At 37.9% G+C, this 467,283-nt stretch overlaps 6 protein-coding genes, 1 long non-coding RNA gene and 1 pseudogene across 12 annotated transcripts; 6 read left to right on the top strand and 2 right to left on the bottom strand.

The window, feature by feature from the left end:
- The first annotated feature begins 14,647 nt into the window (after nt 1-14,647).
- Nucleotides 14,648-20,187, top strand: ARRDC5 (arrestin domain containing 5). The gene is made up of 3 exons (XM_062601651.1): nt 14,648-14,900; nt 18,590-18,798; nt 19,507-20,187. Exons 1-3 carry the CDS (start codon nt 14,648-14,650, stop codon nt 20,185-20,187), a joined length of 1,143 nt encoding a protein of 380 aa, XP_062457635.1.
- A 13,866-nt stretch (nt 20,188-34,053) lies between these two features.
- Nucleotides 34,054-244,632, bottom strand: TMEM117 (transmembrane protein 117). Its single transcript, XM_062567500.1, has 8 exons — nt 244,550-244,632; nt 242,260-242,564; nt 210,914-211,046; nt 154,193-154,292; nt 111,362-111,459; nt 79,590-79,749; nt 44,253-44,382; nt 34,054-35,034 (listed from the first exon to the last, which is right to left on the bottom strand). Exons 1-8 carry the CDS (start codon nt 244,603-244,605, stop codon nt 34,394-34,396), a joined length of 1,623 nt encoding a protein of 540 aa, XP_062423484.1. The 5' UTR covers nt 244,606-244,632; the 3' UTR covers nt 34,054-34,393.
- Nucleotides 215,229-221,598, top strand: LOC134148203 (P2Y purinoceptor 1-like; annotated as a pseudogene).
- A 10,280-nt stretch (nt 244,633-254,912) lies between the features above and the next one.
- Nucleotides 254,913-274,369, top strand: TWF1 (twinfilin actin binding protein 1). The gene is made up of 9 exons (XM_062583801.1): nt 254,913-254,984; nt 258,705-258,782; nt 260,496-260,674; nt 261,940-262,035; nt 264,539-264,647; nt 268,528-268,649; nt 268,831-268,981; nt 269,425-269,546; nt 271,239-274,369. The coding sequence occupies exons 1-9, from the start codon at nt 254,960-254,962 to the stop codon at nt 271,407-271,409; spliced, it is 1,053 nt and encodes a 350-aa protein (XP_062439785.1). The 5' UTR covers nt 254,913-254,959; the 3' UTR covers nt 271,410-274,369.
- A 2,411-nt stretch (nt 274,370-276,780) lies between these two features.
- IRAK4 (interleukin 1 receptor associated kinase 4) lies at nt 276,781-291,412 on the bottom strand. 3 transcript variants are annotated; one of them, XM_062583779.1, is made up of 12 exons: nt 291,373-291,412; nt 290,981-291,150; nt 289,822-289,967; nt 289,337-289,534; nt 288,063-288,223; nt 287,349-287,413; nt 286,869-286,983; nt 284,192-284,301; nt 281,603-281,786; nt 280,637-280,699; nt 278,277-278,435; nt 276,781-278,183 (listed from the first exon to the last, which is right to left on the bottom strand). In XM_062583779.1, exons 2-12 carry the CDS (start codon nt 291,139-291,141, stop codon nt 278,151-278,153), a joined length of 1,395 nt encoding a protein of 464 aa, XP_062439763.1. In that variant the 5' UTR covers nt 291,142-291,150; nt 291,373-291,412; the 3' UTR covers nt 276,781-278,150. The 3 variants fall into 3 exon arrangements, with proteins under 3 accessions (XP_062439763.1, XP_062439754.1, XP_062439772.1); XM_062583770.1 differs by having other exon boundaries at nt 290,981-291,202; nt 291,373-291,402; XM_062583788.1 differs by lacking the exon at nt 291,373-291,412 and having other exon boundaries at nt 291,116-291,276.
- A 233-nt stretch (nt 291,413-291,645) lies between these two features.
- On the top strand, nt 291,646-304,414 carry PUS7L (pseudouridine synthase 7 like). Of its 3 annotated transcripts, XM_062583741.1 has the most exons (8): nt 291,646-292,897; nt 293,612-293,771; nt 296,584-296,779; nt 297,411-297,509; nt 299,296-299,377; nt 300,868-301,145; nt 302,668-302,721; nt 303,367-304,414. In XM_062583741.1, exons 1-8 carry the CDS (start codon nt 292,003-292,005, stop codon nt 303,691-303,693), a joined length of 2,091 nt encoding a protein of 696 aa, XP_062439725.1. In that variant the 5' UTR covers nt 291,646-292,002; the 3' UTR covers nt 303,694-304,414. The 3 variants fall into 3 exon arrangements, with proteins under 3 accessions (XP_062439725.1, XP_062439741.1, XP_062439733.1); XM_062583757.1 differs by lacking the exon at nt 297,411-297,509; XM_062583749.1 differs by lacking the exon at nt 302,668-302,721.
- Nucleotides 304,415-329,439: 25,025 nt separating this feature from the next.
- LOC134144633 (uncharacterized) lies at nt 329,440-340,957 on the top strand. Of its 2 annotated transcripts, XR_009959437.1 has the most exons (3): nt 329,440-329,708; nt 333,359-333,442; nt 334,612-340,957. It is a non-coding gene; the product is annotated as an uncharacterized LOC134144633 (long non-coding RNA). The 2 variants fall into 2 exon arrangements; XR_009959435.1 differs by lacking the exon at nt 333,359-333,442.
- Nucleotides 340,958-356,266: 15,309 nt separating this feature from the next.
- On the top strand, nt 356,267-466,982 carry ADAMTS20 (ADAM metallopeptidase with thrombospondin type 1 motif 20). The gene is made up of 39 exons (XM_062583717.1): nt 356,267-356,715; nt 357,399-357,745; nt 371,907-372,069; nt 377,373-377,635; nt 387,820-387,903; nt 388,617-388,741; nt 389,556-389,596; nt 389,890-389,995; nt 391,084-391,230; nt 391,805-391,946; nt 393,310-393,414; nt 403,649-403,794; nt 404,162-404,343; nt 404,507-404,643; nt 405,792-405,909; nt 409,642-409,737; nt 411,977-412,143; nt 412,258-412,387; nt 413,502-413,628; nt 414,226-414,436; nt 414,999-415,163; nt 415,869-416,033; nt 418,299-418,421; nt 419,707-419,814; nt 420,999-421,163; nt 421,381-421,671; nt 421,995-422,156; nt 423,912-424,088; nt 449,886-450,053; nt 454,175-454,348; nt 457,742-457,912; nt 458,932-459,132; nt 459,263-459,392; nt 459,554-459,648; nt 459,735-459,829; nt 460,235-460,368; nt 461,596-461,687; nt 464,571-464,675; nt 465,373-466,982. Exons 1-39 carry the CDS (start codon nt 356,625-356,627, stop codon nt 465,460-465,462), a joined length of 5,739 nt encoding a protein of 1,912 aa, XP_062439701.1. The 5' UTR covers nt 356,267-356,624; the 3' UTR covers nt 465,463-466,982.
- The last annotated feature ends 301 nt before the right edge of the window (nt 466,983-467,283 follow it).

Here is a 467,283-nt window from a genome sequence, read left to right as displayed (position 1 = left end):
GACTTTTTTTTCTTTTTGAAAGATTGATACAGAAAAAGAGCAAACATTTTTCAAGGGCAAAATCCTCAGTCTTTGTCAGAAGCTATAGAAAGCCTTGAATAAAAGCAATAGAGCTGGTAGAGGGAAGGTCAGATATCCACAGCACAGCTGTAAGTATCCCTATTAAACCCATTTTCATTTAAAACTAAAAAGATGTATGGATGCAAAATAAGCATCTCTTTTCCTCTCTTATCCTCACCTGAGTGTTGTAGGGTCTTTCTGCTATTGTGAATTTATGAGGGGCAGTGCAAAACGCTAAGAACAGGCTAAGAAGTGAGGAGTTGAGACAATAGTTAAACCTTGAATTAAATCCTTGGAGAGTTAGTCAATATTACATATATGTAAAAAGAGAAGTTATTCTGCTGAACAAAGCTGAAATTCTTTACTGAATAAAAAATGAGAATGGGTTGAGTGAATATTATCTAATTTATCAATGTTCAAGGTTAATAATTAATTGGGAGTTCTTCTAAAGGTCAGCAAACCCCTGTGAGACATCCTGATGACCCTCACTTTCATCCCCTTCCAATCTCCTTTCTGTTCAATCAACCCAGTAATAAATAGTCCATGTTTCTCATTTTCCTCAAAAAGTAAATTTAAATATTATTTAAAATTGATGCCTGAGTTTCAGACCTAAATTATCTATAGCAGCCAATATTAACCTAAAAAACAATTTACATTTGCATCTTTCTAAAATATGTACTTAGAGTGAAACAGGTATATTGTGTTCTCTTGCTAACCTTTTATTATTGATGCATTGTTTTCAGTACTAGAATTCAATAATTTCCATAAAGGAACTGTCACCTCTCTGCAGAGTAATTGCCGTACATTAATAGACCTACAGATATAAAGGCAGAAATGTCTTCAGTTACATTGAATTCAATTCCATGGTGAAACGAGTTGACAAAAAACAGCGGCACTTTAAACTTCTTAAAATTGAAGTCTTCAGCTGCAAATTTCTGGTAATCACCAATTTACCAAACTGGGCAAGGATGGGTGGCTGGTTGTCTCAGTTTTCACAGCTAGCATGAAACAATGGAATTGGGGCACACTTATGAGCCCTCAAAGCAAATATCACTAGTTGCTCAGGAAGATTGTTTCACAGAAGCTGAATCTTAGTCACACATGTTTACCAGCCTGTCCATGTGTGTGTGTGTGCAGAAGAGGACAATTAGCTAATTAGTGCAAAAGGACTCCAGAAGTTTGCAAGAGTTCAAAGGGAGACCAGACCTGTTCATACATGTGGTTTCACATGTTACTAAGGATGTAGTGCTGTATCCAGCTCGGGACGTTCCCTGATCTGTAAAGAGAGGGAGACTGGAGTAGTAGAGGCCTCTTTTTCTTCTTATGTGCTTTTAGAGACATCCACTTAGGCCATTGTTGGCAACAGGATACAAACTGGAGTAGCAGGGCTGTTAGTCTGACCCACAGCAGTTGTGCTAATGCCCACAAATTTCAGCTTAATGGGAAGACCCAAAACTTAATGGGAAGATCTAAAACTTGAAAGATGTCAGAATTGACTTTATTCTTCATTATTGTAAAGATCTAGGTCAGTGCTAGTGAGAGTTTACAGTGAAGAACGTTTTTTTGTCTTCCCTGAGAGCTCCACCTTATTTAACCCCAGAGCAGCCCAGCTTCACGAGCCCAGGTCTTGGCTCCTGCTTTGGTACAGCAGCAACAGCTGCTGGCTCAGTGCAGGATGTTCATGGGGTGGCTCTGACCCAGCCTTCTCCTCCTTCATGGACACAGCTGGTCTCACTGTGGAGGCTTCTGCGTGTCTACACCCTGGAGCAAAGGGTCAGCATGGAGCGCAGGATGCATCAGGCAACCAGCACTGATGTCCCTCAGCTCATGGCCCCGTTCGACAGGCACAACCACAGGATTACAGACTCCCTTGATTTCACAGCTAAAAGTTGCCTTAAAATAGAACTCAGCTAATTACTTTAAAATACTGTAATTTATTTCCAGGAAAATGCAGTTTTGTTTGCTCTCAAAGCGGTTAGTAAGGTAAAATCACCAAATAGTTTTTGCTAAATATATAAGTAAAATGTTTCAGAGTAATACAAATAAGGAGAGTAGCATGGCTGTAGTTTTGCCAGAGCGCTAGAGCAGCAGAGGAGTCTGTCCTGCAGCATGGTGGTGAGCTTCTGCCCCAGTCAGAGCAGCAGGGTTTTTTTCCCCCCTTATTCTTCATATTCACAACTCTGTCACTCTTCTGTTTCTATTTTAATTTTTAATTAAATATTTAAAACTTCTTGATGCTTTAGCATGATGTCCATATCTCTGACATGGACACAGAGCACCACTGGATTTTTGAATGTTAGAACCATTGTAGGAATAGCCTGAAAAGGAAAAGACCCTGTTGCAAATCCCATTTCTGAGTTAAACTCAGATCTATGCCATTCATCAGCCATGTAAATGGCAGGTAGGGTATTTCACCTTTTTGTTTCCTTCAGCATGATGCTGATGCCAAAAAAAAAAAAAAGAAAAAAAAAAAAAGAAAAAAAAGATCAATTATTCACGTAGACCCGCACTAAAACTTAGCAGGTAAAGCCATGCTGTTTAGCATTTTCTTGTTGCCAGAGTTTACACAGTAAAATGACAGATGATAGAAATTGTTTAATGTAACTGGAGATTTGCACCCTATATTCTACCAATATAGTTTTCATAGCTCATTCCTATAACATAAAACTTTAACTACTAGAAAGCATAAGAATCTATTGATCACATTATATTTCATCCATAAAAGAGCCAAACTCAATTATGGTACTCCATCTTAAAATCTGTTTTTGGTAAGCAATACCATTTTACCATTTTAGACCCCAAATGTAACTCCCAGGATGTCATTTACATATCAGCAGTATTTCTTGGAACTGTTAAATAAAAGTCTTTGAGAACTTGTTTTAGGCCTGAGTCATAGCTGAAAACTGAAATAGCTAGAAGTGCATCTGGAGCATCGGTCTAAACACAACGGCAGCAACAAGGTACTGGAATCAAGTGTAATTTTGGTGGAGCGGAACAAAACAAAACAGAGAAGCAGCCAGCAGTGCCCCCCGCCCCGGCGGCACCCAAGGGCCGCGTTGCCTTCCCCCGGCTGGAAACCCGCGGGGGAGATGGCAGCGGGCTGCTCTGCGGCGCCCGCAGAGCCGCGCTTGTCGCCCCCCCCCCCCGCCGCGCAGTTTATTCGGCAAACTGCGTGGGTCCCTCCTCTTTCGCCCTTCGAACGCAAGGGCCAGCGCCTGGCAGGTCTCGGTCAGCCCCAGCCTGGCTCAAGCCAGCGCCGGTGCTTTCCCTAACGCATCACGTTACTCTGTCCTGCCTTCACGCGTCCGTAAATTGAATTCATCACTTCCAGCGCTAGAGACCACTAGCGTTGCTATAGAGGTTTCAGACAGTGTGGAACATCTCTTTACAAAAGTTTTTAATCTATATACATATATATATAATCCCACTGTACATTTGTAAATGTTCATAAGAAGCTGTACAGTTAGCATTGCCTGATGTTCACTAAATTTGGATAAGTTTGGAATTAAATTCTTATTCTAGTCCCAATTTTCACAGTTTAGATTCATCTGTGCTTGCTCATGCTGTGGGACTTGAACTAGGCTGAGAAATTGGTTGCTGAAATCTTAATTATCTTTGTGTTTTCTCCTGAATGAGGATTATAGCAAATAAAAGTTCCTTTAAAAACAAAAAACAAACAAACAATCAAAAAACAAAAAAAAAAAAAAACAAAAAAAAAGAAAACAGCTTCCGAAATCTGCAGCCCAGAAGACAAATTTGCACTATACTCCAGCAGGCCTAAATCCTTCAGTCACCCTACACCAAAATTTGAAATGCTTCATCAATTCCCAGCAAAGCTGTAGCTGTTAAGATTTTTATAGAGACTGCTTATTTGATCTGTTTTATATCTTATAAACCAAGTTTTCCTCATTCATACTGTTTTTCAAATGATTTTTGCATGCTTCATGTATTTGAATTGCTTCTTATGCGTGATAACTATTTGCTCATATAGCATCTCACCCGTTGCTTTTTTTTTTTTTTTTTTTTTTTTTTAAGCTATTACAATTTTAGGGTCACATATCCCCCACCCTGGCAAACACCTGGTCAGCAGATGCCAAATTTGGCCTGCATGCATAATAGTGAAGTCAAACTTTTGTTTGATTTAGTATTTGAAGTAACATCTCTGTCTTACAATGTTCTTCAGCTTTGTTCCGGCATTGTTGCACTAATCCGGTTTACAAATGTCAACCTGGATTTCTAAGCAATCAATCACTGCAAGGTCAACTGCAGGCATTTCTTGCGTTCGGTGAGTCAAAACTTAGACACAAGGACATTTATAATAATACATAGAAGCATAGGTTTCACTGTAACCAAAATGCTTTTCATGTACAAAAAGAAATACACAGACTGGTTTCAAGTGAATAAGGTAATAATTTTTTTTCCTGGTTTAGTGAGAGCTTAGATGTGAATTTTTACTATATTTACTGAGTGCTAAACTGCTCCAAAACAGAAAATCCTGAGAAGGCACCAGCCTCATAGCCCAAAAATTGGTCACCTGTTAAAAAACTTTCTCAGGATGAAAAAGTGTACTGGACCAGAAGCTTCTGTTACTGAGCTTTAAACACATTAAACATATGACTGATTAAACACACCTGAATGCATAACATACATACATGATGACAGGGGAGCAATTTTGGGCTATGGCGGGATGTTGTCACCTCCTCTCTGCTGTGATATGGATGAATCTTTGGTCCTTGCATTGCTGTGAACGAGGAGTGGGCACATGGCCGCTACAGAGTTGTGGCTGAAGTTCTTCAGAAAGTCATTAATCCGTACTACTGTCACCACCTGCGACTGTCTAGCCACTGTCTCAGCATACGTACAGTTTAAATGCACCTAGTTTTGGAGGAAAACATCTGCAACAGAAAGCTCCCAGCGTTAGGAGAACACTGCCACTGATGTGGCCACAACCCCTAAAATCTTTATACACGTGTTGAATGAGAGAGCGCTGCTGACCTCGGTTAAATCGCCAGTTCTTTTGTAAGGTCTTTGAGCATATGCTGGCATGGTACAAACGCTCCTCTTCTCTTCATCTTCTCAAGGATGACGTTCACAGACTTTATAAATACATCAGCCTGCAAATGAAGATGCTGACGAGGAGCAAAGCCAGGCTGTCTCGATTGTCTGAGGCACAAAGGAAAACGTCAAACCTCTTTTAAAGCTTTTTAAGCGGTAGCTTGGCGTCGGTAACATTGGGAAGGACCCGGCCGTGCCCCTGCAAGCGCTGCAGGCGTTCGGAGCCATTCGACACAGGGCAGGATTTTCAAAGAGCGCCCAATTAGGGCAGCGATGCGCCAGATTGCACATGTAAAGAGGCGGAATGACTTGCAGGCACGCGGCTGCAACCCCGCGCGTCCGAAAAGAGGGGCCTGCTCTGGCCAGCTGTGCGCCTTGCTGCCCCCGGTCACACGTGCGACCTGTTCGCGCGGCTGCGACGGCTTAGCGGGAAGGTGGCTTTCGCAGGGGCTCCCTGCTAAGTGTCTCCCTGCTCATTGACATGCCTGATGTTTCTTAACTCTGCTCTGATTCGCAGCCTGAGCTAATCCGCATCCTATTTAGTTCGTAGGCGAAAGTTCAAATGGAAGAAATTTTGATCCTATTTGTACGACTGCTTATAATTTCCCTCCCTTCTTTTTGGTGAGAATAATAGCTTCTGTCCCAGAAGAAAAAAGAAGAAAGAAAGAAAAGAACAGAAGCAGGGTAAAGCTCATTTATATTTATACTGAGACAAAACTGCTTTTTAGCTCTAAACAGAATTTTCCCTCTCAATTGCCATTGGTTCTACACAGTAACAGTTCTTCAGCTCTGTATTTCTTATGTACTTGGCCTGTGTTATTGTTTTGTCCATGTACCCTAATAAAACAACAAACGTTTTTTTTCCGTGCAATTGATAAAAATATATGTAAATGATCACTGGATAATGTGTATTGTCAGAACTGAATTTGTACATGTGATGGTGCAATAATATGTCAAATCACAGTCTGTCCTTGAAGGATGTTATTTATTGTGGCCTGACTCCATAAGGTATATATCTGAAAATGCTTAGCCTGAAGAAATAAACAGACTGTGAGAATTTTTCACCGAAGCAGTTCCTTCAAATTGCGAGTTTTCACAGAGAAGTGGTGAATGAGGTGAACGCTTTATTTCAAGGGCTCTTTGGGCTGAGTTAGAACTACTCACCTAAACCAAAAGCTGTACTTAGGGCAGCTCCCTCCCAGTGGCGCGTTTCGGTGCCTTTCTGGGTTGTGGGAACCTTGGGCTTGTCCCTTCTGCGCCTTGTCGGGTTTTGGACCTGCTCCTTCTCGCAGCCCGCGCAGACTCGGGGTTGACCAAATCACCGAGCGACAGCTGATCACGAAGTTGCCCGATTCATTTACGCGCTGCTAAATCTTTTCAAAAACACTGTCTTGCAGGAGAACAACAAGCATAAAATGAATGATTTTTAATAAGGAAACAACCCACAGGGGATATAATCTCAGTGTCGTTTGGAACTTACTAGGTAGCTTTTATTCACTGGATTGCACAGTCTTTTGTTAACATCTATGGAATTCAAAAACATTAAATTAGTCGCTGGAGAGCTCCCATTTTATTCCCTGTCTACACTAGAAGCAAATAGAGAATTACAAGGGAAGCATTAATAAAAAATCAACTATAATGGCTGCAAGGACTGATACAAAGTGCACTTCCTAGCACTCATCAAGATCTAACGATACAAAAAATTCCATGTGATTCACGCTTGACACAGTGTGGTTTGGTTTTTCAAAAAGCACAGCATATTTTACGTTAGAGCTAAAATTGTCTCCATAAATGATAAACCCGCTGAAAGCATTAGGTCAATGCAGAAGAGCGGAAGCAATGGCATCTTACGGCACAGTAGAGTTTTTCCCAGATTTAAGTGATAACAGATAGGAAATGTACCTGGTTCTCCCTGTTCGATCACAACTGATTTGCACTAACATGGAAGAATTGAAGCCAATGAACCCTCGTAGAAGGCATGGATTCACACTGACCAAGAAGGAAGTTAATTTATTGGAAGAAACTTAATCCCCTTCACTTTAACAACAGTGGTGCTCAAACTCTGTGTGAAGGACTTTTCTCCTTTCTTTGAGTGTCACTAATGGGTCAGAAAACCCAACCGATGGTGCAGCTTGAGCACTTTTGCTTGATTTTCTGTTACTGTAATTTATTTGCAGAGGTTCCTGGCACTGTATGCACAATGATTTCTCTCATTAGGCCTGCACTGCTTTCATATTTAATTTTCTGACCACTAAAACAAAGCAAGACTCTGAGGAACATCCAACATTCCTGAAAAAAACAATAGGGCTGTTAAAATATGAACACACAGACTATGCTCTGCATGAATGAGAGGCAATTCAGAAGATCAGCATCCTGCCTCCAAGGCACAAGTAGTTGGCTTCCCATGTAGAGGCTCTCTTTTGTCTCCCAATTTTGTGATTGCCAAAGGTAGAACCAGCAGGTCACAACCACTTTACTTGCTATATATTATATACATGTTATACGTATCAGTCAACCCAAACTCCCACTTCTTAGTGCATTTCAATTATTTATGACTCCAAATCTAGCTGAACAAGTGTGTTTCTAAGTCTGAATCAGAAAGCTAAAAGAAGAGAAAACAAGGCATCACAAATCAATAGAAACGGGGAACACCAGGCTGAGGAATACAAGCTCCCTAGAGCTAATAGGGAGAAACCTCCCTGGCCTGTTCACTGGACTACAAGTCATTGGAGAAGGAGTTAAAACATAAATTCTTTACATTTGAAGTGTGTAATTGAAACTACACAGTCCTGAACCTTTTTTTAATATGGTACTTAGATGTACAGCTCAGACTTACAAACATGTGCACATGTCCCAAACAAACACACTGGATTTAACTTCCATCAGACCATACGTACTAGACAGCTCAGCACCTAAGTCCTGCTGAAAATCCGATCAGATCCGAAACAAACATCTCATCAGCTATGTCTGATCTGATCAATACAATCACAAAATGTCTTTGCCCAGTTTTCAAAAGCAAGAGCTGGAGGCAGCGCTCCCTACCATCACTTCTCTGAGAGCATGCTGGCAGGGATATGAACTGGATGAGGTGCAGGTGACTGCTGGCTTGAAGGGGTTTTCAATGAGTCCTCACATAGTTATCGTGGATACATCCTGCAGGGAATTCTGGAGCGACGAGCTCTCATCGGATGCCGATTGTAATAAACTATGCGTTGACAGAGAATGGAACTGAAAATTAGTCAGGAAACTCATTCTCCTGCACCTTTCATTGATGTAATAAATTTTTAAAGCGAAGAGGAAATGCTTCTGCAGAATGAAGAGAGTGTCAAGCTCCTGGGAAGCTTTCCAGTCAAGAACAGGTTGCTTTTTAATAGCTTTACTCTCCTGGATGACTAAGTATAATGGAAGGCACACTTGTAGATGTAGCAAGTGTTTGGACATAGTATTTCAGCTAAATAAAAATAGAAGCTCTTCTTTGGCAGAAGAGCTTACTGTCAAAAAAAAAGACAACACAACTGTGAATTCCAGCAAAGAACAGGCATTTCAGTCAAATGTCAGGGACTGAGCCACTGGTTAGTTCCTACCCTGCCCCTTGATGCTCGTTTGTAGCCAGATCAGCCCTTTTCTCATTCGGGAGGTTGTTTTTTGCAAATACCATCCTTGGGCACGTGGCATTTCCCAAGCTTTGTGCAAGGAGTAAAAGCATTTAGCAGGGCTGTGAGCTCCAGAAGGCAGCGCTGCCTTAGGCACAAGCAGGTGTCCCAGGGCTGGTTGTCACAACCTCTGCACCCTGCTTGCGAATGTGATCTGCTGCTGAGGATAGGTGAGGATATTCGCAGTGCTGGACAGGCGCGATGAGCACTGGTGCGTGTGCCCAAACACTGACCAAAGCTGGAGCTGTGGAGAGTGCCTGGCACAGAATGGTGTCAGCTTTGGAGAGGCAGACGATTTTTGGAAGACACGGTAGGAGAGAGAAGCTCTTTTTATCATGTGCTCCAGAGGCATGCACAGACCCCCGTTAGACAGCACAGACAACAGCAAAAGATAAAGAGCAGTGAATGAGAAACTTCTGGGGAAGGAAAAGCAACTTGCACAAACTCCATAGATTTAACTTAGTGCTAAAAAACAGATCTGTCTTTTAGATTTTCCTCACATTTAATACCTGTATAGATGAACAGGCTTGTTTCCTGACCCCCTCACCATGAAGGTTAATTGCTGAGCTTGGATTTTGTTTGATTTAGTTCCTCTCATTACTACTATGGAGTCAGATTTAGTCTGCGTTTCTTCTGGCTTTTGGGGGGCGGTGGGGAGGGGTGGGGAGTCTATCAAGGAATGTGGAACCGGTCTGGTAGGGCAGCTATTTTCTTCAGTCTTATTAAATCCTCTCAACACTTGCAATTGCCCCAGTTCAGAGTTAAACACAGAGCCTGATACAGAGTTGTAAGTTGGTGTCTAATTGACCTAGTCCTTTCCAATGGGAGAAGCCTCAACTCACAGACCCAACTCATGTTTTCAAGTCATAAGAGGTTAGACTGATCAGGAAGGGTGCTGAGTGAGTAGTTCCAGTTTCTGCATAGGCTCACTTTGAAACAAAACCAAGAAAATCTCCTCTTGTCAGCAGCAACACCACTTTTCCCTCTGTATTGCTAGAAAAAACCCAGTTGTCAGCCTGTAGCATTTAAGCTGAACAAGCTCTAGGGCTTGGGGTGTGCTGCTCCACCTGGGCTTGCGCCGTTCACTGTGGCTTTCCAGCTGGTGTTCTGTCCATCTCACTGGCAACGAAGTTCTGAAATCAAAATGGGCCTGTTTATCCACCTCCTGATTTAAATGCAGACAGACTGAGCAGCTATTTAAAGCAGTGGCAGTCAGCAGAACAGATGCTTACGGTGTGAGCACTGGGCCATCATTAGAAGACCTCCTATGGAATATTTCAGCCACCAGGGACTCTTCGGCTTGTTAGGAAAGTTTCAAAAACTACTGTGTCTCTTTAGCAGGGATAAAATAACACAAACCTGCTAAAGATGTTAAATTTTGTGTTTTAGCCATTGTAGGTAAGTGACTTTGAGCTGAAAGAATTAAAGATCTTACGATGTTTTACGTTACGGTTTTCATTTCTTGCAAGTGAGTAATAATTTAAAGTAACGCACACATTCTACTGAAATGAGTGGCAACTGTTCTTCTAATTTTACGGGAGTGATTCTGACACAGATTTACAGCTGAGTCTGGACAAATGAGTTTTTTTTAGTGAACAGATGATCTGTAACATACAAAACTGCAGCATGTGAGTCAGTTCTGGCTATATCAGTTCTCGTCATTAGCAAACCTAGCAGTGTATTCTGTAGTTCCCCGCTTAATACTGTGAATTAAATTGCATTTGTTGTGTTAGCAAAAGTTTTCCAACATCTCACCTAGAGTGTAATAAACTGTGTTGCTTACTAGCTTTGTGGCTCCTCTAAGTTTCTGATCATATGCTGTAAGAAAAATCAATACCTCATTTCTTACATCAGCCAGATGGATAGGCCAGGCAAGGGCTTCAGCCAAGGCTTGTGCCATTCTGACAGGGAGAAAACATGTTTTCTCTATTTCAAGCTCTACTGTTTACAAGCAGCTCTTGACAGCTTTGCAGTACTTACTCTCCCCACGTAAGATCTGTCATGGTAGAGCTTTAAAGTCTTGCTGGTTCTGCTGTATTTCTTTACCCCCCTCACTCACCAAGTATAGTTAAATTCTTAAAGTGAATCTTGCCTTTGAATGAGTTCACTAGAAGCTGAGATTAGCCAAGGAGTGACAGAGGTTGTCTCAATTTACAGTCAGTCTGACTTCCACTGCTCCCCACAAGAAAGGTGTCGTCAGGGTTTGGCTAACAAAACCTGCCAGCTACACTTTCATACCTTTTGATGACATTGGTTTCCCTGTAGGGCTATACGCCACAGCTCTTTATACCTTTTACAGGACATATTGGTGGAAAATCAGCACAGTAATGGTGTGTTTTTCAGCTCTGTGGGTATTATGGAACATGTTAAAATAACAGGTAATTTTAAATACTGGGGCTAGTAGAATACTAATAGTGATGTAAATAAAATATCTTAAAAGTTAGAAGAGAACTGAAGGAAGCTTCTTTTTGTCATGCTCTCACTGATAAAAATCAAAACATTAGTGAAGGTATTGATTGTCTATCTATATGGACAATATGTCATAATAATAAAAGAGTATTAAAGGGTAATTGGACTTTATGATTGCCAAGGGAATCATTCGTTACATAGGAATGCCAAAGAAGAGCTATCCCCTTAGTTCAGGTTTGCCATCCCACTCACAGTGTTTATTACCCACTATTTTCCCACAGAGAACGGCTGCTTGGCAAGGAGAACCTGAATTCTTCTGCCCGACTTGTAATCTCGAATATAACCTTTGTGAGCTGATGAAGAGTTCTCCATGTCTCTGTTTCTTCATGGCTATGTCACTGGCTATAAGACAACCATCTTATAAAGTTAGCTTCAGGAAAGCCAGTGCTAGCATTTAGTGTCTAACGCACTTTGCTATCAGGAGGGCCTAATTCCCCAGTAATACAAGAAATTTAAAATTCAAATGCAGGTACTCCATTTTCCACATGTCACCATCAGGAGAGCTACAGAGGCAGCTCAGTTCACTCAAGTCACAAAGGGAATTTGTGTGCAAATGCAGGACCTTCATATTCCAGTGGAATTCCAGTACAAATAAGATCCCTTCTGGACTGCGCTCTGTCGCCCTGGGCGCTCACTGACACAATCCTACACTGGCGTGTGTTTTATCAAAGCATGACACTACAAACTCAAGGGCTTGGTTTTTTTGTTCCCCTTTGAGTTCTCAGGTTCAAAATTTTAAATGAAAACCAAGAGAGAAGCTCAAATCTAAGGCAACATTCATGTGCGTCTCAGGGAACTGAAACCACTGAACATCACAGCAAGCAACGACACAGTCCTTGATACCTGGACACACCTATGAAACACAATAAGATGGCGTAAAACTTGTTAAATAAATGAGAAGGGGCTTTGAAAGCCAGGTTTTGTCTTGCAAAATTAAATATATCAAGGCATGGATCCATGATCCTTTTATTTGTAACTTCTGAAGTGCAGCAGATTCAGACAAAGGTTTTTATTTTGACTGATTTCGATTGAAAGCACAAAATCAATGATACCACATATCAACACAGACAAAGACAGAATATAATATTCTCATTGTACCTTTTGAAATTTGCTTTTGTTAAAAGTATACAACATATGTTTCTTCTGGAAGGGGAATTTAAAGATCATTTTGTCAGAGAAGTCACAAAATCTAAAGGAACAACATTTTCACAACTCATTTTAGCTAGTCTAATTTCAAGACAGAAATCGAAGTTAAGAAAAGAGCACAAACCGTGACTTAAAAGCAATGCTTCCTCCTTTCCTGACTGATTGCAGGCTCAAATTGCAGTTAAAATTCTCAGGAGATGTACAGATTGAGATGAAATATTGGTTTGGTATACTGGTAGTGTGGTGATCATAGCTGTAAGCTATTTTTGTAAAGTATAAATCAGTGCCTGAACACCAAACCATAGGAGTTTAGTATTCAATTCATACATAATCCGTGATTATAATTTTTTACTTGACGATATATCATCACTCATGCAAATAGCTATAAGCTATTTTTTCCACCCATAACCATGCAACTTGTGTGCAAGGCAACAACTCCTGAAAACTGCCAAGTTTAAATAAGAAAAAGGATATTTTTTGTTATTGGTTATTCTGGGCCAGTTGAGAAACTGTTCCTATTCAATACAACCCAGGGCGCTGAACAGTCCTTTTCCCAAAGAGCTTATTTTTTAATAAGGCAAGACAAGCACAGGCTCGCAGAAAGAGATGCAGCAGCCAAGAAGCGAGACTGAGTGACAGTTTGCAGTCAGCATGTTAATTCAGTTCTCTTTTTTCCTTAAAAAACCCCCCAACATTGTAAGCAAGGATAAAGTACTGAGGCAGTGAAGGAGAATCCTGACAGAGCTGGAGCAAGTGACAAATTAGGATAGAGGAGGGAACGTCTGAAGTTCAACGTGGTGTGACTTGTTTCCTAAACTGTTGGCTGTCTTGTTCAGTTAATTCTCAGCATTTCTCACCATGTGCCCACATCCTCCAGCTTGCAGCTGAGAACATTGTATCTTTAGTCGGGTTCTGCAGAGCAGGTGCCAGCACTTTCGCTCTGGGCTCTCAGCTCATCAGTGGCTCGCAGATGTCTGCTGGCATCAGCAGCAAATGTGATCCTCACTGCAGCCCTTGCTGGGATTGTCTTTATTCCTGCTCCTCCTGGCTGGGCATGTGTCTCTGATCTCCTTTGCTGGATCCCTTCTTTTTTTTGTGTCCCGCACTTACGTAGGTTGGAACAGGGTGCGCTCAGTCAGTCTAAGCATCCAAGAGCACCTGATGACTATCTCTTATCAACCTCACAGTGTTTTTTGTTTTATTGGTTTTTTTTTTTTTTTTGGAAGGAATGTGTTTTCCCCTTGGTGGTGGGACAACATGGTTGCAGCAGCTCCACTACCTGAAATTGCTCTGATGGGGCAAAGAGGAGTTCAGGAGACAAAGCGGGCTGAGCCTCACCTCTGTCACTTGTCTTTAGCCATGGCCAAGGCTACTATGCTGTAGCAAAATCTCACCAACCGTCCTGCATCGGTGAATGAGAGCCCATTGGCCTCAGCCAGAACTGCAGGACCTTGCTGCTCAGAGGGATGGTGTCGTAGCAATTTGCCTACCCTGCTGGGCTCAGATCTCACTGGCATTTGCTGCAGTCTTCTGGCCAGCCTTACGCTGGCAGCATCAGCCACATTTGCTACCTACCACTTGTAGCTTGCTGTGGGCGAGTCTACATGGCTCCATCTTGGTAGTGTGCCCAGAAAACAACAGCTGATATGACAGCGAGTACACGTTGTGTGTGAACATAATATCCCAAACCCAGAAAACACTAGGAGGAAAGTAGCAACGGTGAAGTTTGCTTAAGATGACCATCAACTGGATTAAACAGTAGCCAGGGGATTACCAGGAGACACCTGAGTGAAGTCAGCCTGGAAACAAATCCAAAAGCAGCTGGGAGTGCGATGGGGGAGCGAGCTGGGAGTGCAAAGGGGAAAGGAACAGAGCAGCCACCCACATCAGGACCAGCACTGCCAGAAGCTGCCTGCTGGTGCTGGTAGGTGCTGTGAGCAGCCCGAGTCCAGCTAGCGTGCTGGCACTGATGGGGTGCAATGCGTAGGAACCCATGCCTTGGGATGCCCCGTGACTCGTGGGGTGCACTCTCACCAGCTAGTCTAGGGGTTTATCTGTTGCATTGCCTTCATGGATACTAAATGTGTAGCTCTCTGATTGCCTGTTAATGATGTGCCGGTAACGAAGGCTGCTTTGATGGGGCCGGGGGCCGGTGGGCCAGCGGAGGCCCCTGTGCCCATTCTCAACGTGGTGACCTCACAAACCCCGACGTCACGGACACGTCCCCGGTGGCCCGGGCAGCGCCTGGCTCCTGCTCATCCCTCATGTCAACAGTGAAATCAATTCAGCTGGTGCTGCCCGAGGACAAGGTGTACCTGGCAGGCTCCAGCATAGTTGGCCAACTGATTCTGAAGCTCAGGAGCACCCTGGTGGACCCCGTGGTGAAGGTAGAACTGGTGGGAAGAGGCTATTTGGAGTGGAATGAGGAAGAAAACCCCCATCTGGACTACAGCAGGAGCACTGTCTGCAGGAACCAGGCTGTCTACGTCTCCAAAGCACAGAATTTCCACATAGACGGTAAGACGTAGGCACCGCTTAATTTAACAGCGCCTTAACGTTGGACTAGTGAAGATAGGATCAGACCTTTTCTAGTGTGAAGGAAGTCTTCCTTGTGCCAATGCCCATGTGCTCCATTTCTGTCTAGTGGTATATTCCTCCTCAAATATAACAGCAGGGCCTCAGGATAAACTGCAGCATTTTGGTAGGGGAAATAGTATTTCAGAGTGTGAGTAGCCCCCAAGATCTGTGCTGTGGTTGTGCAGTGAATGATGGTTGCACAGAAAGCTACCAAAACCTGCCCAACAGCAGGCAGAAAACCTCTAGTCACAAACACGTCACTGAAGTATTCTTTGGTCATCTAAACCACTTACCTGCAGTTTCTTATTGACTTACATACCACTGGGGATACAGGCTTTGTTTTATTTGCAAATATAGTAAAGTTGCACACATAAACTTGGAGTTAGCCATTAAAATTATAGGTTTATTAAACAGAATAAAGCCAGTGGGACGTACTGATAACTTAAATGTATTTATTTGCAGACCAGTGAATTATTCCAGGAGGTGCAATAGCGGTTGGAAGTCTCCTAAGATGTGCACTGCCCTTCCTCACCCTTCCTTTCTTAGGATCTGTTGGGAATCCTGGAGATCTTGTTTGCAGATCACAGACTGAAAGTCGCTGCCCTAGATTAGCTTAGTACTGAAGTTAGACTGTGGTGCCAATGCACACAGTCTACACTGCACAGAGCTACAACCTGCAGTGGTCTGGCTTCATTTTCTCCCAGACTACCTCGCCCAAAGATCATTTTCCCCTTTCACACGCGTTACAGCCTTAGCCTTGACCTATTGCAGCGTGCAATCTCTTCCTGCAGACAAACGGATGTTACAGCCCTGATGGGGTAGCAGGGAGAAATAATTTTGGAAGAATCATGTTTGCCATTATAAGAACAAGGACCCATTAAGCATCTCAGTTCTGGATCTTCTAGGCTAAAGTTCAAATTAGTGTTGCCTAAAGACACACTTCAATCCATGTTCTGTCACCTATACCTGTGCCCTGATTTTCAAAAGAGTCAAGCCCCCACATCCCTCAAGATTTGCCTGTGCAGGACAGTTTAATAATGGATTTTACTACAATTATTCAGACTTTATGATCCCTTTTCCAGCATTTTCATATTTTCTCTAAGAAAGAGTATTTTAAAATATGAAAGATATAGGCCTGGCCCTTCTTACCATAAGTACTCTGTGCCCCCCACTGAAGCTGCATATGAGAAACGTATTGAATAGGTTGCTGCTTGTGTCAGCTTCTGACACTCACAGTTGCTCTTATGCTCTTGACAGCAGCTTACTGCCTGGTATTTGACCTTACCACATGCCCTACTTTGGTCCCATCTTATGTCCACGTAAGAAAGGCAGATACTGAGGTGTGGGTGCCTAGCAGATACATTTCTTGGTAACCCTAGCAGCCCCTGTCACAGCATAGGAAGATAAGGATTGTTTAGATTGCTGACTACAGCCATTTGTTGAATATGACTAGCAACATCTCTAGGAGTATTAGAGCCAGAAATGAAAAAGCCAAGTTTCACTGCTACCACTGGTAACTGGCCTCATCAGCAGTAAAAAACTCTGGTGAGAGTGAACATTAGCCAGAGACTCCCCAGCACTACAGGCTGTTTCAAACTCTCCACGCACTGCCCTCCATGTCAGTCACACAGAAACACCATCCCTCACGTCGCTCCTACTGGCAGCCTACTTGCACTTTCTCATAGCCACAGCCATCATCTTCCTAGCCAAGAAACACCAGATGGAGCTCTTTTTGAAGTAGGTAACAAAAATAACTTATCTAGAAGTGACTTAGATTTCCCACTGTGACTGCAGCTTCCAGGCTTTGCTGACCGGTAGATGCACGGTGTCCCTAGGTTCCTCCAGGGAGTTAACTCTTGGGAGCACCCTCCCGCCTCTGCAGCTGCAGGGAAACTTTCTGCAGAGGAGCTAGTTCTGTCACATGGTTCAGGGGAATAAAGTTTGGGGAGGCCACAGAAGGACTGGTTCTCCTGTGCAATGGGACTCATGTCCACCAGCAATCGGGAGGCAGGGCAAGTGAGTGCACCTTCACTTCCAAAGTGAACTCCATGAGACTGATTAAGGCCACCGTCAGTCTTATTCCGAGGACCTAAGCAGGAGGTTAAGCACAGTTTTGCGAGAGTCTCTTTAGAGGTGATGCAAAATAAGCCAGAGAAAACAGGCTTAAAGGAAGCCGTACACACACTGGAATAAGCACTTGCAAGCATTTTTGCACTAACTAAAGGCTGACCCACTTCAGCTCTGCACACACAGCCAGGCTCTTAAGGCCATACCTGCAGCAGGGATGGGGAAAATTGAACTTTTCAGCCAACCCACACACTGTAAAACCTGTACTGCATCCTACACCCCTTTCAGCTGGGGCTACAAGACAGACCACTCACCCCAGGACCCAGCTCCAGATCATTCCAGGAGGGGAATACTGGTTTCTTTCAAGGTTAAACTGTACATCTGCTCCCTCTTGAAAGTCCTCCCTTCTAATAAAACAAGAACTTGCCAAAATAACTTACAGAGAGCTTGATGTAACTGAGACAAAGCCCTGAGAATTTCAGGTTTTTACAAACTGTCAGAATAATACTGCAGAATTATATTGCAGTTATCCAAGAGGCTGATGAATTTTCATGTCTTCCCTATCAGATTGTTTTAGGTATTTCTTCTCTTCAGAGTTACAATCCCAGCTGACTGAAAACATCGTTATGCCAGCTGGTAAATCCCCCGCACTGTGATGAAACAATAACTGGGCTCTCTTGCCAGTAGGAATATCCAGTTTAGGTTATTAAAACTTCAGGCATTGTAGAATTCATCTGCAAAGGGATGAAGTTAGCAGGACAGAAGTCTAAAAATGTCACATCCCCTAGTAATACTGTTCAAAAGAAAGTTTTGGCACAAAGTATTAGGAGGAAAGAAAGCCCAGGTTTGGACAGTCAAGCTGCCAGCAGATTCATGTGATTAAAACAAATAGGTCTTGGATGAAGAAAAGTCAAGAGCTGGTCTTATGTGGACAAAGAGGACCATATTTGTCCCTGCAGGGGAAAATATTTCATTGCAGTGGAACCTCACCCACATAAAACTGAATTTGATTAAGAGGAAGTAGAACAGAAGCAAAGATGTTAGAAGGAACAGACCGTGATTTTCCTGTCTCATAGTTTTGCAAAGAAAGGGTCAAATGTTATTTTTATTGTAAACAGGCTCTTTTGCACAGGTGAAATAAAATGCTGGACAAAAGACTCAGATCCTTTGCACTGCTGTGGTTGACAACGAGAGTGGAAGAGTGAGAGTTATTACACAGTTTTACTCCCTAGCAGCCTATTTGTGCTTGTTTGTGGCACTCCATGCCAACAAGTCAAGGTCCTGACGAGTTTGGGAGGAGCTGCAGGTTTGCTGCCCTCATGACAAGGTGAGGCCGATCAGCACTCCTGCAGCCAGCACCTCGTAGGGCCTTGTAAATCTGGCACTTGACCTGCAGAGGAGATTCACAGTCCATCTCGTACCACACCTTTTTGGCACTTTTGGTTAAATACCAGGTGCTAAGGACACGTCAGATTGTAGGAGAAACATCGAGGTTTCTGGAAGGTGCAAACATTCTGTGTATTCAAAAGGCTCCTGGTAACGGCGTGTTGTCTGGCTTTCAGATGGCTGGCTGGATTCTGGGGTCCACACCTTTGACTTCCACTTCAGCTTTCCTCCGGAGCTTCCTTCGACATTCACTAGCAAAATCGGCCTCATCTCATATTTTATTCAAGGGACTTGCAGTGGCCGTGAAATTGTTTTAGCTAAAGAGAAGAGATATTTATTGTTGCAAGGAACCTTTGGCAACCATGGAGAAGATGTGAAAGACATGGTAAGGAGAACAGACCAGCTGAGATGGGAACACACAGAGCTGCCCCCTGTTTCAATCCAGAGCCTCAATTTTCTACTACTTAGTGTCTGTGAAATTTTAGCTCTGAGCTGAATCTTCTTTCTCCTTTTAGTGCTCAAATGACACCTTCAATATGTTCTACTCTCTTTGTCTTAAGGCTTGCACCAAGATGTTTCTTTACTAGCACATAAGGTGCATTGTAAAAGTTCAAAAATAATATACAGGGAGTGCTTTAAGGTCCAGGATGAGAGAAGTATGAGGTTATTCTTCTTCTTTGAAGTCTAAGCCCTAGAGCAACCTTCACATCAAATAATAAGTCCCTTCTTTACTCAGGCACTTTCGTTCTACCTAAACTCACACAGTCAGTCACAGGCCAACACAAACATACTAATTTTAACCATTTTGTGGCCTCCCTCTAAGTTTAGATGTGGATAGTTAAAGGTGATAACGTTTACATGTGCACATGTGTATCATTGCACAGATACTCAAGACGACACTGACCATTCACCCATGTCATATTTGGTGCAGCAATGAATGTTCTCCTCTAGGTGGACAGCAGGGCCCATGGGGAGGGTTGAGCAGCCTCAGCTGCAGTACTGGGAATTTCTGCATGCAGCACCAGGGCATCACCTTGTATCCAGCAGCAAGGGCTCACTGTGCTTTGCCTTTCCTCTCCCCACCTCCGTGCAGGATCCATTGGTGGTGGAAGCTAGGAAGGATGCAGTTTATCTCTGCTGCTTCAGTCGTGGCTCTGTGATCCTTCGAATTTCCCTGGAGAAAAACGTATTTTCCCCTGGTGACAGCATTGTCTTCATGACAGATATTTCCAATAGGACTTGCAAGTACATTAGAAAGGTAGTTTTTGCGGTGCACTGCATTGTCTTGTACAGGGGCTTCAACAGCAGGGGAGAACAACGCTCCTTGGAAGACCGAAGCGAAGTGACGAGGCTGGAGTCCCAGACAAACACAGCCCCCTTCCAGGTCATGCGAGTCACCAGCACACTGGTTCTGCCAAAACCACTGCCTGTCACCAGTATGCTCACAGGAAATGAAATCATGTCATTCAGGTATGAGCTGGTAGGAACTTCCAATCTCCCTTGTACCTCATCCACCATGGTGGGCAGGGTGCCCGTCATCGTAGCAATACCTGAGAAATCCTCCGGGGAGCAAAGCACCGAGAATTCATGTGAAAATGAAGTTGACAACAGGGAGCAAAGCACCAAGAATTCATGTGAAAATGAAGGTGACAACGGGGAGCAAAGCACCAAGAATTCATGTGAAAATGAAGGTGACAACTTAGAGAGGAATGCCCTTGACAGAGACTTTTCTGAGAAAGACCCAGAAACAACTGAAATCAAATTCAGTGAATAAAGGATTTTTCTGTGAAATTCATGCACACTAGCTATCTGCTTTCACTGGAGAAGCCTGTATTTGCAGAGATGCTCCAGTGATTCCCAAAACAAGAGGGCTGTAGCTAGCCAAAACCCAAGGTCAAGGAGACATGTAAAGGGACCATGTGGTTCTATTAAAATCATTCCTGATGACTGGATAAGGAAAATCAGGAGACTCAGTAGAGGCCTAGCCAGAGGACATATTTTGCGTGCCCAGAGAATGGGTATTCTTCTGTCCCGGGGAAAACAGCCTGCCCCAGCCTTACCTAAACATATGAAGCAGAGGTGCAGACCTCAGTGTAGGGTGTGTGTGTAGAACCAGAAATTTGAAGACCAGCTGCACAATGAGCCACATGAGCAGAGAGCAGCCAGGAAGCTGGCACCTGCTAGCTGTAGGGCAGGCAAGACCAGCTGAGGCATGAGGGACCTTCAGGAGCTTGTGTATTGTCTTTGCTCTTCCTTGTGTCTACTCTGGGAAGGGGTGAGCATGGCGCCCTGGCAGATTGCTAGTGCAGTAAAGGCGATAGGAAATGAGCAACATCCTTCCCAATGCAGTGGATCAGCACTTACAGGTGTTGCCCTGGTCCCCAGGCGGAGGATGCTGGGCCCTGAGGCACTGTAGGGTGAAGGGCCTGACACTGGGGACCCAGCATAAATGTCCTGCTCCTTCAAGTCCTCTACACACGTGTGTGCTTTCCTCTCAGTGGAAACCCAAAGGAGACTGGGCTGTCCCAGGTGGGTGGCTGGAAAGGCCTGTTCCACTAGGGACCCATGCAGCACGCAGGCAAGGTGAACAATTGAGCATGATGCAGACCACAGCAGGACGGCAGAGGAGTGGGCTTGCCTGGCTGCAGCATTTGTGCAAAGGTTGTGGAGTTACTGGGGGCAATGGTGCAGCAGTGCCCAGTGCCACAGGGCTGGTTTGCTCTGGACAGTGAGGCTCTCTGGCATGCATGCTTCTCTGCTGTCTCCTGCAGCATTGCCATGCTCACAAACCTCCTTCGAAACAACTAACTTTATCTTGGTTTTGAGTATACACTATTTAGAGACTAACAAGGAACCGTATCAGTGCAGAAGATGACTTGCTCCGGAATCACAGGGCATGCTGCAAGAGTGCCAAGCTTTCATACTTTGACCTCTGTCACTGCAGCCACACTTAAGATACCATAAGTTGTCTCATTAATAATAATCACCAGAGTTATCACATGGAAAGCACCTGCCACTTACACAACGTGTGGGAATTACAGCATCTGTTCACTTTCTGCTCTGCCATGTTACAAGTCACATGAAGGTGTGTCACTCAGATGCTTCTGCTTTACTCATTTAGGTGATGAAAGGTAACCTGCCTCGTGAGACAGTCACCATCATTGCTGCAGCTGGCCTCCTTAGGCACTCTGCTTCCATGAACAAACAGACAGTGAGCATCACTTGACACTGCAGCTGAGAACAGGGCCCACCATCCATGTTTAGGCCAAACATTTGGAAAAACGTAAGGCCTGCTTCTTGGCTCTGGTCCCTGCAGGAAACCATGTCGTTAGATGTTCAGAGAACAAATAAAAATACATGCTTTTCCCTACACACCAGAACCCACAAAAGCCACCCTATAACACCTGATAAGCAGCTTAAGATTCACTGCAAGAGACAAAACCCTTTAAAGCTGCAATGTGCTCTCAGAACAGAATAAGAGATTGAAGTAACCACCAACGCTCTGCATTGCTGGAGAATTCGTTAGGTTTCCAGGTGATGCTAGGGAGTGAAATGAGGACTGGTAGAACATCCTAAATAAAACATAAGATGGGAGATGTTAACTTAGCAAAGGGCGAGGATAAAGAGTACGTGTGCAATTCAGATGTGGAAGAACCAAAATGTTCCCGATGATTGACTGTATTCCTTAGAATGGTGTGGGGGAAGCTGGTGTCTTTGTCTTTGGACAACATTTGGGTGGCCTTTTGGGTGATACTGTTTGGTTTCATATGAGAGATCCCAACTGCCAAATGCTCCAGCACCACAACTGGAGAGAATAATGCAGCTGAGCTTTGGACAACTGAAGCCAAAGCCAAAGCTAGGGGCTGCTTTCACCACCAGCTACATTAGCAGAGAGGGACCAGCAGGAATGAGATTACTTTCACAGGTGAAATGAGGTGGTGGGGAAATCAGTCAAAGGTTGTTAACTTTCCCTGTAGTGGAAGAACCAGCAATACCTGGAAAAGTCAGTCTAACAGAAGTGTTTATTTAGATTTAGGAGGTAACTTGAAAGGACAATATTATGCAATAAAATCTGGGTGTAGTTTAATGACAGTATGTTGTGTTTGGGAAACTGAGGTTAAAAAGACTAAAGTAAAAACCTGGCCATCATTACTGTTAGGACAGAAAAGATATGAGGTATGTATGGGCCCTCCAGGTGAATATATTATTCAAATAAAGTTTGACAAAGCAATAGTCATGAACAATATTCTACTAGGATATCACAGTCTCACAAAGAGATCATTTTGGGGAATGATGAAGGGTCACGGGAATTTACAAAAAACAAGAAACCTTTCAGGCACTCTAGGTGCTTTGGAGGGCCTCGATACAAAAACCCAAATGAGAAGCCTTCAAGCCCAGCTCCAAGTTTTAGTAACATTTACAGGCACAGCAACAGAATCAAGCAGGGTTACTTTGCAAGAAGGTGTGAAAGCTATAAAATCTGAATTATAATTGGAACAAAAATCGTTTAATGCTGCTACCATGGCAGCTTGCCACTACTACAGCAGCTTTTGGTTGGGCAGGAGCAATAAATGATTCCTTTAAGAATTTAACATATTGTAATACAACAAAATCAAATTGTTTGACCCATGATTCACAGTGGTGCAGAGTTAAACCCAACAGATACATTACACAACAAGTTGATATGATTAGTTTGAGCAATATGAGATGTATGGGGATAGAAAATGTCAATGTCCATAAACAGTATTAAAAGCGAGACCCAGTATCGATGTGTATTGGGATTTGATTTTGGTTCAAATGTCAGTGTCTGAAATTATGGCAGGAGTCCTGCTTATGTAGGAGTAAAAATCAGAGTTTGTATTACAGACAAATGGGCGCAGTATTAAAGGCAAAGGGTGTAGGAATGATGTAAGATGATGAATGTAACTGCAACAAATAGAAGAGGTTTTGATGGACTCCTGACCCCTCCACTGAAAGAAGTAATATTCAGCATAGACACAGGTCTGTTGGTCCTGAAGCAGTGATTCGTTCTTACAGGGTACTGTCAAGGCAGGTGCCAAAAGAGCCATCCGGACAAATGCAGCTTTTAACCGGACTGCCAGGGACAGGGCATGCTTGAACGAGACTTAAGATCTCTTAATTGTGTTTTGACCGGGGAAAGGGATGGCATTTGCATTTAACAGGATTTTTGCAAGTACTTTTGAACCCACAAGTGTGAATTGTAGCAGAAGCTGGATTGTGCTGGATCATATTGATAACCATGATCCTGTGCTGATTTAGGAAGGTGTAGCAGCAAAGTGAACTTGCATAAACAAAATTAGCACAAATTCACTGTGAAGATGCTGAAGTCCTGTTGTAATGTGGCTAACGGCCAGGGGAGGGGAGATGGGGGGTCTGCATGGACCCTCTGGGTAGTGCGCCCGCAACACAACAGTGGCATGGCAGCGAGGTGAGCGTATGCGGTGCCCGTGAACGCGACGCCCAAAACCGTGCCTTCGGAGCAGTGGCTGCCCAAAATCGACGATGCCATAAGCGAAGCAGTAAGTTTGCTGAAGATCACTTAGTTTTGCTAAGATGACTGTCAGCCCGGGATAGAGGGTCAGGGCGCGCGCGTGGCTCGGGGGGCGCGCTGTCGCCAGCGCGTGGGCTGCGGGGAGCAATGCAGGCACACATGGAGCACCCGCATCTGCCCCCCGAGGGGTGCGCGGTGCTCCCCACTGGGCTGCGAGCAAAGGAGCTGCTGCTCGTGCACGCTCTCGCTGGCCTAATGCTTTCCCTCATCTTGTCCCCAAAATAGCAGTAGTCACACTGACACTGGCAGGGCCCTTTCTCAGAGGAGAGCAGACATCAGGATGCTGCGTACAGAATCCCATTACAAAGAGACCGCTGTTTTACGGGTGGTCTTGTTTTATCATTCAAGCAAAAAATTAATGCACTCGCAGCGTACATGACAGCAACATGTTAGAAGAATATTTTTTGCTGTTTGTCTTTTGAACTTGCAGCATTGCTTCTCAGTGACATTTGATAGAGCTGAAGGAAAAATGCAGGTGGGTGTAAATTCTGAAGTTGCCATCACTTAAGTACTGGCAGTGCTTGCATTCACTATCAAAAGGAAGTTAGCTACTTCCTTTTTGTAAAATCTCATTTGCAAAGAAATAATAGGATGTCAACATTTGAGGGGGTAAAAGAGCAGCTATGCAATTCTTTTACACGTTGCTTGCTGTGATTTGAAGCACTGCTGAAGTCACTTTCCTGGTTCACAATGTCTGCAGCCGGACTGAGATCCGCAAACTTGCGAAGGCAGTGGGGAAGCAGTGAGGTATTTCCACCTCTCATTACTGTCACCCCGCAGGCGTTTTGATGGCAGGAGACAACGGGTGTCTTGTGTTAGCAAAACTGACTTCTGGTTTCAAAACGCACATTTCCGCAGATGGAATACATGCCAGGGTGAAATACGCCTAATCCCACTCCTGGGATGTTTTCTGCTGTGCTTATGTATGTCAGCCTCATGAAACAAATAAAACAGTTGCCATCAACAAGCTAGAGAGACCTAATAATGCAGGCACAATGCACCAGTGGGATACCTAACTTCTGGGAACGTAGGCACGCAATTTCACGTCTTAGCATTTTAATTTTCCTCCTGACTTCTGCATGTCTTTTGTATTGCAAATTCTTCAGGCAAGGAGTTCCTTTCCCCTCTGTGTAGTCTCAGGCATAATTTTTCTCAGGCACATTCTTGTTACTGTAGTATAAATAGTAACAAGAGCAATAGGATGAGAGAGTGGCTTCAGTAAAATATGTTTCTCAGCAGATTGCGTAGAAGATGGAGCAGAGAGGGCTCTAGCAAAGGCTTGTCAGCTGCCTGGTTTACTTCTCCAAAGCAAGAGTGGACATTTCTGTCTTGCAAAAGTGGTGCCACAAAACACCAGGAGGCACATTTGGGCTATCCAGAATAGGCCAAAATGAAGCACCTGTCTTTGAAGGTACGCCACGCTGTCAATGACACTAAATGCCATTATGTCTCTGAATGACCAGTGGTCACACTGGCTCTGCAACCAGGAGCAGTCAGACCTGCGTGGTGCTGTGCCTTTGTAACACTCTTCAGAGCAGCAGGGATAACCAGTCAGGTGTGATGAACTAAAAAAGCCATACTGGTCTTAGGGACTTGGGCTTGTACCTTTGGATGGCCCCACACGAGTTTCCAGCACCTGTCAGCACAGGCAGGTACCAGCTGAGGGCTCTGCACTGTGCTCCATTACATGATTTAGCTATACCCTAGGCATGAATACTGAAGAAAACAGAGCACTTTTTTTTGGCGTAGTTCCATTCATTTCTGTGGAGATTCAAATATCCCGTCCTGAGCCATAGTTGAAAGGTTCAGCAAGTACTATATTGGCCTTACTAGGGAGACTTACTATGAAAATGGAGCAGGAGGTTACTGGCAACTGCTGCCACGTCTGCTGTAGCTATGTTTATATAAATAATAAACTCTTTAGCTCTTTGAATTGATAGTTTTTTTTTCCTTTTTGAATGAATGAGGCTTAAAGTCTCTGCAGGTCGCTGTTGAAAAGAGCTTGATGCCTGCATCCTTTGGGATTATTTCTGAGAAATACCTTTGCTGTATATCTGGTGGTTTGTGTAAATCAGAGGTGATGGGAGAGGTGGAAACAGAGTGAAAGGATGGAACACATGAAGGGAAAATGGCTATTTTGTCTGCTCATAATTTAATCTTAACTTTGTTCAAATTTTGGAAAACAGTCCATTTTTGTATAGCTTTATGAAGCAAAAATAGTGCATTTTCTCTTTTCAGTAACCATGGAGATGTACAAACAATGATTATTGGAAATCACCTGTACTTGCAAGAACAGGTTTGCACTATGTCATTGCTGGACGACACTGAAAGTAAATCACACTTGCCTTCCAAACAGTGTTACTGGCAAAGCTGTCATAGCCAATGAGGAATGAACCTCATAAAGGTCCTCTAACATCTGGAACAGCTGGAGCCCCTGCAGTTCTGGAAAGCATCAGCGCTAGCTGCTGTTGGCTCAAGCTATACTTGTTTTCAGCAGTGCTTTTATGAGTGATTAAACAGTGAAATCATGACCATCTTTGAATATGTGTTTTGTTGTCCAAAAGACTTAGCAGCCACCAGCAAATTGACTCATTTTATGTCCCCTGAAGCTTCCTACCAAAAAGCTAGCAAGGAATTTAGTGTCTCAAAAGCAGTCATTATCAACATTTATCTCTGCATAAAAGGCAGAGGAAGAGATCACCAATATTTTTTTAAAAGCTCTTTTTAATACATCTCTCATTAACGGGTGCCCCTGACTTCATCTTTGTATGCTTTACAATTACTCAGGCTCTTCAGATAAGCTACTGCTTTAAGACACAAATGTTGATTAAATTGTATTGATTTGTTTGATCTTTGTTCATCCGTCCTCTTCTTTACTTAAACCTTCTGCATTTCTGCAAAGCTCTGTGATCCTTTCACATTTCTCTAAAAGTAATTTGCTACCTTCGTGGCCAGGAACTCGGATTGGGTGAGCTTTTTTCTGGTTGCCTCAGGCTAGGAGAGAAGGGCTTCTTACTCTCCTGAGGTAGACCTTAACTAAAACAAAATAAAACTCTGACCAGCCTGGGCTTCATCCACAATATATATAGGCATCGGTTTCTATTTTGTTTCTTCTTCCCCTCCTTTTTCCCTTGTCTATTCTGTTTTTCCACTTGGAGACAAACATGTCAGTGTGTGCAGACATGCATGAGGCTCATGATGGAAAGCCAGTATGAATGGAAGTGTAAGAAGAACACAGTCTTTCTTTTAGTTAATGTAAATGATTTTCCAGTTAATAAAGATCATAGAAGGGTTATATAGATTAGTGATTCCTCGGGCAATGCATAAGTTCAAGCTGTTCAGTATGTTTCCTATTGACCCCTCCAAACAGGTTTTCCAAAAATGTAATAGCCCATCTATTAATGGACACTACTAGTTCTTCTAGAGGAATTATAATAAAGTATGTCTCTTTCATGAATAATTTTAAACATTGACTTAACCTAATTGATTACATGAACCAAGGGTTGCAAATTGAAGAGACAGTTGACTTCTTCGATATGCAAATACTGCCTGTTTACCAGGCAGTAAACAGTTACCAGTTTTATCAGTATGAAATACAATTACACTTAACTCCAGCATCACAAATAAATCTCCTTGATTTTTTTTTTTCAATTCTTACATGCCTGTTCTTCTGTGAATTATGCCTATGCAACATAGAGTACGGAGAATCTCACACCCGTGAGAACTGGTGTGGATTCATTCTCACAGGGCAGGGCAGATGGTATCTCAACACAGAGCTCACATCTTGTTAGTTTTGTCTTCACACTCTGTCACTTGTCATGGTTTACACAGTTTGCTCATTTCCCCTTACCAATTATTATCAGCAATCTCTTCTGAGTGGCAGCATTTCTCTAGTAATATTGAAAAAGTTTTGGAAAAGGCTGCCTGGGGATGCTGTGCAGTCTCCACCCTTGGGGATTTTCAGGACCTGACAGGATAAAGCCCTGAGCAAGTTGGTTAGAACTGAGTGCTGACCCTACTTTGTGCAAGACATTCGACTACATGCTCTTGGAGGTCCCATCCCATCTGAATTATTTTTTGATCCTATGAGAGTGAAGGAGATATAAGTAGAGAGAAAAGGAAAGCCCAGAACTGAGACTGAAGATAATTTTGAGAATGTTGAGAATCAAAGACATTTAAACGGTAGCAAATGGAGAAAAGGTTTCAATGGGAAAAAGAAAAGATTAAAAAAAAATGGGAAGCTGACAACTGAGGAAATAAAGAAGAATACACAATTCCAACTAAAATTGCCTCTGCAAAAAGGATGGAGCAAAACATGGTCAATACTGACATTTTAGATATAAATATTGCATTTATATTTTGACTGTTATGGCTCTTCTCTGCTTGTCTTTCTAATTTCCTTAGCAGTAGGTAGGAGTCCCAATATGGCCAGCCACAGCAGCAATGCTTGTCTGTCTGAAGAGAAGAAAGGAACCTGCTCTTTTCCAAAACCCCCAGCCCTGAAGCTATGTTGGGCAGGACACTCTGGGACTTTCTGCAGGAACAGACTAAGGCCCCTTTTACACAAGGAGCTGAGTAGCTAGCATTAAGGCAAAGTTGAGAAAAATATCCATTATGTTCACTTGGTCCATGTCTCCTTTGAATGTAGCAGAGAGCAGGGCAAGTTACTTGTAAGAACAGAGACATTGCTATGGTTGTTTGGAAACTGTACAGCTATGCATCTTCTTGAACAAATATAACAATGAATCATAAAAATAATCCTACTGGCAAGTACTTCTTGGTAAAACTCCGTGGATGGACCTGACTGGAAGGACAAAACACCTTTCTGCACATAACATACAGTAACGCCATCAACCAGTTTTACACTCTCTCCCTGGATTGTTAATACCTTAGGAAAAATACTTGTTGCTTTTTTGGCAAAATCTCCTTGGCTGGGCAGAGCCTAGGTACAGATGGTATTTTATCAATAACAGCAACAATGGGGCTTTGACGGGTGATTCATGGTTTAGGCCACTAATAGTAAAAATTGCTTGGAAAACAATAAAAATAGAGGAACAAAACAGACTTCGGGAAAAAAAAGAAAGAGGAAAGAGAAGGAGAAATTCATATGCAGAGAAGTGCTCCAGGTGTCACAAAGCTGCATGAGCCCGAAATCTGTAACCTGCCTGCAGGAATCAGATAAGATGCTCTTCCACAGACCCCAACTGCCAGACATCAAAGCAAAAGCATGAGATTACAAGTACCTTTGTAGCCATGCTGCTGCTGTAACACATTCTTATGTACCATATCTGAAAAGATTTGATGCTACTAGAATCCTCTCTGCAAACCAGCTAGATTCATACTTTTCTTCTTGCCAGTAAGGAGTTTCTGTGGAGGGTAGCAGCCTCATGAAGTTTCTCCTTCAGAAGTTTCTTCTCTGCTTTCCCTTCAGAAAACAAGTCTCTTCCCCCAAACAGTGAAAAGCTGCTATCTCCCATGCAGAGAAAGTGTTAGGAGGGAAATACAACGGTGTGGAAACCTGGTCACCCAGAAGAGCAACTCACCCAGAAGTCAACTGGAAGCTGAGAAGGGCTTATGAGCATTTGGGAACAGGGACTTGCTGTTTCTACTTAAACACATGAAGAAGATGGAAAAGATATACAGTAGTTCTCAGTCTCTCCATTTCTCCCTCAGTTTCCTATGAAGCAGGACTTTCATTTAAATTAATTTGCTCACATAATGGGTTCTTCGTTAACCCCCAAAGCCATCTCGAGGCTGTGGAACTCACAGGAGAGATTTCATTCTTCTGCCAGTCCTTGGTTGCCCTGTTTGCATCACCGGGATGCAACACATCATGTTCAGGATGCCCAGGTTCCCCACTGCACAGTTTTGAGTACACAGGGAAAGGAAGGTGAACAACCCTTTTGTCATTTGAGACTTACAGTGGAGGACCAGCAGGCAGACAGCATGATAAACTGGTGGTAAGTCTGATGTGTGCACTGGCATCTTTATTGAGAAAAGGACTGCAACTGCTTGTTAATAAACACAGTTTAAAACCTTGTGTATCACCACGCACAATCCCAAGCACAGGGTCACTCCAACATTGGATAAAATATGTGATTTGTCTATATGCTGCACTGGACAGCTGCAAGTGAATCAACTTTATGGTCTTAGTCACAGTTTGGTCTATCTAATTTTTATGGTTTCTTGCAATCTGTTCAAACATAGTTACTTTTAAATGCAACCTGAAAAGCTGCAATGCTCGGCTTGCAAGAACTTAACAATCTTCAACTTTATGACCTGAGATAAAAAGTTCTCTCCCACTGAGCCTCTCCTAGGAGGCTGTTAAAATTAAGGCCAGTGTGTTAAAAATTTGTTACAACTTTTAATAGTAAGCCATAACCTGTGCACCTGGGGGTAAATGAACTTGCCAGTCTAGTAGGTATCTGAATTCCTATCTTTCCAGTCTCTGAGAGGTATCTGTTTTTTGTTTTCAGGTGGTTGTCATAATGGAAGCTATTCACTTGAGGAGAAGCAAGAATTAAACACATATTGTAATATAGTGTGGTAGCTCAGAGTATGATGTTACTAGCTGCAGAGGAAAGAAACCTTTAAAAAAGACCAAGTTTACTTTTTAACGTAAATTAAACCAAATTAACTTGGGCAAGCAGATATACTGCAATTACATATTCCTTTTTGGTTTTGTACTTTCTAGGCAATGAAGGTGGAGGCAGAGGAAATGAAGTGACCTGGAACACATTCACAAAGCAAAGAGGAATAAGGAGAACAGCAGTGAATTACCTTCTTCAGAGAACTGGCAGTTTCCTCAAGACAGTCAACCAATTCCCAGGCTCCAAATACACATACATATTGTATATAGTAAGATTTTAGATGTACGTTTTATGTTTTCGTAGGCATGAAGATTATATTTAAGGCACTTTCTACAAACAAACTTACCTTCTGTGTTCTCTGTGTTGTTTCCATCTCAGCAGAGGTAATTGTTGAGGATGCTACACCAAGTTATAGGTACCTGTGAGCTCATAAATCTTATGTGCTTACCCCAGAGATGTCTTGTCTTTGCATATTACTTAGAGAGTATCTATTATCCATCACTGTATGGTATAGCTATGTTAAAGAAAACGCTACTGTAGCAAGTCCGATCTCTGACAAGGCAGATAAAGGCCAGCCCTAGAGTGATGGTAACTGCTAAATATCTTATTACAGAGAGCAGAATGGAGTCTTGTGCAACTGGATGGGACATTTCCTCAAGCTTCATCCCTTCCATGAATTCCTCAATTTCCACAAAAAAAGAAGAAAAAAAAGACTAAAAAAAATGTGTGATCATTAAGCTTTCAAGAAGAGCTCAAGTAACCATATCAAAGTTGTGGTGGATACTAAATTAGAGAGGTTTTCGGGAATGTTTTGAGTAAAGGAAAGGTTTGAGAATGTTAACTATGAACAACAGTTGAAAAGTATGTGTGTGCTTGGGGAAGAGTATTTCCAATAACTATTTTAGGTAACCAATTTCGGGTTCCTAATCTGGAGAGAGAGACAAGTTGCTTCAGGAGAAGGCTGAGGATGAATCTACATTAGCAACCTCTATTAGATCAGCTCAGGAGCACAGTTTTGACTGCGCCTGCTTACTGCACTGTAGTTCAAATCGTATGTTCTCTGCACCAGACCAGGTCTGACTGAATCATACTCTAACCACTAATGGGCGTTCAGTTTACAGGACCAGACTAGGGCTAGTGTGAAGTAAAACCATGAACAGCATAAATTGGGGTCACTGGGTCCTCAGCACCAGCAACAAATTCATCCCTATTGAGTTGCACTGCCTACTACTGTAGACATAAGCATCTAGGTTAGGCACTGAATCACCCTTCAGCTCTTCATATTTCAAGTCTCTGCCTACATCAGAAGGGGCTCAGGGTGAGCCTAGTCTTCTCAGTTAAGCTTCTCAAATTCGATACCTAAAGTAGACACTGTACTCCTTTCTTCTCCCACCTTCTCCCACAAACGTGTTTACGTCTGAGACTCCCACACAACCAAGGAGTCCTTCCTCCTTTGACTAAAGTGCTGAGTTAACCATGGCTATATTGAGTCTTTTGGCTTCTTCTGAATTCATGATACAAGTAGTCTCTCTGCTTGGCCATTAATTTAAATACACAAAAGCTAGGACTCTTTTTCTCCTCTCTTTTATGCAGGCTTGTGATAACCTTGTAACAACCTCAATGTGAGGTCACTATGATTTTAGCTGCAGATCAGTTGCTTAATAACAGTTTTCTCAGTCACGTAATCATGCAGGCAGTAAGGCTTAAATTTTCTGCCTATTAATATATTTAACCACTCCCTTGCACACACAAAAAAAAAAAAAAAAAAAAAAAAAAAAAAAAAAAAGAGAGAGAGAGAGAGAAAGAAAGAGGCTGATGTGAGTTTTTCAATATTTGGGTTTAGAGTACCTAAAACATACAGAGAAGCATACATCTGCAAAATCAATTAGCTGTATCTGTAACTATTTACCAAATGCTCCCACTTTTCTAAATTATATTCTATCTGAAAGTCAAGCATCAGTACAAACACCTCTTATATAGCACAGGCAGGATCTCAGAGTGTTTTACCAAAACTAATTAATAGTCTGGCTTTGAATATATTTTAAGTCAATAGAACAAATTTATAGGCTGCAGTAGGTGAAACCTAATCATAGCTTTAATTTTAGCTGTATGTTTTTTATGGATATGCATTTAGCCATCATGCATTATGCATTAAAATATGCATTAAAATATGCATTAAGAAGGGAACTTTCGTCTGATGAAATATTAAATGTTCCATAAGCAAAATGTTTGATTTTGACATTACTATGATGCTATCAATCTTTTTTAGTGTCAGAAATATTTATTATTTTAAATAGGACAATCCATGGGTAAAGTGTTAAAGAAGAATCTCAGCACTACCAGGATATGTTTCTGCCTTATAATAAATAATTGCCAAATGATGTTTATTAAAATTGGCTCTCAAGTGACAGTTAATAAATGCATAGTTCTCTTATGCATGCTAAATTCAGCATTTGGAAAACTTAAAAGCGGATAGATCAAAACAACTGAGATATAAAAAAGTCACAAAGACAAAATACAGCAATACAAGTAAATGACAGGGAAATAATTCAGACTTAAAAATGACTTATTATTTAGTAACTTGTAACAACAATTTATAGAATTAAATTAGAGGCAAATCAGAGTCTTTGTGATATTTTAGATATATAATTTCTTTACTGTATATAGTTTGATCATACAGCAGAGGAATTCATACTCCAATATGTCCTTCAAAAACGGAAAAAAAATGCTGCACCACATTCTTGCTTTCATGTTACACTCATTCGTGGTTAATGGCTGAAGGAGGGAAAAAAAGGATACAATACAATTCATTATTAACCTACTTTAATGAAAACCCCTGCACATTTCTTCAATCTTTGGAGAAATTAGACTGTCTACCTGTGTGGTGTATTTCACACTAGCACATATCCCCAGACCATATCTACACTTAACTGCACAAATACTGGATTTAACAGGCTCTGTGTCTATTACTGTAGTCACTCCATTGGCCCTTTGATGTTACACAGGTTTGGTGTGATGATGGAAAAGTTACTTCAGCTATGTATTTTCACCTCTGTTTCTAAAAGGTGAAGGGCAGAATTTTTAATCAAGGAGCAGTTTATCTTTAATTATGAAAAATATAATTAGGCATTATCACCTAATTGCAATTACTGATGGAGAAAGTCATATTTTCGTAAGTAGTGACCCATGCTGTATTATCACTCTTCTGTTTACCACATAATGTATCTGTATTTGTGCTTGGCAGCCAGCCAGCAAAAAATAAAAGGTAATCAACATGCTTCTCTGCAGTCCGGTCATCAAAGTCACTGACTCCATAGATGAGTAAACACCAAAGTCAACTCGTGATGCCCTAACAGAAACCCTTCTTTAGGAATCACTACATTTGCCTCCTCTGTTAAGACATCAAATGATACTTGAAATAACCATATACAAAAAACTTCGCAAAATAGGTTAGAAGAACTGTGCTATACATCTGGTGTTCAGTTAAAAAACAGTTTAATGTCTCAAGGCACCACCACGGTAGAATTTTATACCTGCAAGTAATCATCTAATATACTACTGTACAGTTAAGGTAATGTATTAATAAATAGCTTGTGCAATTTTGGGAAGCAATCTATAAAGGAATGTTAGATATACAGTAGGCACATGTACTATAATACAAATAGAAAACAAAATCCCTAGAAAAAGCATGCTGAGCACCTTTGTGGTATAGGTTGAGTTTCTTATTCTAACCACTACATAAATCTTAACTTACAAAAGGTAAAACTGAATTCTTATAGTAACTGCTCACTTAAACTGATTTTCCTGGGTATTAGGCTCTAGGTCACAGGATTACTCTTAGGGACAGAGGACTCTGGTACTGGCTGTAAAGGGCTATCTTGTTCATTCAATTGTGCGTTCAAGTTTTCGGAAGTTAGGAGAGAAGAATTAAAAACAATTTCACTTAAGTCTGATTTTATGGATACTAGATGTGGTTCTTGAAAACTCAACGGTTCTTCTACTAACACTTGTGTATTTTCTCGTGTCATTCCCGTATCTGATGGTGACTTTCTTTTCATTCTTGTGTATGATTTGTCTAAATTCTCCATGCCTTGATCAGTTTTCTGAAATCGGCCAAAGAACCAAATGAAGAAACCAAACAATGCAAAAGCCAGCAAACTTGGAATAAAAGCTAGGCATTTGACATCAAGGCTAGAGCCTGTGTATCTGCTGTGCAAGAACATGTCTCCTTCGGCATAAGTCCTGTTGGTCAATGGGTTAGTGTTATTGGATCTCCATTCCCAAGATAACTTAGTTCTGTTAAGATCTTTCAAGCTTTCTGAGTCCTTCACTGTGTAGATCTTCTGTCCAGGACCGATATATTGACCATATTCATGAGGTTTGTAAAATATTTGGTTCTTCCACATATTTAGATCCAAGATTAAAACCAGAAAGATAATTCCATAGTTAAACCATTTGCCTGTATTGAAAAAAGAAGGTTCTGTCATCTGACATATCCATTTCAAAAGCACAACAGATTTAGTACTATGTAAATACTACACAGAGAAAGAAAAATCATTTTTTTCATTAATCTGTAAAATAAAGTATTGTTTTACAGACTTTAAAAAGTCTGTAAAATAAATAATAAATAAATAAATTTTATTTAGTAATAATATTTTCATCATAGTCAGATTTATGCTGAATATCCCTTAGTGTCTCACAATTATATCTTAGCACATAATTTTGCAATGCAAAATAATTTTGTGATGCACTATACCAACTGAATTTACATTGCAGTATGTAGGTGACCTGTTGGTGAGACCATTAGGTGATGTGATCAATAAACTTAAAGGGTACTGAATTCAAGGGCTTTAAAAATATTCAGGTGGAAATTCTTGAAAAGACCATGTCTGATAGAACTGTTCATATGCCAGGAACGGCTGAGGTGAGACTTTTGGGTGGATGGTTAATTATGTAAATTTTAAGAGTAGACACTTAAAATTGTTTAATGCACCACCCATGGTGCCCAGGCATAGGCAGGTGGAAACTACTGGATAAACTGTGCTTTAGAGATACTACTCTCAAAGCAAAAAGATCAGCAAGGGCTGAATTTAGTCTTGGGAGGCTAGTCAGCTTAGCTTTACCTATATTCAGCATGGTGAGAAACTCCTCTACAGAGTGACTCACAGCACAATATTAGGCTCCTGCAATACTGGAGAAGGACACCTTTCTCCTTTGATTATTGAAGAGGTATAGATCTACTCTTTTGCATGCCTTCTCCATGTATGCAAAATACATAAAAGACAACTCAGTGTAATTGCAAAGTTGGCCCAGTTTTGAGCAGGTTGTTGGAACAGATGACCCTCACCTGTCCCTTCTAAACTAATTACTCTATGATTCCACAAAACAAAACAAATTTCACAGATTAAACATTTCTCACATATTAGCTGAACATGTTAAGATCTTACCTGTGCAGGGATGACCGACACCATCCAAAACCCACCAAATCTACATGTCATCAAAGACATGTTAGGACTGAGGATTTGTGACTGCAACTTATCACTGCATTGTGTGGAAGGACATTCAATGAGGAATGTCCCTACTGATGATAAATGACAGTGATCTGTGCTTTAATCATAATTAATTGTGTTTCAAGTGAAAAGCTAAAATAATCACATCAGGGCATCTACAGAATGACTTATGTCACAGGTTTGATAAAGAATAAACAGATTCCACTTCCTGAAACTCCATGTGTTGAAGTTGTATCATGGACGAGAATGCTCTAGGGTAATTCCTCGTATTTTAGCAACTGTTCTTTAATGGTCCTCTTTGATCTAGGCTATACTTAGACTGAAAATGAGTAAGAATGTTAATTCTACTGTGTTATTATCACTATCCTGAAATCAAACTGCACTGTTAGCATAATTCCTTAATAAATCTTCTAGCTTTATTCTGTGTTTTCATCAATATTGTTATTGACTTGTTGAAGAGGAGAGTTTAGAAAACTATGATTTTAGATGACTGTCATCACATTTTATAGTGTTTAACTTCCTTAAATCAACATCAAAACACTGGAAATGATGATTAAAATATGAAGTATAATGAAAATAATACTACTAGTTTAATGCTGTTTCTTATGGATTTCTGCCATAAATTTTCTGTGTTTCTCTCCATCACAATAATCCTAGCTTCTCCATCAAGCATGACTTTTCAACAAACATAGACAATATATATGTTGCATTGCGTGTGTTTATGGTCTGGCTGCGACACACACATTCACTGATCAATTGGCCATCGTCAAGCAGGATACATAATGGTTGATTTCTACCTGCTTTTCTTCAGCTGGGCACCAGCTTAGATGATTCTCCTCTGTCTAACCACCATGTCTCAGGAAACTATGGGAATGTAAGTATCTTTCAGATTTCTACTCTCTATGTTTTTGAAATTGGCAGTGGGTTCAAAAGTTAGTTGAAGCTGATCAACTGAGAGATGGATAAAGAGTGAGACTAACCCATCTAGAGAACATAATCATACAATCCTCATTTCCTTAGGAAATCAGGCTAAAACAAACGACAAAGAAACACAAGTATTAGAACTATTACCTATCTACAATCAGTTTGAAAGACAACATAATTTATTGCATTCAGAACTTCCTTCGTGTTCTATGGTTGTACAGGTAGTGTGCTTGGACTTTTGGTGGAACAAAAATTTGTCATCAAGTATTCCTCTGCGTTTCAATGAGAAAGTAACAACCCTTTAGGCATCGCCCTTAAGTTAATTTCCTAAGCCACACTTCTTTCCCCGGAAAATGTATTATCAGCCTGTTTGGAGAAACTTCCTTCTACCTCTTTTTTTATTGGCTCCATCTAAAACACATCCGTGGGACTTTGTGGTTCTGCAGAGTCAAGCTATGTAACTCACCAGAGAGATATGCTAGGTACAGGAGATAGTAGGAAGTTGGGAAATTCATGCAAGACCAATATTGCTGTTTCCTTTCAGATTGACAGGGCAAGAGTGAAGAGGTGTAGGGAAAAGACAGGCAATTGAAAAGAGCAAAACAGTAAGCATAATGAAAGAGGGACATTATTGAGATGGCCTTCATAAAGGCCAAAAGGGACTGTTATCGTTATCTTGATTTTGGGCTTCAGGTATGATTGACAAAGAGAATTTAGATCCAATACTGAGCTATGCAGCACCTTATCTTTCCATACGAAAACAGTGGATTTCACAGCAATCATCAGCTGCATGACCAGGTTGTTCTAAATACTACATGTGTAGAGCAACCCACCAAAGGAGACTTCAGAGGGCAGCCTGCTGCTGGTGATGGAACTGACTAAGAAGCTAGCAGAAAACAATGAAAATATTGAATAGAGGTAGTTAGGTGCCTGATATTAAGCTTCACGTAGTATCTGTCCTACACTGTGGTTTCATAATTACGAATCCATTTTAAGATGGATTCTAAGAGGGCCCTATCCCTCTTTTATCAAGAATTAGAGTATGTCCCTGATACAAAAGAGACGTTCTGCCTGTTTTATTCAAAGTATGAACTTGAAACTCCCTCACTCAGCTCCTAGACGAGATTAGGCAGGCAGGACAACAATCTCAAGCTCCACTGATTGTATCAGTTGGGTCCGTGGGATTATGAAGGCAGTCTAGATAAATAGCTTAGATGCAGTCACCCAGGTTAATTAAGACGAATTTTACCCTGTATATCTAAGTGGCAGCTAGCTGTCTGAGACTTGTCTATGTTCAGTGGTGGACCTACGCAGAAGTATTTATGTTTCTCATTTCTAGACAGTTTTTACGCACGCTGCATCGTCACACTCCTTTCTTGCTCTGCTTTTTCCTTTTCTTTTGAGAAGTGTTGTCACCAGAAGAAACACTGCATTTCAGTAATAGTCTCATTGTAGCCATATATGAACACAATGACATCCTCCTACTCCCACTCAGTATTCTCTGTAGCCAAGTCTGTATTAAAATCCTTAAGCACAAAACTGCTTACTGGGAGCTTGTGCTATCTTGGTTACTTAGTGAAAATATTTGTGTCCTTCTAGAATACAGTGTCTGCTGCTCTCTATGCCTGTTCCAAGGCTTTGTGCAGCTGTACTAGAATGTGTGACAGTGGAGTAAAACCGATTTATCAAGCAACGCAGATAGCTGTGTAAAAATGACACATCCTCATCACTTGTTGCTATTCTGAAAACATGTATGCTTCTGGAAACGCTACTGAACTAAAACACTCCACTGACAAATATACATTTGATGATAATTCTCCAGGACCATTAATTGTCTTATTGTATTGACTTATCTTTAACATTACACATATGTATAATTTCTCTATGTATATAAAATGATTTTCTATCACAACTTAAATGTAACAAAATGTTATTTTGCAAACTTTAAGTCTTTTCATGCCAGTAAATCATCTTCATAGCTGAAGAATTACAAAAATAAAGTTGTTTTCAGTACTTCAAATTTCATTACAGAAGAAAAGTGGAAAGAGAAAATTGAGTCCCACACTGTGAAGTCTTCATTTCATTTGTTTCCTAACTAATACTCTTCTGTAGGATTAGTACCACTATTGATCTAGGGTTGGCTCGACTCCAGTGAGGTCTGCACGGCCAAGAACACTGTCATACACTTAGCACTATTCAGCCCTTCTTGAAACAGGTAGCTTTTTCACAGACACCATTTCAGAAGAAGAGTGTAGCAGTAAGATCAGCCCTCAAGACTGGAAGGCCAAACACGGTTAACATAGACTTCAGAAAACAGAAAAAAAAAAAAAAAAAAAAAAAAAAAAAAAAAAAGCCAGACTTCTCAACGGAAGTTACACACTGAAATTCAGGCGTTAAAATAGGCTGTGACACTTAGCTCTTGGCACCTCTTCCTAGGCTTTGTAGCCTACACCCACAATTTGGGCATGAAAACTGCATCCCTATTTTCTGTGAAAACACAACTCTTGGGGAGCATTGTAACCTAATGGCCAGGGCACTCACAGGATGGAAAACCTTGGCACTAGGACTATCCCCACCTATGGCAGTTTAGGGACACATTATAGGAATACGCTCTAAACATTAGTCTATAGGGGACTGTTGCTTAGAAAGGCAAGAAAGGCCTTCTCCCTACCCAGCTCGCTGAAGGCACTGTATATGAATCCAGGGGCTTTTTCACAGTCAAAGAGGTACTAATTTTTCTTTTCCTTTTTCCAGAAAGGCACCTTTATCTGCCAGAGCTGAACAAGATGTCTGGACAGCAATCATTTTTAAAGAGGCCAATAAGGTCTACAATGGATTAAACAGTCAGTCAGAAATACAACTGATTTGCTGGGCAATAGAGGCAGATCTCACAGGTCCAAATATTTCAAAACAGCTTGTGATTCTGGAATACTCAGTAACCAAGCAGTCACGTCCTCAAAACACAGGCCTCGTGCAGAAGCCAGTCCTGAGCATCCCTCCTGAGGTCAAGAGGAAATGTGAATATCCCATTTATTACAAGCAGACTCAAGTGGTCTCATGATGTGCAACCACAGCCAGAGGGTAACACAGAAAATGTTGACTTCCAACTCTTATCTCAATTGCAATTTGCACATAAAAACATTCAGACACCTCTGCAAAGCATTCAAGTATCTTTGAAATATTCTTCATTTTCTTCTGTCGTGTTCATGTTATTAGCTAGATACAAGCATACAGACCACTCAGCTGAAATAAGCAGCAAACCCTCTGAGAATTTTCCAAGTCTGTGTGCATGGACAGCTTTGTTTCTACCTCTAACCTTTCTATTTTTGCCCATAGGCTCCCTCAGGCATCACTGCATAGGCAGTGCTTGGCCTGGATCTAGACACACATTTGCTTCAACTCCACAAGCCAGCCTTGCTAGGCACTTGACAGCCATAAAGGGAACAATTTCTCCTTTAGGTAGAAGGGCACTCTGGCTAGACCAGCTCTCAGAAATAAGTTTATAAATGGCCAAAAAGATCTCCCATCTGTTTTGATTCCTAAACTTTAACATTTCCTATCTGAAACTTATCCACATACTTGATAGCAGATGCTCGTGGATCTCCAGTGCTGTTGTTAAATGGTACCAGCCAGGCCTTTGAGTGCCTTTCAACAATGAAAGGCTCTGAAGTAACAAAATGTACTTTAAAGTATCATAAATTTCCCTCGGTATTATAGAAACTAGGCTAGACTGTGTATTTTCATAAACAGCAGCCCAAGAAAGAAAACACACACACTGCAGTGAACCATCTGTCAAGGGAAAGCCAGATGAGTTAAGCAGATGCAGGAAGGAATTCAAGTAATTTTTGATGTTCATAGATAAAAGAAACTATGAATACAGGATAAAAATATTTAATATGGACTAGATGCTTCCTAGAAGTTCCTAGATGCAAAGAAATTTGAGCAAGATGAGGCACTCAGTTTCTAGTAAAAATAAGACATTCTTTTGATAGCAAATTTAAAATTACACTGAAGCATATCAGCCACAGGCTGAGGATGTTAATTCAACATTACTGCCTATTACATTCAGAAATCCAAAATCAGGCCTAAGAAAGCATGCTATTAAAGTAGTGAATTGGGCTAAAAATAATATACTTAGTACTGCCTTATTTATCTGGTTTTTAGACAGAATTAACATTTAATTTTTCTTCTGCAATCATGAGGCATATTTTAAAAAATACGAAAGCTTAAATTCTCACACAGTCACTCAATCCAGGAGCTGAGACTTGAAGAAAAAAAGTTAAAAAAGCAACTGTCTTAAGACTTGTGATAAAATCATGAGAGCTGGCAAGACAGATCATGTAACTGTGAAATCCTTCATCTGTACTGAATTTACATAAAGCCTGTAAGCACACAGCAACAGAAAGGTTGTATAAAGTACTGTGCCCCTTTGAATGCCCCTTCGCTTAGAGCTGCCTCTCTACTGTTGGTCATTAGAGTAACCCAGCACTGAACAGGACTGCTCAGGGCAGTCATAGGGCTACTCTTATTTGTACCAAACAATAGTGACCAAAACAGATTGAAAAAGAATAAAGCTTATAAAGAATAAAATTTGCCAGGAAAAAAAGATGGTAAATGGGTGTTTCAGTCATGCTTTCTTTTTCCTTGCTATTTGGGAGTAAAGGGTGTTCAGTTTTGGAAATCAGGGCACAGGTCACAGTTTTGCAGCTTGATTTCATCCCTATAGTAAGTACTAACATAAATGATACTCAGGTCTTAGTCTTTGCTTCCTCCTTGTTATTAGTAGGAATTAATATGCTTAAATTTAACATTCTTGATCCCACATATTAAACAAGGTGTAAATAAAACAGTGGGCTTTACCTTCCTGCCATTATCAATGTCCTGTCCTCATGTCATCGGGTGCAGTTGGATTCATGTGCACCACTCTCCACTCTTACAGATGGATTACATTCACCTTGTCATATGTATTGAACCACTTCTTTCTTTTATAAGCTCCTTGGTTTGAATAGAAAATTACAAGTAGCTAAAGATTCACACAGTAACTTAGAGCTTGAAAATGATCCAAGATGATACCCCAACCTAAGACAAGAACTGATGGCAAGAACAGATGGCTCAAGCAAAACTTACCCAAAGGGAGGTTCTTGTGCCATGTGTTATGGCTGTTTATTAGATCTCTTAAAGGGTGGTGTAGCACTGAGATAAAACAGGCACTCAGTTGACAGAGTACGTGACATGCAGTCAAATGGATTGATTTGTCTAGTGAATCTAATAAATGGATTTTGTTAATGCTGAGCAGGAAAAAGTATTCCTCAGCTCCTATTTATTAGCTCATCCTCATTAAAGAATGCCTCCTCGTCAAAAACACAGAGGCCTCCAGTTCTCACTGCTGAGGACTCTAGAATGCATAAACATTGTTTTTTTCTTGGTTGGTCTGATTTTAAACAGCAGCATTGCTAGCAGTTGTAATTCTAATCCTTAATTTATGTTTTTTGCTGTTGCTTATTCATGGCTCTTCTCTGACCATCAGAGACTCTTCCTCATATCCTCAACTCTTCCACAGTGCAAAACGGTTCTTCTTTGCCCTTCAGTACATCTTATACTAGCTATTGTTTTTCATCTACATTAATTATATCCAGACTCCCCATACCTGATGGTATAGCCCACTGTAGCATATCTCAGCTGTTGGTCATGCTACTTGGTTCATCTGTTCACTGCAATGCATCTGGGACACTTGTGGGATTGAGCCCTTCCAAATTCACGCTTTAGTTTTGAGAAGCAGCAAAACAGATCTTTTTCACTATCCCTGACTCCTGTGCCTATAGTTCATGTCAAATATGTGATGCTTACATTCTCCTTTTCTCTTTCTCTTTTTGCTCAAGATTTTTTTCACTTTCAGAGAGAAGAATCTGCATTCTTCCATCACCTACATATCTCTCACTTTACATTTTCTAGTCACTGACTATGAAATCATATACCTACTTCACTTCATCCTCTTCCATAAATATCAGTGGCTCAAACTGTCTCACTCACACATACCCCTAAGTCCTTCTTTCTTATCACTGATTGTCTAATCTCTCAGTTTTCCAACAGAGTTCCTATATCCAACTTCAAAAAATTTTCTATCTTTCAGTCTTTCCAACTGTACTCATCACTGGCCAATTTGCCTTCTCTCATCCAGTAACCATCAGGTAACTTTTGTACCTGTTTTCTCTTCTGCATTTCATTCTGACCACTCAGATTTCTATCTTCTCCTCTAAAAATGCCTTCTCTAAGGTTTCACTCTCAGCCTGTCTTGTCTTAGTCCTGAGTTCACCATTCTTTCCTCATTGGCACATTTTATTCCCTTAGCTTTTGCAGCCTAGTAAGCATGTGGCTCCCCTACTAGTTCTTGGCCTTATCTTTTTATCTTCTTTGAATGCTCCTTTTGTCCTTGCTCTGCAGGAATTTCACAGAGTGATGTCTTTGGATGTTCTCATATATCTTTTCCTTTACAGTCTCATGTCCTGTGATTGTTTCTATTAGCAGTTAAAGACCACTGCCAATTCATATCTGCATTTTTTGCTCTATTCAGTCTCAGCCATCTCTCTCTTACCAATATACCTTTCTGTACAGCTTGAAGCTAAAACTGAAACACTTAACCCTATTTAACCTTATTCTCTTTTTCATTCACCACTCTTACTAAAATAGTGTCTCATACTATGCAAGGTTTGGGCCCTTTGTATCTATATCTACCATACCTTTGAATAACTACATCCTATTTTATCTGAGGTTATTTAACTGTCTGCTTCTGGTTAGATGACTGATAGAAATGTGGTTATGAGTGGCCTTTGCCAAACGAGAATGACTGAAGATATGAAAAGATATTAGCATAAATCATAGTAAAAGCATCTGAAAGCATAAGAGATTTGAAAATGAAATAAGCTTGTTAATTCCCCTGGAGAGTAGTTTTAGATAAAAGATCCCTGAAGCTACAGCAGGTATTACTTAGTGTCATAAGAAGTTGCTGAAATCCATGAAGAAGAGCAGGTCTCTTTGGTATATATGTTATAAATTCCTCAGTTCCCTGAGATCTTTGTACACATACATGTATATGCATAGGTATATGTACATAGCTGGACAGACAAAAAGATAGCAAGTGTGTGGGTGGGGACAAAAAAGGATGTGGTTAAAGACATGTTAATATATATTTACTGAACAGAAAGATTTAACTGTGTGACTGTACCACAGTTGTAAGGTTACATACCTGTTATATGTATGTGATACTCTTCTTTGAAAATCTTTTGGAAGTATGGTACTTTGAACTGCATATGTGCAGATGGCAAACCTGGGAGATTCACTTCAACATCACCCATAAAATGTGGAAACTCCCAGTCCTGTTAAAGAAAAAAATATAAGAGCTTAAATATAAGCTTTTACAATAGGTTTTTGCCCTCGAAAATGATTTAACTTAATAAAAGGAAAAGGATACTGGCATGCTTCTCTTTTTCAGAGTCTCTTTATTAGATTTTTCTACTTTGACAGAACCACTTGAAATAGAGTATATTGTTTATATTAGATAATACATAACTATATTATCTATCTATATTATCTATATATATTATCTGCATATAATTATGTATTTAAAAATTCACTTCAGAATTGCAATAATGAACCTACAGTACCAGCTAATAATACAAAATTATCTAAATATATTAATACCTATATATTGCACTGTGAAAAAAAATGAGAACAGGTTTACCATGTACCTGTTACAGCAATCCTGTAATACCAATTACAGCTTCTGTGAATAATTTAGTGAAAAATGTACATGTAAGAAATTGGCAAAGAAGGCCTGACCCTTCAAATGTTTGTATTCTGCTTGTAGGACATTTTCAGCATTAGGCCTTAACACAGCTAAATGAACACTGCTTGCAGGTGAAGGTCCTTCAACATAATCTGCCTGAATCAGTTCAGGACTGTTTTTTTCCAACGCTGAGAAAGTAACGCTGGAAATGTGGAAGCTCTTACCTATTATTACTATGCGTAGCTTGGTAGCATATAGTAACCCAGCCGAGAGGGCGTGGAATTTAATGGAACTTTTCATTTGGTTACCTGCATCTACCATCAGTCACTTCAAAATCGGTATTATAGCATGGTTCATTACAGCCAAACCTGAAACTCTAGCAATACTGCTAGAAACATTGTCATGACTGCCTGAGTGGTTACTCTGTGATCTGCTGTGAAAAACACATGGGCCCTGTTTCCATATACACACCTGGATTTCTAACCCACAAGCTAGTGCACTGTGCAGCAAGCATCTGAATTGCTAGAAGCAAGAAAAAGGAATCTGAAATGCAAGGAGCCCTGTAAATGGCTTACGTTTCCTTCGCATGAAAACCACCCCAGTGTAGTCACCTCTCCAAGAGAACCCATTCCAATTTTCTTCAGTTTTCTAAGGCTAGAAACCTTCCTATGAGGCCAGGGCAATGAGGAAAGAAAAATATTTGAAAATAAGAATCATCTTTGAAAGATAAACCACTATCCATGACTTAACCTTCAAGAATTACTAAACAGCTTCAGCATTTTACACAGTGGAAGGAAAATGAAGACTGAACTTTACTAACAAGGATTATAAGATGGCCATAATACTAACAGCAGCTGATTTTGCTAACAGATTGTGATATTGAGTTAAATTGATTCATAGGAGTATAAGCAGTGAGAAATCCTCTGTACCTGGTACTCAGCGTTAGCAGGGATACTGGAAATACAGAAAATATTGATGTACAGAGACAGAAGTTAAAAGAAATAAGGGTGCTCTGCTCTTCCCTTATCACTAATGCAGCACACACACTCCTCGTCATGAGATATGGTAATGATTACTCAGCTGCACAATCTCTTCCATCGCACCTGCAAGCATCCCCTTATACTTGGTACACACTGAAAACTGCTCCAAGATTAATATTTTATAGGTGTGTGTTCTCAGTTCACAGTTTCACTTACCCAATACACATCTCTGGACTTGTGTCTCATGTTAACTCATACATTCCCTTACCCCAGTAGGAAGAAATACGTTACATATCCCTGAAGAAGAACAAATGCAGAGCTGTGGACTCTGTACACTCATGCTAGAAATAAGTAAACGTGATCATAAATTTGGCCTCCTGCTCTCACCTTTCCCATTGCTCCTACTCTTTTAACTGCCTTTCGCTAGCTTATCCATAAAAATTCACTGTGCAGAATTCTATATTAGACTGTGCCTTTGCATCAGACTTCTGTAAAAATGTTCAGGTTTTTTCTGATTTACATGTGTATTGATAATGAGTAACGCCAGCTCTGTCAGATGTGCAATTTACCTTATTATTTGTCTCAACAAACAATTACTGAGACTGGAAAATATTTCATCAAAAGGAATCCAGACCACAAAAATCCAATCCCAGTGCAGGGTGCTACTGTTTACACTACACAAAATAGGTGTGTGGAGAATGCACCAGAAAATACGTATTTGCCACTCCAGACTACAGCTACCTTTCACATGTACGTTGTTCCACATTTTCTGCATGTTTACCACCCACTGTGTGAAGCTGGCCTGAAGTGTACCAGGACCTCTGTTACTCTGTAGCCCTCTAATAGGGTATTACCATTGCTAGCAAGAGACCATAGGCTCTGTCCTGAGTTTGCAAGGCCTCTGGACTGAGGCTTGTTGGGCTTGCTCTGTCTGAACTGTTCTTAACCTGCTTATAGCTTTTTTTTACTTGGTTTAAATGTAACAGCAATTTTTCTAACTGAGCAGGTGGCTATGGCTTATTTGTTTTAACACAGGATAACAGAGGCCTTGAGAAGGAGAGAGCCAGGATGCGGCGCAGAGGAACACAGGCAAGGGATGGTAAGAGGCTGAGGGCAAGCCTGGCACCGGGGATCCCGTCATTACGAACAACTCACTGATGGTCAGTTAAAGAAATGCACATCTGGAGCTGGTCAAACACATATAAAAGGCAACATATGTAGTAAATTTGGATGTTACTTGGAGCTTCAGATGGATGACAAACGAGCAAGCTGCAGAACTGTTTTAAGCAAACATAAAAAAGACTCAAATAGATCCTAGAGTGAGGAAGGAGAAACGATCAACATCATCATTTCCTCCAGGCGATGATGGCTTGTGATAATGCTCTCTCCACCAGAACGAAAACATCCTCACGATGGGCAGCAGGGTAGGACATGTGCCTAACAGCTTTAACTGTATTACTACTATCATTATTACTGAAACTTCTGCACAGCAATTTTCATTCTTCTTATATAATAATTAGATCTTAATAATTCTTGAATGAGACTGCTAAGAGTTCAGCTATACTAACAGTAAATTCTTGACTTTTATCTATAAGATGTGTTTTCTCTTTGCCCATAAACAAGATTTTCAGTGTAACATCTCTATCAATCTGTTATTTAAGAACAGTCCCACAATATAAAACAAAACAAAACAAAATAAAAGGCAAAATTTTGGAGTTTAAATCAGAGTTAAATGAGTTAAACCTGCTGACATCCATGAAGTCACAGTCATAGCACTTAGGTAAATAAAGCTTCAGTTTAGGTGATTTAATATCCTTTGGGGCTTCCCTTCAGTCAAAGCTTTGATAAATGTGCATGTATGCTGTCCATGTACTGACACATCACCTGAAACACACTGCTGTGTTATTACTGTATGTAGGAGAGGAGCAGATGACTTTTCTGGCTAATGCCAGAAGGAGGATATCAAATCTAAGCCCAACAAAGTGGCCATTTTGCTATGCAGATTTTAAGAACGTGTTGTCCCAAATGTTTTGACTGGTATCAATATTTTCCTTATTGACAAACAGAAGGCAATTTAATGACATCCAGACAGCCATTTTTCTAAGAAAATCAAAGCACCTAGTAGGAATAATCTGCATTGTTTTTTAACTGGTACACTAATAGCTCCAATGTACAACCTCATAAATCTAAATACTTCCCTCTTTGAAACAGATCTCAGATCTGCAACATGCTTTCATGTACAGTATTTCCTTCAATGGTCTCTGATCGCCTGTGATAACCACTCTTTTTCAGCATATGAGTGACACAGACGATGTTCTTTAAGTTCTCAGCTGATAATCATACAAAGTTCACTTAATCAGCTTTAGTGCTCATTACCGAGGTGCCTGGACTCTGCAGTACCTATGGTCTCATTAGGAACAGGGCCCCAAATACCTTATTTAGATTGTATCTGCATTTGAACAGTTTGAAAAATAAATCTATACAAACATACTGTTAGTTTGTATTTGTATCCCTCATACTGCATGAACAGATTGTTTCTTCTTTAAATTCATCAGCACCAAATTTATAATATTCATCTAACTCAGTATATTTCAGCCTGGTGGTGGCTTTAGAATACTTCTAGACAGTCTATGAAGAAAGGGGCAACCAAGAACAAGGTGGCTTAAATTAGCTACATAGAAGTCTGCAACTTCATTGGCAAGTTTGGGGGGATGCACAAATCAAATGTTATTGCCTGGTTTCACTCTGTAGTCATGAGTAAAGGGCAACCAGAGGGTGAATTTAAGATCATTGAAGGGTTCATCCTAGTGTTGCAGTGGGCAAAGAGAGCACCTCTGATTTCCAGCTGCTATCTCATTAAATGTAGAAGCACAGAATAAAAACTCCGACTACCACAAAAGAGGAGATCCTATTTTGATTTTTTCTCCCCAGCTTTTAGTTCCTCAAGCCAAACAAATACACGCACTGTCTGCAGCAAGGCGAGGTATGGGTTTAAGATTTTACACTAGTGCTGGAAGCACCAATTTGGTATCTCTTTATGTAAAGACATTTTTGGTAATGGTAATTGAGCATCAAAGCCATGCTTCCTGATGTGATAGGGCTCTTCTCTGCCCTCATCTAGGCAAAACCAATGCCTGGGGTGGGGGGGTGTCCTGAAGCAGAGGCAAAGACAGCTGCCCCAGGGCTCCTCACTGGCACACTAACAGTGCCCTGCACTCAGACATGCTGTGGTATTACTTCTTGCTGCTCGACATTTTTTATTGCAGGCTCTTGGCCGTGCTTCCTGCCCCAGGGAGCCGGGACCAGGCGCCAGCCAGATTTGGAGATGATATTACACTCTCTGGGAGCCCGACTGCAGCTCTCAGGAGAGCTGCACTCCATGCATGCAGCCCTCCACTTTGTTCAGCCACCACAGAGAAGGTGAGCCTGGGGTTAAAAGCTGATAATGATTAATTGTAAACAAATGTGCCATGCTTTTCTGTCTTCTCCTGTCTCTGTGTAACTCACAGGGTGTTTGTTCCACTGCAAATGCGAACTAGCACTAGCAATAATATAAGCACTGTTCAGATGTAATCATGAAAGGGAACAAACACAAAGCAACTATTTCAGCTTTAAGTAGCGATGATATATGCTGAAGTTAAGGCCAGGAACAAGTTGGTACTTAATCTCCTTAGAATAAGTAAGTAAACAAAAATACAGGGAAAGAACTGAGAAAATTCATAAATGAATGTGTATGTGTCTGTTTGTTCCAGAAACTGCCTAGATGAATTTTTATTTAATTTATAAAAATCCTATTAAGTTATGAAATAGAAGGGTGTGTTTTCAGGTATCTTTGCATCTCTTAAACAGCTTTGTTCACCTCTCAGAACATGGCAGACAAGCAGAGAGATAGATAAAATCTAATGAGAGGTAATAGCTATACATTTTTGTAAGTGTTTGAAATAAGAAATGAACTGCTGGAATTCAGAGAAAAAGGCCCAAGTCTTCTGTATTTATCTCTAATTTCACTGCAGTGGTGCAAGTTGCACTGATCTCTGCAGCTGCGATCTCTGCAGCTGTGAGTAGCAAAAATGCAAATATCATTTTAATATTTCATATAAATATACATAAGAAGGAGTCACCAACCATGACTAGAACTCACTTTTATGCCTGTGAGATCAAACCTACAGCTCAGTTTGTGGCCTCCCACTCTTTGCCAACACAGTATTTAACTAGACTGAAAGCTCTGCAGACAGCGTGGTTTTAGTGCTCACTAAACAAAAAATATTTATATACCTTTAACCTTATCCATCTGTTGACTTGGATGACTTTTGCAGTGCCACTTAAGACCTCAAAGTGGAAGGTGGAGCATTATTTGTCATAGGGTATTCTGCTTTACGCAGACAGTATTAGTGCTAATCTATTCATATTTTTCAAGGCCAGAAAGAATTATTTGTTTATCTGTTTTGGGTTCATGTGTAACAACCACGAAACTCCACAAGGAATTTAGCACAAAGTCTCTAACTGCAGATACAACTACACCCTACGTTTTAGTCTTGACTTAAAGACTTCAGATATGGAAAATTCATGATAACACTACAAACTGTTTCAGTATTGAAATATCCTCTTGGAAAATGCACTGGAAAAGTACTTTATTTATGCTTTGAATTTCTCTACTTTCTGCTTCGATCCATTGCAATTCCATTATACCTTTTGTAGTGACAAGTCTTTTCCTGGGTGCTCTGTATATCGAGATGAGCTCAGCTCTTACCTGTCTCCTCATCAGACAACTGTAAAGCAGGGCAAAAATAGGCAAGCTGACTCCTGGTACCCAGGTTACACAAGGTGCCCGAAACGCTATTGCTGTGTTAGCACTGGACCAAGCCACTGCCAAGCTCGTGAATTTCTAGTAGCTGAGACAGAGGACTGAAGGCAGCTTTCAGGTCCTGATGTCCATATAAAAAACTAATCCCTGCATTGCAAGGACATACCCACAGCCTTACTGTTCTCCACCACCTTTATGCTCCTGCCCTCCTCAGTCTTTGCCTAGGGAATTTTCCTCTGTCCTCATCAAGCTCTCAGCCTTTCTCTAGAACGACCACTGAAAGTCTTGCTCAGCCATTTTCTCACTTGAGAAAATGATAATGAAACAGCAATAGCTGCCTCCTTGAGAGTTAAAGCAGCAGTATGGCCTCTCTTTATTTTTTCTGCTTGGCCTCAGATGACCCCTTCCTTTAAAAGATCATTACCGAGTCCTTTTTTCTATTATCTATTCCTGCTTTTTTAACGGAAACAATTCTAAGGTCACCCAGGTCCCCAGCAAGCCACTGGTCTCTGCACTTTGGAACTACAAATTAATGCATTTTGAGCCTAGACAAAGCTGTATATGCACAAGTCCTCAAATCAGTGACTCTTGTTATTAAAATGTCAGAATTTGTCCTTAGCTTCTCCACAGCAAGCTCAAGATAATCTCGAAGTTTCATGTGGCCTAAAATAAGGTATGTCTGCATTTCACTGAAAGACCTGTATCCACACCCATATTCACTGGCAGATGCCTTTTGGTGACAGATAGCACTGCTTCTCTCTCTCCTCTCAGACCCTAATTTGGGTATCATCTTCTGTTCACTTCTCAGAACCTGGCAATACCTTGATACTACAGCTCTTTCCTGTACACCATTTCACAGTTATGACTATTCCTATCAAACCTACAGCTAAAATTTTCATTTAGGCTCTCATTTGCTGCTCAGCTGCATCAGCATCTTTTCCTCTGGCCTTCGTAAGTGCAACTGTTCACTGATAGAGAAATGCTGCAAAGACCATATTCCTAGTTCCTTTCTTTGACCACGTCACTCCTTTCTTTGATCATATTAAATATAGGACACTTTCTTTCATACTCAGATCCCTTCAGACCTTGCACTATCCTAGGTGCAGACTCTCTACATGACAGCTGCTCAGCTGACTGAAGAATCAGTGTATAAATCCAGGCTATGAATCTTCTAGATATTTAAAGCTTTCTCCCATGCAGTTCCCTATCAGCTGCTGAGTTTTTGCCTCCTCCTCCTTCTCCCCCTCAACTCTCCTTTGCTGTCTGTGAGAAAACTTGTGGCTGTCATGCATCAGGTACCTAGGATTACCTGTCACTCTGACCAGTGAAGTCCAAATAAGTCACTACTGCTTACATCCACCTGTCTGACTAGAGACAATTCTTGACTGTTTTTGTTAACAATGAAATGCTTCAGGACTAGAGCTGCGTTTTGGTGATATTTCAACATCACCTAGCATAATATTGTCCCAGTCCTTTGTGAGCAGTGCTAGCTGCTTGATAACACTAATACTGCTGGTAGTGTGAAGGGTTAGTGGCTATTAATTCTTTCTATCCCATTAGGAACAAACTGTGTTTGATAACAAGCCTGTGCACTAGGAATAATGGATACTACGAAGAACTGTAATCACCACTTCCCTCTGAGGGCAAAGACTTACAGATTTTACTTATAGACTCCTGTCAAGTTTTTGCTACTCAGAGTTTTGCTCATCAGAGTCAAGGAGGAGCAGAGTGAAGCAACTTTATCCATGCCAGAAATAGAGCAGACAATACTAAGCACACTTAGGCACAGTAGGATGTCCAGGGAGCAAGTCCACCAGCTTTTCCATCAGGCAAATGTGAGGTCTCATTCATCTCAGTGGCACTGATATGTACCAGCACTCCTATATAACACATTCTTGCCTGTTGATTATCTATTCACAACTGCTGAAAATTTGCTGAAAATGATGATTAAAAAAAAAGCTGCTCTGCTGTTTTCTTCTGTTCTCTGAGTTTTTCAAATTTTTATAAGCCTTTACTGCTGCAGTCATGTCTGACCTTGGTTCAGCTACATGGCTGTCAGGTAATTATCGTGGATGAGAAACACTAGTGTGAATTTTTACAGTAAATTCTTGAGTTGGGTAACCTGCTACATAAAGCAGTAATGTTACAGTATAGTTTACATGTAAGAAACAGAAATCGGCTCCTGAAATGCAACAGTATCTTGTTCCCTACATGAAATTTCCCTAAACTACGAGCAAGCTAGTCATAATGTTGCTGGTTTTTTTTCCTAATTATCTTAGCACCACACTTTGTGGAAGCCATTTCTGTGGTAAATAAGAGAAATGACCATTCATAGAATCATAGAATCAGTAAGGTTGGAAGGGACCTCTGGAGATCATCTAGTCCAACCTCCCTGCTCAGCAGGGTCACCTACAGCATGGTAGACAGGGTTGCATCCAGGTGGGCCTTGAAGATCTCCAGAGGAGACCCCACAACCTCTCGGGGCAACCTGTGCCAGTGCTCTGTCACTCTCACAGGGAAGAAATTCCCCCTCACGGTCAGGCGGAACTTCCTGTGCTTCAGTTTCTGCCCATTGCCTCTTGTCCTGTCACACGGGACAACTGAAAAGAGTTTGTCTCTGTCCCCTTGACACCCTCCCTTCAGGTACTTATACACATTGATAAGATCCCCCCTCACTCTTCTCTTCCCCAGGCTGAAGAGGCTCAGCTCTCACAGCCGTTCCTCATAGGGCAGGTGCTCCAGCCCTCTGATCATCTTTGTAGCCCTACGCTGGACTCTCTCCAGTAGCTCCATGTCTCTCTTGGACTGGGGAGCCCAGGACTGGATGCAGTACCATGCAGATGAGGCCTCCCCAGGGCTGAGTAGAGGGGCAGGATCACCTCCCTCAGCCTGCTGGCAACACTCTATCAAGTGCACCCCAGAAGACCATTGGCTTTCTTGGCCACAAGGGCACATTGCTGGCTCATGGTCAACTTGTCATCCAGCAGCACTCCCAGGTCTTCCTCTGCAGAGCTGCTCTCCAGAAGGTCAGCCCCCAGCTTGCACTGGTGCCTAGGGTTATTTTTCCCCTAGGTGCAGGACTCTGCATTTGCCCTTGTTGAACCTCATGAGGTTCCTCTCCGCCCAGCTCTCCAGCCTGTCCAGATCTCTCTGTATGGCAGCACAGCCCTCAGGTGTGTCAGCCACTCCTTCCAGCTTGGTATCATCAGCAAACCCCTCTTCCAAGTCATTGGCGAATAGTTTGAACAGGATGGGACCCAGGACTGAGCCCTGGGGGACTCCACTAGCCACAGGCCCCCAACTGGACTCCATGCCACTGTCCTGAGCTTCTCTAAGAGGATGTTATGGGAAACAGTGTCAAAAGCCTTGCTGAAGTCAAGGTACACAACGTCCACTGCTCTCCCCTCATCTACCCAGCCAGTCATTCCATCATAGAAGGCTATCAGATTGGTTAAGCAGGATTTCCCCTTCGTGAATCCAGACTGGCTACTCCTAATCACCTTCTTTTCTTCCATATGTCTGGAGATGACATCCGGAATGAACTGTTCCATCACCTTTCCAAGGATGGAGGTGAGGCTGACTGGCCTATAGTTGCCTGGGTCCTCCTTCTTGCCCTTCTTGAAGACTGGAGTGACATTGGCTTTCCTCCGGTCCTCAGGCACCTCTCCAGTTCTCTGGGACCTTTCAAAGATGCCTGGCAACAACAACCACCAGCTCTCTCAGGACCTGTGGGTGCATCCCATCCGGGCCCATGGATTTGTGGATGTCAAGCTTGCCCAGAAGGTCTCTAATCCTATCCTCCTCAACCAAAGGAAAGTCTTCCCTTTTCTGGACTTTCTCCCTCATATCCAGGCTATGGGATTCATGGGGGCTGCCCTTAGCAGTGAAGACTGAAGCAAATAACACATTCAGTAATTCTGTCTTCTCTGTATCCCTTGTCACCAGGGCCCCTGCCCCATTCAACAGCAAGCCCACATTTTCCCTAGTCCTCTTGCTGCTGATGTATTTGAAGAAGCCCTTCCTATTTTCCTTGACATCCCTTGCAAGACTCAATTCCAACTAGGCCTTAGCCTTCCTCGCTGCATCTCCACTTACTCTGACTGCATTCGTGTAATTCTCCCAAGCAGCCTGTCCCCTCTTCCACATTCTGTGTATTTTCTTCTTCTGTCTGAATCTGGCCAAGAGCTCCTTGCTCACCAACGCAGGTCTCCTGCCCCTTTTGCTGCACTTCTTACTCACAGGGATGCACTGCTCTTGAGCTTGGAGGAAGTGATGTTTGAATACTAGCCAGCTCTCCTGGACCCCCCTTCCTTCTAGGGCCTTAACTCATGGGATTCTTCCAATTAGGTCTCTGAAGAGCCCGAAGTCTGCTCTCCTGAAGTCCAGGGTTGCAATCCTGCTTGTTGCCTTAGTTCTTTCCTGCCGGATCCTGAATTCCACCATCTCATGGTCACTGCAGCCAAGGCTGCCCCCAACCTTCACATCTCTAACCAGTCCCTCTCTGCTGGTAAGGACAAGGTCCAGCAGTACACCCTTCCTCGTAGGCTCCTCCACCATTTGTGACAAGAAGTTATCATCAATGCATTGCAGGAGCCTCCTGGACTGTTTGTGCCTTGCTGTGTTCTCCCTCCAGCAGATGCCACGGTGGTTGAAGTCCCCTATGAGAACCAGGGCCTGTGATCGTGAGGCTACCTCCAGCTGTCTGTAGAAGGCCTCATCAGCTTTCTCTTCCTGGTCAGGTGGCCTGTAGTAGACACCCACAACAGTGTCCCCCGTGTTGGCCTGCCCTTTGATCTTTATCCATAAGCTAACTATAAGCTAACTATATTACCCATTCACTAACAATATGCAGTATTTGCAGAGTTTCTGAGACTACAACTTCCTGTCACCACCCATGACTAGCACTCACTTTTATGCACTTAACAATTTCTTGTATGCTAAAAGAGCATCTGATTCTGATGTGGAGAATAAAAGTAAATTTTAAATACATTGCTATGAAATAACCTTCAACAATACCAGTACGTAAGCACTCATACACATACCCTTGCCTTGTGAATATGTACCCACATCTCAGTTGAACAGTAGTATAAAATTTGGATCATTTTCAGGATTTTCAAAGACTGTTAACGCCATTGTTATCTATTTGAGAATGGTAGGCTCTATCTTGAGTTCTAAAGTCATTTCACACCAAGGGAACTGTCTCCAGCTAATTTCAGCTGAATTAAAAAGTATATTGTCCTTTTTCTTTCCAAATACCCACATAAATGGATTTCCTTGTTGCTTGATATGCAAGTCTTAAGGGTGTGTTTTAGTGTTGCCTAAACCCAAGAAGATAGATTTTCAATAAAATACCTTAGCAGATATTTTCCTTGCTATGAGCTTTGCAACATAATAAAAATGGTATTATAGAAATGAAGACTATCTAGGGCATGCAAATTAATATATGTTGTTCATTGTAGATGAAAGGTAAATCAGCTGTCTCAGCATTAGAAACTGACAGCTGAGGAGCTGTTCCGTTTCAGAAAAAAATCCTTATGATCATATATGCTCTGAAATGTTTTACTATTGTCTGTTCTGAGTAAATTTAGGGCCAACTATGAACAAAACTATAAACTTGTCCTTTGGTATTAAGTGCAATCTAGGATCAAGCCCAAAGCCTGAAGCTATTGGCTTGGACCAATAGTCTTAGTTTGAAATTCTTGTCCAAATTGCTTTGGTTTATCCCTAACTAATTGCACGTGTATTTGTGCAGGGTTCAACTTGCTGTGATTAAAGTTGTGAAACAGTAATATTCATTTTCCATTCAAGAAAAAAAAGAACTATATGCTGCATTTTACAGATATTGAGAAAAATAACAGTGCTTGAAAAGAAGACAGAAAGTAAAACTTATGGAAAGACAGGATGCATGTAGAATGAGTGGCAAAATATGTCTCATAAAGTTTAAAGTCAGTTTTAAACAAAAAAGCCATGCAAATTCCCTTTCCTTTCAAATTACTAATAAGTCTTTTCCTTGTAACTAATAAGTTACTTGTCTCCTCATAACTTTTGGTAATTCGAAGTTTAATATGCAAGGAAAGAAAAAGAAAATTGAACACAGCTATTAAAAGAAAGAGTTGCTTTGCAAAAACAAGTTATCTGCACTTTAGTTTTTGTGTTAGCAACAACAGTAATATGGAATTTATTTTTTTCCAGCTCGCTTTCTTGTTTTTTAGTTGAAGCTGAAATAATTTCCATCCTGAGTTTTTATACTGCTAATAGGATTAGCAACAGCATACTGTACTTGCTAACGTATTGAGCTATATTTCCTAAATACAACATATTGCATTCCTGAATTCCTTCTCCATATGCCCCCTAGCTTTATATTCAAAACCAATGGAGTGGCATTAGGCACATCTGTTCTAGAAGTAACAGAAGTTTGTTTGGTATCAGCTGGGGTGCAGTACAAAGTGCATACACTCTGTTTGCATGGCCACTGTGTAAACACATCTGGGTAGTAAAAGATGGCATAAGTAAATGTACAAAGGTTAGTAGTACATAAAAAAAAATCAGCATCACTTGGATATCAGTATCTTTGGAACATATTTTCAAACAATCATCAACAGCCTAGGATACAAATGAAAATGCACACATATAGATGTTTGTCTATTTTTATTTGCATTATACATCCTGCCAAATCAGATATTTGTCGACTGTATTGATTAGATTTCCATTCACCAAGATGGGAACTAGCATATAGATAGCTCCCTTGTAGACACCTATGTTTAGGCATTCTAAACTTCAAGCTGAATCACACTATGGATATCGCACCTGAGTCCTCTCCGTAAGTCTGATGAGTTGCTCTAGGCTTATCAGTACTTGCTACAAAGGAGATGTCCTCTCTCATGCTGAAGTCCTCTCTCAGAACACATAGGTCCTTACTGTTTGGAAATGATGGCTGCTCTAGCGACCTCGGAATACCTTTTCAGTATTTGTAGTGATCTCACCAGATCAGAAGGATGAACGGCAAAATGCTCAATGAGCTCCTCTAGTGAAGTGCACCCTCATCAAATGGCAGCATCGATTTTAGCCAACTCAAATTAAACCTCAGTACAACCCACTATTTCAGCAGTTTTTATATGGGAATGGCCTATCTTTTGGATACAAACAGCCTGGAAAATTTCCTGGGAAGTATAACCCATGAAAACAAAATGAAAGAGCCTTCTTAACTGCACTGCTGTGAAATACAGGCTCATCCAGTGCGTGAGATATAGATTGCCAAATTCAGTGACAATGGACCCAAAAAACTATGTTTAACCACAGAACTAAAAGTGTCCCACACATCTTTTTACTGCATCGAAATGTAACTTCTGTTCTGCACACTCACTGCATGAGCGAGACAACCATGCCAATTCCCCAGCCGACGACAGACATTTCTGATGACATTCTTTGGTCTGAAATGAAGTGAAACAAAGAGGCAATGCCCTGTGGGGGCTGAACATGTCCTGCCACCATGGAAAGAAGCCTCTTGCAGCCCAAATAATGATGACTTGCTTGCCAACCTTCTTCCAAGTGTTTGGAAGAAATATCAGTGTGGCCCTTAAGTGAAATTTGACTTGAAAGGTCAAATAAGTAGAAGGAGCCATGAAATCTAAAGGGGGCAGGCAGTGTTTCCCCAGGGTGTTTGGCCAGAAGGTTAACTGCACCATTAAGCTAAATGCAGACTGGAATCTGTCCTTTCACATTTGACAAACTGAGAGTCAGCTGAGAGAGCTCTGCAATATGCAGTGTCAGAGGACACTACCTACAGACACTGAGATGCTGAACAATAGCTAGGTCTTAATAAGCCATCTAGATAAGGAAAAAGAGATATCCAACACTAAGGTATGCCCAGTCTAACGAATAAACAGAACGAATAAAACAGAAAGTTCCCAGTCTGGCAGTGTTCCTCTCTCAGATGGTTTCTGGTGAGGAATCTACCTCAGCACTGGAGCAAGGTCTCAAAATGATGGGCAATTACCGTATTACATTCTAACTAACTGTATTTTCTATTATATTAAATAGTTTAACATTTTCTAAGAGAAGCCATTCTTTAACTACAAAGCAATCAGACCCCAAACATACTCCCCCTCATCAACATGCAGAAGCAAAATTACAGGATAATCCAATTGCTAAGAGCCACTGTAAGATCTTTGTCATAAGATATCCTTATTTCATTTTATCGTATATCATTTGACTAAAGAGGCTTTGAAAGAAAATAGAATACAATTGTCTCCCTGCATTAGCACATGCTATATTAGCTTTATTATTTTCAGTAATAATAAAGAGGCTATATAAAACTAGTGCACTGTTCGGATTATTATACTGTATCATCCATATAGACTGCAAAATTACATTAGTCATTCACTGCTGCAATATTACATTAGTCATTCACTGCAGTTCAGTGACATAAAATACCCTCTTATTACAGCAAGTGTAGGTGACTTAATAGTTGCAGAAATTATTTACTTAAGGTCTGCCATGCAAACTGCCCTTCCCTCTGCAAAAAACCATTCATTTTTTTATCCCTTTTGGAAATGCTGCTAGGAATATCTCTGTGTTATGCATACATAAATCACATGCCTTAAAAAATGAACAAAACCATAAAACCAAAAATATAGCCTCAAATGTGAATAAAAACTAGGGAAGATAACTCTCCTCCACAGCCTTCTCTCTGACCCCAACGCCAAAGCTCACTTCCCGAGTGCGAGAGAGGAAAAATGCAATTTCAGCTTTTTATACCAGAGCAATATATCTGCCTCTGCCAACTGCATGCAGAAAACATGAACTTCATCCTAAAAGGTTTTCAATGTTTAGAAATCTTCTGGGAGAACTTGTCAAAAACACAGTGAACCAAGTTCTAATTGCACTAACTCACCATAGTCTTGACAAACACAACAGTTCAGTTTGAATTTCAAAACGATTCCCATCAAAATCTTTGGGAGGAGAGAGAATGTTGTTAAGGTTTTTTTCTGAATCTCAAAGATGTATCGTGGTGTTCTTTGAATGAATTAAATTGCTCTCAGAGAGTTTTGAATCTAAATATTGCAACTATTCTGATCACAAAAAAGGCTGAATTTTAATTTTAAAAAATGACAGACAAGACAGGATGGACAAACCTCAAAAGGTTTGGAAATGCAGTGTAGGTAAGGAACCGTATTTACAGAACTTGGCAGAAGCTTATCCAAACTAACAGACCCTTCTGAAGGATGCCCTTCTACAACCCGCCTGCTAACTCTTTATTTTTGATCTGCAAGAAATCCCTTCTCCACCTCACTGCCAATGCTACTTTTGGAAGACTACTTGCCAACTTCCTTTTACAGAAAATCTTAGGGGTCAATCATACATGCCCCATGTCCACCTCTTTTTGAAGGGGAAGATGGTCTCTCTTGTTGTCTGTCATTTCAAAAATTTGGCTCTTTCACCTACCCATACAACTTACATCTTCTAATCTTTCCCACTGACAATAGTACTTGTGTGCATTCCCCCTTACTCTATTTTCTTCCATAACTTCCTCTTTAACATCTACAAGTGATAAACTTAATTCAGTACTTCCTATTTTTAATTTTGGGAACTTTCCTGACAAAGGTGCCACAAAATGCACAAAGGCTTGAGAAATTACATGTTGTCTGCTCTTGGAGACACTTTTACAGGGAAAGTACCAGATGCAGTAGACTGTCTATAGATAAATGTATAGCTTCCAAACTTCCAAACGGCTTCCAAATATGACTCCTAAACTTTAATTACTGGCATCAAGGAATCAAGGGAGCTACATTACAGCAGCTGAGTGATTACTCTCTCAGTGTGATTGATAGACCAGGTGGGATTTAAAGGATGGTTCTGCATGTGTATATGCATGCAGAGAAGAGGTGGATGCATGTCTTTGTTGGGGAGTTTCAATTTAAATACCCAAATCCATATAATGCAGATAGTTACTGGAACTTTCTGGACAGGGAAACATAAAATTCAAGCTTTATTTTCAATTGCTTAAAGAAATGCTAAATCAATTTTCTCATCAGAGGAGCTGTTTTAAAGCAATTCACCAAGTCAAGATAATGAATGATCTGTTCCTTCACAGCATTCCTCAAGGAGGAATTATCCCAAATGATATGGTTACTTAATAGGAACATTTATAAAGGGACAGTCATTATGTGAATTATGTATTTTACATAATTTATTTCAACTTACAGTTTATAGCAGCACTTTTATCTTTTTTCATTCAATAATAAAAAAGGCATCAATTATAATTCTCCTAACACATCTGCAGTACAAATGTCTGTTAGTGAAGTTGCAGTGCTCATTCAAACATGTAATTATACATCAGAGGGTCCTGGGCAATTTACATTTGCCAAAATAAGGAACAGATAAAAAATTGCACTCTCAGATGTAGCAATTTAGGTATGAGAAATACAGTACATGACATATTTAGGAGGGTATCAGTCTTTAGCAGTGTTATCTAGCATTTGGTAACTGTTGCCCAAAGCACATCTGTTGTTAGATATGTAAACCCACTTACAACTCAGAGAGCAATAAACCTGCTGTCATGTTTTTAGAAAAAACACGGGCTATTGCTTTCACGTTTCCTCAGATTCAGTATAGTTTTACTGAGGTTTATCCAGTTTGCATGTACAAAGCATGACTACAAAGCATGTAAATATGAAATAGAAGAAAACTAGAGTAAAGCAAGTATCACTGCAATTTCTAAGAACCTCTAATAGGAAGTGGAGTGGTACAACACAGGGAAACAATTTACGACCGTGTCACAGTTCACTACTATATCACCGTGTTATTTAGGGATTAACGACTATTGGGCAGTCAGTCTGCATCAGCAAACCTAACAGCAGAGGCTGGCCAAATGTTCTCATCTAGCCTAAAAGCAATTCTACTGGCTTGTACAAGCAAAAAATCAAAATCTAAGTTACTATAATAACACTTGCTAATGTACTTTGGAGTAGACCCTGCTAGGAGACATTGAAGAGATGGAGTGTATCATCTGAGAGCTCCATCCTATAGACTCTTTCCATATGAAACTACAGATAGAAAGCTTTCAAGAAGAAAGTTTCCAAAGGAAGTCTGAGATGTATTCAGGCTTTTTTGGGTGACACTTTTTCCAAATGAAAAAATCCCCTGATTTTGGCTATAGGAACCACTAACTAGAAAAAAGATTTCTGTTTAATCACCTCTCTCATAAGAAGCGTGGACAATTAGAAGCTCTGATGATAACACAGTGGGGGTATTCATAAGGCTTAGAGATGGAAAGATCATTTTAACATTTCCCTATAGTCTTGGTCAATAAAAAATTACATTTGACTGCAGTCCGACAAAAGTAGTACTTCTTAACAATGACTTAGAATGGCCAGATCTCTTAGAAGAGACTCAAAATAACAAGTGCCACAAAAAGGGTTGGAATTCCTGTCTCTTCCTAAAATATTCAGGACTTTTTTCCTAATCATTTTACATTTTACATCATTTTAATTTCATCTGAGTCTTCCTGCAGTCAGCTGCCAAACTCTTTGCTTTGACTGCTGAGTCAAACTACAAAGGTAACATTGCTTATGTCACTCTTGCATGTTTTGTAGCAACCACTTAAGAAGCTAGCAGTACTATTTCCTGTTTGGTAAACATATACAGTTCCATTATATGCTCTGTTACACCTAATTTTAAAAACTTAATTTTTTATTATGTATCCTAATTAGATCTCTGAAAATCTAGTTTCTCTTTATGTATCCTAATTAGACCCGTGAAAATCTGGCTTCTCTACCTTAGTTTAAATGCCTACTTAATAAAAGTAAGCTAAGCCCCAAGAAACAGTTTCTTTGACAGAACACTGAGTTATTCAAGGCTCTGCCACTTAACTTGCACTAATGACAAAATTCTACTCCCTTGAAAATAACACCAAAATCTTTACTTTATTTTACTGATGTGAACTCAATTAACACTCACATTTCTGAACTCTGAATCTCTGTTTTTATAAGTAGAATTCTGCACAAGCATTTCTATCAGAATGGGTTACACTTTGGAACTGGATCACTAAGAAAAACTAAGTTCATGTTCTTATCCCAAGTTTAATATTATGCTGATCTACAACTTCCCCATAAAATATATTAATTTTATATTTAGTTTTGTGATAGAACCTTGAAACCCATCTACTCAGAATACCAACGTGATACAGAGTGAATATATAAAGATGGTTATGCCTTACCTGAGGGAATTTGTTGTTTAAGACTGTCACTACTTTTCTGCATTTATAATAACAATTGGTATCATATCAATTAGGAATATTGGTAATGGATACAGTAAGTAATTGCATTTGAAAGATAATATTGTCTTGATACGTAGTTCCCCTTATCAATACACCCTGAGGCACTCTGTACAGAACAAATGTAATTGCCTACACTTGTGTCAGGATACTTTGTGTAGATTTATGGACTACCTCTGTATGCAGAATGAAAATGTGTTTTTCAAGTATTTTCAGTATTCAAAGTTGCTTATACTTAAAAGCACTATGTAAAGGATGAGCACTGTACTACTGGTGTAAAAAATGAATGTGAAAATGAGGTTGAGATGATTACATGGAAGCAGCTACCAAATGATAATTATGCATAACCTATCATGCTTAATCCTGCTTAACCAATCTGATAGCCGCCTTCTATGATGGAGTGACTGGCTGGGTAGATGAGGGGAGAGCAGTGGACGTTGTGTACCTTGACTTCAGCAAGGCTTTTGACACCGTTTCCCATAACATCCTCCTAGAGAAGCTCAGGAAGTGTGGGTTAGAGGAGCAGACAGTGAGGTGGATTGAGAACTGGCTGAAAGGCAGAACTCAGAGGGTTGTCACCAGTGGTGCAGAGTCTATTTGGAGGCCTGTGGCTAGTGGAGTCCCCCAGGGCTCAGTCCTGGGTCCCATCCTGTTCAACTTATTCACCAGTGACCTGGATGAAGGGACAGAGTGCCTCCTCAGCAAGTTTGCCGATGATACCAAACTGGGAGGAGTGGCTGATACACCCGAGGGCTGTGCTGCTATTCAGAGAGACCTGGACAGGCTGGAGAGCTGGGCGGAGAGGAACCTCATGAGGTTCAACAAAGGACAAGTGCAGGGTCCTGTACCTAGGGAGGAATAACCCCATGCATCAGCACAGGCTCGGGGCTGATCTGCTGGAAAGCAGCTCTATGGAGAAGGATCTGGGAGTGCTGGTGGACAACTGTCGACCATGAGGCAACAATGTGCCCTTGCAGCCAAGAGGATCAATGGTATCCTGAGGTACATTAGGAAGAGTGTTGCCAGCAGGTGGAGGGAGGTGATCCTGCCCCTCTACTCAGCCCTGGGGAGGCTTCATCTCGAGTAGTGTGTCCAGTCCTGGGCTCCCCAGTCCAAGAGAGACATGGAGCTACTGGACAGTGTCCAGCATAGGGCTACAAAGATGACTAGAGGACAGGCGCACCTGCCCTATGAGGAATGACTGTGAGAGCTGGGCCTGTTTAGCCTGGAGAAGAGAAGACTGAGAGGGGATCTTATCAGTGTATACAAATACTTCAAAGGAGAGTATCAAGAGGATGGGGCCAGACTCTTCAGTGGTGCCCAGTGACAGGACAAGAGGCAATAGGCACAAACTAAAACGCAGGAAGTTCCACCTGAATGTAAGGAAGAACTTTTTTACTGTGAGGGCGACAGAGCACCGGAACAGGTTGCCCAGAGATATTGTGGAGTCTTCTTCTCTGAAGATACTAAAAACCTGAATGAGATCCTGTGCAACATGCTCTAGGTGACATTACTTGAGTAGGGGGGGTTGGACTAGATGATCTCCTGAGGTACCTTCCAACCTCAACCATTCTGTGATTCTGTGATAAGGCTGAGACTCTGTCACCAGTATTAACTAAGCATTTTCCAGGCAAATTAACAGAGTTCTGTCAGGTTAGATCCACTGCCTGAGAATGGAGGCTAAAATTGAGCCAGGGTGTTAAAAAAACAGTTCTGAAGAGCTTGGGAGGGCTTCACCTCTGTCAATCTCTTAAAATGCAGCAGGTGAAGGGGGCACAGAGCCCTCCAAACACAGACTGTTCTTTTTTCTGAAACCCCAACCCTGGCATTTTTTTTCCCTTTACAGTCCTTTGGTGCAACTTGTAAGTACAAAAGGAAGAAATGCAACAAATTGTAGCAAGAGAGCCTTTTTGCTTTCTATTTTACTACAAAATGGCAGTAAAGGAATAATTCATATAAACCTTGTCACAGTGGCACCCGTTACCATTATGAGAAGTGTCATATGGAACAGACAGAAATCATAGTGCTGCTCACTGATAAGGCATGTCTGTGTATAAAATACAACTTTCATTTGCTTTTAACTTTTCCAAATTTAACCATGTGGGCTGAACTCAGTCCATACCAGGTGTTTGCCTCAGGTTGTTTTTTTTCTGCTTGGTTCTATGTTTCTGTTTTAGGTTTTTGACATTTTCAACCAGCATCATTCAGACATTTCTGAGAGTGAGACGAAGGGAAAATAAATTGTTTTGTCTGCTGTGAAAAGCCTTATGCTTTGAAGTACATATGGTTTAGCAAGGGAGTATCTTTGTGTCAGAGATGTGCCTTTTGCTTCCCTGTGAATATCCGCCCAGAACTGGAAGCGTTGTAAGGTGTCTTTGAAAAGTCCTTATTCTCACACTTGCAAGAGTTCACCTGAAGGCTCAAAACCGACTATTTTCACAACTGTTTATCACGCAGTGTGCAGAAGTGTCTTTCAGCTCCTAGAGCTCATCAAACTATGAAAGTGTCACTCAGGAGAGCGAAGACTATCCTCCGTTCCCACTTTCTCTCCCACTCGTTACTGCTTGTGACAGGACTCCGAGCTACTTCCAAAGAGGGACTGAGCTTGCACCAGTACAGAGGTTGAGGGGCTCAGAGACAGCTTTCCTGTAACTACTTAATCACAACTACTCTGAGCTCAGATGGAGCTGGGACTGAGCGCACAAGAGAAGATGAGGATAGGAAGACTTTGAACTCTAGGCTTGAGTCTAACAGGGACACAGGAACCTAAGCCCTTTCCTCTTCCCTAACCATAAGCCCTCTCTGAGTCTGAGATGGCAAGGTGCAAGCTCCGGCATATCCTTGTGTAGGCACCCAGTTAAAGGAGGGATATGGCCACCTGAGCCAGCCTGTGAAGGGAAATGAGAACAAAGAAAGACAGGATAGAGGAGATAGCAAAATTAGAATAGGCTACACAAACAGCCTGGGAGGAGTGGAGAAAACTGAATCAGGGCAACAGTATAGAACCTTAGAAAGCACAGTGATGATGGAAGTAGTAAATTGAGAGTGACTGGGTAAGAAAAATACGACTGACTTGGGAAGAGAACAAAGGGAGAAAAGGAGAGATTTGATTCTGGACAGCAGGCCTACAGTGGAGGATTAGGATTTTATGATAGAAAGACTAGGAATGAGATGCCCAAATACTAGTATTTAGAATTAGGTAAGAAGAATGGGACTGAATCAGGGATGAGGAAGGCTGGGGCAGGGGCAGAGGACAGATGAGAGAAATACAGGCAGATAGTTTGGAAGTGTCAGGAAGGAAAAAGCCAAGATTGGAGAAATGGACAGAGAGAGTTTGTGTCTCTTTGCCTTTGGAGTACAGAGTGGCTGGTTATCACGATCCTCTGCTGTCAACACAGATATGAAGTCCACAGGCAATGTGTCTCCTCTTTCTTTTGCAGTGGCTCACAGGAAGAACCACCACACATCAGTGTTAGCAGCTGGCTATCAAACATCTGTGTTTGATATATGAAATATCTGGACATGCAAACATCTGTGCAGTAGAGCTACTGGTTCCATATGCTGATACACAGGACTTGTGGTTTCAAGGTTTCTATCTTTGTGTAAAACCTAAAGGAATTACACAAAGGCCTGCAATAAAGGAACTACCTTGAGGCTTCTAAGTTAAAGACTCATGAAATTAGGAAACGACAAAGCTAAGGCTATCTGTACCATGTGTATATGCATGATACAATTGTTATTTAGTTACATGATCACACACTGATTGTTTCAGAGAACTCATCCCTTTTTCAGTGAACAGGGCCCAATTGTTCTCATTATCAGCTGGAAACATAGTAAAAGAGACTCCTGTAATTCTCCTACACTTCATCTGTTACAGGAGCTGCAAGGTGTGTGGAAAGCAGCATATAAGACAAAGAGAAAAAAGCAGATGTGAAAACATTATCCCACTGTTAAGGGAACTCACTGCTGTCAGGAAGGACTGGAATTCTATCCACTCAGCTGTGACATTTCTCTAAGATACCAAGTGAATTTATAAAACCAAATTCTTCATAGGAAGTTATAAATTGTGTTTGCCCCTTTTTTCTGGCATTGGTACATAGCACTACCCAGATAGTAGTGCCTTGTCTCCTTTGAGATCAGTTTAAAAAGCAACCAGGTGTTTTTATGGAACCAAATATATGATATAGTCATAGTCATCACTCAAAACAAGCATATGGCAAAATATCAGTAGGAGCAGATCCATGGTGCTCTTAGAGATTTCCCCAAAGACTGAAAGAGTAAACGCAAGAGTGAAGCATTTACTGCTGACTCTCTGGGGGAAAAATAGGCAACACAGATACCCATCACAGAAAAAGACAAGGAAACACACGCACGATCAGAGCAGTCTTGCAAGTGTATGAAAAACTAGCCAAGGAATTAAAGCACAAAATAATTTTGGACTAAATTTTACATAAAGAAAGGCTTTAAACTATTAGCAAAGAAACTGCTTCTATCACCATTTGATTTCTACAAGAGAAATAGGGATGTCATATAATAATAAATAAGGTTACATCAAATAAATATGTGGCTCTGCTTCTAATGAAATAATATCCTCCCCCAATTAGCTAATTACTCAGTTAAAAAATGAGTAATAATATAAATTTTTAAAATAATGTCCTCAGCCATCTCAAACTAGGGACCTTTTGACTTTAATTTCTTTGTGCCTCAGTATAAAATGTGGACAATAATACTCCTGTTGTAAAGGTTATTGTGAAGATAAATACATTAATGCTGGAGAAGCCCTTAGGAACCACAATGATGAGTGCCACAAAAAAAAACCCATGAGGAAATGAACAATTCCATCTTCATATCAAGGTTTCAGTAGTGTGTGGTAAGTAAGGCCTAGGGCCATCTATTGAACAAAAAGGATAAAACAAAATATTGAATAGCTGCTCATTAAGTGAGCACCATTCATCCATGCAGCAAGTGAGACAGAGGTCCTGTGGAAAAATGGGATGTGAATAGATAATTAAAGATTGTATCATAATGCATATACATGATGGCAATGGGTTGAAAAGCTTATACAAGTGATCTTAATTTTGTCATTTCCTAACTTCTGAACATATGACTCTGCAGTCTCAGTAGTGTTGCTTCACTTTAACACTATTTTTTAATGTGTAATTGTAGTTATGTTTGCTTAAATTTCCATGTGCTCATTTCTGATGTTCGTCTTGTTTATGCAATGCTTTTCTTTGTCTCACCCCCTGGACCTGGAACACTTTGTCTAGATATGCAAATCTTTTCAGCCTGACCTTGATGAATAGTAGGAATTTGTATAATTTAGATTAGTGCTGTAATTGTTTGGCCCAGATGCCAGAAACATCCCCAAGGGTATTTAACATTCATTCAGAAGACGTGTCTGTTGCTTCGCAACTTAAGGTCAGGACAAAGGTACCGACTTGTAGCCAAGAAAGATTCTGCTGATCTCGCCCAGAAAGCAGCAGCTGCAGGCAGCTGGTGCAGCACAAAAAAGTCTGGTTCAGAAGTGCTACAGGACACAGAGGCTGGGTGCTTACAGCAGCTTTTTCCAAATGATAGTCTGTAGAACCAAACCAGACTGAATCAAAGTCATCAAAAAAATACTCTTGTGGACCTAGACAGGACAAAAACATTCCCTATTACTGCCTCTTACACTAGCTGCCTAATAAAGCAGATTTCTTTTTTGTTCTGCCACCTAGTCCTACACAGATTATATGCTGTACATGGTATCACTGTTGCTGTTGAGGATTTTTTGCTTCTCTGCTTTGGGCATCCAATTCTGAAGTGGAATGAAATTTAATTGCAACCTTGACGTGTGCTGCGTATTGTACATTGTCAAGCACAAAGACTACCTGAGAGAAACTAAAAGCAAAGTGCCAGCCAAGAAGGATTATAAGATTATGCTCCTAAATCTATAGCAAGATACATTAGAAGAGATGTACACCTTTTTATCATTTTTATTTTACAGGCAGTGGACTGGATTACCAAGCCACCAATTTCTATCTTTTAATTCCTCAGGCAGTACCTCATGTGGGAAACAATATCATAACAGAACTCACTGCGAATGGATGTAGAGTGAAACAGAAGCCAATTTTGTACTGAAGGAAGAGCTGGAATTTCTCTCTTAAAAGACTGCATAAAATCACTGTCCAAAATGACCAATACCAGTCAGAATAGCTCTAGGACAGTATTCTGGATTTCCATCACATGATTAATGCTGATAGGGATGCAATCCATAAATGCTAACAACATGACTCCATAAGCTTCTAAGCTTGTTGAAGAAGAGATAGAAACCATGTTGGCCTAGGCAGGATAAAGGCTTCTTGGAGGTGTATGCAAAATTTGGCTGGCGGCAGCAAAAACGCCGCTCTATCAGGTTTGGGTTCCTGAAACCAAGCGAGCACTTCTGTCCCAGGAACGGGGCTCTAGCACTAGAGTCTCTCCTCTGTGTCTGCCTTTTTTCTGCCTTCATGCCACTGCTGAGCTATATAGCATTGCTGGCTGGAGGGAGAAAAATTCAGGTATCAGGTCAGCTTCACATTCTTCCCTCGCTTCTGTGCTACTCTCTGCTCCTGGTAACGCCAGCTGCCATCACAGCCTTTCCTCTGAGGCAGGGAAACAGCTCGGTCACGGCTGCTTCATGCTGAAGGCAGCTGAACGAGGAGCTGCAGCCACGGCTGTGGGGCATGGGTGCGTCTTCCCCTTACAGCCCTAGCTAGTGCTTCAAACTACGTCCAGCAACCTACAGCCCAAGGACACAGATTATCTTGCTCAGAGCCAGTCCTGAAAGTGGCTCTTTAACACTTACCCTATCTTTCACCAGTGACAAGGGGTTGTTGATTCAGTCCTCGGTGCAACCTAGTACAAAGGCCCTGACAGCTCCATCTTGCATTTGTTTATAATGGATGATCCCACCATGCCTGTGCCTGCACTCTCTGCTAGTGACGTGGGAAAGGAAGGCACGTGGAGCAAGCTATACACATTATATACTACCTGAGGCTTTGCTGCTTTGCCTTCAGAGGCAACAAAGCAAGGTCATTACTAGCTACTACACCAAACATACCACTGGGGAAGAGAGATGAAAAATACAGCTCTTTCCCAGTTTGATTAACATCTTTTTTTTTTTTTTTAAATCTTTCATTCTATTTCAATGAGTGACAATGTGTTAGTACACTTAACCAGCACAGCCTGGCTCATGCAGGGCTCTAAAGAATCTCAATGAAAAAAATGTATTACAAATACTAAGTATTACTAGGAAGAGACAGAAAAGGGGTTAACTATTTGTGGACTAGCTGAGACTTAGGATAGTCCAAAGACAGCTGCAGTCTGCTACTGAGATTATTTGGAAGACTCTATAGGCACGTGGATTTAGTTGCTCCACTGCTCCAGCAGGGAAAACAGATTCACAGTGTCATGAAATGCTGGTCCCCAGTCTGTCAGATCTCTAAGTGTTACACTGAGGAATCTATTCTCCCTAATGAGCACTACAGGACAGCCAGGCAAACACGGTCCAATTCCAGAGGAGAGAAATATTAAGGTCTGTTTTGCTTCTGACCTGTAGGAGACTAGAAGCCTTGCTGAACTAAGGATGCTATTGTACAACACTGGGATCCATGGGGACTTGTCTCCAAACACAATACAGCTGAGTAATTGAATGTTAACTTGAAGCCGGAAATCACTGCAACTTCAAATCACTATACAGCACTAGGGAAAACCTTCCCTCCTCTATACACTGTGAGAATGAATTACTTATTGATGGGCAAGATACAGCCTGACTATAACAGGTGCAAAAATACCTAATGTAATCATTATCTCAAGACACTCAGTGATTAACTACATACATCCCCTTTGTAATACCCCCCCCCCAAAAAAAAAAAAAAAAAAAAAGGACAACAGCTTTATCAGACCTTAGAAGAACTCAAAGGCAATAAAAATTTCTTGCTTAATGTCTCATTTAATAGTCTTCAAACTTTCTGAGGAAGTATAAACAACCATTTAATCAGCTTAGCAGAAATAATGCTCAGATCAGGAACACTAGGCATGTTCTTGTTGCTCTTCCACTTTAAGGTTTGATTAAAAGCAACCAAGCTGCTTTTGCCCCTTTCTTTACTTGTATTCAGTACTGTTGCTAAGTGGACCTGCATGTCCAGATAGCACCTCTCAGTAAGTCCTCTAAATTCAGTGGTCCATGTAGCTAAATGTAAAATATGGACAGGCATAAAACTACCTTAAGGTAATACTCTATCTAGAGATGGCAAGCAGATGTTTATCTTTCTATTTTAATCCAGGGGTTTACTAACAAATTGCATGCAGTTCTACCGGTTAAAAACCATCTGAATCAGTTCAATCACATCTCAGACTTTTCACTTTGGGATAAAAACCTGTGTAACAATTCTCATTGCAAGGCAGATTTCTACAAGCTAATAATATATTCCTGAACACTGTTGTAGAGAGTTGAAATTATCTGAATGCCATCATTACTGTTATATCAACATATATCACTACAATGGAATTTTAAACAATGCAGTTCTCATCTGACATACATCCTACAGCAATGAAGTCTATCTCACACTGATGACAGTAGAACTTGTGGAAAGACTTTTTCTTTCAAGCAAAGATGAAGATGGTACTGTGAAGTAACTGCTAACAATATGTAACTTTTCTTGTTCCTAAAATTTCAGTCTTCTGTGCATTTGGGCATTCCAGAGCACAGGAAGAGGTTGCCCAGAGATGTTGTGGAGTCTCCTTCACTGGAGACATTCAAAACCTGCCTGGACGCAATCCTGCCTAACATGCTCTAACATCTAGGCGATCCTGTTTGAGCAGGAGGGTTGGATTAGATGATCTCCAGAGGTCCCTTCTAACCTCAATCATTCTGTGATTCTGTGAGAGGAGCAGGTTTGCTTTTGGAGAACTGCTCCATTATGTTAGGCAAATACCTGAACTAATAGAAGGGCCTCAGCATCACAAATATGGCACATACCCAGTGACAGGGTAAAAGGGATGACTTTGATAAATGAGAAGCTTTTTGAGCTAATTCATTTTGTGCGTATTCATATCAGAGTAATACAAGAGGTACCAGCTGGGACTGGTGCCTGATTAGGCCAGAATCCATACCAATTCAGACAGAAGCCTTTTCTAAACACCTTAGGGGCTGAACAGGCATATCAGACAACCAGTGAAAGAAAAGAATATTAGCTGTTCATTTTTAGCAAATGGGGAATTGAATCACAGAGCTTAAAAAAGGCCAAACCTGGAGCTAGTATAAATTTGGCACAACACTATGCAGGTCAGCACAAGCATACCAACTTTTAACAGCTGAAGCAGAGTCTGGGATTGAATCTATAATGCCCTAGATAAATACGATACATTGAAGTAAGATCTAACCATCCTCCACTGGGGCAAAAGGAGGAAATGGACTTTGCATGTCTTATTTGACAAAATTCACAGCATAAAATGATGGTACTACTCATCAAACTAGACAAGCACAGAATGAAAGCACTGCAATGTAAACCACACAACTCATTAAAAAGGTAGGGTATATAATGTGCAATGAGGGACAAAATACAAGCACTTTTTCCTAGAGGAAAATGATTTTGCTCATCGTTTTCTTAGTCCCCCCAAAAATGAAAGAACTGAAGAAGTAAATCGCACTTTATAATGAGGTCTGGGCAGGTGGAGAGGGAAAGTTTCAGGGATTTTCAAAAGGAATTCATACATCTGCCTGGTTTTCCAAAATATTTCATCGTAAACTTTTGGGTTATAATTATACATATTAATGCAGTACCTTTGTCCCCTCTCTTCAACATCCATTTATATAAGTACAGAGCACAATACTGTGAAGAAGCAGATGGGAAGAAGGTGCGGAAGGACCATGCACAGGTCACTCAGAGTTCTCAAAGGCAACTCTCCTTTCCTTGCTTACCTGCTAGGAAAAAGGGATGGTTTCACTCTATGGGACCCTGACTCCATTTTTAACTGCTCAAACCTGAACTGCCAAATGAGCCATTTTTGGGACCACACTAACTCATCCCTCTCAGTACATGATAGCTTGGAAATAACCCGCTCCCTTGATACCAGTCATAGATAGAAGTTACAGGAAAGCTGACAGAAGACAGATGTCTGATGGGATGAAGAAGGAACTTGGGAGAGCTACTGGAAAGTTCAAAATAGCAAAAAGTAAGACTTGACCCAGAAAACCTCAGAGACTTAGGGAGATAAAATAAACATTTTGGGACTAAGAGAGATAATACAGACATAAATGCAACAGTAGCAGCTGTGGAGACACATACAAGTAAAGCAGCAATTCTAGGATGGGTGAGAAAAGCTGGTGACTAAAGCAGTGGAAAGAAACGCCAAGGTACCAGTAATATCGTAAGAAACGTTATCAACACGTTAAACAGTGTTTTAGAACATATTCAAGCCATATTAGGTACAAATGAAGGGAAGCTGTAAATGAAGAGATGTTTCCCTTCTAATTTGCTTTTGTTTTTCAGTATTATTTGTGGAATGTTTTAATTGAGTGCTAATAAGGAACATTTCCATGCTCCATAGAAGAATGCAGATGCAGGAAGGATGTATGAAGAGGAGAAACTCATACATGGGAGACTCTGAAGGATGGAAAATCTATTACCTACTATAGAAAAGCTTCTTCATTCACTCTCAGATTTACTCCCAGGGTGAGTTACCTCACTTCAGCTCGTCTCCACTTCCTTCAGCGATCCTGCAGGCCATGAGAGGTCCACTACCGCAAAGCCACAACAGGGCTTTTCCACAAGCACTACACAATTAGCTAAATACAGCTTGTCTCCAAAGTACATACGCATTTTTGCACTGCTGCTTGGCAGGCACGTCTAAAATTTTCCAGTGAAAAGCAACGTACACTAAGCTGGATAAAACACAGCTGTTTGAAACAAATCTCTTAGTATCCATAATTCCTGAAAAATATAGCCCAGAGTTTATGGCTCCTCACTGTAAAATTCTGCCATATGGTACTGGCTAGGGACATCAGTAAGAGAACTGTTATTTTTTTTTAAAAGAAGATGAATTCCTGTCTGTTTGATCCTTCTGAAAAAGCTGCCACCAGACACCTGCACTTATGTTTACATCCTCCTCTTGTAATAGGAGTAAGTATACAAAAATCAAATGTAATAACCTCTCACATACAGAAGGCCTAAATGTCAGAGAGAGTCCAAAAGTTCTTTACTAACTTCACTAATACAGATATTTCTTAGAGCTTATGGCTCATGTTTGCTCATTTTCTTGTGCTTTCAAATGTTACAAAAGCCAATAAAGGCATGATGGAAAGTACCCTGACATTCAAGTGCTCGCTTCTTCAGAAATTTTCAGGCTGAATCAAGGTTTTCAGAGGGACATTTTCTGAAACCAGCTCCAAACAAACAAATTGCAAATTTGGAAAGGAGCATATTAAAGACAGACTAACACAAATGGTGATTTTTTTTCTGGATTCTGCATTCAAACTTTGGTAATTGATTTGGGAAGAAGTATACATTGGCACTTTTTGCTGTTGCTTGTTAGGAAATAGGAAATATGTATAACATGATTGAACCAAATATACAACTGGGAGGATGTATTCTGAAAGGAATGACTATTATTTTCGTTTGTATTTCCCTCTTTGTCTACAAAAAAAAATCTCTTTCTTATCTGTTTCAAAGGAATGCTACTATACTTGTATGTTCTGCTTAAAGTGTAAATCAGGATTCTGTTCTCATTTATACAGGTGTAAATTAATTCTATCAAATTACTAAGAGTAAAGCCAGTTAAAAATCACAAGAGGATTAAGTTTTCAAAGTTAAATAGTTTTTTCTGAAAAAAAAAAGAAGAAAAAAGCCCTCTAAAAAATCAAGTTCCTGCCCACTTTTTGTGCACAGGACAATATTTCTATGCTACATTAACTATCCAAGCAAATCAATAGCTTCTTGTCTGCGCTTAACGTTCTTGTTGGCAGTGTTTTCTTTAATGAACGCACACATTGCACCAGATTTTAATCCAAGCAGCCTGCTCATCAATGTATAGCCAGAGTAACTCAAAATAAATGGAACTGTTCTTGCTTTAAGTAACAGCAGACAAGACCAGAGTCTGTTCCATTTTGCTGATAAAGGATCTGTCTTATTTCTTGATAATGACATATACAAAACATAACATTGCAAAGTAGCTACTTAAATTATTTTTTTTCCAGTGAAATATGAAGAATTGCAAGAAAAGAATATGGAAAAGTATGGATTTTTCTTCAACCTAATTCTCTTTTTAATATTCTACTGTAGCTAGAGTATCAGATGTACTGTAGAAAAAAAGAAGTGACAGGTTACTCATTAAAGATAACGATTATCAACTGCAGCAGCAAGAAGTAGACTACAAATGGTTACACGTTATAGCCATTTACATATAAAATATTATGAAAAATACATTTTGAAAATGAGTATTATTAAAATGTTTTAATCTACAGATATCCTTTAACTATATAAACAGATTCATCACTAGCCGTAATGAATATTGTTAATTATCTAACTCTTGAGTTTAATTATTTTCAAATTATCTAGAAGGGCAAAATGCTATTGTGCCTATTCACAACAGCATTCATATTTGATATTAATGGGATTATTTTAGTAGCTTGGTTTTAGGTTTCCAAACCACAGCTTTTTCAAAGAATCTTATATATAAACACTTCCTGGCTTATGTGTATTCCACTCAACTGCTTCAGAATTTATACAGTTTATTGAAGAATAACTTCTTTTGAAATCAAATAGCATTCTTGGGTAGCTTTTAAATCCTTAGACGTTGTATCTCTCTGTACCATCAGATTACAAGTTGCAGTAAGTCATAAAAAGTGCAAGAATTTACATCATGGAATTTGCAAAGTGCTCAGCAAGGTAGCTACAGCATGTAAGTCTGCAGAGATGCTGAGAAACTCCACAGTTTTCCAGAAGTCTGTGAAAATTTGTAAATACTCACAAAAGATACAACAGGGACGATACAATTCATCTCCTCTGGACACACAAGATTTATTAATCCATCCACCACAGACTCCTACTAATTAGCAAACTCACTAAGAACATGACATCAGTTAAAAAAGAAGCAGTACACGAACTAATGAACGATCTACTGCCTCCTTGCTCTACTGGAGGTCTTTGGAATTTGGAATTATAGAACTTTTTCATACTTACTGCTTTAATTGACATCTTCTCCACTAACATCTTTGACAAACAGAAATGAAAATGTGAAATTTTCATAACAATAATGAAAACCAGAGTAGTAAAACTACAAGAAAATAGCATCATTACATATCCAGCTTTAATTAACATGTGAACCTGCACTCAATTTGAAATTAAGATCAAATATAGAATGATGTAGAGCAGTGAATGCTATAGATACCAGAAGTATACATATGTGGGCATCTCAACATCTCAATTATCAAGACAGGCACAAATAAGCAGATTATCAATATGACCAACTTCACCTTCAGTGTACAGAGGAAAACAACACATTTGAAGAGCTATTTTTTTCTTATTATAAGCAAAAGATCTCCCTTAAGAGTAACTAATGTTTACCTGCAACAGATTTCATTTGGCCTTTCGTTTTTTTGAGCAAAAATCTGAAACTTCTTTAATTAAAAAAGTGTTTATATTAACATTGGATAAAATGTCCTGTGAACTTGGACTAGAATAGAGGACACTGCCTTGTCTGTCGAACACCCTAACCTGTGTGTGTGTGTTTTATCTCTGATACACGGTCCTAGCCTCAGTGAAACTTGAATTACTTTCACATACTGGCCAGATAGCAGTAGAAGTGGAAAACACCCTACCCACAAGTGTCAGACCTGTTCTGAGGAAGTCTCCTGGGTAAAACATTAGCAGCAAAATGCTACCATGCCTGCTTGCCCAGCTCTGGCAAAAGCTGAGCAGGAACCTCGTAGAGATGCTGTTCTGGACTAGAGCATCCACACGCCACACTCATAACCTTTCTTTTGAGCCTGGCTTGAGGGGTGGCTTCCTCTGAGCTAGCCAGGTTGGCTCTGCTTATTCTCAATAGAGAGAAATATGCACCTCTAGGACACATTGCATCTCACCCTGCTGTAGATGTTTAAAACGGCACTGAAGAACAGCATCCCAGCCATACCTCTATCTCTTCATTGACGGCAAAGGCATAGTGATCAAAATCAGATGGAGACGTCCACACATCAGCCATCTAAAATAGGTACTGAAGGTCTTTTTACTTTTTCTCCAAGGATGGTGATCTGAAGTGATGTGTCACAGTGAGATCAGAAGAGGTAGGACCACCTCTTCATAAGATTCATAAGCCAGCCACAGTATCTTTGAGGTCCTACTTAAGTCCTGCAGCCTCCTCTATGATTTGTTTTCTAGGATTCTCTTAATATTTCCATGGCTATGTATTTCATACTTACATTTCGGTCACTGGTCTTGTCTCTGACTCTCTCTCTGACTTAAACCCTCAATACTCTGCTTACCGCTTGGACTGAAGAAGCCTTTGCACACTAAAACGGAAGTGTGGCTGAGAGGCAGCAGAGTGTCTTGCAGGATGAAAATCAAAGTAAAAACAGTGTGTGTACCCTTAAGCATTGCTCATGTATAACTGGCTGTATAACTTTCGCCTGCCTGTGTTCTCTTCACAGATCTGCCTGCCTTATGTCTAATTGCAAAAAGGGACTTCTCAGTCTTTTATTTGCTTTTTACACTCTACACGGGGCTTAGATAAATATTAAATTCTAGTAATACTAAACAGGCAAAGCAGTCCTTTCCAATTCTGTAATTATTTTTCACAGCATTGAGAATGGCTTTCCAAACTGAACTGGTTTTCTCTTCTCGCTAGACAGCCATTTTTGCAGTATTAATGCTACCACTCGACTGGACAGAAAATTTCTGTATTGCATTTAACTCAAAAAATAGATTAGGTTTCATCTGTGCTCTTAGTTAACGTCAGTCTCAAACTGAAATTGTGGCACTTAATCCCAAAGGTCTTTTTTTGCTAATTTTACCATTTTGTTATTAGAACTGAAAAATTCTATGAAATAGCCAATGCTATTAAAAAGAATTTATGCAAACACTTAATTCTAAAGTATACTTCTACTTCAGTCAAAGGATCATGATTCTGATAGAGGCTTTTATTTGAGATATAATATGTTGCATTCTCTACTTGATTTTCCGTGGCAATGCAATGATGCTAGAAATATACTGTAAATAAAACATGCCAACTTAGTTGCACATTCCAAACAAATAACTTAAAATAAATAACTCCATCACATAAACATCCATCAAAAATGTGATTAAAAAGAGCCCCTCGCTTTGTGTTGTAAAAATATGAAATAGCACTCAGGACAGGCTATTCCAAATGAAATTCTTCCCTATATGCAGCAACTCCAAGGTCAAAGTACTGTGACTGCATTTTTCAAAGTCAAAAGGATGATTTAATAATTATTTGGTATCAAGACAACTCTGTTTCTCTTCCTGGTGTACAATATAAAATTCAGTATAGCTTGATACATTGTGCATTTTCATTCACGCTTTCATTACAGCCCTTGAAGTACAGTAATTTATTATACATTCTCTTGAATCTTTTTGAAACACCAAACAAAATGTAAAATGCAAGAGCACCACAAAGCTCATTAGAAATTGAAACTGAATTCCATTTCCTAACCTTCTTCTAACCATGGACAGTAGTGAACACTGAACAGTGGTGACCACTGGAAAATCAAACAGAACTATAGAACTTTTTACTGCTTTAATGTCCTAGTATAGAGGTGATAAATTCTAAGCACCATTACAGTTTCACCTCTATGACAATTACTCAAGCAATAGATATCTCAGTAAAGAGAACAAGGTGTCTGACAGAAATGCTCTTTGCTGGCAGACTTAGCTAATAATTTATCTGAGAGTGAAGGTCTCAGCAATTCTTCTCAAATTCTTACTAAACTTTAGATTAACAGTCAAATGCTTCTAGGACTAACAGTAAAAGTCACTCAGGCTTTTGACGTTACTTTTACTTCTCTCAGCCCAAATGACCCAATTCTTCACGGAGTAATAGGTGACTTATTTGGACAAAATTCAAAACACAGACAAATGGAAAGGGTAGGGCACAGCATCCTATGAAGGAAGTGTTTGGCTATATACTTGTGACTCAAACTCCCTACATAACAGCTAGATTCAAAGGAGCAGACATCAGGAAGATTATAGGGAATTATCTCCTTAGTTGCCCTTCCTGGCAGAAGACATTACAGTAGATGGTTCTGTCACAAACAAAGTAAAAAAAAATGTTTATGTGAAAGTTGAAAGTGGAATTTCAATAGCAAATATGAAATTTCATCTATTTAAATGCATTCCTATATTGTATGTTTATCAAATATTGCAAATCTTTGAAATACGGGAAGTACTTTTTTGTTTTGCTGGATTTCTCTCATCTGCCTAACAGATGCTTTTAATCTACAAGACAACTAGCTATGTTTCTTTCTCCAATGTCACTTTTGCAAAAAATGCCTTTCAATTTGGAAAGTCATTAAGAAAAGAAAATCAGAGATGTTTTCACATCTCTTTGCTTTTTGCAAAGTCCCTGACAAAGGTATAAAATTTTCTAATAAAACTAAACATTTATTTACCTGTATGAAGTTTTAGCTAAACAGTATTTGCTCTAGTGAAAACAAAGCAACTAGGCAGCCTCAGCAGCTTGAATGAAACATTAGGACAATGTACCTGCATGACAATGAGGAGGTCAAACACTAAGATGAAAGAAGCCAAGAAGGCTCTTGAGACCTCATCACTTGGCAGAAATCCACGATTCAACTTGTCCCAGCTGATCCAGTCAGTTGTGATGACAAGCACAACTACAGAGGTCAGAGTAAATAGAACCGTCCTGCAAGGAAAAATAATAGTTCAGAGAGAATATTGTAGTAATGAAGATATATCATGCTATTTTATCTATCTTCTAATGGTCAGCTGGTGCTTTATCAGTACTTTTCAGCTGATGAAAGGAGACTGAAGAAAATTAAGCATACAAGTAAATCATTTAATCCAAAATAGAAAAGCAGCCAGCTGTATCCATAGTAAAAAGAAATTTACTGGCTATTACTAAGCATGTTGGGATATATTGCTCTTGTTCTGCATTCTGTTTTTTCATTTATGATACAAACCTGTTAAGTAAAATAAAGGAGAATTAAGCTATAATAATATGTCAAAGACTGTATGATCTGTGCTAAACTCAAATGAACAATTTGAGGGAACATTTTTTAAGGCAGGAAGGATGTTAAGGGTCCAACTCCTTGGAAAAATATATTCTTAGCTGTAGGAGCTATAATACAATAACAGTGAAGGCTAATTTCTAAATAAAAATACATGTCTGAATGAAAGAAATTTTCTTTGTACTAAAATCAATCTTTAATATGTATTGTAGGCTGTAGAAAGACTTTGCTTTGTGTTTCCCAACATGTCCTTTGTACGAGTTTTCAACACATCTTATTATTGCATTTCTAACAAGTCAGTGAACAGTGAATTAGAAAAGTAATACTGCCTACCTATGAAGCCTAAGAGTATTCTAAAAGATATATTTGGCTAATTCATAGCTAATTTGGCTATGAATTTCCATTAGCTGTATGGTATGGAAAAAAAGATCTTTCTGAGCTGTTATAAATAGTTCCGTACAATTTCAGGCAGCATTTTGGTAGTATCTTTCAGTTCCACGGAAGCAGGCAAATTGAGCTGGTGATTTGAGGGGGAGCAAGGCTTCTCCCAGTAGCCCTAGCTCTCAGCAAATACATGTTATAACAGGGGCATATCAGTGTCTGAATGCATAAATGCAACTGAATAACTGTGGTAGTTTGGAGTGTGTTCTATAGCAATAAAGTCTCATTCTCTTCAGCTACAGAGGACTGTAAAACAATGTGAAGAGTATTGCCTATGACACTTCCAAACAGGATATTCAGAGTAAGAGAAAAAGCTGCACCCCTGTAGCCACAGACTATCCGTCTGTTAGCATTTATTATTATATATCAATCCTGACTGTGTCTGTGCAGAGGAAAAAGCACATATGTGCACATAAACAGTAGTACACACATTTAGACTCCTAAACATCATTCTTCTGTGGCATGATGGACAGAAAAGGACTTGATTGCTACTACTTTTACCTTATTATCTAAATTGCACATTTATTTTCATTTTTAATAAATAAATCCAGTTATATTCAGCACTGGTTGGCACCATAATACAGTATCCCTTGAATGCATTATCAACAACAGGGTCAGAACTAAAATGAATGAGGCATATTAGGCTTAATTAGAGCTAAACAGGATTCAAGCCTGCTTATCTACAAAACATTTGCTTGGCTACCATCTAATTTGTAAGTACCTAAAGCGGACAAGCCTTTTCAAAGGCTCCATTTTGGCACATACCCAGAATGGCTTACTTTGGAAAGACGAATTATTATGGGCCTTGTCTAATGCATACAGTCTCCGGAGACCCGCAAAGGCAGCTTTTCCCCGCTTATGTTGCCTTTATATATGAAATTCCCATGGAGACAGATGCTCGCACTTTAGTTGAAAAGAACGGACCTTTCTGCAGAAATAACACAGTCCTCAGCACTTCTTACTGACTGGGGCAGGCTGCTCTTGGTGCTGAGCTCACTGATTTCCTTAACTCCCATTCTGAAGCACTCACATCTCTCACTGCATGAGGATTTTAGAAATGTAATTCAGAGCTGCATAGTTTACTATGGGATCATGCACCCAGAAGTTATGCTCAACACTGTTCTACTTCAGACCACTTGAATTATGCATTTGTGTTTTGGGCCAGAGTTCAAAGCATTTAAGGTCAGACTTTGGTATGTATGCATGCATAGGCTTACACGTATTTTTATGTGTGCTTCATCTGCAGGCATGCAAAGACCAATATCTGCGCTAAACTCTGATTTCCATAAGGAAATGCATATACACTTAAAAAACTGTGCTTCTTTATTCATTCTTAAATGTCAAATAGGGCAGTAAGAAAGCAGCAGATGGGCTGCTAACAGAATAAGCAAACAGGAGAACAATGATAATAGTCAGAAATAGACATTCAAAATGTTTACATTAAACTGTGTAACTAATGCTTAGTTGTATTTTTGACCTGTGATCTGGAGCAAAGCAAAATATTGAATACATGATTTTGCGGTTACTATAAACCACATTTGTCTGGGTTACAGTTCAATGTATTTCTTGTGAAAGTACAGTATTGCCCCTGTATCATGGGGATTAAGACAAGAAGCTAAAGATTTAGTTTAAGTTGACACAAATTGTATCAGATGGCATCACTGTGAACTATTCTGCAATATCCTGGCCAGTGCAGTTTGCCCTTTATTCTACAATGCACATTACTGAGAAAAAGCTACACCATTAAACTATTCACAGCAGTGCTGGCAAGACCTCTCCACCTTCTGCTTATGAAAGGGTTATGAGGGGAAAGGCAAGAAGGGACTGACTCTTTTCTGTGCCAAACATTAAGAAACGCAATTCCTTTCTGTACTTTACAGAGAGAAAATGCCCTTTCACATTTTGCTTCCAATTCTAGTTTGCTGTATTGAATGATTATGTGCCTTGGGCACCTATTCAGCTGTGATAACACACATTTTACATCCTAGCCTACGCTCTTCAAGATACAAGGTTGCTATGAAGAATTAAGATAAACAAAGCCTACAAAAAACACGGCCCAGGCCAATTGCACAGTGAGAAGCAAAAATTATACGGTAGGCCCAGAAAAGTCAATACAATGATCATCACTACCTGTGATGGTCTAAAAGCCCGTTCCACACTGAACTAAGTGAATGCTTGGAGAGAGGAACTTTTTCCGCTAGGTACCTCTCGAGAACCAGGTAGGTTTTAGACTTTATATCCATAATCTTTGGTAGCTAGGACTGAGTTCAGTCTTAGATTTCTCAAACCAAGTCATCTATGCCAAAATGAATCCACACTGCCGGCCCTCATTTGCCAGCGGTTCATTAATTCTGTCCTGACGCACTTTGCAAGGGCCAAACTAAATGTCTTTACCTTCCCATAACAGCCCTTTCTTGGATCATAAGCCTTGATCACATTGAGGTTGTGCAAAACCAAAGCCAGAAGTTTAGGCAGGTCTTTGTCACTGGGGGTGCTGCATACAATTTCTCTTGGCAGACAGGGTCAAAGCTTCTACCTTGCACTCTCTATTATGTAGGAATGTCATTTCTGGAGGAAACAGGCCAGCATCCAGTGATGAACCCACACCTTCCTCTACACTATGACATTTTCTTTTTGTATCCTTTGCCAGAATCATCCCCAGAAGATATTCCTATTCCTATTCTCCAGGCCTATTTCATGAGTGACATTACACAATAGTGGCAGAAGTAGAGATGACTTTTTCCATTGCTTCCAGGAAGGCCTGGCTGTTTCAACTTCGGAGTGGTAGGGACAACTTGAAACACTCAACTTCCTGTAATAACAGGAGCAGGAGCTGCCTCCCTGCATGCTGGATGCAACAACTGCATTAACAAATTCCCAAAGGAATTCTGTAAGCTCAGCCTGGCAGTGAAGGCTCTCAAAACTCTGCAGATTCCCTTGTGATCTTGTTTTGCCAGCATCCACATCTCACTGCAGACATCAGTTTCCCTCTCTTGGCTGGCTGGTCCGTAACTCTTCTCCCTATACCTTGCATCCACTCAAAAACCAGCTTGTGAAATGCAAGTTCCTTACAAATCGGATAAGCTCAAATTTATCTGCTGAGAAAAGAAAAGGCCATTAATTCCTAGCATCTCCAGTGCTGTTTTCTTTGTTCTCTAAACATGTGTGTGCATCCAGATATATCAATAATTCTCTAAGTCCATAACTAGCAAGAAATAAAGACTCTGTTCCATCAGAAATCAGCAATTTGGGAACCCCTCCTCAAAACGTATGTCAGAGCTTAGCTTAATAAGCGTGCAGACTCCCTGGCATATTGAGGATTGCAGTCTGACTACCCAAAAGGAAGTACTACTGCTGCCATCTGACATGCCACCTGTCCCATCACACACCTTAGCTGTCTTAAGAGAGAATCAAGCTAGATTGCAGATGGACTTCTCTGAAACACAAAGATGGGCTCTGGAGAAAGAGCTATGGGAGACTGAGCCAGAAGTGAAGAACAGGGTTCTTCACCCATGATTTTACAATATAATGAAACCAAAGTCAGTTGATGCAAACTCAAAACTTCCCAGATTTTTCTTGGGTTGAGGCAGAGGTACGTCATTTATTTTGTTATACTTCCAGAATAACAACACTACCATCTGTCTTTCTGATAAAAGATATTCCTGTCTATATCTGTAAACTGCTCACATACGGTAGCAAGTGCATATATTCTAATTGCTCAGTAGCATTACGAGTCATGGCAAACTTCAAACTGGAAGGCTGTCTTGCCAGTGCTTCTCTGTTAAATCAACATGTCACGCATTACTTTGCTGATGCTCTCAGAAGTCCTGGACGAGAGAAGACACCATGTGGTGCGGAGATCTTAGGTCCTGTCTGCTTGGGGATGCTCTCTTCTCGGGTTTCCCACGTCCTACCTCCCACATCACAAATTTGCTATGCAGAGTCCATGAGGTCTCCTGATACCCAAATATAGCACCACAAAAATGTACCCATAGGACATCTCCAGATCTATGACAGAGGTACTCCAACTCCATCTGACCATATCTTCAGGAATGGCAGCAAGCTTCTTGTCTGCGTTATTTATGTGTACTGAGTAGTATATTAGACAAAACATAATTTGTCCTTGGGAGGATAAAGACAACCTAAGAAATGCATGAGAGTTCACAAAATATGTAAAGTTGGAAAAAATAACTGTTTCTAAACCAAGCCTCCAGTTTCTTATGCTCATGTCTAATTCAGCAAGGGGAAAGTATATTGAAAACAAAATCTGGTCTGCGACAGGCCCTAATTTCTCCTACTGGCCCATAGTATATGTGAAGCTTTTCACTGCTTAAATTTCAGATATAATTCTTTCCCTAACTGTACATAAGAGGAAGATAATATTATATTCAATTTACCAGCAACTTTGAGCTGCTCATTGTTAAAGCATTTAGAATTTTCTTCTATGTCCTGCATGACCCTCTGCCAAATCCTTTATGAAGCTGCAGCTTTGATGATCAGAAAGCAAGAGTTCTGCTAAGATCAACCGAAGAAATGAAAGATAAACTTGGACGATTTTCTTCATCTTAATTTTGTCTTTTCCAAGAGGCAAAAAAGTAGCATCTTGTCCTTTCACTAAACCTCTTCTAGAAAAAAATAGCTGTGCTTAGTCAAAAGTAGCCTTTAGATTTACATGACATATCATTGTGAGAACTTTTAATCACAGCCCAGTATCACACACAATTTCCAGAGCTACATTACTTAAAAATTGTTAGTAATTAGGCATTTCAGATATTGCTTAATACTGTGTACACTTGGGACAGAAAGACACATTAATAAAGAAATGAGATATTAAATTCTGTATTGCCATTATTATTCATTAGGGAGATGAGCATAATGCATAATAAAAAAAATATAAATGGGAATTTACTAAATTAAGAAATTAGCTAGCATATACTCTGGATATATTTAAACTCTAAACAAAAACAACTAACAGTTAATCAATGTTTTTGAAAAACTCTCAGCTTTGTGAATGATGATGCAGTGGGAAAGAAAAATACAACTCAAATTGTTTTATAAATTACTGTTCATGTTTTCAATTGCAGTGCTTTATAATGGCATTTTTCCAAGAAATTGTCAAAATAGTTAAAAATGTCCTGTGAAAACAGGTATAGAAAGAGAAGAACAAATTTTTACTGCTCTTGATATTTAAAAATGCTTTCCCAGATTCAGGGAATAAAGATCATCAGACAAATTAAATACTCTCCTTCTATTTTAATCCTAGAATCAGCACTGGCCAAACATACCATCCCACAGTGTACAATAACTGTAAAGAACAACATTACCACAGATGTTCATATGCAAATGACAATACTTTTATTCCACTTGTTTTAATTAAGAAGGCTTCCATTATCAAATCTGTCAAAAGTAGCAACTCTAAAACCATTTAAAATAAAATATGGAGCCCTGCCTGTTGCTTGATGTCTGCATGACTTCCACAATTAAGCAAGAGCAAGGGACAGATGCTGGTGAAAACCAGATGGGCTGTCTAGAGCAAGAGGGATTCCAGACCCCAGATGGCCTCTGCTCTCTTGCCCTGGTGGGACAATGATAGGACAGGGAGGAGGGCAGGGACTCCAGAGCTCTGTCCATACGAGCAAGTGCTGCACAGCCACAGAGCACTGCAGTGCTGTAAAGTGGAAGCACCTGGTGCTGCAGACCCAATATTCACACTGCCAGCATCCTGGGGGCTGCGAAGAGCCATCAGCAGCTGGAGCCCATTAGGTGGGGTCTCAGTGGGCACCTCCATTTCATCGCACAGGGATCCCCTCTGCACTCCTCAAGATCAACCCACAATATGAAGCAACGTGCAGTTGCAGAGATGCCTGGAAGATCCATCTCCAAAGTGCGCTCCTGAGCTGAGCTGAACTGCTGACACAAGCAAACCCTAGAAGAAGAGTCATGCATACTGAGCGCCTAGGAATATTGGGAAATTTAATTATATTGGGTCTCTTTTATTAAAATATGGTATTTGTTTTCCTGATGAGGATATATATGTGGTAGAGACACAAGCAATAATGCTACCAATTTCAGTGAGCATGTTAACTGCCCACATGTCATGATCTGCAGGCTTAAGTTCACGGGAAAAAGCATATTAAAGTAGACTACCCTCAAAGAGACCTAATTAAGCAAAGTTAAATATCAGTTAGAAGAAAATACTGTTTAATCCAAACTTTGTATTGCATTATCCTTTTTTCAAAAATTGCCATCACAACGTGTATTTCTAATTTTCATTCTACAATAGGAAACAATGTGAAAGTAATGCAGTACTTTCTGGTAATTGTCACTTCTGAAACATCAGTTCTAAAACTGTTAATTCTGAAATACTATGTATTTAGAACAGGTAATAAGAAACAGAACTCAGTGCTGGGACTGGCTGATAAATTATTAGCAGCTTATTATTAGCAGCTACTGCATATTTTGGGAGCCTTACATTCACAGTTAGTCTTCTAGCTGGTACTTGTAGTTGTTCTGCTTGGTGAGCTGAAGAAGCTAGACAACGTACAGTTTAAAGAGTGCTTTGAGTTTGGCAAAATTAGAATCATTTGTTCTGCATTTTTATACATTCAATGTACTGAGAAAAATAAAAAATGTTTTTGTGAATACAAGCAGTGCAAGTTTGTATCTTCCAATTACATCAGTTTGTCAAAGAAGGGATATTGCTTCTCCCACATACCTTGCTTGCTTATATCCTTAGAATGTCACAGTTGTAATTCTATTATGGTATATCAATATGATTCCAGAGCTATTTGAGATTTTTGCAAAAAAGATTTGTATAAAACCTAAAATTACATTTATGTTAATGCACAGAGGAAACATTTTACTGTGTTTCATGTAATAAAATGAACCCGATTAGGTAATGTAATCACATAGTGAATATTAGAATTCTAGAGAGTATCATTTTTTATTATAGGTAGAAGCATCTTTGAGTTCCCTTTTGCCACACCACTAATTTACTAAAATGAAAGTGTTATCTATTTCAAACACCAGCTCATTTAAATTAAACTCATCAGCCATAAGCTTTAAGTTTCAAATACCATTTCCTATCTATGATACAGAAAACGAAAAACAGTTTAAGAAAGTTCATGGTCTTGCTTGTAAAAAGCATTTTCAATCAACATATATCATATGCAAGGTAGTATAGGATTCACATGAGTTACAGCCAGAGAATTCTGCTCCATGCTCAACTTCAGAAGTTAGAAGTTAATTGCCTAACTCCACCAGAAAGTATTTTAAGAAAATAATTCTATAGAAAGTAAAGGGAACTCATTTCTCTGGTTTACTTTCTGATAGATGCATCATTTACTCTATCAACAGAATGGGGAGTGGGGGAGCAGGAGACAGCTAGCTAAGAAACAACCGAAGAAAGATTTTCAAAGATGTTTTCAGAGTACAGTATGTGCCTGAGTATAGAGCTGCCTGCCAGTGAAAATGTTTTATATGCAGACAATGGCAGTTCATCAATACAGGAATTTGTCCTGTGAAAGGACTGATTTCTGTACTGTGAGGGAAGACGTATCAGAATTGGGCATGGTCCCTACACCTCACTGCAGCTGAGGAGCCAGGTGTTAACAGTAGCATCTTAGCTGCAAGAGGTGAAACAAACTGGGGACCAAATACCAGTTCTGCCCAATTCAGACTAGATTTAAGACTGATTATCAGTCTTAAAGAGACCAACCGAATGCCATAATCTCCAGGTGTTTGGATACTACGTAGGTCTATTCAGTCAGCCTCTCTAATTGGAGTTGTTCTACTTTTTATAAACAATAAACATTAGTTCAACTTTCTGGACACGGATTTCCAAAATCCTAATGGAGTGCCTTAGTGACTAGTTATTAAGGCTATTCATATCTTATTGTCAGTCCCTAGTAAGAGTGAACTAGAGATTTACTTTTCATCTTGCGGAGAAGAATGGGATCATATTCCAAAACAAAAAATAACAGAGATTTTGGTTTCCCATGTTTCCAGCATCCCAGGTAACTATCACAGAAACTGGGTTATGAGGAATAACTTTCATGATATACTCATTTATATCATGAAATGATATAATTTCATTTATCATGATATACTCAGTAAAGTCTTGATTTCGTTGTAATGTAAAATGGAAAAAAACTTTCTGAAATGGAAAAAAACATATGTTTTTTTTTTCATTTGGAAGATGATTTATATTTCAAATGCATTTAGACAGTAATGAAATACTATTCTAAGAGCCTAAAATTAGGCTGTTTAGATCTATAAGAAGAGCTAGATATATATATACCAATACCTTCTTGATTTTCCAAACGTAAAGCATTACTTTAAGTTGCAGTTTTAAAAACAGGTAAGAGCGTAAGTATGCATTTCATACCATATTTTCAAGCCTACTAATGATCTGGAGTATTTGGACTTTGAGATAGTCCATTTAAGAAACACTGATTAATTTTTCAAAAGTTGTTTAAGATCCAATTAAAAACATGTAATTTAGAGAAATAGTAAAATTCAATGAATAAACCAATTTTTTAGTGAATAAATAAATTGGCTTTTATGAAACTTTTGCCTTGATCAAAGTTCTCCTACACAGCCAACATCCTGGATCTGAATGTTTTATATGAATACTCTAGGGAATTATAAACTCTTTCTTTCTTGCATTTAAATTCTTCAAATTTTGTCCTAACTCAGTTGTGAAGTCTCCTGCATTTTGACTGGACCTATGTGAATAACTGATTATTCAAATTGTTAACACTATGAGTATTTTTATGTTTTGTTTAGTTCAGCTACAATAAAATATTTTATAAAGAATTCAGATCCACAGTCAGACACTTAATCATTGGTGCTTTTGGTAAACATCCACATGTGAGCTGGCATATCTAATCTGTTATTACCAGCTATAGAAATGTTGTATGGGATTTTGTTGGCTGAACAAAGATATTTAGTGTCATTTTGGGCATTTTGCAGTATCTTGCCTGGCCTTCAAATGCTGTGGTAGAAGATTTCACCCTGACATAATTGAGTCCTATATCAAGTCTACTAGGCCAGTGCAGTTTTTGAATACCCTAAAGCATTTCAAATTGTGGTAAGTGGCTATGTTTCAGCAGCTGAATGCCAACTTTATTCTGGCAGTGGAGTCTAGAAAACAATTCAGATGACCAAATGCAAGTTTCAACTCAGAACAAGCTGAACTACCCTTGCCTATGTTGGCTAGAGCTCATTGGCTATAGTAGGAGCTGGCATGTTGACATTATCAACATAATCAAGGCATACAAATCCAAACTGTCAAAATCCATCTTTGAATAAAATAATATCAAAAAGTTTTATTTAAATATTGTCAAATGAAAAATGTCAGGACAAAGTTGGGGGGTTTTGCTTTTTAGAACACATTTTAACACACTAAAACTCACAGAAAATCTGAAATTATTTTGCAAAGCATTTTGATATTGTGGAATCTTAAAATTTTCCTTACAGGTTACAGATGGAAAAAAGAAAAGAAAAGAAAAGAAAAAAGCTATCAGTTGTATTTGGGATCTTGAGTTACAACATATTAAGGATAAAAACATATTCTGATTTTATCTATGCAGAACATATACAACAGGTTGTCCTTAATCAGATGCTATCATGTGGTGACTCTTATATAAAACTTGTGATAAAAGCAGGTAGATTATAATACTACACTTATACAATACTACACTTACATTCTCCCTGCTTATCATGCAATACATTCTATCCACAATGAAATTTAAAAAGTAAAGTTAAAACTTAGAATAAACTAATCTCAAGAGTTTAATAGCTTTGCACATTCTGGAGCATATTAGCTGTATATGTTAGTCTTATAGAAGTTTAATGCAGTAAGAAATTTATTGTTATTTTAGATTTCATACATTTGTAACTTCTGATTTATCAAGATGTGTTGTGTCTTTTACAATTATATTTGTGCAAACCTTATCAAAGTAGAACATAACTACAATTATTTTCAACTGCTCTTTAATGTTTTTTTCAAAGTATTCTGAATAAATGCAGTCTCTCTCATCTAACAAGTTGATTATATTATGATTAAATGTATTTCTGAAATGAAACAACCCCAAAACAAAAAACAAAAAGCTTTAATCTCTCTTTCTGAGCAATGTGTTTTTATCTTAAAAAAAATCCAAGGAGTATACACCTTACATTAGTAAGAAAGAGGTCTTGGTGGACAGTAAGCTGAGTATGAGCCAGCAGTGTGCTTTGGCAGCAAAGAATGGCAACAGCATCCTGGGCTGTATTAACAGGACCACAGCTAGTAGGTTGAGGGAAGTGATTGCCTCCATTTCTCAGCACTTGTTAGCCCACCCACAGTATCACATACTGTTTTGGGCCTCTCAATACAAGACAGACATCAATAAGCTGATAGAGAGGCCACCAAGCCGGCTGGAGGCTGGATCAGTGCAATGTGAACAGAGGCTGAGGGACTGGGACTTGTTCAGCCTGGAGAAGAGGCAGCTTTGGGGGAGCCTGACAGTCACCCAGCACCTACTGTGGGGGGGGGGGGGGGGGGCACAGTTGCAAGAAGACAGAGTCAGCATCTTTACTGAGATGTATGGCAACAGAGCAAGAGAGAGTAGCCTGAAACAGGGGAGCCTCCAGCTACATATAAGGAAACCCCTTTTCTTGTGAGGACTATCAGACAGTGGAGCAAGCTGTCCAGAGAAGTTGTGCAGAGAAACTCCATCCTTGCAAGTGGTCAGGCCTCGACTGGATAAACGTCTTGAACAACCCAGTCTGACCTCAGAGGTGAACCTGTTTGAGAGAAGACTGGAGACCTCTTGAGGCCCCTTGCAGCTTGAATTATCCTATGACACTATGATATTTTTCCTCAAATAAAAGAATTCTAGTAACCAAGCATACTAGTTATACATCATTCATATTCAAGAACGAAATATGATCTAGCATCCAACAAGCAATCCTATTTGCCTATGAATAAAAAAGTGAGTAGCAAAGGCCCTAGTTTCAAACCAAAGTTTTGCAGTTCCTACTGAAAAAATTCTATGTAATCAAAACAGAAGGAATTTTGTTTTTTACATAGGACTCCTGAATTTTAGGTGACAGTTGCTTCAGCTAAGATTTACCAAAGCAAGCATTCAGAATCTCACTTGACATTCACTGTAACATGTAATACTTCTTCCAGATGATTCAAGAAGAACTGTTACTAGTACAAAAGTGGTTCAGGAAATAAAAATTAGTATGTGTGTTTTCCCACAGGTTGAGCCAGTTCAAGTATAAGGCACATATGTTCTTAGAAGACAAACAAACAATCACATTCGGATTACAGAGATTTTCATCTCCTTTCTTTCAAAAATTTCCATGAACAGAATAGGGTTAGAAAGAAGAATGACCAAAAAAAAAAAAAAAAAAAAAGAAAGACCTTATAATGAGACTCACCAAAAGGCATTCTGAATACCAATGCTACTCTGACAACTATATGGCCAGTGTGTAAAAATATGACTGTTCCCCTCTTCTACATATATATATATGAGCAACAACTTCCAAGTAACAAGGAACACAAATAACTTGAGAGTTGTTATGGCTGAATTCACTAAGATGCCCAGATATATATAAACTTTGAGCTTGTCGGAAAATGGTTCTTACCTCACATAGGAACTTTTCAGTGTTAGAAAAAGCCCTGTGTTTTATCCTGAGACTAATCTGTGCACTTTTCCAGCTTGCTATGGTAAACAGAAAACTAATAAATCACATAAAACCCAGTAATATTCAGAGAACCCAGTAAGGGGTAGTAAGCCCAAGACCAATACACATTGCTCCCTTAATTAGAAAGTGCAAGGGCTCAGATTAATATTCATGCCCATGAATTTGATTGCCATGCTGTTTGGCTACTTGGAGGAGATTTGGTCTTTCACTGTTTTTGATCAGAAATTCTCTCCCATAGATGAGAAACATTTCTCAATGAAACTTTAATCAAAAGTGATGCATTTCTGTAAGTTCAGTTTCCTCAAAAAGGAGAAAGTTTTCTGGAGGAACTCCAAACAAGTTGTAAGCAAAGTTCCCACTCCTCCTTTACTTCCTAGCCTCAGTCTCTTCAATGTCTAATGTCCTCATCGGTAAGACCCTGGTGTGAGGATGCTAAGAATTTGCCATAATGAGCTAGAGTGCATACAAATGGCTAAGGATGCCTTGCAGGACTTAGGCCAGAGGCACTGCCCAATGTCAGTTGACCCTACAGAGTTCAGGCAGTGGTGACTGACAGCAACTGGAAAAAGGCTTTCAATTTTTCCCATTTTTTCTGGGGTACGAAAAGTGGCCTTGAGGTATCAGGGCCTAGTGTATAATCAGTTGCTTCTCCATTGGTCTTCTGCGTTTGTGTATCTCTCCATTAGGGTTATGACCATCTTGCAGAAAGTAAACAGATGATATGACATCTGTTTCATCTGTTCAACACAACTTCACAAAAGTTTTTTCATGAGAAGGCTGGTTACAGGCTGGGGCCAGTCCTTTTCCCCTGCCTGAAGAATAGGTAAGTTGTCAGCAGCACGACCCCCATGAAGAATCGGTTAGGAGTCCACTAGGAAACCATTCAGATCAGATTAGGAATCCACCTAGTCTACCTTTCAGAGGCAGGGGCAACCAATCCACATAACTACATCAACTTCATATTTGCCTCTATCATTATATAAACTTCAAAGTAGTCCAGGCAGCACTAAAGAGCCCGAGTTTAACAGATATTTTGCTGATGTAAATTTTGCTAAATATCTCCTTTATTGAACGCTTTACCCAAAATTGATTCAGTCCCCCTGCGTTTTGCAACTATACAGCCTTATTCTTCTTGCAAAATACTTCCATGTAAGAGTTTGACAAGCATAAAAGCTCATAGGCTGCCTCCCCATCACTTGTACGATTGTTCCATCCATCTCCAGCAAGCACCTACAGGTGCATCTTGAGGAGTTCTTCTGGAAGGACTATATTTTGCAGTGCCTCACCTTCCTTCAAAACACAGAACCTTTATATTGTTGATGAAACGTTGACTCAAATCAGCATTTGGAACAGATGGATGTACTTGGCTTCTTTGACGTTTGGAGAGATTAGAATCAGGTAAGACTTTGGACTTTGGCAGTGCAAATAACTACATCCATTTCACAAAGACTGTCAAACAGAGGACAGCTTTTGGGACCGAGCATACTCTCTCAGAAAGCTTTACTTAGTCTTTTTGATTAACTTTATTAATCAAAGATTAATTTGATTAACTTTATTAGTCAAGACAGTATTGTCTTCAATGTTCCCCTAAATCATTCAGTCATTGTACAGTGATGATATTAAATTTCTCTAAAACCAAAGTTAAATATGATCAGTAAAATAGGCTGTTTAGAGAAAAACTCTGGTTGCACAGCATATATGCAAAACTAGAAAAGTATGAATTTGGCCAGTTCTTCACTGAGATTTTCAGTTCTATGTTCTTTCTTGGAGCCATAAAAAATAGCTGTCATTTCTAGCTATGAGGTCTAGAAAGACGAATGTGACTTACAGTCATTCCAGCCTTTCCAACCATCATCAGTAATCTATCAAAAAGTTTACTTGGATGGTAAGTCCATCGATGACTACTAAAAAAGGGAAATATATTTAATCTGAAACAGTGGCTGCCTTCACTACATTCAAGTCGGTTTTCACCTCTGTGGTGGTGCTAGTTTAATGCTGGATTTAGCAAGGAATGAACTTTACACTTGAGACGCCCAAAGTATTGTGAAATATTTGAGTTTGAGTAATGTCGACGAACCCTGTAACAGCTGACTGCTTGTATCTGCATATGCTACTTAACATTTAAATCTTGCTTCAGTGATGGACTGGGGTAACCACCAGTTGTGGTACGGATAGGAATTGCAGAATACTGTATCTCCTCCGCAGCCAGTTCCCCTCAGAGCAAAACATCCACAACTGTACTAGGGATCTGCTACAGCCTACATGCTCTTGAGAAAATGCTACATCATAGAAAAAATGTAAACAATACTTCCACTGACTGTTTCTACTTTCTCTACCAATCAAATCATAGCTTCCCACATCTGAATTTGCCTAAATCTAAATTCTGAGACAAATTGTGTTGAATTCTACTTGGATTTCTGGAGTTACATTAGTGTCTAATTGGTTTAAGAGACACATGGATCTGTAATGAATGACAGTAGCAAAGGTTCTGTTGCCTTATCCAAATGGAAGAAGTTGAGCACATGAAGGTTTCTGGAGACAATACAGAACTCAAAGATGATTTATACATCACATGTTTCCTAAGGATAAAAAATAGCTTTTCATTATTCAGTTTGTAATATCAATACTATCTGCTAGCTGGACCGCTCATGTGGACAAGCATCCTCACATTTCTTTTAGAAAGGTGGTAACAGAACAGCTTATGATGTCTAGAAGTTTGGAATGGACTATTACCTTATCACTGAAGAAAGCTGTTTAAAAACTCAACTGCTGCTTAATACACCAGGCTGGCACTGTGTGCCTGCTGTGCTAACAAATTCTCCCACCTTGGACTACCATGCCATCAATTTTATTAAAAATAGCTCTGCTCTAGGAGCTTTTTAAAACAGAAATGTTTAAAAACATTTCCAAGAGCTTTCTACATATGTTCTTGCACTTTGTATCACAAAATAATGATTTTAAGCCTGTTTTTGCAAAACATGGCCTGTTAATCATTGTTTAGTTTCAGTTTATATACTACTGAAAAAAATAGTAAAATATAACACATAGAAATGCTTATTTATGGGTTGTTTTATAATATAGTAACATCTGCAGCCAACATAGAATCTTTTTAATGCTCATCCAGCTTGCTCGTGTTTGAAAGAGAATGATAGAATTGAGTTCTAATAGGCAGTGGATATTCTAATGAGCTTAGGTGTGTCATTATGCCATAAGATTCCTAAAATAATCCAAAATCCAGATCTGATATTGTATCATCTATATAATTCCCATACATGTAGAATTTGCATAGGGCATAATATCATCCTTTTGCTTCTACTCATTTAGGGAGTTTCAAAGTTTTTTAGTTACTCAAAGGAAAGAGTCTGCAAAAGGAGTGGATGTTAAAATCATTATGGGTAGCAGTAGAAGGACAACAAATCACATTTTGCCCTGGTAGCTATCAGCACTGCAGGTGCTATACAGGTACAGTCACCGTGCAAGCATCTGTAGGGATGAAGTCGCCTAGTCCTTGTCCTTGAAGATGGGCAGCAGAATTAGACAAGGTATCTTTGTCTTTGTGCCAGGAATTGCCTCAATCACAGTGTGCAACCACACTGCATATATCCAAATAACATGAATAATCTTAGAAATTAAAATGAGAGGTAAATTGAATAGAGGTGTTACAAAATATTAACTCATGTCTTGGGATTGTTCCCTTAATCAGAGTATAGTCTCCTAAATATCTGAAACACACCTCTGCTTCCAAACTGATCAGAAGGTATAATGATGAACATACTAACATGGTTTAACAGGATGGACAGATAGTTAAATTATGTGAAAGCTTCACATGGTCGAGGGAAGGACCTTATGGAAGTATTTCCAAATCCTACAGATTTACCTTGTGTCTAAAGTAAGGATCCTAAATCTATAGCTAGGCAATTGCATTTAAATGGTCTGATTTTCTAAAAGTAGTGCATGCCCTACAAATCTCATGGAGGTCAACTTCAAGGGACATTTTTATTTATTTAGATGCTTAAAATACAAATATAGAATAGTAAATTCAGGTAATTAAGGAATAAGTATTCTGGCAATTATTCATTCTCCCCGAAGGGTGAAACATGTTTTTCTTATGTATCACTATTTCTGAGTATGCATGCCTAGATCTAAGTGTGAGCATCCTTTTAGTAATCTGACCTTGTTAGTGTGACATAATCTGCTGTCACAAAACACATTATGGTTCATAACTGCATGACACAAAATGTAAGAACGCAATATTTTAATTCACAAAGCCAGATTATTTTCCCACTTCTTATAAGAAATAATTCTATCAAGCTTCTTACAAAAGATCCTAAAGATACAAATGATATGAATATCATTATTGTTCAAAATCAGAACACAGAACAAGAAAAGCACCAAGCCAAGAGCAAATTCACTAAATGGATGGAAGATGGAGACTGATGAAGCAGAAATGAAGAAATATAATGAAAAATATAGACCACAAGAATCAGTTTTGAAGGGGATTTTGCTTCTTGAGTAATGGGAAGGTATGAATCAACACTTTGAAATAGGCAAGAGGGAAATACTACCGAAAGTGAAGAAAGAAAGTGTTTAGGAATAAACTAATCAAAGAGCATACCCACCACTGAAACTCAACAAAAATCTGTTTGTATGGGTGCCAGGGAGCAGTTAAATGCTGGGGGGAAATCTACCCTAGAACTGGCTGAAAATAAAAAGCTGCCAATATTTAAAAGAGTATTAGAACTTTATGGAAGACTACTGAGCTTTTACCACTGATTTCAAAAAGATGAAGGTCAGGTGCTTATTTCAATACACTTATGGGAGTGTGCTTTTTTCACTAGGAAAAATCAATCATGTTGACTGTTAAAGCTGATATCAACAGCTACTGACTACAACCTTTCATGAGCACAGAGGTTTCCTTAATTCTGCAACATCACCAAGATCATTCAGCCTATGGTTGTAAATTGATTCAAACCACTAGATTTTGGGGCATATGACATATTCCTGGCATCTCCAGTAACAGGGGTCACATTAACACCCTGTATGTTTTATAAACATTATTGATATTATTAGCAATAATAGATTCAGGCAGGTATATAAACAGAGATTTTTCTCCATGCCAGGAGAAAATCTACCGGGAGCTTTAGGACCTCCCAATTCCATTACATTTAACAAAAAAGAATTACTGTGTCACTTGAAAGTAGGTTTTGTTTCAGTAACAGTTTTAAAACTAGTTAAAAGAAATAAAACCCATATTTCTCATTTCAGCTCAGCATTTACTTTACAAATGCCTTTTACAAAAAAAAAAAAAAAAAAAAAAAAAAAAAAAAGAAAGAAAAAAAAGAAAAAAAAAGCCTTTGCTTCACCATGTTATTATCTATCAGGAGTATATGCCATTACGGGAGCACAAGTTCTCATTCTACTAAGGTTATTGTTTGAATAACACATTAAGATGGTGTTGTTCTGATATGGGAGCTATCCATACATCTTCCACAAGTAATTACATTACCAGTAATCCTTTTAAAAGGCTGTCTTTGCTCAGTTGCTTTGCCAATAGCACTAAGCTTAAATATTTGACAATCCCACTTACTCATAGCATACAAGTAAGATGCTAACAGATGAACCAGCCAATATGCTGGAGCGCTCTTATCAGTGACAAATGATGGCATTAAAAGCACTTAAAAGAAACAAAATGTCTTTATAAAGCCACAAATAGTTTGGGTTTATTTATTATTGAAAGTGGTAGAGAGAGCAAGGACTTACTGCCCCTCAAAATAGTAAGTGTTCTGTTATACATTTTGCAAAGAATCATAATTATCAGGAAATATCACCACTAACTTTTTAAAGAGCTCCAGTATTCATTCAGTGGTAATATAAAAAAGTAACCCCTAGCTATAGTACAAGCAGTTCTTTGTAAAGGATAGGAGTAGTGATTTGAAGATATGGAATACAGGCCTTATCATGCAATACTCTTAATTTGAAGACCTAATAATGCCAGCGCATCTAGGCTAGAAACTTTGTTAAATACTTAAAACATTCTCAGAAAAACTGTCTGAATTAATTCTGAAGACTACTCCCCATATAATGTCAAAAATATTAATGAATAAAACTCTGTTAACGTGAATACTAACAACGCACTTTCCTGCTACAGAGTCTACTCCTCGCTCCTGAGATGGTGATTAAAAATAGCAACTGTCACCATATCTGTCAGTCAGCGGATACAAACACGATGCAGGAGGCACAGTGCTCAGAAGTGTTTTTGGACCATCAAGCAGCAGTACACAGAAAGGCTGTGAATAAATTAAACCAAAAATATAAGCCTCAGGCTGATGTGTTTGAACTTCACTGCAAACATTCTTCATACATATTTAATTGCTCCGGTGAGACTGTGACGGTTCTGGAGATGTTCCAGCCATTATTTCCATTCCATTAGTAAGCTTGCAGTATGTGTGCTCCTTAACCCAAAATGATTGATTCCATAAATGTCTTCCCACTTACTGACCTGAACACTAATTGAAGCTGTGTATAGATTAAAAGAGAGTGTATGCTTCTTGAAATCAGTCAAAATATACTGGAGTCACTGAAGTATCTTTTGGGGTAAGAAGGAAGCGGTACTTCTAACTAAAGGCACCAAAATTCCTCTCAAAGAAACCTTTCAGGTCATAACAGCTGCAATTATACAGCGGGCTGTGAAAACTGGTAAACAAAACTTTGAACATTTTTCTAAGTACAACACCCCATCTTCATGAATCATAGCATAAATCTTCTTTGAAATATTATTATTACATACCAGATGCTTTCATCTGTGCTTCAGTCTTGTAAATTAATTTGCTTTGGGAGAAAGTATAAATTTTTTACATTGCATAACAGTAAAACTAAAGAACCTCAGATAATTTTATCAATTCAGCTACGTTAAAGGGAAAAGCTAAACGTTTTTTTAAGGTCTTGCTCAAACAGAGATTATGTTGTGAAGTGTAAATCATTCTGCTATGAAACCAAAACTTTTCCTGTTCAAGTTATTGAAGATGAAGTATGGTTAAACAGTGCCAACTCAAATCTTAAGTAAACCACCCTGAGGGAACAACCCTGCAGATCTCCATGAGCACTGCCTTGCTTCATGGTTAGCCTGAAAACTACAGACAGTTTAAAATCCTCAGTATGCTAGACATTTAAACTAAAATCAACTGATTTTATCAGAGTTTGAATGAGAAGTGGCTACATTCATAATACACTTCCTTAATTCTGAGATGTGTTCATACTGCTTGGTCACGCTTGTATCAGATATCAGAAGATTCCCTGAGAAATGATTAAATTCATATTCTATTATTTTACTTACAGAGTAGAGTAGCATGAGTGTGTTCGACTTCACATGACAGAATACTGCGGAACAGCTTAGACGTGAAATTTGGGCCTGCTTTGACTGAAGTTTCACCCTGAGAACTAACGCGCTAAAAACGACACTGCCGTTGTAGGAGCAATCTTGCTCCAGGCTGCCCCTATCAAGTGCACTCAGTGTCAAGATGATTGTATCCCACCTAAATTCCAGCTCTATCAACTCAGTCTATCATGTGATAGTCAAGTACGATCTTTCCAGCTTGTTTATTGCCGTTAAAACATGACTTATTTTATTTCCTCCTCCAAGACGTACGCATCCTGCACTATGCCAGTGGGCCTTGAATACTTCCATAAAGCAAGGTCAGGGCAGCTGTCAAAGCCTGCAAACGACTGGAAGCTGAGCATGTGGCAAGGGCCATTTTTTCATCGACATACGACTTTTTTGAGCAGTGAGTGTGTGTTTGTACATGAGGGATTTAACGCATCTCTGAGTTATGTTTCTTTTTAAATTAGAATTGCAGATTGTAACCTCTCCGGAGCAGTGTTCATTTTTTCTTGGACTGCACAACGCCAGCACAACGGCATGCCCAAATGAGGACATTTTTAATATTTGTTTGTTCTGAAACAATGTCTATGGGTGATTGTTTATAGGAAATTAATTCACTAGATGGCTTAAATGTATTATTTGTTTTAGTTTGTCATAGAGCTACCTCAAGGCACTTGCTTATTTAAAGTTCCAACGATTATGTGCAAATACGAATAAAAATTAAAACTAAGCCATCTATGCCAAGAGCAACTAACCGATCAGAACAAGAAAGAAAAGAAAAAATATCACATGCATTTTACACAACATGCAATTCCCCAATGTACAAAAAAATACACAGGCCTTAGAGCTTGCACTGGAGTTAACACAGTCACACTATCTCAAAGAGAAAGTTTACTCAGCACTGGGAGAAAGATGTATGTAATACCCTTCAAGTAAGAAATATTTTATTCTTTTTATTTCCAGCATATCTTTGAGTAAGCTAAAGCTATCACAGCAAATAATGGCATTTCAATGAACGCCTCCTCCATTTTAATGTAATCTTTTGACAATTTCTTGGCCTTTACTCCTACCTTCCTCATTGTAAGATATTCATTACTTAAATTCAAGTTGCTCTGTGACAGAAGTGGATTCTGGTAGGATGTGTAAAAAAAAAAGTGGGGAGGGGAAGGGAACCAGCACGTCACAGCTGCCAAAAACGCGGGCCTCTCATCTCTCAAGGCTGAACAGATTTTTTCAGATCACATTTCCTGGCTTCGCCTCACCCCTTTGGCCGTCACGCACAAGAAGGACTGCTGCCTTTCCCACTGAAATCCACACAGGTTTCCTCATTGTCCGCAGTGGGAACAGGACTGGGCTCATCAGTGTGGCTGGGTAACCAGGAACACAAAGCACACTAGAGTGAATTAAAGTCAAGGTCTTCTTCAAGGAAAGATCGTTCGCGTCAGGAGGGAAAGAATCTGAAAGGATGGAAAATATTTCATACTGTATTGATGCTATCTTTGTTTACACACCATTTACTAAAGCTCCTGACTTTGTTTAGACGGTATGGCAAATACTTCATGTTCATCGGAACCGAAAAACTTTCTGCTCTGACCTCAAATATTTGTGGTCTGAAAGTAAACTAAGATCTGTTTTTGAAACGACTTAACTGCTAACATGATTTTTTTAGTATTGCTAAAAAACAATTTAAAAAAATCCAGAAAAGATGATAAAGTATAAAAACGTAAGTTATGAAACAAAGTGCCCTGCAGGGAACCTTTGGTTAACAAATGAGTTTATTGACAATTCAATCTATCTTCTTCTGTTTTAGCTATTGCCTTCTCTACTGTCACACTTATAGACAGACAACATGCAATTATTTGAAATAAAAATATGGCCACAATATTCTCATTATTCTTTCTAGGCTAAAAGGGATATTTTAAAATTGAATGTCTCAATGTAGATAGCTGTCAGAAAATTCTTTTAATTTAACAGCCTTACTTTTTTAAAAAAAGTAGAAAAGCGAGTAAGAAATAAAATAAATGCTGCTTACAGTCTGGATGGAGATCTTATACAAGGACTAATTAAACATACGCAAATTCAGATTTATATCTATGTTAAGCATAACCTGAAACATTTGTTTTAATCAAATTGTTTTAATTGACAGTGAATTCTGATAGTGGTCATTGGGGCAGAAGAATCTGAATGGGACAGAACAGAAAAGGCGTGCAAGTCTGACGGCACTTAAATCAATATTTCCTGCTCCATCTTTAATTCCAGTCTTTGCAACAGACTCTCATACCCAAATGTTCACATTTTCCTGTTAGCCCTAAATAACTCAATGATTTTGATGTAACCATCAAATCATTTTCCCATTCTTTTAAACCATCACTGATTAAAAAGAACTCAGCAGAAGTATGGCCACATTACATCCCTGTGCAGCATTTTAGACCCTAGTGTATGTTTTCATAGGAATTGTTCTTATTGCTCTTTGTTTGCCTGTTTGCACCAGCAGAACTGAATCGATAAATAGAATTTTGCTAAAAACTATGTCCATGACAAAGCAGAAGTCATATCATCAAGGACCATCAGGAAATCAAAAGGAATAAAACATTTTTAATCAGATCTTCAATGAATGACAACTACTATTGCCTCCTCCAAAGAAGGACATTTATCCAAGCTAATAATCTGATCCAATGTGTCCCATGGGATGGCACTGGCAATCGCCACCATTGAACAATCCTGTTAACTTCAACAGAACAATTTAATTGTGTTAGTGCTTTCAGTTACCAATAAAACCCACGGGCTCTAAAAGCAGATACACACTCTAAGCTGATTTTCACTGGCACAGGTTAAGTAATGGACTGGCTCCTTTACATGGATCTGAAAACCAATGAAACTTTGATATGATCAGCATTTCTTGTAATCTTTGCCTGGATAAAAAAGTTTGTAGTTGCATGGATTCCAGTGTGCTTTCCAATCCAGAATGTGTAAATAATCAGTAGTGAAGAATATGGGAAATATGGGAATATGGGAAAGAACACGATTCAAGAGTTAGCTAAACACTTTTGCAAATTCTAACACACAAATTTAAATATACCATTACTGAGAAATACAATTAAGAAAAAGTACTCCAGCATTCCAGGAAGGGAAATAATTTAATTGCTTTAATAATCACATTTATTTTACAAAACTGAACTGGTTCTTGGAACCCAGCCATGATAAAGTCTGTGAAATACGGCTGCAAGCACTGGCAGCTGAAGCACTCATTTTCTGACCTGCACTGAATTCTGTGGGCTTCTGGCATTCACATCCTGCATAAAACCATTGCCTGTGACTCTGTCTTGTATACACAGCCTGTCTTTGTTTGATGGATGCCTTAAAGCTGAAGCTTGAATTTGAGTCATCTGAACAAAGTTTTGTGCTAGGATTTTACCAGCCCTTTGCACCTTGATGTCAGGATGAAAGACAGTGAATTCCTGCCTTGATAATCTGAAATCTAGTTTTTTCTATGTGCATAATTGTCCACAGTGTCCACAGCTGATCTAACTGAAATACTTTGAAGAAATGTATTGGGGTGGCTGCCAGTTATCAGGTTATATATTGGCATACTTTCAGTATCTTTTCCGCCTGCATGATCACATAATTGCCTATGTTCTGATAGACATATTCATCCTACTTTTATAGTGGATCTAGAAGCAGTAAATGCCACAGATGATAAAGATGTTTTTGCAAATAACAAATGCATTTATATTGTGGAAGAGACAGGAAGGGAAAGCACTTAACCAGAAATAGGGCACTGATGGAATGATCAGCCACATCAGTGATTTTGCTGTCCCCCAGGAAAAACCTCCACAGGACCTGAGGGGAGGCAGAGATGTCTCCTATTCAGCAAAACATCTGCTGAAAGCGGGGAGAAGGTGCTCAAAGAGGACTTGCTGCAACAGCCCTTCTAAACTGGCCCTGTGCCTAAACTGAGGATTGTATCTGCCTACTTGAAAAAAAGAAGAACTTTTGAAACCTGCTAAGTGAAATTTTAATTTAAGAATTAGAAGTTCTCAGTTTTTGGCACAGAATGTGGTTTTGTGAAGGAGTATTTTCATTTGGAAGGACCATTATTACTGAAACATTGCAGACACTGCACTTTAAGAAGTTTTATTAAAGCTACACATCGGATAAAATATTTTTAGTAACTGTTCATGATATACCTCTTGCTCGCTAACTGGGATAGAATAAAATGTACTTTTTAAGAGGTGAAGGTGGGTTGCCACATTCATCCAATTATGAAGGCTATAAGTAGGGATCTAGCAATTATGTAGGAATAAAAACAGTCTCTTTTTCCAACAGACTATCAGCTACTGAATTGCAAGCAGATACCGAATACAGCTCAAAAAGTTTAAACCTTGCTCAGCAACTAAAAAGATACGGTATAAAATACATATGTACCTCAGCAGTTCAAAGAATTTAAGTCAAATCCAAAAAGGTGAAAGCGAAGTTTTATGAGCCTGACCCAAAACCCCCTGTAGCTAATGGAAGCTGCTTCCCTCCACTGTCTATAACTGACTTTCAACCAGACTAATTGCTCCATATATCTCTTTTACCACTCTAGGATGTGAAATGTTTCAACACTAGACTCATCAGAGGAATGGTGTTTGTGCAAGGGGTGCTAAGAGACCTTTCTCTCTCACCTCAATTACTTCTGGGGTGTTTGGTTGGATGCTTGTGTGCATGCTTGTCCCATGTCATATGAGAGAGGAAAGTTGCCACGCTACACTCGTGCTCCCTCTCTAATTCTTTATTCATACAAGTTAGAAACAATTTATCTTTTGCTCTATCTGTAGGAGTCTCCATTAGAAAAAAATTAAGAGGCGGAGATTGCTTTATATAACTTCAAGACAACTAACAATCTTCATGCTAGACTGATCTCACAATGATTCTTTTTATTCTGGTATCTCAAAGCCTGATTTTGCCTCACTCAAATGATTTTCCTTCTGAGAAGAAAATTGAGATGAAGAACCATTCTTCCCAGCACTCCTCCTGTCACAAACAGAGTGGAGGAGATGCATGATACAGCCCTTCCAAATATAGACTGGCACAGTCAAGATACAAATATCCTCCTTGATGGGTGAGACATATGGGAGACACTCACATACACTCCCTTACATATGGGCACGTTCTCCCTGCTCATGCGTAAGTAATGCCGTGCAAAGCATCCATCTACCCCACAGTGTATTACCGGTCCATGAATAGCATACTCCAGTGGATGACCTGTGGAGTGAATACATTTCCCAGGATACTTCTCTCTCCTTGTCTTTCCGCAGAAAAGCCAGGGAAAAATTGAAGCAGTCATGACGTTAAGAGTGGCAAATGCTATCTTGGAAGCTGGCCACCCCAGATGTGACTAAAGAGCTTTCCCTCTTGCTTTTGTGCACGCAGGCAGAAATTGGGGCTACTGCCATGCTGGAGGAAGGGAGGGAGGAAAAGGGCAGATATGATCTGCCAGAGACTGGAGCTGTTGCTTGTACTGGAAATCAGTGGGGAGGCAGAAGCATCTTAGAGGCAAATGGAATAACTCTTCCAGCTGAGGACAAATGATCCTTGGACAAGAGTAGGCTGACGGGAGAATGCTGAGTTACTGACTGGTGGTCTCCATGCAGAGAAGAGCAGAGGGCAGGCATCTGAGAATGAGGTCCCGAAAAGGGTCTGACTTATGTGATCGTCAAGTTTGAACTGTTCTGGTGAGATCTCACCACCATGACTGTTCCAGACTAGTCAATAAAAAAGCACTTTGCTGTCAAAATTGCAAAATATTCCTTAGGATGTGAACTAGAGAATCGGCATGGGATCAGTTTAGGTCTAAACAAAATCAGTCTGAATGAGTATTTAACATAATACAGTATTTTTGTATAATATAGTATAAGATGAGAAAATGAAAATGAAAAGGAGGTAGAAACCTTAAAGAAATACAATCTATGTGAAAGAAAGCCCATTGGTCTGTATTATGATTTTTTTTCAATGTATTTTCAAGTTATTTAATTGTGATCTTATAATGTTTTTTCCTGATAATATCTAGCACGGGAACTAAATAAATGCTACTGAGGACATTTTAGTCACCTCTTGAGAATGGTAATCAAGTGTTTTTTCTTGAATTCCAGACTAAATGTAACAATTCCTATACATGGACAGTTTTATCCTCTTAGAATACATTTAACAATGTTTGCCCAGACTAGTAGTCAGATTACTCTTACTCGATATAAATCCTTTATGAAGGATATTACTGAATCTTTTGTAATATGTATTGAGACAAAAAGGAAAGAGCAAGGAACTTACTTGTTGACTTGCTTATGAGAAATCTGAGTTAAAGTTATTCACTCTGATGAAGATAAAAGGATGAGGATAAAAGATGTACTGAAAACAGTAACATTGTCCAATGATTTATACTGTTTACCAGGAAATCTGCCTCCCCTTCTAGATGATTGTAGGTGTCAGTTCAGTAGTGACTATCCCATCGCAAGAAAAAATATTTAAGAATGAAAGAATTAATGGCCAAACCAAATCAGGGGGAGATTAATATGTATGTACATATAATACACATATATCTAATTATCTTGTTTTGTGCAGTTGCATTTATAGGACTGCACTGTAACAAAAACCTTTACTCAAATTTAATGAAAAGTTTGTTTTGTTTGGGTTAGTACTTAATTTAGGTTGACAAAGCTATAATGTCTAACTATTTTTTCTCAGTGTAGCCCACAATAAAAACAATGGATTTTTTAAGAAGCTGTCTTTTAAAACAAATGTACAAATTACTTTCATATACATGAAAAGAATGTAGTTGTCCAGTATGCATTTATCATCTTGACTGTGAAAGCAGAGAATATGAAAATACAACTTATCAAGTCAAACACTCGATTAGGTGCACAACAGAAAATCACTTTAAGAAACTGTATTTCATTTCTGTACTGGAAATATAGTTATCTGTCTCATAAGGAAACTTCCTCTACTTGCACGATACAAAATACTGCCCAATTAAGAAAATCCATACTAAACCATGTTCAACATAATCCTCTATAAATATAACATATGTTAATGACTTAGTACCCTGTAGCAATCCTGAACAATTAATTTGAATAAAACCTTTTAAAACTGTACTACTGACTTGCTGAAACAAAGTTCAGTGATTACTAACATATTTTTGAGCATGTGTAGTTCTGTTTTTTATTAAAGAAACAAAAAATTTTTTATAGAATCATATACTAAGTGAATATTATTTAGTTTGCAAAGTTAAATACAGCAAACAGGGAATGCCAGATTTACAATTCTCCACACTAACATTTCTCCTGTGTTGGTATGTCCTCTATTATTTCTGTCAAGAGACCTATATTAAAGACATGTTACTGCACCAATGAAGACTGATTATTATATATACGCTCAATGAACATCCAGCCAGGCACACCACAGAAATGAATTCCAATCTGCTACTAGCACATTCAAATTTTCATCTTGAATATATTATTCTGTAACCCTATCTGCAATTAATATTTATCTACACAATGCACTATTTTCTCTGAATGGCACCATTTTGGTAACGTACCTGTGCATATAAATCCTTCTTTTTCCTGGCTTTCCAGGCATTACAAGTCCTCCCTTTTTTTTTCCTTTTTTTTTTTTTTTTTTGTTGATGGTCTGTTTTTTCCTATTGCTAAAAGTTCACATGAGGAACTGCTCTGTATAATCTTCAGTCCTCTGTTAGGAAAGTTTTGAGGACAAATAGCATTGGAACAGCTTTACCAAGAGAAAGCATACTGGTCTTTCTTCCATTAATGTAACCACATGCACAGCCAAGATGTCCTGATGATTTTAGTGCAATTATTACACTTGATTCTTCACAGAGATCCCATAACTAATTATTTGATTTGTTTTTAATAATTATTCATAAGCTCTTCTAACATTATTCTCTTCCATTTGCAGTTTTATTCTCTAAAGCATTTAGTTGCCTTTCTTTTTCTTAACAAGTGGGCTCACATCCTTATAAAAGAGACCATGAGTCTAGGTAGTAGTTATTCTTTGTTCCAGAGGGAATCAAAAATTATTTGCAAAATCCCAGTCTTCTAACACTGTGCTTCCGTCTGTGTTTCCGTTAATATTTAAACATTAAAAATAACTGAAGTTCTGAGGTATTTAATTTATCAGTAATTATGTTATTGCCCTGTAGTCAGTCTTGTCCAAGAGCTTTATTTAACAATCTTTTTTTCTTCACGCTTATTTCAAACACCACTCTTCATCTGTCATGTATAATTTGTTTCTCCTAAATTAGCCAAATTATCAAGATATCAAAAAATACAAACCTCTCTATTTCAGTCCACACTCGTAATTTCACAACAGGCCCTGGAGACAGTTGTCTCTCTATCACAGCCTCATACAAATGCCAGACAAGGCAGATATTTAAGATCCAATTGGTATCTTCTTTTTTTTTTCAGTCCAAAAAATGTGGCTGTATTATGTTAACAATTTTATTAGCACTCTGGATACTTCTCTTGACTAGTTTAGGATTCTAAAAGCCATCCTGCCAACACGCTTTCTTACATGTGTAGGTAAATGTGTTTGTATTTGCTTCGTATCTCCACGCAGTGCTACGCGGCACGGAAGAGCGTTTACCCCGAAGGGCCCCTGTGCGGAGGAGCCAAAGAGCGGACGGGAAAACAACCAACATGGAGATCTTTCTGTTATAAAGAAACCACCATATAAAAAGTAGAAAGCACTTCAGCTAACTCTTTAGTGATGGGGCAGACAAAGGCAAATAGAAAATGGGCATTTTTGAGCTAGCTGAGCTGTCTGTGGAAGAACTGTATGTTGAGGACATTCAAAAGGCAGCCACAATGCTCTGGAAAAGTCCAGCACCAGTTGCTGACAATGTTCCCAGGGAATTATTTAAAATAGGAGATGACAAGCTAAATCAAAGCTTTCTCTAATTACTTTAGTTCCATTTGAGAGCTGAAAACATTTCCACAGGAGAAATACAAAGTAGTTGCATGCCTAATTTTGAAAAATAAAGTGGATGGTGTCCTCATCGCTATGGTGGTCCATCTGTCTTTGTTACTTTTATAGAGAGTTCTAGTTTTGCAAAGAAAAAAACTTGGATATATAAATGAAGTTACCAGAAAAAGAAGCCCCATGTGTATCTTGTATTTTCATTTCATCAACCAATGTAAACTGTGGATCACATATCTAGTATTTGGAATAATTAAAATACTGTGCACTGAATTACACTATCTCTACTGAACAGGCGTGCCATTAAGAAATGTCCTGAATAAACAAATTTTGGCACACCAATATCTGTGTAGCACACTCTATTGAGGATGCTTCACTGAGAACATTTCAGAAATGAGTCTGCTTTCATCACACCAGTTAAGCAACAGCAAATGAAACAGAAACACCTCACACCAACATACATAACATTATTGATACTTTAATCTGCCTCCCCTCCATTTTTCCTAATTATTGGGAAAAAAGCCTACTGTTACTAATGCATTATGTAAATAACGTCTCCACACAATGTAGAATCTTGCCTAGAGCAATTTTATTTCACAGCCTAAAGCTAAAAATAAAAGCACTGATGCATCTTTTAGGATTCTAAATCCCCACTAAGCATACTGTTAATATGAGAATCATGCGTGAAAAGAAACATTTTTTTTTTTTACTTTATTTCCATTGTAAACTTTTGGTAGTGTTTTTTAATGTGAATATTATTTCAAATGGGAATACAGATTTCTAACATTTCAGACCACAAAAAGTCAAAACATCTTTTGTAGCAATATTAATGTACCTTTAATAGTGTTTTTTTGTTCTCCAGAGCTGGCATATAAATTTGAAAAGAATATGGTCTATCATGCTATCTATTTATTCTTTTTTTTTCTGTTCTTCCAGTCTTTCTGTGTAATTACATTTTTTTTTTGACTTTAATTATTCTTTCCAGTATGTTAGAAAAGGCTATTTTTTAGACAAGGTAAACAGAACTCAATGATCTTTCTGTCATTTAACTGACTTTTAACCAAATGACACCACTGCTAACTCGTTTTCTTTATGCTTCTTAACATTTTTTTTCTGCTTTACCTTTTTCCCACTCTAGCACACTGAAGCAAAATCTTCCCCTGCACTTCCTGTGATGACAAGGAGCTGTTTGAGCCCCTTAGCATAACTCTTCAGTCATGCTATTTCTTCATCTAGCTAAGATCCCTCTTAAATATTAGCACTGGTTAATTAAAATTATCTCCCTCATCTTTAAACTTTGCTGTGCCATTAATATGTATCATGTATACAAATAGTGAACACTTCTAACATTAAATAATGGGCCTCCCTACTCTTATCTGCACAGCAGAGAACTACTACTTTATTTATAGCTTTCATTCCACATTTCTTAGATGATTCCTAAATGACTTCAGTACACTCCATGGGGCTTACTAGTTTTTTTAATTGCTTTCGGTAAAGAACTTTGTCAAAAACCTTTTTAAAGTCCAAATAAATTAGATCAAGCATTTCTTCCTCATCAATTATTTTGATGACATGTTCAAAGAATTCTAACAGATCACAGAAGGTTTTCTTCCAGCAAAGCTAGTCAAGTTTCCTTTAGTAGCATATAATCTAGAGTTTTGTTCATATTTCTATTATTAATGATGTGTTCAAGCCATTTAGTTAATACTAAAGTAAGACTTACTAGCCAGTAGGATAATTCTAGGATGTTGAAAAAAAAGCAGCAAAAACAAAATAAAAGCCAAGATCCAACATGTTTTAACCTTCAGTTTTTCAACAAGCAATTAGGTGTTAATAAAATTTGCATCAGCTCACCCCTTCAGTTCCTTATATATCTTATTTACAGCCAGTCAGCCATCCGAGCCTGCTTTCTTCATAGTCTTTAAATTTCTTTCAGCATTTAATTGTCTTAATTTAATATAATACCTAATCCTTACTACTTACAAAGCATAGCTATCTCTTAGCATACTGTGTAGCACAATACATGTAAATACATCTTTTGACTTCTCTGTAACATGTCTTTCTACAACTCTCTCTTCATTCTTTATCCAACAGTAGATCTAATGATATTTTCCTAAGTTTTCTCTTTCAGATGTATTTGAAAATTATCTTTGTGATCTTTTCATTTTTAGGTATACGGTCTTCAGACTGCCTCTCAGACTATACACTTCCTATATTCCTTTGTTTCCTGTCATAATTTACGTTATTTTAATAGTTCCACTTGGTTTGAATTTACCTGGTACAGAGTACATTTGGAATCAAAATAACTACTTACTCCTTGCAATTTTGTATTAATTTAATTCATTTTTAAACATTTTTCTTTATAATATAAGGGCTGACTCACCATTTGCAATGCCACTCAAATGTGGATTCAAAGTTATTACAGTTTTAAGCTCACAAAAGATGTATGTATCTACTTACCTTAATTACAGGATTGAAAATTGAACATCTAAATATTATTCATTATGGCAAACATTTTGCAACTCTATTACAAATAGCTACAAAGATAGAATAAAAGAAACAAGGTAAATCAATTTTTAAATTAGATTTTTACATCAACTATTTTGATTAGAAATTGTTCATCTATATGCAGCTTTTTAACTGTGTGATTTTGTGTTAGACAAAGTTTCATTTTTTCTGTTTTTCTATTCTTAGCATGTATTCTCTTTATAGCTCTTCCTGCCACAGAGAATTAGAAGATATATTTTTGGATGTTCTGCAGAAGGTTCATTTGCAATAATTAGATTTTATTACTTGCCTACCAGAATAGAATGATCCTAATGTTTCCTTTCTTCCAGAAAGCTCTGGCAGACTTTCCCCAGTCTGGATAGGGTTTGTCCTGAAGCATCATATCAGTGACCTGCAGGGAAAGACAAAACAATACATAGTTAAACTGGTATCACGAAAGTAGGCACTAAGGTGTTAAACACATTTTTGTTTAGATAGCATGTGTCTGTTTCAGTTCTGATAATTTTAATAATTAGACCATATAAAAATTATCTCTCCAGTGCTTTTATTCACAATCAACATAAATTATATTGGCCTACGTATTCTGTCTCCTAGAAATGCACACAATTCCTTGAGAAACAAGAAGACTTGTGGACATTCAAAGATAAGAAGAACTAATCTAAGTGGACAAACAACCTGAAAAGGAGAAAGTTAGGAAACACAGGAAAAAAACAGGATATGGACTACTTGCACATTACAGCTATGAAGCTGACGTATGTGTGGCTTTCCTGGCCTGGTTCACCGATAGCAGCGTCAACAGAATTTTGACACTGGAAACTTGAATTGTATTCCAGGGAATGCAAGCCTGTGAATTCAGCACTACAAGCCATTTGTAACCTCTCCTGATTCCTGGTATCAGAAAGAAAAAACACACTCGGGACTAAAATCTCACCAAGACCCATACATCTTGCACAATATTTAAAAATATGAAATACTTATTCCCATTTTCGTAATTCTTATCTAAATGCACTATCTAAACTCCTATTCTACTGAAATGCATGTGCTATTTCTGGACAGCACACACAAAAATAAATAATGACTCTAAACTAAATAAAGGATCCCTCAGTCCCCCACACTGCTGGAAAACGGCATCTTCATATCCATTTATTTTAGGTTAACTGTACTGTAAAGCAAAGAAAGTTACATTAGAGTAAACTCATCAATTCTGTTGTGCAAAAGATCCAGAAGAGTGGAAAACCTATGTGTAGTAAACTCATCAATTCTGTTGTGCAAAAGATCCAGAAGAGCGGAAAACCTATGTGTACACATACATATAGTTTAAAAAATAACAGAATGAATAAAGGAAATAAATAGAGGAGAGTGCTTGCTACAGAACACAAGCAAGTAAAACAAATTCTTAATATCTGTCATTGGTATCAGTACACAGTGGAAAATTACTAATTGTTTTGACTAATATGAGAATAATTCTTAATAAGATTTCAGAAGGAAAAAGGTTGTTTTCATTCATTTCAAATTGAAAATTTCTTATTTTTATTTTTCACTATATTTATTTTGATATATAGAATTTTAAAATTCTAGTTTATCATCCAGAATATGCGCTGCTACTTTTAATCAAAGCCATTTAACAGAATGTCCAAAAGGCACACACAGCCCATGATTAAAATAAAAACATAAATTCAACTTTTAAATTTGTATTCCTAGACCATCTGGGGTTAGAAGAGCTCAGTAGCTTGCAGGACTGGGTCAAAATGAGTATTTCAAGCTTATACGGATTATAAATGGAAATATGTATTGTCGACTTTTATGATTCCATTATCCCTATCCTGAAAATTCAGATTATATCCTGAAATGTCACCTTTACTAATTGTTTTCTGTAAGTACTTTTTTCCTTAGATCAGCATGCTATGTTTTTTATTTTAATGACCTCTATTAGCTAAATAAATATTTTGATAAATATTTAATGCTAAACAAGACCTCTGTAAAGATGTAATTCACTACTTTAGTAATACTTATTCTCTTAGGAAGAGTCTATGCAGTAATAAAAATTTACAAAGAACAGTTACTTGTAAAGGTTTAATTTAGTTTTCAGAGTATTTTCTCCATGTGCTTTCTGGGAAATGCTTATTACAGCCGGTAGAAGGATGCAATCCGCTGCTCTGTGACCAATTATTAGAGCAGTGCGCTTCATAAGAATGACATTCAAGGAGGACACATTTTCTGAGGAAAATGGCAAGATGAGGCAGGAAATGTTCTTTCTGATAGCAGACAGTTGGTCTTTCATCTCCGAGCTTTGGCATTTACTTAAAGTCGTATCACCAGATCAATGTCAGGTCAGTTGCAGCTAAATTGGCTGAAGCAGAGACAGTCATTAACGGGATGCATTCCATAAAGAAAAATCCAATTACCTATTGCATTAGAGAAATCAAATTCATTTTCTGCTTTGGTCAAGGACAGTCATTGTGGAAAGTGGCTTACGGGAGAAAAGTACTCAATGCTGTCACAGGGCAAATAATGCACCAAAACCTCATTGCTGCTGTTAGAATGATGTTTTTTGAGAAAGAAACAAAAATGTGAACTTTAGTTTAATTACACAATTTAATATGAGTGTGCGTGTGCGTGTGTGTGTGTGTGCGCGCGCGCGCGTGTGTGTGTTCCTCTTTCATCCCACAACGCAATTACTGGCCAGCAAACATTTCTCTCTGTTTTCCAGGGCCATATTTGAAAACACTGCTGATACACAGGAAGAGAAAATAATTGCTTACCTCGGTAATTCTGTGCATGCATTTCATTTAATCAAGATAAAATAGGGAAAGCCACTTACAAAATAATTAAGTAATGTGTTTTTTTTTTCTTGGGGAACTATGAGATGTGATATTCTACTTTAATCGATTAATTACACTGATTCAATCCAGAAAGGAACAGTTTCTTATAATGACTGAATATTCTTTCATTTTTAGTGTCTCATCAGAGACATAACTACACTGTATGAAGGTGCACAAATGAAACTGCGTAATATACATTGACTGATGTTTCAGGTTACAAAAGACAAGGCAAAATATTTTCATTAAAAAAGAAAATCGGCATGACTTGTAATGCATTATGGAACCTTCAATTTCACTTTGCAAAATGTAGATATGACTATTAAATATTCATACTATTCACTTTATATTAACTATGGAGATAACATACAATGCCTTTTTAAAGGAATTTTATCATTAAACCTGTGACAAAATATTATGATTTACAGTTTTTATTACAGAAAATTAAATGGTTCTTTCTGAAATGATACACTACAATCACTTGAAAAATGACGCCCTATCATATAAATAGAAGAACCCAAGATACAAAATCATATTCAGCTCAAGTAATTTATATAGACAACATGTCCATAAAATGAAATTATAAGAATTTTACTAAATAGCAATATGATACATAAGATTCATTTATTCCTTCCCTACAGTTGCTGCTAGAGCATGTTGCCCAAGATGCTCAGCACGAACCTTAGGTCTTTCCACCCGAGGCTGCCATGTCAAATAGTGCAGCAGGAGAAGCCACACAACCTTTCCCAGCAGAGGCAATACCTGCAGTGGGAGTTTCAGGTAAACCTAATCGCCTTTTCTTCTAATAAGCAAACTGCAAGTGAAACTTTCTTAAAAAAGAAGACGAAATGCTGTGGCCATGCCTTCAATAATATCTTCCAAATTCTCCACTGGTAGGAATGCTACCAGGTAGACCATGCTGTGTCTTCAGAGCACAAACTGGCAATTCCTGGAAAACTAATGTGGCATGATATGCTGGCCAAGCTATTCTCATCTGCCAAATAGCATTTTAGAAACTTAAATTATAGAAGTGTATGAAATAGTTTCATATTAACACTTCTCCATATAAGCAATTGCAGAAACCGTATCTTGAAAGAGAAATGGGCTCTGGACAACCATCTCCCTTAGGCTGCAACATATTCCACACAAATGTCCTTTACATTCATTAAGTACTGAGCATCATTCAGTGGAGGATTTTCATTGCTATATTCCTACTTTGGTAAATCTTTAAAGTAGGACGACAGCAACCCTCCAGAATTTGACAGAATCTAGAAGCAGCCATGATCCACAGGAAAAGTCTGGAACTCTGGTGAACTCTGAAATCTGGTTCATTTTTTGATTCAGTCATAAACAGTACAAAGTCTAATGGACAGCAGAACTGCAACTTCTTGTATCAATAAAGAAGTTGTTGTTTATTCACAACTGCTCAGCCAGGAGGGCAAGACTTCATGCTTCACTACTGCTGAGAAACAGAGCAGCTTGAGTTACCTTGCCTCTGGCAAAATTAATAATAAGCAAGTTAAAAACAGGCAGGATGGCCACCCTGCTTGCACTGAAAGAACTGTCAACAGTATATTCTAAACAATGTTTTACAATAGCAATGTTTAGAATATTATATATTTTTCTCTCAACTACACACTTCTACCACTGTCACAAGTATGACTTGGGTATTAGAAGCTGAATTCATGTTGTTTACTGAGGGCACCATGCAAAGGCAGCAAGAGCTGAAGAGTGCAGCTGAGTACACGCATCCAGTTCCATCTGGTTCACTTTGCAGCTCTGTGTATTTAGGTAAGAGCTATATATAAGTGGCCCAGTAATTATACATCAATTCTTTATTGTAACTCACTCTTCAAGAGAGCTGTTGCATCATGGTAAACACACACAAAATCAGAGGAAGACTTAGTATTCAGACACTAAAAGCTTCCAGGCATCGTTTTGTCTTCATCTTTTCTGAAATATTTAAAAATTGCAGAGATGTTCACTTGATGTACAAAAAGTAGCTTAGATGGAAAATGCTCTCAAGCATCTTTCAACTGGATGTTAGGGAGAAAACTATCTTCTGTGGGACATACCTCAATGTTTCCATGGCTCACACATTGCTAATGTGAAATATCTCCTCCCACTACAAAATTTACTTGGAAGATGGGCAAAAGTGTCAATAACTCTGTTAGACAGCCCTCAGAAATAATTGATGACTTATTTTAATCCACTCTGCTACATTTTGGAATACAGGAAGAGGGCAGAAGTAGTTTGAAAACTTACCTTTATACTCATGCTTACTGACCTACGAGGGGAATGACATTTTTCAGTCTTTGTCAACTGCAAATACACTGGCAGACTTTAAAGTATTTTTACTCTGTTTTTTAAATTTTCAAATATTCCTAATGCAGTTTCATTGCTATTCTGATAACAATCAAGCTGGCGTTATATTACTTCTCCTTATATTTAATTTTAGGAAATTCTTTTTATATTTGCATTTTCAAGCAACAGTAATCACAGAGATGACCTCTTCAATCTACTCTTTAATTGTTTTTGTAGTTTAATCAGAGCTAGTATGTTGTATTTATTTTGTCATCATTTTAACAACAGGTAAATCCTGAAAAGCAACATTAATTTGCTGTCACAATTAAGTGACCAGTATGCATGATAAAAGAGAATACTATGGATCATTTTTGTTGCTTCTGCAACAGTCACCAGTATTATTTTCTGCATTTGCACTTCTCCTATCAATAAAAAGTTGCCAGTGTTGCTTTTACAAAATATGCTGAGAACTACTCTGCTGATCCACACCCTTTGCACATTTACACAGTACTACATCTGAGTTTCTACCAAAATCAAAGACCTCTTCTGTACAAAAAAAGCAGCACTCATATTAATTATATCTATCTTCACTGATCCGTGCCAATTTATTTCTTCACCTATTGAGCAGTAGAAAGCCTCCAGCACATTGTGATTTGGGTTTTTTTTTTTTTTTTTTTTTTTTTTGAATATAAACATATCAGTTTCTGCCATTGTGTCACAATTCATGCAGGGATATCAACTCAAGGAAAAATATGTATATTCTAGGCTCAACATTAAAACAGTTATCCCTGCTCCTTTGCTTTTTCCGAATAGAGTAAGGACCTAATGCTCCACATATCCAGACTCTAGTCCACAAGCAATTGTGAAGAAAAACTTACTTAGCTACCAAATTGCAGGTTAGGGAGGACTCCTGCCTGCCATTATTTTAGGGAAGAATCTTGCCTATAATTAATGCAGATATATTCAAAGTACTCTGCAAATTATATTTACAGTTTCAATAGCAGCAGAAATAATTCCTGAATAAATTTTGGGGGAAAAAGAAACAGAGTAATTTGTTTTTTATTGGAAATTCTTTGACACTTGATAAATAGAAAAAACTTGTTTAGGAACAAATGTACAATAGAAGTAAGGCTTCACTAGAAACTTCTAAGCTAGCAGCTCATTTTTTACTATTTTTCAAGTCCCTGCTGTGAATGCAACTTACTGAACATCTGCAATAAAATATACTAGTTACCATGTGGCAAGCATTTACTGTTATGTAACTACTGACACCATATTTCAAGAGATTTCTTTTTTCTCTTGCTTTACTGCTCCTTGTTAGTGTTACAAATGCATAAGCAGAGGCTTGGGTAATATTATGCAGTAAGACAAAATGTGAGGCATAAAGCCACACCAAGATTTTTATTTAAGGAGTTTAGCTCTGCTCCATCTATAGCCTGACATTACAGCAGAACTTTATTTATTTAGGGAGCTTGGTGGGTTTTGTTAAAAGGATGGAGGCAGAAGTCATGTCATCTAACATTTGGTACACATATGCCATACTGCCACACGCATCTAAACTCATGTAGATTCCTTTTATAGTCTGTGAAGAGAAAGAGGCATTTCTGGGGTGCAATTAATTTCAGAAAGGTGCCTAGAATAGATTATATTAGTTGTGAAGATGTACCTCTTTCTCTTTGCTCTAGAACAGGGACCGCCAGAAACAGATGTTTACACTGCTGATGTTGAAAGTCTGGTAACATGAATCCCAGCCAAGTTTTCTACATTGCTTAGTGTTACTCATCAAAGTTTCATTAATTCAGTTAATGAAATAGGTGATGGCTCTTAAGGGATGAGGGCTCAGCAGATGCAAAAGGCCATATTCACACATCCTGTGACTAAAAATTAGGCTCTTGTCCTCAGCAGGCTGATTCACACAGACAACCCAAGTGAATCCAAGGCACTTACACAGGTCTGGGAGGGACGAAGGATGGACGAAGGGTTCTAAAGAATGAACGAGTTGTATCACAAAATGGTGATCCAATTCACTGTTATGTTCAGCAGGAAGGTGAGCAGAATCAGCCGACAAAAAACACTAGATACAGACATGTACTTGACCAGGTGTTTGATTTAGGTCTCCACAGTAGGCGTTTCTGTATTTTTGAGAGTAAAAATGTAGAACTCTCTGAGGGACAGCGAAAAAGAAGCACTGGTTCCCTTTTGCAGAGTAGGTTTCTGTTTAAAGCACTCAAGTGGGATTCACCCTTTTTAGCCTTTGATCTCCCAGTCCTAGAGGTTAACTAGTATTATAGGTTTTATCCACTGAATTGACTACAAAATGCACTCCAAGTGCCGAGAGTGAGAATCAACCTGCAGGACCCTTTCAGCTTCAGAACTGGACTCCCTCATAATCTGTCCTCCTTTACTCTGCCTATGAATCTTATACACCTAGCTATATAGTGTGCTACTAGAATATAAATAACCTTTGCTACCTAGAAGGAAAGGAGAACAGACTCGAGATGTGTTTGTGCTGAGAGGGCCTGGAACCCAGGTCTCTTATTTCCCAAGTTAGTGAACTAACTGCTAGGTTTGTATGCAAATGCAGGTAGTAGCGTTTTAAGTTAGGGTGGGAGCCATAACATTTTGGAATGCTAAAGAAAAGTGAGCATTTTTGCAATGCACCTACAGGAATGTGCAGGTTCCTGGCTCCCAACCGTACAGTCACATCACATAAGCACAGGAGTCTGTTTCGGCATATATGAAATTATCTTTCAAATGGTGGCACACAATAACGAAGCTGTGAATCATTCTCTGAGGCTAAGTCCTAACCTAAGCAAAATTTTGAACTCACAGGTAACAATTTCAATTGGTGGGTCTTCTAGCAGACATACATCTTTACAAGCTCACTATCAGCAGTAAAGAAAAATCTGGTTTGATTTGGCTTACATACAAGATAGATGCTGAGTTGTTCTGGCCAGACTGCCAATAATCCTGGGTATGCCCACAAATAGTACTTATGTCTCTAAAAAAAGTTCTCATGAATTTTGCAAACAGAAATCTTAAATGTTTAAAGATAGGGCCTTTAAGATCACGCTCTTCAACTTCCATGACAAAATTTCATCTCAGTAAATTGCAGTCTTGTACCTAGATAGTACTGTAACTCCGGAGTCGCTTCTGTGGCGCAAGCTACCAGCCTCGGTATATATTTAAAGACTGTCAATTCTCAGCATATGGAGGGACCCCTGCAAGACATATTCACCAGAGAAAGATTTTGACTGCTCAGATTTAAAGTTCATGGCTATCTTCTTTTAACAGTACTTCCTCAGTAAGACTTACATAAATTCATGCGTTGTAACAGATACAGACAGCTTTCTGCACAGTTTAGTAACTGGTACTCTTGGGCAGGGGCATCATTTGTATTCGTATCATGACACCCTTAAGGAAAGAGGCACACAAACTGTGAGCGTAAACTGTCACTGCAACTATCCATGGCTTCTCTGTGCTTTCATGTGTCAGAAGGTCATCATTTGCTTCTCTGACAGTTGTAGTTTTGAAGCTCTTGCTTTTCAGAAAAAAAATCTGATGTTCACAAATGACAATAAATATGCCATTTGGTGTCTCTTCACCTGTCTTTCCCTTGCCCTAGTACATTTAATTATATTTCATGAGCTAATGTATAAGAGAACAACAAGTTTATAGGCATTACTTGCAGAGAGAACGTAGTATTAGGGTGATTCTATGCAGTAAAGGGAGTGAAAGAAGAAGAAACTTTTGTGACAGTAGAAAATCATTATTGAATACTTTGTGGTTTTCAGTTTTCTTCTCCATATAACTCTTATTTAGTGACTACTGAGGAAGTATTTTCATGTAGAGAGGGCTAAGTCAATGGGAGATAAAAGATAATAGGTCCATTTTACCACTTGATTCTTGGGAATCACATTCACGTTACGCAATGTGTTCTTGATTAACAGCATGTGGTAACTATAGTAAGCAGCATAAAAACATCCTTCAACATCTCTGCTGATGTGTTCACTCTGTAGTTCATGTACAATCCGTTTGATCAAAATGAGAACGAATTCATCAATTCAAATGAAGGCTGCAGTTCCAAGCTTGGATGCTCATCCGCTGCCTTTCACCATTTTCTCTCACATCCAGGAAATAAGCCACTGGAGAATGATCTGAACCTGGGAGTTCCCAATGACCTGAAACAGGCACAAAGGCTACTCTCTGTAGCAAGACCTGTAGCAGGATCTGCTTCCTCTTGCTAGAACACAGAACCTGATCAAAGGAAAATCTGACACCTTGCTGCAAATTGATTCAGATCTGTGATACACTGAAAAGTCAGAGCAGTTTCAATCCACATTCTCTTCTGTGTAGTGACTGGCATAAAGAAGCCACAGCTTCAGAAGAAGAAACAGAAGCTTTACACTTGCTCTCAGTGCTGGGTCCCATCCTGTTCAACTTCTTCATCAATGACCTGGATGAGGGGACAGAGTGCCTCCTCAGCAAATTTGCTGATGATACCAAGCTGGGAGGAGGGGCTGATACACCTGAGAGCTGTGCTGCCATTCAGAGAGACCTGGACAGGCTGGAGAGTTGGGCGGAGAGGAACCTCATGAGGTTCAACAAGGGCAAGCGCAGGGTCCCACACCTAGGGGAAAAATAACCGTAGGCACCAGGACAAGCTGGGGGCTGACCTGCTGGAGAGCAGCTCTGCAGAGAAAGACCTGGGAGTGCTGCTGGATGACAAGTTGGCCATGAACCAGCAATGTGCCCTTGTGGCCAAGAAGGCCAATGGTCTCCTGGGGTGCATTAAGAAGAGTGTTGCCAGCAGGCTGAGGGAGGTGATCCTGCCCCTCTACTCAGCCCTGGGGAGGCCTCATCTCGAGTCCTGTGTCCAGTTCTGGGCTCCCCACTACAAGAGAGACATGGAGCTACTGGAGAGAGTCCAGCATAGGGCTACAAAGATGATCAGGGGGCACCTGCCCTATGAGGAACGGCTGTGAGAGCTGGGCCTCTTTAGCCTGGGGAAGAGAAGACTGAGGGGGGATCTTATCAATGTGTATAAGTACCTGAAGGGAGGGTGTCAAGGGGACAGGGACAAACTCTTTTCAGTTGTCCCATGTGACAGGACAAGAGGCAATGGGCAGAAACTGAAGCACAGGAAGTTCCTCCTGACCGTGAGGGGGAATTTCTTCCCTGTGAGAGTGACGGAGCACTGGAGCAGGTTGCCCAGAGAGGTTGTGGAGTCTCCTTCTCTGGAGATCTTCAAGGCCCGCCTGGATGCAACCCTGTCTACCATGCTGTAGGTGACCCTGCTGAGCAGGGAGGTTGGACTAGATGATCTCCAGAGGTCCCTTCCAACCTTACTGATTCCATGATTCTATGTTTCTATTCTATGATTTACTTGGTCTTTCCTGTTCTACTTTCATAGCAAATCAAGCTAAGTATCTGTCTGTATTTTCACTCATAAGTAAGGATGAGAATAATTCTGCTCAAAGCAAGTTTCTCATAGTTTCTGGAAACAGTAATCAGAAAATGAAAACTACTAATAAAAATAGTGCAGAAATCCATGAAACACTTCTGACACAACTTCCCATGGCTCTTTATAATATTTTCTTATCATATGATGGGATTATACAACTAAATGAATTTTCTGCTCAACTCTTTGTCTTTTGCCAAATTTCTGTGCAATGTCACTGTTGTTTTCAATTATCCTTGTGAATTGAAGCTACAACTCCACTGAGAAAATAAACCATTAGGCCAATTTAGAAATCTTTCTGTTAAGCGATGTTTAACATTTACAGGGCAATTCCACACTTGAGGCACAAGCATGATCTTTTAAAAAAATGATTTTGATCTGACTTTCAGGGTAAAGATTGTAAGTGGAAGGTTCTGTTAGCACTAGTCCCAACTCAACATGGGAAATTCTCCAGATTCTTTCAAATGACATAAACCTTATTTGCTATTTGGAAGAAGAACTATTTGGATCTGAAAAAGTCAATCAATTATCTTTGTGTCAGATTTTCTTCTTTAGTTACATTTCAGACACACAATATTTATACAGCTAAAATCATAAGAAAAATGTAAAAATGCTCGTTAGAATGGTACAAATAGAATGCACTATGTTTTCAGAGAGCAGAGAAGTAACAATTTTTCTTAAACTATATTAGGATTGTTCAGTGTATTCTCAGTGCTGAAAGAAAAGTACAAAATGAAGTATGTTTCTAATCCGTGAACAGGGACATTTTGGGACTAATGGTTCAGAAAATAGAGATCATCATTTATTTTGTCTCTGCAGAAGAGTCATAATATTGGAGGCATTTAATGTTTCAAGTATAGTGGTATTGCTATTCCCATAAGGTCATGTAGTTGGTTCAGAAATATCAAATTAAGACAACATATTTAAGTTTCTTTCAGTTACATTCAGTGTTTAAGGTTCATGTTTTCAAAGATTTCCCACCAAATACAATGCCCAGAAATTAACTGAAAGATAACTCTCTTGTAATTCCAAGGTTTTCCAATAAAATTCCCACTACTGCAGAATCCAAATAAAATATCATTTTAAAATAACAGTTTTTGGCAACAGAGCATATTGATACTTTGTTGTATAATAAATATCAAAAGTCAAAGACAACTGGTTAACATTAATGGGTACAATTGAAAATGTTTCATAGTTTTCTTCAGAAAGAATACTGAAGGGACACAGGGGCTAATGGTTTATTAAAAACTCTTGCTGCATCTCTTTTTCAAAGTCCTCTAGTAACTTGACTAGAGTTCAAGAGTTTTGACGCTAGTCAAGTTACTAGTGGGACTTTGGAAAAGAGATGCAGCAAGACTGGATCTAAGAGGAATTGCTGTAACTCCAGAGATAGCATTTTATACTTCTTTCTGGACTTGGGCTGAAAGATGATCCACAGTCAATTTGACAGAAAGCAGATACTTGTTTTTGCCAGCTAAGTCAAGTATAGCTAGAAATGACTTTAAGTAAACACTACTCTCTTGCATCCCTTGACTCTAGAAAATAGAATTCTTTAACCAAAATGTGTAGCTACCTGAGCATAGGCAGAACATGGGATTTTTGCTGCCTTAGTTCAACAGGAGTGAAAGAGCACCACGACCTCTAGGGAAATAGAATATTCAAAGAGAACAGAAGGAACTTTGCTCCAGTTTAAGCCCTTTGAGAACAGAATTTTAAATGCTCAGTTGTTACTAACCCTTTCATCTGAAATTCAATCTCTCTTATGTAAACATAGAATCAAGATTTCTTTCAGGTTTTCTTTGCTGGCTTCATACACATCACTATTTGTCTGCAAATGTTCATCCCATGGGGACGCAGGATTGATAACATTTGGAAGAGAGCAAAGAACATTAGATCACGGTTCCAGTTACTCACCATTTGTTTGACATGCTTACTTGTTATCTGCTGTCTACACACAAAGCTGTATGAAGTCAACTAATGCTCACTTACTAAAATGTACTTTTACCTTATTCATATTCATACAACAGACACACTGTAAAGCCAACTAGCTTATTCTTGGAAAAAGGAAAATCTCAAGGTGATCAACTTTAAATGAAAGGGAAGTGGCTTTTCTTAAAAGTTCAGATGTTACAAATTAAAAAACGCTGTTTTATCAGCGTGGTGTAAAGCAGATATTTTTCATCAGATTCTCCTTTGAACAATAATTTTTGATCAATTATTACTTCTCATGTGGACAGCTCTCAAGTTTAAGCCATACTGCGTGCACAGCTGATATGGCACAATCTTTGCTCTACAGCTGGTCCTGTTTGTCATCTCAGCTTACTTGATTAAGCATTTTAATCAGTGTTTTGCATAAGACTGTGCACCTTCTGTTGAAATTTCCTGGCTGGTATTTAGTTGAAAACCAGTTGTCTTCAACATCTTGCTTAGACTACCTCCTTTTCTCATTCCATAGCTTTTAGAAGGTTTATAATCAGTATCTAACATTCTTTCTCTCTCTATAAAATAATAATGAATGTTCTCTAATCATTTCAAAATCCTGTACTAATAATGTTGGTAAGCAGCTTCCAGCAACACTGGTAAGCTATTTTACATTTAGCATAATGCCTTGGAGAGTAACAGGACTTCCTTCTTTTGCCTTTCCTAAGCTTTGACCTTTCTGCCTCTAACTAATATAAAATACAAGTTTCAAATGCTTTATCTGTTTCTTCTGACTGTTTTGTTAAGCCACCCCTTTTCTTCAAGCCAGATCAGCTGCTTTACTTGTACTGATGAAGTAATGCTGACTTTTCTCCCCAGAGTTCTCAGGAAATTGAATGCAAGTTATATTTACATGCTTGGATTAGCTATAGTATACGACTTAAAATCACCTCTATTTTCACTCATCCTATCTAAGTTTATATACATTTCACTTATGATATTAAGATATCTCAGGAGCATTGACATTTGGCTTTTCTGAAAGTGCTGTTCAGCCCTTGGCCCTATTATCATATTACAAGGAGGGAACCACTGTAACTTGGGAAAATGTAAGATGCCCCTGTGGAGCCCAGCTTGCAGTTTAGCATAGCCGCACTTTTTCTTGATAAATGAGAAACAAAAAGCTTCCTAATGACTAAGCATAAACAAAAAAAAGAATAAAAAATCTGTGTCTCACAATAACAACAAACAATGTCATGTTCTCAAGAGTAAGAGACAGAAAACTCTCCTCATCTGTGAAAAGATAAAGCTACTATTTTTATTGGATATCCACTATTGCAATACTAGGTAAAGAAATTACATACTTCTGGATAATTTATAGATTTAAGCTATAATCTTTCTTTACCAAATACAGACTTTATGGAAATCTCATCCTCCGTGCCTTGACTAAGATGGATCATCTTTAAATCAGACTCATAAACTTAAGTTCCAAAGTCTCTGAGTTCCCATTGTTAATAATTGCTAGTAACTTGCCCGGAAAAATGCGTTTTAGTATTAGATAGGCCAGGACTGACTAGTCCGATTATATCAGATCACTATGACATTGTACTTGACAATGCCATCCCACCTCCAGTCTTCAAAGACAGTGGAAAACCTAAGCTAATACTAATGTGCTTGCATCTGTAACAGGTACATATTAATCTAAGATTTATACTGTTAGTTTAATGACTATCTAGCGGAGGTCATGTGGTATACCTTCAAGCACAAATGACAAATGTAAATGGTGTGCATTTCATGCATAAAACTGGAATATCGATTCCCTGATTTATCTTGCCACTTACATTGGAATCTCAAGTCTATATCAATTCAAGTTGGCTTAAGAAATTGGAACAGATTTTTTTAAGTTCATTTTTATATAAAGATACTATATTTTGCTTGAAAATCAGTAATATTCATAAATATTGATATTAAAAACGCACATCCTCCTTGAATACTGGCAAGAAAGTGTTGTAATAGATGAAGAATTAAATATGATTACAGCTATAGATTAGCTGGAATTGGTATGTTCTTAGAGCTAGTATGAAGTATTTCTCATGAAGTCAAGGTGCAAAAAATGCAGTGTATATAGACTTTTCCAGATTATACTATGATCTCCTGAATCCTAAACACAGAAGAACAAGGTTTAAGAAGGATCCTGAAAGCTTTCAATAATCTGAAGGTTCTGATGGAAAATGAAACAAGAAAATAGCCACTCAGAGATGAAAAACTGAAAAAAAACTAAAAAAACAAAAAAACAAAAAAAAAAAAAAAAGGAAGGTGTATCTGCACACCTGTTTCTAGCTGTAATGTAACAAGAGTTATTATTTGAATACTGAAAATTTGGTATTTATGGAGGGTGCTAGTTATAAAGGGCATTTATGTGCCAAAGATTTTATATGACATCCTAAATATATAGTACGTATACATACATGTTATTTTTCAGTGAAATGCACCACAAGCACAAACAGTATATACATGGATTCTATCACTAACATATTTTAAAATATACATTCTACTGTGGGAAAATATTAAAATGATATTAACATACATTTTACCTCTGCTCATTTTTGTTTTTATAACTGTTGCTTAAGTATTTGATTAGTTTATGTGTGAGAATTTTTAATCTAAATTTTTGAGCAAGAAATCTGGAATTGACATGCATGAGTCTCAAAATCACCTTTTTCAATCCTTTGCCTTCTTTCACATTTTAGATTCTTTGTATTTTTTCTGACCAAAAGGTTTTTGACTTTTTAATTTTTGCAGTGTCTTTATTAGCATACACTGTACAAATGTGTTCCGTTTCAGAGAAAATCCGTTAACGATAATTATTTTAGCAGTTTTATAGAAGTTTCAAAGATAATTCATTTGCAAAGATTTTTTTTTCCTTCTAGTTAGTAGCGTGATAGCAACAAAATTCCAGCTTGAAAAAGTCCTGTAGCTTTTAAATTTTCATTAATTGCACTATAAATTAAAAAATCTAACAATAAATATTATGGCACAATGATTAGAAATAGATTAAACTGTCAAGAGGAACACAACCCGCAGCAGATCTCTATGGTGTCTATTGTTTTGTGACCTTTTCTATTTATGAAAAGAATTAAGGAGTTGAAAACCTGTAGTTAGCTTTATCAGATCAAAACAATGAAGATTTAGCAACATTTTAAGCTAAGCCAGATGACTTTGCACAGAAATGGATGGAGAGTGTTCATGTGAGCCAATCTGCTGCCTCAGGTGTGTGACGGTAGTCTCCAGCTGCAGGACGGCAGAAAAAAAGTGAAGAGGAAACTTTAAGAAGTTCAGCATGGCCACAGCAGGTTCATTGCTACACTTCTGTTTGACCCCTGTCCTATCGTCATGGCAATAAGCACTTTCTGCTGCGCAGCTCCTGCAGGATGCAAGAACAGAGCTAGGCAAACAGTAATAACGCTGCAGAAATGTTACGGAAAGCAAATGAACAAAATCTATTTATCTCGGGCCTTTTCTTTATAGCTATGTGAGCTAAAATGAACTTTCTCAGACAGTTGTGTCTGTTTGCAATACTGGAGATTTTGGCATTTTTGCCACAGTAAATATCAAGTTATGGGCACATTTTGGATATGCATTATTTTTTTCTGGAGTTCTCTCTATAGACAGATGGAATTTCTCTTCTAGCTGAAAAACAGTTTAATGTGAACTGTACTTTAAATAATTTTCTGTAGTAACACTATTTCTTGCTCAGATCCCTAGTCTAGATGTACTGCTCTAAGTCTGAGACCTGGGCACGGGAGGACAGTAAAAGCTTCAGATCACGTTTTTGCCTTTCTGCTCGTACAGTCATCCAAGTTCTCATTCAGCCTCAGTGTTCACTCTATTTAACTTTGCTCCCTTCCTCAAGACCTCATTATCGTACCAATCTGCCGCAGATCAGCCAGGCAAAGGGTGTGACCTGTTACATCTCTAGCTCCGATTATCGATAAATATGTAGGATTCATCGTAGACACTTCACACCTCTAGGTCAGTGAAGCTCACAGCTCTAGAACCGTGAGGCTTAGCTATGGCTTGCTGAAGACTTCGTTCATCTTTTCTTCTCTGTGTTGGCAATGTTAATAACAAGATGCTGCAGCATGTAATCGAAGTAGGGCTTGGGACATCAAGATGGAAGAAAGTTGGTGCGAGACACTTCCCATAAAAATCCAAGAGGTTGTCCATGCATGAAAAGTAGTATATATCTTAGTGTAGAACTGCCCTTCACAAAGTTAACCTCGTAATGTTTGATATGAAAGAGAGGCTTTAGCTCTTTTATACATGGCAACAGAAATGTGTTTGCCAGACCAAAAGAAAGATGGAGTAATTTATGATTCACAGAGGATCCAAAAATATCTTCTGCTCATTTCTGAGGGTTAACAGAAATTCTGACTGAGATAAAAATCTGAGGATTTTTATCTTGCAAAAAGCAATAGAAAGTTACTATGAAAAAAGGATGAAAGGGATAAATTCTGCTCTCCGTTACACAGCTCCTGTAACCAACGTAAACGTATGGCAAGAAAGATCATTATTTTATATCCACCTCATGAAGAAAGCGTTTAACCCAAAGATGTAATTGTTCTTTTAGATTCTGCCACATAACCAGGCATTCAGACTTTCCTGTGGCAGTTTATTATACTGTCATCAGAGCTGTCTGATGTACATTACAGATTTGATATTCTTGGTGTCTGTCATTTGTTCCTAGTGAACAATGTATAACACATACAGCACAAATGGAATCTGCATGGTCTATTTAGGAACAGGTAGGCTATAAAGACGCTGGGAAATACATATGAGATAAAGAATTCGTAAAAGGATATCAATCCTGCATTCATTGAACACTAAACAAAGCTAAGACAATCGTTCACATCTAATTAGGGCACACAGTTTAAGAAATTAGATAAACAGTTTCAGAAATTAGACCAACTGCAAAATAGTTTCTAAATATTAATTAAAGGTTTTATTTAAAAATATTTCATACATGACTTCTTTGCCATCTGTGTTTGTAAAACTCCAGAAGATGAAAAATGTAGCAACATCTGGTTAAAATTATTTGAAGGTAATAATGCTACACTGATTGAATCTAAACTCAAATAATAGTATTCAGCCTCTCTTGAAAATGGATTTTTTCACAGATGAAAAGAATACCAATACATTCTTTGTGTAGACTTATCATATGTCTACAAGAAGTGTCAAACTGTATTTTTAGCTCTGGAGTCTATTTAATCCCCTAAGATGTTATCTTGCCGTTATGTTGACAAATGAACAAGACTGAAATATAAGGGATCTGAGCTTCTGTCAAGATCCACTGTGTTTCAAAAGTCACTGTTCTTGTACAGCTGTTTCCTTTAAGCTATTGACTTAAAAACAGTTTTATTATTCTTTTGGGTTTGCTATTGAACTCCTCAGCAGTTGTACTTAATTGTCTCCAAGCTTTATTTTTATAGACAAGCCAATGAGATGTAACAGAAATATAACATAATACCAAGATGCCATGAGGTGTTTTTGACAACTGTCACTCAACACACAGAGCGCTGTTACAGCTGATTTTGGTACTTCCATTTTCCTGTTTCTCAAAACATATTCATGGTTTATTACCAGATTAAAAGAAAAATGTTACCTGCATTACTTGGAACACTTACAAGTTAGCTACACATGCAGTAATTATTAGAAGTAGTAAATAATGCTTTGGATCACATCGTAGATTTTGTTTCTATATTTGTGTTTCTACACTGAACAATGAAAAAAGACTCCATCAGTTCTACGTTTCAGTTCATGTTTTCCTGTACTAGCAAACACTGTATCTCAAGAGTTTCTAAGCTAATATAATCTTTTAGGAGATTAAGTCTGAACTTTTAATTTTAGGTTTTACAGAAGCTTATTTTCCCACACTTGTATTATTTGATTAAATTAGCCTGAGAGGATCCCTAGAAGTTTCCCTGTCAAACTAACAAATTTTAATACATACCAAATACTGTTCATCTGTCTATTTTAATAATAACATAGATAACCTCTGCTAGACCTCTGCTAGCAATACTTTCGGTGAGGAAGTTACCTGTAAATCCAGTAAAATGCATGTACAGCAATTATGTTCATCTCATCAACACAGGCCAAATCTGGAAATCTTTCCTCAGTTTCCAGTTTATGTTAAAATAAAATCCTGCCATTGAAATTAGAGAACTGAGAAATTAAAAATGGCCAGTACTTGTATTGTCAGAGGACTAACAGAAGCGCACACACACAGGATCTGCATGACACAGAATCAGGAAGGCTGGAAGGGACTTCTGGAGATCATCTAGTCCAACCTCCCAAAGACTTCCTAGTGCTGGTTCCACTGGGGCTTGAACCCAGGACCTTCAGCATGTAAAGCAGACATGATAACCGCTACGTGGTTTTCACTCCTAGACTTGCTCTGGACTGTTCCATTGCCCATCAGGATAATGGGACTTCCTTCATCTTGCAGAGAGAATTGTTCATGGATCCAGTTTGCCAATTTGCCTGGTTCCTGTGGAACCACAGCAATTCTGTTTACCTGGCATTGCTACTGGCACTGGATTGCCTCTTCAAGTCCTAGGGGCTGAGAGGGGAGGTGATAACATTGTTTCCACTCATTAGTAAAGATGAAAGAACTATCTGCATCAGTGACAAAAGATTGTGTTCTTTTAAGTCAGGACTGGCTAGAGTAGAAAATCAGTGTGAAAACTTATTTTCTGAGCAACCCTTAATTGTTCTACCGACACATAAAGATGTTGTAATAAACTGCAATATGTGTATTGGCACAAAGAGGATTCAAGATCCTCAAGTCAAATCATTTAACAACAACCAATATAAGCAGAAGGAAGATATGATGGGAACAAAAATAATGTTTCTCTGCAATACTTATACATTCAAATTGCTTTGCTTCTTGTAAAACACAGATTAATTGCAGAAGCCAAGCAGGATGCAATGACTGAAATTATTATCAGGAGAAAAGTAAAAGGTACAACCCACCCACCTCTTTTTGGCATTCAACTCTGTCCTGTAGTACATAACATGCCTTGCATATAATAGTGGAAGTGCATGTGCACGCTGATCCTCCTCTGGCAATGGCTAGTATTTGCTTCTTTTAGAAAGGAAACAATAGACTTAGCTACATTTTGAATGTTGTCTTACTTATGCAAACAAGTGTCTGGATTTCTCTCCTTTAGCTTCAGAAGTTTAGCTGCTGCATTTGAGTCCTCTATAAGCAAAGGGAAAGACAGGCATCTTCGGAGAAAATTCAGCTCTAGGGAAAGACTAAATTGTCTTCTGAAAAGAGACTGTTATCAGTCTCCTTCCATTGTCTAGAGAGGGACACAAAGATGGTGACAATTTGCACACAGGTGCTACAGTTAAGTGCTTAAGTTAGCAAAGTGGTTTTTTGAACACAGCAGCAGGAAACAACCAGTACTTCTTCCCAAAAGAAGTTCTCTCTCCTGGCTTTCAACATGTATGATAAATAAAGGATTGTTAGACTGCCTATAAAAATCAAAAGGGCTTGCAAATACTTTAAAATAAGTGATTTGCTTACTGCTACCAACGTAAGTGCCAGTGCAGCAATACTCACAACATACTACAGTAGCATTAGTGGTGCTGGTGGTGGTGGGTTTTCTTCTTTTACTTCCCTGTGTGTGGCAATAAATGGCCAACAGAAATGAGATTTTGACTAATTCTTCAAGGTCTTGCTAGCTGTTCTGTGCAAAAGTATTTTAAGAGTATGACATGGAAACTGTACAAAACAGTTAGTCTAACTGTCAGACAGGCTTATGAGCACCAAATCTTCTCTTTTTGCCTTTAGGAAAAGCTATAGATGTTTTTAATAGACATTTTTTTTTCTTAAGCACCAGTGAGTTCAATGGAAATACTCTGTGTTATTTTCAAGCTAATGAAAAGTTAAAGGAAAGAAACAGTGCAGAAAGCAAAGAAAGCAATAAGGCTACAGAAGACTGATGTTCTTTAGTTACACAGGTTTGAATAATAGGAGTTGTATTTAAATCATAGGTCTTAAAAATATGTTCTTAATCATCTAGTAAAAAACGGTCATCCTATGAGCAAGCTGGGGAACACACAAACCTCAGTCTGTACACATGGAAATTGTGCACCCTTCGGATGTACAGGATGCACAGGACAAAAGAACTATTCCTCTATTCCGTCAAACCACTGTTTCTTCCTCTTCACTCATAAGACAATGACAAAATGAAGAAATTCTGCCACTCTACTAAACATTAACATTTTGCTGCAGGAAGTACTGAAAAACATACTTCTATCCAGCACCTGTTAGACACAGGCTTGGCAGCAATGATCCACACGTGTGTGACCTCCAGGCTTGATTACTGCATCTCCTCATTGCCTCCAAGAACGGAAAACACATATTGTGAATAAACTCCCATTGCAATGCAAGTCACTGTGAATGCATCTTTGTGGCACGCTGCTCTTTGTGCAAACTCCCCACCGATTTCAGAGTCCTGTTGAAGGTCATTGCCATGTTCCTCCAAACTCTCTGTAGGATTGGCCTTTGCTACTTGAGAGGCTGCCGTCCCCTTTGCAGCAATGACCTTCTTTGACGGCTATGTTCCCCTGGAACAATGAAACTACCAGCCGAGGGAAGAGGCTTGGAAACGCAGAAGACCTAACTTTTACAGAAGCTAAATCTCCACAAGAGCATTACTACTCAGAAGAGACGAAAATGACTAAAGCTTCTCAGCTGCAAATCTCAGACGTTTGACTTATCTTCGCTTACAACTAATTTGTCTTCACCCAACACAAAAATGCTGCACAAACACAAAAATATTTAATAAGGTTTTTTCTTACTAGCCTAAGAAGAACTATATAAGAGAAGACAATTCTAATTCAGCAGAAAGTTTATATATATGCTCAGTTTATGTATCTGAGTTATGTTGTGTCCACTCACGACTTGAATGGACTGCTTACCAGCCACCACAGCATACAATTGTTGCTAGGTGTAAATGTGAAATCCAAATAAACAGTAAAATGAACAAGCTCCTCTCAGAGCATGTGTAAAGATGTAGTTTCATTGCAGAGAAAGGACCATATTCATCAGGTTCACCCTCATCCAACTCTGTTAAAGACAACAGTTACACCTAGGGTTAATTTAGTCCACTGTGTCTTCCGTAATTTGCTTTCATACTGTTGTAAAATTATAGCTATTAGAACTGGCTAGTGCAACAGTGTGGTCATGCCCCTGCTTTATTCCTGTATTCCTGTTAATCTCCTATTTTCTGTTACTTTTATACAGTATTGTGGGCTGCTCTGATTAAAAGTAAAATGTGTTCAATCGTTTACATTTTACTGACAGGTTTGACAGAGCAGTCTCTCCTGGGTTGAACAGGCGCACACAAATAACAAAGAACATGCACTAGCACCGCACAGCAAGCACGGTACCTGGAGCCAGGGAGAGCTGCAATCTTGTCTGCTGTCCCCCCGGCGCAGCAGAACAAACTACACCACTGCAACGGAGACAACGCTGTGCACGTGGGTACAGGACGTACTCCAATGCCCAAGATACAAGAGGAAAGCAAAACAACCGAGCTAATGTTAAAAAATTCTGCCAGCACTAATGTTTATATCTAGTATTATTACACCATACTTTTAGCATTGTTCAGTTTATGATAAACAAGTCAGTAAAAGTGCCTTGAATGTTTACAGTGTAGAGGTATCAGAAAAAACAAAATACAGAGCTACTACAAATTAAGTCATCATAAACTAAAATGGCGATTTTTACTTCCTTGTGAAACAGCTGGAGCTAAATGTGCACTACGAGGCTGTTCAAACTAAAAATATAGAGCAAGAAGAAGAAAGAGACTTGGAATGCAGAAATGACAAAAGCGGGAAGAAATCTTAAGGGTTTAAGATCCTGCTGTGTGTGTACAGAGAGAAGGAAGGCAGGAATGGAGACAGGTGGATCTTGAAATTAGAGCTATTTGGAAACCAATGCTGATATCCCAAAATAGTGATGCACAGACATAAGAATGGGAAAAGACTTTTTGCAGCTACAGTCTGAAATGGACGACAGGGTATGAGATACAGGAAAAGTAGTATGAAAAAGCTAAAATCTGAGGCAACAGATTATAATAGTATGGTTCAAAAGCTAAATTTCAGAGCTTTAACATAAAATCTGTATTACAGGCAACTTCGCAGTATGTTCCTGGTCATCTCTTCTTGCAGAACAGCTGGAATTTTGTAATACTTGCTAGTAATTCAAGTTTTTATTAGAACAATATAAAGCTCCCTTCCTCTGAGTACCAGTTTCTATAACCCAACAGAGCAGTAGCACTCAACTTCACTTTTAGAGTTCAGCTCACAGCGTCGTATCTTCAGTCCCCAAATCTATGCTTTTCAAGGTAAAAAAAAAAGATGCAAAGCTGATCTGACAAGAAACCAGAGGTATGTTTTCATAGAAGAATAATTAGTGTTGGCATCTTTGCTTAAGTCTTTCCCAAAAAGACTTGGAGGTTTGGAGTGTTGTGTGGCTGAGGTAGACCTATCATGCTACCTTAACTCATTTAATAGGCCTCAGCTTATTAAACACTGTAAGATAACCTTAGAAATAGGTTAAATCAATATTCACAGTAGATAAGCAAAACATTAATAAACACTGTAGATGATATAGGCCTATATGGCTTTGGTCACACTAATAAGACTAAGATGCCTGGAAACCACTGCAGGATAGGAGATTTGGAAGAAAGCAGTAAGACAAAGCTTTCTGTGATTTCTGACCACCTTATTAATGAACAAGTTGTATCTGTTTGTCTTCTACAGTTTAGGATACTATGGTATTAGTATTTTCCAGTTGCCTCATATAGATCAAGGCCATTTCCCATTAGTAATGGAAGAATATAAAAGGGTTTCAGTACTGAATTTGTGCATGCGCACACACATGCTAATACACACAGGATTTTATCTATAAATGCCCAGAAACATTGTTTCTCTTCACTGATTATTAAGGTAGTCCACAGAACTAGTTCAGATTTAGAGGCCAAAATCTGCTGATGTCCACATACGAATCATACCATTTCTATGACCAAATCACCACTTGGTCATAAAAACCTTAACTTCATTCTCTGGGTCAGGTATTAACTCAAGCAAAGATTCCCACTTCCCATTTCTCCTGTAGTGAACACTGTGTGGCGAATGGATAACTGGGAACTTTACTATTAGAGGATGTAAAGCCATACAGGTATAAAGCCTGTTTCTAGTCTGTTCTGGGTATTCTGGCAGCTTTCGAGAGACAGAAGGGACTGTAGGCAAAACATGTTTCAGTCTAAAAATCATGGGCCTGCATAAAATAATGCTTAAAAGACACAGCTTGAGCTGTATCTTGCACTACTGCTGCACTACTCTTGCCAGTGTTCCACTGATGTAGTCACACCTACATGATTTGCCCTCACTTTGATAAACCTTCTGACACTCCTCTGCCCATTATGCAGCAGTGATATTTAATAACTCTACTATAAAACTGTTTTTGACAGTGGTAAAACTGATATTTATGACACATTTTTGATCCCACACAAGGGATCAAAAATGTAAGCAACGATCCATTTAATTTCAAGTTAAGGGAAGTGGCATACATGCCCTGATTCTCTACAATCAGAGTAGCATGAACTCCTTCACTTTAGATTTACACAGGCATAAAATAAATGCAAAGCACAGGAAAGACAGGCCAAAGGTCTCCAGAAATGGGCACAGAACCCTCAGAGAAAAAAGCATACATTCTAGGTTCCTACACAGGTGAAGCCAGGTGAAAGACAAGTATAGTTCAGGGCATCCACCACTTGGAAGTGTCTCTTCACCACTACACAGGTATGGAGAAACCTTATAATATCACAGACTCACTGGCTAGGATAAAAACTCAGAGCAGCTCCTTCCTTTTCTAATATCCTCAGGGCTCTTACAAATAACCTGACATTTTGTTTTTTTTTTTTCATAAAAGAAGCTATTCAGTATCTTTGCAGAGACAAATACCTTTTAGCTACATTGGAATGCTGCCATGCTGCCATCAATGGAGAGAGAGAAAATAATTCTACTTAATGATGGAAAGAAAAGTGATGGGACAAATACAGAACTGAGAGCAGGTTATGTTCTTAGTTCCATCACTAATTCCCTGAATGAGCAAGAAAAGCATCAAAGCATTTTCATTTGCAAAGGATACAAGGATTGAGAATCTGCTGCCCAAAATAAATCTTTTTGTCATCATTTACACTAATATAAAGGTCAGTGCAACTTTACTGGCAGCCGCAGGTAACATCTGATTAATTTGGCCTCAAAAAAATTAGTAACTTCCATTTTCCTCTTCTCCTTTGCTTCAGTTTTCTATTTGTAAAACACAGGGAGAGAGTAGGGCACAGGGGGAAGGGGAAGAGAATTAGCATACCTATCTCCACGAGTTGCTATAAAGATCAATCCCTAATGTCTGCAATATGTAAAACCTTTTTTATTACTGCCAGTGTAGGAGGCACTGATTTCTTTTGTGATTTGGAGAAGCGTAGTACTGTAAGAAATTACAAAAATAGCTTTTTAATGGAGGTTTTAAAGGTACTTACAAAAGTTTAAGTGAAACTCAACGATCTTTCTATCCATTTAAAAAAGTACTTGAAGTTCCCTCTTCAAGTCATGTAAAATAACAATAAAAAGAAACCAAGACAAGATCAGACTGATCTTACTGAGTTTTTATTAAATGAAGTTTATAATGAATTTTAATGCAAAACCACTGAATATTTTTGTTTTAATATTTCATTTTTTTAAGGAGCAGTTGTGTTCTTTGCATCTACTGCAATCAGCAAAACTGCAACAAATTTAAACTTGGGTTTTGGCAATAAAGAATTTTCTAAAGCCGATCTATTTTATATGATTTTTTTCTGTAGAAACTGTCTTTGAACATGCTGAGTTTTCAGTGTTTCTTGAGCATAATCACAGACATGCATATCAAAAACTGATCTTCTGACTAGAGTAACTTAAGTTTCTAAGGCTCCTCCATGTTATACTCCACTATACTGTCCCTTTCCTTTATATACAGGGTGGAGTTAGTGATTTCACTTAAAAGTCATTAATCCTCACTCAGTTTGATTCAGGGTTCTAATATTTCCTAACAGAGTGGATTAAGACCTCTCCCACCATATTACAATAGATCCGTATCTATTGTACCACACAGTAACATTGATTCTTCAGAATGTATGGGCTGAATTATCTATGGCACTGTGGAATTTCATCTTTTAGATCATAGAATGATAGAATCATAGAATCAGTAAGGTTGGAAGGGACCTCTGGAGATCATCTAGTCCAACCTCCCTGCTCAGCAGGGTCACCTACAGCATGGTAGACAGGGTTGCATCCAGGCAGGCCTTGAAGATCTCCAGAGAAGGAGACTCCACAACCTCTCAGGGCAACCTGTGCCAGTGCTCTGTCACTCTCACAGGGAAGAAATTCCCCCTTGCGGTTAGGAGGAACTTCCTGTGCTTCAGTGTCTGCCCATTGCCTCTTGTCCTGTCACATGGGACAACTGAAAAGAGTTTGTCCCTGTCCCCTTGACACCCTCCCTTCAGGTACTTTTACACATTGATAAGATCCCCCCTCAGGCTTCTCTTCCCCAGGCTAAAGAGGCCCAGCTCTCGCAGCCGTTCCTCATAGGGCAGGTGCTCCAGCCCTCTGATCATCTTTGTAGCCCTATGCTGGACACTCTACAGTAGCTCCATGTCTCTCTTGTAGTGGGGAGCCCAGAATTGGACACAGCATTTGAGATGAGGCCTCCCCAGGGCTGAGTAGAGGGGCAGGATCACCTCCCTCAACCTGCTGGCAACACTCTATCAAGTGCACCCCAGGAGACCATTGGCCTTCTTGGCCACAAGGGCACATTGCTGGTTCACGGTCAACTTGTCATCCAGCAGCACTCCCAGGTGCTTCTCTGCAGAGCTGCTCTCCAGAAGGTCAGCCCTCAGCTTGTCCTGGTGCCTAGGGTTATTTTTCCCCTAGGTGCAGGACTCTGCACTTGCCCTTGTTGAACCTCATGAGGTTCCTCTCTGCCCAGCTCTCCAGCCTGTCCAGATCTCTCTGTATGGCAGCACAGCCCTCAGGTGTGTCAGCCACTCCTCCCAGCTTGGTATCATCAGCAAACCCCTCTTTCAAGTCATTGGCGAATAGTTTGAACAGGATGGGACCCAGGACTGAGCCCTGGGGGACTCCACTAGCCACAGGCCCCCAACTGGACTCCACGCCACTGATGACGACCCTCTGAGCTCTGCCTTTCAGCCAGTTCTCAGTCTACCTCACTGTCCGCTCGTCTAACCCACACTTCCTGAGCTTCTCTAGGAGGATGTTATGGGAGACAGTGTCAAAAGCCTTGCTGAAGTCAAGGTACACAACGTCCACTGCTCTCCCCTCATCTACCCAGCCAGTCATTCCATCATAGAAGGCTATCAGATTGGTTAAGCAGGATTTCCCCTTCGTGAATCCAGGCTGGCTACTCCTGATCACCTTCTTTTTTTTTTTTCCATATGTCTGGAGATGACATCTAGAACAACTGTTCCATCACCTTTCCAGGGATGGAGGTGAGGCTGCCTGGCCTATAGTTCCCCATGTCCTCCTTCTTGCCCTTCTTGAAGACTGGAGTGACATTGGCTTTCTTCCAGTCCTCAGGCACCTCTCCAGTTCTCCATATCTTTTCAAAGATGATGGAGAGTGGCATGGCAACAACATCCGCCAGCTCCCTCAGTACCCATGGGTGCATCCCATCCAACTGCTGTGCAACGCATCCAACTACCGCAGCTGCTGTGAGAATATCCTTCATTTTTAGGCATACTCCAACATAAAATGAATGGCACTCTGGTATCCTGGGCATTTAAAGCATTTCTTTCTGACCACAGTCTAAATCTATTTTCTCTATAAAACAGCATCAGAGATGACATACTGACAATAGGAATATATCTTTGATTTCAGAGATGATGATTTCACTCTAGGGAATGTGAAATGAAGAGAGTAGAAAGAGAAGACAGTCTTTATAGAAGGAAAATGGACACCAGATACACCCACAGCTTCTATTTCCAACCTCGTAATGAAGTTACTTGGCTGAACAGCCATCCCTCAAAATAATGTAGTCTATGACTAGTAGAGTCTCTTCTTTCTCACTTTATCAGCTTCAGTCATGCCCTATACTGTAGGGAAGCACTGATTTTATACATCATTTTGTTAGTCAAGAATGCTGCGATATGTCTTTTCATAATAAAATGTCCTTCCTTCCACTTTTCACTTACCAGAATTTCCAGTAGTTCATCCTACAGACCCTGAAGGAATTTAGAATTAAAGAAATGCTTTTCTGTGTACCACTGCCATCTGCTGCTAATCTCTCCCTGTAGATACAGGTCTTATTTCACCACAAATTTAGTGGACTAAAAATCTTCAGCTGAATTTGTATGGTCAATTCATTATTTCTTTTATAATACTTATCAAGCTTCCCCTTCCCATTCCATTATAGAATTTCTCATTATATATCTTGGCATACTTACTGAGGTAGTGACTTTAGTTCCAATTTAGCAAGAAAATTCTTTTTTATCAGTTGGTGAAAAAAGTTCGTTCATGTAGTCATATATGGAATCAATAACTGTTTTAGATAGGAGTTGTCCATCTTACAGACTCCAACAGCTTACACATTTGCCATCTGTACTCAAAGATCTTCAGTAAGAACATGTTATTTTTAGAGCCCACTTTTGCAGCACTTCTGACACCCACTCACTCACACCATTTCTAAGAAGTACCTCATGTCCTAATGCAAAATTGCTGCTAGTTACTTTAATTTATATGGTACTATGACTTGAGTTTCTAAGTACATGTAATCAACAGAAATGTTCGCATAAATATCAACACGAAGCATGTGCTGTTCTATATGAAAGAGTATGATAAAATAAAATATGAGACTCCAAATCTCACTGATTTATAACTGTATAGCTAACTGAAGTTACCAAACAAATCAACTGGACAAGTTTTGAGATGTACCTTCTCCCTTCCACTTTGTCTTTCAAAAATGATGGTGTTTGTATCTCACACCTACAACATCTGGAGAACCGAAAAACTCACATTAATATCTGACATTGTTCTTCATTCATGTTTAGAGTATCTAAGACCCCTAGAGATTTCAGAACGTCTATCAGCACAGGTCTGGAATTAAAAGAAATTTTATGTTCAAAATAAAATGCACAGGTAAGTTTCAGATAAAAAGCAAACATGCATTAGGCCTCAGTTTCATTTTCACTGCAGGCAGAAGAGAGTCACCTCAACTTCTAAGCACACCACTGCTTAGAAGACTGGTTATCAGTTCTCAGCTTTCTAGATTGCATTTGCCTTCCATCTGGAATAATTCAGCTGACAGGAAGAGCCCTCACAGAACTTTATCTAACTCCTGAAATCAGTGAGGCATACTATACCTATGCAGTCTTCCTGGGTAAGGATGTATGGATTTTCTGACCACTTCTACAGAATTCACATCTGCCTGGGGGATGTACTTAAGGGTTTTTAAGTTTTTTTTGTTTTGTTTTGTTTTTTTTTTTTGAAAGAGTAAAGGGGCACTAAGACAATAAAGTCAGAAATAGTCTGTGTTTTATAGTGAAATCAATTACAATTCATTGACAAACAGAATCTTATCACACATACAGAGTTTTCCCAGAGGTCCTGACAAGAGACAGCAATGGTTTCAATTTCATAATACTGAAAAATCACACAATAATGCCATCTAAAAAGCAGAAAATAAATTTTACTTCATTTTAAAAATCCCAGATTGACTTCTGAATCCTCAGGAGGAACGCTGTGTATTTCAGGGCATTCAATACTAAACCTGCAACTTCTAAATAGTAAATACCTCTTTCACTTCCCTGCACCTCCTGAGCCTCCTCCTACACTCTTCCTGTCCTCCACTTATCTCCTGCCTAATGAAGAAAACCTACACCTTGTTCCTAGACAAGTTTACTTTTTGTCTCTTTGCCTTCCTAAGAGAAAACTATTTTCTTATTTTGGTTATGAAGAGCTCAGATAGGCAGCTGGAGCTAATGAGCTCTGTAGTGGTCCCTGTTAACAGTAGCTGGGGCTCCACTGTAGTTGTTGCAGGTTTCATGGATTCACTCTCTTTTACTTCTTGTCTTCTTCACTCTACTAGAGAATCTATGAGGGTGCCACAAGAATTTTCACTGTAAGCATCTCATAGTGATCACTGTAGGATGCAGGATAGTAGTTAAGATGAATGAGTGGTATGCTCAGGCTAATTGGAAAAAGAATACTAAAAATATATCTCTCCCTCTGTTCCAACAACCAAGAAAAAACTACTTCCATATCCATGTGGCTGGACAAGACACATAACTATAATCCTCTTTATCTACTATCTCTTCTTGCCTTGTTTTAAGTCCTCTTCAGAACAAACAAATCTTTGTTGGATTAAGTCTTGCTTTTATACTGCAGCTTCTAAACAGTAAAAACAGATTAACAATCAGCAACATGACTATTCAAAACATATAGTCTTACGTGAATTCACACTGTTGTTACATGAGTGTGATAGCACCAAGGAGCAGGTATTTCTAAAAGGGCACACTGTTGTTCAGCACGTGTCCTTTTAGTTCCTCTACTGCGAACAGTAGGTAAAACACCTCTTGGGGGGGAGGGGTAATGAGGATGGGAAATAAATGAATACAAGGCTCACACATCTCAAAGGCTTCAGCTACTAGACAAACTCCTCTTTTTACCATCAGGTGTATGTTTACTTAGACTATGGCTGATGCTGGGCAGAAAAGTAGCACATAAAAAACCAGTAAGCCTACCCAACTAATGACCACATCAATTGTGGACACCTGTATATGACCTATAGCTTCATGAAAGCATAAAGAGAGCTCTCAGTGGTCGTTTGGTTAGAAGCACAGACGCTTTCCAGAAGTGTAGCTTGAGTTGTAATTGAAACGTGCTCCAATGACAGAGAAGTTCCAAAGCAATCTCATAAAAGGCAGCTGGCTGTCACCATGCTCAATCTCTGCAAGGAGACTTTAACCTTTTGGATTTGTCAACTATTCACAAAAACAATGGGAATTTCCAGTCTTGTCGACTAAAAAATTTTTGAGACATCCACCTTAATGCCTCAGCCTATGGATATGAGATGAAGAGGGGAATAACAATTTCTCTGACTGGGGAAGAAATTGGAAGCTGCAAGGGAAGAACTGTTTAGGACTGTCTGTAGAGAGAGCAGATCCAGGAAGAATAACCCTGATCAGAATTCTCTAGCCAGCATTAAGCAGCTGGATTCTTCTGGTAAAACCATTCATCATCCACTACACTGTCTGGTTTGGAAGCAGAAGATCTGGCATTACTAAGGCAAAGATACCTTCTGTGGAATGACCCTAGTGCTGGAAGATCCATTATCAGACTACATTGCCAGTTTTGGACCGAAAGTAATGTGTGTCAGAGTGCCTGAAATATTAATCACATACAGACTAAGCTGAAATTTGACAGACCAATTCTAAAAATCTATAGAGACACTGGAGACTTGCAACAGCTTGCTTAGCAAGACACCACACTGTGTTGTTGTTGTGAGTCATCATTTAGACATGCAGAATGAAAGCTCAACGTGTGTCTTCCGCAGTCTTGCATTTCAGCACTCTATTCCTTCACTGATCCACAATAAACACTCTCTGTCCTTAAAAAAAAGCATCATCCAAGACTGGAAATATATTTGTCTGGAAAATAAACTGTGAGAAACCAAGCCTGCAGATGTCCAAGATGAAGTCTAGTATGAGGTAACTCCTTCTACTGTTGCCATGAATTCCATGGCTGCCACTGCTAGCATGTAGCTAAAGACAAGCCTTCTGAGAATCCAGAGCAACAGAATTGTCCTGACCCATCTTGAAGTAAAAATAGGTTTAGCAACAAATCTCGGTGGCTGTGTGAAAATAAATACCCTTAAGGTTAGGAAACACAAACCAAAACCCTTTCTCCAGAACTAATAAAATTAGCATTCTGAATTTGAGTGACACATGAAGGCACTCAGTGTTCTTCAGCAGAAAGTCCCTGTGGTTTGGGGAAACCAGTGCCAGAAAATCTACCTATTAATGCAGACTCCAGTAAGAAGAGCCCTTGAAATAGATAGGTAGGAGGACTGCGGAGTGGCAAAAAGGAAAATTGGCCAGATATCCTCACATTTCTGTATCCAAGAACCGGTAGTGATAGCAAAACAATAGTGATTCAATCTGTTCCTGAAATGTTGAAGAACAGAGAATAAGCACGAAATCAGAGGGTTTTGTTCCTGCTTCCCAACTGCATTATCAAGATGCAGCCTGGAGAAGGAAGAATGGGTCAACCACTACTAAGGTGAAAGCATGAACTTCCTTTGATGTTGCTGTTCCAGTTGTCCAGAGGAGCATAAGGTAAAGCAACTTCACTGCCATTTGTATACCGAGAAATACAAATGTGGCTTCTCTTGGGTCACTGAGTGAAGATGTCTCAGGAACGGCATGCAGTTTCTGAGGTCCTTTACCAAACACAGAACATCATCAACAATAATGGTGGACATGTGTTCTTGGAAAGTCGGTAACAGGAGCATTCTCACAGAATCTTGAAGTTATGCTCATATATTGTCAAAGAAAACCAGTAACTGTTCAGACAAAACTGCAATGCAGACAAAATGTACAGCCTTTTATTGAAGATGCTCAAGTGTTGCAAGGAAAAACTGCTCAACTCATGTGGTTTAAATCAAATCAACATCAAAATGGCTTATTGACTTACTAATGACAAATAATTAAGGAGCAGCCAGTGAACTATATATTCAGGATCAATATCAGGTCTGTAACACATAAACAACAATGCCAGACACGTACCAAATACAAACAGCCATAAAATTTTTAAGATTAAGCCCCCAAAGTTCTAATCAACACACACACACACACACACAGTTAGGGGTGTGTGCCTCTATCTGCGTGGATTACAAGCACACACTCCTTTCTAAGTATGCAAACACCTCCCGCTGCAGATGTGGGTGCTGCAGCTTTGTGTGTGCTTGCATTGCTCCCTATGACCTGCTAATTCATATGGCAGTGAAAAAGCACCCCACAAAATCACATATGCAGACTCAAGGTGCAGACTGCTCCTTGGTGCACCATGTGATGTCAGTCCACTAGTTCAATGCAGGATGCTCATGATAACCAGAAAGGACGGAGGCTCTGTCTGGCCTAGGCAGACATGATGACGCCAGTGGAATAACTTATGCCATTTTGTCTGCTGGTCTGCTACCCTCTTCTCTCACCTCACTCTTTCACATTTCCAGGCTTTGTTTATACTTCATTTCAAGCTGATTTCAACTGACCTATTTTTTTTAGAAGTCTCTTGGTAATACTCTGTTTACTGGTTAATCCAGCTGATGGTTATCTTTTTCGGTGTTACTAGGTTTTTGGCAAACACCATTTAAGATGGTTTTAGGTATTGTATTCACACACACTGTTTACAATCACATTGCTCTCATATCAGCTGTTGTTATCCAGGCCCTGTTGCCAAGATGAGGATATACAAGTATCTCCACACTCAAGTACTTATGACCCATTGCCTAGATATTGAGGGTGTCAGATGAATGAGGAAGATTCTTGCTGCATAATCCAAATAATATTCTTGACACATTCCAAATACATTCTGGGTTTTACTACAGTGCTTGTCAGGCTCAGAATTACTAAACTGACAGGAATAGACACAGTGGTGGAAAAGAGATGATCCAGACCGACCACAAATGTGTGTACAAGTTCAAATGCCTTCAAAAATAGCAGGGAAAAATTCCCACATATTTGAAAGAACTCCTAAAGTAATTTTTGCTTGTCATAGAAAGTTGTCAGATAATCATTTCAAGACACTTTTCAAAATTTGTTTCGAAACATATCCAGCTGCTTAGGGTTTAGAGAAACCCCAGGATAAATCTGGGGGCCCAACTTTAGAATTTAGTAATTAAATTCTTACTCTTGAGCTCTGAAGTACAGTTGACTGTAGCCTTCTTCAAAAGAAAACCCTGGGCCTTTGACTGCTTGCATATGCTCTACCAAGTGTATATTTTAAAGCCCAGAAAATGCTTATCTTCATGTAATAAAGATTACCTGTTGTGGGGATGAGTTGAAGGAATTCACTGGCTGGAAAAGAGATGAAGTTACAGAGATGAAGTAACACCTTTGGCAATGCCTGGTCAGAATTCAAATCAGAAGCTAACAGGAGAATAAAAAAAATGATAAAGCTGGAAGAGGCAGATAATTATAATCTAGAGCACATGAACAGATGGCTACACTATCAATCAATGAATAAATAATAGCACGATCTGACTTGATTGGATGATTGGATGAACTCAAATGACACAAGCACGGTCCACCTTATATAACTTAGTACCAGCCTATGAGGAGGAACAGGATGTGATTACATTCCTACCCTACAAACACCGAAAATACAAAATTAGCAAGTCCCCCATGACTGAGTGCTTGAACATCCTTATGCTTCCATGAATTTACATGTGAGTTATCATCTGCAGATAGAACAATTAGCTACAGAATGGCTTTCAAACTGGACTGGTCCTTAAGAAAAGGAAAGAAAGGCACAAACAGAAATACAGAACCAAAACTGTAATCAGCAATGTGCCTGATTTTCTGAATGGAGAGAAACGTGTTGCCTCCAATGGTGTTATTAGTCACATTCCTGCGCAATCTTGGCAAGTGAGTTTAGTAACATATATCATGCTCCTTCCATTTCATGCTTCATGGTTTAATTTCATTTCTACTACCGAAGTACAGCAGAGTTGTTAGCTATACAGTATTTCAGATGCCAAAGCAAATTCAATTACAGTTTTATTTTGTCATTTGATAAGTCAGTGGAACAGAAACAATCAAAAAGATTGACATTGATCATAATCTGAATTGTCATGCCCAACCCTTGACAGAGGTATGACTTAGAAATGATGTCAGTCATTCAAGACTACTCACTCTCCAAGCTGTCATGGAATGTGCATCAAAAGGGTGGATACTTCACTGCTTGTGAATAAAACAATATACTATACTTAGCAGAACAGGATCTCCTAGAGAGATGGATTATTCTTTCAGTCTAAGACACATGATCTAAGAGTAAACATTTATGGTTGTTCGGATCTCCTTTTATTAAAAAGATATGTACAGTAATTTAGAAACTTTATTGCTTTTAGTGGCCCTATTACACTTTCTTTCAGCACTTCTTTTTAAACTGGCATCTTGCCCTGTACTAAAGCAGGTATCATTTTTAGTGACATTAGTATTTTATTTTCTACCTATTTGCATTGCAGTGGTTTCATGTACCTGCCATTTTCAGCAACATGAACTTTTATAGCATCAAGGTTGCTACTTTGAACAGGCCCTAACAGCACATACACATCCTGAGATAAAAACAAAGAGGTAAATCAATCTAATTTTTGCCTAGTGGTAATGAATCATTCCTCTAGGATATCAAAGTAGATAGTCATGTCTCAGCAAATGAGGACAAGAATAATGTTCTACCTTAATAGACATACAAGAAGCACTTCAAGATCATTTAATATCTTGTTCTCCTATTCTACAGGTAATTGCTGTTTTTCAGGATCACAATGGCAAAAAAATAGTCAAAAGTAAATATCTCCAAACTGTTAAAATTCTTGCCCATGGAGGATGCAAGCCATCAAAAATGGCTTAACAGGACTAAGTAAACATCCATTCTTATTACCAAAAATGGATAAAAAGTAAAGCAGAGAGACTATAGTCTACAGGTACTGGATATCTATCAGGAGATAACATCAACATATGGGTTTATTAAAGTGTAATACATGTGCTCCATTACTTCACCCTACACTGTCTAGTATATTAAAGTTTTATGTTTTAGATTTACAGGGGAAGGACACATCAGCATTTTCAAGGTCAAAATGAAGAGCTAAGCAAGTGTACACATTTACTGCTGTTGAGCATTTCTATGCCAAACTATAGCAAATACATTCCCTGTCTGTAAGTTTGGGAAGGAGCAAGGCCAAGAAGGCATCAGATTCAAAGTAAGACTTAAGTAGATGTTGGTACCTGTGTCCAAAATTATGATTATAAAAAAGTACTCAGAATCACGTAACTATGTTAGTAACAAAAAAATGGTAAGAGCCTCCCTGTTCAGCCTAAAAGATTCAGATGGCCGACTATATTTATAATACATTGTAGTTATGCCTTAGTTATGTGTTACAGCTAAGTATATGTCTTATAGTTATTTTTTTCAGAAAACAGAGGTTACACATAAGTGGCTAGAGTGCTTTGAAACACGTAATTGATGCACATATTCAAGTATAGGCCCCATCACAAGGAAATCAGAGACATTTCTGTCTTCAGGGTAACATCAACAGTCATGCTCAGGCCCCATTGCCCCCTGTGCTTAGTTCAGGAATATAAAAACAGAACATTCCTTAGTTTCTGCTCACCTGCACAGTGTGAGCCATTATGCCTACACCCTGACCAAAGATGAAAGGTTTTTGAGGGAAAAAGAAAGAAATAGTGTATGAAAATGAGGGAAAATTAACATACTAAGTTTTACTGCAGGGAAACAAGCTCTGTCTTCCACTGGCAAGCCACAGGAGAATGACTACAAACTGTTCTACATATTCATAGTTTCTGAGTTGGGATTCACAGTCTTTTATATAAACAGCACTTTCAGGACCACCTAACATTGTTTGGCTACTTCTATAATGGCAGCACAAAACACTGGGGCTGTGAATGGAGTGCTAACTGGCTTGCTCAGTATCAGGAATGAAGACATTTCACAACAGAATTATTGAATGAGGTCCTCAAAGCACCAAAAGATAAGGGATCTCTCCTTATGTTTTAAGACCTCCCAAAAGCTAAGGGAGATGGAGTTGAAATAGTCTAACCTGAATTTCCTGTAAGACTTCAGACAAACTGCTCATCAAAGACTTCTATGGAAACCCGATAGCCAGACCTTTAGGTATTTATGTTGATAAATAATTGGTTAAAAGACAGTAAACAAAAGGTATGTAGGTTAGACAGCTACTGTAATGGAGGAAGGTCATCAGTGTGGAGTTCCACAGGGATTTGTGCAGTGGATGCAGTTGTTCGTTTCATTCCCAAGCAACCTAGTACAAAGTGTTCGCAGTGAGATGAGAAAGCTTTATAACGATATTAAGTTATTTACACTAATAAAGCTGGTGGTTGACTGTGAAGAACTGAGGAAGGCCCTCTGAGGAAAAATTCTTTGACCAATAAAATGGCAGATGAGATTCAATGTAGATGAACGTAAATTGAGGCACAGGAGCAAAAACAATTCTAGCTTCATGGATAAAATGATGGCACCTGAGCTAACCCTTATAGCCCAGGAGCAAGATCTTGATGTTATTATAGATAGTACCATGAAAATATCATCTTAGTATTCCATATTGTCAAAATCCCCCCCAAAATGTTAAGAGTTATTATGAACAGAATAGAAAATCAGAGAACATCATTATATTACTGTAAAACCCATAGTTTATTCACACCTTGAATACTGTGGGCATTTGTAGTCCTCTCCCTATGAAGATGGATATAGCAGAACTGGAAAAGGTTCAAAGAAGGGCAAACAGACAGAACAGTTTGTGTATGAGAAACAACTTACTAGGCTAGAGTTCATCAATCTGAAAAAGAGATAAATTAGAGTAAATATGATATACGTCTACAACAGGGAGAAAGTGCACAAGGATAAATTGCTTGCTGTTTCTTCAGTAAAAGATCTAATGGCATCAAATGAAGTTCGCAGGAAACAAGTTCAAAACAAAAGGAGGTGATTCCTTATACATTTACCACTGGCACTTACTGGCCAAAGAATGTTGTGGATTTTAGAAAAGTACCCAGATAAAAGAGGAGATTGGGCTAGTACAGGGTAGAGAAATCCATTACGAGTTTTTTCATATATAAAACTATATGTCGTTTGAAAGGGTATTAGAGGAAACTATGATATATGATTGGTTTGTTCTTACTTTTCTGTAGGTTTCTGCTTATAGTGACAGTTGGAGGCAGGATACTAGCCTGGATGGATTTTTGGTCTAAGCAGGCGTGAGTATTATGATGTTATGGATGCAACCTGAGCTCTAACAACAGAGAAAAAAGCTCTGTTTTAGGCATCTAAAGATTTAGAAGAAACCTGATTCCTACTTTGTTGCAAGGGGACATGTTCATTTAAATATATCAGATACTGATATTAACATTGTCATGGACCACATGGACAGGCTCTAGTTCTCTAGAGCTCAGATCTTTATCTTTATTGTTGGATAAAGAAAGTCTTCTTTATCCACTTGATACACACTTGATGCTAGGCATAAGAAGCCTAAGGAAAAATAGAAGTAAATTAATCTACTTAGTAAGACAGAACCTAAGGGTGCCTCTGGGAGGAAACCTGGAAGAGCATCGTAACCTGAAAGAATATCGTATAAGCTTTTATTTCCCTTACAAAAGTTATCTCCCACACAAATGTGTTTCATAGATACTACAATGTACAGGCTGTCAAAAGTTCAAAGGTTTATCCCGTATATCGCAAGTTGTAGAGTACCAGATTTAGATCTCACTGAGGATGTCCACCAGAGGGGTGAATCAGTCACAGGTCTAACTAGCTGCAGTCAAATCAGCCACTTAAGACATTAGTCTCATAAGATTGGAAAATACAGAAGCCTCCTTCACCACAGGATGAAAATAAAAAATGACAATGAAAATAAAAACTGATAAAGAAATGAGAATGAAAAGAACAAAAGCAAATCTCAGTCTTTCAGCACCAGCAGAGTCAGAACACAGAGCACGGTCAGATTTGTCCTCTGGAATCACAAGCCCCAACACTTGGTTCATTTGGTTAGGCAAGTGTATTTCCTGAGGTAAGTGTATTTCCTGGAGTTTTTTCAGCTAACACTGGAAATCTCACAAAAGAGAGAATCTCTCTCACAGCTCTCTGAAAAACAGCAGCATTCTACCACAAGTTATATGTGGTGATGTACTGCCATGATTCTTCAGGTGCCCCTAGGGGTGTAGATCTGTTGCCTGGGAAACTTAATACAAGCTCAGGCAGCTTGCATCACTTCCACTGATGAGGAAGAGTATGTGTGGATTCATCACTCAGTAGTAACCTTTTCAAATCCCAACACTGCCTTACGTTGGAGCTCTCCTATCTCCATATCCACCCATCCAAGAGGGTATGTGTCTGTGTTAGTCCTGGATAGTAAGTGGAACAAGTAGTGACCTATCGTTCTTCCAACTAGTCTGTACTGCTAGTACTACTTCCCACTGGTTCCTCTGCTGGGGGTGGTGAAAGACAGAAATGGTTGGAGGATTCATGGCCTCAGGCAAGAGAAGAGTCAAACTGAAGCCAAGCCACAATGCCCCTGAAGCATTCATAGAGTTCAGCATCAGCTTCTGGTTGAAGTTCAACATTTCACCTTTTTCAGCTTTTGACAGCCCTTGTAAGCAGGGTCTAAGGAAGATGTAATTAACTTTACTGGATACTTCTATCATTTAGACTCATTCACATGTATGTAGGGCTTCTAGGTAGGGATATGTCTTTCATCCAAATAGCAATGTCAGTTGGTGTGCAAATCTCTGCGTGTAGTATGAGCATCATTCATAGCACAGGGCCTGTATGTGATCTTCAGAGAGCTCACAAAACCATCACCTGAAGCAGAGAACAACAGTATTGGTAGTCTAAAAGCTAACAATGTTTGGAAAGAAGCAGGAAAGCAGGGTGTTCTACCTCATCAAGAAGCTGTGAAGAATGGAGGAGACTTTGGGTTTACTGTCCTCTAGAGCAATGCTCACACCATCCACTCTGGAAGGCATATTCTTGAGCAGATCTTACCTCACATGCTCAGGATTGGGCCCCTCAAAAAAATACAGCTGCTGCAGGTTGTTCATTTTTACAGATATGGTCAGAAGTCTACCCAACGCTAATCATCAGAGACTTTGCCCTGGAATCAGTTCCTTCCTCAGTCTGCTCACTTGCTCCCAGAAGAAGGCCCTAGTTGCCAATTTATAGGCTGTCTGGGTGAAATCCAACATTTTTTCAAAGCCATCCTACTGTGCCAAATCCTGTGGTTTCTGTCTCAAAAGCACTCTTCATGAGAACAGAATGCACATTTCATGAGTGCAGGAGAGCATGTCAAAGCAGGTGCAGAATATACTTTCCTGGCTGCAAAGATGAAAAAGTACAGAGAGAGTGTGTTTTGAACCCATTCCCCGCTTCGCAGTCTTATTTAGAACATCTAACACTTCCTACAGACTTCAGAAAGGATGATTAGTAGTCCTAGAAACTCCTATCAAGAGATACAAAGGAAGAAGCTCCTTCCCACACTCAGTCCCTATGCAGCTACAGTGTGGCCCCATTTCCATTACGCACAACAGGAAGAAAATAACTGATTTTATTGGGAATTCAGTCACAACCTCTCACCAAACTAGCCAGTGAGCTAAGAAGTGGTGATGAGAGTGGCTCACCTCTGCCTTTTAAATCCAAAACAGCAATTCAAAACATATTTTCCCATTTCAAGTACTTTCCTGATTTAATAAACCTCTTGCTGTACTAGGGCAGTATTATTTTTCACTGATTACTGATTTTGAAAATTGAATCCTATCTGTTTTGCTTTATCCTTGCTTACCTTCAAAGTTCCCAAATACAAGCTTAATTCCAGTAGGGTTCAAATGTGTTGAAGTAAAGGCAATATCCACTTTTTCATTGTCTGCTTTACACTGTAAGGATGGGTGACTTCTCGGTAGAAACTGCTTAAACATTGCAAAATATAACCACTGCAGTGAATGTGAAAATATGTAAAGGTTCCATGATGGCTTTTTTTTCCCCAGATAGGATTAGAGTACTTCACAGCAAGTAACAATCCCAGAGATTACTTGATTCACTTTGATATCACTTCCATTCTGGGTTTTACATGCAGAAAGTCAAACAAATTCAAATTCTATAAACAACATAATAATTTATTTTCATATGGAATAGGGTTATTGAAGTTAGGGAAAGATTAAGTCACTTTGCAGTGATCTAAGTATCAAGTTATGTGACCACATGACCAACACTCAGGCTGTGTGGGTGGCTGGCACGAAGGCATGTGCTGTCTGCCCTCCTCTGCTACTAATACCCACCTTGCCGACATTTATGCTTTTTTTTTTCACTTTTCTCTGATCTGCTCCTACCTTTATCCTTCTTTTTATGAGCAGTCCAGCAGACACAAGCAAATAAGATACAGTTTTAAAGAGGATCGGGGCTGGGAGTAGTAGTAATTGATGGGATGGGGGAAGGTATCTATTGGTGCTGGAGAGAGAAGTGGCAGGGTGAGGGATCCTATATCCCAAAGAAGAGGGAAGAAGAACAGTAAAAATAATATTGGTGGGAAGATATGTGTGGAAGGAGAGAAACAATAGCAAGCATAATTTCTGTAAACCCCTCTTCCCTATCCAGAGCCTCTTAAAACTTCATTGAGTTTCCTAACTCCCTCCTTCACAACCACCATGCCTCTTAATTCCCTTCTTGCTTCCTAAAACTCATTGATCCTCCTAGGCCATAGTCTATGCTCTTTCTAAAAATAAACAGAATGAGCCTAGTTTACAACCAAGCTCCTCTTCCCAAACTACTCTGGCCAAAACCCAGCCTTCCCCCTAGTTCTTTAGTGACAACACAATCCAGTTTTGCCTCCGTTGCTCAGAGGACCCAGGAGGGTTTTGAACACATAGAAAAGGATTAGGATTCTAATTTCCCTTGAACTCAGCAATTTCCATATCACTTGAAGCCTTATATGCTTTAAACAGTGCTGCATGTTTCATTGTGACAATTGTTTTTCAAGGAGATGAAGAAAATAGGAACTGAAAATTTGGAATGTTTCCGAAGGCAGTGTAAGCAATACAAAATCTGTCTCTGGAGCCCGAAGTTACATATATACGATGAACATGACCCCTCTCAATTCAATTCAGCTCATCAATCACCTTTCCCTGTATATTTGTATAAAGCTGTGGAAGCCCATAAAAAAGGGTGAAGTTAATAGTATTCAGAAGTAGCCATGAATTTTACTAGTGATTTGCTAGAAATTCACATTAATTGATAACATCAGTCAATGCACCAATTCTACAAAGTCCTTACTGTGAGCTTGTTTGGACAGATGATTTGCTATGTGCTCAATTTTCATGGCCACCATTTCGCAGAATATAATTCGTCTTGGAGAAGCCAGTGACACATAGTGCATGATATATTGAAAAAAATCCTTGATGTTCGTTATTTTTCTTTGCCTTTTGTTCAGTAAGCTCCAAATATGAAATATGTGGAGGATAAATTGAGAGAAACTCAAATGACTCTTCTACAATTACTCCTATAGTCTTAAAAGACTTCAGTCTTACAATCTTATGGTCATTCCTACTTCAAACTGTTCCTATAGTATTTTCTCCTAACACATACCACAGTCTTGAAATTCATCCACCTTGACTGAGATTGCTGCAGTCACTGGCTACATTTTACAAATGCTGAGAATTTTTCAGTTAGTGCAAATGTGATATATGATAAACATTCACTATCAAATAATGTTCTCTGTGTAAAATATAACAAAATCTTCCAAAATTATGTTGATTATTCTAACAAACTTAGGTGTCAGTGAATCATTAGAAAAAAGAACAGAGATTAATTTAAACCAATTCTGTACTCTTAAAAATCATACACTTCTCTCTCAATTCAAATTAATGTCCTACTGACCTCAGCTACTAATGTCAGTCATAGCTGTTAAAATTATTACCTAATTTAATCATAAAAATCTAATCTTACTAAAAAATAAACAAAAAATGCATTCACTTTTCATTACTTCATGTTTAAAAAATGCTTTTCCTGAACAATCAAAACACATCTGCACATACTTCATTTTGTTCACAATTAGCTGTCATTTGCTGGTTTATTTTGACTACATAGATCTTCAGTACTTCAGGAGAGTGCCTTTGTAAAGATTGTAATTCAAGTGAAAAGCAGCTTCATGAAAACGTTTAATCTTATATAAAAGTTTATTCTTCTAATATCCTAAATTAGAGACAAACTTAATCTGAAAGTTTCATTTCAAACAGATTGTATTCAAGTTCTGAGATGTAACTGGCTTGCTTTCTCTCATCCCCATCCTTCCTGATTACATCATTCAGAAAATTTTTCTTCTTTTCTCCTTTTCTCTAGACATGTTTCACCTGAGTCATTATTCTGCTTTATTGTATGTCAAGTCATGACACTAGTTCATAACAAAGGAAGGACAGTTCTGTCCTTACAGAAGTCAGTGGAGAAGTTCCCACTCACAGTAGAAGGAACAAAGTTGTACTCTGATTAACTGAACTCTCTTGGACTCCCAGCTGACTACATAATCCACATTATACCATCTTGCCTTCGTTAACTCTCTACTTATCTGGGTTGAAACACGAGTGTTACTTCAAGACATTCAGGCTTCTCCCTCCTCTTCTCCTCCCATCTCCTCTTTTGCTCGAAACCAACAAACATATTCCTTTAGTTTTTCTTTTAAAATGTAATAATATTGTATTTCTTACCATCCATGCCGTGACAAAATCTCCCATCCAGGTCCCCACTGCAGCTACCTTCATAAAATTTTCATTCCTGATGCCCATGAAGTCTGTTATAATGTATGCACTGTGGGAACAAGAACGCAGACTGTAAGCTACACACGTTTGCTTGATTCAGTTATAGAGAATTTGCTTTAGTGACAGAATTTATGATTAACTGTGAAAAATTTCCCATTTCTTGCATAATCACTCGTCCTGCTAGGTCTAAGTGTTGACATAGTACTGAACCTGGATGGGTCAATTCCAGTTAGAAATGGAAATGTGAATCTGATTTTACAATCCATGCCCATTTTGAAGGGGGTAAAAGAAAGACAGGCAAAGGCTTTAGGATTAGGTAAATCTGCTAGAAATATAAACTATTTTACATTTTTTAACTCTTGCTGAATACAAATGGAATTTCAGCACTCACTGAATCCGTGATTTTTCAAACTCTTTATAAAGAAAAATTAAGATCTTTAACTTTTCTTTATAAACTTAACTGAGCCACTCAACTTTTAACTCTACCAGTTATGTAACCACATGTTTTCTAATACAACATTGCAGCCAAGCTCTGCAGAATTTTACTGTGCTGGATTAACATTCTCTTGGGCAACAGGAAGAGCTTTTAATATATTCATTTCCTTTGCTAAAGTCTTTCATAGTTTTTAGGAAGACATCATCCTCCTCAAGACCTAACACACTGAATAACAGTATCCCTTATATTTTAATTTCTCAAGTGGAATCTGTTGTTTTCAAGACACAGATTTCACAGACTGCGAATACAGCTTATATAACGTTATGCATATTTAAGGATGTACCCAACTGACCCAGTTGCATGTAACAACTTCCTTGAACAGTGTATTATCCATTATTCAAGTCTTACCATTCTTATGTACCAGGTCTAGGAGCAACTGGATTCGTGCGAGTTGATCCCACTTTCTTCAGCAGTTTTAACAAAACCTAAAGATTTTGTCAAGATACAGGATCTTGCTGGCACAAATCCATGCATCGTTCTGTATAGCTGCTTAGAAGCAATTTAATATTCTCTGGAGCAGAAAGCATCAATGTAGAAATAGTAATAGGAATTAAATTCACTACTGTTTTGTTAACTATTAACATACATTCTGTGTCCTAGGCTCTGCAGGATTATTTTCATTTCAAAATACAATGAGTAATTCTGTGTTTTTCAAAATACGCATTTTGGGCTTCAAAAATGAGAAAAAATACATTTTTAGTTTTCAAGTTTTATTTTAAAAATAAATACAAATAGCTGCCATTTTAAGAAAAGGCATGCTTGCCTGATGATACATTACTGGGATATATAGTTTAACAGTATCAGATGTAAAATTAATTCTATCACGCAAAAATCCCCACTTTGAAGGCTACAATACTTTCAAGCTTTAGCTGGTGATTACAGCTTTCTTATTTAAACAGTTACTCTACTTCTGATCAAAGACTCATGTCCACACCTTGCAGGAGGGCTAACAGCTGTTGGGCTCCAGTTAAATTTCATAGTCAGAGTTGTTTGTCAAAAGGCTTCTGTTTGCTTTGGCATATTTAAATCCTGTACCATGGTACATTCATACCGCATGGGAAGCCCAAGCTACAGAAACATTCTGAGTAGAAAAATACAGCAGTTAAAGCTCATAACGGAGTAAAAAGCTCTTTAAAAACATAGAGGATAACTGAATAATTAAAGGCTGAGGAGTCAATACTTGCAAATGCTATAGGTAAAGGACAAGTTTGTGACTGAGATTTGAGAGTAAAACTAGAAGCTGCCAAGTAAAGGGAATCACTCTTTCCAGGCTAAAGCCTATGAATGGTAGAACAAGACTTTGACACAACAGCATACAACAGAGGGACCAAAAGACAAGGAAAAGAAACTTGAAGCAGAAAGACACATAGTTCTAAAAAAACAGTCCAAAAAACGCTATCATAGGTTGCTGCCTATATTCATGTTGTTGCAAAAGATAATAACAGGGAACTGAAAAAAATACATGTGTTAGATCACTTTTCTGGACTTAGCAGCAGAGTGTGCACAGCACAAGAGTAAAACAAGCGCTATCTCAGAGAAATTTTTCAAAGAAAAGAAAATTTCAAAGAGATTTCTTCAAATAAGAGTGACACTAGCAGCTGACAAAATGACTAACAGCCTGAAAGCAAAAGGACACTTTTTAAAAGCTGGAAACAGACGTACAAGCCACTGTGATGCTACCAACATTATTACATGTACTAGAGGAAAAGTTATGGTTGAAGCTCAAGGCTGAGGTGATGTCTTCCTGCCCATCACAGGAAATTTAAAGGTGGAATTTAGCTTGAGGAGGAACACTTAAGTTTAAGCGTAAGCAATGATCCAAACTCCCAGTGCAGCCCTAGTCAGTACAGTAAATGGAAACCAGAGCTTGATTCATCCTTACCCTAATGTAGACATGCTGGATAAAGGAATCAGTTGCCTGATGTTACTGAAGGACAGCTAACACATCGAAGCTTCTCATGTACCAAAAGGCACTGTGAAAGCTAGGTGACTAAGTCATTTTCGGTACTGTGAAATATCCTGGCCTCCAGCTGACAATGCCAGAGGGTATGGATCTCTTGTAAGTCCTGTGACATATCTGACAGCCTAGACACATCTGATGTTCCTATAAATGAGGGCTTAAACACTTAGGCCAAGATTCAGCTGCCAAAATGCAGGCAACTAATGCCATTTCAAGCACACTGATGCATGGCCTTACATTGCCTTCAGCTGGCCTTTTTACACACTCTAGGGTATCCAAGGCACAGGGCTGGCATGCGCAGTGTTCTATACAGACTCTGCAAGAGCTGCAAGCTCTCCTGAAAGGAAGAAGGCCCAAATGTTTCTTATTGTGCTCAAGAAAAAGTCTGTACATGTTCTGCATTCTGATACATGTGTTTCTGAGGCAGTTTTATTACTTTGCATTCCAGCTAAATTGCTAATTATCTATATTGAATTAAGCTTCCTTGGTACACCTGATAAAGTGAAATGACTTGACAAGGGCCAACAGGTGACAGCATGGGAGTTTATGCAGTCTGCAGAGAAATACTCAGACACATCACCACAAGCTTCCATTACTCTTAATCTACCACAGGCAGAGTGTCGAAATAACTAAAAACATACATAAAAGAGTGCATACACAGTCCCTGATCCATACTTCGCACTCTAGAATGACAGAATGGCAAATGGTAACATTTTGTTCAGCTGAAAATCCATGCCTCTGCTGTTAGAAACTGAAGTCAGAGTCACAGGGAATCTGTAAGATGCACAGAGACAATAAGACCTGCCATCCTATTAACCGGCACCTCATAAGGAAAATGACCTACTGCACAGCCACCTGCAAACAGCACAAAAGGCCATGCACTTACTAGCCTTCCCCCGTGCACACTGTGCCAATACAGGTGAAGCTTCTACGACACCAGAATGGAGCAAATTAAGAGGCAGTGAACCAATCTTTTGCTTAACCAGGTGTCAAAGAGGTAACAGCCTTGGGGGGCTCAGAATGATACATTCTCCAAGAATGATACAACCAGAATTCAGTAACGGCTTGACCACAGTGGGGCTTCCTTGGGATGCCTCCATGGCACAATGCAAAACACCTGAAACCGATGGATTGATGCTGTAACTGAACGCTGCTGGTTGGGAACGTGTTTACACAAGTTTCTGAAATCAAGAAACAGAAACGTGATTCTGAAAAGCTCTGCTCACCAGCCTATGGACCTCAGGGCTGCCTAACTTGCACTGGGGACTTGACTTTTAAAGCTCCCAGGTCATTTAAAGTTCTGCTTCCAGGCATGTACAGGGGCAGCTCTCCACAGGAACGAGTAATTTGGCTTCTAGCTCACTTTCTATTTTGATAGAGATCCATAAAGTGGTTACTCCTCCACTTGGCTTGCCTGCAGAGCTCCATTTGTGAAGTGTTTTGCGAGTTCAACTACAAGACAAGGCCACTAAAAATGCAGTAAACAGCATGTTTGTTTATTAACACAGAGGACGTGAATGCATCAAACAACTGGCAGTGAACACACAAGATCAAATTCCAATTCCAAGGACCTTACCAAGTTATAGAACTGTCTCACTGCCAATCCCAATGAGAAAAGGTGAAGATTAACTCCAACTAGGACAGTAGCTTTGTGTACATGACACTCCCCAAGAGGATGAGAAATGTGGGTTTCAACCTCCTTTAGGGGAAGGGGAAGGGAAACCCTTAACTTCAGTGTCTCATGTGAGTGTTTCAATTGCTGGATTAAAGAAGGAGCAGTCCTTTTCATTGTTCAAAAATATGAGAAGAGTTCTCTTTCCTCTCGTTTTAGAGAAATGAAATGGATGCACTGGGCAGGTGTCTAGATTAGATCAAAAGAACAGTCTTAATAGAGGTGCTTAAAACAAATTACAATAGGATTTGAAACATATTCTTGTCCTAAGTCTATATCCTTTACTGCAAATTGCAGGAGTTCCTTGCTCACTGTGTGGGTTTTTTTTGGATCCTATTTCAACATATCCAACAATCTTCAAGCACTTGATGCCCAGTACAGAGTCTGGACTTCTCTTCAGGGACCAGTAGCCATTCATAGAGTCAGTAGTATTCATACAGATTAACATTAGCCTAACGATGCTAATCTTCCTAGACTATCTTCATAATCAATGGATTTGAGAGGAATTTAGTGCAGAAGCCTAATTTCACTTACAAGCATCCCTGAGGGCCAACACACAGAATTCTAAAGGATTTGCAAAAGGCAATTCAGAAAGTTAGGGCTACTGTTAGGGACTACAAGAGTCTGCATCTCTGCTGGGCAAATCTCAGGGATCTGCAATCTTAAAAAAGTTAGAGGTCTCCACTACAGTAGGAGTCTAGCCTCCTTGGACTAAAATAAACTTTGTGCATATTGGCATCTAACTCCCAGTGGATTTATATGATAGGATTTGCTACACCTACCTTTCTTTTTAGGCCTAACCATAAATGACATGAACAGAACCACAAAGAGAATCACTAGCTGAGTTGTCAGTGCTCTGATCCAGAATGCTGTACTACCCCTACAGCATCCACCACAAAGCACTGCCTGCGGATGGGATAGTCTGGGAAAAAGCACAAAAGATGCCTGACAAAAGAATTTGACTAGTAACAGTTTTAATGGGGAAAACTCAATGCATTATTTAATACTTTCCATTTCAAAACCAAGAGAAAAATCTATGTTCTTAAACTGTTCTATGTTCTTAAATGTATATAAGCTGTATCCTCTGCTTTTGATTTTTGAAATTGATTACATCCATGAGATACTGTACCCAAGTTTTCTGGCATTTTGGCTCTTGTGCAATGTGCAATGTGTACCATTAAATGTAAATTCTGTTTAGTCGGATAGAAGGAAAAAAAAAGCTACAGAGTGCATTTAGCCTCTCTCATCAGCAAAAAATGGTTACATTGCTCAAGCAAGGCCATATTGTCTGGAGAATTCCTAATGCTACTGTGTGGGTAGCATCTTCACGTAAGCACAGTCCCTAGCTGTCTTCCCTAGCACAGTCTTACCAAACCCTACAACAGACTCACACAGCGCAAGACACAAGCACTACGGCTGTATAACCAATATGCAGCTGCTTAGGTTTCTGCTTCAACTGTTTAACAACTGGTTAAGTTCCTTCACTGAAGCAATGAAGTAAAAGGTTCTACCTTGATCTTTATTTACAGGCCTGTTTGACACTAAGGGAAAGGATTAAGACATTTATTTACTGCTAAAAATAACAAATTGTTTATTGCAAATTGTTTTAGTGGACAATCAAGTTGAAAGAACTGTTTCACTTTTTAACGTCTCCTTTAACAGGCTAGTAAAAATCTGTAGCTAACTCTGTATGACTGTGCTCTGAGCAAATGTCACGCAACATTAAAGCCACACACTATTTGATTCACTGCATTTGCTATATGCTATGATACAGTGTTACAGTAAAACAGTCCATAATGCTAGCACAGCTGCTGAGGGACACAAATAGGACAACTTGCCTTGGGCATATCCATTTTGAGGGTTTAAAGAAGATCTTGACTTATCATATTGTAACACATTCTACAGACACGCAGATTTGCTATCTCAGCCCTTTCCCTAAGCATCCGGAGAAGGATAACAAGCACTATTTTTCAACAAGTTGTTGAACAGCTGGTTAAATTAGGCACACATACATTAAAGGAGAATGGTTGCCCAGAGTTTTAAAAATCCTACGTTAAAAAAATGCATTTTTTTCTTTTTATTTCTAAATAAATTTATTTATATTTATTTTATTATACTATTTTATATTAAAAAATTTTTTTCTTATATGTTTTGCTTTATCTTAAAATGCACGTAATTTGTCTGGCAAGTGACATTTAAAAAATTAGTTTCTAAAATTTGAAAATAATAGAAGCTATGGAATATATAAGGCAATGCTTTAGAGATGTTTAAGTTATTTTAGTAACTGAACAAGAAACAGATACAACCAAACATTTTATTTTAAATAAAGAGAATGTTACTTTGTTTTTAAACTAAGCAAGATTGTGGTGGGAATGTATTTGAATTATGCTGTACAAGCTGAACTCCTCAGAATGGGACACTGTTTGCACACGAGTGTTCCTGGTGTTGACATTTCATCACAGCTAAGAAGGGATAAGGACAGATGTGCAGCAAGATTCTCAGAACTGTCATTTGCAAAAAAAAAAAAAAAAGCTTCTCAATTTAAAAAAAGAGAACTGTTCATATTGTTGCCAGTGTATAAACAAAATTAAATTATTTACTTGGAACTTAACAATGTAATGTAAATGTACTAGCCAAGTGCTTTGATAATGTTTAAAGTTTTTCTGAATTCCAGCAAATTCTTTGTACTTTCTATCATCAGATTCAATTTTAGAGATGGCAGAAAAGATTATCTGCATTATTATAATGCTGAATTGATAGTAACTGCAGCATTATTATTACCAACAAGGACAAATTAGAACAACTTGCAGGTGGTACAGATCATTCTGAGTGGATTTGTGAATAGCAGCCCAAGTGGGCAAAAATACATTTTACCAAATTTTAGTAAAAGCTCTTAAGTATTACCAGGGAATGCAACTTACATGTATCAATCATATTTCAAATTATTAAACCTCCCTGAACCATTGATGAAGTTTTTATAAATTAAAATTAAAAGCCAGACAACAGCACACAACATGTAATAAGTTAATGAATCAGAGCTGAATAAGCAAAGAAATGCCTTCCCAGAATCGCTGTTGACAGATTTTCAGTAAACATAACTGAAAAGAATTTGATGTGGCTCTGCCAAAACAGTAAGCTTAAAATGTAAGTTAAACTTGTGAAAATGTATTATAATAAATCATTTTAAATTATTTGCTATAAACAGAGCATGCTTTTTTCCTTAGTTAACGATAATGTTTTAAGGTTTTGTGAAGACTAACATTGGTTTGAATTTCAAGAGCGAAGCAAGTACTGTGTGCCTTCTTTCAATGTGTTATCTTCAGGAACCACTGATAATCTGCAGCGCATGACAAGTGCCTGAAGGACTGACCTTTCAGCAGGGTCCAGTGGACTCCTCATGTTTCACCAAACACTAGAACACACTGTAAAAACCTAAATATTTGTGACTGGAACAAGAGGAGATGCTTCACCAGAGCAGATGCTAGACAGTCTTTGCTTTTAACTTGAATCAGCCTTTTGGATGGAGTTTGAATCTGAGAAGTAATCTGAACTACCTATGAACACAACCCACAAATGGATACCCATTTTTGAAGCAGTGGAGACTGACATACAACTCACTTCAAATTTGCATCAGAATTATGTACACCTGTGGGTATACTGGAAAGTGAGAAGAGTGTAACTGCTGCGAGGAAAGCTACAAAGGCTACAAAGGTTTTGTGTGATACATCCGAACAGAGTGCGAAGTTTTTGCCATTTTTGTTTCCAAAGTTTTGCTGTAGAGACATTTCAGAATATCTGAAACAGAGAAGACATCCATTATAGGCTTGAAGCAGGTTTCCCTCACAGCTTGAGGTTTTTTTTAATCCATTTCTATGATCAAATCCAACTTGCTTTCTGAACTTGCACATCGTAAGCACTTTCAAGATTTCAACTTCTTGTGCTGAATCAGGACGGGAGATTCCTCAAACTCTCAAAAACTCTTGTGAGACACAAAAACCGTTTCATGCCCAGCTCACGATGGAGCAGCATTTATTGTGCAAGCTTTTTTCTCCAGAAAAATGTATTTCTGCCTCAAAGTACAATACAAAATAAGGTCAGATACGCTATTAGAGGATTCATAGTTTAACTATAGATAAGAAAACATTCACCCTAGTAATTTGAGGCTCAGTTACATCATGTACTGTCAAAATCAATTTACCAATTTTCTACTTTCCATTTAAATACTTACTGCTTCACAAGAAACTTCTCATCTTATCTTATGAATCAAGTCCAGATTATGTGAGCAAAGCACCGAGTGAGTAAACTAGACTGTATTGGATATGTAATGACTATTCTAAACTGGAAAAAACTAATCTGGGATTTTATTTCATGATCATTCAACACATATATATAAAAATTATGTAATTTAATTATTAAAGTTGTAACTCTTATAGAAGATTCAATTAAACTTTTTTTCCAAAGAAGTATTTATTTGAATTATTCTCCATAAAGACAAGTAATATTTGAAATGAGTGAGTCAGGAGCAAGACCAATTGGTGATAACATTCAAAACTGAACTGTTGGCAGGGGCAAAGTACTAGTACCTGTCACTGTGGAAGAACAGATTTACTAAAAAGTATACTAATTGATTAATTAATTAAAGCAGGCAAAATCACAGAAAAATAGATCTCATCTTGGAGCATGTGGAGAAAAAGAAGGTGATCAGGAGTAGCCAGCCTGGATTCACCAAGGAGAAATCCTGCTTAACCAATCTGATAGCCTTCTATGATGGAATGACTGGCTGGGTAGATGAGGGGAGAGCAGTGGACGTCGTGTACCTTGACTTCAGCAAGGCTTTTGACACTGCCTCCCATAACATCCTCCTGGAGAAGCTCAGGAAGTGTGGGCTAGATGAGTGGACAGTGAGATGGATTGAGAACTGGCTGAAAGGCAGAGCTCAGAGGGTCGTCATCAGTGACGCAAAGCTTAGCTGGAGGCCTGTGGCTGGTGGAGTTCCCCAGGGCTCAGTCCTGGGTCCAGTCTTGTTAAGTTTGCTCATCAGTAACCTGGAAGAGGGGACAGAGTGCCTCCTCAGCAAGTTTGCTGATGAGACCAAGTTGGGAGGAGTGGCTGATACACCTGAGGGCTGTGCTGCCATTCAGAGATATCTGGACAGGCTGGAGAGGAACCTCATGAAGTTCAACAAGGGCGAGTGCAGGGTCCTGCACCGAGGGAGGAATAACCCCATGCATCAGTACAGGCTAGCTGCTGGAAAGCAGCTTTGCAGAGAAGGACCTGGGAGGCCTGGTGGACAGCAAGTCGACTAAAAGTCAGCAATGTGCCCTTGTAGCCAAGAAGGTATCCTGAGGTATCCACTGGTATCCTGAGGTACATTAGGAAGAGTGTTGCCAGCAAGTCAAGGGAGGTGATCCTGCCCCTCTACTCAGCCCTGCTGAGGCCTCATCTCAAGGACTGTGTCCAGTTCTGGGTTCCTCAGCAAAAGAGAGACATGAAACTACTACAGAGAGTCCAGCATAAAGCTATGAAGATGATTAGGGGACTGGAGCATCTGCCCTATGAGGATAGGCTGCAAGAGCTGGGCCTGTTTAGCCTGGAGAAGAGTGAGAGGGGATCTTATCAATGTCTACAAATACCTTAAGGGAGGGTGAAGCCAGACTCTTTTCAGCGGTGCCCAGTGACAGGAGACAAGGCAACAGGCACAAACCGAAACACATGAAGTTCCTTCCCAATAGGAGGAAAATCTTCTTTACTGTGAGGGTGACAGCACTGGAACAGGTTGCCCAGAGAGGTTGTGGAGTCTCCTTCTCTGGACATATTCAAAACCTGCCTGGACATGATCCTGTCTAATGTGCTCTAGGTGACTCTCCTTGAGCAGGGCGTTTGGTCTAGATGTTCTCTACAGGTCCCTTCCAACCTCAGCCATTCTGCGATTCTGTGATTTTTGCAAAGAACCAACCTCAGAGGATGATCTGGTCCAACCGCTCACACTAAGCAGGGTCAACTTTGACATCAGATCAGGCCTTCTCAAGACCTTTTTAAAATAAATTGTTTAAAAATTATTTAAAATTACATTTACATAAACATACTTACTTAAAGCTAAAATCTTTATCAAACATAAAGGTTATCTAACTTACTGTCTGAACAAAATGTAAAGGAGTGGTAGAGAGTGAGTGCATTTTAGAACTGACTGCTCTGATTTTCTACTTCAAGAGCTCTCGTTTCCTATGGGAAGACCTTGCCCACTTAGCATGATAACAGATGAGGATTTGGCACAGAATACATCTATGCAAATAGCCAAGATCATCTTCTCCCTATCCTGTCATTCGAGTCCAACAAAATAAAATATATGCTGCTATACATTCCCCTGAACTGCTTGGAGAAAGATGACAGCAATTTTTTTCTTCACATTGTTACACAGCTTAGGATTTATTAAAAATACTGTACAGTATTTATACTGACAGCACTTTTTTTCTTCACATCGTTACACAGCTTAGGATTTATTAAAAATATGGTACAGAATAAAACAAATTTTATTGCATTTTACATTAACAGGAATAAAGCAAAAGTCAATTACATACACTGGCATATATTGCTTATGCAGGGGGTAGCTTTGGCACTGAGAAACAGAACAAGTCAAAATGATAGGAGTAAGGTTAAATGAAAATGTAAACATAAGACCTATGTGTTATACATAAGCAAAGTCTAAAGAAAGTAGAGAAAAGGCCTTTGCAGAATCTAATAGAAACAAATGTTTGTGTCTCTCTGCTTGGTTGACTTTATCATAAACACTAATGGCTCTTGCACTTGCTTCATGGATTCCACTAGTAGGTGCTAGGATCCCTTGGTACTCCAAATTACTGAATGCTAAATTTGGTAAGGACCACAGAAGGATAAAATATCAGCCAAGACCAAGGATAAAAGATCAACCAAAACCACACGCTAAAGCATTATCTGTAAGAAATCTTTATAGGAATTAGTAAACTGAAATTAAGATTTCAGTAAAATAGTAAATTAATTCTAAAGTTGAACAGATTGTTAGCAGGATAGATAAAAACAGAATAAAATAAGCTAGAGAGTTAATATTCTATCTTTGTCTGATGCTTGGAATGGAAATTTTTCAGAACACTACTGTTCAATGATAACCTCATCCAGAAATAGTTTTACACTCTCTGGAAGTTATTGTCCCCATATTACTGACTGAAGTAAATAGTGTCACCAGCAAGAATGCCTTGAAAACTTTACACTGCATGCAGACAAAAGTTCAGGAACAATGTTAATGTATTTTATGTTAAGTATTTCCTTAGTTTAGTTACCGATTTTGTAATTTTATAATTAGACTGATATTCTACAATTATGAACGGGGAAAACAGAAGGTTGTTGGATGGCTCTGCAGAGTGATTATAAACCCTCTCTCTGTTCAGGAACAACTACTGTGAAGAGTGACTCAGCTTCCTGAACCTAGCTGAGGATATGAGAATGATTAGGAAATGCCTGCTCTCAACAAACAAGACCGAATGCAATTCTTCAATTAAACTTACACAAAATAAGCTTACACAAAATATTCTGTTATTTTCAAAAAGGTGGTAAACAGCTCCGTCACTTTCAAGCAATAATAGACACACCACTACAAAAGGTGTAAGGTAGTAAAATGTAATGAGGCCTAATCTACGGTGACTACTGGGCAGAGGTGAACTATGATTAAATTATCATATTCCAGGACTTTTAAATCTCATTTGTAACAAAGATTTAAAATACATCCTTTTTTAAAAAAATGTTTTTCAGAATAAAAAGCTGAAAATCAGATATAATTAATGCCCACTTTGTGTTTTATCCATTATTTTTTCAAATATTTCCACATTAGTATTTTAATGATAGATCACAACACTAAGTCAGACTTAGTACTATATAACTCTTTTTGATGTATTAGGATCATGCTGACTTTCTACTTTCTAGTTAATGAAGCAAATAGAGTTCACAGTTGATAAAGTATTGCTCTATTTCAATTTAATACTATTATAAATATTATTAAAACAATATTTCAGATATAAATCACAATTTATCTTGGATATGTCAGAACTACTGGTAGGATTTTCAGAGATGCCCAGAATCTATCCTTATCTTTTTGAATTCTACCTTCATATATTTAGCTCTCAAGTACATCCTCTTAAAATAAATATGATTAGAAATTTTAAAAACATGTCATCTTCACTTACTAACATCACTTATTTAAAAAAGCAATGCCAACAGCTCTGCAAAATTCCATTTCCACATTTTGCTCCACTCACCTTAAAACTACTCTGTTCCTATTTATAAATCAACCTTATATCCACTTTCATTTAGTACATGGGAAGTTTATATTCTTTAGGTCTTCATTTCAACATTAATGAAGTAGAAACATTCATAATATCAAATAATGAAATTCATGACAAATATATCAACTTAGTGAGAAATCTCAACACTAACAGGATAATGCAGATGATCTGCTAAAAAAATAAAACAGAACTATCCCCAGTTAGTCATGTTTGTGAGTTTATTTCCTGTAATGTTTAAAGAACCTTTTATTTTCTCCTTTTGAAGGCTGTTCAGTCAGCAGTCTGTCCCTCTGTGAACTGAAGTTCCATTTCTTCTTCTGTACTGCAGTCAAAAACAAAATCCTCTGCCAGATCAGAGAAAAAAGAATGGACTGTGACCCCATCCCCTTTGATTTACTTGCCGTACAGGCACATCGTGCACTACACTGAGTCACCACTTTGATTTCCCCAAAGGTTACATCTCAGAGCTGGCAGGGGATCTGCCCCTTGCAGGAATCTGGCTTCACTTTTTCATGTCCAGTTTTCACATTTTCTGTTATACTGGAGGGTGGTCATTTGTCAGCACTTAAAGCCGATAGCATTTTATTTCTTTCTGTACTGACTGAAACAGTTCTACAGGTGATTCTTTATTCTAAATAAGAAACAGACAAGTACAAAAGAATTAATTTTACATTATTTTCATGTTTATACTGTTCATGGAAACGCTGAATAGTTTAGGCTGGAAAGAACTTGTGGATGTTACCAAATACAATGTCCTGCTAAAGGCAGGGCTTACTTCAACATTAAATTAGGTTGCTTCATGCCAACTAAGTTTTTAAAACCTCCAGGCATGGAGATTTTGCAGCTTCTCTAGGCAGCCTGTTCCAGTGTCCAACCACCCAGTTCTTTTAACCACTTGGAATTTCTGCAGCTTGTGAGTGTTGCCTCTCACCCTAGCACTGTGCACCCCCAAGCACAGAGCAGCCCCTTTTCTCTAAAACCTCCTGTAAGGTAGAAAGACAGCAATTATATACTCCTTAGCATTTTCTTCCTCAGGGAAAAAAAAGCTCTTCTCTCAGTCTCTCTTCATATGTCAGGTACTGAGAAGCTCAAAACTAGAAAGAGTACTGCAGATACAGCCTTGCATGTGCCACCCAGAAAGGAATTACCAATATTCTTCACCTGTTGGCTGCACTGTTGCTAACACAGCCCAGCACGCAGTTAGATTTCATCCCTGCAAGGACACAATGTTGACTTATGTTGAGTCGACACTGACACTTAGGAATGCTACTTGCCACCAGCTACCAGTCACTGGAATTGTTGATCAACCATTTGATCCCAACGGTCCAGTCAGTTTTTCAACCACCTTGCAGTTCCATCCTGTCCTTATCTCCCTTATCTGATTAAAGGGATATTTATAAGAGGCTGTGTTGAAAACCTCGCTGAAGTCAAGATAAGCAACATTCACTAATTCCTCCTGTGGCCCTGAGTTAGTCATTTCATCACAGGGAGTCATGAGACTGGTCAGGCACTATCTACCCTTGGTAAATCCAAGCTATTCCCAATCACCTTCTTATCATTCATGTACTTGCAAATGGCTTTCAGCAGGACATGGTCCTTAACCTCCCAGAGACTACTGTGAGGTTAATCAGTCTGTAATTTCCTTGGCCCTCCTTCTTGATCTTTTGGCAGACTGAGGTAATGTGCGCCTTTTACTAGCCATCAGGGAGCTCCCCACTTGCCCTGAGCTTGCAAAGATGACAGAGATCACAATGACGTCATCAGCACTCTCAGTATCCTCACATGCCTCCCATCTAGTCCCATGATCTTGCTACTTACTATACCGTGTATTGCTACTTCTTACAGGTTACAGCTTACTGCAGTAGAGCCTAACTTGATCATCCTTTACTAAAGGTTGTACTTCTTTATCCCCAAACTCTACTGAGCGCAGAGGTGTGGAAGCAGATCCCACTGCTAAACAACAGTGCAAAGAGGACATATTGATTCCGGGACCCAGAAAGCTTGCAGACAAAACTAAACTGAGAAGAAGGTGACAGACCAGAAGGCTTGCCGCCATTCAGAGGGACCTCAACAGGCTGGTGAAATGAGCCAACAGGAATCTCATGAAGTTCAACAAAAGGAAATGCAAAGTCCTGCATGTGGGAAGGAATAATATACTACCATAGGGTAAGGGCTGATTGGCTAGAAAACAGCTTTACAGAAAGGGATGTGGGGGTCCTGGTGGACAAGTAGAACATGAGCCAGCAACGTGTCTTTGTGGCAAAGAAGGCGTTCCTTCCACCCTACTCAGCAGTTCGGGAGCATCTGGAATGCCACCCCAGTGCAAGAGACATACTGGAGATACCAAAAGCTTATACATTGTCTCCACTTCTGCTGTAGATACATCTTTGGATAATAATAACCAAACTGATTCAGTTGTCATTCCTTAACAGAAATTTGAAGACTGGCTTGCAAATTTTTGAATTAAGACCAACTTTTGAAAATGCTTTGACTTAGAGGAAGAACGTGCTTAGCTGATCCAAAGATTTACTTGAATGAAAGGTATCTTTTTCTGGATGCTTAAAACTGACAATCTGATTTCTGTCATTGTTGTGGGAATTATGACATTCGGTTTTGTTTTTTAGAAGATTTTCTGGGATGAGGTTTTCACTAAGAGTCACCCATTCTAGCAGTTGAGATCTTCCCTCCAAAGCATAGCAGAGCCCAGAGTCTGTTGCTGAAGTTTAAGATTCCCACAGCTCCTGCAGAAGTCTGAGATGAGAAACAGCACAATGGACAATGACCAGTGTGCTGAAGAAGCAACTCAAGAAACTAGAGTTTTATTAGGATAGCAGCACAAATATACCTATTTTGCAGAATAGATGACCCATCTCAAGAAACCTGACAGCACCAAGCACTGTAAAAGGAAAGATTACTCTGTGCTTTGCTGATTTCATTACTTTAAGCACATGCCAGCTGATTAGATTTGGGAAGAAAAAAACAGACACAGTGCTACTCAAATTTTGAAGAGAAAGTTATCCCTTTTTTTGCCCCCTAAATCCCATTTTGCTTAGTTTCTAGTTTGTTTTTGAACAGTTTTTGAAATTTCCAGATGAACTACAGTAATCATGTTTTTGCATAGAGAAAAATTGTTCAAAGTAAAAACAAAAGTTTTGAACTGAAAAGCCTACCATGATTTCTTTTTGAATAAAAAGTTACTAATGGAATGACTAAGAAATGGCTATACATCAGGTTAGATAAAACCATCTTCACTGGACTACCCCTAGACTTCAACTGGACTGCTGAAACAGAAACTTGCAACTGGTATTTTGCCATTTCCTTAAAGCAAAACAAGACTTAGTCATTAATTCACCAATTCTTTCTCACAAGCAGATCACTAGAGAGTGAAAGACACCGTGCCACCGATGAGGAATATCCAGGTCTTCTTTGCAGCATCGCTGAGGTCTAAATGTGCCATGATCCTTCTATTTGAAGTGGTAGTCTCTCCTTTTCAACATACTGTTTCACCCCCCTGTTCTCTCTAACCATTTGCAGGCTTGACAATCTCTGGCACAGCCTCATATCTGCACTCTGGCAGGCTAGAACAGCATGCACAGTCCTGCCTTGTTACATGCAAAAGTACCTGTGGGAAGACAGCATTAGCCATATGCTTCTTCCAGCTGGAAGAATAAGTTAAGATTTGGAAAATACGTATATGAGCTATGCTGGCATCATGCCTGCAGTCTGCAAGAGAAACAGCCTCACCAATGGAAGTTTTCTGGGCATTTTCTATGGCATTTTTATTGTCTTTTGTTTACTCTAGTCCTGTCAGTTTAACATCACATAAATCTATCTGTATGTCTCTCAGGTTAAGACGTGGTTATCAGCATTTTCATTCCTCATAAAATGTTTTACTACTACCATGAAGTAAAGTTAAAAGCTCAAATGAAACACTTAATTCATAAAAAAATAGAAAAGAGCCTTTTTGCCCACAAAATCGATGTTCATTAAACTTAAATTTAACAGTATTTTATTTTTTATTACATTTTAATTGCTGACACTTTTAAGTAGACAGAGTACTTCTATCTACTTTAAGTAGACAAAGTATTTTTATCTGCTTATCGTGAGGAGCAAATCTCTTTCCATTAAAATTCACAGTGAAAAATTAGTAAGATTCAATAATTGCTAATTACAAGAATGACAGTAAATCAGGTGAGTAGCAAGATTTGATGTAGACGTAAGACAGATGATTGTTCCTTGAGTCAATGTCAAAGTAAAGAAACCCAAAAGGGTTTCACCAGACAGGCAAGATAGAAACTAGTTATGTTTCGGATGATCTTAACTTCATAGAGATTTGCTTTTTGTTAAAGAATGCTAATCTTTTGCTTATGAAAAATTTAGTGACAAAAACATCCCCACTAAACAAAATCAGACAGTTTACTTCAAAATAATAAAGACAGAAAAGGGTGCTCTTGGAAGGGGACTAAGAAGTTGATCCTATTTCTCCCCATCTGAATGATTTTTGGAAGACATTTTTAAGAGAGACATATCATAGATGGTCCTTCTGCCACAGGAGATGCCAAATACCCTCACTCCTAAGTGTGGGTTATGCCTAGTTAAGCCTAAAACGGTACTCGTTCTTTATTTAGTTAAGGAATCTCTCAATTATAATCATTAACCTATTCAACAGAAAAGCGGACAGAAAGTTTGAAAAACAGAAGTTGTGAACATGGTGAGGTCCTTAAGGCTCAGTGCTGGGATAAGAGATCCATACAAGAAAAGGTTACCATCGTGGACTGCTGAACTGAAACAATATTTCTCACATCAAACTACCTAAACTACGACTTTTTACTTTGTTAGTTTGTTTCACAACTGCTAGTTGCAAACATGCTTAAGATCTGCTGTTCACTATCTCCTCTCCCCAGGGGTAACTCTTTCTCTTATTTAGTATTTTCACAGTCTCGAGCAATGTAAAGGATATTCCCACGGTAATCCAAAGATACTCCACACTAAAGATGGATTTGTAAAGTTCAACCAAAACCTGGGCAAGTGCACACCTGAATACCTGAATAATGTTCACATTTATGTTCAAACATCAGTGAGTGCAAGACATTCTGAGTCTAGTTTTATTTCCATTCTTTTTGGAGACAAGACTAGGCCACTCATGTATAATAGCACTGGTTCCCCTTCCTGCAGTATTTTTAAGCGTCTTCTTTAATGATGTTGACTATACTGCATTTTCATTCATTTTACACTTCTAAATATTAAATTATGGTAACAAAAAAGGATAAAACTAGGGATAAAAATTATGCATCTCTTGTGCACTGAGGCATTTAAGTTCATTCCTGGTTGGTGTAATCCAAATAGACCTTTACTGTAACATTCTTGGACAGACTGGCTATTACGAATCAAAAGGAATGTTTCTCAAAATCAAGACACTAGTTCCTTTAAGCTTATCTTGCACAGAACTAGCCCTGTTTAGGTGCTAGAAGGACTGACTGCACCATCATATGCAGCCAAGTCTTTCTGGAAAGATTTTTGCATTAATTCTGCTTTTCTTCAGATCAATATTACCATTAAAATGAAAGATCAAATAACACAATAACTGAATGAATTTCTATTTAACATCAACAATACTGAAAATGGATTGTGCAATGAGTTATTAAACAACTGAATTATACTGCCATAAAGTAAGCCTAAAATATCAGTATGTTAATTCACTAATTTATTCTGACATGATTTCTTTAATGGGATTGTGAAGCATGATGTTATTAATTTACCAAGCTTCCCTAAAATAACTTGCTTGGTGAGATTAGAGATTTATGTGTATACACATTCAGAAGGTTTGTATCTTGGACTCACTCCAACCTGGAAAGAGGTCCCACTGGAAATCATTTACTTCCAAACTGGTAATAGTCAATAATTCCAAAAGCTCAATTTAACAGCTTTAAATCAGCACAACTAAACAAAGAAGTTCAAAGCTCAAGATGCTTTTTTAGAACTATCAGCTTACAGGATTTAATAATAATTATTTTTCAGTTCCCTTCACAACAAAATTTAAGTTTAGGAATTACTGGTTTCTATAATCATAAATTGCTTAGAAGAATATCTAGTGTTTATACACAGTTTCAAAATCTCAACGATGCTGTGTAATGTTTCAAAATTTTTCTGGCCACCTTTTCAACTGTGTTGTAACCTTTGTATTTTAGAAACCTATATTCAGTATCTTTACAAAAGGAAACAATATTCCAGGAACAATAGTATTTCCACTGGCTTATTAATAATAATTAAGGACAAGTATATACAAAATGATGCAGTAAGAATCTAATAACTTGGTATGCGCAAGATGCAGCAGGTCAAGAGTTAAACATATGACTGGTCCCTATATGCATCAGACTACCAGAGCAAGAAAGGGAGAATTTAGGTATTTTACTAGTAATTAGGTACTTTTAAGATCTTTTTGCTTTTGGTAATAAATTCTGCTGTATACTGGCTTCTTTGGTCTGGTACAGCAGAACACTTACCTTCAAGCAGATTATTGACTCTACTGATGTCACTAAGTGTGCACTTAAATTAAGCATGTTCCTAAGTGCTTTGCTGAACCAGGGCATCCTGGTAAAACAAGTCCTTGGTACAGTTCTTTGGAAGCTGCATAATAACTGTGAGTAAACACTGATCTTTTCTTATCAGTCACTATATAGCAGTTGTTTCTCAGCTGTTTTGAAGTCTGGAGTGTCTTCAACATTAACTTAGTAGAAGTGAATAAAACCAGAAGGGAATAAATGGACAATAGAAAGATTTTAAGATTAGACTGTTATAAAGAAAATGTAGGTCTATTTCTCCACTGTTCTGTGCCACGCACATACTACTTACAAAAAATAAATGTTAAGTAGCTAAGGAAAATGCTATCTATGTTCTTTGGCAGTTGACAGAACCACTAAGAGGAGACTGGAAAGTAAGTCCTTATAGATGTAATTAAACAATACAAGCTGATATAAGGTCACAAAAAGGTAACCATGTTAGGAACAAACTGATCAGAAATTAAACTACCTAGTTCTGAATTTCCACAGTAAGATAAATAATTGCAAAATTCAGAATATCATTGCAACTTTATCCTAGTTTTTTAGCAATTAGTTTCAGAATTAAGTCATCAAATAGACTAGTAACTAAGTGCAAGAGATCTGTTTGAAACATTAACTGTTGCTGCATGATTCACTACTAAAAAGTGGATGTCGAATAAATTATTTAAAATATTGTTAGGTATAGCTGTAGTTACTTTTGGAATTGCCAGTTTCAAAACAGAACTTGACATGATTGATTGTTATACAAACACATCTTGCATTTATTTATTGAGCTATGACTGAATGGTAGCTTTGTGAGTCAAAATTAAGAACAGAAGAACTGTAAAGCATTTAAACATAATTCTGAAACTCAGCACAAGGTCATGGAATGCTGTAAATAGGCATGGGCTCACAGAAATCAATTGATCTGCACTGATTTACATTCACTGACCAGCTGATCTTTCCTTTTCATATTTATCTGGTTTCATTACAATACATTAATGACAGCGATTATCCAAGAAAAAAATAATTTAAATAAGAATCTTAAGATGAGATAGATGATGGACATTAATAGCACATATCACCTTGCTAATTTGTATAGAGACTGATTTCACCAACTACTAGAACTAACATAGAACAGAAGGCTTAAATAATAATACTGAAGAAAACTGCTGTAAAATGAAAAATGAAATCTCTACAGATTTGTGCATATCATATGTTTGAATATGCTCCATTTAAACTGTGTCATCAACAAAGCACTTAAGGCCATGTTTAATTTAGAGCAATTCCCAACAACTAAGCATGCACTTCTGAGCTCAGGTGTAAAAATAGCAGACAAATTATTGCATTTTTATTTGCTCTATTTTATAGCATGTCCCAGTAGTTGGCTGTGTACACATTACTGTCCAGTATTAACACATAAATGTGGAGAAAACTACCTAGTTCCTTTATTAACACTTTCATTCTTGACTCTTTTTCTACATCTTTTATTTACTTTCTTAGTTCTATATCAACTGAGTCTTTTGATTTTTTATTATTTTTATGTTTACATTCATTTGTCTGTTAGATTGTGGATTACAGTCCTGGTGTGTGAACTAGAAGGTGCTGATATTGCAGATCTGCCTGGCTGAGGAGGAAATAATTCTGTTAAGAATAAATATTCCGGATATAGACCAAGGAAACCACCTGGAGCTGAAAAGAGATAAACAAGATTACAGTGCTAGAATCACTTGCCTTGCTTGAAAGAATGCCAAAATCAGAAGAGCTGACATTCCCACTTACATCTCAAGGTCACAAACATAAATAGAAATAACTTATTTTAGTTGATAGAAGACAGACACTCCCTCTCAAAGAGGCACTGAACATAATTTAGCAACTTAACAGATGGCATTTCAAAAGAGTCCTAAGGCAAAAAATAAAAAATGTTAGATCCCTGCATATTAACACAAAGGTGCAGTTCTAATCAAATTTTACATCACAATGTGATATACTCTTTTTAACTAGGCACAATTAAGATTTTTACTTACACCTTATAATTAACTCTGATGAAAGAAAAAAATATGTACTTCTGAGATAATGTATTATTTAACTTCTAATGACTGCCCTGGATTTCTCCAGGCAAAGAAAAAAGTAAAACTAAACTAAACTCAGACATAATTGGGCATTTGGGAATGTTTCAGATGAAGTAATCCAGAGATCTTTCCCACATTTTTATCTGCATAGATGTCTAGCATCAGAGCAGCTGACAGCAAAAACTTAATACAGAACACAATACAGATGTGCCTCACATAAGCAACTATTTTAATGAATCGTTTGTACTGCTTGCAGCAGGTTAAGAATATTAAGTCTTTGTTCCTGCTGAGTATGGCAGAAACTTTCTATTTGTTATCTCCCTAGGCACCTGTCATAATGTCTCTTGGTAAGGGCAAGTATTTCTACATTCTATGTTCATACAAAAAATGTTGTGATCTCTCTTCTGTCGGAGATCACTAATAGATATTACATATGTCACCTATATGGCAGACCTGACAGCTCTTTGAAAGTCTGACTTTAAAACTGTTCTATAGTTTGAAGTCTTCCAATTGAATTAAGGGGCTGAACTTGACCCTTCATCTTTTGGCCGCACCTCCTTCTAAGAAGCCAACGTATGCATGGTGTCTCTTCCTACAGCTGCTTGGACTTCATTTTTGCCTGCAAAAGGCTTGTACTCGCTATACCAAAGGTACAACTGTTAAACAAAACCATACCATTATACTTGCGTAAGTAATAGTTAACATATGGATACTGACACAGAATATTCTTTTGCACAACATGAATGGCTGAAGAGAGCTACACCAACTCTTAATTCTGAAATATTAAAAAGAAATCAACCACATAACTTCACTGTATTATTTAGAATTACATATACTGAATCAATCTGGAGTACCTGTTTTTTCACTGCTATGTCTCTACCTTTTAATTATTCCTTTGCATATGACCACATCATAAACTAAATCCATTACAACTTCCAAAATAAAAAGCATGCATTTTGTAAAAAAGTAGTTAAAAGTGATTGTTACATCCCATTACTGTACTATTCCTAGACCATAATTGACATTTTAAATATCTAAAATAATCTAAAATAATTTGTTCCAAGTTTCCCAAAACTTTTTGTCTTTCACTTTAAATGAACTTTAATGAAAACTAGGTATCTGAAAAACTTCTGAACTAGTTGAAAAAGATTAATTTTATATGCATATTTTAGCTGACAAAAAATGCACTTTCAGCCTTCGGAGAAATTCAGTATCTCAGTGTTCTTCTCTGAAATTGGGGTAAAAAGTTGATACCGCAAAACTTTTTGCAGAAAGATGGATTCTGAAAAGTTTTAATTCCAAAACAGTTTTGTAGACACATCTCCTATGCTCCTATGCTTGACTATCACTCTAGCAGCAACGATAGAGCACATCATGAGAGGCAGAGTTCGGCTGTGGAGAGCAACAGGGAAGTATGAGGACATGACATACACAGACTGAACTTTTTATGCTTCCACTATGGTTTACATACATACAAAGAGTAATGGAAATTTTTTCAATAGTCAACAATTTATATCATCTTTCCTTAAATGAGAATTCAGGGAAAAAAGTAAAATAAACACTTTTCTGTTGAAAATTTTCAATTTGGGGCAGAAAACGCATTTCCTGCAGAAAACTCTGACTTAAAATTTGTATTCAGTTGTAATACAAATTCATGAGGGTTTTTTGGGAGAGGTGTTTGTTTTTCTGGCTCTGCCTGTATTGCCAGTCTCTGGCCAAGCAGCACACTGGAGGAACCAAAGCATGTTTTACTTCAGCCTAGCAACAGTTCTCTTGACAGCAGATGTCAAGAGACTGCTGCATGGAAATCACAAACATATACAGAACAAATCTGGGGAAAAGACTTCCAGAAGGGCAACGTGGAAAGTTATTAAAGAAATACTGGTTTCAGGACGGCTGAAAATGAACAGCTCAGGAGTTCTAACTCACCTGAGACAACGATAACTTTTGCCAAGCAGACAAATCGCTTGATTTCTCTGCCTCATTTTCTCCATTAGCAAAAAGGAGAAAAGGAAATGAGAGTATTTTGTTTTCTGGATTAGTGGCTGATGGAAGATACAACTACATAATGAAAGTAAATCTTCTTGTAGATTAAAGAAATTATGTAAATGCTAAAGAGCATTACTGTCATTTTAGCAAAGGTAGTCTGTTTATTGAAGGGTTAGAATTACTTTTAGATTTTCTGTAAGGCTGTATTAGTAGAGTCTTGGTAAGAAGCCATAAGCAGAGGTAGCCTTTCTCTTTTTTCTGCTGCAATGGTGAAGAGAAAATGAAAGAAATTAAATGCAGAATATGAGGTATTTTTACATGGATTTCCATGTGTATCCAGAAAGAAGTATGAGAAAGTTCAATGACAAGAAAATGCCATTTAGAAGTATTTATGTTGTGCTATTTTTTCCCTCTACTTTGCTTTTCCTATTTTCAGCCTAGCTAATCTATCATGCTCTTATTTCCCAGTGTCTGAAATGAATTCCCAGGAAACTTTCAACAATTTCTCCATTTTTTGACTGCTAATACCAACAGTGTATGTACGTATCATACTAGTAATAGTCTCAACAACGTCCATAAATAGAAATAAATGCACTTCCCCTGCTCCCTCTCCTATACTTACAAGCCCCCAGACAAATCCTGTCTCCTATCACAGCTTCACAGTTCTATTTCTTTTCTCTTTCTCAATGGTCAACAGGTAGGAAAATATTCTTGAACTCGTGATGTTTTCAATCAGACTACGCTTTCAAAGCCTTCAGTTTTGAGCAGCAGATAGATTAAAGCTGTTCAAGTCACACTGCCAAACTTCTGAAGAGAGGATATACCATGCAAAATTAATGCTCTATTGTGAAATTCAATCATCTAATGTTCTTTAATAGAGTAACCACTGAACTCAACAGAACTCATCACCTACTGCATAAAAGAAAGTAGTATATTTGTATTCAATTATAGTCTGAACTATTTTAGTTTTATGCAAAATGGTAGCAGCAGCATAGTGTTACAGCTAAATTTCATTGCCTTTTTCTGCAGTTCAAGGCATTTACTCTTCAAGGTTTCTTGCTGTCTCTAACTGGTTTCACCTGCAGAAAGCAAGACAGAATTTTTTTGAAAGGAATGCTTTGTGATGGAAGAAGCAGGAGTAAGGAAGGGTTTTTTCAACGTAGATAATTGCTTTGCAAAACATAAGAAAATAGTCTAAATTTTGAGTTGCCAGCCTTAATAACATCCTTCCCATTAAGAAGCACAGATAGACATAAGGAATTTATATTGGTTAGAAAAGAAGTAATAATCCTAAACATATGTTGCCTTTGCGTATTAAGAGTTAGAAATGCTGTTACAATAAACAGAAAGCAGAAAACTTTCTTTGAAGCGCTGTGCTTTCAATATGACCATTCCTTCCTGAGCTTTCCAGCAGACAGAATAATGTTGTTTTAGTTGTGATGAAACAACTGCTGAATATAGGAGATAAGCAGAAAAAACTGTTCTCTCTGCTCCCCTTCATTCCGAGTGTTGTAACATTCTTTTTTTCTATGGCAGTAAGTAGGAAGTTACTTTTCTGCGAAGTGTCTGGCTCCAGCTATGCTGCAGCACTGCTTCATGGGGGAATTACAAACTCTATGGGAGTTACCTGCATGCAGAAATAACAAAGGACAGGCAAATGCAGACTGTGACAATGTAGGGCATTTGTCTACTGAAATTGTTTGAATTTCCTTTTATAATGTGCTTTTTTCCCCCTAAATATGCCTCAGAAAGCAAATTCCATTTCATTTGCATTATCTCGTATCATTCTTCCTTCACCTTAAACTGAAATTTCACCTGGCCATGACCTAGGGTAAACAATAATGTCGCTAATTGAAGATGCCCTCTGCTGCCCTCCTTTTTTTAAAACAAAGAAGTACCCACTTCTGTCTGTTGGCTACTGCTAAACATAATCCCATTTTTCAACCCTAAACTGGCTGTTTCAAGGATGAGAAAGTAAACAGCAGCTCCAGGAGAAATACCATGAATACAGAATTCATTGTGCCCTGTAGCACAAGAACTAGTCTAATGTAATTATTAGGATTTTAAAAGAAGCAAGTATTTTCCATAGAGTGCATAATGTGAGTTCCGAGGTTACCAGTTACTAGCTACTGTAGTGGTCAAAAGTTCAGGTAATTTGAAAAGTGATATGATAAATTCTTTGAAGAAACCCCATGAAGTACAGGGTTTGTTCAATGGATACATCACTGAGTTCAGAAAACTCGTAAGCATTGCCGGAAGCTGTGAAGGTGCACTGGGAGAAGCACCTTGTGGCTGAGCTCTTTTCTCGGACATCTGACCACTGTCAGAAACAGCAGGCTAAGTCAGATGAACCAACAGTCTGACCTTTCTTAGCCTTTCTTATACCCTTACGAGGTGATGCGTATCCACAGGTCATAAAACTAAACAAAAACGTAAATCCTCCGATGTGTGTGAAGTGGTGTAAGAAATACGCTGGTAAGTTACTGTAAAAGAATCTTTATATAAACTGGGACAGGAGAAAAGAGTATCATCACAGCAGCCTTTTGTAACTGCCAGTTCCCAGCAAAAACGGACATATAGCACAGTGTCCATTTATCTATACGCTGGCAGTTTGCTCATTCCTTATTGTCCTTTTCTGGTGCAACATGAAATTCATTCAAGGACACTTTGGAAAAACTCAGAGTAACTAACCACTGCTTGCCTGGGCTGCACAACTTTTTTAACACTCTGTGACACAATTGTGCTGATTTTAACCATAGCAAATTTCATCAGCAACTCTTTCTTCTATAGATTTTTGTTTTCCTAAGAACAGCAGTACAATACAGTCCCTCTGAAGCTGTAATGACCTTTGAGATACAGTTTCCATTAGGTAATCAGAACTTGGTGCCTCTACTAAGCAAAAACTGTTTTGATAAAAATCTCACACTGTAAGTATAAAGGAATTAAAACTTACATTATCTCATTCTAGGCCATACTTCTCCACACTATGTTTCATCCAGAGAGCCACTGTTCTGATGCCTCATCTTGTTGATGGCCAGCATTTCAGAGAAATATCACAAAATTACAGTATTACAAAATTAATACAACCAGTCTAGAGACCAGGAAGTAAGGTGTTTCCCTGTACCTCCTAAGATTTGATAAAACTGGAACTTTAAGTTCACCTGATCTAACGCCATTCTCTTTATCCAAAACATCATTTTCTTGGCTGCTTTGCAGAATGGTGCTGGCTTGGATGCTGGACATAAGCTGCCTCCCAGTGGTGAGGAGTACAGCAAGAAACATGCGGAAATGGATCTATTCAAAGGGAAGAGTGGACACTACTGAAGTCTGAGCTCCCTACCACACTGGTGCCACCAGCGGCACTACTGCTCACATGGCAGTTCGGCAGGGCTGTTGCAGCCAGCAAACATGAGGGCTTCACCTGGACCTAGAATAAAGAAGATACTTTGAGAATAATGGCAAGTATTAAAAAGGGAGAATGAAGAACAGCTGGAAACTCTATTTAACTTCCATCCTAATACCATTAGACTTGGGAAGGTGAGAACTGCTAACAGACACAGCTGTGATGAGGAGACTAAGAAGGACATGCTTGCTATTTGGAGAATTAATTTTCACATTAGAAAATCCTAAAGATGCTGTCTTTACGAGCACCTTTCACTTTATCACCTTTTGATGTACATGTCATCTGAAAATGATTCTTAGAGGATATTACCTATATTCATGAAGATAGGAGTCCTTATAACAATTACTATCAGTTTCATAAGCATCTTGTCACAGAAAATCATATTTATAAAAAATCCTTCTCGGACATCTGGGATGTACACATTGAAAGGAGAGAGCTGTCCCCTCTGGAAGTAACTGCATGCTGCCCCTCACTCTACTCTCCCAGGCATTTTTGAAAAGAATCTCCCAATCACCACCACTTAATGCATTTTGGCTCACATTGGAGAGCAGCTTCAGAGTGCCAAAGCTAATTTACTTTCAGATTAAATCAAATCAAAAAATACATTCCATGAATGCACCCAGCGTACTTTGCCCTCTGATGTACATTGAGTTCACAGGACCAGACTAGGGCTACACTAAAACAACTCCATCACACACCATAAACTCTGTATAGTCAGGATGCTCGGTCCACTGCACCAACTGTTTTGCTTCACAGATCCACTCCTGTGGATCCTGTGCCACACAAATTGTTAACATAGATGTAGGCTGCACAGGTTCATCCTGTCTAGCTGACAGAAAGGAAAATGAGTCTGTCTTTATCTTACCCTTTTGAGAAGGTTAGCAGCTAGTACTGGCTTACAACAGAGCTTATCCTTGTCACTTGGATTGTATCTGGTTGTGAAACAGTTTACACTTCATGTCTTTCTTCTTCTGTGCAAGGGCAAATTTTGACCCAACAAAATCAACAGAGCACAGCTATTTTAGGATAGATGCAGGCTTCTCAATAGGAAGAGCTTTGGATGTTCAAGCTCATATACACCAAATCAAAAGGGTCGATTTTCATAGTGGTTGTAGTAAGAGCTCACTCTCCAGAAGCTGCAGGGTTCACCTATGCTGTGTTTAGAGTATAAGAGTAATAGTATAAGAGAATCCTTCCCGGCTGCATGCATAAGGCACCCTGAAGGTAACATGGGCCAGACCAGAGCTACTATATCAATTAGTTAGGAGGTTTGTGTGAAGATGGTTACTCATGCAAGTTCCCTTCTTTTTGCAACTTTGTAGCTCAGAGGTGGCCCCAGAAAAGAAGTCAGACCAATGAAAGTCTGTAATTTCCATATTTGTTAATAAACTTGCTATACGAAATGCATATTAAATGATTCATAGGAATTCCTTTGCCACTTATATATGTAAGCAATAGCTTAACCTCCCCTTCCTGTCTTGTGTGGTCAGCAATACGTTGCATATTGATCTATCTGGTTACCTCCTGCCTTGTTAGCAGGTGGAGGCGGAAGGGTCTGCAGCCCAAACTTTCCTCCTTCTCCTCTTCGAATCTCTTTTTTGTGTTTCAGGCTAGAAAACTCATCACTAGCCATAAAGAAAAACAATGAAGTAGGCAAATTATCAAGAAATATTCAGGGGCCAGCCTGCCCTTGTTCCTTCTTTGAATTGTCCCTGAAGTGTCCACATCCCTCACAGGCCAAACAACTATCCTAAGCAAACTGTGTATCAGTCCCAAACAGCCTTCCAAATACAAAATGCCAGCTCATATACAAATCAAGTCAGATGCCAGGGAGGAGTTTACAAAGCCAGAAAGGGTTAAAACCAGATACAGACCTATGTTTCTGTTGCAAAAGGGTTACAGATATTATCAAAGAGCTGTGGTCTGAAGACTTGAACTATGCTCATCTGCTTCCCACAGACGTTTTTACTATCCTGCTATCTGTGTTCATTGTTCCTGAGGTACTTTCATTTCTATCTAATGAATTAATTGCTTTCAATTAATTGACAGCAGCTTCATACTATATTATCAAAGGATTACAAATTAAATTTTAATTATGGTATATTGTGCAGAAAAAATCATGTATAAATATAATCACAGCCTATTATAAGGTAAGTACACCACACGTTTTCCATAGCAGATGCATACTGTCCAAATTATACTCAGTTCTGATATACCGTAAACAAGCTAAGACTAATTTATTAAATTGAAAGTATCGCACCTCCCACACACAAATGCAGGAGATGTTTAAAGCTTCAAATTTTCACAGATGATAGCAGGCAGAAAACACCATTATAAGAAAACAATTTCATGCCTGCAGTCTTCAGCAGTCACTGGTGTTCCACTGAAAAGAAAGCACAATTCCCAGTATAGCTCTTCCTGCACGAAAGCAGTAAAATCGCTTAATTGTCTCTGTGAGTTTGGCCCCGTATTATGCCAAACTTGATTCCTAACGAAGGATTACTGCGTGCCTAACTCCAAGCTGTTAAAATACATGTTTGAAAACAAGTTTAACAGTTGTTCAGAGTGGAAAATATTCTTTGCAGTGTTTAAAAGTATCTGAGTTTACAAAAACAAACTCGGAGAAGAGAGATTCCAGAAGTGGGGCATACTGCACAGACTCTGCAAAATGGAATCATCATCATTGTTGTCCAGAAGAGGATAGCTCTTTTTTTTCTAAGGTTCTGTGAAAATTCATCCTCTTTTGGGCAACAAACAGAGTATTTTTGGAGGTAGTAGGAGGAAGCAGGATACAACAGAAACAGGTTATCTGCAGAGTGACTAATTTTTCTTCTTAAAATGTTGAGTTCAAAACATCTGATTGTCAACCTAGTCCATGAATTTAAAGTTTATTATACTAAACTAGGCCAGATTCTTAGCTGTCAAAAATTTATGTAGCTCCACTGATTTGAGTAATGAGAAAGTATCCATTGAGTAGTGGATTTCTGGGGATCTGAGAAAGACAGCACCTTTCACAGTCACCCTGTAACAATACAGCCTGTAAGAATATCGTATTTGATTGTCCCTAAAAAAAAAAAAAAAACACTTCACACATACATAGCTGGATAAAGTTCTTAACAAAAAGAAAGGAAATATTTTGAAATGGTTGATAAGGACTTTTGACTCCACTGATTATCATTATGGGCTTAATCCTGAAGAGGACCACTAAGGCATTTCACCATATGATAGACTTCAGGTAGCAGGGCATTCTCAAACATTCCAGTTTGACAGTCTCACCTGCTAGCAGCCATCTTTCAAGCAGGTACAGCACATATTGTAGCAACAGAATACAATCTGTCAAAACCATCATGTTGTCTGAATGCTAAAAAGAACAAATATTTTAAAAGTGACATCTAAAACAACGGGCAGTTAATTCTTCCTCCTTATGTGATCCTCTACATGTTTGTCCTGCAAATCCCATAAGGGATCTGGTTTTGCTCTAGTGCTTCTTGGTACAGTTGTCACAGATCTGAAAACACTAGAAGTTTATCGTTAATAAAATGGCACATCACACAGAATTATACAGCAAATTATAAACACAATTATATAATCTTTGCATACGCATTGTAATAATTATTCATTACATTGTGTTCATTTGGATAGTATTTTACATTCAACAAAATAATGCTAATCTGTAGAAGATGAAGGACATCATCTGAGAAAGCACAATGTGAGCATCACAATGGCCAACAAAACACAAGCTCCCAATGCAATACTGCAGCTAATGGCCAGCACTATCTCTGGGAACATAAATGGAGGAATACCTATCACGACTCTAACGATGGTATTCACCTTAGGTGTGGATGTATTTTTGGACAGTGTGTCTACTTCCAAAGGGCTGTTTCAAGTTCCAATATTCTGAGGGAAAACACCCAAAAAGAGGGAAACTATTTACACAGGAACTACTGGGTGATCAGAGGATTGTAAATCCTGCCTTACAATGACAGACGTAAGAATCTGTGTCTATTTGATCAAAAAAGAAGATTAAGAGAAGATTTTATTGCACTATAAAAGTACCTACATGGGAGATCACTGATAGCAGAGAACTCTTTAATCTAGCCAAAAAGTGAGTAACATTCAATGATGGAAAGATTAGGTTAAATAACATGAAGCAGAAATGAGGTACAAGTGTTTAACTGTTCAAATAATTAACCTTTGAAATGACTTACTAAGGATGTGGTAGATTCTCCAGTTTTTGCTATCTTTAAATGAAACACATGTGTCTTTCTAAATAATGAACCGCAGCTTAACCAAAAGTTATGGATTTGAGAGCAAATTGCTAGGTGAAATTTTATTCTGTTTGGTATGAAACCATTATTAGGGTATGACCCTAATAATGTCACGACTTTAAAAATGTATCAATTACATACAATGTAAGCTGGCTGAACATATCACAGTTAAGAGAGATGCCTCCGATATGCCTCCAAGTTCTAAAATTGTATGTTTAAAGAAATATATCAAGTAAAAAGTTTACCAACTTCTTATCGCATGTGAACAAAAATCAGCACATGTTCATCTGTACTGTAGTAATATTTTATTAATTTCTCTGTGTTTATATTGTACGTGTGTGTTTAAAATTTAATGTTTTCTTACAGCCTGTTCCTGCATAAGAAAACCTTGAGACTCTCAGCAATGTGTTTCTGAACACACAAGTACACACGAGACAGTGATGCTGGAATACTACTTTGCAAAGGCACAAAGTTTTCTATGTTCTCCAGAACAAGCAGAACTAGTTAGGTAATATCATTGCATTAAGTTAACTTGATATAATACCACTGCATTAAGTAAAAGATTGAACCACTAACTGAAGTTCGCAATACTGTTGCTGATCTTCATGTACTATTTACAGTAACATACATACAGGTGTGTCAAAAAGAAACACATATACACATCATAATCAAATGATTACTGGCAATTCTTCAGGCTATACTGCCACTCCAACTTTAAAGGTAATCACTGTAAGTTCTCATATGGGATCTGCAGTCCATTACAAGATGCTGCTTTACTCACACTGCAGATTCTTGACTGTCATTTAGCAGTCTGACATAAACAAAATTATACTTTATACAGTGACATGCAACAAAAATGTGTTATCCGCATGATTTATAAAAAGGAAACAAAAATGTGTACACTCGTGGTGATAAAGAGTATGAAAATTACAAATATGAGGACAGATTCTAACTAATTTAAGGTTTTGAATGTTAAATATGTTGTGTGATGCATGAGCATGTGTATGTGTGGGTGTCAGAGAGACTGAGAGGTGCTGATTTATCCTGTCAGGCTTTCAAATTTTGCCTTCTTTGGATGTTTATAACAAGATGTCACTCTTTAAGGTCAAGTTACTGATGGCTTATTTAGCTAATATTTCAGGAGAGCAGTGAAAGTACTTGATGGAATATATTCAGCCCAGTTTCTGATAGGTGCTGTATAAAGTGAATGAATGAATGGGTGAGTGAATGAATGAAATGGGCTGTTTCTCTTTCATATAAGCTTGTAAATAAACAGAAGGATTTGGACCATAGAACACTACTGGCAAAATGTTTACCCCAATGAATCTGCAACACGATCTCTACTATACCACAAAATGCTTTCAAAATACCTTTACATTTTCATTTTCTCACGTCCACATTTCTCATGTTTCCTTGATTTGAAGTCTCTTTTAAAGCAAATGTCAGGATTTTTTAATAAAGGGGTGGTAAATAATCAGACAGAAATCAGCTCATTTACGCAGCATTCATTGATCTGGAAATCTTTCAAAGATGAGATTTTGATATGGTAAGTTTGTCACAGGACCAGATTCTCAGATGAGTAAACAAAAAAAAGGCCAGCGTTTCCAACCAGCATTTCCAACCAATCTTCCCATTTGTAAGTCTATATATGTAAGTTATGACAGAGGGAACTTCTTTTCTGTCTCAAAGTCACAAGAATCTTCTGAAATCCAGGAAGGATCTGGTTAAGGTAGATGTGTGTATGGAACATCTTGGCTTCATGTACATTCACTGATGTTGGCTGAATGCACTGTGACTGTCCCAAATTTGCTAAATTTTCTTTCAGCATTTCCAGGTTTCTAAGGTCAGCACTGTTTGCTGTATCTGGAAGAAAATTTCTATCTTTCATGAGATTATTTAGAGGAAACCTCAATAACTATGAAATTTCACTTCAAATTTTCTGTTCATGGGCATGTTGGGGATGTAAGCTGTAATGTTCTTCAGTATGCATTTCACATAGCTTTATATGCACATAAATTTATGATTTATGATTTTTATTATGATTTAACTTTAAAAAACATATGCAACCAGAACAATGGGAATATAATTATGGCTGTACTCTGCCAGACCCAAGATCTAACTTTTCCAATATTCCAACAGTCCATCTCTGACAGGAGTCAAAGGAAGAGATTTAGGATAGGGAATGCACTATAGGTGATATCTCCCTGCTATAAACTTCCAGCTTCCCGCAACCTGAGGCTCAAGGGTTTCTCAGCCAAAGGTGGTATCACTATGTTTAAAACTCCAATATATTTCTGTTCTGTGAGTTTACAAATTGCTTCCTTCAGCTACACAGACACCCGCAATATTCTGTGACAATGAGCCCTCACAGCCTATGTATCTGCATAAGCACACATGTAAAAAAGAACCTCCTTTTGATTCTTTTCATCCTACTGCCTGATATTATTTGATGATCTCTAAATTTTATATCATGAGAAACAGTGAATTGGTTTTGGTTCACTTTCTCTGGGCAACTCATGATTTTATAGACCTTCTTCATAGACACTTGTCTACATAACTGCTTCTCATATGGAAGCTGATCATCCTTGTTGCCCTTCTCAATGTGTTTTTTAGTTCCCCATGTTATTTTCTGAAGGGAGAACAGAATCATATATGCAATTCAAGACACAGAAGCATTACAGGTATAAACTGTGGCACATGATTTCTGTTGCCTGTCCTCTACTCTTTTCCTACTGATGCCTCACATTCTCTCCTTTGACCTCTGCTCACATGTAAGCTGACATTTTCATAGGGCTACCCACATTAACTCCAAGCCCTGTTTCCTGAGAGCTAATCGTGTGTCATTGAAGAAACTGCTTTCCCTATATGCTTGACTTTACATTTATCATTTGCCATATTGTCATATGGTAAGTTGGTGCTGCGAAACCCTTCTGTAGCTCTTCACAGTGAGGTTTCACTTTTGCTATGCTGACCAATGTAGTAGATGTACTGCATTGTAGCAGTGTTTAAACTACTAACAATATAGTTAAAAACTTTGCCATTCTACTCCCTACTCTATTTACAGTACCCTTCTGCAGATACCAAGCGGTATAGATGGCATAGACCCTTCTGGTACATGACTAACCACTTCCATCATTCTGAGAACCTGTTTATCTCTGCTATTTTCTCCTGTCTTTTAACATTCTCTAAATGCATCTTCACTCTAATGCTGCCCAAGCTGTTTGAAAGCCTCAAATGAAGGACCTGTTGAAAGACTTGGAAATTCAAGTAAACTGTATTTGTTGGACTTACTAGTCCACATACTCAATGACTCCTTAAGAACTATAACAGATTTTCCTAAAGCATGATCTCCCCCTGCAGAAGGATTATTTCAGTCTACTTGTCTACAGTCTATTGATCCTACCAACTTGTCCAGTACAAATGTCAGATTTCTGCATCTATGGTTTCCCAATTGCACCCCAAAGTGCACTATAGAGGAATAATTGCAGAAGTGCCCCAAAACCTACGTTCATGTTAAGATTTTAAGGTTTTTTATTTTCAAGCTGTGCACCACAAAAAGCTTTCAACTATAGCAACAAAATTCCTCTCCAAAGCACGTTCAGTGAAAAACCCTGTAACTGTGTACCTCGACTTTCCAGAATGCTTTCAGAAGTTTTGAAAGATGTTGCTCTATAGTTTTAGTATCATTTACTGTTTTTTTAAAGCACGCTCCATCTGCAAATCTGCCAGCCTGTCTAATGTGATGTTAAGAGAAGAAGAAATTCTACATACTTCTTCTGAAGGTATACCTTTTGCAGTTTCCATTCCCTCATCTAGAAACAAATGGTGTATCTTTCAAAATGTATTATCCACTTGTCAGTGTCTCACTAAAAGGTTTTCCATCCAAAATAACTCATGTCTAAGCAACACAGGATTTGCTGCCCTGTTTCACAGTGGCAACATCGTTCTATGAGATATGAGATATGAGACCAGAAAGTAAGATTATCTCTGATCTTGCGAAGATACATGGAGTAATGGCAGTAAATAGTGTATGCTAAGAACAATGAACTATTACTCATAACTATGTTTTAGGACTCTCTGGAACCCAAACAATACTGAATTTTCAACAAGTTAGTAATAGCCACTTTTATTTATGGATGCAACAAATGGGGAAAAGTACAGTGCACAGGAGGGGGGAAAAACCTCAAGTACTGAACAACAATGCTCTCAGCAGGGAAGGAGCAAGATAATTTCCTGTAACTATAAACAGCTTCAAGAAGCATTAACAAGCTCTGGAACAGTCAAAAATTCAAGGGATTAAGGCAATGCAGTCATACAGGAACCAAATTATGAAAACAGAATACTTTAAATTAAAAGTGACTGCCACCTCTACAGTCCCCTACTAGCATGTGCAGTGCTAGCATACATGATTCCAATAAGCTCCCTGAGCTTTGCACTGCTGACTGCACCTTGACTCAGCTCCTTCTACACAAATACTGCTACTATTTCCTGTCATGCTACACAGTATTCCTGTAAGGCAGTCAGTTGCTGGACACTGAGGTTTAGGGACTTGCAAAATGCTAATTTCAGTTTCTCATATATTAAAATGCGTTACAAGGAACCAATTACCGAGCTCTGTCTCCATGGCACTCTTCTATGTAGTCCGCAAGGTTCATTCTTCTCCCCACTCCCATCCCTCACCTCTTTCCCAAAACTCCAGGAGTAAGGTCATGAAACACCACGTATTCTAGTAGTATTCAGATGATGCACAGTCTTAACTCGCTCCCCTTCGAAACAGAATATGCTTAAGCTGGAAGACCCTCTGACCACAGGAAAGACAAAAGACAGAGAAAACTTGACATATTTTGGAATGAAGTTGCCTAGTGTAATGTGTCTCCTGGCATTAACTAATGAAAATTCAGGTGTCGGATGAGCACTGGTGGAAGCAATCAAAATACCAGGGATGCCAAGTGTCCCAAATGACTTTCTTTTTTTAATACCTGTGATGGCTCCAGTACTTCAATTGTGTGACTGAGGATAATGCTAAGTGTCACATTTTGAACCAACCTCCCCAAATATGTAGGGTCAAGATGCATCATTTCTTCACTAAGGCAGTAAGCATAGGTTGTAGAAAACTGTTTTAGAGCAATTTAATTGGTTATCAATGTGGCAATCTCCTTAGATGCTTCCAACTTCAAATTTGGTAAAAGCTCCAAAATACAGATTCTAATGTTTATTTCCAAGGGCAGCATTGTACCTGAAAGCGATTAAAGGAAAAAACGGCTACGGATATAATACAGGAGGCTATCTTTTCCTGATTTTTTTCTGAAAATTGACATGATAGGGTCAATTGCCTCCATAGGTTGAACAGTTCAGAAAGGAAATAGTAAAATATGACCATTATTAGTAGCAACTGGTCTTCTTACTCAAAAATTCTGTATAAGGCAGTATTTATCAAGGCTTTCTCAGTGCTTTCCCAAATACCCAGAGCTAACTTGAGATAACTCCAAGAATATATTAGAATGATCTAATACACAGTTTATAGTAAGAACAGTGTTAGCTAACTAATGGGGGACGCGAACGATGTATTTCACTAGAGAAAGGGTACAGGACAAAAGATTTAAGGATATGTCAGGCTAATATGCATCAACCACAGAAACACTATGCATATAATTTCACCTCCATACAGGGCACTGATAAGACTGGTATCAAAATGCTGCATACAATTCTGGAGTCCACATTTTTAAAGTGTGTTGAATAACTGAAGAATGTGCCCCACAAAGCCAAAAAAAAGAGGCTGGAGAAAAAACATACAGTGAGTTTTAAATAACTTATCAGTTTAGCTGATTAAAAATAGGACTGAGGGATGACCTGGTCACAAAGTACAGGACACAAAAGGATTCTTTAATCTATGATGAAAAGCTATAAAAATAACCAGCAGTCAGAAGCTGAAAATCTTTCACATCAGCAAACAATTCCTAGAATAGCTGAACAAAGAAAGTAGTAGATTCACTGTCCATTGACATATTTAGATGGTGAACAAATTGGAGCTGCAGTTTCTCCGCCATCAGATGCTAGAGTGCATACACCCCAGTGCGTGTGACCAACACAGCGCATGAGCCTTGGGGCTAGGATATGTAATGATCAAGAACAGGTGATATGTAATGGCCTCAGTACAAGGCAGTCAGACTGGATAAAGTGTAAATAATATCTTCACCAGTACAGCCTGGGAAGCCGAGAGGAAGGAGACATGAGTTCTTCCCCATCAGGAGGCTGAGGGTGGGGTCTCACCTGAATCGCAAGTTAGGATATGGTGGGAACTTGGTGACTGGGCATTTGGATCCACTTAGATGCCAGGTGCAGGAGATGCAGCGAACTGGTTACACGATTCTCTTTTGGTATCGCGTTAGGTAAAACACAGCCTGACACTCAAATCAATCCCTATCTGTCTTCCTTTGTCTGAAAGACTTTTATCAGTGTAAATTGGACTTGGACCCATCCTGCTTTTCCAGTCATCTATTTGACTATGATGTATGAGCAAAGAAAGAAGAGGCTCAACAGAAGATACTCTCTATATTTGGTATCACAATACCCAGATCTGCACTACATTGTCAACAACTACAGAAGATTGTTATAGGGACCAAAGCTGCTCCCTGGGCTTAAAGGATTATCAAATGATCAGAACAAAAGCAGCTTTCAGGTTTCATTATATGTACATGAAATCATAGTTTTAGCAGTCACACAATATTGATGTAAAGCAAAACTTTCTTTGATTTACATTGATCTACCTAAATAATAACGGAAAACCTGTTCTCTGTGAGTATACAGAAAATATAGTCCATGACTATGTAAAATTATACTTACAAAATACGTTTTGCAGAACGAATGGCTAAGAGTACTTCTACTTAAAATGTGCATTCTACGGAACGTACATTTACTCTAATTTTGACCTTTATACCACAAGACAGAAGGGACTCAAACAAGTCTCCTATTGGATAGAGGAAGGGAAAAGAGATAAAATCAGTCCATCGTATGTTAGGTTGCCTCAAACCTACATTAGAACTGACAAAGCCTTAATGCAAAGTGTTTACTCTCACATTGAGGCTCTGAGTTATTATGAAAGGAATCAATTATTATTATATTTTAATGGGAACTTTCTCTGTGAACTAAAGATTCTAGTAAATTAACACAATTCTTTTCATACCTACCCCAATAAACTTGCACTTCTTTTTGGAGGTTTATTATAGTAGTATTTCTCCTTGAATGCAAAGAACAACTGAACCGATAAAATCAATTGCCTTTAATTAAAAATACTGAAAGCTAATCTGGTAACAAATCTTACAAATCATGAATTTAATATACTTCGAACAACCATTTGATTAAATCAGAACAGGAGGTTCCAATTAACATTTTTTAAAAATATACTTTGTAAGATATTCACAAAAATGGAATAGCTTTTGGTAAGGTGACAGAAATTCATTATCTGCTTGCCAGCCTACTTCAAATTCAGATGTTTTACAGGATATACTTAGAGCTACTGCAAAGGTGCCTGCGTTTTTGAACGACACCAGAAAATAACAACGCCAAAAATCAGGAACAATAGGCTAGATCATAAGCAGCCTGAAAACAAAAAAGCCCAGCCCTTACAGACAGAAATTATTTTATCTTTGCCTTGAGCATGTACTCAATCCACCAATAAACTCAAGACTGATAACTGGCTCAGCTGCTACCTACGCTGTCACCTTCTCGAACGAAACAGAGACAAAGGAGAGAACAGTTGAGTCATGGTGCAGCTGCAACATCCAGCACGAAACTAATCCCAGCTGAATCGCACTATCATGAACAGTAGCTGACACACACCAAATTAGGTTTGATTAATAAATGATTCCACCAAATAGATGGTCTAATTAAATAACAGGAGTTAATTGGTACATGATTTATGCAGATAAAAGCATTCAGACACGAAAAATGTAAACTTTGCATTAAAGAACCATATGTATAGCCATGTTGCATGCTAATGAGCTAACAAGCCAAGAACTCTGGAACCGTAAAAAATAATGTAATACTTTATTTGATTATTATCCTTTCTATAGGAAACAAAAGCTAGCACTCTGAATCACTAATTTTAAATTGCACCATATCCCATAGATATCTCAGTATAATTTCCTGTATATACTTGGTTTTTGTATAGCCTATTTATTTTCTCTATTAGCTATGCATGTATGATATATCCAGCAAAGAATACCTGGTGGTTTAGAGTGAATTATCTGGCACCTGATCTATTAATTCACAGCAGTTTATTTATGGACAGATTCAATGTATTTTACTCACATGAGTAGCAGTCCACTCTACATTTTTCTACTGGTTTAAATAAGGTCATATGAGAGCTAAGATACTCCTTAAGGAAATCTGTATTACAAAAACTGGCCATAAATCCAACCTTGCATGTTCAGAAGCTGCAATTCTCAGTAAGTCAAAAACTTTCTTTGGTAAAATTTCGATGAGATTCATTCCACAGATAAAACATTGCTAGTTATGTGTGAAGAGAGTTATCAGCTTATTGAAAATAATTCTTGTTTTCCTCAGTTTCGCAAACATTCAGGGTAAAGAGCAAACAAATCCACAAACATTTATGCACTGCACTGAATTCTTAATCAATTCGAGAGGCAACTTTTGGCACATATAGAAGAATCCCATCTGTCACCTATTTACACACATAAAGATCCTGCTGCAACTTCTTCCTTTAACATCTTCCCTTATCAATTATTTATTAATTAGGCAAATATGATTAATGGATAGATACTTTCAACATCTGAAAATGTGCAGATGGCAGTATAAATATGTATATGCTTTACAGAGAATATATTCTTTGGTTGGAATTCAAAAATACCCCGTTCTGTGTATTTTTGGCTCTTCATTCAAAATCCCACCAAATATGGAAACGGTGCATCTTTCAGATGCTTTTTATAGTAATTTTGAACCATCTCATGCATTCTAGAAATGACAAAAGACATGAGGAGTATCTTCAAAGCTATTGTCAAACCTGCATTATAATTAACGTCTGGCAAGTAAATCAGGTCTCATTAAAAAGCAGATTACAAATGTTTAGCCACAGCACCCTCTAGTGGCCTTAATTCTGATTTTATAATTTCTGTATTACAGTTTTCTATACACAGATGCAAAAAAAACTCTTAGACGAACCACCAGCTTTATAACAGTATAAAATGAATTTGCATCGGCACCAGAGACAGTATGGGCATTACTACCTGTGATCCATCTTCCTATTTTTCCTTGCATGATGAACCCTTCCCCCTCCACGGAACATTTTCTCCAGCATCCAAGGCACAAAATTTGTTTTTCCTCCTGAGTTTCCTAGTCCGAAAAGTGGAGCTCTGGAAACTGATTTGGAGAAAATAAAAGCAGATTCATTGCCGCAGATTCACTGTCTTTAGGACCCAAAAAGAACTTCAGCTGAAAACTAGCAAAATCTGTCTCTATGTTTCACTGCTTTTCACTTGTTTGTTTGATCTGCACTGACTGTTACAAATCAGAAAGCACCAGCAAATAGTGCCAGATCCGGGTTGCACTGAACGGGCACACTGCTACGTAAAATGAGAAGTTAAGACTCTCTTCTTGGATGACATCAGTCAACTGCAAACAGCCAAAAGTAGTTTATCACATATTTTCCTACTCCAACTGATTCTGAGAAATGCTGGGTTACTTTTCAAATACCGTGCTTTTCAGGCACGCAGTCTGATGCATGCTTGCTTTTTTCTTGCTCCCTTTTCTTGAGACCCTAGGCATCTTCTGTCAGCCACTGGCTGACTCAAAGTATGTGAGTATATGGATCTGACTCCTGTTTCACGTTCTCACACTTCCTTACACTCTTGATATGATGCACGTACACAGAGTAATGTTTCCTGAAACAACAATCTACACAAGGATATCCTTAGATATACAAAATGCTCTATTTTCTCCATTACTTGATTCTATCGTTTGCATAATTTTGAGTTTTACTTCCAGTTCCTTGGATATTAGTTCCCAGGACTTTCCCTTTTCCTTGACTGTTAGGGTCATTTTAAGAAACAAATCTTGATTCATTCACCTCAGCAGAAACACTCCTGATTAATCATGGTATTAGAGATACTCACATAATTCTCAGATCAATCAGTAGCCTCTCTGCTAGAATTTACCATTCATAATATAGGCTGGTTCAAGTCTTACGGAGTCTGTTTAAAAACAACAAGCATTCAAATTGATTTTTAAAGATGTTCCCAGAGTACCCTCATCAGTCATGAGGCTTCCCTGTTGCCAACCATGTCTTCTGTGAGATAGTAAAAATTTTACTAAGAGAAAAGGTCACATATCAGCTGTAAAAACCTAGAAGAAGATTAGCAAGGGTCTAGGGACCATTTTTAATTTTCCTAATCCATCTTGCTGTTATTCTTAATGTGTAAATCCAGAGACTTAGATTTTAACCTAAGTTCGTGACAAAAGAAGTTTTTATTTATTTACAGCCATTTTTACTGTGTTCTCATTTTCAAATGGAAAAGCATCTGGAATCAGTAATACCAGATGGGTACATACCTTCATATGCAATGTTCATCACTACAGAATCCAAGAAATGTTTCTGACACTCTGTGCACTGCTTATGAATCACTTCATTTATGTAGCTGCAAGTAAGGCAAAGCAGAACAGGGAGAGCCTGGATCTTAATAGCCACTGTGCAGAAATATCCTGGATACAAGCAGCTTTCAGCAATAGCAGATGAAAACAAGACTTTCCTCTTGTTTACCTTGTCAGTGTGAGAACTGAGCGTTTACTCTCCATTTCCTGGAGGAGCCAGACAATTCTTACTTGAAAAAAGTATCTGAGGTAACTAAAAAGGTAGCTGTTTTGAGTCACAAGACCTATTCATAAATGGATTGGCTGTAGTGCTGTTATGGTCTAAAACTCGTTCATTTTCAATTTACTGACAGGAATTTTTCCCTGTATTTGATTTTTTATATCCTAACTTATGTTCATCTTTTGATATGCATATCTGAATGCTATTTGGGTATGGGATGCTTCTAGTGGGTAAGTTTTGTGAGAAAGTAATTTCTAATTATCAACCATATAATTCCCCAAAAAAGCTAAAAGTTTCCTTTGGAGCTCACAACACTGAGTGGTAGAGGTTGCTACACGTGACAAGAGGCACCCAGAAAAGCCGTACTTCAGCTCTCAAAACTCCCTGGCTTTTGTGACATGCATGTTGGCAGTCTACTAGGGAAGGCCTCTTCACGTCTCTCCCTGGGCCAATCTTGCAAGCCTTGGAACTAAGCCCAGGAAACACAGCACACAGAAGCCGCCAGCAGCTGCTGTCACACAGCCCCAATGGCAAGTTTCTGCCCCCGGCAGGAACTGCTGCGTGGGGAGCTGCAAGTTGCCTGGTTCCAGCCTTGGCTGCGCTGAGACAGAGCCAAATCCCTCTGCAGGTTCCCCCACTGCGCCTTAGGCAGCATGTGGGGACCCGCCTGCTATTTCAGATGCTCCAGTGCACAAGGGGTAATTCCTTTCTCGATACTGTAGGCTTTTTTAAGGACACTAAAAGCTTCTTTTGATTCTATTTATTAATCAATGGAAAACTAACTGTGGGTGTCAAGTGTTACTGTTAACCAATACCAATTTATGTTCTGTTACTGTCATGTGTTTGATTGAATGGAAGTATTACAATGGGTCGCACAAAAAAGTAGAATTTATTGTGTATCTTTATTCTCCTTCTCAAAGCACGTGTCACTGAAAGCCATTTCATCACCATTCTTTTTACAAGTTGCTGCCATTTAGATAGGTTATAACCATGTGATTTTCAACATTTCATTTTAACTTGTACAAGCAGCAGTCCTCTCCAGTCATAGCCATGCTGCTTCTGTTACAGGAAAAATGTCTCTAAAAATAACTTCCCAACCTACACTTTGCTAGGTGAGCACACATAAGAGCCAAATATTTCTAATCCATCTGCATAGCATTCAAGAATCTGCCATAAAAAATCTCTATATGGAAAATTTTTGCTTTGGAAAATATTTATATCTCAACTTATGTTAATCTTTTTGTATGCATATACAAACACTATTCCAGCATGGAATTTCATGCTCAGCTGCTTTCAAGCTCGTTCATTCCTAGATTGCTGAATTGCATTAAGAGTTTTACTCACTTTAAATAAATCTGAGCGAAAGGTCTTGAAATAAGGGACTCCCAGTAATGCTTTCAGTCAAAGATACACATCTTCAAAACATAAAAGAGCTGTTTCATTTTCTCAGAAATAGCCACATACTGCTAATATTCCTCTTTCTCTCTACAGGCATGGGCATCCATTCACAAACACACACCAGGACTCTCTTAAATATAACCCTCCCTTTCTCCTTTCACAGAATACCCCTGTGTAATGGACGAGATGAATACCTCAGTGAATGTAACTGCATTTCGTCTGAATACCACTGAAACTTTCATGTTAATTATACTGCTTTAACATTAAATGTAATTGAACAGTGGTAACACAAAGAAAGTTGAGTGAATATTCGTTATAAAAAGCTCTTTTCATTAATTTAGCAAATTTTTCTGCCATCTGTTACAACCATAAGCAGTTATTTGTACAGTATTTAAAATAGTCTATGCATTCTTGAAGAATCCTGGACTGATTGTTAACTTTTTATGGCAAGCATTCAATGTTTCATTCAAAATTGTAACTGTGTCAATTTGCCATAACTGGTATTTTGGCTACCCAGTTATAAGAACGCATTAATCAAGCAAGTTCTTTAGTGGTAATGTTCTGACCTCAAACTAATTTTGTGAATTACAGAAGATTTTATCTTCTTATCACTAGGCAGTTACTGAGAATGTAAGAGTACAGCTGATTAAGCAAATATAAGATAATTGAAATCACTATTGAAAAAGAGACTATGTAATAAAGCTTCCAAGAACCTATTCAAGTATGGAGTTTCTCTGGGTGCCGAAACCACGTAACACTCTGTTTTGGCATAAATTCCCCCCCCCCAAAAAAAGAAAAAACAAGGTAAGAAGTCCTGTCTCTAGACTTTGCATACTACTGCTGCACAACAAGTAAAAGCGTTCAAGATCTGCATATGAGAGTGCAGTTGGAATACGGGATAAAAAATATTTCTGTGAAGAAGGAAGACGTTCTAAGATACTACTTGTTGTTTACCAGTAGAAGAAAACAGGATTTTGCAGTTATTACTAAGCAAAAATTCTAGATCATTCAGTGGATATTCTAACTGAAAAACTCAGGATTTTGCACAAAGACTCACAGAAAAAAAAAGGCCAATATATCTGAACAATGAACTGAGAAAAGAACTAAAACAAAAAAGCCTTTAGTCTCCTCAGCCTTTTTGGTGGACTGTAAATTTCTTTAATTTAATCCTGAAAAATTCTCCTCCCTTCCCAAACTGACTGTATTTTTTCCTGCTGGGGGACTGGAACAGAGGGCTTCTGCATGTTCTGAGTAATGCTCAGATAAGGCTAATGATTCAGTCCACGATCATAGTAAAAATACTGCTTGCTTCTGATAAAAGATCTATTCAGATAAGTATCAGTTAAAATCACGGAAGTAATGGGAATGAGATGAGCTACTGCTCTACCATCTTTATCTCTGCCCTTTACTGTCTGGTCATCTGAATAGTTCCTATCTCTGCATGACCTCCGAAGAGATCAAGAATTTTTTGCCTAACATTTGGGGGTAGGGAGTTATATTAAAAAGTGGATTTTCAGTCTTTTTTTTTTTTTTTTTTTTTTTTTACTGGCATTTAACTTCAAAAATGTTTCTAGTGTCCAGTATCCAATCAAAATGTGAAATCTTTCCAGTCTGGGTGAAAATCACACATTCTTGAACAAAAATACATTTAGTAAAAATCACATTTTTTTTTCTAATTTACAAGTTGTAAAAAAATTTACTAATTTATAATTAGTAAAAAAGAATCAGTTACTGTTAAATTGAATGAAACATTTACAAGTTTGTGTGTATAAGCACATCTCTTAATCCGCTGATTTGTATAGGCATGCAAGAAAAGGCGATACCTGTGAGTTATGTACCCTGTTTTAAAAATCTGACTGCAGTAATCCTGCAGGTTTATCTTTAAAGTACAGTTTTAGTTACATCACAGTTACAGATTCTCTTTAAACAGGCCTAGAACACATGTAATTGCTGAAAAATTGAGGTTATTTTTTTTTAACTGGACACCTTTTTTGTTACAGTTGTAGTTTTATGTTGACAACGGTTATAACATTGGAAAAAAGCAATAGGAAGATATGTATTACTACTTGCCAGACTCATATTTCAACTAGGATTTCTGTCTCTGTTTTTTCCAGATGACAACAGAATATGTTTTACAAATGTATGTACTTTTTGGGAGGACTGCAATCATGGACACTCAAATAAACTCAAACACCATTTTCTCAGAAAATAAATCTGATCTTTCATCTTCTTCCATTTTCTTTTGTACTACTGAAAGATGAAGAAAAGAAAGAATCTCAGATTGCCCTCTCCAGCAGAAGCAGTATAACCATGAGCATTAAGGCCATAATCTGGCAAGGACAACCTGAAGTGTCCAATTTCATTCACGCAAGCAGTCATTTCAAATAGGGGACATTAAATACATGCAGGGGTATAGGGAGGGCGCTACACGAGGTTCTTACTCCAGGTGTTACCCTGTGGGAACTGAAAGCACTACAGGGGCCAAATTCCTCCAAGTCTTACTGGCTGCTGCCACCACTGCTGCCAAACAGAAGAAAGCGGGCACCTATGAAGTTTCTTCCTGCACGTCCAATACTTTCTCTTCTCCATCATGGCTTTCCTGCTCAGCAATATCCATCACAGTCAGGCCCTCCACGCGGGCAGCCCCACAAGCCTGCGGAAGAGGCTGCCTTCCCATCCACTGCTACCATCTGCTTTATCACTGACTGGCTCAGATGTGAGGGATGGGTGGGCTTTCTGCTCCTCAGTTGTGCAGGATAGAAACGAGAATACAACAGCAGTATCTAGGGCAAGGAAAAGTCTCGGTAGGGTTGGCAGTTGTTCTCTTGTCTTTCCATTCCAAGTGCTTGATACTTAGGGGCTTGCAGCCAAAAGGAAGAGGAATGAAAAGTTGCAAGAAGCATTCTCCTTCTTTAATAAACTGTTCTGCACTGAAGTGCTTGTTACTCATTTCCTTTTTATTAAAACTTAATTTTGTGTGTTTATGTGATTGTTCTCACATGAACTGACTAAAAACAAAGAGAAGGAAAGAGGAAGGTACTAGCTCCTAAGGTCACAGAAACTGGCAGCGGTTCCACACAGACTGCCCTGCTGAGATCTGGTCCAGTTCTAGTTTCATGCCTCGCAAGGGAAAAACCTCTTACTAGTCTAGATCACAGTTTCACAGATTTCCTAGATTATTGGGAGAAAAAATCCTCGGAAGACCTAGGAATCTGACTTCTTATATAAGAAAACAGTAGACTTTACCCAGATCATACTGACTATAACCCTATACTCTAACAGGCCTCAGGAGGTGTCTTTCAGCCTTCTACACTGCAATTAGTCACAGATATAGAGCCCTACATCATGAGATACAAATACTCAACAATCAACCTTACGGCAGCATAACCCCGCTACGTTAGACCAAGTTATCTTTGCCCTTTGGAACTCAGAATTTTGGATTACAGCGAAGCATTTAAGCATTCAGGAGACTGAACTATTATGTGTCATGCGCGACTAAAGCAAGATACACAGGCAATAGCATCCTACGGTTCCTGAACTGGCAGACAGCAGACAGAGCAGAGTACTTCCATACAATCCTAACAGATACACCACAGTTAGTGCCATAGAATGATTAAGAAAAAACATTACACATACCTACATATCAATGCAATCAAGAGTAGTATGAATTAAAAAGAGAAGTCACAGCCTTTGCCTTCGAAAAGAAGTCGTCAGAGAATGCCCACAGGATGGTCAGAGGAAATCTTCTTTTTCACTGCATTTGTGATGCAAATACAAACACTTCAAATATGTGCAAATTTTTCTATATCATCAAAAAATGAACTAGGTAATATTTCCTGGTTTTATACAAAGTTCATAGTAACACAAATGCATTAATTAACATTTTGAATATTTTTAGCTGTATGGCCTCTTTACTTTAAATACATAGTGTTTTTAAAAAATGAAAGAAAATTTGAAATATGTAACAGTGCTATAAACACACTTTTGCATATGGTATAAATACGTAGTGCCATGATCAGTTCCTGTGGTCAGATATCCATAGCACTGAAAAGGATGGAGGAAAGTGGAATCATTCTGATAGAGCCTTTAGACACTCCAGAAGTCACACCAGTGTCACCAAGGCACCACTGCAGGACCACAGGGTCACTGCCCCAGGGCCATCTGCTTCTCTGCAGAACCCAGGGCTTGAGTGCCACCCTGGAGGTGCTGGGCATGCCTTCCTTCCTCACATGCTTTTCTCACTGCAGCCTCCAGCATCCTTTCTTAGCTTTCTCAGCTGATCAGTCTGGCTGTGTTACTTACAGTTCCTCCCTTTTGGCATCTCTGATTAGTATATAGTGGCAGCTTTCTTAAAATCAGAATAATTAATTTTAGCAATAGAAAAAAAAAACAGAGTACAAAAGTGCTATGACGATAGTTCTTATCTAAACATTTCCAAAGTCCCTCAGACTAATGCAGGCAGTACACACAAGTATCTAACTATCAACCCGGGTCCTCTAACAACCTGCCTGTCTCTTGACAAAGAGCTCTCTTAAAATTGGATTGTGTCATTTGAACTTCTGTGATTCAGCTTTGCTCATAAGCCACTCAAAAGAGTTCACAGAAAAAATGGCCTGCGTGGATAATTCTTTTCCCTTCTAGTTTGTGTTTCTGTAAAATCTCTTATTAATTTCAATCCTTCTATTAAAGTAATTTACATTGCACTCAACCTAATCAACCCATACTATTGGTACTCCATGATAACACAACTCCAACTCTGCCACAGGTTTTTCAGCAGCCTTGACTCTGCTGACTCCTGAGATGTCTTTCTGGGTAAGCGATCTCTTTCATAGGCTGTTCCCATCCATCTCCCCTCGGACCTATGACCATTTTTGCACTAGTTGCTCAGTGATCTGCAAGATCTACTTTGTCCTCTGCTTGCACAAAGAGCATGGGTTGGAGAGCAAATTTCTTAGACTTAACAAAGTTTTGGGATTTCAGAACCATCATCTTTTAATGGCATCCAAACTTTTATTTCCTTTGCCATTTCCCGGCTCAGGAGGAACAAAAGCTTGCTGAAGTCTAATTTATAGAAGATATAAGTGATAAGGCAGATTTAACACTTGGAACCAAGAGGTACCTTTTCACCAGATGATGTAATTATGTTTAGCCATAAAGGTTAAAACACCTTGAACTCCTTTGGCAATTCTTAGGTAAACTTCAATTTTCAAGTACTAATGCTGACTCTTGAAACTCTTCAATCATAGTTACTAGCAAAGTATGGTTTCTTTTGCTGATGTCATCTGACTAGATACCTGAGCCTTAGGATCACAGCTAGGATGATGATCTGCAGTAAAATGCTTCACTTGAAGACCCTTAAAGACTGCAGCTTTTTACTTTCTTAGAGCAGCATTTTATGACTGTGATTCTTACAGCTACATTAAACCGTCTGCTCTCTACACACACTTACATGGTTTAAGTCTGTTTCAGCTTATGCTATTTAGAACCTACCTAAGGGAGTCCTTGTTTTCTGCAAACCATTTGGGAAAGACTCATGATGCCCTCAAGAGATTAATCTCCGAGAGTAGTATAGAGGACTTACGGTTTTGAAACACATTCCTTCCGGCAGTTCACAACAGCTTAAACTTTCTACAGTTCACAGTACAATATGCAATATTTTTTTCTATCTGAGTAAGGAAAATTGTTAAACTCTCTCCCAGCTGAAAGCTTGAAGGAGGAGAAGTAATTCATGCTTTGCTTTCTGATATAGCTACATGACCAAAACAGAAAAATACAAAGGATACATTAACATAAAAGTCATGAAACATATGGCTGTGTAAACACACGTTACAATGAAGGTGGTCTGGAGGGCTAATTTAGATCCACTGTGGATCTTACAGTTCTATAGAACAGTAACAGTATTTAGGAAAATATATTACAGTTTGTTCCTAAAATCTGCTCTAAAAATGTGCTAATGATGCATATCGCTAGACTCATTAAAAAGTAAAAAGCAAACTAAGAGACAGAACACTGAATAAAATCTATGTAAAGTCTCCAGTAGAGTTCACATTTCCAGAGACACAGTAATCTGTATACAGGTGCAAAAGGAAAAAAAAAATAAGAGAAAGGAACTGTAACTATTTATGATAAAGGTGAAGTTGAAAGTATTTAGTTTAGAAAGCTATTATTATGTTCTTTGAAAATGTATACAGCTGTTTCTTTGTTTCAGCTTGTTAAATGGAAATACACATCCTCTTTACATGCACTTAACAGCTGGAGATTTGTTTGCAATTGTGTCCAAATACATAAAATTGGTTACAGGAATTCTTTCTGCTCCTAAGGAATTTCTATCAGTAATAAAAATTGTGTTGGAACTTCACACTTCTGCTACAAAAGAAATGAGCAATAATAAAAGATACAAGTACACCAAAAGCACATACCCTCCCCTAGCTCTTTATGAGAATAACCAAAAGCCATTGACAGCATAGGTAAGGAGTTCACTCCAAGCCCCTTACTGACACATTCAGTACTCAAAGGAGACAATCCTGACAACCTGTATTATTATTACAGTAACAATTAACATAAAAATAGAACTGGTTTGTGTCTACGGTTTTAACAACACTTTATAATGTTGAATAATAATGCACCTGAACATCCTTTGGTCAATTTAAAATTGATTCATCCAAGACCAGAGAGCTGATACTTGTAAGACAAGCAGTCTCTTGATTTTAAGACATCACATGAAAAACACATCACTGTGTTGTAATTTTAAATATAAGGGCAATATTTACTGAGGCAGGTTCATAGAGAAGAGCCTGGGTTTCTTACAAGAGATATATTCTCCATTTAAAAGTAACACAAAAAAACTTCCAGTAGATCTACATATCAACTTAGATTGTCTTAGCATGACAATCACAAAAAAGTCACATAAAAAGGACAAATATATGGGACATTTCCTGAACAGTTCAACACTCAGAATTCCTTTACTGAATGAGACTATACATTAGGGACAGTGAATTTATGTTTGTGGTATATAAAAAATCCAGAAAAAGGTTTAATAGAAAGAATCACCTTGTCCTTCCACTAGATTTATCCTTCCTTCTGTTAAAATGTGCCCTTTGCTGCCACCAAGTGGCTCTTCCCCAAATACATTAAGAAACTGCAAATGCAGTACCATGGAACATTGGTTGTACATGTCTTATTTTTCCCTCTACAAATCTCTTCTTTCCTATTTGATTAACAAAAAAGATTCCCCCCCCCCGTATGCTCCTGTAAGTTTTACATATTTAAACTAACACACTCTGGTTCTTAGGTGCTACACAGCTCAAAATCACTGCTGAAGTCTAAGAATCCAAATGACTTCGATTAACTACAGAACGCACAAGCACGTCACTTTCTAAAACTGTATTCAATGATACTGAGATAAAGGGCATACCACAGCTTCTCACCTGTACTTCAGGCCTCACACAGGCACTTACTCCACTTGTTCAGGTAGTTACTGGAAATCTTGTCACCCTTCAGGTATCACAGAGCTAATTGTTGTTCCAAGAATGGACTGCACAGGGTCAAGAGCTACATGAGACTTCAAGTAGTGGTCAGAGTTATTTGATATGTGTTAGAGTATATAAGGACTGCATCACATGTATATAGCTAATGCTTATGACTAAAATAGATGGCGCTCTGATATAAGATGGCTCCAGTGAGCAGAAGAAATGGGCACTGCAAATTAAATTTTCATCCTTGAATTGAAAATGTTGAAAATTGTTACAACTCCAGGCACTGAGCTGAGAGTTTAACCGTGCAACATAGACTGTTTTTAATTATAAAGCCTCCTTGGATCCACACGTGGTACACTGCACACCACACTGATTCTAAACACATTTATATTAACCTCTACTATGCAGGTAAGAGCCTCTCTTCTGAAACCAAGCTGGAATTGCATGCTAGAGGGTCTTGTAGTGTGTAGTGTGCAGTGTGCTTATGGTAACTGGCCATAAGTTAATGAAACATAGAACAGACCACAATAACACCAATCAGTCATACAGCCATCGGGCTGCAGATATTTACAGGAAGGGCATTCTTGGAAACATCTACAGGCTTCTGCTACCTTCCTGTGCAGCTCCTCCACCTCCTTTCTTGCCAAGCAGCTTCTTTTGCTGCTCTTTGGGCTCCTTGAGCCCTCCCTGCCACCCCTCGCCCCAAGCCAGCAGGACATGGCCTCCATGGCCACATAGGGGCACATAGGGCTCTCTCTGCAGCTCGACTTGGATCCGCCTTTGCCTAGTGCTTGCTGCCTCATTACAATGTGGTGACACATTGCAGAAAGTCATATAAAGGAGAGATGTTCTGAGAATTAGGCACAGCACTACCACAGAAGTTGCAGTTCATATACATGCTGTGAATTAGGGTCACAGAAATCTAGGCCAGAATGGGTAGAAACAGAATATAAAAGCAGAAATATATTTCAGAAATTAAGTTAATTTTAACAATAAAACACAGTCAGAAGCAAAGAAAGTTTCAGAGAGAGAAGAATTCATCTGTCTCCGAGAATTACTCATTCATATGACAACATTGTCACCACCATCTTTGGTGACACATCTACAGATGGAATCTGAGACTGATACCTTGTCAGATACTCCATCCTCTTCAGGTGCTTGCAGCAGAATCAGAATACTGCAAAACTAGTTAGCTGTAGCCCAGTGGGGCCTATCTATCCCTGCACTGCCACACGACTGTAAAGGACAAAGAAGGTACTAAATATTAGTACACTGGCTTCTAGAGTGTTCCCGAACATTTCCATCTTGCAGAAAGCCTTTCAAAAGCATGCTGTCTGTCCCTGTGGCACATGGAAAGGATATGCCTCAAACAGCAATTTTGGCTGTTGCTCTCTGGTTCAGGCCACATAATTCAGAAAGTACATATGCTACCTCAGCTATGGGAGAAAGGGGCGGGGAGGGAGAGAGAGAGAGCATCACTCTGATCCTATCAGGGAAAAAATATGGAGTTACTCTTTAATTTCCGGTTTGAATTCTGGAATATCCATGTCACGGTTCCCACTGGAAAACCCTGCAGTGATATCTATGAATCTCTCTCTCTAGACCACGAAGACCTGCATTACAAGACAGCTGTATCCTTACAGCTGGTGTAATCATTTGAGTCATGTGCCAGGCAGCCAACAGGTTTTGTTAAACCACTTGGGCAATTCTAAAAAATACCATGCAGATGACCAACTTAGCCACCTCCACAATGGTCTCCTTCGGTCGACTTGCCAAAACCAAACTGTTTAGTCACCAAGCCATACAGATTAGTGGCTGCAAGATTCCAGAGAAAGATAAATACCATTTCTGTGGGGCTTTTAGGTCCTAAAACTTGTTTCTTTGATGCTGTAGCCATGGGGCTGCCTCCCACTGGATTGCTCCCATGTGCAGCCATTGTTGATTATCACTTATCCTGAACACAGTATGCTTCCACCAGCCTCATTCAGCAACAACTGCCAATGTTCCAGTTAATTTTCTGAGCAAAGTGGTCCTCCTTTCTCAGATCCCTGGCTGAAGAAAATGATACAATTAAAAGACAACAGCTGACAGACATATTTTAGGATGGGAGATCAGTAAAGCAGAAGCTAAGTTCCATGACAGAGAAATCGGCATCCTCTTACTCTCTGTAACTACAGAAAATAACTTCATTATATGCAGGCCTATGTTGATGGAATTATGTTCAGAGTATAGATTAAGATCCCTAGACAAGCTCTCACAGCTCTTCTAAGATGGATAAAGGAAGGAGAGATTTGTTCAGTCATGTGAGAACAAAGATGAGTGCAAAGCAGACAAAACGACAGTGTCCTAGAGGGGGACATTTTAAAGAGCAGCTAACCCTTTCATCAGGCCTTCCGGCCTCATCGCGCTGAAGAATATCGTGCACAGGTGTGATGGACCACAGGGTTCCAACCTTTGAACTTCATCTGTCACACTGTGCCATACCAGAGTCCCTCTCAATGCACCACACCGCTGGCTAATGCAGGCACACCCATTGAGAAGCTGTAACTCAGTGAACTTCTCACTACTTCAGAAACTTTAAAAGTCTAAATTACAGAGGAAATTAAATGGCCTCACTCCCATGGCACAGTTCAGCCTCTAGTATCACACAATCTAATACTTCTCTTGTTTCTCTACAGCTGTTTTTACTGTTCCCCAAATATTAAAAATATTCCAAAATAAATCTTTTGAACATAGACCACTCCTTAAAATTAAACTTGATTTACACAGGAACAGCAATTTTCTGGCTCATTTCTACAGCAGCTTAGACAAGGCCTGCTCTCTAGATGGTTACCAGTCTCTTCTGACTTAAGCATCTTGCTCTAATTCCCCAGGTCTCTAATTCTGAATTTGAATAGTGGCTGAAACCCTGCCTACCTCCAGATCATCTTCACTTTTATGCCTCTTGAATGACTGTTCAGGAACAGTTTGGTAAGCAATGAAGATCCTTAACCACAATCATTTTATACTTAAATAGCACCTAAGAGACTGATCTTATAATATGAGAGAAGAAAACAGCTCTGACTGAAATTCCTTTACTTTAACCTTAACTCTTTGTTTAGTCCTGGGTCAATTTACCATGCGTAAATGAGGCATCTTTTCTTGTTTTCTGTCTCCGTAACCTGGCTTTCTGCTATGTGATAGTAAGTTTGCTACAATCCTGACAGAGATATTCTACATTACAAACCTACTTTTTTGGGCCATATACCCGACTATGATTTTGCTTATTAACTATGAGAAGCAATAAGAAGTCAAAGCTGCAAATCAGTCTCTGACAGCTTTTCAGACATGTTTCTGCAGCCAGACGTTCAGCTCTGACTAGCTGAACAATGACCTAATGTACAGTGGGTTAGTGTAATAAACTGGGAAGCCCCTAAAAGGAAATGGCACTGAAAAAGAAGAGGGACATATAAAATAATACATCTCAATCTATCCCAGAATCTTCAGTCTCAACTGTCACACTTTCACCACGCAAACAGCTGTTCAGTACCTCTTCAAATACCTGCTACTTGTTCAGTTTTTTCTCTTCCCAGCAAAATACAGTTTTTGTTATTATCCTTTTTAAAGGGATACACGCAGACATTTTTAAGTTTGTCAAATTAAGACATGTGTGAAGTATCTTTGAAAATACTTTTTTTAAAAAGAAAGGCCTGGCAACTGTAAAACATACATTCTTACAGATGGTAACATGAAACAACTTTATAGCACTCCTGGCATGGGTTTCTCCAGCCCTCAACAGGATATTGTTTCTGCAGTGATCATCAGCGCTGGGATGCACTGGCAAGACGTATGATTCTCCTACTCTAGTGAGCCACAAAGGAATTTTCATGTATAAGATCAAACATCTGTCATGGAAAACTTGTCAAAATCACTCTCCTGCCAGCATGCAAAGCAAGTGGATACAGAGACAGAATGATAAGCAAACATCATAAGAACTGTTCTTTCTTTCTCTCAGCCTTGCAGCCAGTAATTGTAAGATTTTCACAGCCCTTGTTTTGGAAAGATGAGTATTTTGGATGCTTGTACTTCAAGGTGTTTATTGCACAGGAGTCCATAGGCACAAAGGTCAGCTTGTCCCTGCAGGGACTGTAACCTTCAAGCAGACAGATCCTGACCGTTATCCTGGAAACCAGTCCCTCTGATGTTGGTCATTTCAAAACAGCACTGTGGCAAAGTCTGTTGCCAGAGGTGTTCTTTTATATGGAAGTATAAGACATGAAACAATTAGCTTTCGTAAGGATTGCATTTACTCAGGAAAGAAAAGGAATCTACTCCTTAAAAAAAAGTTTTGTGGTAATGTGAAGTGATGATGTTTGTCTTTTGTTGTGGAATCCCTCTGTCCATCTTTTCAGAAGTGTTACATACTGCTCTACCTGTACTTTGGGAGGACTGATTCAACAGCTCTGTTCAAGTTGTGCAGTTTGAGACTAAAACTTTATTTTCTGCTTTATTTGCTTAGTGCTTTTTTGCTGAAATGCACACAAAACATTCCTAATAAGCCTTCGCCACACTTTGACAAGTCAAAATGATTCCTTGGCCGTAGCAGGGTCAGTCCCCCAGAATGGTCAGTGACAAATACAGAGTTGGCATAAGCTCTAGAAAAGACAAAACTGCACTCCACCTTAGGGGAGAATGTAGATTGACTGACTCCAACTATTTTATTAATAGGTTGTGCCTACTTTCATGCACTCAGTCGGATGCAGCTCGTCATGGGATCTCCTCCATGCAGCCAATAGAATGCAGATGAACCACGGAAATTTGTAATACATACAGGGAACAGAAACATCAACAAGGACAAATAAACTCTGATTTCCAGACACGAGTCAAGCTTTCAAACTGGTTAATACTCTGTCTAACAGCTAGTGGAGCTTCTGGAATTTTATAAACATCTAACAGAAATCATAACTTACTACCAATAATAGCACAAATATTTGAACAGGGAATTCAGAAGCCTGTAGTGCTCCCACCTTCCCACTGGGGGAGGATTATTCTCTCTCTTATTCAACCTATTCTACCACCTTGTTCCATGATTGCCTCCTGGCCACATGATCCTTTTTTCTCCTAAAATAGTGAGTGATTCTTTGCCTTACTGACCTTGCCTGAATTAAGACAAATTAATAATGTTTGGTTTTATTGCAACAACCATATGATTAGACCAGCCGGTCTGTGTTCACACTCATTAAGTGACACACAATCTGTTTCCTACTAACCTTCTGTTTTATCTCACATTGTTTAAAGTTCTTCATATACTGTGTATTTTTTTGGCACACTAAGATCTGTAATACACCATACCACTCCAGGGTCAATTAAATAACACCTCATCAGATCTTTTGTTATGCCTTTTCTATTCTGCAAAGTAAAGGTAAGTTATTCACTTATTTGTCCTGCTCTTCAACTCAAATATAGATTGAATTTCTTTTTCCTTGCTAGAAACTCTTCAGATGCTACCTTGCCTTTTCTAAATAACATGTCTGTGTAGCTTTGCCCAAAGAACTCACTTAGTGCGCATTAGATGACTAATAATGCAGTTTTTTTCAGGACAATCAACATGTGAAAGCAGTGTTAATTTTGAGAGTAACAGGAAAAAGTTTCATTAAGGCAAAATGTTTGGATAAAATCTCAGCTTAAAATAAATCCAGGCACACTAAAAACATAATTTCTGTCCCCTAAACCAACCTTAACTTTGCCCTGTGGGAATAGGAAAAGAACAAAACAAACAGTTTTTTAAGACAATTTTTACTAAACTGGATTAGCAAATATTATTTTGCATATACAAAATAGCACTGTAGCACATATTTAATGTTTGTGGTTTGAGTGTGTAAGTCATCAAGTTTGGATGTTTCAATTTCTTTTGACACTGAATTAACTGAGTGTGTACACTGATAATATTTGTATTTTTAAATTACTCAGTCCTAACTTCAAATCTAATTTGCTCACCTGTAATCTTTAACCGAAGCAATTATATTTAAGGATCATTCGTACTATCATGTATAGTTGGTATAACTGGTCAAGATCTCACTTTTTATAATTGATACTTTAATCTTCTTGACTAATTAACCATCATACTACTATACTATCTAAATTTAGAAAACAGAAATAAAAAAAGGTGGTGAATATTAACACACTGACATTTTGGTAAGCTTGTTCCCTCTAACGTAGTGTAGTATGAAGAGCTCCCAAAATGATATATTTTAAAGAGACACAAAAAAAATTGTTACCTACCTCATATTCCCTGCCATAATCAGGAATAGATTATAAATGTGAGAAAAAATGAAGAGGAAGAGGATGGTACTGAAGAACATTGTCATCCAAGATCCATGGTCCTCTCGAAACATTTTCAGACGGAGCAACTGACCTGTGGTATGAATATTATGAGAAATCACAGTTTAGATAGTAAATAAATGCCTATATAATAACAGAAGAAAAATAGAGTGCTAAGCTTTATTTCTTCTTATGTCCAATTATTCCACTTTGTGTAGGGAGGGCATAAAGATTTCGAAATCATGCAACCTAACTACTTTTTTGTGCTTCAGCATGGAGAGAGATTACTCCTACAAAATGACAAGGCCGTCTCCCACAGATTGATGACTAACTGATTTGGGCTCTGATTCTACAATCAAAATCACTGAACTGAACCTCTCTCTCCTCTCTGAAGGAGTCCTCATCATAACTGTGGGACCTGATCAAAATGTGGCTGTGGTTTTACATACACGTACTTAGTAACCCCATTAGTGCCTGCACCTACTCCACTCTTATACACTGGCACAGCAAGTCAAGTAGCCATATACAAGTAAGCAACTGTATGGAAATGACTTATCTACAAAAAAAAAAAGAAAAAACACCAATTTTTTTTTTCAGTTAATACAGTTCCATCAGCCTGCTGACACTGAGGCTCAATGAATGGTAGTACAGCGCATCTGTGTGGGAGTGGGAAGGAGTGATGGACCGGAAGAGCAGTGGCTTAAGCTATCACATCCCCTAAAAACTGCTATGTCCTAACACTCTAAAGCAAATATCACAGGGAAAATCTCCAGGAACTAGTCTTGACTTCACAGCAAGAGCCATTTTCTTTTAGTGGCATTCTCACGGTGTTCTGAAAAAAAATGGGTATTTCTAAATTGTGAATTATGCTTGACTACGAATTTGAAGTGTCCTAAGTATCTCAGGGCTTGTGAAATCCACTATTTGCTATCAGGTATTTCTCTAATAGTAAAAATACAGTCATTAAATCTTGAAGGTTACCTGTCTCTTTCTACTAACTATAGACAGAGATGAGATAATCAGCTCAGACCAGACAACTATAACACAGTAAAAGGTAGATAAAAGTCATCTCGTAATATATGTTGGTTTAGCTCTTGAAAAACACAAAAATGGAGTAGAAGTGTAGGGGATTCAGGATGGCTGGGTACATGAGAAAGAGATGATATGCTTCTGCGATAGAGTGACTTCAAATTCAAGACCTGCTGAGGAAAAAGGAAATTGCCTGGAATATGCTAGGCAATCCTGCTAGAAGGAGACTCTGTGTATCACAAGAAAAGCTATCTTAAGAGGATTCCTGCTTTAGTCCCAAAATACAGAAAATACTTGGTTAGTAAATAAAGAAATGAACAAATAAACAATCACTGCTTCCTCTCAATGGCACTGCGATAACAGTTCTGAGCCACCACACTGCTTCCCTGTTTTGTGAGGTTGTGCAGGGGTGCCACTATTTGCCACCCACTTAATGTCAGCACAGGATACTCAGAAAGTCTGAATTTCTTGAGGTATGTTGGAGGGCTTGCACTCCAATACTATGCAGCTTTTCAGCTGGAATGACCTCAACAGAAAGGTGTTCTGCATCACAGTATGGACTAGGAAATTCTTGGGAGACTTAGGTTCAGTTCTGAATCCTACCAGAGAGTTCTTGTGACTTACAGACAAGTAATTTATTCTGCATTCAAGTCCTTGATACACAAAATGGAAGATGCTATTATTCTCTCTTACAAATTATCTGCTTTGTCCATTTGCACTGTAGACTTTTGCTATGTTACACCACAACGAGGCTCCAAACTGATTAGACCTGTAAGTGCTAACATGAAAAATACCCCATCACAAAACAGAAGAGTTTACAGCCATACTGACAGTGTAATTATTATTCATTTTCCAGACAGAAATGTACATCAAATGTCACTGCATCACAGAGAACTAAAAGATCCCTAGAGTATTTGAATTATGACTGTTTTTCATGGTAATGTTCTTGTCATTTCACAAATGTAGCATTACAAGTTTGTCACAGCAGGATTGATTTTATTGTCATTTCCCCAGATGTCCTACTACAATAAAATACTCCCCCTATCCTGGTTTTTATAGTTTATACATAGTTCTAACAGTTCCTGTCTTTTGCAAAGGCTATTTCTACTGATTACTGATCTAAGGGGGTGAGTGGTAGTGTAAAACTCTTTTTTCAGTGACTGACTCCCCACAAGAACTAAACCTAACATCCCAGATGGGATTTCAAAGAGGTTTGTACTAATAGTTTGTATTTTAACGTTTTTAATAGCAATATATTTGCTACAGTGGTCTCTTTTACTGAAAGGCAATATAAGAAAATATGATCAAATACTAACTACTAAGTAGTTTATTACACTAAAACCTGACAAATATCAACTTAAAATGCCTTGTGATAGGCAGCAATATTACAAAATAAGCCCCTACAGTCTTAATATTTTTTTACCATTCCCAAATGGAGAAAAAACTCAGTTCCTTATGCACATTTTCCTGTATCCGATTTTCAAATGTTACATACTGAGTAGAAAATTCAATGGAAAAAAAATCAAAGAATGCAACAATAACATACTAATAACATAACTTTTAAGAGGAGCTGGAAAAGATTACAGACCATTACAATTCATTGCAAGCACTAAAAAAAGCTTACTGACTCATACATCAATTTCTTTCTCCTCTGTTTAGTAGAGTATTTCTCTAATGAAACATTTGAAGTAGAAATATGTCCCCTGGCATACACTGTAGGCAGCCTCAATTTCATCAGGACAGCAAAGTACGAGCCTATGAAGAACCCTGCACCTGTGTTCTACTCAGTTAAAACTCTGCACTTTAATCAAGTGATGTGACATATTCTGTTTTCCCTCTGTTTTGCAGAGAATGCCTTTTCCAAAGCACACTAGTATGTCTTGTTGCTTGAAAAAGCTATACTTACTCTCATCTTTTGTGAAAGATAAAACTTGCCATGTTTTCCTCAGGAACATATTTTTTGTGGACTAGCTTTCCTTTCCTTCTTTCTCCTCTTACCTCTTTCTCTCTGTCCTTCTCCACTGTCATTAACATTGTTCAGAGATTTTTCTCCTGGATCTCTGCAAGTCTGGAGTAGTCCTTCGGAACCATTCTTACCATTTCTCATCACTGCTTTCTTAGTTAAAGTTCAGATCTACTATTTCTTCCTCATCTTCCTTGAGTGCCACCCACCACAATCTAGCTGTTCATACTCTTCTTGAAATCTAGATCTTCTTTAGTGTTCTCTGTCCTCTAGCAGTTCACCTCTTACCTGTACTGATTTTAGCACATACTGTCTGTGTAGCTCACCATCTCTCATATTTGCACAGCCCTGTAACAACTAACAAAGTGTCACTGTTTTATCAAGAGTTACCATAGACAGTCTAGTATTTTTTTTCTGGATGTAATCTTTCCTCTGAAAAAAAACAACAGTTTTTTTTAACAAGTTCTCTAACTTTTCAGAGTATTGAAAACCTCACCAAAACAGGAGTTGGGAATTTCCTTTTGTAAGGGCGAAAGGTCCTCAACAGAAATCAAAAGATGTAAGGAAGGCAACCAATAATTGAAGCAGTCAGGTGAAAGAGTGTATCTAATGAAAAGATAGTGTTCTAGGCATTCACAGGCTAGTAGACATCAGAAGGTATCAGGACAGATGATATAGCAGACTGAGCAGAGGCAGAATGGTCTGAGAGAGGCAATCTTTGGGAGCTGTTGGTGAACTGGAAAATCCAGAATAGAAAGGCTGAGGGAATTGAGGTGCTAAGCTTCCACCATAGATTGGTATGGAGAAAGTGAGACTGGAAAGGGATTGGGAAATGGGACATCTGAATTAGGAAACCTACAGCTCTTGACTAGACCTGGATGGATTTAAAGGCATGAAGCCTCCGGTAACTGAAGGATGCAGAAGGGGGCATTCTCAGTTGGAAGAAAGGAGAGGAGTCTGATGCCCTGGCATACGTTGGAGAGGTGGTTAGGCTGGGAGCAATAAAATGTTCTGGAGGGAGGGTGGCTGAGAGTGGGAGACTTGTGGGCTAAAAAGTCCACAGTTTCAGTGTGAATTAGAGCTGGACAGATGGGGAAGCTATAATGTGGGGCAAAATTCATAAGAATTGTGGGATGTTCAGGAAATGGAAAGGGAAGCTCTTGGGACTGATTTTTGTCACTGAACATGGGACACAGACTAGGGGTTGGAAGCCTGCAGGACCTGCAATGGCTAGGAGGGCTTGAATCTTGGAATAGAAGAGTGAGAGGATGGGAGTCCTGCAACATGGCTGGGACTCTGGAAGGGGATGGGAAGCTGGGGGACAGGAGAAGTGGCAGGCAGGTAGGTGGAGTGAACAAAGCTCTGCAATGCGGGAGATCATCACAGGTCCATTCCCTAGATCAGAAGCAGGGCAGCAATAGCTGTGTAACACACATACGCATGTCCCAAGCTCCCATACTCTTCATCTTTTCCATTTTTGGAAACAATGAAAGCCACAAGACCTAGACAGATGGGGAATTTGTCCTAAGTCTGTCTTCCCCAGAAAGTGAGTGGTAGCTGCCATAGTAATAGAATTTATTCTGCCATATTAAGAGGAGGGGTTTAATGATAAACAGCTTCTCTCTTATGCAGTTTAACACCTGCTATCTGATGAGCTGTCATTTCGTATGGAGTATTACTGAAACCTGAAATAAAAATATACTTGCAAAAGAGTTGTGATTTCAGAAGATCCAGATTATTGGAAAGGAAAAGCATAGTCTGGAACCTAGATTTCTGTAATACTGATGATTCCAGCATTTTCAAATCAAGTAACAGAAAGATTTATTAAATATTCATTCCATCTCTACTCTCCCAAATAATACAATTTTCCCTGTTTAGCTATCACATACTGATTAATACATATGCACATGCATAAATTTCTTATTAAAGTAGTTTTTCAAAACTATTGCTTTCAATAGGTTAATTCCTAAACCTTAACTATCCCTCTACTGTAGCTTGTTTGCCATATAGGATTTCATTAACTCCAACTCTTAAGTACGTACATAAATGTCATTTTTTGTTGACAGAAATAGTAGCTTAATCACAATAAAACTGTGATTAAATTGAATAAAATGTAAATATAAATCAAATTACTAAAAAAAAAGAAACTGGATATCAGCACAATACTTACTACTTAATTGCATACAGATATAGCCTTATATTACTTATTGTCCCTTTTGTACTAGTAAATATAATATGCTTAATGCAGTTAAACTAAAACATGTGAAATTCTCCACTTAATAGTTACAATGCATTACACCTTTTATATCAACTCAGCTGAACATAGGAAAAGGGAATGCATGACATTATTATTAACTTATCAGGTAAGACATAAAAGTAAAAATTGCAAATAGTAATTGTTTTTTTTAAAAAAATCTACCACTTTCTTTGTAATGCTTTATTAATTTTACAACACTGTCTAAAAGATGGTAAAAGGGATTCGAGAGCATATGTAACACACGGAAATATGGCATGTGGATAGATAGAAATGTGGAAAAGATACAGTGGAACACTACAGAGTACATCTACGTGCTAACTGGAACAGATTCGCACTAAATTCAAATGTGGGTGTAAACAGGCATGCAGAATTCTCACAGTAATCCAAATAAATAAAATATTTCACGTAAAATAAAGGCATTTATTACAAAGAATTGCAAGTAGAGAGGAACAAGGAACAAAGAAATATTGGATAAGGAGTAAAATTACATAAAATAAGCTGTAAACTCAGCTTAATCTTTCTTTTGCTTTAGGCCAGATTCATCTGTTATTATAACCTTGTTAAAAATGTCAAAAATATGTATGCCAGGGAAGAATATGGTTTGCGGTATACATTTACACGTATAAAATCAGGTATTTTAAAAATACTAGCTAAATCTAGCGGAACTTCCCCATATACAAATTAAATGCCATATGAAGGACTACTAGTGATAAACTGTGAACAACAATTAGTTATATATATATAGACCAGATTCTTTTTGGTGATACATTGCTTTCTGAGCTCCAAAAGAAGTTTCCTCAAAAAATAATTTTTTACTGAAACATAGTTTTCTACCTACTCTGAGACTTTAGAGGTCCTATTAGAGGCACAAGGGAAACAAAGTAGACACCTCAGGATTTGGGGGACTGCGACAAAGAAGATAACTTCTTATCAGTCACAACCAATATATTGTGTCACACTAAGTCAATTTATACGTGGATCAGATATTATATGTACTATACAGTCAGAGGATTTAAGACACATTTTCTTCTAGAAAGAGAAACCCTCTTGACTCCTGTAATAGTGTGCAGATGCTGTCAGAGACACTAAGGAGGGAGCTTGTAGAAGATACTCATTGTCAGAGAATATTGTCAGTTCTACGCTTATTTCAGGTCCAGGAGAAGAGACAACCCAACTGCCCTCTACAGGAACAAGATGAAATTCTTACCCGTGAACTACATCATAGTTTCTTGTCCTTTAAAGTGATGGAGCTACTAAATAAGTCAATCCTTTCCTGGCAACACGCGTAATACTCTAGTATCAACCTTTTCATGAGGTACTTGTTTAATTTTGGATGTCCTATCACATAACTGGTCTATCCACTTAATGTTTCTGGCCATCTCCATGGACAGTTGAATCAGTTCTGCTGAAAAATTAAACACCATAGATTGGAAGTATTTTTTAGCCTTGAGAGCCCAATTCTGCTTTCATCAAAGTCTAGCATATCTGTTGTTAAGTCTGGCAGTAACACCATATGCAGCTGCTCGTAGGTCACAGTATAGTATTACAGTGCTGTTACCCACTGTTCTTGTCACAACCATAAGTTTCTTTTCCCTTTGCAACTGCTAAGGCTATGTCTGTGTGTTGGGTGGCTTTGGTTAATAAGTGCACTCAGCAGCAAACACAGTAATTTCAGAAAAAGAAAGTTCTCTGAAATTACAGCTGCAAAGTTTTAGACTCCAATTCTGAAGATGATCTAGTCATATCCTGTAGCTTGCTTTATTCTGGTGATGATAAAAAGATGGACAGACTTGCTATTTTTCTGATTTCAAAAACATATAACTTCTGGAAATTATTAAAGCACATATTAAAACACACAGGCAATTGTCCTAGATATCAGAGTAGCTTCAACAGCCTCAGAATATAGTAAAGCTATTGGTTATGCTCAAAATGCCAACTCAGGTGTAGTGAAGCTAGGTCCTGACAACAGAAAAGTCTTCAGATTCTTCAGATGGAAGACCAGGACTTCTTGTTACAGCATTAAGCTGGGAGTCAAACCACCTGTGTCCTTTCCTTGCTTATTATGGTACTTCAGGAAAGGCTCTGTTTCTCTCTACACCTGTATCCCTATGTCCATCTTGTTTGATAGACTACAAATTACTCAAGACAAAAACAAACATAGCATTTCAAGAATCTAGTCTTGGTTATGGCCTCCAAGCTCTATTATAATACAAACAATAAATAAGAAACAGCAAGAATAGTTTAGAAAATCAAAATCCCATAATACACATATGGGAAATGTGTACACAAACAAACACGTATTTTTTTAAGCATTCTGTAACTCCAAATACATTTTATCCAGCTGTGCACGCCCAATCCCTTCAAATACACAACTAACTTCACATAATCAGCCCTGAGCACAATTTAGTAAACTGAAGAAGATGAAGGGGAAATGAGATTTCTCAGTACAGTAGGTCTGTAATTGCCCTAAAGTAGTTACACAGCTAGACATTCAGGCTCTATTTGGCCAACTTAGCAGAGGGGAACATGTGGCACAGCTGTCTGTCTCCCTCCATTTAAACATGTCTAACATCCTTTTCAAGAAGCTTGATGAGATCAGGAACTGCTGGCATTACAGTTTCTTCATGTAGGTTTGGCCATGTCATTTATAGCCAATTTAGGGCTTATTTATATTGCCAACATAACTTGGAATCAAGTGCTTAGAGCCTTCATTTGTAATTATTGAAATGGAAATCAGGGAGGAAAGAAATACAATTTAATTCAAAGCTTCAAAGCATACATGACCACTAGCCAAGATGATTTTAGGAAAACATAACTTTCCATATCTACATTTAGATCACTTTTCATACCACACAGTATAAAGCAAATGTTACTTAATTGAATGGCATCCATCAGGGTGGCTACATTTTCAAGAATTTATAGGCATATCTTAAAAACTTCAGTTGATGGAAAAAATCCTGCAAAATTTGGTACTCACAAAAGCTATGGCAAAGAGTATGAAAAGAGAAAAATGAGTTCCCCCAGATCAAAGTGAAAAGTCTCAATACTTAACAAAAGACATTTAGAGAACAAACATTCTCCACCTGTGAAACACACTGGGAACTGAACAGATGGTTTTCTATTCATACTCACTTCCTAGAAAGTAATTTTGTCTGCTGAGCGTCTAGAGAAACAACTTTCCTTCTTAATTTCATTCAGTACAGTCTGAACTAGCTTTTTGTATGTTTATGTCTAGGTGAGCCATAAATTTGGAAAGTATAATTAGTTCAGTCTCTGTTCAGCAGGTCTTCACTTTGCATTTATTATATTCTGACCTCTGTCTGTAAATTTAACTTTGCGAAAGTTGTACAGTGTTTAGAAAGACTTGAAAGCAAAACATTATGTTCTAGAAAATATACTGTTATCAACTTAAGGGTTGAAGCTGTTTCAGGCTGTTTGAGGCTGTTCAGGGAACCAAAAACATCTTAGAAAAAAAAAATTATTTCTTCCATCCAAAGTGGGTTTCCTGAGTAAAAATTCGTATTTTCTTCCTAATATCACTGTATATATGTATGTCTGTAATTCGCATGGCCCCCAAGCTCCTGCTTGGACAGACTTTACAGTTTGGCATCAGCTGCATTGTTTGGAGACAAGTTCTAAAAACCTAACAAATTGAAATTGGTGATAACTCAATTTGGCAAAACATTTCCATCTTTGTTTTTTTAGGAATACAAAATCTTTGGGATGAAAAGTTAGACTTTAAAAGAATAAAAATCTTGCTTTGAAAAATTCCCTCTGGATCTACCTTGTTCATAATGAAGGCTTATGCAAATTGGGCCATGAACAGTAGACAAAATGAATTATTTCTAACCCTGCCATAAGCACTATATTTTTAGGCTGGAAAATTCATTCACAGAAGAACATAAAAAAATAAAAAGCGGGTCACTCAGCACTTCAGACATCAAGGTTGCTGTTGCCTTCACAACAACGAGGATTTTTATCTGTTTGTCTGGATTCGATGTTCTGGACCTCAGTCCCAGCCTGCCAAGCAGCCGGCCATATCAGAAGACAGGACATTAGTGGTCAAGGGGAAGCTGCTGTTCCCGAGGCTGCATGCTTTTGTTCTTTCACTTGTCATGCACTACACTCAACTGTACATACTAGATCAAAAAGCTTAAAAAGATTTTGATAGCAAGTCATGAAAGATCTGCCTCTGCTAGTGTTAAGTCTTACTGAAACATATTTGAAATTTACAGTAGTTCAGGTAGAGAACGAGGAGAGCCTGTACATCATACAATATTCCAAATTCCTTTTGCCAGTTCAGTCATACTGGGTTTAGCTCAAATTGAAAATTTGAAATATGTAATTCGTAACTTTAAAAGCTCTCTTTCCCTCTCAGGCATACTCCATGGACCAGTGCTGAACGGTGCATGTGCTATTGTCATTTGCAATAAGCAAAACAAACTGGAGTGGTACTGTTATTTTCTTGTTCTGGTTTGCCTATTTACTTTATCAGTGGGATTGCTAGGCAATACACTTACACAAGGACATTATACATAGTGCATGAAGATACGGAATACTAGTACTATATTTCTATTTAATTTGGCATTGTATGACCTTGCTTGGATTCTCATGGCACCTTTTTCAGTATATTATAGTCTCCAGAAGTTGGCTGTGTATTCCGGTCAAACATTTTATCACGTCAGAAAGTTGTTTTTCAACATTAGTATCCATAGAAGTGTCTATTTCCTGATACTCATCAGCTTTGACTGATACGTGGGTGCTGCCCACCCTATCACTTCATTAACATGGTCGGGATAAACACAAGGCATCGTTTTGCACCATTGCAGTATGGATCTTCATTGTTATTGAATCAGTGCCTGAGAGATACTATCCGTTTGCCGCTGGAAGATACTATAATGATATCATATCCCTGGATAATAATGGAGAACCTTTACATTTTGTTGTGCCACTCACACTCTCCAGGTTTTTATTGAGATTCCTAATTCCCATCACAGCTGTCTTTACATGCTGTATGTTTACTCCCAATGCATTCATACAACTCAGTAAATGTCAGCAATGAAAGAATAGAATTTAGACCTTTGATACTGATTTCAGCTGCTGTTTTTATTTGCAGTTTCTTTCACTCCTTATCATGTTATGATGTTGCTGACACTAATCTACAAAATAAACTGCCAACTGCACTGTGGTAATGTAAGCACACCATTTGCCATTTATAAAGTCACAGAGATCATCTGCAGCATTAGTAACTGCCTTGACCCAATTATTTTTATGGTAGCAAATAAGGCATTCTATCAAAGAACGAAAACTATGAAATGTCATCCCAAATGCCAGTGCTGCTGCAGCCTGACACAAAGGTTAAGAGACATCAGTCTGACCCCAAGAACAGTGACTTAAGCTTCAGCTTACAACGGCATTTATCTTTCTCTGTCCATTCAGCTTTGGGTGTCATCACACCCAATTAAATCTTGGTCTCCCATTTAGCATAGCAATCCCTTGAATAAGCAAAACCAGAGAGCAATGCAGAATAAAACTTACCATGCAAGTCTACTAGAAAGGAAACAGTAGCAACTTCTGGCTTTCTAGAATTAGCATTTTAAACATTCTCATCATAAATATACCTGAACTTACTGTGAAATAGCACCTTTTACCTATATGTACATGTGATGTGGAATGAACAATGAACAAAGGTCCTAAATGGCTGCTTTAACTCTTCGGGGGGGGGGGGGGGGGGAAGGGGGGGACATATATACAGTAAAATATACAGTGTTGAGCAGCCTTCTTATAGTTTCTGTTCATTATTTTTCTGTATGTTTGTAAATGTTATTGCAGTTCGACTGCATAATTAGTAAGAATCATGATGCTTAGGACTGATCTTCTTGAGTATTTGTGGAGAGGCTTATTTGTAAGTAAGTACTACATTTTAGTACTGCTGACACTGTCAGTGGAACTTCATTAATGCAGGCAAGTACAGCAGATTTCCAAGAACAAACATTCCAAAAAAGCCAGGAAGAAACAAACTGCTGAGGATAGTCAGAGCCACAGTGAACCTGCCCAGCAACATGGACTGAAGAGTTTTGCTGAAGTCTTCCCCAATGCAGCAGTGGTTCCAAACCAACATGCAACGCTGGGTAATTAAACACTGAGTAATTCCAGCTGTTACTCTTAAGTGGGCTGCATCAGTCAAGTGTACTGTTCTGCAGTTACCCGATATTCCTCACTGCAGAGAAGTGTGCAAAGAAAAGGCCCTGAAGCACAGAAGTGGTTGAGCTGCAAGAAGATTAAGAGTCACTTCTACATCGCCACAATTTTTTCTTTTGTGAATTTAGGGTCTTTGTGCCACACAGCACAAGACCCTAAGGTAATCAGTACAGTGTACTTTAGTAATTAAAAGAGCACAGTGTATAGTCACTGAGAAACAGCTACCTTCATGTGTTATCAAATACACATTATCTCAACACATTTTATACGCAAAACAGTAATGTTTCATATTCAAGTCCCTTCTGATCTGCTTTCTTGTCAAGTCACACAGAGCATATTGTTAATTACTAAAGCCCATGTATCAGTAGGCATGTTAACTTTATTTTCAGAAGTTACTAATGACAAAGTAATTTTAATATATTTTCTAAATTTGTTTTTTTTCAGTTTTAATATGATTTTGTTCTTACATGCATGTATCAATGTAAAAATAACTGTGATATATTGAAATCAAATGTCTTCTGTTGCATGTTTCAACTGTATTGAGTAAAAATAGATACATAATATCTAGAAAACTATTTTTAGTTGTCTCTGTGACACCAAATGAACCAGGTCCTGATAATCAGAAATACTTTAAATACATTAGGATGTACTACATCTCACAACAAAATTGCTTGTCTATATTGTGATCAAGGGAGTTACGTACTCCCCTCATGGTAAGTGGTCCTCTTTTTCCTTTGTCAATTTCTTAATTCTAAATTTTATCTTATTTTAAAAAAGAAAACTATTGAACTATACTTTCAACTTTCTTTTATGCATGAATTGTCTATGACGAACATGATATATTTATTAACAATGCATTGGATTCCTTAAAAAGGGAACCTGTTAGTGCATGCCACACACTAGCAATTATATGCAACAGTATATGCTTACATCTCACATAGCTAGAGAAACCATGTCAATGCTATTTAGTAATAAAAGTGCCCTGAGCATGAAACAGAGTACAAGAGTTCTGAGTGAAGAACCACACAGCTCTGGGCTAAATAAATGTATTGCTCCCACTGGACTGCATTGCCAAGTTTGTAAACAAGAAGGTATTTCCAAGATCAAACACTTGTCATTTTTTCAACCTTTAAAGTTACAGATACACTATTCCCCCTCCCCTTCGCTACTATAGTATTCCTTTTCAGTAAGTTAATTTCTCTTTGCTCAGGCTAGGCAGAATTCAATGTGAAATCAAAATTAGCTTTTTTGAACACATGAACGTATGTAAAAACTTGCTGCAGTCTTGAGGTAGGAAAGATAACTTTACACTACTGGGAAGGAGAGATTCCTAGGTTTCATCTGCCAGGACTTTAAATATATGAACTTCTACAGAACAGAAAGCAGTAACTTACGTAAGTACCTCCTCCAAATTCTGTAATGATTTCTCATAGCAAGACAGCTGTTTTTCCGTTTAGACAGACCATTTTATTCTCACTCCATAAAATCTTATACAGATGTTAATGTTACTATTACATATTAAGCGAGTGGCATTAAGAAGTTCTTTGTGTTGTTGACGATTAAAGAAGTATTTAATTCAGAAGAAATTACAAAAATCATTACTAAAGTCACTTTCTGATTCTTGGAAAATTTTGAATTGTTTAGTCTTATAATTGCAGCTTTTATTACAGCTATGAATGTAGCCTGTGGCCACAAGTACCCAACAGTTGGTGAGGATGAAATCAAAAATTTCAATTAAGGTTTGGATTGAAAATAAGGTCCAGATGAATATATAATTAAAAAGCTTCACAGATTGCTCTTCCTCAGTCTATGTGCAATGCTTTTTGCAAGCAGCATCAACACAGTTGCAGAGATTCTTAAGCAATCTCTGGGTTTTATCTACCTGTGTTCCACTGCATAAAAGAAAAAATGAAGACAACAGTGAGGAAAATGCTCTGAAGACAATGTAACAGTCTGACTCAGAAAAAAAAATATTTATAAAAGCTAGGGAGAAATCACTGTCATTTCATTCTGGTCAGGTAATGAGAACATAAAATACATTTAACTGAACAAGAATGACCTTTATATTCTCCCTGTGACTGGCAGTATACTCATAGATAAAGATGCAAAACGAGCTGTTTTTTACTTTCTGTCAGCACCACGTTACTGAAGAGCTGCATGGACAAGCATGAGCAGTGCCAGCAATTGCCATCGGACACCTAGAGAATATCAAGGAGTGTTTGGAAGAAGGTTACTGCTTCCTAACACTCCTCCTGCTCAGTTGGCTAAATCTGTGTCTGTGGTCAATAACCAAGGAAGGACAAGAGAAGTAAAGAGGACAGGAACTGCTTTTCAAGGAGAGAATCCAGATTTCAGAAGATAAATTTGCTGTTAAAAAATACAGATCAAGTCAGTATTGATTCCTGCCGTGTACCCTTCGATCATCCTTGTCCCCCAAGAATCTGAGACAAGAGACACAGTGCTTGGTAGCCCTGCTCTACACACTTTGCTGGAGAAGAGCAGGACCAAGCTGGATGTTCTCTAGTTCAGCTATGTAGGCCTGAGTAAGGTAGGTGGTGTAGCTCCCAATTCACTGCTCAGGGTTTATCCACAGAACAACAGGCTCATTACTTTTTTTTTATCAGAAAAGCCATCAATAACAGAGGTCCCAAGTTGCTTGCATATACAAGAGAATAAGTGGAAGGAACACAAAGAAACCACCTTATCCTTCTGAAAAGATTATCCCCAACCAACCCCAAGTAATGAAGAAGGGGGAGGGGGAAGTGGAGAGAGGCATTCCTGATAAAGGTATCTATGCCACAGTGCCTCTGCCATCTGTTCTCCTAATACAGGCATCTTAAAAAACATGTCTTGTATTGAACTGAGTCTAAAGGGACAATTTAATCTTTACAGGTTACCTCTACCTCTAGGATACAAAATTCTTCTGAAAAATCCTTCCCTCTCTTATCTTCAACTGGTCTTGCTCCTCACGATATTCAATTGCAAATACTCCCTAGTAGCTGACAAAGCTATTAGACATACATCCACCTGTTTGTAAGTGATGCTATAATCAATTAAACACACTTTTAAAGTGTTTTTATTCAATCAGGCTGAACTAATGCTAATGTTGCCCTGACTGAAATCAAAGGTTTTCTACAAAACAAGACACCTGTTTTTATTAACTCAGTCATATTTTTATTTGAAAATACATGCTCCTAAAATGTTTTATTATAATATTCTCCATCTAGCTTGACATACACCAATAAAATTAAGTAAGATTATTCCACGTTGCTACAATAAGGAAACAAGAAAATTAAACTGCTAAGAGCCAAAGTCTACATTTTCTATTATGACAAGTATGTTGCAGTACCGACCTCTTGCAGATCACTGCTTACACTAAATCTGAGGACGTAACATCCAATTAAATGCTCAGCTGTTCTAATGATCTGAACACGCTAGTTAATATTGCATGAATTTATTAGCCTACAAAACAAAGTGCAAGATATGGGTAGCTTTCATGTACCATATCTAGTTTCTGAGTTATTACAGTGATGGACATCTTTATAATATTCTAGACAAATATAAACTAGAACATGGCCTGAAAGACTGGACTGTTTGTATACGTAATCAGCTGTGTTGAACAACTTTATTACTGTAAACTCGGAATTGTTTTGTAAGAAAAAGTCAAATTGTTATAAAAATGGAAGTTTAAGAGGTAAATTGAGCTAGAAATGTCTCAAAGCTGCTTTGTAAGGAAAGACGTCTTTATACATCTGCTGCTCTGCATTTGGCTGTGTATGTGTAATACTTTCATCTCACAAACCCAAAATTTTGATATTTAGTAAGAAATGAGCTATGCTTGTCCCTTCCCTGCAGCTGGGCCTGCAACTCCCATCCTTGCCTGCTCCCGTCCAGCTCATGCTGTGATACTGGCTCCAAGCACAGGTGGCCGATGACCAGCCGTGTCTAGAACCCGGGGGTCATGAGAAGGAGAAGGCACCAGGCTGACCTGCCTTTACTGAGTTACTAGATGTGGAGGCCCCATGCTCAAATCAGGTTTCCTTTAGGGCATTCTCCTGACCTACCACCTATCAGTCCTTTTCCTTCCCACAATTCGGCAAGTGGCTGCTTTCATTTGGGAAAGATGACACGCAGTCTGAGAACTGCAGCTCTCAGCTTTTGCAGACTGAACTAAAATGCAGCCTGATGTCACAAAATGTACATATTCAGGGTCTCAGCTACTTATCTAGCTGGAAAAAGCGATGTCCTTGCAAAGTACATCATATCCTGGGGCAATGGGAGCATATGAGCTCCGGTTTCTTACTAGTCCAGCCAGTATGAGTCAGAAGACAGACATCAGAAGCCAGAAGTCTTTTTGGCAGGTATCTTATGCAGTCTGTCTTAATGATTTGGATGTTCTCAAAGGTCTGACATGAACCAGAAACCACAGGTGACTGGATGCCAGAGAAACATACAGCCTTGTTGAGTTAGTCTAAAATTCCAGAGTCTTTAAAAATAGCTGTTATTTCACAAAGAAAAAAATAATAAAAATATGAATTGAAAAGAACGCACATACTTCTTTTAACACAAAGAACAGAACAGAATATAGACTTCTGGTGCAGCAAGGAAAGGAATGACACTTTTTCTTTCTTAACAGATTAACCAAATGGTTTGTATAATCTAGAGCAGTATGGTAATGGTTGGTACCACTTGCTTTAGAAAACGTTGCAGATGAATTCATAAAGGCCTGATATGCCACAAAATATGAAGAGATGCCATACCACACCTACCTCTTCGCTTTCCACTAATGTCATTACTGCTACTTGGATGTAATACCTAGATCTGTTGATGTAAAAAAAAATGTAAAATACAGATAATATGGAAAAACTTAAACAGCTATGCCAGAATTACAACATGCAGGCCAGCTTAAATCTGAATTTATTTTTATCTATCAATTTACATTATATAGATTTAAAATGTAATTTTAATTATAGGCTTTACCATTACTGATTTATTACAAGAGGTTTAAACAATTGTGCTGATGCAGTTAAGGGGAAGTTGGCAAAAAATAGCTATTGATTTCCTATGATGTTTTAGAACAATATTCTGAAGGGAAGCAACTGAAAAACCTGCGTTAGCAATAGAAAATGCTAACATGTTTGTTCCTGAGGTGCAGATTTTTTAACTCTATATGACTCTATCCCAGGTTATAAAATGATTACACAAAAAAATTCTGTTTAGATGTCCTCAATGCACAACTAAGGAAAAGTTTGTTAGCGGGCACACAAATATTAACTGTACTCTTGCACATTTTAGCCTTTAGAAAGTTTTGGCAAAGAAACATGCATTTCCTTCACCACTAAATATAAAATTCTTGCTACATTTTTATTTTCTCTATTTCCAAGCTATTTCATGATCTTCTTCCTTTCTCTCATTTTAGAGTTACAGTATTTATTGTCTTGCTTGCAGTATTAAATAGAAACTACATTTTTCTTCTTTGAATTTGCTGGAATTCGAATTTCACAATAGGTAGAAGAAATACAATAGTATCTGTATCTCATATAATGCTGATGCTGAACTTTGCAGGTCAGTGCTGTAATCGCTGTCTCTCAATAGCACTTCAGTGTTACGCCAGAATGAGTTGTCAAAATATTTATTCCAGAACTTTTTTCCAGTTTGTTTTTTTCTGTGAAACCACGCTAAAATTGATTCACAGCTAACATTAAAACAATAAATAGATTTGCTTACACTGTATCTACCACACAGCCCTTTTAAATAAACATTTATAAACCATTTTTGAATCAGGAAATAAAACAGCTTTTGCTCCCACCCATAGAAGAACATCTAGAGATTTACCAGTGGTAAACTGTCTAAAATGCAGTACTGTAGTGCAGTAAATCACAAACCTAAGGGTGGTGTCATATACAACCTCAGAGGAGTCTATAAAAGCTATACTTCAAACAGGCAACAGAAGAGAGTTTTAAAATGGCTTAGTATGTTTAAATGACAACAAATTTGCACAATAAACCTTTAGCATTATCCGAATGAGAAATGCCCCTTTATCAACCTCATGAAGCCAAGGTTGACAGAAAAGAGACCTCACAAACCCACCATGCTGAAACAGGAACTCAGAGGATTTGGATTTGACCGCAAGCTTTGCCTTAGCTTTTTTATGTCACTAAGGCAAGCTATCCTATCTTTAAGACTTGGTGGTGAATGTTCACACTGAGTCATCAAAGATGGACGCAGAGCAAGAGAGAAAAGAGATTTACACTGCCTTGAAGCAAAAAGTAGTTAACTAGTCAGTCAAATATAGGAGACATCTGTGTTTAAAAGGTAGTGAAACAATGCTCATTTTAATTAAGAAAGGACCTAGGCTCTCTCCTGGTCAAAAAGGAGGTAAACTACTTTCATGAAAAAAAATAACTCTGCCTAGAGAGCAGCTATGGGAGCAGATGTGCTCCCCTGCAAGACCTTCTCTCTACTGGATTCTAATCTGAGGCATAAAGCATGCAGAAGAATAGAAACCCTGACCAGAGACACCCTTCTGATTTAATCTCAGGATGTACAATTAAGCATGGGTTTTATTTCTTATTTTTAACATATATTTGTAATTATATTGTCTCTTTTGGACTCGGAATAAACATCTTAGATCTTGAACAGGTACCCCAGAGGATTACAGCACATTTCAAATGCACAAGACAAGCAAAGAACAGTATTATGGGATCAAGAGGAAGATGTATATTCCAGTGACAGACAATCAAGAAGACTTTCTAGCCTGCAGCAAAATACCGGGGAGCACACTTGAGTGTTTCCAGACAGTCTTTCAGACTTAGCAAAAATTGTTTTTCATGAGCTATATAGATGTCAAACACAGTCTGTATACGTGCCCAGAGAGACAGTACTGTGAACACCAAAATGAATATAATCAGTTAATCGAATCCTATGTACATGCTGTGTGCTGCAGAGATCTTAACCAGGAAAGCTGATTATTATTACATCAGACTCAAAACAACCTTAGTGTTAGCCAGTCATACTTCTAACAAATGACTGCATGGTACTTTCATTACTTTGCAGGGTATTTTTTCCATTGTTACAGAAGCAGTATAATGAACTCCTACTCCATTAACTTTATCCCAGGTTTCCAGTTTCCTCAGAAGCACTCACCCTTGTACAATGGGATAGAGGATGCTAAAATATTAGTTATTTCAACAGATCTATTCAGTGATGGCAGACTTGAAAACAGTGATACGGAGCGAGTTCTCACTGCATAAAACATTTGCAAAACACATGTCAGCAAGTATTATCTGAGAACACTATGTAATGGTGTCCAAAAATAAATATTTAATATACAGAAATTGACAGAATAGAAATCCACAATGTCAGCTGAAGAACAAGATCTATTCTATGTAGTGACAGCTGTGGGAAAATTGAATTTTAAGTACATTTGATGTATGCTACTTGCAAAGTAAGCAACCAAGGTAAATACAAATTGAAAAAAAAAGTATCTTTACTAGAAATGAACTAGATGGAGGAATTGTGCTAACAATCCATTAAACTTTCAAAATACCAGTTCTGTACCAAACTTCATTCGAAGCTAAATCAGATATATAGTGAACACAAATTGCCATTACTAAAGAAAGCCAAAGGATAGGAAACTTCCTCAGCAGAACATATTAAAATACTATTTTATGTGATATGCATAAAAAGCTTGTAGTTTTGCTTTGGGCTTTTCTGTAATTGTAAAACATTACAAATTTTCGAAACATATGCTTTCCACACTTACGTTCACTTTTACCTCTATTTTTAAATCATTTATCAATTCAATCATAAAAATATTGTAAATAAATGTTACTGTGTTGTTTTTTTTTTCCACTGGCATACTTACATTTCCTTATTTAAATGAAATAGCTTACCATTTAACTGTCATGCTCATTCAACACCACTAGAAGGTGCTCCTCTGTTTAAAGATAGCTATTTCTGTCTTTACATTTCTTTTCAAAGTTAGCTTTCCTCTGGTAACTGTGGTTCTGGACAGTTTTTTACACGGATTATAATTGCAACAACCACCCCTGTTATACAACAGCAGAACCTCACATGCCATAATATTACCACAGCGTAACAGATCTGTTATCACTCAATTTCTTCATAAATTAAAATACCAAACGAGCAGGACTCCAATTAGTTTTGATGACAAGTGAATCTGTGGCGAAGCTGACACATTTTGAAGAACCTCTGTTTGTGTAAGGTTAGTAAGTAATTCATTCTTAGAGCAACTTAAAGCAGAATTCATTCTTAGACTGTCATTCTCACACTTATCTGAAATCTGGAGACAGAAGAATGGTCCAACATAAAAAATGAGTGTAGTACAACCCTACAAACGTTAAAGAGTACGATCTACATCAGCTGGTAGTATCATAACCAAACTCTAAAGAGCAGTAGTTTGTATTTCATATATATAACCTTACACAAGCTTTAATCAAGTTAAGATTTAGTTTGCTAGACATTTGACAATCAGGAAGTCATTCTGATAACCTCTGAGTGTATACAGACTGCATCTGTAAGCTCTTCACAAATACAATAAAAATCTTAATAGAAAACTGAAATAATTGCAGTTTGTCCAATAAAAAGCTTTAACCTACGCAACTGTTTGAAGAGTTAAGTCCTGTATTACCTGGTGTACAATGTGATTTTGGGTGAGAAACACAAAGGAAAAGGCAAAATGAAGACAAACTGACTGGCTAAGGTGAGATTCTAACTCTCTTTCAGCTATGAACTTCAGAAAAAATCTAATAGTAACTGTAACAGAATACAGTACTTAGACCTACTTTGAGAGCCTGTATTTCATCAGCTCCTTTACCTTAAACAATAGCCAGTCTGAGGATCAGTTTCACTGACAGATGATAAAGGAAGTCACCATAAAGGTGATTTCCATGATAAAGGAAGTCAAACAGCAAATCTTTAAATCATTAGAAACTAAGGTCAGCTGGAGCACTTTGCGGAAGCTGTTGCAAGAGGCAACCTAACTGAACTTAGAGGCTACTCAAAAACACTTTGATTCACCAGATAGGTCTGGATGATCAAAACTGAAATAATCAAAGGAGAAGGGTGCTGGTAAGCTGTTTGGGAAGAAAGTCTTTCCACCCACCTCTATATGTTAATTTGATGAAAGGCTGCTCCCTGGGGATTGTGCTACAGAAAAGCATTCTATTCCAGAGGCTCATCCATCCAACTTCTAGATAGAGAGTAACTTCAACAGTTCTGTACCTCAGGGACCAAATTATGTAAAAATTAATTAAGATATGTCGATGATACAGATTTGAGTCAAGAATGCTTTATATGCAGCACTGGTAGTGGAAAGCATCTTAATCTTCTAAGTCAGGAAAGAACTCCCCATCTTGAAATGCTGGTGTCTTAACAAGGAATAGGCACAGAAAATGGTACATGGCACTTGTTTCCTCAAGGTTATACAGCACTTTCTCAGTTTTGCTGCTATTTCCAGCCCTTTCTGAAGATTACCCTTTTCCAACACACATCTCTGAGTAAGGAATTCAAATCTTTTCTATAGAGTGAAAAAGGTCTTCAATTCATGTTGAAGAAGTATTTATTTTAGGAATACCTTCCTAGGTAAATTCAGTACCTCTTGTGTGGCGGTGAAGAAAAAACTGTAAATGTTGTCTTGAGGCATTCATAATGATCACAAATGATCTAGACCATAAAAGGTCTAAATAGTTATAAAGGAATTTCAATTATTCAGCAACAAAATGAACAGTGCCCTTCATTGCCCCAAAGACTCCCAAGTGATCTTGATACACTCAGCAATATGCATGTTCTTCCTTCTCTGGGGGAATGGCCTTTGAAGGATGTCACCCTTCTATAACATATCACATCAAGTAAATAGCTAGAATAGGCTTAATTTGTTTCCTCAACAGGAAGATATGGCAGAAGATGGCTTTATGGCATGAAGGCTCATGTCTCCTGAGGAAAAAGCTTTGTTAATATAAAATCAAAGAAGAGGGATTGACTATACCACAAAGGAAGTAATGCATGAATTCCTGATCTTGCTCTCTGGCTTTCTAATGGAACTGCATCAGGCATCAATCTGATTTCCAATGCAGCATTCAGAATACCCATAGCAGGAAGTGAGTGAAGAACTCTTAGTCTTGAGCAAACAGAGTAACTTTTCCAGTGGTAGAGTTTTGTCTGGAATAACTGACCTATGGGAAGGAATTTGTGTAGTATAGGCAGAAACAGAAGTACCAAAAAGGCATTGATTACTGCCCAGCACACACTATCAAATGAGCCTTTTACACTAAATGCATGACAGCATTGTAACGCTTGAGACAAAAAAGATCTCCACTGTTCGTGTGTGTTCTTTGATGAGTGCTTTGGTAAGGTATTTTCTGGTATGTTTACGTGTCAGTCCTACATTGCAGACAGCAGTGTTGCAGTAGAGTCCCTTTGACTCTGAAGAAACTATGATGTCACATCTGTTTTGATGTATGCCACTAATACAGCAATCAGAAACACAGATAGTTTGCCTTCTTTACCTGTAACATAAGTGATGGAAATCTGTAGACAACCTCAGGACAGTAGTACTCGTTTCACTCTCTGAATCTACACGGGCCCTACAGAAGTGAACTCTAATCATCTTCAGCTGCCACAGACAGGAGGTACAAAGGATATAAGCATGGCTCCAAACCATTTCAAAGTAATCTGAGCTGGCATGTATCAGGAAGGAGCTCATCCGGCAGAGCGGAAAGTATGAGGAAAACCATTCAAAAATATTTTACATTTTCATTTGCTATATAAAAGCAATACGGACCTGTATGGTGTACTAAGGCATAAATTCTCTGGATCAGGAACTCCAGAGAAGTTCCACATAAAATATTACTTATTAATATATTCTTCACTGTCTGTAATCTGTGAAATTTTAAAAAATTACAGCCAGCAGTGAATTAAGATCCATATTTTTTGTCACTTAACCTATGAATCTATGTGGCCACAGAATAGCAAGAGAGCTAGTGTACTTATGTTTTATTGTTAATTAAAACTGTAACTTCTCAAGTTTAAAGCCTTGTTTCCTCTCTCAAGTAAGCTAGAATTAAACACCACTGCTGCTGTGGCTCTCCAAAAACAGTTTTTCCAACTCTGCCTGATCTCTTTATAACCACTCTACTATGATAGCTCATTTTCATTCTTTGTTTAGTATGTTTTGACTCTCACTGGATCTTGTACAGGTTTAGTTTCTTCTTTGCTTTAGTGTAAATAGAAGTGTTTTTCTTAATAGATGCACATTTCATCAGTGTTCCAGAAACAATAGTTAGCATGTGAATAAGTGAATCTACAAAGTCTTAAGCAGCTGTCCACTTTGAAAGGTCATACTCCAGTGTTACAGATCAAAGATGAATTCAATGTAAATTAAAACAAAACTAGGAAGAAGAAGGATAAACTTGAGTTTAGAAGAACTTGAGAAAATTTATGAAGGAGCTGCCTCTTAGTAACAGATAGACCAGAATGAAGATTACTGTTAGCTTTATCATTTGTCTTCAGAATGGCTGTCAAATACACCTAAAAATAGACATATTTTTATTTAAATGCTGAACAAATTGTTGGAGGCTGGGAAACTATTCTGGGAGGTATCATTACAGTCTTCCTTATTCTTACACTCTTACCTCAGCATCCACGTTGGGCCACTGTCAGACAGAATATTGAGCTGGAAGCATCACTAGTTTAACACAAAGTTTTTAATGCTATAAAGTCTTATAAATGGGTATAATAAACAATTGATAATCCAGGTGATAAATTGGGTAAGACAAAGACAGGAATTTGCATCAAAAGTGGAACACGAAAATGAGGCAATGTGAAAAACTGAAATCACGGTTTAAGATATTTAACTGAGGTCTTAACATATTATTTTTCTACCTCTTGTTTGGATATATAATCTCAGATATCTTGAGCTTCTGTTTTGCTGAGAATAAAAAAGGCATCACTTTTCACATTTTAAATGTTTTTTGATATTTAATGTTTTTCTAATTGCCATTGTTATCATTAAATTACCATCATAACCGTGGTTAAACTATCATCATTGTTTTTCATGTGGAAATTTCAGAAGAAGAGTCTTGCTCTCAGACATCTAGGTAGTTATCTGCTTCTATTCTGTGCTATTCAGACCGGGCTCTCACACAACTGCCAATGACTTCACAAAGCAGAAGTCAGTTCTAAACCTTCATATTGGCACCCAGGAACCATAACATGCTAGTGTTTTGGCAGTAATAAATAAGAGCTATTTGTGGATTAATTGTCAGACCAATCCTAAAAGGAAGTTACATGATATATGGGGGAATTCACTCAGCTTAGTACTAAAATGGAGCTGTCTCTGCAGTAAAACATGACAGATGCATAAGAACACTTCACCTTACCTAGAAAACAAAGGAAAACACAGTGCTTTATCTGAATTAAGCTTAAGAAACAATCTGGACTAAAAATTCTTTGTTTGTAAAAGCTTCATGAGATCATTGTTTCTTACAACAAAGCTTAATGTTCATGTCTCAGTTCACCTTGCCCTGTGGCTCTACTGCTTTCAAGTCTGCCCCAAGGAAAATCCTTTGCTACCTGGGAGGCACCAGCCTGAATCATTAAAGCAGAAATGTCTCTGCTGTTTCTGCCATTACTCTGCCAGGGGCTACACAAAGAAAAAGGGGGTATCATCCCTTCTGAAGAAAAAAAAAAGAGAAATAAGAATGCAGACAACTCTCTAACATCAGAAATGAGTTATGTCCCTTATCTGTCTCAATAATGCCCTCAGGAATCACTATTACTTCCCTTCCTGCCCCATACAGAACAAATACTGACCTCTCCTCTTCAAACATCACTTTCATTAGGATTTTTTCCATTTTTCCATATGAAAAATATCTTTAAGAAATGCATAAACTAAACTATTTGCTAAATAGTTCTTAAATTATGAGCACATATTTAGAGTTTTCAAAAGCCCACAGTAGCTTTGTTTTTCCTTTTCAAAAATAAGCAATATTAAACTTGAGAAACTAAGGTGGTTACACTGGCCGATTTGGAGTCCCAGTAAGTTCACAGGGAACAAAATGTTGCCAGATACATGAAGAACCTTTATGCCACTCCGACAGTCTAAGGGGACCTAGAAGGGCACAGTATGACTACGGAGAGCAAGTTCTCCTCAGGTCTCTCCATGCGGCACACAGAGAGGTGGTCATCCACTGAAACACTGCCTCCATCTCCCCACTGTATGGAATAAGGAATGGAAGAAAGTTACCCCTGCACTAGGTTACACCAGCACTACAACCATCAAGTTACTCTTGATAGAAGAAAGCACACTTCTGTTTCTACAGAAGGAATCAGGGAACTACAATGTAAGCCTTTGAGTTACGCATATATAAGGGTTCCTACTCTTGTTATTAGTGCACAGCATTGCCCTGGCTGAACCTCTGATTTGCCCAATCACTGAATCTCTTTTTATTCTCACTTCAAAGGAAAGGCTCCGTGCTACTCTTGTCAAATTGTAGGTATTATTTCAACCTCACTTCCAATCTCAAATGGAAAGAAAAAATCTGGAAGTCATGTCAGAGAGATCAAAACACAGGGCTGACATATCAGTATTAAGTAGCAATAAAATTATTTTTAGTTTTCAGTCACTGGATGCTAAATATTCTCTGCAGCCTTCCCATTACGGATAATCTGACATATGGAGCTCTTTTCACAGCTTCCCACTGCTACTTTGGAAATGGGAGATGTGACTCAGTGGAATTAAAGTTTCCACTGAAAAGAACGTAATTTTTTTGTAGCTACTGCCTTTACCTCTCCAATTGAACTCTGTAATTTACCACCTAAAAGTAATCTGATACCAGGTTGATTCTGTAACTAAAGCTAAGTGCAGCCAACAGTAACCTCATTGAGCCTTATGAGAGGAAGCAGAAATTGCACTTCTAAAAATACTAAAGTACAAGAAGAAATCAGGAGGTCACTTACATGCTTTTTATTTATGTTTTAAAGGTCACTTGTGGTCTCCCTGATGAATGAAGTTCAGACTGACATCTTATTATCGGCATCAGAGCTGGAATGTGATGAGCCTGCACTCACTCAGTGACTGGCTGTAACTTTCTTGGTTTTTTGTTTCTTGTTGATGATTTTGGCTTTTGAAATTGCTTGCTCACAGTCATTTGTGCATTTTTATTAGCTAACAGTTAGATTAGCCCCTTGGCACACTTTTTGTAGGACCAAAATAATCTTACTGTATTGCTTCAACACTCTATGGAAAACAAGAGAGGTGAACTGAAGCAATCACAATAGACTTTGAACATCTTCAACAGCTACTGAAATTCATACTTAACAGGCTCTTGAAGATGGCCTTTTTAACCCACTATCACGAGCTGCTTTCTAAGTCGCCAATGGAAATGAAAAAGCCTCAGCAAAGTTGCTGGGTATTTAGTGACAGGTCTTTTTGTAATGCAAGATACAGAACTGACAAGGGAAAAGAATATACTCTATCAGTCAGGTTAGAATTTATGCAAGTACTGCCATACACCTATCACTTGTTCCTACAGATGGTGTCACAACTGTGCACGTAACTACTGTTACAAATCAGAAGGGCAAACAATCTGGATGAAAAATTGCCATGCAAAAATCCTGTCACTTCTTCGGGGGGGGGGGGGGGGGGGAGGGAGGGGAAAGCAAACCAGTCTGCCTTCTGCCTTCTTCTCCAGGTCTGTGTGCCACATGCTAACACCACTGAGGAGGCGACATGTCACAGCAACACTAGCAACCATACCCGCCCTATTACTGCCACCAAGCACTTCATTCTGTTAAACTACAGCCAAAGGTTTACACCAGCATGACCCCTGCTATTTTAGAATGTTCATATTAAATAGATTATTTCATGATTCTATCCTATGTCTGATACCTAACAGATTCACTTCACTCATATTTAGTACATTATCATCCTGACCAAATTCCATTCCATCTAATTTCCTTTTGCAATCTGTAGACATTCAGTGCTTCAGTTGTTATATACTTTAACTTTCAACATAAAACCAGATGGTGAAGAGTCTGTTTATAGGTTTGTAGTATCTTTTAGAGCCATCCAGAAAAAACATTTGAAAAAACATGTTTTGAGACAACAGACCTACAGTGAGTGCTTTGTTTGTCGTAAAACAGTTCCTAGCGTGGCACTACTGTCCAGGTAAGACTCTGCAACATCAGTGTTGGCCCACAGATCATGGCAATTCCTACAATGACTGTTTTATTTATTCACTCCAATGCCTATGAAGTTTAGGTTATCATTTAACTCTAAACAAACTGCCTACTATGAGCATTTATAACAGAGCAACCCATTAACCTCAACATTTATTCAATTGCTCTGATTTGTTTGCAGTATTATGATGGTTTCCCAGTCTTAAAAAACATGGCTCTACTTCTATATATATAATTTACCATTATGTGTTAGGATATTTTAAGCATTTACTTTCATCGATGTCATTTAGAAAGGAACTTCAAATTATAAATCTATGTACACCCATTAGCAATTGAGTAAAATCCAGTCTCTGTAACAACAGACTTTTTATCAGATTTTAGTATGTCTTTATAATCATTTAGAATCAGAAAAATGTGCAGGTAGATATGTGTGTGTTTTGTACCATACTTACTTTTAAAAACTAAGGCATTTAATATGCAGCATAAACTAAGGATTATTACATTAGTCAAAACAAAGATGTTGACCTGAAAAAAAACTAAGGTATTACCTTTTCCAATTATACTGTCCATTTTAAGAAAAGCAACCGTCTTTCAGAATGCTAAAAAATCTTTTCAAATATAAGACGATTTTAAATTAACATGATAGGTCAGATTTATACAAACAGATGTAAAATGCACAGCCAGAATTTTGGGCCAAAACATTGCTACTGAACTCAGAATTTGGGCCTGAGGCTGGAGTACAGAAATGCAAATGCACCTAAACTGAGAACTGCCTATTAAAACATACACTTTTTAATGAACTCAATCCTACTTTTTCAGAAAGTGCCCCAGAGAAACATGAAAAATGTGCAGAAGCTTATTCAGAAATTTCTTTTAAGTCAGTACTGAAAATCTGAATGATTTTTTGAATGCATTGTGTCACCTAATAGGCTCAGTTTGTAAGCTGCTTCTGCTTTTCTAAAAGCAGAAAACAAAAATCAAGAAATCTCTCACTAAGCAAGACACAGTTTTCTAACTGTAAGCACCAAGAAAACAGTTTTCCCCTACCTCAAATAATTTTCTTATATGGAACAAAAAAATGGAAGGAGACTTATCTTTATTTTTTATTTTCCCAAACTTCCAGTATTCATCTATGACCTTTCCTTTTCCAGTGCAAAATAAAAAGCACGGCAGAATACAGTAGCTAACTAAATGCAAAATATGTTCAGTGATGAATCAAAGTAATTTAGAGGATAACAGTCAAAAGGAAAATTTAAAATTCCATTTGTTCTGACCTTACGTTATAAAAAATACGAAGAATGTACTAGATAAGTATTTTCAATGCAAACAGTGTTTATCACTGGAGATATTTATCAAATGTAATGTTATTTCTTGACTGAATAGTAAGAAATATATTTTTTTTCTAATCTTGGAAGTTGTTAACAGTGTCCTGAAGAAGTCCCTGAAGAGGTTACTGCTCCAAGGTTGCAATGAATACTACCAACTGAAACTTCACCATGTTCTCCAGACCCAAGATTTCTTGTCTTCAACAATATAGTTTACCTACTCTCTTATCTCTCTATAAACTTACAGAGAGATGAAGCCTCAGGAGTATTTTGAGGTCATCTCTCTTTCCACTTTTAGAAACTTAACATGCTTAACCTTAATTCTATTGTTTTTATAGCTCATGCCAGTCACGATTGTCAGACATTGTCTGTCAAAGATGATAAACTATATTACAATGTAGTTCTAGCTACACTACCTTTCTAGCTTATGTGCCAGCTCAGCAAAAAGAAATACAGAAGACGAGGGAGGAAAGAGCCGGAAGGGCACTGGGAAAGAAAATCTGTTTCACCCCTCTTCATCTAAAGTGACGTGCAGATTAATCCTTCTCAATTTCAATTTGCAGGATAGCCTTTGAGCCAAGTTCTGATACAGGGAATCAGACTGGGGTTATTTTGTTTCCTGACTACAGGAAGTTATGCACAGGCCTTAAGGAACAACCAGTCCCAATTCCCTGCACGAACAGAATCTAGCAGAGAAACAGAAGTAAACAAGGAGGGCAAAAAAATGATTCCAAGCAATCATCCATGAAAAAAACAATATTAAATAGAAAATATGTCAGAAGAGCCAGCTATTTAAAAAAACAGACTAGGGAAATGAAAAACAATGAAAGAGTGAATTTATAAAGCGCTCAAAGATCCAGAGGGCATACCAGAGGATCTCAATAAAAACAGCGATTTCCAGACAGCAGGTCATTCACTATTTACAGTAGGTATAACACAACAGAAAGAAACTTGTTTAACAAATAATCACAACCATTCTAATGCAGGTAAAAGCAAGACATAACAATAGTGGCAAATAACTGGCAGGAAGATTTCAGCATGAGCTGTACAAACAGGAGACCTAGGGACACACTCAAGCTGCAAGCCTGCTCTGAAACCTCGCATCATTGTCCCCTCCATGCTATCGCTATCCACACTAGCTCAGTCACAGCTAGCAGCGTGGACACATCAGCAGCAGCACAGTCACACAGATGACCGTCTGGTCTCACTGTATCATAAGCAATAGCATGTTTGCATTGACACACTGCATGGGTGCAGCTCCCCAGCAACTCACAACATTGCAAGCTCAGGCTGCTGGGGACGCCAGCTATCTTGGCTGCACAGTCCTCAGTCATTGCATTAGCAACTCAAGCAACTGCATTGGTAGACAAGAGCAGAAGTAATTTAGTTTGCATGTGATTAGCTCTCTGTGCTGGCTTATCGCTCCATCACATTAACATCAGCGCTGGCTCCAGGGGGGCATCAAATCCATGTGGCCGAGGTTAGGAACAGAACTGGGGCAGATTTACACTGCCTTAACTTGCCACGAAACTGAATTTGCAGGAACCACCTGTAGATTAGATTGCATCTACATCCAAATGGTAATTCAGATCCTCACCACAAATATTCCTAAACCACCACTGCTGTCAGAGGTAGGAAAGGTAGGTATCTCTTGCCTGCTAGCTTCTTCCCAGCACTTATCCCACCTTTGTGCTGCCACAAGTATCTGTATGATCAGATCTTTACTTCAGAAACACTGATATTTGTCCTCCATGGACAGAATTAGCCACTTCATTGACTACAGATATCCTGTTCCATTGAACAGTCATCAAGATGCTCAACTATTTTTCAGAATCAGTGCTTCAAGAGAAGTCTATGTTAAGAGAAGTCTCTTAATATGGTTTATCTTCTTTGTCCCTAGACATAACAGCTTTACATTTGATTTACTGAAACACTTGATACTAGTTTTCTTTCTGTCTTAACAGAATGAGGCAATGAAATGGCCAATCACTCATGTGCTCAGACATGTTCCAGTGATAACCCACTTTGCAGTTCTACCAGTTTAGGAATATAGCACTAGTCCATGTAGATCAGCAGAATGTCTTTGACACACCTGGAATCAGATGCTTCAAAGAATGGTGCAAACCTTTCACCTGCCAACAGTGAGGTAATCTTTTCCATTTTTTTCTACTTATATCTAAAACTTAGATAGCCTTGAACCCGAGGATGCAACATTTACTAGACCCCCTAAAACTATGAATCAATTAAGACAATGGTAGGTATTTTTATATATTTATATATTTACAATCCTTTTCATCTGAAGTTCTCAAGCTCAATACTCATTCCAGGATCATTCTATTCCTTTCAGTCATTCCATAGGTAACTAATTCCCCAGTTCAGTTACATCTTGTACATCTATACAGCTAATAGGTTTACACACACTTAAATTACACACACTTAAAATATCGTATTAGGAACACAATGGATAATTTTTATTTTCCTAAAAATGAATGCTCATTAAAATGATACCATGGACTTAGCAGGCTGCATTAGAAACAGGAATCATCCACTTACTTATATAATGCATTCAGTGAGCAATGACAGTGCTCTATTGCAACACCAATCTACATTAGTTGTAACAGTCAAGTAAAGCAACCATAGTGTTAATGCTCGGAGATCTCTGCAGTGAAAGAAACAATTAGTATTTCCAATAATTGCAAACTGTGTGAATTCAGTAGCTTCTTCGCCAGGAGTTTATCCCTTCATGTAGTAAATGAAATTGGTGGATAGCTGATGATGGCAACCTTACTCTCTCCACTATGCTGTTGCACCCCTTGGCACAAAAGCTCTAAATAAAAAGACAAGATCAAGGAAACCAGAGAAATTCCGTATCTTCTAGCGCTCTCCAATAAAAAAGAAAAACATTCAAAACCAATTGTTTTTTCCCAGCTCCCATACTTAGTGCCTCTGCTTCCATTTATGTGATTTTTGACAAGACATTCAGTGTCACTGCCCCTTCCTACCCTTTGAAGATGCAAAGCAGTATTTTTACGATACTGAAAATCATTGACTTCTCAATTATTTCAAACATACTAGCTTTTGCTGGTTTTAGCTTTTTTTGACTGAAATCATTGTTAGTTATACTTATACATTGCATTAATTTCCACAGTGATGTAAGCTTTGATGTATCACATTCTATACAGGTCTAAACATTTGAACTGATTTATGGCAAAGTTTAGAAAATTGTAATGAGTTTAATGAGTTTAATACAAAATGAGTTAAATTGCAACGAGTTTAATGTAAAGTCATAAAGCCATTATCAAGATGTCAGCAGGTGCATCATATAACTTACCGAACAGACGCTGATGGAACAGAAATTTCCCAGCTATCAGTCCTGTGAGAATGGCAAGCAGCCACAGAAGCACCTTCAGAAATATCCAGCCTCCCCCTTCAGGGTATTTATTTGTTACAAATGAGAAACAATTACCAACAACAATAACATTGGCTTCTGTCTGACTGTGAGACACTGGATCTTCAGCAAATATTAAGAAGTTAAAGAAGATCACTAAGTAAGCCACAACTAAGCGAGACCACGGGTGCTGGAAGTAGTAGCGGAAGTCTTTATCCATCCTCAGATACTTCAGAACTGTTCTGTGCCTGTGTATAAAGATACAAATGCACAATGTTACACATACCAAAAATTCTGGGAGCTTAGGAGATAGCTGCACATCAAAAAAAAATCAAATCACTACCACCTTTTAATAAGTCACTTTTATTACGTCAGACTTGACTAGCAGTGAAAGCTCCAATCAAAAAGCACTATTAGATGCAGAGAAAAACTGCAATTTCTGCCAATTCCCACATAAAAACAAGCAAACATATTTACACTATAGCACACTATTTTTAATCTCAAGCACTTCTGTATTAGTTTTTTAAAGGTACAGCTCTATAAACAGGGCATGAAAATATACCACTTAAGAACATGATAGGTGACATGAAACTCAAGAGTGCCTTTCCTTCCACATTCTAAAAATATGACACAGATTCCACAAATATTCATGTGAGGTTACTAAATTGAATCTTTCTTTTTACGGGAAAAGCATGGAATGAGTCCAGTGAGGTCTACTACTGCCTCATCTTCTGGAAGTTTATGAATATAAACGGTAATCGGCCACACCAGAGATGCATGTTTATATGAAGGAGTAACATAATGGAAAAGTTCCTAGAATTAATCCTTACAGCTCAGACAAGTCTGTGGAGATTTTTCTACTGATTTCAGACAGTATGCCAATAATTAAGCATATTTTCATAAACCAAAAATAAAAGAACTCTGAGCACAGACTGTTTTGTAGGAATACAAAAACTGTATTTTGGAATTTGTTTACTTACTTAATAAAGATAGTGAAAAATACAACTGAGAATGGCTAAGGTTTCAGTTGTTTGTCACTTGATTTCTTCTCCTTTTATTCAGAACAAACTACTTGTTTCATCCAGTTGAATCACTTTGTATTCACAAAAATATAAAAAGCCTTTTTGTTGTGGAACACTGCAATTATTTAAGGGACTCGGAGTGTAGGAATAAAAAAAAAGTAACTAATAATATGACTTGTTTATTACAGCTTGACCCTTAAAAAATACAGTATACTTAATTGAATAGATTTTTGCAAATGTCACCTGCCCTGCAGGAGAAGAAAATAAATAAATAAATAAATAAATAAGTAACCTACTGCTTCTTGGACCATGGACTAAATATTTCTTTGCAAACTTAAAAATGTCCTGTCACTTAAAAACTATTTAATGCTGTAAGTTGAATTATTTTTGTAAAAGTACACAGAATCCTGTGTCCATTTAAAGTAAACAAAAGAATACACACTCTATTAGTAGATTTAGAGAACACATTCAGTAAATAATAAAAAGGCAGCTTTTATGCTGACAGATTTCAAACGGATTACATATGAAAAAGCAAAAAATATAACGGAGAGTTAAAAAGTTGACCCAAGGTACTGTCCGCCCTTTGAAAATTTTCTGAATAGTAATTTAAATCAAGGATCACTGCCTCAGCAGCCTATGAAAACATCAGTTTGGAGCAATGCAATCACCTTTGTAACTGTAAGGATGCCCAAAACTACTTTATCTATTCCATATTCCTGTTATCAGAAAGAAAAGTTCTGCAATTTTCCCCATGTGTATGAACCATCTTAAACTCTGAACGGAGCTAGAGAAAAACAAGTGTATGCCCTGGTATTTTTGGCCACTCTGTAACACCCTAGGGCAGGCAGGCAGCAACCGAAGACGCGATCCCTGGGAATTATCTTACAGCATTAGGAACCAATACTTCAGGCAGCAGTTATGCTGAAACACTAATAAAAAGCCCAGTCTTGACGCACAGCCCTATCTCTGTGCCAGAAAAGCGGGGTGCTCAGCAACCCGCGCACCCCACGCACATCGCAACCTGTTAAATCGCGCTATTCCCCACCGCATCGCACCGCACCTCCCGCGCTACCGCGCGCGGCCCCGGCGTAGCCCGGCCCGGCCCGGCCCGGCGCGGCGCGGCCCGAGGCTCCGCGGCCAGGCCGCGCACCGCACCGCAGCGCGAAGCCGGGCCGAGCCGGGCGGGGGCTGCCCGCCGCCGCCTCACTCACCGCGACGGGGGATGCGGCGCCGCGGGCGCGGTGCCTCCTGCGGCGCGGCTCCGCATCTGCCGCGGCGCCCTCCCAGCAGCGGGCGGCCCCCGCGCCGCGCCGGCAGCCCCGCAGCAGCCGGCAGGGCCCCCCGCCCCTCGGGCTCGCACAGCGGCGCTGGCGCTGCGTCCCGCCCCCGGGCCGCCGCGGGAGAGGCGGCTGCGGCGGCGGGAGGAGGAGGCCGGAGGGAGGGAGGGACGGGACCGGAGGGGAGGGGAGCGCGGCCCCGGCGCCCGGGGGAGCGCGCCCGCGCCGCTGCGCGCCCGCGGGCGGCTGTCTCCCCCGGGGGGGGGGGAGGGATGGCGAGCCACGGCTGCTCTAGCACGGCAGGTGATGAAGGAAAGCGGGTCAACAGTCAGTTCCCGCGGGCCAGACTTCAGTGCCAAATAATTAGCTGTAGAAATTACAGATGCAGGGAGTAGGGGGTCACATTCGGAGGCGTATTATCCAGAAGCAAAAGCACAGGGGTGGCAGTGCCGATGAGCTTGCTTAGGAAGAAAGCCCTCACGTTGGGGAGAAGGTGGTCTAGAACCGTCTTTCCCACGTTAGAGGGGCCTTCCTGAGGCCAGGGCCAGTCTCCAGGCTGCACACACATTCAGTACTGTCACAGTATTGGCCAAAACACCTCTACGCAGCCCGATGAGTTCATGTGGCACTGTAGCCTAACTGTAGACCAAAGCCTTTGTCTGTGGGACTTGGTCCCTAGCGCTAGTTTACTGGTATTGCTGACATCCTGGGAATACCTTTGCAGGGTGCTTTCTGCAGTGCATTTTGGCATGTTCATAATGCAGAACGCGCAAGGTTTGGTTGATCATGAAGATGGGTGAAAGCCAACTTGAAGCTGCTATACACAGCCTTAATAATTAAGATTGTTGTAAAAAAGTGACATAATTCTGTTTTAAGTAGGCAGCTGAAACAAGGCATCACACACGAAACAGATACTCATTTGCTTGCTTTGGGCAGGTGCCCAGAGGAGTGTGAAAGGGCCTTTCAGTGGGTCATGCTGTGGAAGATGTCAACCAGAACAAGCACCTGAAGACAGACTTTGAGTGACACCGTGCTTGGTGAGAGCTGAAAAGGGTCTGATGCTTTCTACAATACACTGTCTCCAGTGGTTTGATCTCTTCGGTACTTATGGCAATATAATTTTATGTATTTCTGTAAAAACATAACTGTATTAAAGGTATCTGATGCTATCACTGAATTATCTTCCTCGTGGAATAACCTAGAAGACCCACAGTTTTTGGTTACCTGCTTAGGTATAAAGCTGCAACACTGGATATTTAACCTCCTCCCCTGAATTATCTTTACAGTAAACAGAAATTTAAAATATCCGGATAAAAAAAAAGTATGTGCTGCTAGAGAGGACAGAAATACAACATAGCACCCTATCCATGCAACAATTCTGTGTGCACTGCTGCCCTGTACAGAAATTAGTCTCCCTGCTCAGCAAATAAGCATCTATATAGAAGGAAGCCATCACCCACCATAAAAGATCACACTCTTCTTGCATCTACACATAAAAAAAAAATAGTAAAAAGAGAGAGAAATTCTGTTCAGCTCAGATGGAGATACATGTTACAACTCATACAGTTTTCCAGAGAATAAATCAGGAAGTCTTTGAAACTATTATAAAAGTCAATCAAATGAAAATCATCTACTTTTCTGTTAACCAAACATTAAACTGATCCATATACTCCCACTTACCAAATAGTTTACTCATTTATTAAAAACTAAAAAATAGATGGACCTTCCTGATCCCCCTTTTAACCAAGCAATCAAGTTCCATTTGATTAAGTACATACCTGAATAACAACATTAAAGAAATAAGTAGACATGCGTAATCAGGCTGAGGGACTGTCAACAGGATAAAACCAAACTGCATCTATAAAGCTGCCAATCGCTGAACAGGCCAGCAGCAAAGCCAGTAAGCTGAACATAAAAAGCAGGCTCAATCAAGACAATGAGTCATCTTGAAAATGCTAGTTCCAATGCTGGTGAATGAAACCATTTTACCAGTGTTCCTCCTATATAATGGCATTAAAGGAACTATCTTTTTGCACTGAGTTTCCAGCAGATTTGTGTGTATTGAACTGTGTATCTTACTGCAGTATGAACTTCTGCAAAGTCATTTTTACACTCAAATCTGTGGACTCGGCTTTCTGCGTATTAGCCTGTAGCTGGGAAGTTATCTTAAAAGAATCTGCTGTCTCAAACAGCTCTGGTGAAAGAAAATGCGCCAAGCTACTGCACATTCCAAAACAATGACTCCGTACAAGCAGACAGGTTTTGCATGCCAGAAAAAAAATGCTAGTTTTGTCAGTGAAAAGCCTGCAAGCCCAAACTAAAGGGATTTGTGCAATCAGTCTATTCAGAACACCACATGAAGAACATGCAATTCACTGTAAAACTACCTGTTCTTTTGCAGTGTATCCAAGACTGAAGAGCAATTCTGGACAAAGAAGTGAATACTATAGCTTCCTGCTAGAAAGCTCTCTGGTATCCCACATTGTCTATAGGGACCATGTGCTCAGCTGCTTGGTCCACAACCTGTGGACCACATTACCACCTCTGAAATGTTGTGGAATCACAGAAGCGCTGAAGCTAGACTGTACCTCTGCAAAAATATACATACTATGTAATGAATTTTAAGTTTCTTTCCCTGTTTAAGGATTTAAAGGGCAATCTTAGTTGAGGCCTATTACAGAGGTTTCCTGCCTGTTCTAGCACCTTCCTCTAGGGGCAAGTTGTAGCCAGACTCACCGTTAAAACCGGATCGAGCCGGCCCTCCGGCACCCCAGCGGGATAGCGCTGGCGCTCCATAAAAGGAAAGGGGCTTGAGCGCCCCCTCTGATTGGTTAGAAGCTTCTGGAATATACCAAGAAGTGCATAAAAGGCCGCGTTGCGGCCTTTATATATTAAATTGGAGTAACTTATTTGATGTAGTGTGAATTGTGCATGGTCATGCACAACGCACTGGATTGAGGGAGCAGAAAGCCAGATAAAAGCTTTTTGGTATTGGGTATTGGGTTTGGGTGAGTAGATACAGATCACAGCAAACTTGACAATGCACCAATATAACTGCAGAGCGAATCTGTTTCCACTGAATGAAGCACATACAGGTGCTTCTGTCAAGCATGGTGTGGCCCAAATAGTGGATCAAACCCTAGGAATACAACTGAGTTGCACTTGCTAGTTAGTTCAGTATGATTTTCCAGATGGTAGTGCTTGGTGAAAAACTACAATTTCACTGAAAATTAATACATCAATCTTAAACCCAAAAAACAGCCAATCACAGCCTGAAGATGATTAATAAAAGAATTATCCCTTTCTAGTTAGTTTAGAGACTAGTTTCTTTGCTGTCAAATTTCTTGCTCTGGATGAACCAGGAGAGGACTGAGTTCTGTAACATTTCTTTAAAGCTTTTTTTCATCATATGTAGAGATAGGCAGTGTCTGTTACACAAACGTCTCTTTTTAAATGGCCAGAGAATATCCAGTGACAAAGGCCTGCTATTTTTAACCCACACTACTGCACTGTGAAAGAAGAAAGATAAATGTAATAATTTATTCAGCAAGTGGGAATGCATGCAGAATGGATAGGCACTCTGAGTAAGTACCCGAAAGTACAATTAAGAATGTAGAATGCAGTTAGTGTCCTTTGTTCAGATGTATAGAATGAATTTCTTTTCATCTATAAAAACATTAGCGAGTGGATTGTAGAATATTTTGGAACAAATGCTGAGTATTGAAGACCTTCAGCTTTTGCTGAGACAGCAAATGCGATCTTTTGTATGTATGTGTGCACCTAGATAGTAAATGGACAGAGCTGAGCACTAACACTGTGGAATCTCAGATGCCAGAAGTGAGCTGTTCAATTACTTCTGGGTTTGTTACAAGCATTTCTATTCTGCTTCCTGTGCATTTCTGTGGTTTTAAACACTGAGCACTGTAGAATAAGGATCTAAGATACAGGTTTATTCTGTCACATCTCAGAGTAATTTACACAATCAGTAATAAAGTACCGTAACGGGACATAATGGAGCGAGCCCTTTGGGGGATAAAAAGGATGTTTTCGTATTTTTAAAGGTATCTGAGAGTGTTAATTTGTCATGGGTGACTCCCTTTTAGGAGAAAGGTCTCTCTGTCTGATTTCCCCCACCAGTGAGGTCCCAAGAATCAGAATCCGCTGTCCCAGGTGCTTCTTTAGTATGTCTCAGGAGAGCTTACCTGCCTCATGTTGCCTGTGTCAAAAGATAAATTGATCTAACAGCAGCTGGAACCTTTTCTTCTGGAAAATCTGGATGAGGCTTTAAAACAGCAATGAAAAGCATACATGGAGCTCCCAGGAACCTGAGATCTGATACACTTATGTTCACAGCTATGTAAGACATGTAGAAATAGACAGGAACATGGTATCTCAGCAAAGATAGACAAAGTGGCAGAGAACATACAAGACAAAAAACTGAATTTTGAAATATTGGTATTCCCAGGCTACAAGGTGAACAGTCTTAGCAAGGCACAGAGACTCTATGAGACTCTTAAGAGAGGAAGATTAGTTTGCACTAACTGTACCTCATTAAGAGAGGAACCAGCATTTGTGTACTGACAAGAAAACGGGATAAATAGTAGCCCATCATCAGCCCGCTGTTAGTGTTTGAGCTCAGTATTTCACAATGTCTCAAGCTAGCCATTTCAAGCAAGTGCTAAAACGAAATGGAAATATGTATGAGAAGAATGCTACCCAGTATCTCTCTTTTGAGTTCACCTGGAAGGCAACTGGATCTATGCTAGCGCTGCACCAGTGAATCATCCTAGATCAAATAGAACAAAGAGAGCCATTAGAACAAATAGAGCAAATGAGCTGCCATTAGAAGCAGCTCACATACTCTTGCTCTACCATTCAGTGAAGGAATTTTTAATTATTTCAATAGGATCATGATTTGGTCTATGCCATAGTAGGAAAAAAATCCATTTTTACCGAATCATTGTCATCTGAGTTGTTTCATTTAGTGTTCATAACAGTAGTAGAGAATTGTAGTTGAGTGAAGAAACCTCGCAGAAGATAACTATTTTTGAGGGTACTTAGAACTAACAACCAAGCTCTATGCTCGAAAACGACTCCTGGTCAGATGACCCACCCACATACAGGAGGTAATTTCCATTCTTGGCAGATAAGCTCTGTTCTAAATCTAGACAGCATTGTGCTAGGTGGCTGTCCGCCAGGACCCATTAGCTTTCTGAAAGAAGTTTTGCTACAGCCACAAGTGCTTGGTTAACGGTATTATCATCCAATTGGGATTGAAACAGTCCCAAGTACATCTTCTTTCTCATCAGGAAATAGCTATCAGGTCCAATGGAGAGCAACGTACAACAGCCGTAATCAACACAGAAACATGGAAAGGAGATGCTGCTGAAAGTCACTGAATGTGCCCGGTCTCTTCAACGATAAAGGGGTAATGGAGCAATTTTTCTAGACTGAGACCCACAGGAAGGTTTTACATAAACACAAACAGCAGCTGATGTTTGCTTTGGAATTTGTTTTCATACAAATTGTTCATTTTTAATACAAGTGTTATTTAACTGAGGGCTTTTACTATTTCCTGGTGGCGAAAAGACTTCATTCCAATTCTGGGAGACAAAAGCATGGCTTCAGTTACTATTGCTTTGTTATCATCTTGTCTCTGTAGACTGCAGCAATGTAATAGACCTTACCATAAATAATCAGATGTTCAGAAATTGCAATTAGTATAAAACAAAAAAGTACATCTCTTTCACAGCTAACCCTTCCTGAGCAGATCATACCCTGCTTCCATTTCCCTTGCAGTTTTGTGGAATCCACTCAAATTTAACATCCCTATATTCAGTGTCTGAGAAGATGGTCTGAGAAAGCATCCCATACAAGCTATTCCTGACAGCTTAAGGTGGAAACTGCAGTCTATAAATGTAGTCCAAAGATCTAATGAAGCTGTCCAGGTCCTCACAAAGTTTTTCATGCTTTCTTTGACCTGAGAATCACTGAGCATTATCTAAGATGATTCTTAAAAGTCATTTTAAGCACTCTAAACACAAAGCAAACATTTTTGACCTTGTCTTCAATACTTCACAAAGCAAACATAGGTTTTAAATAATCAATATATATATTTTTTTCCTTTGGAGAGAAAAGGCAAATCCAAGAACCACAGAAATGGTTGTTGCACTGTTTAATATACTTCTGGAATTCATTCAAACAACACATGATGGAGAGAGAACAAAAACTCTGGAAAGAGTGGCCCAAAGAGTGACTGGATTGCAAATCATTTTTCACATTAGGTAGTCACTACTATTAGGGTAAAGCTGTGAAAGAATGAGTCACATTTGAAAAATGTAATAATTTAAAAATCACTGAGGACATGAAACAATTTTATTATTACATTGTTCTTTACATTGTGAAGGTGCGTAAAAATGTGGATGCCATGTATAGTGTCTGTCTACAGATTTAACAGATCAGAATAATGGCTAGAGAAGGAAAACAAAACCAGTAAACCATATTCACAATGAATTCTTTAACAGTGTCAGGAAGCACTTAACAGAAACATCCAAGAAATACAGGAATTCCCACCAATTGCGCTTAATTCAGTTTATTTTGCAGGGCATTTGCTGCTTATTCTCAAAGATAATACCAAAACATGACAAGAATCAAATCTCTACAACTTACAGGATAGCAAACTGTATTGCTCCAAATCTGTTACCACGTATGGCAGTGGTCAGAAAACCCACAGTAACTCAACTAGGCTATCCACTTAAAATAGTTGTCCGTCTAGCATGCTCCTGGCCACGCTGGATCCTGGCCACTGTTTAAGCAGCTAGAAAGAAAAGCATGTGTAATTACGAATTCTAAGGGACAGGAGTTAGTTTACTTGCTCATATTTATGAGAAACATACAGAAATACCTAAGAGCTTATAAAATCTAAGGCTATATTCATGGAGCTATACTTAATAAAATACATGAAGCGAGAGCTGTCCTTTATACTGCAGCAAAGAAACACTTGTTACAATGGCAAGAGAGCATTGAGCTCTCTTAACACATACTTATAACTATATATATAGAGAGAGCAATATTTTTTCATAGATGACTACCTATAACTTTTAGCCCTTACAAAGAAATACCTATTTGCTTTGAACATAGTGTGGTGTGTTGGTTGATTAGAGTTATGTATATTGAACACACACCAAGTGCTGGCATGCTCAGAAATCAAAGTCCATTCTGGTGTGCGTAGAAGCGCCTTTCACACATATCCTCAAAGTTACGATCAAATCTGACTGTATGAGAGAGTGTGGTTTCTTTAACTACTTACGGGTGCAGAGGAAGAGAGACTACTTAGGTAAACAGTTGAAGTTTTCATTTATTTTTGAAAGAAGAAGTCTGCATTCATTCTTACTCTATATGGAAGCAAGCTGGTCTTGCTGATAGAATAATTCCCTAATACTATAATTGTTCTCATGAAAGTACGGTTATTTTTGGAGAACATGCCCATGAAGGGAGAGAATAATCTCATCGTGAGTTTTGAAGAGCATCAGGATAAAGACCTACATACAGTGGTCTATACTACAGAAAGTGAAGTTGTAATATTGTCCAGTAAAAAGATTTCCACTCTTCAGCTAGTGGAAGTGTGCTGAACGTTTGAATCATCATCTGTAGGTTGGTATGCATGTAGTAACAAAAACTGAACATAATGACAGACCTTGTACAGACCTTCCCAGCACCATCGCAACAGAAGAAAATGTTGGCACACAATTACGGAAGCTATGAACACAGATTAATTGAGGATTCCGTTGAGACCATCACAGGAGCATTTAATAAGAAATGAACAGAGCATTATTAAACAAAGAGGAAGTAAATGTAGAGGGAAAAAGACGGTAAAGACCATAAAAAAATCCAAAGGTCATACAGAAAGTACTGTATCAAAGTCTAGTAATAATGTTTATTTCTTAGAAATGTTTTATATTACTCCATCTTACTACAATGTGGGGAATTTGGCAGTATGTGCTCTCTAACAAAACAATCACAGCCTTCACCATATGCAAAAACTAGCGTCTGTTGGAAAAAAAATGAAATCAAGTACAGAGTAAGAAAATGCAACTAATAAAAAGGCAAAGTTATAATAATGCTTATACATATGCAAATAAATACATCACCCTATTTTTATCCTGAGACTCTTCTTAATGACTTACGATTTGGATAGTAGTACAATCAAAAATACTTCAGTAAGACTGAAGTGCACTCTAAAATTCAGTAGTTTAGCATAAACTTCTTAAATATAAAATCCTTGCTCAGTTTTGCTTGTTTTTCTGCAACATCTCTTTTTTGTCAAGCAGCAAATATCATAAGAAAATATTTCTGATACTCAGACTTTAAGTACACTTCGCGGTTTGTTCGACTTTTTTTCCAAAAGGTCCTGTGAAATGCCAGTGTATAGAAGCCTTCATTTTTAAAAATTTCCTGCTAAGCAGACATTAAAATCCTATTTCTGTAGTTCACTGTACATCCACTCCCACTTTCTGTATTGTACTCCTCTGACAGATTGGTTGGACTGGTGTGGTGTGCTCTCAGGTAGTCAAGGTGATCTCAATTTGGTGACAGATACTGTAGTCTCATATCAGTCCAGTATTTCCAGTCTAAGTGTGGGCTACCATTGAAAGCAGAGTCCCACAGACTGGGCCACACATCCTCCTGCTGTACCGGTACTCGTGCTCCTGGGGACACGTGAGCAATTGGATCAAGGATCAGATCTGCCTGAAAACTTTCTTTCCTCAAGGTAATTGCAGCCAAATCAGCCCTTCACAAATGCAAATGCCAGTGCATGGGAGGAACCAAGAACGTAAGACCAATGATACAAAGTAATTGTGATAGTGTAACATCTTTGGCTGCCACTCTGACTGGAACTGCAATACTCCTCCTCTTGGAAAAGCGCTTGTCCAAGAGTTGCTTTAGGTTTTAATGACCTTTCTGCTCTGGGAGGCTTATAAGTAGATCTGACTTGACTGTTGCTGTCGCTGATCTCTTGCCTTCACATGAAGTCTTCTTTCTTTCTTGCAGCCGCTTTGCTGGAAGGAGGATAAACTGCAGCTTCTCTACACCGCAGCTGCTGCAGTCCTCACTCTAGTTCCAGCTCTCTAGGGGAGGATGCGTCTCCATAGTGACTTCTTCTTTGCTGGACTAGCATTGCACAGTGGAGCTCATACACTACAATTCCAATGCTAGTTCACAATTACAATGCCAGGTAGGACACTGACTCCCTCAGCTCATGTCTTCAAACCGGGGATGTGACAAAGTGTAGACACCCACATCTGCCAACACAAATCAGTTGACTTCAGAAATCTTTGAGCTACAGGTCTCTAGAAACTGGAAATGTATACCAGGTAAGTATTACTATATGCTTGCCTTACTCTCTTCTTTCTTGTGGGAAATAAAATCCCCACTGGAGGGGATAGGCTGCTGGGTTAGGTATTTAGTATGCCCAGTTACCACATTTTTTATGTTCTTAGGTTGAATAGTGACCCATAAATTCCTGCTAACTCCTTGCGAATCAGCATCAAGAGAGTAAGTGCCCGTAGTCCTGCTACATCTACAAATATCTGAATATGCTACCTGAGGAGTCTAATCTAGGCAGATTAAAACCGCAGGGTACAGTTCAGAACGCAGAAGCCATTTTTAAAGAAGAAAGTAGTACCCATCTTTGCATTATTAGGGGAGGGGGCATTTCAACCCATGGACAAAGGTGCCTGTGAAAGGTAACTATTGAAAGCAAACCTACCATCAGTGCATGCTTAAATTCACTACTAAAAAAAACCACAACTTTTTCCCAAGATGTGAAAGGTCTCGTGGGTAGGCCAGGCACCGGGAGGTAGGAGGGTGCCGGCAGGCCAGCACCCCTGCCTGCTCTCAGACCTCGGCAATGCACAAGCGTCTCAAGCAGCAGTCACATCCCGAAACAGAGAGAGTCTTCGCTGTTCCTGTTGAAGCTGTGCCACCGAGTGGTAAATGATGCAGAATTAACTCCTTTTCCCGGAACAGCAGCTTGAGCCGAAAGAACCGTGGTTCTGGGCTCCGTTCCCCCATTTCTGGGCAATCTATCTGACGAGTGTTTAATGCAGAGCTCTGCTTGCACGCCGGGCGGCGGGGAGCTCCCGGCGAGCTCCCCGCAGCCCCCCGCGGCGACGCCCGCGGCCGCCTCCTTGAGCGCGGGGCCCGCGGCGCAGCTCCGCCGTGGGGGGCCGCGGCGCCGCCCCGCCCCCGGCACCGCCCGCCGGGCGGCGCGGGCGCGTCACGTGGGCGCGCGGGGCCTCGGCGCAGTGCCGCGGGCGCGCGCGGCGGCGGCGGCGGCGCGACATGTCCCACCAGACCGGCATCCAAGGTACCGGCGCGGCTCTGCCCGCCGCCGCCGCGGCGCCCGCCGCCGCGGCGCCCTCCTGGGCGGTCGGCTCGCCGCGGGCAGGGCGCGAGCGGGGCCGTGGTGCCGCGGGGCGGGCTGGGGCGCGCCGCGCCCGCGGGGCAGGGGCCGTTAGGGCCGTTGGGGCCGTTGGGGCCGTTGGGGGCTGCGGCGCCCCTGCGCGGCGGGAGCGGGCGGCCGGACCGCGCTCTTTGTTCGCGCCTGAGCGAGGCTTTGCTGCGGCCGGGGTGGGGAGCGGGGAGCGCCGCCCTGGCGTCGGCGCGGCCGCCGCGGCTCTCCGGGGCTTCACCCGCGGTGGGACGAGGTCGCCTTTCGTTAGCAGCTTCAGTGCGGGGTGCTGCCGCATCACGAGTTGGGAGGCGGCTGCTCGGTTTTATTCACCCGGCTCACCACACTTGTCAGCCTTAGAGCAGCAGCGGACAAGGACAAGAAATGTTCAGTGAAAAAAAACCTGAAATGACGTGGAAGAGAAGTTTTTGGCTCCAATAACTTCCTGTAGCAAAGTGTGCCGGTGGCACCTGGCTGGAGCTTTTCCTGCTTTCCAGTCCTGCTGGAGTGGAACTGCTGCCCTGGGGCACAGCCTGCAGGGGCACAGCCTGGCCGCCCTCCTCCTGCTTTGGAAGAAGCTGGTGCCTGCTCAGCGTCACTGCAGTTAGTTTGAAATGGTTTGGACGGCACTGAAAATGCCAGGAGCTGCTGCCAGGCTCCTTGTAGGGAGAAGCTCTGAGGAACAGCAGAGAGGGAACTGGGAAGAGCCCAGTGAAAGCCTGGTTACAGGAGGCTGTGAAGGGGGAAAGTTGAGGGGAACCTGTTTTTCTATGCTTCCAGACCACAGACCACAGAGAACATAAAGTGCAATTAGAAGAGAGTATATTATTTCTCAGTATTATCAGGCCCCTTAAAGCACAGAATTAGTAAGCAAGGATTATGCTGTAGGATTTATGGGAGTTTTGAGTTTGTGTCTTGCTTTGTGCAGTCTGCTTGTTCAGCAACTAGTACCACGTACTTTGCCTGCTCTCCCACATTTATTGTTGAAAGTGACTTTTGTACCTGCTGTAGGAGCTCTTAACTATGCTTCTAACCCTTTGTTGTCCATTCGGTATGTCTGTTAGGCACCTTCTCCTTCTCCTGCATCAATTTTTGCTCTTCTGTTTCTCTGAAGTTCTTTGCCTGTTTTCAGACCTGAGAAAATAGCTTTTATTCTAGGCTGGGGAGGACTGCTATGGTGGCTATTCTTTCCTTTTTCCTTGGTGGTGGTGGAGGGAGGAGCAAAAGATTTATCCTGTTGCTTACTGCAGGAGCTGAGAAGCTAAGCTTCTTCTCCTTCACGTCTTTAAGAATCTTTTTGTCCTCTGAGGATAGCTGCAGAGGATGCGGGTGGTTTCCTGCGCTGCTTCTGTCTCGGCCTGCAGGGCAGCCCACTAATCAGGGATCCTGTTTGCAGCACAGCATCCACTTCTCTCTCTGCCCGGCTGCACTTTGGAAGATGAATAGCACTTGTGTCATTGTGAGACTGGCTTTAGCTACAGGCTGGCTGGTATCCCTGAAAAATAATGGCAAGATCTGACAACATGTGTCAAGCTGCGGAAAATTCAGCAGATCATGTTTGAAGTTTACTAAGTTATTTTAAAATAAAATTTGCTGTAAAATATTTGTGCAGTAAACCTAATTGCATTTTAATATTCTATACTACAAACAAGTTGCTTAGGTTTGTTTTGTTGTGCTTTCAAAGTAGTTGATACATGTGTATATTTACAAGCAGGTAAATGCAATCTTTTGAGGATTTTAACCAGCACTTAAAAAGAACTGCTCAGATGCTGAGTGGTTCATTTAATACAAATTCAGTTATTGAAGAGTGTGTCTTAGCTTGTCTATCTCAAAGTCTTATAGGTTGCATATTTTTAAAAATCCTGTCAAGGATAGTGCTGAGACAGCAGATTGTGTCCATTCCTGGGCAGGGTAAGGCATATGGAAATGTATGCAATCTGTGTGGTTTTTTTCCAAAGATCTAATTAAACATTTCTGCTACTGGAACTCAACTGCAATAATAGAAGCAGTAGTGTAGGTGAAAAAAAATAGATGCGCTCATCATCATGAGTTCTTTTGAAAAAATCAAATTCAACTAGAAGCTGTACAATGAGATGCAAAAATTATAATTCTGTAAATCTCTGCTGTGCAGAAAGTTTAAGCAGAGAATAGTACTGTTTTGACTTTTAAAACCTTTGCTAAAAAATCTATGTTGCTTCTTAGCAAGAGTTTCCCAGACGCTGGTGTTCCGCTTTCAGCTCTTACTTCAGGAGTTGTCACAGTTCTAGCGTTGGTGCAGTAGTGATTACTGTGTTTTCTCCTGTTCTAGTGTGTAGCCTTGATACTGCAGAATGAAGAACAAAAGGCAATAGACAAGAAAAGGACAAAAAATGTCCCAGGAGACTCGTAAGGTCTAGAAAATGGCATCATGTTTGTGTGCTGAATGGGATTTTGCAGACGGACAATTAGAAAAGCTGGGAGTAAATTACACTGAGGGTCAGCACTAGTTAATGGGAAAATGCTAACTGAGGTAAAGCTGGTGTTCCAGCGTTACTGGTAACCCCGTGAAGTTAGTTTTGCATAACGTTCCTTTTGTACCCATTCTGGAATTCCAGAGTGGGCCTGCACACCACCTTGATAGACATAAATTTTAAATGTTCTGAATATGGGCGATGGTGTAGCCAGATGCTGTCTGACCACCTGTTGTTTGGCCTCAATGTGACTGCAAATAATCCCTTTTATTTATTTCCTGCTTTGATAGCAGATGTTTGTCTTGCTGGTGCTATGCTCTACGTTGTGGGATTACTTAGAACATCAGCTTGCAATAAATACTATTCAATAAATGCTGCACACACCCTTGTCTAGGGTAAGGAAACGGACTTGCAGTCGGAGTACTGAGAGCAGTTGAGATTAGGATGATCTTCAAGGACAGTTCTTTAATGTGCTTTTTGACATGCATCTGTCATATTTGTGTTGTACCGTCAAGGTGAAATTTTTAGTTACTTTGTAAATTCATTATAAATCTGTCCTATTTGCTAAATCAGGGTTTGACAATTGTTATTAAGAGCCATACAAGAAGATGAGTTTATATGGAAGATGAGAAAGGTGGCAGCCTTCACTAGTACTCTTCAGAGCAGTGTCCTTAGGAAAGACTAGCAATTTTGCAGACAGATTCTTAAAATTTTCCTGGCAGGTGTACCGTTTATGCATCTGAATGTGTTAAGCCTGCAGACTTCATAAAACTATTGTAATTTGAGATGTGCCATATTTTACTGTGTTTCTGTATTAACGCTGAAACCTGAGATTCGTGATGTGACAAGTCATCTTTAATTTTCACAATATTGAAAATACTGTGGTATATAAGAAGGCAGGGCTGTGTTTTTTTTTTTTTTTTTTTTTTGTCTTTTTTTTCCGCTTTCCCCCTTCCCTCTCAAATGTTTTGTAATGTTGTCATCACCTTTTTGCAGCATCCCAGTGGCTGGAACAGGAGGAGCATAGGAGGATATCACTTAGCTATTTTTTCCTAGTCCAACTTTGTAGTAGAGGTCCAGCTGTATGTTTGTTTAATGTATAATACTGTTTTTACCTCTCTTGATTATTTCCTGTCCTAGGGAAGTAAGTCTTCATTCAGTTACTTCTATTTTCTCTCTTTTTCAGCTAGTGGAACCCTTAAGGACACCTTTGTTGGAGCCAGAAATGGACTATACAGGCTTTTAAAGATAGTCATTGAAAATGGTTAGTCATATTTTAATAAGATTTTTTTTGCCTGATTCTCTTGGGTGTTTTCTAGTTGTTTAGTGATCTACATGTACAATTATTTTTTAAAAAAATTGCAGAAGTTAGTGTTACTAAGGTCTTCTGTATACTGAAAGCAGGATTTAGTTTTTGGTGATACTGTAATTTTCAATATAATGCAGCATAGTATGCGTACTTTTTTCTAATGGCAATGCTGATTTGAAATTACAATGGACTGTATAAAATACTGCATGGTTTAGTCCATCTTTAAAGTGTATCAAAGTCTGACCTCACTTTTTTTGTTCCCAGCATTCAGCCATTTATAGTACACTGAAATAGCTGTTAGCTGTATGTGTGTACATACGTAAACACATGTACTTTTATCCTTAGATAAATAAACTTCCTGTCGCCATCTTTGCGTTTGCTTTTGTTAGGAAGTTTTTCCACCATTTTTATATTGCGTTGTCTAGGTCTTCTAGGTATACAACTTCAGCTACTTTGAATCTGCTGCAGAGAAGTGCCAGACACACTCTATCTGAGCTGCTTATGTTCAATGGCTTGGAAAATTAATGTGGAAGAATGGCTTGTTTTGAAAGACTTATTGTAAGGGCATCTGTATTGTGTTGCACTCTTGTCTGAAATACTAGAACATAGGTCTTGGTCTCACAAAAATTTAGTCTATTTTACAGGCTAAATATTACCATGGTTCTAAAACCATCACGGAATCTCATTTAAACAAAGTGTTTCTCTTTTGGGCATGGGGGATTAATGGGAGGTTGATAAATATTTTGAAAAATACTGTGGTAATATTTTTTTCTGGAAGCTAAGATGTGATTCATAAATAAGGGAGAGAAATTTGTTTTAACTGTACACATAATTAAATCTCATTTGAAGTATTCTGTATAGAATTAAGCCAATTACATGTAATAAATTACTTCAATCATTTAAAGAGTCTGTAGTTATGAAGCTGCATTAAAAAGGGTTTTATCTACTTAAATAGTCAAGTTAAAGTGATTAGTGCAAGCATATTCATTCCAAACTCTCTTCACTGTATGGCTGGATTACTGACTCCTTACAATAAATACAAACATTAATACGTTATAGCAAGAGCAACAATAATTCTAGTTCTAAAAATTAAAAGCTTACTCTCATCTTGCTTCAACCTAAATATTCTGATAGAAAAATAAGTGTCAAAGTATAGTTTCTCTTCTGTGTGTGTTGTGCTAAAACATAACATCAGTCTTAGAATCATAGAATCAGTAAGGTTGGAAGGGACCTCTGGAGATCGTCTAGTCCAACCTCCCCGCTTAGCAGGGTCACCTAGAGCATGTTAAACAGGGTTGCATCCAGGTGGGCCTCGAAGATCTCCAGAGAAGGAGACTCCACAACCTTTCTGGGCAACCTGTTCCAGTGCTCAGTCTTATCCCTGCAGATCAAAGAACTTGATGACAACCAGCACATTGCTTCCCAATTTTTTGTATCCATCAAAGTAAGTTAGATATTGAACATATGCAGCTTTTGCAGGAGCTTACTGACTTGGACATTGACTATTCTTGACTATCATGCTTGTAGACATAATTATGGAAAACAAAATGACTTAAAATTAGTCCTGTTTGTAGTCCAGTGTATTTAAGTGCTTAGTGTAATTACTGATTTTAATAACCAGTATTAGCAATAGTGTTGCTAATCTGTAGCTTTGGTTATTGTTTATAGAACAACTTGTTGTGGGATCCTCTAGGCAGCCTCTTGGATCATGGGAAAAGGATTATGATTCCTTTGTTCTTCCCCTTCTTGAAGACAAGCAGCCATGCTATATACTGTACAGGTTAGATTCACAAAATGCTCAAGGATATGAATGGATCTTCATTGCATGGTCACCTGATCACTCCCCTGTAAGTAACAGTCATCAGAAACTTCACATAGATAATGACTTTTCAGCAGTGCCATTTGCTGTGAATCTTAGGTAAGAATGATTTCAGGAATGTTCTTGAAGCATCCTCACTCCCTTCCCCCAAGGCAACTGGGGAAATGTCTTTTCTTTTGCTGATTAAGCAGCAGTATCAGTGGGTCTAGATGGAGTCTAGCTGAGCCAATTTATTTTCAGCATGATTTAAGGAGACAAAACACATTTTTGCAGTTTTTCTGCTTTTCTGTCTGTGTAGTTTCATGAAAATCTATGGCAAGATAGAGGACAGAAATCTTAATCCTTCCCTCCACGATGGCACCAATTACATCATAAGCTCAAGCTGTTTATTTTATTTGGCTTTCAGGCTGGCCAGTTGGCACTCATGCACCTGTGACTGACCACAGCATGCACTGTTTCTTACACAGCAAGTAGCTGGAGAACATAGGAGAGAGCTGAGGTTAGAGTTAGAGATTTCTAGCAGAACTGGAATGTTATTTAGGGAATGTAAGAGAAGGGAAGACAGGAAGTAAATTTACTCCCAGATTCCAACCACTTTCACTAGCATTTAGGAAATATTAAGAGACCAAGGGGTGGAGTATACAGAAGAGATCAGGTGGAAAAATGTGAAGGTACTGTGATAAGCATGGCATGGTAGGGAAATAAGGTAGTGAAGATGGGACTGTTGGGAGGGGAATGCATGAGTATGTCGGCCATAAATTGATACAAGGCAGGTTTCATTAGATCTGCTCCCAGAAATTGTTATTTCTTTGTTCTGTAGTTGATAAAAAACTACTTGGAGTCACTACCAAATCAAAAATAATAATGGTCTGTTTGCAGTTTGCCTCTTTCTGTGTCTGTTGTATATGTCAGTATGCAGACCTGTGACAAAGGATCTAAGCAATTTGGGGTTCTTCTGTTCAAAATTAGTTAGGGTTAGTACTAATTCTGCCTTCTTAAGGAGGGAAAAAAAAAACCTTCATGAAAACTCCTATTAAAGCTGCAGTTTTGAATTATTTTGTTGACAATGCTTGGTAAATGTCTTGAGAATTGAATAGCTTATGTTATTATCTTGCTCCAGAGCTCACTCTGTGGAATTGATTCCTTAAGAATTACAAATTTAAATCACAGTTTCAGCTGTAAAATATTTAAGAAAAAAATTAATGGACTTAGAATACAGAAATGCTAGTTTTAGTGTATACATCATAAAAAAACAAAAAGAAAACAAGCTAAGACTATTTTATGATATATTAGGTTCGTCAAAAAATGTTGTATGCAGCAACCCGGGCAACACTGAAAAAAGAATTTGGAGGTGGTCATATTAAAGATGAAGTATTTGGAACAGTACAGGTATGTTTTTCTTTCTAAAGTCAGCATGCAGTTTTAAGAAATACTAAATATAGTTGCTGATTTTACAAGCATGAATTTGTGGTGTTTCTGTTCTTTCTTGATGAAAGGAGAAAAAAAGGTTTATGTTTTATTTCAATGTTTAAATGTAATTATTCTTGTTTGAGAAAGCATGTAAGTATATGTAACAGTTTCAGGCTAAGGAGTACTTGCTTCAGATGTCTATGAAAAGTAAATAATTCAGAAATAATAGGAGAATCTTTCAAGTTCACTATATGCATGTGAATCCTCAAAAAGCCATTAGATTAAAACTTTCAGGTGAATTATTTACAAAGGCCTTTTCAGATATATGGTTCCAAATCACAAGTTAGGGTAGCATAGCTATCTGTAGTCATTAATATCTGAAAAAGAACATTTTTACCTTAAAGATACTAAAGTGTATTTTCTAAAATTTGACCATAAAATGTAATTAAGGTCCATGGCTATAATCTTTATAGAAACAGAAATTAATGATCACTAGTATTTTCATTGAACAAATCAATAGTTGAGTGTTCAAGTACCGTAAGATAATTGGAAGTTTTATGTAAAAAGTGTAATGAACTTCTAAGGAACATTCCAGTGCTGTGCGTGTAAGAAAATACAGCACATTGATGCATTATCTCAGTAACCTTGAGACATATTTTTTACATGATTGTGATGTCTGCCTGTTTGTCCATTCCAGCAAGATCTTAAGTTTTTAATGTGTTGCCAATTTTAAACAAATACAAGTTAGAGTTTCCAAAGAAGCAAAACTCCAGTAACTTTCATGAAAACTGATGATTACTTAAAGATTCAAATTAGTACCCCTCTTTTTCTCCTTCAGCAAACATAAGAGTGCAGCAGGTATGTTCTGTTGGTTAGTTAATCATATGCACAAATCCGAACCAAAGCACAGCCACTATTGATTCCGTGATCAAGGGGTGAAGGAAGGGAAGGAATTAAGAGATTTGGGGAACAGAGGATCCTGGAGAAAAAACAGAAATAAACATGGATTGTTGTTTTGGACACATTAGCATAAGATGCAAATCCAAAAGAAAATGAAGGTCGTAATTCTACTGCTCGTTAAGTAACTTATTTGCTATATTCAGCATTAACATGGGATGGCGGCTGTGTTACCCTAACAAACACACAAACAAGCCTCTCCTGGAGAGACGGTAACCTAAAGAAGCAGATAACCCAATTGCTAAGAGGGTTTACTGGTAAAGGTCAAGGTATTTCTTGTTGCCATTCTTTCATCTAATCTCTTAGCACCATATGCAGTGGAGTATTAGCAGCAGAGTGTATGTAATAAGTAGAATTTGCTTCAAACCCTGGAACTCAGAACTCCAGGCTGAGTTTCCAAGGAGCGTTGCAATGGCTTGTTGTTATTATTTCAGAATGCATTTGGGGCACTTTGAGGATGAAGTCAACATAACACAGCTTTTCCAAATTCAAAATTTTGTAACTTATTATATCTTTAAATAGATACAGTTGAGTTTAATGTATTTAAAGTTAATAATTGCCTTTAATGTTAATTTGTGTGGAGATCACAGCTTCTTCAAAGTATTTGAGTCACAAACCTCGCACAGAATTTCTTCTGTTAGACACAAGGATGGTTTAGGTACAACCAGTTCTGGTATCATGATGGAACTTGGCTGTGGTCCTATGCGGACCACACATATTAACTTTTTGTTACCTTTGGACTCCCAAAGCAAGACATACTAGAATTTTGGTATTGGAAATTGTATTTGAACTGGTCTGCCACCTTCAGAAAGGGAAAAGCTAAAAAGGAGCTTTCTGTTTGCTCTCAGAGTTGGAGTATAAAACCACATTTGTATGATAGCATAAAGACCTGCCCTTTTCTGAGCAACACCTTAATTATAGAAACAGAACAGCATTTACCTCTAGTATCAGGATCTTTGCAAAGAGCCAGAACTGACACTGAACATTAATTCCCTAAAGTGGCTATCAGAATTTATGATAATTTGAGTGAATTTGCATCCTAAACTATTTGATTTATCATGTGCATGTGCTTAGTACCTGTCCGCAGGTAGCATTTCTGCCTCCCGTTTTCTAAGTAAAAACTCACTAGTCAGCTACCATTGGACATGCAGATTTTTTAAGATGATTTTCTTAATAAGAATTGTGACACCTCTGTGAGGTTTTGTTCAAACAGATTGAATAACTTCATGCAGACCTCAGTTCTTCATGAAGTCTGATTTTTGAATTTACAAGACAATTAGAGGCTTGTGCATATGCTGCCCACTGTATCATCAGATAAGAAGGGCAGCAGGGCAGCCCAGTGAACCCTGTTGTTCAGGATGTCAAACTGAATTTGCTAATGTTCTTATGCTTATAATCCATCAAATCAGATGAACAGAGTAACAACGTACATGAATGCTTTCTCTATTCTGTGTAGACTATCTTTGAAGAAAACTTACTACTTACCATTACTGTAAAATTATTAATACTTGCACTGTGCTTTCAGGATGATATTTCACTGAATGGATATAAAAAATACTTGGTATCACAGTCTTCCCCTGCACCTCTGACTGCAGCAGAAGAGGAACTTCGACAAATTAAGATTAATGAGGTACCTACATTGTCTTAGAGCATGGGTGGAAGGGGAACTGGGTGTCGAGTTCTTTAACATCATACGAAAAAGTCATTTTAGAATCTAAAAAGCAGAACATAAAATGGAAGGTTTCTGAAAGTTTCTGAAAGAGTGGATGAAAATAGATTTTTTTTTGATGAGTTGAGATTCCAGGATGATTGGAGTTAGTGGCATGACCTTGCTGAGTTTGCAAGGCCTAGTGTCAGGGTTGGAGGCCTAGCAACTAAGGAGCTGATTTGTTGCAACTTCATCCTTACATGTGCTTAGTATCACTGGATGTGCTTGCTTGCCTAGATAAGTTTTCTGTGATAGCAGAAACTGTAGAGAAAATGCAAAATAGCAACTATTGCAGTGAATAATTCTAAAGAGTATCTCAGCAGCCTTACCCTTTGATGAAACTTTTATTAGCTTGCAGGACGAGTTCACTGTTTTCATGACTGAGAGGAATTAAATAGAATTCCAATTAAAATGCTTTCTTGTTCGGGTTTTGGGGGGTTCTAAAACAAATAGCTAGCCCCTTTAAAGGACAAACTTGCTTTGTCATGAACTGTTTATGAAAAAATGTCTAACAAACATCTTTAACCAAATAATTTAACAATTACCAGTTAGCGAGTGACTGAAGTGTTCCATTATTACTTACGAAAGAGTGTCTTTTTTTCCCCATATTGTTTCTTCACTTAACCACTGTTCATGCATATATTAAAATAGGTCTTAAGTTGAGCTTAATAGGTGTTTAGGCTTACATTTTACAGCCACTGTTTATGTGTTTGAGAAGTGATTTGTTTTTGCAGCTGGATACCAGGAAACAATCCTGTTAAATGCAGCTCTTTATCTTTTCTCTACTGTTTTTCACTCTTTAATGTTCTTATGCTGCATTTCTATTTTTTTCTTGACATTTATTTTTTTCCTTAGTGCCTTCTGATACTTTCCATCCATTCAATATTCAATGTAGAAATGCATTCATGTTCATGACACAAAATTTGATCATCAAATACTACGTTTTACTTGAACAGCTTTTAAAAAAATTTAAAGAAGAATTTGAATTTATTGAAGAGTTTAAAACTTCTGTGTGATTGATGATCACTTATGTCTAATATTAGTATTTGATGCAGTGCATGCATTATATTTAATAGCTGATTCAGGCAGCGTAAAACTTTATATGGTATTATGAAACTTTGGCAGCAGTAGCTGTACTTTTCAGAGAGAGATAAGCTGTAGATTGCTGTAATTTTGGCTTTCTGTGAATACGTTAACTTGCTTAAGCTCTTTATTTTTTCCACCGTTGTAAAGGCTATAGTTAGACTTACTGAAGCAGTGTTTTATTAACTTTCCTCCTTCAGTTCAGAAAGCTAAAAAGCTTTCTGACAAAAAGAAAAAAATATTTTGAATTCTAGTTTTCCATATGTATATTCTTCCACAGTTACCCTAAGAAATATTTTACTGGATCAGATCAAAGGCTTACTTGGTCCAGTGTCAAGTCTGTAGGTGTGCAGCAGCAAGCATCTAGGAAGGGTGTAGGAGCAGGGCAAGAAAACTCTGATAATTCCCTTGAATACTCTTTCAATGTTTGCAGGCAGGGATCTTTCTGAGCAAGAGGTAGTGTCTTTAGTATTTAATTTTTCTTGATGAGTTTTTCATCTATGATCTAGTCCGGTCATTTTTCTAAATCCATGTAAAGCTTTATTGTCCACAGATCCTATGACAGGGTGTTCCATAGCTGACTAAATGCTATTCAAGGAACTACTGCCTGCTGTCCAATAGCTACTGTGATACCCCTACACATGTATGGGAAAGACAAAGAAAAGTCATTCCTTACTCTTTTTTTCCTATTATATCCATGAGATCTCTGTTGTATTCCTTCTCAGTTATCTCTTCCAGGCTGAAGAGTCCTAATCTACTTAGTTGCTCTTCCTAAAGAAGGTACTCCATACTTTTGATCCTTTTGCCTTTCTCTGTGTTTTTTCCAGTTCTACTCTAAAATTTATGAGATGGAGGGATGGGGAAGCTGGAACTGCATGTGGTATTTGAAATGTGGGCATGTTACTGATATCTACAGTGTGTAATGATGTGTCCTGTTCTTGTTCTCTGCTCTTTTTCTAACAACTTAAAATGTTTCATTTGGATATTTTATTGCAGGGTAATTTTGGTTATTGTTTTGGATTTTTTTCTCTTGACCAAGACTGGCTACTGGGCTGGCATTTTCATAGAACTACTTATTGTGACCACCATGGTCTTGCTCTTAAACAGTAGTAGCCAGTTTGTGTCCCTCACTGTAAAAGTAAAATAGGAATTGTTCTTTTTCTGTATAAATCACTTTACATTTGTATACTGAATTTCATCTGCCATTTTGCTACTCACTCAGCAGTCACAACTAACTAATGTGAATTCACACTCTTTTTTTTCCTTTTTTTTTTTTAAATGCCTAAGGTGTTTCATTTTGCTTTAATGGTCTGAATTAATTTACAATATGGAACAAATCTTCAAAATATCCGTAAACTTGGAGTACAAAGTTCCTCTCTTCCTCTGCCCATCCCCAGACTTCACAGCTAGCTTTTATGGTTTTTTTCCCCCTACTTTTATATTTAACATGTTTTGGGTTTTTTTTATGATGCTTATTTATTTTTATTACGTTTTTTATTAATCAGGCTTTTATGCAGATATGTATTAGGAATACGTTCTGTAAATATTTGTCATGTAATCTTGTTAATAAATTTATTAATCTTAATATTAAAGTAAGCTCTTTCACCTGTTTATTTCTTCTCTTCCATAGTTACTGGAAAACTGTTCTTTTAAAAGATGCAGTATAATTTAGTATTGCTTCACATATCTTTGATTTTTTTTTTCTTTTTCTGTTCGTATGTTTCATACTTTATTAGCATCTAATTTCAATTTAAACTGAAAATGTTCCAGTTAATAGATCTAAGACCAATCCTTCCAATTTTGTATTTTTTTTTCTTAGATAATTAGCATTTTGCTGCTTCATCACTTATGTTAATGTATTTGCAGATTTTAAAAAGGAAGTCGGTATATTAAAAAGCTTCCAAGTACATAAGTTCACTAGTCGGAGTTGGGAAAACTGCAGACCAGAACTTATACTGAGAGAAACTGTGCATGAACATTGATACATACATATTTTTGAAAAGTGGCTTTAAAATAACTGTGCTTTTCTCTTGAAAGGTTTATGTGATTAACATAACTAGATTATGAGAAATTGTCTGAATTCTAATTAGCCTGGATTGCTCTATTTTATGTCAGAAATCAAAAACAGAGACTTTGTGGGAATTCTTCTGTTTGGTATAGGGATTTTGTGAGGGAGGGGAAGCGGGAGGAAGGGAAGTTACTTTTGTTTTTCCTTCAAGTAGATCTCTTTATCTATTAAGATATTATTTCTCTTCCTTCCCCTCAAAATCTTGTCTTCTTAAAAATGACACGTATTTATATCTAACATTTTTCAAGATACAAGCAAATTTTATAAGCAACGTTATCAGTTCATAAATACAACATAGCATATGAAAATCAAACTTTCCTCCTGGCTTACTGTATCTTTACACTAGAATTTAAATTACAGTTTTACTGACACTTCAGCCAGTTTCCTCTCATAAATCTGTGGGCTCTGCAAAGCTAGTGGCTTCAGATACATGAAACTGTTTTCAGCTAAGCAAACAAACAGGACTTGTAAATTAAAAAATGAAAATCTTCTGAATAATGGGATCATGTTTTAGGCTAGCTTATAATCAGAATACCCCATAGCTATCTCTGTGTGTCACCCTATGCAACGCATTGTCAGTTACTGTATGAAACCAAGTGAAGGCTTGCACCAGTTTCTATTTAAATCTCAATTGACTTGTATTGATTCCAGGTACAGACAGATGTTGGTGTAGATACTAAGCATCAAACACTGCAAGGAGTAGCCTTCCCCATTGCTAAAGAAGCTATTCAGGCTTTGGAAAAACTGAAAAATAAGCAACTCAATTATGTGCAATTGGCAAGTATAAAATACTTTAATTATTTTAATAGTATTATACAGATTGCCTACTTATTAAATAATGTGCATATATGACATGTATTGATATTCTGAACTGGATGAATTAAGTGTTTTTTATCCTATCATGTTCTCTGATTTGCTTTCTGTATATTAACTATATTTACGTTTGTTTTGTTAACAGCAAATTGATATGAAAAATGAAACTATTATTTTGGCCAGCACGCTTCATACTGAACTTAAGGACTTGCCAAAAAGAATTCCAAAGGATTCTGCACGTTACCACTTCTTCCTCTATAAGCATGCCCATGAAGGGGACTATTTGGAATCCATAGGTATGATAAAATTTCCCTGTGTGAAATTTCATTGACTTGTTTGAAGCAATTTAGTAACCTTGATGCAGAGAGAGTTGCCTGTTCAGCTTCAGAAATCTGACCTTTCAATATAACAATAAATTTCAGTGTCACTTGGCTATGAAATTGAGACTTCTGAAGAGTCCTTTTGTTTAGAAAGTACAGAGCTATCCATTTTGAGAATGAAAACCTTTTAAACATCCAGAAATCAGTGCTCATGTGAAAAAATTACTGGCCCTTCTCTGATCCTATATCTGAAATGAAACAGATGTTACATTTTCCCTTTCAGACAGCTTAGTAGATTTGCACTGACTCTTTGCTGTAAATGATTTAATGATGAAGGTTCTGATACGGTGTATTTTGTTCTAACTTCAGAGTTTGTTCTGCTTTGTTTTGTTGTGTGTGTGTGTGTGTTTTTCTTGCAGTTTTCATCTACTCTATGCCAGGGTATACCTGTAGTATACGAGAACGGATGCTGTACTCTAGTTGCAAAAGCCCACTGTTAGAAATTGTAGAAAGACAGTTGTGGATGCAGATAATCAGAAAAGTAAGTCTGCTGCTGTTTTCTCTGTCCTTCTGTCCGTTTCTAGATACCTAACTGATAGCTGTGCCTGCCACCACTTTATGTAAGCAATGGAAAATGTTTTGTAACTGTTGTGTATAAATGCATGTTTTCAACAAGAAATACTTGTTGATAAAACCCTTATAGTTAAACTTAGGCCATGAAGGTTTTTCTGTGGTTTATAGTTTTTGCTCTTTGATAGATTTAGTAAATATATACGTTTGCCTCAAGGGAGTATTTGATAGTATTTTGAAGGAGTATTTAGAAGTAACACTTCTTATTAAAAGGCCTTTTGTACTGTGGATCACAATGTACTGTTGTTCCTGAACACTGAATTCCTTTGAGGCCAAAGTTATTTGAGGTTTTTCAAAACAATGAATTTCAAGCTGCCGTTCTCAAATATTAATTGCTATCTTATCAGTCCTTGACAAGGGCAAATTAGGATTTGTAAGTAAGCTGATCTTTCCTCAATAAAGATTTTACTACTATGCATAAAGAAGAAGTAGTTTATCACATCTAGCAAAGAGACCACAGTAATAGTCTATTCATGGAATATATGACCTTTCATTACATTAATATTTGTGCTCTAAATTTAGGAGAACTTTCAGATTTGTTTCTGTAATTCTGTGGGAATTACATCTGCCTAAAAAGAGTAATACTAGCTATTTTATACATAATTATTTCTTAGAAAGCTGCTTTTTACAGTTAAACAAACGTACGGTGTGACTCTTGAAATACCTGGTAGACTCATTTCTTAAGCCTGTACTGTCATAGTAGTATAATGGCTGGTCACTCCTTCAAGCCCTATGGTTAGCAGACCGTGAAGTGTTAAATACCCAACCGGAGAGGGTCAAAGCATTTCTCTCAATGCTACATTCCTACAATTAAAAACAGTGGGGTTTGACTCAAGAACAATATTTTCTTTCCATTCAGGATTATATTTTTATATTTAAAAGATAACAACAACAACAATCACAACAAAACCTTTTACTTTGAGTTCAGCGTTTTCCCTGGCTTGACTACATTCTCTTTGAAACTTGTTGAGCTGCAGTAGTCCACCAGTCACATAAGCCGTTTCTGCTCTTCTTCTCCAATCTCAGGAGACAATAGTACGTTGTGTATCTTGCTTTAACAAGTTTCAATTTAAAGCACTTTTCTAGTGAAAATTTTCAATTGTTAGGATGCAGTGAATAGATTGGGACAATGAAAAGTTTTTCCTTCAGAGGGGAGAATAAGAAGGTAAACCTTAGTTCTGAACGGTCACATGTTGCTTTCTTATATGTTACTTACAGAAAGGGAATAATAAGCACTTGTTTCCCCATGGAATGTTTATTCCCAGTATCAGTACTAATGTGTACACTATGCTAAAGCTTGAGGCTTTGGAAGTTTCTTGGCATGTGTATTGTGCAGTTTTGCTTATACTTCAAAAAGAACTAATTAAGTCAAATGACATTCAACTATACTGGTTAAGAGTAAGAGGGATATCGGGAAAAACTATCCAAGATAGTGAGGAGATTAGGCATAAGCTGGATAACACTTCATGCTAGACTCTGAACATCCTTGCACATACTGGTTTTAATACAGTGTTGAGAGCTTCAGCAAAATAAACATTTCTAAATGTCACTAAATGTGTTTTTGAGATAAATATGATGAACAACTGCTACTTCTTTTTGGCAGATTGAAATAGATAATGGTGATGAGTTAACTGCTGACTTCCTTTATGAAGAGGTTCATCCAAAACAACATGCGCACAAACAAAGCTTTGCTAAACCAAAAGGTCCTGCAGGGAAAAGGGGAATTCGAAGACTGATCAGAGGTCCAGCAGAAACTGAAACACCTACTGATTAAAAGCTGTTGTTTGCACTAGCAATAAGATACTGCAGCAAGAAATGAAACTTCGCTAATGAACTGAAATTATTCCATTCATAGATGCTAAGGAGAAAAGCTTTTTACTCTTCCTTTTCCTGACCTCAGCACTACATATACAGTGTCTATGTATCATGTTTGACATGTGGAAAAGCTGATTTTTTTTTCAAAGCTAGAAGAGGAAAACTAAACCTTTATCACTTTATTTTAAATTAGAATCCATTATTTAATGGCTATACATGTGATCATAAACTTCACAGACAGAAACCTATTAAGGCTGGGTATTCTGTGGTTAGTTTCATTGTTTGTCTAGGTAGCAGACCTGTATTCATATGAGTAGTAGCCTATTGAAACCAGTAAGACTTAACCATGTGAGAAGACCTGAAGGACTGCAGTATTGTCCCAGATAAGTGTTCTATTTTTCTTGTAGCTGTCATAGATAATACTACAGTAGAAGCCTTTGTTTTTGAAATGATGCATTCTTGGTTTTAGTTTTCTTAATAGAAAAGTTGATTTAAAGCGATTTTTAAAAAATGGATGCAGATGTCCAGGAATAGATGGAATTTTTTTTCCTTGCAAAAAAAGCATGGTCATTCCGAATTAATTTTGTGGAATTGTCTTCTAAAGAAATCTGACATGAAACCACTATAGCTTTTCCAGACTTTGATACAGCTCTTAAGCCTTATATGTTTAAGTATTGAACTATCAAGTAAAATATAATTGAAAGTGCATGAGTCAGTATACTTGATAGATTATGGAGCTGCTTTCAAAGCAATATACTTAAAAGTTTCTATAAAAACTGATTACCTGGGCACTTGGATCTAAAACTAAGTTCAGTAAATAAGTAAATAAACTTGCTTCATAATACAAGTTATTCTTTATTTGAGATTCTTCTCTATTGCATTTTTAGTATCTACTGCAACTTAATACATTCAAGATGTTCTGAAAATGATTTTCTGAATATTTGAACTTTATAACAAAAATCCAGCTATGTCTTGAAAAACTTCTGGCAGGACCTGGCTAAGGTTTTGTCCTTTTTTTTTTCCCCCCTCCCTACATACTAAAATACTAATATCAGAAGAATATACATTTGATTGAACTTCATTTAATATATTTATTAAAAATAGGTGAAATAAATAATTTAGTTCTTTAGTCAATTTGTAAAATGCGAAAATCGTGTATACAGAATGAGCTTAAATAGCTCAAATTTATATAATGAGGCAAATAAGTAGTGGATAAAATAAATTCCGCAGTGGAGACTTAGTTTTTAGTGTCTTGAGTGTGGGTTTTGTGCTTTTTGATTTTTAAAGCTTGCAAGAGTTGCAAGTCTTGGTTTATGGCATAGTAGCATCATAAGTACTGGTTGTCCGCATTACATAGCTGCATCACATTGTTCTTACCTGATGGATGATGTATTTTAACCTGTTGTGTAGGGAAGTACGCCTTGACACCACTAGTTCTTGGTAAAATTTATCTGTTACTTCATTTGGAGATACTAGCTTGTTACTGACCCTTTTGAGATTGTGCTGTATGATGTGAAAATTGTAACAATTGTTGGTTTTACTGTTTTTTATCTGCAGTAGAATTTTTCCACCTCAGCTTTTTTGTTCAATCTTACACACTACATCAATTCAGTAGCTCTTGATCCTCAGCTAATCTCCTTGTCCTTAGTGTTACCATGTTCCTTTTCTGCCTCTTGCCTTCTACCGCTAGGGCAAGTAGCTGGTCTTTGCAATTTGTGTTCTACCCAAGACCTGTCAGGCAGGCGACATTCTTTTAAACACAGTTTTAATGTCTGTGCAGCTCACTATACACTATAGCTAAGTGTATTTTTTAGTTTAAGTCATAATCTTTGTGGCACACTGATTTAAGGTTAATAAAGGTTATTAAGGTATAATAAGGTTAATGGTCAACCACAGCAGTTAAAAATCACTACTAGAGAGCTTTTGGTGATTTCAGTATTCATGCCCATGCACACTCCTGGCCTGGCTGACATGCAGAGTTTTATATCCTTTATTTTTACAACCATTAGAACCAATAAATAAGTTTGCATTTTGTGATGGATTTTTTGTTTGTTTTCTCTAAATCCTTCCCTAGGTATGAGAAGGGGAGTTTCTCCAAATCCTGCCCAAAACTCATTTGAGCATAAACTCTCATGAGTTAATAATGAGTTCAGCCCAAACCAGGCATTTTAAGATACTGTATTTTCAAGTATTTTACAGGGTCAGTTCCCAGTCACTGCTTTTGCGCAAGCCCCTGACTAGTGTACAGAGTAGCATCCTGAGCAGATTTTTCCCTTGCCTCTCTGTTAAAAAAGAAACATGACTACAAGAGACTGTTCTCTTAAATCCGTGGAACCTCACAGCACTGAATGTGCCCTTGGGCTGCTTCTAGCTGTTCTCCTGACAAAGCAGTAAGGTGCATCTGATTTTTTTGTAAGATCTGTCATGTTTACATCTGTGTAGTTGCCTCACATAACACTACATATGCTCACTGTTAATGAATGTTCAGAGCCAGCACAAAGTAAGGGCATTAATAAAAGTTGTTCCTTGAACTGCCTCTGGTCACTTAATTATTGAAAGTGTCCATCCAAGTTGTTGATGGTCTTCATAAAGCTCAAAAGCAAGGCAGCTGCTTGCAGTTAGCTCACAAGCTATTTAGAAGTCACTAATGAAAATGGTAAAAAGGTAATTATTTTTGAAATTCTTAGACTACAAAGGACTAAGTACGGAAAATTGGATCTTTTAAACCAACTCCTTTTGGAGGTTTTGTAAAACTAACAAGGTAACAATTTCTATGTTACTTGGGATAAACACATTGACAAAGGAAACTTTTAATTATGGTATCTGTGTATTGAATGTTAGCCATCTTCAGATGCTAAAATAAACTTTACTTCATTATCTATTTTGTAATTTACTTTATAAATAAACAGTGAAGCTTTAGTGTGGTGGTGTCTGGATTTTGTTAAATACAGGTTACAAAGATAAACATGCTAATAACATCATTGTGCATAAGTAACTGACAGCTACTGCAGGATTAGAAAGCAATACAGAAATGATTACAGGGGAAGAAGAGAGGCTGACAGAAACAAAATTCCTGACTTCTGGTACTGGAGAAAATCAGTTTGTACCCTATGAGAAGCAGCTACTTTCCAGCTGCTTTATGGAAGCAGCAGTGAGGGCTCTATAGCAGAATCCAAGCAAGTATGTGTGGGGTTTTTTCCACTTTTCAAAAATAAAAACTGCTTCAAAAAGCACTTCTGTCCTAAGTGCTTTGTAGGCATTGAAGTTGATTAGAACTACTAAATTACTGTCTGCTACGGTATTTGCTCAGTGTGAGTTAATATAATTAAACTGTTTAAATGCTGATGCTTTGTGAACTTCATGTAGTCTTTCTATTCCTTTCAAAATGAAAATAAGTTGTGGTTTGCTTGTCCTTTAACTGTCTTGCTAACACCTTTGCCCCCATGGGTTTGTGTGTGACATGACAATTTTGAAGGTAAAAGAGGGAAATCTGCTGTTTAGAACTATGATTTAAGAGGATGATTTTAATGCAAAACATCATACAGGAAGCGAGCTGCTCCTGTAGTAAAGGGTAGGAGAGGAAGGAGGAGGAATGCATGCTGGTCGCCTAGGTGTAACCAGCAGCATCACAGGGAATGTGAACAGCTGTCAATTTGTTTGCTTTTCAGTGAATGGAGTATTAAACCAAACTCAGCTGGCTGGCTCAAAAGTAAAGATGAGGTTAATTCCTCACATTTATAGCAAGAATGTGAATACTATGACTGATTGCTAGGTGGTGGGGGGGGCTCAAAAAGCAACTGGTCAAATTGGTAGAATAGAAGTCAATGGAGGCTTAATACCTCACATCCCTCCCCAAAAGTCAATGAACTGCCATTAAATTCCATGGGGGTAGCACTGTATGTACTTGCTCTGTTCGCCTGTTCCTCCCTTGGCAGACACTTCTGGCCAGTGTCCCAGACCCGAGGACTATGCAGCCTTCAGCTCTGACTCACTACAGCCTGTTACATTCCACTGGAGCCAACGGGGCAATTGCTGCCCTCCGTAAGAGGCTTTCTTAACAGGGATTTTCTTTGGCTCAATTTCTAGTGAGTTAAGATTTTTTTTTTTTCCTTTAGGATTTGCTTTTATCCTGCTGCTACTTTCTAGAGTCTCAGCTGAATTAGCAGTACCTTACTTGCTATTTTTCATTCGTATTTCCTTCATGGGTGACTAAATTGCTGTAAGTTAGTTTTCTAGATCCTTAACATGCAAAAGGTTTGGGTCTTTCAGTCAGGGAGATGCTTCCTACCTCCTTCCCCTCCAGGACAGAGTCTACAGCAACCATGTAGCTATCTGGAGAGTAACTTTAGCCGAGACCTCCACCTTTTCTCTTAAGCTCCAGTTTTGCAGAACTGGATCATCCCTTTACACAAAGAGAACTTGAACAACTAAAGAAGTTACTGACTGGTGGCCTGGAACTCTTTATTGCAGTAATTACTGCAAAGAGGTATGGCTCCTGCAAGGTACGAGATGCATACTAGGATGGTTTAATGTTTTTGCAGGGAATAAGTGAAGCTGAAGTCAGAAGCTCTTAACCCAGGCAGTAGCTGTAGGTGCTAGGTTTTCCAGTTTTCCATTTGAAGGCCTTGAAAAAAAGTCTGTAGGGAGAAAACCCCACACACCATAAGGTTTCCTTCTTGGAACCTGTGGGGCTTTTTTTTTTTTTTTTTTTCCTTCCTTTTTAAGGAAAAGTGTTCTAAGCTAACTGACTAGCTACACTTCACATTTTCTTTCCTCACTAGACTGATAGCAAGAGAGATTTTTGAAAAAATTCAAAATGAAATGGTAACTACCAGGCTTTATTTTCAGCGAGTGAGGAAAGTTAGTGTTGCCAGTTGGGTGGGGACAGACAACAGAGGTCCAAGTGATGGCAAAACAGTCCACTCTGACAGAAGAACAGAAATTCACACGTGCAACTAAGATTTTCCTAATGCTTAAAACATCCCTTTTGGTACATGAACAAACTTACTCCATCATACTAGAGGTGAGCAGAAATACTTCCTCCTGTTTCAACACTCACTGGGAAGTTACTACAGCAAATGCTTCAGAACAGCAATATGGATGTATGCTAGCTGCAGGCATAGTAAAGAGCAGAGGTACTCAAAGTCATCTTCAGGTAACACCTGAAGGAAACATTTAAAACTAAAGCATGAGCATAATATAGGGATTTTATTCTGAATGTATCAGAACACATACTTTCTTTGCAAGGCCCACAGTAATTTCTGTATAGCTCTATTCTATGCAGTGAGACTAAACACAATGCTGTTGTTAGAACACAAGCAACATAAAAAGACTGTTCCCAATGCCTAAGTTTTATTAGCAAAAAATAAACATCGGCAGCAATAATGCCAGGTTTTGTGTTAACAGCTTTTCCAAATTTGTGCTCTATAAAACTGAAGTTGTACAAGTGGATACATTTCTTAGATTCTTCTATCATTTTAAAAGGCAATACAGAATGAGTTAATGGTCAGGTAGAGTTCTAAAGTTATAAATGCAAGTGTTAGAAATCACATGCTTTCTACAAAAATGTATACATCCCTGAATGCAGTCATATCAAGTCTCATTTTTCAGTTTCTTTTGTTCTTTGATAATCATGGGTTTCAAACAAGATTATCTTCCCACCCCAACCTGCCAAAAAAAAAAAAAAAATCCTGAAATGCAAAAAAAAGTCTTCCATGAAATTAACATCTATCTTTGAAAAATAAGGTTCCAAATACTTTGGACTAAGTAGGTATGAGAATGCTATTTTTGTAAAGTGTTTTTTTTCCTTTTTTTTTTTTTTTTGGTAAGATAAGCACTTAACAATATTATACTGGCCCTTGTAACATAAGCTATCTGTATTTATAATATACTATATGAAATCCACTAAAGTATAAAAAGAATATTGGAAGTAATTAAGTCTTCCTCCTAAACAAGTGAGTTTATGAACAAACATTAAAAGGTTTATCATCATACATGGTACACTGGAAGCAAACCATATCTAGTTTTGTATTTGCATTGCAATATAATTATTTTGCTTATGTCACAGAATTGTAGAATGGTTGAGATTGGAAGGGATGTCTGGAGATCATCTAGTCCAATGCTCCTGCTAAAGCAGGGTTACCTACAGCATGTTAGACAGGAAAACATCTGAACCAAAGAACCTAAAACAGTGTTTTGCAGCAGCAACAATCTGAATAAAACAAATCTTGCAAAGACTTTTTAAAAAATAAAGTCTGAATCCAAACAGTTGTCACATTCACAAATATTATACATCCATATTAATTTTGATTCGCAAGTTAAAATTTTAAAGTTTGTTTTAAATGAGTACTACTACTGTCTTCTCACAAAAAAAGAACGTACCATTTACATCAATTAAATGTATTTGTCTCTTGTAAGAAAAGGTCTAGTCCATCTGCACAAGAAACTGATCTGAAGAAAAGCTTCTTATTGTCATGCCTTTGCAGAAGACAAACTTGATACTTGGAGATCTAAAGACAAATTCTAATATAGAAATGCATTTAAAAAGCTGTGGAGAAGATATACCAGGAACACAATTTGTTAATCCAAAAAAAGGCTCTCAGTTTTCTCATACTGAGGACCCACTGGCCAAGGATATGTGAAAAGGTAATCTGCTAATAAAAACAGCACAACGGCGACAGACCATACCAGAAGAAACACTTCAAGTTGTTACCTCCTGTAGATGCTGCTGGACCTGCAAAGGAATGAACGGCAATATAAATAACTGATACTGTCACCAAAAGATCAATGGCCAAAAAATAACCCTTTAATGTGAAAGGCTACATACCGTCTTAATGTCTGGCCGCCTATTCTTTTTTTCGTTCAGACACTGATTAGCAATTGAATACACTTTTTCAACTGAAGTAGCATCCCAGTCACTCATCTTTTCATCAACATAATCCTCAATAGTTGCTTCCTCATCTTCTATTTCATCTTTGATACTTAACTATAAGAGAATTTAAATTGTAAGTATCTGAGGATTACTGGAGGATCCACACAAATATTTTGAAAACTTGCTTGTGGATGCTTTTTGTTTTCTTTCTCAACCATTCTTCTAGACAGAAAATGACAATTCTTTGTGCAACAACATTAGAATTACAGCAACATTATCTGAGGAAATAGCCTCTGAGACTATAAATGGATTTTATATTTATATATATATATATATATATATATATACACTTATATATATATATATATATATATATAAAAGTGTATATATATATATAAAATTTAATATCATTATTCCACAGTTTAAAGAAAATTGCCTTACAATTTTGTGTAAACTGCATCACAGAGCCATAATTTTTACCCAGTTCAAGGCTCAGTTTCTTTGTATTGTGTCTTTTTATTTTTTTAAAAAAAAACAAGTGTGCCCAATGAAGTATCTATGCTTACTTAAAAAGAAACACAAATGTGCAAGCTTAAGTGTGAATAACTCCTTTCTTTTTATGTGGACTTTGTAAAGCCCTTTTTCTAGAAACTGATGTCTTATGTCACCACACAACTATTTACTCCAATGATGAACTGACCAAGCTAATGGAGCTTCCCCAAAATAGATCTTGTGTTTTTATCTATCTTTACTTTGAGGCTTCAAACTGCCTGCCTTCTGCCTTTCCCTATGGATCAATCTGATATTGCTTAACTAACATTCCGCTACCCCAAAATGATCAAAGCTAAAGATTCCGTATCATCTGTGTAGACCTCTTCCTTGCCTTGACCATGCATACTCCCAAAAATACATTACAAAGAAACTGTCCCAATCAAATCATACTTAATACTCCTTTTAATCCTAAGTATCTGCTAAATGCCTGCTTAAATAACACAACACTCAGGATTGAATTTAGACAGGGACAGAGTTCTCCATGGGCATTACAGAACTAAACAGGATGAAGTATTATCTCAAGAAGATAGAGCTTTGAGGAAAACATGTTATTAATAGTATACAGGCATCCTCAAACATGTGGAAGAAAATGATCTAATATCCCACAACATGGATCAAAAAATCCAAAACTCAATGCTCTTTCACACTTACTAAATAACTAAGCCTTTTTATAAAAATTATTCCAGGAAAATTTGTATTATGTGGTTAGGAATTAAAATTTAAACTAAATGCAAAATTAAACAAAAAGCAAGCTTTCAAGCTTTTTTAATTAAAAAGAGTAATATCTGAGACATCAGTTTTCTAATTAATAGGCTGCATTACTAATTGAAAAGTAATTACAAAAAAAAAAAAAAAGAACCAACAACTTACATCCAAACTTCCCTAACGTTAATTTGCAAATTATTAGTAAAGTTGAAAAAGATTATAACTGATACAGAAATGGCAAGAAACATAAAAAAAAAACAACTAAAATGAATAGTGTTCTGGTGAGAGAGAAACTATAAGTGTATACAGGTAAAACAGGAATACAATAATAAAGCTTAATATCATCATAGGAGAAGACAGTACCAAAACAAAGAGAATTAGAGTATTATATTAGAAAGCCAAATGATGAGTGGAACAGCAGAAATGAAATGAAATGAAATGTAGCAGTACAAAGTATAGTCATGCATTTTTGGAATTAGCAGAAAGAACCTTTATAATAAGTTGCAAGTAACTGAGCTTCAAGAGACACCACAATTTTTTATCTGATTACAAGACATAATACGTCAAGAACAAAAGATGCCTGTGAAAAAAGACAGATGTATACATAAGGCAGATTATTCTCAACAGGAATGAATACTTCCAATAAAGGAGCACTGGAGTCAAAGTATCAACATTAATAGTCTTGTCACCACATTGACGAGACACAGACTGGAAGAGTTATGGAGAAACTCCAGAATTAGAATAACCAGAAAGACAAATAATCCTGCAGAATAATACCTAACTAGAAACAAACAATGGAAATCTGGCTTGCAGGGAATAGCAAAACCTCTGGGAAGAGAGATTTCTCTGTAAAACAAACACCAAAGACTGAACAGTCTTTTACCAGTGAAGAAATAAAAGCTTCTGCTGACTTCTAAAACAAATACTGATACAAGAGCTGTTAAGTAGCTACACCTTCTTGCTAACTGAATTGTCCCAGAACTTGACTATGATTTTATACAGCATAATCTGTTTGAGGGGGGGGGGAGGGAAGGTTGGGTATAGTAAAAAGAAAATACCAGTAACTGCGGGTCCCGTTTTTCATCTACTGGTGGAAGACCTGTTATTATTTCTAGTAAAACCTACAAGAGAAACAGAAGAGAAGAAAAAAAATATACAATAATCCTTAGCCTATATAGCATCTGAAAAAAGGGAGCATGCTCCTCAGTCTTAGAAACATATTCTCACAGAATCCGTTTTTGTCCCAAGACAGTTCTCTCTATACAATCGTTTTCTAGATTTTTTTTTTTTTTTTTTGCTGCTGTTCCAACCCTTATTTTCATTATCACTTACTAGCAGCATGGTCTGGGAATTTCAAAGCAAGTTCTTCCTTGCCCTATTCTGTGTTGCTTCAAAGCACGATGAAAGGATTTCCCAGGTATTCAGAAATACTACCTGCTCTACTTCTCCTAGAAGCAAAATGCCAGGAATGAGAGGGTCAAGATCTTGGATCTACTCAGAATGCTCTCTTAAATATTAAGATGTCTTTTTTGATTAGATAAGCACTATACCCAGCTTTAAGGCAAATCTCACATGGACAGCATCCATCTGCTGATGTAATATAGTCAAAACACTCAATTTTAGATCATCATTCTCTTAAAAGAAGTTTCCAATCCAAGTTACATTTATGCATAATAGTGTTCAAAAAGAAATAATTCTTCCATATTACTTCAAACTGCATTTAGCTAGAACTTGGCATGTCATTTTACCCTAGACTTTCATACACAAATTCACATTTTAACAGAAGAGTAGTAAATAGTAGCAGATAAAAAGTCAAGTTTTAATCAACGTATTCAAATGCTTTAAAAGCCAATCAAAAAAGTTTAGAAACACTAGCCTAAGAGTACATTATGGGAGGGAAGGAAGGTGTGCAAAATGAAAATGATAAATCAGAGTGGCTTGTTTAATTTCAGATATTCTTGATTTTGTATGTTTTTAATCATTTACAAAATAAAGTTATATACTGCTTCCCATATTCTACTTACTACTCCAAAACTGAAGATATCAGACTTGGGCGTTATTTCTCCCCGCAGAGCTTCAGGTGCCATATAGGCTGCAGTTCCAACAATTCTGTCAGTCATGATGGTTCGTGTGAATGTTACGGATGCTCTTGCAAGTCCAAAGTCAGAAATTTTGGGCAAGTAAGTATCAGTTAACAAGATATTTGCACTGAGAAAGGAAAAAAGAACAAACCAAAGGTTGCTCTCCAAAACAGCACAGTAACTAGGTTTTCTAACAGACTAACAGTTCTTTAGTAATCAAAGTGCTATTTTGACTGTTTCTTGAAATTTAAGATACTTTTTCTCACAAAAGGAAATACAAGAGCCAACTTTGATTTATTTACAGCAACATGTTTTGAAATTGAGCAATTTCCAACAAATACTGTCTGCCTGGAAGACAGATTCACACACAGATTGTCTTGTGCATGTAAAAATACCAAAAACCTACAAATACAAAAAAAAATCTTATAAAATGCCAGTTATATGTAACACATATGTTTTGGATTTGAATACTCTTCTTTAAAAAGGATAATATACAAGACTTTGTTTTGATAAATGGGTATTAGATCATAATAGAATTTTTTACCTGTCTAAATCTTTACCTAGAACCAATAAAAGCAAGTTTTGTACCTGTTACCCAAAGTCATGTGCCAAATGAATACTCTTATTTCTCACTGGATAGAGGAACAGAACACATTTTAGGGCTGGAATAATTATATTTGCTGTGTTTCTACTTCATCTGGTGGAAATATTTCAGGTTTTTGTGGCTCTTGCAGAAAACCTTAAAAATTGAGCTCATCTAAAAGGTATACATTTGTAAAACACTGAAATGTGATGCATTAAAACCTAAATTCTTCTATTGTTTTTAACTTGAAGCACTGAGAACCATATTAAAAATACCCAGCTTTAAATTTACTGTAGTCTTCATTTTCTGACCCTTTTACTGGAACATAAGCAAACCAGGCACCTACAAAATGTAATGATTACAACCTTTTATTCCTAGCTTCACCTTCCTGCTTGCCAAGCCTTCTAAACAAAATTAGCAAAGTTATGAAAAGATCTCTTAATATTAGAACTACTGTAGAAAGTGTTAAATACATGATCATTGCAAAAGACCAAACACTAATCAAGGAACTATCCACCAACTGGTCTCATATTTCAAGCTCAGCTCCTACAGGAAACTGGAATATCATCATAGCTTCGGAAATCTTGGCTTTTCAACTTGAAGAGATGAGCCCAAAAGAGAGCTCACATTTTGATACACCACGAAGAGCACAACAGCAGCAAGTTTTACTGCAATGGCTAAGCTTGTAAAGATAAATCAGCTATATCCTGAGAATAAACGAGCAAAAAGTTATGGACAATTTTGAGAACACCAATTCAGTCATTTCTGAAAATGAAATGTCTCTAACCTCCACAACAGCCATCACGGTTACCATTCATCTCTGCATGTCATATGTAGAGATAAATGAAGAATGAAGTAAACCTCCTTAGATGGTTCTTCATAGCTTTACACAGGAGTGGCAGCACTATGAACAGCACCAGCCACACAAACTCTTTAAACTATTCACAGTGCAAGAGGCTGCAAACAAGCAAAAGAAGATAAAAAGCAATATTGTAATATGATCAACTCACAGCAGTTAGAAGGGCAGAATAGCATCAGGTAAAAAAGACATCCCTTCCAGTCAGTTGTTCAGAGGCTTAAGCAGGGAAGGAAGGAGAAGAAACAGGAATTCTCAGAGCAGCAAGCATATTCTATGAGACCTGAAGCAAAAATCACCTTGTCTTTCCTGACGTGCTGGAAGGTCACAAAACCTAAGCAATATAGATATTTAGTAGAGTGCCAAAAGCCAGAAAGCTATTTAAATATTTAATCTGTAACATCAAACCAGTCAGTTATAGTCCTTCTTAACTTACAGGAGAAATATGGCATCTAAGCACATCTTTAAACCCTTAGACTGATTTGGTATTTAAAAAGAAAAGAAACAGAAAAAAAAAGGAAAAAGAAGAAAATTGCTACCGGGGTGCAGGGTAGGTGACACAGACAAGGGACACACAAAACAAACAAACCCTTGCTCTGAGTTCTGATATCCCTAGAAAATTTTCTGATGCAACAAACCAGTGAACATACATTAATTTTGAAGAGTTCTGAATTTGACAAACATGACTCAAGTCAGGTTAATGTTTTTTATAATAAATAATAGTAAATCAAGGAGACATTCAAAAGAAATGTTGTAGCAAAAGAAAAAAACAAGATGGATTTTTAACTTAAAAATTCTCCATTTATAAAGTCAGAGCGTTGTCTAGTAGGAGCTTTTCTGTTAGCAGCAGCTGCAAAGAACAGGATTTCTGAGTGTCCTCACGATACTGTTTGACAGTGGTATATCACAACAACTTCATAATTATCTTTACAACTGTGTACTGGCAATGTCCTTGGGGCACAGGATTACAATGATGGGTGTCACCTGCAGAAGAGATTGTGGCCTTGGCTGAAGCAATGATTATTTCTGTTTGTCTTCTCCAAAATGACTTTACTAGAAAAAAAAATGCACAGTGATAGTCAGCAGCTGTTACCTTTTAATATCTCGGTGGATATGATTATTTTCATGTAAAAAGTTGATGCCATTTGCTGTACCTTGAGCAATTTTACATCTTGTATTCCAAGGAATTGGTGGAGTGCCATCCTTTAATGAGAGGAGAAGGGCAAGTACAAAGGTGACAAATGCATTAAATATGCATACATGTATACATATATACAAACGTAAAAGCACATTAGGCCAGACTTTAAGGCAATTAAAGATGTAGGCAGATAGCTGCCTGCTTTTGAAAAGTCTTCTGTTCAGAAATAAAGACACCTTAATAACAACTGAATCTTAGTGAAAAATACAAACCAGGAAGTTCAGCATTCGCATTGCTTCTGTTACCTTCTGCATCTCAAAATAGAAGATAATGTGGTTCACTGAGCAAAGTAGAGGCTCTAAAAAGCCGGTTTCAGCAATTCATTAAAAAAAATAAATAAATCATCCTGAGGGAAAAAAAATGGTCTGCAATCTTCAAGACAGATGATATTAAAACGGAAGCAAAGAGAGTATCTGTTACCTCTATCCTCATTCCACTTTGGCCAATTAATGTCAATTATAAATTGACATACTTCTTGAATTTTAAACATCGGTAGTCATTCCCTTAGTGCTGAGGGAACATCCCAGTAACAAAAAACCAATTCTGTATCTCATGTCAAGATCTAATATCAAGAAATAGGTTTTGGACCTCAAGCACTTTAACACAGGCAATACATAAGCAGTAAGCCCCAGCATTTTCTTGACCTCCTAAATAACCTATGAACAAAAAATATATATATATATATATATATAATTTTTTTTTTAACTAAAACAAACTAATTTGGACAGACCTTTATCATCCTTGCAAAGTTTAACTCCTGCCTGCTATCTTTTAAATGATTTACTGATTCTATGATTTGCTGAAAGCAGCAAAAGACTAACAGTATATATTTTTTTTTAATCTACCTAGGCAGAAACACATGAATTTGTCACATTCAGTTCTTCCCCCACATTTTGCCTTAGAGAAATTGAGTTGCTGCAAAAGGTATTCTCAATAATATTTCATTCTGACCTTTTAGACCAGCTATACTGCAAAGAACTACCTGTATCTACTGTATCTTCAACACTGACATCAGAGACATTTAACCCAAAGCAAGTAATTCCACATCATAAGCAGTTTTTGCTAATGTAACTGAAACAATGAAAAATCAGTCTTCCAGCATTTCTAGACTTATCTCTCCTCCAAGAGTTCAGCTCAGTTCATGCTACTAACTAGACTTCAGAAATTAAGACATCTGTATTTCAAAACCTCCTCTTAATCTTGTCAGCTGCCCAGGGAAGAGGACTATCTTACCCTTCTATCACCTCTCTCCTGTCATTTTCTGCTAGAACTGTTTCTAGGCTTTGAGAAACGGAAGACTCCGTACCCCAAATAGGCCAGTAAAATCATAGTGAATGCTTCTTACTTGGGAAGTACACACATGCAGTATGCACAACCCCCACCTATTCAACCAGATCTGAGAAAGATACTTTCTGAATTTACATTATAAGTTTGTGTCTCCTACTCCTCCTCCTCTACATTAATTCAGTTAAAACAATCGTGTCTATGAGCATGAGAGCGCCATCAACCAAATGAGCCCAAGCCAGCAGTTTTGCCAAACAACATACCCAGGCCTTTCCCCACCCAACGATCCTTGTTCCAGTCTCCAACAGCACTTCCTTCCTGTTGAGGCAGAAGAGTTTTTGTGCAGCCTTACAAAAGGAATCTCTTCAGCTGAAAATGAAAGGTTGCTGAGTTTCAGCCTGATCAGTTCCCAAACCCATCTCTCTCTGCAACTTCTACTTGAGCCAGTGTAGGAAGTAGATCAATACAGAAAGAGGCAAAACTACATTTTGGGGGGAATGAATGGTATGGAAGTAGCACCAGTCCAAAATGTTCATCAGATTACAATCTCATAAATTGCACTTGCTTATTATAAAGCAAATTTTAATTCTTTTAACAGATTAACATGGACTCTCATCTACTAGGTTAAGGCTGACTTATTGTTGGCATTGTGCCCAGTGCCAGTTTATCTCTCATACACAGATTGCCTCTGTCAGAACAAAGCCATTTATTACTTAAAGGCCAAGGCTAAAAGAAACGTCATTTGATTAAATCAAAGTAAAATATTTTATTTACACAAAGTACTATCACAGAAGTAGTAGTTCACATTTGTTTAGACACTATAGAAACAGATATACAGACTCTGAACATCATGTTATAACTGGTATCACAAGGGCAGTGAAGGGAAAGCATATTTTTGCTGCAGAACCTCAATAGCAAGGAGAGAATAAGCTAATGTCAGAACCAGGAACAATATCCTGCAGCACCCATTGCTCTGCACCATACAGGCAGAGTAAGTCCAAGTTCCAGTACTTCTTCCAGTACTGGCACATCATATTGTACAGTCAGACAGCTTCGACTAAGTAACATTGGGTCTAACACATTTGCATAAAATAATAAATATTAATATTTATATAAATATAAAATGGTATTGAAAGAAAACTCTTTATCATATTGGTCTTCCTTCTGGAATACAGTAGTTAAACATTGTTTGGCTACTACGGTTGATTACTCTTTCACAGGTAATAACATAGATACCTTTATCTTAACAAAGACAAGATGCCCAGAAGCCAGGAAAGATTTTACTTACCAGACAAGCCAGTCTGTCCAGCAATGAACCATTGGGCATGTATTCGTAAACCAGACATGGCTGAGCACCATCACTTGAGAAACCCAGCAATTCTACCAGATTCTCATGCTGACACCTATGGCAACAAAACCTCTAATCAGATACACTGTGCAACACACTCAACATTCGAAGAAAAACAAAAACAAACAAACAAAAAAAACAAACAAAAAAACCAAACCAAACCAAAACAAAAAAAAACACTTGATCCCCAAGTTCTAAGTAGCAGCTCTGCTGTACACAGTTACCAACCAGGTATTTGCATGGGTGCATTAACATGAACAAAATATAATTATGCTTTACATGAAACATTCTCACTTAGTATGAAAATTTTGATCTATGCCAGAAAGATAAAAATAAGAAACCATACTAGTGAACATACTAAATTTGCCAACTTAGATTCTCAGAAAAAGCTAAAGTGACATTGTATGACACTGTACTCACTTTGCCATCATTTTTATTTCTTGATCAAATTGCTGTTTCAAATCTTGAACACTAACATCAACCATCTACAAAAAAATGGATTTGAAATTAATATTGCTGGCCATACTAAAAACACAAGACTCTTCATCCAAACAAACAAACAAACAAAAAAAAAAAAAAAAAAAAAAAAAAGAATTGTAAGCCTTACTTTCAATTAGTTAAATATAACAGCTACTTAACTAGTTTTTACTGAACTCAGTAACGAAATATCAGAAAACTATATTTAATTCCTCGGAACATGACATTGTTGGACAAATTGATCCAGTGTCAGTAGAATCACTAACTTAGTATATTATTTAATTGCTGTTACTTACTAATAGCACTTACTAGTTACACAAAGTAATCATTCACACAAAACATCTACTATGAAAGTTAAAATCCTATGACAATATATATTCAGCTAGTGGATTACTCATCTGAATGTGTCAGAGAGCTTAAGGGTGAAATTTCCTTAGTGCCACTTCCCATCTGCCGTTTATTGTGCATTGGCTGCCACTACTCATGGGACTAAAGGTTCTCAGCCTAACTAAAGTTTAAAATGGTGACACTTTTTGAAGTATAGCTTTCAACATTTTCCACAGGGTTTCTATAGATAAACAAGTCCATACAACAGGCACACAGTCATTAAAAAAAAGAAAAAAAAAAAAAAAAAGGTGTACATCCAGGACAACTCACAGCAGCAAGTTTCTTGACAGCCACGTTTCTGCCATTGATGTAGCCTTTGAACACAACTCCAAAGCCACCTTCTCCCAGTTTATTACCTCCAGCTGATTCTGGTCGTGTATCAAAATTATTGGTAACGCTTTCCAAGTCATGAAACCAAAAATTGTGGAGATCTAAAAGACATGTTTACCATTTAGCACCAAAGTACGTTTTCATCTTTTGGAGCAACAGATTCCCTCTGCTTCAGTTCTATTAAAATAAAAATTTGTCACCATACAAACACTGACTCAATGGAGCCCTACTTTCAGATTCATGATGAAGGTATCAGAGAAAATGAAAAGTAGATAAATTATATTTAGTTAAGAGTAATTTTCTTCACAACTAGCTGTGCAGCAGCCTTCTGATTGTAATCTTCTGTCATTTAAAGTAAATGAAATTTAGTATGCAGCTGATGACAAGTATAGCCACCTTGGGTCAAACGTAAAAATGTATCTAACTTGCATGGTGTTTACAGCTGCAAGCAGAAAGTGGTGCTCTAGGAAGGTAAGAACAGACCAAGCATATACCTTCCTAGAATGTTTTCCTAACCTCCAACAGTTTGATCCAAGTACTTTTAAGTCAAAAATGATGCTTTTCTATTTAACAGACCGTGGAGGAAGAATCCATCAGAAACTTGCTCATCTCCATCATGAGTCCATACAGCCTTTTAGCAACCGCGGAGTACTTTGGCAGGAAATAAATTCCATGAAAAATCACCTCCCTCCCCCCCCGCCTTTCCTTTTTTGTTTTGAATCTGCTACCTGCAAGCTTAATTTGACACTGCCTAATTCATGTATCAGGATAGACAATAAACAGTCAATTTCTATTCACCACTTCTGTATTTGTAATGGTATTATAAAGTTCTGGAGTTAGCATCTCCCATCAGTCATCTCTTCTCCAGACTTCATAGTCACGCCTCAGACATAAGATTCACAAGATGCTAAACAGTCAACAAAATGAGTACCAGAAGAAGGCAATAGGACTGTGGGCAGCACAAAATAAAACTACAATTTAATTAATACTCAAATATTTCATCACATAGCCTTCTAAGCGGCAAGGTATATCTCAGTTTCTGATCTCTATTACCACTGGTCACATTCATAGTTACATAGAACAACATGAACATAGACGAGATGCACAGTGATAGCAAAATACTTGTAATACGTTCCTATTATTTATTCCACATGGTGTTAAGGATAAGTTAGCAAAAGAGATTGCGTTTTAATTTTATTAAACTCTGCGCCTACCTGTGTTACTAAACCATAAGCTGCTATTCTCTTGACTTAAGTAGGAAGGAGCTGAAGGTTGCTTCTCAGTATCCTGAGCTAAAACTGGCGTTACATATGCCACTTGTTTTTCCTGTACAGGCAGTTGTTTCTCATGTATAGGGAAGGTTTCTTGTGAAGAAAGAGGTAATGTAACTTCTTCTGCCATCCTTACAGCTTCTGAAAATAAAATTTAGAAAAGCGTTAACCATAGTACGAATAGAAAAAAAACAAAGCAGATAATAAATGTTGGCATTAATGTTCAGATTAGGAAACATATAAGCTTCATGAATGTTATATTCAGCATGCATGTATAAATTGCAGAACTCCATTTAAACATGGAACACACTGAAAAAATTCTGTAGAACTGTTATTAAATTTATTATACATAATGGAAAATCTAGCCACTTTGGTTATTTTGAGAAAGGATATAAATCCTTTGTAACACTAACCTGGGTAACACTAACCTGGAAGCAAAAGGCTTGCTGGTGCTAAAAACTGATTCCTAATCAGCAGGTCCACAAGATCACCAACCGTACAGTTTGTTGTTCCCCAGTCATAGAGTAATTCACAGGTAGGGCTCTTTCCCATTTGTACAAATGCCTCAAATCTCCTGAAAAAAATAAATTAAAACGTACTTTTTAAAAAGTGACCTGGAGAAACATAAATAAGGAAGAAAGATTAATGGCAAAAGGAAAGAAATTAAAAAAATGAGAATATACTGAATTGTACATTGCAATTATTTGCAGACTTTCAAAAAATGTAGGTATAAAGCAGATATTTAAACTCTAAAAGTATGCATCAACATACAGCTTCAACATTTTGTCTAGAACACAGTCCATCTACATATATGTGACTAACACAGGAAAAAGCACAAGTGTAACACAACAAATGGATAATGTTTCTTCTCTTTGGCCTTCACACTTCATTTTGAATATTTAAAAACAAAAATTAGAAAGAAATTGAGATCTATTATTCTGAGAAATTATTCTAGAAATGTTTTAAGATGAAAGCAAATGAAAACCTTAGGCTAATATCACAAGAAAGCCTGTAAATCCAAGATGACACATAGTTTAAATCACATAGCCTTTAAAACAGCTTGAAGACTGAAGAGTCTTCAAACAACCAGAAGTTAATAAAATGCTGCTGACATTACATTTCAATTAAATGTGTTAATTTCTGGCCTCAAGCTCCCCACATTCCTGAGAACAGTGGAGGGTGGGTTTTTTTTTATTTTTGAGAAAGTGTCTTGTGAGGATCAGAAGTTATGGTTATCCGTCCGGTTATCTGTCTTTGCTGATCTTGTCTTGAGCTGCACAGTGAAACCAATGTATTTAAGCCAGTTGTACATAAAGTTTCCCAGCCAATGCTCTATTTCTAAATGCATTTATTTCCAGGGCTCCAATTAATTCTAATTTCCTTGGCCAATTTTATCCGGCTATGGCTTGTCTTAAAACTGAACTACAGCACCATTATCTTGAGCTCCCTAAGGAAACAGTACTGTAAGATCACTCTTAAAAGTACTTACAGACAAACAAATGGTAAGAAGTTATAACAAGGAGCCAGTGATATTTATACTGAACAGTTAAATAGGTAAAGCTACAATACATGACTTCTACATAAGACCTTATATGCATTTGGTTGTATCTGCTTTCGCCAGAAGGGTTGGTTATATCTACTGCCAACTTCTTCCATCCTTCTTGCGGATCAATGAAATCTGCCAGCTGCCTCATCAGGCCGTAGCGAAGGCAGCGCACGTACGTTGAGGTCGTTACGGCCTTGCTCATCTTCAGGCCCTGAGAAGACAGAGAATCCTTTCAGGGACGGGACCGCCTGGGCTTGTGTCACCTGCGAGAAACGTTTCAGACTTTCTACTGGACCGGCTCGGCTCAAACAGCCGCCAGCTGCTAAGCTGCGCCCTCGCCCTGCCGCTGGCCCGACCTCCCTCCCCCCACCCCCACCCATCCCGCGGCACCGGGCCCTGCGCGTCGCAACATGGCGCCCCCCGCCCGCGGCACCTCGACTCCCGCGGCCTCCCAACTTCGGCCCTTCCCGAAGTACCACTTCCCCTTTAAGAGGGAGTGACGCAAGCGCTGACGACACCAACATCGCCGCGGCGCCCGCGGCCGAGAGCACCCGCTCCGTGAGGAGAAATCGGAAGTGCCTGTCTTTCCCCCTTTCCCATTGGCTGCCCGGCGCACGGCCCGCCTCCTGTGGAACGTCCCACGGCTCTCCGGGAAGAAGGGGGGAGGGGGGAGTGTCTCTCTTCTGTCCTGCCTCGGGAAGTTGGTACCGAGCGTGCGCGCGGTGCCGCGGCGGCCCCCGCGGAATCCCCGCGGTGGGCAGGGCGGGTGGTGGCGCCTCCTGGCGGCCGTGCGCGGGCTCGTGGGGGCGGCCGGGCCAGGTTGGGTGGGGGGCGCGCGCGCGCCGCGCCCGCCTGCTCCCCCCTCCCTTTCCTCCCCCCCCGCTCGGCCGCGCGACGGAGCCGTTAACGCAACCCGTAATGGCGGCGGGGCGCGCGGTCCTAGTGCCCCACCTGAGCGCCTCCCAGCAGCGTTTCCCTTAGTAACTGGTGGTCTCTCTCCGTTTTGTTTTGGTTTTCCCCCTTCCAGGTCGAATGATTTCTGGCGGGGCGCGGAGGAGGAGCCATGCTTCATTCCTTCAGTTACGTGACTGAGCATCTTGGCTTCTGTGGCACTATAAAAAACTCCCCAAGCGACTTCATAGTGACAGAGATCGAGGTGCCCGAGCACATGCGCGGGGATAGCCGGGCTGAATCTCCCCAGGAAATCCACGAAGCGCCGTTAGAACGAAGTGGTTTGTGTCTGCAGCAGCCCAAAAAGCTGAGAGCAGACCAGCCTGCTGCTGTGTGTGGCAGCCGCGACTGTGGCGGTGCTGTACCAGGCCCTCCCGAGACCGGCCCGGCCCGGGCAGGAGGAGACTGCTGTACCTCCCTTAACAAAATGCACTGTGAGAATGAACCTGAACTGAAATGTAGCCCCGAGGAAGCCAATATATTGGACTCTTTGTTAGGCAAGCCCAGGAGCGAACTGCTTAGTAAGTTTGCTTATGAGTTGAAGGCTGCGTGGAACTGTAATGCCAATGCCAGCGCTTGTGAATTCTCCTTGGGACCTATACTGGACAAGAAAAATCGAGCTGATTTACACAGTGCCATTAGACAGGAATTCCCCTTTTTAGTCACTGTTACAAAAGACAGTGAAATGACTGTAAAAGGAAATGCTGATTACAGAGAACTCTGTCAGTTAGTGACTGAAAAGGAGGCAAATGATTTCTTTAAATTTTTAGATGCAAAGCTGGAAAATTCTACGTTTTCTTTTGAGCCTGATGGAAACAAAGAGCACAGAAAAGTAGTTCACCACTTTATCAGTAGAAAATTTGGAAAACTTCTAGAAACAAAGTCTTTCACTGTGACAAATACCAATGATCAACCAAATATGTCAATAATAGTAAGATTTAGAGAAAAAAGTTGGTCCAGAAAAAGGCCTACTGGTGGTCTTCAGGAAAACCAAGATCTTTACACAGGTAAATATTAAACCTATAATGAAAGTGCCAAGTATTACGATGTTCTGTTGTAAGACTGAACCTCAGAAGAATTTTTTCTATGATATACGTACCTGTTTCTCTGACTGTTCTTGCCAAAATAAACCATTTATTAATTTAGTGAAGTTATATCAGTGGAAAATAAATATGAGATTAGTGAACCAAATTACTGCGGTGATTTACATAAACTGTTCAATGGGAATGATTGCCATTCTTTTAGCTTTGCTCTGTGTGAGTCTATGTATGCTCATTGTCCCTTGAAAGTAACTGGGGGATTTTAAAAGATGCATTTAGATGTTGGACAGGTTCTAAGGTCAAATCTAATTTATGATGTCGTTTCTTAAAGTGGTTCGTTTTTGGTATAGGATATTTCTAGCATTAAGTCGACACATTACATGAATTGTAGGACGTATTGCATTTTATCAAGTACTGTTTTTAAAGCCAGCTGTGGTTTCTGGTTGGTGTAAGAGTTTTGCTTATTGTCTCTTTGTTTTTCTCTTTCAGTACTGAAGAAGTCCTATTTCCTTTATTTTTTTTGGGGGGGGGTGAGAGAGGAAACAGGGTGGGATGACACAGTTTCTTTGCATTTTCCATTCTCTTGCAATTTGAAGGAAATACTCTGCTCCTCAGTCAGGACAGAACATCTGTATAATTTAAGAGCGTAGATTCCTAATAATTCTGAGATAATTGTTTCAGCTTTCACCCTTCAGAAAGAAAATCTGGAAACACTCGAAGCGATCGGCTTCTTGGCTTCTGAGCTTGGCATCCTTATTTCAGACTTCAGTTACACTGGCATCAAAGATAAGAAGGCTATTACTTACCAACCTATGGTTGTGAAGAAGGTGACTCCTGAGAGGTACTAAAAATCTGGGAGTATTCAGTGTAGGACATATTTTTAATATGTTAATAAATATGTTAATAAGTGTTAATAAACATATTTTTAATATGTTAATAAAACCTACTGAAATGTCCTTATAGCAATGTCTTCCCTTCTCCTGTACCAGAGCACAGCAGCAGTGGCTGTTCTGTCATTTAATATTTTTTGGGCTTAGAGTACATACAGTTTAATACTGAAGTCCCTCAGTGTAGAAATTTTAAGAAGAATCTATCTTTCTGTTTTAGAGAGATTCTCTTTCCTTTCTGATGGACTGAATGATAAGGATATAGTATCAAGGATATAGAGTTTGGTAGAATATATTGCTCATTCATAATGCTGATCAAAATGAGCTAGTTAATAGGTGGAAAGGCTGAGGAGCCTATAACTGACATGTCTTTCAGAGCATCATCCACTTTCTGCTTACCCCCAAATCTTAATTCTTCTGAGTCTGAATTGACGGGGAGGAACCATCCACTCTTTGAACTCACAATCTGACTGTTGTTTTGAAAGCAAATTGCTGCATCTTACCTCAAGAAGTGACTTACATAGTCGCTATTCTTTAAAGATGATGAAAAACATGCTGCTACCTCTCACTTCAAAAGAGATTGCAAGATAGATACACGGTCTACGTGCCCAGGGTTTCAGCTCATGTGGATTCTCTTCAGCCTTGTTTTTTTCACAAAGCAGCAAGTTCTCCTGTCTGCTACAGATAGAGAACAGGTTATTGATCCCTCTGTGTATGTAGCATATCTTCAATTACTTACATGAAGAAAGTTCAGCTGCATTCCAGCAGCCAAGTGCTAGGAGGGATCCTGAGAGAAAAGAAACGATGTTTTTAACTAAGGCAGACTTTTCCCTACATAGCCTAGTTGACTAACATTAAGAAATTAGGTGGATGTAAAATCAAGGGCAGAATTCTGTTCTCTTGCCTGCCCTGAGGAGGAAGCAGCGCAATGTGGTGCACTTAGTGTGCTATGATGACAAAAATTTTTGTAATCTCTCAGAAGGGAATGACTAATGAACTTTAAAAGAGCTCTTCAAGGAAAGAGAATCCGCTTTAAATAACTAAAATATGAAATTATGATATTTTATACACATTTATATATACACATATATATATATGTATATAGCATTAGAGCACTGAAACTCTGCAGTTAACTGTAGCAACTTTGTGCTTGGAATCAAGAGCCCCATGGATTCAGAAATGCATTCTCCTTTCCCTCGTCACTTCAAGGACATCATTGTTTAAGGGCCAGACTACAAATTCTTGAGAGCTCATTGACTTTGTAAGGTGATATTTAGTAAATAATATCTGGAAATGAGTTTATGCAGGATTGGTATCTAAGTCATCTCTTTTCCACCAAGTTAATGTATTAATTGTGGCAAGATAACAGTCTACCAGTACTTAAAATATCAGTTGTTGTCCTGAAATAATAATTTTAAATATTCGCTTCATTTGTGCTTATATCATGTAGTTTGACAGGTATTGGAATGAAGCAATTGGTTGGACATTGTCAAGGCAAGCAAATGAATTTTTTATTTTTTAATTGAAAAATAATTTATTGTTCAGTTCTGAAAATCTGTTTTCCATTAAAAAATTACTGTCTGTGCTCCAGCAGTCTACCAAACACAATTACTCTTTCTTGGACAGCCTTATAAAAACAAACTCAGAGCACTGATTCTCTTTGGGTATGCTTTCACATGCTTGTAATTGGAAGCATAGCTGACAGTTCAAATATTTGCCATTTAAAGTATCCACTTAATCTATTTGTTGTTACGGATAAGTAATAGTCATTCAAATCAAGGGAAACTTTCTGTAAAAGATACTGCATTCTGAGCAATATTTTAATAATTTTGTGAAATGCTGCTTTATTTTTATGCTGAGATACTAGTGGCTCAGAAGCATTTAACTATTTGATTTAAACATTTAAGCATTAATGCGAAGTTTTGCTAATTATTTCTTTTCAGCCCAATTTGCAATGGAATTTTACTACTGATATACATTTATGCTAGTATCAAACCCTAAAAACATAATTTTACCTTCCTTTATTTGCAGAGTATACTATTTTGTGGCCCAGACTAAAAACCCCTGGAAAGTTAAAGTTGATAAAGAGGCAGGAAGAAATAAGCTATGGTTTTGATTCCAGCCATTTTTGATGTTACTGCTGCAGAACTTAATGTATGTTTTTTTTTTACCTACTGAACTGTGTACAGTATGTGGCAAAAACAGGGAATGAAGAGGTGTGTCTCATACTGTGGACATACTGTTTAGAATGCATTTTCTGCCCTCAATGTCAGTGATGTCTTCTTTACTTAGTCTCATGTTCTAAATGGAGTACAATAGAAGTGGTTATTTATAAGCATCTGTACATTTTTAATGTACATTTTTAATAATTTAGTTTAGTTTTGTGTCTTTTTATAAAAATCTTAAACTGTTGTGTGTGGACTACCAGATAATATTTTGACAGTATGTGGAAACCTGTTGGGTCATGTAGTGTAGGTTCCTTCTTGGTTCTGACTAATGGATGGGATTAAAGAAGTTGTGAAGCTGACCACATGACCATGAATTGGAATAATACTGTCTCAGACAGTATAGGATTCCATAATATGAAAAATTTGAAAAACTCTGTAAGTGCATTTGATTTGATTTTCTCACAATGGTCCATTTTAATTTTCTTTTGAAAAGTTCTAAATGCTTGTAATTCTAGTGCAAAAATGAAGAAGACATTTATTAGAAGTTGTATTGCTTTAGTAGTGTTTAGTGCATAGTTTCTCCCAATTGTTTATGCAGGTTGAAAGAGATTGGAAGCAGAATGGAAAAAAAGGGAATGAGAATACACAACATCCATTCAGCATGCCAGCACCTTAGACTTGGTCAACTGAAAGGAAATCACTTTGACATAGTTGTGAGAGATCTGAAACATCACAGTCACGACTCTTCTGCAGATTTGAAAGAGAGAATATGTGAAGCAATAGAAAAAGTTAAGGTAAAAAATCCTTGTGGTTGTCAATAACGAACAGGATTGTAATTCCGTGCTATTAAAAATGTACTTTTTAAGAAAATGCTTATAATGGCACAATAATGGAAATCTTTCACATACTTTTGGATAATTTTTGGTATTTTATGTCTTTCCTTCATTATCCAAGGGACCAAAAGCAAAGTTTTCTTCTAAAGAGAGTCCATAGTGAATTTATTCTATGTTCCAGCACATAGAAAAAGTTCAGTTACATTGACTTAACCTGTAGTTGTATTTATAATACAGACGATTATTTACACAGGAGTGATTTAGTTTAATTCACTTAAAAAAAAAAAAAAAGAAAAAAAAAGAATAGAATTTCATTCTCTTTTTAGATGTTTCCTGTCTGTTTTGGGCTGGAGAAACCATCCAGATCCTTAACAGTAGCAAAGAACAATTTAGTATAAAGTACTGAAATCAGTGAAAATTAAGTGCTAAAATACCGTAATGAATCATGACTTATAGTTTTCTTCTATACCATTTCTGATTATAAACACTTCGTATACGTTTTTGATGTATATATAGCTGTATGTATGTTGTGTCTTCTTATTAATACCTGGTAGTTTGATGCTTTTAACATATTTATTCTTTCTAATTGTAGACAAAAGGTTTTGTAAATTACTACGGACCTCAACGATTTGGACAGGGACAAAATGTTCAGACAGATCAAATAGGATTGGCTTTACTGAATGAAAAAATGGTATTTTTATTTTGTAATTTAAGTAGTTACTGTCAACTTCATTTCACATTATCGTTGCAATGTCTGAATCTAGTTCTGGAGTGGACCATGTTAGTGAACAATTTCATCTGTGACATAGACCCGTATGTGTGCTAGAAGTAGTTACCAGATCAATTTTGACGACAACTCAAGCATCAAAATCTTAATGCTAAAACAAAAAATATTTTTTAACAGTAGATGCAATTTTAAATAGTTCAGGAAGTGATCTTTCTGTCTATAGTTGGTGTCTGAATGTTATTGTCATCATATCACTTCTCAGGAAAATGGCTCCATTCAGCACAAAGTTTGAATGCTAATATGATGCAATCTTTATATATTTTTTAATAATGATCTCGACTATCTCCTAACTTGTAACCCTTTTTTCCTGCTAGGGTTCTATATACATTTCTCCCTAAAAATACTACAAGATATTACATAAGATCATATGAAAGGATTTACTTTTTCAATACCACAATAAGTTACCTGCTGTGTAAGAAAATTGCAGCTTTTCATTATTCCTTGGCCATCTGCTTTAACTCTTAATTCTGAGAAAGTGCTCCTATGTAAGCTGAGGAGAATTTATTTGTTTAGTAATAATTCTTAAGAGTAGAGTCATATACTTTGCAATGTGTATCTTTCAGCACTGGAACAAGCTGCCCGGAGAGGTTGTGAAGTCTCCTTCTCTGGAGATCTTCAAGGCCCGCCTGGATGCCTGCTCTAGGCTCTAGGATACAATGCTCTAGGTGACCCTGCTTGAGGAGGGGGGGTTGGACTAGATGATATCCAGACATCCCTTCCAACCTTACCGATTCTGTGATTCTATATAGTGTTTGGTACAGGTTTAAAGCAATCAGGCCCCACAGAGTCAAATGAATACTGGAGTATCTTCCTCCTACTCCTCCTCTTGTTCAGATTCTGAGAAAAGTCAGAAAAACTAATCCTGCAAGTACAAGAAGAATCAAGGTTAGAGGGCAACCGACAAAAGTAATTGTTGATGTATCTGACATTTTGAATTCTCATGTTAGTGGTTGACACCATGTGTCAGTCCTTGCAGAGTAATAATTTAAATCTATAGTCTTAAATCAGTTACATTTAGTTTAAAACTGTAAGAACTGTTATTTATGTTAGAAGTGCACAGATACGCACTTCTTGTGCACAGTCCAATACTTAGCAATTCATCAATAAAAAGTTGATTAAACTGATCAACAGAAAGAGTCGCAAATAGGCTGGTATACACACTAGAGAATTGTATGGCTACGCTGGTAGTGCAAGCAATGAGGGCTGATAAAGTGTTTTCTCTGTCACAGTATCATCTAACCTAATACAGATCATTATTTTTTTTCTTTAAAAAAGTATTGTTGCCCCTGCCTGGGACTGTGGAAAGCAGTCAGTCTATATCCTGCATGAAACATGCTGAAGGGAAAGAAGGGGAAAGAAAATTTCTACTCAGGCTAGCATGATGGCATTCCAAAGTGGAGGAGTTTTAACAGGACTCTAAAGAAGAGTAACTGATTCGTTGTAGGGCTCTGAAAGCTTTTGTGTGTGGTCTGGGTAACTCTAAACTTTTCTTAAATTTGAGAAGAAACATAGCCACTGTGGTTTGCTGTCCATGCCATCTTCTGTGAAAGGAAACATTTGGCTTAGTCCTTGAAGAATTGATCGAATTTTGAGAGATTTTAGAATATGATAACACAAAAGATGTGTGTTCTTCTATTTGTGAAGCTTGTTAATGTTCAAATACAAAAATATAAATTGTTGATCCTTAAAGGTGGAAGCGGTGAAGTTATTCTTCACGCCTGAAGATACTGATGACCCTGTAAACAAGGCGAAAAGATATTTTCTTCAAACTGGTATGTCCAATTTTAAATTTCCTGTATATTTATTCAGGATGAGTATTGGGGGGGGCAGGGGGGACTATGGTTTTGCTGGATACTGAAGTGCTTTTTGTGTAGCTACTGCTTTGTACCACTTGCAGCCATTCCACTGAACTCAGTAGAGTTAGTCTGTTAAAAATGAAATGAGGATCAGGCCTTAAACGTTCAAGATAGTGGAAAATAGTAAATTTCAGGTGCAAGATGATGCAGAATCAAAGGCTTTCCATCTTAATACTGGAAGAGATTAATATAATTTCACAAAGTGATTTTAGCCTCATTCTATTTGTTTCCTTTTGGAATATAAACTTCTCTTCTGTAATTAGAAAGAATACAGAAATGAAACGCCATCTTGTATTCAGTCCCGATCATGTTTAGGCATCTAATTTTCTGAGATTTCTATAAAAATCTTAGCTCTTATTTTAACACCTTTGGACTTTGCTTTTTTATTTTATTTAATTCTGTATCTTCTTCTATGCTTTCTTATGATCTACGTTCTTTCTATCTTGAAGTAAGTCTAATGAAATATGCCAAGGACAGAAGTGTGCCTTCTGAATAAAATGCTATTTGTTATATTTATTGTTTCTATCATTCAACATAGTGTTCCCTCCACAGCTAAAAATCTTGGAATTGCTCTTGACTTTGTTCTTTTCCAATCTCCCATGTCTGTGAGCCTGCTTATCACTGTACATTGACAGCTACAATGTATGGCTTCAAGGGAAACAGATACATTTCATTAAACAGAAGAGATAAGATGGATCATTCTGTGCTGTACATTGCTATATGATACATGAAAAGCAAGTGATATAGACTCTGGAAATACCGATTGCCTTTTTCTGAAAACAAGAAGTAAAAGGCTACACAAAGGGCTCCTTCAGATACTTACTCTTAATGAGAAAAATTATGAAGGAAAAATATGTAAAATGTAACTTTTTAATATATAACTTTAATATATTTGCAGTACAAATCTGATAAAATATTTTTTTACTTGGGTTGAGGCTCAGACTTCCCAGTGGCCAATGTAATTTCTACCTGTAAAATAAAGAAATTTGGTTTCCTCTTATAAAACACTTGTTCTCAAATGATAAAAAATAGAGGTTTCAACTTCTTTTTTAACTTTTTTTTTACATTCAGTTACATTATCTTAAATAATGCTTTAGAGTAATGCACTGTGTTGCCAAGAAACTGCAAACTTCTTAGACTAAATAACTGAATGAGAGCAAGTTTAATATATACTGTATGATTTACAGAAAATTGAATTTATGGGAATATGTTGATAGGCTTATAAGATGGCATTTGTCTGACATAACACACTAAAGGAAATGGATTAATAACCTAAAAGCATAAAGATATTAGACTGATACATTTTTTCCTGTATAATTATTTCATCTTCTTAAGTATATTTTTTCCTGACAGGTAACATTTGAAAAATCAGTGATTGCTGATATGGTTATTTTTGTTTATATCAGAAGATGCAAAGGGCACACTCACAATGCTGCCAGAGTTTAAAGTGAGAGAGAAGATGATGCTACGTGCTTTGAATCGCTATGGCATAAACCGTGAAGGTTGTACCAAAAGCTGGCTCAACATTCCTCATTCCATGCGCATATTCTACGTCCATGCATATTGCAGTAAAATTTGGAATGAAGCAGCATCATATAGGCTGAAGACTTATGGTTCAAAAGTTGTTGAGGGTGATCTAGTCCTCTCTGAGGACAACAATGAAAACTTTTCCGTAAATGACAAAGTGAGTCTTTACAAAATAGATTTTGTACAAGTTAACTTAATGCATTTTAATACATTAACATAGGTCAGACAGATATTCTAATGCTTTTATTTTGATTCATTCATTTTAGTAGTTACTATTTGTGACAAGGTGAAAAAAGTGATGTAGCTCTTTTTGATTTACCACAAACAGGCATATATGCTAGATATATATTAGCAGCTCTTATCTATTCTGACAATTAATTTTATTCATGTGAGAAGAAGGAACATGGCAGAATTGATATATATGATTGATACATATATATGATATATATGAATTGATATATATGGAAGAACTTAGCCTGTGGGATCTGACTGGGGAGAGCCTTCAGAGTATTCTGGGTGTAACTATATTATCAGTCAGTGCAGGTCTGAGTCTTGTTCTCAAGCCAGATCTTCCCATTATGTACATTAGTAAATGCAAGCCCGTAGTGAAAGGTGACCTCAGACAGAAGTGGTAATCTTACTGCAGCTACACCGCCAAAGTATGTTTAGCACAAATTCAGACTCACATACTCAGTCAATTAGAATAGATTGACAATGAGCCTAAACTGTTAGCAACAGTTTGACAAATTGCTCCTAGGAAGCATTCCTCCTGGGAAGGTTTTGTGTCCACAATAGCAAAGGGCAAGGGAATGCTGCTTTTTTCCCCATAGCACGTTCTGGATGCTGTGTGTGGAGCTACAGGCAACTGAAAGGAACAAAAGTCAGCAGGGTATATACTGGTCGCAGGCTTTGGCATGCTGAAGTCCATTCTGAAACTATCTCTTCTCTCAGAGTTAACATTGCTTTTTTTTTGCCTTGTGAGCAGTTGTCTTTCTCCTGTTCATTAGGTAGAGTATAGAATTTTGCACTGTTTTACTGGTGAGTAAACAGCTGTGTGCATAGGCAGAATGTATCCCAGATTCTTTTGAGTGAATGTCTCATAAATATTTTTGAAAGCAGGAGCACTTAAAAAGTTGGTGAATAACCTTCCAGTTCTGTAAACAGTGGTTTCTATTTTCATTGTGAATTTACTTCACAAAAATTTTTAAGTGAATAAATGTAAATAAAATAGATCGAATAAATCAAATCCAATGAAAAGCAGAACTAGCACATTTAGTACTAAACTATTAAGTTTAATATAGATACGTTCTTATTTAACATAAGACATTTTGAATAATGTTTTTTCTTCCACTGATGTAGCATGAAATTGAATTGGCACAGTTAACTTCAGAAGACCAAGAATATGAATCTGGGGGGATAGTTTGCTGATTAACAGTGGCTAACATCAGTAAATATTTAACGGAAAGACATTTACCAGTAAATTGGTTATTTCATATTAAGCATCTCCATTGTTTTTTTGTAGCTGAAATAGATTATTTGTCTTTGTAACAGTTGAATAACCTTAGAACTCTCTTTTTAAAAGGAGATTTTGGGAGTACAGTACATAATTCAAAATATATTTTGTATGTTTTATAAAAGAATAAATGGCTTTTTTAAACACCTTTTTAAATCTCTGTCAGGTTCACATAGTCACTGCTTCAGAAGAGTCAGCTAAGAAATATTCTATACACCAAGTAAGTTGTCTGTATGAAAAATTCTGATTTACTAGTCTCTTTGATTAAAATATTTTATTTTAAAAATAATGTGATTAGCTGCTGCAGTCTTATTTCTTGCCAGAATGTGCATTAAAGTAAATACACATGTGAATTAATCCCCACTCTCATAACAAACAGAAGGAAAGATTATTAACTTTGTATTGGAAATATGTACAGTGTCATTTTTCAGTACATGGGCAATATTTGTCTTAAAGCTGAATCTAGATTCCATTAAAACTTTTTCAGTCTACTTCTGGAAAAAACATTCAGGAATAGTTGATATTCTAATTTTTGAAAGTTTAGAGTGTGTTGTGAAGTCTTACAAAGGAAATTCAGTATTTTTTAGCTCTTGTTTTTTTCCCAACAAGCAAACAAATTCATGTTAGTATATTTCTAATTTGTTACTGGAGTCCTGGCATATTGATTATTTTTTGTGCTTTTCATTTAAATTACATCCAAGATACCTGCCTTGCACAGCTTTATAGTGTGCAAGAGAAGCTGCTATTTTAGGCTATAAAACACAAAAATTAAACTCATTTAAATTTGTAATAGTATTTATTTAAAGGGACACCAGTCATATTTATTTCAAGTATGTTTCTTTTTTTTTCCTTTTTTTCTCTGAAGGTGGTTCTTCCAATGGTGGGGCACAGCATCAAGTATCCTAGTAATAAAGTTGGGCAATGGTACCATGAAAGGCTTTCTAAGGATGAACTGCAAATGTGTAAATTCAGAGTGCCTCCATTACAGCTGAATATACCTGGATGCTACAGACCCATTTTGAAAAATGTTCAAAATCTGTCATATTTTTTGGAAGGTAGTGAAAAAGAACTGAAAAGAATTGAAGACAACTACCTGAATGAATCAAAAGTATCTCTTCATATATCATTTGACCTTGATCCTTCGTGTTATGCAACTGTCTGTCTGAGAGAGATAATGAAATGTGACTTTTAAGATTTCAATTAATGAAACATTACAGGAATATTATACTAATGATGACATTTTATGTACAGTGCCAACAAAATGAGAATCACAGTTTCAAGCTAGTAGTATGGAAAATTAGTAAGACTGAGATTCATACTGATAGGAAACAAAAGACCTAATTCAAAAAAATTCCAAACTGAATGTGTCTTGGATGCGCTGGAGTAAGCATTGCAAACCTACATGTAATGTCAGATTGGCTTAATAAAGTTTGACCATGAGCTGCAAACATGAATTTCATGTTTGCATAGGCATCTGACTCACCAAGCCTGGAAAAATGTTTGCAGCAAACAAAACATATCCTCTCTCTCATTGTCGTTTCTTAAAAGCTGATTCATACTTAATACTGTTCAAGAACAAAAATCCAGCAGTTAAGTCACAAGATTACATTTTGCAGGTATCCAGTTGAAATATCACTGTACTGAAGTTCACCAGATCTGTTGTGTTTCCATTATCCTGAGTCAACAGTGCCAAGTCATCCTATGGACACTTGGACATAGTCGTACTATGGACACATCCTGTAGAATACTTGATAAAGCCTACAACTTAAGTTACTGCTACCAGTTCCGGCATTAATTAGTGCATGTCTTTTAGTTAGTGCCTATTCCACTAAGCTCCTCATGATCAGGTATGGGTATGCAATTAATATGATTGCAAAAGCATTTTTAAATAAAAAAAATTATTATTTACTGGATGCAGATTCTGTTCCTGTGTTACTGTAAAGCCTTATGGTGGAAAAGAATTTTTGATGGAGTCATTTCTGGAAGAACCATTTATATTTTTTAAAAAATTAAAAAAAATATTTATTTCAGGGAAGAAATGGATGACAAACTGCCTTCTATGATAAAATGAGTGGATTTGTGGATGACCTGAGAGCAGTGATTATTATTTACCTCAACTTTAGCAAGGCTTTTGATACTGCCTCTGACAGTATTCTTTTATCCGGGTTAGGGTGTTATGATCTGGATGGATAGAGAGATAGGTAAAAAAAAGTGGTTGGATGATCTGGCTTGCAGAGTGGTTAATGGGTCATGCTGTCCCTGGTGACAAGCCCAAGGGCCTATGTCATCTTGGGCTGCACTAGCAGGGACCCAGCCAGGAGATCGTGGGACGTGATTATCCCCTCTTTCTGAACAATTGTTAGTTTCTAGGTATTGTGTCTGATTTTGGTCCCCTGGTGCAAGAAAGACATCAATAAATTGGAGCAGAGGGCCACCAAGGTGCTTGAGGGCTGGAGCACTTGCTCTGGGAGAGAGACTGAGGGTCTGGGGCTTGTTCAGCCTGGAAAAGAGAGAGCTTCAGGGAGATTCTTTAGCAGCCTGCCAGTACCTATGGGGAGATTATCAAGAGGATGGAGTCAGGCTCTTCTCTGTGGTGCATAGGAGGAGAACAAGAGGCAATGGGCATAAATTGAAGAGTGGTTACAAGAGCAATTCAGACTGTAAGGAAATACTTCTACCACATGAGGACAGTCAGGCAGTAGAACAGGCTGCCCAGGGAAGCTGTGCAGTCTCCATCCTTGAATGTTTTCAAGACCCTGAGCGATGTGGTCTGACCTCAGGGACAACCCTACTTTGAGCAGGAGATTGCCTCCTGAGGTCCCTAGTCCAGTTTCAGCCTATGACCTTAAACTGAGCATGGCAAGGGTTTCTTCAATCTGTAGATGGCAGTATGACTTAAAAGTAAACTGGAAAAGTCTGCTCGATTTTACTGAGAGAGAAGTAATATAAATTGAGTTTTGTTTATGACCTCAGTCTTTCAGTTCTTGCTAACAGCTGAGCAAGATAAATCTCAAGAGGTTGATAAACAGTTTATTTATGCAACTTGTGGAAAAATACAATTCTCATGCTTTCAGTGGCGTAAAACTGTGTGCCAGGGAAGGATCCAAATAATTCATTGCCTTAAGTAAGAGGATTATTCTGTAAGTCCATATAAGTAATGCAAAATTTGACCCTTAGCTTTTATATGGGAAAATAGACTATCATGCAAGCAATAGCTACAGAGTGTGCTCTATTATAGTGGTTCCACCTCAGGTTTATCGTATGCATCCAAAATGATTTAAAGTCCATTTCCCTGCCACTACCCCATCTGAGACTGCTTTGTTCCTGTCTTTGCTTTTCAGTATCGCTTCTTCTCTATTCTACCTGCCCTTATAAATACCCCTCTTCTGGTGAGTTATTTTTAACCAAAATCATTTTGGTACAGCACAGCTCAAGAAGAGTTGTCCTGTCACCACTGAAATGGTACGGTGCTATAGTGCAGACAGGAAGCTGCGTGCAGTTACACTGACCAGAAGAAATTAGCACTGAAGCACTGAAGCTTTATTTTCACAGACTGCTGTGGTCTTCTTCCATGTAGCTCAAAACAGTCCTCAAAAACATTTTTAGTGGCATCAGCATCACATATGAGATTTCAATACAAAAAATTTTGAAAGTTGATACATGACTTGAAAAAACACAAAAGGTCAAATTAAAAGATTTATTAATGAAAGGCATGTTCTTTAAAAAAAAAGGATCAGAAGATGGTGTTAACAGAGTTCCTCTATAATCATTTTAGGCTCATTTGTCAGTACTTCTATTGAGCACTATAAAAGGACTAATCTTCTTAAGCAAATCATTCTTTCAGCAACTTTAAGGTGAAAGAGCTAATTATGTACTTCCATGGGTTAAATTCCTGTAATAGAAACGTTCTACTTTGGAAAAATCAGGTTAGCTATTGAACTGTTTATATGGTAAACATCCTGCTTATTCTAGTTAGTTGTGTGGGTTTTTTTAATTCATTTTCTTAATCTTACCAGCTGTTTTGCAGAATTATGCATATAAACTGTTGAATTCAGTGGCACTTGTATGAGTGCAATACTCAGCTCTTTAAGTGTAATCTGTTTAAGCAGAACAGCGGTGCCAATGCATTTAGGAAAGAAGATAATCACTGTGCACTGATCTGAGTTTAAGGAAGAAGACTGGTATGTTGGTCATCTCTCATTTTACTATATGCTTCTATTGCTACTCCCCTTTTCTGAGAAGCCTTAAAGCACTTTGCTAATACGAGTGAAGACAGGTCTCTAATTCTGTTTCTAACAAAAGAGGTTTTAAGTTCAATGGCCTGTTGATTTTTTCAGCACAGATGATGGATAATTGGGCATTTTGAATGGGAAAAATGCAAATGTTCTTAATCTGTGAAATCCTGTTACTTTTAATACATTATAAATTTGACAACTAGGGTTATCCTCAGTGACAACGTGCAAATTTTCAGATCTTTCAGAATGAGATGGATTAAAATTGTGTTCCCATCATAAAACGAGTTCAGAATCCAGGTAGATGTGTGATTTTCGGCTCAGCTCGCTCAATATGTAACTCCATTAACTCCCTGTAAGGGTCAGTCAGCTGGTGATTTGGCCTGTCATGCCCAGGTGATGAGCACAGATCTCCTCTCCTTTCTTGCAGAACTTCTGCTCATAATAAAATCTCGAGGGACCAAGCTGAGAAACTAGTAACACTTTCCTTTTGGTCACATGACATTGGAATAGGAATTGAAGGCTGCATTTGCAATAACAGTTTGGTTTACAGTAGCTTTATGGTTTTGAGTTGATGTCCCCAATCATCCTCCCTTCCCACACGCTGGTTTGGATCACAGGGCAAACTGTGACTGAACTGAACTCCTTTCAGAGGAAACGAAACCTGAAAGTGAGCTCGAAGTGCACGCCAAACACACACTTCATCTCAGTGGGGGTACAAGGGTGCAAACCAGGGGTTAGTCATTTGGACTGCATCAGATGCTACACACGGATACGTTTCATTTTAGAGCCTGGATTGTATTTAATCCAAAGTAAAACTACTGTACTGCATATTGTATAGGTACGGGGGCCTCAGTGCCACTGCTCCAGTAGGTTGGTCTGCTTCTGTCCCCCAAATGACTTGCTCAGGTAGATGTTGCCTGCGGCTGTCATGTTTGCAAGGAGGCAGAATCAGTGAAGTCTCAGGTTGGCAGCATCTAAAGTGACTTTCTGCATCGTGCTGAGAAATCAGAATTATATATTGCAGCAATTTAAATGTTTTCATCTTATAATAGTTATGTGCTAATGCTCCTGTCTGCCTATAGTAAAAAGTTTTTTAATTAGTTTTAGAGATGACTGATTTTAACAAACTGATTCTCTATGTCTTTCAGAACATTTCTTCAATTGAAAAGCCAGTGCCCCCCCCCCCCAAAAAAGCACCTATTTGTCTTTTTGCCTTCACAACACTGTTGAAATCATAAACGTGTGTGTTGAGCTCATAAACTAAATTTGAGAACTCGACACCGGAAGAGCTGGTATAATACATAGCCAAACCATTCATTTGTGAAAGCAGAACAGGAATGTATATTTAAGCATTTATTCCTTTCGGGTGATATGCAGTAGCAGCCGCAGTCTCAGCCGCCTCAGCGCTCTGGCCTTCGTGCAGATGGCTGCTGTCTTTTCCACCCAGCTCCAAGAGCAGTGCTCGGTGGAAGCCATGGCAGCTCTTTCCAAGGAGCTCACACTCACCAGAGCACCCACTCGCCCCATCCTTGCTCAGATGTGCCCAATCCAGGGGTCTGGCTTATAGACCAGCACATTTTTACCCCTTTCACAGAGCATGTAACATACAGCTATACACTTAAATAGCTTAGATATCTACTATATAATGAAATAACTCAGAGTCTGCAGTCCCACGGTGCTCCTCAGCCCCCTTCTTGGCTGGACACCCGCTCCAGGCAGCGCCGGTCGCCTGCCGCCGGGGTCGAGGCAGAGGCGAGTTCCTGGTTCGCAAGCCATGGGTTTGCACAAACAGGCTCTTAGGCATTTTAGCAACGCCTAAAGCTGACCGTCGTCTATCTATCCTCCCTGAATAGCATATGATGTATGTTATAAAATTACTGTAAATGAACTCTAGCCTAATTGTTTTTCCTAAAGAGAGGGGAAAAAAAAACGTATGCATCAAATTTAAAGCTCTATTAAAGATACAGAGTCTCTGCACCTTTATTTTACTGAGAAAGCTTCCCACAGCGAAGTTGAGCAAGCATATTTCAGGGCTGGTAAGAGAGCACAAGGTTATTTTCTCAGTCATTGTAACTTTCGGAGCAGAGGCTTTGATGTGAGGGAAGTGTGAAGCAGAACCGACTTTGGAGGCAGGGATTTCTGGAGGCAGCGCCGACGGAGCCGCTTAGCAAGACCGATGCTCGAGGGATGAGTGCTGGGAAAGGCAAGAGCGGTGGAGAGAGAGGCAGTCTAAGGAGGAAGCAGTTTGTGTGAATGAACGATCTCAGGAAGGGAGGAACACGGGAAGAGAGACTGAAGGGTCAGTAAGAGATAAGGAATTAGATCTACTTGAGTAAATGGACGCAGCGCCATTTAACTCAGTATTTCTCTGTGCAGGTGCATCCATCTGTTCAGCATCTGACTGGCACTAAACCACTATAATCTTTGCTTGAAAGAAGGCAAACAATTTCTGAAATATCAGTTCTGTTAAAAGCTGGGGTGCAGTGGACAAATGAAATCAGCAGGACTTTAAAAAAAAAGAAAGAAAAGAAAAGGAAGAGGCAACAGGGGTCATCGCTGGCGATGGTGAAGGTGTGGAAACTGCATCCGTACGGGCTCGAACGGGTGCTGCCGTGCAACTCAAAGCGGCTGGGAGGGCGCGTTGTACTTGTGTCGCGGCCGGACGGGCGGCTTGCGTCCCCCTGTTGCGTTACAGCTGCTTTTCACTGCTCGCTCATCAGCTGATTGAGGGAAAAAATGTTTCACTATCTTCCCCCTTTTCTTTTCCCCACATCACGTATTTTCATGGTATTTTACTCTCCTACTTAATGCCGAGTTCTTCTTTTCTCCCTCCCTTTAAAGCCTTTCCTTTCTCTTACCTGCTGGGAGGTGTCTTCACCAGAGCAGGCAGCAGTTCGCTCTTGCCCTGCAAAGCTAAAAACGTGACTTTTTAACCACCGCTGCCCTCTGCACCTCGCTCTGCTGGCATCCGGCTCCCACCTCGCCGCGGTGGAGCAGGCGGCGTGAAGTAAAGCTGCGGGCCAGAGGCTGGATTTCACAGCAGGAACAGCGGTACAGCAGGTTACTAACTCCTTTCCAGTATCGGACTTGAGGGTATTGGCCAGAGCAAGGGAAGACCCAGCAGCTCCTAGAAACTGTCCCACTCAAATTTATACAACAAATGCTTTGAGAAATATTAGAAAAATACTCTTGTGGAAGATGGGTGTATTTGCTTTGGCAAAGCAGCCAGCCCACAGCTGATACCTGCTTTTTCTCCTAGGGCCTTTTCGATGCTGATTCTGTTCAGGAGCTGTGAAGCGGCTTGTCACCGCCAAAGGACAGGTTTGTCTTTGGTGCTTTCAAGGCTTAGCTGAGCAAACAGACAACATGCTTTTCCTGAGATGAAGGAAAAAGAAAGGCGCTCTGTGCAGAGTGCCAAATGTTCTAACGAATTAAAAAATGAGAATCAGGTGAATGTGAGCATTTTTCATCCTTGAAAGCTTCTCCCTATTGCTCAATGTGTTAAAGCAGTGCAGATGTGGAAGGTAAATCCCTTACTGTGTGGGATAACTATGTTTTATGCTGTAGCCTCTTAGGTTGCCATCAGGGAAGAACTGTGAAAATGTTATATCCAAGCTCTTTCTTTTGCAGCAGGCAATCTTCACTTTTAATGTAATCCTCCTCCAATGTTATGATGCTGAGAAAGGATACCCAAAGAGAATAGATTAACATTTCTACTCTGCCAGAACTTCGGCTCTCTTCCAAAACAATGGAATTTATCCTTTTAGGTTTTCCTCTGTAATACACAAGTAATTTGCTGCATCTTCTAGCATTCTTATTTTCAGACAGATACATTATGCAGGTGCAACAACAATTCATGACTCAGTTTATTATCAGTATAATTGCCCATCTGAGGTTAAAAACATCACAAGAAATTTGATTCTTGGATTTAAATTGCTCTTAGGCATGAAACAGGAGATTTCCAGACTGTTACATTTTTAACAAGTGAGTATAGAATAAAACAACACATTGTGCTGAGGTTCCTGATGAAGGACCACCATGTGGCTGTGTAGGACTGCAGAAGTAAAATCAGAGCCAGCCAGACAAATTCTTTGCAAGTATCCGTGTGGGAAGGGCGTTTGATTTTGTATGCCACAATTTCTAACCACAACGGTTGCGAGAGAGACGCACATGGCCCCAAAGTGCAGTGAAAGAAGGTCAAAAGAATTGCTGCTTCCCAGAGGAGTGTGTACAGAGAAGAAACTGTGAGATGAGTGAAGCATCCCACTCCTTGCATTCTGTGCTGCAAAAAGTACATTGACACACGCTTGCTATAAGATAATTTGATATGCCTTCCTAATTTCTAAAACATCAGATTGATATAGTTCCTATGAATCAAATTCCAGCAGCGACTGCGCTTACAGGTTCACACACGCGTGCACCCTCCAGAGAAGTTCTCGGCCCCATTTCTGGTCCCCCAGGACACCTGAGGCAGGTGGGCTCTTCGGGGCTCTCCGCTGACCCTTCCATGGTGAGATCTCTTCATTGGATCCCCACGTCCATGTGGAGCTGCTTACCTTAACTGCATACAGGGTATTCCTATACTGCAGGAGAACTATTTACATGACAGTGGCCAAAAGGAGTCGGAAAATGTGCACAATTTACTGCAATTTTTCCATCTTTATGGCTTAATTACCTATTTAAAAACAGATTTATATGGGGGGGGAATAAAAACACATATAATAGACTCTGACATGAATATGCTGCTTTGTGGGGTTCATAACTAGTGCAAAATACAGCTCCATTCTGTTGGGGCTGTTGGAGCAATTACCATGCACAGTATAGTTATTTACAAAGAATTTGCTAGATTATTGTGGTAAAGAATTTACTAGAGTAATTAGTAATGAGATAGTCAGGAAATCTGTAAAAGTCTATTTTAAGGGACCCTGGATGTGATATAGCTTAAAGGATAATGGGTAAGGTCCCAGGGCCAATAAACCGGGACGAATATAGAGAAATTCAAGACAAAATAGTGAATTCCCATTAAAAACAGGTGTTTCAGAACTGTCTGAGCAAATCAGGCCTGTCTGGAGGCCTTACACGAAGCCAGATCCAGAGAATTCCCAAAGGCGAAGGCTTGGATATTCCAGATTTTTTAGAGCTGAGCCAAGCTCTTTTCTATCTATCTGTTTAGTATGGCTCAAGAATACCCTCAGTCAAGCACACTTGCAGATTCATCCCCTAGCAGATACCTTCAGGCTGGCTTTTTCTAAACGGTATTGAGGTTCTGAGCCCAGCTACAATAGAGACCACAGTCAATAATATGGGCAAACATTTCCCAGCCTTGAGTCTGCTCTTAACATATGTATGTAGGGAGATTATGTGTATACTTCATATTATTGTGTTGCATAATTTACCATTCCATGTTAGAGGATTTGAGGGGTTTCTGTGTAGGAAATTAATGCCTAACTGCATTAAAAGAACATTACGGTTGCAAGAAAAAAAAAAAAAAAAAGAACTTAATTGAATCTTATTCTGTGTCTCTGTTGTTATACAATCCTTTAATGAAGTTATAAAATAAAATAATAAATAAATAAACAAAACAAGTAATAAATAAATAAATAATAAAATAAAATAATAATTATTTTTCTCACAGGAAACTGTGAAGGATGGATAGAGCTCTGATGAAGGCTAAGAACTGGGTAGTGAAAGAGGCTTTGTCTTGTGATCTCCCCTTACGATGTAGGGGTCTATAGAGAAAACAAAAATGGCCTTTTGTTTTGGGCAGCTGAATACAGAATTGTAAAACGTGGAATTACAGCAGTTGAATGCTGTGGGACTAGATTCTGTCCTTGCCTCTAGCACAGAATTCCTGTGTAATATTTGTCAAGACACTTACCCACAGACTTTATACAAACGTTTGCTTGCTTTTAAGGGAAGCTTTTTTGAGACCATGGGATCTGAGCTGCACAAGTGCTAAGCGGTGACCTGAAATTGAAAGTAATGATCCCTGGACTTCCCTTATTGTGACTATTCAACTGTGGCGTCAGCTTGGGCACATAAAGCGGATGGAGGATTTTTTATTTAATTTCTGCTTCCCCATTGGGGGATGAACGATTTCCCAACATTATAAAGATTTTGCGAAAAATTGCTTATTGTTTGTGAGCCCTGCTTGGTGCTATAATGTAACAAAATGCCCTTGAAGAATTCAGTAAATCTCTTCAGAGCGGGGTTTGAACTCTTGCATGGAGCCTAGAGTTGCGCACTCAATGCTGGGTATCAAAGAACATTTTGAAACCCACTGCTTGTGTGGGATCACAGGATGCAGAGATATTATTAAAGTCATTTCCTAATGCATTTTCTAACTCTAGGCATTTGGCTGCCTTTGACTCAACATTTCTGATGCAGTTTCTCCTGTACAGGATTGCTATACGGTGGCTTTGATAGTCACTTTGCTTTGGAATCATAGACTCATAGAACCAGTAAGGTTGGGACCTCTGGGAAATCATCTGGTCCAACCTCCCCGCTCAGCTAACAAACAAGTAAAATAGATCCTGAATATTACAGCCCTTTTGCTTACACGAACTCTTTGCAGAAGTAGCCCCAATGCTATAATTTATTTTGCTTGAACTGCTATTCAGAGATAGACTGAGAAGCTGATCTGGTTATCACTGACACCAGCGTAAGTATCACATTTCTTTGCAAAAGGTGATGGAGCCAACTACCGTGATGTGGGCCTTAGCTAACAATTTAATTTGCTTGAATGTATCTACTCATTATCTCAGGTAAAGAAACATGAAGTCATATGGTGATGGCTTTCATCTGCTGCCTTTTTAGGCACAAATCCAAAATAATAGTCTGAAATTTCTGCATTTTTCCACTGGTTGCTAATTTTGTAGCCACCTGCAGTATCTGTTTAGATAATCTTTTAATTATGAGAGATAATTGAAAGAAAGTGACTGACAGAAGAAATTGGAGCTAAGTGCAATATTGTATAGGTGAAAATACTCTGTCCTTACTCTTTTGATCCAAATTGTGGCTTTGTCAAGCAGAAGCTGATTCATGAAAATAAGAACACTTGATTTAACTGAATTATAACATGAAATAGCAGGTGAGGAAGCCCCTGTCATTATGGAAACAATGCCACCCCTTGTATTTACACTACAGCTGGCCAGATCCCCAAATAGAGGTATTAACTGAGATCAAAGTTATTCATATAAATGAAAAGGGAAGGCCAAAACTCCAAGTAATAAACCAGGTAACTATACGCACTGACAGCATGATGATCTACATGCACACTGACAGCACAGTGATTTTCATTTAAATCAGCAAGAGCATCGGCATCTTATTTCTGGGGGTTACAGCACCTTTCATTCAAAAGGATTTTCTGAAATATCCAGAAAGGAATCATTTCAACCGGTTGAACCACATCAGCGCTGACACCGGGTTGTAACGCAGCCTGCAGCGAAGTATCAGGTTGCCCCGATGTGGTCTTCTTTGAAGCCCTGTAAGAAACAGAAAGGATGAACTGCAGTGAAGGCTTTCGACTGGAACTTAGCAGATCCAGGTTCCCAAGCACTACTCCTGTGTCCTTTGGCAGCTCTCCTAAATACCTCTCAGAGCCTAGCACCTAGTCTTCCAGTACCTATGTTTCCATCTCATATTTTGGATGTAATAGAAAATCTATTTTCTTCACACTGAAGACAAGGTGGGATATCAGATCAATGTAAAACCAGTTCATTTAGCACTAAAAAGAACTTTTTGATTCTCTGGATTCACCCCAAATCAAGGACATGGTTTTACAGTGCTCACTTCATGGAGGAAAACTTAGAGTCAAAATATCAGTTATCCTTGAAAAGAAAGAAAAGGGAATGGCACAAAATATTAAATACCAGCTTGACAGTCAATGATTCTTTCAGTCAGTGCCCTAGTTCGTATGCAGTTACATCTGCCAGAAAACACCCTGCAGCTCACCAAAGGAGAAGAAAATGGTGATCAACTAAGCAAGTCCCTGTTTTTAAAGCCAATGATTCTGTAAGCTGTACATCTGCATATAAGTGACTCAGAAGATGAGGAACAAACTTGACTGCTGCTTGACAAATCAGTTTGTTAAAAACGAATATTTCTTATGCAATGGACCAATAAAACTGACTTTATTTGATAATGAACTGAGACAATTGTCCGTGTTTGCATTATGAAAAGTAAACCAGACAATGAGCAGTGCTCATGAGGACTGCGTAGCTTGACTGTTCTTACATTTGAATGCATTTCAATAAAATAAATATGTCTTTATTAAATTAGAGCAAATCTAAAATTTTACAACCTGACTTCATAACCGAACATGGTCAGCCAGGCGTGTCTAATGCCAAGACACGTGACTTGCAGCATGCAAACCCCCGTGCTCCTCAGCAAGCCCTGAGGAGAAGTGAGCACCTCGGAATGAGCCACACAACTGAGTCTAAACCAACAAGCAAGAAAGGCAGAAACAAGAGGTGTTTCAGACATCTGTGTGATTTGGTACTTTGGTATCTGATTTGGGGCTATAAAAGTGACTCATGTGCCAGGCTGGAATTTGCAGTCTAGGCTTCTGCTATCAAGTGTCTCCACGGTCTCTTCTAAGCTCAGGAACCAGCTACACCCTTCTTTCAAAATACGCAAAACCAAATGACCTGGCACATTTGTTCTCCTCAGCTTGACAGCATTCAAACCGCTGTCTCCCATCTCCTGGTTTACAGGCCTGGGGTGGATATATCCTCTGCCTGTGTTTTCTGAAGCAGAGCTGCTCTGCAAATAAAGAAATCATGATACATGGTAGTAATAGATGTAGTAAAGGTGAGCACAGTTCTCCAGCTCTATGATAAGAGATTCCCTGGAAGACACCTGCTACAAAGATTGCTTACACATTTCACTCAGTGACTATTTAATTAGAAAAAATGTTATTTTATTATTGTTAGTGTGGGAAAAAGAACAAGAGAATGGGAACTATCAGGATAAGAACAAGTCACTGATCTGGTGACTTCGTTAGCTGCAATGATGGGAACAGACAATTTTATCATCAGAGAGGATTAAAAAGGGACAAAGTAATGTAAAAGAAAACTTTGGAAGTAAATTTAGAAATAAAAAATAAATCATCATCTGGTCAGAAAGATGTTGGAAGTCAGTTTTCTTTGGCATTTACTTAATGTGAACCCATTATTATGGGAGAGAGTAGGCGTAGGTTAAGGGCTAGTAAGCTATATTCCCACATAAAAGTAAAATGAGATAATAGAAATGGCATAGTAAGAATTTTTACTCTAATGAAAAAGCCCTTATTTTTATGACAATGATAGTAAAATGAAGAAAGTGGTGATCCATTATTGGTAGGATTATTTTTCTTAGGTAAAGTAGTGAGCTTCCAGTGCATGGCATTCAGTTTACACCAGACTGCCAGGGTGCTCTGCCAAAGCATCAGCACACTTTGAGCCTGGATTCACCCCAAATCAAGGACATGGTTTTACAGAAGCTCTTCTGGCACTATCTTGGTAGCAGTGCTGCAGTGGGCAGCAGATCAAAGGTCTTGCCTTGTAGCTCAGGTCAGCCTCTGGCCTAAGTTTCAGCCCACTGGAGCCATTATCAGGGCAATATGTTAGAGTAACCAATAAGAAATCCTAGCGTCCGTCAAGGAAGAGAGCATGAACAGAGCAGTTTGAGAAGTGGAGCACCACAGGGATGATCGTCTCGTCTTATGCCTGGATCTGAATTCTAAAATCTCTCCCTAATTTTTGTCTCTACCATTTGCATCTGAGCTTGTAAAATACACAGTGCAGAAGTTCCTATCCAAAACACTGAAGCCAAGAAACTGCAGGAAAAACAAATTGTAGGAGAATATAAAGAGAATATTATTGCTGAAAAGATAAAGGAATATAGGGATAGTATAGTGCTACTGAGGACATGGAATGAGATTTCTAGATTGCAGGATAGAACAACTATATACTTCAAACATCCAAGTACGGGGCTAAAATGAACTTGTGGAAAGCAACCTGCTGTGCAAAAACTTTCCTAACTTTACTCATTTTTGTGAAACTATTTCTTATAAGAATTTTGAGTTTAATTATGGAAAGAAAAGAAGTAAAAACTGCTGAAAAACATGCATCATAAGCTAGTCCAGCAGAAATAGAAAAGAGAATTAAAAAAAAGAATTCCTTTAGAGACAACCATGGAGAAATAAAAGTACAAAACTATCAGATGGCAGAAATGATAAGAAATGTTGCATAGTGCTGTGAAAAAAAGGATTTCTAAGTCTGAAACCAGGAAAACACATTCAAATTCTGTAAAGAACTGAAGAGAGTTTCAGTTTACCCTAATGATCTCACTTGTTGCATCTTTAAGACCTCATGAAAACTGCTTATTTTGGTAGCTCAGACTCTTCATGGACTTCACCATTGCAACTCCACTTTGATCCTCTTCATTCCAGTTCAGACTCCTGTACTCTATTTGCAGGACAGAGCATTGCTTGCTTTTGCTTAAGGTATTACTTTAGATGAAGCTCACCTAGGTGAAGCCCAACTTGATATTCAATTAAAGGGTAAGTAGGCATCCCATTTTGCTAGGCCATAATTTCTTAGTTTTGAGTATGTCAAAGACTTGAGTATGACAAAGATGTTCCCACTGGGGCCGAAAGTTCTGCTTTTCCTTCATCTTCAGTAGAGATGATTTTTCTTACTTTAGGTCTTGATATTGCTCTCAAGTCAGTAATCCTGAAGTCATTGTGGACCTCTCCAAAACCTTCCCTTGGTTCTTTCTTTCTAAAGTCCTTCTGGAATCCCTACATTAATGGTTTAAGACTGCTGAAAAGAGACAGTTTTATTCATTCAGTAAGTGACTTTTTATCCACTGTGAACAGCACACAACTGCTTTCCTCATCACAGTGTATGAGAGATGGTAATGCGTTTTCAGAACATATAATATTGCATAAATTCTTCAGATTACATAGAGATAGTGTCTTTTGAGACGTTCAATATTCATTTGACCAGAAAGAGTGACTGTGACTCCATAATCAGCATCTAGGAGACTCATACAGTGGTATAGGGGACCCGGACTATATTCTTACCACTAAGAATTTTCAACTTTTATCCATAAAAGCCTAAGAAGCACTGTGCCAAATCAGATCACAGATTTATTTAGCCCGATATCCTACCTCCAATAGTGGCAGATGCTAAAGGAAATTAAAAACAAGCTAAGGATGTAGTAAAATTTCCCCAGAATCTTTTCCTGGCCTCCAATAATTTGTGGCCATCTCTTGCTAAAGATACTTTTTTGTGTGTGTGAATTGAGATGTCTTTCATTTGTCCACTTCTCCTTGAGCTGTCCTAGACTTTTATCAGTGACCCCATCTCATGTCACTGAGATTCGCAGCTCAGCTACAAGCAGTATGAAGAACGGCTTTCTTGTTTGCCGTGACCCCGTCTCCCTCATTTGAGGCTCTGCCTTTCTCAAGTGGGAAAAGCAGTAAACAATAATTCCTTATTCACCTTATCCACACCACTTAAGATTTTACAGACCACTTTCACATCAATCTCTGGTCATGCCTAATTTGAAAATTTCTGTCCAATTAGTTGTTTCCCATAGGAACGTTGTTCATCATCTTTGAAGAGCCTTGTTATTCTTCTCTGACCTTTTCCCATTTCCACTACAGTCAAGTCTGACTTCCATCAGGGAAATGAGAATTAGCTTTATTACTTGCTGCATATCCAAATAGCTAAGTATAAAGGAGTTCTACTCCCTTTTCCTGCCCCTCCACAATGGCATTCAGCAGTCACTGTTGTTAAAAAAATTAGTTGCTTTCTAACTGGTACAAAAAATTTTCCAGCTTGTGTTTACAACCAATTCTAAGTAGTCTGTTCCAGAGGAAGTGAGCTTTTGCCAGTAACAAACCATCATAATTTATTTTCATTATATTTTAAGTTACCTATTTTACTTTATTGCATTTACATTTGTAATTAACTTTACAATAAGAACTTAGAATAAATTAATAGAGTAAAACAACAAACAATAAATAAAGAATAATAAAATTCCTAAGATTTTTTTCGGTAGTTCACAAAACCTTCATGTATTTTCCAATGCCCTTCTTGAAAGGCTGCAACACATAATTTTAGAGACCAAGATGCCATACAAAAGAAGGTCATGAACACCACCCTCATGGCTTTTTATCTTCCCTTTTAAGAAAAAGGAAAGAAGTCTTCCACTCTATTTCAGAAAGATTTGGAGTATATGCATAAGGGACTCAGGGTGGTGGCTCTAGCATAGCCGAGGACCTCTGTGCAGCCCTCGCTGAGGGCCAAAGAGCCAGCCAGAGTGTTGGGGACGGTGTTGACCATTTTGGTGTTACTCTGAGCTGCCGCAGAAAGGGCCGAGTGCTGAACTTCCTGTTCTGGATTCCCCTCTGGGGACCAGACGTTGAAAGCTGGTGATGGTAAAGTTAAGTAACAGAGAAGTTTTAACATATTTCAGTGCCCACGTTCCTTTTTGGATCTAGTTCTCTCTCAGCATGTAGAGCATGGGGTAACAGTTACCCCATTCATTGAAGAGAAGCTTTGATGTATCTCATGCAGCCTGCCCAGCAAAGGATGGGGACGGGGAGGTGGGCTGGCCTGTTTCCACGTTTAACTCTTTTTTTTGTTTGTTTGTTTGTTTGTTTGTTTTTTTGCAAATGTTCCAAGGGTGGTGGTGGGGGAAAGAACTACATTATCTTAAAAGAAAAAAATGTATAACAATTTATTATTTCAATAAATGCTAAATGTTGAGATCAAAGAACATAGACTTAGTTTTGAATAATGTTAACGTTTTCTCCCTCTGATACTCTCTTCAGATGCTGGCGTGCTGTTCATCTGGGGAAGAGGTGGTACTGCAGCCCCTGGTTGAGATTATTAGGTTGCAATTGTGTGCTTAAAAAGAGTCTGATTGTTAAAACATCATCTGAAGAAGCCGTTTCAAGCTTTTCTGCTATGCTAGACTTCATCCTTGGTGATTAGCAGCCTCTTTGCTTTGAAGATTTAGTGCCAGAAAAGTATACTTCTGTGACCTTTCATTTATGTTCTGAACTCTCTAAAAATGCTTGTTTGGCACAAAAGAAGCATTACACATGCCAGCCTGACAAAAGGAAAACTGATTTCTGAAATGGAAAGATATAAATCAGAAAGCAATTTTTCATCCTTCCCTATTTAGTTATTCACTTTCTTCTTTCTCTAGCCTGGAGAACGCCATTTCTTTTTTATCAGGTGGTTGCTATTCAGAGTTTGCACCATTTTTGCTCACAGCATTTGCTGGAAGGCAGGATGCCATCACAACGGAGGCTTTGGTTTGACAGAGCAAAAGTCTGTTTTCAGTTTGTGGCTCTGATAAAGACTTGCTGTAGAGCCTTGTCAAGTGACTGAGGACAAGAATAATCAGCCCTAATTTCGGTATCCAAAAGATAGACTTTCAAGTCTGAGTGAGTCACTGGGAGGCTACTAATGTGAACTAAGCTCCCTTTATAGTCACTGATTAATTTCCTCCTAACACAGACACTTAGTATAGGTCAGATGAGCTGCCTTGTAGCAATGAGTCTAATAAGAACCTTTCATTCTGAAACTTTGAAAACCTCGAAGTTCATCACCAAAATCTTGGTCTCACTTGATTTACCGAGGCCAGAAATTTGGCCTAAGATCCCCAATTTCCACTACCCAACTGATAAAAAGATGGGAATGATTTACCTGGCTAGAATAAGCTTATATCTTGCCACAATCCATGTCTAACTTTTTAAAAATGCACTGCCACATCTGATAGGTCAGTAAAGTTATTTTATGATTACCCTCCTTTTGCAGGGCTTTGTTCATGATAGAACATTTACAGATAATTATTTTGTATTTCTAAGTCTTGCTTAAGTGAAGCCATAAGATGAATTTGAATCCGCTTGCAGTAAAGTCAGTTGTTGCTTAAAGATTCTTCCCATTAAACTGTATCAATCTTGTTTCTCATCTCCAGCATCCCAACTGGCTTGAATTTAATTTTTCACAAATTCTTATCAAAGTAATGTTACTTTCTTTCCTCTCCGGTGTTTTGCCTGGTGATATGCTTGTTGCTATCTCGCTTGTTCATTTTCCCTTCCAGAGAACTGCTGCAGTAGAATCCTACAGTTCACTGGTTTTCATAAATGAATAAATCAAATAAAGTAATTCCATCTGTTTTTCTCTCATCTAACCACAATAACTGGCATAAGTATAGCTCAAAGTATTTCTAAACAATGAACAGAATGAAATTACTGACTCTTCATGCATGCCTGCTGTTTAGCTCTATTAGAGAATTGGCTTCTACTGGCCCAAAATGGGCCAGGTGGAGATAGTGCCTGAGAACAGGCTGGGTAGCTATTTAGTGTGCCCTTCTTTAAGGAGTAGCTGTCATTGGTTTGGTTGTCTCCTCACACTTTGTTCTCCCCAAAATAAGAAGCTCTGGAATGAGTCTGGTCCGGGAGGAAATACTTGCTCCCTGATGTAGTAACTGAAACAGAAACAGTTGTTTTGACAAGAGATGTGGAAGAGACTAATCCACCTGGTAAGGTGGGGGAAAAAAACCCAAAAAACCCAAACCACCAAACTCAAATCCAAGAAACTGAGCTAGATGAAAGAGACTGTGAAAAAAACAATTAACACTGATGTTTAGGAATGGAGTGACACGGAAGAAATGAAGAAAGCTAAGAGAACAAGGTAAATGGAAAGTAAGAATTAAAAATGATTGTGTGAGTACATGGAAGACTTCTCAGAGGGAAGGCACAGAAAATAAAAATACAAACGAATGCAGAGGATTAAGCCACATGTTCTGAGGTAGTTGGGGAGATCATAGTTTCATGCAACATGATGAAAGCCTTTATTTATAATGACACACTCTGCCATTATTTGAATAAGCTTGAAATAATTCCATTGACATCATTGACTTTCCACGGAACAGTTTTCAAATTAAAAAAAATCTGAAGTCAGATGACTCTCCCGGAATTCCTGGGATATGCAGCCGTGTAAACTGAGACCAGAATTTAGCAAAGTACACTGAGTCAGTGCCAGTAGTAATCATTTTCTTGGCTATGTTATTTTGGGATTAGTCTGATAAAGACATGAGGTTTCTTCGGTATAAGTATTTAAACCTCTCTTTGTGTTGTTACTTCCATCATTGTAATAGAGATATTTTCTACAAAATATTCAGGAAAAACAGAAATAAGCGAAATTCAGATAATTTTAATTGATTATTTTAGTAGTTCAGTGTAATAAATACACATTTAGTAAATACATATATGTATAAACCAACTTTTACCCAGTTGCTTATCTACATTCTTATTTTAAGTTTTAAACTACTTTTCCTTCACTTTTTCTAAAAATACTATGAAAAAATATTTTCATGTCTGCTTTTCCCATGGTTTTTAGCAGGGATCAATAGCGCCCTGAGGGGTTACCAAGCTCAATTCGTCTTTCTTGCTGGAGGTGACTGCCGGTCCTAGAGACCATCTCTCTGAAGTTCGAACAAAGCATACTTGAGCATATCCTTTCTAATTGAAACAAAACAGTGGGAAAGAAAATTCCAGACTCTGGGACTGGGGTGAGAGGTTGGAGTGTAGGAAGAGTGTGAACTTCTCTTTACGCTTTTTGATACACAGAGCTGAGATAAATAAAGAGCAGCTATTATCCAACAGATGTCCTCAGAGCTAAGCCTCTATCAATCCAATCATCTTTGCATTAATGAAGCGGGATAAAGAGTTTGCCCTGCAAAAAGTGACATAAGTCCTACCCTTTTCCCAGCTCTCTAATAATTTCCTTCCTTGATTTTCTTTTATTGCACCGTTCCTATTATTAGATGCCAGAAGTTCAGAGGATTTGGCAGACTGCTGCTATCATGTGGCAACCCCCTTTGGTGCGCAGTGGATATGTTGTGGGTTTACATTGTGTATCTCCTTTCCACATGCTTGAATCAGAAGACTCTTTTTATCCCGTACAATACTGAAACATTGCCACAAAACTGCAGCTGGAGCTGTAAAGCACACTATAGGCTTGAAGGCTGGGCTTCAGAACAACACTGTTGGACAACAAGGCAAAATTTTAAAAAGAAAGCAAGAAAAAAAAAGACGACAGGCACAGCGGGCCTTTTTTCCTGCCATTTAGCAGAGCTGGAGCTTCCAAGTGGGGCTGCAGATTTCATTTAGTAGAGAGTTGTAATAGTTTGCCAACTCTGAGTGCTTTTAAAACCACCAGTGTAACTATTGAAAGTTTTATTCAGAATTATTCAGGTTCCATTATTGTAAAAGAACAGATAATCAGGTATTGCATAGATATCTTGATACAAGGATGATTAGTGACAAAGTAACAAATCACATCCCTTAACTCTTAAGACCTTCAGAATGAGGAATGTTCTGTCTAATGTACATCTATTAAAAAAAAAAGAAAACACTGGAAATAAAGGAAACAGAATAAAAGAAAGCATCAGAAAGCTAGGGAAAACAAGTCAAAACATTAATGTTAGGTTTAGATGAGCAGCAAGAGTGCCAATCTGGCAATTGCATTCAGTCTTTCTCCTCATTTTCACTCCCTCTGGAGGGAATAGCAATGTGGAGAGAGCCTACAAACTCAAATAGAGGGTTCAAGTTCAAAGTTCAAAGTTCAAAGTTGGATTTTATGAATGAACCCTAAATTAGAATATGGATGCCATAATAAAGCATCATAATACAATATTATCATTGCTTCTAAGCTCTCCCAGTTCAGCTTGATTCAGCAAAATTTTAAATGTCATGAGCACTTGACCCTAGCAAAGATTCTTACAGTGGAAATTACCATGACAGATCTATTTTTGAGATGTTTGTGTCATAGAACTCAACTGTACAGCTCCAAATGTTCCATAAAGAAAAAACTGGGTAGCTTAAGACCCAAATAACTTAATTCTTCCTGAGTTTTTCTGCATCTTGTTTGTGTTGGGGATATACAGAACGTCTTGCAGTATAAAGTTCTATAAATTATCCTCTTTAAACTTTTGTCACAGCTAAAATATAGTGAGTTTCAACAGTAACTTTCCATTTAAATAGCAATTTGTTTGACAGCCCACACCTGCAATGTGTTGACATCCTTCAGCTGCCTCTGAAGGTGAAGAAATTTTCCCTTTGGAAGAGTAGAGTCTGTACAGCTGAACAAGAGCTCTAGGCAGACAATCTAAGAAAATGATGGATCAGATTTTAATCTTCATTAAATGAGTACAAATTTGACATCCTTCGATCTTTTCCTTTACACAGTCATTACTGTGGCCCAAAGACTAAGGAAAGTTTGGTTGGGATCTGCTAGCCCAGAGAGAAAATGTCAACAGAGGCAGTAGAAGGGAAGAATATAAGAGAAAGTGTAACTACTGGGGCTAAAAGGATTTAAGAGAGAGCTAGAAGACACTTTAGGGTGGAAAGAGGCCTAGGTAAAGCCAAAATGTGCCCCAAATGCCCCTTTCTATAATATGAGGTGACTGGGCAACAGATGGGGGTCTACAGTCTGATTGAAGATGTGTGTGAAGTTGGGCCTGAGAGAATTATTTTCGCAGCAGAAGAGGTCCCTACCCCAGAAGCAGAATCCTGTTGACCTTATTAGACTCTCCTCTGGTACCAGCATGGAGATTCAAGGGATGATGCGACTCCCCTCTTCACACCCACTTTGCCTTCTTTCTGCGGCTGAGAGATAATTGTGAAGGTGGGTTTTTTTCCTCTCTCTCCCAGGTCTCAGAGATCACTGCTGATCTGGAGAATAAATATACTTCCAAGCTGATGAAAGAAATATGCAGACTGTGACTTATAAAAGAGCTTATGAACATGAGGATACCACCTGCAGAATACTGAACCAGCAGAATGCCTTAATGAAGCTCTGATGGAGATGTGGAGGCACTTTTTGAAAGCAACTATATCTTTTGCTTTTCTCTTACTTCCTGTTAAGAAGGAGCTTTAAACTCCAGGCCTCTACTTTCTCTCCCTTCAAACCACTCCATGGCTTCCAGTCTTGCGGTTATCCTAGATGCCCAGGCTGGTAGGGTACCCCAAACCAGTATGATGTATTTTAAAAGTAAGGGTCATATTGGCAAAAGTTGGAGAGTTAGTTGATGGAGTGATGGAGTCTCAAGGAGACCATTAAGACAAACAAGTGCAGGACTGAAAGAGTTCCTTACCCTGAAGGGAGACACCAGCATAACCACCCAACTTGTACTGTCAGTCACTGGCAGGGGCCACCTGAGAAATCCTGTCCATCTTGTGAGAGAAAGCAACGCACCAAATAGACCTGTTGAAATGAAGAGAGGATGTGAAGTACAGTGCCCTGCTGTGTTGTGCCTGGGTTTACAGCCTTCTGGCACTCACATCCATCCGGCAGTGGGGCTGGGGGAGCATTTTATTCCTGAGTAACAGCCAAGACCCGGTATCTAACTCAAGGCTTTAAAGTAGGTTTCTCAGATCATCTGGGACAGACTGACCACAAATGTCATGCTGCAGCAAACCAGGCTGGGAGCCAGGAGTGAGGTGTGGTGGGACCTCCCATGTGGTGGGTCTCCAGAACAAGGAAGAGGGCAAAAGGAAGCTTAAGGATCTGTGGGTTCCTGCAGTTCTCTCCCAGCTTGCTGTGAAACCCTGGCGTCTCGGCTGCAAAGCCAATCCCACCCAAACATCAGGAATGAATATGTCATGCTGTAGCCAGGGAGGAGGAACAAACCATGTAGCTAGGCCAGGCTTATAAACGGACTTCAGGTTGAGCGAAGGCATGCTGAGTACCGGCCAGCTGTGTGGCTGTGGCCTCACCAGAAAGCCCGGTCCTGCTGGGCTCTCTTTGATTCCCGGGTCATACAAACACCCCAGGTCCCTGGGGGCAGGCCGTGTTACGGCAGCTCATGGACGTGCACGTCCTGACTTGCAGACGCCACACAGCCCGTGGCCGTGACTTGGGCACCGTCCGGGGCAGGGGGGAGGCCTTGAGCATCAGACAGAGAAACCATTCTTGGAGGCAAATTTGGTTTTGGGAAAAGAGAGGGGTAATGCTTGAGGTACCTGTGGAGGAATGGGCAAATAAAACCACAAAATGACAAAATGCAGGACCTACTAGTACCAACAAACAGATCTGGTCTTTCCTAGATCAAAGTGTATATATTTTAGAGTTTCAGATTTGAAAAAAGAAAGTGATCTTATTGAAAAATGTCTTTTTTCCCATTATTTTTAATCATAGACTAGCTTTTGCTAAAACGCAAAATTCCTTTAAAATGCTTTTAAAGCAGTAGTCTTGACTGTACAACCAGTTATTGCTCGTGAATAGGCCAAGCAAAACATGAGGGTATTGAAGCAAACAGGACTATTTTTTATACAAAACAGTCGCAGGACTAGGTCTTGCATCATGGCTTTAAGAAGATAATAAGCAAAGAAATCAGAGGTTATTGCAAATACTGATGTCCAGGGTGATTACTTCAGAACAGCTACGGTGCAATGACATAAAATATGTAGGTTAAGCCCTTGATCCACCAAGTAATACAGAGGCTATTGGTTTCGTGTTAGGAAATTGCTAAATACTGAAGCTAAATAACAACAGTTGGACCATGTTTTTAAAAATCAAGTTAGATGGAGCTGAAGAACAGATTCTGGGTCATTGAATTTGCTGAGGCAGAATCTAGCAAAGGAAAGATTTGAAAAACAACCCTCCTCAGAGCACCATTAACTGCCGGTTGTGCAGGTGAAAGGCGGCAGAAGGGTTTGGGCATCACAGCCATGGGACAATTTTAACGTTAGAGTTTGAACTCAGTTAATTTCATCTTCAGATGGGGAGAAAGGTTGGACGTCCTTTAAAGGTGAAAGCTATCAGTGAAGCAATCGATATGATATGGCACCATATGTATTGCAGAAATTTTTCAAGACTCAAATTAGCAAGTTTTAAAAGAGAAATGAAACCAAAGATTCTCCAAATCAATTAAATGAAGATTGAGAAACTTTAGCTTTCAAGAATGATAAGAAAAAAGGGCTAAGTTAGAAGAACAAAATGAAAAATGCCAAGATCAGGTTGCTTTTTAAATCAGCAAACCCCAAATATTATTACTTGAGAGTCTGGATTCTTTGCTGCTCAGAAGTTGCTTCTTAATGACGTTTTGCACTGCTGTGTGCCTCTGTAAACAACTTCATCTTCAGAAGCAAAGAAGTGAGGGTCCAAATGGGAAGAGTCATTTGACTGGTTTAATTCCATGAGATCTACGACTTGATAGTAAAAAGCACCCGGTATTATATCGTTAGCTTTATGATAACTGGTGATAAACATAAGCCAATACATTGCAGAAATACTCAGGAAAACAGTCATACAGTGACTATCGGATTTTTATTAAAGTCAAACTTTTTTGCTTATTGAAATTCTCTGGAAGGATGAGGACAGGCTTAATTTTCAGGAGAAAAGTTATTTTATCAGTACATAACAATAAAAAGATTCACAGATTGAGGATTTCTAGTCATCACTTAAAAACCATCTGCTGAGATTTCAATAAGTAAATTAAATATCTGAACTGAAAGGGTAATGGAAAAGTTTGTGACACAAAAATTTTCAATAAATTTATAGAATTTCTCTAAGTAAGATTTCTGTTCACCTTGACAAAGCTAATCATGAGGAGACATTTCAGGTATAAAAATAGCTGTCAGACATTGGTAAAACCCTGTGACAATCTTGGTTAATTTCTGTCTTGTTAAAAAAGAGAACCATCTTATAAAAATTAGGAAAAACACAACAAAATGATACACTTGGTTGCTGCAGGAAGTGTTCTTTAACAGAAAATAGGCATTTACAGTGCCTATCTGAGTGTTTTTCAAAACCCTTCAAAGAACATAGAATAAAGAGTAAGCCCAAACTATTTCCGGAAATTGAAATTCTCTTGTATTATGATCAAACTTTCCATCAGACTCTACAGAAGCTCAGCCAAAAATAAATAAATAAAAAAAAGAGCAGACTCATGTTTCTATTGCACAGTATCTCTGTGACTTCCCCAGGAATTAGTTCTCATTTTTTACTTTCAGAGCAAGTCAGCTCAGCTATGCTTGGAGACTAATATGAAACATATTGAGGGCAAAACCTGCATGAATTTAACAAGAGTAGCAGTTATTTGAGCAGCTTGGAGCCCTGAATTAAAACCAAGTTCAGTACAGCACATATCGTTCCTTGATTTATTTGAAGTCTATTATTATTTAATATTGCTGCTTTGAAAGTTTAACTACATGCTTGCTTATGCAGAAATGTAAATTAAACATTAGTGAGGGAGACTAGTAACTCACTTCCTAATTATTACCTATATGTTAGGATATATAGGTTACCCTATTTTGTTTCAGTGTTTGAAATATTCACTGTTTGTATTTCTTTGCAAAGTGAATGCCTACAGGTATTGAACGAATGCTGTGTTTTTGTTGGCAGCGACCACCAAAAGAGTCTAAGGGTGCTCGCCAGCAATTGCAACGCTGCGTATTCTGGTATCTATTTCACCACGCTGCTGTTGTTGAAAGGCTATCATCACTTGAATGCCACAACGCGGAGACAAAAGCTTTATAGTCACCTATTTATAGAAACATTAATAGAGAATTAATTGGAAGCAGGGGTTCTGTGAACCTGCTTGGCAAAAGAAAGCTTTCCTCTGGAGCCTTGTGTGCTAGAGTATGGGAGTTGGGAACACCCTGTGGGAGACAGAAACAGCAGCTGAGGACAGTGTGAAGGAGAGAAAGGAGGACTGGACAAAGCATTTTGCAGAGCCAGAAGGAAGATGCTAAGCCTCAGGATAGTGAGGACTGGGAGACCCTATATCGTTCCTCAGTCAGCCCTGCTACAACGTGCTGATCCCAGTGCATCCCCTCCTGAAGTCACCAAGAGGTGGCCCAGCAGCCTTCCAGCCAAGCCAAATCTCCCTCAAATCATTGAACTGGAAGGTGGCTTGAAGGCTGCAAGTGTGTTCCACAGTGATGATTTTGGTTTGCGTCCTTCTGTTTCATTTTTTCTTAAAATCCAGATCGTTCCCTTTGAAATCATTGGAACATTTTTGCCTTTGGCTTTTGAAGAAGCAGAGTGAGAACAGTGATTTTTGCATCCTTGTGTTCCCTTAAGGCAGCATCGTGTAATGAGAATTAATTTACTGCCACAGAGGTCAGAGTACATCTCAGGGTGAACGAAAGCTAAAATTAATGAATAGAAAGCATAGGAAATTCTCCTTTTTTAGTCACATTTTTAACTGATCCAGCAATTTAATAAAACAGCCCATTTTGATTTAAGGAAATAATCTGTTCTAAATAATAGCTCATCTCATTCCTTAATAATAAATGGAGTAATTTACTGTCAGAAGACACTAAAACTGCACTGCAAACACTATCAAAAAGAATGACCTGAAACTCCAGAAGTCTTGAAACATATGTTGTTAGCAGACAATGCTGGGTTCATTAAGGTATTTCTTTTACATTTGCCTGGAGTACTAGCATATACAATACTCATCCACAGAACAATGAAGAATTTAATTAACGACTTCTGTTAAATTAAAACAATATGCACATAAAAATAGCTCACTCAGTTAAAGAAATACAAATGTCCTCTTTCAGAAACTGTCATTTGAGTCTACTTTGAGTTTAAAGCATGGGAACTGCTTCATGCATCCTTATCTGCAATGCTATTCTTAGCTAATAGTTGTGAGTTTGTTTTACTTTAGCAGAGCTACTCAGAGAGAATTTAACACTCATAGGGTGCTGGTATGTTGAAAATAATAAAGCTTTATTTCAGGCTGCTACTATCATCATCCTTGTGAAGTATGAGACAGCTATAGCATCAAAAACCTTATAATACACTTCTTTGTATTGGGTGGTCCATTACTATGTGAAGAACTGAATCCCACTGATTTTGATCAGCTGCAGTATGCATGAAGTATTGGACTATTGAGTATGAGCAACATCAGCAGAATCTGATCAGCATCTGAAAACACACTATGGCTAAAGGTAGGGAAATTTTTTTATTACTTTGCATGCAGGATTTTTTTCCATTTAATTAAAGGTAACTGTGCCTTTTTTAAAAAAAATTGGTAAAATCACAGATAAAGAATATGTAAAAATGCTTTGCCATTGAAATAACATGTCCTTGGAAAAGAATAATTAAAAGAAACCTGAGAATGTAAAAAGTTAAAAGGGAAATTTTATCAGGGTAGATCAAACGTTGTTGCATCTTGCTTTATGTCAAAGATCTGTAATCAGTTCAATGAGAGCTGTTTTCTTTAAAGTTGCATTTCTCTTATGCTATCCCTCACACAGGCTTCGGTTCCTAACTAAACTCTTAGGACACTGGTAAAAATCAATCCTATGTGAACTGTTGCTATGAGCAGCACCTGCCATCTTGCTGTCCTACTGATTCTAGCCTGTAATGACACTTAAATGAATTTCAGGTTCTACAATATGTAAGAGAATATCAAACCACTGCAAAGAGTGAACACCTCAAAAAGGGATATACCTCCTATTTGTGTGGACTTCCAATCAGTTCTGCCAAGCCATCGCTCCCCATTCTTTTAAATCCATTCCCAAAGAGTTGGTTCTTCCACATTGCCCACAAAAATGCAACAGTAACATTAACAATTGACAAGAAGCAGCAGAAATTCTGGTGGTATTCTTCTCCATGCTCACCTATTCTGTGCCCTCTGCAGAAAACAAGCTCCTGGAGGAGAAGCACGCAAAGTGATTGGGGCCATCTCTGAGTATATTATTAGCACTTAATAGTTTCAGACAACAACAGATGAGAATTTTAATCTTTCAGAGGGATGAAAGGCTGAGCTTGCGAAACTGAAAAGAAATAAAATTTGTGAGGTTCAGAAAATCTCCATGAAAATAAAGAGCTCTCAGGAAGTAATTTCTGTTTGCAGAAATGAGTACTGCTAGACTAGGTCAATGTAACAGTAACCTAAGTTCCTACAGGTCAGCAATAAACAGAGACCAGACTCTAGAATAAATCAGAATAATGTAGCAGAAGAGCGACTGATGTCAACAAAAGCAGAGCTGCATGTGTTTCTTTGAAAATGCAGGTATCTAATGCTGTGAGCCCTGGAAATCTGAAAGGTAGTTTCTTGGGAATAGCAACAATATAGAGAGTTACAGCCAAATGTAGGTGGGTTGTTTTAACCTATGAGAAAGAGAACTTTGCTCTATGCCCTGATTTTCTTTGCAAACCACATTACAGTATAATATATCAAAGTCCTTGCTGCACTACAGCTTCACTTGCTCAGATGTGAGGGTCATTTCTACACCCAAATCCCAACTACTTCAGAGCCAGGAGCTGCTCTAAAGCCTAAAGACTTCCAAAAGCTTTTCTGTAGAGCAAGGACATCCACAGCAAAATGTGTGTCCTCCTCCATGAAATATGGCTCCCGCAATGTGATTGAGCTCGGTTTGGTGACTTAAACACAGTTTGAAAAGAGCATCAGTTTTTCCAAACACCTAGACTGCTCACAAAGATGCATCCCTCTTACACAAAAATATTGCATCGATGAATCTGAGCGATCCTAGAAAGAAAAGGAAAGAAAGTCTGCCAACTTCTGAGCACACAAGCCTCCCCATCAGAAATGCCAAGCACATTTTTGTTCATTTCTCTAAAGCTTGGTTTTCTGCACCTTCAAACAGTTCTTACCATTTAAGTACTTTCAGATGAAGAGTTAAAAAAGTGTTTCATGCTTTTGCTGCAATTTAATTCTTGCAGAAATGCAGCCTTGACAACTCTGGAGAGTGAAGTCTGCTCATCCCCAGAACAGGTACAACACAGCCAGAAGCGCTGCATTTTTTTCCACGCTGCCCTACTAATAAATCTCAACCTTTACTCAAAGGGTGTACTTCTAGGAGCAAAAGGACAGTTTAATCTCCACATCCATTCAATTTTTGGCCTTTGTAAAAAGGCTGCCAAAAAAGTTGCCAATTAGTGCTAATTGTAGAGGAGGTTTTTGTGATGTGCACCCTTGTCCACTGAAAATTGGATTACAACCATCAGACTCATTTCCTATGCTGCTGATGTGTTTTATTCAGGTCACCAGCACTTCTACAGTTAGCCTATTTTAAAATATTGCCTGATGATACACAAAGAGAACAGGGTTTGGCAACTCGGTCATTCTTGTATTTCACGCTCTTTCTCCCAATGTGTTAGATTTATGTGGGGGGTTATGTTAGCTGAATTTTCTCAACCACAATGCACAAAAACAAAATAAGACTTCAAGAGCCTTTTGGTTCTCATGTGGTTATATAATAATACATTAATATAAAGGATTTCCATTTTTAGACATCAAACCCATGACAGATGTGTTTGGATCTAGTTGCATTTACTTTGTCTCCATTATTCTGGCACACTTTGATCTGGAACATGCCTTGTCTGTGATCAAATGTAAAATGAATTCAGATTCATTCCCTTTCATCTCATGGGTGCAAGACGTGTGAACCATTTACTTAGCCCTGCTACTCTGTATGATGAGTATTGTTTTTTTCATTTGGTTCCTGGTGGGTTTTTTTCTTTCTCTGGTAGATGAACCGACTCCTTTATAAGATCTTACAAAAGACACTGGCAGAATGTCACTTCACATTTGTCAAGGAAAAACCTCACAATCTCTTTAGCAAGTGATGTTTTACAATGTCTCGCAGGAGATTTTAGCAAACTGAGGTTAATTAGTCCAGGGGAATAAAAAAAAGAAATTAAGGCATCAAAGCTGTCTTCAGACAACCTGAAAGGTTTTACTCAACCTCAGAGAGGTAGGTATTGTGAAAGCTAACATTACAAAATATTCCTGAACTCCTCTCTTCTTATAATTAAATATAATAGTAACAAGATGAGGAAGATTACCCTTGTTTAGCAGTGTTTGCTGTCACTACTCAGGCTCAAAAGTGTGTGTTGAAAGAGATTTTCAGTAGTATTATTTTCACAGGTTTACATCATATCATTATTGTAGTTGAATGCATTTCGTGTGTTTATATGTTGTTGCTAGAAGGGATGTCAGAAAGGGAACTAGGTAATTCTTCTCTAAGCAGTTTCAGTGTTAGTAGTTGAAAAGAAAGCCAACTACTACTACATGCATCAACCATTTCATTTCTGAATTTTAAATTTGTCCATAATAGTTTTTTTTAGTCTGTAAAAACAATTAACTAAAGTTCATACAAGTTTTGAAGAACAAGTTCCTTAATATATACCCTGTACATATGCATTTTATGTATGTATTTGCAAACTATTTTGTAACTGACTCTTATGGCTTACAGCAACACGTTTAAAAGTGAGATACCATCAGGGACTACCGTCCTACAGGCATGTAAGTGGGCATGTAACTTCAGCAATTCGAATTGTCCCATAGAAATGTAGGAGATGACTATAGAGCAGTCACTGATATCTTTACACAGAATAGGATAGCTTTAATGATTTATGTGACAGAACTGATAACATCAACTTTTCACATCCATCATGGTCCAAGAATGTGCTCACAGGGCATTATTGCTGTTCAGCTGACAGGTGCAAATACATGAAGCAGGGGGTAACACTGTCTCTTGCAAATGCATGGATATTCCAGCATAGTTCCATGGCAAAACTGTATTTTCACTCCCTTACTTCTTTGTAATACCTTCTCTTGCTTTGGCAGAAATTCAGCTCAGTGCACTCCTCTTCCCAGGCAAAGCTTTTGGAGAGGATTCTGGATAACATAGATTATTTTATGGGGTTGTATGTAAGTATTATTGATAAGAACACTTGAAGACATAGAAATGAAATGATCCATGTTGTGTGACCTTAAGCTCCTATTGGCACTTGTTTGAAATAACTTTCTTAGTCTCTTTGCTGCTTCAGTCATGGGAACAAGTATAAATTCCAAATTCATGCTTGTAATACCTTAATATCACAGAATCTTTTATCTTATTTCAGAACTTATTATTACCAATTTAGTCATTTAACATCAGAATGCAAGCTCTGTAAATGCAGCATTTTCTGTCATTTCTGTTCACTTTACTAATCAGTCGAAAGTCCTTTGCTGATTTTATTCTTCAGACCTTCCCTATTTTCAAGGAATTGTTATTAATATTGGTTCTATCTTGCCTTCGGATGGCAGCAGAGAGACTGATGCTAGAGGAATTTTTTTCACACGGGGTATTTGTATGCCACATTGTTTTGTCCACTACGTCAGGCACTTTGAATTCCCACATGTTCTAGTTCTCGAATAATAGAAAGGCAATGCCTATCTGTGCTCCAAACTGCAGCATTCCAGGCTTTCCAGAACATTTGTGACCTTAATTTTTTTCTCAATAACTCATAACTTTCCTGGTATGTGTACAGTTCTGCAGGTTGTGGCCAAATAACCGAAGGACATTTGAAATCATCTGGATGTCACGCATGCTTCATACAGCATTATACACATAGAATGAAATGATCTGATATTTTGCCCCTGAAAAGATGCATAAGTCTGCTACATACTATTTTTTAGGTAGCTGACTGCACATTTTGACAATGAAATTAACTGTCCAAAAGCTAAATTTAAATTAAATCAAAAACGAATTCCGCATTTTGAGTAGCATTGCACTCTGGAGAAATGAATGCACAAAGGCTACTTCGCAGCTGTGGAAAAGATTGCAAATAGTTTTGTTCTGCCAACAACTGCCAGCCAGAAAGGGCACGCAGTGTTACAGTTTGCTGTTCTGTAGGGCCATAGCTGTATTTTTGTACATAACAGTAAAGCGTTATGCCCTCGTAGAAAAATTTCATTCAAAATAGTAGGGTGCACAGTAGACTCATGGTTGCATCGCATAAGGGGTGATAAAGAGAACCATGGATCAGGCGGACAAGGGGCTTTTTGGTTCATGAGCACATTGGAATTAGTTTGCTTTTTTTTTTTTTTTATTGCAGGATGTTGGGCTTTCCCCTTCCTCGCGTTCAGAGGGCAGAAGGAAGTTCAGTGAATGCTGAACATTACCAGCACAACCAAAGGAGAGCTCCAGAGATCACAGGGCTGTGGTGTGAGCCTACAAACAGAGATGTGTGCAGCTTCTTCAGAGGTGTTCCCAGGGCACAGTGCCAAAAGGCCCCCTCAAAGTGCCTCCTGGGGGGTCCATGACATCTGCTTGACGAGATAGCTGCAGCACACAAGTATCTGATATTTTTACGTTATACAACTAGCCTCTGATCCAGACTGGACAACGAGTTACCGCCCATGAGTACCGGTCCGATGGCCTCAGCCATCCCCATTGCTGCGCAGTGTAGGGGTCCTAAAGGCAATTTGGGATCCCACTCGGTGTCAGTGTCGGAGTCATTTCTATCCATAACAGCTCATAACTCTTTGCTGGGGGGGGGGGGGCTAAATTCACACAAAGAGCACATCTAAGAGAAACCTCACATTTTGTATATATAGTATCCAGAATTAGACCTGTATACTACTTAGAATTGTTGCTAGATTACCCTTCATTTTTTCTGTCTGACAGCTTTTCGAGAGCTTACGCTTTTGAATGAACTTATATCTGTGGTGACCAGGCTACGGAGAAGTATATGTAAACTAACAAAATTTTTTAAACTCATTTTTGCAGTCCCATTTCTATTCCTGTTTAATTTGCAGATGCTATTTTTCTGTTTCTTTGTATGGAAGTCCCATGGAAACAGGATATTGTCCCTATCTTCTTTATGTGTGGACTTTCTTTACATAATAGCTTTTCCGCTGAGAAATATGGCAGTATTAAAATTGTCTTTCAGATTGCCATACGCACCAATAACTGTGGAGTCCTTCAGTTTGAGGTACACTGGAATTAAGTACTCATCTTTTGAGGTACACTTGAATTAAGTACTCATCTTTTGACTCCAGTACTCATATATAAAACTGGCTTTCTGTTTTTTTTTTTTTTTTTTTTTTTTAATGGAATAAGATAAGCACATTCTTCACTGTCACCTCTGAAGATTTGTTCACTAGTGATCAATGACAATATGCAGAAGAAATTTAGGAATTTAGTCTGATTACTTGACAATGTACAAATCTATCAATAACAGCCTCTGATACAATTTTCAGAGTCACAGTTTTCATCAAAGATGACAGAATATGCTATTTAGACTATCAAGAGATAGTGTTTTAAGCCATGATGGTTTGTGTAGTCCCTGTATATAAGGTCACGAAGTGACTCACACACATGCAAATGTCAGCAGACAGTTACTTGACTTTCTGAGTACATTTCTTGTTGCTGTTTCCTGCTGTAAATCTTGACAGGACAAGCTGTCTTTCAAAGTGCTCTTGGAGTGGGTTCATTAACTCAACATTCAACACAATATACTTGGGCAATTCATTTCATTTTTCTGCTGCTGTGGTGTGGGGAGCGAGATGACTTCTAATTGCTGCCTCGCTATAGGAAGGGGAAAGAGGAATGCATAGTGCTACCTCCTAATCGGTGATTTAAAATAATGCTACAGGAAGGGTGTGATGTGAAAGCTCATTTTTCTAGGGGCTAATTTGTTTTTAGCATTGCTATACTAATGGAGTGAAAGTTCTACTAGAGGTCCACTGGTTTGTCTGTTCTCTACATCCTTGTCTCTTGCTCTAGTCTTTAGCATTTCAGAGTCTCTTAACGTTTCCCCTTTCTCTGTTTCCCTTTCCCAGCTACTCTGATCACTGAACTCAGGCATCTTTACCACACAGACCTCTGGAATTGGAAACTCAAATTTGTTCTGAAAGTTACTAAATAAAACAGAGCATCGCAGCATCTGATAACTCAGGAATGCTTTTAATACATCTGCCTATTTCTAGACAAACAGAAGTGCACCGATATTCAGAAGAGGAAAGAGTAGTACACTATGTTTAGCAAGCCTGACAGATTAGTTTTCAATATTTTTCAGCTGTCACAGGAACACTTCAGGATTAAAAGACACATCTTGCTACATTCTTTATCTTCCACACTTGAAAGGGAAGAGAAGTGGAAGACGTAACTAACTTTGTCATGCTGAAAGAAACCTTAGCAAATAGAGAATTACAACCATTAAAATCAATATCTTTGGTCTTTCTGAAGCACATTCTTCTCCATAGTGCATGCCTCACATAGCCTTTAGTGCATTCAGAGAGGAGCGTAAAAGTGGTCTCTCTCAGGTTGGAAGTACAAACAGCTATAGCTCTCGAAAGAATGTGAAGTCACATACTTAACTCTCTCTTCACTGTAACACCCTTTCTGAGACCCATGCATACCATAGGAAGTGATACAATAGCAAGGTGTTGATGATTTACTTAAAGACAATTGTGGGAAAGGTTTGTTCATCTTATGTTCAGATGAAGTCTCCAACTATAACAGATCTTTTTTGTGGGCCATATAGTATATAAAGGGTCAGACTTTAAGTTGAGACTTTAAGTTTGAAGTTATGGACAAAGATCAAATACAAAAACATATTGCATTTAAAGTGTAAGGCTTTAGACTGAGAGCTTAAAATGTGAAGTCCTCAAAACTGGACATATTTCATGGCTCTGCTACAGATTTCTTGAGTGAAGTTAGCAAGTCATTTAAATCATTATGTGTTACAGTGTTTTGATCGTGAAATAAGGAAAATGACAACTGTTCATCAGGAATGTTGTAATGATAAATAATTCATCAAAGCATTTGAAATCTCTAGATGAAAGTTGTTATATAAATGCATAGTATTATTATTGTTGTAATTAGGTAATTTATTTACTCTCAGGAGATACTACAATCACAGTTTAGATAGCATTTGATTTCTTAAGTCTTTATTTGCAATCTTTATCTTGATTATCTTGGACCACAAACTTACATATCTGCCTTAAACCAAAAGTTGAAGGAAAGCCATTCAGCTGTTATCAGAATATTTTAAAAAAAGGTTTTCCTTCAGCTGTTAGAGAAATTGAGCAGGAGAAGTATTTGGCATTTGGCTTCTAATATGCATGTGCAGTAATCCCGATCATGAACTACTGCTTTGTTAAAAATAGTTTAAGATCCAAATTCAGTTATCTACTTCATAGAGAAGAACTATTTTCTTCTTTCATAAGAGGATGGAAAATGTCATAATAACACATGCACACATTTGGGTAACTAAAAAACATTGGCAGCTCCTATAGGAATATGTATTAAAAACTTCAGGTAACAGTGAAATATATACAGCACAAATAAGACGTGCTTCTTATATGCACTGGATACCAACCTACAGCTCTTGTGAGAATCAGCAGGTCTGAATCTTTACTGTACAACTGCTTTTCACCACCTCATCTGTAGGTGTTGTTCCCATAGAGTTTTTCCTAGGGGGTGAGTGTGTCTGAGTCTATGGATGTAGCATCTTGGCATTACACTGCTTTTGCTCCAACTGTCTGTACGCAGAAGGGAAGCGTGTTTAGAGCAGGGCTGTGATTTAGCATCTTTAAACGACACTTTTGCAGGCAGTGACAACTTTACCTCATTCATAACTCATTCATAAGTTCTGAGTTTGTTCTAGGTTGTATCAGGGACCGAGTATTCCTCCACTCAGCCTCAGCAATGTAGAACTGAAAAAGGAGCACATTATTATTTTTGCTCCCAAGCCCTTGTCTTTTCTCCAGAGTAGCTTAGCTGGACCAGAGAGTCTTGCTTCATAAACTATCATCTACAAATGCAGTAAGGATGATATTCTCTGTGGATAGAAACAATTAACCCTATCTAAGTTATGGAGGTATCTCTAAGTTACATTTGTATTTAGCTGACAGAGCTGATTCGTAGTTTTTCGCCATTTATATCAAAAAAATTAAGCCAGTAGAGACTGTGTTGAAAAAATATTCCTCACTCTTGTTGTTGATCTTATGTTTTCAACTTGTTTTTATTGATCGAAGACATTCAGACTAATTTTGGTATAGGTGAAATCAGAATCTGATCCCAGGTGATTATTTTTGCGTGAAAAAGTTACTACAGGGAAATTTAGTATAGTTACTGCCCAAGAACTGCAGAGTCTGACTGCTGTAAATGTGATGGGATTCACATACCAATGGGTGGAATTTTGGCAGTAAATTCTCAAACCGAATTTGGGTGCAAGTCTAAATCTCAGGTGTATAGGCAAGGACAAATATGCTCCTTCAGCTCATTTGTTTAAAAGGCTGGAGATTTTTAAGTTATGGTATTTTTACTATGAATGCTCTATCTTTTTGCTTATATTCACAAGTTGTTTCCACATGACAAGCTATAACAATGTTAATTTGCTCACTATCCTGTGGTCTTTTGTTCACACGTCCTACCTGTACTCTGGTGCTTTGGCAGGTTTTTACAGAGCTTGGACCTTTGCAGCTGAAGGTCCTTCTTAGCAGTCAGGTTGAGTACTGACATCGATGTACACAGCTTTTCAGCTACGAGAGATCAAGAACTGTCTCTTAGTTTGTGGAGATGGAAGAAAGAAAAACAGCTCTGGCTCTTCTTTCCTCTTTTAACACGGGGAAAAGAACCAGCTAGCGCATGTTAAAGAAAATAATGCAGAGAGTTTGATACAAATATCTATGGCATATTTATCTTTCAGCAGCCTGGAACCAGTGAAGTTAAAAGGTCACGTTCTCCATCCCAGGGCTCAGCAGCAGGCTCAGCGTGCGCCTCCTCACTAGTCTTCAGGCCTCCTGTAAGAGCACCTGCCTGGAGAAAGCTAGATAATCCATTTCTACTCATAGAAATGCTCATAACCTTCAGTATCCTATTTAGACCTCTTACAGGTTCAGTTCAAGATAAAGACACAGTTACCTAAGGCCACAGACTGCCTGGGATGACAAAAACATCCATGTACTCCCTGCTTGTTTTGCCTGTGTTTCAGCACCTGAAAAAACTGCTGGCACTGGAGCATAGGAGATCGCCGCTCCAAAGGGGCAAAGAGCCATGAGGAGCAGTGTGAGTCCCTGTTCTCTACCGGCAACATCTGAGGCAGAAGTCCTGGTGCTCTGGAGCTCTTTCACTGGCTCTCTGCTGAAATTCTGCTTTCTTCTTCTCTTTTTCCTTTTCTCTTTCCTGTACCACCAGTGAACTTTCTCTTATGCTTTTCTATCTTTCAGGCAGCAGGATTTTATTTTGCCTCTGGTGATGAGAAGCTTTGAAATGGCTTTGACTTCATCCCAGGAGAACCAGGAAAATGAAAAAAGCATATGGGAATAAAGCACATTCAACTAACTAAACGTTAAGTCAAACTTAAGAAAAAAAAAACCCCAAAGGCATAATATTTGTTAACCAATTTGGTTGTGCATTTATCTTACAGGATTTTAACACTACTAGATTTCATAAAAGGCAGCCTTAGTACATTTGCTCATCGCAATTAAAAAATAAATTGTATAATTTCATCTTTTGAATAGTGCAGCAAGTAATTTTGTGTATTATATAATGCTCTAATGTCAATCAAAATGACCACAAATAGCTCTCTTTAAAGAAGACATGTGCTTTAATAATAAATTACTTGTTGGCATTTCTTACAGCAGCTTTGGAGGTATATTTTAAGTAGTGTAAAGTTATGTTCTGATATGTCTTCAAGACACTTTTTTTTTCTTGCCGATGTTTTATATTACGGAAATGAAAAAGAACTGACAGGTATTGTGTATGTAATTATAGTTAATTTTTTAACATCAAAAACTTCTCTGTGATCTTAAAAGCTTTTAATTTGTTCATAGGCACAGGTTTGTACAAGCCCTGTGCAATGTCTGTATGCAGTTTTAACAGATAGGTATAGTGGTAACTCACTCTCCATCCAAAATAGTTTAATTAGATTTGAGAAGTGGGTTAAACTGTTATATATCTTTGACATTTGTAAACACCATCGCAGATGTTCATACTTTGAACTGGTAATGCAAGGTGCTATGGCTTTCATGTAAAAAATGCTGCATCCCCAAATCCTGCTGAGATTGATGGGTTTTGAGGTGCTCAGCATCTCTAAGGAAACACTTTGTTGAATTGAGCTCAGACTAAATGGAATAAATTTCTTTCTTAAATTTTTTAAATCAGTGGCAAATCTCCCATGCACTTTAGTGGACTTACGACTTCTGGGTCCTCAATGCTCAAATATGAAGCTGATAGTTCAATGATAGTAGAGATCAAGAAAATAAAAAAAACATAATTTTGTAGACCCTTTTTCCCAAATACACATTCTCCACTGCTCCAACATGCACTGACGATATCAAAGATACCCCTTTTCAGAAGAAGTTTTTGATTAAAAAGACCTAATCTCTGTTACTAAGAACATAGTATATATCATCACAGCTGAAATAAATTGTGCTGTTTGCATTTTGCCATTTGTATCAAGTATTTTACATATAACTCAACATAGCAAAATGAGACTAAATTTGACATACATTCGTAATATTTTTAACTTTCTAGTTAGTTTCATGGTGTTTAAGAAAACCTTGCATCTATTTCAAAACAGTTTTATATTTATTAAAATAATCCTGTTTTTGGAAATTGATATCAATTTTCGTTCCTTAAAAAAAATCTAAAGGCAATAAAACGTGTCCTCTGTAACATTTAAGGCAGTGAACTGCCTTTAAAAGTCCATGGACATTTTTTAAGAATTACGTTTACTTTCTATTAACCAATTTAACCTCTTTTTAATATTTTAGAATCTTTTTTGCATTTTTTAGCATCTTTTAAGAAGTAAATCTAGGAAAGTTAATAAACATAATTTTGAAATTTACTGCCACAGTGGAACTATACCTACTTATGTAACTAGTAAATCTAATACTATTTGTGCGTAAGCAAAAATACATTATTACTCTGAAAAATATGTGGGTGCTGGAGGAATTATTTCACAGTGAAGTCAGCTCTGCTGCCCTTGATGTTAGCTGCAGATCACCCGTCAGCTTCTCTGGAGACAGCACTGAGCCCTTAAGGTTTCCTCTCACGCAGCAGCATCCTGCCCACTATCCAAAATCCAGGCAGAGTGGTGCTTGCGGTAACTTCTACTTACAGTTCCTGCTGGCTCCAGGAACCACTTGCAGAGAGTGAAGTGAGATACACTCTGTCTCCTCTCTGTCCATTCTGGTGATGGGGAGCCCTTAGTGGAGACAAAAAGTGAACGCTTCTGGGGCTTTCGAGAGAGGAACTGCAGAATTGCCTGTGTCTCAAGAAGCCACTCAAAATGAGGTGGAGGCTCCCTGCAGTTCTCCGTGCAGTTTGACATTTACTCATTCTTGCTTTTGGATAGTTTAGTGTATGGCAGCTTTCGCTAAAAGGTTGCACTCCTAACATTGATTGTTCAGCTGCTCTCATTAAAGTGCGTTTTGCATACCCTAACAGGAGTAGCTGAACTGCAAGTTTTGTTTTGATAAAGCCAAGCCACTAGTAGAGGTATAGCAATCAAGAACCTCCCTCCTTGCATTAAAAAAGAATAGATAAAAGCAAGTATTAATACAGCAGCTGTGTAATGTCAACATTCAGAAGTAATGAGCTGTGTGCCTTTCTGTTTTCTATGATGTAGTTGTCTTCAGTGATTAAATGTTTACAATTTAACAAATGTAGTGGTAAGGTAGGAAATATCTCAGAATTATTCACAGCATGTGAAGATGACCTAGTCAATATTTCTGCTATAAGCTACTGAGAAGAATCTGTTGTCATTGCTCTAAGTGTCCTACAGAGAAGCTTGCAGCCCACAGCCTCTCCACAGCAATTCTTACTACTGGTTGGATCCTGAAGCTAGGGCTCACTGTCACTCCTTTCTCTTGTCCCTTCAGCTTAATGGCTTTACTGGCTTACTGTCCACTGAGAGACACATGCCGTACAGCATTCGTTCTGGTGGCTGCGCTCTTGGTGATACCTGTCTATGGGTTCCCCAGCATGAGCGTGTGTGTGGGCAGGACTCCAGCGGGGACAAGGTAATATATGAGAAGAGAGCAGGGAGTCCTTGGCTCTGGCATGCCTGTGTGACAGGGAATCAGCTGCTGCCATCACAGATGGTTGCATGTCACTCCTCTATGTCATTCTCTAAGCACAGGGAGTTTCAAAATGCCAGCAGCAGTTTTCCATGGCCAAAATACTTTTGAGTATTTATTTACACATATAGCCATAGCTCCTTCACTTTGCACGAGCATTTTTACCATGAGAGGTTTACCTTTCTAAATATTTGCCAGCAGCAAATGAAAGAAATTCCAGATGAAAGGAAGTTTCTCCATTTCAAGTACTTGAGAATTTGGAAAGATACGTTCGCTGTATTTAGCCTGCCCTGCTTTTTAATAAGGGCAGGGAAAGGATCCTCTGGCCTTGCTTGGACTCTGGCCCTCCTGTCTTGGATATGAATGGCCAGCGGCTCTTTGCCTCCTTCCCCCTGCCAGCCTGAAGTCATTCCACCCCACCAGGCTTTCTCTCAGGTCACTGGGGTAATCTCTGCGAGAAGGTTATCCTTCTCTCATCTCCTGCCAGGCTCTTCCTTGGCAAGAGCCCCAGTCAGATATATGACATTTAGTATACTTTTACTTGTTAACATTTCCCATAAGAGAACTTTATCTAATTCTTTAACTTTAGAACCTCTCTGCTTGCCTTCAATATGAAGCTTTCTGCTTCTGTTGCCTCCATCATTTAAGACTTTCATTTATATGGTAAGTCATTTATATGACAAGTATATAAGCATATAAACTAAGATTCATAGAGCACCATTTAACACAGTAGCATTGCCTAGCAGATACTGTAATTTAAAAAAGAAATCTAATAAAAGTTTTTCACAGAAGTTTTGGTTTTCAGTTTATATTTTGATCCATTACATGAATATAAAAATACTTCAGGGTTAAAAACTGTAAATTCCATCTGTAGTGAATCTAACCTTCATACATATAAATCTGAAAGATTTTATAACAAAAAATGGAAAACTAGAGAGAATAAGTTGAGTGAAGCCAAAGCAACTGAACTGCAACACTATAGTGATATGACTGTCTTCTATATGGGAAGAAGAGTTCTTACTGTTAGTTCCTGGACCATAGGAATTCTTTCTAACATATTCAGATTTAGTGTCAAGGAAGGAACGTATCTCTTGCCCTATAGGCTTTTTCCTGTGGTTATAGAGATCAAGTTTCAGTTATTTTATCGCTTATTTCAAAAAAAGTAAAGTAGGCATCTGACTCTGTAATAGTCTGCCACAGTTATGCTGCTAAGAGTTTCAGTTTTTAAGAAAATGCAGGAGAGTGATAGATAATTATATTTAATACTGCAAGGTATTACATGTCTGTCTGTAAATCACAACTGACTGATATCAGACAAATCCGGCTGAATTCAACAGGCATGTACGGTGCAATTCACAGAAAAGTGTGGTCCCATGTATTGTCTAAATGTGGAAGCAGATAATTATTTTCCAAAAAAAGAACAAGATACAGTAATAGTAGTAGTATTATGTAAGCAACATGGGTTAGTTTCTAATTTCAGATGCATAATGTGCTTGCGTACTTCTGAGTGAGTCTTTTACTATGCCCAAAGTATTATATAACGCATTACTGAGTGCACACAAGAGCATATTGTTGGGGCATTCACTAACGCAAGCTATGTGTGTCAGAGCAGACTGCTAAGATCTGTAGTGAAAGTCTCCATGTATTCTCAAAAATTATCTTTTAGCAGTTAGAGAACATAATTCTTTGCATGCTTTTGAGAAAGCTGGGTGCAAAATGAATCAGAACAGATCAGACAGAATCAGAACAACTGTGTTTAAGGGCCACATTTTATCAACATAAAAGCTATTTAAGTAATAGCGTATGACCTAAAGAGTCAACTATGACAACAATGTGTGTGTGTGTGGATGCGTGTATTTGCTTAAAAAGAGTACATTTAGTAGCAAAAGCCTTTAGAAACAGAAGTTTAAAAAAGAACTTTGTTTTTGAAAAGGTCATTTTTCTTAGAAAATGCATTATGAACGAAGACTTCTTATAGGTTTCCTTTACTGCATTTCCTAAATCTGTTTTTCTGTAAGAATATGAATTGAATATGTGTCTTAGTAAAAGCGCCTTAACAAAGGAGGGAGAAAAAAATCATAAACTCTATAAATGAAAATATTGTTAAGAAAAGGGAAATAACAAAGCACTTGCCATTATTTCATCTAGGAAATATGATTGCATATTTTAAAGTAATATTTGTTTATTGATGTCATGGACAGCAATGCACACAGAAAAAGCAGAGTAACTAGAATGGTCATTCATGACAATCTGAGAGCAGAGAAGTTTGCAGGCAGACACCATACAGACAAATCCACTATGTCAAACAGGAGAAGGACTGTGGGGCAATAGAGATTTTACAGGTGTACCCTCTAACCTCATTTTAAGAGCAAATTACAAATTGACTATTAAAATATAAGAAAACAAACTATAAGAAACAAACTGTGTATTAACTAAGATGACTCTCTAAATTTTTACATGAGATATATAGATGACTCTGTATTTTTACATACCAATGACAAGATTCTAACTGCTTCTGTAACCTATATTTTAACATGGGATTTCCCTGGGAATACTCTCCTACTTTTAGCTAATTCAAAATGCTGCAATTATGAATTTAAAAAAACAAACCCTGTCTAACATGCTGTAGGTGACCCTGCTTGAGCAGGGGGTTTGGACTAGACGATCTCCAGAGGCCCCCTTCCAACCTTACTGATTCTATGATTCTATGACTCAAGTTTTAAAAGTTTTACTTTCCTTACTCATACTTTCATTCCCTACTATATCCAAATCTTGTATTTCCTTTAGATCTTTTACTTTTTTCACTCACTTTGCACCTATTTTGTTTAATTTGCTACAAGATTCCAAACCATGATCTAGCAGAGTATCTGTAATAATATAAATTTTATCATATAGGTTAGGACATAGACTGTCCATGTATTCCAGAAACAAAAATAGGCAACCACTTGAAATTATGGTAACTTCTCTTTTTACAAGAACAGTTTCACAGGAATGCAAGCATAACAAGATCACCTGTAATTTCTCATGATGAGCAGTGACTTGATGTGGCCTGGCTAACAGAAAGGCCAATTTCCAGGTAACTCACTGTTCTGAAACAGCAGTTTTCAGGAGGAAGAGTGCATATGGGCAAAGTAAATATCCCTGTGAAAGGACTGCATGCTGCTAAAGTCCCTTTCAGGCCATCATATAAGTATTTATACAATACCTTGATCTGTTTGTGAGTGTGTCTCTGTTGCGACCTTTAAGAAAACTTTCATTTAATAACATTTAAAACTCCTTTTGCATTAGCATAAGATAGAAGTGAGAAGTGTGCACTTTATTCTCTAAAAATTACTAAATATGTTCATAGGTTGTGTATATGCACATCAACAAAACATCTGCCGTAGTTTGACATGACGCGAGGACAGATGCACTAGGATGAGCTTTCAAGGCTAACACACACTGAACTAAGTTTCAAGATTAGCTAACAAATTTCAGAAAGATTCAAAGTTAGGCAACAGTTAGCCCACTATACAATCGCTCTTCTTCAGCAAACGTGCAGCTTAACAGTTTTATTTCTGTAGCTGGGCAAACTCACAGCAGGGAATGCTCTTCTAATTTTATTACGCACGGAATGAAACTGCTCATTATTTTCTAAAAGGGTAATGAAAGAGCTTATCATGCATGTGTGGGAGAATAATGTTAAAATTACAGTGGAATTACTTAGGGCTTATCATTCTTTTGTAACGAATTATTGAGTACAAAAGCTTAATATATTTTTGGTTTTAGAAATGGAAACATTAAGAAGAGGCAACTGCACTTAGTGGGAAAAAGAGAATGAAAAAGAAAATGTCTTAATTTTAGATTTATGGCTCAAATTCAAAGCACTTTAGCACTGACTCAAATATTGTCCCCACAGTTGTAAATCAAATGGCCCCATCACTTTGTGTCAGACCTTTGCTTTACAGGCTCTACAGCACAAGAGCTTTTATTTGGCAGAGAAGACTTAGGATTGTCAATAATAGTTGTTTGGATTTCTCCAGTAAGTAACATTAAAGTTGTGTCTTGGGTTATAGCAAGAACACACTATCTCTGAATGCTGTTTTAGCGAGTAAACTGGTGCCTTGGTTTTGCACCTGTCACTTGCTGGAAGTGATAGTGCTTGGTAAGCCCCTGGCCAATATCTGGTGAAACTGGTAACTCAGGAAAATGCTACAACCTCTTATTAAATCGTTTTTTGAATAATCAAGGTAAGCAGCCTTGTACTTTTATACCAAACTCCCACAGCTTACAAATTTATCAAACTTAGTGGCCTGTCCATTTAGCTGTCTTACCTTCAGGTCTATTCAGGAAGCTAGATATTCACAGCAAATATTTCAGGTCCTGCCTGAGGCTGTATGAAGTTATTCATACATATGTAAACTCTTTGGTTCATATCTAATCAAAATGATTTTTTCCTGATATTGTTGACCAGAGAACGTAAAAGGGAAACTGGAAAAACTTCCATTTCAATGCCATTTCTTTCAAGCTGACAAAAGTAAAGCAGAGGAAATGATAACTAGCCATAAGGAAAAAAGTTCTTCTACACAGTAACCCCAGGCTAAGAGACTCCAATAAGGATGCAGGAGTCTTGAGTTTATTTTCTGTTGCTGCCTGAAAGGGATATGAAACCATCCAAGAGAAAGCTGATCCAGCTGCTATACTGTAACAGGTTTTCCACTAGGTAGATGGAAAATATGTTATATGAAATGGGATATCAGCAACAAAATGAGTTACAACCATTCCCTTACTCTACATCTCAGTATCCAGCTTACTCTAATGAATAGTTTTTAACGGAAACATAAGGTCAAATCTCTTCTGGAAGAAATGGTAATTAAACGTGGATTTTTCCCCAGATGAGTTCTGTAACTAATGCCTGGGAGTAAAACAGCTCTCCTCCTTCTTTAGTTTTATGAATCCAATACTAATTTCAGCTAAAATTATCTGGTGAATTTGACTTTATTTATCAAAATAAATTTCACTGTAATCGTCTTGAAGAATTAATTAATTAATCTAGTTACGGCATCACTACTTTGTGCATAAAGAATATCGACAAGCTGGTTATCAGGAGATAATCTTTCAGAGTTAATAAAGACAGAGATACAGCATTTCCAAGTCTTAGAGAATAACAAATTCCAAAACAGATTAAAGTCATAATTGAAATTAATTAATTTTGATAAACTACTTAGAATAATAAAAACTACAGCAAAAAAATAATGTATGATTTATCAAAGAAAAACAGACCAAAACAAAAAATTCAAGGTTCCTCCCTCATAACTTAACTTTGAGTCTTGAGCTTGTATAAGCCTAGTACACTAAATGTAGCTCTTTATATATGGCTTTTTATTGCTTTGCCACTGAAGCCCATATCCATTCTTTTTCTTGGTAGTCAGCTTAAAATTTTTCTTTTGAGTCTCCCAACTGGGGAAAAAATTGCACGGGAAAAGGATAAAATGTGCTGTTTCTGAAACAATCCGAACGAAGATGCTAGCTTCTGTTGTGCAATATAATTCAGTGACTTACAGCTGGCAGAGAACTGACAACTCTTTTCCTAGAAGTTTCTTGCACGATATGAGGTGTACACTGTCTCCAGGGATAGTCTCTCAGTGCAGTACACAACTTCACTCTCGTCTCCATCAACCCAGTTGAACACTCAGAATTATTGAATCTATGTTAATATTTTGCTTAGCAAGATATGACAAAGATTATGACTTTTGGATGTTTCTGCCTGAGTATAATGACATATAATTTCACAGAACAGTGAAAAAGTGCAAAGCAAGCTCATACATCCTCTGAAATGCAACACTGACACAAGGATATCTCATATGGCTGTCACAGCTCTAGTAACATGCTCCAACTAATCTTTTTATCCCTCAATACAGCCACACCTAGCACAGTGAATGCAGTTCACTTGCTTCTGGATCCTACTATTCACGCACCTCACTTATATGGTCACATACTTTAATTAAAATTAAGAGTCATTTCACTCGCTTTTAACCCTTTGATGTTCACATTTTATGACTGTTGCTTGTGTCCTGCAATATTAAATTTACATTCTCTTGTGGAGTAATTCTAGTGTGCTGCCCAGGGCAGGACTCTGAAAATGATGGGTAGTTAGGAGAGTGCTATGTGAGCCAAACTATGCCCGGCATAACTAATAGGGATGATACAGGAGATGAATTGGGTCCTATGTCTCATTACTGTAGGGATTACTTTCTGTACAGCCAAAGCAACAGCTGCAGTATGCTTGCGACTAAAAAAAAAAACTTTTGTTTTTCAGCAGAACGAGCGCACAGACCTTTGTCTCCACAATACAGTAATGCTTATTTTTCATAATTATTTGCACAGATTCACTCACGAATCTCAAGTTAGAGGGTTTTTTCATGTGTACTCTTCTCTAAACGTTTGTAGCACCCTATGCCTCTATCTCCTGGAAAGCTGCCGTTTGCCCTGGCTGGTACAACAGCTGGAGGGTGCCAATGGCGCTCATGGAAGGGGTGAAGTTCACACCCGTGACTGCTGCTCCAGGGTCAGCAGGAAAGAACATAGCAGTCTGCCAGCTTCGGCCCTGTGAAACTTAGCCCTCTTACTTAAACGGTGATTGCATAACGCTGGGCGTAATACCCTGTAGCTGGCATACGCTGCTTTACTTGCCTTCCTTGGAGAGCGTCTAATGATATGAAAGTGCCTGCCTTCACTTACAGAACAGAAAAATTACTTAAATCAATTGTAAGTTTCTTCAATTAATAGCTATGATTGCCTGGCATACATTTAATCACTTTCAAATAATACTTTTGGCCAATAAATTAGAATTTTGTTTTCTTAAATTGCTGTAGACTGAGACATTACTGCTGCTGTAACAACAGTAATGAAGGATCTCAGTAAGAACTAAGAGAAGCAAGTTCAAATTGCACAGTACAGTATGTCATATTTTTCTATGATTAAGGGATTAATAAACATGCAAACATTACCCTTAGAGTAAGTCACCACTGTTAAAAAAATATATAGTTTGAGTCCCCTCCAGCTGCAGATGGCAAGGGTGGATGAGACCATGTCAAAGCTGGCTTCCTGGCTCACCTGAGAATGCCTCTAGCAGCATCCTTGCTGTCCTTGCACCTTCACCCATCCCTACACACTGCTCCATGGCTCACAGCCCTTGACTTTGTGTCCCCAAGGCTAGGAAAGACCCTAGGACTGTGCCATCCGAGGAATTTTGTTACTTGATACCTGGCCAATGAGGATCATTTTAGTTGAAGTGCCCTTTATTTGGGCTTTGAGGTTATTTAGTCTCTATTTTACTCCTGTTGATGGTAATAAATTTATATTTCATTACGATATGTATGCTATCCTCTTGTACCACGGGATCTCACAGCTAGATCCCCTTGCACACTTCCCCCTACCAGGGCCTGGACCTGCTGTGGGTTGGAAGCCCGGCAGCCCCTCTAGCAGCAAAGCTGCGATCATGCAGGATGGCATGGCTGGGACTGAGGAGGAGGTAGCAGGGTGGAGGAGGGGGTGAACAGCACCTGACCTATGTGGGCTTGAAGTTATTTGGAGCATGTCCAGAGGCCTTGCTGAAAGGCAGTCTCTGATAGTGTTCTGATGAACGATACTGCAGGCCCTGAGTCACAGCACAGAAGCCAATGGACCTCTCTGACGACCACAGCTTCAGGGGTCCACTGCAGCTTCTGCAGGACCTCTGGCACATTGGGGCATGGCCCAATGCAGGCAGAAAGAGCCGGATGATAGGCACAAGATAGAAAAATGTCAAAATAAAATAAGAAGTAATATATTTAATTCATATAATATCCTTTTCCAAACAAAATTTGTACATCGATATTATTTTTGATAACAACTGCACTTATTTAAACATTGTCTTTGCCTTTTTAAACAACAAGCTTTTATACTGTTACATTTATACTTTTATATGGCTGACCGACCATGATTTTCAGTCAAAACCACTTACAAGAGACTACTTCAAGAAACAAGAGGCAAAAACAAGACAAATGGTTTAATAACTCCTCTGTGTTAGATTACACTGGAGGTAAGGAAGAAATTTATTAACTTCTAAATGTGTATTTTTGCAAATCCTACTCTTTTATCTGATAAGTCTTATCTACTGCATGATGTTAAGTGTACGTTACAAATATTTGAATAATCATGACATAATCTTAATTCAGTTTGTCCATGCAGTCTTAGTGAAACCCAAAGAAAAGCAAGTAGTTTCAGTGAGCACAGAATATCCCTGTATTTTATTCACTCGCAAAATAATTGGCACAACACACTTCATTCCAAACATGTTCACTGGAAGAGATAAGTGAAAATAATAAACAATGAAAATAGATGGATTTATTTCACTAATGTAGAAAGCATTTTAAAGGCAACTGTTCCATAGCAGGCTTTAATGTCAATGCAGATTTAATGAAGTCAAAATACACTACACCATAGAGAATTGTATTTGGAGATATAAACCAGCATAGTTCCACTGCCTTAGTTGGAACTTTATCAGTTTACAGCTTCTAAGTATTCTAGCCTTGAAAAAACTAATGTTTTAAGTTGCTTCTCCTTCCTTCCTCTTCTGTTTCTTCGTAATGTAAGACTATTTTCTTTTTTTTCCCCACGTCTCTGTTCTTTTAGTAGGTCTAATGACTCCCTTCTTTCTCTCCACCTTGGTCTTTTCAGTTTTTTCAAGGATCCTTTTTTTTTTCTTTACCTCAGAGAATCATAGAACACCTGAGTTGGAAGGACCTTCTGGAGATTATTTAGGCCAACCTCCTGCTTAAAGCAGGGCTAATTCAAAGTTTGAGCTGGGTCTTTTTGTCCATTTGAGTTTTGAATACCTAGAAGCATGGAGACTGCACAGTCTCTCTGCATCCATGTTCCTTCATTTTTTCCCAATATATTCATTTGGAATTTGCCTTGCAACTTGTGACCATTACTTCTTATTTTTTTAACAGGGTACTACTGAGAAGAATCTCGCTCTGTCTTCTCTATGTACCTCTATTACATAGCTGAAACAATCAGATGCTCCTTAGCCTTTTCTTTTCCCAGGAAAATAAACCTCATTCCTCAGCCAGTTTCAATTCCAGCCATGCTGGCCTTCCTAATTCTGGTGGTGATGCTTCTATATTCCTTCAGAGCTGTTTATCCCCATTGCCACCTTCTGTATACTTCCTTTTTTTGGTTAAGGTCAGTCAGGGCTTCCCTATCAGTCAGATTGCCACACCTGCCCATTTTCTTTCAGTTTTAGAGTTATTCTTGTGTGTAGAAAAGCTGTCCTTGTAAATGAATCACCTCTTCTGGGCTTCTTTGCCAGGGGGAGCAGCCTCCCACAGGATCCCGCATACCAGTTTCCTAAACAAACTGAAGTCTGCTCTCCTGAATTGATTCCTGCTGTTTGCCTTCCTCTCTTCAGGTCCTTCCTCAGGATCCTGAAGTTTACTAGACATGGCCAAGGTCACTGCAGCCAAGGCTGCCATCAACTATCAGATCCCCAATCAGTTTGTACTACTTTTTCACCAGTCTTTCACTATGTGCTTTTGCAGTTCTGTTGTTTAAAGAAGCTTCCATAACTCTCTAACTCTGGATTATCCTCATGCCTGTCTCCATCCTTCCACCTCTTAATGTCATAGCAAACTTACTATTTTGAATGAAGTTTAAAAGCCTTCTGAATTTTCGGGTGTGCTTTTATTTTTTTCGTAATAAACAATATACCCCTTTGATATACATGGTTATATTTACTCTTCACAAGATTCAAACTGATGCCATATGGGCAGAGGTCAGGTTGAATGACTGCAGCTTATTGCCCAAAGCCATTTAGGTAACACGAATACTATTATAACTGCCTAAACCCCCCTTTTTCTTCTTCACTCCTGTACAGCTAACCTATCTTGCATTTGAAAATCAGAGTTGTGGCAAATATCTGTATGTAGATTCCGAAAGAATGGTGGCTACCAAGCACAAAAAATGATAAGATTTGAATGTCTGATGTAGTCTGCATCACCAGATGTGTGCAAAAGAATGCCTGTAGAATCTGGAAATTTTAAAAAGCTATTTACTTTTTTTTGGTTTTTAATGATGGCATTCTTTGAAAAAAAAAATTGAAAAATTGGCCCAAATGGCACTGGATTTTGAGCAGCAGTCCTACAGCACTAATTGGAACAACCAATTGGCAATCTAATTAAAAGGTGTAAATTTTAAATTGCTCCAAATACTCAAGCTTTATACAGAAATGGACCCTCACTTTTAAGGCAGAAGAGCTAGCATCCCATCGTAATGGAGAATACAGCAAAAGTTGAGCACATTAAAATGGAATTAAGAAAGAATATAATCTTATCATTTCTAAAACAATCGCATTTTGAGTTAAAATTTGCTTTTTTAAAATTGGTGAACAAATATATCTCTCTTGATTTTTTTAAAAATGGAGTCATCTGGTTATACTTGCTTTGAAGTGGGCTACCACAAAGGTTGACGTTTGAAACACTGAATGCCGGAACACTGAATTTAATCATCCCTGAAGCTTAAAGCTTCTGTTCATTTTTAGAAAAAAATAATTTTGCAAATCATAAATAACTGAAACATCAGAGCTGCATCACTGGTATTTGCTAAAGTATTCTAAAAGCTTAATGAAATAGTGCCCATTTATATCATCACTAATTAGAGTTTAAGTTGACTAGGAGTCTCCGGTAGGGAGACAACTTGCGGCTCTCACACTACTGTTTCAGTGAGTAAGAGTCAAAAATATGGCAAATTCTCAGTTGCTGGAGAAGTTTCAGGCATGTACACTGGTTGCTCCTCTGAATTTAATTTTTTAGACATTAATCATGCCTTTTGCAACAGTCAGTAAAATCTGAATATTCATCCTTAGAATTTGCTTCACAATCAGGTGAGCACTCCATGCGTTATCTTTCTGCAAGAAGAACATCTCAGGGTTTGGACAATAAGCCTTATTTCTTCATGCTTCTGTGACTGTGAAGTTGGAGCTCTCTCCACCCACCAATTCATTCTCACCACCTAATGCTCAGAACTGGAGTTTTACTTACAAAAACTGAGTTTTTTTCTCTAGTGTAAATAGTTTAAAATAAATACTTAGTTTGGCACCCTCCCTTCACTGTTGGATTACTTTGCTATTCACGATATTAAGAGATACAGGCTTTCTGTTTGTCCTCACTTTGGAGAAGTATTCAGCCTTCAAATATTTATTGCTTGTCATGTGGCAGTGAATATACATACAGAAAACTGATACACTTCAGAAAACTGCCATCTTCAAATTATTCCAGAAGACAAATCAGTATTCCCAACAACACTCAATATTCTCAAGACTACCTTGAGTAAATATACTAATATACATTGGATCAATTTAGACATCCCTTCTACAGTGTTGGACTCTGACAGGGGAAATGTGGCTTTACTCTTGCATCAAGATTCTTCCAGTACTATTCAGCTTCATTCAAAGCCTGATCAGTTCATTCCCTCATTTCAGAAGAAGACAATGTGTCTTTCAACTCCACTTTCACTTCTCAAGATACCTAAAATAACTGGTGAGCCATAACACAAAACTCTCGAGACATAAGAGGAGCTTCAAGCTCGCAGGCCATTGTTGAGGACCTTTTGCCTTTGACAGAACTGCCTGTGACTCCTCTTGTACCCAGGTGAGAACAAGAGCAGGAGTCTGATGAGCTCAGTTCTACCAGTGCACAGACTCATCCAGCCATACCACGAACACCTTCATTTCAGTACTGACTTGAAGGGGCTTGCAAACGGGAAGGTATTTCTTGCACACTTGACTGTGCTCTTTCCATTGTCTATAAAGGGAGCTTAGATAGCTAGCTTACGATAGATATACTGTAGATGTATTCAATTAGATGGCTGAAGCTGAAAATCTCTCCCATATTCCATGTCCACTTTTCACCTTTAGCTGATAATTAATTATCAACTAAATGGATTCTCCATCTTGAGAAATTTTTAGCTCGAGGCTAGATATTTTCCCTAAAAGATAGAGTTTTAATCATAGCTATAAAATTCTGTAATTTATGTATAAAGTCAGACTGAAATGATCATAGTGTATCTTTGTGGCCTTGAAATCTGTAAAATTGTTTTCTGCTGAGGATTTATGTATCTAGCAAAAATCAATATGGGCTACATCCACAGAATTTAGACACAGAAATGCTGAATGTTACAGCACATTATATTTTTGTACAACGTCACTAGATCGCATTCCGTGGATCTACTGTCCCCAAGCAGCATTTGTTTTTTAATCAGAGAAAAACTTCAGATAAAAATGGCTTACACTAGATTTTAATTTGCATATTTTAATTACTCAGTGTCATTAAAAATCTATCTTTTGTACATAAGAAAGCTGAAATGGTAAGGTTACCCATTGTAAAACCACTATAAAGCACACTTTTACTCTACCTATATACCACTTTCAAGGACAATAGAAAAGAAAAAAAAAACACTTTCCACAGCATCAGTGATCTCGGAAAGAGATACTTAGCCAAAAGAGAGCTGAACTTTTGTAAATACATCTCTGCTGAAGTAGCAATATTGTCAGTAAGCTTTCTGGATCAAATCTACTCTAAGAAGAGACTTTTGTAAAAATTTTAATAAAACTGTTCAACGTAATTACTCAAAGTATAAAAGATTTTAACTGAAGAAGTTTGACTTAACCTCATTATTTAGCACAGATCTATAATTAGTATGATGGGGCTGCAGTTCTTTGAAGAGTTGTGGCAGCTGGTGGGTCCAGGCAGGCTTTGCGTGAGGAAGGCTGGAGATAGCTGTGTCTGTTTCTCCTGGAGCAGACCAGGCTGACCCCCAGGAGGTCGTGGCGGGCGCAGGACCACGCTGCCTTCCCCAGACAGCCCAGTGCCTCCAGGAGCCATTCTGGCAGGCTCACCGGGCTGGTGTAGAAGAGGCATGCCAACCACAACCCCCCCCACACGCCCCTGGAGCATGTGGTGCAGGGCTGGGGGACCACCTCGGCTCTTCCCACTCTCCAGAGGAGACCGACTGATATCGATTCCCAGAATCTGGCCTCCTTATAACCCATTTTCAGGAAGGTTGATAATCCAGAGTCTCCATGTGATGGACCCAGGGCTTGCCTGAATGCTAGTTTAAGCAGATTTATGAAGACTTTGCCCAGACAGAATTATCCGGGGGGGGGGGGGGGGGGGATCAGTGTTAGGGAAAAACAAGTCCAGTCTGTCCGTGTCCTCATGAAGCTTCCTCCTTCAAAGCTGCATACGGAAAGGTCTTTGCCCTGCAGATAACATCAAGCAGAAGGAGATCAGTGGGGTGACTGTGGGCAATACTGCAGCTGATGGCACATTCCCTAACTCCACAAAGCTCTTTTGCTCTTCTGACGTCCAATTCGGCATCGCTGGGCTTTCCGACTGCCCTTAAAAGATACCTTTGCCTCACAAGTCCGCTCTTCCTTAGAGGACACCTCTCCCTGGCCCTGTTTCACAAAGCGGAGTGGAAAGAGGGGGTCGCGCCGGGCGCCAGGGCCGCCGGCGGCGGGCAGCGCCAGGGCCCGCGCCGAGGGGCGCCGCGCCGAGGGGGCGCGCGAGCGCGGCCGCCCTGCGCCGCTGGGCAGGTCCTGCCCGGAGGGGCGGGCCGCGCCCGGGGTCCCGCTTTGAAGGGCGGGTGCGGGGATGGCCGGAGCCTGAGGGCAGCTTGGCATCCTCCTCGCCTCGCCCTCGCGGCAGGGGCCGGGGGAGGCGGAGGAAGGAAGGGAAGGGAAGGGAAGAGAAGGGCCGCCCTCGCCCACCCCGGCGGCGGGGAGCGAGCGCGGGGAGTGGACGGCAGAGGCTGGGAGGAGAGGGCGAGGGGCGGCTTCCTGCGGGAGCGCCGGGGGTGTGAGCGTGTGCGCGAGGGGAGCGGCGGAGGCAGCGGGACGGCGGCGGGCGACGCGGGCAGCATGACGGAGCCGAGCAGTGCGCGGCCGGCCCAGACGGTTGGCGGCTGCTGAGGGCGGCCCGGGGGCGCTGCGGGCGCGTCCGCCGCGGAGCGAGCCATGCGGGTGGCCAAGTGGCTGGCGGGTGTGCTGTGCCCGCTCTCCCTGCTCGTCACCAGGGCGTGGGGAGTGCGATTCCACCCCGGACAAGGTAAACAAGCGGCAACAAAGGAGGCGGCCGGCTCGGCCCCGCTGCCCCGCTCCGCAGCGGCTGCCCCGCGGCGCGCCGTGCCGGGGCTGCGGGTCCCGGGCCCTGCGGCATGACGGTGCCCTTGGCACCTTCGGGGGCAGCCAGAGCCCCGTGCCCCCCCCCCCCCCTCCGGGCGGGCGGAGGACGCGTTTCTTCCGCGGGCGCCTTTTCGGACGGGGAGGGGCAGGGAGCGGCGCTGAGCGCTGCGGGCGGGCGGGGGTGCCCGGCGGGGCGCGTGCCCGGCGGGGCGCCCAACGGCCGCCGCGCGGGGGCGGGGCGGGGCGCGCAACGGCCGCCGCGCGGGCGCCCTGTGGCGCCGGTGGCCGTTGGCGAGGGCGCGGGGGCGCGGCGGGTGGGGTAGGGAACGGGCTACCTGAAGGGGTGGCGGGGCGGCCGTGCCGCAGGCAGGCCCGGTGTTCGCCCGGCGCCCCCGCCGTGTGTCCACGTTTTGGGGTGGCGATGTGCTGGAGAAACGAGTCTCGGGCAGAGCGTGCGGCATGGAAGCTGCTGGAGACGCGAGTTTCCCATCCTGTCAGTGGTCCCCATAGCAGTGCAATGAATGCCATGTTAGGAGCCATCTGGATGTGAGGGTTGGTTGCTTCTGTGCTTTTGAGTGAGGCTGAGTCTCCTGCTTTCTGTTGCAGAGACCTTAGTGAAGCAGCTGTCCTCATATGAAATAGTCACACCTGTCCGAGTGAATGAATTTGGAGAAGTTTTCCCTCACACACATCACTTCAGCAGGAGGAAAAGGAGCTTGGAGACACCACTGGAGCCCACTGCTTTCCGAACACACTACCAGCTCAGTGCATATGGGCAGGTCTTCCAGCTCAACCTGAGTGCTGATGCAGGCTTCATTGCTGCTCAGTACACTGTGACACATGTAGGGGCCCCGCAACAGCAGTTCTCCCCTGATCTGCGCCACTGTTTCTACCGTGGCCACGTCAATGCACAGGAGACGCACATGGCTGTCTTCAGCATCTGCGGTGGCTTGGTAAGCATGTTGGTTACTCCCTCCTGTCTCCATTCGTATTCTCCCCTTCCTGAAAGAAATATAGTGGGATGCCTTTGCTGTGGAGCTGAGCTGGAAATTCTCAGGCATCGTTCCAAGTAGTTGGTCATGAAATGTTTTGGCATTCTAGTTTGCAGTCACGGTGATTCTTTTTTGGCGGGATATACAAATACTACTTTCAAAGGATCTATTGCTGGCCTGTAATAGAATTGCTTGATGTAACTCCTGACACCCGGAACACTGTAACAGAGAAAAAAACATGCCTCAGAAACACAGTAAGCTATTGTTTTGATTAAATGATGCTATCAGTCAGCATCAATTACGTGTTTTTAGCTATATAGATATTATATGGTTATGAGCGAGGAATAATGGTACTCGAGATGATGAGAGAAGAACTAATGCTGATGCTTTTCTCTTTCTGCTTTCAGCAGTGCCATAGAGATGTGTCACATTTTAATAAGTATGCAACAGTGCTCTAATCGTGTTTCTGTTAAAGTGAATGGGAATTTTCTTACTGACTTCAGTGGAAGTGTGACTATAAAATGCTTCTTTACTTGAGAATTGAATTGAGCAAACAAATCAAAACTTTGTGCCTATGCATTTGTCCATTCATAGCATTTACCAATTTTTCATGTTTTTCAAATTGATAATGAAGAGATAGTATCTCAGAGCTCTCTGTTAAAACAGTTGTACTATGTTGATACATTTTATAGTTTTTTTTTAGAAACAACAAAATATGATATCTAGTGCTTTACCACATCACTGTTCTGTTCAAATGCTAAGGAGAAATATGAGTAAAAGCGACAGTTGTTGCTAGTCCAGCCATTCAATTTCAGTGCTGCAAAATGGCTGCACTCCTGATATTTTAATTATTACTGTGTACTTTAATTGAGGTGTTGAGGTTGTGGCTTTTTATTTATTTATTTTTAAGCCACTCAGGAAAGTACAGGTGTGAGACTTTCTTTTCTGGGAACTGAAAAATTCCAGTGGCTTCGTATTCTATTTTCTTCCTGGTAACGTACAGAAAATAGAATGGAGTTGGCTGGATGCATGCAGGAGAGATTTTGATATTAAAGAAAGGTCATACATGTACTGTCATGGAGAATCAGAAATAATTTGTATTTGAGAGAGAGATGTTCATTGCTTGGTGCTTATTCTTGTATATGTGGTTATATGCCATCTTGTCCTCAGGTCAGCCTGTAGACTTGGGTTAGTCTTTTGGAATTACTGAAGAAGCAAACATTCCAAAACATTAATTATATATTCATCTAGAAACAGCCCTCTTTGGTTCTAGTCTGCATTATACAAAAGTCAGTTCAAACCTAAAACTACCCCCAGTGTGTTGCAACATAACTCACAGAGGGAGTAGAAAAAAGGAAAAATCGCATGTAAGAGAGATTCTTTATATTTTTTCATGGCTTAGTAGATGCTGTATAACATGGGGTTGATAATGGTGTAATACTCTACACAGAATAAATGTGAGAAGTTTTAAAACCTCTTTTCTATGACTTTCATTGCCTGTTTTAATTCTCTGCCCTTAAACTATCACATTGCATTACTTGAAGGGACCACGTGAACTGAAAATCATGACTATGAAAAATGCTTATCAACCCCACTTAAAAGTTTTCCAAAATATCTTTTATTTAGGAGTTCTCAAATTCTTCAGCACAGATCCTCTTCTTCTCTGTAATAATTTGAATGTCCTGCTTCTCCTATTCTGTCTCTTCTCTTGTACATTACAGTCTGAATAATATATTCTTTTACTCAGAAATCCTTGAATGCCAGCAAATCAAGCCTTTGCCTCTTCTAGATGAGCCTTGTAAACTTTGGCTCTCTCCAGCTGGACTTCATATCCTCCCTTGTTGCCTACCTTTCTGAGTGCCTAGTCAGTGCCACCTGCCTTCAAAGGCTTTTCTGTCCCACGCTCTCAAGGCCTCCTCTCACTGCTGATTATACTTTTTGCCAAGCAGACAGAGTCCTGGGGAAGGTAGGTCTTCCCCTAGCTAACGAATCTGATGAGGTACTGCAAAGAAGCAGCAGAGCCCTGCATGGGTGCTGATGCGCTTGTTGTGGGACATGCCTGCAGCACCCTTGGAAGGGATTGTAATGGGGAGCTGGGGGCAGTCATGGCCAGCTGGTTGCTGATAATCTGCACAGAACATCCCCTAAGCTCACTTAGAGCCTACTCGTTCCCACTGCCAGGGACTCAAAGTAAAGCCTTTTGTTGTGGCTGCCAGGGGAGAGAACTTTTTGGAGGAGGGTGAAGAATGATATGAAGGTGGGGATACAAAGGCCAGGTGGAATTTTCCTGCGAGATTTTGTCCTTACTGAACACATTCTGCGCTCCCAGAAGAGTACAGAAGAGTCCTCATGCTTACAGACTACGGTTATGCCTGAAAAAGTGAAAAGTTTTTTTTTTCTCCAGGTTTTTAAAGTTCGATTGCTTTGTGCATTCAACAACCATTCTTATGTACTTGCAAAAAATAATAGTCATTTACTATTCTTTTATTGAATTGTACCATGCTTCATGAATAAATGCAAATATTTAAGGGATTCGTGCTGAGGTAATATTTATTGTTAGTGAAGAAAGTAGAAACTCAACTGTAGTGGTTTGGCAGCCCTTTATTATATATTTTTGAAGTAAAATCCCTTCTTTTTATAGATTCTGTTTTTTCTCATGTAGAACTTGAGTTTGGTAAATGGAAATTAAAGCAGAAGAGATTGCTTTGAATTATTGAATATAATTATATCCTCCATTTTTGTGTGTATGAGGAAATTACTGTAGACCAATGCTGTAAAAGTTAGGAAGGAAAAAAGGACTTGGATTTAGAAAAAAAGATACAGGAAAATTAAACAGTGGAATTTTAAAAATTGCTCTGAAAATCTGCCTGAGAGTGATCTGAAGTTAAACCAGCTACTTACGTTCACTTTATCCTTTAGGCATTTTCCCCCAACCTCTGTTCTGACTGCATTCAGAACCTCACTGCCACTTCCCAACTTCCTTCTTTTCTTTCTGTTTGCATTCTCAAGTTGAGTGTGTTCTCCCTCTCAAGCTTTGCTTTCTTCTTTCACCCTCAGTTAAGCCTTTTTTTCTGAGTGTGCCAAGAGCTCGTACACCCCTGAGTACCCATGCAGCATTACTTAATGGCTCCTGACACCCTGTATGCACTTTTGTTGTGTTACATTTCAGAGCATGCCCTAAGTTCTGGGATGCAAATGGCAAAAGGAGGTTAGAAGGTCAGTGGGGAGTCTAGTAATTGCAAGGAGGGAGTCTGTAATTAGGAAAGTTTGGGATGCTGTCAAAGGCAGAAGGTCATTTGAAGTGATGGCCTGGGTGCCTAGTTGAACATCTGATCACATACAGGCATATTCTTTAAATCTTTAGAGTAATTTTTAAAATTTCACACTTTATTTCACTTTATTTTCCTAAGTTCTGTATCTTTTTTGCTTTTACTGCATTGGTCAATTTTAGCTTCCTACAAACATGGGAAACAAGATCTGCTGAGGATGTCACTGGCTGCATGTGGACTAAAGTGACCTCTCAAACATTATCCAGACAGCAAAATCAAAGAGGTAAAAAGAAATTCATTTAACTTTTGAGAACGTATAATCTTTACAAGTTTATTGACAAGGAAATACAATGGATAAAGTATTGTGATATAAGGGAGTTATCACCATTAATAGCTAGGAACAACCTTAATTCCTAGCAGGTCCTTCATGAAGAAAAAAAAACCTCTTTTAATTATGAATGCTATAAAAACAGTTTGCTTAGTCCCTTGAGAAGCCTGATATTACTTCCTTGGAGATTGGGGAAGTGTTGAAAGACTCTGAGGACAATTAAACTTTGTTTATGTGAGCTAGGAGAATGCCTGAGTGTATCTTATGTTATTCTGCTATGAGGGAAGGAGAGGTAAGGAGGGAGAAGACACACATCTTTTTGCGTGTGCAGTCTCTTTCATGTATAGAACATCTTCACATGCTCACTGGCTTGCTGGAAGTTAGGAGTAGGGAAGGACGTGTGAATCTCTTCTTAAATGGATCTGCTAACCATCAGCTTTCCACAGTCTAGGAAAACAGTACTGCTTGGTTCTAATGCAGCTTCTGGAGTGCAACAAGCTCTGCATGATAAACTGCTTGCTTACAAGGGAGCCCCTTTGTAACATGCCTTTATTGCACATCAAGCTTACTTTGTTTGGAGAGTGGTAGGAATACGAACCTAAGTGTGGATCTTCAGAATTTCCTCAGTGCAAGAGGTTGTGTTTGTATTTTATTAATATGGGTCAGCGGTTCACCTTTCTGGGAGAGTTCAAAAACAGTTGTATCAGCTACCGTGCATGAGTGCAGTGGTTCCTTTTCGAGAAAAATAGGCAGTTCTGGAAGTTGTTTTATTGAACTATAATTTTAAATTACATTTAGATAAAAATTTGGGCAGGAGCTAGAAACTGGCACTGACAAAGCCAGTGAAACTGTGGAACTGTAGTACAGATAACAGCCTAGTGGTCTGCTCCTTTGCTTGCCCCTCCCCCCCTCATTTAGTACTGCTTAGTACTAATAATTCCAATGAGTTAAACTACAGTGATTTTCCAAAGAAAGCTTTGATGATGCTTGTAACCGAAACATACGCTTTACTTTAGGTAGTTTAATATTTTAACTTACAGGCTTAGTTTCTTCCTAAATTTGAAAAGCAGATTAGTTTTAAGTGTTCAGTTAATATTTGTAAACCTATGAGCATCCATAAGCTACATACAATTTTTCTGAAGATTTTATCTTTTTAAAATAGAGAGTCTGTCATAACCTAGGGAACAGGCATGCTAAAATGTCAGCACAAGACAATCACCATTCCCATTTCAACAAATCAAATCTTATTAGTGCTGAATAATCAACTTGCTGACTTCCACTTACTAGTTCTAGTTTCACTTGTCATATAAATATCCTAGGTGAGTCATTAGCCCTGAATATCTGCAATGCACTAGTTAAAAAATTTCAGTGCTACTAATACCATCCGCTAGATTTATTTTATCCCTCACCAGCACAACTTGATTTCAGATAAAACTGAACTTAGTGAGTAAAACATAAAATGTTACTGTTTTTATAACTAAACAGAACAAAGGCCGTGTTAGGAAATAGGTCACACTCTAACTCCTCTACAGTGAGCTAGATCTACATGAAGATTTTTGTACTTCATTGTTTCATTTGAATTTTTGTTTTTATCTTTTTTTTTCAATACTTTCCTCCCTGGCTATTTCTTCTTTTGTTCTTGAATTTTTCATTTACAGTCTTCTTCTCTTTTACTTTGGTCTGCTTTCCTACTAGCTTTTCCCTAATACGCGTTTTTAAGTGCAAGACCAGTTTTTAAACATCTCACTTGTGTGACATTTGATCTAGCATTTTTGAAGAAGAGAACATTTTTAATGGCTTGGTTTTCTGGTCACAGAATGAATGGCACAAATTTCTTATTCTTGCCATCTCATCTCTTGAGCTTAGTTTTCACATAGTGCATAGGCACTAGAGGTCTTTTTCAGATAGGTCTGAGAGTAGACCATAATACCTGAATATGCTTGAATGTGGTCCTGTATTCCAGATTCAATTTCTGAGTGCCTTGGTAAAATCACTATTTATCACACAATCACTCATAAATCATAAAAAAATAGTAAGACAGCTTAAGTCCACTCTGCAACTATTAAAAAACTAATCCTCAGTACATTTTTCACAAACTCTTTACATCTCTACTTTTCCGAAAGATATCTCTGCAGATGCTATGCTTTTAAAAAGGGACTACCGCAGATTGGCAAATCCAGGCAGTAACTGTGCTTTTAGACTAGGAAAATGTATGAGACAGTGAATTCTGAAGCTCAGGTCTCTCATAGGCAAAGTTTTGCAGAAATCATAGATCTGAGCATGTGTGTCTCTACCTTTTTACTTGCAATGCTACCTGAATTGTCCTTCATATAGGCAAGTCCAAGTTTGTTTAACAGTGTAGGTCAAGGATGCTCAGCCATCTCTGGTCTGCCTCTTGCCCACATCCTGTCTGGTAGCCTTCTTTCCCTATAGCTGCTCGAGCAGATTATGCTTACCAGATAAATTGATGTGATGGCAGCAGCCTGTTCTTAGCTGCTGTTGCATTTCCCAGGAGATTCACAATCTCCTGCCCATCATTTTGGTTTTTTTTTGTGACACAGGTAAATTTGCTGCAAAGCTGTGGGCAGGCACAGGAGACTGGATTTACCTATGTGTTTGGGCACATGTTTATTAAACTTCTTTGAAGTACACAGGGTGTATTGTATGTGAACATAAGGGATAGGTTGACTCAGGGGAGGAGGAGAAAGAGGAACAGCATATGGCCCCTTGCTGTTACTGGGTGCATCTGTCCAGCTGAAATGGCTGTATGAAACTGCTTTTTGGGATTAAACTTACTACCTCTAGCCCCTTGTGACCCCATTATGGATCCCAGGAAACTGTGTACTCTTGGGGAATAGATGGGTTTTCCAAGGGAGACAATGTATCTGCAGTTTTCATTATGTTTTAGATGTAGCCTCATGTAGAATATGGTAACATCATAGTAGCAAAGTCTGAGACTACAAGAGATCATACCTTTTGAGTATGCATGTATTGAAAAAAAGCTCTAGGTGACCACTACTATGTGATTGGCTGAAACAAGGTCAAAATCTAACCAGAGCTTGTGTGTACTGTGTACTTGAGTGATAACTGCCTGATGACTCATACAAAGTTGAAAGGACTTTTTGGAGCTCTTCACCTGCCAGTGAGAATGAAAGGTGGTTCTGCGTGTACTTAAAACATCAAAGCTAGGAAGTTCTTTTTAAACAGAGATAAGTTGCATATGTGAATTTATTTGACAATCTCTGAAAAGGTTATATGATGAGGTTTCCTCCAAAACTAAGAATATGATTCCTTAGGTCTGTGTTCTGGGAGGGTATTTAGCTTGATAACAGTTTTTTCACATATGTGAGAAAGATCTCCCTGTGTGTATGCATTTCATTGCCAGTTTCAATAGATCTTGCAGAGAAACTACCTTTCCAGAATGAAAGTTGTAAGTATATTTCCATGGCAAAGGTGTTATGCGTAATTTTTTAAATTTAAAATCTGGTTTATTCACTATAAATCAGTACAGCTAACAATGAATAAAACACCCTTCAATACCTTCCTCTCCAATTACTGTTGTTATTCTTGTGTTCCTTGCAGGCTTTTCTATCTGCTCTTTCCAGCTATTGTAATATTCTCGCCAGTTACCTGCTATCTTCATATTTTATTGTTGTTACAAATTGCATTTAGAAACTTCTGGAATACTGTCTTTTCTAGGCTTCAGTTAGTTTTTTTTTATCTAGAGTAGCCATACTGAATGATCATCAGGATACCTGGAACCAGGTTTTCCACTTCTTGCATGACTGTTCTTTCCCCTGTGCTATGATGCAAAATGGAGATAGCCTCTTTTCCTCTGTTGCTCAGTAAAAGTAACTTGGCTGTTAGGGTACTGCGGTCAGTACTGCAGTTACCAGTAAAGTCAAGTCTGGCATGTTCTAAGGGCACTTAGTCTTCAGGGCTTTACTTAGAATTTAAGGTTGGAATTTAATTCTAATCTAGAATTATGTGATTGTATTTAACCAGCGATTAGATGTCCAGCTTCCCAGACTAGGACACTTCTGAGCATACATGGGTGCATTACCAATTCTGTTCAGGTTCCTAAAGGTGTGATTTGTATTTGTGCTGATGAAATCCTGATATCACAGAATTTACAAGGAAATGTAAAGGTAGGTCATACAACTCAACTTGCAATGAAAGATGTTTTGCAGTCTTTAGCATTTTATTCCATTTGTTTTTAAGAATTTCAGATACAATGTTGCTTCTGATCACTTACAAAAATGTGTTCTACCAGCTAAAACTTTTTCTTGCTAGATAGATTTTTTTTCTGACATTGAATCAGTGTTCATGTCGTTTCTATTTTGTTATTTTTATTTATGTTATCTCTGGCTTGAATTAATATAATGTTAGCTTGCAACCGCTACATCTTGTTGTTTTTCTAGCTGAGTTGTCTACTAGCAGGAATCTCTCTTCCAGATGTTGTCAGTGTATCATGATCAGATAACCCCTAATGCTTTTTTCTTCAGTGAACTAATTAGGCTATGCTTCTTAAGTCTTTCACAGTGGAGCTGGCAGAGAAGGTTGAAGGGCTTCTCACATGTTTCAGAAGAGCTTTGAACAAATACAACAGAGATTTGGTGAATAATACAAAAGGAAGGAGTTTTGTAATACGCTTTGATCATGGAAGTATCCTTGATATAAACTACTTGCAAGTTTTTGAATCTGAGTTAACAAACCATACTTATGAGGGCATGAAACAGACTAAGGAATAAGAGTAGAGCTTACCTGGAAGGAGTCTCTCAGGTTGGAGTCATATTTTCCAGAACTTCAGTCATTCTTTTAGGATTTTTCTGAAACCTTTCCAATTTTGCTGTTGGTCATTAGATTAGACATAAGATTAACTCCATGTTTCTGAAACCTGCTATACTTCCCTTATGTTCTCCATATGTTCTTCGAAGTTGCCGTTATACACAAAGACATAATTTGTATGTGAGTATGGTACATACTTTAACCATAAATTTTTCAATATTTATTTCTACTATTCTTGGAATAGAGCAAATACACTGATTAAGTTTTAAGCCACTTTAAACCACTAAGACGTACTATATATAATGAGTGACTGTGTTGATCCATTTAACTTTGATTTAATATATTCAAGTGGCTTAACCCATCCAGAGTATTTCAAATCCAAGAAATAAATTATCTTTCTTATGTGGGTTTTCTCATAATTTCCTCATATCTATGCATATGCATAGTCCTGGAGAGCGCTCCTGCTTTCTTACTTTGGAGCACTTATTTATGATGTGCAAGAGACTGTTTTCAGTTTTGTACTCCATTTCTACTGAAGAGATCTTTTAGATGTACTTTTACCTCTTTATCTGAGAACAGAAATAGAATGTTTATTTGGCAAAGCAAATGGCAAATAAATGGCAAATTTCTTATTATATGATTTGAGAGGCATCTGTAGATGATAAGTAAATCCAGTTAATTTCTGATTTCATTTCCTGCAAATGCTTAGGCTCCTGTTTCAGCAGCCTGCCTCTGTACGTCTGATAAGTGCCTTTGGTTTATTTGATTTTACCCCGAATTTTCATTTGGATCTCATAGCCCTTTCCCTTGAGTGGCTAATTCACATGAATAGCTCCATTTGTTTCAGCAGAGTCTGTCACCAGTATCTGACTAGACAGTGTCACCAGGGTCGTTTCATGAATGAAGTGTGAAACAGACAGAAGAGTGTAGCTGATGACTGAATTTTTGTAGACCTGTTAATAATTGTGAAGGAAATGAGGAGATAAGCATGTGTGGCTAATCAAAATCTGACTGAAGTCTTCATAAAGGAATTGAAGGATTTGTATGGGTGACTTCAAACCTGGCTTCACTTTCACTAACTTTCATCTTTCAGAGATGTCTTCTGAAATACTAATTTCCATTTGTTAATCTAAACTCAACCACATCTGTGTATTGCTGTTCCAAAAAGCTTGGATTTCTATTATGTTAACGTTGTATACAAATTTACACCAGTGAATCATAGAATCATAGAATTAGTAAGGTTGGAAGGGACCTCTGGAGGTCATCTAGTCCAACCTCCCCGCTCAGCAGGGTGACCTAGAGCATGGTAGACAGGGTTGCATCCAGGTGGGCTTTGAGTATCTCCAGAGAAGGAGACTCCACAACCTCTCTGGGCAACCTGTGCCAGTGCTCCGTCACTCTCACAGGGAAGAAATTCCCCCTCACGGTCAGGCGGAACTTCCTGTGCTTCAATTTCTGCCCATTGCCTCTTGTCCTGTCACATGGGACAACTGAAAAGAGTTTGTCCCCGTCCCCTTGACACCCTCCCTTCAGGTATTTATACACATTGATAAGATCCTCCCTCAGTCTGCTCTTCCCCAGGCTGAAGAGGCCCAGCTCTCGCAGCCGTTCCTCATAGGGCAGATGCTCCAGCCCTCGGATCATCTTTGTAGCCCTACACTGGACTCTCCCCAGTAGCTCCATGTCTCTCTTGTAGTGTGGAGCCCAGAACTGGACACAGGACTCGAGATGAGGCCTCCCCAGGGCTGAGTAGAGGGGCAGGATCACCTCCCTCCACCTGCTGGCAACACTCTTCCGAATGCACCCCAGGATACCATTGGCCTTCTTGGCCACAAGGGCACATTGCTGGCTCATGGTCAACTTGTCATCCACCAGGACTCTCAGGACCTTCTCTGCAGAGCTGCTCTCCAGCAGGTCAGCCCCCAGCTTGTCCTGGTGCCTAGGGTTATTTCTCCCTAGGTGCAGGACCCTGCACTTGCCCTTGTTGAACCTCATGAGTTTCCTCTCCGCCTAACTCTCCAGTGACATTTGTGGAATGAATTGTAATCTCTGCTTGAGTTTTAAATGACTGATATAATATACTCTTCGTTAGTTAGACGCAGTAGTTTATTTTCATCTTTAATTGCTTTGAGATTCTCATACTTTTGAGAAGTCTTTTGAACTTGGATGGGGGATGTGCAAAAATATTTTATCATAGGTTACTGGTGGGAAGAGTTCCTAACTAGTAAATGGCAACAGTTATTACTTATTTATCTATATATTGTTGATGAGGAAAGAGTTCATTAAGGAGAGAATGCAAATGTGTGGCATTATGGATTTTGATTGACCCGTCTCCTGTACCTAAACAGACAGTTGATACTGAGATACCGTATAAGGGTCACTGGGCCAGAACGACAGTAAGTGTGAATGGGCCAGCTCCATTTTTCTAAAATCGTTAGGCTAAGCAACTGGAAAGGTGAAATCAGGTTCATCTCCTGACTTAAGGACAATATTGTACCTTTTTAATTAATCTTTTGATTTAAAACAAAAAAAATCCTAAAATAATTCTGAGATCATGGAACATAATGTAAGATTCCTCCCTTACAGCTGTCTAGCTTTCTTCTTCCACTATAAATTTTTGATGTATTTTTTATTTCATTTATTTGATGTAATGAAGGAGATTTTCTTCCTGCTTTTTAGGCAATTTCTGTAAGTGCTTATTGTAAATTAAAGGTAAGCACAGTTACTGCTGCTTCTTATATCTTTTAAAAGAGGAAGAATTGCCTGTTTTTTTTTTTTTGTTGTTTGTGGGGTTTTTTTTTTTTTTTTCCTTAGATGAATTCAGTGTGTCTTGTCCCAGGCGGGATTCTGGACTTCAGTTAAATACTTGAATCAGTTCTGATTCAGATGCTTAGACTGTAGGGTAGTGAAAGCTGAGTCCCAGCTGTTGCTAAGCATGTTGTATTGTGTAGTCATAGTTAGGCTCAGCCTGATATACAAGCTATGGAGCACCATTCTGATGTGCCTGATAGTCTGGTTTTGTAGTTGGCTTTTGCTGATATAAGGTTGCATTTTTTGCCAGGAAGAGTGGTTCCCTGTTAGAAGGGTGGGAGTGCACATCTAGAGGAGGAGGAATGCCAGAATACCTCTTTCAGAGAACAAGAAATTGTAGATTAACTTAGGTCAGTCATGATGCCTCATGCTAATTCTTCCCACACTGGACAGGGACAATGCATAAATATAATTTGGAATTCCTAGTTAGGAATTTACCACTTGTAGCCCCTCAAGACATTCTTTGGCACTTAGTTGTCTGAATATGTGATCTGAGTGGGATTTTCAGTGATCAAACTCACTTAAAAGCTGATTAGTGATTTTCTGGAGTGTGAAATGGTAGAGAAATGTAGCCTGAGTCTTGCAGTTTACCTTTTCCAGTGGAAGTATGATATTCTGGAAGATGAGTTTGGTTTAAAGTGTGGAACAAACTCTTTGCTTATTTGCTCTGTGCTACTATTCCTGCAGTCAGCATACTTCTCTTAGCTGAAATCCTTTCTTTGTAAAATCTGAAAACCTGTTAATTGAGAAAAGTAATTGAAGAAACCAATACAAAATATGTATTCCAGCTATTAGAAGGAGGAGGAAAATAAGGTATGTATGGGAATAAAGCAGCAGCAGTAAAGTTTTTGCTTTCTTAAAATCTAAAATAACATATTTTAAATGTCTCTATTGTCTAGAAACAGAATAGGTTTAGAGCATGATGATAGGTTTAGAGCATGATGGGAAAAACTAATTAGCATATTAGTGTTCACAGATTTTATAGGGTTAGTTTTATCCTATTTTGGTGGTTTGGACATTTTTCAAAAAGCAACATGAATCTTAGAAAATCTTAAAAACAACACAAATCTTAAGAATCTTAGACTCAGCTCTTACTGTCTTACCCATGAGTGACAGGATCTCCTTGTTTCTGTCTCTGTCATTTTGACCAGAAGGTTGTACTTTACGTAGGACTAACTGACAAGGTGTAGTATATCTGTTTTAAAGGAACCCTAGATTTTGGAGGCCCTTTTCAGGGAGGCAGATAATATTCTCAGTGTGCTTGATCTGCAGGCCTCTACAAACCACATGCCCTGGAAACACTGGATATGAAGAGGTTGAACTGAACATATAAAAGATCCAATGTGAAGACGACTTGCAAAGAATTTAGATCTGTTTGATGCTGAAAGGAAAAAAAAAAAACGCCTCTGCTAACTGGCTGAGTCTTTTTTTCATTGCACAACAAATATGGTACAGAGGATCCCACCTCAGTGGGTTTACAGTAACTGCAATTTCTGACAACATGTATCAGGCAAGATTATGGACAGTGTGACATGCATATGCCTGAAGCCTAACAAGCTTATAAACATAGAAAATTGACAACTGCTAGAAGGTTCCCAAATTTAAGAGGATATTATAATTTCTATATAATGTCCTCTATACCAGGGTAGTCTGCAGCAGATATCAAAAGACTACTGTTGGTTGCTAAAAAAGTATTCCTGCTTTAACCATATCTTTCTTTTCTACTCATTCTATACCCCTACTTTTCTAGGTTGATAGGAATACTTAATCTCTTAAAGCATATTATGTAGATTATCATTATTCTTTTACTGATAATGTGCCTCACCAATATGGCAGAACAGCTAATAGGATGCAAAGCACCTGCTCACTCTGAGTTCTTACTTGAGTGAAGTGAGGCACGTGCCAAAAAATTTGGAAAGCACTTCAGTAAATTCTTACCTGGTTTCTCCTCTTAGTAGTTGCACTAGCTTTAATATTGGTTTATAAAGCTATGTCCTCATTTGCTGCTGTCTGGTTTCTAAACAAGGTTTGTTCCCATCCTTCCCAGTGCTATTTATCTGGCTCTGTGCATTTTTTATCTGTTCGTCTTGTGCTGTTCATAATTTTATGAAATAAGATAGTTAAGCCATAGGAAACTGTGGCTGTGGTTAGAAGTGCAGAAAGAAGGAAGAGATTCCACATTAGATTTTCTTAATTGAATGGGTTACAGGGGAAAAAAGGAACTTAATTTTAGAAATTTTTCTTTGTATATGTATTTTGGTGAGTAATCAAGTTCCTTTGGTTCCCAGGATGTAGTTACCTGTGTGTCTGCTAGAGAGAAAAACAAAATCAAGGAAGAGAAAAACATATTTATTCAACTGTGAACTGGAACTAGTTTCAAAATCCTTTTGGAAAAGAAAAAAACCCATTAGGCTAACACAGTTACTCATACATGATAAAAGTGCAATTTTAGAAGAAAAAAAATTATAAATTATATGAAGGAAAAGGGAGAGGAGGAATGAACTCAATCTAGAATTTTGGCAACACTCAGACACTGAAGTTCTTGATACATTCCACTTGCCTCTTTGCATAGTTCCCAGCTGGTCCTGCTTAGTTATAGCTAGACTCTTCTTGCTTTTGTGATCTCTTTTGTTTCATTAACCTTGTATAGAGATTACATATGATGCATTATTAATTCGTATGGTAGACTTCTTAACGAGATATTCTGGTGGGGCAAGTCTCTCTGGAAGCAAACTTCTCTATTTCTCTTCCTGTCACCATCCAGCTTCCATCCCTCCTGCTTCCGCTGGGTTTTCTGTGTCTCAAGTGCAAGTTTATTTTCAGAAATTTTAAAATATTATCATAAATTGTTTATTAAATGCATGAAAATTATGTTTTATATCAGTATTTTCAGTAGACAATAAATCAGTTGCCTCTTTACTTTCAGATGGGCACCTTTAAGGCACATGATGGTGAATATTTTTTAGAACCTCTGATGAAAGCAGATGGAGATGAACATGAAGATGAACATAACAAACCACATCTTATATACAGGCATGAAGAATTTAAAAGAAAGTATCAGAAATCCCATAAACCTTGTGAAGTTTCAGGTATAGTCATCCTTTAAATTTCAATGTGACCTTTTCAAGTGTCAAAGTTCTGGTATTTTAACAAAATGCAAGATGCCATTTTCCTTGGTAACGTCAGTCTCCAGATCTTTCCACTAGAACCTATGCATTTGTTTTACTTAAGCTTGGTGACCTTTTCTTTTTCTATCAGTGATGAATTCAAATGAAGGACACAATGTTCTTGTAAAAATACATCCTGATGTTGCAAGAACTTGTGGGCTTATTTTCACACCTATCTTGTTCCATATAACATCTGAGGACCAGATACACAGGAGCTGCTGTGTATGTTTATGCTCACAAAATACAGTTAATTGATTGCAAGTCTAACAGATAATCCGATAGATCTCTCAGCCCTAATAATGGGAGTATCTAATACTACCTGCCAATGTAGATGTTTTTCATTATGCATGTTTTAATAATTTATACATATGGCATAGTAATAGTATGTAGTTTTATTTAAATTAAGAAAAAGAGAATTTAGGAGCATAGTACTAGGATATGTCACAGGTGAATGGTTACATTTTCATAGCTGGACACTATGTAAGTTAATCTATGCGAAATTACGTTAGAGTGAGCATGTGCAATGACTGTGAATATGAGAAGAAAACACCATTATTAATATCATGAAACAGAAAGCACTATGATTTAATAAATTTTTAGCTGGCAGAAAATTTTCAGTAGTTGTTTGCATGGTTACATATGCTTCTTCATAGTTGGAAAATAATATGATGTGGGAAGGACACCTGCAGCTATCATCAAAGTACAAAAACCAGACAAAAGAGTAGGATTAGAAAGGATTTATTTGAGATTGTAGGTGTCCATAAACTGTAGTTCCAAGCACTGAGATACCATCTGTTTTGAGATATAATGATGTAGAACCCTTTGAAGACTCTGCCTGAGCAATGCACTTCTTAACCTTTACTATTATACTCGTGCCATTTTAAAAGTGTTTTTCATTGTGTCTGAAACAGTTTTTTAAGCTCAGTGACATAATAAATGCCTTTGTTGTGCTTTTAATAGAAGCATGCAGGCTTCATTTATTGGGCTTCAAAGAAAATACAAATGGGTGGAGATTCACAACAGGAGAAAGCAGCCTATATTTGGTTCAGCCTGGCATTTTGAAACATCCCGTCTAATTAAAATTCTACACTTTTCATGAGATTGAAATCTGCATTTATGCATTTTAATTGTACTTGCATTTCAGAAATCTTTATGTGAGGTTGAGTGTATAACTGACTTATATGAAGAAAAGGAAGATAATAAAAAATGAGACCTTATTTCCTTGTCTTAAGGAATATTTGATCAGATATTTGAAAATACAAATCACAAAACAAACCCCAACAGTTTAGTTAGTGTTTTAATCTTGGACTATTCTTAGAGCACATTTTATACTCAGGAGTAATATGTTCAGAGTGCTGCTTATCCATAGATACTAAGGCCAGAAAGTGACTAAACAAGTATTTCTTGTTCTTTAGTTCTATGTTGGGTAGCTGATGCTATCTGTTCATTGATTGGCATTGGAATCGAGGAGTTATTACTTGGTTTGAAAATCAAGCAACAGGTTGATTTTTTATGATGAAGTAAAGATCTTTTTGTTCTGTTTTTTTTCTTATGCTGTGTATGAGAGAATACTATTAAGCAGCCTACTATGAGGAAAAGTCTCCAAGCATTAAGAATTTTATCTTCCTCATTTTCCATTCAGCTAGAAAAGACTGTGAACCAGGCATTACCGTCATTTCTTTGGGTGGAGTTGCAGAAATGCTCATAGAGAAAACTTTGGGGGGTTATGTTTCTGTCTTTCTAAATTAGAGATTCATGCTAGTCTTGCCTTACATTTGCTCTTCAAGGAAGAACAGCATGTATCTGGCAATATCCCCTTGTGATCACGAGACGTTTTCTTCAGTAAGTGAACTTTTACACAGGATATTGAGAGGATTTCTTTGTGAGAACAGGTTATTTCTAAGTTAAGCTGTGAATGCTTGAACAGGTTGTAATTTGTAACGATAATGACAATAGTGAGCCATCTCATCTAACTTTAAACATTGTATGTCTATGTTAGTCATCCTTAGCTAGCCCCTTTGTATATTCAGAGGAGAGAAAAGGTCACTTTTAGTTCTGATGATGCGTGTGACCTATTTTAAATGTGTTGTTTCTGGTGAGATGATTTGTATCCTAGAAATGCCTGTTTCTCTCTGCTGACTATATAGAAAGGCTGGATGATTAGATTATGAATATACAATATAGACATACATACCTAATATAGTCAAGTGAATTCCATTTTATGTGTTCAAAGAAAATTAATTTTGGATTATTCATTCAACTTTTCCTTATCCATTTTATTTTATCATCAATACCATTTTAAATTCTCTGTCCTACTTGTTCCTTGGTACAATGTTGAAATATAAAACTTTTAATCTTTTACAGTGAAATGTGCTGTATTCTATCTGTTCTTCTTTGAGAGTATTTCCCAATCTCTATATATGTTACTATATGTTTGCTTCAAAAACATTTAAAAGAATCACAGAAAACAGAAAGGAAATATTAGTTAAACTACTACTGCAAGTCAAGATCAACTCATCCTACCTCATTTTTAGTGTCTGTCGGTCAGATCTCTGTGGAGATTCCACAGTTCTCTAGGCAGTCTGTCCCAGTGTTTAACTGTTAGAGCAATAAGAAGGTTTTTCCTAATACCTGAGATAAATTTATTTTGCAACAATTTAAATTTATTGTTATTCTCCAAATATTTTGCAGATTAGATAAATTTACTTCTTTACTTGCTGCTATCTCTTACATATTTGAAAACAGTCTTCTACCAATCTACTCCTCTCTAGACTAAACATCCCTGGTTTCCTAAATCTATCTGTATGGATCATGTTTCCAGATTTCTTTACGAAGTTGTTCTCCTCTGAATTTTTTCCAATTCCTCTGCATTACAAAAAAAAAAAAAAAAAAAAAAAAAAAAAGGAAAAAAAAATCAGTTTCTCAAAACATAATCTTTTAGCAGAGGCATAACCTCTACTGAATAGAGTGGAATACTTCAGATGTATTTAGATAGTACATGAGTTTAATACATTTCAGTCTAAATTTCTCAGATATTTTTCAACTTTCTCAACTATTGTTGATCTGTAGGCAACTTGTGATTCACTATAATCCCTATATCCTTTGCTATAAAATTATTTAACTTGTTCCTTTCCATTCCACGCATCTCCAGTTATGATTCCTGCCCAGTTACAGAATTTTGCAATTGTTTTCCTTGAGTTGCAGCTTTTTTCTTTTTTCAGATCATTATCTTCTGTTTTTTCTGGATTACCCTGAATTCTGATGCTGTCCTCCAAGATGCCTAGTTCTCTTCCCAGTCTCTAATATTTGTACATACAGTATACAATCAATTTATTTTTTCAAATTGTGAATAAGATTTTTGAGTAATACTGGATTCACAACAGATAACTTCTGAAATTCCACTCAGTTCATCTTTTTAGTTTGAACTTGAACCATGATAATTACTTTTAAAATTTATTTCAAAGGTAATTTTTTCTCACTTTTATAGTAGTTGTTTTTAGACTAACATGATTACAAAAAATTAATTGGGAACTGTTAAAACCCTCACTCAAGTCAGCTACCATACATCTCTACTGCATTTCCTCTATCTGTAAATCCTGTTTGCTTGTTGTAGCAAGATTAGATTAGTTTGACATGATATGTTTTTGATAAGTAGGTTAGCTATTACTTGTTCCCTTGTTATCTTCTGGTGCTTATAAATAACATTAATTTGATTTGTTACTTAATGTCGAAGGGAACTTGGCTAATCTGTATGTTCGTGCCTTCTATAAAACTTCCATTTTAAATACAGGTACAGGTGCTATTTCCCATTTTTCTAGTACTCTGAAATCTCAAACACCTGTGAACTAGTAAAGATAATATGAATATGAGATTGCTTCAGCCAGTTCTCTTTAAGTGTTTCAGGCTCAGTCAGTCTGAAAACATTTAATGTATGTAGGGACTAACATGTTCCTTCCCTATGCTACTTCCCAAATTCTCACCTCTTTATTATTAGAGATAATAGTTTTTTGCAATTACCATATCTGTATTTTATGATTGACTTTCAGATTATTAGTCAGCAAAATTTAAGATGTTTGCTATTGTCTCTTGACTGTAGTGATCCTAGCTGTATTGTGTCCTAACTTCAAAGGACTGTTGTCCTATCAAAAGTAGCTTTAAGCCTTACAATAGAGGGTCTTTGAAATATGAAATATGTAGATTTAAATCCTCTCAAGTTGAGAATGGCACTGAATCTTGATCTCAGGATTCTTGAATTAGTGCTGTAACCACAAAGCTGTTAGAATAAAAAGACTGAAAACTATTCTCTTTGGTTAGTTTTTAAGAGGGAATCTAGGTTCCACAAAGATAATGGTGTTTGATTCTGAAAGGATTGAAGTTAGATGCTTAAGTTGTGAAGACTAGAGAGAATTCAGATATGCTTCTCAGTTAAGTATTTTCATGAGGGCTATTTCAAAGGTGGCTCCCTGATCAACTAATGGATTTTGTGTATCAGTAATCAGAGGTCCCTGACTGTGTAGAGAGTTTAAATCAGACTCTCTGAATAACTTTGCTGGATTACCTTAGGTTATATAATTAGGATGTATTACAGTACTTAGCTTGGAGATATCCAGGTAGGTTATATATTTCCTTCAGGACCTTATCCTATGTGATGAATATTAACAAAGCTTTCAAGGAAGCCCCAGGGGTTTTTTCCTTGCATAGCTGCTTATGTAAAAAAATTTTTGTTCATAAAAATATAAGGATATACAAATGAAAAAAATCAATAGTGATTTGAATTCAGAAATCAAGGCTAGTCTTTGTTATGGAATACTTGGCATTTTGTTGGTTTGGGTCAAATGTTCATGTGTAAACATTGCTGTTTTATTTAATTAACTTGTTTCCTTTGCTATACTGCTTAAGCTTGTCTATTTACTTTGTTCTAGCCTGTCTGTTTGGATTATACTGAATGCTGGAAACTGTACAGTACTGCTGTCTACTTTTAATCAATTTTTAACAATGATTCCATGTGTGAGAAAACTGTATAATAATATACAGGACATTGAATTTAACATTCCTATTACAACTATTTCTACGTAATATATTTTTTAAATTCTTGCATTGATTCCTTTGGAAATAGATCATAAGTATAATAACCTTCTTACTTTGTCTATTTTGTGCAGCTTTTTGACTATCTGTTTTTAAATTTAGAAAGTGCATTCTACAGTAAATCTTTTCATACCTTATAGAAAAAGAGTTGAAGAAAAGCACTTTACTACATCTGAACTTCAGCAGTTTAAATGAGGAGATAAATGTTTTACAGAAGTCCACTGCTTTAGACTATGCTTTTAAAAACTTATCTTTGGAGGATGGTAGCAATAATCCACATTCCCGGACAAAACGTTTTCTTTCCTACCCAAGATACGTAGAAGTGATGGTTACAGCTGATACAAAAATGGTTCATCATCATGGACAGAATTTACAGCACTATGTGTTAACACTGATGTCAATAGTAAGTAAACTTTAATTCATTCGTATTAGGAATGTCAGTTATTTCTTATATGATTTCAGAACTCTCCTATCACTGCACAAAAGCTGGTATCATAGAATTAGTTGGAATTTTCTTTGGTTAGTTTGTAAGAAAAATCATTCAATTTGAAGTGAGATTCAGCATATGTTAAATTTGTAGTAATTTGATACAGTGTTCTGATTTTTTCTACTGCTGATGTGAAACTATGAAAGTTCATGCCTGACTTAAAAATGTTGCTGTTGAAAGTTTTTTTTTTTTCAAAATTTTTTGGTTGCTTACAGTGCAAACTCAGTTTGGAATTCACTGAGAAACAATTAATCCCAAAGATGCTATTTTTATAAAGCTGCTTTTTAATACAGAGCTATACTCCAAATCAAAACGAAGAGGTCAAAACATTATTTTAAAATGGAAGCTGTTTTTTACAGTACTACAGTAAGACGAAATGGAACATTTATTTATTATATAAATTTCATGAGACACTGTTGTGATTGTAGTGAGTATAATTCCTGATTTATGTAATTGGACTTTTACTAGTTATATAGAATATCTATGCATTGTATAATTGTAGTTAAAGAGAGTCTATACGCACTGTTTCTAAGATCTAGCATTTAAAATTTACATGTTGAATGAAAGAACATCAGTTCTTTGCCAGAAAGATTATTATTTCATTCTTGCATGTATCTGTCTATGCTGAGTTTCTAGAGCTGGGACGTAGGTCCGTTACCGCTGGTCTTGAGGCAGTGGCATACATAAAAAAGTATGCCTTTAGTGTGAATTTAATACACTCAGTTAGAGTGTAGTGCTGCTAATGCCAAGGTCGTGGGTTCAGTCACCGTATGGGTTGTGCTGACGGTTGGACTAGATGATCTTCAGCGGTCCCTTCCAACCTTACCATTCTGTGATGTCTATGATGTTTCTGACAGCTCTTATTCAATATGACATCTGCTACTTCTGAAGGTAATCTTCAAATGAAATTTTGCTGAAACTTCATTGCTAGAAATATTTGGCTTTTATAAATGCAAAAGTTGTGGAAAATACAAACTATATATTCTCAGGTCCTAATTCTGAAAGACTGGCTTCATAGTCCAGTTAATTTTTTTCCCCATGGGAATGTATCCCAAAGACCAGCTTAGTGTCCTCTAGTCCTTAAACGATTTCAGCTATGACACAGCATAAGAATAATTTAGTTTGTAAGAAATGTCTGGAAGTCATGTGGCCCAGCCCCCTACCAATAACCATATTACTCTGTCAAAAAAAATCAAATATAGGCATAAAAAAGAGATCCCATTTTCAGTCTGTCCTTTTCTCTTTCCTACCCCATGATAGTTATGTTTCAGTAGTTAGTAATAAATGTGATAAATAGGAAAATAAATGACTACCATTCTTTGCTATGTGATCTATATTTGTCAGTATCCAGGTAGGTCTTTTCTTGACCCATAGCTTATTAATGTTTGAAGCAGAACCATTCTTAGTTATATTTTCATTTCCATAAAGAGAAGAAATGAAACTATTAAATTTTATCCTTTCTGCCATTATTTAGAAAGCTTTGATTGTAAAATTTAAGCAATACTTGGGTCTGGTCAAGCAACTTCTACTGGTACAGGAAATTGTCAGGTTGTTGACATTTTAAATGAAAGAAGCATTATATGATACTCTTACAATTATTCCTAAACTTGTAAGCATATTCCACTTTGGCTTGGATTTTAAAGAAACTTTAAAAGTTTATGCATATAAATCCCATTAAATTTGAATGAAACTTTGACACCTAACTCCCAGAAGATCCTTTGAAGTCCTGGCCCGTTTTTCTTTTCTTTTCTTTTTTTAACATCAGCAAATCTGCTTCTATAGGATACTGTTTTATGGATGGAAAGTAAGAACTGAAACATACTACTAATTTTGGGGGTGCTTTTAAGTGTTTTGTCATTTATCTAATTCAACCTGTAAAGGCTTAATTCTCAGCATGCAAGTAATCCTATTGAAAGGGAAATGGAATGCATTTTCTCATTTTTTATAAATTGCCTAATTCTTCGCAAGATCAATATTCATAGTAATACCTGTGTCTAGGAAATACTTATCTTGATTGAAATATTTATTTAAAAGCACAATGAATATCTTTGCCATAGAAATGCTTAGGACTTAAAAGATTTTTGAAATAAAATAAATTATGTAATTATTTAATATATGATAAATAAAATAAAAATAACAAACCTGAGGTTGCTAGCTCCTCATCTTCTTTTTCATTCCATCAGCAGAGCAGGTGGAAGTCATTGCCTTAATAGGTGTAGTTGCTGGAGGACTCTTATCTTAGACACATTACGGATTGTGACAGTTTAAAGTCCCTAACAATGAGGCTTGATCTTGGCTTAGAAACTAACTGCAAAAAAAAAAAAAACAAAAAAAAACAAAAAACAAAACAAAAAAAAAACAACAAACAAAAAAAACCACACAACAAAAAAACCAAAAAGCTTCTAATTTGTCTGGTAATTCTTTCCTTCCTTAAAAGACTGGAGGTTAGTTACTGTGGTAACACCAAAGGCTCTTCAGATTTGGTTTCTCAATATATTTTGTGGCACTGTCCTTGTTTTGGGTATTGGGGACCTGCTTACTGAATTTTTTAAGAAATTTGCTATTTATATAGTACTACTGGTATTAAATTTATTAGTGTATTCTAAGTCTATTCACAGCAAGGATTTAATCTAGCATTGCTGGGAAGAAAATTTGACATGTAACACCACCTATGGTATGACTGTCTCAGCCAGCTCAGTTCCTGAACTTGGCTGACTGCCTAGTCACATGAGTGCTGGAGCTGCAGCATGGGAGGGAGCCAGCTGTGCAGTCAAGGATAGGGCTGAGAAGGCATCAGTTTAGATCATTGAACTTGCAGTGGGACTGTGTCATCATAAAATGGCATTAAACAATGCTAAAATAATAATGTTATAAAATGATATTAAAAAGTGACATTTTAATTTTCATCAAGATAAGTTTCTAATGTGAGTTGCACATAAAAGGCTCTGACTCTCCATTGTTTTCTTCTTTTTGTAGTCTTTTGGATTCATGCAAATCAAGCTACCACTGAAGTAGCTTGAAATAGTTACTGTCATTTTAGTAACATTTTATGGCTACTGTAATTTACCAAGATGTAAAATGCAAGGCAGTGAGTAACAGGTCTGAGTGGCAAAAAATGCTTCATGTGGAGGAGTCTTGTTCATATTTCTTTTCTTTTTTTTTTTTTTTTTTTTTTTTTTGCCATTCTAAGAGCTAATTATCAGCACTGATCCTGAAACATATTATCTGTGGAGAGAATCCTGTACCAGTGTGCTGCCCCAGTGAAACCAGTTGGCCTGTCATTAAAAAATAGCTAAATGACTTTATTCTCATATATACTATGGCATGAATTTAAAGAATTTTTTTGTACTTCCTTTGTAGTTCATAATGTGCAAATGTAATGTTTCATTTCTGTGTAACACTCTGGAAAAATGGCTGGATGCATACTAGCATTTAGGAACATTTGATGTTATTGGTGCTGACATATAGTCATAATTTTAAAAATAGGCAGTAAATTCAAATGATTTTTCAGTTAATCATATTTCTTCTGTGTGAGAGGCCTGTGAAAAGAATTTTTAAATTCAGAATTTTTTGGAAGAGTGTATTGCTTATTTGCATCCTTATATCCAGCTACTTAAAGACTACTAATCGTGTATTTCACTCTTTCTATCCATTCTGAATGGTGCATTTCTACTAATGCTGTATTAATGTTCAATAGTTTCTATCTCACATTGGATGAAATCTACAGAGCTGGTATAAAGCCATTTTTCTTGCTTAAGCCCTATACTTTATCATTTTCCTTCTCTGTATATGTAAGCACCACAGGATAGATGATCTTGTACTCTTTAAGGCAAGATTAAATATTTCTTTGAAAATGGCTATTTGATTATACAATTAATATACAAAGTTGGAAACAGTTAATCTCAAAGTATCATTTATCTAATATTCTCTGAGCTATACTTGTTGCTTTTCTTGACATATGGATGTCTATATGTATTTTAAAAAAGCTTACTTTTTTATTGTGACTGTCCTTACAGATATTGCAGCCCTAGTGTGCCTGTGTATTGAATGTATTAATGCCCTATACCACACTACATCTTGAGTTCCACAATCTAATACAGAGATGGAAATTTTGCAGTAGGTAGGCAGGTATATATTTGCCCATCTTTACACTTCACTGTTGCTAGTGCTATTTACTACTATTGTTAGCTAGTTTTTTGTTAGAAACTTCGTGATTAGGCTAATACCTGTGACTTTCTCCATAGTAGTTCAGCATTCAAGGACTGCCCCTAAAGTGAGGTCTCCTTACTGTTTTAATGATTAGTAAGGATGTGGGATTAGCCAGTTGGGACTGACATGTAGGAAGTAGACATTTTGCCAAGCAACGCTCATATGTCTTTCTGAGTACCTTCTAATGGCTAGAGAAGCCTAACTATGGTTGTTCTTTGGGATTGGTCTTTTCATGAATTTTCTTTCAGATACTGAAAGGAAGGATAAAGCAAGATGCTTTGACATCAGAGCCGTACACACTGCCATTTGATGTGATCTGATACAGGCCTTGGCCTGTATTTTCATCAAGAGACTGATGATGGTAATAACTAAGTCACCATTCACCAAGTTATTGCAATGTCAAAGGGATATCTTCACAGCTGTCTCAGTCTCCAGGCTAGTGATAAGGCAGATCCCAGGCATTCCTGTGAAAGGGTGACTCAGTCTTTAAAAGGGGCATATTCTTTCTTTCTGTCTCCATCAAAACACAATAGGGAATCATCTGGAAACTGAATTTGGTTAACTCAGAGGATGGTAGATTGGAGAGAACTTTGATTACAGGAGATGACCTAAAGCTCACAGAAAAAATGATAACTCTACGGTGTGTATTAATGCAAGCTTGCATGACAGGTCTCTACTGGTACTAAGTTCTTCCGATGAAAAAGGCAGCTCTGTACAGTAAAGACCGAAGGATGGAACAGATAAAGAGTAACACCAGCAGAAATAAAAACACAGCTTTTTCTGATTCTCCCTCAGTAAATCAATAAATGTTACGACGACTTCTTTATCTCATAACTTCAGACAATTCTAGGGTCTTACAAAATATATGACAGAATCAGGATATGCCTGTGAAAGAGGTGAAGGAGAAATTTCCCAGATCCTGGATATTTCATATCCTTTCAGCACTACTGTGATAAATAAGAGATTGTTGGAGGTTGCAAAAGACATGTGAGCTAAGAAGTGATACCATGTTTCCTTCAAGGGATTTGAATGTTTTATTCCCCTGGTACCATGGTTGCACTTAGCAGATGAGGAAAAAAAAAAAAGAAGTCTTGTATTGCAATAGCTAGAGAAAAAGAGCTGAAGAAAATTCTGTTTGATCTATCACCTGCTTATCTTCCAGTCTCCAGATGTGTTTGGTTATTACCTCATTTCTTTTCTCAGTATGGCACTTTGTCACAATTCAGTCTCAGTTTGATGGCCAGTTACAGGAGCGACATCAAGAGAATCTAAATGTTGTTGTGCCTAAGTTGCTTCCTCCACCTGGCCACAGCTGTAGTAATGAGAAAACTTGACTTTAATAGAGTCATAGAATCATAGAATCAGTAAAGTTGGAAGGGACCTCTGGAGATCATCTAGTCCAACCTCCCTGCTCAGCAGGGTGACCTAGAGCATGGTAGACAGGGTTGCATCCAGGTGGGCCTTGAAGATCTCCAGAGAAGGAGACTCCACAACCTCTCTGGGCAACCTGGTCCAGTGCTCCGTCACTCTCACAGGGAAGAAATTCCCCCTCACGGTCAGGCGGAACTTCCTGTGCTTCAATTTCTGCCCATTGCCTCTTGTCCTGTCACATGGGACAACTGAAAAGAGTTTGTCCCCGTCCCCTTGACACCCTCCCTTCAGGTATTTATACACATTGATAAGATCCTCCCTCAGTCTGCTCTTCCCCAGGCTGAAGAGGCCCAGCTCTCACAGCCGTTCCTCATAGGGCAGATGCTCCAGCCCTCTGATCATCTTTGTAGCCCTACACTGGACTCTCCCCAGTAGCTCCATGTCTCTCTTGTAGTGAGGAGCCCAGAACTGGACACAGGACTCGAGATGAGGCCTCCCCAGGGCTGAGTAGAGGGGCAGGATCACCTCCCTCCATCTGCTGGCAAGAGTCTTCCTAATGCACCCCAAGATACCATTGGCTTTCTTGGCCACAAGCGCACATTGCTGGCTCATGGTCAACTTGTCATCCACCAGGACTCTCAGGACCTTCTCTGCAGAGCTGCTCTCCAGCAGGTCAGCCCCCAGCTTGTCCTGGTGCCTAGGGTTATTTCTCCCTAGGTGCAGGACCCTGCACTTGCCCTTGTTGAACCTCATGAGTTTCCTCTCCACCCAGCTCTCCAGCCTGTCCAGGTCTCTCTCAATGGCAGCACAGCCCTCAGGTGTGTCAGCCACTCCTCCCAGCTTGGTCAACATCATCCGCAGACTTGCTGAGAAGGCACTCTGTCCACTCATCCAGGTCATTGATGAATAAGTTGAACAGGATAGGACCCAGTACTGAGCCCTGGGGGATGCCACTAGCCACACGCCTCCAACTAGACTCCACGTCACTGAGGACAACCCTCTGAGCTCTGCTTTTCAGCCAGTTCTCAGTACACCTCACTGTCCACTCATCTAACCCACACTTCCTGAGCTTCTCTAGGAGGATGTTATGGGAGACAGTGTCAAAAGCCTTGCTGAAGTCAAGGTACACGACGTCCACTGCTCTCCCCTCATCTACCCAGCCAGTCATTCCATCACAGAAGGCTATCAGATTGGTTAAGCAGGATTTCCCCTTGGTGAATCCATGCTGACTACTCCTGATCACCTTCTTTTTCTCCATATGTCCGGAGATGATATCCAGAATGAGCTGTTCGATCACCTTTCCAGGGATGGAGGTGAGGCTGGCCTATAGTTGCCTGGGTCCTCCTTCTTGCCCTTTTTTGAAGACTGGGGTGACATTGGCTTTCTTTCAGTCCTCAGGCACCTCTCCAGTTCCCCATGACTTTTCAAAGATGATGGAGATCCTTGGGAATTTCATGGAAATCACACATGTGATCCTTACTGATCTAGCTTCATCTTTTTTTCCTTTTTTATGTTGCTGTGCAGACTGAACATATTCTGTGATGTGGATGCTGGTATCAACAATCTTAAAATTCCTTGAAAGTAATTTTCTTTTATCTTGTCTATCACCTACTACTTCTGTGAAGTCTGCATTTAGATCACTATAAAGCAAGTGGATCTGGAAATTGTAAAGAACTGGTGTATCTTGTCAAATTCCTTTCCCATTTTATCGTCCTTTTTCATGAATAAGTAATTTCTTGCAATTTACTGTTCAGATAAATGAGCATTGGAAGAGGTGTCCTTAGAATACAAAAGCAGAGAGCACTTATCCCATTACTTTTTTCACTAAAAATAAGAAAGAATGTGGTATTCCAGACCTTTGATACCTCATTGCATTAATCTGTCATTCAAGTCTCAGCTGATGATTTTAGCCTACACAGTTCCCTAGGTAAATCTTCAAGATTGCTTTGTGGTTTTCAATTACTCTGGATTTTTTCTTTATACATGGCACTCATCCAGCCTGTAGAAAATACCTTATATCACTGGTAGGAACTCTCATTACCAGTAGAGGGTTTTGCTCTTTGATCTTTACCATACCATAGCAGTGGTAGTAATAACTAAATATTTGGAGGTCATGACGTGCCTACAAGACACAGGATCCATACTTTGACTCAAACACAGGGTTAATGAGAGCAGTGTTAGCTTTTAAGTTTAGCAGGATCTTACCTGTCTCCGATATGAGAGAGAGTATGCTTCAGATCCTGTCAAGAACTACTGGCCTCAGGCATCTAAATGACGTGATTTCAGACTTCACCTGTGCTCCAGACAGAGATAGCCAGTAGATAACTCGGTGCATCTACTCAGCAGATGTTGCATGGATATGATGTTGAAGGTCTGTAGCAGATTTTCTCCTGTACATTCTGAAGAAGAGATGCTTTTCAGGTGTGCAATGAGGTATTCTCTCTCATATTTATTCAACCTGATGATCCATTTCTTCTGAGATATGAGCAACTTACTTCAGTCCCTCACACTCACACATCTGCTTTTGAAGAATTTACTCAAACATTTTAAGTGTGCATTGTGTCAAAAGGCAGGGAGGAGGCCACCTGACCAAGCTTTGTGTTTGTAGGTTTGTATCTTTTATATTTATAGATTTTTTTAATAGATAGCCTCAACTGACAGCACTCCGACAACAATAACAGATTTTTCAAGGACCTATTATTAGGAAATTAATTATTAGGAATGTTCGGGAAAGTCCATCAGCTAAAGCAATAATAATAAATGAAAACAAAAAATGCTAAGTTTAAATCCTAAGAAAGCTCCAGCGTGGACTTTGGTCACTCAGGGCCAGAACTCAGTCTTTCCCTCATATGCTATGATACTGGAGGCCTTTAAGAAACTGAGGGAAATTTCTACACTGAAGATTGTAATAATCCCAGTTTAGAAACTTGTGGTATTATTTTGTGCTACCTGAATTTAGTCAACCTCTCAAGAAGTCTTCAATCCCTTGGCCTGTTTTACCTGATACATACCGTTGTAGAACTGGACAGATCATGTATCTGTTCATTGACTGTGTCCAGTGTTACTATCTCGGATGAGCTAGCTGCATTCTATCTACCCGACAGCCAGTGAAATGCAGCTGTTCCTTGAATTTCAGAATATTCTGTTCCAAAACAAGAATTCTTAGCTAGACTGATTTACAAAGTTAATTGGAAGGTTTACTGTATTTCAATAGCAATGCTTGTTTCAGTAATATAGTCTAGGCACAAAACAGTATGGTTTGTTATCTGCTCTATAAAGATCTTTTTGTTAACATTATCTGCAAGTCATCTTCTTATATAAGTTTATGGCATAACATATTATCTGACTGCATTCTAAGTAGCTGTTACATCAGCTTGAGTGGTAGGAGAGTCAGTCCTCAGAATAAGCTTCTTCTTGCAGAGTGCATGGGATGCGTACACAGCAAGGCAGTGGTTTGACAAACAGTTTGAGCTTGCTCAAATGTAGGTTACCTCCGAGAGAAGTCTGTTCTTCAGCATCTTTCCCTTTGCCAGCACTTGTGCCTGAGTGGCTGCATCATGAGTGAGATCATGTTGATCAGCATCAATGTGATTTAAAAAAAAAAGCTTTTCAGCTGAATCAGTTCCTTCTTCCTGTTCCTTTTGTAGCCCTGCAGACCGTAAGATTAGCACAAGCCTGTATGGGCATGACATCTGAAGCTGCCATTATGGAAAGTGAATAAACTTTTTAACTGCCTTTATGAAGCATAACTTTCAAAATGGTTCTGCTTTGGTCTGTGGATTTGACTCATGATTTTTTCTGCCTGGCAGTAAGATTTATATAAAAATGTCTGTTCGATATATAAATACGAGTTTTACAAGTGAGGAAATAAACCTTTGTACAATGTGTCAGGTAGGTTTTCAACACAGGTTTAGAACTCAGTCCGGCTTCCCTTAAAATATAAGACAAAACGTCTATTAGTTCATAGTTGTTTTCTGACACTAGTATGTTGAGTCTTGATTCTACAGATCATCCACATGAAACAGCTTATGTCCAGACTGTCTGTGTTAGTCCCACTGACATTAGTCTTGTTGTCTTGGTTATTTTATGAATAAACTATATTGTTTACAGTGTATAATGCATATACTTACTGCATTAAGCTTATCAACATGGTGTCTAAGTGTTTGGAAATGAATATAAAATTATACCTCTGAATTTTAAAAAGACTGCATTTTTTGCATTTAGGAAGCTATCACAGAATATATCACAGAATAGCAAGTTTTCTTATGGAGAGTGGATTTTAATAACATCATTTGCACATTTTCTGACCTTTGTGCATGCAGTACATGTGAGCTGTTTTGAGGCACCATCTTATTTTAGAACTTGGCAACTTCTTTGGATTTATCACCATACTATTGGGTAGAAAGGTACAGATGAATGCATGAGGCATCTGTTGTATAGCAGCTTGTTTATATGTCAAAATGAAATAAGGCTTGTCAGATTAATTTAATATTCTAATCCTCTGGCTTTTTTCTCTTTAGGTTGCAGCAATCTATAAAGATTCAAGTATTGGAAATCTTATAAATATAGTTATTGTAAAGTTAATTGTAATTCACAATGAACAGGTAGGAAAAATAAATATTAAGATTACTTCCTATGTGTAAATTTTCATTGTAATTCAAAAAACCTAAAATACTTTATTTTTAAATAAATTCTTTTCTTTGACCGTATATATATATATATATGTTTAAAAAGAATAAATGTGGTGGTAGCACAATGCAGATTTAATTAATGTGTACAGAGGTTAACTGCAGATCCTTTATTTAATGGATATATTTCCCCATTTCTCTGTTAGGACCTGTTGTTGACCTGAATGGGCTTAAAGCTTGTACATAACTCTCTAAAATAGGGTTATACTCATGCAAATGTGACAGGGAAATAGTGACTTTTAATAGAGAGTTTTGATGAAGTTTTCAGCCAAAGCAGCTGTAATTATTAAGATTGTAACAAGTATACATTTTTCAAATACTTGTTTTTTTTAATTTATCCTAAATGTCTTACCACCCTATTTTTCTGTATCTAACACATGATGCATATATATATTGATTGCATTATATATATTGATTAAAAATAATGATTCTGATGACCAATGACTTTTAACTTAATTAAGATCCTGATACTATAAACGAATCTGCATGAGTGAACTCTTGGGTAGAGTCTAACTTCCTTTGCACTCACACTGATCATTTTGCAGATCTGGGGCAAAAATGACAAAATAACAAGTGCAAGTGCATAAATATTACAACCCTTTTTTGTTTCTTGGCCATTTCTTGCTTAGGAAGGACCAGCTATCACTTTTAATGCAGCTACCACTCTTCGTAATTTTTGCTTATGGCAGCAAGCACAAAACATTTTGGATGATGCTCACCCTTCTCATCATGATACTGCTGTTCTTATCACTAGGTACAGTATTTGGAATAGCCAGAATTGTTCAGTGACGTGAGACAATTGATTCAGTTTCCTATTGACATCATTATGTTTAACCATTCCACTGATACTATTCATATAATAAAAAAGGAAAAATAAAAGAAAAATAAAGAATATCTTACACTCCCCCCAAACCACAGATTACCAGTGCATGAGTAGTAACTCTGATAATACCATGTTGGTAGCTAACCATTTGATCAAGCTTTCATTCATGATAATGAAAATTAAATTGCTACAAGGCAAGTGAAGTTATTGTCTACATAGCAGCAACATGGTATTGTACTGAGCATAATGAATTCTTGCAGTCTGCTTTCCTCAGGGGAGGTTCTGGTTTTCAGTCACTGAAATACATACTCTCTCTTGCTGCTCTTATTTTTTTTTTCTGGTGTTCAAATCAGATGTTCGCCAGCACTTAAAATGGTTTGACGTTTATCCTGAATTTTACATCATTATTTTAGCAGATGGATGCCTACATAAGGTAGTTCCAACTGTACTGAAATTGTACATTTTTCAGCAGCATTCTGTATTTGATCTATTTTTTGAGCATTGTGGGGAAACAGTATAGTGTTTGAGTTGTTACTGTTTGCAAACTAGACAAGAATACTGTGAGTTTAATCTAGTGAATTTAAATTACTTCTTTCACAAGAATGTTAATGCTTTGAATGGACTGTAAGAGTAAAAATTGAGGATCAGATTCTCAATTGCTGTAACTAATGTAGCAACACTGAAATAATTTAAAAATGTTCTTTTTACTTGACATATTATTTTAAAATAAATCTTTTCCTTCAAGGGAAGATATCTGCAGAGCTAGAGAGAAGTGTGATACTCTTGGTGAGTTACTCTTTTTTAATCAATATGATTTTACTTATAAAACTTGTAAGAGAATTTCATTGTAGTTGGGCAAAAACCAGAAAGTAGATGCAAAAAAGTGACATGGACAAAAAAATGAACTTTGCCATGCTTTTCTGTCCTGACATGTACTTTTATGGCAGGTGATTGTTGGTCTGGCTGCATAGTTTAGGCATGACTTTTAACACATATGCCATAGTGTTCATTTATGGAGTCACTCCTTCTACATGAAACCTTGTTCTATTAAGCTTTTATATAAAAGTTCAATTTTGCAGGTTTAGCAGAGCTAGGTACAATGTGTGATCCACTACGCAGCTGTTCTATAAGTGAAGAAAATGGATTAAGTGCTGCTTTTACTATAGCACATGAACTTGGACATGTGTAAGTACCTATTTGCCAACAGGTAAATGTTTTGGTTTTCTTTTGAATATGATCAATTTCCAATAATACGCTCTTCGCTTCTAAGAGGAAGCAGTCTGCTGTGTCCTTCTAGAAGAGTCATTACTTTTACCCCTTGCATTGAGCAAGTTCTGCCCACCATCTAGAGATAAAGAAGCCATGGATCCATATAGCTTACCCAGTTGCTCACCTGGACTATTGGAGATACTGGCCATAGAACTGTATTCCATCCTTCCATCATATGAACTAGTTGGAAGACCGGGAAGGTATCGCAGATGTGCAGCATAGTCTCATCAGATCCAATTGCATTCTATACCTAATAGGAATTTAATTTTAAGAAAAGACAGTGGTTAATATAACACAGAAATATTCTTCCTTCTATTTGATGCTTTCAGTATACAATAGAATAACACAAAGAGAAATATTTTACATAGAAAAATAAGAGGCTATGACAACATTTTATTTTATGGTGCATACCTCATCAGAGGTGCCAGAAAGGTGCTATGTTGTAGCTCCATGAGGCATGCCACAGCATAGATGATGATGGCATTACAGAGCTTAGTAGCTAGTTTGTTGATTTTTCTGTGCCTGGAAGTTCATTTCAATACATGCCATTAGTCATAGTACTTAAACTGAGATACAAAATATGGCAATATGTCAATTATATAAATAAGATGTTGATGTACTCAGTGTGGTTTGTTACTGAAAAGTTGGAGCTGAGATGTGAATAATTGATTAATATGTTATGGACAGTCTAGTGTGCAGTTCAGTAGATGGGATGCTTATCTAAAGTGGCTTATCACCAAAAGACTAGAATTTTCCTGGCAAGTTGAATTATTTAATTGGAAAATTCTTACTTTGCCTAGCATTCTATGGGTTATATGGAGAATTTTGGATCAGGGTGGAATTTTTGTAAGGCATTTCTAAGGTATTTCATGCCATAATGTCAGATAATTATGATTTGTAAAGCATTTTCAAATTCAAAACTTGGGCATTTATTGCTACAACAAAAGGAGTTTAAATTAACTATTACTGAACTTGTTTTGGAGTTTGTTTATTTTGCCTTTTAGATTTAATGTGCCTCATGATGACAGTTTTAAATGTAAAGAAGCTGGAATTAAACATCAATACCATGTGATGGCTCCAACTTTAAATTACCATACAAGTCCATGGACCTGGTCAAAATGCAGTCAAAAATATATCACTGAATTTCTTGAGTAAGTATCAGTATAATGTCTTTCTGAAAAGTACTTTAGAAGTATTGCTTAAATATCTCGTTTTCTGTTGTTATTATCTTTAACCATTGACTTGTAGGGCTTCAGTCTTCCAGAAACATAAGCACGTTTAACTCATTGGATAATGAGTACTTCCATGATTTCAGTACGCACAGTTACACTCAATATGTAAAGCTAAGGACATATATTTTTTTTAATATTGTGGCCTTGAGTATTGAAGAACTCTTCACTCTGATATTAGTAGGGCAAAATAGATATCTTCAGCAAAGCCTTTTGGAAGCATTGTGAATGAAGAATTCTGGTTAAAAGAAACAATTTGCAGAAGAGGTATAGAAAGAATGCTGAAAAAAGGTATTTGGAGGAAAAAAACAATGGCCTAGTTTATTTATTTTTTACTTAATTAAAAACTTCTTATGGGAAGGAATTAAGACATAATGTTCATGCAAACCCATAACTAACTTCATTGAGACATGCATGTGAAAATGTTTTGTGATTTGGCCCCCAGTGAATCAATTAGGAGTGATTAATTCACATTTTGTTCCTGTTTTTACAATAGTACTGGTTATGGTGAATGTCTCCTAGACAAACCGAGTGGAAGAATATATGATCTTTCTTCTCAGCTACCTGGATCAATGTATGATGTCAATAAGCAGTGTGAACTTATGTTTGGTCTTGGGTCACAAGTATGCCCTTATCTGGTAGGTGAACAAGGCACAAAGTCATGCTTAATAGGTACTAAACAATTACTGAAAGGTAGGCTTTGTAATGAAATCTGAGGAAATCCATTTTTAGGAATAATTTTATCCTAGTGTATGTCAAAGTTCAGATTCCATCCTGCTGAAGAGGAAAAACTTCAATGGAAGACTTACAGCTCCATATACTAGAAATACATAAAATTAACTTTTTAGTTAATTTTGTAGGAGGATGAATTAACTTTGATTTACACATCTGTAAATATGGTTATGATTCCTTTAAAAATCTGTAACTGTATAAATTAAGGCTTCCTGCATCAGCAGAAAAGAAATCATTACTGTTTCGGTAGTTTTTACAATTGTTAATTTTAACATTACAACTACAATGTAAGATTGCAGCTCGTTTTTACTTGCTTTCTTAAGAGTGCTTTTCTACAAGTTATGACTTCAAAATCAATATATTAATTCCAATATTTGGTGTAAATATTTGCTCCAAAGTATAGATTATTTCTACTTTGTCAAAAGAGTTAGAACATATTTCTCATCCCTGTTAGAATGTATGTTTTGTATATTTAAACAACCCAAACTTTCTTTCAAGTGAAATTAGGATCTGGAAAGAAAACTGTGTACAGAATGGTGTAAATTAAACAATCGAAAACTGAATGGGGCCTGTATGTCAGTACTATAAAAAATACAACATCTGACTTCATTCATTACTAACAAGATGTCACACAGATTTTGGACCTACTTGTAGAACAGTCATTGCATGGCTTGTTGGAGCTGTTTAGAGGAGGGAGTTTATGATCAGACTCAGAGTTAAATGAGCTGAGGCGAAGTTCTGTTTAGGAGGAGTCAGGATTTATGGGAATAATATAAAAAGTATAGCAGGTTCTAAAATTTGAAGATGTTGTACTGAGCACTACTTTATAATATTTGTAATACATAAGGGTTGATTTGTCCATTAAGAATTTTTTTTAACAATTTGAAAAGGAATCTTTCATTTAGTTCTTTAGGCAGCCTATTTCTAAAAAATAATTCTAGTTAGTACCTTTATCTGAGGATTGCATTCAAATTTTGCACTACATAATAACAACTGTAATCCCTTATTTGCTTTTTTATTATCCACTTTTATTGTCTAAGCTATCTACTAAGTTAGGAAATGAAGTTTTCTACTATTTTTAATCAGATTAGTTTCAAAATACTCCTCTTTACTGTCTGCCCTTACACAAAATCCCTTTTTCTGTTTTTATATAGTTCTACCTGTGAAAAACAGTAGCAAAAATTATAACCAAAAGTGTGAGGAAAAACAATACAAATATCCCAATCATTGCCTGAAACAGTATTACAAGTACAGTTGTTTTTTTTTCAGAAACAATGCAAACGCTTATGGTGCACAAGCACAGAAGGAATTCACAAGGGTTGTCGAACTCAGCACATGCCTTTGGCTGATGGAACGGTTTGTGGTGTGGGAATGGTAAGCCTTTGTTTCTCAGTGCTTGCATATGACAAAGTCACTGATGTAGATAAGAAAGATCAGTGCTTGCTGTGTGGCAATCCTGCACTTCTAGTGTAGTGATCGTGTGAGCCTGAGTCTAGTTGCAAAGTTTCTTTTTCTCATGTGATGTTGTGACATAAGTAACATAAGTTGTCCATTCAGAATAGCGATAAAATTTTACAGATGCTGCACAAATAAAGACAGGTAGATCTCAGGGGAAAGCTGCTATCTCCCTTTTGTTGTTTGAAATTCATAAGTATTTTTTTCCCATCAGTAATGCTCCAGAGATAGGTTTACTGGAGATAAGACACCTGAAAGCTTATTTCCCCCAATTTGTCGTATTGAGGCTGTTCCACTGAACTAGAACTAATTAAGTAGAAGTGTACTCCTGTAGCTAAGGCACTCATTTGGGAAGAGGGAGTCTTTCAGTTAGATTCCTTTCTTAAATAGACATGTGTGTATTGCAGCTGTTTCGTACAAAATATGTAAGTATACACTGATACATCTTCATTTATTCCAGTACATGTTTTGATCACATATAACTCACACTCATATTCTGTCTTATGTGTTCTTAACATAATTCAAGATACTTGGATCTGTTCGATGCTAAAAACTGGGAGCTCTCCTCTCGCTTACGTGCTAGTATGTAGGACTCTACCTGGCTGTGCGAGGTATGAGTTGAATCCTTTCAGACAAAAAACAAAATAAGAGCTAGGTTTCCTACATCCTTCTCATTAGATTGTTTAATAAAGAGTATTTGGGTGAGGAGATGGCATCTCGCTACTTCCTCATTTGGCAGTTTTTTGAATTCAGACCTTGATCTCTGTCTGTTGAGGACTGAGTCCTCTGCCTGGGTCTTGATTATCTAGCTTGCAGATACAGTCAAGGCACTTACAGAACCTTGAAAGAAACAGAAGTATTTGTAGATATTAGTTGAGTCCAGTGTTAACAGTGAGGATTTGAAGGTTGTAGTTTTGAATTTGCACTTAGTTTGGGAAGTGAACAGAAATCAAGTGCTTGGGTTCTTTGCAGGTCTGGTCTCTGGCTTCACTGTGTCTCAGTTCAGCACTAGAAAACAGAAATATTTTCTTACCTGTCGGAGGGTTGTGCAAATAAATATTTCAGAGATTCTGACATGCTCGGATATGACAGTGGTCATCTTAGGTATGATCGGTTTATTATGTTGAGCTGCTTTGAATAGGAATGTGGTTGGGCAGCTTCAGGGGCCACAGGAACAAAATTAATTTTTATCTATTTGCATAATTCAATAGTTAATTAAATGAGACAACTAAATGAGAATTAAATTATTTGGTATGATTTCTATATATAATAGATTACTACGTTTAACGCCATTAACACTAAATTTCTCCCAATAATTTTTAATATTTACAGATTGCTTTTTTCTTTTTCTGTATTTCATAAAGCATAAATAGTGAGGAATTTGAAAATCCTGTTTTTACTGGATAAAAGTTGAGTAATTATATTGTGTCTCATAAAAATTATTTCTTTCTGTCTTGCAAAATTAGCAAAAGTTATTCTGAAGACTGCAATGGAAACTTCACTTGATTGAGTCCTGTGTGTGGAGTTGATGATATAACATTTAACCAATTTTTCAGAGTCAGACACTGAAAAGAAAGGAATTCATCATTTATGTTGAACTTCACGCCTAACCTTTCGTTTTAATTGACTTAGCTCAAATTTGACAACATCTGAGCACTTCCTTTACATAAGGATACAAAAACCTACTTTATGTAATTACTGCAGTGGAACCAAATAGTTTTCTCTAGGAAATGAAGAGATAATTACAGTCATTACCTCTGAAAGAGGTAAGAAAGAACAGCAATTATTCTGACAAATTGTCATCTTTTCCTATGTAAGGGACAGTTCCTGTCAAACTCAATAAGCATGTTTCTTTTGATTTTAATGGGAATAAGACATAGAGACTAGTTTTTATGAGCAATATTTGCCAGCATGCTAAATACTTGCATTTAGTATTTGCAGCCTTTTTGCTGTGGTAAATACTGAGAAGATCCATATCTTAAGACATTTGTAATTTTAGCATAAGCATTTTAAGCTTAGATTTACAGTGAATTGTATTTCCCTGTGATGTTTTGTTTTTCTGCAGATCATGTGTCTGGTTAGTGGTTTTTGCTCTATGATGATGTAATAGGCGTTGTGACTGTCCTTCCACAAAATACATGAAGAAATAAATTTAATAATTTAAAAACTCAAGTGGATGAACAAGCTGCTTTTTCAGTCTGAATACAAACTCTTTGTAATAGAATTATATCTGATACAGCCCATGGTGCACACATCTGTAGAGCTCAGTGACTTGTAAATATATATGTCATAGGTACAGGTAACATTTTCCTATAACAAAAAAGAGAAAATGCAGCCTAAGTTAATTTAATGCCTTAGTAGAGAATAAAGAAAATACTTGTCTGGGAGACTTGAACATTTCTCTGATCAATTCCTAAAATAGAAAACCACTTCACTTTCATTACAATTTACTATCTATATCTTTATCTGATGAAACTGTACTTTGTTCACCCTAGAGTTATATACAAAAATACATTTTATTTGCTTGTTGGGCTTCTGCCAAAGTCTCTGAAATTTTTTCTCTCCTATTCCTCTTTTTCAGTGCTCAGGTCTGACAGTGGCCCAGATACAGTAATTCTGCTGTCTCTGAGAACACTTTCTCACTCCATTGATATTCACACTGTGTCTCATCACTTCAGGTGGTTTTTATATTTGCTTTCTGAGGTTCACAAAGTCTGAGTATCTGCCAGCTCTTGTACCATCACACAGACCTTCTCTGAAGCCAAGGGTGCAGCTTTTAGAGTCTTTGGTCTAATTAGTACTTCAGAGATAAAATAATAGTAAATATATGTGGGAGCAATTACTAGTTTTACAGTGGTGAATTTTTACATACTATAGGACTACATTTGTCATTTCTTGAAAACATTTCTGGTGGTTCTTTGTGAGAGAAATTTTTAAATCCAGAGATACATACTACTCGATTGTCTTCATAAAGACAGTTACATGATTTAATTGTAGTATGAAGTTTTTGGACAAAAATTATTTTTGTCAGGAAGAACAACAATGTGGGAAAATATTAAATGGTTAGTGCTTTTCCACCTCTTGTCTCTATAATCAAAGTTAGCATATATCTTCAGAGTTAAGGGACGATGCCACATGGTTAGTCTGGCTCATTTGTTGCCGCATGAATTTAGTCTTTAGTGTTGTCATGTTTCTTGTAATTCTATAAACTATATAAACAAAAAGCATACTAAATCATAGTAAGGAAAATATTTACATGCTGCAGTGAGGATTTGGATGTCAGAGAAGGCCCCTATATGTTACTCACAGAAGAGTGTTATTTTCCTTTAGGATAGATACTGGAACGTTTATATTGGCCCAATTTCCTACTCGTAACCTTCATAGGTCTAGTTTCTGTCACGTTCCAGGTGGTAGCTAATTTGATAGATGTTTAGGAAATGTGAACAGTTAGAATAGATCTTTTCCCTCTACTTACTATTGTATTGTTGTGTTAGACTATGCGGAAATTCCTTATGCTTTGAAATTCCTGCAGACCAACAGGCTGTCAATATTACCTGTTTAGATTATGATTTCATCTGCTTTCTTTTCTTTCATTATCTGTTTCTTTTATTTTTTGGGAGACCAATCCATTGAAGAATTTCTGTAGCATGGAATGTGTTTGCATTTGTAGTTTGGGATAGTACAAAAGTTCTCTCCTCACCTTAAGGATAAGAAATTTTGTTCTTTTTCTTCTCTTTTTTTGCTTCCCCTCCTTAACCCCCCCCCCCCCCAAAAAAAAAAAAAAAAAAAAAAAGATTTGGGAGTTATTCAGTTCTTGGCCTGCTGGATACCTTTGTTCAGATAAAATAATTCAAAATCATGTTAGAATTTTCTCTCTAGATTCACTAGATTTGTTCATAAGTCTAAAGCTGTAGGTGAATTTTCACAGTGGGTTTCATCTCATCCACAGAAAATATTTGATGTCATTTTGTGGAGGACCAAATTAAAAAAAAAAAAAAAAGGAGTAAACTCTTTTTGTGGTGTAAGAGAAATATCTATAGTTTTTTGTATAACAAAATTGGAAATATATAGGTTCATGTTACATATATTCACCTTCAGCTAAATTGCAGCTCACAGACATGTCTTCTGTTTAATGAAGTGATACTATGTTTAGCAGTGTACTTCACATGATATTCCAGTAATAGTAATTCATCTGACAGAGGTGGCAATGCACATCATCTGAGCTAAAAAAAGAAGTTCCAAATCAAGCATGGTTGGTGAAATCATCAGTATTCCAGGAACAGTGTTCTCTTACAATAGGCCTTTTTGCTGTGAAAATAAAAAATAACAGTAAAATTACCAGGTACATAATTTTCTTTCTTTCTTTCTTTTTTTTTTTTTTTTTTTTTTTTGGAGATACTCGGAAGGATTACAAATTGGTCTTTCTTGGATTCCTGGGCAGAATACAAATATGCCCCTATTCCTCTCATACCTCAGAATTTAGAAGGCATAGATTAGGAGACAGGTGTTTGATTCTAACTCAGACTCTTCCATGTCCTGGAGCCAGTAAAGCTGGTTTGGCAATCTCCATTCTCATGGAGAACTCCTCATCCAGAGGACTCTTCTTACCTGCTGTCCCAGTATTCCACAGAATGATAGTTTGCTGCTTAAACACCACTTGAAAAAACATGCCAGAGAAATCTGGAAAATCTATTTAGTAGCAAAAAAGAAATACACGTGATACAAATATCAATCTTGATTGCAAAGCATGCGCCAGTGTGTGCATGTGCGCACGCGTGTGTGTGTGTGAGAGAGAGAGAAACGTTAGTTACTTCTATTCACTGTAGATATAAATGGTATATTGAGCTAGTGTTTCTGAAAATATCCAGAGTAGCTCCTAAGTGAATTAAGATTTTATCCTGGTCCATTTATAGCCACATAAGGAGAGAGATACAGGAACATTTGCATGTTGATGCAGACCAAGAAAGAGGATTGCTTTGATCAGTAAAGGAAGTACCAATCTCTGGTTTTGAGGTGTTTGTTGTTCTCTGGTTGTAGGTTACCCCATGTATTGATTTCTTTTAAAATCGTTGCATTGCTTGACTACCTCATGAATGAAATACATGTAGACAGTTAACCTGAAAGAACAATTCGTTCTGTGTATGTGTATGTGTATATATACATGTAAAGTAGGATTAAAAAAATCTCATGGATTTTAACACAGAGTTGGGTCATATGACTAATAGTAGGGGAATATGTTAACCATTTAGGAAGCAGCAGATGATCTTTTGAAAGTAAAAACTGAGTAAAATATACTTGTGAGCTCAAACCAAGACTTTTTGCTATAAACTAGGATTTATGTCAGATGATTTTCCGATGATACATGATTTCAGAAAATAAAGTTTTCTATGGGAATACTTCAAGGCAGAAATAAAGTATGTAGACTTTTCACACACAAAAAAAGAAAACATTGAAAAATTAATTAAAATATTTTGAAGATAATTCATGTCATCTGAATGATAGATGTAGACTGCTCTGAGAATTCATACTACAGAGATAGAGATTTGAGATGCTGTAGGTGCAACTTCAGTTAGATATTTCTTCAGACTCCATTTCTTCTGTCCAGAATAGTCATTTTATTAATCTATTTTCACAGTTATTTCATGCTGTAGTCCCCATTTCTCCTGGTCTTTTTTCTCTCAGCCCAGCTTTCTTGGTTCCGCACTCCACCTTATCTCTGAAAGATATGCAAGGCGAGACACGGCAAGGCTGTGAGTAGTGTTTGTGTTGTAGGAAAAAGCGGAAGAGCAGACATAGACTTAATATGCAGCAAAAGGATTCTTTACATCCATCTGCAGCAGCTGATGCAGAGAGAGTCTGTAGTAGCTCGTCCATTTGAAAAGCCTGAATGGGAACACCCCATAGAGACAGAAACGATAGCTCTGAGATGTGAATATTTGCAGTCATCTAAGTGGGTGTTGTTATTCTCATTCCTTGCTCACTTTTTTACATGCTGAATGTACGTAACTTCTAAGATTCATACTCTCTTCATGTCTGTACTCAGCCTTAGCTACAGATCAGTTGCTGTAGAGTGAACTGGTCTTCTTCTGCCTTTACTGTTTGTCTGTTTCATGGCACCAAATAAACCCATTCTGCCCGCCGACATTCAGTCCACTATAGCTTTCTCTTTCTCTGCTATTCCTCTGTGCTATTTGCTGTAGTATTCACTGGCCCATATTCTTAGGCCCTTGTCTGGGTATCAGGAATGAAGAAATGATATCATAAGACAAAAGAAATCAGAGCAATATAGCTGGGTATTTGGAAGGCAAAATACAGGCCCATATATCCACTCCTACAGGCCTTTATCCTTTTCATTTCTTTTACATACTTCTTTCATATACTCTTCTCTATTCAGTCATCTCCTTTCCTTTTTAGAAGCAGTTACCAGCAACATCCTTGGAAAGATGTGGGTGTCTGGAAACAAATGGACTGTTTTTTTGTGACTTCCGTCTTCTGCAAGGCTACACAGGGCTCCAAATCATCAAGTTATGCCCTTTTTAGTTTGTCCTATTGGCCTTTGAGGGTCAGTGTCTCAGTCTTTGCCTCAAGGTCTCCAAAAACATATACATATCTGACATATCTGGAGAATGTGAAGAATAAGGGTTAATTTGGAGTCAGTCCTTTTCCTGCCCAGAGTGGTATCAGGTTGTATAAGAAATACCTAATTTCAGAAGAGCTCCAGTTCTGCTGTACATGCATCTATCACTCACTTTGATTCAGTCCAAGTTCACCATAACTTGGCAGTTAACACTTTAATAATTTCTTCCAGAATTACTTCCCTGGAAAATTAGCAAGTACAAAAAGCTATGATACATGTTGGAGGTACCAGAAATCAGTTTATCAAAGCCATAGTTTGATCCATACATGCAAGTCAAATTACTTATTATAAACAGGTGATTAGGGGATATGAATTTGTGCACCTTCAGAACCATTGATCCCAACTTTGAATCATTAACTCTCCTTTTCATATCATTAGATAAAATAATTACATGTGGATTTGGGTCACACTTGCTGTCTTTTTGACAGAAAAGGTCACTTGGTGACCTTAGCTAGAGCAGAGTTGCAACTTGTTGTAATCAGTGTGTTTGGAATAATAAGTGATACCCATTTTACGTGATGCATACATTATATTTGCCTTTACAAATATAAGGGAAAAAACCTTATTTGATTATTATACTTGGGTTTATGGGAGTTCTGTGTATCACAGTATTCTCAGCAAGGCATGATTTGAATCAAGAAAGCACAAAGGAACATCTGGAATGCGGATGGTGCCTGAGTTCTACTGTGACTTCATTATGTTGCTTCTGTAGGAATGCAGCAAATAATAGCTGAAACAAGTTTGTTGATAAGCTATTAAAATCCTGGATGTGAACATGTGTTTAGCATTTTTATGGATGAAAATAGTGCTGTTGTAGTTATAAAATTTCATTGTACAACTCTCTCTTCCTGAAACCTTCCTTCAAGTTATTGAAACGATTTTTGTGAATGGAAGAAGAGCACAAATTCTAGGTCCTAGTTCCTATTTGAATGCAGTATTAATTTTGTGAAGAGGGATTTAGAATCTTCAGCTGATTGTATTTATGGATTTCCTCAAATGCTAATGATAATTCTTAGAAATGTAGGATCTTAATATTTCCTTGTATTTAGATTACACTTTGAGATAATGCAGCCATATTTTTTTTTGCTGCTGGTTCTTTTACCTCTTAAAGGTATTAGAATGTTGAGATACAAAAGTACACTGAGTGCATCTGATAAAAAGTGATCAAAACAAACAGTAAACACTGCAGTGTGAAAACGATACAATGTACAACGCAGATACCCGGTGTCTTTTCACTGTTAAGTTACAGCATTATTCTTATCAAACAACAGATGATCTGGTCAATTTGCTGAATCATTTCAATGGTTTTGTGACAAAGCAGATCTAGTTTTTATTTTGTATTTGCTTTAGGCCAAAATTTGCCTTGAATGGTCATATTTTCAGCTGAAGGCAGATATTCAGAGTTTAAAAGATACAGTTGATATGGAACAATCAATGTGATGAAGAACACAAGTAGGTTATTCTGTCACTAAACTGGATTAAGACTTCTGGCAGATTCAGAATGAATCTCATTATATCACAAAATCCTATTTTGAGAGCAAAATGATTGTTGATATATGAGCATAGATATCAGTATAATAATAAATACTCATTTAAAAATGCTTTAGGAATTATTTTATAGAAGAACATGTGGGCAACACTAGGCCCAGGAATTACATGTCACTTACTCAAGTATATTCAGAAAGATTGTGTGCATCATTTCTTTTCTTTGTGTTCATCAGAAGATATGTTAATTAATAGTTCCTATAATAAATTTATAAACCTATAATGAAAATTTTTCTAATGAGAATTTCTATGCAACATTTTAATTAGTTTAAATATGGAAGGATGGATGGTATCCTTAGATTATTTTATCTTCTGTGTATTAGAGGTCCTTAGATTGTTTTCTGTGCCAGATTAGTTAGACGGAAGGTTTTTGGACTTCAGGCTGATAGTAAGCTGTTCTGTGCCACAGAGAGCAGCAAAGGCAAAGCGTAAGTGCTCAGAAATAATAAGCAGTTGACTTGATATGATCTGTTCTGATGATTCTAGCAACTGAACCGTGTACGTAAGCCACTCCGTCAATATGACTCAGAGAATTCCCTCCTGACAGCAAATCTGATTACCAGTTTAATCCTGAGTTTGCAAACAGCCATATAAAATAGAAAATTCTCTGTGTTGCGTATGAGCACTGACCCCATGTAGGCCATCCCGCCCAGTGGCTTATCTCTAGATGTGTGTGTCTTTGATGCTTCAAAAGGCGGCTGCTAGAGTCGAGGACAATATCAAGAACACATTCTTATAGATCGAAGTTAGCAGGAGTGATAATGTAGACATTTTCTAGTCTCTTGTAAATAGTCTATTCTAGTATGTAAACTATTCTGATATATTATAATCGAATATATCACTTGGGATTTTTTAAAGCATGCAAGTGAATTAGAATTCCAACTGTCATAAGTCATCAGTAGGATTAGTGCTTGTAATTCCTGCAGATTCTTTGGAAAAAGTCACACATGCAGCAATCATGAGATTCTCATTTAGACTCTAGTCATTTATTTTTTGGGTAACTGCTCAAGTGGATAAATATGTGCAGAGCTGGAGGCTTAGATAGAAAATACTGAGAAATAGGAAGTTCATTACTGCATTTTCTGGAAAGTTCTTAAAATTATGACTTTGGCTAACAGATAAAAAGTGGTGAAATTTCGTAAGTCACATGACCACAATAGAATATGTAACAGAGTGGCAATCTTTGTTTTCTTGATAATGTAAATCCCAGCAGGTGAAATGAAAATTGTATCTTTCTGACATCTTTATTTAGTTGAAAACCTGCAAGTCTTCAGCAGAAATCAAATCTGAGGTGACACATGGACATTGCAATATAGTATCTTGATCTGAGAATTACTATTTCTTTACATAGTAATTAAGTTTTAATAGTAAAATTATTCTAGGAGGAATACTTTTATAGCTGTCTGTAGGAGTCTGTAGAAGTATGATCTGAAGAAGATCTAAAATGTCTGAAAATTTGTCTGCTTTTTCCAAGCAATTCCTGTAACTTTTTTAGCTTTCATAGCTAGAAAAGATTAGCTTTAGCTGTAGCTATTCATTTACTTAAAACACCTTGAATTTATTGATGGTTTGTTATTATACATTTTGGGTTCTTTACCAGCATGAATTAATAAAACTGGAAGGTTCTCCTGCATACAAGACTACTGTAATCTAATTTTGAAGTTTGTGCATGAGAATATATCAGGAATTTAAGATCCAAATTTTGAGGTGCTCATATAGGCATTTGAATAAAGAGGCAAGATCTAAAGAAATATTCAGTATTCAGTAGCTTACACAGAGAACAATGAATTCTAGGCAGCATTTTTAAAAATACGGCCACTGCATAAGATGCCTTAAAGGAATTTGCACGTTTTATAAAATCTCCTGATCCTGGTTAAGAGTACTAAGCTCTTAAATGTTATTCTTTATTGCCTAATGTACAGTAACCTTTTAATTGATTTACATGTTTTATTTTGTTTCCCAACTGTGCAGCACTGCCGCCATGGAATTTGTGTGAGCAAAGAAATGGAGGCACGTCCTGTAGATGGAGAATGGGGACCTTGGGGACCTTACAGCTCATGTTCAAGAACCTGTGGAGGTGGAATTAAGAGTACCACCAGGCTATGTAATAGACCAGAGTATGTTTTCAATTGTTGTATTTTATGCTAGTGTAAGAAAACTAAAAATTGATTTTACAGATTGCTACCTTTTTATTCTATTTTATATTTAATGTAATAGACGTTAATTGCCTGATTCCTAGCCCCTCTCCTAGTGGTAGCAATTAACATTCACTTTTTATTTTCTTTGCATGGGTATAAATGTATGCACAGTATAATGGAAATGAAAAGGGGTATGTAAATGTATGTGTGAACAGTCAATAAAAGACTGTGAAAAAATGTGTGAGAGTTTCTCCTTTATATCAGTGGCTCAAGCCACTTCCCACTGAAAAAACAGCAAATTTAGATACTTGAGAGATAGTGTTTTACATTTAATTATTTTTGTTAGACCAAGAAATGGAGGAAAGTACTGTGTTGGCCGCAGGATGAAATTTCGATCATGTAATACTGATTCCTGTCCAAAGGGCAAAAAAGATTTCCGGGAACAACAGTGCTCTGAATTTGATGGCAAACATTTTAACATCAATGGTCTTACCTCTGCTGTTCGCTGGCTTCCAAAATACAGTGGTAGTAAGTAATTATAAACTTTGTTAATTAATGAAATACAAATGTTACTTTACTTTGCTATATACATACATTTTCTGTATAAATATATTTGTTTAAATATGTATGTTACTTTACTCTGTCCTAAAACAGACAAAAAAAAAAAAAAACTGTTGGATTTTCTTTCCAGTTTCTATGAAAGATCGCTGTAAACTTTTTTGCCGAGTTTCTGGAACAACTTCCTATTATCAGCTGAAGGACAGAGTTGCTGATGGTACTCCCTGTGGAGCAGAAACCAATGACCTTTGTGTTCAAGGCTTATGCAGGGTATTTAAATCTAAACTTATTAATTACTAAAATCAATAGATGGTAAAACAGATAATAAAGATACATCCAACCAACCATTACTGAAAATCTGTAAATCAAGATGTTTTGAATTTATTTAAGTAAATTTTGATCCCTACCAAATTAAAGATCTGGAGATGGAGGAGATTAAGCGATAAACATATCGCTTGAATCTGAAAACCCACAGAACTTTCTCATTAAGCCTGGTGTGGGGGAAAGTTAATTCTATTGATATGAGCAGAGAGAAACTGATACAAAATTGGTATAAAGGGAGCAACAAAACACGCTGTGTGTTCATTACCATTGTATTTCAGCTACAAAAGAAGTAAAAAGGTAGAAAATCCAAGGATATATAGCTTACATATTTATGATTTCATTGCGAAATCATCAGGAACTAATGATTGGAAGGGATCATTTCATTATTCTTTGCTGAATAGAAGTTATGGAAGTGCCACAAGATTATATCAGGAGAGGCAAGCTCATGTATTCTGAAAATTCAAGACTTTCTGTGCATTTTAGGTAGTTCTGCTGATTGGAGTGAAATTGTCTAACTTAAAGCTGAAGAGAAAATGTAGCTTTTTTATAGGATTGAATCAATAGCAAAGAGGAAATGCCAGAGAACAGGCCTGTGTATGATAAGAAAAAAAAGGAAAGGAAGTATAAATAAAGATATATAAATGAAAGAAGTGTTCTTGTGCGAGTTTAACTGCAGTCTGCATGTATACCTTTGTTTATTTTGCAGTAATGTCAGACTTTAAAAGAAATCGTGACCATGTGAACATGCTTACTGATTTTAGAATTCTAAGACTTTTAAAATAAATATGCCTTAAAGTTTTTTCACTGTGTTCAATATTCTATACAAATCTTTATATAGTGTTAAATGTATTCTTATAGAGTTCTTGACATAAGTGCAAGTGCATTGTGTTTTCTTAGTACAACAGAACTATTGTGTTTTACATCACAGCACCCAAAAACATAAAAGGCTTTTCATGAATTCCCAAGGAGCTGGAAATAGTTCTCTGATATATACAGTGAATAAAAATGTTTTTTGGGGGGTGGGAAACTTACAGTTTTAGTTTCTCTTGTTTTTCATTGGACTGCATGACACAGGCCTATTTTATTTCTTGTAGCAAGCTGGCTGTGATCACGTTTTGAATTCCAAGGCAAGGAGAGACAAATGTGGAATCTGTGGTGGTGATAATTCTTCATGTAAGACTCTTGCAGGTACTTTCAACAGTGCTCGTTATGGTATGTCTTTTTAAAAAAATATTAATGTACATTTCAGTTTGATTTAGCAAATATATTTTGTCTTTGTGGAAGTGTGATTTCAGTGCATGTTCTTTAGGGCCTCTGCCAGCAAAAAATATTTCTCACTTTGAGTCACACATGCCCTTTCAAGGATGCAAAGACAAGTGCTGACACACTGCCTGATTCAAGGAGAAAAGGTTCATCTCCTCTAAGGCCAAAATGAAAGACATGAAACAAAGATATGATGAGGAATTGCAGAAGTACTTCAAGGGGACTGACTTCCTGCTTTGCACTTTGTGGTATTTCTTGAGTGGAACTATCCGGCGCCACCTTTTGGTTAATAAGGAGATAGTGAGAGGTCTGTGGTCTGAGCAGCTGGTGAGCTTGCTTTCTTCATATAGTGAAAAAGATGTGATATGTGAGCCTTCTCTTTCAACAGATTATGGGCAGGAACATTCAAGTTCTTTCCTCATCATTGATTGAAACTGTCATACTTTCTATTTTATTGATTTTATTTTCTCTAACAGCTACTGGTAGCTCTTATTTCCCTATATAGCCCAGTCTGGGAAGTATGAGGAGACTGCTGTGTGTGGCTAGCAGTGCAGTTTAATAGAGCATACAACATAAGGGCAGAAGATTCTAGTTAATACAAGATTCCCCAATGCCGCTTTATGTTGCCTTATTAGTTGAAAGAGATTATAGGCAAAGGGAAAATAACAGCTAGAGAGTTGCTGGATACCATCTTCATAGGACAAATGAATTGCTGGTCAAAGAGGACAGTATGCTCTGTATCCTGTTGGATTTTTTTTTCCTGTCTTTTTTTTCCTGGCAGAGGGCTTGTGCCAGCAAAAAGTACTGAAATACTTCAAGGTGGCATTCTACTTGTGTCTATACTGAGATATTGAAGGCACTGTTGTATTAAAAACTGAATTTCTGAATGTGTGCTCAAAATAGTAAAGGAAAAGAATGTAATATTTTGATCAGTCTGAATAAAGGACTATGAATGTTTTTATTTTTCACCATTATGAAGGATCTTTTAATTTACGCGTAGCACAGGAATTACATTATAAAATTACATTATAAAAAATACATCCTATCTACTAATTTTACATTATAATGTAAATTATGAAAAATGGAAGTTACAGTATATATTTTCCTTTTCTACAGAGAGTGAAAAGAGATAGTCTGCTTTGAAAGCTACTATTTTGTTTATTCTCCTGTGTACTCTAACTGACATAATGTAGGACTATGTATTTTGAGGGAATAACACAATTAGGATGTCATATTTATATTTGGGAAGCTAGATGACTGCATGGTGGAGATTAAGATAAAGCAGTTAGTTATCTTAGTGGAGACTAAGATAAAGCAGTTTCCCAACTAGTTGCCAGGGATGTGACTGAGTATCCTGTATTCTTTGCATAAAGCTCTTGGTGGAACAACTTCTGGGTGTCCAATTATTTTGGCCCCTCTTTACAATGCAATGCAAGAGGACTCATTATTCTTTGTGTTTTCTTCTCTAAGCTTCTGTCTTCTTAAAAATCGCTGTATTATGTTATACTGGCAAAATTTTCCTAATCATTTGGATGATTATCAAAAAATCATTTGGATGATTATCAAAAACCATTCGGATTATTTCTGTGACTTTGCTATTCTTGCACAAGGCCTACATCAGGATAAAATTCAATATGAAGAAAAGTAAAAAGTTATAATTAGGATTAAGGAAACACCTTGAGGTTATTATTTAGTTTTGTGTTTAGTTTTATCATTTAAATTATGTTTGGATTATTTGAATTATAGCATATAAAATGTGATACTAGATTATAACTCTGGACAGGATGCTAAAACATATGAGCTCCCTCAGATGTGTTCAGACAGCAGTGCAGCAATGCATACAAGACGCTGTAGCTAGCTGACCACTAAGACTTCTAAGAAATGGAGAACTGGGCCCATGGGAGATTCAGGACATTCCTAGCCTAATGATTGAAAACATTCTCTGAGGAAATGTTCTTTCCCAGAGACTTTCCAGGACTGAGTTAGGCATCACAAGATAAGAATGTTGAGCTTTGTGCACTTGACCTTTTTATTTTTCACTCACCTTTTTGTATTCACACAAACCATTTTACTAGGGCAGAATGTGGAATTAGGCAAGAGTAGCATGTGGTATTGCTGGTATATTCTTGCAGGCATAGAGTTACAATATTGTCCTTATGTATTTAAATAGTAAGTGGAAATCAACAGAAATGCCAGTTTACTTGGCTCCCAGTTTAGGAAACAATAATATAATTATGTGTACTTATTATGTTGGCTATTATTACTGCCTTTCAAGCTAGAGTAGCTGAGGATATCCTGAAAAAAAAAGGTCTTTCTTAGTACCTTAGTACATGATCTAGCATGCTGTTTATTCTAGACGATATGCTATGCAGTTTTGTTTATCATTTCCTCCCATATTTTGTCTTCTTTACTACAAGCTCTTCAGTGTGTAAGATGAGGGGCTTTTTTGTGTGTGTTTGGGGTTTTTTTCCCTGTAGGTTGGAAGGTTGACCAAATGATGTGTATTTATCCAGAGCACACAGTCAGTTTGGAATTGCAGTGCTGCCCCCAGCTGGTAAATGTGAACAACCTGTCATTAGATTTAAATGCACTTTCTAAGTGTGTGGGAGAGGGTTTTTAGACTAAAAGCACTGGGCAGTTAGTGTGCTATGAAATTAAAAAGGAGATTGCTCTCTAATTTGTCACCCACAGAGATGAGCTAACTAAGCAAAATTAAATCCTGACAAGACCATGTTAAATACAGAAAAACAAATGGAAAAGTTAACAAAGATTATACTATGCTTCAAGTTATATATTTATGTTTATTGTTTGTGTCATACATTTGTCATACTCAGTTTTTCTTAGACTTAGGAATCTTGGATGTATAAGTAGCATCTGTGAGAAACAGATTTTTTTTTACCTATGCTTGTGAGTAGAGTGACAGTTTTTCTAAAAAGTAGATCTTGATGCAGATTATTATGTTACCTCAAGACAAGGCTACCCTAATATTAGTAGAGGGGTTGCAGGAAAGGATGACTCATTTGTGAAGCATGTGTATTTGAAGGGAGCACACTAGGCTAAAATTTAGAGTAGTAGAATATGGATCAAGCATAACTGATTTATCTTATAGACCTACTTATGTGTGTGGCCTGCAGCTCTGCAATCATTGAATGCTTAGAGCTTGTTCTTTAGAGTATTGTCATGCAATACTTTCTGTAAAATAGGGAAGAGCTAACCCGATTGTATGAAGAGGGAGCTGAGGTACTGTAGGTTAAGTGATTTACAGAGAATTGTATACAGGCTTTGTGGTTAAACTGTGAACAGCCACCACGTTTTCTCGGTCACACTAGACTGTTCTCTACAGTAGTCCTGCTCTTTAGAGATTTTTCTGAAAGTTATAGATAAAGAACAGAATTCACATTTCTAAAAACAAGAATGAATTTTAACTATCTCTTGAGTTATGAAACTAAAAGTTCAGTTCAACTGACTTAAAAAAAAAACAAGGACAAGGAAATTTAATGTATGTAAAGATATTTACATTTCCTTTCTAACACATGAGGGCATTCAGCAGTGTTGTCACTGGTGCATTATAGGGTTGTTTTTGTTTGAATAAAACTAGTTAAATATAGATTCAGAAGGTTCATATTTACTCATACATGACTATTTTTATGTATAATTAATTTATGAATATTTACATTGCAGGTTACAATGTTGTAGTGAATATTCCCAAAGGCGCAACAAACATTGATATTCGTCAGCACAGCTACTCAGGGAAACCAGAAGATGACAACTACCTTGGTAACAGCATCCTATGTACAGCACTCATAGATGGTTTGTGTGTGTTTGCCAGAGATCTGCTCTAGACTTATGTTATCAAAAGTCTGATAAAGTCTTTAGAGCAAATATGAAATTACATGGTATCATCATTTGTCTGATTTTCTCTGTAGATATTAACAGTGTTAGTAAAAAAAATGAGAGACATATTGTTAGATTTCCTAAATGTGTTCATTTGTCAGAGAACAGGAATTACAGTTTTGTCAGTTTTTGAGTTTTTTGTGGCCACGTTTATTGAAACACCACGTGTGAACTAAGGAATAATGTAGGTATTTGTGTTTTTAATTTTGGAAGCATACAGTTTATTTATGAATGAATCTGTCAAGACCAATGAAGTGGTCTACGAACTTCAGCAAACTTATCAGTCATCTCCCATTTCTCTCTTCTGTCATGTCTGAGCTTCTGTTTATCTTTGAATTTAATATGGAATAAAAATGTACAGGAAAAAAAGCTTGGATTGTATAAATACTGTAGTAAAACAACTGAAATGACTAGTGCAAAATCAAAGCTGCCTAGTGGGTAACTTGTGTATTTCCAGAACTCTAAATTCAATAAAATCTAAGATCATTAAAGCCAAGGAGTAAAATTACCATGTTTACAAACAGCACCTTACTTCTGTTTCATCCCTAGAAGGACCAGTAGCCACTGCGAATTGTGTGTGTGCACTCACACTGAAATCACTATGCTAAGTACAACTATACAGAACACTGAAGGGAATAGTTTGAATCTTTTGATAGAATTATGATTATGATACAAAAGAGTTCTGGATGCCATACCTCCATGTATATAAGTTACATCTGTATTGGTTCACGGTGGAAATTGTCATGAATTGGATAAGATATATCTATGGTCTGCAGATTTTGTAATAAATTAATGAAATACAGTATTTAATGGTAGCTTCTAAAAACATTGTATAAAGGAAAAATACTGTTTCAATGAGCTATACTAAATGTCTGGGAAGGAATTGGTCCATTGTGGTAACATTTATAAATAGCCAAGTTTATGTATAGTCAATTATATATAGTCAAGTTTAGTTTTACCAAGGGAGAAGCACTAAATTCTGTCCTGAAGTGGAGGATTGTCCAATGTCTTGAATCATGTGCTCTATCTGAAGAGACAGAGCTCAATTATCTTTGTGAAGAATAATAGGGCTCGAAGAAGATAAACTCAACTTCTGTTGTGTGCTAGTGAGTTTCTTAGTGGCAGACACTTTATGAAAAATTTAAGTTTTGAAAAGAAAGGAGTGGGTTTTTATTGAACCAGTGTCCTGGAAGAAAGCAGGATACTGCCTGGCAACGGTAACTGTTGTTTTTATTAATGTATTTTCTACTTTCTTTTAAAAAGAAAGAGAAGCTGATTTTTTAATAGTTGTTTATCACATGATTAACGCAAATTTGCTGTGGGATGCAGAGGAATTCCTCAGTGATCCTCTCTCTTTTTGTGTATTTTTAGGTACTAGAATGAGTAAAAAGATCACATTTTGATGTGTTGGTAAATTTGCAGGCCTGTAGGAGAAACAGAAAATTCACATTTTATACCCCAAATGTTGATTGTTTTATTTCACGTTAGTTATATAACCTTTGAAGTGCATAAGGGAGTATCAGTGCATATTTTACTTCTCTATCTCTTCTTTCATTACCATCCTCCTTAACACACTGTCACTTCCTATACCATTAAGCCATTAGAGCTTTAAAAGCCATCAGAGTATTCCAAACTGTTTTCTTGCTGTCTGATGCTCTGCTGCTACATAGAAATGTCATAGGAAGTAGAAACAGCCCTCACTCTTGACTCCTAGCTACCATTTAAAATTTAAAACATTTAAAATTTAAAAGTAACTCTAGAAAGTGTAGGAATATGGACTCTAGAATAGGTCAGAAATGTAAATAAAATATGTTCACATTAGGTAGCAGAACCTAACCAAGTTTAAAAGTGATTATTATAGTCAGCCTTTCAGCACAACAAATATTAATGTTAAGCATAGTTAATGCAGAGAAAATCCATGGCAACTGCTTAGGTGAGAGCTAATGATGGTTGGGGTTGAATTCAAGCATTAGGAACTATTTGAGATACAACTTTAAAATGCTATATATGGAATAAAATAAAGCTAAGTGGTGAAACAAAAATATATTATTACTAATTTTTATTGATAAAACCTTTTAATTAAAATAGATGCTTTATTCTCAATATTTTGTTTTACTTATAGCTTTATCTGATGTTCATGGAAATTTTATCTTGAATGGAAATTTTGTTGTAAGCATGTCAAAACGAGAAATCAATATAAAAGGAGCTATTTTTGAGTACAGTGGTTCAAACAACACTGTAGAACGAATTAACAGCACTGATAGAATCGAGGAAGAGCTAACTTTACAGGTGAACTTTTGATTTTTTCGTAAGTTTGAAAATTTACTACATGCTCATAATGTTCATAAGCTTATGTCATGCACAAATTCACTAAAAAACAGTTATTATTTTATCTCAATTAAGGTTTTGTGTGTAGGGAATTTATACAACCCTGATGTACGTTATTCATTCAGTATCCCAATAGAAGACAGAAGTGATCTGTTCATGTGGGATCCTTTTGGACCCTGGCAAGACTGCAGCAGAATGTGCCAAGGTATTTGGATTCTTTCTTCATCAGAACCAAAGACCTGACCTACATTTGGGAAGGGGCTACTCTTAAGTAGTCAGGATTTGCCACTGCTACTCAGCACTCTCAGTAAACTTGAGGTGCACAGAGCCTTTAAGGGCAGAGTGGCCTCAGGTTCTCTTTTCCTGTTTCAGTATTTATGCAGTGCAATTCTATATTCAAAATTCTTGTTCCTTTTGTTTACCATAGGAATGATTTATGAAAAATATTTCAACAAAGTGTAATGCATCCTTGAAAACATGACATTTTATATCTACTAAGATCTATCCCGTCTCCTGTCATCACGTTTCCAGATATCCACTACCTGATTTGTCTAGTATCTTTCATATATGTTTCTTTCTCTTTTTTGATTTTCTGTTATTTGAGGTAAAGGTGTTTTAGAATATTTTTGTATTTTTTGTCTGTATTCTTTGTCTTACTCTATACGCCACTCCAGTGAAAAATAAACCCACAATATATACGGAGAGTATGTATAAAGCTTAAAGTTTATGTACACATAATAATAGATACTCCTATTAGCAGATGCTAATAACGCCTGTACATGAGATTGACAATGGTAAGCTTCTTCTGATTTTGAGTCGGGCTGTAGACATGCTTAGGTGGTAAAAAAGGGGAGCTGTCAACTTTGGTACTTCTAGCAGGCCAGGAGAGCTTTCAGGTACCTGGTGCTCAAATTTTCTGCTGTCTTAAAGAAAGGGATCATGACCTTGAAGTAGACATGGTCATGTTTGGTAATTAGCCAAGAATAGTTGTGATGCATTTGGAATACTTAGCCTGCTGAGTACATGAACTGTTGCACTTTGTATTACAGTCTTCTGGAAGTTGAATGCCCTCATGAGATCATCATAGTATAGCTGGGAGCCATCAATAGTTGGTGGGTGTGACTTGGACAAGGTTGTTCTCCACAGGATTTTAGTCAGCTGCACAAAGTTAACATGTTTGTGCAGAATCTGCTGTTTACAAAGATTAATGTTAATGGGGTATCTCAGTTAAATTCCTAAACTACGAACTGGAAATCATTAGTGGGAAAAAGGCACTCTTATTTTAGCACTTTTTTGCTTTTGTGTGTGTTCTTTCCAAGGTATTCGAAGAAGAAGAATGACATGCATACGTAAAAGTGATCATGTGGTAGTTTCTGATCAAAGATGTGAACTTACACCTTCTGTAACAGAAGTCTTTGAGGAGTGTAATACAGAATGTGAATTAAGGTAAAAAGATGTTCTAAACTGATGGTGCTGTTGGTGCTCTTATTTATTTTTATTGTTAGAGATCAAAAATAATTCAGACTGCTTTGTTCCTTCTCCTTCAATCCCTTGCTTCCTCCCTCAAATCTTTTGTTTTAATGGATATATATGTTAGATTTACATCTCTAAAACTACATAAAACTAATATATTTTTCTATTTTTTAGTCATTAAGTCCAAAGTCTTCTGTTAGAGTTATGAATTTCTTCTTTACATGCTTGACTAAAAAGTAGTATTACTGGACATAATACATTTTTCACTGGATTTATACCTACAACTGGAACTAATTTTGAACACAATCGTGTTTTTGCACTCTAAGAAAGTGCAAAATGAAGTGTGTAGAAGGTGAATGATCAGAATTATAGCTTGTGTTTTTTGAAAAGAATTTTTAAACATAAGAATCAAATTCCTTTACATTGCTTTGAAAATTCCAGTCTTTATATAGGCTTTATAGTCATATTTATCTGTTACCTAAAATTTATATTTTATAACTATATTCTCTAAGTGCTTTATATTTATTTTTTAAAACATAGTTAGTTTTCTATAACAGTTTATCCTTGTAGGTGGCACAGTATTGGCAAAAGTGACTGCACATCAAAGTGTGGCCCAGGGTATCGTTCTTTAGAAATCCTTTGCATGAAGTACTCTGTTTCAAAAGGACTCAGTGCTCCAGTGGATGATAAATACTGTGCTGATCAGCAGAAACCACCAACCAGGGAGCCCTGTCATGGTGACTGTATGTTAACAAGTTGGCACTACACACAATGGTCAGAGGTACAAATTCAAAACCTTATAGTTGTACCATTAAGGTTCTGAACAAGGTTCATATCAGATTTTTATTTTTATATCTATTTTTTCACTTAAATAACTAAAAGAAAATAATGTTTGACAAATTCAGTGTTGTAAGAGGAGTTAATACCTCTGTATTTAGGTAACTACAGGACAAAATTCCTCATATATTTGTGAGAAACTGTAGATAACTAAATTGTTTGCAGCTTGCCTTTGGACGTGAGCAGAAAAGATCTGACCATTCAATGTGTATCTGTTATTTACAGTATTAATAATTTAGTTCTCTGAGTATTTTAAAGAAAAAAAAGTGAGTAGAATTTCAGCTTTAATATTAATTAAAGAGTGCTATCTTGGAACTACTGAACAAGGCGCCAAATTTATCTCTGATGCACATATCTGAAGTACATAGACTTAAATGGAGATGAGACAGGATGCAATTTTCCTACATGATTTTTGATGTCTTTTGTCTTTAAGCCTGATAATGTATTTTGAGCTGTTTTTTACTGTGGTATGTTTCATGTTTTACAATATTTTTTGTATACTGCAGTGTTCAAGGAGCTGTGAAAGAGGTGTCAGAACCAGAGAAGCTTTTTGTATGAACAATTTGGGTCGCCATCTTCCTGACAGAGAATGCCATGAACTTCCAAGAATCATAACACAGAATTGCAATGAATTCTTATGTCCAAGCTGGTCTGTTAGTGAGTGGAGTGAGGTAACAAACTATGGACAAACCATGGAAAACTTAAAACTTACTTGGTAGTGCACATCAATATTAAAATAAGCTGCCTTGAGTATTTTTTTTCTAGTTACTTTTGGACATAAGAAAGTAAAAGTACTTAAGTGCTGGGATTCTGCTGATGTACATAGTGGGTGTACATACATCACAAGAACTTGTGAAATGCATACCAATAATTAATTTTTTCTCTGAAATGCTACAATAAAAAGGGATAGTGAAACTACTTAGAGTAGATCTGTCTATAGTACTATGCATACCTTCCTTTGTTATAGTGTGAACCATTCAGTCAAGTGAAGAAAAAAATTATGTCCATTTTGTTATAGATTATATGTATATAATTGAATCATGGATCATTTAAATATGTTTCCTGTGAAAGCTGTGCTATATGCATTCATATTTTAAATAAGTATACTTTTTTAATGGCAATGAATGAACAGTACATTGTTTTCATATTTTTATAGCTTTAGAAACTTAACAGTGATTCCTGTGTCTGTGTATATCATCACATTTAGGATGATATTTACTAGAAACTGAAGAGTTCGCAGAAGAACTATTCTTGTTGCACTACTTACATTCCTGGAATATTTTTGTCATTTATGTGATCTTTGTAGTCCACCAGACTACTAAAAAGAGAAAAAATTCGTGTCTTATTAAATGGGTAAATCTAATATAATTTTACAGTGTCCTGTGACATGTGGCAAAGGAATGAGACATCGACAAGTATGGTGCCAACTTAATGATGAACAACTGAGAGACGATTTCTGTAATCCAAGTGATAGACCAGAATCAGTAACACCATGTGAACTTCATGAATGTGCATCTTGGCAAGTAGGGCCTTGGGGATCGGTGAGTACCTAAGGATTTCTGTCTTTTTGGCTTTAGTTCAGACTTTAGGTAAACACAAAACGATGCCATTTAAATACTTTTGTTGTGACTTTAGTAGCTTCTTCAAGTGGATTGATTCACATCTCCCTGTGCTCCCATTGGCTATCTAAGCCTAGGAACATTCACATAGAAGTTGGATGCCTAAACTATGAGCCTTGATTTCTAAGACTGCTAATGCTATTTCACATGAACATATTTCATCTCCAAAATAATGAAAATAGTTGTAGATAGCAAAACATTCAGATCAATGGGACAGGTGAATATCCAAATAATTATAAATACATTGACATATTTAAATGGTAGTTGTAACTTAGAGCATAGAATCGTGTATACTAATAATATCAGAAAAAAGGCATTGTATTTGGCTGAATATTTTATTTTTTTGTACAATCTTCAGTGATAAAAGAGCTTCTGTCTCTTTATCTGAAAGTGAAGTTCAAGAATATGTTCTTTTTTTCTGATGATGCTCATCTAAAGTATACCAGAGAGGCTTCAAATTTCCAGAAAAAAGTGAATTAATTTGAGAAGGAAACTTTTGTCACCAGAAAGATGAGAATTAATTCAAAAATAAGGCACTCAGTTTCACAGAGGTTTGATATGTTCAGATTACTCAAACCAAAAGAGGTATTGTTTATTCACAGTAATTGTTGGATGTTAGTGAGAACTCATAAGTGAATGGCAGGTGCTATTTATTTTTTACATATAACCTGTTGATAAAATATCTAATAAATAAACTTTGGGAAATAACATATATTTTTAACTTACACATTTCTTTTGTACAGAGCTTGTCTCATGTTGTGTTTTTTTACTGCAGAGATTACCATGCCATTCTTTAACAGAATGTTGAATGTCTTTTTGGTAATCTTTTGGTCACAGGATGCTGGCTTCCCATTTTTAGATGCTAAGTGCAAATGGGAAATAGGAAATTTAATTAATTAGTCCTATGATATTTTTTATTTGAATAGGAAATCACACTGTATAGCTCTTCTGGAATAACTCTTTAACAGGAAATTTATCAGTTTATGAGCTGAAGCAAAGTTTTGTATTGGAATTATTCCACTGTGCCATCTGGTACTAGCTACTTATGACCTGGATTTTTGTTATTTCGTGCTTGAACCACAAGATTTGTAGGGTGGGATTTATTTCATACTGCTTTGAGCCATCTAAAAGTTTAGGTGCCTTCTTTAATAATACTGTTGGCACACTCCATAGAGAAGAGTAAGGTGTGAATAGCTCCAGCTGATGATTCATTTATCTAGGGGGTCTCAATTAAGCTACCCATTCATAAACTGTCAGTGCCAGCTGAGTCTTGATTATATCAGACAGTCTGACATGGTGAGCAGATAAGGCATAGAATGTATGGGAGACTAACTCCTTTCTAGGGTGGCAGAGGGATGAGCATATTCCAGAGTATCTCCCATGGCATCTGTTTGAAGTAACTAAATCAATCATAAAGTACCTGAGATGAGCAGGGTAAATAACTTTCTAGAGGTTCCTATCTCTGTCTGCTGGCTACAGAGGCACCCTAGATGGCTACAGCTATATCGCACTATCTGCCAAGGATCTATTCCTGAAAAATTCAACAGTGATAAAAGGGATAGCAAAGCAGTATTTCTCATAAAAATGAACATATTGGGAGTAGGGGGACTGCATGCAAGGACTTGGGAAATACTTGCCATATAAATACAGAGAGACAGTATATCTGATGAGGAGGATGGAGATGCAGAAGCAGGACTATCAGCTGGAGAGGCTTGCTTTTCAAGCTTTTTAGAGATGATCACTTTTCCTTTGTCTAGGGAACTACATTGTGCTTCTGGACAGTATAATCAGTGGAATTTAGAGAGTAATTCATCTGATTTAAGCTAAACCTCTTAACTGCTCACTAAGTAGACTTTTTGGTTAGATTAGTATGTAAAGCACACATGTGCCTTACAAACTGAATTCTAAATTTTTAAATTTTGTGCACATTGTCTGAATTACTAGGCTGGCCTTTAGGCATGTAAATCAGTAGTTGTTCAGTAGACATTAAGATTATTGCTCAATTTCTAAATCATTCGACATGTTAAATTGCCATTAGAATGGTAAAAAATATTTTTAAAAGTTGTGCATCATTTCTTAATTATTAAATTTCTACTCATGATATAATGAATTTTAAAATAGAAAATTTAATGAAAAATTAAATTTGAATAATTTTATTTCAAGTATGTGAACTACTGATTTTAACAGTGTGCTGTAACTTGTGGTCACGGATACCAGATGCGTGCAGTCAAATGTGTTGCTGGGACTTACAGAGTTATTTTGGATGATGACAGAGAATGCAATGCTGCTACTCGTCCCAGGGACAGTCAAGTAAGTAAACAATTACTTTCATTTGGTAATGCTTTTTAGCACAAATACTGTCTACTGACTTTTGGGGGAACTCATGGAAAACAAGTTCTAACATGCAAAAAAAATACTGAAACTGTCTTCTCCTTCTGTATGCTTCAAATTTTGCCTGAGGAATTAAAAGCAATTGGGAGATTGGAGATAAGAAAATTTAGTATATGATTGAAGGGATGCAGAGACCTTTGGGTATTTGTAAAAAGCTCCAACATGTTCAGTGATGTAAAGAAACTGATCACCTGATTGCCATGATGCACAGTAGTTGCACCTAGTTGGCCTGGTATTCTGCTCTGTAATTCTAGCATTAAAAGAAAAACAAGGTTATTTGAAGAAAACTTTGATTATTGGAATGAGATTAATTCAGAACTGTATAGATATGAACTTGTATATATGAATGTATGATATGGTTCTCCACCTTTCTCTTTTGTCCAAAGTTACTTCTTTAGCACTTCTCTTAATTTAGATCTATCCTTTTTCGTAAGAAATATTTGTTTACTACAGTCAATGGATTTACCTTCAACTAAAAGCAATTAGTGTCTTAGATGCAATACCTGTGTATTAATATAATGATCCAGCCAGTAGATTGTTGAAGCACAACAATTATATCCAGTTTAGTTGGTAACCATTGAGAGCAACTCTGGTTGCCATCCCAAGAACAAAAAAAAGAGGATTCCATCATCCAGTAAACTAGTCAGAATTACTCCTGTGAGGACCTCTTGAATAAGACTCAAAATAAAAAAAGCTAAGTAATTCATACAAAGTAATTTCCACTCATGCAGAAACACACCAGGTTTGAATATATCTCATATTTTGAATAGTGATGCCAGTTCAACTGTTGACTGAAACTGGACAATTTCGTGTTCTCTGTAGCTGAAGGTATAAGGAAGAGCACAGCCACCATCATCTCTCAGTTCTTCTTTACTCACATGGCTGTGAAACAGAACACAGTAATGTTGATTTCACTTGTTTCCAGCAAGTTCCCCAATATAATTCTTTCTCAAAGTGGATATATTTGTGGTTACTACTAGTATAGCTTTATTATCAAGTAACTATTCTTTGTCTCTCAATTTGAAACAAAAACAAATAAAAAACTTTTGAATAATGCTATGGAAAATTAGAAAATAATATTTATTTGTCAATTCATGCTGCCTTATTGTAATTGTATGATCTACGTTTTTGGGTGAGCCGTTTACTTTACGTTCACCTGTTCCCAAAATTGTATTTTTAAAGTTGCTCTTTTTCTCTTCCACAGGAATGTGAGTTGCCCTCTTGTCCAGAAAATACAAAATTATGGAGTACATCACTTCCTCTAATTCATATGGGGAAGGTGACTCAATGGAGATACGGATCATGGACCCCAGTACGTTATGTAATAGTGGTCATGACTTGCAAAGCTATCCTGCACTTTTTCACCCATTTTCCTACTGTGTAAAGATACACTCTCATCAGTGTATCTTTCAGACTGAAATCTGCTTGGGGTAATTCTTTAACAAAATTATTAACTTTTTTAAAGACTTTTTTTTCTGGAAGTAGTTGACACTCTAAGCAAATTCTGTGTTTCACATCTAGCAGGGAAGATAAGGAAGAAAACCTGAGAGTTTGGGCACTGGAGTTCTGAGCAGAATAGCTTTCATGTGATTGAGAGTGTTCAAGGAAGTAGGTTTTAAAATAATGGATTAGTTTCTGAATGTGGAAAGCATATTTCATTCTAAAAAACTACTTAAATCTTTCATGTGAGTAGTAATGGTAAGAAGTTTTGGTCTTCAAAGATCTCATGCTAGATAATTTGAAGAATAAATGTTACAAATAAATTCAGTTTATACACAAACATTATTTAAGAGAAGAGTTTTTTAGTTTTGTAATGATAAAAATTAGTCTTATTTGACAGAGATGAAAATTTTAAGTCATTTATAAAAATATAGGTGTTTCTGTTAATCACTTGAGGTTCTTAGCAAAGCATAAAACATGATTATATCTTTGCACAGGTTGACTAAATAGTAGTAACAAGTGCGTAGGTTGAGGCTACTGAAAAGCTCACTGCTAAATCCACCTTGCACTTTTCAACTGTGAAGCCAACAGAAGGGGCTCAGAGGAATATACTGATATAAAAAACAATAGCAAGTGAATCCTAAATGTCAGTTAATGTAAATATTTCATCATAATCAAGTAATTAAAATGTGCTTGAAGTTCCTGTCCAATGTGTCTTAAGAATAAAATACCATCTGCAACTTTATAAAGATTCCATGTTATATTTGAAATGTTACCTGTTCAGATATGCGGAATTAATTCAGCAGAACTATGGCCATGCATTTCAGTGCCCAGCCAAGGGGAATTTATGACCTAAACCATCCAGCATTGTTTCACTTTCCTTCCTTAATGCATGGCTCTATTAGTGTAGTTTCGTATCAGTGTGAGATGGGAATCTGGTTCTCAAGGTTTAATTCTGAATTCAAACCAATACTAAGCTATGTTAGTATTTCAGATGCTTGCATAGTCTTCTTTTGATCTTCTAAAGTGTGATGAGCCTGGACTGTTTTCTCACAGTGCTCTGCATCCTGTGGAAAAGGTGATCGTGCTCGCTATGTGAGTTGTAGAGATGCTCATGGAGGAATAGCAGATGAATCTTTTTGTGCTCATTTACCACGACCAGCTGAAATTTCAAGCTGCTTTAGCCCATGTGGAGAGTGGCAAGTTGGAAACTGGTCCCCTGTAAGTATTACTTGAATTGGCTTTTAATGTCTTTATTAGATTTTGGGGCAAATTTTCTGGTTGTAAATTGTGATTTCTTATTGTGTACAAGCATGACTAAAGCTGCATCCCTTGAAAAAATAACATGTACCTTTATTATTGTCAAAAGTAAATATGAATGTCTTGGATTATTTATCATCAGTATTCTATCATAAATATTGGATTAATTTTTGGCCAGTGCACAGTTACGTGTGATAGTGGAGTGGTAACGAGACAAGTTATCTGCGTCAACTATCATCAGCAAATCAATGACAATTACTGTGATCCCGAGGGCCGTCCTTCCAAAGAACAGGAATGTAACATGCCACCATGTCCACCAGTTTATCATCATATTCCTAAAATACATGACCATCCAAGCCATTTTCCAGAAACAGATTACCTTCCAATACACTATCCACAAGATAATGTAAACCAGTGGAACCATCCTTCTGTGGGAGGATATCAGTGGAGAACTGGACCCTGGGGAGCAGTAAGAAATTTTTTAAATATATTGATGGGTTCTGTCATAGATGTGTTAGTGTTTCAAGAAAGTTATTGCAGAATGAATTTGGTTAAATTAAAAGTATATTTCTTTTAAAATTTTTTGATCTGAAAATAAATATATTCAATTTAAAATGTATATTTTTTTGCATTTTCAGCATTAAAATGCTTCTATATGATAGTAATTTTAATTTGCAAATCTCCAGTTTTGCATGCTAACATAAAAATTTTAATTTAAAGTTGTTTTAACCAACATATTGTATGTTTTACTGATTATACAATAATGATATATATGTTTACATGTTTTGCTAGTGCTCTAGTACTTGTGCAGGTGGATTCCATCGTCGGGTTGTAGTGTGTCAAGATGAAGAAGGAAGAAGTGCTAGTTATTGTGATGAGGCAACAAAACCTCCAGAGTCAAGACACTGTGATTCTGGACCCTGCCCACGTTGGAACTATGGGAATTGGGGAGAAGTAAGATTATTTCACTTTCAAAGGGAAATGTTATTTACCACATAAACTTAGAAATAGTAAAACAATTATTCGTCTGAATCGAACAGTAGACCATGTTTTACTTATTTAAAAAGAATCCATTTCAATCCATATATCAAAAAATTTGTTCCTTGATCAAATCCAGAACTGTAGTGTAAATATGGGTACTGAATTATACATCCAAAAGAAGTAAGTATTGTATGATGCTAAGTATGTACAAAGTGATTGGAATTATGCCATTATATTTGTTAAACAGTAGAATAGTGATAACTCAGAAATTCTAGTTTTATTTATACTTTTCTGGTATTTCACAAGTTAATAAGTACCTGCTGTAAAAAAAACTTATAACTGAATGTTGCAGTAGTTTCTCGAATATTGAGTCATACAAAACCATTTTCTATTCCAAAAAGACTGTGTGAGAAAAACTTCTCTGTAATAGCTACTTTAAGAAAAAATAAACCCAAGAAACCTAAATGGAAGTTATATTTTACCTCAAATTTATTAAGTAGTGACTGGAATAACATTGTCCATATGAACATGTTAGAAGAAGGAAAAAAATGCTGTGTTGTAGCTATGAATTAGAAGGTATGAAAATAAGATCATACATTTAAAAAGTGTGCCTGGATTAAATAGCTTGTTGTCTTAAAGGCAGAAATAGAATCAGTTGTAGTAGCTTCAAGTATGCTAAATCTGAACACTGGCAACTTCCGCTCTTAAATGCTTTATCATCAATATGCTTTGATGCAATATTATACATTCTTGGACAAAGAAAGGTTTCTCCCTGCTATGTATTGTCAAGATTTGACCATGCATTTTTCCTCAGACACCACAGAGAGAGAAAATTACCTGGTTAGTTTGGCATTTGTTCTAGTCTAACCTCTTGTAGTTTTTGCTTATTCTTGGATACCTCAATATCTAGAGCTGGAGAAAACAAGAAAAATTAATCAAGTGACTTTTCTTATTTTGTCCAGTTCTAGCCATTGAGGCCAGTCTGAATGTCATGTTCTTTCAGACCATAGCTGCAGATTGAATTCCAGTTAATGCAGGCACAGCAAGTCATTTCTAATTTAGAATCCTCTGAACTGTAGTAGGAATTTATAATTTATTGGAATATGCTGACTTTTGATCAAATTGATCATAATAGTTCATTAGAAATGAGAATTCAGGTTATTGTCTGAAAACACTAGAATTAGAGAATTACGAGAGAACTGAAACTAGAATGAACAGAGAATAAAATTTTTATAGCTATGTGGGCACATACTAGAAGAAAGTCAAAACATAAACTACATCCTGTATATACTAATACTTAGTCTATGTAAGTTAGACTATAAGAAAATGTGTCCAGTATCTGAGACTTCTCTTGTCTGGCAAGGATACCATTTTTAGGACTGATTTTCACCTTTTCCTGCTATAAAAGAGCTATATATCTATACGCTTATTCTCACAAAAAATTATATCTCATTGATAGAGCAGATTATCCCTGTTATTGAGACTTTTTCTAGACAATCATTTGTCAAAGTTTAAAAATTCGGTTTTGTAAACTGTTTGTTGAAAGAATTGTCATTTCATTACATGAGTTTAGGCTCTCAGTACTCATTCTTGGATGGGGTGTCCAGGGATTATGAAGATAAACATAGTAAGTCATAACATGTGTTGATTATTGCTATATCTTTTTGGATTAATGATGTGTGAAGATTCTTTTAACAAAGATATTGTATATAAAATTCTGTATTTTAGTGTACTCAGACATGTGGAGATGGAATAAAGACAAGACTGGTGATTTGTCAACTTCCTACTGGCCAAATGTTGGGTGATCAAAACTGTGAAATTCTAGACAAGCCACCTAATATGGCACAATGTAATGTGCATTCTTGCCCTGGTGATGTTTCATGGCATCGGGGACCGTGGAAATCGGTACGATAGCATTCACTAATATTTTTTTACTTTCTTACTCTTTCTATTGCTCTCTCCTCTTTCATTTTAAAGATTATTTTGGTACTTTATTTGATAACAGTGAAAAAATAATGCATGTGGAATATAGTCTATGTAGTTTCATTAAGCAAATGCTCCTGCCCTCATTGAATTAAGTGGAAACTGCCATTTTCTTCAGCAGGAACAGTATCATGCTCAGTGAAATATCATAGAAGTTTATCAGAAATCATCATAGCAGATAGCAATAATTAATAGTTTATTCTGTTTTGAAGGCTTATGAATTGATCTGTGTTATAATTTAAAATGATATACTGTAATTTATACTGTAGTATTAGCTACCTATTTATATTTGTAAAAAGGCTTTCCAGTGCATAACATTTTTTAATTAATACTATATTTAAGTATAAAATATCTCACATATGTATATTACACTGTCATCAAACAACATTTTACTCCATATTACATGTACATTTTTGTATAAAGGTTTATATTTGTGGATTTTAAACAAATGGCTAATTAAAATTGTCTGTGTATAAGTATGTATGTAACTATAATATGTTACTGTCTATATGTTACTGTCTATTAATGTGTAAAAATCACCACAGTAATGACCATTAATCTTTAAAATTGCCACTAGCAGATAATTAACATCCTGAAGTAAACTTAACATACTCTACACTAGAGTACATTATATTTCTCAAGCTATGAATTTGACAGCAATATTTATTAGCTATTATGCTCAATTTTAAAGTGATTAATGGCTGTCAAAGTAGGTGGGTCTAGCTCTGATTTCATAGAAAAAGTGCAAAAATTGTCATTGACATCCCTGGGAGATGGGCAAGGATCACAATTCTATACAACCTTTTTATTAGTAAAATTGTGTAATTTGGTGATTTTAATTAATTTGGAAACATTTTTAAAATGAATGCTGAATTTCAATGTGAAATAATTTCTCAATATTTGCATTTTCTCTTCTAATCTGTTGCAAATACACTTTAAAATGGAAATCTGTGTTAATAATTTATCACCGTATTGCTTTCTTCCACTGTGCAAAACAGAGTTTTAGTTTTGTTTTTAACAGATACTAGAGTATCTTATTTAGTCATTAACCAAAGAATTTGTGGTGACTCGCTAATACTTATCTTTATTAGTGTATGTACTTCATGTACTGAGAAGCCGAGCATTCATACAGAATTGCCTCTGAACTCAACGTTTGTTTTCCTTTTAGATCTAAAATTTTCCACAACCTGTTTTTTCCCTGAGTGATGCAGCTTGCACTGCATTAGTAACTTACCTGTTGTAGGAATAAGATCCCAATAAGTGCTGTTTTATAAATGTCATATATGGCTTAGTTGTGCAAAGATTTTATGTTGTTTTATATCTCAGTTGACATAAAAGCCATTTTAATCCTTCAAAATTAAGTTTAGAATCCAATCAAATGATGAAGAAGAGTGTTTATGGCCTCTTTTTTAATTCGATTCCAAATTCTGGAAGTATTCAATACTGGTTTTCAATTCATCGGTTTAGCCTTCGCCAATGAGTGACTGACTAGTGCTGTGATAGTTTGGCATGAGATTAAGGCTCTGCCTATCTTTCATATTTCTAGAGCACAGTATGCTCTCATATAGGATACTGTTATTGTACTCATGAAGGGTACTGTTAATGGGTGAATATTGTTGGGGATCAAGTGTGTCACATCTATACCTATTCCCTTATCTGTAAAGGCTGCAAGATAAAACACAATCTGTATTTTTGATAAAAGCAGTGAGTAGTATGTGTGTGTCTAGACAGTGATGTCAAGCTTCAGGAGAAACTAAAATGTGAGACTTCTCACATTTAGTAAAAGTTGCCATAATTGATTAGGTGCTAGTTTTTGCTTCTAGCATCCATAGCATAAATAAAATACATGGAGAGGGTGAGCAGAAGAAAGGCAAATTTTGAACAGTTGCTTCATCTGGAACAACTCTTTGACCTTGCTCTACACTGGCCCCATCTTTGGGCCAGCCAGTTCAGAAATGGTTATAACAATTGCTTAAAAAACTTTCTTCTCATTCCAGTTTAGCTCTGTCTAAACCACGTCAGAACTAAAAGCTGTAACTCGCTTATTATTCCACTTTTTAGACAGCCAGGTAGTTTTCTCTGATTTTGGTCTGAAGGGGAAATAGATTCAGGAAAAAGTGTGATTAACGAAGACTCAGATAGAATCACTAGAGAGTCAGTCTGATGCAAGGCATGGATTGTGCTATTTTATCAGTCGTCAGTTTCTTTTATTTGGAAATGAAGACCTCTATTGGGTGACTGCCTTCTGTTGAGGACACAGTTATAATTAAACTAATCATTTTAATGATGAATTTTACTTAGAATTTTTAAAGATACTTAGGAGATCAAATCAATAGAAATTAGTGACATTTATTAAAGTAGCCACTTTAAACCAGCATTCTTTCTGGAAATCTAATCAACTACACACAGAAATACCAGATATTTGACCTCTGCAAGTCTTTGAATTGCTACCTTTAGGCCATTATTGGTGAAAAACTAGAGATCCATAGTGCATGGCTACTTGAGCCAGTCCACTGTGTGCAGAAAGAAAGGGAAGATGATTAAAGTGACTAAAATATAAGTTATTCAAAAGCAAAAAAATAAAACTCTTCAATTTCTATTTCCTTGTATGAGGTTAATCCTTTTATTCAAAGATTTGGGGGGCTAGAGTATTTCCAAAGTCTGTTTTAGGAAGAAAGGCTTTTGCTCCAGTAAACTTTCTGCTGCCCTCTGAGTCTTTCAAGACTTTTTCAGTCAGTTTTTCTGGTGTTCTAGATTTTTCGTGACTATCTTTTACTACAGTCTTTGTGGTTTTGGCCCTCTTTTGATCCCATGCTTGGCCTTGATAAAGCCAAGGAGCTAGTCACTCTTACCTTAAATCCTTTGAAGCCGTGAATCTGTGGTTAACTTACCTCTTACATGATTATTGTTCCAGCTTACTTCTTTAACAGCTTTAACCTTTAAAAGTTTCTCCTTTTACTCTCTCCTTTGATTTATTTCTCTGCATTCTGGCAAACAGCACTACTGAATCAGAAAGGAACAAAGTATTTATTAAATAGTTTATGTATAGACTATATTCCCTGTCTTTACACTGAGCACCTAGGTACTGACTAAAACCTGTCTTGCTTTCCATATGAAATCTTAAGGTGAAGGGACTATGTGTAAAACATGATAAGTTATCTTTTTATATGTATGCTTGTGTCTTCTCAAAAGGAGAAGGCTTTGCTAAATATAATAAACTTCAGATAGGCTAAAGATATGGGATTAAGATGCTAGGATATAGATAAGTTAAACCTTTTCATTGTAAAGAGTGTGTGTTCATGGATCCCGATAGTTTTAAAAGATTGCTTTTCTGTTTGCCATCCTATTATTTCTCTTCGAAGATACACTCATAGGGATATTCAGCTCTTCTTCTAACCCATTTTTTTTTATTAGTTAATGTTAGTTCTTGGAAGGATTTTTCAATATTTATCTTTGGCAATCTGTATATGTTAGTTAAGAATACAAAATGAAAACTCTTTTGAGTCCAAGAACTAAAGCTATATTAAAATAGTACTTCTGAAGAAAGAAAAATTATTTAGGGATAACTTTGGTTACTTTGGAGTACTATCTGGTACTCCAAAATGGTGTGAGGCAGATGAGACTTAAATTCTGTAGGCTTATACCATTCAAGGACACTTTCTCACAGATATTATCCTTTATTGTCATCATACTGGTATGGCTTAGAAGCTCCTTTGTGCTGCGAGGTGTATTTCTTAATTTGGTGACAGTCCTCCACTTATAAAGCATTTCTTCTAGGATTTTTTAAAGAGTTAAGTATTGAAAATTAAAATCGGGCAATAGAAATAATGATCCTAGATGCATACATTTGCGGGACTACCTTATATTTCAAAAGAAGCAACTTTCGATTTTTCTACAGAATTAACTAAGTACAGGTTAAATATAATTCCATGCCATTGATGTAAATGCATCTTACAAAGGCTGCTGGATAAGGATTCAGAGAGTGACAAAGTAAGGATTGCAAGACATTAAGATACAGTATCTTTCTACCTTCTATGCAAACTATGTACTTGTTTTTAGAAGAGCAAGCTTGCTTTAGTTTTAATTCATGTTCAAGAAAATTTTTTATTACATGAATAAAATGCTAGTTTGATTAACATTCTGGCTTGTTCCAAAAATAAACAACAAAAAGAAGTTTCTTTTTTTTTAGAATAGTTCTTCATTTCTATATTCCAGGTGGATACTTTATTATCCATTTTTGTAGTTGTAGACTGCCATTAGTTGTGCAGCATGAGAGAGAAGGCAAATTACTTATGGCTCAAATATACAATAATTAAATGTATGATTATAATTCAGATTGAGAATCTTTGATCCTTTGAATGAGTTCAGAATCTTTATTATTCATGATATCTGAGCAAAGGCTTTGAAGTTTTGCAGGGAATATGCCTGGGAAACATATCCTTTTACTGGCAAGTTGAATTCATTTGATTAGGAGGTTATCGGCAGATTCTGACAATGATCTTTTTTGAATCTTTTCAGATCTTTTTTCCCCTCTTAGTTAAACACAAGTTTCCCAGTGTGTTTGCTTCTACTGAGAACTGAATCATACTCTCCTTTTGTTCAGCCTTAAAGAAATGGAGGGGTTTACACACAATCCATGCATCTTGAAGGCTCTGAATGATTTCATTATTTCTAAACTAGTATAAATCAATTCTAAATAATAGTGCTGTCGTACTCCTAACATAAATGAGGTTGATAAATATTATCAACCTCAACACTCCTAACTAAACAGTCCTATATAAACACTCCTAAATTCAAATATTCTAGGTCATTTTTTAGTCTGACATGTATCTAAGTACCTCATTCTTGATATATACATTGCTTTATTTATAGCATATTTATAAATTAAATAATGCTTTAGGTAAATTCATTCTTTGTATAGCTTAGAAGCTTACTTGAATGGAGTTGTGCCACCAGTAAGTTTGGCCAATATGTCTTGGATATTTTTCTTTTAGATCAGTCTTGTTTCTTTGTGAAGGGACTGAGGCAATGATCCAAAACTTCATGAAAGAATGAATAAACTACAACATAAAGAAGTATGGAAACCACATGTCACATTATATAATGTCAAGAAGAAATTCTGTAGCATTCTGACAGCTGACTAAGAGCACTTTGTTCTAATACAATTTTTATCCCTTCCTTCTTTCCAGACTGCATTATTGTTTTTTTGTAGTTAGTGCATACAGTAAGACTCATGATTTGGACTCACTAATTTTCTTCAGATTGGCTCAGGTTTTCTAACCTTAACGACAAGAAGTTGCTTTTAGTCAAAGCATGAAAAATGAGATTGTACATTTTCAAAGATGTCAAAAGGTTTTAAAACTGAGTTCCAGTGATGAGAGTTAACAATTTTGTACTAGATTTTTTTTTAGGATTGTATGTCTTTGTTAAAATTTTTAATATTAAGATCTTTTTCTTTGAACAGCATTTCCCATACCTAGATGTTTTAGTATTCTTAGCCAGACAGTTGTCTATTTACTGACAAAAAGTCACGTGGGAATATAATCAACAGTTAATCAGTTCAACAGTTAAATCTAGATGAAACAAATTTTCTGATTGTGCGTATACAATCTGTTCAGGTTTCATAAATAGAGCCAATGTAAAGTAGCTATACTATAGAATAAATAATACTTTAGCATAAAAAATGCTACACAATTTTAAATATCATTTCACTTACTTACAGATCCTTTATTCTTGACATATTTATCATACCTGAGTAGTTTTCAGGCAATAAAGAAGTGCTAAGTTCATCCCAGAATTATCTGACTATGAAAGTGTCATCTGATCCACTGAAGAGCTTAACTGTAAGAGCAGGTTTAAAGACATTTGAGCTGTTAGCTGCTACCTTCCAAGTGAAGTGCAGTACTTGACTGGGAAATAATTTGCCACACAGCAGCAAGTCAGGAGACTTCTGATGCCAAGGCCCTGGCGTGTGACCTAGGCAAAACATAAAATGTGAATTTAAGGTATGTGAGGAATTACAATGGAGAAATAAAATAGACTATCCTAAAATAGACAATGCCTTACAGTTTCACATAGTGAGGCAAGTTAGTTTGTTTGCATTTTTGGATAATAAGAATTTTGAATTTGAATTTTTAGGGAACTGATTTTTCTTTTGATCCTCCCAGCAGCCCCAGTGCATTTTTCAATCCTTGGAGTTCCAGGTAGCCAAATAGCAAGGTTCTTGCTTATGCAATCGACAGTACCTTGAAAGCTTTGTCTTTATTTGAGCTTTTATTCTTGTGTGAATGTGGAGATCAAGCTAAATTTATTAGAGACATTTTAACAGAGTATATGACAATTTGAAATACTTGTTTGCTTCCCATCCTTTCCAGTTCCTTTAGAAAGCACAAATACCTGAAACACAAGTCTACTGAAATCAAGTCTACTGAAATCTAAATTGTAACTGATTTTTCCTAAAGAAGTTACAGAAATCATCAATATATGTTCATGGCATTCATGAAACTAAATTTACAACATACATGTCTTACCAGAGCGCACACATCACAGAAGGCTGCTTTCAGTTGGAGGTAACAAGTATTGCCACGAAAGCAGACAGTTATGCCTTCATACCACCCTTAGTTTTGTCTCAAACAGCTTTCAGTCTTTTAGAGGCATCCTGTAGCTAGTTCCTTAATCTGACCAGTTTTGCAAATAGTTGTTGTATAGCTTTATTGCTGAGCACTAACAGGTAAGAGCACAGAGAAGTTAAAGTCCATCTTGAGGTTTTTACTTTCTTTAGATTTCTTTGAAAACATCTACATTTGGAATTTTATTCAGATTCTAGTAAAAGAAGATTTCTACTCTAGGGTGAGTGCAGTGATTAGTGTCTGTTTTCTTAACATAGTCTGAAGCTGTAGCTCTACTTCACATTTGTTTTGAGACTTGAGATATGATATATCCGGTTCTTTTCAAAGTTTAGACTCCTGAAGTGCTTGTCCTGAAATTTTGCTAAACACCAGTTGTGAAGTCAGATTATAATTTTAGGATTCATTTCTTGATTACTTTAAAGCTTTTATAAATCTTTATTTAATGAAAGTGACCATGTAGTGGACAGACATAACTTTCCTAGGAATAGTGATTGTGCAGATAGCTTTGCTAGCAGCTGTAAAGCTATTGAAAGAGCTAAACACTGGCAACAAACTAGTCATATCAATTGTACTTCATTTTAGTCAGGAAATTAAGTATTGTGAACAGAAGTTTCACTAACTGCCAAAATTATGTTAAAAACAGAAGTCCTAAAAAATCTTCAGTTTAAAACTGTTAGTTTTACGGAGTTCTTTGGGAGCAGCCTGAACCTGTTTTTGTCCAAGGTGTCTTTGTGTTCGGTGATAGTCAAGATTTGATCCACATAGAAGTTAATTTATGTTTCATTTGTCTGAAATGTTGACAAAATAAATATTTTTCCTCACTCTTAGGATTTTTGTCTGACCTCATAAGTATTATTCATGATTTCAAATTAACTTTGGGCATAAAATGGGAGGATCAGTTGCTTGTTCAAGTTATCTCTAGGTGTCAGAGATTCTTACTGATATTTCTTACTGTCTTTTGGACACAATGCAATACCCCCAAAGTAGCTTATTTTTCTAGTTTTTGAGATTTCTCTTTAGTTATTTTTTCCAGAAGAGCTTTTGTATAATTCTGTCTTTGCACTAGTGGAAGAAATCTTTTTTTTTTCTTTCCTACTTTTAATGAATAGAAGTGTATTTTTTAAGAATGGACACATCAGTCCCCTTCCAGTGATGTACTACCATCAACTTCTGCAGGAGCAGGAGCAGCCCAAACTTGTATAAGTAAAATATTTATTTGTTTTCATTTTAGTGCAGAAATCTTACTATGTATGATAAAAGTGCCTTCATTCATTTTTTCTAGTGTGTAAAAAGTATTTATATCTTTAAAGATAATCTTTTATATTAAAAGGGAGTTCAGGATCAGTGAACTTGGTTTTCAAAACCATCTTCAGTCTTATACCTCTACTTATGCTGCTGCCTAATATCAAACTTCAGAATACCTCATTACCATTACAGCATGCTTATTTAAAACCCCATTGGCTGAAATCTTAATATTAGCATATGCAATTCATTTTTAAAAACTTTGGTAGTGGGGACTGCTTTTTCAGAGATAACTGGTAACATATGTCACTACCCAAATAATGTCATAGAACAGACTTGAAATAGTGAGTTTCATATAGAGTAATTCTGATAGAAATGAGAGAAAGTACCTGTTCCAAAATGCAAAAAAAAAAAAAAAAAAATCTTTTTACTGTTTATCAAGTTTAGAGTAAATTTCTCCATTTTGGTGCTCTGTTGTCTGTATAGCTTGAAATAATAAATAAGTTATAATGTTGTGTCTGTAATTTAATGACTGTGACTTTTGTCTATGAAATACAGTTGTATTTTAACTCCTCTTTTGATGCATGTTGTGTGGCTTTGTGTTTATATTTAATGCGTGCTTTATTAATGAATTCTAATGTTTGAAATCCTTTTTTAAAAAAGGAATTAACCAGTTTTACGGAAAGTGTTTTATCACCGTTGGGTGATCTTTATATTGCAGTGAACTTCATATGATATTTTAGTGACGTTATTTTCACAGGGAAATGTTTAAAATTTCCTTCTGTAAAAGATTTAAGGTTGTTGTGTTGCAGAATTTGTAATAGTTCTGATACTTGAACAAAAAAATAAAGATCATATAAACTTTGTTACTGATAAAGCAGTAAATGATGCCATTGGACAGCTGACCATAGCTGGAGCATGATATTTGGTGATAAAAGTTAAGGATACTACATATTGAACATCTTTTGCTCAAGCTACAGTTTTATGGCCCAGATTTGCTCCCACTAAAGTCAGTGTCAAAAGTCATAGAAAACTGAGGCTCATAATACAATGCTCAACTCTTCTCCTCTTAATGAGAGAACAAGTTTTTACATTCCTAGAAGCACTAGTTTGTAGAACTTTTAGACCTTTCATTTAGAAAGAGGACAACATAGTCAAAGTCAAATAATTAATGTCATTGAGGAGAAAAGAAAGAAAGTGCTTCATTCCTAGATATATGCAACCATCCATTGAAAATCAGAAGAATATGAAGCTATTGAAGCATTTATTTCTCTTTGAAGAGTTAGAACTTTCAGAAGAGCTGAACTCAGCTAGTATGTCAGATCCATGTAAAACTCATTCTGAGCTCGTTGTATGTACGTGGCAGTTGTGAAAATCCCAATCACAACTCATAAATACTGCCCCAAAATGGTTTTGAACTCCAAATCTAAAAGTTATTAAACATATATTAAAGTTTTGGCTTTGTCTAAAATTTATGGAGGTTGTATACAAAAGTACTATGGTCACCTGGCATGGGTAGGAAATAAACAAGATATTCCATAGTTCTCTATTACGAGAGTTCCTAATCCTTTCTGTGAAAACTGGTAGTTATGGGAGACAGGCTCCTCCACTTAGATCAGTATGTATTGTAGCATGAACCTATATCTATAGGCCCTTTACTTAAGTGAGAGCAGGATCAAGTATGTGGATTTCCTGCTGAAGTAGTCCGTCAGAAACTTGCATGTATATTCACGTTTATGCACATGACTGTGTAATGTTGATCTGTGAGTAAATTAAAAAATGTACAGAAGAGTGAGTCCAGCTGAAAACAAACTGGAAGACAACATGCAAAGGTGGGTAAAATATCGTATTCCTTATTTAAAATACACATTTCTTCAGTTGATTATTAATTAAGTACTATAGAAAAAGAGTTGTATTTTTGAATGATTCTATAAAGTTTAAAGATTTTCTGACAATACTATATTGCTGTATTGATCTATTATATATTGCTTTGTATTTGCAGTTTTCTTTAAAGTCCAAACACAAAACCTTAGTTTTTCATTAAGTGAAATGCGAAGTAGTACTTTTGGGGGAGCAGATGGTGAGACACACCTAACTCATGTGTTGATATTACATTAATTTCTAAACTACCATTTTGCTGCTGTTAACATGATTGAAAATGGCGAATCACAGATTGCAATTACTAGGATCCAGTGTTTGCTTGTGGTCATGTTTAGCTTTTTGTAAACTCAGTTAAAATCAGTTGGTCTACTGTTTGGAGACTGGATTACCTCTAATTGTTTTTGTGTTTGGTTAGTTGAAAGGACTCAGTCTCTTCAGATAAACAAGGAAGATTTGTAAAATTAATTTTTAAAAAGCATATAACAAATTCTTTTGTTTGTGCGACCTTCTGGTTGTACAAATATAGTCCCTACATCAGAGGTCCTTCACCATGTTACAAATATGTTTGATCTTTTATTATGAAGATCTATGTCACTCCCAAAGGGTAACTATTGCTTTTGAGTGAGAATGTAGATTATGTCATTCCCATGCCTCCATTCAGCTCTCAAGCTTCAGAATAGGCCGGAGATTTTATTCCCTGTGAAGCAGGGAAATAAAATTCCCTGACCTATTGGAAACAATAGTGAATTCACTTTGGGTTTTTGTATATTTTTTCATGGAGGTTTGTGAGGAAAACTGGTGGAGGGACACAAATACATCTGTTGTTCTCCCTTTGGAAAATTAATCTGGAAATGTATCTGTTCATTGGAAACAATAAGAGAAAAATCTGCTTTTCTTTTGCTCTTGCATTTTTTTCCATGAGGCTTCCTATTTCCATTTCTGCCTCCAATCTTTTTTGATACTTGTACTTACATTATCACTTCTGTCTGCTGCTGCTGCTTTCACACAGTTGCCTAAAGGTGAGTTACATGTGTCATATGATCGTGGAGAAAAGAAAGATGAGACTTGCAAAAGTTCAGCCAAGGCAGAAATTTGATATCTGCAATAGCTGAATGGTAGAAGTGCCTCTACCAAATATTTTCTGAGAGGGTTCCCAAAGAATGCAAGCAGCAGCACTGTCAGTCAGTCTTGTGTATTTCATACACATTTATACTGGTAGATTAAGATTTTCTGAAAGGGTCAGTGAGATTCTAGCTCTGCTCATTTGCAACTGATTTCAAAGGCAAGGCAGAATTGTTTGTTTCCTGAATTTCCTGCTGTTCATATATTTTAAATTGTTGATTTGCCTCAGCCATCTGCCTCCATTGTATGTATCATTCAATTGAAAGGTGGTAGATAATAGGTACATGTACCAGGTGTGTTGTAGCAAGAATGCTGACTAAGCAATGTATTTTTTCTGTTTTTTCCCCAGCAAATTAATAAAGTAATCACACCTCTCATTGTTTTAATATATATTCTCATTAATTACAGTGGCAGTGTTGTTTGAAAGAGGGCTGATGGTGAAGTTCTTAGCAGAGGTACATGCAAACCCTTCAGCAATACTTAAGCCCTGTCTTAAGACCTGCACATGAGGTAGTAGAACCTGCCAGCTAAATGGCTTTTGAAGGGAGGCAGAAATACTTATTGTTGGTGGTAACTAGATGCCATAGATTCAAATGAAGAGCAAGTAAAGCAGAAAGAGTAACTATTCAATTTTTACTGTGATAGAGGAAATAGAATCTATAAAGGAAGTGTTAAATGATATAGCAAATATGATGTGTCAGTATTGTTGAAGGAGAAAACATTAATTTTCTTCTTGTGAAATAGTAACTGCTATTCTAAAACCTTTTTTTAAATTAAGTACATATAAAATACTTATTGCCACATAGAGTATTTTCAACTACATTAAGGATTGTTTTTGTTTCTCACTGGCAGAACCTTACAGATATTTAATATCTGTTTTCTGTGTTAGCTTGTCTGTCTTTGGTAAGTGGTTCTCCTGGAAGTTACTCTTGTGTGTAATAGTGAGATTTTCTTCCAGAAAAGGTGAAACCTGGAAGAAAATAAGATCGAGGACAGGGCATAACATTTGAGTATGATTCTGACTCAAAGATTCATGTTGCAGTCCAACAAAGCAGTTTGTTATGACCCTGAGAAGCAGTTCTTATTTTCACAACTTCTTTCTTAGAATTGAACTATTTTCATTATTTCCTCTGAAGAATTTCTCTCTTTTTCTAGTCTCTCTTGTGTTTTACCACTGTTTTCTTCATGTGATTTTCCTTTTCCCCTCTCCCACTGTGCCACAAAACCTTCCACTAGAAACACTCACAGTAAGATCTCCATAATCTTTGTGAAATGGCTTTGCCAGAACATGGAATACAACCTAATTGCTCTCTGACACTTTGGATTATATTCTTGAAGAAAATGGGAAAATGGTAGATAGCTCTCTGTTTGCTATGTTGACTTATATTTGTCCAAAATTGGAATCAAATTTGGGTCCTTGTTGTGAAACCTAGATAACAATGTTGCAAGTGCCCTGTTTTTCCTCTTACAGTTATATGATTGAGATTGTTTGGCTTTACAATGAACTTTTATGGACAGCTAGTGTTTTTTTATCAATACTCGGTCCCTCACAAATTCGTTATTTTTACCTGACATCAATAATTTTCACACTGCTGATAGCAGCAGAGTACTGGGGTCATCTTGAAACAAGTCAGACAGATTGTTTTTCTTTTGAAAGATCGCTTGATCAGAACTTTGTTTAGAAACAAAGTGTTCTCCTTTCATGGGGAGAAACATCTGGTTAGAATAACAAAGTCACCTAAAAGATTTCTGAGGATGAGCATTGGTATCTGACTTCTTCCACTGACTTTGGAGTACACTTACTGAACATCACTTGCTAAATCTCTATGGTAGAATTGTTTCTTACAAGTTGTAAACTGATCTATTTCTTGAAGATTATTAATGAATATATTTTAAATTTTCAGAGAAGTAAAGAATGCAATTTGAAAATACAGGGGGAGTAATAACATATAAAGTATATGATCAGTCATTTACAGAAAAAGTGTTCTTCAAGATTTTTTATGTAGCAAGGACACCTGAAATAGCATCCGTGAAATGTGGCACTTTGGACACTGAATTAATGGTTGAGTGTGCCCTTATAAAAGAGTTGGATATAACTGAATATCCAACAGAAACTAAAGATATGGGTAATGTAAAACTTGAACCATGCAATTGTTAAAAACAGTTACAGCTGTTATAGCTGTTCTGTTGTTCTTGTGTTATTGTAAGAGCTAAAAGCCTGTTCATGGATTCCATTGTACTAGGTTCTGTGTGATGTAGGGTGCTATCTGGAAAAGCTTACAGTGAGATACATAATGAGATACATACAGATGGACTGGGAAGATGAGGCACAGTGAAGACTCACTGAGTATTGTGGTAGATGGTGAGTTGAATGTGGTAACAGACTGCTTTTGAAATGCTACATAGCTCTTACAGCATAGGAATTTGCAGAATGGTAAAGTGTTTTCGAGTGATTTTGGAGATGAGTGCAGGAAGGTCCAAGGGGGAAGTCTGAGGAAATGTCAGAGGTGTTTCAAGCAAACTTTGCACACAGGGATCACAAACCAGCCGAAGGTGGGTGCACATGTCTCAATGACAATAAGTAGAGTGAGGAGAGGCCAATACCTTCCTTAAAAACTGGCAGCTTATGTTCACACAATAGAAAAAGTTAACTGATGAAGGGATATCAAAAGACAAAAGACAAGAGCAAACTGCATGGGATACATGGATACTGCAGAAGCATTCGGAGTGGCAATGAGCACTGTAAGGTTGCAGCTGACAGAAAAGGGGCTGGTGTAAGCAGGATGTAAAATCATTTGGTCTAGTCACATTTTGGGACTAGATGGAAAAAATCTTAAAATATTTTATTTCTAAAGTGTTCAAGACTTCAAATGCCTTGAATGTAAATCCAGGGAAGAGGGGCCTGAGTTAAAAATGATGCTGAGTTTTAGGCTGTGATGGGTAGAATAGTCATGTTCATAGTGAAAAGCCATGGCAGGGCTTACAAAGAGAAGGTCCTTTGTATTGGCTGTGCTGAGCTTGAGGGAATGGGTAGTGCTTTGATGAGACACCAGGGGAATAAGACATATTAAAAGACTTATCAAAAAATCAAACTAGAATTAATACATGAAATTCCCTGATGATCATTAAGTGGAATTTCAAGAGAATTCTTGTTTTGATTTTTCTGACAGCTGCGCAGTATGTCATTGTTCGTCTGCCATTGAGACAGATTGCTATTCTGCTTAGAGGTTATCCCCACTAAGGCTATTGGCAGCTGCACAGGAGGAAGAAATTCAGGCCACATGGTGGCAGTTGTCTAAAATTCCTTTGTAACATCATCAGCACAGTTTGACTTATGCAGACAAGATACCCACTTCCCTTCAAAATCTGTCCTGACAGTTCTGACTTTATTATATTGGAAGATTTTTTAAAATATGGATGGCTTTAAAAGGAATATATTAACACACATTCCTAGTAGGTGGCATATAGATGCTCTCCTCTCAGTTTTACCTTCCTGCTATCTATATCAACTCTAAAATGTCTCTCTTTAATCATTCTTATTGACTCTTCATTCTCACTCTTTGTATGTATGCAAATCTATGTATTTTCTCATTTATGTCCAAACACTAGAGAGACGTTGTTCAACATACTTGGAAAGTAATTATTCAAAAATTGGTCATTTTTCTTTTATTCTTCAGATGAAAAAAGTTATATCCTAAAATGAAACAGACAAAAGCTGCCTGTCTATGAAGCGTGCAGTACTCAGTGCTGTCAGTAAAACTGTGGCTACCTGTTCTGGACAGGTTGGATGACTTCAGAAGAGTCACTCCTGTTTTCCACTGTTCTCAGCTGTTGCATCTAGACCTACCTGCTAGATCATACTGCAGTGCACTTCAAAATCTCCTGTAACCCACACTGGGATTGGTCTGGAGCGCACTTGGGTTCCTACCCATGATGTTCCGTGGGAAGCTGTGGAAACCAATTATGGAGGGAGGAAGGCTGTTGTGTGCTTGGTTCTCACCCTGTTACACAGCCAGAGCGCATAGGCAGACCAAAATTATGGAAGTGCTGCTTGAAGTCCCCTTTTCTCACTGAGCGAGGTGAGGTTAAAATATTCTAAGGTCAGATGACGATAGTAGCTGCAGATGATGATGCTCAGAGCAGGTTATTATTCTCTGATTTTAATTCCACTGAGAACAACAGGCAATGGCAGCTCTTTTGCATGAGGGCAATCCTTTGTGAGATCCTGTGTTAAGAAAAACAGCTGCTGAAAAAGAAATTTATAGTCATGAAGAAAAATATGGAAATTGACCATTAACCCTACTTTTCTTTCAAAAAATCTATTATGTATTCTACTCCAAATTTACCAATTTTTGTATTAATTAGAAATGATTGAGATGAAATTGTTGAGGACAAAAATGGTCTTAAACAAAATTGAAATAAGATTTTGAAATAGCACTAAGTAGTGCTTTTATTTGAAAGTTATTAGGACATCTCTTCTGGATTCAAGTAGTGCTGTAGTTCTAAACAAACATGCTTTACATATGAAAAATAATACAAATTGCTGCTTTTTGTACAAAGTTCCGCTCAACATTAATTAGAAAAACATGACTGTTACCTGCAGAATCTAGCAAAAATAAATCAGGTTTGAAGTAGTAAAATTGAAATATTAAGGTTTTGGAGGATTCTGACAGATACATACATTAACTTGCATTCCAAATCAAGTAACAAAATTGATTAAGGAGTAATAACAGATTATGAAATGAAAAACGTTATGTATATAGCTTTGCTAACAAAGGTCACAACTCTTTATCCACAAAGACTATTGCTATTAAGGATATACAGAAACTAAGCTGAAAAGATGATATAAACTGAAGACTTAAATCATCAAATTAAATGAGTATTTAGGTTGTGTACTAGAGAGACAATAGTAAGTATTGCAGTAAAATATACAATTTATTGTAGCTTTGAATTTCCCCAAGGATGTTGTGGAAGCTGCATTACTTGGAAGGTAAGATGAAGTTGAACATACGAAGTATATTTAAATGAGTACTGATTGTTGAGAGGAAGATAAACTGGCCCAAAAACCATTTTGTCTTAAGATTTACATGGTCAAGTTTTTCTTGCCTTGCAACATGTGCAACAGGGCTATAGTTAAAGGGTCTGTGTTGGGCATAAGGTAAACAGATTTGCTTTGGTTTGAAATACCATAGCATACCATAGCGTATTTGATACTTCGTATCAACTAATTTCCTTCAGTTGTGTTGCTGCAGAAGGCCCAGACACCTGGTACTGATAAAATCATGTTTTCTGCTTGAAAGATCTTAGTCTAGGCGTAAACCATTTGGATATAGATAGATGAAAGGAAAATAAGATTAGCTGCTAACTAGCAGAATGAGTATTCCCACTACTCCGCTGTTGTGTATTTTATTGATGTCACAGTATTTTTTTAAAAAATGCAGAAATTGCAGTTTGTGTAGTTGTTTGGAATCCCACACTTCTCAAGGAACTACTTCAAATATTTTGGTAAGGTATGGAGCCTTGATCGAAGTCTAATTCTGGAAATTCTAGAAATATTTCCTAATCCTGGAACATGTTTCTTTGAGGAACAGACAGCTTATACTTTTTGCACTAGTCAGTAGCATATTCTAGCATATTCTATTATACAAAGCAACAGAAGTCTTACCTGTTCTATGTAAAAAATACCATGTTTGACTTTCATTTAGGAAAGTTTAAATACAGAGTACATTTCTGATTGGAACATTTGGAATAAGTATTCCATTATTAAATTCAGCAGAGGATGATTTCATTTTTAAAAGTTGTGTTTATCTGTAGTAATTGTTAAGCTTTTTTTATTAGTGAATGTCTTTATACTTTTTTGTCATAATGTAGAAATATTCGGTATAACTGTTCACTTAAAATTGTGTTCACTCCTAGTTACCCAACAGTTGTCTCAATTACAGTAAGATACATACCCACAAGGAAGACAGAACTCTTATTTAAACTGTAACTTGAAAAATATCTTAATTATTTCCAGTTGTGGGGTATGTATGTATATCTTAAAAATATATTTGGGAATGTAGAAAAAGTCTGTTCTCTCAGAAACTGTTTGGGGTTATTTTAAAAAAATAAAAGACAGGTGAACATGTCAAGGTAAGAATAAGCTAGACATTAGCAACTTAAAACTACAGTCATAAAATTTGAGTTAACACAACACCAGCTTTTGACAGATATTTCTTTCTTTTTCTTTTTTTTTTTTTTTTTTTTTTTTTTTTTTTTTGAGTTAACTGCCATGTCATAGCCAGTACACTTCAGGTGAAGTACCAGTACCAGTAACTAACCATACATGCAGAAGCTTTTCCTCCTTTACTCTTTTGAGGGAATTTCAGCCAAATTTGTTTGGATAAAAAGGGCTTTATAGGAACCTATATATATATATACCTATATATATATATATATATATATATGTATAAAACCTGTATATCACGTACACACATATATTCATATATATGTACGTATATACACATACATATGTACATTATGTTTATACACTGATTAGGGAGAACCAGGCTCCTATTGAGCCACTGCTGAGGAGTGACAGCAGCCAGCAACATGGTGAGCAGTACTGGCAAGTAGGGACACTTGCTTATTAATTCAGCAGTTGTTTATTGATTGCAAACAAAGCAATATGTACATGTATATACTTAAATATATCCCATTCCCTGGTACAGATGATGCGTTATTATGTCTTGTTCTCTTTTATCCATTACATATTATTTTTGAGTAAGCAATGTTATCACCAGTAGGTCTACCTACTGATGCAGAGTCACCATAATCTTGTGGCAAAATGTTATAGTTTTGATCCAAGTCAAATAGGAAGAAGGATAGCTGTCTTCTTACATTCCAGTCTTGAGGCTACCCACATATCTTCTTAGATAAATATCACTATAGTCACAACAGTATTGTTCCTTACATCAGATAGAGTAGGATTTGGGAGGAGTACTTCATTTCAGAGATAGTAACAAATATTCTCCACAACTTAGGTGTGAGAGCAGATGTCTGCAGAATTGTGAGCTGTCTAGGCATAGAAATGAGTCAAAAATGACTGCAGGCAACTCAAATTCAAGGGGGAGTCAGTCTTGGACAGTTTAATTAAGGTCTTCATTTTTATGCGTGGCAGTAGTTGCAACAGCTAAAAACTGGCTTTTTTCATCAGCACAGAGCTGGCAACTCATGCTGTGAAGCCTCACTGTAGTAGAGCTTGAAGAGAAGAATATCCATATTTTAGATCTGTCTTTGCATAAAGCTTGGGGAAGAACAGCAGTTCAAAATCATGATTATCTGTTGGGCTTACAGAGATGTGATTGGACCATGTGTTGCTGGGCTTTGCATGGTTTTGGTTTTTAGCTTTGTTATAGTACGTCATGGAATGCTTTGCAAGTGGTCTTGAAAAATCTAGTGTCTAGAAATGCAATGTACTTGAAAAGTCCAGCATGATGGAGATTTACTCCATATCACTGATCTTGGGGCATCAACTTTCAAAGTCATGAGATGTGCTATGAACTGAAATTTGCAAAATGTTTTTAGGTTTGTGTTTGTCTTGTATCTTAGTGAAGCACGGTGAGCATTACTTTCTCACCCTTCACCTTTTGATCACAAGAAAAGGGGATCAAACAGATGCAAGGGGTGCTATATTTTTTCATCCAAATGCATAGGCCAACAGACAATGAGGAATTTGCAGTAATTGCTGAGATTATTTAGGAACTCAACAGGAGAGATTGTGGTTAAATGCTAAGACACTTTTTCTGACTATAAGCATGGTTAAACATTGGAAAAAGGGCATGTAAGGGAGGCTAGGCTGTTCTTCTTATTGAAGAAGAGATTAACAAATTGCTGTCAGGAACAGTTCGGATATAGTTGATCCAACCCTAGAGTCAAATGGTGGATTTGATGAACTCTTTGAGTCCTTCCTAGCCTAGTCTTCCTCCCTTTCACTGCTGTAGTTGCAAAAGCAATTGGCTTCCTTAGAAAGGTGGCAAAACAGCTTTACATACTGCAGCTGCAAGAAGTAGGTTTTAGTTTAATTAAATCAAGACATTTTCTAAACACCAGAGCAGTATGGTATAAACTTAAAAATGCTTTCAGTATAATGTGTGTAGTTAACATAGGTGTAACTTAAATGTAAAAGTTACAAATAATATACATCTCTCTTAGAATTCAAGCCGCTCTTTCTCAGGACTGATGGATTCTTTGGTCTTTTGTAACCGTTTTCATTTCTGGTCGCCTGAGCTAATGGCAAAAGTGTTTGTGCTTGTTTTAGTGAAGAGTTACTGACTTCGAAACCAGGAATGCAGTAGGACCTAATTTCAGAGTCTGTGCTGCTCCTTGACAATTGTCTGTCTAGAAAAAAGGGGAAGACAGTTTTGAGAATCATTTTAGCTGAAAAATGCCTGTTTCATGCATTAGCATTGCAAGGACCCCTGGAGAGATGCATGTAACAGGAATGAGGTACGAACAGGAATACCTGGTCCTAATAGCAGTGCTCAAAGGCACTTGTGCGTTAGTTGTCCCAAGCTATTTCTAGCGTGGTTTTAAAAGAGACTTTGGGGCCAAGCAGAGATCAAAGTGAAGTTTATCGTACAACTCAAGGAGCAAAAGTTTTGAACCCTACAGATTATAATGATTCTGACCTGTTATATACATTTCTCATTTTTTAAATTGATCTTTCTGTCCAGTCACAAAAGTGCCTATTAAAAAAGATAGAAAAGAAGAATGGAACTTTTAGCATTCATAATCTTACACTTTTTCTAACACAATCTTTACATTTACCACAGTGCTGTTTTTGATCACAGCTATTAGTATTTTATGTTCCTTTATAAATAATATGGATACAAAGAGGAACTGTTACATGGTTTCCATTTACTAGTCTATTTTCGAGTTTCCTAAAGCCCTTTGAGCTAGAAGCTAAGCTACACAAAATACTGCTTTGAGAGAAAAGATTAAGAAAATTCAGAATAAGATCACCCAAATAATATGAAATCTTCAATCTTTAAATAGAATAGTAACAGCAACAAAAAGAATCAAAAAAGCTTTTACTAAACCTTTCTGTGAAACTCTGTATCTGTCAGCTGTTCATACAGAGCCTTAATTTGGTACTGATGGTGGCATGCCTGTCATGTGAGTCAGTCTGTCCACAGAAAGCACCAGGAGTTCTATCAGGCTGCTCCTCATTGAATTTTATTACTATATATATATATATATAAAAAAAAAAAAAAAAAAAAAAAAAAACCACAGATGAATCCTAGTAACCAGGGTTATGGAATGACTTTAAACAATAGTAATCAACTCCAGCTTTTCACTGTAGTTTTATGTTTTTAAAAGAACCTGACATATGGGAAGGATTACTTCAGCTTGTGTTGAGACAAGTGCTAGAATGTCTGTGTAAAATGCTTACAGGATGGTTTTTCAACTTGTTTTTTTTTATTTTTTTAATACTGTATTTCTTTTGAGATTTAACATTTTTAGGGAATTTTTTATACATATGCCATCCTCAGAACATATATGGAAAATGTACTGTCCTAAAGCCTCCAATTATGTGGACTGTTACACAAATGAAGCCATGTTATAGATGTGTTGAGCTGTAAAGACTAAATTGTTCTGGGGCTTATGCAGGTTCACTGAATTAAAGTCCAGCAGCGAGAGTTAAGTGCAGTTATACCTTTTCCAGTCAGGAGAGTGAAGCCTTGGGGAGGTCATCTCCGCAGTACCTCACGGAACAGAGTAGGCACCAAGCACTGGGAAAACTAGATTTCACAAGTAGTGTGTAACATCAGGTGTGCTTCTTTAATGAGTTAGGAGCTCCAGGAAGGAACATGGTCTTATGAAGGGCAAAGCTGAGCCATATAAGAAATATAGCTATAGACTAGATCCACTGAAGGATAAGAGCGGATTCCAGAACATAGAGTGAGGCCTCTATCCTCTACAAAGGAGAAATTGATGCTTCTGAACAGTGATCTAAAGCTGAAAGGAAGCTAGATAGGGAACTACTTTAGGTCTGTCTGTGTGCGCAATATTCAACTCTCTATGGGAAAGAAAACATAGAACATGGGATTGGACCTCCCGTGTAAGATGGAGGCTGCATTTAGATGCCTGTAGCCACTTCGGAGTCGCAATCTGGGATCATCTCTGAAAGTTTGGAGCCTGAGCTTTTCTTTCAAAGATCTGAACAATTAGTGTACTCTATCTTTACTTAAAAGCTAGAAGCAGCGTCCTCACTTTTCATTAGAGCATTTGATTCAGCATTTGAGAGAAGTAGTTTCCTTTCTTTGGTACATATTCTCTGTGCCAGCCAACCTTCACCTCATACTTGTCAGGAGTCACCAATGAGAAGCTTTGTTGGACAGGAGCAGTCTTCATTTCTGCTGATAAAGGTGGGTCACTGTGCAATAACTGTCACAGCTGAGCCTGCTGCATCTGATGCAAGGGCATTCTAGGAGGAAACAGTCCCTTTAAGAACTATTTTTTATATATTATTTAAGGTATGAAGCCATGATGTTTGCTGTTTCAGAGGAGTACTGTACCTACACAGTAATGTGTCCTTTGAAATTTCCATTGATGATCCTGGATTATCTACATCCAAGGTGATCCTTTTTAATGCTAAAAAACCAAACAGAAATAGAAACATTTCTCTTCCTTTGGTTGCATTAAGTAATACCTATCAGTGTTTTGTGAAGTGCCTCATTCACCTGGTGTGTTTTTGTTTACTCTTGGAGCAATTGCAATTGCTTTTTAGCCTCTTAGCGGAAATACAGAAAAGCCTGTTCTTAGGATCCTGATCATCCTGAGGTGCATGTTAAGCACTGAGCTAGTCAGTCTGTTAAAAGGTTTGTCCGTATTTGTATAAATAGACTATTCAGCCACCAAAGGAGTGTTTTAAAGTCTTAGACTGTGACTTTGTGCAGTGTAAGTGCTTCCAGAAGTAACTGACATGCATGCAAGACTAAGAAACACAACCCTAGAATTAGTTGTCTAAATTTTATCTAAGTCCCATTGAAGATGCAAAGGGTCTGGCCCACAGGCATATCTAGGTTTCTATTTCTCTTGCTGATTTTGGTTAGGAGACTGCAACAGATTTAAGAATCTGGCCCTTCGGAGCTCCACAGAAGTTTGCAGGAGCTTTTCCAGGAAATTCCAAATGCCTTATGTACCCAATTTTTTTTTAGATTAACTAGCAAAGCTACTTGGAGGTACTTCTTAGTTTGATGGTTGACTTCTTTTTTAAAAAAAAAATTGGACAATTGTTTTTAAGCAGAGGTTTGCAAATAGTTAATATCTATCATTGAGAACTTCTTCTAATTTTTAAAAATATTGGGATGTTTTTATTCCTTCAATAAAACAATAAACATGCATTAACTGAGTGAATTAAACTTCAGTGTTCTTTTGTTACATTTATGTTAAAGAAAAACTTTAAAAAGCTAATGAATTTAAACATAAGACATTAGAACAGTAGAAAATTACAACTTGCACAGTGAAGTTTCTTCTTTAGAGTGTGATCTGTTCAGCAGGAGGCTTGGGTACGTGGAAGTGCAGGATCAGATCCTTAATCTGATGTACATGAAAGAAAAATATCCAAATCTATATGCAGAAATGCTGTCTGTCTATTTAAGGAGAGCTTATGCCTTTGTCTATGAAAATTTACTACATTTTGAATATATTTTTCAGTATAATCCCAAACTGCTGAACCTATCTTTTTAAATTGTTACAGATTAAATTAACATGGAGTAATACATAAATTCCCTGAAAAAAAAGTTATTTAAATGGAGATAATCTCCTAGTATGAGTTGGTAATATTCAGTAATTTATTATCTCTTACAGGATTAAAAAAAAATATATATATTTTTTTGTCCAAAGTTATGTTACTGGAATGTTAAGTTATATTTTTCATAATTAAATGAAACATTTTAAAATACTTTACAGGTAATTGAAAAGTACTTCTGCCTGTAGATTTTTAAGTATTTTTCATATGTTTCCACATTTTATATTGAGATAGCAATAGGTTTCAGGAAGCTTGAGCTGTATTTGACTAAGCAGTAGCTAAGTTAATGAGTTTAAATGCTATTGGAAATATCTGTTCATAAAGCCTATGTTCTTTTTGACACAGAAACCTTTCTTTTCTTTCTGAACTATCTCCTCAGCTTCCCCTTTGATATGGTAGAAAACAAATATGGATTCTCTTGATTCTTGTGTAATTACAAAATTCAGTGGAATATCTTTATGTGTAATCTTTCATATAGATACTGCTCTGTAATTTCTAAGAAAGATCTTACAACTATAATGTATTAAGTTAATGCACAAATCTTCAATTTCTTTCTTTAGAAAAAAGAACAGTACAAAGTATAAATGCTAAATTAAGCCATATTAATATATGAGATGTAATTCAGTTGAATTTGGACCGTTGACTTAATCAAAAAACAAACAAACTCAGACCCAGCTCTAACCTGTGTAGAAATAAGCATGTAATGTTGTATACAGTAAGAAGAGAGGCTATGGGAAAAATCTTTGGAAGACTGAGATGGAGGGTACATGATTTCTTTGCATATTCTATTGGCATTAGCAGCCATTTGCCCTCTAACATAATTATCATTTTTATTGAATAGAAGTCTATATAAACAAATATGTACGTGTACTGAAAAGTGTTGTCTTAATATTTAATTTTGAGGGCAACAAGGAATTAAAAAGTAAGATTATTTCTGTATTCTATGCTATGGTAACCTCACCTCTAGAAGTGGAGACTTCTTAGGACAACTTCTTAAGTTGCAATTCTGTGTCTTGAATGAAGTCCCAGCAAGGACTAGAAGGGACGTAATAGCCTTTGTAGCTTAATTTATACTTTGCAGATGAAAGCCATTGAGGAAGGAGGGTCATGCGATATTTTCCTGACACATCATAGGAGGAAGTTAAGTAAGCTTGTGCTATACTTAACTTACATTCTACTAAAAAATAAAAGGGAAAAGGTGTTCTTTTGTACCTACATTTTATGATTCATTTTGAAATTCCTGAGAAAGCTTTAAGGGGAGGGTAGAAGCATTATCAAGATCATTTTGGTGTTTTAGTTTTTATGTGTACATGTTATCTATACCTGCTTTGATGTTTAAATCCTCTGAAATCAGAGCTGGTTTTTGAAATGGCTTTATAATTATATGGTTTGCAGAGTTGTAGGTTTTCTGACCTATCTTGTTCGTAGCTATAAAAGAAAGAGTTTAGTTACAGGTAGTTGTTTTAAATGAAGCATTTTTCTATCTTTAAATTGTATCTAAACTAATGAAACAAAACTACATGAACAAAACTATAAATTGAAAAGTTTTGCTGTGATCAAAAAGATTCTCATTTGCTGGTATTGTGTAGCAGATATTTAAAAGGCAAATTGTGAGCAAATCTATATCTGTCTGCAAATATAGTTACACTTGAATAAGAGAAAAATGATGGACATTATATTACAGGATAACTGCAATTTATTACTTTATCCCTTCTGTATTTTAAAAGCTCTTTTACAGCTGTTGTTTCAGGGCAAATATTTGTTGATTTTATAAGGGAAGAGACTTATTTTCCAGAAAACAGGAGATATATGTATTAAAAAATGCTTGATTAAGTTAAGGTGTGATGCTAGTGACATGGATGGCAATGTAAGATAACAGGAAGAAAAATACCCTAGGTGCTTGGGAAGAAAGTATATAGTTAAACTGTCTTTTCCACATCTATTTACAAAGTAAATTTTTGTTTGAATGTTAATTCTCTACTTGATTGTTCTCTACCTGTTTGCCCAAATGTAGAAGAAATCACAGAGTAATCCTGGGACAAATTAACCATATTCTCTTTCCAGACAGAAGATAAAAGGAATTATCTTCATATATCAAAAATTTTTGATAGTAGATTATAAAATATAAAGATTAATCGCAAAATAAAAAGAAAAGACTTAAGTGCTTACATTCAAATGGCTTATAATCCAATATATGTCAGCCAAATAGCCGCCTGATTTGGAAGTGTGTCAGATATTTCTTGTTTGACTAAAAATTCCCTGAGCACCTGCAGCTCTGCTATGCTCGTGAGTAGGTCAGCCCTGATCTGAACAATTAAAATCAAGTCTCACTTAAGTCTCAGTGTATTCCAAAATTTAGCAGAGGAAGATCCTCCAAAAGAGACTGATTGGTCAGATATGTTCTGATCATGACTAGTGCATACCCTTGGTTTCACAGAATATATTTGCAGGAAGAAGGTCCTAGAGCCAGTCATTGCAACTCTGTGGAGGAAACAGAAGAGCTAGTAGTGGGGTAAAGCTTTGCCTGCCAGGACTGCACATAACCGGTGGCTACTTTCCATCCCTTTTCTTGCCTCTGTGCCACCTACAGCAAGGAATCCAAAGAGCATGGGAGGGAGGTGCCAGAGAAAACATGACTTCATAGCCTAATGGCTGGAAACATGCATAGGCAAACATTGCATTTTTTTTCTTTAACACTTATACTGTTACACAAAAATAGCAATTTACAGCAGCGTACTGGAAACAGAAAACAGCTAGTGTGTTGTTGTGAGATCATAACATCCAACTATCTCCTGCATGGATGACTGAGCTCAGATATTTATAAATGATTACATGAATGAATGAAACTGATAGATAGTTGGCGGCTGTTCAGTAATACTCACTAGAAGAGAATTTATGCAGAAATTTCAGATATATATAGCTATGGCATATTACAAAAACTTATTCATATAATTGTAGATTCTATTTTGGGCTAGGCCACAGATTTTTCTGATTTTCTTATTACTTACACATTTTTGATAAATAATGAAATATACTTCTCTTTCTTTTCAGTGTTCTGTTTCTTGTGGAAAAGGTTTGAAGTATCGTGATGTGCATTGTTTTAATAGCTTCCAAGTGAAAATAGAGGAAGGAAACTGCAGTCATTTAAAAAAACCACAGACATACAAAATCTGCAGAGCTGGAAGATGTCCTGCTTGGAAAGCCAGCAGATGGAAAGAGGTATTTAAAATCTGCTATAATTATGTCTTCTACTGTGATAAAGGAGAAGAACAAGAGACCGTATTTATGACACGTTGCTTCAATGAAAATAACTGATAGAGTGTTTTTATATGCAATTCACAATTAAATCTACAATTTAGCAAATAGTTTTTTTTATTTTATTTTTCTTTATTTTTTAAATTAGTTTACAAGAAATAGCTGAGCAAACTCAAAATACTTGTCAAGCTAAACCTTGTACAGAATAGTTTATTAGGACTTTCTTCAAGAGAGGAAGACTGACTTATCTTGTAAAATCAAGAAAGTAGTAAATTTTAAAAGATTATTTCTCTGCCACAGTGATGAATTGATCATTATTGTTGATGTTATAGTCTGAATATTGAAGTGAAGCCAGGTTTGTAGGGAGAGGACAAGAAAAAGGGCTTGTGTGCACAAATGCTGGTGTTTTGTTCCAATAATGCCATTTGGTCTAGTAAAACATCCCTCACCTTGTTATGAAGTTGTGTGTGCACAGCACATGGCAATGTGCTGGTTTGCTTTTCATTTATTCTCGCAGAATACACACAGTGTTGAAGACACCTCAGAACCCAAATCAGGAGGTGATAAAAGAAAGGTTAATCTCGATCTGGAATAGACAGTGCAAATATTTGCCAGTTATTGCATAATCACAATTTCTTCTCTCCTTCATCATGTGAGGAGTTCTGAGAACAGTGGAGTGCAGTGCCTCCCTTCCCTCTGGGATGTTCCCTCTACAGAAGCCAATCTTTTTCTCATCAAAACCCTGGAAGCCTGAGACAGATTCTTTGTCCTGCTCACAATGTGCTGCTAAAATATAGGAATATGACTTAGGCTGTCTACAAAGATAGATCTTTCTGATTTTAAGTAGGTGGAAATGGACAGTATAGAGAGATGTGAGACAGAAGTTCACAAAGTGGACTGTTACTGCTGCAACTCTTATAGGCACTGTGCCTCTTGCTGGAATTCACAGGTCCATGTTAGGCATCTGGACCACACTATACCAGACTAGGAGGAATCAGACCTTCAAAGCCAGAGATAACCAAGATGAAATATTTTATTCCCTTCTCAGATAATAAAATGCTAATTTCCACTGAGAAATCTGTTCTGATGCAGATCCTAGCTGATGCCTTTTTTTTCTAGAAAATGCTGAAATATTTTATGATTCAAGAACTAGAAGCCAGGTCTTCTTTTCAAGTGAATGCCCTAACCATTGGCCTGCATTCTCTTGTTGCTCAGATCAGTGAATGTTCACTACAGGAAAGTGAAATAACTGTCTTTCTTTTCACTTTCCTCCAAAATGAGATCAGTGCATAGTAATTTGCTTTAATTAAATGTTAAAGAAGTGGAAGAAAGTGTTCCCTAGAATAAAGGGCAGACGGATCTGGCAGTTTTGTGCTGTTTGAGAAATTTTTGTTTTGCACTCTTATATGAATCTATCAGTGTGAATTTTGGGAGTCTTAATGAAAATGCCTATTACAGAAGACAAAACTGATCAGTCTCAGAGGATTACAACTAATAGACCCAGGCCACCCTAGGGGGAGGAAGTTAAAAGAATCACCAACAGACCAATTAGATCACAAAAGAAATGGCTGCAATAAGTGCCCAGCTGCTGCCTAAAATACAGGCTAGAGGCAGAGATTGTACAAAAGTAAGGAACGGTCTCCAGAATTAACCTGTCAAACTTGCTTCTATGTTTTAAGCTAGGTGTTTTACACCTTAAATTGAATTTGTCTACATCTTCATTGACAAGTCCACTCTCTAGTTATGTGTCTGAGTGACAATACTCTCAGACTGAATAGGTTATTCCAGCGGTAAAATCATCCGCTAGAATAAATAATTTCATTCTAGTGCTTTTTCATTTTAGATTGTAATTAAAAGCATTGTCCTCATGGTCATCTTCAAAGATGTGGGATGAGGAATTTTAAAGGAACTTTCTCTGTCCCAGCATCCTGGTTTTTTTTTGCTTTTATTTTGAAGTTTGCCTATTCTGTGGTAAGCTATATGCAACATTTGTGGTGATGGAAACTTCATAAAAACAGAAGTGTGTATACAGACTCAATTCTGCCTGTTATACCTGTATGTAGACCCTTAGAAAGTTATCGATTAAGTTACAACTATGTCTGGAAAACAGACTCTCACCCTAGTATCTGGCATTGAGCCTTTCCCATTCAAACTCTTCTGTTTCTTAAACAGATATTATAATTTAATATTATATTATATTGCCAGATATTATAATTTAGGAGGACTGAGTATCTAAAAAGGAAACATTGATACAGAGAAAGTGGAAGAAGTGTTTCATATCGTATAGAGGGTGCTCAAAGCTTGAAATCCTGGTAAGATAAAGCTGCACTGAAGAGTGCATGGTTCTGTGTGTGCAAAGGAGTGAATATGAGAGAGAAGTGTTACTATAACTGTGATATGAATGAACTGAAGTGATTCAGTTTTACACATTGTAAAGAAGCATTTTAATTGTCTTCTGCTTCCTCTTGTGTCATTTCCATGACCATCTCTGGTACAGACATTCAAATTCACCAGTTGGCCAGGCTAAGTCAGAGACTCAGTCCATATTCCATTAATAAAAGTAATTTAACTTTTGTGCCAGGCTGGAGTCCACCCTTGGGGCACATGCCAGCAGTCATACCTTTGAGCTTTGACCTTGACACTTGTGAAGAAGATGATCTCATGTCTCTCTCCTTGAGGCATGAAAATGAGGAGTCCGCCACCCCTCCTTAACTCCCTCTAATTTCCAGTGGCACTCATACTAATGAGTGATATCCATCTAGCTACTGGAATTTTTGATGTTTTAATTCAATAATCACATGTCTGTCGTAAAATGCATAACTTTCTTAATACAGGAAGCCTTTAAAAAGAAGTGCTTTATGCAACTCTCTTAAATTTTAATATCTCCACTTTGTTTCATGACTACTGGTGCTTTGGTATTAAACCCTCTCCATCCTTTGGTGGTCTTGGACTGCTCATAGGGACCATAGTCATTTGTTTTGCCTTGTGTAGAGCAGAATCAACGCCTTTATTTTTTATCTGGCATAAATTTCAAGATTCGCATTCAAACTCCAACTCTTTGAGAAACTGAAGTGATTCACCTCCTGTCTTGAGGAGATTGATACATCTAAGTTCAGACAAACGCCAGATAAATTGGTAGAATATTACACTCAGATTAAAAATCAAGAAGAAAAAACACTAACTTCCAAAGAGACACTCTATTAATGTCCCAAGCATTAAAGACTATTCCTAAGCAATAAGGACGGTCAAAGTATACATAAAGGTACAGAAACAGATATCACACAGTGTTACATCATCAAAAAGACCCAGACTTTGACCTTTCAGAGACAAAACATGCAACCCTTGCATATCACAGGAGCAGATGATGCCAGCTCAGTTACAAAATCAGTGGTGATGAAATGTAGAACGCCATTTATCAGCATTCTGCATTTTTCCACACTTGAGAGAGCAATATCTACTTTATGATTAGGTTGAGTCTTCTGGTAGGCTTTAGGACCTAATCATGCCTCTGACTGGGATAGCAATGGGCTGTCTACACTCGTCTGAGCAAATCTTACCATTATAACAAGCTATCTTTTGGCCAGGAGGGAGGAAAAGAGGCATATGACAGGAAAGATTAGAACCTTTTTAAGCTCATCACAGTTCAAGAGGCTGCACCTTTTGTGAGATTTTCAAGCCTGAAATACTGAGAATTCTTTCTTTCATTTCCATATTTACTTTTTAAAACAACACAATAGCCTGTTAGGCTTTAATTTAATAAAGTAATATGTAAATTTTCAATTTGTAATTGTTTGAGCTTGCAAAAACTTACACTTTTGCTTTGAGTGTGTAGTGAGTGTCTCTACTGTGAATTAAGATAAGCAGACAGATCAATCTGAGCACTTTGGGTGCATTTCCCATAATTCCTACAGATACTTAAATGGCAAATTTACATTTTTGTTGTATATTTATTCTGATACACTGTAAAACTACTATGTTATGGACTATGAAGTATTTAAATAATATTCTGAGAACATGTAATAATGGAAACTACCACACTGACTGTCTTATTTCACACTGACGTAAATAGTTTTGCTCAATTTTAGTGTTCTGTGTCCTGTGGAGTGGGGATTCAACAAAGAGACATCTACTGCCAGCTGAAGGGCCTGGGTCAAGTGAATGAAGCAATGTGCAATCGTGATACACGGCCCCCTAGCAAGAGGCGTTGTTGGCTGCCTGCCTGTGTGCAGTATGAGTGGTTGACAGATGAATGGGAAGATGTAAGTAAGGCCTTTCCACTTGTATGAAGTAGCAATATGTGACGGGCCAGGTTTTCATGTTTTTTCACCTGTGGATATATTTCTGATAGCTTTTAGATTACAGACAAACAAGTGAACATACTGGATCTTTTGAAAGTCAAGCTTGCGAAACTAAAAGAAAGTGGCAACAAATTGTGAGGGCTGCATTTTCTCCCTGTTCCTGAACTTGCTTATCTACCATTGTAGACAAAAGCTTTAGTGAAGATGTGAGCAGGTCCCTGTTCATCAAACTGTGTAATTCTAATACAAAGTGCTTTTTAGATGGCATAAAATGTTTAATAAGACCTCATGGTGCAATATCATGCAAAATTCACATTTTAAAAATAGAAATACAGATGAAATGTTGGCTGGAATATTCAGTAAAAATCCCAGAGATAAAATCTTTGGGCAACAGCTCTTTCAAGAACTTCTCTGTGTGAAGATTTACCAGAAGAGATAAGAAGCAAAATAAAAGATATCATCCTTCAGAAAATCTAAACACACCTTCAGGACAGAACCATTTTTTTTTCAAAGATATAATGGCTATTTTCTACTTTATAGAAAGAAAAATGAATAGCTTTTCTATTTATATATAAATGCATACACACAAACAGAGAGAACAAGAGAGAGAGAGAATCTAAAATTGTGGATAACACCTGGAATGGTGTACAGAAGAGCCTCTCTTCTATTGTAGCATTAAATAAAAATCAAGTTTGTGCAGTTGTGGCCTCTACCTGCATTTTTTAATTTTCTAGGGAAATTTAACTCCTGGGAATTTTAATATCAGACTCAAAACTCCAAGAGGCACAAGATTTATGTTGTAAACATGAATGCTGATAATACGTAAATCACTTACGCTTAAACAATATTCGCATGACTAGCATATTTTCCTCTGTTAAATCATATAGAGAGAAAGCTGATGATATATAAGCTTCTTCTAAGAGTTACCTTCTCATTTGTTAAAGTCAGAATTTAGAGTGAAAGTGGCTCAGAATGTACTTTTAGTTGGAATTTACATTTTCCAAGGATGAATTTTCTTTACCCATTAAACATTTGTACTTTCCAGCTGGGTATTCAGAGCTCTCCACCACAAATGTGTTGTGTTTCATTGTATCTTCTGGCTAGTCCATAACTTCTTCCATATGTTTGTTGCTTTTTGCTTGAAATTCCTGTATTCAATTCCCTTCTCTCGTCAGATTCATATACAGCCCTGTACATCCAGCATTAACAGTGGTTCTTCAAGAGTTTATCCGTCTGTATTCCACTCCCGGTGCAGGCTCTACTCAATACTAGAATAGTTTGCCCAGCTGTCTCTGCTCTGAGTGCTTCTTTGTCATTTCCTCGCCTCATCAATCACAGCATATCAGAAAAATTTTCAGGTCTGGCATCCCTACAGCTTACAGAAGGCTGGAAGGCTGGCTGTTACCAACAGCCAATGATTTCATACCAAATATTCATTCTCATATCATGTAGAAAATTGCTGCAGGAATAACATATACAGCATAATCAGAAGTGTTCTTCTGCCTGTCCCTGTTTCCAAATGATTGGGTTGTTCGTTATGTCCCTAATATTCTGAGCTACTCCATCTCATTAAAAGATCAGATGTTTGTATAAGTTGCATCTGTCAGCTATATCAATGCTCCATCCCCGGCTAAAAGTCCATACATCTTTTTCATTCTGAGTGACTAGCTTTCTTAAGGGATTAATGCATTTATGGCTTCCATTGCTGAACCACATTCTGTCATGGATCTCAGCCTGGTTTAAAATGGGTAGGTAAGTCATCTCTCAGATTCATTTTCATTGCTCTCTCTAATTCCCTGACATCCTCTTCATTGCCTTGCTTGTTCAAGAAAGTAGACAAACATTTTAGACCATGTGACTGGGAAGGGTTGTAAGTACTTAATCCCTGAGTCATGAAGCTTATGCTGAAATTTCTTCTTCAGATCTTAGGACCTGAGTTCTGCCTAATGCAGGTGATTTTTGTCCATTTATTCTCCTCAGAAAATCCACTGCGAAGAGTGGTGGCATGCTGTTCCTCAGATGTAATATGACTATTGCTTTTCTACATCAATAACATGATGTCACTGACTGTTTCACCTGTTAGTTTCTTGCTCCTGTGAAGAGAATAAAAGGTTAAAGCTTTTCATTCGAAAGATTTTTCCTCTATCTCAGCTTGTTTACAGCTTTCAGGTCAAATGAGATTTGTAAGCCCAGGTACACTCTGCAGCTTCTTTCAATAGTGCACTTAGTCAGAAATTTGTAGAACAGTTCCTTGGAGTTCAGTTCAGGCACTCACAGAACACGGTTCAGAGTGCTTGCTCACCAAACTGGAGATAACGAAAACTTCTCCATGAGGACAGTTCTAGCAGCAGAACAAGTTGCCCAGGGATGTTGTGCAGTCTGCATCATTTATGATTTCCAAAATCCAACAGCATAAATTTAGAGATTTTCTCCGGTAGAGCTGTTATACCATACAGTATCTGTTTTCCTTACTTCAAGTTACTGCTTTAAAATCAATAACAATAACATTTGAGCAATAAGTTTGGCCTGCATGCCAAACCTTGATTAGTCTTTAACTGACCGTTGTTGGGTCCAAATTAATGTGCAGTTAGGTTCATGCCTGTGGCTGGAGGCAACAGGTTAATATTAGACTGTAGCATTGGTGGTTGCATCTGCTGAGTCTAGAACTTGTGTATTTGAGTCTTCCTTCTCTGTCACAGCAAGGTCAAATAGACTAGTTCAAACCTGTAGAGTTGGGGATGTCTTGTTGACATGTGTTACTTAACCCTTACCTTTATTTTTTGTGGATTCTGTTAACACTAGGATTCTCATTCTGTCTTGATGGAACTATTAATCATGTTCCGTCTCATATGGCTACCATGGCAGGGAAGGTGTGAAGACACTCATGGCAGAGGCACAGGCTCAACAGATGTGGCTGCCCAAAGCTGCCATTTTTCACTAATAGGCAGTTTTGTTTTCTTTTATCAATGTAATTTCATGTGGATGCCTCCAGGGATTTTTTTCTTTTCAAAATCAAGTTATTCCTCTCACATTTCACTGAAATCCTTTCTCCCTCTTTCCTTTTCATTCAGAAGAACTTTTTCATTCAACCTATTGCCTTGGCCTGACATTTTCACTTTCTTTTCCATCTCAGTTCACACAGTATCATGTCATTATACACTTTTTTTCCCCCAGCCTTTTGCAGACATCTAAGCTTGGAGAACAATGTAAAGGGTTTTGATTCTGTCCAACCCAGATAATAGATGTCATAAAAGTTGTCAGTGTTTGGGTTTTACTGGTGTGTGGCAATTGGCAAATAACTTTTTTCTGTAAATGATTAGTTTAAGTACAAAAGCTTGTTTTTCTCCTACTCAGTGCTCAACATCACACAGAAGAAATGAAATACACCGAAAAGTTAAGTGTGTGGATGAAAAACAGATCCAAGTGGATGAAAGCTTCTGTGATCCTGCCGTAAAGCCTCCATCAACCAAAAATTGCAGGATTGCTCCCTCTAAATATGTTGTACTTACAGGAGAATTGTCACAGGTAAAGTAATTATATTGCTCACACATCTTGTATATAGCTTTACACTTGAGAATATTGTATTGCTGTAGAAAGTGCATTATGTGTGGGAAGCCAAAAATACATATTTTCGTTTGAACATGGGCGCCCATCCAAACTTTCTGCACATTGAACCTTCCAGTCAATCATGATGTATTGTAGTGACTCTATTATCAGTCTTTTGTGTCCATGTTCCCTAGTTCTTGGAAGCTACTAAGCATTATGGGAAACCAAGTTATTAGAAAGAAACTATGTTTGGTTTTAGGGAAGGCTGTTCTATAGTGAGGGATGGTAAATGATGCTAAAATGAGTGATAGGGAGAACATGAACAGAAAAAGGCAGTGCTAGGACCTGTTTGTTCTGAGTTACAATTAAGGGTTAGTAAAATGGTGAAAGCATTACATACCAACAGGAAGATCAGGGTGACAAGTTTCCTTTTCTCTCCCTTCACTTGGTCTCCCTTTGTTGCAGCTGCCAGTATGTTTTAGACATTTTTGCCATTTTATACTGGCCGTCCTCTGGTAATCCATCTAGGACCTGTGAATACCAGCTAGAAGACAGCTGCCCTTACCATGGAATTCCTTTGCTAATTCCCAGGGAAACTCTCTTGCAATCTGATCTCAGTGAAACAAGTGGAAATATTTTCCAGGATTTCGGTAGAGCGTTGGATCAATGATCCTTTGTTTCTCTCACTCACCTGCACTATATGCATGTGCATATATGTGTGTGAGTGTGTGTGTGTGTGTACTGCAACAGAGAGGGAGGTGCTCTAGAACCTCTTTAAGCTCTGAGAATAGGATTGCATGGGACTTTCCATCTCCTTGTGTGCATAGTTATTGTAGACCTTCACTTCTGCACACTGATTAACCAGTTTTGAGATGGCACATGTTGGATTACAAGCTTTTGCAGAAAGGAAGACGAGGGCAGACTTGTCTGTAATTACAGTGCTGCAGAAAGGTTAATTTTCACAGAAATAATGTCTTTGCTTGGGGATTTTATTTTAGTGTTCAAACAGCTGTGGGTTTGATTACCAGCAGAGGATCACATACTGTGTTGGAATCTATTCTAATCAGAACAAACGTGCCTATGGTCTACGAACTGTAACGTATCGAGAATGCCCAGTAATGCCCTCCCCATACATTCATAAATGTAATATCAAAGGCTGTTCACAAGGAGCTACTTGGAAAGTGGGAAAGTGGACCAAAGTGAGTACAGATGTGCAAGCTGATTTTTAATTGCTGCCTCAAACATAAATGCATGCCAAGACTAATTTGCTGACATACTTATGTAAATTATATGTTATTTTCTAAACTTTGGATTGCTATCCATATCTAGTGCTCAGTGGCTTGTGGAATGGGGGTAAAGGAAAGAAGAGTAGAGTGTATGACTGAAAATGGCTTATCCAGTGACTTATGCCTGCCACGTTTAAAACCAGCTGCCAGAAAGATCTGCCATGCAGAAGAATGTAAGTAAGTGACAGCTGTAATTTACAGCTGAACTAAATGTTTTCCCAGGTTATTTATATAAGAGCTCTAAATATATCTGGAGCAAAATTATGCAGAAATAACTCTTAAAATTAAATTCTAATCATGAAATATTGATGTAATTTAATCATTCATTTTGAAGGTGAAATTCTCACCACCTGCAAAGATGTCCAGATTAAAAAAGGAATTAGAAAGGATGGTGAATACTTACTTAACATTAAAGGAAAGATGATAAAGGTACTTTTAATATGTGTAGCACATATTTTTATAAAATAGTATTTTTTAATTAAAATTTTCCTAAAAGATTGTATTTGCTCTTTCAGATTTATTGTTCAGGCATGCACTTAGAGAATCCTAAAGAATATTTGACATTGGTAAAAGGTGAAGCAGACAACTTTTCTGAAGTATATGGATTCAGGTACAAAAGTAGTTTTGCAACTTTATGAAGTGCATTTATTTCTTCCACAGTAAAAGAATTAAAAAAAATTACCTTTTGGAGAACAGGTGAATAGAAATACTTTTTCTTGACTTTACATTTTAAATTTTCAGGCATATGAACACACATGCAGAAATATGGCTACTTCCAGGCTGAGTGTTTTAACTGCGCTAACTGATTATATGCATTTTCTGTCTTGACTTTAGTAGAAATGGTTTCAATCCGCATTAATGTTTCACATGAGCCAAGATTTATAGCTGAACTTCTTGTTCAGTAACTGCTGTTTAACATTCTTAGCGTGGCACAGTACAATGCAATTATTTTTCACTACAATACTATATTATGGAAAAATGTCAAAAAGAAAACTCAATATTTGCCATTTTCAAGGTTACAGAATCCTTATGAATGTCCTTTCAATGGAAGCAGACGGCAAGACTGCGCTTGTCGAAATGACTACCCTGCAGCTGGCTTCACTGTTTTTAGCAAAATAAGATTTGATGTAGCCTCCATGCAAATTAGAAGTAAGTATTTTAGCAATTTTAGCCAATGTGAGCATTCTATTGAAATTTAAAATGATCATGATGAAATTGTCATTTCAACCCATTTATAGATCCAATTATGCCAGTTAGAGGCAAACAAAATTCTTCTGTTATCAGTTCTATTCAATTCTTCTTGAATTCCTAATTTCTTTAGCCTAATTTTTAAACCAATTCCCTTGTCAGTTTGCCCCAAGTGGTCAAGTTGTTAATCTTACAGAATTATATTTTATTCAAAGTGTGAATTATGTAACTAGTTTAATTTTTTTGGATTTTCTTCCCATTATGCCATTTCCTGTTTGATTTAAGGACTCTTTTAGTCCCTAGCATATTTTTCTTGGGAAGGTCTTCATATGCTATAATAAAGTAACTTCTCAGTCCTTGGAGGACATATGAAAAAAACAGGGAAGCTTGTAGCAATTTCAAGCCCCTGTCTGAAAGTAGCAGGCCAGCCAACATCCAGCTCACATTAGAGCTATGTCCAAGTGCACATCAGTCCTTCTCCTGTCCCCATCGTAGCTCAGTAAAGAAACTAGGCGTGTAGGTTGGATTGACCTTGCAGATGAAGTCTCTAATGTTTTTTATAAATTCTTTCTGGATGCTCCCAAAGACTTCCATGAACATGGTATCTATCTCTCAATGGGATAAATTAACTCAGGAAGTATGAGAATGCCAGGGTCTGGAGCGGCACCCAGCGTTGTTCTAATTCACCTTATTCTTATTACTGGCACTAGACACCCTAAGGACAGGGTACACTCGTACCACGTAATAATTTCAGACTGTGGTGCTGTCGGTCACAAAGGTGACCCAGCACATTTCTAATACATAGACTATGTATTCTTAATAAATTAACAAAACACAGAAGATACACAGAAAACACAGAAGATATATCCACAAACAGAGAGAAAGAAGGACATTAAAAGTTATCACATTATTCAGATTATATTCCCCTAGGTCAATATACAAGTTTGTAAATCATAAGGCAGAAAAATCCATGGATAGCTTTTTCCACATGTAGTTATGACTGAGGAAGAGTTTAGTCTGCTTCCCCATCTTTGGCATCTGGAAAGCTACCTTGAATATTGTTATTATTAATCAAAATGGACTACCTAAATCACAGTTTGGCAAAATTATATATTCATGCTTTTTCACCTTGTTTTCACCTGTTTCTAACGCAACAGTTTCAGTGTTGAATAATTTTTTGTTTCTTAGCCACAGATTTTCTTTTTGCTCAGACTGTACTTGGGAGAGCAGTCCCATTTGCTACAGCTGGAGATTGCTACAGTGCTGCCAGATGTCCACAGGTATTTCTGATTTCTTATCCCTTCAAAGTGTGCAGTTAAGAGGAAAAAACCTATATGACTACTTGAAAGCTGTAAGATTCTAAAACAAATTTCTATTCCATCTCATCTGTGTAGTACTTTAATAAGTAATTCTTTCTTGGTCTTTTTTCTCCTGTTCCACTGTATCTCTTTTTCTATTTCTCCCACAGATTGTTTACCCCACACTTACCCCCTAGATTCCATGTATATATATCTTTCTTTCTACTGTTTTCATTATTGCTCTCCCTCCACTTTGAATTCTCCTCCAATGATCTTCCTGTGCTATGATTCTACCAAATTTTTTCTTTTTGTTGCTTTTTTCTCCTGACTTCATATCTTTGAAGAGTCCTAGAGAAAGTTGATCCTGCTAAACAGTATAGGCTGATTCATAGACACATCTATGGATGTGCCTAAATTGATATTTTAGTTTGGACTGGGTAGCACTTTTTGAGTAAATCTCCTTATTGTCCCTATTTACTGTGCTTTGCTTCACATCATGGAACAGTCTTGGAACACATGAATTGGATTCCTTTTGGATGAAACTAAATCAAAAGATGGGCTGCAGAAGGGCCTTAATGCACTTCAGCTACTCATGAGAATGAAGTCCATGGGACTAGAGGAGAGCTAGTCCAAAGTAAAACCCCTGATCTTTGCAATGTATACTGACATCGGGCCCTCTGGTCCAATTGTTTCACTCTACAGATCTACTCATGCTGCACCATACTACTTGCTAATTCTGATATAACTTTAGTCTGAACTCATCAACCTAAATTGCCTTGATTATCATTGTCAGTTGGGATCTTCTAGAAGACAGCTCGTCTAATCTTACCCTGTTAGATGCCTTAAGATGAAATCAATTGCTTTTGAAGTGCGTATTTCTTTTCCCTGACTGGAAAGAGAATTAAGACCAACTAGCTCAGAATTGCATGGAGGTGAATCCCCACTGTCTATCTAACCTAGCTGCTTAAACATAATTAGACAGGCTATGTGGGAAGAGGCATTCAAAGGCAGCTAGACACCTACAGTTTTATAATTTGTGCAATCGTACAAATTTGTACACTTTAGGTACAAATGAAGTGCCTAAGCTAGGCAAACTGAACCCCTGACATGAAAACAGTTATTCAGAGTTCCTTTCCATATTGGATACCTTCAGCCTGCAAAGTCTTTGGACTTAGCACAATACTGTATTGTATGGGGATGCAGACCCAGCCAACTGCTTGTGATCTGTAACAGGACATCCTTCTGCTTAGGTATTTTTGCACCGATGTGTTACCATCTACAAGATAGGTACTGAAACTAATGCTCTTTGTCTCTGCCCAGTCGAAAGGCATCAATTCCTTCACTCTCAGTCCTTGAAATCTGTTCCTGGCCTTGAGTGCAATGCATGACAGACAGCTGTTTTGCCATAATTATAATTGTACATATGCATTCTTTGCACATTTCATTTATTTTTACAAAATGATATCACAATGCACCAAGCATGAAGTTACTGTCGGCCTGTTAATTGTGGGCACTGTTCTATACCATTTGTATGAATTTTGTCCAGATGCTTTATGTCGTTAAATGAGTATCTTCTGCTTTTTTGGCACTTGAAGAACAACCTCCCCCATCTATATGAGCTTGTGGTAGTTCATCCTGAGTGTGAGTGTTATAAACACAGCAAATCTACACAGAAATGAACACAAAACAATGTAAGGCTGAGTTTTTATGAAGGAATTTTAGTAGATCACAAGGATAAAGACTGAAGACTTTGTTTTTTAAACACACACACACACATTCATAAATATGTAAAATATATCTGACTATGACAGTATTAGACAATAACGTACAGTAGCTAGAGTACGTAATGGAGATTTTATCTTTTCTAACACTTTGCTGTCAGGATTTAGACTATTTTAACTAGGTACGACTAGAAATCCAGGCTGCTAGTGAATTACATGGCAGGAGTTTTCAAGATTATAGTGCTGCCTAAACTGTCAGTTAGACACCTACGTCTCTTTGTGGAGCTAGTACTTATTTCCAATGTATTGAGCTCCTGTGTGAATGTAGATTAATGATTTTCTGTCTCTGAGATTGTTTTCTAAGGTAGTGAAGTTTGCTGCTTTTAATATATTTCGTACTCTCATATGAACTGACTCTGTTTTAAAGCTAGTTTTCAAGATGCATTTGCATAAGCAAAGATTTTAGAATCAATAGAATGATTAGAAGCAATAGAATCACTTCATTCAGTGTTTTGTGTTGCAAAGCACTCCATTTAGCAGTAAATTTACTTGTTTTAAACTCCACTTACTTTCATGCTCAATTAAGTTACTAAGTATATTGAGATAGGGATGGGAGATGATAAGGTGGTATTTGGACAGTGTGCTTGTAAAAATTAGAGAATTAGACAGCTAAGAAATGATTTATCTGTAATTTCCGGATAGTAGTAGGTCCTGACTGTATTATGTCCAAAAAGCTCAGAAACTAAGGAAACATGTTTTTAAAGAAAAGCAGCCTCCTTCTGGCAGATATAGCATGTCTGTACTTTCTGTAAAATAAAATTAAATATGTAAAAAATAGACTAAACTCATTTGAATCACCTGCCATCAGTCCTATATTCAGACTGGGCAAACAGATGCTGCAGATCAGCTGATCCACAAGTACTACTAACTGCAGAATAACTTGTTTGTGTGTCTGTGTATCTTGAGTATCCGAAAAAGGATATAATGCAGACTAACTAACCCAGTTTAGGTACTCAGCTTTGGTTAATGTCTAGATGTACCCTAAGTAATATGTGCAGATGTCCCAATATAAAGTGTTTTAGGGTTTTGTTTATCAATTCTGTTTATCAGTTCTGTATTTTACCTTTTGTTTTTGTTTTGTTAGGGACAGTTCAGCATTAATTTGGCTGGCACAGGTCTGAGATTATCCAGTACAGTTAGGTGGATTGCTCAGGGCAACTATGCAACTGCTGACGTACACAAATCCCATGTAAGTAAATACTGTTTTTCTTTACCTGCTGTTATGGCTTGGAATATTGTACCTCCAGAGGTGCTAGCGATGACTGTCTAGTGAGAGTAATTTCTGACTCAGAATAGTACTCAAGGTCTCTGACCATCTAAGTCTTCATTCAGATGGACTGTGAGAGCTAGGACTGATAATTTACTGTTAAAGGTCTCATGGCATGTTTAATCATGCTACCCAGAAACTTATGTAGATAGACACTACCTACCTAGCCTTCTTTTACTGGTTTTAATGGGCTATTGCCATATTAATCAGGCTTATTAAAGATGTAGAAGATGATACTTAACAGTATGTAAAAACACTTAGTAAAGGATATTACTTTATTAAAGATACCTGCTACAGAGGATTCTCACAGATTACTTGCCTCCCGCTTGGTTTAGTGGGAAATCAAAAGACCAGTTGAATAAGAAAAATAAAAAGAACAAGAATAGTTACAAGCATCCCCAGTTTAAAAACACACAAGATAGTAAGCAAGGAACAAAAGTATAGAATGGATAATGACAGAGGATCTCTGTGTGCATTTATTGATTCAGTGCTATCTCTTGATTTGGTATTTCTAGGTGTGAGTTGTCAAAAGGTCTGTTGTGTGCAAACCTCAAGGAGCTCTTTATGCTACTGTAACTTCAGTTACTTCTTCTGATTGTTCTTTTTGTCTAATTTCCAGGATGGTACTAAAATATATGGAAAATGTGGAGGATTTTGTGGGAAATGTATTCCTAGCACAATTATTGGTCTCCAGCTTCAAATACAGTGAGAACTCTGATGTGGTAGGAACATCAAAGCAGAAAATCCATCTTTTATGTGCAAATTACAGGTGCTGTATATATATATATTTTAATTCTTTCATCTCTGTAATGCTCATTACTAAGAATTCCTTCCTGTTTTCCTCAGTGTTTATTCAGGGATTTATTATCTATTTGTGGGCTAACAAGTTCATAAACCTTCAGATTTTAATGGAGAGGCAGTCATTCGATGTACAGCGTATATGAGCAAGCAAATTGCACTGAGGCTGCTACTGTGGGTAATGCCTTAAACTGTACCATAATTGTAAAACTTTACCTGCAACTGATCAGTGCAGTATTTATTAAAATTCATACTGTACTGTTTCCCTTGATCAAATATGGTGTAGAACAGAAAGAAGGTTATTGTTATATAGAGAAAACAGCTAATATTTTCAAATGCTTCCAGTTTTGTGAAACTTGTTAGGAATTATGTTCTATCAATAATTTACAGCAGAAAGGTATGTAACCAGTATACTTTTTCCTGAGATAGTTTCTATAGATTTGTGTCATTCTTTTTTTTTCTCACCCCTTTCATTATTCTCTTTGTGGTGCTCAAATACTAGCAGTAGTCCTGAAAAGTGTGTTCAAACCTCTGTAGTCCCTATAGCATATGTTAAACATCCAGGCTTAGTTTTGTCGTGGGTACAAGAAAAGAAAATATTGAAACAAATTGTTCAGAAATCTAATTTTAAACCTCTGCCTTTTATCCAAGTATACTGTGAAAACAGTGTATTCTGTTTACCGTACCATCTTGTATGTGATTATATGAATATATTTACTTAAACTCTTTGCATATATATTTTATTCTTTTATACTAGCCAATGGCATATTAGTAAAGTCTGTAACTTGCCTCCCTTTTATAAACCAAATTTTCAGTAACTTTACTGAAAATGCGGGGCAGAGGCATCATTAGCCATCCGTGTGTTTGGCGTTCCTTTTTGACTCAGTTTAATTTTTGAATGGTTGTAAATACAGTTCTAGCATCTGTTAGTTAAAATTATTTCTTCCAAAAAAGTAAATGTATGCAAGTTACACATTTTTTTTTTAAATGACCTGTTTGATTTGTTGTTTTGTATTACTTTACAGCCCAGAACTATAGCAGTAAATGCAGAATAAAGACAATGTGTTCAGGGCCAACTCTCAGGTATTCAAAATGAGATTTTCTACATGCTTAATAACATATATTATGTACCAGATAATTATACATACTTTTTCTGACAGTATGCATTCTGTACACCAAACACCAGTAAAACTCATAGGTCAAATGGCAGCTATTTTCTCTTTTTACCCACAAAGAGTTAACCATGAATTACAAATACATATTAATTAAAAGAAATACTGTACCATGTAAGTGTAAGCAGCTACTTTTTAGATAACACATATAGGTAATTATTTTGTGATCTCTGCATCAGAAATGTATTTTTGCACTATGTGCCTTATATTAGCTGTAAACATTAATACGAATAAAAACATTATTTTCCTGTAAATGTTTACATATATAATTAAAATCCTGTAATTTATAAAGTATTTATATAATAAATATGCTTGTGTGAATGGTACTTGAATACTTTTGCATTTTTTTAATATTGATGGCTTACAACATAAAATGCTTCAAAAAAATTTGTTCTTAGTATCTTTTGATCAAAATATACACAGACATGTGCTGAAATAACTGCCACACAACCAGGTTATATTTATACAGATATTTTTCCTGGAAGTAATTCCTTCCTAAGGGATGCAAACTCTTATGTCTGTGTGCTGTTTCCAGCTCTCACCACACAATGTTGATCACA

Source organism: Rhea pennata, chromosome 1 (genome assembly GCF_028389875.1).
Source record: "Rhea pennata isolate bPtePen1 chromosome 1, bPtePen1.pri, whole genome shotgun sequence".
Lineage (NCBI taxonomy): Eukaryota > Metazoa > Chordata > Aves > Rheiformes > Rheidae > Rhea > Rhea pennata.
Note: the sequence above shows the minus strand (reverse complement) of the source record. Positions and strands in the feature narration are given on the sequence as shown.

Bases quoted from the DNA above. Each gene is read 5' to 3' on its own strand.
- ARRDC5 (XM_062601651.1), top strand. From the start codon at position 14,648: ATGTCAACAGTGAAATCAATTCAGCTGGTGCTGCCCGAGGACAAGGTG. The intron at 14,901-18,589 runs GTAAGACGTAGG...TCTGGCTTTCAG, and splicing joins ACAGAATTTCCACATAGACG to ATGGCTGGCTGGATTCTGGG. The intron at 18,799-19,506 runs GTAAGGAGAACA...ACCTCCGTGCAG, and splicing joins GAGAAGATGTGAAAGACATG to GATCCATTGGTGGTGGAAGC.
- TMEM117 (XM_062567500.1), bottom strand. From the start codon at position 244,605: ATGCGGAGCCGCGCCGCAGGAGGCACCGCGCCCGCGGCGCCGCATCCC. The intron at 111,460-154,192 runs GTAAGAAATACA...CTTTCCCTGCAG, and splicing joins ATTTTGTCACGGCATGGATG to GTCACTGATATGATGCTTCA. The intron at 44,383-79,589 runs GTACATTGTCCT...TTTCTTTAACAG, and splicing joins ACCTCCTCATTGTCATGCAG to GACTGGGAGTTTCCACATTT.
- TWF1 (XM_062583801.1), top strand. From the start codon at position 254,960: ATGTCCCACCAGACCGGCATCCAAG. The intron at 268,650-268,830 runs GCAAGTATAAAA...TTTTGTTAACAG, and splicing joins AACTCAATTATGTGCAATTG to CAAATTGATATGAAAAATGA. The intron at 269,547-271,238 runs GTAAGTCTGCTG...TCTTTTTGGCAG, and splicing joins GGATGCAGATAATCAGAAAA to ATTGAAATAGATAATGGTGA.
- IRAK4 (XM_062583779.1), bottom strand. From the start codon at position 291,141: ATGAGCAAGGCCGTAACGACCTCAACGTACGTGCGCTGCCTTCGCTAC. The intron at 289,535-289,821 runs GTTAGTGTTACC...TTTTATTTTCAG, and splicing joins AGCAAGCCTTTTGCTTCCAG to AAGCTGTAAGGATGGCAGAA. The intron at 286,984-287,348 runs GTGAGTACAGTG...TTGTTGCCATAG, and splicing joins GAAATAAAAATGATGGCAAA to GTGTCAGCATGAGAATCTGG.
- PUS7L (XM_062583741.1), top strand. From the start codon at position 292,003: ATGCTTCATTCCTTCAGTTACGTGACTGAGCATCTTGGCTTCTGTGGC. The intron at 296,780-297,410 runs GTAAAAAATCCT...TTCTAATTGTAG, and splicing joins AAGCAATAGAAAAAGTTAAG to ACAAAAGGTTTTGTAAATTA. The intron at 299,378-300,867 runs GTATGTCCAATT...TGTTTATATCAG, and splicing joins AAGATATTTTCTTCAAACTG to AAGATGCAAAGGGCACACTC.
- ADAMTS20 (XM_062583717.1), top strand. From the start codon at position 356,625: ATGCGGGTGGCCAAGTGGCTGGCGGGTGTGCTGTGCCCGCTCTCCCTG. The intron at 403,795-404,161 runs GTATGTTTTCAA...TATTTTTGTTAG, and splicing joins AGGCTATGTAATAGACCAGA to ACCAAGAAATGGAGGAAAGT. The intron at 413,629-414,225 runs GTAAAAAGATGT...TTATCCTTGTAG, and splicing joins AATACAGAATGTGAATTAAG to GTGGCACAGTATTGGCAAAA.